A 576,716-nucleotide genomic window follows, 5' to 3' on the forward strand; every position below is an offset into this window, starting at 1 on the left:
TTCATCATAAACTATGGATTATTCACATCAGAACTTCAGCTGCAGCCCCCAGATGACAAGCAGATTAGAAGTAATTTACTAAGAATCTAATTTCCTTTGCTCTAACTACAGATATTGTAAGTTCATTCTATTAAACTTAATAAGGTTGCTTTTGAAGTTCTTTATTCAAGACTTAAATGGGAACTCTTACATATGTCAGCCTACAACTGAACCTAAATAACCAGACCAATAAAAGCAGATTCAATTTGCTAGACACTTCATCTGCTCCAGATGAATTAGGATGCTCCTTTTCACTTAAGTGTGGCTATTTATAGCCTGTCAGAAAAATTACAAATAAGCAAAGAAAAATTTTCTATATCCTCTGCACACTGATGCTTCTTTATCCTTTGGGCATTGGTAAAGCACATTTAGAAAATTGACCTATATAATCCTGAGCCCATAAAGTTCTTTTAAACAGGATAATTTAGAAATGTATGTGTACATGCAGACAAATAATTTTTTTAAATTGAGTCTAGACAATATTTTGAATTTAAAATATTTCCAAAGAATCAGTCCTTTATAGAAAAATTGGATAGTCACATGCATTAAATGTCTGTTTTCTTGAGGTCAGAGATAATACAGCAGGTTGGATGCTTGTCTTGCATACATCTAACCCAGCTTCAATTCCTAGAATTCCATATGGTTCACCAAACCAGCCAGGTGTGATACTTGAGTGAAGAGCTAGGAACACAGCTAAGTATGACCAAAATGGTTTTAAAGTTTGTTTTTGTTTTGTTTTGTTTTCCTGCTGAATGATGCCTTCATTCTTTTGTTGTTTGTGATGGTTTTGGTTTATTTGTTTGTTTTTGGTTCACACCTGATGACATTTAGGTGTTTCAGGTGTACTTCTGGATCTGGGTTAAGAAATCTCTCCTCTTTACTGCATTTTAAATGAGTGAAAAAACTTTGATCTACACTTTTTGATGTAATGATGTAATGAGATATGATGGAAGATGTGTATTTTAAAATATAAACATGTGCTTTTTATTAAAAAAATAAAATTAAAAAAAAAAAGAAATCTCTCCTGGCAGGCTCAGGGTACCATATGATGCCAGGATGAAACCATGGTCAGTCATGTGCAGGGTAAATGCCCTACCCATTATACCTACTATGCTATCGCTCAGGCCTTCTGATACCACCATTCTTGATTATATAAACCTGGTAAAATACTGGAGTCTTCAAGTTTATTCTATTTAAACATTGAACTTCTTTTTCCTATCTCTGAAAGCCGCTAAGCCTTAGTTGCAAATATTGGGTTGATTAAGAAATTACCAGAGAGAATTAAAAAAGTATGTGCTCACCAATATATATGTAGGACAATCATTTAAAAAAGATAAAGAAATAAATTAAAAACAAAACAAAAACAAAAACAAACCAAAAAAAATAAATAAAAATAAAATAAGTTAGCGAAGTTTTTAAGGAACCAAAGTGGTGCAGAGGACTACCTTACATTTGGGGGAGAGCAGGTAAGAGGTGGTGTATTACAGGTTTTATGCCTGTAGCATAAAGAGGTGGTGTATTACAAGTTTTATGCCTGTAGCAGATGCGGTGACTGGAAGCCCCACACCTCTTCACCCAGTGTGGCCAGTCCACCGAGGCACGTCTGTCCCTTCCATATTGTATACTAAACAGGGGGAGATGTGGGAGACCGAGCACCCCACATATCAAAGGAACTCTGAATGAATTTTCCACCGCCTGCCTGATTCAAGCCACAAAAGTTTGCATAGCCCCGAACCAACAGAAAACTGCAAATAAATTTAGCTCAGCACAAAGAATCTGGCTTAACCAGATTCCTTAACCTTTCCATGGAACCTGTTTTTGTAACTGCTCTCAAGCATGTAGTTATAGATATGTTTTTGTAAAGTTCAAATTATGATCCTTATTGCTTGCACAAAAGATAGATCTAAATGGAAAATAGGCTAAACAAATAATTGTATTTGCGTAAATATCAATTAGCTATTTGTTTAAGAATTTGCTTCCCCTCCCCCCATCCTGCCAGGTTCCTCTTTATCCTTCCCGCCATCAAAATGTGTTTATGCTCCCATTGGTTAAAATTGTTGTACTTCTACAAAAAAAAAATGTGAGACATAAATATTTTTACTAGAAAAAAAATAATAAAAAAAATTAAAAAAAAATCTTGCTAGAGAAAATAAATAAAGAAAAGAGAGTTAAAAAAAGATGAAGTAGAAAAATAGTAAATCTTGTTAATAACCACTGAGACAGGGCTTCACTTCCTCCCAGTATTAGTTGGTCTTTCTTCCTTTTAGATTCACACAATTCAGCTACTGTAATGACATTGTTCCTATGGGAGAGCAACTGACCACCTAGATAATTATGCATTTCTAGGATCTACTTGCAAATGCTATGATCACTAGTCAATTAATTCTATGGAGTAAGATAGGATGTGACAGGCTTAATTCCAAAGCCATGTTTTTCAACTAAAGCTGTTAGCTCTCTATTTCTTCATTTTCCAATACTTTGTGTAAAAGAAAAAAAAAAAAAAAACAACAACAACAACCTTGTGCTCAGAAGCTAGATTCAACCGGCCATTTCAGTGAATTCTGAAGAGATGAGATGGGCAGAACTGGATTCCTGAGCTATTCCTATGAATATTCCTATGAAGGAAGTGCCTGCCTGCCATGAACTCTCCTCCTATTTCTATGCTGAGAGAGAAATAAGACAATGGTCTGAGGTCTCTCCTATATGCACTTAACCTATGTCAGGTTGTATCAGTGTTTAAAACATTTTTTAAATAAAGATCCATGGAATAAAAAAAAAAGAAATTACCAGAGAGAGAACAAAAAGTGTAAAGTTCTTTGTATTTTTCATAAACAGCTGCCTTCTGAAGACAAAACCTTGCTTTTTACTATGACTTGAATAAAACTATGGAGTATCATATTTAGCAAAAATATCAGAAGAAGAAGAAGAAGAAGAAGAAGAAGAAGAAGAAGAAGAAGAAGAAGAAGAAGAAGAAGAAGAAGAAGAAGAAGAAGAAGAAGAAATGTTACTGCTCTCATTTATATGTAGAATATAAGGAAACAAAGCAAAGTAATGGACAACATCTGATAAAGACAAACCATTGAACTTTGCAGCACTGAGGTTATAAAATTAAAGGTGAGAGTAGATACCTCAAAAGTGGGCTAAAAATGACTAAAGGACAGTGATAGAGGGTCTTTGGCACACTTGTGATTGTGAAGATGAAGCATCTTTGTACAAATAATCAAAAACATAAATATTACCCATGTCACACCAAAACATAAACAATAAAATTGAAATAATGCCAGAAAAGCAGCTTTCTATAACTATTATTTATTACACCCTTTGGAAAAAAACAAATATAAGATATATTTGAAATAAATATATATATAAAATTATAAATGCAAGAAATAAACTGTGGGTGACAAAACTGCATTTCAAATTTAGTCTTCTTGAATTTTTTTTATAAATACTCTAATTTATGAACAAAATACTTCCAAAGCATATTTGAACAAATTTCAGTAATCAAGGGAGGCTATAATATGAAAAAGATAAGATATTATTAAGATCTGAAAAATCAAGCTGTGTTGGCAGACTGAAGAGTTAGTCTTAGAAAATCTCGCCTTAAATACAGTTGATCAGCATTCAATCACCATAGATGACCCTGAGGCCCATAACCCTTTCAGAAATGACCCAACCTGAAAAATAAAAATAAAAAAAAATAAAGTATGTTGTGAATATTTTTTCTCACTATTGTGTCCTTACCTCTAGTTTCCTCATTTTTCTATTTTCAACTAAAGCTCTTCTCAACTGGCAATGATTTCAGCTGGCTTCCTTTCTGATTAAAGCAAGCAAGATTGTTATCCCAAAGAGAAATTTGTCAGAAGGACCAAATCTCTATTTGGTGAAATGTAAAACATAACATTTTTGATTCTTTATACCACTGCAAAAAATAAAAATAAAATAAATAAAAACTTTTTCGTGGGGCTGGAGAGATAGCATGGAGGTAAGGTGTTTGTCTTGCATGCAGAAGGTCAGTGGTTCGAATCCTGGCATTCTATATGGTCCCCTGAGCCTGCCAGTAGCGATTTCTGAGCATAGAGCCAGGAGTAACCCCCGAGCGCTGCCAGGTGTGACCCAAAAACCAAAAAAACAAAAATACACAGTTTTATTTGTACATCTTGGTGATATACAACCACACATATTTGCAAATAGCTCTGCAACTTGAAGAAACTAATACCTTCAATATCAGAACTTAACATGAAATAGCCTCTAATTCACCTGAAGAAGGTTAACCATAAGGTCACAAGTGAAACGCCTTTCTCTTTTATATGCCATTATTCAAAATGAGTTCAATCTTCATTGAATGTTGCAAAATTAAACAAATTCTCAGTTTATATAGTGGTGTCTGCCACAGAACCTGGAAGCCCCTTTATGTGATCAATGAAGGTTGCAACTGAAATCTGGTTGCCATAGGTGAAAGCAAAGTGTGGGTTTGAACTACATCCAAAATCTCATCCTTATGTGAATGTTAAAACTGACAGATAATCCTACAAAATATGCCTTCTATTTATTTCACTAGACCAATTGGACTTTGAAGAATATAGACTTCCAAGTTTCACCTTACATGCTCAGACTTTATTTGAACAGCCAAGAGACATGAATGTTTACATCAGAGGTATATGATGTTTGTAATAAAATATTTGCTTTTTATCTATGCATTTTAAAAATGATTAGGTGCTTGAGGACATTTTTCAGGCCATAAAACTGGACAGGCTTAGCATTGAAAAGACCTGGCTATGGCTTTATGGGGCTGGAGTGATAGCACAGCAGAAGGGTGTTTGCCTTGCAAGCTGCTGACCCCCAGAATTACATATGGATCTCTGAGCCTCCCAGGAGCAATTTTTTTTTAATTTTAATTTTTTCTCAGTATTAGGGATGTAACCCAGACTTCTTCTTCTTTTTTTTTTTTTTTGTTTTTTTTTTGTTTTTGTTTTTGGGTTACACCTGGCAGCGCTCAGGGGTTACTCCTGACTCCATGCTCAGAAATCAACCCTAGTAGGCACAGGGGACCATATGGGATGTCGGGATTCGAACCACGGACCTTCTGCATAAAAGGCAAACGCCTTACCTCCATGCTATCTCTCTGGCCTCCTTAAATTTTTATTAAGACAAATGTGAATTACAAGTTTTTTTAAAGTTATTTATAAGGTACATAGTGACAGTGCATTAGGTCCATTCCCACCATCAGTGTTGACCTCCCTCTGCCATTGTTCTCAGCATGCATTCCATACTTCCACCCTTAGCCCACTGGACCTGTAACAGGTCTCTTTTGTGTATAGCTTGTTGTAGTTTGTTTCTAAATGTCAATAGCCTAATATCCAAGTATGTCATTGCTTATCTTTGAATCTGAAATGATTAAAGTCTTCCAGATACTATGAACTGCATCCACTCTTTATTTATTCTGACAAAAGGGACATGACTACCTCCTTTGTTTGTTTTGTAGCCACATTCAGTAGTCTCTGAGTTTATTCATGGTTCTGCTGTGCTCAGGCATCACTCTAAGCAGTGCTGGAGAGATGAATTGTGGTGCAAGAGACTGAATCCAAGTCAACTATATGCAAGACAAGCACTCTACTCCCTGCTGTACTATTACTTCAACCTGGTGAATACATCTTTATTATAATTCTTTGTGAAATAAAATCATCAATATTATATATATATATCAGTATTATTGTATCATATGTAATATATAATATGGCATATATATATATATATAAGCCAGACCATTCTACTTGCTTTCTTTAATTTCTATGACAGGAAACCTTTAAAGAATGATAACTATAATCTGTCAAGTTTTATACACTTTAGGACTTTACAAAATTCTTTGAACCTACCTATTCTAACTTGATAGCCTCATTCTAGTTTTGCAGTAGATAGAAATATCTTTGGAAACCTTTGACATGTACTTTCCTGCCATGATTCACTTTGGTGGATCAAAATGCCAGGTATACAATTCTTCAGAATTTATTTCTCTAAGTTTAGGAAAGTTCTTGCTCATTCACCTAAATAAAATAACTTTATACCACATAATGCAAAATTAAGTTCCTATGTATGATATTTTAAAGGATTAAAACGCTTATTACTCTATATGTAACACACCTAAAACAAATCTGTTAAATTCCAGCATTCTCTGTGAAAATAAATAAAGGTGAATTATTCAAGGGTAAAATGAACAAAAGATAGGATCTATAGTCAGTAAGTGTTATATTGTTGTCCATTTAAATAAGGGAGAAATTATCATTTAAAAGTCAACATATTTAAAATTCTGTGGGCTTTTTGAGACATTTAAAGGCTTTCTAGTCACTCTATCTTCTCAACTTGTATCTTCTCAAAATGCTTAAGTTGGTCTTTAAGTGAGCAATGCATCATTTGAAAGGTTTTCCTAACAAAGGGATGCAGCCCATAAATTACATCCTCTACTGCCCTCTACTGCATCAGTTATTTCTAAGAGGCTGCCAGTATGTATATGGAGCTTTCACTACTGAAAAAGTAAAATAGTGCTTTTGAAAAAAAAAAAGGTACTAAGGTAACTTTAAAAAAAAAGTCATTTTTCATTATTATAAATCACCCCCAGATGCTGCATGCTACAGACATCACTATTATAACATTTTCAGTGTTCTGAAAGCTTGAGAAGGTCTGATAGTGGTAGGAAGAAATTCTCTCAGATGAGAGCTGAAAGGACCGGTTCATGATACAAAGCTTAACACAAAGAGTAGTGAGTCCAGTTAGAGAAATAATTACACTGACAACAATCATGACAATGATAGTGAGTGAGAGAAATAGAATGCTTGTCTCGAATACAGGCAGGGGCTGGGAGAAGAGGGTGATGGGGGGCATTGGTGTGGGAAGGTTGCACTGGTGAAGGGGGGTGTTCTTTTTTATAACTAAACCCCAACTACAAATGATCAGTCTTAAACATCAAATCCAAAGCCAACGACAACAGAATCAATACTCATTCTACCACAAACTAGACACAGAGGGAAACCACTTATACTAGCAGCCCAGGGGGTCAAGGGGGGGGGATTTCAGATGCATGCTGGGAACAGGGTTGGAGGGAGAACAACACTGGTGGTGGGAATGCCCTGGGTTCAATGCCCCTATGTACTAAAATATTACTGTGAAAAATTTGTAATCCACTTTGGTCAAAATAAAAATTATTAAACAACAACAACAACAACACCCTTGGGGCCAGAGAGATAGCATGGAGGTAAGGCATTTGCCTTGCATGCAGAAGGATGGTGGTTCAAATCACGATATGGTCCCCTGAGCTTGCCAGGAGCGATTTCTGAGCATAGAGCCAGGAGTAACCCCTGAGCACTTCCGATATGACCCAAAAACCAAAACCCAAAAAGCCAAAAAACAACAAAAACAAAAAACAAAAACAAAAATAAACCCAACTACAAACAGATTTGTAATCATAGTGCTTAAATAAAGGCATATTTTAAAAGAACTTAGAAAAGATTTTAAAAATAAAAAAATAAAATAAATAAAATGTAAAAAAAAATCTCAGAATCTCAGATTGGAAGTGTTTTTATTCATACTGTGATAAGTAAATTAGTTCAAACAAGGAATGTAATAAACTCCATAAACTTCGACTTCTGTTTCTGTCCTCTTAGTAAATATCATAAATATTTTTTAAACTGAAAGAGAAAAGAAATTTTTTCTCATAAAAATGGGCTTGTGGAGTCAAAGCAACAGCACAGTAAATAGAGTAGTTGCCTTGCATGTGGCACACCAGATTTGATTCCATGCATCTGAAATAGTCCTCTATGCCTGCCAGAAGTAATTTCTGAGCCCAGAGCAATATGTTCCCCTTGAGTGTCACCAAGTGTGACCCCAAAACGAAAATAAACAAAAGACTTGACATGATAGTCAATTCTTTGTCCTTTATGGTTGAATCAGTCACACTTAGAGAAAGTTCAGTAAAATGAAAGCTCTGAATATTTAATTTCCTTCTTTCTGTACTTCTTTTCTTCCTTCAGTAAATAATATTTTTTATTTTTTATTATATATATTTATTATCTGTGTGTCATATATATTGTTAAGAGTTGAACAACACCAGTTCCTCCTGTCTTCATAGAACTCCCTGTTTATAAGGAAGCCTAAGACTATTAACAAAATATACAGGAGTAAGAATTTAATTATCATTTTCAGGACAACAGGATTAGCAAAGTAGTAAGTAGGACATAGTAAGGATGCTAATTGGGAGAGAACTTGATGCACTCAAGGAGCTAAAGGGCATGTGTGCAGCATGTAAAGCAAGATCCATGAGGCTGGAGAGCAAGACAAGAGTGCACATGTGAGATCTTTAAGACATGTTGACAATTTTGGTCTTTATTCCCAGGATAGTTGGAAACCATTCACTTAGTTACGCAGAGACATGACACAATCATATTTGTGTTCAAAAGAGAATCATCATTCTGTTTGTGTAAAAAGTGAATCAAGGTTATGCACAGGTTTTCTCAGGGAACACATTGCCTAAACCCAGAAATATATAAAGGGAATCTGAAATATGGAGTAAGTGGTGAACAGCTTTGAAGCCTTTTTTCAGAGGTAGAGAGATCAGAAAGATAGTGTAGGTGTTCTTATTTTAAATAAAATCTTTCTTTAAGCACCATGATGACAAACATGTTTGTAGTTGAGTTTCAGTCATATAGAGAGTACCCCCCTTCAGAAGTGCAACATTCCCACCACCAGTGCCCCCCATCTCTATCCTCCCCAACTCCCTGCCTATATTCAAGACAGGCATTTTACTTCTTTCACTCATTAACATTGTCATGATAGTTGGGAGTGTAGTTATTTCTCTAACTGCACATACCACTCTTTGTGGGGAGCTTCATATCTTGAGCCTGCTTTCTGCCCCTCGTATCTATTGTCTCTGGGAATTAATACAAAAATGTTTTTATTTTTCTTAAAATCCATAGATGAATGAAACTGTTCTGTGTCTATCTCTCTCCTTCTCACATATTTTACTCAGCATAATAGTTTCCAAAAACCCAATACAATAATGCCTTCTTCATACCTATATTAATTGCAGCGCTACTTACAATAGATAGAATCTGGAAACAACCAAGATGCCCTTCAACAGATGAGTGGCTAAAGAAATTGTGGTACATATACACAATGGAATATTATGCAGCTGTCAAGAAATATAAAGTCATGAAATTTTCTTATACATAGATAGACATGGAAACAAGTAAGGGGTTGCGTTTTTGTCTTTCATGCAGCAAACTCCCATCTCAAGCCCTACCTAGTTAACTGAGTACCACTAGAGGTTACTCAAGCAGAGAGCCCAAATAGCTCCTGAGCTCTGAGCATATAACTCCTTTAAAAAAACTTTATATATATATATATATATATGTATGTATATGTATATATAATATATATAACAGAGTTTAGGGTTAGACTCTCAGGGAAGAGGAGTTCTGAGATACAGGAAGCATTAGATTCATTATTCCATTTTTGTTCCATATGTCAAAACAGAACTATCTCAAACTTGTTTTTCTCCCTTGATCACAAAAAAATAACTATAATTTAAAGACTCAAATTTGACATTAAGGCAAGTTCTACCTGTAGGTTAGCTATACTGTTAAAGAAAACACAATCTTTATTTTTAATATATAGTGCTAATTATTTTTAAATAAGTAAGTGTATAAGATATGTACATTCTGTGTGTGTCATATATATGTTATGTGTTCATGTATATAGATGTGCATATGTGCAGCTTTAAATATGTATGTGTATATTCACATAAATATATTTTTATATATTTAGATATCATTAGGGTGAATAAGATACCTTTGCATATGATTTAGACTCTTGTAGAGACCTGACATTAGGGCCTATAACAGTAAATACTTTGGGGACTTAAATTACAGAACTGTACAGATAGCATGGAGGTAAGGCATTTGCCTTGCATGCAGAAGGTCAATGGTTCGAATCCTGGCATCCTATATGGTCCCCCGAGCCTGCCAGGGGCGATTTCTGAGCATAGAGCCAGGAGTACCCCCTGAGCGCTGCTGGGTGTTACCCAAAACCAAAATACAGAGTTTCAGGTTTTGTGTGGGGGCACTGCCTGAAACAGATTTTTGTGTAATTATGTTTACACCCATAAACTTAGTCAAGAAAACCATAAAGAAACTTGCTTGTTCTTTAATCAGTGTTCTGAATGGTATGGAAATAGAACACCAGGTGTGAATAAACTATTGAGTCACAGATTGGTACAAAATCAAATTAAAAAAATGTTGGGGCCTGAGAGATAGCACAGCAGCAATTGCCTTGCAAGCAGCAGATCCAGGACCTAAGATGGTTGGTTCGAATCCCGGTGTCCCATATGTTTCAACCCCCCCCCCGCCCCCTCCGTGCCTGCCAGGAGCTATTTCTGAGCAGATAGCCAGGAGTAACTAACCCCTGAGCACTGCTGGGTGTGACCCAAAAACCAGAAAAAAAATTAAAGTAAACTCAAAGCTCAAAATACTGAAATCCTGAGAACATTGTCACAGACAAACACAAAGCTGCAATTTATCCAGTAAAAGAAAATAAATAACAGCATAAAAAGTGTTAAAGCCTCAGTGCATACCATTAGTAAGATAATTAAGATCTAAAAAGTTGGTAGGAGAAATGACTTAAAGGACTGGAGTACATGATTTGAATGTAGGAGCTCTGGGTTTGATCCCCAGTGCCTTTAGTATCACCAGAGGTGACTCCAAACACCATTGGGTGTGGCCCAAAGAACAATGATCAAAGAAATCAATAAATAAATTTATATTTTTTACTATCTGTAAAGGAGGACAAAATAATCTTAAACTCAGTAAATAAGTATAAGGAAGAGTAGATACTTTCGTTATAAGTAGTTGTATGAAGGAAATATCAGAAAGTTTAAAAAACAAATAAAAACTAACTCTAGAATATCAAAAAATTATGAAAAATTTTTTATAATTTAATTTCAAAAAATTTCAAAATTTAATTTCAAAAAATTATGAAAAATCCTGAGTATATGGTGAAATAGAAGGAAAATTAAATTGAGGAAAGACTTGTTGTACCACCCTAATGAAAAATAAAAGGTTTATATTCTACATACATTTAAAGATCTAAACTCAGGAATAAATGAATTTCAAAGTCAGATTCCCAAAAGAAAGTTTCTCTAAATAAGGGATTATTGGGGGAGAGTAATGAAATTAACCATGCAATCTATTATGTGGTTCAATGGTCAGAAACTCTTCATTATCATAGAACTGCCATGAAATTTTTGGAATTATAGAAAAGGCTTCCACCTTATAGAAATATGTGGTACCTTTCACCCTAAACAATGACATAATGACCTGGCACAGGCCTCAGAAGAAAGGGCATTTTCCATTCACCCCTGAACCAAGGCAGCCATCTACGAAACATTCAGGTTGTCTGTAACATCACCTGGAAGCAATCCTCTACCACGGAAGACCCTACCACTGCTCAGACATCGACCTGCTCAACAGAGACTTCCCTTAACACTGAGAAGACTTAACAACAACAACGAACTGCCTGCTTACAGGACAGGGCTCTCTGCATTGCCCTTCAATGGTGAGGTGAAACGAGAAGACACCCCACATCCTGACTTCAATGTAGGATATGCAGATTCCAGGATATTTAATACAGAAACATGATACCAACAACAGAGACTGTGTGAAAAATAAAAGTGTGTTGGCACTACAGACAATGTCTTGGATTGGATGATCTAGCTTGCCTGGAGCCTAGAGTTGGTCTTATGGCAGGAAACTTCAGGGGTCAGGTCTCTTTGTATTTAGGCCAAGGTTATTCCTTTCCATTCCCCTCATATTTTGATGGGCCTATGCAAACAACAATTGCCACTCTAACACCGTTTTTACTGTGCTCCTTTGACTCTAATCCTTAAAAAAAAAAAACACTTAAAATTTGAGGTTAACTTAAGCTAATATGCATGTTCGTGGAAATGTAAAAAATACTATGCCTCTAATGTTTAAGGAGTTACGTAAGTTTTATGACTTTAGATTGCCTTGTGTGCTGTTAAGAAATATTATAATGTGTTACAATCTGGGGACTTGAGGGACAAAGTAATTGTACATGGATTCTGTTTTACTTACCTTAATGTTCTTTGGCTGAAATTTCAAAGTTAAGATATCAGCAATTCTGAGAATTATGTTATGGGTGATTGTCCTTCCACTGTAACTTTACCTTGTCCTCTTTCTTTGCATCTTTGTTCTCATAATTAAAAATAAAAAAATTAAAAAAAAGAAATATGTGGTACCCAATTTGTCTTAGAGTATAAATAACAAGAAAGCTGCTCAAAGATATACAGATAAATGAGTGTTAATCTTTGCATTTACATCACAAATTTCATCATAAAGCCAGTATCAGGCAGATACTCATAACTGGCCCATGGACATCTTCATTGAACCTAACACACACACTGCTGTCCTATGGTCAGTTCCTTGCAAGTTTTTCTGACAGAGAGTAAGACCTGGCATATGGCTAGTAAGAACACACCTAACTGGCCCAAAGCTGCAGTCTGGAGATAGAATACAAGTTTGAGCTTTCAAGCTACCTCTTAGATGCCAAAGAGAGATCATAAGTATTAGGCCTTAGGAGTTGTAGGATAAAAGAAGATACGGAACTTAAATGCTCTGTCATCAGAAAGAGTAAAAAATTGTAGAGCAGGTAGCCTGAATTATTCTGCAATGGCTACAGAAGGTCCAGCAGGGCTAATGAGAGGTATATCTCTCTTAATGCCAGGTATCCTAGATTAGAGTATATGACCACTACTGCAACTGTGGATATAGCAATACAAAATTTCAAGTACATGAAACATCGACATGATAAAACCCCAGAATTAAAATAATTGCCTAATAAATGAACCCAATAGCACAGAGATTAGCAATTTACTAAAGAAAATATTCAAATACATATATACATATATATTCTGATAAAATTCAGTGACAAATTACAAAAAGACAAATCAATGAAAACAAGAAATCAATACATGGTCAAAGTGAGAAATTTAACAAAAAACATAGAGAGCCAGAACCATAATACAGTGAATAGTATGATTGCCTTGCATATGATCAATTCTGTTTTAATCCCTATCACCAAATATGGTCCTCAGAGTGCCAATAGGCGTGATCTCTGAGTGTAGAAAAAGGAGTAAATTGTGTGTACCATTGGATGTGGCTCAAGACAATCAAAATCCCAAAGAGATAGATATCAATAAAAAGTAAAAGACTGGGACTGAGTAATAGAATGAACAAAATGAAAATGCAATATATAATAGCAATAACAAAATGGAACAAGCAGATAATTGTGGGATGGGAGAGTATAAATTACTCCTTTTTCTACACTCAGAGATCGCTCCTATTGGCACTTTGAGGACCATATATGGTGATAGGGATTAAAATAATCTTAGTAGAGCCAAAACAAAAAAACAAAAAAAAAAACCCAAAACTTTTAAATGCTTAACATAGGAAAGAAATGGACAGAATTTATGAACTCCAAAATAAACTGAGACAAATTAAATAGGTACATGATATATCTATATGATAAAGAAAAGATAACCATTATTAAAAGGATTCATCATTACAAATCCTTCAATTTTTAAGAGAGAAATGAAAAAGTTTGGCAGTATTATTTAAAGTTTAGCCAATAGTTTTGACAATGCAGATAAAAAATTCTAGAAAGACACAGAATTCCAAAATTGGTACAAGAAAATATATATAACCCAAGTTACAGACTGGGGAGATGGACCATGGATAAGGCACTTGTCTTGTGTGCAATGAGCCCTGGTGTAACTCCTGGTTCCTTATATTGTTCCTAAGTCATTCCTGAAAACTGCTGGGTATGACCTCCCCCATCAAAATAAGAAGACCCTGTAGCATTACATATCAAATGGGTATGTAAGTCACAATCTTCCGCTCCAAAAATTCTTAAACTAGTATGATTTCATTGGTGAAATCCATCAAATATTGGAGAACGAAATTATGCCAATTATATAAAGGTTTCAGAAAATACAAGAGGAGGGACCTTCCCCGAACTTATTTTATGAGGTTGGAATCATTATAAAACCAAAAATGTTACAAGAATACAAAATACATGTTTGTTTCCTTACAAACATGACTGCAAAATATAGCAAAACAAGAGCAAATGAATCAAGTTAAATATAAAATTTTTTATCATGATTAAGTTGGCTTTATCCCAGGAGTTAAGACTTGTCTAACATTTGCAAATAAAGCAATATGATATTCATAGTTACATAATTAAATAAGAAAAACATATAATTGTAATAGGTGCAAAAATAGACATATATTGACTTGCCTTTAGCATTAAAATATTAGCAAATTATTGCAGTGAGATAGTACAGAGGTTAAGGTGCTTACCATGCCTGTGGGTAAACCCTGGTGAATCCTTGGCACCACAAATGGTTCTCTGAGCACTTGCAAGGGTTATCAACATAGAGCCAGAAATAGTCCCTAATCACTTCACAGCATATCCTTGACCCCTATCTCACACAATCTCACATAGTTTCACTAACTAAAGGATCAAAGGAAAATTTCTGAAACTGGTAAAGCACATGCACAAAAAAATTAGAAATAAACCAGATATTAGCTGTGGAAAGCATAATTCTTTGTGACTTAAATTTGGAAAGAAATAAGGATTGCTGTTTTTTTGTGTTTCCTTTCAAAATTATTATACATAAAAGTTAAGCAATCTGGTACAATGAAAAAAAAGTTAAAATTAATAAACAAAATGCAGAATTGAAGAAGAAATTTATTTATTCCAATTATCTGTAGATTTCTAGACAATATTTGTGTTTGTTTTGTTTTATTTGGGGGGGACACCTAAACTACTTTTTATTTCTCTGACCCTGAGTGCTAGATTTTAAGGAGTACAAACACACACACACACACACACACACACACACACACACATAAGAAAAGCAAAGGAAAAAACAAAAACTAAAATGTTATCTATATACTTATATATATAAATATATGTTATGTAATCATATAAATATTTTTATATTTTAATATATATTAGTTGTATTTCTGTCCACTAACAGACAATTGATGTGCAACAGTTAGTATATAAATGTCCTTAAGGTGGAGTAACCTAAAAGATGTTTTCTTTAGTCACTATAAGGTTTAACCCATCTCTGACAATGGTAATTCAGGAAATCTTCCTAAGCTGCCGCCTTAATAACTCTACACTGTACAAGTGGTTTTTCCCCAAAACAAACTACTTGAATTTCATGAAGCCCATGCTTAGCTTCTGTTTCCTGGGAATCAAAATCAGAACAAGCAGAGCATATGGCAATTTCTTTTTTTCTTTTTTTTTTTTTTGGTTTTTGGGTCACACCCGGCGGTGTTCAGGGGTTACTCCTGGCTGTCTGCTCAGAAATAGCTCCTGGCAGGCACGGGGGACCATATGGGACACCGGGATTCGAACCAACCACCTTAGGTCCTGGATCGGCTGCTTGCAAGGCAAACGCCGCTGTGCTATCTCTCCGGGCCCGCATATGGCAATTTCATGTGGCCTCAATGTTGAGAATAATGACAAACCTTCAAGGGACCAGATTTCTGGAGAAATACAGGAAATGGATCACCCATAGGCAGATAAGCTCCAGATTGTGAGTGGATAAATGAGAAGCTACAGGTTTGCCTGGATGCCTGAAGTGTTTATTTGTATTCCACATATGAAATTTTTTTCTATATCTTCCCTTCTGACTCACTCCACTCAGCATAATACTCTCAGATGATTCACATAGCAGCATGATGTTATCGTTTCTTATAGCAAAGTAATATTCATTGTGTAGATTTACCATTGTTTCTTTTTCCAGATATCTGTTCTTGGATACTTGGATTGTTTCCAGATTTTTGGTTATTGTGACTAGTGCTGCAATGAATATTTGAATGCTGATATCTTATCTGAATAGAGTTTTGGGGATTCTTTAGGTATGTGACAAGACTAGAATTTCTGGACCATATGGAAGGTTTTTAGGAAAAAAATTCCATATTGTTTTCTTAAAAGACTGGACAAGTTTATATCCTATCAAAAGCTATCAAAACTAAATCCACATCCACATTAAAACACTGGCTGTGGGCTGGGCGGTGACGCTAAAGGTAAGGTGCCTGCCTTGCCTGCACTAGCCTTGGATGGACAACGGTTCGATCCCCCGGTGTCCCATATGGTCCCCCAAGCCAGGAGCAACTTCTGAGCACATAGCCAGGAGTAACCCCTGAGCATTACCGGGTGTGGCCCAAAAATCAAAACAAAAAACAAAAACAAAAATAAAACACTGGCTGTTTTAAGGAATTTTGCATCCTTTCATTAGTAAAATTGGTCTGTAGTTTTCTTTCTTAGTGGTATCTTTGTCAGCTTTAGGAATGAGCATAATATTAGCTTCATAAAATGTATTAGGGAGGTTCCTGTCTTTTCAATATTTTGGAAGAGTCTGAGAATTAAAGGTAGTAGCTCTTCTCTGAATGCTTAATATAATTCACCTGTAAACCCATCTGGTCTTGGACTTTTGTTCTTAGGGATTTTCCTAATTACTATTTAAATTTCTTTATTGTGATTGACCTGTTTAAGCTGTCCACTTTCTCCTCATTAAGTTTCAGGAGATGATATGTTTCCAGAAACTTGTCCATTTCTTCTAAGTTCTCTAGCTTAGCTGAGTAGAGTTGTTCGTAATAAGCTCTCACGATGTCTTTGATTTCTTGGGGTTCTGTTGTAATCTCTCTCTTTCATATCTGATCTTTTTTATTTAAGTATTTTTCCTTTTTATCCTTGTGAGTCTTGCCAGCAGTTTGTCTATGTTGTTTATTCTTTCAGAAAACAAGTTCCTAATCTCATTAATTATCTGTATTGTTTTCTTTGTTTTGATATTGTTGATTTCTGACTAGTTTTTTTTTTTTTATTTCTTTTATTCTACTTGTGTTTGGGTTCCTTTGCTGTTGGTTTTCCAGAGGTTTAATGTGTCCCCTTAGGTTGTTGATTTTGTCATTTCCTTCTTTACTAATGGAGACCTGTCTTGCTATGAGTTTCCCCCTAATTACTGCTTTTGCTGTGTCCCAAAGATTTGGGCAATTTGTTTCTTCATTATCATTGACTTCAAGGAATCTCTTTATTTCTTCTTTTATTATCTCTTTGACTCAGCTGTCATTGAGCAGCATGTTGTTTAGTCTCCAGGTCTTAAATTTTCTCCACATCTTCTTTTTATAGTCAATCTTGATCTCTGTTGCATTGTGGTCTGATAGAATAATAAGTATAATACTTATATTTGTGACTTTATATAGATTAGACTTGCGTCCTAGAATGTGGTCTATACTAGAGAAAGTTCTATGTGCACTTGAGAAAAATGTGTATTATGCTTTTTGAGAATAAAATGTAAACATCCATTAGTCCTAATTCTTCTAGCTTTTCATTTGGGGCTTTTATGTCTTTGCTAGTGTTCTACCTAGTAGATCTGTAGTAATAATGGGGTGTTGAAATCTCTCACTACTATGACATTTCCATCCATATGTTTCTCTAAGTTTGTGAGCAAAAGCTTTACATATTCGGATGGGTCTACTTTTGTTGCATAGATGTTGATTAGAGTTAGCACTTTGTGGTCTATTGTTCTCAGATCATTTTTGTCTTTAAGTACTTTCTTGAGGTTGAAGTATACTGTCATGGAATCAACTACAGGTTCCAGACATGTTCATTGTCAAACCCCAAGGTCTTTTTATGGTGCCAAGAAATGTTCTGCTCAGTTGTGTTGTCAAAGACAATCCTTTGTAATTAAAGATCTTGGTTTTGCTCCAATCCTATGACAAAGTCTGGGATAGAGTCTTTTTTTTAATAATTGCAGAAGTTCTGTTCAATCATGATTGTTGCAACAGTCTTCTGTAATTAGTGATCTTGGTTTTTGCACAGATCAAAGATGGAGGGTCTTCTGATTTCATCACACCATTAGGTGATGAAGTAGGGTAACCTGCCCTTTGATTAACTTGCTGTTTCCATGTCATCAGGATGTTGTATGAACCTACCCTGGTGCAAGTTGGAGCCAGAGCAGTATTAGGGACTCCCCCAGGGGGGGTTTGATTCCTGGTGCTGTTGCAGGGAATTGTGTCAGTTCTAAGACTTGTATCTTGGTTTCAGGCTTGGATGGTCTATGTCTGATCATATGAGGTCTAAATTGAGTCCCCATGATAAATGTTGAGGGTGGGAGGTGCCCCTGTATTATAATGTTTATGGGTTCTTATCTCTAGTAGATAAGAACTTGTTTCTAAAGATAACATTTCCCCACATTAGTGTGCCTATGTAAAAAGGAACGGTGCCATATTATATTGTTGGTGCATTTGTGCCATTATGTTTTACGGGGTTGTAATAGTTATAATTGGGGGTTTGGTTTGTGTAATTGCTCTTTGAGTAGTTCATTTAGGGTAAGTTTGGAGATAGTTCAAAGTGCTACAGTTTATGCTTCTTTTGGCTCCATCCCCAGCACTGGTTGGCCCACCAAATACTCCCAGAAGTGACCTCAAACTAAACAAAAATTCATGAATCAGGAGCCAGAGATAAAGTACAGCATGTAGGATGCTTGCTTTGCAATAGCCAACCAAGGTTCACTGGACCTCTATATGGTCCTCTGAGACAACTAAGAATGATCTCTTTGGAAGAGTGTAAATGTATATTCTCAAAGTAATAAACAGTCACAAAAGAGGTTTTTGTTTGCTTATTTATTTGTTTTAATAGAGACAGGGATCAGGGATGCACATTTTTAGAAAGGGTAGATGACAAAATGAACTGAAAAATTTCATGTGGCTTGTTCCCCGAAGCACACGTTTTATTTTTATTTTGTTTTGTTTTAACCTACAAATCTAAACAAATATTTAGACAGTAGGTTTATTCTAAACTGAGACATTTTCCTTAAGCATTAATCCAGCTGTGATCAGCCACATGCAAATTAAGCACAAGGCAAGAACAATCTTACCTTAGAAGTTGTCTTTGATTAAGTTTCATACTCAAAACTCTCATTATACCTTTCTAGTTACCTCCCAAATCTGCTAAAAATTCAGTTTTTCCCATTCTTGTTCTCATTAATGATGAAATGATTATAGAAATGTACTCCAGAAACTAGTTAAATAGGAAAAGAAATGTTTTGATTCAGGAACTAAGGAGTCAGTGTTAGAAATCCCATCATAGCTCCATTGTTAAAAATCAACATTTAATCAGGTTTCAGAAGTGCAATTGGGAGAGTACATACTCTCCAGCCATGTATTATGAGCAGAGTGGTGTACATTTGAAAATGATGGTGCCCTTTTCCCTTTAGGTTAATGATTATCTCTATTAGGACAATTCTAATTGGATGAAAGTCAAGCAGTGATTGGTCAAATTTCAAACTGGGTAGTTTTAAGGTTGCAGGTATGGTTTCATCATAACAATAGTGGCATTTGGGCAGGATTAAATATACTAGTGCATCTGATAGGCCTGGGACTTATCCTCAACTTCCTCCTGGCTCTGTTTGGTTTACACAGACTAAGACTTGTTCTCTTTTTATGTTACCATAATTTACTTTTTAGTTTTTAAATTATTTATCAGGGTTCAGAGGAGTGAAAATTTTCATTTTCACCTGAATTTTGTGTTGTTCTTGTACAAATCAAAGCACAGACTCTGGTCTCAGAAATTGAGTATATTTCGTATTGTAACAGCATAAATAAAATAATCTCCTTAATTGTTCAGTGCATTTTTGTCTTTAACATCTTTTCAATAAGACAGGTCTCGTATCTTCTATTCTTCTCTTCTTTCCTAATAATTGAAATACATAGGATAAAGCTCAAAAGTCCTTCTTGAGACCACATAGGTTTCTATCTTAATAAGTACAAAATGGTTAGAATCACAGCCAACTGTGTCCAGGGCTTTCTCCTAGCATTGCGGTCAGGGATCATTCTTGGGGACTGACTGTAAGTGGTTAGGTAAGTGCAAAGCAAGCATCTTACCTATCCAGCTCCTGAGCCAAACATTGCAAAACAATGCAGTTACATAGACAAGATTAATTTCATCATATTTTTCCTATCTAAATTACTAAATAAACTTGGGCCTTTTACAAGGAACAGCAAGAATAGCATTTCTATAAATAGAGATGAATGGAATAATACTAATAGAATTATAGTGCCATGATATGGCAAATTATTTTTCTATAGAATTACATGTTAAGCAAATATATTTTCATCAGTTTCTTTGATAATATATATTTGGAGTTGGGTTTATGTAATATTATATAATTTTGAGAGGGACTTTGGGCTATAGCCAGAAGTGCTCAGGATTTGTACGTGGCTTTTCATTCAGTAATCAGGTTTGACAATGTTCAGAGACTGAATGCAATACTGGAAAAACAACTGGGATCATCCACATGCAAGTAAGCACCTATCTCACCTCTCTGGCCTTCTGTATTGTTTTTTAAATGACCTGTTTTACCCCCTATTTATCTTTTAGCTTTTATCATGTGCTGCATATTTAATAGCTTTTTTCTCTTTATCTACAGTAACAATTTTTAACATTTAGAGAATTTCTCTATCTTTATTGTCCATTAACAAAGTTAAAGAAGTATGCTAAGATATATTCTGTTTTTATGATGAAATATAATAGCTAGTATATATAAAATTTTTAAAAAATAAACCATATTCTCAGACTGTGGCAAAGACTACTAAGAAGCAGAAAAGAACGTGTTGATATTACAGAGTTAAAGGAAATTAATTGTGAGGGGCTTGAGTGAATCTCAGGGAAGATATGAGAGAAGATAATACTTTAGATAAGACTTTAAAATAATGAGAAACTTAATGTATGAAAGAGAGAAAATGACAAGGCTGATAGAATCTTGATCTAAACTGACCACAACAGGCTAGAATAAGTGATCAACAGAAAAGAAGTTGGAGACAAAAGTTTATGTGTCGAAATAAAAGACAAATTCAAATGATGTATCAAGGAGCATAAAAGAATAATGATCCCCCAAAAGAGATTTCAGGAGGAATAGATGAACGCCTTTTCTTAGACACTTTAATCAGAAGTAATGGTGAAATACTTAGGTGGACATGCCCTAAGGGTAGCTAGAAATATTTTAGGAACTAGAGTTTGAATAGACTAGAGATAGACATTCTGAAGATGTGAAAACGGTTTGAATTTCTGGAAAACAATGTTAAATTCCATGAGTCGGTGACTTGAAGTCTGTGAACTCTAAAACCATTTCTGTACAGACGAGGAAGAACACTGTTGTAGCCAAGATTTAGCACCTGTGTTTAAAGCCTTGTAGCTTTCCCCAACAGTTGTTGGCAGTTACTCTGCTTATCTAAATTTTAACATGTGTGCCAAGAAAACAGTATTCCACACTCCAACTCTTGGAGACATTCCAGGTTCAGAAACAGCTTCTTGACTACTTTCAGGTTTTCATAAGATGTCCAAAGATGCTAATGTGCTATAAATCTCAAAGTGAGATACAGATGGTGTGCAGGGCAGGGGAAGAAGATAGGAATAGAAAAAAAAAAAAGTGTTTGTTGCTGTTATTTTGGGACTACATCCAGCAGGAACCTATGGCTCCTTTGATGCTCCATCACTGTGTGTAGGTGTGTGTGTGTGTGTGTGTGTGTGTGTGTGAGAGAGAGAGAGAGAGAGAGAGAGAGAGAGAGAGAGAGAGAGAGAGAGAGAGAGAGAGAGAGAGAGAGAGAGAGAGAACGCCATTTCCAGTGATGTTCAGGTTCTCCGGCTCTAGGGATAATACTGGGTGGAGGATCAAATCAGAATCTGCACATGAGAAGCAAGGTTCCTCCCTACGGTATTACATCTCCCTGACCCAATTTCCATTTATTCTTAACTCCCCCAAATTCAAGAAAATAGGGGACGGACTGGTATAGGTAAGGATCTATGCAACCTACAAAGGACAGAACCTTCTGAACCTTGGGGGGGCAAAGTTCCCAGATTTTCCAAGTCTCAGTATGGCCAGAAAAAAATTGCAGCTTGGTTTGGGGCAAGTCGAGGCGTCCTTTCCTTGCTAAAATTCCATGCAGAGATGGCCTGTGCAGAAATCAAAGAGCAAATTCAAGGGCAGAGCAGGTGCATCTTGGAGGGCAGAGCTAGGGGAGAAACAGGAGAAAGAAGAGTGCTTCGGTTCCGGGTAGGCTGGAGCGCCAGGCGCGCGCATGCGCTCGAGCGTGGCTAGGTGGAGCGCAAGCTGCCGGGAAGGGGCGTGGCCTCCCAGCCTCAGCCAATCCTTAAGCCGCGCGCGCTGGTCGCCTGGGCCTGAGGCACTGCAGCCGAGCGCCGAGTTCTCGATCGCCCTCGGCTCAGCCTCCCCGCTAGGTTGAGCGGCTTCTCATCTGCTGGTTCTGTAAGTGCGTCGTCAGCGCGCGGACCGCGGGGTGGCGCGGGATGCGCGGGGCGGGCACGGCCGCCCCTCTCCCGCCCTAGATCCCCGGATGGCGAAGGATGGAGACGCGGGGCGGCCCCTGGCGTGTGCGCGTGGCTCCAGCCCGGCAATTGCCGGACGTGCCGCGCGGCAGATCGGTGCACGCCTTGGGACTGTGTGCGGGTCATCGGGACGTGACATTTCATTGCGTGCTTTTTGCTTTTCAGTGCGGAGCCCAGTAGCCCGCCATGGAGCGTGCCTTTACTCCGCTGGAGCCTCTGCTGCCCACCGGTACGGTATCGCCTCCCAAGGTGCACACTGACCGACCCTGACACGCCTCTCGCTTGTCCTCCGGACCCGGAGTGGCTCCTCTGCACCCCATTCTCTCCCCCCACTCCCCACTCGGCTTTTCTCTCAAGGCTGCAAACTCAGAACCTTGCAAACAAACTCAGAAAGCCACCGAGGCCCTCCTTGCCCCCCTTAGCAGAAAACTCAGCGCTCCCAGCAGAGATGGCCCGTGCAATTTTTAGAACCCCAAAGAACAGTTGCAATTTAGAAGGCACTTGCAATTTAGCTGTCACAAGGTCACACAGTGTGTTTGCAAAAGCATTGGCAGGGCCTAGACTAAGGCAGGAAGAGATGAGTCCAGTGGCCCTCTGAAAATGCTTTTTAGGTGTAATACTCGAGGATTTTCTTTTCCTTTTTTTTTTTTTTAATAACAAAATTATCATTTAGGGTCCTTCATTTAGAAGGAGAAGGAAGGATGGATTTTGATGAGACCATCAGTGGCATTCATTCTCCTGTATTGTAATCGACTAGTGTGATGGGAATGTAAATAATAAAACGTCTATGTATCAGGTTTTTTTGTTCTTTCTTTCTTTTTTTTTTTTGGTTTTTGGGTCACAGCCGGCGGTGCTCAGGGGTTACTCCTGGCTGTCTGCTCAGAAATAGCTCCTGGCAGGCACGGGGGACCATATGGGACACTGGGATTTGAACCAACCACCTTTGGTCCTGGATCGGCTGCTTGCAAGGCAAACGCGCTGTGCTATCTCTCCGGGCCCCTATGTATCAGTTTTTAATGGTGTGTACTGGATTATCAGTTCATGAAGTTGAACAGAATGCACAATTTCAAATGGCTCTAAAGTTGATTTTTGTAAATACAAAATTTTTTTTGAGGTTTGAGATTTAATTGGAATATGATTTTTTTTTCCTTGCCCATATCTTGGGAGCATTTGATGTAAAAATAATGAATAAGGAACTTGGAGCATTCATTCTGCAGTCATTCTCTATATTATTATTTAAAATTTTTTAATTATTTAGGATTTAAATTTTTTTTATTGACTCACCATGAGATAGAGATAAAAAGTGGTTCAGGTTGAGCTTCAATTGTACAATATCCCTACACCCTTCCAGTATTCATTTCCCACCACCAATTTTCTCAGCCTGCCTCTATGAATGACACACTCTATCACTCTCTCTCTCCCTCCCTCTCTCTCTTTTTCTCTCTCTCACTCTCTTTCTAACTTGCATATAAATGCCTTTATAGCTATGGATGAAGGAAACAGATAGTGACTAAATTGGACTGAATCCAAATGTGTTTGACCTGGTTAGGAATTTGGGTGTTTAATCATTGCTGTAAGACAAAGCAGCTAAAAATTTTCATAAATTGTTATTAAAATGATACATCCTTTTTGTAAGTAAAAGAAAAAGACATTTTATTTACTGGCATGTGCACACACACACAGCTGCTTTTGGACTGTCTCAGTGCTTACTCTTGGTTCAGTGCTCTGTGCTTAATGCTGGTGGGCTCCTCTCTACTACCTCTCAGATGTGTAAACAGCTTTTTCAATGTTAGTTAACATTTTATAAATCAAAGTTCATTGTTCTCAGTTCCTCCCTAGGAGACACAGATTGTTTCCAAGAGTAAACATTTGATCCAGTATTAGAGATTTGTGACTAGAACCTAGGAATTTAGCTAAAAATGACCGTATTTAAGGTAGAGAGACTAAATTGTAAATGTGATGTGTACTGTAGTTCAGGGATCTTAAGCCTTGTCACTCCTGTCACAATTGCTGTCTTGTACACCAGTCCATAGTCCAGCAGTGATAAACCAGGTGGAGATCAGTGGTTTTCATTCTACAGTTGCAGATTAACACTAGTTCAGGAATGTGGTTAGGAAAACCAAGGCTGTAGTGAGAATTTTGGGTGTATATTTAAGCTTTCTTGTATTTAAGCCTAGTCTTAAATACTTAAATACCATTTACTGCTTATTCTCAGTAATATGATGCCATTGGATTTCAGGTTCTGTAAGTGTCAGATTCTCTTGCTAGGGATATTTGTGTATCAGAGAGTTGTCATAGGTCAAGAGCATGTTATGAAGTGCAGCAGGAAGTTTAAAGGGAGAGCAAAGGCAGTTGGGTCTCAGGGTCAATGATGAGAAGGAGAAGTCCTAGAACTGGAGAACCAGAGACTCTACAGTAAGCCTGAAGCAGCATTCCTGGAGTTTTTCAAAGACTGCAGGAGAGGCTGAATTCCTTAAATCAAACATTTATCTGTAAACTGTGCAGGAATGGGGCAGGGTGGTGAATGTGAGAAAGCAAGCTACTGGTATTCCTATGAAATAGTGACTTTCACGGATTATTCTGGTCCCATCAAGGAAGACTAGAGATTCCTTTGTCATCTCAAGCATTGGTCTTGACACCAAGTTCTTGGCATGGACCTTATATTCTTAAGAGATTGCCCTAAACTGAGCAGTGTGAGTTGGAGAGATTGCAGGGACTAGGGAGACAGGATCAAAATGAGAATAAGGTGTGGGCCTGAGTGATAAGTACAGTGGGAAGAGTGCTTGCTTTGTATGTGGCCAACCTGGAATTAATCCATGCTACCACATATGGTACCCTGAGCCCATCAAGAATGATTACAGAGCACAGAGCCAGGAGAAAGCCCTGGTACTGCCAGGTGTGGCCCCCTAATTAAAAATAGAATAGAGGCAATGTGGTGGGCTTAGAAAAAATGGCCCTGGGACTAGAGAGATAATACAGCAGGTAGGGTACTTGCCTTGCATGTTGCCAACCTAGGTTTAATCCCTGCCATCTTATGTGGTCCACAGAGCATCACCAGGAGTGATTCCTGAATACAGAGCTAGTAACCCCTGAGCATCTTTGGGTATGGCTGGAAAGAGAGAGGGAGAGAGAGGGGGAAGGAAGGAGGGAGGGAAGGAGGAATTCCCTTGTCCTCCAAAATTTACTTGTATGAAAGGTCACTAGTATGGGCCCAGGTAAATCCTCTCAATGTCTTGCTCTTTCTGACTGTCTTGAACTAGGCAAGGTATTCACACATCCCCTAGTTAAAAGATAAATAGACATTACGTTTCTCCTTACTCAGGGATCCTGCTTAAGGAACAGCCCCTGAGCACCAATGGGTGAAGCCAAACACTCCCCTATATTTCCCCAGTTTCCTGTCAATCTCCACAGCAGTGTTTTACAATAACAGAGCAATTCTTGGCACCTTGTAGTTGTTCATTAAATATTGAAATAAGCTTTACTTTAGAGGATTCCCTTTTTCAAACAAAGGTTTAAGACTATAGTAGAGAAGCAAGTTTCCCTGAATAACTTCTGTGAATTTAAATGACTTGTAGCATGCTTTATCTGGTGATGCTTTTACAGATTTGGTACAGCAGCATCTGTTAGACAGCAAGGTGTACAAAATTATCTCTCTGGGATGATTACTAGTTTGAAAACTCAAAAATGTGAAAAAAAATCTAATAAATTTAAAATCTCTAAAAATGTGAAAATGTATCCTTGAATGTGAATTTTCATGTTCATATTCTTAGAAAAATAACATTATTAAAACTGCATAAGTTTTGTAGGTTTACATGTGTACATAAATCTCAGCATATTATTGTCCTAGTTTCAAAAATTTGGGCTCTTCAAAATTCTAATTCTAAATTCTAAATCTAATTCTAAATTTTAAATACAAAAATTTGGACTCATTCTAAATTGTTTTGTAAGTTGCTCACTTAGGTAGTGGATGAAATTTTATATATTTTCTCTTTTACTACCTTGTATGTGCTTTCTGTTCAGTGTCTTTCAAATAAAATACACATTAAGTTCTACCTTGTGTACCAGAGGTGATCATTCTACAACTCTGTGTCTATAAATAAATAGGTAAAATGGAATTTTTGGTGCTCTTTCCTACAACATTTTCCACTTACTCTTTTGTGGTCTTAAGTTTTAACTTTTCTCTTGTTGGCCATAGTTCATATTTTTCAAAATTTACTCATGGTTCCATGCTCTGGGATTACTTCTAGTGGTGTTCAGGGGTCCGTCTGTATGCAGTGCCAGTGATCAAAATTAGGTCAGCTGTGTACTAAGGCCATCTTATTAACTCCTGCAATATTTCTCAGACCCAACACATTTATCTGTTAAATGAATTATTTATATTCAAATGAACTTTGCTGGTAGACATTTAGGTTATTACTCATTTTTATATTTTGCACATTCCAGTGCATATCTTTGAGCATGATACTTTCACATGTTGATATCAGTCTATCTGTACTATAAATGTTTAGAAAGTGGGTCACAGAATATGTTTGTATTTCTACTATGAAGAGGCATCAGCAACTGTCAAGGGTATAAATGTTGATTCCTTCTTAATAGTCTTGATGGAGAGTCAAAAAGAAAATACCAGACTTTCCTTTTCTTTTTAATAATAATTTTATTTAATTACCATGCTTAAAAACATGTTTATAATTGGGTTTTAGTTATAAAAAAGGAATACTTCCCTTCACCAATGCAACCTTCCCACCACCAATGCCCCCCCCATCTCCCTCCTTCCCCACCTCTTGCCTGTATTCGAGACAGGCATCTATTTCTCTCATTCACTACCACTGTCATGATAGTTGTTAGTGTAGTTATTTCTCTAACTGCACACACCACTCTTTGTGGTAAGCTTCATATCCTGAGCTGATTTTTCCAGCCCTCCAGCTGTCATTTGTATTGTCTCGATATTATTATAATAATATCTTTTATTTATTTATTTATTTATTTATTTATTTATTTATTTATTTATTTATTTATTTATTTATTTGGTTTTTGGGCCACACCTGATAACGCTCAGGAGTTACTCCTGGCTATGCGCTCAGAAGTTGCTCCTGGCTTGGGGGACCATATGGGACGCCGGGGGATAGAACCACGGTCTGTCCAAGGCTAGCGCAGGCAAGGCAGGCACCATACCTCTAGCGCCACCGCCCGGCCCCAATATCTTTTATTTTTCTTAAATCCCATGAATTGAGACTATTTCGTGGTCTCTCTCTCTCTCTCTCTCTCTCTCTCTCTCTCTCTCTCTCTCTCTCTCTCTCTCTCTCACACACACACACACACACACACACACACACACACACACTTATTTCACTCAGTATAATAGTTTTCATGTCCATCCATGTATAGGAAAATTTCATGATTTCATTTTCCTGACAGCTGCATTGTGTATATATACCATAGTTTCTTTAGCCACTCAACTGTTGTCAGGTGTCTGGGTTGTTTCCAGATTCTGGCTATTATAGCACTGCAAAGGATATAGGTGTGCAGAAGGCATTTTTGTAATGAGTTTTTGTGTTCTTAGGGTATATCCCTACAAGTGGTATAGCTGGATCATATGGGAGCTCAATGTCCAGTCTTTTGAGGAATCTTCATTATTAGGAAACACAAGACTTTTAAGTTACATGTTGAGTCATATGTTACAGTAGCCACTTAGGAGCTGTAGGGATGGAAAATTTACAGTTGGAAGTAGACAAAGAATGGGATAGATGGACATCATTGGAGTCAGAAAAAGCGCTCTTGGTATAAATTAAGAGAGGTCTTGAAGAAGCAGAGAATTCCTAGATTTGACTCATATTGAGTGACAGCTCAGTTGTCTGGAATAAATTTCATGGTGATAAAGATTGTTCTGAAGAGAACAAATGAATCTTTGGGAAAAAGTGGCATATTGAAGAGTTAAATCAGATTGTGGTAGATGGTTTTAATGGAGAGTAGGAGCTGGAAAGTGTTAGAAAGTTGGTGTCACCTATTTGGAACATTTCATATAAAGCAAACTTTAATCAACCCTAAAAAATTTTGGTGAACCAGGTCATGGTTCTGTTTTGCTAACTGTACCATCTGGTACACATGGTTCTGGACAGAACAATCTGTCCTTAGTTACCAAAAGTAGGTCCTTGAATACCTCTTGTTTCATTAAATGGCAGTCTTGGGGGATGATACCAGATGCCTGGGATCAAACCCAGGTCAGCCAAGTGCTAGGCAAATGTTCCAGCCTTCATCTTTCCTTTTATTTATATTATATATAATTTTTATTTTGACCATATTGGCTTACATATCTTTCACAATAGTATTTAAGGTACATATTAACATTGAATCAGCAGAATTCCCATCACCAAGCTTGTCCTCCCTCCACCCGCATTCCGATCCTGCATCTTTCCTTTTTAATTTTAATTTTTAATTTTTTTTGGCCACCCCCAGTGATGCTCGGGTTATTCCTGGTTATGTGCTCAGAAATCACTCTTGGCTTGGGGGACCATATGGGATGCGGGGGGATCTAACCGAGGTCTCTCCTAGGCTAGCGCAGGCAAGGTAGACACCTTACCGCTTGCATCACCGCTCCAGCCCCTATCTTTTCTAAAATAAAAAAATATTTTTTGGGGGGGTTGGGGCCACACCCGGTGACACTCAGAGATTACTTCTGGCTGTGCATTCAGAAATTGCTCCTGGCTTGGGGGACCATGTGGGACATCAGGGATCAAACCCAGGTTCATCCTGGCTCATTCACGTGCAAGGCAAAATGCCCTATGGCTGTGTTAATGCTCCAGCCCCTAAAATAAAGAAATCTTTTGGTAAGAGTTTAAAAAAAGATATTTTAACATTTTATTTTAGGGAGTTCCTGGTAATGATTTGATTTGTGTAAATACTGTAAAATGATTGCCAAACAATTTTATTTATTTATTTCCTTAATTCTTGACTTCTTTCTCTTTGTGAAGTTTGGAGACTGACATGTTTTTGTTTTGTTTTGTTCTGTTTTGTTTTGTTTTTGGGCCACACCCAGCGGTGCTCAAGGGTTACTCCTGGCTATGTGCTCAGGGGTTACTCCTGGCTATCTTCTCAGAAATAGCTCCTGGCAGGCACGGGGGACCATATGGGACGCTGGGATTCAAATCAACCACCTTAGGTCCTGGATCAGCTGCTTGCAAGGCAAACACTGCTGTGCTATCTCTCTGGCTGGACTGACATGTTTTAAGGAGAGTTGTGATGATCAATATCTTAAAGAATTTGATACATTTTATGTATTCTAATAATTATTTAATCTTTGGTTTGGGTCTCGTTTGGCTCTCAGAGGACCATGTGGTGTCAGAACTCCACTATGCAATGCCTGTTACTTGCCCTTTGACCTTTCCTTGGCCCTGTTATTGTGATTTTACATTGTATAAATACCAGTTTTTTCATTCCTGTAACCCTCCCTATTTGTCCTACCAGTTGACCCCCTACTCTTGAGCCATGCCCTCCCCTATTTACAAGATTTTCAACTGCAACTGTTCTTTTTGAAATGTCCTTGAGCCCATGGTGGTAGGTAGGTAGGCACATGTTTCCTAGTTTAAATCCTGGTAATACAGGTGTGTTTTAAAAACTCAGTGCTTGTAATTATTTCATTTTTTATCATGATGCTTGGTACTGATAACTAGGAAACTTTACAAAAGGTTTTTTTTAAACCCTTTATAACTAAAAAGAGAAGATCAAAGATATTCAGAATTATTTCTTGTGTGCATTTAAGAGAGCAAATACTTACAAGGCTTTTAATTTCTGGCTACACAAGAAGTCTGTTCTTATTTTAAAACTTAATTTTTTATATCAGAGTGCATATGCATTTATGAAAAATAGAAGCTATCTATACATGAAGTGAAAATAGCTGTATTTGGGTCTGGGGAAACAACTCAGAGAACTGAACTCCATCATTTATAAACAAGAGACCTAAGTTTAATTCCTGATACTGAATCAGTCCCCCAGTGATTACTGGTATGAGTTTTTGATTGTTTGTTTTGAATATTCAAGCACTGGTTGTGCTCAATGCCTATTCCTTGCTCAGCACTTCTGAACACTCCAGGTGATGCTTTGGGAACCATATGGAGTACTGAGGATTGAACCTGGCTTGATCACATGTAAGGAAACTTTTGCTGTAATATATTTCCAGTTCCAGGGAAATTTGATTCTTTTTTTTTTTTTTTTGCTTTGTTGGGGGGTGTTGGGGAGAAGAGTTGTGCGCCACACTTGGCAGTCTTCAGTGGTTACTCTTGGCTCTGTGTTTAGGGATCACTTTGGGATTTCTCTGGGAATAATATAGCATACTGCTAGGGAAAGAACCTGGGTCAACTATGTTGACTGTGGGTAGGCAAGTACTCTACCCTATGTGCTATCTCTTGGCCGTGTGTATATTTTCCAAATCATCATCACCCCCTCCATGCTCCTCCCCCCCAAAAAAAAACCATATTAAATATGTCAGATTAGCACTAGATGGTACTTTTGGTGGTATTTCAAATAGAGCTTTTTTTTGGTTTTTGGTTTTTGGGTCATACCTGGCAGTGCTCAGGGGTTACTCCTGGTTCTATGCTCAGAAATCACTCCTGGCAGGCTCGGGAGACCATATGGGATGTCGGAATTCGAACCACCATCCTTCTGCATTCTAGGCAAACCCCTTACATCCATGCTATCTCTCCGGCCCCTCAAATAGAGCCTTTTAAATACTCATTATGTATAGATAAACAGAAGGTCTTGTTTTTTATTTTTGGGTCACTATCAAAGGTGCTTCAGGGCTACCCTGGCTCAGTGCTTAGGAATTGTGCCATGACAATGCTCAGGGAATTGTTCACTATAAGGATTGGAGCTAAGTCTTTCTGGCTTAGGGCTCCTACTTTCAGGCCCGCCATGTGGTAGGGAGATTACTCCTGGCTGTGCACTCAGAAATCACTCCTGTAGGGCTGGGGGGACAATATGGATTGCCTGAGATCAAACCTTGATTGGTCACATGTAAGGCAAATGCCCACATTATTGTTCTACTGCTCTGGCCCCTGTGGTGGTGATTTTAATACAGAAACAAGAATGTGCCTTCAGTTTCTTCCTTTAGTTCCTAATTCTTCACTTTCTTCATATCTTACTTTAGAGTACCTAATACTCATCCACTTTTCTTTTTTATCATCATTCCAAAAATAACTTTTCTGGTTGCTTGTTCCAAACTCTGCATTTGGCTCTGTATTAAATCAGACTAGTTTTAAATTCAACATAGTTCTCTGGCACATTTTCAATTCCCTTTAGTATTGATTACTAACACCTTAAGTGTGGCTTTTACAACACTCAGAAATGGAATTGATGGAATTAAAACTTATGTTTGAAACATCATTTATTTATACACTAAACTGAGACAAATGTTCCATTTAATTTTTTTACATAATTTGATAATACATGTATACTTCAGAGCATATATTATCAATTACTTGATATTTATAAAATAGATTATATATGTTCAACATTTTAAAATTCTGTTTATTTTGTTTGTTTGTTTGTTTGTTTATTTTTGGGCAAAACCCATTTCTGTTCAGGGCTTACTTTTGACTCTGTGCTAAAGAGTCATTCCTGGCAGTGCTCATAGAAACATACAAATAGGGTACCAGGGACAGAATCTGGGTCAGCTGCATGCAAGGCAAATACCCTTCCCTCTGTAACACGACAACTCTTTTGGTGCTGAGGATTAAACTCAGGGCCTCACACATGCAAGGCAGGAATATTTCCACTAAACCACACTTACGGCCTAGTTTTGATGCATTTGCAATGATACATGTATCTGAAAAAGCTCTAAAAGCAGGCTTCTGAAAATACAAAGTCATGTGGTTGTGGATAGCTCTGTCAAGAATTTGAGGTGATGCCTTTCCTATGCCCCAAACTAAGCCTTACAAACACTCAGCAAGTTGTAGGAAAAGTGACATCAACATAAGGTTTGATTTTAAGACATTTGCTTTGCTTAAAAAAATAGTAATAATATATTTATTTGGGGGGATAGTGAGTGAGTCGTATCTCCCAGTCAGTTAGCCTTCACATTGGAAACTTACTTGTTTAAGTTGATTTGGCCATATTTTAAATTCTACTGAATGCTAAGTACAGAAGGTTCTGGCATCATTCCAGTGGAATTAAGGTGGCATAGGAATAAAAAGAAAGTGAATTTTAATGTTACTGGTTGCTCTTTGGGGGTGGGGCTACACCCATTAGTGCTTAGATCATTCTCCTGGCTCTGTGCTCATGGGTTACTCCTAGTGATCACCCCCTAGCAGTGCTCGGGGGACTGTATGTGGCAAACCAAGGTTTGCTGCATGTCACCTCACACCTAGTACTATCTTTCTGGCATTGATTATATTTTTCTAACATCGTTATAGCTTTTTATTCAAATAAAACTGTATATTTACTTTGAAATTTAGGAAACTTGGTTGTTTTTTGGTTTTTGTTTGGTGGTTTGGGGTCATCCACCGTAGTGCTCTGCTCAAGGGTCACTTTTGGTGGAGCTCCAGAAACCATATGTAGAAAGGGTGGAATTCAGATTGGCAGCTTGCAGGATAAGTATCTTAACCCCCATTTTATATCTCTAGTGCTCTACTTTTTTTAAACGGAAATCTTTGTGTAATGGTAATGAAACCTTAATTTAACTTTACTCCTGTGCTTAATCTGAAATCTATCTTAGTAGACCTCAAATTTTATAATTGTTCATGGGAAATTTACTACATTGGATAGTAATGCTTTTCTGGCTATGACTCCTGTTTGTTGGAATCCTTTTTTGTTTGCTTGTTTGGGCAGTGCTCGGGGGTTACTCCTGATTCTACTCTCAGGAATTACTACTGGCTGTGCTTAGGGGCCATATAAGGTGTTGGGGATTTGGCCTGGGTCAGCCAACTAAAAAGCTAGCGCCCTATCCACTGTATTGTCTCTCTTTTATTTTCCATTTGACTGTGCCTTCCCTACTTTGTCTGCAAAATAGTTGTACTTCTCTTGATAATTTTACTTCGTTTTCATATTTGCCTTAAATTTTGTTTTTCTTTTAATTAGTTTCATTATGTTTGATGATGGAAATGTTTGGTTTATTCTCCCGGTTAATGGCCAACTTATTTCTTTTTCCTTAAGTGATATCTCATTAACTTTTTAAGCCATCTTTTCCACATCATCTAGAGAATCAATTCCCTGTGTTTGAAGTGGTATTAAATCCCCGTAGCATCTTTCCATATTAGCATTTTAATAGCTCCATGTGTTTAGAAAACCAAGCTTCTAAAGCCAATTTAAACATAATCATAATTTTTTTAAAAGAGCCAGTGCAAACTGATACTTTGTGGCATTATTGGAAATAATGGTATTCCTCTGGATGAAACACTTAAGATGAGGGTAGAGACAGTTTGAATATTTACAGTGTTAAAATGTTAAGACTTGATCACATCTCCCTGCCCAAATCTTTTGCAGTACTACCAGATGTCTTTTGAGGTTTTTCTAAGAAAATAAGATGTGTTTGTACATTAACGTCCCATCAAATGAATGTTATCTTCTATTTTTCTTGGTTAAATCCATCAGGAAGAGTTATTTTTTGTAGGTTGCAAACAGATGCTCAAACAAATGGATTTTATAGTGATAGTGTGTCGATCTTTATCACACCATTGTCTTTAGAGACATTCATTTATGGTATCGAAGCACTTGTTTTTGATTTTGATTTTAAGCTCTTGCATAGAATTTAGGCTTTGGATTTACTCCAGGTCATGCATATAAGATTTTTGACTTTCTATTGCTATTTGTGTTGATGCTGAAACAACTTTTTCTTTCTTTCACTTTTTTCTTTGGGGATGGGGAACATGCCTAGCAGTGCTAGGGCTTACTCCTTGTTCAGTGCAAAGGTATCACTCCTGCAGTTTTTGGGCTTGAGTGTCTGTTGACTTCATGCAAGTCAAGCATCTTATTCATTGCTCTATTTCTTCAGCCCTTATTTAAAAATAAATAAACTTCTCTTGCAGTTTCTTGTAATCAAAGTAAAAATGCTGTGATTCCTAAATTCTGCAATGAGACAGATCTTGGAAATCATTTTTTTTTTTTTTTTTGGTTTTTGGGTCACACTCGGCAGCGCTCAGGGGTTACTCCTGGCTCTATGCTCAGAAGTCGCTCCTGGCAGGCCGGGGGGTCCATATGGGATGCTGGGATTCGAACCACTGTCCTTGTGCATGCAAGGCAAATGCCTTACCTCCATGCTATCTCTCAGGCCCCAGATCTTGGAAATCTTGAGCATTCTCTAGGTAATTGGCATCTCTCAGAGATGGCTTTTGGCCCTTTTTGCTTGGACATTCTTATGAAGCTTTAGTCTTTGAAAAAACCTACTATCATTGGACAACTTATTGGAAATAATATGCATTTAACAGAAGTGAAAATTAATCTTTATTTTTTCATATGTTGCAAATGAAATAATATAGATACATTTTCTTTCTTCTTAATTGCTTTCAAATATTCCAAAACCAAAACCAGATTTTTTCTTCTTTGTATTCTCTTTTTCCAAGTAAAATACTATAGTCATCATTTAAAAAGATATTTTTTTTGGAGGATTGCATACCTTGTGGAGCTCAGGGCGTTACTCCTAGCTCTGTAGTGAGGAATAATTGAAGATCTTTGGACCACATGGGATGCTTGGACTGGACCCAAGTTGGCTGTGTGCAGAGCAGGTACCCTACATTCTATACTATCTTTACAGTCTTCAACAATTTTTTGAGTGTTTACCATGTATTAGGAAGTAGTAATTCTCTGATTGAGAAGAAACACCAGCAGTTTTCCTTACATACTCTAGATTTCCACATATACTAGTCATATGGCTTTTATAATTTATTCCTGGAAAAGTAGATGTTCTTCTTAAAATGACTGGGACAGTATTTTCCATTTTTGAGGCTGTTTTTCTTTGATTATTTTTAAGTTTATAACATTAAGAGAAAGGAATCGAGAGGTCTCATATAATAATGCTTCTCCTTCAGGCATTGTAGCTCTTCCTTTTATGAGCATTACTCTACTAGAGTAGTACATTTGTTAAAATTATTGAAGCTACATAGGCACAATATAAACATCCAAAGTTTATAGAACCTTAATTAGGGCTTATTTTAAAAGTTCTGTGTATATAATCAAATAAAGCTCCTTATCAGATTTGTCTTTTGCAAATATTAACTCGTTGGCTGCCGTTTGTCTTCTTATTCACTAAAGGTTGTCTTTGAAAAAGGAGAATCTTATAAGGTTAGTAAGCACATTCATGCGAGCATATATATTAATTTTAGAGAGCACATTCACTCCCAACTCAACTGTGTGGATCAATTCTGTACTGTTGGCTTTGGCCCTTTATTGCTCCCTTGATGTATAGCTTTATGTCCAATATATTAGTGATATCATTCTGTATCTATTCCTTCCAGTTGTCTTCATTCAGCATGTTGTCCTCTCGTTCCGTCTTTGCTGTTGCAAAGCAAGTGATTTTGTTGTGTCTTAGGGCTGTGTAGTATTCCATTGTGTACTTGTACTACAACTTACGTATCACATATTTCTTGTGAATTTGTTAAATTGTGTCTTTCAAGAAATTGTTTCATTTCTCTGGATCAGAGATTACCAAACTTACCTGGCCTTCTGCCCCCTTTCCAGAAACATCATCCCTCATAAATATGCCATAATTTTTTTCATTTTGTTCCTAACTTTATTTAAATACATGGTTTACAAAGTTATTCATAATATAGTTGTTTTGGGTATTAAATGTATTTTGGGTATTAAATGTTTCAACACCAACCCACCACCAGTATGACCTTCCCTCTACCATTGTCTGTCCCTAGTTTACTAACCAACTCCTCTGCCCCCTTGGCATGCACAAAATGATTTATTTTATATTGCTTGTTATAATAAAATGATAACTGGAATTATCAAAAAATAGTGAAAAATTTTGTGAAAATTGTTCTTTTATACAGTGGTGTTTTTAAAGTCACTGAGGATTTACTGAGCTGTTTGTTGCCAGTTGAGGCTGATGGTTTATTGTTTTCACTTATTGAACTTAGTGGGTTTCTATGCTACTTTCTCATATAATTAGCAGAACTATTATTGGGCTGTCGTGATTGTGGAATTTGGAGGAAAGAAAGCTACTTTATTAAGCATACAAACGGGAAGTACTCTGATATCTGAGGGTATTACTGTTGCTTGACTCTTTTCATTGCTGTTTGGAGGTAGGGAATCTCCCTGACTCTGTAACTGCAGGTCTAGAACCACAGGATTGCAATTGGGGTAGTTAAAAATAATCTACAAATCACACCATTAATTCTAAGACAAATGTCTCCATGATTGATTAGCAGTGGATACTTGATTCATAGATCTATTTTATATGCCTGGGGCAACCTTGGGTTGCCTAGAAATTTCTTGGGTAAGAAAGATCATGAGTGGAAAATGTTTAAGAGTCTTTAATCAGCGTGACCAGATTAGTGTGTTTGGAATTGTTTATAGGTTTTTTTGTTTGTTTTTGTTTTTGGGCCACAACCAGTGACGCTCAGGTTACTCCTGGCTATATGCTCAGAAATCGTTCCTGGTAGGCTTGGGGGACCATATGGGACGCCGGGGATCAAACCCAGGTCTGTCCTGGGTCAGCTGCATGCAGACTCCTTACCACTAAGCTATTGCTCTCCCCATGTTTATAGTTTTTATTTAATGTGTTTTTTATTTCTGTGGGATTAGGAGTGATGATCTTCCCTACAGTTTGGTGATTTATTTTTGAAATTATGAGATCTGCAGGATATTGAGAATCTTGATCAGGAGGTCTTGATAAATTATTCAAGGACATACTGCTTTGCACTTGAAAAAGTCAGGACAATGGAACTTTGTATTTGTAATCCCTCTGTATGATGGTCAAAATCTTTCTTACTAAAATTGAAGTTCCTAGATCTGCCATTTGACACTGTATGGAAGTTTGTATGAAAGACAGGATCTCACTGACTGAGGAATAAGCACCTAAATTTTAATAAGACCCTTTCATGAATGAAGCAATACCTCTCCTAGGAATATAACCTAGGAACACAAAAACAGTAAACAAAAAAACCGTCTGCACTCCTATGTTTGCAGCACTTTTTACAATAGCCAGAATCTGGAAACAACACAAATGGGCCAAGAGCAGATGAGTGGTTAAAAAATACTGAGATTCATTTACACAATCGAATACTATGCAACTGTTAGTAAAAATGAAGAAATGATGTCATGAAATTTGCTTATACATGAATGGATATGGAGATTATTGTGCTGAGTGAAATGAGTCAGAAGGAGATAGATAGACATAGAATTGTACTCATTTGTGGAATATAAAAACAGTATGGAAATAATATCTAGAGACAATAGAGATGAGAGTCAGAAGGACCAGTCCATGGCAGGAAGCTTGCCACAAATAGTGGAGGAGTGCAGTTAGGGCAGAGAAGGGACCACTAGGACAATGGTATTTGAAACTGATCACTCTGGACAAAAATTGGGTGTTAAATGGAGATAAAGTGATATATATGGTATCCTTTTATTAACAACAGTGACACAGTGTTTAAAAGGAAATAAAAGGATGAGAAAGAGAGAGAAAGAGAGAGAAAGAAAGCAGGGGGTGTGTGGGGAGGGGAAACTGGAGACATTGGTGGTGGAAAATAATCATGGGTGTGGAAGAGTGTATTGAAAACTTAACCTAATCATGAACAACTTTGTAATTATGGTGTTTAAATATGAATCTTAATGCTGCTCTAAAAATCAGATTAAAACATTAAACATTTTTAATTATATTTAAGGTCAATAATTACAATTATACAAAACTTGCTTTAAGCCTGTAGCACACACAGCTTTTCTTTTGAGCTATGTTGTATCTGGGAATGTCTTGTGTTATAGTACATGTATGACACACATTCCATGGCAGAAAGGGCTCATCAGTAATGGGATAGCTTTTACTGGGCCAGCAATATCTGACATGTATGTCCCCTGTGTCTGCACTCTGTGCTTGTCAAAATTTCTCTATATGATTCCCATTTTTATTAGTATGTTTGGAATCTAGTGAAGGTTTTTGCATATGCAGTGCTTATAATTTTCATCTCCATTGAACAAATTGATTCATAAAACACATACTTTTAGGCTGCATAATATTTAATCTCTCAAGCCAAGCTTGAGTATCTTCCATGCCTGTGGCATCATGTTGAGTCTGTGTAATAGATATGCATAACACCGTCTTCAGGGATGGTATATTTAGTGCTAATAGGGCAAATGGAAAAATAAATTAGAATGCAGTGTGCTAAGAACCTTTTTAGTGGTGATTTTGAGCATTCTGAGCATCGCAGAGAAAGGTTTTTGGAAACTTACTGAAGACTTCTAAAAGGATTTTTGAAGCTAGAAAACTGCCCAGATTGATTCACAGTTGAATTTTGTACTTAGTTCTGTGCGAGAGATGCTTGTCTTAGGTTCACATCTGATTTTTGAGTAAACGTTTATAAGAAACGAATCACAGTAGAATCAGATGTCTGAGACTAACATATTTAAGCATATGTTAACTTGACTTTTCAGAGAGTTTATGCTAGATTATTTCTCTACTAGCTGTACATCAGTTTCCCTGTGCATAGCCTTGTTGGCACTGTGTGCAATTATTATTTGATTTTGAGGCCACACTTAGAATGCTTAGGAGTAACTCCTGACTCTGCACTCAAGAATTTTTCCTGATGATGCTCAGGGGATCATATGTATGCCAGGGATAGAACCCCTACCCTTGGCTGAATGTGAGCAAGTGCCTTACCCACTGTGTAATGGTGGGTACCTGTGTGTACCTCTTGTCACCTCTTAGGATTTTATTTACTCCTGTTTGAGTTAGCCATTATTTGAGAAAGCTGTCTTAAGATTTGGGAATGAGCAAATGATGACTGGATGCGCTGCTGTGAAATGCAGGCGTTGGCTTGTGGATCCTCCAGAGATTTTTGTATGGGATCTGTACAGCATACTCACCCTTTTTCCTTTCATTTTTTTTTTTTTAATTTGAGCTATGACTGCATGTGATAGGCCTTGGGATTATGGCTTAGTGCCTTGCATGCACAAAATTCTGAATATTATCACTAGCACTGCCTACCACAAGAAAGGGGTTTTTAGTTATTATATTTAAACAAACATTTATATGACTAAATAAGCTTTAGGGTCAGAATTACAGTTTTTGCTTTCTCACAATATATATTAACACTCCATATCTACCATCAAAGTTTCACTATCCTCCACAACTTCTTGTACTTTTTTTCCCTTCTCAATCCCTCCCAGTGTTCTGCTCATTCAGCTCTAGTCTGATTCTATGGCTTTTTCCCCATTGGTTTCAACTCTTCCTATTCTTCACTTCCGTCTATACCACTTGAGTGAGAATATCCAGGACTTGCTTTCTCTTTGTGTCTTATTTTTCCTTAGCATGACTTCATCCAGTTCTAGTCATGTTGTTTCAAGGGTCAGAATCCAAATTTTCTTAGGGCTGCATGGTATACAATTGTGGGTCTATATACCCCCCCCCCCCTTTTTTCCTTTTTGGTCTATACTTGGTGATACTCAGGACTTATTCCATGCTAAGGGCTAACTCCTGGCAGTACTCAGGTAGCTGAGTTGAACTCGGGCCTTTAGCAGTCTAGTCAAGAAGACCATTTACACCTGTACTGTGTCTTCAGCTCCATATTTTTTTAGAGTTAGTGCTTTTATATCCTTTGGATAAATGCCTAGGAAGGGTATCTCTGGCTTATAGGGAATTCTATTTTTAGAAGGAATTCCTGTATCACTCTCATAGGCTGTACCAATTTACAGTCCTCCAGTTAGGTCTACCTCTCTGCACATGTACCCTACTTCTTATTTCCAATCTCTTTGATAAAGCCATCTCACTGATGTAAAATGATCTGTCATTGTGGTTTTGATAAGCACTTTCTAATCCTTTGTGACACTGACCATATTTTAGGTGTGTCTTTGTGGGCCATCTGAGTGCCACCTTTGGAGATGTGTATGTTCAGGTCTTTTGCTTATTTTGTGTATGGGGGGGGGCTTGTGTTTTCTGGGTAGCATTGTATCAATTATCTCTCTATTTTAGCCCTCATCCCTTTGTCAGATACTAGATATACACATATCTTTTCCCAGTTGTTCATTGCCTTTTTGTTTTTGTTTTATATATTCCACCTAGAAATTTTAGTTTGACATGGCCCCATTTGTTTATTGTTGCTTTTGTATCCTTTGCTTATGGAGTTAAATCACCAAATCCATCTGAGGTCTAAGTCCAGGAAAGTGTTTCTCTGTTGATTTCTCTGTCTTTCATGCTTTATTTTTGAGGGTTGTGTGGGAGAAGCGGATATTGGGCCATACCCAGAAGTGCTCAGTAGATAATTCTGGTTCTGTGTGTGGTACGAAGGATTGACCTGCATGCAACACTAGCACCTGAGTTTCTGTATTAGATTTTTACCCCTGTTTGAAGTCTTCTATTCAATTCTTGACTCATTTTGAGTTAATTTTTAGGTGTGATTTAATTAGTTTTTCAGTTTTATTTATTGTCCAAGTTACTCAGCACCAGTTGTTGAAGACTTTCCTTTGATGCTATTGTATGGTTTTGGCTTATGCATCATAAGTTAAATGTCTATTTATATATGGGTTTAGTTCTAGTCTTCCTGATACATTGACTGGTATTTGTTTTTGTTCTAATTATATGATTTTTCTTTCTATTGCTTTTTAAAATAGTTTGAAATCAAGGAACCTCTATTTTTGTTATTTTGTGTGAGGAGTACTTTGGCTTTTAAATTTTATTTACTTTTATATATATGATTTTAAATTAATATCTTTATTTAAGCACCATGATTACAAACATGTTTGTTATAGGGTTTTAATTATTAAAAGGAACAACCCCCATCACAAGTGCATATTTCCACCACCAATGCCCCCCATCTCCCTCATTCCCTACCATCTGTCTGTATTCAAGACAGGCATTCTATTTCTCTCACTCACTACCATTGTCATGATAGTTGTCAATATAGTTATTTCTCTACCTGAACTCACCACTCTTTCTGGTAAGCTTCATATCCTAGGCCAGTCCTTCCAGCCCTCATTTCTATTGTCTCTGGGTATTATTACAGTAATGTCTTTTATTTTCTTAAATCCACAGATGAGTGAGACTATTCTGTGTCTATCTCTTCCTCTCTGACTTATTTCACTCAGCATAATAGTTTCCATGTCCATCCATGTATAGGAGTTTGTGTGGCACTAATGTGAATCGGATTGTTTTTTTAGATTCATATAGCAAAATGTCAGGATATAAAATTACATTGCAAAAATCAATGGCCTTCTCATATACAAATAATGATAGAGAAAAATAGATATTCTTTTTTAATTATGTTTTTAAATAAAATTTAAATTTGGATGCTCAATTTCTTTAAAAATTCCATCGAAATTTTAATAGGTATTGTTTTAAATCTGTGAATTGCACCAGGTATCATGTAAGGTTAAAAAATATATTTTATTGATAGTCTTCCAGTTTATGAACATTTTATTTTTTTTGGTCTCCGATTTTTAAAAATATATATTATATCCACTTTTTAAAATATACTTTCAGATTTTGTATAATTTTCATGCAGTTATAAATAAGGTTTTCTCTTTTATTCTTCTAATTCATTGTTTGCATATATGCATGAAATAGTTCTGATATGTTGATTTTTATTTCTTCTCACTTTGCTATTATTATAATTTCTAGTACTTTTTTTTTTTTTTTTTTTTTTTGGTTTTTGGACCACACCCGGCGGTGCTCAGGGGTTACTTCTGGCTGTCTGCTCAGAAATAGCTCCTGGCAGGCTCAGGGGGCCATATGGGACACCGGGATTCGAACCAACCACCTTTGGTCCTGGATCGGCTGCTTGCAAGGCAAACGTCACTGTGCTATCTCTCCGGGCCCAATTTCTAGTACTTTTTTTAAAATATACTCTAACTTTTCTCTGTATTTTTTTGTTTTAGATAAAAATGGATGTTGGATTTGCCTTAAATGACTTTTATGCTCATATATCCTCCTTTGTTTCTCAGTTTACTCCAATTTTAATTTTAATTGAGTGTTGACACTTGATAAAGCTATGGATTTTGTGACTTATCTTTCCTTTGGCTTGTATGATTTATTACATTAATTTGTTTATAGTGGAGGATCCTTGCACACCAGGAATCAATCATGGTATATGACTCTTGGAATGTATTGGTGGATTTGATTAGCCTTGTTTTTGTTGAGTTTCATCTTTCTTCACCAAAGATAGCAGCAGTATGTACTTTCTTTTTCTATGTGTTATTCTTGTCTGGCTTAAGTGTGAGCTAATGTTGGACACTTATAATGTGTTTGGTATATTTCTATTTGTGGATTCTTAGTAATTATTTGAGAGGATCAATGTACTTTGAACGTTTATTAGTAAAAATTCATTGATAAAATCATCTAGTTTTGGACTTTCTTAGTTGGGGGAGTTGGATTCTTAAGTTTTTGTACTTGTGATCATTTGCTTCAGGTTTTCTTAGATATTCTTGGTTGTTGGAAGGTTGTAGGTTTTATTCTTGCTTTCTTCTTGGCTCATTGTTAGGTCATAGATTTTTTTTTTTTGTAGGTTTCCAATTGGATTGCATAGGAATATAAGAATTCAAATATTATAAGAATTCAAATAACTCATATCTAGTGTTATTATTGATAAATGAACGTAAGTATTGCCATTATATGTTTTCTGGTTGTTTTCTATTTTTATGGCTCCCCTCTCCCCTTGTATATTACAAATAAAGATGTAGCCAAAACTTACTGATGCCCCAAGATCTTATCTTGCAAAACGATGTAAGTATAGCTGCTCTTGGATATGCCTTTGCAATTTGACAAAACAGGGATAACACCATGCAGCTTTCTATACAGGTGCTGGAACCTCTGTACAACTGCTGGTGTGTAAAGTGGGAACCAGTGTCTCTGTGCTCTTTCATTAACTCTGACCTGCTGAGCTAGTTCCTTGAAAAGATCAAGAAATGGGAGAAGGGAGGGAGGTAGAATGTACCTCTAAGGCCACATGGATTTGTGTTTCCTCATCTGCATTTTCAGAAGGTGACATGGGAGCTGGAGATCTTGTTCAGTAGGTTAAATCTTTGCTGTGTTTCTCACTACTTCATGTTCTCTTAAGTATTGCCAAGAATAACTCCTGAGCAAAGCTGGGAATAGCTCCTGAGTACTGATGGGTGTGTCCTAAAACCACTAACTAAATATGTAGATATTTAGATTCAAAGATAAAAGGGCTAAAGTTGTCATTTACTTTGCATTTTGGGAATAGTAACCTAATTGACACATCTTATTTTCATTGTTCTTGATCTCCATGTTCTAAGTGCTATCATTTTACTCTTGAAATCACTCTCCTACTCCTCTCAGCCAATGTTGCAGTCAGTTTTTATCATGTTTCCACACTCCCCCGATAATATAAATATCTTGAATTATGCTTGAAATTTCAAAATGGAGTATGATGCACTTGGAAGAAGTATTCAAGGAATGGAGAGTAAAAAGGAGAGATGCATGTGTTATATATAGGCTTGAAAGACTGAAATGTTAGGAGGATTAAGTCTGTGTGAAATGAGATGAGGGAGGGAGATTAAAGGTGTTAGGTGTTTGAGTCTTTTAAATGATATTAGAAATGGGAATAGTTGGGAGGATAAAGTCTCATGGAAACATTATACAGCTTTTGTTCAAAACTATAATTATTTATGTGGTAGATGTTTTCCTCTTTAATTCCTGCTCTGTCTTGCTCCAAATTACTGTTATCATAGGAACAATTGGTAATCTGTTTTTTGTTTTGTTTTTGAGACATGCTCTGCTGTGCTTTTGGTTTACTCCTGACTCAGGGAACATAGCTGGGAGTGCTCAGGGTGCAAGATGAGATGCAGGGATCAAATCTTGTTAGCCATATACAAGACAAACACCCTACATGTACTAAATAACTCTATGGTCCTAGAACTTTTGGTTTTTGAGTTTTCTGTAGCTAATTCTAGATCCCCTGAGCTCTAGTGTTTTCTGTTTAAGTGAATTTGTTAGGATATGCCTATGATAATTTCTGTTGATTAAATCTCTTGTGAAGGGAACTCTTGTGCATACCTTCTCCTCCCAAAGCTGTACCCAGAAACTCGTGATTCTACTGAAGAATACATTGGGCTCTGATGATAGATAACTGTGAAGGATTGTGCCTACTGTGCTATTTTATACTTGTAATCCATCATAAATTCCCCCTCTTACTGTTCAGAACGAGTCATTTTAACCACTTGCCAGGTAAGAACAATACTTGAGATAAAACCTGACATTACACTTTTGCCCTTCAGCTCTATTTTTGCTGTGAGAATGGCTTATGTTTAGTCAATCTCCTTGTTATGAAGTTGAATCATTTTTATGGCATTTCAGGGCTAGATGATGCAGCTGTTTGCAGCCACTGAGAGACAGTGGCTGAGTTTGTAATGATTTTTCTGCTCCTTTCTGCCATGCCATGTATGAGTCCAGGATGATGTGCATACACTAGACCTACTAATTTTTCTCTCTTTTTTCTTTGCCTTATAGATTTATATTTGTAGTATCAGCACAGAGATAAAAATGAGTATTTGCTGAGAGCAAGACACTTTTCCAAGACACTGATTTGTATCACCTCCATTGGTTGTTGTAAACACTCATAAAAGATTGCTTTCATTTTAGAGATGAGAATAGTGAAGTCCAGGGAGTTGATTCTCTTGCCCACGTCACTTGTGAACTAGAGAGTCCCAGGTTAGCTACCTTGGTAGCTGAGACCAACCGTGTCCATAATTGGATGTTTATCATTTAACAGTACATGTGGGTGTCACTTACTTCTCAGTAGGTCAAACCACTGAGAATTTACTTTCCTTAAGTGATGAGGTAGGTGATCCTGGGTTGACAGAACTATAGACTCCTGCTGACTTGGGAAGGGCTATTGTTTTTCCTTTGCCTCTGGTCTTCTGGAAGGAAGAGGTGTTGTACAAAGGTTGCATTCCAGAAGAATTTGGCCATTTTAAAAGGAGGCCTCAGCATGCTTTTTCCTGTCATACCAGCAAAGAAAAAGTTTTTCCAGAAGCGTCATACCTTGGCCTTTGTTCATGTCCTATTGGCCAAGACAAAGTCATCCGAGCTTTGCTAGAAGAGAGGCAGATGGTATGATGTGATCACGGCATGTGTAGTTCATTGCCTGGGACTAGGAGGGACTCTGACTTACTATGATACACATTGAGTATAAATATGTTTCTCAATTTTTTTACTTTAGTTTTTTTGTATAGAGGAATTTTGGGTGCTTTTGAATCAATGGTTTGTCAAGAGAAGTGAAATAATATCGCTAATATAATAATGTTTTTATTTTACTGATGTGTAACTAAAAACTTAAATATGTAAGAATGTAAGAAATTTTCTAATATGCATATGAAAATTTGTAGTACCAGGTATAAAGTAGAATAATATGTGTTTTAGCCTTATTTATTTCACCAATGTTTTAAAAACAGGTAGTTTACTTTTTTTTTTTTTTTTTTTTTTTTTTTTGCTTTTTGGGGCACACCCAGTGATGCTCAGGGATTACTCCTGGGTATGCGTCCAGAAATTGTTCCTAGCGTGGAGTACCATATGGGACGCTGGGGAATTGAACCGCGGTTCATCCTAGATTAGTGCATACAAAGCCAATGCCCTACTGCTTGCGCCACTGCTCCGCCCTTTTCTTTTTTTTTTTAAAGATTTACTAGATTTTAGTATTTTTAAAGAACTTATAGTGTAATGGATGAACTCTCTTACTACTGTTTTATTTTTTAGTTTTCTAGAAAGCTTGGATTTTGATTAAAAGAAGATTTTCTACTTGTTACAAATGGACAAAAAAAGCAAGAGGCTAGAGTCTAAGAGATTTCTTATCTTGGAACTTTAGTTTGGACAGAGTATAGTAGTAGGTGAACTGCTGAGTGAACAAAGATTATGATTGAGTAAGAGTAAAGGAGAGATGCTTTAATAAAGATAGGGCAAGGATAGATATTGGATTAAATATAAACATACTTGAAAAAGAAAGCCATTGTAAAGAAGAGGGGTTGCATATTTTAAGAGTTTTAAAAACAATGGCCATCATATTTGCTTTGCCAAATATGGGAGTTATAATTCAAAATAATTTCTATATACATTGTATCATTCAATCAACTTAAAAAGTAATTCTGTTCTATACCAGCTGGGTTACTGCCATATGAAAACTTATGGAAAATTTCAGTATATATACTGAATATATAGTCTTATATTCCCTAATAAAGAAAATAAATGTAGTCAAAGTGTATTGAAAATGTAAATATATTCATTACTGCATTTTAGTGTTATATCTATCAAAACTAGATAGCTTGTATTATTTCAGGAGGATTTGTAAGTTAAGAAAATTCAGTGGGTCTTGTTAGGATTTATTGCTGGTTTGAGTTCATCAAAGTTCTGTCTGATAAAGAATTCTGTTAAAATATAGAGGGGAGAGGCCAGTGAGATTGTACAGTGGGTAGGGTACCTGCATTGCATGTTACTGATTGAGATTTGATGAAAAGAAGGGAGAAAAGGAGAGGGAGGAGAGAAAGAGAGAGAGAGAGATAGAGAGACAGAGAGAGACAGAGAGGGAGAGGAAGAGGGAGAAAGATATGAGAGACTTGTTTATTTTTGTTTGGATTTGAAGGGAGAAAGGAAGAAAGAGAGAAAGATTGAGAGAGATTTTGTTTGTTTGTTTGTTTCTGTACCATACCCCCATGGTGTTCAGATATCTCAGAAATTACTGAATTCCTACTCAGGGAACCTATAAAATACCAGAGATCAAACCCAGGTCGATTACATGCAAGGCAAGTACCCTACCCACACTACTATATTCCTGGCCCCCAGAAAAAAGTTGAACAATTATTTTATCTGTTTTGTGATGTGATTCAGACAGCTATGACAACTACCCTTACAGTGGCCCCAAGGTGTTTATTTATTAAGAAATAAGTAAAGGGAATGAAGAAGTTCTCAAAACAGAATTATTTTTTTTAAAAGCATACTCAATTAGTATTCATGGGTCAGTCACTCCTGTCAGTGCACAGGGTTCTACATATGGTGCCTGGGATGAAACCTAGGTCTCTACCTTCATGCAAACATGATTGGAGCCTATTGACCTAGTTCTCTTGCCCTCAGAAGGGATTTTTTTTTTAAAGAAAAGTATCAGGGATATATTTTAATGGTAGAATATATACTTTGCTTATAAAAGGTGTTGGGTCCTAAATTCTGGCCCCAGTACAAGAAAAAAAAAAAGAACAGTCTTGAGGTGGGGATTGGGCCACACTTGGCAGTGCTTAGAGCCTGGCTGGATTAAACTGGGGTTGGTTATGTGGAAAGCAAGTGCTCTAACTCCTTGTATGACAGATCTGGGCTAAGATATATATATATATATATATATATATATATATATATATATACATATATGATATATATATGTATATATATCTTATATATATTTATATTTATATATATAAATCTTTGTGTTTACTTTGGTTTTAACATATATAGACAGTATTTGAACACTAGATTACCAAACCAAGACTAATAACTGGGTCAAAGACAGCAGTAAAGGACTGCATGGACATATGGCATTTTACTCTACCTTAGAATGGCTGATGTAAGGAGTGTGAGTCACAAATTAGTTAACACTTGTAGATATAGTTATTGTGAATTTGAAAAATCCTCTTAGCCTTTGTGCACAGTTGAGGACAAGATGGTTTAATAATGAAAAGAGAGTTAGTTAATGGTAAATAGTTGATTTGAGAGTGCCAGATTTGCTTTGGTGAAAGAAATTGAGTATTGTGCTGATTAGCTCTGATTGACAGTTTAAGTTTATATAGGCAGGGCTATCCAAAGTGTACTTTTGGTGAGTGGTTTTGAACTCAGCATGCATTTCATGTTTTCTCCTGGAGGTAAACTTATAATGATGGCTAAGGTTTCAAACATGCCCATAAAAGCAACTTAGTATGCATCATGCTGTAGAGCTGTGGCCTTTCTAGGTAATCAGATTTTGTTCCTAGCTTCTGAAATTCCAGCAGGAAACTTGAGTGGGGAACCCCAGGGGTGGTTTCAGATTTGAAGGCAGTGAAGGAAGTATCCCAACTGTGAAGCAGAATAGTAAGGAAGAGGTGGGTTTTATGTTTGTGACTCTAAATCCTCTATCATATATTCCAACTCTGTTCTCTCCTTTGCATCTAGTTTATATTAAACCTCGACTTGCCAGATAAATCACAAGCTGCATTGTAATATTTTATCTTTTTCTTCCCCTTTTCCATAGTCATTGTGCTTGAGCAATTGTAACTTTTAGCTGTGAAAGCTAATTATAATGTGAAGCTGAATTCTTAGTGTTCCTGAAGAAGCTTGGGATAAATTGACAGCATTTTCCTTGAAAATTACTTTAATTCCTTTTCGACATGTTCAATATTTTAACTTAAGCTTTTAAAATAAGAACTAATTATCAGAAGAGCTGTTCTTTCTTTCCCATAATGTCAGAGTTCCCCCAACCCCCATCATGATATCCAGCTAAAGTTCTTATCCAGCTAAATTTCCACTGAAGGTTGAAAAGTAATGCTCCCTTTTTAATGGCAGTACTGTCAAACTAGTGGTAAACTGGTGCAAATAATTTCTATGAGATGTAACTATTTCTATCTTACACATGTAATTCCAGATATATTTCAGCTTTAAGTAGTATGGAATCTAGGCAGCTCATCTGATCATTTGCACATGCTGAGGTTTTATGGGATGCCGGGATTTGAACCAATGACCTTCTGCATGAAAGGCAAATGCCTTACCTCATGCTATCTCTCCTGCCCCCAAGCTTATATATATTTTTAATAAGAGTAATTTGATATATTTTATATTTTTATAATAATTTTTATTGTGACCAAAATGAATAACAAATCTTTCACAGTAATATTTACGGTACATAGTGACAATGAATCAGGGCCGCTCCCACTACCAGAGTTTTCTTGCCTCCATCCCTTTTCCCAGCATGTGTCCCATATCTCCCTCCTTTGCCCCCCAGAGTGCTAGTGTAACTGTTCCCCTCTGTGTCTAGCTTGTTGTAGATAGGTTATCGATTCTGTTGTTGACTTTGGGTTCGGTGTTTAAGTCTGATCATTTTTTAATTCACTCAATGTTCATATGGCTCTTTGGTCCTGATACCATTCATTTTTTTCTTTTTTTTAATATAATTTTTATTTTGATTGTAGTGGCTTACATTTTGTTGACAATAATATTATAGGTACATATTTACATAAAATCAGGGGGGTTCCCATCACCGATTTGTCCTCCCTACGCCTCTGTGTTTGTCCTACCTCCCATATCCTCCTCCCTCACCCCCGGGGCTGTGAGAATATGTGGTCCCCTCTGTACCTAGCTTACTACTTAGTAGTCTTGGTCTTGGTGCCTCCCTTATTTCCCTCTCTAACTGGGAGGAAGGACTACATAGTTCAAGTTATGTGGTTTTATTTTAAGAAGAGAAAAGTAATAAACTGGGGTAAAAGTCTAATACGCCGAAAATGGGCAGAATCCTTCTAGAGGCTCTCATCGTCGGTTTGAGAGACGAAGGAGAAAAAGAAGGTGAAATACCCCAACAGTGCAAAAAGAAGTGTCAAATATCCATTGAGCACTCCAGTGATAATGATAGGCACCACAAAAAAAAAGCCATGGTCTTGAGTTAAAAAACATGGCAGAGCATCTAAAGAAAGAAAAGAAAAGAAGAAAAAAAAACAATATAAATATAAATGGGGACAACAACTTCATTGAACACATCAAAACAAAGAAATCGACAAAAAGTAGATAGGTAAATAAAAATAAAAATAATAATAATAAATGAAGAAAAAATATATAAAAAATAAAAAAATGTTTTGTGCTTTTTGCCTTTTTTTTCCCTCCTGCACTGGCAAAGTAAATATTGGGGTCATTCGAAAAGGAATTCACTTGGCCTAAGAGCTATGGAGTTTCTCCACCCTTGGGGTATATTGTCACAGGATTAACTCTAGACTCCATTCAGGTTCATTTTTACTCTACTGGTGGTTATTTCATTGTGTTTGGAAAACTTCTGCTCCGTCCTGGGTGATGAAATAAGACATCTGAATCTAGAGATCTCAGTATCTGCACAGGTCCAGGAGTGGGACTTATGATGAAGTCTTTCTTTGTGGTTCTAGAAGTTCTGTTCCCTCAGTGTCATTTTAATCCATCTTTTGTGGTTGGTGGTCTTGGTCTTTGCACTGATCCTAGGATGGAACCTAGGATAGCGTCTTTCATTGTGTTTCAGAAGCCCCATTCCGTTACAATTGACAATGCCGGACCCTTGGAACTGGGGATCATGGTTGTTGTGCGGGTCGTAGTTCAAACCCTAGACTAGGGCTTTTTTATTGGTCTCAAGATATATTCAGTCCAGTCATGGTTCTAGCAGCCAGTCATCTGTAAATCATGCTCTTGGCTTTTAGACCGACCAAAGGGTGACAAATCTTCTGATTTTGTCTTATCGTTAGCTGGTGAGGTAGGGTAACTTGTTCTTAGGTCAAGTTGTTCCCATTTTCTTTGTTGTCAGGATATTGTATTAGAGCTGACACTTGTTGGTGGCCCAGCGGTATTAAAGATGTCCCAGATGGGATTTGTTTCCTGTAGCTGTTGTGAAGAACTGTGTCGATTCTATGTCTGGGATCCAGGGTTCAAGGCTGGATGGATGGTGTCTAATCACCTGAGGTCTAAGTTGGGTCCGTATGACATATTTTCAAAGGTGGGAGATATTCCTGTATTGTAAACAAGTAAGAGTTCTTATCTCTAGTAGATAAGAACTCTTTTTTATATGTAAGATTTTCCCTTTTTTTAGTATGCCTTTGCAGGGAGAAATGGTGCTACTTTATATTGTTGGTGCATTTGGGGGTGGACAGAGAAGAAAACAAACAGGTCACACATCCAAAAAAGATAAAAATAGGAATAAAAGTATATGTGCTCACGTACATATATGTAGAACAAACATTTAAAATAATGAATTAACAAAATAATTAAAGGAACCAAGTGATGCATGAGACTACCTTACTTTTGGGGAAAAGCAGGTAAAGAGGTGGTGCAATACCGGTCTTATACTTATGTTGGAAGTATAGGTTTCCCCATTGTCTTTTGGAATTTTCTTGTGGTGTGTGGGTTCCCAGGCACCTTTCCATCACTCCCCCTGACCTTCTTGAGATTGGCAAAGGATTTGCAGCAGGGAGGTCTTGTAAGAGTTCTTGCATTGGGGATACTTTTAGAGCTAAGTCCGGTTTCAAGTAACAGTCCATGGCAGGGGAATTTGGTAGGGAGAGCCATGCAGCATGAGTCCGCAGGGGAGTTGGTTGCCTTTCCTTGCGGGGGGGGGCGAGGTGTGGGTTTGACTGGGTGTCCCTTCGCTTGGGTGCTGGGTACTGGTTTGTTGGGGTAAAAGGTCAGTCTTGATGCCTAATGGATTAAGAACTAAGGGTGAAGAGTTTTAATACGGTAGGAGGTCTGGATGGGATTGAGGGGTGAAGGGATAGTTGGATTTCCAAAGAGGGGAAAGGGGAAAGTATATGGAAGGGGTAGGAAAGAAGAAAGGAGAAAATACATTGAAAAGAAAAGAAAAAGAAAAAAGAAAGTAGTGAGAAGAGAGGAGAAAATAGCAAGGGAATGCTAGTTTGCTTGAATGTGTTTGATGAGTAGGGCCTGTAGTATAAGTTTGTACATCACAGTTGCTGCTTCGGTGGTCTGACTGGTCACGTGCTTCAAATCCTTAAAGAAGGTATAACCTAGAGATAAAGTGTATGTTAAAGAGTTTTCCCGGGACATTTTCATAGTTCAAGCTGGGTATGGTATCTCGTGTGACTGGGCCCCAAGATGCCATCTTAGTTTGTCCACCCTTTGTATCCAAGAATGCCTGTGGATAGAAAAGCTGAGAGGTTATTTTAAATATAGTAAGATTAAGGCATTAAAACATAGTGTTATGAGATGTGTCCATTGGAGTCAGTGATTTCCCTTTGTGTTCTTTACCTGTGATCCTGTATAAGATCCCTAAGGGATTATTATGGGCCTTTGTATTAGAAGGCTGATTACATACCTGTTCTCTCAATGCTGCTGTTTCTGCTGTTGCTGGTTTCTTTGTGGTATAATGTATTGTCAAGAGTTTGTTTTGCTCCTTTTTCTTGTATTTTGGACCCTACTCCCGAGTATATGTTGACTATTACAGTGTGTGGAGTTTCTACCCTGTTAAACCCTGTTATTTGGTTGATGAGTATTAGTTGTCTATAAGGTGTATGTTCTAGGTGCTTCAGAATAGTGCTATCATTCTGTGTTTATCTTTCGTCTTCTGACTTCCTTCGTTTAACATAATATGTTCTAGGTCCATCCATGTTGCTGCAAAGTCTGTGACTGTATCATTTCTGACTGCCATGTAGTATTCCATTGTGTATAGATACCACATCTTAATGATCCATTCATCTGTTGTTGGGCATCAAGGTTGGTTCCAGGATTTGGCTATTATACTGAGTGCTGCGATAAATAGTGGGGTGTACACATACTTTGGAATGAATGTCCTTCCAACTTGGAGGTAGATACCTAGGAGAGCAATTGCTGGGTCAAATGGCAGCTCAATTTTGAGTTCTTTGAGCACTCTCCAGACTGTTCTCCATAGGTGTAAGACTAGGGGGCATTCCCACCAGCAGTGGATGAGAATGCCTTTCATACCACATCCCCGCCAACACAGATTGTTCCCATTATTTTTGATGTGAGCCATCCTTACTGGTGTAAGGTGGGACCTCACTGTTGTCTTGATTTAGATCTCCCTGATGACGAGTGAAGGTGAGCATGTTTTCATGTGTGTGTTGGCCATCCTTCTGTCTTCCTCAGAGAAGTGTCTATTCATTTCATCTCCCCATTTTTTATGGCTTTATTTGGTTTTGGGGGGCTCAGCTTTCTGAGTGCTTTGTATGTTCTAGATATCAGCCCTTTATCTGATATTTCGAGTGAAAAGATTTTTTCCCATTCTGTTAACTGTTTTTTTTGTGTTAAGTAAGGTTTCTTTCGCCTCGCAGAAGCTTTTTAGTTTGATGTAATCCCATTTGTTTATATTTGATGCTAAAGTTCTTGCCATTGGTGCTCCATCCTGGAAGACCTTTTTGATATATAGGTCTTCGAGTGTTCTGCCTATTTTATTCTCGATAAACTTCCTGTATTGATTAATTGTTTTGAGTTTTACTGTGGACTCTTTAGGTTTTTGGATGTATATCATCATATCGTCTGCAATTAGAGATAGTTTGAGTTCCTCTTTCCCAATTTGGATTCCTTTGATTCCCTTCTCTTGTCAGATTGCTATTGCTAGGACTTCTAAGGTTATATTGAATAAGAGTGGAGAGAGTGGACAGCCTTGCCTAGTTCCTGATCTTAGTGGGAATGCTTCTAGCTTCTCGCCATTAAGTATAATGTTGGCTGCAGGCCTTTCATAGATAGTTGTAACTATCTTGAGGAAGGTTCCTTCTAATCCTATTTTGCGGAGTGTCTTTAATATGAAAGTGTGTTGGATTTTGTCAAACACTTTCTCTGCATCAATTGATATGATCATGTGGTTTTTGTCTTTCTTGTTGTTGATGTGATGTATAATGTTGATTGATTTGCGTATGTTGAACCAACCTTGCATTCCTGGTATAAAACCCACTTGGTCATGATGTATGATCTTTTTGATGAAGTGCTGGATTCGGTTTGCTAAGATTTTGTTGAGTATCTTCGCTTCTATATTCATTAGTGAGATTGGTCTGTAGTTTTCTTTCTTGGTGATGTCTTTGCCATATTTGGGAATGACTGTGATATTAGCTTCATAAAAGGAGTTGGGGAGGATTCCTGTTTTTTCTATGGTTTGGAAGAGCCTATGGAAAAGTGGTAGTAGGTCTTCTTGGAATATTTGGTAGAATTCACCTGTAAATTCATCTGGGCCTGGACTTTTGTTCTTAGGGAGTTTCTTAATTACATCTTCAATTTCCTCTGAGGTGATTGGTCTGTTTAGGCTTTCTAGTTCTTCCTTTTTTAGTCTCGGAAGATGGTATTTTTCCAAGAATCTGTCGATTTCTGCTGGGTTCTCTTGCTTAGCTGAGTATAGTTGTTCATAGTATGATCTCATGGTATGTTGTAATTCTTGGGGTTCTGTTGTAATCTCTCCCCTTTCATTTGTGATCCTACTGACTTGGGTGTTTTCCCTCTTTTTTTTGGTGATTTTTGCCAGTGGTTTGTCTATCTTGTTTATTTTTTGAAAAACCAACTCCTGGTCTCATTGATTTTTTGGTATTGTTTTCTTAGTTTCTATGTTGTTTATTTCTGCTCTGGTTTTTATTATTTCTTGCCTTCTGGTTGTGGTTGGATTTCTCTGCTGCCGCTGTTCCAATTCCTTGAGTTGATCGTTTAAACCAGGGGTCCTCAAACTTTTTAAACAGGGGGCCAGCTCACTGTCCCTCAGACCATTGGAGGGTCTGACTATAGTAAAAACAAAACTTATGAACGAATTCTTATGCACACTGCATATATCTTATTTTGCAGTGAAGAAACAAATACAATATGTGGCCCACTGGCCATAGTTTGAGGACCACTGGTAATTTGTTGATTTTTGTCATTTTTCTGTTTCTTGACATAGGCCTGTATTGCTATGAGTTTCCCCCTAATTACTGCTTTTGCTGTGTCCCACAAATTTTGACAAGTTGTCTGTTCATTATCATTTGTCTCAAGTAATCTTTTTATTTCTTCCTTGAGTTGTTCTTTGATCCAGCTGTTGTTGAGCAGCATGTTGTTTAATCTCCAGGTATTAGTTTTTCTCCATTGCTTCTTCTTGAAGTCAGTTTTGACCTCTGTTGCATAGTGATCTGATAGGTTACTTCTAATGATCCTTACATTTGTGGTTTTATATAAGTTGGCTTTGTATCCCAAGATTTGGTCTATTCTGGAGAAGGTTCCATGTGGGCTTGAGAAGAATGTGTATTCTGCTTTCTGGGGATGGAGGGTTCTATATAAGTCTATTAGCCCTAGATCTTCTAATTTTTTATTTAGAGCTCTTATTTCTTTTCTATTTTTCTGTTTTATTGGATCTGTCCAGTGGTGATAGTGGAGTATGAGGTCCCCTACTATTATCACATTTCCCTTCATGTGTTTCTCCAGGTTTGCGAGCAGTTGCCTCACATATTTTGCTGACTCTACATTAGGTGCATAGATATTGACTAGGGTTAGTGTTTCTTGATCTAATGTTCCCCTGATCAGTAAGTAGTGACCCTCTTTGTCTCTGATCATTTTCTTGAGGTTGAATGCAATTTGGTCTGATATAAGAATGGCTGTCCCTGCTCTTTTTTGTTTTCCATTGGCCTGAATAGTCACTTTCCATTCTTTTATTCTAAGCCTGTGCTTTTCCTGTAGTTGTAGGTGTGTTTCTTGCAGACAGCAGAAGTCCAGTTTATTTTTCTAATCCAGTTCTCTACTATGTGTCTTTTAATTGGAGAGTTTAGTCCGTTAACATTTAGGGAGATTATTTACAGAGATGACTGTTGTGCAGTTGTGTTGTGTGGAGTGGTTGTTGTTACAATCGGGGGTTTGGATTGTGTAATTTGTCTCTGAGTAGGTCGTTTAGGATCGGCTTTGTTTGCACAAATAGTTCAAGTTCGTTCTTGTTTGAGAATGTTTTTAGTCTGCCCTCCCATATGAATGAAAGTTTTGCTGGGTATTGGACCCTATGTTGGAAATTTCTTTCATTCAGTCATTTAAATATGACATTCCACTGTCTTCTTGCTTGAATTATTTCAAATGGGAGATCTGGTTTGATTCTTAAATCCCTTCCTTTATACTTGAGGGTTTTTTCTCTCTTATTGCTTTAAGGAGTTCATCTTTCTCTTTGTTTTATTTTGCCATTTGGATTACTCTATGCCTTGGTATTGGTTTATTAGGGTCTATTTTATTAGGGACTCTCTTCACTTCCTGGATTTGCCCTGAAGTTTCTTTCCAGAGGGTGGGAAAGTTCTCTATTATTTCCCTTACTACTTGTTCTTCCCCTTTTCCTATTTCCCCCCACCCCTTCTGGTATACCCACAATTCTTAGATTGTTTCTATTGTCCTTGTTTATTAGATACTGGACTTTTCTTTCCAGTGCTTTGCCTTTTACTTCTTTGTTGGTTTCTTGATCATTTTTTGTTTGCAGTTTTCCTTCGAGTTCCTCAATGTTCTTCTCCAACTTTGTGTTTCTGCTCGTAAGGCTTGTTACTTTGTCTTTTAATTCCTTCAATTCTTTTTGTGTGGAATCTCATGTTCTTTAACATTTCTTCTTTAATTTGGCTGATTTGTTCATCCATAGATTTCTTATACTCGGTAGGTAGCATTTCTTTCATTTCTTTTATCAATTCTTGCATTTCCTTCCTCATGGCTGACTTTAGGTCTTCTTCCCATTGATCTGTGCATTTTGGTGGACTTGGAAATTTGCTAGGGTTTGTTTCCGTATCTCCAGATATTAGGGTTCTCCTTGATTTACCCATATTTCTTTGCATTTATTGGTGTGGTTTGGAGTGCTGTGCTTTCTAAATTCAGCCTGCTTTTATCCCCTGTTGCATGGGGATGGGTCCCCTCCCTGAGGGTGTTTGTAGAGGGAGCTGTTGGGTGAGCTTGCTGAGGTTTGGCTCCTCCTGTGCTCTTTATGTGGCCTTATCCGTTGCTTTTCCTTTTTGCTGTCCACTAGTGCAGGTCCTCTTATGGTCACAGTGGTGGAGGGCGGTTTTGAGCCTAGCTCTTTCTCACCCCCTTTCCTACCTAGAGGTCAGCCTTCCTTCAGTGGGTCTTGTCAATTTCCTTCTCCTTATTCCTGTCCACCCGGTGCAGTTCCGCTCCTGGCCACAATGGTTGCAGGCATTGTTGAGCCTAGCTCTCTATCTTCCCTCAGTCTCTGTGAGTCAATGGAGCTCTGACACCTCCGAGCCTCAGCAGAAGAAATTCCCTCAGCCAAACTCTGCCGGCTGATGCCCTCAGCCCTTGGGGAGTCCCAGGTCCACTCCGGGGCTCAAGGGGGTAGGCTGCTCTAGGTTACCCAAAGGTTCCAGTGGCCGGCCCAATCTCACCCAGTCTATTGGTCCTAGCCTGTCCCTGCAGAGCAGAGTGAGTCAGGTACAGTGTTCTCCTCACCCCTTCTACACTCCACTCGGGCTTGGGGTCCCTGTGGCGGGGTGCTCGGGGTGCCGGCGCCATCACAGGTCTAGGGCGCCCACGTGGGAAGTGGGGACTCACCCAGTCCGCTCTCCGCTTGGGTCTGGTGTCCCTGGGTCAGGCCGGCACTGCCGCAGGTCTAGGGCGCCCATGTGGGGGGAAGGGACTCACCTAGTCCGCTCTCCGCTCCGGCTTGGGGTCCCTGGGATGGGTTACTCAGAGTGCCGTCACCGCCACGGGTCTGCCCAAGCTTATATATTTTTATTGAAAGTTCACTTGTCATTTTTTCGGAGGAATTACTGAGTATGTTGGCTTACTCTAAAATGAAATATGTTTTTTGCTTAGTTGTTTATTTTTTATTTTTTGAGCCATACCCAGGAATGCTAAGGGTTTACTTCTGGTTCTGCACCCAGGAATTAGTCCTGATGGTGCTCAATGTTATCATATAGGATGCCATGGATTGAACTTAGATCTACTGCATGATAGGCAAGTATTATATCTGTATTATTGCTCCTATCCCTTTCTTTACAGAAGAATGGGGTAGTGCAATTTCCTCCTTCAAAGCTATAGTCTTCAATCATATTCATCAAATAGCATCTCTTACACTTTCTTTGCTTGTAGGTGACTTTAGTAATTCTGTGGTTAGCCCACAGAGATCAGGGTTTCTCTGCTCTAGGGAGAAATGAAAGCCCTGGAATGTAATTTCAGAAGGTAAGTAGTGACAGTAGCAGCTTAATTCTGATTTCTTGTGGCTGTGATTTTTGACTAGACTCTGAGTGTTAGACTTCAGCTTCATGTCAAAATGGTTATCTAAACTTTTTTTTGTGTGCGTGAGGGCCACACCTGATGGTTATTAGGGATTACTTCTTATATTGTGTTCAAGGATAACTCCTGGCAGGCCTGGGGATCTTATGGATTGGTGGGGATATAGCCTTAGTTTTCCACATGAGATTTGGTATTTTTGTGGTCTAGATTTTACTCTTTGTATCCTTATGCTTCTAAGAGACATCTTTATCATTATTCTCTATTTTCATGGTTCTCCTGACTATTCTCTGACTAAACTAATTCACTGAGTGAGTGGCTGAATGAATGGGTGCAATGGAATACCTTTTTTTAGTTCAAAACCAAGGACCTCAACATCTTTTGTTGTTTATCCAGGCACAAATATAGGAAGACTCTGGTCCCAAGAAGCAGGCAGGAATTGTCAAAGAATTGGCTATGATGGAATGAATTTATCATGGCTTCCCTCAGGACTTCCACTGTGTAAAAAAAGGGAGTAAGTTATGAAGGATAGACCTTTCAATATGTTGAAAACAGACTTCCCCAAAGTGTTGATAAAATACCTTCCTAAAATGATTATAATTACAGGCCTTCCAAAAGTCGCAAAAATATTACTGCTCTCAGGACAAATTTACATTGCCTTCTTAACTACCTAGAAGAATGAAAATTTGGGGATGTTACCCAGGACTAAAATAATCAGAAAAAACTATTCTGTCAGAGCCTTCTGCTCGTAGTTGGGGACAGACATGTAATTCTAAACTTCTAGAACCTCTCTGCTCTTTATTTCCACACATCCCTTCATCTCTTATTGAGGCCCCAGGCTTCAGTCTCCTTCATTAGCTCAGGATATCAACCTTCATTTCCCCATTAACTGTAGAATTTATATCCAAGTACAGGTAACTTAATTAGTTTTTCCTGTCTTATTAATCTGATATTAATATGATGACTCACCCAGACTGAGAAAAACCCAGAGATGGAAGAGAAATTTCTTTTTGCATTCATTCAACTAAGATGGTGCTGGAAGGAATTTTTTTTCTTCAGTGAAAGAAAGTAGGCTTTTCACTTAATATCGTTACAGGCAGAGCACATAGTCTTGCTATTTGTCTCTGGACCTTTGAATAAATCTGCTGAAAAACTGTCAGAGAATGTGAAAAGTGACAGCTTTTTCAAATTAAATACTGAAAATAGCTACCACAGTTTTTTGAAACTGTAAGCAGGCAAATATTACTCAAAGGAAGTTACATGGAGGAGTAGAGTTTTTCAATGAGTACGATTCAATGTAATCCTTTCTCATATTGTGAAAGTTGGTAATAATAGATGGTAGGGCAGGTGGTGGGAAGTCACTATATTTTCATTTCTTTTCTCTGGTACATAGAGAGGAATGAATATAATTCACTATGTTAATATTTTTATTAGGCTCTCCACAGATATTTATATTTATGTAGAATTTATTTTCAACTTAGTTATGTACTTAATGAAGGGAAACACATGCGGCTGAAATTGTGGAATGATACAACAATGTTACAGATCTAAGAATTCATGTGAGTTAAACTTTTTTATAGTCAGTTCTTTCATTACTAGAAAATTTTACTTTAAAAATGCCGTAGCATATATTGAACTTTGTTCATTAACAAACACATTCAGAAGGATTGATATTCTTAGCTTGCTGAATCTGGAAGAAGAGTATGTTTAGCCACAAATTTATTGAATTTTCAGAATTATAACTTTAGGATTACTAACATTTAGTGTCTAAAATTATGAAATTACTTTAGCATAATTTCCTTTCTATTAAAGTATATGAAACATTATTATACCCAAAGTGAATTTTTAAAGTCTTTTCCCCCCTACCTAAGCTTTTTTTTAGAGAAAATTGAGAATCTATACTGCTTGAAGTTATGTTATAGTTTGTATAATGATGTAGAGAGATTGGAGATAAAATGTGAATTTGATTTTGCAATCAGACTGATACTAGAAGTGGCCTTCCCCATTTATTTAGAAAGAAAGCATGAACTATAAAATATAAAAAAATGAAGACATTTTTAAAGAAATCTGCCATTAAACATTTTAAATCCCTGTATCATTTAGTAATTTTTAATAAATTTAAATTAATAACCACAGTTTATTTATTTTGATATCTATATCTGTATGTCCACACAATAATTGTACAATTCAGTTGTGGTGCTTTCTTGTACTTAGAGATCACATCGTCTTGAGCTCCCAGAGCTGGCCAATTCTAAACTCTGCCTGTGGACTAAACTTGGGCATGTACTTTGATGCTGAATCATTCCGATGCCTCACCATAGCTTTCTGTTCAGGAAAGGCAGATTTTGAATAGCGAGATGAAGTTAGAGGGTGGTTATTTTTGTGTATTTGACTGACTCACTGTTATCACGGAGAAAGGGCCTGGTTTTTGTTTTTGTTTTTGTTTTTTGGTTTGTTCTTGTTTGCAGTGTCAGGAATGGATTTCGAAGCTTGTTATTTGAGACATTTGTTCCTAGAAAGATGTTAGGTTTTAAGGTAAGTGTGAGGATGGAAGGAGATGGGAGGAGAGGCAGAGAAGTGAAGTAGACCCACATCCCACTTTATTCAGATTTTGCCTCTGTCCTTAAGAAACCCATCATTAACTTTAAATATTTTTATTGTGATTTGATGTTTGTTGCTCCCATCAATCTGCTGATAATTTAATGCCACATGTATAATAAAAATATATTTAAAATGCCCCTAAACTTTGTAGCTTTGCTTTTGTGAAACTGGAAAATCATCTTTTAGCCACTATCTTTCTGGAGCATTAAGTTCCTGAGTGTTCAGAATTTAGTACTGCGGGAAACTTTGTGTCAGGCTTCTCTCTATTTGATTTTGCCATAGACTTCTTACAATTTCCTGCTGTGGTGGGTGGCAGCACTAAACTCTTAGGAGAACATGTCTTCCTGTCTTTCCCCAATCTTACAGCAATATGTAAACATGTACATATTTTCATTTCATTTTATTTAATTTCATTACTTTTTCATTTAGGAAGGCTGGCACATATCTGTGCAGCTGAGATGGTAGCTAGAAGCCTTCTTTAGAATCTGATTTTTCCCACAAACTCTCCTTTTTTTGTGTTGGAGAATTTCAAATAATCGACTTCCTAGATTTTTCTTCCCAGGACCATGCCCCAGATTAGTCTAGCACCATGAACTAAGCACAGGCAGTAGAAATGAAGCACGAACCTGATTTTTTTGTGTCATAATTAAAATGCCTCCTGAGCAATCTCTTGCTTGGAGATGAGGCAAAAACAAACAAATGCAAAGTAAAACAGTAACCTGTATCAAACTAAAAATACTCTAATTTCTTATAGACTAGAAATCTCTTCTACTCTGATGATTTATTCCATTTTAAAGACTCAATTTATATTCTGAGGAAATACATTTTTTGGTGTTAATTTACTGTAAAACTTTGATATGCTTGTGCCCTATATACATTCAGATGTACCAGTGGCTTAGAATGGCCGTGTGTACGAAATACTTTGTTTTACCGAGAATAGGAATGATTTACTTGTTAAAGTGAGACATTTTTGTAAAATAGTTCTTTGTAATTGAATTTCAGTGAACCATGGGGCCATGACATGGCAGCTGATACAGCTCTTTTATGAAAGTACGGCAGCTATGGAATATTGAACCTGCTTCTTGACTGCTCGAGTTGAAAAAGCTTTTATTGAGCATCTTCTGAGTGCAAAGACCTATATAAGGGGCAATAAAGAAGGTAGAAAGGAAAGGCAAGTTTTCTGTACTTTGAGTCTTAAGTAGAGTTGCTGTGTGACATTAGTTGTTTGAGAGCCAAATTTAGGCCTTTAATTTCCTTTTACTTTACTTATTTTTATTTTTGGGAGACCACCACAACTGAACTTGACAATGCTCAATGGACCACATGGTTTTGCTGGTGGGCATGTGCTTGTCCCTTGAATATATCTCTGGGCCTTTTGCTTTTTATATTCATGATTTTTAAAGCCAGAATACTCAAATTTAGCTTTATAATTTATAACGTTTGTGAAATCATGCTGGGAGTTGTCAGGGGTCACGTAGAATTAGAAAAAAGACTTCATTTCCAAGTGATTATAGAACTGCTATTCTTGTCAAGAGTTTAAATTGGTTACACAGTTGTTACTACATACATACATTTTTAGATTGCAGAATATTACATCAGTTTAGGGATTTGCTTTGTGGGGGTAGATGTGCACAATTCAGAAAATGCCGAAGATCATTACAGCCTTCATTGCTTGAGTATTTCTCAAATTAATATTTGTTACACAGGCCTTGTCAGTTATGTGGATTTTTTTTGGACATAATTCTTTTTGAACTAATATTTAGCCATCTTTTATATAATTGTCTTTTATATTTTTGGTTTTTTTTTTTTTTTTTTTTGGTTTTTGGGCCACTCCCTGTGACGCTCAGGGGTTACTCCTGGCTATGTGTTAAGAAATCGCTCCTGCCGAGGGGGACCATATGGGATGCCAGGGATCGAACCCAGGTCTGTCCTGGGTCAGCGTGAGCAAGGTAAATGCCCTACAGCTTGTGCCACAGCTCAGGCCCCAAATTACTGTTTAATTCTTGACATTTTTTAGTGTGGAATTTCAAATTCTTGAAATTATTTGTTTTGAATTCTGTATTGTATAATTATTAAAAGTGAATTTTTGTACTGCTCTAAGAAAATGGATGATTATCTGAAACAAGATATATTTTTAATGTGAATATAATTTTCTAAAATGTATTTCAAAGCTGTCTATATTGTATCATTTAGTATATTGGTTTGAAACCTGTGTCTTTGTCCTCACAAGGCACATCAGATAGAGAGCCCTCTGTGTTATGACTTTTATAAAGACACTAATCCCATCATGAGGGTGTGTCCTCATATTATAGTCACTTTCAAAGGCTTGCCTCCCAATCCTTTGGGGAGGACCTGGTCAAAGGGAGTAGCAGCTGCAGGTGTTCTGTTAAGAAATCAGCTAAGGTTGGTTTAGAGTTGAAGAGGGCAGAGGACTATTCTGGAGGGCATCTACCAGTGGAAAGGTGCAGTTTATTTCTGGCCTTTCAATGTAGCTGAAAAGAACTGCAGGTTATTCTGGAATTCACAGACAGAAGTACATGAGCAGCAGAGAAAAATCCTTTCAGTGCCCTGTTGATGAAGCCTAACTGTGAACCAGCTTACAAAGGAAAAATGTGTGGCCCATTCAGAATGCACCACTGTTATAGAGCAGGCAGACAAGAGCAGAATGGAGGTATGAAACAAAATTGGTTAGCTTACATGAATAGCCAGATAACAAGAAATGTCAGTTATGAAGGACTTGAGTAAATGATTCCATTGTTAGCAAAATTCAGAATGGGAGATAAATGACCCAGATTTTTTTTGCATAAGCAAAACAATAAAATAAAATAAATAAATAATAAAGAATAAAGAACAAAAATTATAAAAATGAAAACAATAGAAAGAAATCTAAGGGAAATGAAGAATAAGAGAGACAGGCCTGGGTAGACTTTGCCTGAACAAACTCTGAACTCTTTTTTTTTTTTAATAATATCTTTATTTAAGCACCGTGATTACAAACATGCTTGTAGTTGGGCTTCAATTATAAAAGAGAACACTCCCCTTCACCAGTTTAACCTTCCCACCACTCCTCCCCCACCTCCTGCCTGTATTCGAGACAGGCATTCTATTTATCTCACTCACTTCTATTGTCATGATAGTTGTTAGTGTAATATTTCTTTAACTGCACACACCACACATCACTTTTGATGGTAAGCTTCATATCCTGGACCAGTCCTTCCAGCTCTCATCTCTGTTGTCTCTGGATATTATTACAATACTATCTTACTTTTCTTAAATCCCACAGATGAGTGAGACTATTTTATTATTTTTCTTAAGTCTCACAAAGTGTGAGACTCTGCCTCTGACTTATTTCACTCAGTATGATAGTTTCCATGTCCATCCATGTATAGGAAAATTTTATGACTTCATTTTTTCTGAAGGCTGCATACTACTTCATTGTGTATATCTACAACAGTTTGTTTAGCCACTCAACTGTTGTCAGGCATCTGAGTTGTTTCCAGATTCTGGTTATTCTAAATAGAGCTGCAATAGGTGTGCAGAAGGCAATTTTGTATTGTGCTGTTGTATTGTATACCACTCACCTATGAGTGGTATAGCTGAGACATATGGGAGCTCAATTTCAAGTTTTATGAGGAATCTCTTTATTGTTTTCCAGAAAGGCTGGACTAGATGATATTCCCACCAACAGTGAATGAGAGTTCCTTTCTCGCCACATCCCTACTAGCACTGATTGTTCTTGTTCTTTGTGATGTGTACCATTCTCTGTGGTGTGAGATGATACCTCATTATTGTTTTGATTTGTATCACCCTGATGATTAATGACTAATGGTGTGGAGCATTTTTCACATCTTTTTGCCATTTGTAGTTCTTCTTTGAGGAATTGTCTCTTCATTTTTTCTCTCCATTTTTTGATGGAGTTAATTTTTTTTTACTTGTTAAATTCTGTCAGTACCTTGTATATCTTAGATATTAGCCCCTTGTCTGATGGGTATTGGGTGAATAGTTTCTCCTATTCTGTGGATGGCCTTTGTATTATAGTCACTATATCTTTTGAAATGCAGAAGCTTCTCAACTTAGTATAGTCTCATTTGTTTATCTCTGCTTCCACTTGTTTGGACAATGATGTTTCCTCCTTGAAGATGTCTTTAATCTCAGTGTCATGAAGTGTTTTACCCATGTGTAGTTCTATATACCTTATGATTCGTGGTTTGACATCAAGATCTTTAATTCATTTGGATTTGACCTTTGGCATGGTGTTAGATAGAAGTCTGAGTTTGCTTTTTGCATGTGGCTAACCAGTTGTTCCAACACCACTTGCTGAAGAGGCTTTTACTTGCTTCATTTTGCATTTCGTGCCCCTCTATCTAAGGCTAATCTAAGGCCTGGGGAACATTCTGTGAATACTCAACTCTATTCCATTGATCTGAAGGTCAGTTTTTATTTTAATACCATGCTGTTTTAATTACTATTGCTTTGTAGTACATTTTAAAGTTGGGGAAAGTGGGGCCCGGAGAGATAGCACAGCGGCGTTTGCCTTGCAAGCAGCCGATCCAGGACCAAAGGTGGTTGGTTTGAATCCCGGTGTCCCATATGGTCCCCCGTGCCTGCCAGGAGCTATTTCTGAGCAGACAGCCAGGAGTAACCCCTGAGCAACGCTGGGTGTGGCCCAAAAAAAAAACCAAAAAAAAAAAAAAGTTGGGGAAAGTGATGCATCCATCTTTTTTTTTCTTAAGAGTTACTTTAGCGAGTGATGAGTTTAGTTAGAGAAATAACTACATTTTGAACTGTCCTAATAATGAGAATATATGAGGGAAATAGAAAGCCTGTCTAAAGTACAGGCAGGGGTTGGGTGGGGAGGAGGGAGATTTGGGACAGTGGTGATGGGAATGTTGCACTGGTGATGGGTGATGTTCTTTACATGACTGAAACACAAACACAATCATGTATGTAATCAAAGTGTTTAAATAAAATAAAATAGAAATAAAGAAATTAAAAAAAAGAGTTACTTAAGCTATTTGTGGTATTTATTATTCCAAATAAATTCCAGGAGTGTTTGATCCACTTCTTTGAAGAATGCCATGGGCATCCTTAGAGGAATTGCATTAAATCTGTTCAATGCTTTGGGGAGTATTGCCATGTTAATGGTGTTAATCCTCCCAATCTATAAACAGGGTATGTGTCTCTATTTTCTTGTGTCCTATTTTATTTCTTGAAGCAGTGTTTTATAGTTGTTTTTTTAATAGGTCCTCTCTAATTAAGTTGACTCCAAAGTATATATGTTTGTATGGTACTAATATGAATGGGATTTTTTTAATACTCATTTTTTCTCTATCATTCTTTTGTATAAGAAGGCCATTGCTTTTTTTCTTATTAGCTTTTATCCTGCTACTTTACTATATGTATCTATTGTTTCTAGTAGCTTTTTGATTGAGTCCTTAGGGTTTTCTAAATAGAGTAGCATGTCATCTGCAAACAGTGAGAGCTTGACTTCTTACTTACCTATTTGGATGCCCTTGATATCTTTTTTTAGCCTAATTGCTGTGGCAAGTACTTCCGGTACTATGTTAAATGGGAGTGGTGACAAGGGTCAGCCTTGTCTTGTACCAGATTTTAGCAGAAAGACTTAGTTTATCTCCATTGAGAATAATATTTGCATTGGCTTGTGGTAAACGGCCATGACTATGAGAAAAGTTCCTTTCATTCAATCTTGTTGAGAGCTTTTATCATGAATGGGTGTTAGACAATATCAAATGCTTTCTCTGAATCTATTGATAAACTCTGAACTCTTTTTTACCAGGAGAACAATTTGAGCACATTGTACAATTAATTATATTATTGTATTATAGACTCATTTTTCACTCTGCATGTGAGAATGATTAACATGATTATGACTTTTTTACAATGCTTTTAGAGATATATACTGGAATATTTACACATGAAGTGATATGATGCTAGGATTTATTTTAGCAATGTTGTTTTTGTTGCTTTTGTGTTGGAAAACTCTGAGACTATGAACATAATTTTGTCTTATGGAGTATGGAAATTATTACTAATACAGTTGCCCCCTACTTTAGCTGTGCACAGAGTAGGCAGTATGAGCAATGACCTGTCTTTAAAAGAGTATAATGTTGAATCTTGTTCCTGGGTTTTGTTTATAATGAGCTGTTAGAAATTTATGATGAAGATAACTGGCATTTATTCATAAATAAGCCATTGCTATACTCGTATGCACATGTTTTGACTTGGTAGTTTATGATGTGAACAAAAGTGTCTCGTGTTTTATGGGATAGTTAATATCATCTTTTGGAAGGAAAGGAAATCAGCCATCATTTCCTGAAGTTTTGTTGACAGAAACATAGGTTTTCTACCCACCAGCCTGAATATGTATCTGCTGACATATTTACTGTTTCTATAAACCATGGTATTCTTAAACATCTCAGAAAGTAACATCTTATAATATTTATCTTCTACTGATATATTATTTATTTCATAAACTAGAGTTGTAAATTATGAGAAAACTAATATTAAAGCAATGTCACATCCCTAAGAGACAATATTTTTAGATACCAATCAATCCTTTTATTAATTTCTGAATGTTTTTGAAATAACTCCTCTGTGCTCATTTTTGTGATATGCCTCAGCCATGTTTGATTTTACCTTTGTTTATTTCTTAGCTAAAAGTGGAGTATTAAAAATACATAAGATTTAGATCGAGTGTTTAGAGGTCTTGATGGCACTTGTGGGTGGGTGAGGAATGCATAGTACAGGGTGCATCTTTTTTATAGAAATAACAATGTATTTTATTAATGTCATATGACAAGGTGTGTTTCCCTGAGCCCCTTTTTTCTTTAGGGCCTCTGAGACAGAAACTTTTTGGTCAGAAGATTCTCATTTGGGTGATTGGGGAAGGACTCACCAGTGACTGAGGGTCTCTCTTTTTCCAGTGCTCTTGGTAGGACTTCTGGACCTTGAGACCATTATTCCTTGGAGGCCTTGTCTTATGGATTATGAAAGCTTTGCCAATATAATGACCTCCGACCTCAGCTGTGTACAGAGTTTTCAGGACTTATCACATCCTCCACCCTATTGCTGTGGCCAATTCATTATCTCACAAGTAAATGAACTTGACAGAGTGGTCTTTGAGCGTGAGTGACCTTAGTCATGTGATTTTTTTCAAGTTTTAAGAGATGCCCTTGCACTCAGTGAAGAGCCTCTGATACTTGCTTCACCATCATCTTGATACCATCATATTTGACAGCATTCTTCAGGCCACAGCCATGTTGGAAGTGGGGGCAGATAAGGCCATGTCAGCTTCCTGCTCACTTTCAGGATGACCTTGCCCTTAGTCTTGGTTGTTGTAGAAATAATGTTCTGGTCCTCTCTGTGACCATCACACCAAATTCTCAAAGAAGCCATCGCTGGTGTGGGTAGCATTGGTGGTGTGGGACTATGGTCTTAAGACCATATTATTATATTATATATTATATATATATTATATCTATTATGCCACAGTTTTTATGGATAACTATGGCTATGGGACCAAACAGTTGGGCGTGTAGGAGGCATTGCTGACCATCTGAGATAATTGACATACTTCTCATGGTTCATGCTCATAACAAACATGGGAGCAATGGCACATCGGGAGGTGATGACTTTTTGGGCTCTACCCTCCAAGAGTGCCCCAGTCTTCTCCAGGGTAGTGAAGACCTGAGTGAATTTCATGACATTCAGCATCAGTGCCAGTGCCGCCCATGTGATATTAGATTCTTGCTCCTATAAAGGTGAGAGGAACTCTCTATTGATGACAAGTCTTGACATTGACATTAACATGCTATGGGTGGAAACTTATTGCAACATGAAATCCATGTAGTTGAGGTTAATGAGGGGGGTCACTGGTCATCACAAGTTCCAGCTGCCAGAGTGAAAAGCAGATTGTTGACTAGGCACTCAATATTATCAAATTTATTTACTGCCTCTTTCACCACCATGTCTCAGGAATACAGCTGGTGCTATATAAGAAGAGCCAGTTTCTGCCCAATGGGAAGGAGCAGAGCACCTTGGAAGGTTTCTAACATTTTTCATGAATTCTTTTGGGCCTCAAATTAATCTATATTGTCTGCAGCTCATTCTGGTGATAAGAATAGTGATCTTTATTTTTTTACACTATCACTTTCAAGATCTGTGAAAACAGCTTCAGATTTTTCCCCGCCTGCAAGCTAACATATAAGGTGACTTCACTTTTGTAGTTAGTGGTCAGGGACATTAGTCCCCTATGCAAGAGATGAGGGTCATTCTTCTACTCCCAGCTATGCAAGCTTCTTGATCTTTACTTCAGGACAATATGAAGGTCAGGTGCTATCTGCTATATTGTGAGTTGCAAAAGGAAGTCACTGCCCTCAAAAATAAATATATTCCCTTCTGCCTGCACTTTCCTCTGGAGATAACTTGTCTCTGACTTCCAAACTTAGAAAAGACCAAAGAACAAATAGCAGCTCAATTGCAAGGCATGGAGACACACTAGAGCCCTTTGGAGAATTCTATTCAGCAATGTTACTTGGATTCAGTACTGTTGTGGATTGTCACATGAATATCCCCGTGTGCCAGCCATTCTGAAGGGCCAGATCAATAAATAAGATTAGGTTTGCCTCATACAAAATTTAGACAACATCAGTAAAACATAAGCAGTAGGATATGACTAACTTCAGCTAGCTACCTGGTGGTAGCCTAAGAACCATTAAAAGAATAGTAAGATTTATCAAGCATTTGAGTGTGAAACTACCTACAGAATTGTAGTAAATTTGATCCAAAAATATATATCTGTTGTGAAGGTTTATCATCCACTTTGGCAGATAGAGATGTGACTATATCTGAACAGGATTCTAGAATGAACTTCTGCATAGATAACCAACAGAAACTTGTCAAGTACAAACTTGGAGGTAGTAGATACTAGATCCTGATCTGTCCTCCCTCTGGTGGCAAATGGCCCAGGAAGCTCAGGGATCTATCCAAAGGCCTGACACTTGACTACAGTTGGTCTTGGACCTCCCAGGCAGCTAGAATATAAAGAAAACAAATAACAACAATGTGTAGAGGTTTCAGTTCGACAAAGTGGTGGAAGGTTCAGCAGTAGTTATGGGCTTTAGTCAGTATTTCCTTCTAGATACTTCTAGATCCTTCAACTTTCCTTGAACCTTGCCACTGATTATCAGCAGTTGTTGATTGTATTGTCATATTGCTTCTCTTAGAATCATGGCTGCCTTTGATTTTTTTATTAGGACCAGAAAATTTCCTCTGGAGTTCTGTTTTGTCTCTGTTGGGCAGTGGCAAGGAGAAGAGATTGGGGGCTGTTTTTATGCCTCTTTGACAGTTCACACTTGCTCTTCTGGATAGTTTTTTCTCTCTGTCACTTACATGACAGGAAATGGCAAGATTTCCCACTAGTTCTGACTACATTTAGAGGTAGATGCTATTCTGTATACAAGAGTTCCCCCTTATGTCCCTTGTTCCCCAGTGAGACTATCTTCTAAATCACTTGACTGTGCAAACACATCCTTGAACAGCATCCAGAACAGGGTCCGTTATAAAAGGATAGAAATGCTGAAAGCCTTGGAGAATTGTTTCCCAACCCTAAAGGCCACCGAACCCTTCATTAGTGCTTGGAAGAAAGAGTTTTCTTTATTCTCTTTTAGATATAAATGTGATCATGTACTTATGTGTTCTCAGATTTGCCAAATTTTTGTTGTAGTCATGTTATTCTTTTAAATGTGTATACATTGATATGATTGATATGACCTTAAAGTGATTTTAAGAAAGGATTGGAACAAATTGTTTGTTCAGTCTGTTCTGACATATATATATATATATATATATATATTATGTATATATATCCAGTTCTTAATTTTTTCTAGCTTTTGTGCCTTATTTTGAGGTACTCAGGTCTTACTCTAGTTCAGAGATAATTCCTATCAGTACATGGGGAAGTGTATGTGGTGTGAGGGATAAGACATGGCCATCTGCATGCAAGGCAAGCTACCTTAACTCTGTACTTTCACTTTAGACCCTGAATTAAAGGTTTTGTTTTTGTGTTTTTTTGGTTATACCTATTGAGAATCAGGGTTACTTCTGGCAGGCTCTATTCTATTCTGTTCTGTTCTGTTCTATTCTATTCTATTCTATTCTATTCTATTCTATTCTATTCTATTCTATTCTATTCTGTTCTGTTCTATTCTATTCTATTCTATTCTATTCTATTCTTCAATTCATGGAAAATGGGTAGGCTGCTTGTATGCAAGCACCCTACCACCTGTACTAACTCTCTGGCTCTCACTTAAACAGATTATTTAAAGGAGGTAGAGAACTTTTTTGGAAAGTAGAGGAGGAAGGAGAAGGAACTCTCTTGTGAGGAGGAACTTATAGACTAAGTATAGCCAGTTATGTGTGTGTTAATAGACAAGCTTAGTCTTTGTATAGATTTAAAAGGCTCTTTGCATTCCTTAGCAATTCATAGGACAACACTGGAAAGAATATAAGGTATTACAGAATGGGTCTGGTTGGTCTGAGTCTTGGGTTTAGTCATTTGCCTTAGTCATTCCTATTATCTTAGTCTCTCAGTGAGCCTAAACTCTGAGACTAAATTATAAGGCTTTAGGAAATTACAGGAATATTAAAAAATGTAGCATGGGGGCAGTCAGAAATGGGACTGCTCACAGCAACTGACAAGAGAAAACTTAGGCATCCTCTTTCATTTTCTCTCTCCAACATGAAACCCTGACTGCAGTCAGGAAATGGGGTATCTAATATATCCAGTTAGTTCTGCCTGTGGAGCATTACATAGGGCCCAGTGCAGTCAAGGTGTTTTCAGAAGTGATGCCTGGAGGTTTCATGCCTTGAACTCAGTCCCTACCATGCTGTAGTCACCTGCATTTGTGATCCATATTAATCACCATCTGTGAAGCCTGGAGGAAACAAACTGACATGAAGGTTTGAGGCCAGGCAGGTCCTTTCAGTTATGACAGGCAACTGAGGTCCACCAAGGAACCAAGAAGAGCAGTTCCCTAGTGAGTCAAAACCAAATAGGTTTCATTTAAACTACTTCTGAGAAGTCTGTTCCTAGAACTGTAAGGCATTCTTTGTAGGTTGAAAACTGATCTGAATTTATTTAGATTTGTTCACCAAGAAGCCACATTTCTTTGCAAACATTGATACACACATGATTTCCTGAAGCACCCTTGTATCTAGGATATGAGAATAATACTTGGAGGTTGATGTGTGTCCCCAGTATAGAAGGGGCACTCTTTTAGAAAGGACACTGTATTGAAACACAGCCATTTAAATGGATGAACATTATCTTCGCTGTCCAGAAGATAATTATCCAGTAGGACCTAGGTTACCTAGGTTATCAGGTCTCTTGTGATATTTCATACTTATGATATCCTTTCTTTAGTGCCATTTTTTCTAATCTGGCCCTGTCTGGTACCCTTGCCATGTTGCTTAGATAGGAGGACAAGCACAAGGATATCTCTTTAGTGAGAATGGAAAAAGAGAGAGATACACAGAGATTGGAAACTATTCAAGGTTTTTCTCATCTTTGAGGGATCCTTTATTGTACAACAATTACAGATTAGCAAGGCCTCACTTAGAATAACTGAACAGAGCCAAGTTCCTAGAACCAAAACCATTCTGTTTTTTCTTAAAAGGGTGCAGTGGATTTTATATTGGATATTAACTGGAAGCTTTATTATTCCTGCATGGGCCCAGGAAATGGTTTTTCACTAAAATCATGTCTCTGAAATTAAGCATGGTTTTCTCTCCACCTTTACAATAAATATAATAAACTATTTGTCTTTAGTAAAAGTGGTTATTATTTTGTACAAATGCAGTAATAACAGGGATAGTAAGGTTTAACATTATATTTAGTTAAATTAGAGCAAGGTGGCCTTTCCCAGGTCATATTTTTCAACTGCAGGCCTTAGGACAGTCTTCTAGTTTGTCTAACCCCAGAGGCTCCTGCTTCTAAGACTTGGAGGAAATAGAGGCTCCATTTTCCCCATTTTCTTCTGCTTAGTGATTATCTTTTTAAGATGTCATGCATGTGCAAATATACTTGAGCTCTTGGGCTCTCCCATGTTGTAGCCAGGGTGGCACACCATAGAGTCTCTCCAGCCCTATAGGTGTATTTGTGAGGAGAGGCTTATCATATTAGAAATCAATGATTGAGGTCTTTCTCTGGGGATGCAACTTTAAGCAAAGAAGCTAATTTTCCTTTTTTATGTGTTCTTTGATTTGTAAAAGAAATAACTTGATGAGGCAGTTGAACAGAAGAAAAAAATTGATTTCATGATCATGAGCTATTATGAGTATGGATTTCATATTCTCTGAGTGTAGCAACATACCTTTTAGACACAAACATATGTCTTTGGGCCATACCTAGCAGTGCTCATGAGCACTGCTCAGGGGATACCACATGGAATCAGAGATGGAATCTGGGCCTCTTGCATACAGACCATGTGCTCAGTCATTGAGTCTGCTCCTATGCCAACATAAATATACTTATTAGTTAACTTTTTGTTAGGGTTTAGGTTCCACCTAGTGTTACTCAGGGCTTACTCCTGACACTATGCTCAGGGATTACTTCTGGTGATGCTTGAGGGGCCCTCTGTGGTACCAGGGATCAAACTCAGATCAACAATGTGCCAGACAAGTACCTTATATGCTATAATATCTCTCTGCCTAAAACACAAATAATCTTAGCTTTTTTTTTTTTTTTTTTTGGTTTTTGGATCATACCCGGCAGCGCTCAGGCTCTGTGCTCAGAAATCGCTCCTGGCAGGCTTGGGGATATATGGGATGCCGGGATTTGAACCACAGTCTATACTTGATCGGCTTCTTGCAAGGCAAACACCGTACCATTCTGCTATCTCTCTGGCCTATACTCTTAGCATTTTGATTAGGATATTAAAGGTTCTGAGTGATACTTGTTCACAGGGCTGACTTTGCCTGTGGTGATGAAGGTAGTTTATCTCTTTCATAGAATTTCCTTCCTGCTTTCAGTTAGAGAAGGAAGAATGTTGGATAAAACATCTGGTAAGAGGATAAAGAAAAATATAGACTATCACTCACACATCACTACTTCTTGTTTCAATATCCTCACTATGCCTTCGAGACATGTTTTAGCCAGAGGTGGAAAGAATGAGTGGTGTTACAATATTTTGTAAGTGCGGAAAGAATTTTCTTTAATAATTAAAAATAAACTCATGTGTGAGATATTCAACATTTTTTTGTTTTGCTTTTGTATTTGGGCCCCACCTACCTGTGCTCAGGGTTTATATTGTTGGCAGCACTTAGGAGATTTCAGGCTGTGTGGAGGATTGCACCTGGTCTGGCCAGATGCTAGGAAAATACTTTGTCCTCTATCCTATCTTTCTGGGTTCATATTTTTCTGATACTTTTAAGTCCCAGGGTGACCTAGGAATCTTGCAGAAAGGAGTTTGGGTTGTTCATACCCCAGCACACCTAGCAGTGGTAAGTGTGATAGCGTGTGGTAGCAATGATAGCATGAACCTGGGGCATGCTGGCATTTTTTGCGAGTTAACTGACCCATTTCCTTATTGAATCTTGCTTGTAAACAAAAATGTTATGCATTTGCCTTCTAGAGATAGAGGAATTCCAAGTTGCTTCTGTGTTTTTGGTATGTGTCATTTCTGTCATATGACTATTATCAGTGAAAAGATACAGAAATTATGAATTTTTTAAAACAAAAAGGAATTCTAAGACATTAGAAAAATTTACTGCAGTCGTTAGCTGGTTGTTATGAAAGTCAAAAGACTTCTGTTTCATTGTATAGCAAATCATTCTTTTAAACATTCCAGTTGCACAGATTTTTCTATTTAATAAATGAAAGGTTAAAAAAAGCTAAGATTTTGATCAAATGGAAACACTATTAGCTTTCTTCAGAAAGCATTGAAACTCCAAAGATCTCTGCTTGTTTATGTCTGTGGGAAAGAAACATACACCATTATGGATGGTGAACTTGTCATAATGCTAATAGATTTAGTGCATTTTAAACCTTAAATTGCCATGGGAAAATCCTGAGTATTCATATTTATAGACTATGTATAAATAGCTTGCTGTTTAGAATGCATTATTCTAGATTTTCACAAGTTTGGCTTTGCAAATGGCATACAAAATTGTAATGTTTATGTCTCTCTCACACAGAAGGAAACATTTTTGTACCAGCCTATGGAAGAAATAAGTTTTTCCTCCTTCAGTTTACAGATATTTTATATTTTTACATTATAAATCTGCCATCAAAGAACAGGACTAAGTCTTGATTCTAATAACTTTATAAAGCAATATGAGTACTGTATGATCAAGTATTCACTACATAATGACATTTATAAAAAGGGGTAACATGAATATAAAAGCAAATTAAGAGTTTTACAGTTGGGTAATTGTGAACAAATTTAGAACATAATAACTTAGATAATTAAGCTTAAACATATATGCCTTTTTTCAAAACTATATTATTAGGATCTGTTAGCAAATTCTCAGAAGGAAAAAATATCTCTATTTCATGTCTGCTTTTGTTTTAAAGTCACACATGGCAGTGCTTGGGGATTACTTCTGACCCCATGTTTAGAAATCACTTCTGGTGGTGCTGTTGGGGTATTCTTTCACTTCTATTTTTGCTTTTTCATTGTTGTTGGTTGCCTTAGGACCTCAGTTTGTTGTGCTCAGAGGCTACTCTGGCTCTGTTCTCAGGGGTCACTTTTGGTGGTGTACGAGGGATGATTTTCAGTGCTGAAGATTGAGCCAGGGTTGACCGTAGGCAGGACAAGTGCCTAAACTCATTTATTCTCTCTTCAACCCCAATTTTATTATTATTTTATTACAGTGCTTTTCTGTTGTATCTCCAACTTTGCTATGTTGCATTTTATTGTAGGTTTCCTTAATCTCAGTTCTCAAAAATGAGGCTTCCCCCCACTAGTGGCCATTCTGTGTAAGGCTAGTGTTGATTAGTTTTATATGTGTCTCTCTGGGGGAGAGTCCAAGTGTCCTGAAAAAATAGCTTTGAACCCGCAGAGCTAGGAGAGATGATGTTAAAGCACAGTCTAGAGTGCTAAGAGGCATATTTAGTCTTCAAGGGGGATTTTTAGGAGTCTTGTTTTGGGAGGTTGCAGTACAAGTCATTAACTGTCTGCACCTTAATTGTAAATTTCTGTAGAGAAATTTTGAGTGAGTTTAATTCCATCTCCAAATGGTTTTAATGGCACAGTTCAAGGGCTGGGTCTGTGGGTAGTTCTGGAGTGGGAAAGGCAGGTGAATTATAGGATCCCATAGGCCTGTGGGCAATTGGATGAGAGACCCAGAATACCCAGGTTCTGTAGAGTGTTATTTTCTTTAGCGTCCCTTTCTAGTTGGTCCCTTGTCCTTTCTTTTTTGTTATTCTAATGTTTCCAAGTCTGAGCACAGTCCTTAAATAACTTCCCTTCTGATCTTTGCTTATTTTGAGATTGGGGGTTCAGTAATGTCTCAATGCTTTTTTTTTTTAACAATAGTCTAACTTGCCCTAATGCATCTGTGATCTCTGTTTTTGTTGTTGTTGTTTTTGGGCCACACCTGGTGATACTCAGGGGTTACTCCTGGCTATGCACTTAGAAATCACTCCTGGCTTGGGGGACTATATGGCATGCTGGGAATTGAACCGCAGGTCCATCCTGAGACAGCTGCATGCAAGGCAAATGCCCTACTGCTATGCTATCCCTCTGGGCCCTGTGATCTCTATTTTGAAAATAGATGAAGCAAGAAAAGATTCCCTTGGATGAGTTTGGGCTGATGTGGATGGATTTTCTGTTTTGTAACATGGATTTTGTGTATGACTTTCCTGCAGTTTATGCATATGTATAAACACATACACACATGATGCAACATTTCTCTGAAAGAAGTCTCAAATTCAGGTCTTGCAATTGGAAGCATGAGTTTTTATTCCAGGAGTTTATGGAGAAGTTACCAAATCCAGATTTACTCAAAACTTTTATTTTGCTCCTCTGAATAAACCTTGTTAATCGTTTGAATCCTGCTAGATTCTAGGATGTTTGCAGATAGGTACAGTGTCCGGTGTGCAATGCCTTTATGCCAATCTTATAAAAATGTGAACACAAGGAATAAATAGGCCAATGTGAAAATTGAAATGCAGAAACTCTTTTCAAGCTATAGATATACAGAGAGTTATTATTATTTTTTTTTTACTGCAGCAGATGGAGATGTCTTCCAGATCTATGAGCCTAGGCTCAGCTAATTAAGGCAGAAAAGGAACTCAAGTCCGATTTTATGTGTGTCTGCTTCATTCTGCTCTACAAGGAGAATTAATGAGAAAGAGTAGGAGAGTTGTAATAGGTGAATCCATTGCATCAGTTCGGATTAGACTCAGTTCATTTATCCTTGTGAGACTTTTCCCTTTTGGTAGTCAAAGTTAAAGATTAGATGTGTGATATATTTTATGTTACTTCTTGGTTCCTAATATATATGCTGATCAGTTGCTCTGCTTTCTTTTCTCCCTTCTCTCACTGACCTGTCCTGTTTTCTAAGAAATAACACAGAATAGAAATTACATTTTCCTACCACGTTTGCTCAATAACATTGAGCAAAATAACTTTTTTTCTTGGAACCATTCCAGTATATTGTTGGAACTCAAGCACTATTTTCTAGTGAGAGCTACTCCAAAATAATCCTGGTTTTCCATTAACTCTTCCCATTGGCTTTGTGTTTGGAAATTTTAAATATGTAGCTTCATGAAATTTTAACATTTGCAGAGATTTGGAAATGAGATACTTTCCTGGTTCATCTGGTTCTTTCAAAATGATATAGTGTGTTTTCCTCTTTCTTCTCAAAGCAATAGAACTTTATTTTCTCACAGTTGTGGAAGCCGGAAGTTTGGGACCCAGGTTTCAACCAACGAAGCTGATTATATATTTGGATATACTCTTCTGTAGAAGTTGTTTTTTTCCTGCGACTTTTGCTCTTCCAGGCCTCTACTTTAGTTGCCCATTCATTTGCATGATGCAAAGCATCAGAGTATTTTGAATATACCATCTACTGTGTATCAGTTACAGCTTCCTTTTATATCAAATTATGTTTTTTCTACAGTAAGTTTTCTCCATGTACACTCTTTCCTAGCTCATTGTTGCTTAGGTTTTTGCTCATTTAACATTTACTGAGTTTCCTCATGTTCTGCTCTCTGACAGAAGCCTGAGTCCCTTCTGTTTTTGAGAACAGTAACCTTGTACTCTCTTTTTGCCAGTTTTTTTTTTTTTCTTTCCATGGATTTCAAGGCACATTTTTATGCCTCATTTTAGCCTTTCTAAAATCGAGAGGACATTTTTGGCAATTATTAAGGGCCTTGGAGGGTGTATATGGAAATGCCACCAGGATCAACTTGTATGCAAAATCATCCCTGAAACATTCTGACCAGATGAGGCTTAAATTTCATCAAATCAATAAAAACAAATAAAAACAGATAAAAACAAAGAAAAACTGCTCTGATCCTTAAATCTCTATGATCTCAAATTTATCTTCATAGAGATTTGAGGAACACTATTTTTTTTTTGAGGAATGCTTTTTAAAATATTGATAGAGAAGTTGGTTGCACTTAAATTCAGAAAGTTTAAATGACAGGAATTTTCAGTGCTGAGATCTCCAGAATTGGCCTTTATTTCTGAGGTTCCTGTCATTTTTCCATTTGCTTCTTCAAAGGTGTCGGGCCTCAGTATTGATGGATGGGTGATTACTCAGGACGCTGAGATGTTTTGAAGACTCACTGAGGTCTCGTGGAGCTTTACTGAATCAGAGCCTCAGGCTGTAGCATTTGTGTGAGTGCAATCGCAGTGAACAGTACAGAATATGTGGGCAACCACAAGGCACATCAGAGATGTATGGATGGCCAATTTCAGGCTTGTTCTATTGTTTATTTATTACATGGCTTTTTGAATCTGTATGGATACTTGCCTTGCACTCAGGTTGCCCTGTTTCCACACCCAGCATCCTAAATGGTCCCCGACAACAATAAGATTGATTGCTGAACACAATATCTAGATTTAGGCCTGAGCCTGGCTGACTATGTCCCCAAATAGTACCCCCCCCTCAAATTACATGGCTTTTTCAGAACCCTCCTCTTTTATAATTGACAAAAATGAAAACAAACCTTTCTTGTAATTTGTAGGGATTCATTGGCATAGTGCATATTTATTTATGTATGTTTCAAGACCACATCTTGCAGTGCTCAGGGCTTACTTATGGATCTATGCCCAGGGATCACTCATGGTTCCCACTATATATGGTGCTGAGGATTGCACATGGATCTGTTGCATGCAAGGCAAGTGCCCTGCCCACTGTAATGCTATTAATTATTTTATTTTATTTTATTTTTATTTATTGTTGTTTTTGGGCCACACCCAGTGACGCTCAGGGGTTACTCCTGGCTATGCTCTCAGAAATCGCTCCTGGCTTGGGGGACCATTTGAGACTGGGGGATTGAACCCAGGTTTATTCTGGGTCAGCTGTGTGCAAGGCAAACACCCCACCATTGCGCTATTGCTCCGGCCCCACTGTTTTTATTTTTTAAAATAAGTATTTCCTCTATATTAGAACTGGAGATTCATTTATGTCCTCTTGAAGTGTAATCTTTCTCTATAAAAGGTTTGCAGGGGGAGTTTATGTAACTTGCTGCATAGTCAAATAATCTTTACCATTCTCTGCCCTGGAGACCTGGGGAAATGAGTGCCCAATTATCTCCTCACACATCCCTACCTCATGGCTTCGGCTTCATCAGTGCTCATTGGAAGGAACTGCCAAGAGTTTCAGTAGACAGCTTGCTGTGTTGGCACTTATTACTCAGATGCTAATGGGATATGGCTCTTTAGACAGAAGCAAATATAACCTCCATTCTTTAGATTTTATTCTTGTTTTTATCCCCCAGTTCTCCATAAGCTGTCTATGATTTTCAGAAGCCCTGCTTGCTGAGTCATCTTGTTCAACAACAATAGTCTCATCTGTTTATTTTCTATGTATCAAGAAGACATTCACAACCTTCCAACTCTCTGGAATAGGGCTCTAAGCAGTAAGGTCAGTAATAGGCAGAACAGAATGACATTAAAAGGAAATGTTTCTTTGATGTTTGAGCCACATCTGGCTGTACTCAGGGGTTACTTCTTGCTTTGAGCTCAGGTTTCATTCCTGGTGGGCTTGGGGAACCAGATGGGATGCCGGGATTGAACCTAGGTTGGCTGTGTGCAAGACAAGCAAGACAAAGGCCCTATGCTCTGTGTTATCATTCTGGCACCTGAAAAGAAAATGTTTTTGAGTTGTCAGAATCTACTTCTGAAATTGGTAGGAAAATCATTAACTTAAAATGGCTAAGTTTTATTTGATTCTGTTACTTCCATCTCTCTTTCTCTGTTTGTTTGTTTTTTTTTTTCCCCACTTCCATCACTGTCAAAAGACTTCTTAAACAATAAACTAGGCACACTGATATTTTCAGGCATTAATATAAGTGAACATCTGCTGAAATCAAGATGAGAGTCAAACTCATAGCCCTGACCAGTGTTCCTAAATTTTCTCTATAAGGGAGAGTTTGTAGATCAGATTCAAAAGCAGCACAGGGACTATACTTAGATAATACCTTAAGTGGTTGTTTAATCTAGCAAATCCTAATTGACTGTAGTTTTCTGAGAATGCCAGAGTATTTTCAGTCTACTTTGACAGGGCTGGATTTCAACCCTTGACCTAATGAATTTTTAGCACTTCTCACAATTATAGTACTGGCCACTGTTTGGTGTGTGCATTTGAAAAAATAAGTTTTCCATATTGTCTTTTTGCCCATAGCAAGCTTAGTTGTAAGGCTCACTCAACCCTAGACAGATTTTAACACCTCCCTTTGAAGGTTTAGAAAAGGAAATAGGCCCTGGAGTATTTACAGAGTCCCCAGTGGCCTCTTGCCATTGCTGCAGTGAAAGGAATTCTTTGTGCAGTAGCCAGACTGGATTGAGATGGTAGAAAATTAGCACCAGGATAAGGTAGGACATCTTTTTGTTTTAGAAGCACGTACCAAGCTTATAGGGATTCTGGTTTCAGAAAAATGTTTTGAAGTGTCTTTTCCAGTTTCGACACTATTGTAGACCCAGCTGTCAAAATGTCTAAACAGATGTGATAGTCTGTAATTTTTTCAGCCCTTCATGATGAGCCTTTGGGGTTGGGACCTTACATCTGCAGTGTGCTAGGCAGCAATTGCTTTTTTGATTGACAGGAAACAGTGTGTTGTGTTCTAGGTCAGCAGGGTGAGGTACACTTGATGGAGCAGCTTTGAACTCTGACAACAGTTCTGGGATTGAAAAGATGGCCAGATAAAGAACTCAGCTTACTTCATTTGGGTTATATGGAGAAGGTGCTCATGGGCAAGCTGAATATGGCCTACCCTTGCTGGAGTAAAGGAAAGGAAAATATTTCTTTGAGTATCTTGTTACTTTCATATAGTGAAAGATTCAAAATTCTGTCAGACTTTACCTCTCTTCCCTGTGCCTCTTACTTCTAAGACAATAGAAGAGTATCTTGTAAAATACGAGGTATTGTATTTTCTTAACTAAATTTTGCCTTTAATATGGTAACTTCTTATGAGAAGTTATTGGGCCATTTTATTGGTTGTGGCATAGTTTTTATAATATTATTAAACTTAAACAGGTTAGTTATATTATGTAAATCAGAGCTCGTCCATATAAATTAACTTCAATTATTTAGTCTCTATTTACTCTCTCAATTTGAAATGTTGGAAGGCAATTACTAGATCTATGCCCATGTTTTGAGGATGCAACGGCATATTGCGTGAAGGTCTTCCCTAAATATGCTTTACATGTAAATAACTATTTAATTTGGAAAGGCTTAATGTATTCTGAAACAAATCCTTCCTAAACTCTATAGTGATCTAGTTATACTTATGTGGATCATCTCCAACCTCTTTACATTTTTTTTCTTGTGTTTTAATGATCACAATACTATTTAGCTCTTGTGAGGCAAGATAATTGGTTTTTATTACTGACTACATTTTATCTAGAAGACTACTTAGGGCATCAGGATATAGATGGATCTTTGTGTTTTAACAAAGGTGTTATTTTATACTTTGAGGAATATTTTAGATATAGAGTCATATGTGTTCATCAAAACTGTTTCTCAGGCAGTGATGAGTTAGTTATTATAGGGAGTACCTGGTAGTAGGTGGAATCAAGTCATTGTCAACAGATATAAAGTTAGAATGGGAAGTTCTCCTTAACCAATTTATTACACAGTTTATTACACAATACACAATTTATTACACAATACACAATTTGACCATGTTTGTGGAATTTATTACACAGTTTATTACACAGTACACAATTTATTACACAATACACAATTTGACCATGTTTGTGGAATTTATTACACAGTTTATTACACAGTACACAATTTATTATACAATACACAATTTGACCATGTTTGTGGAATTGCTATAGTTATTGGACCTGGAAGTTTTTATTATTATGAAGGGAGAGAATTTTATAAAAATTAGTGGATAAACAATAGGTGTTGCTTTCATGAGAAGAATCTAATCAGGTTAAGATTGAGTTTCTAACCTGGGCAATAAGTGTGACTTTTGTTTTTTTTGTTTGGTTGGTTTATTTGGGGGGGCCACACCCATTTGATGCTCAGGGGTTACTCCTGGCTATGCGCTCAGAAATTGCTCCTGGCTTGGGGGGCCAGATGGGATGCTGGGGGATCGAACCATGGTCCTTCCTAGGCTAGCACTTGCAAGGAAGATGCCTTACCTCTAGTGCCACCGCTCCGGCTCCAAGTGTGATTTTTAAAGGAGTAGATCAAGGAAGTTCTAGAGTAATTATTTACCTGTGATGTTAGTTTGAAGTAAAAAGAAGCATTCACAGGGAATGTCCTATGTACAATAAAGCCATAAACATGGAATTATGCTATATTATTAGTGTGTTGGGGGCAGATAAAGAGGGAGAGACAAAGAGTCTAGGGAGAGAAAGAATGAACATATTTTGTAGAGTTTTGTAGTGATTTGTTGTAGTGATTTGTTGGAATTTATATCTATTGTTAAGTGAAGCCAGTAGAAATAATTTGCTCTGACTTGATTTTAATGGTGACCTACTAGCAACTGTGTGGAGAAGAGAGAATAGGGGAGTTAAGTGTGGAGGCAGATGGGAAATCGCAGTATAAAATCTAGAGGTGAACACTGTTCATGGGGACTGGTTGATTAGTGGTAAAGCTGGTGCCAGAGGAGCAGACTTCAGAGAGTGGATAGTAAGGAGCTGAATTTGGAGGTATGTTCAGTTTGCAATGTCTGTTTCATAGCTTAGTGGAGCTCTTGCCATCAGTTAGACATAGATCAAGAATTTAGGGCAAGTGCTCAAGTTAGAGACATTGGTATAAAAGTTTCCACTGGTAGTATGAAGCTGTGAAATTAGAAAGTTATAGAGATTGAGGGAAAGTAAACACCCAGGCAAGAACACCTTACTGAGAAACTGGGTTTATGTTAATAGACTTTGGTTATATGTGAAATATTTGTCCAGAGCTTTTGAATTGTTCTGCTTTGTCCACAACTCATTTATTTTTCTTCAAGAATGAATTGAGTCTGGTTTTGACTTCCTCGTGCACATCTTAAAAACAATTCTTTTAAATATACAAATTTGTGCCATATGAAAATGAAATTTAGTGCCCTTAAGTTTTTTCTCATCTCTATACCTAAAAATGTAATAGTTGAATATTTTTTAAGAGCTGTGTGTGTTTTGGGAAATATTGATACAGGGCTAAAAAAAAAATCAATTGTTTGTTTGTTTTGGAGCCACACCTGTCTGTGTTCAGGACTTCTTGCTCTATGCTCAGAGATCACTCCTGGTAGACCCTGGAGACCATTTAAGATTCTGGGGATTGAAATTTAGTTGGCCCCATGAAAGGCAAGTACCCAATCCCTTGTACTATTGTTATGACCTTTCAATATAATTTCCTTGGGCATCCATCTTGTGTTGTTCAGCTTCCCTTATATTCATATCTTAACACTAGTATGCTACATTTGTTATAATTAATGATCTGCTATCAGCTCATTATTATTAGTTTCATAGTTTATTCAAATTTATTTGATTTTTGCCTAATGATCCTTTTCTATCTCCAGAGTACATTTGACTTTGCATTAGCTGTCCTGCCGTCTTAGGATCCTGTTGAATGATGCAGATTCACTTTGTTTTTAATGGTGGCACATTGACTAGATATAGTGTGCCATGTACCTTTATAAGATTTTGTCATCCTGGGGATCCTTTGATTTAATGTGATTTTTTGGGGGGTTTCTTGTTATGCTCCACAAGATCTCTCGCTACTGAAGTGTAAGTGTTAAAAAGAAGTGGGTACCAACCCATAGTTTTGGGTCCCGGAATAGGGAAGTTGCCCTGAGAGCATTCTAATTTTATGCTTGTTCAGAATGGGGAGTCCCCAAAATGCTGGGGAGAGAGATTTTCTCTGCAGGGTATAGGAATGTGCCAAGGAAGCCACTTGGCAGCAGAGAGGGATCCAGACCCTGAGGCTAATATTGGAAGACTCAGGCAAAGTTTTGATAGTGCTGTTAATCAGAGCTTTCTGGCCCAAATATCAGTAGGGCCTTTAAGAGAATGTACCCAGACTAACTTCCTAGAAGGGAAACATCAGTTAAGGTAAATGAGAGGGAGGGAGTCAGCAGCTCATCACTGCCTTAAGGTACCACTGTAAGCCCTACAATCCTGTACCTCTTCTTGGTCCAATAAACTGAAGGAGAAGAACAAGTTGCCTCCCTACTGAAGTTGCTCTCCAGAATAGGCGGGATTAGACCTAGGCAATGTTGTTTCTGTGCTAACAGATAAAGGGCTGATATCTAGAACATACACAGCACTCAGAAAGCTGAGCCCCCCCAAACCAAATAAAGCCATAAAAAAATAGGGAGATGAAATGAATAGACACTTCTCTGAGGAAGACAGAAGGATGGCCAACAAGCACATGAAAACATGCTCACCTTCACTCATCATCAGAGAGATCCAAATCAAGACAACAATGAGATACCACCTTACACCAGTGAGGATGGCTCACATCAAAAATAATGGGAACAATCTTTGTTGGCGGGGATGCGGTATGAAAGGAACACTTTTTTTCTTGTTGGTCTTACCAGATCCTCTAAACTCAGTATGTATTTCTTCCTTCAGACATGAAACTTCTTCAAAGTGATAGGGCTTTGAATTTTTATTTATCTTTTTGGGTTGGGGGCTCTCCCAGTGGTGCCAGGATTTTACTTGGGTTTGTGCTTCAGTGTTACCTCTTACAGTATGAGGAACTGAGCCCAGGCACACTGGCATGTAAAGCATGTGCTTCGTCCTTTGAACTAGCCATTGCTCTGACTCTGAGGTCAAGCTTTTTAAATTTATTAGTCAGATAACTGCTCAACAGTGAGTGAGGCCAAATGCCCTTCCCATCTTTCTTAACATCTGAACTTGCTGTTATTAAGTAGTCCTTAACCTTCAGAGAACCTCTTCTTTTTTTTTAGCTCAAGGCTAATGATTAATCTTCATTTTTCTTTCCATGCAGTGAACTTGAAACATTGAATATAACTCAGGATTTCCAAATAACTTGGAGTACTTTAGTTGTGATACATCCACAAGCAGGGGGTTTTCCATTTTCTTTTCTAATTGAAATCCTTTGAGAATTCAAGTCAAAGATTTTTGACTTCATGTTAGAAGAATTGAAACTAGTGCATGTTTTTCTTTTATTTTTAATGGAATTCATTTTACTTTTTATAGATAATTAAGTTATCTTACATTTCAAATCCCACCATCTGTTCCTACATTTCTCTTTGAGATTGCCTGAAGAAACTTGACTTAAGCATATGTAGTCTATAGCATAATGAAGAAGTGCTTTTAGTCTTTTTCTTAGATCTTTTTTATACTTGAAGAACAGCTATAGTTGTGATTGCTTGAATAATACTTGAAATAATACTATACATTTCTTTAACTTTCATAAATTGAAACCCATTTACGTGTCCTAAATTCTTGGATATTTTCGGGGGACTTCATCTAGCAGTGCTCAGGAGTTGCTCTTGACTCTAAACACAGGAATCACTACTGACAGGTTTGGGGGATCAAACCGAAACCCATATAAGCTATGTGCAAGGAAAACACCCTCCCTGCTGTGCTATCACCCAGCCCAAATAAATCTCTTGGATATTTAGAGATAGAAATAATGTTTCATGATTTGTTCCTGAGTGTGATGTGAAGGTCTTGTTTTGGAAGGTCTGCATTAGCAAGCACTTGAGGAATAATACATGGTTACGATGACTTTGTTTTCTGATCACTGTTATTGGTTTTAACTATGAAATTTTGCTGATTAAGGATTAAGGATCAAACCAGGTTAGATGGCTATGTGCAAGGATTATACCTTATCCTTTATACATCTATCAATACCATTATTAAATCTTAACTCTTCCATATATTTTTGTAATGCTATATTCTTTTCAAAAGTGCTTTCTCAGGTAATGCCTTAAGTTTTTTCAAAGCATATTGCAGAAATAATAACAGATAAGTTGAGCTCATTCATGTAATCATGCATATAATATTGTCTTATGCCTCCTTAGCATTTAAGGCTTTGTCAAAGATCAATGGAAGAGTAGTTTATACAAATAGTTTCTTTATACCAGCATCTTATTGAACCTTGTACTATGAGTAATATATTTATTTTTAAATTTTTATTTATTTTAAGTCACCATGAGATTTAGAGTTAAATATTGTTGAGTTTTGGTCATACAGTGTTTCAATACTCATCCTTCACTAGTGTTCATTTCCCACCACAAATTTCCACAGTTACCCTCTGCTGCCCAACTCCCTCCCCCCCAGTTTGCTCCTATGGCCCTGTGGCAGACACTTCTCTCTCTCTCTCTCTCTCTCTCTCTCTCTCTCTCTCTCTCTCTCTCTTTCTTTTTATTTCTCTCTCCCTTTATTTCTCTCTCTTTTTTCCTTTTAGACATTGTGCTTTTCAGTACTGTTACTTAGGGATATCCTGCATATCTCATCTTTTCAATTTTCATTTCTTGTCCAGAGTGATCATTTCCAACTATTATCGTCATAGTGCTTTTGTCTTTTGCTATTATTCTCATACTATAGTTGTTGTATTTTTCAAAATATCCTGCCAATTAGTGTGATAATTCTTTGTTTCTCTCTCCCATTTCAGTGAGTGATATTTTTTAATCTGAAGTGGGAAGATTTCCAAGTGGTGTTCAGTGGACTTAGGCCCACTTCTAATAACTGTTGATGAACTGGGCAAGTTGGTTCAATGTTTCTGCATTGTGATGAGGTGAAGCTTTGACCCAGTGTTCCTCCTTCCTTTTTCTTCCTTCCTTCCTTTTTCTTCCTTCCTTCCTTTTCCTTCCTTCCTTCCTTCCTTCCTTCCTTCCTTCCTTCCTTCCTTCCTTCCTTCCTTCCTTCCTTCCTTCCTTCCTTCCTTCCTTCCTTCCTTCCTTCCTTCCTTCCTTCCTTCCCTCCTTTTATCTTCCTTCCTTCTTTTTTTTTTGGTGGGGGGGCCACATCTGCTCTCGGTTTACAACCAGCTGTATGCTCAGAAATCAATCGTAGCAGACTCAGGGGACTATATGGGATATGATCAAACCCTTATCAGCTGTATCATTTTGACCCCTTGACCCGGTGTTTCTAAAAGACACTAGGGTCTCCAGCGTTTCTCAGTAGCCCACACAATGCTAGAAATTAAGCTTGTCCTTATGCATGCTAGGAATGTTCTCTATCCCTTTGAGCTATGTCCCCTTACTCTCTAAATCTCTTTTACTGATACTTCATTTCTTATGAGTAAATGAATGAGTCTAAGTTCTTTCAGAATTTGAGAAGCTTGTCTGTTCACTTTTAAAGGCATCTCCAAACATTGTCTCATTCATCTTTCTCTTCATCTAGTTTGTACCAGGATTACAAACTAATTTTTAATTAATTATTTGTATGGAATCCAGAGGCCCCAAATAATATGGACTTTAAATATAAAAGTCCTATGGTATATATCATGTTTTTCCTGGCAGTAATGTATTCCTGTAAAACAGAAACCAGAAGATAAAGCCAAAAATAGTAGAATGAATTACCTCATTACCTAATTATTAATTAGAAGAAAAGTGTCACAAACCAATATTGGTCTCTGTCCAGCCATTCACCCTGCTACTGCCTAGTGGGGCCTCCTTGCTTTCCTCGGTTTATGGCAGTTGTGTTTTCCAGCACTTAGACCATACACCACCCCCCTTTTATTTGTTCACACCTATTCCTGATTTAGTGGGAAATTTTCTCAGATCATAGATAGGAGCAATGTCATATACCTCTTGGCTAGTTTCCACTGAATTCTTTTTAAAATGTGAATTGGTTGGCTATCCTTGTGTTAAATGCTATAATAAACGATGATGTGCATATGTTCTTTTGAACGAACAACTTTATATCCTGGGGGGAATACTAATAAGTGGAACTGCTGATTGTTTTGGCAATTCTATTCTTACTTTTCTGAGAAATCTTTATACTGTTTTCCATAGGAGATGAGCCAGTTCACATTCCCACCAACAGTGATTGACAGTTCATTTTTCACCACATTCTAGCCAACAATAGCAAAGTAATTGCTCCCAGTGTTTTTATTTTTATTAATATATTTTTGGTACGTGGCATTCTCACTGATGTGAGGTGATATCTCAAAATTAACTTTTTCTTGGTTTAGGATATGCCCAGCAGTAACCAGGTATTACTCCTGGTGGGCTGGGCATTATATGGGATGCTGGAGATTTAACCGAGGTTAGAAGTGTACAAAGCAAAAGCTCTGCTATCTGTAATTTACTCTGGCTGCCACTCATTCTTATATTGACTTGGGTTTTTCTGAGAGTAAGTGATGATGAGTAGCATTTCTGATCTGTTGCCATATGTCTTTTTCAGAAGAAATGACATTTTTCATTTCCTCTCCCCAGTTTTTGATAATTTTGAATTTTTTTGTTATTGATATTTGTATGTACTTTATATAAATTGAATAGTCATTCTTTATCTGATGTATTCTTTATCTGATTCATATACATATATATGAATATTTTGGAGCCACAAGGAATGATGAAAGCATGTTATTTTTTGCAACTTGAATGGAAATAGGGGATATCTGTTAAGTCAGAAAAAATATTCATATTATATGATCTCAATCTCTAGTATGTAGAGTTATAAGACAAGGAATGCAAGGCATCAAAGATGCTTAGATTACCTTTGGCCTCAATTCTAGAAATAAGGATATGGAAGGAAAAGAAATTGAAGATACAAGTAAGGAGATGTGTATGGGAGCTAACAGGTAAGAGTTAGGGACCTTGGGCTCATGTTTTGTGTTTGTATGTATCTAAGTCATGGAGATAAGGACATTATAAGCAGGAGATCCAAATCACACTAACCAAATAAAAAAATTGCCTGTCTAGAAGGTAGGTTGAGGTATGGGACTGAGTCTTGGGACATTGGTGGAGATCTTGGTAAATTGTATGCCTGAAATTCACCATACTGGCAAATTGTATGCCTGAAATTCAATTATGAGTAACATTGAAAATCCAGGTGCTTTAATAAAAATAAATAAAATAAAATTGAGAATAGTTAGTTCCAGTAAGTAGTTTGCTATGTAGTTCTTTTAAATTTTTGTACATTCTATTAAGTTTCCACTTTTCTCTTTTTGTTTACTTTCTTTTTTGTTTTGTCTTTGGGCCACGCCCGATGATGCTCAGGATTCCTCCTGGCTATGCACTCAGAAATCGCTCCTGGCTTGGGGGACCATATAGGACGCCAGGGTATCAAACTGCAGTCAGATCCTAGGCTAGTGTGTGCAAGGAAGACGACCTACTGCTTGCATCACTGCTCCGGCCCCTTTTTTACTTTCTTAAATTAACCTCACCTCTCAATTTAGTTAGTGTCTCTGGGATATATCTTCATGAGCCTTTTTATCTTAACTCCTGTTTAGCAATGAGATCTTAGCTTGAGGATGGAGGATGTGTTGATGGTATAAGGACCTCATTTTACTGGTTCTCTGTTCTCCAGCAGCACCGGAGCAGTATTTTGTGTTCTATAAATTACTATTAAATAGCAAAAGGAATAGGAATAATTGTATCAATTCCTTCTGTATCTTTGTTGCAAATGTCCCCTCCGACCCCACACTCCTCACAGTTACTTTAATTCATCATGATGTTGGCACTTTCTTCACAGCTTGCTAATTCTTTGTCCTCTTTACTCTCTTGATGTTCCCTCTGTGAACTTTCAGATTTTCTTTGATTTTTGCCCCTTTCTTGGCCTTTCCTTGCTGTTGAGTCCTGGCATCTTTCTAGCATGCTGCGATATTGACAGCACATTCTGGGAAAAATCCTCTTGCTGCTTTTACCTTTCTGGCTTTTCTTTCTGTGTCTCCTTTGTTGACCTGCTTTAGCCTGGTAATGCAGAGCAAGGCATGCTGTCCTTTCTTTGCAGAGTCTCAGCTGTGAGCTTGTTTCTTGTCTTCTGCAAAGACCTTTGTAAGAAGGATTCCAAAACAGACAGAAATTGCTTCTCCTTTTCCTCCTGCCTCTTGCTCTCTGGACTTTGCAATTTCAGTTTCAGTGGCATCTTAAACAGTATGTATGTTCAGAGTCTAGCTTACCAGGGTTAGTGCCTGAGCTCATATCATTGGCATAGTATTCCCTGCCTGCTTTTCTTTTAGAACAAAGAACTGAAATGCTTCAGTGTTGTTTTCTGTGTCTGTAGTGACTCTTCTAGAACAATCTTCTCCAAGTTTTTTTTTTTTTTTTTTTTTTTTTTTTATCAATCTAGCTCCAGTGTCTACATGTTACAATGATTTCTAGGATGACTATCTAGGCTCTGAATTCCTACCACACATTTATCTCTGATTTGGCCCATGTCATATTCATGCACTGTATTGCATTGTGAATTGTACCATATTTTTTGTTTTGATTTTTTTTTTGTTTTGTTTTGGGGCCAAACCTAGGGATGCTCAGGGGTTATCTCTGGCTCTGTGTTCAGGAATCACACGTTATGGTACTCAGAGGACCATATAGAATGCTAGAGATTGAACCTGGGTCAGCTCTGTGCAGGGCAAGCATCCTACTTTCAGCCTGAGAATGTGAGAGTGTACCATCTTTTGTATTTTGATGATTATTTCTATTTAGTTAGTATTTTGATTATTAATTGCTTTATTTAAGCACCATAGTTACAAAAATAGTTTTTGTTAGATTTCAGTCATACAATGTGCACCATCCTTCGCCAGTGCATCCAACCTGCCACCTATGTCTCCTATTTCCCTCCCATCCCCAAATCCCCACCCACAACTGTCTTTAGGGCAGGTATTTTGCTTTTCTTCATTCCTATCCCTCTCTCTGTCTCTCTTTTCTTTTTGGCACTGAGCTTTGCATTATTGTTAAAGGAAGGGTGCTTTCAGCACTTGAGTTATTGTCCAGTGTCATCAGTTTCAACTATCATTCTTCTAGTAGACCCTTCTCTATTCTAACTGCACTCACTGCTCTTTTTAATGAGTTTCCTACTCTGGCTTAGACCTATCTATTTTTTCTGGGTATTATTACCATATAATCTCTTGTTTTTCTTTTATCCCACAAATGAATGAGATTATTCTATGTCTATCCCTTCCCATCTGGCTAATTTCACTCAGCATAATAATCTCCATGCCCACCAATGTATAGGCAAATTGTGTAACTTCATTTTTCCCTACAGCTTCATAGTATTCTATTTTGTAGCTTATACCAGTATTTTTTTTAAATACTTTTTATTGAGACCATTGTGAATTACAAGACTTTCACAATTGTATTTAAGGTACATAGTGACAGTGAATTAGGGCCATTTCCTCTACTAGTGTTAACCTCCCTTTGCCCTTATTCCCAACATGCATCCCACACCTCCACCTTTAGCCCCCTGTACTGCTAGTATAACAGGACCCTTTTGTGTATAGCTTGTTGTATAGTTTGGGTCTCTTGATTCTGTTGTCATTGACTTTAGTTTGGGTATTTAGGTGTGAATATTCTTATTTCCACTCAATCCTCCTGGTACCACTTGACCCCTGGGCCCCATCCACTTACTTTTTTTTTTTCTCAATTTGTAGGAAGACAGAAATATGAGGCAAAACAAGATGATTTTTGTTCTATGGTTCTTTAAAAAATAAAAAAAGCAGTTGGGAGCCTTTGTCTAGAAGCTATAAATATAAATAAACTAAAAGAAAAAAGAAAAAGAAAGAAAAAATGGGGGCAGATGTGGCTTTTTTTTTTTTTTGCATAGGCTCAGTAAATATTGGGACTAATATTTACAGGTTGTCTCTACCCTTTAAGCATAGTGTCCAGAGGACATACAGGCTCCAGACATGTTCATTGTTAAACCCCAGGTCTTTCTTTATAGTTCCAAGAAATGTTCAGCTTAGTCATCAAAGTCAGTCCTCTGTAATTAAAGATGTTGGGTTTTGCACAGATCCTAGAATGAAGCCTGGGATAGAGCCTTTCTTTATGGTTATAGAAAAAGTTCTGCTGACTGGTGGTTGTTATAATCAATCTTCTTTAATTAGTGATCTTGGCTTTTGCACAGATCCTAGGAAGGAGGGTCTTCTATTTTTATCTCACTGTTAAGTGATGAGTTAGAACAGCCTGCCTTAGATCAAGATTGTTGCTGTTTTCTCATCATCAGGGTGTCATATGAATCTTCCCTGGCTCAAGTAAGTGTATACCACAGTTTCTTTAGCTACTCATCTGTTTTTGGGCATCTGGGTTGCTTCCAGATTTGGGCTATTGTAAATAGTGCTAGAATGAACGTAGAAGGTCAGGGGGTATTTTCATATTGTTATTTGTGTGTGTGCGTGTGTGTGTGTGTGTGTGTGTGTGTGTGTGTGAGTGTGTTCCCAAGGTATATCCCTAGGAGTGGTATTGCTGGGTCATATGGAAGTTTAATATATAGCTTTTTAAGGAATGTCAGTATTGTTTTCCAGAAGAGGCTAAGCCATTCTGCATTCCCACTCGCAGTGAATAAGAGTTCCTTTCTCCTGCATCCATGCCATTACTGATGGTTCTTGTTTTTTTGTGATTTGTGCTAGTCTCTGTGATATAACATGATATCTTATTGATGTTTTGATTAGCATCTCCCTACTGATTAGTAATGTGAAGCTTTATTTTCATATACCTTCTGCCCTTCTATATTTCTTCTTAGAGGAAATGTCTGTACATTTTTTCTCCCCAATTTTTGATAGGTTATAATATATGTTTATTTTTTTCTTTTAAAGTTCAGTGTCTTGTATATCTTTGATATTAACCCATTATCTGATGGATATTGGGTGAATAGTTCCTCCCATTCTTTGGGTAACCATTGTATTCTAGTCACTATTCCTTTGTAGTGCATAAACTTCTCAGTTTAATGTAGTCCTATTTGTTTATTCTTTGCTTCTACTTTCTTGGCCAGTGGTATTTACTCCTTGAAAATGCCTTTAGCTTTGATGTCATGGAGTGTCTTAGGTACATTTTTCTTTATTTACTGTATGGTTTAAGGTCTGGTCTTTAAGTCACTTTGATTTGACCTTTGGGTCTGCTTTTAGGAAAAGGTCTATGTTCGTTTTATTGTATGTAATTGACAGATTTTCGTAGCAACATTATTTTTCCTTTCTTTTTTTTATTTAAACAACTTTATTACATACATGATTGTGTTTGGGTTTCAGTCATGTAAAGAACACCACCCATCACCAGTGCAACATTCCCATCACCAATGTCCCAAATCTCCCTCCTTCCCACCCAACCCCCACCTGTACTCTAAACAGGCTTTTTTTTTTTAATTATGAGAACAAAGATGCAATGAAAGAGGACAAGGTAAAGTTACAGTGGAAGGATAATCACCCATAACATAATTCTCAGAAGTCCTCTTGCTGATATCTTAACTTTGAACTTTCAGCCAAAGAACATTAAGATAAATAAAACAGAATCCATGTACAATTACTTTGTCCCTCAAGTCCCCAGATTGTAACACATTATAATATTTCTTAACAGCACACAAGGCAATCTAAAGCCATAAAACTTACATAACTCCTTAAACATTAGAGGCATAGTATTTTTTACATTTCCATGTACATGCATATTAGCTTAAGTTAACCTCAAATTTTAAGTGGGTGCTTTTTAAGGATTAGAGTCAAAGGAGCACAGTAAAAACGGTGTTAGAGTGGCAATTGTTGTTTTCATAGGCCCACCAAAATATGAGGGGAATGGAAAGGAATAACCTTGGCCTAAATACAAAGAGACCCGACCCCTGAAGTGTCCTGGCATAAGACCAACTCTAGGCTCCAGGCAAGCTAGATCATCCAATCCAAGACATTGTCTGTAGTGCCAACACACTTTTATTTTTCACACAGTCTCTGTTGTTGGTATCATGTTTCTGTATTAAATATCCTGGAATCTGCATATCCTACATTGAAGTCAGGATGTGGAGTGTCCTCTTGTTTCACATCACCATTAAAGGGCAATGCAGAGAGCCCTGTCCTGTAAGCAGGTCGTTGTTGTTAAGTCTTCTCAGTGTTAAGGGAAGTCTCTTTTGAGCAGGTCGATGTCTGAGCAGTGGTAGAATCTTCCGTAGTAGAGGATTGCTTCCAGTGATGTTATAGACAAACCTGGATGTTTTGTGGATGGCTTCCCTGGTTCAGGGGTGAATGGAAAATACCCTTTCTTCTGAGGCCTGTGCCAGGTCTTTATGTCAATGTTCAGGGTGAAAGGTCCCTTTGCACTACAAGATTTGTGTGTTCCAATCTCTATTAGATAGGATCTTATTTGTATGTATAGTATTTTCCCATTTTAATGTGCCTATACAAAAAAGGAGCAATGCCATGTGGCATTATTGGCACATATAGGGGCCATAAGAACAAGTCCAACAATCCCCATGACATGGTTCAATTATAAGCATTAAACTGGGGGACTCTTTCTCCAAAATTCCTTGTTGAACAGCTCATAAAGAGAAGATAAAAAGTGGTTAGAATCGTCACTGTATAAGAGAATATTTAGTAAAACTTATAACTGTCAGAGAAAAAACACAAAATATTCGAAAGAAATACGTGTCCATTTTATGTCCTTTGAAACAGTTTGGGGTTGTCACACACAATGCACGGCTTTGGTCTGTGATTAGGATTGTGCAGTACTAAAGTTAAAAAGAGTAATGTGGGTTAGTGATGTTAGGGGGGGGTGAGAGAGTTAAGGAGTAAAAATGAGCTTTGTAGGGGTGTGGGAAAGGGCAAAATACAAAATGGACATTCTGGATACGCAAAACATAACATAAAGATAAGGAATACTCATGGGGCCGGGAAGGTGGCGCTACAGGTTAGGTGTCTGCCTTACAAGCGGATGGACCGCGGTTCGATCCCCCGGTGTCCCATATGGTCCTCCCAAGCCAGGGGTGATTTCTGAGCACATAGCCAGGAGTAACCCCTGAGCGTCAAACGGGTGTGGCCCAAAAACCAAAAAAAAAAAAAAAAAAAAGATAAGGAATACTCTTGATACATGCAGTGCACGTGGAGGCGCTAGCCCCCATGCGGTTTTCCATATGTGGACTAGTCAGAAATTGCCAGTGACAAACTTAGCGCAAACGAGCAAATCTCAGCACACTCCAAGTTAAGACCCACCATTTCTGGCCTCCTGGGCTGCCACTCCAGAAAGCCTGGAGGCCGGGGACAGAAGAGGGGAAGGCTGGAGGCCTATCAAGGCTCCCAGTGCACTCAAGTTAGGGAGAAGGCCTTCCACATGGGGTCCCCCCAAACCCCATGCGGCTAGAGCTAGCCTCCAGCTCAATAGGGGATGGATAGAGAGCCGGAAGCCAGGATCTGCCCGCCCTACACCCTGTGCTCTTCCCACCCTAGAGCTGGGGGAAGGTTGGGGAAAGCTTGGGACCCCATCCAGGAGGGACCCCCCGACACACACCTTATTCTAGACAGGCTTTCTATTTCCCTCGTATATTCTCATTATTAGAATAGTTCAAAACGTAATTATTTCTCTAAACTCATCCCTGTTTGTGGTGAGCTTCCTGAGGTGAGCTGTAACTTCCAGCTCTTTTCTCGTTTGTGTCTGAAAGTTATTCTTGCAAGAATGTCTTTCATTTTTCTTAAAACCCATAGATGAGTGAGACCATTCTGCGTCTTTCTCTCTCTCTCTGACTTATTTCACTCAGCATAATAGATTCCATGTACATTCCATGTATAGGAAAATTTCATGACTTCATCTCACCTGGCAGCCGCATAATATTCCATTGTGTATATGCACCACAGTTTCTTTAGCCATTCATCTGTTGAAGGGTATCTTGGCTGTTTCCAGAGTCTTGCTATGGTAAATAGTGCTGTAATGAATATAGGTGTAAGGAAGGGATTTTTGTATTGTATTTTTGTGTTCCTAGGGTATATTCCTAGGAGTGGTATAGCTGGGTCATATGGGAGCTTGATTTCCAGTTTTTGGAGGAATCTCCATATTGCTTTCCATAAAGGTTGTACTAGACTGCATTCCCACCAGCAGTGGATAAGAGTTCCTTTCTCTCCACATCCCCGCCAATACTGCTTGATCTCATTCTTTGTGATGTGTGCCAATCTCTGGGGTGTGAGGTGGTACCTCATAGTTGTTTTGATTTGCATCTCCCTGATGATTAGTGATGTGGAGCATTTTTCATGTGTCTTTTGGCCATTTGTATTTCTTCTTTGTCAAAGTGTCTGTCCATTTCTTCTCCCCATTTTTTTATGGGATTAGGTATTTTTCTTGTAAAGTTCTGTCAGTGCCTTGTATATTTTGGAGATTAGCCCCTTATCTGATGGGTATTGGGTGAATAGTTTCTCCCACTCAGGTCCTTCACATTCTTAGTCAAGTTGATTCCAAGATATTTGAATTTGTGAGGCCCTATTGTGAATGGGGTTGTTTTCTTAATGTCCATTTCTTCCCAATTACTATTGGTGTATAGAAAGGCCATTGAATTCTGTGTGTTAATTTTGTAGCCTGCCACGTTGCTATATGAGTTTATTGTTTCTAGAAGCTTTTTGGTAGAGTCTTTAGGATTTTCTAAGTAGAGTATCATGTCATCTGCAAACAGTGAGAGCTTGACTTCTTCCTTTCCTATCTGGATTCTCTTGATATCTTTTTCTTGCCTAATCGCTATAGTGAGTACTTCCAGTGCTATGTTGAATAGGAGTGGTGAGAGAGGACAGCCTTGTCTTGTGCCAGAATTTAAAGGGAAGGCTTTGAGTTTTTCTCCATTGAGGATATTTGCCACTGGCTTGTGGTAGATGGCCTTAACTATATTGAGAAAGGTTCCTTCCATTCCCATCTTGCTGAGAGTTTTGATCAAGAATGGGTGTTGGACCTTATCAAATGCTTTCTCTGCATCTATTGATTATGATCATGCGGTCTCTATTTTTCTTGTTGTTGATGTTGTGTATTATGTTGATAGATTTATGGATGTTAAACCATCCTTGCATTTCTGGGATGAAACCTACTTGATCATAGTGGATAATCTTTTTAATGAGGCATTGAATCCTATTTGCCAGGATTTTGTTTAGGATCTTTGCATCTGTATTCATCAGCAATATTGGTCTGTAATTTTCTTTTTGGTAGCATCTCTGTGTGGTTTAGGTATCAAGGTAATGTTGGCTTCATAAAAGCTATTTGGAAGTGTTCCTGTTTTTTTGATTTCATGAAAGAGTCTTGTCAGGATTGGTAGTAGTTCCTCTTGATACGTTTGAAAGAATTCATTAGTAAATCCATCTGGGATTTTGTTTTTGGGCAGATATTTGATTACTGTCTTAATTTCCTCAATAGTGATGGGTGTGTTTAGATATGCTACATCATCTTCATTCAACCGTGGAAGATTATAAGGTTCCAAAAATTTATCCATCTTCCAGCTTTTCATTTTTAGTGGCATAGAGTTTCTCAAAGTAGTTTCTGATTATCCTTTGAATCTCTATCATATCAGTAGTGATCTCTCCTTTTTCATTCCTAATACGAGTTATCTAGTTTCTCTCTCTCTCTTTCTTTGTTAGTTTTGCCAGTGGCCTATCAATCTTGTTTATTTTTTTCAAAGAACCAACTTCTGCTTTCTTTGATCTTTTTTTTTTTTTCTGGTTTCCACTTCATTGATTTCTGCTCTCATCTTTGTTACATCCTTCTGTCTCCCTATTTTTGGGTCCTTTTGTTGAGTACTTTCTAATTCTATGAGCTGGTCATTAAGCTATTCAGGTATGCCCCTTCTTCTTTCCTGATGTGTGCTTGCAAAGCTATAAATTTTCCTCTCAGTACCGCTTTTGCTGTGTCCATATGTTCTGATAGTTTGTGTTTCCATTGTCATTTGTTTTCAGGAAGGTTTTGATTTCTTCTTTGATTTCATCTCGGACCCACTGGTTATTCAGTATCAGGCTTTTTAACTTCCAGGTATTAAAGTTTTTTTTCTGTGTCCTTTTGTAGTTCACATATAATTTCAGGGCCTTGTGGTCAGCGAAGGTAGCCTGCAAAATTTCTATCCTCTTTATATTATGGAGGTATGTTTTATGTGCTAGCATGTAGTCTATCCTGGAGAATGTCCCATGTACATTAGAGAAGAATGTGTATCCAGGCTTCTGGGGGTGGAGTGTCCTGTATATATCTACTAGGCATCTTTTTTCCATTTCTCTTCTCAGGTCTAGTATATTCAGTCTGGTTGACCTGTCAAGTGTTTACATGCCGTGTTGAGGTCTCCCACAATTATTGTGTTGTTATTGAAATTATTTTTCAGATTTGTCAACAATTTTATTAAATATTTTGCTGGCCCCTCATTCGGTGCATATATGTTAGGACAGTGATTTCTTCCTGCTGTATTAATCCCTTGATTAATGCAAAATGTCTATCTTTGTTTCTCACAACTTTCCTAAGTACAAAGTTTGCATCATCTGATATTAGTATGGCCAATCCAGTTTTTTTATGGGTGTTGTTTGGTTGGATGATTTTCCTCCAGCCTTTTATTTTGAGTCTGTTTGTCCTTACTATCCATGTGCGTTTCTTGTAGGCAGCAGAACGTTGGATTGAGTTTTTCGATCCATTTTGCCATTCTGTCTCTTAACTGGTGCATTTAGTCCATTGACATTGAGAAAAAGAATTGTCCTGGGAGTTAGTGCCATCTTTGCATCGAAGTTTGGTGTGTCTGTTGGTCAGTCTTGTCTTAAAGTAGGCCGTTCAGTTTTTCTTTTAAGAATGGTGTTGAGTCTGTAAAGTTTCTGAGCTGTTATTTGTCTGTGAAACCATGTATTGTTTCTTCGAACCTGAAAGTGAGTTTTGCTGGGTGCTGTATTATAGGCGAAGCATTTATTTCATTGAGTTTTGTCACTATGTCCCACCACTGCCTTCTGGCCTTGAGTCTGTCCGGTGACAGATCTGCAACAAATCTCAAGGACGTTTCCTTGAATATAATTTCTCTTTTCGTTCTTGGTGCTTTCAGAATTCTGTCTCTATCTGTGGGATTCGTCATTATGACTAGGATGTGTCTTGAGGTGTTTTTTCTAGGGTCTCTTTTAGTTGGTACTCTTCGGGCATGCAGGAGTTGATCGCATGTATTCATTAGCTCTGGTAGTTTCTCTTTAATCATGTTCTTGACCATTGATTTTTCCTGGAGATTTTCTTCCTAGGTCTCTGGGACTCTAATGATTCTTAAGTTGTTTCTCTTGAGCTTATCATAGACTAGTATTTTCATCTGTTCCCATTCTTTGAGTAATTTTTCCATTGTTTAATCATTTGCTTTAAGGCTCTTTTCCAATTTCTTCTGCTGTATGGAATTGTTATTCATCTCATCTTCCAGTCTATCCTCAGCTGCTGTTAACGCGTGGGAAAGCCCAATCATGTTTTTCTTTAATTCATCCACTGAGTTTTTTAGACCTGATATTTGACCTGAAATTTCAGTTTGGAGTTTTCTGATTTCTATCTTCATATTCTCTTGATTCTTATTAGTGTTCTCTTCTATACTTTCTTTGAGTTCTTTGAACATCTTCCATATTGCGACTCTAAACTCCTTATCTGAGAGACTGACTAGTTGGTTGGTCATGTTCAAATCATCAGAGTTGCCATCGTCATTCTCTATGTCTGGCACTGGCCTGTGTTGTTTCCACATTGTCACACTTGTATTGTGGGTTTTTCTACATGTTGTGGTTGTATTCATTGGCTAAATGATGTGCACGGCTGCGAAGCAAAGCATAGTGGCTGCGCTCCTCTGGCTCCTCCCTTTCTGTGCATGTAAACTCACCTCCAGGGAAGGCGAGCCATCTGCAGAGGAGCCACACACAGGATGAAATCAGGCCAAAAATGCAGCACAGCACAGAAGACAGGCAGATAGGGGTGCTGGCATCTGAGTTCCAGCAGAGTTCAGGGGCTTCCCCTTTCTGGGCGTGTGAACTCACCTCCAGGGAAGGTGAGTCTTCCTCAGATGAGCCACACACAGGATGAAATCAGGCCGAAAATGCAGCACAGCACAGAAGACAGGCAGATAGGGGTGCTGGCATCTGAGTTCCCAGAAATCCTTTAGAACTTTAATCCTAGTCTGAAAAGGCTAATCCCCTCATATGGTTGGCGCTTCTCATCCTCTTACTGAGAAAGGTGAAAGAGCTTGAAGCCTCCAAAACCTTTACTGTGGTCTCCAGGGTCACCCAGAAAATTGACAGTCACCTCTGAAGCAGGCAGGATCACCAGCAGGAACGCTGATGAAATCCAGTTTTAGGCAGCTGAAAACAGCATGACCCAAGATGGCTTCTGCACACTTCTGACTCCTGGCAGAAACCAGCAGGAATCAGTGTGTGTATGTCCCGACCCACCTCTGAAGCAAGCAGGATCGCTGGCAGGACGCAGATGAAATCCAGTCTCAGGCAGCTCTGAAGCAGGCAGGGTCACTGGCAGGAACGCTGATAAAATCCAGTCTCCCGTAGCAACATTTTTTGAGGGAGTTTTCCTTGCTCCATTTATTGCTTCTTTATCAATAATTAATTGTTCATAAGTTTATGGGTTCATCTCTGGATATTCACATTTATTCCATTGATCTGGGGGTCTATCTTTATCCCAGTACCATGATGTTTTAATGACTACTGCTTCATGGTACAATTTAAAGCTGGGGAAAGAGTTTTCTCCTTTTTTTTTTTTTTTTTTGCCAAGAATTGTTTTAGCTATTTATGGACATTTATTTCTCCATACGAATTTTAGAAGCATCTGATCTACTTCTTTGAAAAATGTCAGTGGAATTTCTATAGGGATTGCAAATTATAGCTAACTTGACTCCAAGGCACTTATCTAGTACTGGAAGTACTTGCCATAGCAATTAGACAAGAAAAATACATAAAGAGCATCCATCAAGGAAAAGAAGATGTGAAGCTTTAGCTGTTTGCAGATGACATGATACTGTATCTAGAATACCCTAAAGACACCACAACAAAGCTTCTAGATTCGTTAGAATAGATTTGTATTCTAAAGTGGTAGGCGCCACAGTTAATATTGCAAAAAATTCTTTTTTTTCTTTTCTATACACGATGAAAGGGAAAAATGATATTAAAAAATCCCATTCACAATTGTACCTCAGAATGTAGAGTGTACCATCTTTATTATAATTGTCTGATCTCATATATATTCTGCAGCCTTATTCATAATTCTTTGTAGCTCCAGTGCCTAATATAATAATGTTTGGGGTGGATCATGGCATTCATTTTTATTTATTTTCTTGTTCTGTTTCCAATGCTGGCATTACCTTAAAATTAATATTTCTTATTAGTAAGTATTTATTTTCTGTAAGTGAAATGCTGTGAATAGATTTAACAGAATGACAGGTTTTTAGCCATCTGGCAGCAGATTGTTTTGCACTGTTTAAGATACTCATGAATCTATTAGTCTCATTGTGGGAGAAATCATTACTGGCAAAATATTTTCCCATGACTCCTATTTTTTTTAAAAGAGTTATCTACAAGTCTCAAATATAACTTAAGAATGTGCTGTTGTGATTCTTTGCAAGCACAAAGGTTAGCATTGTGAGTTGAAAAGACAGTGAAAGAAAAAATATGAAGAAAAGTGGATAATTGACATAAAATGCTCATCTACTGGGAATAGAATGCCAGAATGGTAACTAACTAGCCAGGTTGGATGAAGCTGGTGGATGTTTTATAAGAATTCATATATAAGACTAGTTTTTGCTGGCCAGACCCTACAAACAGAAACTTGCCTAATTGTTCTTATGGTAAATACTTTTTATCATAAATTCCTAAAAATATGTGATCAATATATTGAGTTACCTTGATCCAGTTCATCTATGGTGTCTTTTAAAATGAAGTTTGAAGAAATTTGCTAGGATTGAAAGGTAGCTCTGCATAAAATGGGTAATTGTGTAACTCTGGATTCAGAGGTTCTGATTCCGGATGCAAACAAACTGGAAGAGCAAAAGATTTGGTTCAAGTATTCACATTATTTTATTTCTTTTCCTCCCTAGGGAATTTGAAGTACTGCCTTGTGATTCTGAACCAGCCTTTGAGCACTTGTTTTCGTCATCTTTGGAAGAAAGGTAGTTTTAATTAGTGTTTATATTTCTTGGCTTTCTTACTTCATTTGTGACTAACATGACTATAAAATTTCCAAGAAAATAACTGTAGTATAAGAAGCAGAATTTATAATAAGGTGATTTAGTTTTTGAATTACCAGAAGAATCCTCTGTTATTTCTTGGTTAAACTGTTAATTTACATACGATGGGCCTCTCTCCCTCAAGGACAAACTTATAGTATAATATTCTCAACTATCTTTCAGAACAACTAGGTGACTATTATTCCTAAATATTCAACAATGTTAATTCAAGTGTACAATATTTTTTGTACTAATGACAGAAAACTGCACCCATTTAATTTTTACTCATCATAGCTTTCAGAAATAAGATCTACAAGGTGATAAATTTGAAAAATTAAAAAAGAAAACATATTACTGATACAGTAAAATCTCCAGAGCTGCTAAAAGTATTTATAAAAGGGATTATTTAATACAGTTGGCATTTTGTGAAGGTTTATTTCAAAAGATGCCATATAAAATGTTCATATTTTTCTTTGATTTTTTTTTGGTATATTAAGGTCTGAACTATGAAATGCTAATAATTGCAGTTTTCTCTTTTCAATCCAAACTCTTCTTCTAGAGAAAGGATCTTGAGGTTTGTTTTTCCAAAGGAATATATTTTATGTCTAATTAATTGTTGAAGTCGTAAGCCAAAGAGATAAGTAAAATATGATATTTTCATAAGTACTCCTTATCCTCTTCTATCTCATAATCTTATTAGCATATTTCATATTAAGAATTGATGTTTTAGAATGCAAGCATATTACATTCAGTTTACCTCTTCAGAAAGGGAGACTTATGACATAAGAGAAAAATCTCTGTAGATGATTTTGTAGAAAGAATAATTCTTGTTGAATTTAGTACTCTTACCAGTCTCAATTTAGCTAGCTTTAAATTAGTCAACCTAAATTACATGTTTTAATTATACTAACATTGCACTCTAAGTTGGCAAATTATTTGTTGTTTTATTTCAAACTTGGCTTTCTTGTAATGAGGTCATTGTGGGTATACCACTGTTCTTCAAGGTTTTATTACTTTATCTCTATTTCCCAGTTCTGTTTTTCTTGTAATTGCTTATTAAAATAAAAGAATTGAGTATGCTTCAGATTGATAATAAATGCTGGATATTCATATCCTTTTATATGACTTATTATATCTAGTTTTATTAAGCTGCTGGGAGAATGTGTGAGCAACTGTATTATAAACTTTCAAAATAGACAAAATACTAACTGATAAAAGCTATTGGAATCATATAATGAAACTTGCATTTTAAGATAGCTAATTTTTATAGAAAATAGTGTCCAATTTCACACAACTTTGTACTGGCTGAAATGAAACTTAAGCTACTTGAAGTTACTTTCATTATTTCATTATTTTGTCTATGTGAGTTGAATTAGAAAGTCTCAAGCCTTACATACACCAAGTAATCTTTTTTTGCACAAAATTATGAACAATTAATCTTTGTACAAAGACTGAAAGGTATTTAAATCGATGTACATGCATAAATGCAGAGATCATCCTCATTTTTTCACATAATTTTCTGTAGACTATTTATTATTTTCTTTCCTAACCCCTAGGGCCTAGAGGGATGTTTTGTAGCTTCCTCTAGTCACTAGCCATGCGGAAAGGAAAAAATACTAATGAATGATAAAAAAAAAAAAACAGTTTTGTGATTGTTATCAGTATGCTTTTAATGACCTGGTTTGTGTTGCTCAAATTTGCAAATAAAAGCAATAACATTGGGAAAATTGGAGGTGGCGTTACTGTTTCGTATTAAGGAGAGAGAGAAAGTTAGAGAGAGAGAGAGAGAGAAGAGGAGAGGAGAGAGAGAGGGAGGAGAGAGAGGAGATAGATCGATAGATAGATAGATAGATAGATAGATAGATAGATAGATAGATAGATAGATATGCAGGGTCACAGAGGAGTGTTGCTCAAATTTGCCAGTAAAAGCAATAACATTGGGAAAATTGGAGCTGTCGTTACTGTTTTGTATTGAGGGGAGAGAGAGAGAGAGAGAGAGAGAGAGAGATATGCAGGGTCACAGAGGGAATTGGAGCTAGGTTGTATATATATATATATATATATATATATATATATATATATATATATAGAGAGAGAGAGAGAGAGAGAGAGAGAGAGAGAGAGAGAGATATGCAGGGTCACAGAGGGAATTGGAGCTAGGTTGTATATAGTGGTTTAGGTTTCTGCCAAGATGTAATGGTTCGAGGTTGCCTACTTCTAACTCTTAACTGACATGCCTTGCATCTCCCGTTGCTAACTCTTGGGGATGTGAAAATTTGTGAAGAACTGGTGTGAAGGAATGAAAGTGACACTGTTTTCAAATGTACAACTTGAAAAGGGCTGTATGACAAAAGTTTCTCATATGCAGACAACCATGAAACTTTTAACTGTACAAGGATTCTTATGAAGCTTTTACTGATGTTTGTTTCAGGGCAGAGAAGCCTCTGAAAGTCCATGTTTTTTGTTTGCATGCTGTAATGTTTAACAAGCATATAAGGATATTTAATTTAAGTAAATAAGAAATTTTCTTGGTTAGATGCATATGAACGTACTGCTTTAAGGTAATGCTTATTTATAGTGATACATTAAGGTCATGTATAAACATACAATTTGGTGATATAAAATGAGTGCTCATGTGAATAGAAAAAAAACCTACAAAGATTTCTAACTTTTCTTTGAGGTTATTGGCTCATTTTATTGGTTATTTGGGTCTCCATATTGCCTATTGATTTAATAACTTTTTTACTATTTTTATTTTAACTTCCTTTTTTGATAAATATCCTTCTTGGTCTAAAATAAGTGGTAGCGGCCGGGAAGATACCATGGAGGTAAGGCGTTTGCCTTTCATGTAGAAGAATGGTGGTTTGAATCCTGGCATCCCATATGGTCCGCCGAGCTTGCCAGGAGCGATTTATAAGCATAGAGCTAGGAGTGACCCGAGTGCTGCCGGGTGTGACCCAAAAACCAAAATAAAATAAAATAAAATAAAATAAAATAATAAAATAAAATAAAATAAAATAATAAAAATAAAATAAGTGGTAAAAAGAAAACCAAAGATATCTACTAGTGCAAACTCTAGTACCTAAAAAGAAAAATAGAGAGAAAGGAGAGAAAGAGAGAGAGAGACAGAGAGAGAGAGAGAGAGAGAGATTAGATGCCTGCAGAGGGATGGAGGGGAGTGGGAGGGAGGGAGAGAAACCACAGACATTGGTTGTGGGAAATGTCCATAGGTGAAGGGTGGTTGGTGTACATTGTAAGTTTGAAACTCAATCATGAACAACTTTGTAGTCATGGTGTTTAAATAAGAGGAAAAAATAAAAAAATAAAAACAAGATCAGGGATATCTGTGTTTGATGAACTCCCTTTCTTTGTGTGCTTCCCTTATCCTTATCCTTAACAGGGCTCACCATGTGGCATGGTTTCTTTTTAAGAAAAATCTCTGAGCTCTGTAAAATTAAACAGTGATGGAAAAACAAAATATGTACACTCACTTCCCTCAGATAATATTTAAATGGACTCTGTAACGGGTTTGACCTAAAGGGGACCCTTGTTTTGAATTTGATTCCTCAACTGTTTTCTCTTTTCCAAAGAACAGTGGTGGCTTGATACTGAATTGAGGCCCAGATACTGGTAAAGCTATATACTTTCCTCTGGAGGAGATTCTAATAATGAATAACTTTCTTTACTACATCCCTTTCTGTCTTTGACTTTAGTTGGTACCCAGCCTTGAGTTCCCAGCTGGGTAGAGGCATTCATATTCTCTTGAAATACATGCCTCTCAATGATTCTCTACTCTATTTCTGCTTCTACATTTAAAAAATTTTTATTCCCTAAATTAGACTCTGAAAGTGCTAGGTAGGTCTGATCCATTATTATTACCAATGAGTGTCTTACACATTTTTGTTGTTTTGAGGTCACATCTCGTGGAATTTAGGGCTCACTCTTGGCTCTGTGCCAAGAGATCACTGCTATTGGTGCTCAGGGGACTATATATGATTCCTAGGATTTAAGGGAAGTCTGTAGTATGCAAGAAGGATGACCAGAACCCCTTACTATCTCTCCAGCCAGTTTAATGTCATACAATTTTTCTCTGTATCTTCTCCTTTACCTATATGCCTTCCTATGTACTTAATGATTGATGCAATAGATATTTTAAAAAAATTCTCCTGAAATTTATTTCAGATATTCATCTTGCACTCAAACTTTCACTCACCTTTCAAGGTTAAACTCAAATGCCCTCCCTTATGAAGATTTTTATAGTTGACCCAGATAAAAAATAGCATTTTCTCTCAAGAATTCATATTGTGTTTCTGTTGCTTGAAAAATCCTCCCCCCCTTTTTCTTTTGCCAGATAAGCTCCGTGCAAAGGGATCGAACTTTTTAGTTGGCATTGCTTTTCTTTTAGTTCCAGGGATACTTGCTTGGAGGTAGCTGTATTAAGTCATCCTGGAGATATCCAAAGGTTAATATCTGTTTTTAATGCATTCTAGATCCTTCAAATACCCTTGAGGAGAACTATGATGTCTCTCTTCTCAAGTTGCTTGGAGCTCTTTATCTTTCTTTCCTGTCTCACACCCAGATTTTCTCTTGTCCTCAATTTAGGATTTTTCTTCTACCAAAGAAGTTATATTTTGCTGAACTTGAGCTCTATTAAATGTTGCTCCTTCTCCTGTATAGCATTTAGTCAAATATTTGGTATTTCCTGATATAACTTAACAATTGATGTCAATTAATCTTTTTCTATTGGTTCATGTGCAAAAGTGTAATCCTTTGTATATTTCATTTTTGATATTTGAAGTACTAAAAATATGTGGTTTGATTATGTTCTGTTTGAATACTTATATATTTAAACTTATGTATCTTTTTGTATACTTAGATATATCTTTTGTTTAATAGAAGGATATATAAAAATTATATAGCTAATTAGTATTGTGTTGTCTCTTATTAGTATTTAAAAAATTTTTTTTTTTTTTTTTGTGGTTTTTGGGTCACACCCGGCAGTGCTCAGGGGTTTTTCCTGGCTCCATGCTCAGAAATTGCTCCTGGCAGGCACAGGGGACCATATGGGGCGCCGGGATTCGAACCGATGACCTCCTGCATGAAAGGCAAACGCCTTACCTCCATGCTATCTCTCCGGCCCCTTAAAAATTTTTATTGAAATATTTACAAAACTCTTTTCTTGAAATTATTGTTTTGTGAAATCTGTAACTTAACCTTCATATGGCTATAAATGATAAAAATTTTCTTTACATCATCTTTCCTTTTTTTTTATTTCTTTTTTAATTTTTTGGTGTTTGGGTCACACCCAGCAGTGCTCAGGGGTTACTCCTGGCTCTATGCTCAGAAATAAGTAAAAGATGAGATGTTAGTAAAGAAAAAAGCCCCTAAAAAGTATTGATATCGATGTATATGTGAACTTTCTGCAATTTACACACACATTTATATCTAGGCATACACACAGATTTTAAACCTCAGTGGTTTATTAGAAGAGTATAATTGTCAATACTTAGCGTTATTCACAGTCAGCACCTGTGTGGTATAGTATTCTGAGTTACACAAAGTAGAAGCAAAACTAAGGGATATTATGGTGGTTTCCTACAAAAAGAAGCTATCAGGATACTGGTACCATAGTTTACTATATTGGATAGTCAGAAGAACCCTAACTTTTATTCTCTGGTTCTTTTTTTTTTTTTTTTTTTTGGAGGGGGGCACACCTGGTGATGCTCAGGGGTTACTCCTGGCTACATGCTCAGAAATTTCTCCTAGCTTGGGGGACTATATAGGACATCAGGAATCAAACCAGATCCATCCTGGATCTGCTGCAATCAAGGCTAATGCCCTACAGCTGTACTATTGCTCCTTCCTCTGTCTCTGTTTCTTATATAGTATTTAAGTCATATGTACTTTTTTTAGGTGGGAATGAGGTGATATGCATAGAGCTTACTCCTGCTTCTGTGCTCAGGGGTCATTCCTGTGTGCTTAGGGTACCATATATGATGTGGAGGATTGAATCTGGGTCAGATGGATGCAAGGCAAGTGCTCTTGTTTTACACCGCTAGACGATTTATCACTGCCAGAACTTGTTTCTAGACTAGCTTAATCTCTATATGTATTTTAATAGTGAATTCTATTTAATTGAACATAGATGATTTGAGCAAATTTCCATTAGCTATTGTTTATGTACTGTTATATATATTAAATACTATGAGCTATTTTCTGTAGCATTAGTCCTTAGGGGAAAATAGAGCTTGTAGTCTTTCTCAGTAGATCTATGAACTTTGAGTTTTGTAGAAATGATTGCTTGGATTCTTTATTGAGAGCTCAGTACTAGGAAGCATTTAAAATGAGTGAGAGGACTGACTTGCTTTCTAGCTCTGCACTGGACAACAGCTGCTTGGTGCATCTCCATTCTTCAGCTGTCCACAGTTTGCTCATGATATTTGGAACCAACTGAATGGATACCGTAGGGGAAAATTATACAGTGAAATAGTTGTTTAAGCTAGTAGGAGAGAAATTGTGAGGGTGAAACAGTTTATTTTAAGCATATTCATTGAACTGAACAGTATGAACTGTTTGATTCATTTGATGGTAGAATTTACAGGCACTGGGGAATAGTGTTACTTACTCCAGAGGTTTCCTTGCTGTCTAAATAGTTGTTGTGAAGTAGCTTTCAAGAATTTGCTTGTTATCATTAGCTAGAAAGTTAAAATATTAGGTACATTTTTTTCACTGAATTTCATTTTAGGCAAAGGTCCTATAGATTGTGTATGTGGGAAAATGCGTATCAGAATTTTAGTCTGGGTGATTTTTGGCACCTCTAATGAGAAGGTTGGCCTTTAGACTTAAAAGTTTGGATTAGGTAGTCTTTGTTTGGTTTTATTTGTATGCTTCTTTGATCATAGGGTTTATATAACTTTTTCACTGAGCACATTCAGGTGGATTTTGAGCCAAAGATCTAATGGGCATACTAGGTTCAGATCCATTATATCCAAAAGTATATATAGGCTATAGCCCCTGTAAAAAGGCTGATAGAAAAAAAATCTATGCTGATCCTGTGGAAACAATTTTGGCGGACTATAAGGAGATTATTTAGTACATAAAATGTTTTAATGTATTGCCATATAGTAAAATGCATATTATTTGGTGTATTTTACATATTCCCAAGATAGTGATCCACTTCTATTGAATTAGGTCTTTTGTCATTCTAGGTAATATTATATTTCAAATTTTCAGATATTTGATTCAGGTTTTCAGATATTCAGCTCAGTGGAGTGACTTATTTCCCCAGTGCAACTTCTGGTCATTGTCCTTATTATAATTAAATTAGGTCTCATTAAATTTATTTCATCCTTCACAGCTTTACCACTAAACCATCATCCTGATTTTATTTTCCTTTTCTTTCCCTTCAAATAACTGCTCCCTTAGTCAGTATTTAATTTTATTCATCATCCATTATTCAGTCACAAATTTGCATGAATCGTATGTTAAAGTAGCTGACAGCAATAAAGTAGTACTTGGATTATGCTAGATTCTGTTTAAGGGCTTTGTGTGGCTAATTTTAGTTTATCAATCCAATTCTAGAAGTATGTGCACTTGTATTCACACAACTAGTTAATGGCAAGTCTTCAACTTCAAATCAAGAAAATGGATTCAGTCTTAATTTGTAAATACCAAATATATGTTTGGTGGCTTCCCCATCTGTGTAAATGGCCCTTAGCATATGGATGAGATCATAGCATATTTATTCTATAGAGGGTCGTATAGTAAACAGGTTTTGAAAACCTTCACGAATCATTGGAAACTAGTATTTGGTCCCTAGTCTTCTGGTCAGAAATTTTTATCTTGGATTTGCATAATTTCAGAAATTATTCACTTCTAATGTCTTCAGATTATTTTGTGAATTTTTAAAAATAGCTTATGCTTTGCTTTTTGAATCTTGCTCTCAGTTTATTTAATTAACCATCCCTGTCTCCAAAATAGATTGGTTGCTGTCTGTTTTCAGTCTGGACCAGACTTTCATAATGACAGTAATCTCAAGGTAATTGCTTATCCCCCTCTTTGCCCTATTTTCCTGTCTATCATCTGAGGCAATTTGAGATACTCCTTTCTTGTCTCTGTCTTTTTTTATTTGTCAATACTGTTTCCAAGACTCTAGAAGTCAGGCAAACTAAGGGTATCAGCTGGATGCTCACTGGTGTTTCATCATCTGCACTTCTTCTGTGTTTTACACATTATTCCATAGCAACTGTCATTAGGGTGAACTTTGAAGAATGTGCTTGACAAACTGAAGTACCTATTATACAGGCTTCCTTATCAGTGCCTTTCTTGAAAGCTTCTAAAATGGTCTCTCCAAAGAGATCATTGCCTTTATTTACTGTAAAGGTTGCTAAGAAGAGTTTTCTCCCAATATCCAAATGTCTTTTATCACATTATTTTCATCCTCTGAGTTTCTCCAGGCTTTCCCCATTAATTTATCTGCCTCAGTGTAGCCTTTCTCTTTCACTTCCCTCAGTTCTTGTCTTCCTTTCTCTTGGTTTTCTCTCTGTCTTCCCTTCCCTCTTTTTTCTTTTTGGTTTTTGGACCACACCCCATGATGCTTCTTGGTTATACTCTCAGAAATCCCTCCTTACTTGGGGGACTATATGGGATACTGGGAGATTGAACCTTGGTTTGTCCTGGGTCATCCACGTGCAAGGCAAACGCCCTACCACTGCACCACCACTCTGACCCCATTCCCTTCCATCTCTTTTATTCTTATCCTTTTTCCTGATAGTAATAATTTGATCTTTCTGGGTCACGTTCTTTTTTATTAAAAAAATAGTTTTTTATTCCCATGTCTATGGTATTCTATTTTACCAATCCACTGGTCTATTTTGTTCATTCATGTATTCTTCTCTTCCTCCTCTCATTTCTTTCATTACTTGGTCCCTCCTGTGTAAGCTTTATGAGATCATATCTGTATTATTCAACACATCATGCACAACAATTTGTCCTTGTACAAATAATATATGGTTCATCTATAAGTATTTTTTTTTTTGTTTTTGGGTCACACCCGGCAGTGCTCAGGGGTTACTCCTGGCTCCAGGCTCAGAAATCACTCCTGGCAGGCTCGGGGGACCATATGGGATGCCGGGATTCGAACCGATGACCTTCTGCATGAAAGGCAATCATATATAAGTTTTAAAGATTAAAATATAAAAACACTTGGGTTTGGTAATTTCAAGATATTTCCCAATTTTATGTTTCAAAAACTGCCTTTCCAAGATGTTTTAGGTTTACATTTTTGACTGTAGAGTTAACAAATAGTTATACCAAAAATAATCTTGGAAATGTTCAAGTACTGCAGGTAGGGGATTTACTTTGCACATGATCAACACAAGTTCTATTCCTAGCATCCATATGGTCCCTTGAATCCTGCCAGGAGTAATCCAGTGCACAGAAACAGGAGTAGACACATGTCCAGCTTTTCCTCACGTTTCCCAGGTTCTTGTTACTTTTGTTACAGTTGTCTTGGCAAGAAACATTTTGAGTCCATTTTCCTGATATAGAATCACTTCAGATCCATGTCTGATCTCTTTGCTTTACTCTGTTTCTTAACTTTTCCTACACGACTAGCTCTTAAATTTCTTTTTCACATGACTTGGGGTACTTTATTGCAAAACACATTTTGATCATGTGTCATATATATTGAGTGGAGAGTAGACATTTGTGACTTCTCACAGCTTCCCCTTATGTCTGAGGGTAATGGAAAAGTTCTTACTTAACACACTGTGCATTTAAATATGTTTAAATGTCCTTGGGTCTGCCCTTCTACAGATGTCTGATGTTGGACATTCTACTTAAATCAAGTGCAAACAAACTGATTCTTATGGTAATAATGACAGTAATCATATAGGTAATAATAATAATAATGCTTACTCTGTAGAGTTTTCAGCATTTTGTGAGGTACATTGTGTCAAGTTTTTAATAAATGTTAGTTTGGTAACTTTCAGAGATAAATAAATCATGAGTACTTTGACTTACCTCCCAGAATCAAAGTGGAAAGTTCTCATCATGAAGAATTTCTAGAATCTTTGAACAGTATCTTCTCCTCAATACCCTCCTCCCTTTCACTCCATTTTGTTTTCACTGTAAATGATTTAAAAGTCATTTGATCTGGAGACTGGAGAGACTGTTTAATGGGCTAATGCGGTCTCTGCATGCCAGAACTTTAGGTTCTAGTCCCAGAAGTGGCCCTGAGTTCGACTGGGGTAGAACAAAAACAAAACAAAAAGGAAACTAAATTCATTTGAGTGCATCTCATTTTAATGCATTTGCCTCCAAATTTAGTGTTTTATCTTTTATCTTGTACCCAGATTTCTGATTAGAGAGTATCAATGTTGTGATTATATTTCTAGTTCGGATATTAGGATTCTATTTTGTATAATTTCATCTTCCTATAATGCAGCACACCTAAATATCTTGTATTTTATTATAGGAAGTGAATTTTTTCTTAGCATGGAGGGGTACTACTGACTTTAGTTATATTTATATTATTATGAATATTACAAATATATATTTAATTTTAATATTTTTATTGACTTCCCAGTAGTTTAGAGTTTTATAAAATTTCTGGGATTTAGTTTCACAACTCTACATGTGGATAATTTTCACCTCTCTCATCACCATATAGGTCTGCCTACCTTTTCCTGATACCACATTCTTTTTCCTGATGCACCTCCTAGTTTTCACTGAGCTAGTGTTTTGTTTGTCAGCTGGTTTCATATTTCACATGAATGAAGCCATCTGGTGACTGTTTTTTTCTTCTTACTGGTAATTCATTTTAGTCATAACCACCTCCAGTTCTTTCCATTTTGTCCCAGAAGGCACTATTTTTTCTTTTATATTGGCAGAATAGTATTTCATTGGGTATATATGTATATCTGCACAGTTGTTTTACCAGATCTGTTGATGGGTGTTTAGGTTGATACTATCCTTTGGTGGTTGTGAATAAAGCTGAACATAAGGGTACAAATACCTTTTGGGATTCTTGGGGGGAAATTAACTTATGACATCTGTTTTTCTCTCCTCTGTAAATACAAGAGCTCAGCTGTTGTCACACAGATATGCTCCTGCACACACAGCTGTTGTGTTTTGTCATAATTGTCATGTCACTGTGAGACAGGATTGGTTAAAACTCTAATAAAATGTGAGTTTATTTTTTAATGGGACTGTTTTTACTAGATTAAGAAGCCTGAATTAGAGATAAATTAGGTTCCTTGTATCTTTTAGATAGAACTGCAGAGTTCATGTAATCTTTTTATTTACTGTTGTATTATTTGAATGAAGTTAATTTTGGAGGATATTAAAAGAGGAATATCTAAATGACTTGTTCTTTTGAATTATTCATCTAGCCTTTATTGTGTTTCTGTGAAATAAGTAGGAAACCTTTTAAAAGTAATAAAAGCATCTTAATGCAAATATTCATACCCTCTTATTTTAGAGTAACTGGAATAGATGAGTATCAAAGGTTGCTAGTTAGCATTGAGTCCCATTCTAGTCCATATGTTAGGTACATGTGGAATTCTTATGAAATTCTATGATCTTTTGACTTTTTCTTTTAATTTCTTTTAGGAGCCACACTATTATAATACAGTTTTGAAATTAATCCCAAAATTTCAAGTATTTTATAAACTTATAAGCTTTATAAATTAGTGACAATTTATATGAATACCTATACTTCATACTTTAAAAATCAAAAACCGCTTTTAAATGTCAAGCTTTATCACCATCACCTTGTACATTTACTGGATCTGTTACTTTATCTCCTAGAATGACTCCATATTATCATAGCTGAGATACATTACGCAATATTCAAGAGGATTAGGTTAAGGATAGAGAACTTGTTCTCAAATGGAATGTCTGATATAACCAGTTCCATTTTATATGTTATAGTGTTTTCTGATGTGTTTCATTATTATGGGTGGAATAGTTTTTTCTCCAATTCTTATTGAAGTCCTAACCTTCAGTGTGACTATAGGAGACCTTTTCATAATTTTGTGATATGCAACATGGTTGTTACAACCTTGGAGAAAAAAATAAAATTTCCACTGATATAGAATGCCATGTCTGATATAGTAAGCCATGTCTTTTGAGGATCTGATTTTACTCTTAAATTTTAGTTTCTAAGAGCCTACATGTGAAGGTAAAGTGAATACTATATATTTGGAGTAAGGAACCTTGAAGAATAAGTATAAATGCACTCATAGGTTATGGCCCTAATGAAGTATAATTGATCTCCTGATAAGAAAAGGAAGAATGCCAGGGGCTATATGTCCAGAGAAAAATATATGAAAAGAATGTGAAAACATATTGAAGTGGGGATGAGACACTTCAAGAAAAGCTAAACCTGTTACCTTGATCTCGGATCTTCCAATTTCTAGAGGTGTAGGAAAATAAGAGTCTGTAAGTCCCTTTATCTGTAGGAGTCATTGCTATGTAAGGAAACAATTATATTCTCTATAACTATGACTCAGTCTTATCCTGATCATGGCCTTGTTTCCTTTCTTGTACCCCATTCAAGTTGTACTCCTATTCTTGTTTATGAGGATTTATTTTTTAATCTGTGGCCCCCTTGGAATATCCTTGGGGAACATATGGCTGCTCTGTTGAGAACTACTGCTCTAGAAGATTCTTGGCAAGTGGAGAATTGCTTATATCTTCTTTATATAAAAGCATTGATCTTAATACTGGTCTTTCACTTAAAAACTGATGCTGGGTATTTTCATAGCATTATCAATCTTACATTGTTCAACCTTTGTTCTAAACAGTTACCAATAATCTTTGATTTTCCTTGTATTCAATGTTATATCTATAATGCTATTGCTTCCTTTTGATTATAGAAGGTATTTTATGGACTTTAGAAAACAATACATTTTGGATATTTGGAACAAATTTAGGCCAAATTATAGACCCTGTTGATTAAATAATTTATCTCTGAGATCTTGGTCATTGATGATGATAGGAGATAATTTTTTTCTACAAAATTTAATTAGATTTATATTACTTTGGGGCCATTATAAAGTTGAGTCTTAGTATTTTGTAAGTTGTTATTTTAGGGATAACCTTCTATGAATGTAATTCTTCCCACTTAGTTTCAATGGTGACTTGTTTGCATTATGATGGCAGTTTCTTACTATAGATTTGAATAGCAAAATGAACTTTTGGTTGGTTTGCCTAGTCTTGAAGTGAAAACAGGCTTTATTCTTTAATAAGAATGTTTCCAATATGTCCCATTCTTTATAATACATTAGAAAAATGTCAGAGGGAGAGGTCTCTCTCCTACCTTAACTCCTGCCATGTTAATATCAATATATATGCAATATTGGTATTTTTATGAAGTGAGTACTAGGTTCAATGGTTTAATCTTGCTGAATATTCACAGCATTCTCTAAGGATAAAGAAAGTGGGTTAATGAAACCAGCCAAAATAAATTGGTAAATATATTATCTTCCAAAACATACTACCTTTTTCTTTTCTTTATGTAACTTGGTGGAAATAGGAAAAATACCAGTCATAGTTGTTATTCCTCCTCCTACCCTGAGAAATCATACAAAGGTGATTTTAAGAAGGAATTTATCAATATAAAATATGTTATTTTTAATTCACTTGCCCTAGAGTTAAAATGTATATATATACTATATATATGAGGTCAATATGTAGAAGAACCTCTAAATAATAGAGATTAATAGAAAAGAATCAAAGTAACTGGAATAGTCAGTTTTCTGGTATTAAATCTTCCACTGAATAAAATTGTTCTGTAATTTTACTTTGATAAAAATGAGTAAAAAGTGTTCTCCTCCTACTTGTATTGTTATTTCTGTAAAACTGCAGAAGTGTTTTAATTTTCTTGGTATTGTGCTGTATCTACTGATACTCTCAAAAAGTCAAAAGAGACAGAAGAAACTATATAGGTGTGATGGATTTTTTTTCTTTTGCCAGCAACTTTTAGTTATGTTGAAGAATAAATTGCTATTACTATATTTAAAATGTATATATCATTACATACCAGCATCATTCATTAGATAAATATTCATTGAATATATAACTCAATGCTGATTTTATACCCAAGCCAGTCTTTTTTCTTTATGACTATTTGTACATATTGTTTATAATGATGCATTTAGTAATTTTAAACATATGCCTGGGCTTTCAGAGGTAGTTAATCATGATTCATTCTACTGTGCATTACTCATATCAATTGCATATGCAACATTGTGGGAATAACAAAAGAGACATTATTATTGTGCTAGCTGAAAATGGATTGTCATCTGAAAGTGAGACAGATAAATACAAAGTGAAATTTGTGGATAGGAGGGATGTGCATGTGCATAGAAAGCAAATTTGAGGATCTTGAGAAATCTTAATTGCCAACTAAACAGCTATGTGTTAGTAACTATTTTTAATTCCTATGGATTGAATTGTTTATTCCATGCCTTAAATATGTCTATGTGCTTAAGTTCCATTTTTTCTTGATTATGTAGTTGGGGTTTATAAAATTCTATTATTCTCAATCATTTCTAAATTAGGGATGTGTTTGAGGAAATGGACTTTCACTCCTAAAATGTAATAGACTCAAGGTACTATGTTCCCAAATCTTGATGATTGAATAAAATATTATCACATTCTTAGAAATGAGACAGGAATATTATTAAGACATTACCATGAAATTGGTTTCTGACTTCTGTGTGCTTATTTTAGTGTAGGTATTTAAAATAACATTATTATTATTATTACTACTACTACTACTACTACTACTACTACTACTACTACTACTACTACTACTACTATTATTTTGAAACCATTGTAATCTACAAAATACTTCATAGTTGGGTTTCAGACATTCATTGAATCGGGGCCAATCCTGCCACCAGTGTCCAATTTATGTCTTTTCATAGCTTGTCTTTTAAGCAAAAGTATAAAGTTAAACTAATCTGTAATGTGATGTGGACTTTTTTAAAACTAGTACTTTTTTTTCCCTCAATGATAATAGATTTGCAATGTCTTTAATAACTTGGTAAAATTTCTTGAAGTGATGAATATCCTAAAATATAAAACCATGTCTACATATTTTTACTTCTTTTTGTTTGTTTGTTTTGTTTTTAGGCCACACCTGGCAGTGCTCAGGGGTTACACCTGGCTTCGCACTCAGAAATCTCTCCTGGCAGGCTCAGGGGACCATATGAGATGCCAGGGTTTCAACTACTGCCTGTCCTGGGTCTGCCCTGTGCAAGGAAAGCACTTTACCACTGAGTTATTTCTCTGGCCCCTATATATAGTTACTTTTTGGTACTTAAAGAAGCAAAATTTTTGTCCTCTTCAGGAAAACAAACAAATAGAAAACATGAGCAAATTTTTCTCAGATATATAATAATACATACTTAACAGAATTAAAGTCTGTGTGTACTTTTCTCTATATATGTTTACTTGATTAGTGTATAGAAAATGGTTTGGATCTTTTACTTAACAGAAAATGATTTTTAATCGTGTCTATGACATTTGTTAACTTTTCCTAAGTAGACAGCGATGACTATTCTAGCAAAGTTGTGAGGCCCTGCACAGTAATTGGAATGTTCTCTTCCCATCATTTATTCACTTTAACAAAAAATTTTAGGTTGTGGCACGAATCCTTATATTTTATTCTTTATTCAGCACTACCAATTTTTAGGTTTCTGGCACCCAATAGAAGAGAGATTGAGTGTGACAATATCTGTATTTCTTGTAAACATTCTAGGCATATGAGTTTTCATTGAATACATAGCTCACCAAATTGAAAAGATTAACCCTATTTTAGGAATTTTATATATATATATATATATATATATGTATGTATATATATGTGTGTGTGTGTGTGTGTGTGTGTGTGTGTGTGTGTAGTTTTGGGAGCCACATCTAGTGATAATCAATAATATTCCTGGCTCTGCACTCAGGAATTACTCCTCGTGGTGTTCAAGGGGCCATATGGATTGCCAGGGATTGCTTGGCCTTGTGGATGACAAATACCCTACCCATTATACTATTGCTTTAGCCCCAGAAATTGTAAATCTTGGGCTAGAGAGATAGTATAGAAATTTAGACACTTGTGCATATGGCTGACTTTGGTTTGTTCCCTGAGACTATATATGATCCTTTGAGCATAAAACCTGAAATAAGGCCTGAGCATCACTAGATGTGGCTCACCTCCCTCAAAAAATTATAAATCATCAGTGTACTCAATAAATATATAAAACAAATTGCTATACATCCTGTCAATTTTCTTGTATTCTATATATATACTAGTGATACATCCTATTATGAGTGTTAATCTTGGTTCTTAGAAATTATTGGCAATTAAATTGAGTTTGAATTATATTTAGTAACACATTTTAGGCCAAAAACATTTGCTGTTTGATATAAAGAGTTTACTACTGTTCAATATATATTTGAAAATTTTCTTACTTACATATTATGTATGAAATACCTCTTATTGTTAGAATTCCAACTTTCAAGTTACTGTTAACTTTACTTTTGCCTACTGGTAAGCATCCCTTTGAAATAATCTATCAAACCAGTGTTGATCTGATGTCAAGACAGTGTCTTTTTCTTTTAAGTTTCTTGTGTGTGATTTCATCTCTTTATAGGATCACAATTAAAATTTAATTATTAGCTGTAGCACATGGATAGTGTCACCTTAGAAAGTTAAAGTAGCAACTTGTTAAGAAGCAAAAATCATTAGTAGTTAAATGAATTACTGTAAGTTTAATGAATGAGATTCCTGCAGAATTTTTTCTATGTTTTACATTTCGATAAACAATAGTAAATTTGTCAGCACTGTCCAAGACAAAATTTACAGAAATTAAAGTTTATAACTATGGAATAAAATAATTATTAAATGACTTAAATATTGATAAGTATTGTTATATTTTTATTATGACTTATATTTATTTTATTTTTAGAGCGTATCAAGACTGCTATAAGTGACATATGATTATATTCAATTCAGAATTTATGGACCAGAATGATTAATTGGTTGCATTGGTATCATGGTATCATAATTTCACTTAACTTTTCAAATTGCACATTTTCAAATTTAGTACTACCAAAAAGGAGCAAATATGTTCCTATAATAATCCTACATATGTTTACCACTTAGTGTTGTTGTCTTGTATCATTGATTAAGTTGGTGTTTTAATTTTATTAATTCAGGGAATCAGTTGATTTTCTAGTAGTTCAACTTTACATTGTTTACAAATTTGTTTGCAATGACTCTTAAGTTGGTATCACTTATTAACTAGTATATTATAGTGGGTTAATTTTTAACTATTACAAACTTTTCAATAAGTATAATTAAGCATTGTGAATTTGAAAATAAAAGGAAATAATCATATATGTAATATACTCATGAATATTTAGAAAACAAGGTAGTAGTTAATTAACATTGTAAAGGGAAAACACAAATAGTTTTTGTATGTCAAAGAACAGCAAGAATTTATACTTAATTTAGCCGCATGTATTTTGGATTTGATAGTATGGAGGTAGGGCATTTGCCTTGCGTGCAGGCCAGTGGTTCAAATTCCAGCATCCCATATGGTCCCGCGAGCCTGCCAGGAGCGAATTCTGAGCGTAGAGCCAGGAGTAACCCCTGAGTACTGCTGGGTGTGACCCAAAAACAAAAAAGAAATTTTTTTTCCTTTCTTTGTTTTCTTTGACCAATGGAATTCTTCCATAGATTTTTTAAGAATAAAGTAAATGTTCATAGTTACTGGAAATAAGCATTATATAATAATACATGAAGTGGGAGTATTTTTTATTAGATTAGAACTTATTATATATCAAAGACAGTGATCATAAAAAAGAACCAAGGGTTTAATTGGGAAAGTTAATGTTATAAATGGAAGGCATATTTCTATTCCCTGCTGTCATTATCTGATTCTAACTTCTTTTTTTTTTTGACCCTGATTCTAACTTCTTTTGATCCTGACAATTAATGTAATTTTTTAAATGTGTATTTCTTCTTCTTTCTGTGCCCCAAGAGCTTATTTTTGTTTTATTACCATGCTTGAGAACATTCATAAAAGTTTTTAATTAGACACAACAGAAAATTTTTATGGAGGGTACAATCGCTCAAACTAGCTGTTAGTTTTCAGTATCAGATTAAGATGTTTTCAAATACATAAAATTAGGAGGCTAGTTCTGTTAGTCTTGGACAGAAATATGTTTTCTACTGGTTGTTTCTAGATATGTCACACACTCAGGCTATATGAAACAACTTCATCTTTCTTTTAAAATCAGAACTTTAGTGTTAATGATGATTAGGAGACCTGCCAGATGGGAAAGAATGTGAACAGATCCTGGGGCATGGTGGAGTTCAGCTCATGGGCTCAAGGGTCTGATGAGCTGCTGGGACTATGTTCCTGAATCAGTGGTGTGTGTGCCAGCCTCACTCAGAAGATAGGACCAACACAATCATCACGGGGCAGTCGGAAGACACACCAGGATACACTCACTCCTGAGCGTACATGGAACACTGAACCCCAGAGCTGAGTGACCTCAGGCATGTGTGAGAGTATTGGGCAAGCTCTCCCACAGAGCAACAGAGGAAATAGGGGAAGCAACGGTGGTTTCTGGAGAAGCACCAAAAGCAGATCTGTGGCACAGTGCTAGCTAGGCCCCGCATCCCGCCATACCCAACCCTGCCCTTATCAGGGTGGCTGATGGCCGAAAGCAGATGGGATTGCTCTGCCCTTAACTCACTCCTTTGTATCTTTCCTTTTTTTTTTTTTTTTTTTTTTGGTTTTTGGGCCATACCCGTTTGATGCCCAGGGGTTACTCCTGGCTATGTGCTGAGAAATTGCCCCTGGCTGGGGGGGGGGAGACATCATATGGGACGCCAGGGAATCGAACCGCAGTCCTTCCTTGGCTAGCGCTTGCAAGGCAGACACCTTACCTCTAGCGCCACCTCACTGACCCCTCCTTTGTATCTTTCCAACATGCCATCCTTAGAGTCTTTGTCTGGGTTCTTATCTTTCCCATTCAGAAGCTCAGAAAACATTATCATTGCGTAGGCATTTTAGTTCCAAAATCCTTAAGGGATTTAGCTTTTAAATGGAGCATATCTTTCCCATCCCTCCTGTTATGCATGGTGTCATCACAAGGTGACACTTTGTGGATATGAGATTGTAGATATCAGACTGTCCGTAGTAGTAGAGCACCTTGAAATCTGTAAATTGTGGGAGTAGGTTTTTTTTAGGAGATTATGCTATTTGTCCATCTGGCTATCAGTTTTCTGCATGCTTCTCTGCTTCCCAGTCTTTATACTGTGTTCTATATACTGTTATTTTATAACCTTGATTTACAGATGAAGAAAATCTGATGTCTTCAGTTGCCTTACCTGATCACTATTGGATTTTGTAATCAGCTGGATCTACACAGTTTTTTTTCCCTTTTCTAGCTTTCCAAGAAACTTTTTTTAAAATATAATTTTTTATTTAAGCACCATGGTTACAAACATGTTCGTAATTGGGTTTCAGCCATAAAATGCTCACTCCCTTCACCAGTGAAATTTTCCCACGACCATTGTCCCTGATTTCCCTCCTCCTCCTTTCTATCTCCAAGATAGACATTGTGTTTCTTTCTATATCATTATCAAGGTAGTTGTTAGTGTAATTATTTCTCTAACTTCACTACTCTTTGTGATAACCTTCATATTATGGGCTTTACCTTCGACCCTCATTGTCTCTGTGTATTATTATAATTATATTGTCTTTCAACTTTTCTTAAATCCCACACAAGAGTGAGACTATTCTGTGATTATCTCTCTCCTTTTGACTTATTTTATTCAACATAATAGCTCCCATATCCATTCACGTGTAGTCATTCTATGACTTATTTTTAACAACTGCAAAGTATTCCATCATACAGTTGCACAACAGTTTCTTTAGTCAGTCATTTGCTGTAGGGCATCTCGGTTGTTTTCAGAAACTTGTTTTTGAACAAAACATTAATTACATTGCTTCTTGAGTTCCCAATTACCTGGGAACTCTGCATACTCTGTGCTATGAGAATTATCCTTATGGGATATATAATACATGAATGAAATTTAAAAAGTAGAAAACTGGGGCCGGAACAGTGATGCAAGCATTAAGGCATTTGCCTTGCATGCACTAACTTTGGACGGACCTCGGTTTGATCCCAGACATCCCATATGGTCTCTCCAGCCAGGAACAATTTCTGAGTGCATAGCCAGGAGTAACCTTGGAATGTCACTGGTGTGGCCCTAAAAACAAAAAAAGAAAAAAGTAGAAAGCTGGGAACCAGAGCAATAATATAGTAGGTAGGGCATTTGTCTTGCATACAGCTGACTAGGTTGGTCAATCCTTGGCACCCCACATGGTCCCTAATACTCTCTGAGGAGGATCCCTGACCACTGAGCCTAGAGTAAATAAACTAAGAGTGCAGGTGGTGTGAAGATAGGAGAGAAGAAAAGAAATCTGAAAGAACTTCTATCTTGCTTAATATGTTTTATAGTGTTAGAGTAATTGACATATTTGAATTGAGAATTGTTTATAGAGGGAAAAGACTAACATTTGACTATATAAAATGGTAGAAAGAAGGTAAAAATAAAATTCGAGCCAGGTAGAGATACTTAGAAGCAACTCAATCCCTTGACTTTTGGCCACTGTTGAGTGTCAGAGCATCTCAAGTCAAAGTAGCCTCAGAAAATGCCATTTTCTAATATCTGATCTGATATTAAAAATATGGAATTCAGGGCCAGAGAGATAGCATGGAGGTAAACCTTGTATGCAGAAGGTCGGTGGTTCAAATCCCAGCATCCCATATAGTCCCCTGAACCTGCCAGGAGGGACTTCTGAGCATAGAGCCAGGAGTAACCCCTGAGCACGGCTGGGTGTGACCCAAAAACAAAACCAAAAATAAAAATATGGAATTGGATCATATAAGATAATCAGATATAAAAATTCGATTAACTTTTTTTTTAAATGATGGCAACAGTAACATACAAGAAAAATTTGGGGGAAATGTTCTATACACCATTGAAACACAGATCGAATATCTACTTTAAATCCTCTAAATTGGGCCAGAATGATTGTATAACAGGTAGGTCTTGTACATGGCCGACTCATGTTCTATTCTTTGTGTCCTATATGGTTCTCTGAACTCTATCAGGAGTGATTCCTGAGTGTAGAGCTAGGAGTAACCCATGAGCATTGCCACATGTGATCCTCAAAACAAAATAAAAAAAATGTTTAAATTCTCTGAAGTTAGCTTTAACTTCTATTACAAATTGTAGAGAACAATGTCCTAGGTACAGGATTCATTGCCTTTACCTAGGCCATTTATTCAATTCACACTCTGGGCCGGAGAGATAGCACAGTGGCATTTGCCTTGCAAGCAGCTGATCCAGGACCTAAGGTGGTTGGTTCGAATCCTGGCGTCCCATATGGTCCCCGTGCTTGCCAGGAGCTATTTCTGAGCAGATAGCCAGGAGTAACTCCTGAGCACTGCCAGGTGTGGCTCAAAAACCAAAAATAAACAAAAAATTTCAATTCACACTGCAGTCAGTTATATAATATAGTAAGATTATACAATATACAGTAGATTCTTTGTTAACTTCTGAAACATGTAAGTTATAATAAGTACACAATATTCACTCAATATATGAGTCAGTAAAGTTTGAGTCCAACAGGAAGCATTCACTGTGAAGTGCTTCTGGAATCAGAGTCAGTTCTGGCTACATTAGAGGCTTAGCTGCTCAGTAACAGTAAAATTGGTTGGTTTGAAAAGAAAGTTATCATGGCCCTCAGCAAAAGTTATTGATGCTAGAGTAGTTGCTCATGCACTCTGCCATGTTGTGAAGATGCAGAGAGATGTTCTTTCTCAATGGTCTAAAGACTTAGACTTTTATGCACAGTTTTCTTTGCTTATTGGAAGTGTCAATCTTGTTTTCTTTCATTCCTTTTGTCTTGTTTCTTACATACTCTCAACACATAGTATACATGTTTGTGCATGTTTGAATTCCTGTTACGTTTTCTATATTGTTATTTCAGTAAATTGGGTTTTCTCTGGGCCTCAGACTACGATTGCTTGATACAGCCAGTATTTTCAGCTGAGGGTACATGTTTGTCAGCAGTGTATATCTATGATGAGTTATATACATTTTCTGCTTATGTCAGGATGATTTAATAAGGAAAGAAACCCACTTCAGCATTCTAACATGATGGATACAATAACCTCTTCACCTCTAAAATCTATATGATGGCATAAGACCCTTAAGTCACATGTATAAAAAGCTTCATTAAAGGGTTCAGGGTATATTCAGGGAATTAGTTGAGTACCTGTTGAATACCTGCATACCATGTATGAAGACTTGAGTTCAATTACAGTTTCTGTATGTTCCCACACACGTGGCTGGGTGTGGCTCTGGTGTACTGTATCACTGGCATTGAGCAAGAAATTGTGGGGAAAGCCTTAATGGTGTAAAGGTGGAGAATAAAAGTTTTTGAACCCAAGTACAGTATATGGGAATGTAGGACTGGGGAAATTTCATCTTAGTCAGAGTTGGAAAGTTGGAGATTAAAAGACAGGCATATTTAAGTATAGGAAAAATTTATTGATTTCCTTAGCACAAACTATGAGAAATAGAATTTAAAGCATAATAAGAGAGTTGAAATAAGTATATATAGATAGGGGAAGATTTTTTTTTTATTTACTATAAATGTTTATTTAAACCTAGATAAGTGAAAGTGAAATTAACCAGAGATACATAGTAGAACAAAGAGGGATTTTACAGAATAAATTGTATAAACTCAAACTATATATTTACTATAGTTTGGAAGTGCAGGTAAAAAATGAGATTATTTTATACATAAAAATTAATGCAACAGCTACTGTTGAAATCAGATTTATTGCTTACATAGATAAGGATCATTAAATATTTTTCTTGAGAACTGCTTACTATAATATAAATATATGTATTTTTATTTCTGCAGTTTGAACTGTCATGAATCTGTATCCTATAGAAATTTTAATCATATGTAAGGAATTGTACAAATGTGAAAAGTATATATGTATATGCCTATATGGACATGTACGTATATACAAGTATAAATGGAGATCTGTGGAAGCATTCTGTATAAGGGAATAACCTGGAAATCAAAATAATTGCCTGTCATGAATTTAATTCTGTCATATGTTAGGACCTATTTGTACCACAGAATATTAAGTCATTTTGAAAAACAAAAAATTTAGTGCTATGATAACTACTTTGGAATTTTATTAAGGTTTTATTGAGAAAAAATAAAATAACAAGAAGATGCAGAAAATTTCTAATTATATAAGACTGTTTTTTGGGGAAAATTTTATATATGCATACTTTAATGTGTGTGTGAAAATTTGTGTGAAGAAACAGACCTTTTTTCCTAGGATTCTTGGACAGAGGGTGAGAAAGGGTTTATAGAGAAATTTATGAACAAAGGGGAAAGAGAAGGGAGACAGTAAACAACACAAGAAAGTAAAAACAGCACACATAAAAGCATTTACTATGGGAATAATTTTATGTATTGAGAAGCTATATGTGTTATATGTGCATTTTAAAATAAAGCTATTAAAATTAAGGATACTACAATATGTTGCCAAAGAAATTCATGTAAATATCTCTTTAAGCTGCATGTTTCAGGAAGAACTAGAATGATATTCAGAAAAAATAATTATTAAATATTTATTTGACAATTATTGAAAACTTTTCTCTGGAGTTTTTTTTTTCCCACACCTAGTGGTGCTCAGGATTTACTCCCACTCAGAAATCATGGTGGGCTGGGGAGGGGGTGGTGGACTATACAGAATATGAGGGATTGAATCTGAGTTGGTTGTATGCAAGGCAAGAGCCCCCCGATCCTTCCCCACCTCTGATGTACTATCACTCTAGCCCCTTTTCTCTAGTTTTTTCTAAACATTAGTAAACTATTTTTTAATATTTAAGCATTTGTTCCATACCTCTACTAACCTGGAGAAAATAACATTCATACAATGGTTAGTAAAAACATTATTTCTCAATAATAAATGAAGAATATCAATGCTTACACATGGTAGGGAGTTTTTGGATATAATGACAATGAGACACAAAGTTTGAAAGCAAGACATCACAGTTGACTTCCTGGAGGAGGCAGCTTTTTGGGGAGAAAATTTCCCAGTGTTTCAAGGAAAAAGGGAGCAGGAAAGAAAGTATCTGCTGGAGGAGTATGCATTTCTATTTTCTATACACTGGAGCAAAACAATCAACTAAGCAGTGGAAATTCATTGCTGCATTTTATTGCATCTAAGCCTGCATCAATTGTAAGGTGCTTTCTTATTTTATGTGCCACTAGGAAAGACATATTCATTAAATTATAATGCACATATTTCTGTTCCATGGTTTCTCTGGTCAGAAATTTGAGAAAAAATTGAAATAGGTGGTCTTGACTGTCTATCTCATAAGAGGTTGCTGTCAAGATGTTGTCTGGGAGTATGTCATCTGAAGACTTGAATGGGGGCTAGAGATGTTTGTTTCCCATGGAGCTGGTCTCTTCACTGGCAATTATCTTTCCTCCAGAGAGAGCTATTGGAGAGAGAGCCTGGGAGGAGAATTCTGCAGTTTGGAATGAACTAGTTTGGGACAATACATTCATTTACTGCTATAATATTTATTAGAAAAGAGTGAAGATGAACATCAAGATCATTTTTAAGAGCTGTGAAATGAAATTCTGGGGCCGAGGTGGCGCTAGAGATAAGGTGTCTGCCTTGTAAGCGCTAGCCAAGGAAGGAGCATGGTTCTATCTCCCGGCGTCCCATATGGTCCCCCCAAGCCAGGGGCAATTTCTGAGCGCTTAGCCAGGAGTAACCCCTGAGCATCAAACGGGTGTGGCCCGAAAAGCCAAAAAATAAAAAAGAAATGAAATTCTATTTTTTGAAGTGTTAGAGGAGGAGCAGTAGGAAGGAAGTTTGTTGATAAAGCAAGAAGCCAGTGTTTGGAAAGGAAACTCTCAAAAATATTGGTTAAAATTATAATGAAGAACTTTATAGTGGTTTTTTTTTTTTTTTTACTTTTACTTTTTCTTCTGAATGACTTTGAAGAATAGTTGATGTTCACGTTTTTCTTGACATTCTTTTCTCCTCTGCCATTAAGCACAGCGCTGATGAAGCATTTTTCAAAAGGACAATGCATTATTAACTCGCAGACTTCTTTTTTAAAGCTGCTGTCATCACAAATTCAAGCTTTAATGCTAGTGTTTTCTTGATCTCTCCAGAATGTATCAATGGAAAAATTTTTGGCCAACTATTAGTATGCATTTTCCATTCTCAAATGACATATTGATTGAAATGCCCAATGGTCTATATATGAGACTGGATATATCTTGGATATATCTTGCCAATATTTTGTATGTGGTACAGTGTCAATAGTGTCATGATTCTCACTAACTCAACAAGTGCTGATTTCTTTGTTATCAAAATCTGTCCCAGTTTCAGAGTGTTAAAGCAAATATCATGCGTGTTTCCTTAATGTTATAGGCAGTTCTTTCTTATTACTCTGCCCTCTTTTTTATGTTGTTTCATTATTTTTTTCTTTTTTGTAGTAGTGCCTTTTGTGGATGTGTGCTTTGTTCACGCTAACCTTTGGTACCTGGAGGTAGGAACCTCCTTTCATCAGACCCTAGGTTTGGCTGAAGATGTCCATGGTCTGTGGCAAATGCTCCTCCATCAAGGATGACTTTCAATATTCTTCGAAAATTATTTACAGTGAGATTAGCCATCCCAATTGCCACGGTAGGAAAGAAAAAAAAAAAAAAAGAAAAGAAAAAGATTTTCATTTCCCTTTAGCTTTTAACTAAAAGCTAAAATGGTAAAGATAAAATTGTAAAGATATAAAGGGTGGGAATATTTCACTTTTTCTTCAGTGTTCTGCCTTTAAATTGACACATTAACAGCTTTTGGCCTGTATTTTTGAGGTTTATTTTTTTTATCCTCACTGATTGCATTCTGTAATGAACACTTATTTAATTGCTTTAGTTATGAGGATTAGCCTTGTGGCTGAGAAATAGTCTTTAATTGATGCAACTTTTTGATCCACCTAATTGATTTGGTGTATGACTAATAAGAACTGGAAGAGAAATAACAGTGTTAGGTAGCTGAAATTTGTCTTTAGGAGCTTTGCCTGAATTTTTGAGGGTTCCTGGTTCATCACGTGGTTTAAATTTGTCCTTGACCTAGTGTGTTTGAGAGGAAGCAGCATTAGAAATCTTTCAATTGGGATGTCTTTTCCTTATTCCTAATAAAAGTTAAAGCAATTGCAGAGAAGGAAGAACCAAACACTTAGGTTTACACCTGGAGATCTTTGAGATACTGGATTTGTCTTGAGACTCACTTAAGAGAGTAAGGAGTCATTTGCACATGAAAATTAAGGAAAATGCTTATAAATATTTATCAAATGTTAAAAAGTGGGAATTCCAGAAACTGAACTGAGATCTTAATGGGATGAAATGTGAGCCACCTTGTACCCTCAAGGCTCCTAGTTCAGTCTTTGACATTTCATGCCTGGCCCCCCAGCACTTTAAACCATGGTCCTGGGGGCACTCCAGTAATTCTGAGGCATCCGCTATTTAAAAAAACAAAAAAAACAAAAAGCAAAAAGCAAACAAAAAAAACATTAGGCAAAGGACTGGAGTGCATGTTCTGTATGCTGAAGACCCAGGTTATCTTCAGCCTAATGCGATTCCCCCACTCCACAAGCACCTAGGTGAGTGACCCCTCAGCAACAAGTCAGAATGATCTCCAAGCATGATTGCTGGATATCTTCCTAGTCACTGAAAATTATTCAGAATTTACTCTTCAGTTTTTATCCTTTCCAATTTGAATTCTCTTGTATATACCCTTTGCAGATTTTGACATAGAAATGCTGTGTATTCAGTTCTTTAAACCTAAGCAATTCCTTTTTCACAAGTTATTGTAAAAGATATTTTTTATAAAATGGTTTTCCTGGGTTCTTTCTAAGTATCTGAAATGTAACTGATTTTTGTGTGGGAATGGGTAGAGCTTCATTTGAGAAATAAAGTGGTTCCCTTAAGTAATGAATCATACAAAAAGCATTTTTCTTATTTAGAGAAATCGTTCAATTAAAATAATAATTTAAAATGTTTTGCATAATGTTCAGCTACATTATTTAGGCCATTTAAACTGTAACTTAATTTTTGGAGATAGTTTTACAAAGAAAATTTCTACCCAGAGTAAATAATTTTATTAGAAAATGATTGATCCATGATTTATGGTATTATATATGCAGAAAGAATAATTTAAGTTTATTTCTTCTGTTTGCTGCTGTATTTAGATCAAATGTGTTTTATCTGGTTCGATTTTAAAAGTCAGATTCATTAGCCATGCCTCTAAAAATCTCTCAGTATATCTCCTTCTAAATAGACATTTATATTAAAAATAATGATTTGGTCATCTAGTTAATGACATTTAAAATGAATTTATACTTATTGACTGCACATTCACTCATCTATTAAATATATATGCATCTACATTAGATAATTCAGTAGTCAGCACACAGATTCATATAGGAATTCTTGTAGTGAATTTATATGCTGTTTTCTCAGTTACCCAAGGTTTGTTAGTAACTTTGTTATTCTGTGATAAGATCTGCCTTTATTAGTTAATGTTGACTTTGCTTCCTTTCCACAATATTCACCACCACTCTTTATTGGCTGCAGAGTTACAACCACTATAAATAAAGAACAGGAATAGAAGGATGAGGTAGAGTAGACAATTTATTTTCACGCATTTTAGGTTACCACCTAAATCACAATTGTCAGAGGAAAGTGGAGTTTAACAGTCATTCTTAACAAGTTTAGGGAGAAAATGTGTATTCTTACTCACCCCATGTTGTGTTTTATGGCTCTATCACATTTTGTTTGGTATAATGATGATTAAATAATGACGTTTTATTATTCAAGCTTGATGAATAGGATTGGGTCGGGTGTTTATTTTATCCTTTCATTTTACTATAACTAACTGTTTGACAGGGGTGAGAGACAGTGCTTGATGCTATCCAGAGACAGTATTTAATGTTTTTTAATGAAGTATTTGAGTTAAAAACAAAATATCTCTATGCAGCTCCTGGCAGGTATGAATTGTTTATCTGAGGTGTTTATTAGAGTTCTGTACAGCTCCATCTCAAAATGTGTATTTGGAAGATTACAATGCAAATACACAGTGTCTCTCTCCTCTCTCTCTCTCTCTCTCTCTCTCTCTCTCTCTCTCTCTTTCTCTCTCTCACTCAAACACACACACAGACTCACATCCATAATTTTTTGATGGGCTCTAATTTTGTTTGCCTTGCAAAAGTTTTTCCTTTGGGTGAAGTCATTTAAGAGACTCCTAGGTCTGGGAGCAGATGAAAGTGGCATGCCCTTGATTGAGTTGACCTAGGTATCTGGCTTGCCACCAGAGCTTCCATTATTGCTTTACATGCCCTTTCCTTGCTGCTCCTTTGACTTATCTTTTCAACTTACAGTATGGAAAACAGTAACTACCTTTGGATTGTAAAATTGTTTTAAAATGGTTGCATAGTGCATTTTAACTAACTCCATGCTGCTTTATTTTGTTTATTTCATAAACTGACCATCCTATTGGCAATGTGATTTGAGAGAAAGATTCTTTTTTAGGGAATTGAAAGTTTGTCCTCAGATTCTTTAATATGAAATCAACTCAAACTTGATATGGCATTTCAAGCTGCCTACCATTTTGGCATTAATGGGTGAAAAGGTAAAGGGCAGATGGTCAAGATGAACTATCTGGGACATTTTAACAGAACATTTGTGTACATTCAATAATATGAAATTTGAAGCAATTTGAAAAAATAAAGTTTGAAAACTTTAGAGTGGTTTGTATTTTTAAGACATACAATGTAGGCTGTGATACTTTGTTCTCTGACACGTAGAAGGAAATATTTGGTAGAGGAATGGTATGCTCCTATGATTTGTCTTATGGTCAAGAGATGTAAGTGAAATAGGCTTGCTGTCAATATGGATGGGGGCATTCTGGGCAGTTTGGACAACTGAGTGTGGCCCCATCTTTTTTTTTTTTCTAAAAAGGCTGGATGTGTTTATGGAATTCTTGACATATATTGCCTGAAAATGTCCTTTAGATGATGTAATTTTTTTAAGCTTATTATATTTTATTAGCCTTTTTGATACCTTCATTCAAAATTTGAATAGTAAATATAATTTTTTTATTTAAACAACTTTATTACATACATGATTCTGTTTGGGTTAGTCATGTAAAGAACACCACCCATCACCAGTGCAACATTCCCATCACCAATGTCCCAAATCTCCCTCCTCCCCACCCAACCCCCACCTGTACTGTAGAGAGGCTTTCTATTTCCCTCATACATTCTCTTTATTAGAAGAGTTCAAAACGTAGTTATTTCTCTAACTAAACTCATCCCTGTTTGTGGTGAGCTTCATGAGGTGAGCTGTAACTTCCAGCTCTTTTCTCTTTTGTGTCTGAAAGTTATTATTGCAAGAATATCTTTCATTTTTCTTAAAACCCATAGATGAGTGAGACAATTCTGTGTCTTTCTCTCTCTCTGACTTATTTCACTCAGCATCATAGATTCCATGTACATCCATGTATAGGAAAATTTCATGACTTCATCTCTCCTGACAGCTGCATAATATTCCATTGTGTATTTGTACCACAGTTTCTTTAGCCATTCATCTGTTGAAGGGTATCTTGGCTGTTTCCAGAGTCTTGCTATGGTAAATAGTGCTGCAATGAATATAGGTGTAAGGAAGGGATTTTTGTATTGTATTTTTGTGTCCCTAGGGTATATTCCTAGGAGTGGTATAGCTGGGTCATATGGGAGCTTGATTTCCAGTTTTCGGAGGCATCTCCATATTGCTTTTCATAAAGGTTGAAGTAGATGACATTCCCACCAGCAGTGGATAAGAGTTCCTTTCTCTCCACATCCCCGCCAACACTGCTTGTTATCATTCTTTGTGATGTGTGCTAATCTCTGGGATGTGAGGTGGTACCTCATAGGAAATTAAGACAGTAATCAAATGTCTGCCCAAAAACAAAAGTCCAGGCCCAGTTGATTTACCAATGAATTCTTTCAAACCTTTCAAGAGGAACTACTACCAATCCCAGCAAGACTCTTTCATAAAATCGAAAAAACAGGAACACTTCCAAGTAGCTTTTATGAAGCCAACATAATCTTGATAACTAAACCAGACAGAGATGCTACCAAAAAAGAAAATTACAGACCAATATCGCTGATGAATACAGATGCAAAGATCCTCAACAAAATCCTGGCAAATAAGATTCAATGCCTCATTAAGAAGATCATCCACTACGATCAAGTAGGTTTTATCCCAGGAATGCAAGGATGGTTTAACATCCATAAATCTGTCAACATAATACACAACATCAACAACAAGAAAAGTAGAAATCACATGATCATATCAATAGATGCAGAGAAAGCATTTGATAGGGTCCAACACCCATTCTTGATCAAAACTCTCAGCAAGATGGGAAAGGAAGGAACCTTTCTCAATATAGTTAAGGCCATCTACCACAAGCCAGAGGCAAATATTGTCCTCAATGGAGAAAAACTGAAAGCTTTTCCTCTAAATTCTGGCAGAAGACAAGGCTGTCTTCTCTCACCACTCCTATTCAACATAGCACTGGAAGTACTCGCTATAGCGATTAGGCAAGAAAAAGATATCAAGGGAATCCAGATAGGAAAGGAAGAAGTCAAGCTCTCACTGTTTGCAAATAACATGATACTCTACTTAGAAAACCCTAAAGTCTCTATGAAAAAGCTTCTAGAAACAATAGACTCATATAGCAAGGTGGCAGGCTACAAAATTAACACACAAAAATCAATGGCCTTTCTATACACCAGTAGTAATAAGGAAGAAATGGACATTAAGAAAACAACCCCATTCACTATAGGGCCACAGAAACTCAAATATCTTGGAATCAACTTGACTAAAAATGTGAAGGACCTATACAAAGAAAACTATAAAACTCTGCTCCAAGAAATAAGAGAGGACACGCGGAAATGGAAACACATACCCTGCTCAGGGATTGGCAGGATTAACATCATTAAAATGGCAATACTCCCCAAGGCATTATACAGATTTATTGCGATCCCTCTAAAGATATCCATGACATTCTTCAAAGAAGTGGATCAGGCACTTTTGAAATTCATATGGAATAATAAACACTCTAGAATAGCTATAGCAATCATTGGGAAAAAGAATATGGGAGGAATTACTTTCCCCAACTTTAAACTGTACTACAAAGCAATAGTTATCAAAACAGCATGGTATTGAATAAAGACAGGCACTCAGATCAGTGGAATAGGCTTGAATACTCAGAAAATGTTCCCCAGACATACAATAACCTAATTTTTGATAAAGGAGCAAGAAATCTTAAATGGAGCAGGGAAAGCCTCTTCAACAAGTGGTGTTGGCACAACTGGGTAGCCACTTGCAAAAAATTGAACTTAGACCCCCAGCTAACATCATGTACGAAGGTAAAATCCAGATGGATTAAAGACCTCGATATAAGCCCCAAAACCATAAGATATATAGAACAGCACATAGGCAAAACACTCCAGGACATTGAGACTAAAGGCATCTTCAAGGAGGAAACTGCACTCCAAGCAAGTGAAAGCAGAGATTAACAGATGGGAATATATTAAACTCAGAAGCTTCTGCACTTCAAAAGAAATAGTGCCCAGGATATAAGAGCCCCCCACTGAGTGGGAGGAACTATTCACCCAATATCCATCAGATAAGGGGCTAATCTCCAAAACACACAAGGCACTGACAGAAATTTAGAAGAAAAAACATTTAATCCCATCAAAAAATGGGAAGAAGTAATGAACAGACACTTTGACAAAGAAGAAATACAAATGGCCAAAAGACACATGAAAAAATGCTCCCCATCACTAATCATCAGGGAGATGTAATTTTTTAATATATTTTTATTTAAGTAACATGACTATAGTTGGGTTAAGGATGCTGTAATTTGTTTTATTATTTGAGTAAACTTTATTCTGCCATCACAGAACTGCATTACTTTCCTTTTTAGTGTTATAGTTAAGAAGATTTAATCCTATTACTCTGAACAGTGTAGAATTTCTATACCTTACATAGGTAGGTGGTTTAGTATAAAATTAAAGTTAATAACTCCCAGAATTGTTTATAAAGCAGTTGAAAAATTCCCAAAGATGGCCAGATATGTGGTTTAGTAGTAGATCACTTGTTTTCCTTTCGAAACTAATGCCTAGGGTTGATTCTTGGCACTAAATGATCCCCTGAGTCTTGAACACCTCTGATGTGACCCATAAAACAAACAAAAATTCAAAAGGGAAAATTAACAATGGCAGTAAGAATTTTTTTTAAAAGAAATGCTTCAGCTATTTAGAGAATTATTTAACCTCACTACAGATCATGTGCGAGAGGTAATGTGTGTGTGTTTTGCATGTGCACCCTCCACATGTAATGTGATGAGTGGAGTCCTTCATTCTCTTGTTTTATAAGTGGGAATAATAAAAGCTACCTTACTGGGTTACCTGTGGAATGAAGCGAGATAATATCTGACTCAAGAAGATTGTAATTACTTGATAAATGAAGCTATTATTAGAGTGGTTATTCTCTACAGCAGCTTATTATTACCACTTTTTTGCAAGCTCTGAATTTCATGAATGTAGTATATCTTTAGTGCCAGTAATGAGACTCATCCTCCTTGTTGGAATGAAGGCTGTAATTAGGCTATTTATTTAAATAGAGTCAGTATTTCATATTTTTCTTTCTTAAGACCACAAACCAAATGATAAATAAAAGGTGCCCCACCATAACATTCCCAATAGTTTTATCTGGAACTAAAGGGGGAAGATTTTGGGCAGAGCTAAAAAATGAAAGACTGGGAAAATGGGAATAATAGTAATAATATTAGTGATTTGCAATCTAATTTTTGTTTTATTGATATATTCTAATTAATGAATAATCCTCTGTTCTTTTTTTTTGGGGGGGTGGTTCACACCTTGCAGTGCTCAGGGGTTACTCCTGGCTCTAAGTTCAGAAATTGCTCCTGGCAGGCTTGGTGGACCATATGGGATGCCGGGATTTGGACCTATGACCTTCTGCATGAAAGGCAAATGCCTTACCTCCATGCTGTCTCTCCCCCCCACCCCCACCTGTTGCTTCTATAATGTAAATAGGAAGTAGGACTTTTGTCTCTAAAAGTAGCATCCTTTAGTAAAAGGTCTGTTGTGTGTTTCTTTTAGTATGTTTTTTTCTTTTGCCCTGGTTTTCCTTCCCTATATGGTTTCATTAGATGATATACTAAATAATAATTCTTTATTGTTTAGTAGATTTATTTTAATGCTTTTAATGAAAAGTAGATTTATTTTAATGCTTTTGGCTTAAATTTAGCCTACAGCTATCGAATGATGGTAGATATCAATCTTCTCAAGGACAGAAAGTTGACATTCAGATGGATTCTGAAGTTATTTTTCAATTTAATAATAGCTTTACAAACAAATCCAAATCATTTAGCATGTAGGTCATTCTTTAATTGTGTGCAATGAAAAAATTACCGATCAATTTAAAAAATATGAAGTTCAAAATTAAAATATTTATTCAACAAGTATTAGCTAAAGTCATCTGCAGTACTCAATTTGTTTTTGGAAGTTACTCATGTTAGTAGTGCTCAAGGAAATATTTGATATCAGTGGTGGGGATGCAAAGCTGGAAAATTAATGTTTTATGGGATTGTTCTTAAGAGTGTGGCAGCATACTTTTGTAATGTGCTAACTACATTGTTCTTAGTAATGTGATATTACATTTTTAAGAATGTCTAATCTTTGACCTATGGGGCTGAGTGCATCCCAAGATACATCATATTCGATTAAGAGTTAAAAAAAATCACATTTTCTGCATTTCATAGCAATTTAGAGATGTTAAATAATAGTACTAACTAATCCATAAGCACCTTTACTCCTGTAACTATAATTTAAAACATTAATTATTAAAATTGTAGCCTTACATTTTAGGTACTCTCTTAGGACTTAGTCAACCGACCCATTGAGTTATTGCTCTTTCCCCGATAATTAACATTTTGGTGTGTGTACATTTTACTATGTTTTAATCTTGTTTTTGAGCTTATTATTGATTGGCATTGATGCCTTATTTTGGGAGGCAGGGGCCCTCATTATTAACACTCAATAAATGAGAAAAAGATGGAGCACGTTGCTCAAAGCCACATAGTAAGTAGTCAAATGGAAACTCTACCCACAATTTATATGCCCCAAATAAAAACCTTTTAAAAACTGCCTGTGGTTCATTGCCTCTTGCCATATGAAAACTAATGCTCCCAAGTATCATAGAATAGAATCCAGGAGTTTAGTTTTTGTTTAATTGAAAATATCTGCTTTCAAATACTGCTTGTCTAAAACCAATTGGATTGGTATCTTTGACCTCTATCCTGTTGAGGTTGGTCACAGAGAATGAGACAGAAGCATAGGACTGTCCATGCTTTTGCATAGACCTCAGTGAGCTTTCAGGCTGGCCATTTATTTAATACAGTATCACTCCACTACTCTGGTTCCATACATGCAAGTCATTGTTAAAGGCAACAGAGACATTACGGACAGTTTGAACAGTTAGTGAGCATGTCACATTCAGTGAGTACCTGGAGGACATTGGTTGGGATATGACATCACCAATAAGCACTCATACACAAAGCTTGCACAATCTGCAGTCATACAATTTTCTATTGTATCTTTGCCTATGTTGCCTTTTCTTTCTTTTCTTTCTTTCTTTCTTTCTTTCTTTCTTTCTTTCTTTCTTTCTTTCTTTCTTTCTTTCTTTCTTTCTTTCTTTCTTTCTTTCTTTCTTTCTTTCTTTCTTTCTTTCTTTCTTTCTTTCTTTCTTTCTTTCTTTCTTTCTTTCTTTCTTTCTTTCTTTCCCTCCCTCCCTCCCTCCCTCCCTCCCTCCCTCCCTCCCTCCCTCCCTCCCTCCCTCCCCCCCTCCCTCCCTCCCTCCCTTCCTTCCTTCCTTCCTTTCTTTCTCTCTCTCCTTCCTTCCTTCCTTCCTTCCTTCCTTCCTTCCTTCCTTCCTTCCTTCCTTCCTTCCTTCCTTCCTTCCTTCCTTCCTTCCTTCCTTCCTTCCTTCCTTCCTTCCTTCCTTCCTTCCTTCCTTCCTTTTTTTTTTTCGTTTTGTGGTCACACCCGGCAATGCTCAAGGGTTACTCCTGGCTCTTCGCTCAGAAATTGCTCCTGGCAGGCTCAGGGGGAACTATATGGGATGGGGGATTCGAACCACCATCCTTCTGCATGCAAGTCATATGCCCTACCTCCATACTATGTCTCCGGCTCCTTATGTTGCCTTTCATAACTAAAGGACCCTAATCTGTTTTCTTTAATCTTTGCTGGACACATACTTGTTTGCCTATCAGTGGTCCTCAAACTATGGCCCGTGAGCCACATATTGTATTTGTATCTGTTTTGTTTCTTCATTGCAAAATAAGATATATCCAGTGTGCATAAGAATTTGTTCATAAGTTTTGTTTTTACTATAGTCAGACCCTCCAATGGTCTGAGGGACAGTGAACTGGCCCCCTGTTTAAAAAGTTTGAGGACCCCTGGTATATCATATTATAAATGACCTAAGCTATTTTGTCCAGGACTGTCACAATTTTGGAGTTCTTTTTAGGATGTAGATTTCCCACAACTGCTAATGCACAAAACCTGGTTGTAATTAATGAAACTTACCAGGAAAAGTAATAAGACTATACTCTTTTGTCTGGTTACATTCTTCTTAGTAATGTTATAACATACTTTAGTAATGTGATAATAACATTGTTCTTAGCAATGTGATAACTGATCAGGCTTTAGAATCTTTGACATGCAGGGGGCAGGGGATACATTCCCAAGATTAAACATATTTGTCTTGCAGAGTGTAAAACTCACCTGTTCTGTATTTCACAGGAATTCTAGAGATGTCAGATTAGATAATAGTACTTATCAATACCGGAAGCATTTGCACTCTTGTAACTGTAATTTAAACCATTAATTATTTAAAAGAAGTCTTGCCTTCTATGTGCTCTCTGGGACTCAGTCAACCACCTTTTCTTTATTAAGAACCATGCTTTAAGCTTAAACTAGAGTTTAAGATTAGTAATTAAATCTCAATGCACATGCAATCTCTTTTTTCCTTAGCAAGTGGTGCTGAAGAGTCTTTGGAGCCCATCCCAACTAAAGTGATGGTTCAATGTTAGGTTCAAGGATGTTTTGCTGCTCAGGTCCCTGTGGTGCTGGGGGATAACTTGGGCCCCCACTGTGTTACTTTGGGTCTCAAGGGTTGCACTTGGTAATGTTTCAGGGACTATGTAACATGAAAGCAGACATGTACCTTAACCGTAATACTTTCTGGCTCTTGTATGCCATTTAAAAAATAGGATTTAATGACAAAAGATAATATTTATATCAGTAAGTATTTAGAAATAAGTGCTATTAGAGATAAGTATCTAGCTGCTCAAAGTATATTTTTCTAAGTATACTTAATGCAGTGTGCTAAGTTGGTGCTTGGCTGCAGCATCCATGCATCCTGTTTTTATGTTGATAATAACATATTGATTTTTTAACTTCGCTTTTGAACTATGTTTTTTCATTTATAAATTCTTTTCAATGTTAAGTAAAAAAAAGGCAGATATCAAGGCAGTGCACAATGAGGTATGGGTTAATTTTTTTTTTCTGAGAATTTTTCACATTTAGTGGCCAGAGAGATGGAGGTATGGAGGCAAAGCATTTGCCTTGCATGCAAAAGGACGGTGGTTCAATCCTGGCATCTCATATTGTGCCTCGTGCCTGCCAGGAGTAACCCCTGAGAGCTGCCGAGTGTGACCCAAAAAACTAAAAAATGTCAACTCTTTTTTTGAACTGCAATTTATTCGTTTAGTTTGTAATTCTTTTTATTTATTTGTGAGGATGATTGTGAGTCACTGTCGTTATATATTTTCTGTGGAGAGCATGTGATAATTGAGGGCCAAACCAGGTTCTCTCACATGCAGGGCATTCATTCTACCACTTGAATTACAAGCCCAGTCATTCATTCATTCATTTATTCATTTATTTATTCTTATCACCAGTGTCATATACCTCTTCATTGTCCTCCTCCTCCTCATTGCCATTATTATTTTCTTTTTTTTTTTTTTTTTTTTTGGTTTTTGGGTCACACCCAGCTGTGCTCAGAGGTTTCTCCTGGCTGTCTGCTCAGAAATAGCTCCTGGCAGGCACGGGGGACCATATGGGACACCAGGATTCGAACCAACCACCTTAGGTTCTGGATCGGCTGCTTGCAAGGCAAACACCGCTGTGCTATCTCTCCGGGCCCTGCCATTGTTATTTTCACTTGGGTGTCACATCTGGCAGTTTTTAGGGCTTACTACTGGTCTCTTTGCTCATGGATCACTTTTGACTGGCTCAGAGGACTATTTGTGCTGCAAGGAATCAAACCTGAGTCGACTGCAAAAAGGCAAATACCTTTTATTTTTTAGTATAATACCTTGTATTATCTCACCGACCCCCTTTTTTAAAATGTATTTTCATCATTGATTAATGATTAATAATTAATCAATGATTAATGGTGACTGTTTTAGGTTTCCCTTTTAGTCAAAATTATTTACAAATTATGTTGTCATGTTGCGGTCATTCCCGCTCAGTGAATGATAGATTTGTGTGAGGAATGAATAGAAGTGGTGGAGCATATTTTTTCTTTTTTTATTCTCGTTTTACAATCTTTATTTATAAATATGTTTACAATAGTGGTCAGTTTGATATATAAGTTCATATGAGAAGACTGTGCCAAGTACCATATTAATAAAACCATTGAATGGGCCAATGTTATGATCCTCTGGGGAAGTTTGTGCTTGGGCTTAGTGCTTCTTTCTGTGTGACTCTTTAAGGCTTGAGGGAGAATTTCTGAAGGACTGAAGATCTGCATCAGAAGATGCTCCTTGTCTGGCACAAGGGCCCACGGGCATAGCAGGCATATTTTTTCTTAATAGAGGGAATAGTTTCATCAGTGCCCTACTCTCTCAGTCTATGTCCTTCAGCCATTTTCTTTTTTTTGTTTGTTTGTTTTGTTTTGTTTTTGGGCCACACCCGGTGACGCTCAGGGGTTACTCCTGGCTATGCGCTCAGAAGTCACTCCTGGCTTGGGGGACCATATGGGACGCCGGGGGATCGAACCGCGGTCCGTCTCCTAGGCTAGCGCAGGTAAGGCAGACACCTTACCTTGAGCGCCACCACCCGGCCCCCCTTCAGCCATTTTCAAGTTACTGACTGTTCATGTTGCTTCATGTAAACCATGATACCTAAACATGTTTTCATCCACAACAAACTCTTTTTGGATCAGCAACAAAAAATTGTCACTCAGTGCTACCTGGAGATCTGCCTTCTTTAAGAAATTTATTTACAAACAGAATGACCCTCCCCCCCAATTGCATCCAGGGATACTGCTGATTCAATGGAAGATTCTGTGCCCCCCATACTGTGAGTATTATTGTCTACTTCTAGAAAATACTGACTCTTCCTTACCAGATCATTAGGAAGGAAATGCCAGTGAGTTTGCTACTTTAAAAAATGTCATCATTTTTTATACCTAAATAGGCAAATTATTTAAAAACTTTATTCCTAATCTTAGTTAACTTATTAACTGTAACTGTGGTTACAGTTAATATCAGTGAAATATACTTAAGTTTTATATTTTGAGCAATACTGAAGGGCCTCTTTTGGCATGCTTGAATTAAGCCAGATGCCCAGGAAAGAGATGAAAACATATGGGATTTTTATGTCTGTTAGATGTTGTGATCAAATATGCCACTAATCTTTCATTCTGCTTTCCTAGATAGAAACATGGAAGCATGTTTACATTCGATGTATCTTTTAGCTCATCTCTTTTCTAACATCTTCAGATTCCAGATTTCTTTTATCCTTGGGTAGTTCTTTAATTTTACTCTTCACTCTGTGTCTAGGTCTATTTTATTCCTTATTTTTTCTCTAATTACATTTTATTTTACTTGCAGTTTGTCTTTGGATGGCTTTTTCCAACTTTGGCCATTTCCTTTGCAGCATCTCCAATATTTATTCCTTTCCATTTTAATTGATTTACTCATATTTTCTTCATAAATTTCATCTTGTCATCTCCCCCTTTTTTTTATTCACCAACATAAACCTTTAAGGCTGCTTTCCTGAACACCCTTCATACATGCCAAGTAATGAACATTCCTACCTCTCATTTTGATGTATATGCCATTCAGTTTGTAAACCTCTCTTATTTTTCTTCCCACTTTTGATCTATGACTTTTTCATCAAAGTTTTTATGTTATTTTCTTCCTTTTCAGCTAAGTTCTTGATGATGACTCTAAGTCTTTTCAGGTCGAGGATTTTACCTAACATGACTAATTGAGACTATGAATTGGAGTCTTTGATTACATTCCTTGCACTATTTTTTTTTAACTATTTTTTTCTAACTGGAAACGTCTTATTGGGTCTTATTGGGAAGTTTCAAAACAGTATTAGATAAAAGGGAATGTACTTCGAATAATTCTGTTAATTGAAATTGTTGAATATATGTCTTTGTAAACTATTTTGAATTTACTAGTTTTTGTTGTATATCTTTTTCTGTTTTGCTATTGTTGAGACCTTTGTTTCTTCTCTCTGTTGTAATTGAATCCAATAATTGTATCAATAACTTTGCTTCTTACAAAGTGAAACAAGAGTGAACACTGTCATTTCCTCTTCCTCCTCTGCCCCCTCCTCTTTTTCCTCCTTGTCCTCCTCCTTCTCCAGTTCTATTGGAGGACAATGCCGCTGGTTTGATGAATTTAGTGGTTCACCTCCAGCTCCATACTCAGTTACCTTTATCCAAGCAACAGAGAATAAGAGGAAAGAAGGGTCTGAGATAAAATTTAAACCCCTTTAAAAAGGCTTTATACAATAGTAATTCATTCTATGAAATGAGACTGTAATTATAAACATATTTTTATAAGATTTGAATTATATATTTTTGTTTATGCCTCACACCTGGCAGCATTGGGGCTGTATCAGTCTCTGTGCTTACAGTCACTCCCGGTCATACTCAGGGGACCAGTTAGTGCCCAAGATCAAATCCAGACTTCTTGCGTGCAAAGGATATGATCAGCCCTTTGACCTATCTCTCCAGTCTAAAATCTAATTTAAATGGGAACATTTTGTTTTCCTTAGCTGGATAACATGTTTATAGTGTAAGCATACTGTTGACATTGTGATAAGAAAAGAGTATGATATGTTTTTTATTAAATATATGTTTGAAATATGTTCTTTACCCTCTCCAACCTCCTTTGCTGTTGTTGAAATATGGAAATGGGATGGCCATATGCTTGACTATGATACTTGCTGAAGACTCATCCTTTAATTGCAGTGTTCACACATATCTGGCTGCATTGTGAGGGGTAACTGCACAAGGTTTTAGTGCTGGGGACCTCAAAAACAAGACTACAGAGACTCTGCTTGGTACATGTATTCCTTTAGCCTCAGGCTTGACAGGCTAGTGCTTTAACTGCTGACTTAACCTTATGCCTCCAAGAGAAGAATCTTTTATAAAATGATGCATTCCACTTGAAGGAAATTTAGTGAAAATTACCTGTTTTCTCTTTCATTTCCAGAAATGGTCTTTTCCTGAATAGATTTCTTAAATTCATCAGAATTCTTGGATGGGTTCTGAATGGACATAGCTACCCCTAGCCCTCTTTTATCTCCCCCCCCCTTTTTCAGAATCATACATGCAAGGCAAAAATCCATGTTTATTTGTACTGAGTTTTAAAGGTCTTTATCAATCTTCTTGGTTAGTAGAATGTTTTCTCAAATTATGTATTCTGATACTTTACATCTTCTAGCACAGAGATCCCTTGTTTTGTCTAATGCTTTGTCTAATGATCCTCCTCACACATAGTTTTCAATGCTAAGAGTTCTCCTTTGGAACAAAGCATCCTGATCTTTGGGAGAGGGCCTTGGAGTTTTCAGTTTTAATTCAGACCTCAGACAGATCCTAGATGAGCTTGTTGAACAACTGTGATCACACACTTAGTTTAACTCTGGCAGCTTTGTGACTGCTGATATGCATTACATTGGTGCTGCCTGAGCAGAACTCCACCTTTTAGAGGATGTTTACAAGTTTGGAAAAGTCAACATCTGGCATAGTTTTGAAAAATAGATGGATGAAAATTTTATAGAACTTAGGACATTAGTTTTCTTGTGCACATTTTACTCTTAAGTGACAGGAAATGGTCTAGGCTGATGAAATGATTCAGCTACTAATAGTACACATTTTTCTATAAATGAATAATTCAAAAAAGTATGTGAAAGCCCTTTTACATAATTGAAGATTTTCCCAAGATTGAAGTTGAAACACAGTTATCTGCAGTAGTTACATAAGTATTATAAAAGTGTTTCTTATATTCAGGAAGCAAATATTATTCATGAACAAATGGCTGAAATTCCATGTGATTGTATTCAATTTGCTTGCTCTTCCTTTTGTAAGAAAACATGAGTGAATATAAGTTCAACTATAGTTTAAAAATCTTTTAAAATAAGCATAATAACTTTCTAATGAATGTTTTGTGTTCCAGTTTGTATTGTGAAAGCATAATGCCCTAGTTTAATTGATAGTTAATTTTTTTTCTGCATGTATTTTATATAATTAATCCTCTTTTCTGATATTTAGTTATTGGGCCTAGTTTACTCATATACATTGGAGTTTAGTGTCCACATTTACTATAAAAAGAGATAGTAGAATGAAGCAGTTGGTAGCATGGAACATAGCTCCCCTAACCCAACTAGATTTTCTGTAGTAAGGTCATAATTTTAAACCTCATACTTTGACTGCCCTATATGGTGGTAGGTTTAACATAAACAAAAAATGTTTTTTAGGGGCCGGGAAGGTGGCGCTAGAGGTAAGGTGTCTACCTTGCAAGCGCTAGTGTAGGACGGACCGCGGTTCGATCCCCCGGCATCCCATATGGTCCCGCCAAGCCAGGGGCGATTTCTGAGCGCATAGCCAGGAGTAACCCCTGAGCGTCAAATGGGTGTGGCCCAAAAAAATGTTTTTTAAACTGGAAATGGTAATATCTTTACTTGGGAAAGTTTCTGAAGTAAAACCAGCCACATTATTCTCCTGGAAGTTCTAGCACATATAAATTCAATCTTAGAGTGGGCGGGGCAAATTCCTCTCTAGATACAGTAGCCCACATCCATACCCAACACACTCCAACAAAAACAACCCAACTCCACAATTGAAAACTTGTCAAACTACCAAGCCACCAATTTTTTTCCAGCTCTATAGGTCTTGTTCATCAAAATTTCAGGGTCAGACAATAGTAGAATGGTTGGTTAGAGTGGTTGCCCGTATGCATCCAATCTAGGTTTGATGCATCCCATATGGTCCTCTGAGCTCAACAGAAGTGATTTCTGAGTACAATATCAGGAGTAACCCTCTAGCATTGCGATTGCTTAACAAACAAAGAGAAATGAAACAAAACAAAACAAAATCATAGTCATGTTACCTTAGTAGGATCACAGCAAATCTGATGAGAAAGTTGTATAGAAGACCACTAAGCTCAGTGAGCCTAAAGAGTAACACAGAAGGTCAGATTAGTACTAATCACAGATCAGTAAATCCTTAGACACTGACTTTTGTAATTCCATTGGGAGATAGAACAATCACTTCTAACTGACCTTTATTGATCTAAGTTTTGGAAATTCAATTTGCTTTAGTGTTGTATTTTCTTTTAGTGAGCTTTTTATTTTAATAATTCCATTGCCATTTAGTTTTAACAAGCTATATAAAAGAAATTATTCTATGCCTGCCATGTAGGCATGGAAGGCAGATTTGGAGGTAGGTGGGAAACTGAGGATAGTGGTGGAGGCAAGGTCACACTGGTTGTGGGATTGATTTTGGTAGTGGGATTGATTTTGCTGTTTGGCTTCTGTTAGTGCATGAAAGCATTTAGATATGGGCTCCATTCTTCTCTGTGTGTAATTTTTTTTGCTTACTTTCTTGCCTTTTCTGCCTTAAACAACACTTTGTTGTTTTGGGGGCCACACCTTGCAGTGCTTAGGGGCTTAGTCCTGAGTTTGTGCTCAAGGATACCTCCTCCTGGAAGTGCTTCTAGGGCCATATGCTATGCTGGAGGTTGTTGAGTCAGTGATCTCTCACATACAGACAAGCATCTTGCCCCCTGCACTACCTCTTTGGTCCTAGAATATTTCTTAGTTTCTTTTGTTGACTTGATGCTCTTGATGCTTTCTACCTTTCTGAAAAAGGCTGTTGTTGATATTTTTGTACAAATATTTTTGTGGACATAGGTTCCCTTTTATCTTTAGTAAAAGAGGAATAGTTGTTTATTTAACAGGATGAAAACCTGCCAACAGAAATCCCAAGGTGCAAATTAAGTATTTGCATTCCCAGCAGCCATGTGTGTTTTAGTCACTTCTTACACTCTCAACATTAGTCTTTAAGTTTTAGACATTCCTGTGGATATAGAGTAGGATTCTTTGTGACTTTAGTTTTCATTTCCCAGTATAAACATTGATCCCTTTTTTATAATGTATATTGTTTATTAGTTATTTTATACATCAGTTATAAAATAACCACTTATGTAAACTAAATGTGCTGGAGGAGGCAGGGACCTTACATATAGTGATTCCACAGAAACAGGAAGCTGGCAAAAAGGATGTGCAGCAAGAAATTAGGCATCCAGGGCACTCGTCCCCTGATGAACTGGGCTCAGGTTTGTGTGGATTAGCCCATAGTAAAAGCCAAGATCTCTTTAGTGTCCTGAAGAAAGAGCTCCAGAATGTCTGCCAGAGGAGATCCCAGTGTGTGAGAAAGGGCCCTCTTGGGCCTCACTCCTGTATATCAGGAAAACCAGACCAGGAAAGTTCTGAGTGTCTAAGCTCCACGACCCGAGAGAAGAACTAAGAGGGTCGCAACCATTTGAATGCAGGTCACCACTACTCTCATCCCAAGGCGCTCACCACTGGTTCCTTGGTCTTTGCAGGGGGCCAGATGCAGCCAATCTGTCCTGCTAATCAGACATGCTACTGCCCTGCAGCGTCCCCGGTGGCCACAGATGGTACTGTAGCAGCAGCTCATTGCAGTGTCCCTGTGAAGTCACAGAGCAGCCTTTCTAGGTGTCATGTGCATCCAACCATCACTAGAGGATCACCAGCACAGTGTCCTCAGAGTCTCTATGTGCTCTATTTACCTAGACAGTAAAATGTCTGGCACGTGTGTGTCTGCATCTAAGGATTGGAGGTTGGTGTGATTCTAGTTAGTGATTCAAATTCTTTTAACCAAACTAATTTTCTACTGTTGATAGTTGAGGCAAAGGTTGCACTGGACCAAAGGCTGAAGCTTGGCCACCTGTCATTCCAAGCAAAATGATTTCCCATAATCATTCCTTTATTCAGCATTCCGTCCTGGGCCTGTCTGAACCTGAGATAGATTCTCCTGTACCAGCTCCTGGGGCAGTTCTATACCAGGCCAGTTAAGAACTTTAGACACTTTTTCTTAAGGCTCTCTAGGCCTAGTACCTTGCAATAGAGAAGACCTGAGGAGAGGACCAAGGGAGGGAGGAAGAAAACAACAAAAAAAATTAAAGGGAAAAAACATTTCAAGTCATCACGTACCAATGCTAGGTACTTGTCTCCATCTTCACTGACTCCTTTGCCCTGTCATGCTCAGTCTGAGCATTGGAACAGAGAACTAAGACCCCACTCCAGGCTGGTTTTAGCTCCTGTGTAGTAATCTTGCACAGCATTGCTAATTTAAATTTCAGTTTCTCCCTCCAGGACAAATACCAAAATATGCAACATTTTTTTGGTGGGAAGAGAGAATTGTCCTGACTTCTACCCATTTACTGAGGCCTGTGGAAATAAACCTTTATGTACTTAAAATTATACAGAAAATAGAATAAAATTAATACCAAATGTGAAAAAAAAAAAAACTAGTGCCACTAGTGCTGACCCTCTATCCTGTCCATGTTCCTGGCCGTACCCTTGTGTGTGTGGCAGCTGCAGCACCAGCTGCAATGATGTTGCTCTCTTTTTAAAATGTTTATTTAGCCATCTGTTTTCTTTAAAAGTCAATTTACATATTTTGCTTAATTAAAAACCTTTGAGTTAATGATTTGAGGGCATGCTTATGTAGTTGAGAAACAACACCTCTTGTAGCATACATTTTTTGAAAGTATAGTCTTTGTTGTTTGTTCGGTTCTGGTTTTCAGACCAAACTTCTAGGTGCTTGGGATTATTCCTGGCTCATTGCTCAGGTGTAGGGCCTAGTCTGTGGCAAACCATAAGATGCCAGGTATTGAATCCAGGATTCCTGCATAGTATGCATGCACTGCAGGTCTCTGAGTTAACTTCCTGGTCTCAAATACAGTCTTTTAATCTGTAACCTACTGCCCATATTATTGTTCTTAAACCCCAAACTTTTGTTTTCATATATCTTTGTAGCATAGTTATTTTCTTTCATATCCATGATCATCAATTTATATATGGTGTGAGATATGGTCTATTTTTTCCTCAATTTATCATTCTCAAATATTTGAGTGTTCTGGGTCTTTTTGGTAATATCAATATTTTTAGCTTAATATGTCTCTGAGTACATTAGTACTTCTGCATGTTCACTCCACTTTTGTTCTCATTTGGATTCTTGGCATTCTTTGAATGATCCTTGCCTTTTCTACTTTTCTGTAGTTCTGACTTTTACTGGGTTTTGCAGTCTGGTAGTCCTTGATTGTTTTTTCTTGTTTAGCATAAGGAGCAGAGGATAACTTCAGATTGTTTCCATGTAAGTAAGTGTTTGGCTTGGTTTCATTCATCTCTATGAATGATGTGGAAATGTCATGTAGTGCCCATCTCAGGGTTCATAGTCCAGTTTAAAGCTGACCTTTTCATTCCAGGCATGTTTATTTTCTCTGAGGGATGAATAGCCTTTATTTTAAATGTCTGGGAAATTTCTTGACTGTCTTGTTAGACCAAGATAAGGTGTGAATTACTTCATTTCACCATTTCCAACAGTTTATCTTTAAAGAGGATTCCTTCTTTAGTTCATGATTAAGTTAATAAACATGTCTTCTGTTTTAGTTCTTCTAGTAGTAAATTAATTGAACTATGAGCACCTCATCCTCCTTACCTTTTGAATTAAGGGCTAAACTAATTTCCAGCTCTTAGTTTTATTGTTTCCCAGCTTTACAGTTTATGTTTTCATTGCCTTGTGGTCACAAAGGGTTTTTTGTTTTGGGTTTGCAATTTGAAATTTTCCTGACTTGCTTTTTTTTTTGTTGGTATGACTGGTTTGATTTTGTGAATTTTTTATAGACCCTTTTCAGATAATAGCATTTGACATAGTTGTTCTCTGTATGCTTTCCATCATTTATTTTTCAGATATCCTATAATCTTTCTTGATCGAGAAGGTGGAGTACAACTTGTCAGTCTTGATTCCTCACCCCTGCTTTACAAAACCTACCTTGTTCCATTTTTAATATTTTAGCATTTGAATTTAGGTATATTGTAGATAGCATACACTTGGGCCATTTATTAGGAATAGAGAAGAGATATAAGTTCAGGTGCAACATCAAAAAATATTAAGGATAGGGTGGGAGCAATTGCACAGCTGTAGGGTGTTTGCTCTGCACATGCTGACCCAGGATAAACCTGGGTTTGATCCCCAGTATCCCACATGGTCCCCCAAAGCCAGGAGTGATTTTTGAGCGCATGTTTAAGAATAACCACTGAGCGTCAAAGGGTGTGGCCCCAAAACCAAAAAAAAAAAAAAAAAAAAAAGGAAACCGATACTTGAGTCAAACCCTATTGGAAAGACCCTCTTTGAATGAAGTTGGGATATAGTGGCTGAAAGATCTGGGGTGCTTACTTTTTTTCCAAGGACTTCGATAAAGAGGCAATTCAAATATTTCCATGTGTGCTTTGATAAGTTGAGGGTTAACTTCTTGTTTTGGATTTTTTTTTTACAGTAAACTATGGGAATGAGATTTTCTGGGTATAAAATATTTAAAGTTCTACACTTTACATTTAAACAATACTTTGACTGGATGCACTTTTAGATTTTTATCCTCTGGGTTTACTGGGGATACTATAAATTCTTCAAGTTTATTAAATTCTTTTGTAGAGGAATAAATCTGAGGTTAGCTTGATTTGTTTTATAGGTTTTCCTCCCATAAAGACTACTTTTGGACATTTAAGTACCACTGTTTAATTAGACTTGATGTTGCAGTATCCTTTTTTATAGAGTTTATTTCATAAGAATATGACCCCAATTACAGGTTTAAGTTTCCTTTAGTTGTGGAAAATGTGTCCTTAATCCATTCTGTGTTCCTCTTAAGAAAAATGTGTTTCTCTTGGGAAAACAGATATCCACATTATATTTTTTTGCAGTAAGAACTGTTCCTGATATGAACTCAGAAGGCCTAAAAGTTCCCTCCAGGCAGTTATTCAAGTTTTGCCATTCTTAAATGTTCAGAGTTGTTTGGGCTCTGCAGTATTAGTTATTATCTGAGATGGTACATCATGCTCTGGTGTCTCTAGGATTGTACCTGGCAATTCTTTGGGGGAGGAGTGCTGGGGTAGGCCACATGCAAGGCATGCACCTTGACCCCTGTACCATCCCTCCAGGCATACATTTTTAAAATCCACTCCATTTTGAGCTAGAGGGTTAGTACCATGGGTGATGTGTTTTCTTTGCATGTGGCCAGCCTGGGTTTGATCCCCCGATCATCTCAAGGAGTGATTCCTGAGTACCTCATAGTGGTGATCACTGAGTACAGAGCCAGAAATAATCCATAAGCACCCACAAGTGTGACCCAAATAAAACAAAACAAAACAAAAGAATTTCATTCTCCCCTCCTTTTTTTGATTTTTGGGGGACCACACCGGGTGACGCTCAGGGTTTACTTGCCACATCTCACTCAGGAAGGACACACACCAATAAGTGTAGTGTTCTCCTGAAAAGGAATTGGAAGGACACACACCAATAAGTGTAGTGTTCTCCTGAAAAGGAATTATTTGCCAAAAAGGCCCGCTTAGAGCAGTCAAAATCACTTGACCCTTTGCGTGGATGGTTTGGCCATAATTCTAATATGTGGCTGTAACTATCTCTCTCTTTATTTTTAACCATTATTAGAAATCAGGCCTTAGTAAATTCTTTCTAAGGACAGTACTAATCCCGCCAAAAATCTCCCACTTAACAGCTCCCTGTAATTTTTGCTACCTTGGCACCTAAATCAGGTTTTTCCATAAACTTAGCTCAAAACAAAGTAATTTTCACTTTTCCCCCGAAACTCTGAAACATTCCTCACTCTTCCAACTTCCCTGATAATTACCTGGTTTCTTCTGTTTTACCCAAAACAAGGGAAACCAAAACAAACTGCCTTTTCACCTTCAGTATCAGCTCTTTAATATGCTAATCTAAGCCAGAGTCCTTCTTTCTCTCCCAGTTTCTTTGATGTCAAGAATTTGCACCTGCCTTTCCTAGCCTCTAACCTTTAAAAGTCAGCCAGCTCAAAAAATAAATTTGTCTTCGTTCTTTGAACGTAAGTCCCCATGCAATCTGCGTGGTTTCATTCATTTCTACAATATATTTCCGTCATTCGCCATTCCGCGTGCCCACCTTCTCCCCGTGGAATTTTTCCCGAACTCCACGAAGGACCTGTTTGCAGGTGCTGAAGACTGCAAACAAAATTTGGCTCACAGCATTTACTCCTGGCTATATGCTCAGAAATTGCTCCTTACTTGGGGGACCATATGGGTCGCTGGGGGATTGAACTTCGGTCTGGCTTTAGCTAGCGCCAGCAAGGCAAACGCCTTACCGCTTCATGCTGCCGCTCCGACCCCTCATCTCTCCTTAAAAAAATTTTTTTTTCTAGACTGTTCCTTGTTTATGTTGCTTTTGATTTTTTTTTCTCGACTGTGCTTTATGTCCTTTAACTGAGTTTTCCTCCCAGTGGCTGCCAGAACCAGGTTTACAATTGGGTCATGACAGACAGAACCTGGCCTACATTGATTTTCTGTCTTAATTCTTAGCCACAGATTATTCTATTCCTGCTGTACCTTCTCTCCATCATTCTCTTCCTCCTTCTCTCTCTCTTTCTCAACTAATTCACCTTTTTTAAACTATCATTTGTGGATTATAATTGGGGAATAATTTTTACTTAATTAAATCTATGAATCTCCCTCCTTCCTTCCTTCCTTCCTTCCTTCCTTCCTTCCTTCCTTCCTTCCTTCCTTCCTTCCTTCCTTCCTTCCTTCCTTCCTTCCTTCCTTCCTTCCTTCCTTCCTTCCTTCCTTCCTTTTCTTCCGTCCTTCCTTCCATTTTAAAATACTGATATTTTTATGCATTTTGTTTCTTGTTAACAGAAACTTTCATGAGAGTGATATTCAGGATGGAGCTTATTAGCTCTCTGCATCTTTGTTTCCTTGTCTGGTACCTTTCCCTCTTTGTTTTACAGGTGGACTGTTTATCATTGATTATGGTTTGGTTTGTCTTGTGAGTTAACAGGTTAGTCTCTGTTCTGATGGGGACATATTTTGCTTTGAGGCACACTAGAGTGTTGCATTTCTTAACAAGATTGTAGGCATTAATATTTCCATCTCAGTTCATTTCTCAGGGCTCTGTTGTACTACTTAGTACATTTATGAGGTTGTATATCTTTTGAATTATCAAATCAAGCTTGAATACTTTTTTTTAAAAAAGAATAGGAATCTCTAAAGCTCTCTGCAGATACACTGCAGGTATGCCAGTATTTGGGCTTATGTCACCAAGATTTTTTGGAGTGAGTGTGGAAGCCCGCCCTTTGTCCTCTCCTTCTTGTATTTTAGGGATACTTTTTAGCCAAAAACAAACAAACAAAAAAACAAACAAAACAAAACAAAACAAACCACTCCCCAGACAAACAGAAGTATCCTGGACCGCTTGACAGTTTCATTTTCGTTTAATATGGTTATCACCTAGAAACACACTAATTTAGATGTCTATAGGTTTCATATTCCTTTTAGTTGTAGATAGTAGATACTGATAGGTTTAGAAAAAAAAGTTTAAATTACTTTTTCTTAGGCAGAAGGCAGAACAATAGTACTGTTGTAGAGCACTTGCCTCTCATGAGGCAGACCTGGGTTTGATAACCAGTACTCAATATGGTCCCCTGAGCTTTGAGTTCTGGAGTGATAGCTGAGCTCAGAGCCAGGAATAAGCTCTCAAACACAGTCAGGTGTAGCACAAAAACAAAAGCAAAAGCAAAAGCAAAAAATATATATATATCCAAACACCAAAATAAATGAAAAAAATTAACTTCTCATTTTTGTTTTATTTTTCTAATGTTGCTTCTTTCAGTTAGGAAATCACTTAATAAAACAGTGATTATTATTGTTATTTTAAATCAAAATGTTTGGTCTTATCTAGAATAATTAAATGTAATTTTACTAACTGAGGTAAGTTTTGCTCCCACTCATTTCTGGACTTCAGCTTCAGATGATTTTATTCTCTTCCTCTTTTACCATATAGCTAGTACCTACTTTCAAAAAGCCACTACATGGGAAATGTGCACTGGTGAAGGGGTGTTGTACATTGTATGACTGAAACTCAGCCGTGAACAACTTTGTAACTGTGTATCTCACAGTGATTCAATTAAAAAGTTTATTTATTAAAAATTTAAAGAGCCACCACAATAATAAAAAATAGAAGTGAAATGAATCATAACATTGTTTTATTTAACCAAAATATTCAGAGTATACTAATTTCCCATATAACTTCTGTGAACATTGATGGTTGAAATCTTTAAAGTCCACTGTATATTTGGTATTTAAACTGTGTCTCATTTAGAAGAGCCACATCTCAGATGCTTATTTCCACAAGTGACTGGTAGCTGCCTTATTATATAGTATAGACCTGGATGGAGCCAATGTGGGTTTTGCTGTACTCCTGACTATAGTTGCCGCTTATTCAGTGTGTTCCTACAAATGAATGAGTGACTGAATGATAAAGTATCATGGAAGAGTTATATTGTAGATTGACTGCAGTCTCTAAAATATCAGTACCTCCTGTCTAGGGAATTGAGTAATTGACGTAATAAGAGTACCCCCAGGAGTATACTGCATTACATTATAAAGAAGGGCAGTAAGACGACCTTTCTAAATGGATTGCCAGGACTTACTGCAAGAGTGGACTTATTGTATAAGTGGAAATTAGGCCAAGTTTCTTCCCATGTCCACCATCCAATGCTGTCTCCTGATCCATAACAATTAACAAAGTATACCTTTCACTTTTATTTCATATACCATAGTATTAATAGTCAAAATTGTAATCAAATTCATGTACACATATTTAATACAAGTAAATGGTAGTAAATCTTTTTCCATTATTACTTAAAAATATGTCTACTTGTATCAGTGGTATATACTGACAGTCAATTGGTTAACAATTAATTATGATATAGTAATAAAATTAATGATATGCATAGCCCATGACTCAGTGATTGTTCCCTTTAATGTGTACCATCAAAATTATTATGTCTGTGCATATGGAGAGATTAAAACATTTTGAAAAATAGTGAGTACAAGTAAATTATCTAACCATCAATTAATAGGGGAATCAGATAAATGTTTTGACATTCATAAGCTCTGTACAGGAGTTCTATGAATCTAATAAAGTAGACGTGTGTTTCCAAAAGGAAAGTTTTGAAGAGCATCATGAGTATGTATGTAAAGCATGTTTTACAACATCATTTAACAAGTTTGAAAATTTGAAAATAGATAACACCATATTAGATTTTGCTTACCGATGCATGCTATATAAAAGTTAAGAGAAATCAGGCCCAGACTGTGAAAGTAAAGTGTAAATCTATCAGCTTGTAAACCACTGGTTAAGTGCACGGATCATTAGTGAAGCAGTTTGGGAATATAATATCTGTATGGCTTTTAAATCTCAAAATGCTGAATGAAAGATACTGGTAGGTCTGTGCAGAATTTCTGCAGGTGTTAGTTTTGCTCTTTGTTGTATCTCTTTTGTTTTATTTTGGGGACACACCTGGTATTCCTCAGGAGTTACTCCTGGCTTGGTGCTCAGAAATCCCTCTGGGAAGATTTAGGGGATCATCTGGGATGCTAGGTCTTGAATCCAGGTTGGTTGCATGTAAGGCACATGCCCTATCCACTGTGTTATTGTTCCAGACCTTCTTTGTTATATATTTCTTAATTGAGGAGACATTCTATACATTTGGAGATTTCCTCTAGATTTCTGCATTTCTATGTCTATTCCCCACTTTTCTCATTGTTACTGCTGTAGTGACAGGGCTTTTACACTTGTCTGCAACCTGCACTCTGTAGGGCAAACACTTGTAGTGCACTGGTACCCCAATGTTACTCAGATCAGCTGCAGTAAGAGGGAGATTGCATCCTGTATGTGCCTTAAAGATCCCAATAGCATTGTCTGAGATTGCACTCAACATGTAGGGTAGTTTGGGGATTAATTTTCTTGGTCTCACACTTTTAAGGTGCTCCTCTACAGACCTGAGCCACATCTCTGGTTTCTCTGCTATATTGTTTCTGGAAGTGCAAATTAAGACCAAATTGAGTCAGGGACCTTTTTCTTCATCAATGTATTTTTTGTTTGTTTGTTTGTTTTGTTTTTATTTTGTTTTGTTTTGGGGGTCACATCCAGCATTGCTCAGGTGATACTCCTGGCTCTACCCATACAAATCACTCCTGGCAGGCTCGGGGGATATATGGGATGCTGGGATTCAAACCACTGTCCTTCTGCATGCAAGGCAAATGCCCTACCTACATGCTATCTCTCCGGCCCCCTTCATCAGTGCATTTTGTCTGATTTATTTCAGGTTTTTGCTGATCAAAGAATGCACAAGTGGAGAAGTGTCCTTTGAATGTTGCTTTTAAATCAAAGTGCATTTTATTACTTAATGTGTTCTCACGATGAAGCAATAATAGGAGACACTTTCCTATAGTAAAATGCTGGGTGAACTTCCATAGCTTTCTCTGTACCCTCAGGAATTAAGATAAAACATGTTTTAAAAGTCTTTGGTGACCTACACCTTTCCAAGACACTTGGGCCGGGTGTATTTCAATTCAGTTTAACAACCACTTAAGGAATGCTTACATCTGAATTAGAAACTGCTATAGAGTAGCAGATAGAACATTTGAAGGAAACTCTTTTGGTCTTAAGATTAAGAAAAAAAGACTGGGAAATCTGGGAAATGACTGATTGAATAAATTCACTGTCAGAGTGAAAAAGACAGATGTGTTGATTTATTACCTCTCTGCTCCAAACATGCTTTGCTATCTGCTCCAAAATGAAACTGATTCTTGGAATTTTTTTCTTTTCAACACATATGATGTGAAACTAGTGAGCAGAGGTCTGGGAGGGACATGGCAAGGAAGATGGAAATTATTTTCCAAATTCCTGGTCAGTGGTAGGGCATATGCCTGCAGCTCCTTTTATTTTCTTGTCATAATTAGCAGTCATTTATCCCTGTCATCGTGTTCATTTCCCCCCTGGAAATTCATGGGTGGCTTCTTAGCAGAAGATCTCCATGTTTCTTCCTTGACCAGCTTTACCCAGTACCAATTCACATGACTGCCTGGTGAATATTTTTGAGCCAAACCCAAAGTTGTTCAGGATTTTCTCTTGGTTCTATACTCAGGGATAACTCTAGGCTGACTTGGGTGATGCTATGGGGTGCCACGGACCAAACCCAGGTCAGCTACATGCAAGGCAAGTGCCTTACCCTCTGTATTATGACCTGAGCCCAGCCCCATCTATCTTGAATTATGTTTCACCTAGATGCTACAAAGCTTGCCCCAGCCATCCTTTCCTGTCACTCTAGTACTGTAACAGGCCTCCTGATAAGTTTTACTCTAACTTGCACCTACCAGAGATGGAAGGAGAACCTTTAAAATTAATTGAGGCAATGTAGTTACTATATTATAGATCCTTATGCTTTAGGCATCCACTATTTCTGCAGCATGAAGTGAGAAGTGATGATGATTCTCCAGTGTGAAACTTTTATGCATTTCCTTTGTACTTTGTTCCAGAGGATTGTCTGCTTCTGTGGCCTTTAATTGTCTCTCAGTGTTCTAACAGTTATTTCCTTATCTAACGAAACTTGAAAGCAACTGGGCTGCTTTTAATTATTCTAAAATAGAAACCTTTTCATGCCTTGATAAATCATGCTTTAAAAATACAGATTTATTCATCTCAAAGCATGCACTGGGATCATTATATCCTGAGAAATGTGGCAGTTGATAAAGCACTTATTCATCTCCTTGAAACACAATGATTTTCATTATACTTAATTTCACACAAGGAAGCTCTTGCTCTCAAGAAGACCTAACATGGATTTGGAGTAGGGGTCTAGTTTTTTCCTTAAACTGATTTGCAGTGAATTTCCATCGCTGTATATGTTTTAATAGTTTATTACTTCTTGCTTTTAGCATGATGATTCCTCTTCTTTGGAAACATCCCTACTCATTTGTTCAAGTAGACTTCACCCCGCTTTCCATTTCCTAATTAGCAAGAAGATCTTGTACTCCGTGAGGAAAAGAACACAGTTGAACAACAAGGGCATATGTGAAATGATTTTTCTTCATCTCTTTCCTTGGTTGCTCCGTTGTTTTACAGAAGGTCTCACACCTACTTGGTTGTGCAGCTCTCACACTTTGCCATAATGCTTTCTGTCAATTGGTCTACTTCAGTTTTGGTACCTGAGGACATTCTTCTTATGGTACTCTATAGAACTCTCTGTGGTGCTCACCCAGTGCTAGTTTCATGGGAATATTCAGTGTTCTTTATAGATAATTTTTTGCTTTTCACCTTATTGAGAGGTGCTTAGGTTTTACTCCTGCTTCTGCACCCAGAAATCACTCTGGTAGGCTCAGGGAACCAAATGGGATGCTGGGGATGGAACATGGGTTGGCCACAAAAATGACAATCACCCTACCTGCTCTACTACTGCCCTTACCGGCTGTAAATAATTTTATTTGTGTATATCTGGGATGATAATGACACAAAGGTAGGGGGAGTAGTGCTGCACACATCCCACCATGTACTAGGCCACCTCTTACAACCATTGTCCAGAAGTGTAAAGTACCAAAGAGGAAGAGTCCACAGTTTAGAAACTCCATCCACCTTCTTTTCTTACTCTCTGTAAACAGAGCTTGCATCCTGCTAGCACATCTCTAAACAGTAGCCAGTCTGGAGTGAAATGGGCATATTTGAGAGTGTCCCCAGCCAGAATTATTTTTAATAACTCACATTTGTCCAAACACATATGTGAACTTCATAGAGCTTCTACCATGCTTCTCTGTGTTATTAACTGTCTGTTTATTTTCCACATGATGAGCTTGATTCATCTTTTAGAAAAATTTCCCAGTGTCACTCTAGAATAAGCAGACAGGTTTGATGTTTGGCTGTTTTTCAGGTTTCTTAGTAATGAGGTGTTTGGTGTCACTCAGTGTTAAGGAGGTACCTGCTCGTTGACTTTATAAATAGCCTGCAGGATCCCTAAATGTCATACTTTATCTCTGTAGTGCATAACTAGTGGAGGAGGAGATAGATGATGGCAGAGGGAAAGGATAATAGAATTTACACTGCAACATTTTCCTAAAGGTAATGAAAATCTTCATTACATAGCATGAACCAGATCATTAGAAGTAGTTCAGCACCATGAATGCAGATGCTTAATATAAATGTCACTTGCTTTGTACTGGAAATAAGAATAATTCTGTGCAACTGACTTGACTAAAATTTAAAGAGTATCCTACTCAATATTTGTGGTATAGCACAAATAATGTGTTTTCTTAATAATTGCACATAAATATTCTCTACATAAAACCTTTCATCTAAACTCTGGAAATGTTATCTAAACAGCAATTCATTATGCATTTTGGTATTCCTATAAGCAAAGTAAATTGTTGCTTTGTCTCTCCAAGAGAGCATATATTTCCATGAAATACTTTGAAAGTTTTTTCTATAAGAAATAATGTTTTGATAGGAAAAGCAAACTAACCAGGTACAGAAGCTAATGGGTTTGGATCATAAGGAATGTTGCTGAAATATGCACAGATGGGGGTCATAAAATAGTCCATTGACCTAGGCATATATTTTGCATCCAGGAAAACCAAGTTTGATCCCTGGTACTAAATGATCCCTTGAACAACACCAGTTTTTCCTTCGCACAGCTGGGCATGACCACTGAGACCCCCTTACTGTGACCTCAAAACCAACAAAAACTAAAAATATATGAAAATGGCAAATGCCTTTAAAATGCATTCAAAATATATAACTTCCTTTTGAAGGCTTGATTCAATATGACCTTACAAAGAGTATTCTTCATTGGGTAGAGAGTGACATTTGTTGTACCTGAGGAATAAAATTATATTTGTATTAGTTAGGAAACTTAAATCAGAGAATCCGACTCAAACTTGCTGAGCTACCCCCAGATGGGATTATTAGTGCATATATTTGGAAAGGCCAGTACCCAACTGTTATGGGGACTCTAACAAGGCCTTCTTAATTCCAGCTTCCCTTTCACTCAGCTTAATTCATTCTTAGGGTCAGCATGATCAACCATGGAACCAAGCTTTCAATCTCTCAGGCTATAGGATAAGGAACCTGAATAATCTCTAGACTTCCCTCCCTCCCTCCCTCCCTCCCTCCCTCCCTCCCTCCCTCCCTCCCTCCCTCCCTCCCTCCCTCCCTCCTTCCTTCTTTCCTTCCTTCCTTCCTTCCTTCCTTCCTTCCTTCCTTCCTTCCTTCCTTCCTTCCTTCCTTCCTTCCTTCCTTCCTTCCTTCCTTCTTCTTCCTCCCTCCCTCCCTCCCTCCCTCCCTCCCTCCCTTCTTCTTCCTCCCTCCCTCCCTCCCTCCCTCCCTCCCTCCCTCCCTCCCTCCCTCCCTTCTTTCCTTCCTTCCTTCCTTCCTTCCTTCCTTCCTTCCTTCCTTCCTTCCTTCCTTCCTTCCTTCCTTCCTTCCTTCCTTCCTTCCTTCCTTCCTTCCTTCCTCTTTCAACCTTCCTCCCCTCCTTCCCTTTTCTACCTCCCAACCTCCCCTTTCCTCTATCCCTCCCTCCCTCTCACATCACTGTGAATTACACAGTTATTTATGACTGAGATTTAGACATACAGCATTGCAACACCCATCCCTTCACATGCGTCCTTCCCTTCTCCAATGTCCCATTGTCCTTCCCACCCTCAGCCTGCTTCTATAACTTCTAACCCTGCCCATTTCTACAGAATTATGGCTTTAGCCAACTCTTGTGCTTATAATTATACAAATGTGAAAATTAACACCTTTATCATTTTAGATATAGATGATAGATTTTATATTTATTTGTTTTATAAGTTTTTTTATTGTCCATTGAATTTCACACCTCCTATTTAGGAAGATCTCCAAATTACATCCTGTGACTTTTAATACCTGCCCTATTCTGTGACATTCTATGTGCTCTGAAGTATTTAATATATGAATACCAATATGTATCTGTTTGAATTTTAGCACAGTTATATAGATAAATTAAATAACTTAATCAAAATTTTATTCTGAAATAATTCATTGATTCAGGGTTTGACTGATGTATTTATATAAACTGAAATATGATTTTTATCTGTTATTTAGTGATAAAGATTAGTTAAAAATACTTATCTTTAGGGGCTCAAGAGATAGTAACAATGTAGAAATACTTTTCTTGTAATCCATCAATCCAGGTTTTAATCTTTAGCCAAAATATGGTCCATCAGCACAAGATTCACTTCTAAGAACAAAGTCAGGAGTATCCCTAAGCACTATTGGAAGTATCCTCCCCCCAAAATAGAGAAAGCATCATCGAATTTGATAAAAAATACTTAAAAATAAATCTCTTATACTTTAAAAATTCTACGAAGAAAACATAGAAAATTCCTGGATATTGATCTTGGCTATGATTTCCTAAACAATGCCAAAAGCCTAGGCTAAAAGTGAGACAGCATTAAATATAAATGCTTTGCACCACAGAGGAAAGAAAACAACAGGATGAAAAAGCTATCTAGAAAATGGCAGAGAATATTTTCAAGTCATTTTTCTGAATACATCAAGATTGTCTTCAATATTCTTCAAAAACCCTAACCCAATTATAAATGGGATAATGAACCAAATAGACATTATTCCAAATAACTCTGAGTGGCAACATACCATGTAAAAGAGACTGAGTGTTACTAATAATTATTTAAATGAAAATTAAAATTACAGTTAAATACCAACTCTAACCTAATATATTGTCTCTGACTTAAAAAAAATCAAGTATTTGTCAGAATGTTGAAAAATTGTAACTTTTGTCTGCTATTGAAAAAGATGCAAAATGGTCTGCTACTTAGAGAAATATCAGTTTGGGCATTATCATAACATTAAAATAGAATTACCACATGGCCTAGAAATCTCATTTGGGTGTTTATTCACAAGGAATTGAAATCAGATTATTTTTTTCTTTTTCTTTTAATTTTTATTTTGATCATAAAGGCTTATATCTTTCACAGTACTATTTTAGATACATACCAACATTGAATCAGGGGAATACCCATCACCAAATTTGTCCTCCCCCCATCCCAGTTCCCCTTCTGCAACCAATATACCCCACCATCACCATCACACCCCGGACTGCTAGAGTAGGTGGTCCCCTCTTTGTCCTGCTCACTATTAGTGATTATGTATCTGTTTGGTCCTGGTACCCTCCCCTATCTCCCCCTCTATTTAAGAAGTGGAACTAGATAAATCGAGTTATGTGGCTTTGCTTGAAAGAAAGAAAAGCAATAGATTGGGGTACAAAATAAGAGGAAAAAAAAGTCAAGTATGCTGAAATAGGCAGAGTCTTTCCAGAGGATTTCAACCTCTGTTTGAGAGAGGATGTGAAAAAGGCAATTGAAACACCACCACAATACTAAAAGAAATATCAAATTAAATATCCAGTGAGCACCACAGCAATAAAGACAAGCACCACACAACAGTCTTGGTTCTGAAATCAACTCATGCCGGAGTGCAAAAAGAAAAAGATAAGATAAAATAAAATAATATTGGAGACATAACTTCAATTTCTACACTAATATAAAGATGTCAAAAAATTGATCAGTCGATAAATAAATATGTGGAAAAATGATTGTTTTGTGCTTTTTTTTTTCTTTCCCCCCCTGCATAGGCACAGTAACTATTGGGGATATTATAGAGGGAATTCCCTTGGCCTAGGAGATACAGGATTTCTCCCCTCCTGAAGTGTACTGTCATGGGATTAACTATAGACTCCTTGCATGATCATTTACTCTCCCCTCGGTGTTTTTGTTGTGTATGGAAGACTTCTGTTTCGTCATGGATGGTAAAATCAGACCTCTGTATCTAGAGATCTTGGTTACTGTGCAGCTCAAGGAATGGAGCTTATGATGAAGTGTTTCTTTGTGGTTCTAGCAGTTCTGCTTCTTCAGTGTCGTTTTAATCCATCTTCTGTAGTTGGTGGTCTTGGTCATTATGTTGCTCCTAGGATGGAGCCTGGGAAAAAATCTTTTGTTATGTTTCTGGAAGACGCATTCAATTGCGGTTGTCTCAGTCAGAACTCTGGAATTGGAGCTCTTGTTTATTGAACAGATAGTAGACCAAAAGCTAGGCTAGAGCTTTTTGATGTTGTTGTTGTTGTTGTTGGTCCCTGGATGTGTACTGTCCTGTCCTGGTTGTAACATCCAGTCATCTGTATATAGCAATCTTGGCTTTTGCACAGATCAAAGGGTGACATGTTTTCTGATTTTGTCTTATCGTTGGCTGATGAGGAATGACAACTTGTTCTTAGATCAAGTTGTTCCCATTTCCTCCTTCAGGTTATCAGTTTAGTACTGGCACATGTTGATGTCAGAGCAGCATTATTCATGCCCTGGAGGGGATTGGGCTTCTGGAGCTGTTGTGGAGAATTCTGTCATTTCTATGTCTGGGGTCCAGGAGTTGAAATCAGATTCTTTAAGGGGTATCTGCACTCTCATATTGCAGTAGTATATTTACAGTGACCAAGGTTTTAGGAATAACCTACATATCCGCCGATGGTTGGGTGATAAAAATGGCATATAGATGTACACTAGACTGTTATTTTGCTTTCAAAATGAAGAAAATGTTCAAATATATAAAACCATGAATGAAATTGGAAGGCATTGGACACATGTTACATGATTGCACATCTTTGAGGACTTTGTAAATAGTCAAACTCAAAGAAGCAAAACATGAAATCACAGTTACTGTCAGCTCAAGGAAGGGAAAACTGGGAGTTATTCAAGTGAGTTTCATTATGTAAGATGATTAAGTACTAGAGGTTGTTTGTATCACATTCTGCCTATAGTTTAACAATACTGGGCCGGTGAGGTGGTGCTAGAGGTCTGCCTTGCAAGCGCTAGCCAAGGAAGGACTGCGGTTCGATCCCCCAGCGTCCCATATGGTCCGCTCAAGCCAGGGACAGTTTCTGAGTGCTTAGCCAGGAGTAACCCCTGAGGATCAAACTAGTGTGGCCGAAAAAAACAACCAAAAAATAAATAAATAAAATAACAATACTTCATTATTCACTTAATAATGTTTTATTAATTTTATTTTTGTCTTTGTTTGGGGAGCCACACCTATCTCTGCCCAGGGCTTACAAATGGTTTATGCATAGGGATCACAACTGGAGGTGCTGGGGCATCATTTATAGTGTGGGGGATTGAGGAAGCATATTACTCAATACTATTTCTCTGGACTAGAGCCCTCAGTTTAATATTTAAAGTGTAGCCTCATACCAGGTGTCAATACAATAAAAAAAATAAATCTTAACATAATAAAAAAAATTAACTGCATCGCAGATACAGGTTAGGTGGAAGGGGACCATAAGACATTGTTGGAGGGAAGCTGATGGTTGGAATATTGTATGTGTGAAACTTTATAATCAACAATATTATAAATCATGCTGCCTAAATAAAAATTGAAAATACAGAGCAAATATGTATCTGTTAGAATCTGCTGATATCTATGAAATCATATCACCAAGTCACATTTACTAAAGCATTTACTATCAGCTTTCTATTAGAAAAATTTGTGAATTTTACAATATATATGTAATTTTTCCATACGAAGTGGCATATTTGGATTTAGATCAGTTACAGGACTAATAAATTGCTAGCCTGGGTTAGAATAAAAATTCTTTATTCTTTTTTTATTTCTCAGTTAATTGAAAATGCATTGCTTTTTATTTTTTTCCTCCCATCTAAATACTTGAAACTAGTTTAGAAGCCTACTTTTCAGAAAGTCAAATAATTTATTTCCAAGTTTAACAGAAATTAACCAAATAGTGGCCTATTGTCTGATTTTGAATGGAACCTTCATTATCTGTCAATAATGTTTTTATATTTTTCTTGGTTTAAAAATGTATTTAATATACTGATTAAGGAACCAGTATTATCAGTAGAGATTTTAATATATTTTAGTCTTCAGTTGTTCATTAGTCAAATGTGTAGTAAATAACTGCTCAATCATTGAATTCAAAGTATTTGACAAATTTGCAAAAAAAATGCTGTGTAAGATAATGAAAATTTTACATTGAGAAATAACTCAGGCAGTAACTTCTATTCATTAGCACTTGGAACATATTCAGTGATGATGAAGTGAACATACTTTTGAGGCTCATTCATTATGATTTATCAAAAATATCTTACTAAAAAATGTCCTCTTCAAGTTTTGTTAGTTGGTTATTTGCATGAACAGCACTAATTACTTACTTCATGGTTAAGTTATCTGTTTATTTATGGAATGCTATTTATTACATGCTTAAATTATTTCCTTTTTCACTATAATTTTTATATTATCATGAGAGATATTCAAAACCACTTTGGACTAATATTAATACTTGTTACTAAAATTAAAATGTGATAAAACATGTATTTTCTTAAGCTTTAATAAATAGCTTTGGAGTCAGATTGGAGTTTGAAGTTACTTTCACAGGTATTACAATCTATAGCTTTTATTAAAATTATTGCATTATTTCATTAGAATTATTTTGCTATTTAATTAATTATTTTTAAAATTTTAATCACTGCAATTTTCTAGTGGTAGAGTTTTATGCTTTGAACATTCTAGCCCCAAACTCCCACCATACTGTTCACTTTCCTTCACCATTGTCTGAGTGCTCCCCTTATCACCCCTCCTAACCCTCACAACTCTAAGCTTAGTTCTGGAGACCAATTCTTAGGTTCCTTTCCCTTTGACATTTTTTATTTCCTTATATTTCTTTATATCCAATATGAGAAAAGCCATTCTGTGTCTCTCTGTGTCCTTCTATCAGTCAAAATGATACTTCCCAGACTCATCTATGAGGAAGCAAATTATACAATTTTGTCCTCTTTTATGGCTGAGTGTTGTTTCATTGTAGATAGGCTATAGTCTCTTTATCTAATCATTTGTTCTTGGGTGTGTGGAATATTTCCAAATTTGAGCTATTATGAATAGTGCTGAAATGTACATTGCAGTACAAAATTTTTTCTGAATAGTTTTTAGGCCATTTGGGAGCATGCCAAATAGTGAGATCATATAGAAGCTCAGTTCTAGGGCTATTTTAAACAGGAAACATCTGGAGAAGTTATTTCTAGTAATGTTTGTGTTTCTCTTTTCATATACTTCTCTGAAAATATCAATTTAGGGGCCACAGAGATAGTATAATGGGTCAAGTGCTTGCCTTGCACACAGCTGATCCATATTTGACCCCTGGCATCACATACATTTCTCTGAACCTAGCCAGGATCCCTAAGCAGAGAGCCAGGAGTCAACCCTGAGCACCACAAGATATGGCCCCAAAACAAAAAGAACCAAAGAAAAGAGATTAAAAATAGCAATTTAAATCTTTTTTGTTTGTTTGTTTTTGTTTTTTTGGGGGGCGCATACTAAATGACACTTAGGGGTTACTCCAGGTTATATGCTCAGAAGTCACTCCTGGGTTGGGGAACCATATGGGACGCTGGGGGATCAAATTGCGCAGTGTGTCCTAGGCTGGTGTGCACAAGGCAGGCATCTTACTCCCTACGTCACCGCTCCAACCCCCCCAAAATAGCAATTTACATCTTAGTGTAAGAAATAATAGGCATTAGAAAAATATTTTGTTTTGCAGAAATAACATTGATCTTACCTCAACTGAATATATTGAGAAGCAGTTTTACAGTTTTTCCGTAGAAAGTTTTTCTTTTTTACTTTGTCCTTTCAATATTTTATATCTTTATTTATTTTTTTTTTTAGGAATTTATTAACTTCCACCGCCTATTGGGGATTTTTTTCTTCTCTTTTCCATTTTGCTCAATGGTGTGAGCTACAGAGCGATTGATCTGTTTGATATTCATCTCTATTCTAATTAGGTTCTGAAACATAATAGGTATATATACTTTGGATATAACTTAACTTTCCAAAATATAGCATCATGAAAAAGGATGGTATTGTTTTCATTAATTCTTGACCACTCAAAACTATTTCTTTGCTTTTCATATTACTTGAAAGAATCACTTTTTACAGTATATGATTTTATATACTTACTAATTTTATTTATGTTCAGTAGACCCTGAGGGTAATTACTGTTTTCTATTTTTGTTTCTAGTTATCTGATAGGCATTTTTATTCATATTTTCAACTTCTATTCAATAGTTTCATATTATATTTAATATGTGAAATCTTCTCCCTTTATGATCAGTTTTGCCTTTTATAAACACTGTTATTTGTGCAGTCCCTTCTTTTCTAAGAACCAATTTTTTTTCTCATTCTAATAAATGTGGAACTATCTCGATCTCTATGTTCTAGTATTAATATGAGTACTGTATATAACTAAGCCATTGTATGCTTAATAACTTCATGAGTAGGTGGGATGACCTTCATTTATTGATGAGGAAGTTGAAGCAATAAAATATTTCATATTTATTTATCTTATGCTACATAGGCTCTGCATTATTTCTGGCTTAGCAGAGAACCTAGAAAATAGCCTCATCTACCATGCATAAGTTGAAAGCACACTACAACTGTTAATTCTACCTACATATCCACATGCTATTAATAACCTAGAATTGAAGAAAGAGGGCCTGAGTTTCATCCCAATGCTCCCCCACCCAACTCTTCCTGCTATTATCAGGTTTGGACCTGGTCGTCCCTAGTGCCCAAGCAATAGGGCTCTGAGCAGTAAGTAGCACATAACTTAACCAAACACTGAATATTCCAGACCAATTGTGTTTCATTGAGAGTACTCTCCCAAGGGCCTCTGAACATTGTTTAGGGGACTTTGCTTTATTCTACTGCCTCCACTGCTCCACTTGGAGAAGTCTTACTTGACTAAGTCATTATTTCCTTTTAAGTTTGATCTACTAACACAACTTTTATGAAGTTTACATAGTATCTACATAACTATTTTTCAACCTTGTTTTCTTCCTCCATCTATCTACCTTCCATTCATTCTTTCCTGTTACTCATCTTGTCTTTCTGCCTCCAGCTTTCTTACATGATTTTTACTATTGCTTATTTGGAATATCAGGGGGGAACCCATTATGAATCTATATAGCCCCTGTTAAAAATGTGAATCTAAATGATGAGTCGATATTCTTTTGATAATTGTGGAGAGCTATACTATAACAGTACGCAGGGGACTACGTGGAGTTGAGACCAAAACCACTTTGGTCTTATGCTCAATTAATTCCATTGCTTAATATTTTATCAGTAAGCAATCTATATTAAGCAATGCATCAGTGAATTTAGGTGTTATGTTTGTGCTTTTCTATTTTTGAATCAAATGTGTATTTTACTAAAGTAGGGATATCTGTAATACCTGCCCTAAATAAAAAGTATTTGTATAGTTTCAAGTTAGGTAAGGAGATACCTCCCAACTTCTCATTTTTCAGAATGTGTTTAGCTATCCTGGGTCTTTTATGGTTCCAAATGAATTTTATAATTGATTGTTCTATTTCTTTAAAGAATTGTGTCTGGATTTGGATAGGGATTGCATTAAATCTATATAGCAGTTTGGGTAAAATAGTCATTTTGACTATGTTAATTCTACCTATCCATGAGGATGGGATGTTCTTCCATTTCTTTAGATCGTCTTCAATTTCTTTCTGAAGTGTTTTGAAGTTTCCCTGGTATAGATCTTTCACTTCTCTTGTAAGGTTGATTCCTAGGTATTTGATATTTTTTGATACTATCTTAAATGGAATTGTATTTTTAATCTCTCTCTCCTCAACTTCATTGTTTGTATATAAAAACGCTACTGTCTTTTGTGTATTGACTTTGTATCCAGCCACTTTACTGTATTGGTTGATTGTTTCTAGGAGTTTTTCTGTGGATTCTTTAGGGTTTTTGATGTATATCATCATATCATCAGCAAATAGAGCTAGCTTGTGTTCCTCTTTCCCTACTTGAATTCCTTTGATTCCCTTCTCTTGTCGGATTGCTATTGCTAGGACTTCTAAGGTTATATTGAATAAGAGTGGAGAGAGTGGACAGCCTTGCCTAGTTCCTGACCTTAGTGGGAATGCTTCTAGCTTCTCGCCATTAAGTATAATGTTGGCTGTAGGCTTTTCATAAATAGCTGTAACTATCTTAAGGAAGGTGCCTTCTAACCCTATTTGCTGAGTGTCTTTAACATAAACGGATGTTGGATTTTGTCAAATGCCTTCTCTGCATCGATTGATATGATCATGTGGTTTTTGTCCTTCATGTTGTTGATGTGGTGTATAATGTTTATTGATTTGCGTATGTTGAACCAACCTTGCATTCCTGGTATGAATCCCACTTGATCGTGATGTATGATCTTTTTGATGAGGTGTTGGATTCGGTTTGCTAAGATTTTGTTAAGTATCTTTGCATCAATGTTCATTAGTGAGATTGGTCTGTAGTTTTCTTTTTTGGTGGTGTCTTTGCCTTCTTTAGGAATGAGTGTGATATTAGCCTCATAAAAGGAGTTGGGGAGGATTCCTGTTTTTTCTATGGTTTTGAAAAGCCTATGGAACAGTGGTAATAAGTCTTCTTGAAATGTTTGATAGAATTCACCTGTAAATCCATCTGGGCCTGGGCATTTGTTCTTAGGGAGTCTTTTAATTACGTCTTCAATTTCCTCTGAAGTGATTGGACTGTTTAGAGTTTCTAGGTCTTCCTTTTCCAGTCTTGGAAGAGGGTGTTTGTCCAAGAATCTGTCGATTTCTGGTGGGTTCTCTAGCCTAGTTGAATATAGTTGTTCATAATATGATCTCATGATATGTTGTATTTCTTGGGGTTCTGTTGTAATCTCTCCCCTTTCATTCGTGATCCTAGTGATTTGGGTGTTTTCCCTCTTTTTTTTGGTAAGTTTTGCCAATGGTTTGTCTATCTTATTTATTTTTTCGAAAAACCAACTCCTGGTCTCATTGATTTTTTGTATTGTTTTCTTAGTCTCTATGTTTATTTCTGCTCTGGTTTTTATGATTTCTTGCCTTCTGGTTGTGGTTGGATTTCTAACTTGAAACTATACTATAAAGCCATAGTAATAAAAACAGCATGGTACTGGAACAGAGACAGGACCTCAGACCAGTGGATTAGAACAGAATTCCCAGACATAAACCCCCAGATATATAGCCAACTAATATTTGATAAAAGAGGCAAGAATATGAAATGGAACAAAGAAAGCCTATTCAACAAATGGTGTTGGTACAACTGGAAACTCATATGCACGAAAGTGAAAATCGACCCATATCTCACTCCTTATACAAAAGTCAACTCAAAATGGATCAAAGATCTGGAAATCAGACCTGAATCTATAAAGTTTATCGAGAATAAAATAGGCAGAACACTCGAAGACCTTTATATCAAAAGGGTCTTTGAGAATGGAGCACCAATGGCAAAAACGTTAGCATCAACTATAAACAAATGGGACTATATCAAACTAAAAAGCTTCTGCATGGCAAAAGAAACCCTACTTAATGCAAGAAGACAGCTAACAGAATGGGAAAAAATCTTTTCACTTGATATATCAGATAAAGGGTTGATATCTAGAACATACAAAGCGCTCAGAAACCTGAGCCCTTCAAAACCAAACGAAGCCATAAAAAAATGGGGAGACGAAATGAATAGACATTTCTCTGAGGAAGAGAGAAGGATGGCCAACAAACACATGAAAACATGCTCACCTTCGCTCATCATCAGGGAGATCCAAATCAAGACAACAATGAGATACCACCTCACACCAGTGAGGTTGGCTCACATCAAAAATAATGGAAACAACCTTTGTTGGCGAGGATGCGGTATGAAAGCAACTCTCATCCACTGCTGGTGGGAATGCCCCCTAGTCCAACATCTATGGAGAAAAGTCTGGAGAGTGCTCAAAGAACTCAGAATTGAGCTGCCATTTGACCCAGCAATTGCTCTCCTAGGCATATACCCCCAAGATGGAAGGACATTCATTCCAAAATACGTATGCACCCCACTATTTATTGCAGCACTCAGTATAATAGCCAAATCTTGGAACCAACCTCGATGTCCAACAACAGATGAATGGATCATTAAGATGTGGTACATATATACAATGGAATATTACATGGCAGTTAGAAATGATACAATCACAGACTTTGCAGCAACGTGGATGGACGTAGATCATGTTATGTTAAACGAAGTAAGTCAGAAGACAAAAGAAAAACACAGAATGGTAGCACTATTCTGAAACACCTAGAACACATAAAAAACAAAAAAATGACATTGAAGAAGCATAACTGCTTGAACCACAAAGAAAGACTTCATAAACTCCATTCCCTGATCTGCACAGCCACCAAGATCTTTAGAAACAGGTCTGATTTTACCATTCAAGATAAAGTAGAAGTCTTCCACATACCACGAAAGCAGCAAGAGGAGAATAAATGATCTATTTTTTTGACGTCTTTATTTTGGTGTGGAGATTACGGTTGATGTCTCCAATATTATTTTATTTTGTTTTGTTTTGTTTTTCTCTTTCTTTTTTGCACTTGAGTATGATTTGATTTCAGAACCGAGATTATTGTGTGGTGCCTGTCTTTATTGCTGTGGTGCTTATCGGTTATTTAATTCGATATTTTTTTTGTATTGTGGTATTTTAATTACTTTTTTCACATCCTCTCTCAAACTGAGGTTGGAAGCCTCTAGACAGGACTCTGCCTATTTTCAGCATATTTGATTTTTGATTGACAAGAGGACATATTAGGTGATGGGTATTCCCCTGATTCAATGTGAATATGTACCCAAAATACTACAGTGAAAGATATGTAAGCCATTATGAAAAAAAAAATTGTGTTTTTAATCAGAAATTTTCTTTGACTTACATGTATTATTATTATATCAATTATATTATATGTTATGTTATGTCACTATATTATGTTATATTAGTTTACCTCATTATGTTAATCAATTTTGTCCTTTAAATGAATTCTTACTTTAAAAAAACAAACAAACAAAAAAAAACAACTTTAGTTTGCTCTGAAGAAAAAAAAAATAAAATAAATAAAAGATAAGATAAGGCCTCCCAAATCTTACCACAGGCTGTGTTCTTTACACTGGCTGTATAGAAAGAGGAGGTACAGTAAAGGCACCCCATATACACCTCAACACAGGCCCCTTGCCGGGTATGTATTGTGAATTGGGGGACAAAAAAAAATGGAAAAAAAAAAATTAAAAAAAAAAAAAAAGAATAAAAAAAAGTATTTGTAAAAATGAGGAAAAATGGGAACAATTTTAATTAGGTCCTGTTGTCTGCAAATGCAGCAAGGTCTGTGATTTTATGCCACATATAATCCCTGCCTTATGAGAGGGATCCAGGAGAAGATGTACATTATCAGGGAGATTTCTTTTCCCCCTCCTGTCTACATATACTGTGGGGCATTGGTTTTCAGAACATCAGTATCAGTGGCTGGGTGGGAAATGAACCAGGGGAAGGGGTAATGTTTGTTGGAATTCAGACTCTCTGTCATTAGAAAGATAATGTTCTGAGCCTCTAGGCTGAAAACCTCTTTGTTTTCTTTCCTATATGAAGCAGTTTTAAGAGCCTGTGCTGATGGAGGTGCCAACCGCTTGTATGATGTCACTGCAGGAGAAAGGGAAAGGTAGGTTTTTTTTCTTTGCCAATGCTGCTGAGATCACACCTTAAATTCTACACATCACTCATCCCCTCTTGGCAAAGGGCCTGTGTAACTTCTTTATCCACCTCTTAATGAGAAATAGCTTGAGTGCTTAAGTATTCTAACCATGTTGTATTATTGTACGGCTTTTGAATCAGTACAATGCATTATTAGTAGAACTAGGAAATCATATTCTTCCAGAAAAACTCATATGGTCACAACAAAAGCTTCATTAAGCAGCATTATTAAAAACTTAAATTTATGAGGACTTTGAAAAAACTGACTAAAGTAGCACTACAAATGTTAACCTGACTTGATAGTTAAACATTTCAAATATTTAAAAACTCATCTCATTTGAATAAAATTCATATTCTGTTTCAGAAGATAGGGAATTTTATTTTAGTATTGAGGAATGCCAGTGTAGTTTACTCAGTTTTTTTTATTTTTTTTAGTTTACTCAGTTTTTTAATAATATTTTTATTTAAGCACCATGATTAAAAAATGTTTGGGGTTGGATATAAGTTATAAAAAAAGAACATCCCCCCTTTCACCAGTGCAATAATGCCACCACCAATGCCACTCATCTCCCTCTTCCCCTACCCCCTGTATTTAAGACAGGCATGCTACTTCTCTTACTCACTACCATTGTCATGATTGTGGTTAGTGTAGTATTTCTCTAACTGCACTCATTAATTTTTGTGATGAGCATGAGCTCATCATGGCCGGTCCTTCCAGACTTCATCTCTATAGTTTCTGGGTGTTATTACAGTAATGTCTTTTATTTATCTTAAATTACATAGATGAGTGAGACTATTCAGTCTCTCTCCCTCTGACATATTTCAATCACCATAGTAATTTGCAGGTCTATTCATACATAGGAAAATTTCATGACTTCATTTTCTTGATGGCTGCATAGTATTCCATTGTGTATATATACCAATGTATGATTAGTCACTCATCTGTTGTTGGGTATCTGGCTGTTTATAAATAGCTACGATGAATACAGGTGTGCAGAAGTCATTTTTGTGTTTTTGTGTTCTGAGGGTATATCCCTAGGATTGGTAGAGTTGCATCATATGGGAGTTTTCTGAATAATTTCCATATTGTTTTCCATAAAGACTAGACTAGATGACATTCCCACCAGCAGGGAATGGCAATTCCTTTCTCCCCACATTCCCACCAGCACAGATTGTTTTTGTTCTTTGTGATGTGTGCCAGTCTCTATGCCGTGAGATGATACTTCTTTGTTTTGAGTTGCATCTCCCTGATGATTAGTGATGTGGAACATTTTTTATTTGCCTTTTGGCCATCTGTATTTCTTATTTAAGGAAGTGTCTGTTCATTTCTTCTCCCCATTTTTTGATGGGGTCAGATGTATTTCTCTTGTTAAGATCTGTTAGTACCTTGCATATATCTTAGATATTAGCCCCTTATCTGATGGGTATTGGGTGAATAATTTCTCCCATTCTGTAGGTTGCCTTTGTATCCTTGTCACTGTGTGTGTGTGTGTGTGTGTGTGTGTGTGTGTGTGTATGTGTGTGTGTGTGTGTGTTTTCCTTAGGTGAAGAAGCTTCTGAGCTAAATGTAATCCCATTTCTTTATCTCTGCTTCCACTTGTTTGGACAGTGATGTTTTCTCATTGAAGATGCCTTTAGTCTCAATGTCATGGAGTGTTTTACCTATGTATTCTTCTATATACATTATGGTTCTGGGTCTGATATCAAGGTCTTTAATTTTTGGGGATTTTACCTTTGTACATGGTGGTAGATGGAAATCTGATTTTGCTTTTTTGCAAGCACCTGAACAGTTTTGCTTGTTGAATAGGTTTTCCTTGCTCCATTTTGCATTTCTTGCCCCTTTATCAAAGATTAATTGATTGTATGTCTGGTGAACATTCTCTGAATACTCAAGTCTATTCCATTCATCTGAGGGTCTGTCTTTATTCCAATACTATGCTGTTTTAATGAATATTGCATTGTAGGATAATTTAAAATTAGGGAAGTTGATGCCTCCCATCTTCTTTTTCTTAAGGGTTGCTCTAGCTATTTGGGAATGTTTATTGTTCTAAATGAATTTCAGGAATGTTTTAACACTTCTTTGAAGAATGTCATGGGTATCCTCAGAGGGATTGCATTAAATCTGTACAATTCTTTGGGGAGTACTGCAATTTTAATGATGTTAAACCTCCCAATCCATGAGCGGTGTATGTGCATCCTTTTCTTTGCATCCTTTTTTTATTTCTTGAAGTAGTGTTTTGTAGTTTCCTTTGTATACATACTCGAAATCTTTAGTTGACTCCAAAGTATATGAGTTTGTGTGGTATTAATGTGAATGGGGTTGCCTTTTTAATGTGCATTTCTTCTCTATCATAATTTGTGTAAATATGGACATTGATTTTTCATGTCAATTTTGTAGCCTGCCACTTTTCTATATGAATGTATTATTTCTAGAAGATTTTTGGTAGTCTTTATGGTTTTCTAAATGCAGTATCACTTTATCTGCAAACAGTGAGAGCTTGATTTCTTCCTGTTCTATCTGTATACCCTTAATATATTTTTCTTGTCTAATTTCTACGGCAAGTACTTAAAGTACTATGGTGAATAGTAGTCGTGAGAGGGGGCAGCCTTGTCTTGTATCAGAATTTAGAGGAAAGACTTTTAGTTTATCTTCATAGAGAAGATTTCCATTGGTTTGAGAAGTGCCTTGACTATATTGAAAAAAGTTCCTTCCATTCCCATCTTGTTGAAAGTGCTCTTATATTTAGGAGTATGATTTCTTCCTATTGTACATATCCCTTGATTATTACAAAATGTCAGTATTTGGTCCTTATAACATGTCTAAGTCTATAGTTTGTGTAATCTTATATTAAAACTCCAAACACAATCATGTATGTAATCAAGGTGTTTAAATAAAAAATAAATAAATAAATAAATAAATGGGGGCAAAAAAAAAACTCACCTATGATTCTTCTGATATTTCTGTTGAGTTTATCAACCACTTCTATTTTTGTCTGTTCCCATTCTTTCAGGATTTTTTCTATTGTCTGACCATTTGCATTAAGGCTTTTTTTAAATCTCTCGGAATTATTATGCATCTCATCTTCCAGCTCACTGGTTCAGTCCTCTTCTGCTGTTACTCTGAGAGTCTTTCCAGTAAGGTTTTCACTTCACTTACCAAGTTTTTCAGTGTTGTTATTTCATTTTGGAGATTTCTCATTTCTATTTTCATATCCTCTTAGATCTTTTTTTGTGGTTTGTTCAGATTGATCCACGTTATCTTTTAGTTCTATAAGCATCCTCCATATTTCTTCTCCAAACTCCTTATTTGAGAGGCTAAATAAGTTGTTGGCACTTTTTGGGTCATCGGAGCCGCCATTTCCATTATCCATGCATGATGCCGGCCTGCATTTTTTTTCCCATCGTCACATATGTAGTGTGGTAATTTCTACGTGTTGTGCTGGGATTCATTTCTAAAGATATTCTCTGTTGTGAAGCAAAGTGGCTATGCTCCTCTGGCTTTGTCCTTTGTCAGCAGAGACAGCCTACCTTTGAGGACATGCCCTCAGGAGATGTTTTCTACTGTAGTGCCCTCTTGAGCTATTCTGGGTGGGTGCTTCATGGCAGCTTCACAGAGTAGAGCAGAAGCAAAAGTTCAAAATGGCTCCCATGTGCCAAAGCACAGGGCAGGAATACTTACTCAAATTTAATTTTGCTGTAGACACACATGGAAATTTCGAGAGAAAAAAAACTGCTTGCTTTTCCTGATCTTTGTATAGTGAGCTATTTTTAGATAACAGAATATGTTTGATGAAAGAAAAATTTAAATCTAGCTCATTTATGTCATGTTTATGATTCAGCTTTTTGGCAAATACAATATTTATGTTCTAGATAGAAGTCGCCTAACTATGAAAATTAGCTCCACTTCTATCATATGTTTTATCAAATGTATTGAAATGTTTATAGTTAAAGAAATATACTCCTTGCTGCCAGAAAATTAAATAAAAATATTGAAACAACATTGATGCACATTCAATGTATGTATTTTAAATTTAAATACTTCTCTTTACGGCCTCATTTTCTTTCTGGTTTACTTAAACTTGATAGTATAAGAGCTGCTTTTCAAAAGTTGCTGATTTCTTATTAAAAGGACATGTCTGGAGTCTGAGTTAATGATCAAAAAATATAACAAGATAATAACAGTTTAGGAAACAATTGAATACTTAACATTTTATGCTTTATTTTTCATCTTACAACTTTCATTTAGCTTTGGATTTTCATAAGACCTGACATGGCATGTCTGAAAAAAAAATACCTGTACCCGATCAGTTAGAGAACATAATGTCCAACAAGCCATACTGTATACTCATTTGGGTAGATTATTGAGTGTTTCATGCCCAGAGCCTGCTTTCAAGGAACAATGTGATAGTGAATGCATGTTCCTTTTTGGTCTACATAGTTCATTAATCATAGGTATGCAAGACTATGAACCCAGTGCTTCCTAATTATTTTTGTCTATAAGAAGCATGTACCATGATTATGGAAAAAATATAGATTTCTATGTGGCTTGTTTTTGTCGGAAAGATAGCATGACCACTTTCTTTCTCACTTGAAATCAAAGAGTATTACCACATGTGAAAAGTGTTTTTGCTTAATCATATGTTTTTGCCTAGCCTTTGAAATATAATTTTAATGATTTAATACAGTATAAAGTAATTTTATAATATTGTTTGATTAATAATGTTATCAATCTTCTTAGAAATCATTTTTTGGGGGATCACACCTGGCAGTGCTCAGTGCTTACTACTGACTCTCCACCCAGAAGCACTGCTAGTAGGCTCGGGGGACCTTATGCAGAGCTGAAATTAAACACAGATTGCATGCAAGGCAAATTTTCTATCCACTATATTATTATTATAGCCCTTTCTTGGAAGACTTATGGAAGTCTTAAAAGAATAAATTTATAGAATTAATCTAAAAGCCTTCTGTGTCTGAAGAACTTTGTTAAGAAATGTTCTTTTTTTTTCTTTCTGTCACCATACTGTGCTTGTAATTATTTAAATTCTGATATTTAAGGCCATGACTAGTGTAGGTGAGGGAAGCATCCCTAATAGGGAGATGAGTAAAGCTAATTGCTTCATATGGGAATTAAATCCTCATAAGAAACCACATTAAATTCAAACTCTAACCAGTTAATCTAATTGGAAATGGGTGACTAAACATGATTCTTCTTAATTGAATTTTAACACAAAGCCTTCTCAATGAAACAAAAATATTCGCAAGTCATAGAAACCCAAGTTTGGGTTGTGGACTGCTGCTCAACTTGTTCTTAAGTGTTTATATTTATGATTGCAATTTTGACAGACTTGAATGAGTAGCGAATCACCCCAGGTTGAAAACTTTTCAGTGTCAATGGAAAGCAGACTGCCGTAAAGGATTAAGATTTACAGAGGTTTGGAACTAAGAGGAAAAGTTTCTGCCCTCTATATTTTTTTCATAGATCTTTGCCTCTTTTTGTAGTAGTATTTTAGTATCAGATTACTAAAATACTAAAATACTACTACAAATGTAATGGGAAACAAAAAGGAAAAAGAAAAAAAATATTCATTATTTTCCCTCAAGTCTGTTGATTCCTGCCTTAGAAACTTCTAACAAAAAAGGAGACTCATTTTCATAGTGACAGGTTAAATGAAAACATGATTCCTAAAGCTTGGAAAATTATCTGGAACATTAGAATCTTAATAAATAGATATTGGGACCAGAACAATAGTATAGCACATAGGTCATTTACCTTGTATGTAGCAGATCCTGGCTCAATCCCATGTATCTCATATGGTCTTCCTCACACCATCAGACCCAGGAGTAACCCTGGAGCACTGAAAGATATGTCCCCAAAAACAAAAGGGAAAAGATGTTAATAAATTAAAATTTGAGCGACAGGAGTGGTAGTGCAAGCAGTAAGACATCTGCCTTGCATGCACTAGCCTAGGATGGACTGCAGATCGATCCCCTGCGTCCCATATGTTCCCCCAAGCCAGGATAGATTTCTGAGAACATAGCCAGGAGTAACCCCTGACTGAGTGTCACTGGGTGGGGCCCAAAACAAACAAACAAACAAACAAAAAGAAAAAGAAAAACAAACAAAAAATTAAAACTTGGTTAGTCCATTCTCTCTTCCCATAGATTTTGAGTAACTTTGGTTAATGACCCCTATATTTTGCATGAATTACCTCTACTCATTGAGTTGATTAATTCTGGGTTGTATTTGGGTTCACTCTGTATATCAGCCAGAGGAAGGTTAAAGACTTTTCATCAGTAAAACTATGATAACCACCAAGTACATTGGATCCTATTTGAGCTGGGATCTAAGTTTAACTAGTCAGACATTTTAGGAAAACAGAGTCTCAGTATCGTATTCTCTTTGTCTTATTTTTTTACTACTTGCATATTTCTGTTTGGGAGGCATCAGAAGCTTGAATATATACTCCCAGTTCTCAAGCTTTGATTTGTTTTGTTTTCCTTGTTTGCTTTTGTTTTGTGGGCTACACTCGATGGCGCCAGAGTCTACTCATTTCTCTGTGCTAAGAGATCACATCTAGTGGTGTTCAGATGTACCATGTGGTACTAGGGATCAAATGTGTTGACTGAAGTCTCATATTGAGTAGTCTAGGATGAAAAGGTCCCATGGTGACTTTTTTGATATCTTCCTACTGCTACCTAAATAGGTAATACCTACCATCTATAAGAATCTAAATGATTAATCATGACCCCTTAGTGGGAATAATCACAGGTTTAAAAAACTAAGGCTTAAAATAATTCAAGAGAAGCAGGGTAAAGTTTGTAGTAAGCTTTTCAGAGTATATTTTTTTCTTTGCCCATCATTAGGCATTGGAAGTTTTTTTTATTTATCTAGTTGTCTGCTTTATTGGCATTACTATCTGGGAAAAGTATAATTTAACTATATAATAGAGCATTGACACATTCATTATTTATATGTAGTGATAAATTGTAATGTCACTAGATTAGCTTTCTTCCACAAGCCACCATTGTTCTTCTTTCATCCCTTATTATTCCTAGCACTCCAGGTCAGAAGGAGCTCTGCAACCTTCTATTGAACCCCTAGCTTGGTTGGCTAAGTTGGTGGGGCTCTCTGGACCTTCAGAGTACTGGAAAGCCCTCCTTTCTCCACACATATAAAACATGAACACACATAGAGAATGGACACACATTATAATGATTAAGCTCAGTAAAATTTCCCAGAAAATTTTTTCTCATGTATATGGCACTGAATTGAGGAAATAGAAAATTTCCAGTGTTTGCAGTATCCTTCTCAGGCTTCTTGTCTTTCCATTGCTCTTAAAAGACAATTACCCACTTCAGTAGTGTGGTTCTTTTGACCATTATGAAATAGAATATCCAATTGCATTTTGAATACATAAACTTTTTCACACTTTGGGTATATAATTCTTTATTGTGTTTGATTTCTGAACATGGTGAGGGATTTAGGAATGTTTCTCCATGAATAATGGTTACCGTAATTATATTTTGGTAAAAGATGGTAAAGCGATGAAATCTGGGGCTGGAGTAATAGTACAGTTGGTTGGCCATTTGCCTTGTATGAGTCCAACCTTGGTTTGCTCCCCAGCACCCCCAATTCTGTAAGAAGTAATTTCTAAGGTCAGAACTAGGAGTAACCCCTGAGTTTTGCAAACTGTTGCCCAAAATAACAAAACAAAACAAGTCAGGGCAACAATGGAATCAGGTGAAAGGAATTATTTAGACAAAAATTAAGGAACCATAGGTGTTAAGTTACACTTTATTTTACCTAAAAGATCATCTGTGGTTCCTTTGTATATTTGTTTACAACTTGGATTTACCCCCAAACAGAGAGTGTCTTACTTATAAATGTTGTGGGACTGATTCGGGATAGCCTGAGCTATCTGTCCTTACTTCCCCAACTAGGAGTGGTCTTTGTACTCAATAAAAACTGCAGTTCTGGCATCAGCTTGATCTCCTTATGAGGTAGAAGACTGCCAGACTATAAGTGTTTTACCCTCAGCCTGATTTGGAATATTTTATACATTACCCTAATTCAGACTCCTTAACCTGGGGTTGGAGATATGGCACATGGGGTGATTTTACACATGGGCAATATGGTAATTCTATAAACCCTAATCAAGAGAGAGAAAGAGGGAAAGAGAAAGTACAATATGCACTTTGGAAAGAAACAGAAACACTAATTCAGCATCAGAGTATAGGAGATAGCACTAATTTAGCTTGTTTCACTCATTTCATTTATTTATTAACCATTAATGGAAACATGGTCTATCCGAAGCCACTTTAGTTGTTATGGTGGTTCCAAATAAATAGAATGCTTTCAGGAATTATGTGGTGTATAGAAGTAGCAGGAAAATATCCCTCCTATCATCCCTTCACTCTGTCCCCTCCATCTTTGCTCAGTCTCTTCTTGGGTCCTTTCTTATTATGCACACATAGCCAGTCCTCTCAGTGGCCTGGCTAGCCATTTCACCAGTGTCAACTTGCCATTTCTGTGTGGCTCTGAGTCTTGGTAGTTTGAATAATTTTCCTTGAGCTCGTCCTCTCCATACAGTGGGCCCATGTGCTCCTGTTTCATGAGGCCCCTCTTACCCTACCATCCAGCCCATCTTGCACTGACCTATCTTGCACTGTTATCAGGCTTTCAATGTAGTGCTTTCATAATGCCTTGATTTACAACTCTGAAGACAGAACCTTTACTAGTCTGCAAATTCCCAGCCATCTATTGTTCTTAAACTTGGCATACTACTCTGTAATTATTTACTTTCTCTTTATGTTGTGATTGAGCTTGAGTAGTTTCAACACTAGATGGTGAACTCCTTGAAGGCAGAATCATAATTAATCTTCATATGCCTCATGATATTTAGCACACTAATGAGTGTAAAACTTTATTGAATTAATAACATTTTATTGCTATATTTGTCACCAAGACTACTTTTTCTTCCCCTTTCCGCTCTAGTCAGGGGATATTTTTCTTTTCTTTTCTTTTCTTTTTTTTTTTGTTTTTTGTTTTTTGTTTTTTGGGCCACACCTATTTGATGCTCAGGGGTTACTCCTGGCTAAGCACTCAGAAATTGCCCCTGGCTTGGGGGGACTATATGGGACGCCGGGGGATCAAACCGTGGTCCTTCCTTCCTTGGCTAGCGCTTACAAGGCAGACACCTTACCTCTAGCGCCACCTCTTCGACCCCATTTGAAGTATTTTCATACTAGAGAAGAAACAATGAATAATTATGTATGTTAAAAATAATAAGCCAGAAGTATTCAACTTAAAAATACTATTGATGTTTGAAATTATACTTGTATTGCCCTTATTTATTCCCAAAATGTTCATGGGTTGAAGAGATAGTACTGTGGGTAGGGCTCTTTGCTGGGTTCCATCCCTGTTACCCCATCTGGTTCCCCAAGCACTGCCAGGAATAAGTACCATATTTTTCATACCATAATCCCTGCCCCCCAAAAAAGATGGGGGAAAATGTCTGTGTGTCTTATGGAGTAAATGCCGCCTGGAGCTGAAGCCTGTATGCAGAGGAGTAGAGCCTATACTAACCACTTGACATCTCAGTGTTATGGCCCCGTTATTGTGCAGACATACCACATAGTACAATCAAGTTAACGCATTTTCACCATCACATATAGAACTTTCGTTTATAAACATTTCATTGCTTCTGTGACATATTTTTATATTAACAAAAATGTATTTAATTTTTTTAATTGTCTGATGTAAAAAAAGTTAGATAAATGTGTTTAACAAGTTTTGGATCAACATATTGTAAATATACTTCTGCCTTGCAGGCTGGTTGTTCCCAGTCTCCGTCTCCTGAAGTCTCTTGTTTTCCTCATTTAAAAACTATGTACATCTTTTGGTCAATTGAGTCTTATAGAATGAAAAATATGTAAGTCCTGAGAGAAGAACCAGGAGTAACCCCTGAGCATCACTGGGTGTGGCCCCAAAACAGTCAACAAAAGAAAAAATGAACAAACAATAACAACAACAAAAACATCTTCAAAAAAACAAATCCAAGATGTTCTTAATTATAGATATAAAGATTCTATTGGTACTTGTGGAGGCCATACTTGGGAGTACTTATAAGGGTGACCATGAGATCTTTGCACTTACAAAGCTTATGTTTTATCACTTGGGTCATAGACCTATACCTGGATTCTAATTATTACTTCACTCTTAAAAATAATTATTTTTCAAGTCCAGAGAGATAGTACAGCAGATAGGGCTTTGACTTGCATGTGGTTGACCTGGGTTTGATCCCCAGCATCTGTAGCATGGAGCCAGTATTAAACCCTGAGCACTGCCAGGAATGGCCTTCTTCCCGACCACCCCTGCCTAGAAATGTTTTTTTCCCAGAGTTGTTCTGTCTTTATTGAGAAGCATTCTATTTTTCAAAATATTTTAGTTACTTCACTGTCACATATGTTTTACTGTAAATCATTAAAAATCAACCTCATTGTATACTACATGAAGATCTTCATGACACTCCAAATTCAAATGAGTCTGCATAATCTAGGAATATTGACCTTAAATTCATTGGTATTTTGAAAGCAACATGATTCAGTGCTATCTAAGAGCATTTTTTAAGAAGTAGACTTGCCTGGGTTTGAAGTTTTCAAACCAAACACAGTAGTCTGTATTTGTCTGGGTCGGGGGAGTTTTAGTGACACTTGTAGGATCAAATGGGAAGGTAATTTTAGGTGATTTTTCAGTAATTAATTAATCTAACATCCTGAATGGAAAATTCCAGTAGCAGAATATTTTTTATTGAAGTATAGTTCTAATTTACTTTAAATTTTTCAATCACTCTTCAGTTTAAAAGATGAACATACAAGAAAAAATTTCCTGCATTTTTAGAAATGGTCATTCTGTTAAACAGCTGTTGGTAATATTGATGGGATAAAGAGAAGTTCTTGCACTGAAACAGAAAATTAAGATTTGTCTTCATGCTCCTTTCCTCTCACTGTTGATTTCCTGCAGCTAAGCTTCATACTTTTATTTTTTGAAATTGCTTATCAAATAGAAATAGAGGAAGATATTGAACTCAAATGAAAACCGTCCCAGATAAGATAACTTCAAATGACTCTTTAGAAAAATTATGTGAGGCTAACTGTTAAAATCTAATTTATTAAACCTTCCTTAATAAAATTAAATTAGACACCTGGAAATAAGAATGTATGCATCTATGGAAGTTCCAGCTTGTCTTCCTATCTTCCTATCAGTCAGGTTTGTTTAATGAGTAACTTTGAACAATCTGTCCTTTTCTTATGCAGCTACTTCCACATGTGGATACATTGATAGACCAGTTTTTAAACTCTAATTCTATGACTTCATGGCTGTGAGACATCTATCAAGTAGATTTACTCATTTACATTGTAGTTTCTTCATCTCTTATGCTTCAAGGAATGATCATCTTCCAAAGTATTCAGCTAGATCTTGATGGGGAAATTTATTACGTGGATTGGTCAAAAAAAGATGACCTTGGATGAGTAAAGAGGATGATAGTTACCCCCTAAGAGCTGTAGAATGATGATTTATAGGATAGTTGAGATGTATTTTGCAAGAGTTGTGGGCAATATTATGTGTGTTCTAGTTGTTGATATTCTGAAGATAGAAATTGCTCAATTACAAAGGCTACAGACATTTTTCCCTTTATTGTTACAGCAGTAAAATATATATATATATTATTTCTATATATTTATTTGTTTTTAATTGGATTTTTGGATATAACTTAATAAATTAAAATCCACCCCACTTAAGCTCACAGTCCAGTGAAGTTTAAAGTGATGTTCAATTGTACCCTCTACAATTAAACAATGCCATCACCACTTAAAATCCCTTCCCTTTCTAATTAATTCTCCCCTCCCACGTTTGAACTAGTAACCTAGAATGATGCAGGCAGTTGATATATATGTGCTGATTTTTCTACTAATTAAATATTTTGAGCTTCATCCATGGTGCTGTGCATATTATAAGTTTGTTTTGTTTCCCACTGGGAAATACTCCCTTACATGGGAATGTCATAGTTATATTATCCATTCAATTCCATAAAATAAACTACTTTTTTATTCTTGCTCTTAGTTCATTATTTTTCCAAGTGCTTCACTGAGAGGTGTGTTAATTCTTTCAGGTAGAACTATGCATTTAAAATTGTCAGTTCTTTGGAGGGTGTATTGATAGTAGAACATTTAATGGTAGTAGAAACAAATACATGTGTAAATTTGCTGTACTTTAATGAACTCTTCTAAGAGATTTTTCAATGCTTTTAGATTTTAAGAAATAATATAATAAATATAAAATTTTATAAAATAACTGTCGAGTATCTGAACATAAATATTGATCTCAAGAATCTTCTGGGCTGGAGTGGGTAGGGCATTTGCCTTGCAAGCGGCTAGCCCAGGTCTATCTCTGAGATCCAATATGGTACCTGAGTCTGCCAGAAGTAATTTCTGAGAGCAGAGCCAGGTATAACCTCTGAGTGCTACTGGGGGACCCCCACAAAAAGAAAGGAAGAAAGAAAGAATGAATATTTTCTTGTGACAGTTGATTCACTTTACTAGTGACCTATTGTTTCAGTGTTTGGAGTTTATTTTAACTGATATTCAATTGATTGTCATGGCATAGCAAAAAGATAAACTTTTAGTAAGCTTTAATGGAAGAACAGAGATCTTTGGTTTAGCTTAATTCTTTATAATCTTAGCCTTAAGCAGTATGTAGTCATTTGTTTCAGAAATTTCTATTAAAAGTATTTACGCAATCAAATTACTAAACTCTGTAAGCATGTCAACATTATTGAGTCTTTGAATCAAAGTGATGGAAAGTAAAAATGATTAGCACATTTAAGTAAATATTATAATAGGAGTCTTGGAATTAAAGAACCCTATAAATGAACTCTGAGGGCATATTTATCGAATGGATTATTTCAGTCATATATTTTTGTTTGTTGGTTATCAAATGCTATAAATCAGAGCTCTCCAAGTTAACCACATAGAGCTCTGAATCATTTTGGGGTGTATTGGAAGAGGAGGAGATGTATATATGCAAAAATGCTATGTTTGTCAGATCACGCATGAAATCAAAATAAATTTTCAGAGTGAGATTGTTTTAAGCAGCTGCAGGAAGTCAGTTTACAACTGAATTTAATCACAGCCATTGTTCTTTATGGTTATTCTATTTCATAAAGTATGCTCCTGACAAAATCTTTTTTCTTCCTTGCACTGTGGATGGAGTCTTCAGATATAAATTTCCTTAGAATGACTTTTCAGAGAAACCTGGAACATACATTAAAAGTTTAGTTTAACATGTGGTTCTTGAACTTTAATTTTAAAAAATAATTGTATTATTATCATTTGTTAATATGTTTTCAGAACTCTGCTTTTCCTATTTGGAGGCTTATTTTTCATCTTAGATTGCTGATATAGAGTAATCCTGGAGTATTCCTTAAAAATAAAAAACAATTTAATTTGTGGAATGATCCCACCTTCCCGCATTTTTTGGCTAGTTAAATATGATTTTTTTTTACTCTAGGATGGAGCATCTAAGCAAAGTAACTCCAACAAGAAGTAAGTCGACCTTATTTGTGACACATCATTAGAAGGCATGCAATTTGTGTTGATGACAGGCTTCCACCTGAGCCCACTACAAGTTTTTGATTATTCTGGCCTAGTAAAGTGACAGCTGGAATTCAGTCTCAGCCAGGGACATATAATACATTTTGTGAGAAATATCCAAATGGCAATTATATCAAGATGAGTCCTAAACTATCACTTGCCATCCTGGGCAAGAAAACCGAATGTTCAATTTATTGAAGACTTCAGTTTTGCCTCTTCAGCTATCGCAGTTAAAAATAAGCTGGAGAAACTGATGGGGGATCTTGTTAAGTGAAATAAGTCTAAAGGAGAATGACAACAATTGAATAACATTACTTATTTTGTGGAACAAGAAAGAAACAAAGCAAGGGAAGAGACAGTGGCAAGTGAATATGAACCCTTAAATTTTCACAGTAAAACTGGCAGGAAGGTGGCAGAGAAGGGAAGGAAACTCTGGACAGTAGGAGAGAGTTATTGGCACTTTGATAGTGTATGGTGTTACAGTACTGTATGATTAAACATTTACTTAAGAAACCATTGTTGCATCAGTAAAACTAATGAATGGGGCTTTTTTTTTTTTTTTTTTTTGATTTTGAGTTCACATCTGGCAGGCTTTGGAGACCATACAGGGACCTCAAATTCAACTTACCTGGGGACCGCAGGAGGCAAAGTCGGGGTGATCCTTGAGTTTAAAGTCAGTAGTAAGCCTTGAACATTGGGGGGTGTGACCCAAACAACTAAAACAAAATAAAAAAAAAAAAAGATTCCTCTAGGGCAAGGCTACAAAATGTTGTATGGAGGGCCGGAAATGGCCCAAGGGCCACAAGTTTGAAACCCCTGCATGGGATGCTGGGATTCCAACTGGAGTTTGTCCTGTGTTGGCTGCGTGCAAGGCAAATGCCTTACCTCTGTGCTATCACTCCAGCCCATAAATGGGGCATTTTTAAAAGTCTATACAGGGGCCCGGAGAGATAGCACAGCAGCGTTTGCCTTGCAAGCAGCCGATCCAGGACCAAAGGTGGTTGGTTCGAATCCCGGTGTCCCATATGGTCCTCTGTGCATGCCAGGAGCTATTTCTGAGCAGACAGCCAGGAGTAACCCCTGAGCACCGCCGGGTGTGACCAAAAACTAAAAAAAAAAAAGAAGTCTATACAGAAGACTTTCAGAAAGTATTTAATATACACAATAAATATTTTATTAATCTAAGTAAAAAATTAAATGTGTATATACAGATTTATACATGGATGTATGAGAGTCTGTATTTATTGTATTTATTATGCTTCATTTGAGCGTAGTAAGTAGTAGAGCACAAGAAAAAGTCAAAGGAAGGGAACATTAATAATGAGCAAGAGACAATAGTTTGTACAAGATCAGCCTGAAAATAAATAGCTAAAATATCAGGACAATTAAAAACGTTGACTTATTTGTCAGATTTCATGATTTAACAGTGTAGTACCAACCTGCATTAAATGAGATTGACATAGCCTCTGATTGGACTGTGTGAACATGTTATTTTTTCTTCAGGATTTAAAGTGGTGAACTCTTATTTAAAAAAAAAAATATATATATATATATATATTTTAATATATTTATATTTAAGTAAAGAACTATGGTTGACAAAGTTATTGATAGTTGAGTTGAAGGCATAATATTTCAACACCAGTCTCATCGCCAGTGTTAACTCCCATTACTAGTGCTCCCTCATTTCATCATATTACCTCATTCCATCACACCTCTCACCAACCAACCTCTCCTACCCCTATCCTCTTGGCAGGCACATTAAAGTTGAATGGTTTCAGCTTAGAACTCATGTTTTTAGTTCTGAGTCTGTGCTTTCAATATATAGCTATATCACTGTTCCTCATCTCCAATATAACTAACACCCAGACCCTTGTTTCCCCATTACTTCCCTTTCTCATCTTCTTCCTTCCTGCCTTGATTTCTTTTCTTCTCTGTTATTCCCTCCACCCCTAGGCTCAGGGGTCAAGGAATCTCCCACTTACACATTTCCTAATATAATCTTATTTTATATATACAGATAAGTGAGATCACGTGTTTGTGTTTCTTTTTATGGATTACTTCACCCAACATGATTTATATCAGGTTGTAGCCAATTGCATGATTTTATCGTTCTCATGTGGTGGTTCTTGGGGTCTATTCCTGACTTTTTCTTTAGGGATCACTCCTATTTTGAGGTAGGTCAGGAATTTCTGCATGCAGAGTATGTGCTCCAGGCAATTGAAGCTACATCCAGCCTTCATCTAATTAAAAAAAAAAACATTGGAAATATTAAAGAATGGGTTTTAATATAGAATTAGTTTTAGAGTTTGTTTTGTAATAATTTTCAAAATGCTCCAAATCTACTTATAAATATTCATTTTTATAAAATTTGGTTTTAAATAGTCTTCCCTTTCTAAATGTTACCATCCGTACCTCAAAATCAGCTCACTTGTATTTAACCAGAAATCTTTCCTGATAATCACTTATTTCCATAGGTTTATCTCTTGCATATATACTCACATACTGTTTTCAGTTTTCTTACATGTGATTGGCCTGTTTTGGCTTTCTATTTCCTCATTAAGTCTTGGGGGATGATATTTTTTCAGGAATCTGACCATTTCTTCTGAGATTTTCTAACTTATATGAGTACAGTTGTTCATAATAAGCCCTCATGATGTGTTGTATTTTTTAGGTTCTGTTGTAATCTCCCCCCTTTCATTTGTGAACTGATTTGAGTGTTTTCCCCTTTTTCCTTATGAGTCTTTCCAATGGTTTGTCTATCTTGTTTATCTTGTTTATTCTTTCAAAAACAACAACAACAACTCCTGGTCTCATTGATTTTTGTATTGCTTTTTTGTTTCTATGTTCTTTATTTCTGCTCTGTTGTTATTTATTCATTCATTTTTGGGCCACACCTTGTGACACTCAGGGGTTAGTCCTGGCTATGTGCTCAGAAATCGCTCCTAGCTTGTGGGGTCACATGGGAAGCAGGGGGATCAAACCATGGTCCATCCTAGGCTAGTGCGTGCAAGGCAAAAGCCATACTGCTTGCACCACCACTTTGGCCCCTATTTCTGCTCTGATATTTATTATTTTTCTTCTACCTGTTTTTTGGGTTCCTTTGCTGTTGTTTTTTCCAGACACTTAAGTGTCCCTTTAAGCTGTTGATTTTGTCATTTGAATTCAGTGAGGTTTGTGGGGCAGCAGGACTATGACCAGAGTGTGTACTTACATATCCCACTGACTTCTTCTGAGCAGGACTATAGACAGACATCTTACTGGTAGTGACTGGAGATGCAGTGGGGCACTTGGGGGAGGAATACACGTAGTCTGGTTTTCTAAACCTGTCTTTAGGTTCCTTGCTTTCCACTCCCACCAAGGTAGGGTCTGCAAGGTTGGAGTGAAAAGAACTTATGGGAGGTCACAACCACCTCACCTGAGTGGGAGAGACTATGGCTTCTGGCTAGCACTGGCTTACTTACTCTATTCTTGTGCAAAAGCTGTGGCTGATAGAGTTGAAATACCTAAAAGGAACTCTGTGGTGCCACAGTGAATATGTGACCTATTTGCTTATGGGGAGTGCTCTCTTCCTTGCATTGACACCCTAACATTTTAGTTTCTACAAATGTGTATATGGATGACCTGGTGTCAGTACAAAGAAAACCGTAGCAAAATTTTTTTGAAATCTAGTATGTTGAGTGAAATGAGTCAGAGGGAAGGGAATAGACGTAGAATTATTGCACTCATTTTTGAGAGATATTAAACATATAGAGAAGGGTAATAATATTCAAAGACAATAGAAATAAGGGCCAGGGGACAGATCATAGCAGAAAGTTTTTCACATAGAGAAGGGGGTAGTACATTTAAGACAAAGAAGGGGCCACAATGGCAGTGGTAGTTGGAAATGATCACTCTGGAGAACTGGGTGCTGAAACAAGGTAAAGTGGTATACATGATACTGTTTTAGGAACAGCACTGGAAAACACAATGCCTAAAAGAGAAAAAAAAATTGTAAAAAAGAGGGAGAGAAGAAAAATATCTTCAATAGAGGCAGGCTTGAGGGAGGTGGGTGGCAGGATGGAAACTGGGAGCATTGGTAGTGAAAGGATTTTAGAAGGATGTTTCATGACTGAAACATAGCTAACAACTTTCTAATTGTGTATCTCACTGTGATTCAACTAAAAACTTAAATAAAAGACAAAGAAAAGAAAAATTTGTGAAATATTTCTCACCAACATCTCTCCAACTACCAGCATTCTGGACTGTTCTATATACTTCATTGATCTCGTCTTTATTCCCATTCATATGCCCTTCATAATTTTATGCTTTCTGCTTACCTTGAAGTTCAGTGCCCCTTTTTTAAATTTTTTTATTTTAATCATAGTGGCTTACATATTGTTCAAAGTAATATTTTAGGTACATATTAGCATTGAATCGGAAATTCCCATCACCAAATTGTCCTCCTTCCACCTCCATTCCCATCATGTCTCCCATATCCCCCACCCTCACCCCCGGGGCTGTTAGAATGAGTAGTCCCCTCTGTGTCTAGCTTACTACTTAGTGATCTTACAATTGTTTGGTCTTGGTACCTCCATTATTTCCCCTTCTAATTGGGAGGCGGGACTAGATAGTTCAAGTTATGTGGTTTTTTGTTTGAGGAAGAGAAAAGTAATAAAATGGGGTAAAAATCAAATACGCCGACAATGAGCAGAGTCCTTCTAGACTCGGCTCTCATCCTCGGTTTGAGAGACAAAGGAGAAAAAGAAGGTGAAACACCACAACAGTACAAAAAGAAGTATCAAATAAAATATCCAGTGAGCACAACAGCAATAAAGATAAGCGCCACATACTTGCCATGGTCTTGAAATAAAAAACATGACAGCGCAAAAAGAAATAAAGAAAGAAAAAGTAAATATATAAATAAAAGTGGAGACAACAACTTCAATATCCACACCAAAACAAAGAAATAAAAAAAAACTAGATAAATAAATAAATAAATAAATAAATAAAAAGATTATTTTGTGCTTTTTGTCTCTCTTTTTTTCCCTCCTGCATAGGCACAGTAAATATTGGGGTCATTCGAAAAGGAATTCCTTTGGCCTAAGAGGTACAGGGTTTCTCCACCCTTGGAGTATCCAACCCTAGCCCTCAATGCCCCTTTTAAGACATTTGTTTATTGTTTTCATTTGGTTATATTAATGCTAAAGATACTTCACAGGCAATCTGACTTCGTGTATATATATATATATATGTATATATATATATATATATACACACATATATATATCACATTGACTCTTTTCAGTCCCACTCCTGCAATTCATAATATTTCTGAACTATTCCTTCAGTATAGTTTTTCATTTTCAAAACATTTTCCTCTAACATAGTAATATAATACATACTTGTATTATATGAAACATTTTTACTTATTTGGTCTTTGTGACATTTATAAATATTTTTTTTCTAATTTGTAATATGTAAAATGCTTTAATAGTGAAAAGCATATTTCATGAATACTGCCATAAATTTTATCCCATTGTTTCTTTATTAAAACATCAACAAAAGTTAATAGAAAAAATTTTTTTTATTTCGAGCATAGTCTTGAAAGAGGCATCTCAGCTTATAAAAGCATATAATGCAGCTTTCTCTGAGCTGTTTTCCTCATCTTTTTTTTTAACTGAATGCAAAATTTACTTAGTTTTCTCTGGCGGCCTCTAGTGCATATTCAGTTTGTTTTGCAAGATTAGCAGTAAATGGAAAGAAGAACATGTGTTTGTTTCATGGCCTGAAATCACTTGGATTTCTACTGTTAATGTTTATAGTTTTTTAAATTGCATATTTTATGCTCTTTCTGAATGCATGTACATATGCACATGTACTAGAAAAGGATTTGTAATAAAGTACTATTTAACAGCACCTCTTTTAAAAGAACATTTTAGAAGCAAAATAAGAATAGGCCTGTAGAAGTGTGTTAGTATGTTTTATTCTTAGAAAAAGAATATTGGCTTTATTTTAGAAAATACTATAGATGCTTAAGTATCTGCATTAATAGGCAAATGATTGCAGTAAAATTTTCTGTTGATGCAAAAATAAAAATACAAACTAACTACATGATCATACACAGAACATTTAATATGAATGGAATATTAATCCATTATTGAAAATGTATGAAAACTTATAGCAAACTAGGAGTAAATAAACCTTTCTTAATTTAGTAGATGCCTCCCATAAGAACTGTGACTAAATGTCATACTCAAGGCCAAGTGCTGAGAAGTATATCTGTGTTTTAGAAAAGTTCTTTTATTCAGTCTTGCAAAACTAGTTTCAAGGTTATGAATTCCCTATACTGTTACCTGCCCCTGAAACTCTTTTGTTCCCTCAAATGTGAATGATAATATGTCTGGATAGTCATGATGATGTGTGCATTTCATTGAGTTTTTGTACTATGCCCTTCCATTCTCTTCTGGCTCTTAGAGACAGAGTCCCTTTGATAAATCTGCTACTAATCTTATGAGCTTTATTTTTGTATGTAAATTCTTATTTTGATCTTGTTGCTTCCAGTATTCTCTCCTCTGTTTGAGTGCAGTGTATGTGTCTTGGATTTTCTACTTGAGTTTGTTGTTGCTGGAACTCTTTGGGCTTCTCAATCTATGATTCTTATCTATGATTCTTTATTGGTAGTTCATTGAATTTCCTTCTTGTTCTTTAAGGAGTCTGATAATTCTTGTATTGTTCCTCTTGAACTTAATTTCATAGTTCTCTAGTGTGCTGTTTATGGAATTGTCATTGTTTTGTAATAACATTTCAGAAGTGGGGCCGGAAAAATAGCATGGAGGTAAAGCGGTTTGCCTTGCATGTAGAAGGTTGGTGGTTCAAATCCTGGCATCCCATAAGGTCCCCTGATCCTGCCAGGTGCCAGGAGCTATTTCTGAGCATAGAGCTAGGAGTAACCCCTGAGCACTGCCAGGTGTGACCAAAAACTAAAAAAAAAAAAAAATTCAGAAGTATAGCCTCATTCTTCAATATATATGCAGACTTTATTCCCACCTGTCACCAAACTTCTAGTGCCAGATACAAGATTTTTTTTATTACATTTTCTTTGTTACATTTTTTTGTTAGCTGGATTCCATATACTTGTTTCCATATATTTGTTAGCTGGATTCCAAGTATTTGTTGATCATAATTGTTATTAATTTACTAAGACTTTTTATAAGTAATGGAAATTCAGTATGGGCCAAACATTATTAATTTAAAATAACTGAGTTAACAGCTTACATCCCAGAATCTTTATGTTCTTTATTATTTTTTAATCAACAAAATGTAAGACTCTTACATATCTTTGCTCCACTTGAACTGAATGTATTAATTTAATTCTGTGTTGATGTCTCATGTGGGAGGTTAATTTCCATTGTTATTTTATCACAATTTAGATTATGAATGAGTTAAGATGACGAAGGTTGTTGTAGGGACCTGAGATGCCACAGGAAACAAAATGCCTGACTACACAGAACTTTCTAAGAGATAATATGCAAGAGAGATAATTCACGTGTGGTGATGGGAGGAAAATAAAGCAGGAGAAAGGGGAGGATGTAATTATAGTAGGATGATATCACTTTCTACTGAGAATGTGACTTCTCTTGGCAGTGAAGCAGAAAACTAGTTGGCCATTCACAGGAAGATCATTCAAGCAGAGAAAATGCGTTTGCCAAGACTCTCAGAGCCAAGCATGGTGTCATTGAACTCTTGCTTCAGAACATCCCCAAACACAGTGACTTTAAACAGAAGTGACTTATCATTGACCCAGGTCTAAGGGGCAGCCTAGCAGATACAGGCTCACAGTGTCAGAAGATTGTGTTGGCAGATACTTTTGCTGACATCAGCACATAACTCGGACTCTCACACTTTGGAAGGTGGACTGCCAATAATTGCAGGGTCACTCAAAAGAGTGGTTTCTCTCATCTACTGTCGTTAAACCCCTAGCATCAGGTTTGCCCAAGATTGGCCTTATGGCAATTAGGGAGGGTTACAAGAGAGCAAAGGAAGGACCACAGCTCAGCTGAGACCTTGGTTCATAACTAATACACTATCATCATTTACATTTTATTAGTCAAAACAAGTCACCAGGCTGATATAAATTTCTGTTAATAAATATTAATAATTCTTGATGGAAGGATGTGTGACTAATTACATGTATGTATATACATACATATGCATATATAAAGGACTGAAATGGAAATGAAGAAATAATAACTTTGTATGCACTTGTACAAGTGAAGAGAATAAGCCTAAAACTATTAGGAAGGAGAACAGTTAGAAAGGTAACTGAGGTTTGGTCTTGGAGGACGTTTTTAGGTCATACTAATTATTTACTTTCAATGATACAGGATACCATGAAAGGATTATGAACAAAGGAATAATAACAGTTATCATATCTAAACTGTAACGTGGAAACTTGTGTTTTGAAAGAAAGCCAGATTCATTGTATATTCTGAAATAAAATTATATATAGAAGTTAATATTTTTATTTGTTGATATTGGAAAAGCTATAAGAGGAGCAGTTTGGATAAGGAAAAGAGTAGTTATCGGTAACATGTGTTTTGACTTAGAAGAACCTATTAAAAAAGCAATTTTGAGTGGTTATTTAAACTGTGAATCTGGGTTTGAGGGAAGATAGAAACTTTAAAGTGTCTGTTAAGGTCATTTAGCTTGGCAAGGTATCCTGGGAATTCCAGACAGAAGAAAAAAATATCCTGGCATTTGAGCTATGGGTACTAAATGTGTTAAGATGTCCAGGCAAATGGAAGAACTATCGAAATGCACAGTGATGTAAACAGTGAATTTGAGGAAAAGCAGGAAGCCATCATCCTTGATATAAAGAATTAGGTATAAAGAATGATCAGTTATTTTTCTTTTTGTCTTTTTGACACATACCTGGCAGTGCTCAGGGGTTACTTCCTGACTGTAAACTCAGGAATCATTCTTAGTGGGCTCAGGGGACCATATGGGATGTTGGGGTTCAAACCCAAGTTGGCCACATGTCAGGCAAGCACCCTACCCACTGTACTATCGTTCTGACCCTATGCTTCATTCTTTAGTCTGATGTGTTTATAGATTGAAAACGTGTATTTACAACAGATATATACCTCATAAGGTATATAATTATTATACACAGAGATGATAGATGCATGTTGTTGAAATTTTTATTTTTCTGTATTTTGTCTAATTAAATATTTCCTATTTGATTATATTTTCATTTGAATTATTAGTATCAGTTCTTGGTGAACAAAAGATACTTAAACTTTTGTCTTTATTAATGTTTTTATTAGTGTTTTTTGCTTCTGTGTGGGGAAGGGTCTTGAGTCCACACCCAAGTGTCAGCTGTGTGCAAGGCAAGTAACCAGCAACTGCATTACATCACTGGCTCCATGCCTTTTCCTTTTAACAATGTTGTTCGTGATTCAGTTTTATTATTTTAAGGTAACCTGTACCTAAGCCATTATCATCTGATTGCATTATTTTAGATTTATTGACAACTATGTTTATTATTAACTTCTGAGAAGAATAACTGATTCATGCAACCTCATATAATTCTTAAGAGCTGCAAGATAAACACAGAAACGAATAAGGAGAAAAAATGTTGTCTTTTTTTGTTTATTAATATCGTTATTTAAGCACCATGGTACAAAATTTTTTGTAGTTGGGTTTCAAGCATAAAATGGTACAAAGTACAAGTTAAGGAGCAAAAATGTTTTCTTGACCAGGACTGCGTTTTAAGAAATTTATTTTTGAGGGTCAGGGGAAAAAAGAAGAAGTCCATTGTTTTTGATTTCTTAAGTGAGGATTTTTTGTTCCTGTTTGAGGAACCTGTGGGGGAGTAAGGAGAAACAAGATTAAAAACACTCATCTAGCAAAATTGTCAGCAAAGCTGCTGTATGATGCTTGACTTGGGAAAGCTTGGGAAGAGCAGATGCCCTGTTAGTGATCTTGATACATTGGTCATTGCCTGTATCCATTAAATTCTACTTATTATATCTCTTCGAGAACTCCAGAGAATAAATTACACTAAGTGATTTGCTCCATTTTATATATGTTAAAGTGAAGAGTTTAGCATTAGGCTGCAAATAGACTTTGGAACTCTCTTGTGTTTGTCAGAGAAAAGATGAGATTTTCCAGTATACTGGTGCATTAGGCTTTGCACAGTTCAACCTCAAATGTATTGCACTTTGAGCTGCTGTTCTGCACTACCAGCAGCACTTTGTTCTAGGAAAACCACCTCATTATTATATATCTTATATGAATAATCTCTGCTTTCTTTCCTTCTTTTTCTTGAGCCACTTTTGAAAACAATACTTGCTAGAAGGGTTGAATAGGGCCACTGACCTAACTCTTGGCATCCAGTAAATATTTACTTATAAAGCTTTAATTTTGTATTTTATAAAGAAGCGTGTTTTGGGACTAAAAATACCTCAGAACCCCTCTTTTATCTGAACACTTGCATGTATTCAGAGAAATGGTTAAGGAGTTTATTAAATTAATTAGGGACTTTGTAAGCTCTATCTATCTGTCTGTGCCTATCTTTCTATCTATATTTGGTTTTGGTCCTCACCCAGTGATACTCAGGAGTTACTCTAGGCTCTGCACTCATAAATTACTCTTAGTGGTGCCCTGGACCCCATATTCCCATATTCTAGACTAGAGGTTGAACCAACTCGGCCTCATGCAAGGCAAGGATTGTCTCCCTAGTCCCTGTAAGCTTTATTTTAAATATTTGTATGCAAATCTCAGAGGTTGTTTTATTTTTTCCTAGAGTCCTTTAGCCTGATAGTTAACTAGACTCTACTTAGTAAGCTGCTACCACTATCTCTGGAATGATAATGTCAGATATAGAGATTATTCCCAGCCTTTCGTTTTTAATTAAGGGAAATAGTAGTTCATGCCTTCCTCATACTTTTCCCTTTGTGGTATTTTCACGCGTGCTTTGAAGAAATACTGGAGGTATTCCATGACTTTATTTCTCTCCAGAGTCTGTTCTCTGAGAGAGGGCCCTGCATTTTCTACCTCTTAAGCTTTCCTTAAAATTGACCTTGATCTTTTCAGTCAAAAAAAGTTCCAGGGTGGGGGGGGAAAGTGGGGGCACGATAGCAATAGCATAGCGGTAGGACGTTTGCCTTGCACGTGGCCAACACTGGATGGACGCCAGATTCCCAGCATCCCTTAGGGTCCCCCGAGCCTGCCAGGAGCAATTTCTAAGCTCCTTGCCAGGAGTAACCCCTGAGCTCCGCCGTATGTGACCCAAAATCAAAAACAAGAAGACTCAAAGGTCTCTAGCTCATTGCAAACCGATCTATGGGTCAGAAATGAGTTCCAGAAAGAAAGCAGAGGCAATAATAATATTTTCATTCTTTCCCCATATTTTTCAGTAATCACTGTTCTTAGCTGCCTATAGGGCACTTTCTGAATACCATTATTTTTATTTGGTTGGTTTGTTTTTGGTTGGTGGCCATACCTGGCAGTGCTTATGTTTACTCCTGGCTCTGTGTTTAGGATAACTCCTATAACTCCTGACTGTGCTTAGGGAAAGTATGTGGGGCCAGTGATTGAACTTGGATTATTCATGTGCAAGACAAGCACCATACACACTGGACTATCTCTCTGGTCCCCAAGTGCCATTATTTTATGTATTTGGTTTTTTCAGTGGAATTAGTAGGTATCCACTAATTCCAATAGCATGGGCAGAAATAAAAGCACACCCAGCTATGCACAGGGATTACTCCTGGCTAGGCGCTCAGAAATCACTCCTGGCTTGGGGGACCATATGAGACGCCAGGGGATCGAACATTGGTTTGTCCTAGATCAGCCACATGCAAGGCAAACACCCTACTGCTGCACCACAGCTCCAGCCCCCAAAGCAAGTATATTTTAAAACTTCAGTAACCCATAAAATTTGATTTGTATTGACTGGGAGAATGCTTAGTTATAGTGTTCAATATTCCATTTTTGTTTATCAATCATTTTTATGATATGCATTTTGATAGGTCTTGTATGATTTTACAGCTGTGACTTTCCCTACTCATTGACTATAAGAAATAATAAACTTACAAGCATAAGTGGAGGCCCACTCACGGATTAATAGGTAATTGTGTGGGATAACTTTGTATTGTACTCACTCTTCCTCTTGATTATTATGAACCTCTGGTTAGGCAAGCAAATGCAGAAGACTTCAAAGAAGGTCCAAGTTTTTGGAGGAGGTGAGATTGCATTCTGTGAGGAAAGCTTAGTTAGACTCTTTGCCTGTGCTAGCTGAGAAAATCTTTCAATGCAGGAGGAAAGAGAATGTTTTGAAATTAGTTTCTTAATAGGTCACTTCCATTCTGTCTGCCTTAAATTTCTATCAGAGGAACCAGAGAGATAGCACAGCAGTAAGGTGTTTGCCTTGCAAGAAGGCAATCCAGGACAGATGGTGGTTCACATCCCTGTATCCCATATGGTCCCCTGTGTCTTCCAGGAGCGATTTCTTTTTTTTTTTTTTTTTAATTTTTTTTAGGTGTTTGGCTCACAACTGGCAGTGCTAAGTGCCACATCCCACTCAGGAGGGGCACACACCATTAAGTGTAGTACTCTCCTGAAAAGGAATTATTTGCCAAAAAGGCCCGCTTAGAGCAGTCAAAATCACTTGACCCTTTGCGTGGATTGTTTGGCCATAATTCCAAAAGTGGCTGTAACTATCTCTCTCTTTATTTTTAACCAATATTAAAAATCAGGCCTTAGTAAATTTCTTTCTAACAAAGAAGGACAGTACAAATCCCGCCAAAAGTCTCCCACAAAACAGCTCCCTGTAATTTTTGCTACTTTTGCGCCAAGATCAGGTTTTTCCCAAAACTTAGCTCATAGTAAAATAATTTTCAGTTTTCCCCCAAAACTCTAAAACATTTCTCTCTCTTCCCACTTCCCTGAAAATTACCTGTTTTCCCCTCCTTACCCAAAACAAAACTAACCCAAATCAAACTGCCTTTTCACCTTCAGTATCGGTTCTTTAATATGCTAATATAAGCCAGGGTCCTCCATTCTTTTCCCAGTTTCTTTGATGTCAAGAATTTGCACCCTGCATTCCAGACCTCAAAATTTAAAAGCAGCCAGCTCAAAAAATAAATTTGTCTTCGTCTTTTCAGACGTAAGTCCCCATGCAATCTGTGTGGTCTCATTCATTTCTACAATATTGTTCCGTTCATTCGCCATTCTGTGTGCCCACTCTCTCCCCGTGGAATTTTTTCCCAAACTCCACGAAGGATCTGTTTGCAGGCGCTGAAGACTGCAACAGAATTTGACTCACAACAGCTAAGGGCTTACTCCTGGCCCTGCGCTCAGAAATCACTCCTAGCAGGCACAGAGGACCATATGGGATGCCAGGATTTGAACCACCATCTGTCCTGGGTCAGCTGTGTGCAAAGCAATTGCCCTACCACTGTGCTGTGTTGTCTCTCGAGATCCCCAGGAGCAATTTCTGCGCAGAGCCAGGAATAACCCCTGAGCACTGCTGGGTGTGACCCAAAAAAACAAAAACAAACAAACAAAAAATTATATCAGAGTTCTGAATGATAAATATTAAGTTTAGAGAACTGCTAGGAACTTTATCACAATATTATAATAAATAATTATAAATGCATTAATAAAATAGAGATTGGCAGATGGAAAGTATTTTTTTTTAATATAATTTTTATTTTGATCATAGTGGCTTACATATTGTTGACAATAATATTTTAGGTACATATTTACATAAAATCAGGGGGGATTCCCATCCCCAAATTGTCCTCCCTACTCCCCCGTTTCTGTCTTACCTCCCATTTCCTCTTCCCTCACCCCCAGGGCGGCTAGAATATGTGGTCCCCTCTGTCTCTAACCAACTACTTAGTAGTCTTGCATCAGTTTGGTCTTGATGCCTCCCTTATTTCCCCCTCTAAGTAGGGGCAGGGGTAGCTAGTTCAAGTTGCGTGGTTTTGCCTGAAAAAGAGAAAATAAATAAACCGGGGTAAGAGTTTAATACCCCGAAAATGGGCAGAATCCTTCTAGAGGTTCTCATCATCGATTTGGGAAATGAAGGAGAAAAAGAAGTTGAAACACTCCACCAGTACCAAAAGAAGTGTCAAATATCCAGTGAGGACTCCAGCTATAACGATAAGCACCACAAAAAAACAGATAAAAAATAAACCAAAACAAACTAAAAACAATCACAAACAAACAAAAAACACGCCGTGGTCTTGAAATAAGAAACATGGCGTAGCACATAACGAAAGAAAAGAAAGGAAGAGAAAGAAAAGAAAAAAAAAAAAAAAAGAATAATTGGGGCCAACAATTTCAATAATCACATCCAAACTGAGGAATCGACCAAAATAGCTAGGTAAATAAAAATAATAATAACAATAATAAATGAAGGTAAGATATATATACACACATAACCAAGGTTTTGTGTTTTTTGTATTTTTTTTTTCCCTCCTGCCCTGGCACAGTAAATATTGGGGTCATTCGAAAAGGAATTCACTTGCCCTATAAGATATGGGGTTTCTCCGTCCTTGGAGTATACTGTCATGGAATCAGCTCTAGTCTTTGCTCAGGATCATTACTCTCCAGGTTGTGGTTTTTTTTTTTTTTTTGGTGTGTGGAAAGCTTCTGCTCTGTCCAGTGTGATACCGTCAGAGCTCTGTGTTTAGCAGTCCCAGTATCTGTACATATCCTGAGGTGGGACTTATGGTGAAGTCAGTCTTTGTGAATCTGGAGGTTCTGTTACCTCAGTGCCATTTTAATCCATCTTCTGTGGTTGGTGATCTTGGTCTTTGCGCTGAACCTAGGAAGGCATCTAGGATAGTGTCTTTCTTTGTTCTTCCAGAAGCCCCTTTCCGTTACAATTGTCTCTGCCGGACCTTTGGGACTGGGGATCATGCTTATTGTGCAGGTCTTAGTTCAAACCCTAGACTAGGGCTTTTTTATTGGTCCCAAGATGTATACAGTCTGGTCGTGGTTCTAGTATCCAGTCATCTGTAAATCACGATCTTGGCTTTTGGACCTACCAAAGGGTGCCACGTCTTCTGGTTTTGTCTTGTCGTTAGCTGGTGAGGTAGGCTAAACTGCTCTAAGGTCAAGTTGTTCACATTTTCCTCACTGTCGAGATATCATGTTAGAGCTGGCCCTTGTTGTTGACCCTGCAGTAATAAGGCTGTCCCAGATGGAGATTGTTTCTTACAGCTGTTGTGAGGAGCTGTGCCATTTCTATGTCTGGGATCCAGGGTTCAAGGCTGGTTGAATGGTATCTAATCACCTGAGGTCTAAGTTGATTCCACATGACATATTTTCAAGGTAGGAGATAACCCTGTATTGTAAACAACTATGAGTTCCTATCTCTAGTAGATAAGAGCTCTTTTTTTTTTACTATGTAAGATTTCCCCTTTATTTAGTGTGCCTTTGCAGGGGGAAGTGGTGCTCCATTATATGTCGGAGTATTTGGGGTGGACAGAGTGAGTAACAGAGATAGGTCACATACCCAAAGACGATTAAAAAAAAAAAAAAAAGGAAATAAAAGTGTATGTGCCCACAAATGTATATGTAAGGCAAACATTTAAATAAATAAGTTAATTAAAAAAATATAAAAAAATTAAAATGAGTTAGCGAAGTTTTTAAAGGACCAATGTGGTGCAAAAGACTACTTTGCATTTGGGAGAGAACAGGTAAAGAGTTGGTGTATTACAGGTCTTATGCCTATGTTGGAAGTACAGTTTTCCCATTGTCTTTTGGATTTTTCTTGTGGTGTGTGGGTTCCCAGGCATCTTCCAATCACACCCCCTGCCCCCCTTCAGATTGGTAAAAATTTGCAGCTGGGAGGTCTTGGAAGAGTTCTTGCATTGGGGATACTATTGGACCTAAGTCCGGTTTCAAGAAACAGTCCATGTTAGGGGGAGTTGGTAGGGAGGGTCTCGCAGCATGTGTCCACAGGGGAGTTGGCTGTCTTTTCTTGCAGGAGACGATGTGTGGGTTCGGTTGGGTGTCCCCTCGCCTGGGTGCTGGGTACTGGTTCATTGGGTAGGAGGTCGATCTTGATGCCTAAAAGATTAAGGACTGAGGGTGGAGAGTTTTAATATGGTGGGAGATCTGGATGGGATTGAGGGGTGAAGGGATAGTTGGATTTCCAGGGGGGAGAAAGGGGAAGATATATGGGAGGGGTATGAAGGAAGAGAAAAGAGAAAATACCGTAGAAAGGGAGAAGAGAAAGGGAAAAAAGTAAAGAGAAGAGTAGAAGAGAAAAAGAAAAGAGAAAAAAAATAGAGAGAAGAAAGGAGAGAATAGCAAGGGAATGCTGGTTTGGTTGAATGTGTTCGATGACTAGAGCCTGTAGTTTAGGTCTGTACATCGCAGGTACTGCTTTGGTGGTCTGACTGGTCACGTGCTTCGATTCCTAAAAGAAGGTTTAACCTAGAGATAAAGTGAATGTTAAAGAGTTTTCTCGTGGCCGTCTCATAGTGCAAGCAAGGTATGGTATCTAGTGTGGTATCCCGAGTTGCCATCTTAGTTTGTCCGCCCTTTGTATCTAAGGGCGCCTGTGGAAAGAAAAGCTGAGAGGTTATTTTTAAAATATAGTAAGGTAAAGGGATTAAAACGTAGTGTTATGGTATGTTGCCATTGCATTACGTGATTTCCCGCGGTGTTCTATACTTGTGTTCCTGTTTACGATCTCTAAGGGATTATTGTGGGCCTTTGTTGTAGGAGTCTGGTTACATACCTGTTCTCTCCATGTTGCTGTTTCTGTTGTTGCTGTTTTCTTTGTGGTATAATGTGCAGTCAAGAGTTTGCATTGTTCCTTTTTCATGTATTTTGGACACTGCTCCCACGTATATGTTGACTATTACAGTGATCGGAGTTTCTACCCTGTTAAACCCTGTTATATGATTGTTAGGTATTAGTTGTGTATAAAATATATGTTCTAGGTGTTTCAGAATAGTGCTACCATTCTGTGTTTATCTTTTGTCTTCTGGCTTACTTCGTTTAACATAACATGATCTAGGTCCATCCACGTTGCTGCAAAGTCTGTGATTGTATCATTTCTAACTGCCATGTAATATTCCATTGTGTATATATACCACATCTTAATGATCCATTCATCCGTTGTTGGACACCTAGGTTGGTTCCAAGATTTGGCTATTATACTGAGTGCTGCGATAAATAGTGGGGTGCATACGTATTTTGGAATGAATGTCCTTCCATCTTGTGGGTATATGCCTAGGAGGGCAATTGCTGGGTCAAATGGCAGCTCAATTCTGAGTTCTTTGAGCACTCTCCAGACTTTCCTCCATAGGTGTTGGACTAGGGGACATTCCCACCAGCAGTGGATGAGAGTTCCTTTCATACCGCATCCCCGCCAACAAAGGTTGTTTCCATTATTTTTGATGTGGGCCATCCTCACTGGTGTAAGGTGGTATCTCATTGTTGTCTTGATTTGGATCTCCCTGATGATGAGTGAAGGTGAGCATGTTTTCATGTGTTTGTTGGCCATCCTTCTGTCTTCCTCAGAGAAGTGTCTATTCATTTCATCTCCCCATTTGTTTGCTTTTGGGGGGCTCAGCTTTCTGAGTGCTTTGTATGTTCTAGATATCAGCCCTTTATCTGATATGTCGAGTGAAAAGATTTTTTCCCATTCTGTTAGCTGTCTTCTTGCGTTAAGCAGGGTTTCTTTTGCCATGCAGAAGCTTTTTAGTTTGATGTAGTCCCATTTGTTTATATTTGATGCTAACGTTCTTGCCATTGGTGCTCCATTCTCAAAGACCTTTTTGATATATAGGTCTTTGAGTGTTCTGCCTATTTTATTCTCAATAAACTTTATGGATTCGGGTCTGATTTCAAGGTCTTTGATCCACTTTGAGTTGATTTTTGTATAAGGAGTAAGGTATGGGTTGATTTTCACTTTCGTACATGTGGTTTTCCAGTTGTACCAACACCATTTGTTGAATAGGCTTTCTTTGTTCCATTTCAGATTCTTGCCTCTTTTATCAAATATTAGTTGGCTATATACCTGGGGGTTTATGTCTGGGAATTCTGTTCTGACCCACTGGTCTGATGTCCTGTCTCTGTTCCAGTACCATGCTGTTTTGATTACTATGGCTTTATAGTATAGTTTCAAGTTAGGTAAGGAGATGCCTCCCAGCTTCTTGTTTTTCAGTATTTGTTTGGCTATCCTGGGTCTTTTGTGGTTCCAGATGAATTTTGTGAATGCTTGTTCTAATTCTTTAAAGAATTGTGTCTGGATTTGGATAGGGATTGCATTAAATCTATATAGGAGTTTGGGTAGGATAGTCATTTTGATTATGTTAATTCTACCTATCCATGAGCATGGGATGTTCTTCCATTTCTTTAGATCATCTTCATTTTCTTTCTGGAGTGTTTTGAAGTTTCCCTGATATAGGTCTTTCACTTCTCTTGTAAGGTTGATTCCTAGATACTTGATATTTTTTGATACTATCTTAAATGGAATTGTATTTTTAATCTCTCTCTCCTCAACTTCATTGTTTTTTTATAGAAACGCTACTGTCTTTTGTGTATTGACTTTGTAACCAGCCACTTTGCTGTATTGGTTAATTGTTTCTAGGAGTTTTACTGTGGACTCTTTAGGTTTTTCGATGTATATCATCATATCGTCGGCAAAGAGAGATAGCTTGTGTTCCTCTTTCCCAATTTGAATTCCTTTGATTTCCTTCTCTTGTCGGATTGCTATTGCTAGGACTTCTAAGGTTATATTGAATAAGAGTGGAGAGAGTGGACAGCCTTGCCTAGTTCCTGATCTTAGTGGGAATGCTTCTAGTTTCTCACCATTGAGTATAATGTTGGCTGTAGGCTTTTCATAGATAGCTGTAACTATCTTGAGGAAGGTTCCTTCTAACCCTATTTTGCTGAGTGTCTTTAACATGAAAGGATGTTGGATTTTGTCAAATGCCTTCTCTGCATCGATTGATATGATCATGTGGTTTTTGTCTTTCATGTTGTTGATGTGGTGTATAATGTTGATTGATTTGCGTATGTTGAACCAACCTTGCATTCCTGGTATGAATCCCACTTGATCGTGATGTATGATCTTTTTGATGAAGTGCTGGATTCGGTTTGCTAATATTTTATTGAGTATCTTTGCATCTATGTTCATTAGTGAGATTGGTCTGTAGTTTTCTTTTTTGGTAGTGTCTTTGCCTTCTTTGGGAATGAGTGTGATATTAGCCTCATAAAAGGAGTTGGGGAGGATTCCTGTTTTTTCTATGGTTTGGAAGAGCCTATGGAAAAGTGGTAGTAACTCTTCTTGAAATGTTTGATAGAATTCACCTGTAAATCCATCTGGGCCTGGGCTTTTGTTCTTAGGGAGTTTTTTAATTACATCTTCAATTTCCTCTGAGGTGATTGGTCTGTTTAGGATTTCTAGATCTTCCTTTTCCAGTCTTGGAAGAGGGTGTTTTTCCAAGAATCTATCGATTTCTACTGGGTTCTCTAGCCTAGTTGAGTATAGTTGTTCATAATATGATCTCATGATATGTTGTATTTCTTGGGGTTCTGTTGTAATCTCTCCCCTTTCATTTGTGATCCTATTGATTTGGGTGTTTTCTCTCTTTTTTTTGGTGAGTTTTGCCAGTGGTTTGTCTATCTTGTTTATTTTTTCGAAAAACCAACTCCTGGTCTCATTGATTTTTTGTATTGTTTTCTTGGTTTCTATGTTGTTTATTTCTGCTCTGGTTTTTATTATTTCTTGCCTTCTGGATGTGGTTGGACTTCTCTGTTGCTGATGTTCCAATTCTTTGAGGTGATCTTTTAAACTGTTGGTTTTGTTATTTTCCTGATTCTTGACATAGGCCTGAATTGCTATGAGTTTCCCCCTAATTACTGCTTTTGCTGTGTCCCATAAATTTTGACATGTTGTCTCTTCATTGTCATTTGTCTCAAGGAATCTTTTTATTTCTTCCTTGAGTTGTTCTTTGATCCAGCTGTTGTTGAGCAGCATGTTGTTTAATCTCCAGGTATTAGTTTTTCTCCATTGCTTCTTCTTGACCTCAATTTTGAGCTCTGTGGCATAGTGATCTGAGAGGGTACTTCTAATGATCCTTACCTTTGTGGTCTTATATAGGTTGGCTTTGTATCCTAATATATGGTCTATTCTGGAGAAGGTTCCATGTGGGCTTGAGAAGAATGTGTATTCTGCTTTCTGGGGGTGGAGGGCTCTATATAAGTCTATTAGCCATAAATCTTCTAATTTTTCATTCAGAGCTCTTATTTCTTTGCTATTTTTCTGTTTGGTGGATCCGTCCAGTGGTGATAGTGGAGTATTGAGGTCCCCTGCTATTATCACATTTCCCTTCATGTGTTTCTCCAGGTTTGCCAGTAGTTGCCTCACATATTTTGCTGGCTCTACATTAGGTGCATAGATATTGACCAGGGTTAGTGTTTCTTGATCTATTGTTCCCCTGATCAGTAAGTAGTGACCCTCTTTGTCTCTGATCACTTTCTTGAGGTTGAATGCAATTTGGTCTGATATAGGAATTGCTGTCCCTGCTCTTTTTTGTTTTCCATTGGCCTGAATAGTCACTTTCCATCCTTTTATTCTAAGCCTGTGCTTATCCTGCATCTGTAGGTGTGTTTCTTGCAGACAGCAGAAGTCCGGTTTATTTTTCCTAATCCAGTTCTCTACTATGTGTCTTTTAATTGGAGAGTTTAGTCCGTTAACATTTAGGGAGATTATTGAGAGAGAGGATTGTTGTGTAGTTGTGTTGTGTAGGGTGGTTTTTGTTACAATCGGGGGTTTGGATTGTGTAATTCGTCTTTGAGTAAGTCGTTTAGGATCGGTTTTGTTTGCACAAATAGTTCAAATTCGTTCTTGTTTGAGAATGTTTTTAGTCTATCCTCCCATATGAATGTAAGTTTTGCTGGGTATTGGACCCTAGGTTGGAAATTTCTTTCATTCAGTCGTTTAAATATGTCATTCCATTGTCTTCTTGCTTGAATTATTTCAAATGGGAGATCTGGTTTGATTCTTATGTCCCTACCTTGGTACTTGAGGTTTCTTTTCTTCCTTATTGCTTTAAGGAGTTCTTCTTTCTCTTTGTTTTTTGCCAATTGGATTACCATGTGTCTTGGTGTTTGTTTATTGGGGTCTATCTTATTGGGAACTCTTTTTATTTCCTGTATTGGCATTGCAGTATCCTTCCAGAGGGTGGGGAAGTTCTCCGCTATTATCTCTCTGACTACTTGTTCTTCCCCTTTCCCTACTTCCTCCCCTTCTGGTATACCCACAATTCTTAGGTTGTTTCTTTTGTCCTTTTTCATTAGATACTGGACCTTTCCTTCCAGTGCTTTGCCTTTTATTTCTTTGTTGGTTTCTTGATCATTTTTTGTTTGCAGTTTTCCTTCGAGTTCTTCAATGTGTTTCTCCAATTCTGTGTTTCTGCTTGTAAGGCTTGTTACTTTGTCTGTTAATTCCTTCACTTCTTTTTGTATGGAATCTCTCATGTTCTTTAACATTTCTTCTTTAATTTGGCTGATTTGTTCATCCATAGATTTCTTATACTCGATAGCTAGGGTTTCTCTAATTCCTTTTATTAATTCTTGCATTTCCTTCCTCATGGCTGCTTTTAGGTCTTCATCGCGTGTATCTGTGTATTTTGGTGGACTTGGAAGCTTGCAAGAGTTTGTCACCATATCTCCAGATATTAGTGATTTCCTTGATTTACGCATATTTCTTTGTATTTAATGGTGTGTTTTAGAGTGCTGTGCTTCTAATTTTCACCTGTTTTGATCCCCTGTGGTGTGGGAGTTGGTTCCCTCCCTGAGGGTGGTTCTAGAGGGACTTTTGGGTGAATTCGCTGAGGTTTTGATCCTCCTGTACTCTTTATGTGGCCTGGTTAGTTGTTTTCCTCTTTTGTTGGCAGCTAGTACTGGCCCTTTCCTGACCACAGTGGTGGGGGGCACTGTTTCTCCTCTCCTTTTTCTCCTCTCCTCTACTAGTTGGAAGTCAGTCTTCCTCTTTATTCCTGTCAGCAGGTGTAGTTCCGCTTCTGGCCACACTGGTTGCGGGCGCTGTTGAGCCTGACTCTCTGTTCCCTCCCTTATCTGGGGGTCAATGAAGCTCTGCTCCTCCGAGTTACCGCGGAAGAAATTCCCCCAGTCAAGCCCTCCCGGTAGCTGCTCTCAGCCCTAGGGGGGGTCTCAGGTCCACTCTGGGGCTCGGGGCTAGGTTGCTCTAGGTTACCTAAAGGTCCAGGGGGCAGGCCCAAGCTCACCTAGTCTATTCGTCCCACCTGTCCCAGCTGGGCAGGTGACTCCGGCCCACTAGGTACTAGGGAATGTCCTTCCCAGTCTACGCTCGGGTCAGGTGGGATGAACTCTGGGGCCTGGAAGTTGAGGCAACGGGTGGTGTGGTCTCTGTGCCAACAAGCTGGCCTCTGCAGTCTATGGGGGGGGGGGGTCGCGCGCAGGGTGGCTGGCGGCTGCGGGTCGTCCACGTGTGAGCGCCCTAAAACAGTGCACTCACCATGGACGCCGGGGTTCCCTACTCCCCGTTGGCGCGGCTGGCCTCTGCAGTCTATGAGGGGGGGGTCGCGCGCAGGGTGGCTGGCGGCTGCGGGTCGTCCACGTGTGAGCGCCCTAAAACAGTGCACTCACCATGGACGCCGGGGTTCCCTACTCCGGAAAGTATTTTTAATAATATATTTATTATTTTATTTAAGCACCATGATTACAAAAATATTTGTAGTTGGGTTTCAGTTACAAAAAGAACACCCTTCTTTGCCATTGCAACCTTCCCACTACCAATACCCTCATCTCCCTCTCCCCAAACACACACCCTGCCTATATTTGAGACAGGCATTCTATTTCTCTGACTCGCTACCATTTTCATGATAGTTTTTAGTGTAGGTATTTCTATAACTGAATTCACCACTCTTTGTGGTAACCTTGATATTGTCCTTCCAACCCTCATGTCTATTGTCTCTGGGTATTATTACAATAATTTCTTTTATTTTTCTTAAATCCCAGAGATGTGTAAGACTATTCTTTGTCTATATCTCTCTCTGACTTATTTTACTCAGCATAATTGTTTTCATGTCCATCCATGTATAGGAAATTTTATGACCATTTTTTCTTGACAGCAGCATAGTAATCCAATGTGTATATGTCCCATAGTTTCTTTAGCCACTCATCTGTTATCAGGAATCTAGTTTGTTTCCAGATTCTGGCTGTTGTAAATAGTGCTACAACGAATGTAGGTGTGCAGAAGGTATTTTTCTGTTGTGTTTTTTTGTGTTCCTAGGGTATATTCCTAGAAGAGGTATAGCTTGATCATATGGGATCTCAATTTCCAGTTTTTTGAGGAAATCTCCATATTGTTTTCCATAAAGGCTGGACTAGATGGCATTCCCACCAACAGTGAATGAGGGTTCCTTTTCCTCCCCCACATCCCTGCCAGCATGGATTGTTCTTGTCTTTGTGATGTGTGCCAGTCTCTCTGCCTTGAAACGGTACTTCACTGTTGTTTTGATTTGCATCTACCTAATGATTAGTGATGTGTAGCATGTTTTTCATGTGCTTTTTGGCTATTTGTATTTTTCTTTCTTTTTTTTTTTTTTTAAATTTTTTACAAATAGTGAACTAGTGTCATTCCCACCACGTGGTGATCTCCCTCCACCATAGTTCCCAGCATGCATCTCTTTCCTTCACCCTTAATCCCCTAGATTGTTATCATAACAGCTCCATTTTGTGTATAGCTTATTATAGTTTGGGTCTTTTGATTCTACTGTCATTAACAATGGTTTGGGTTTTTATGCCTGGCCAATTTTTATATCCACTCTATTCTCGGAGCATATGGTCCCTGGGTTTTATTTACTTTTTTTTCTCAGTTTGTAGAGAGACATAAATGTGAGACAGATCCAGATGATTTATGTTCTATGATTCTGTATCTAGAAGCTGTAAAAGTAAATAAAATTGAAAGAACAAATGGGGGTGGGCAGATGTGGCAAATTTTTTTTGTTTTGTTTTTATTTTTGAATAAAGGCAGGAAACTTTTTTTTAAATAATTTTTATTTTGACCAAAATGGATTATAAATTTTTCACAGTAATATTTTAGGTACATAGTGACAATGAATCAGGTCCATTCCCACCACCAATGTTGTCCTCCCTCCACCCCCGTTCATAGCATGCATCCCATATCCCTCTCCTTTGCCCCCCAGGCTGCTAGTATAAGTGGTCCCCTCTGTGTCTAGCTTGTTGTAGATTGGGTATTGATTCTGTTGTCGTTGACTTGCTTTGGATTTGGTGTCTAAGTCTGATCATTTTTTATTTCTACTTGATGTTCATAAGACTCTTTGGTCTAGGTATCCTCCATTATCCCCCCCTTAATTTGTGAGGTGGAACAAGATGGTTCAAGTTATGTGGTTCTGTTTGAAGGAAAGAAAAAAAATAAAATGGGGCAGAAATCAAACTAGCAAAAAAAATGGGAGAAGTCCTTCTAGACTAGAGGCTATAAATATCAATTTAATAGAAGAAAGGGAAAAAGGAAGAAAAACATAACAATAATACAAAACAAAAACAAAAAAGCACCATAGCAATAAATACCACAGCAATAAAGACAACAAGGCAGGAAACTTTTAAAAATACTTTTTTAAAACTTTCTGAAAGGTTGTTTTGTTCAGCACAAAGTTTCTTTTGAGATAAAATTTTACCCCGGGATCTTTCTTTTTTTTTGGTAGGTTTATTTTTTGACTATTTAGGTCAGAATCATCAAATCTTCTGAAAAGTAATTTTTCCTTCTCATTTTGCCTACTGTAATTATTTTACTTCCATGATATAGAAACTCTATCTGTATTTCCTTTGTTGTTTTTTTTTTTATCAACGTCTGACATTCATTAGCATGGAAAAATGTTTCTAAGCAAATATCTGCCTTTATTGATTCCTTCTTTATTATTTTTCTTCTGTCCCTCTATTTTTATTTGCCTTTATTGCCATTATTATTTTCTTTTGAGTTAAACAAATTACAGTATATTTCATTAAATATTCTAAGGAAAAAATGAACCCTTTTCCTTAGATAATTAGTACAATGAGCATTATTTACTTACTTTGATTAAATATAGACATTTTTTATTTTATGATTAAAACAAAACATATAGAATGCAGTCTAAACAGTAATAAAAGTTTATATGATAAGTGCTTACCTTAAATAATGTCAAATAAATAACCAGACATTACATCTGGAGTACCTTGAAGAACAATTAAGCAGAAAGTTAATAGAAACAAGGAAATAGCATGGACAGAAAGAAAAATTTAAAAAGATGAAAATCATTAATTTAAACGTTCTTAAAAAACTAGGTAAGGGTAAACTCTTACCTAGACATAAAACAAGAAAGATGACAAATCAATAAAATCACAATTTAACTGTTAGAAAAATATGAACGATCCTATAGGTGTGGCAGTACTGATCAATTAATTATATGTCAATGAATTTTACATCTAAGAATAAAGAAGTGGCGAATTTCCTAAGAATGTATGAACTATACAGATTGAATAAAGAAGAAAGAGAAAGCCTAAACGCATCAATAACAAATAGCGAAATTGAATCAGTACCTAGAAATTTTCCAACCAGGAAATGCTCACTCTCTCTAGCATTATTTAAAACTACCAAAATTACCCAAAATAACTTCAATTCATTGCAGCACTGTTTACAATAGCCGGAATCTGGAAACAATCCAAATGCCTGACATCAGATGAGTAGTTAAAGAAACTATGGTATATACACAATGGAATACTATTCAGCCATCAGGTAAAATGAAGTCATGAGATTTTCCTATACATGAATGTACATAGAAACTATTACACTGAGTGAAATGAGTCAGAAGGAGAGATATATACACAGAATAGTCTCACTCATCTGGGGGATCTATGAAAAAATAAAGGACATTGTAATAATACCCAGAGACAATAGAGATGAGGACTGCGAGGACCAACCCATGGCTTACCACAAAGACTGGTAAGTTCAGTTAGAGAAATAACTACACTAACAACTGTCATGACAATAGTAGTGAGAGAATTAAAATGCCTGTCTCGAATACAAAAAGGGTATGGGGGATAAAGGAGAAAGGGGAGGCATTGGTAGTGGGAAGGTTAGCACTGGTGAAGCAGTTGTTCTTTTTTATAACTGAAAGCCAAATAAAAACAGGTTTGTAATCATGGTGCTTAAATAAAGCTAAAGATATTATTTTAAAAAGAAAGAGTTGGTTCTTTAAAACAATAAACAAAATTGAAAAACCACTAGCAAAACTTATAAGAGATAAAAAAAATAAAACTACCAGAATATTTAAAAATTAATACTAAACCCCTTAAATTCTTTAGAAAAAAATAAAATATACTTCCAAATTCTTTTAATTAGTAGCATAGTGACTCTGATACTAAATTCAGACAAACACCAGAAAAAGAAAAATGCACTGTGCATGTGAAAATTATCTGTAAAACATTAGCAAAGCAAGCTTAGAGAGTGTATTATATTTAATATTATAAATATTATGAATTTTATAAAATATAATATAATTTTTATTTAATAAAATAAATTATAATTATAATAAAAATAAAATGCTCATAACAAAATGTAATACTCTTTTGTAATAAAACTCAAATTGCCTGAATATATGTTTTTATCTACAACATGCTAGACACAGAGGGGACCACTTTTACTAGCAACCCGGAGGATAAAGGAGGGAGATATGGGATGCATGCTGGGAACAGGGGTGGAGGGAGGACAACAGTGATGGTGGGAATGCCCCTGATTCAGTGTCACTATGTACTAAAAAACACTGTGAAAGATTTGTAATCCACTTTGGTCAAAATAAATATTAAAAAAAAGTACCGCATTTGAAATCATATTAAGTGATGAGAAATTGAAAGCTTTTCCTTTAAAATTGAGGAAAGAAAGAAAAGAATCCACAATTTATGTTTAATATAGTATCTAACTAGAGCAATTAGACAAGAAATGAATAAATATAAAGCATGCTAGTAGTGATTTAAAAATTAAAATTTTCTGTTTGAAAATGCCTTGATTTTATATGTAGAAAACACAAAGAATATGTAAGGCCCCAGTTTTTTTTTTTATCTCTGGCCGAAAACAACAAAGCAAGACAAAACACACAACTTGCCTGTTTGAATTATTAAAAGAATTTAGTAGTTACCAAATTCAAAATCATCATACAAAAATAAAATCAGCTACATTTCTATGCACTAACGGTGAATCTGAAAGGAAATTAAGAAAATAATCGTAATTACCAAATATCAAAGGGAGTTAAATATTTAAAAAATAGAGTTGAAAGTCAACCTACAATTATAGAACATAGAATAACTTGAGCTAGATAGATAATACACCTTGTAAGGTACTTGTTTAGCACATGGCTCATGTAGATTTGACCCTCACCACCACTTATGGTCCCCCAACCCCTGCCAAGAGTGACCCCTGAGTGCAGAGTCAAGAGGTAGTACTGAGCACCACGGGGTGTGCCCCCCCCCCCCAAAAAAAAAAAAGCCATAGAGGGTCTTATATTAAGATCTGATGTTTTGTTCTTGTTAAAAGAGAACAATGTAGAAGTTACTTTTGGGAGGTGATAGTTAATGTTATGGCATACAATGCAGTGATGGATTCATAGTTGTATACTTATCTCTAAATTCATCAGTACAGTTGATATAATGCCAGAGACTAAGATTGGCCATATAGGTTCTAACACCTGTATTATTTCTCCAACCCAAATTTTTTTTAACTTGATAATAGGGGCCAGACAGATAGGGTACAGCAGGTTTGCCTTGTATGCAGCCAACCTGGGTTTGTCCCTTGGCATATTATGGGGCCCCCTGAGCCCTGCCAGCAGTGTACCTGAGCTCAGAGTCAGGAGTAAGGTCTGAATAATGCCAGGCCCCAAACAAAAATAAATAAATGAATAAACTTGTTAACATATAGGATGGTTGTGAACCCTAGTATGAATGATGTCAATTCACCTTAAAGTTGCCTTATTTCACTATTAGGGTATATTATATATGTGTATATATATGCATATATATTCAGTTTTCTCTATATTATTGAACTTCCAGGGTTATTTTTTTATTCTGTGCACTGTATTTTATAGGATAGATTCCCAAAGTAGACTCACCTTATATACTGCGTTTGATTTTGTATCTAGTAGTCTATGATTATATTCATCTTTATTCAGTCTTGCAGTTCTGGCTTTTGGCAATTTTGACAAATTCTTGTGTAAAAGATACCATCCTACTCTTGTTTTTGATATTTAGTTTTTCACTGATTTGATTTGGCATTTTAATATGTTTACTGCTGCTTGCATTTCTTGTGTTCTATTCCTTGGTACGTAGTGTGATGATTTTGTTCCTTTTTTTTGTTTTTGATCATTTTTGAATACTACATCGGAGTGCAATTTCATATATCAGGGGCAGCAGCCATGAGTAATTGTTTTACATTTCTTCATATATGTATTGCTATACCTATACATAGATATGACTTATCACTATATATTATATGGCTTTTTTAAAACATGTCAGTTGTTTAAATTTAATTCATGTTTAAATTCTGTTGACATCTGTTTTTTACTTATATTTGTTTATGAAACAAAATCATTAGTAATTAGAAAAACCATTAGATTACTTATCATCTTTATTGTAGTTTAGATCACCTTCATCTTTCTATTTTTCTTTAAGTTATTCAGTTTTGCAAGTAATTGCTCCAATGCTTCATCCCTTCCTTCTTTATATTGATGCTATTTTTATATACCTGTAGTTAAACTCTTATCATTTTTTCCTACATCCTTTAATCAAAATCTCATTCTTCATTAACCAGCACAAACCTCTTTTCCTTCTGCCTCAGTGACACCTTTCTAAAATGCAAAGGTTGGCCAAATACTGATTACATATTAATAAATAAAATTAGTTGGGGAGGGTCTTATAATTACATAGAGAGCTTCTCCATAAGAAGCTCTTGTTCTGTTTCATAATTGGATGTGTGTGGGAGGGTGTGGGTATGACTGTAGCTTGGGCTTCTGGGTCTGTATTTTGATCCCCCTCCTTATTAACCATAAAGCCCTGGGCAAGTTACTTAGTCTTGCTAGTAACAACGTCATTTTTACTGAATAGCTTTGAGTATGCGTGCAGTGTGCAAGGCATATTTTAAGTGCTTTATATGAGAACTACATAATTCTTAAACCTTAGAACCACTTCAAATTACTAGCAAGTGAGAGTTCATGAATAAATGTTTAATAAGGGTTTCATAATAAATATTTTTGCATTTTTCCTATTTCCCACTTCCCTTCCTTGGCCTTTCTTCTTTGCATTTCTAGTTCTCTCCAGTTTTTGCATCCCCTTTGCTTTTTTCCTACCTTCTTTCATTTTCTTTATTTCTGTGCTTTCCTTTTTTTTTTTTAACCACTTTACAGGAGTTGTTTTATTCTTCTTTTCTTGTAAATTTATTCTTTTATAAGTGACTTCTTTAATTGAATCACCTTGAGATACAAAGTTATTCATGATTGAGTTTCAGTCATACAATATACAAAATCCTTTACCAGTGCATATTTCCCACCACCAGTGTCCCAGTTTCCCTCCTAATTTTCCCCATGCACTCTCTCCTGTCTGCCTTTGTGGCAGAAACTTTTTACCTCTCTCTGTTCTTCTTTTTTTCCTCTTTCAGGTACAGTGATTTTCAATATTGTTACTGAAGGGGTATCATGCCTATCACTTTATCTCCTTTCAGTACCCAGTTCTTGTCCAAAGTGAACATTTCCAGCTGTCATTGTCATAGCGGTTCCTTCATTGTGCTATTGTTTTTTTTCTTCAAATGTCTCTCCATAATCATTCCTGTTCTTTTTTCTTCTTACCTCTGCTTTCTCTTTCACTTTCCTCCTCATCTCCTTTCTTCAGCTCTTTACTTCATGATATTGATATCATTTTTAGCATTTGTGTTCTTAGTGTTTGGGGAAACCTTTAATACATTACAGAAAGATCCTGCCTCTGAGAACATATAGTTAAGTAAAGCCAAAAGATATTTCATCGAATAAAGTGAAAAATAAAGATTTAGTTCTACAGAAACTTTTTAGAGAATAATTGTGTCTTTTGGGGAAGTAGAGGAGAGATAACCTTTATGGCATTTCAAGATGTCTTATTTAGGAAAGACTGTAGCTGAAATCTGATAAATTTGTTTCTGCATAGTTTATAAATATATCAACATCCCTCTCAACTGTTCCATGTGATGGATCTTTGGTTCAAGATTGAATTGCAAAGCTTTCCCTTTAGTGACTTGTGCACACAAGAAAGATAAAGTGGAGATATAAAAGGAAAATGTGCCATTAGTTGAGCATTTGGAACCTCTTTAGTGTTAAGGAGTCCGTGTTTTTAGATTAAGAATACCAGGAAGAAGTGTACTGTTTTGATTTCTGTCAACAGGGGACAGAAATGTGATCAGTCTCAAAACAAATCCATACACTGACTTTCTGCAATCAGTTCCCAAAGAGCTTTAAAATCAATTTTCCAGTGTCCTTTCTAATAGCATAGATCCCCTCCATCTTTAAACTGTCATTCCCAATAAGTAACTTTCAGGATACCTTAATTGTTATGACAGCAGATGCCTCAGACATTGTACCATACATACTTTTAATTGCAGCACCTATTCATTTCAAAATGAATGTATCATAGGGCAGAAATGTTGTGATTATTTTACTTACCAAAACACTCACACCAGTTGTATCTGGCATAAGTGTTAAATAAGTATAAAGTTAAATAAGTTAAATAAATAAGTACCATGATTCATTTTTAAAGCATTTATGCTATATTAGAGATATCATAAAAGTCAGCAAAATTTAGTTATATTTTATCTGTCCAATTTTGGTCTTATATTATTATTTTATATAAAATATGGTTGGATTGCGTGATTTCTTTTACATTATTTTCAGTATAATCTGAATAGAGATATACTTCTCTTAAAATGATAGATCCATAGGAGACATATGTTCACCTGGGTGTCTATATCAGCTTTGTTTTCATTTTTATAGACAAAATCACTGAAGATCTAGAATTTGTTGAGCAACATCATATTCATCTTATGGAATTATAAGATTCTCACTGCACCAGAACCAGAGCCCTATAATTGAAACGGTTGCCTTATATGCTATAAGAAATTGGATATTCTTCACATCGATGTTCCCTTTCAGCACTGTCTGCATTTGGGCTGCACTAATAGAATAGCATGCATTCTGTGGTTAAACTAGATTTATCTCTTCTTGTGGTATGGCTGAGAAACTCAGGTTTAGAGTGCCAATTGGTTGATCATATTGGGTGGTAAATACAGTCTCAGGTTCATAGATGGCTCTTATCACACTGAGTCCTCATATGATAAAAGAGTGCTCTTTGAGATTTTTTTATGTGAGGTGCTAATACCATTTTTTACCCTTCTGACCTGATCGGTACCCTGATAATATTACATTATGTGTATAGATACAGACCTTGAGGCCATAAGAAGCAGAAATATTGTGAGCTTTGTAAGTTTGAAGCTACAGTAAAAGGTGATAGGTGGAAGCATTTAAAGAAAGGTAGGAAAAGTGTGCATTTTTGGAAATGAAAAAAAAAAAAAACACCAAACCTGATAACCTATTTTCAGTCCTCCTTATATTAAGATATAAAGTATTTTCTAGAAGATATTAAATTAAGTTGAAAACAGGGGGCCTTGTTTATTTGCTTTGTTTTATGGCCATATCCTATCATATTCAATGCTTATTTCTGGCTCTGTACTCAGAGATCATTCCTGGTACTCAGAATAGCATATAGAGTGCTGGGAATTGAACACTAACTAGTCTTGCCAAGAAAGCTACCTTTTCAGATTGCTGCAAAGCAATCCTGTCAAGAGACATTATACTGTGAAAGCTATTGAAACCAAACTGGCCTTATACAAACCTTGACACTTCTTGGTTATGTCTTGTTCTAAATTGAGTTATTTTGTCAAACTTCTTTCTCGTGACTTATTATATCTATATTATACATATGCTATACTATATTATATATAATATCCACATAATTCATCCTCAGTGAATAATTCTGGAATCAGTTGATTAATATAAATAATTTATTAACAAGAATTTTAGGAAAAAGATTATAGTTTAGTAGGTAGGGCATGCCTTGTACATGGCCTACCTGGGTTACATCTCAAGTACCATATATAGTTCCATGAACCCTACCAGGGTGTGATTTCTGAGCATGCAGCCAAGAGTAAGCTTAGAATACCTATAGATGTGCTTTTAAGAAAAAAATTACCGGGCCCGGAGAGATAGCACAGCGGCGTTTGCCTTGCAAGCAGCCGATCCAGGACCAAAGGTGGTTGGTTCGAATCCCGTTGTCCCATATGGTCCCCCGTGCCTGCCAGGAGCTATTTCTGAGCAGACAGCCAGGAGTAACCCCTGAGCATCGCCGGGTGTGGCCCAAAAACCAAAAAAAAAAAAAATACCATATTTTCCGGCGTATAAGACAACTTTTGAAACAAAAAAAGTCAACCGAAAATCGGGGGTCATCTTATATGCCAAGTATATTCCGAAAAATGTTCCAATATGCAGCTAAATGAAAATTGTCTGAATATTGTCACAAAACGAAATTTCCAACTCGATCTTGCACCAATCACTGCAAGGCTGCTCGGACTGCCTCTTTCACTCAGCCAATCCAAGGAGGCTTTTGATGCATGCAAATTAGACAATGTTCTGGACAGGAATCTACACTGTCAAAAGCCTGCTCAGATTGGCAGAAAGAAAGTCTATTACAGTATAACCTTTGAACCTTTGCTTATTGTGATTGGCTCACTGTGGTACATACAGTTGCCACATAGGAACATTCTGTGGATACAGCGAATATATGCCTAAACCTATGTTTTAACTGCAAAATTAGGGGGTCGTCTTATACGCCGGAAAATATGGTAGGAAAAAAAAACATAAAATACAAGAAGTTCAATATAGTAGCATTTATGATGAATTAAAAACAAGAATAAAAGCAGTGAAAACCTCTGCAGTGTAGGTGGTTTATACGTAGGTAGTACAATGTTCTCATATTTAATTCTATTCAGTATTTCTTAGAAGAGTTAAACACAGACTTGTTAGATTAGGTTTGACTTAAAAAACTTAAAAAATTTAAGTTAACTTGGAAAAAATGTACAAAAGAGCCAAGTGAAATGTTTTATCCTGAGTGTCTACAAAAGGCATTCCCAGTCAAACTGTTCATTGCCTCCACCCCATTCTGTTGGTCTATGCAGAACCTTAGTTCTCCATTCTGTGTTCACAGAGTTTCACTGCACTGGTGCCTAATAAGGAAGTGAGTTTGTTCTCAGCTTTGTAAGTAAGGAGATAGCTGTGTGTCTCCCCTCCCAGGAGAAAAGTTTTATCATCTTGACTTCAAACATCTGGAATTACTGTGAGATCTCCTCAGAAGCCAATGAATGTTCCTCTTGAGTCTTGGTCTTTATGACCTAGAATGTCTCCAGGTTCTGTCATTTTATTGCTGATACCCAGGGAACTAGAACTCCCTTTTCTAGTAGGGATCTAATCTATATAGGCATGTAACCATTAGTACTCTTGAAAAGACAGAGAGATGTGCTGCCCTTTTGATCAGGACTTCGAACTTGACGAATGGTTAATGGATATACTTCTTATGGTATGTCAAGAGGGGTTTTCTGGAGCAAACGGAAGTAGTCATCTCTTTCCTATATGCAGTACATTTAGGAGTCTCATGAGGTCAGGGATTTTCACAGTAACACTAAGAAATTCAGAGAAGTATTGCTTAATCCACTGTGAGTTGGAAATAGGAAGGAATTCTACTGGGCCATGTTGATATTTTATACAAAGTAATAAAGGATGACTTCCTTCCTTCCTTCCTTCCTTCCTTCCTTCCTTCCTTCCTTCCTTCCTTCCTTCCTTCCTTCCTTCCTTCCTTCTTCTTTTTTTTTTTTTTTTGGTTTTTGGGCCTCACCTGGTGATGCTCAGGAGTTACCCTCAGCTATGCATTCAGAAATCATTCCTGGCTTGAGGGACCATATGGGATACCAGGGATCAAATGGCAGTCAGTCCTAGGTTAGCACGTGCAAGGCAAAGGCCCTACTGCTTGTGCTATTGCTCTAGCCCCAAAGGATAACTTTGTGAAATGATTTATTTTTTGTTTTGGGAACTAAAAACATGTTTTCTTTTGAGATACCAAGGAAGGGAAGAGAAAAGATAAAAATAGAGTAATACTCAGGGAATATAGGCTCTGCAAAGGCAGAGCATGGAAGTATAAAAATTCACAAATCAGGGCAAAGAGATATGGGTTACATGTGCTTGGGCATCATGTACCCAACACATGTGAACACATGGACCCAAGGAGCACATATGCATCTGAAATGAATTTTTAATTTAAAATCAATGATAGGAATGAGAAGATAATTTTGATGTGATTAGCAGTATTCACATTTAGGGCCCCTCCCTATGTTGTTATATTTCAAACCTGTTCTTTATTAAATATGTTAAAGGACATTTGGAAAATCTTTTAGAGCTGACTCTGATTTGACAAAGAATGCCTAAGCCTCATTATTTGCATTTAGATTTGTTGAAAGTTTCAAACTTGAGTTGAAACTTTCAGATTTGTTTGAGAGAGCAATAGCAATAGTTTAAATATATATAAAATGTAATTGCACATCTGTGTTGAGATTTTTGAACTAGAGTTTTAAGCCAAGATCTATATTCTTTATTTTTAATCGTACATTTTTATTGATGACTAATGAGAAATTAGTTGAGTAAATGTAATTCCCTTTAGTCATACTATATGAGGAACTAGAGAGACACAATACAGAGGATAAGGCATTTGCCTTGCGTGTGGTCAACCTAGGTTGGATCCCCACCATCCTATAGAACCCCCCTGAGCTCCTTCATGAATGATTTCTGAATAAAGAGCTAGAGAAAAACTTGATTCTTGCTGGGAGTGGCCCTAACTTCAAAACAAAACAAAATCTTACTGTAGTGCAACAGGGTATGAGCTATGATGTTATCTTTGCTCCTAAAATTGACTGTGCTTATTTTACAATTTAAATATATGATTCATCTCTCATATTTATAATCCTAGTCATATATTTTAATTCAAAAATTATAGTTGAAGCTTTAAAGATTATAAGTAGTCTAAATTAGCTGGCTGACTTGGAATTCTTTTTTTTTTTTTTTCAGCTTTTTGCCTGAATTCGTCAATGGAGACTTTGACTCTATTAGACCTGAAGTTAGAGACTTCTATGCTATTAAGGTAAACCACAGATACTTTTATATTTAAGATATTTCTCTTATGATCACTTTTCTTGGGTTCTCAGCTTTCTTGGTGTATATGTAGGACTGAGAAGCTAATTACTTGATTGTTATTTTTTATGGCAATTTCAGTTTACAACCATATGGAAATTCAGAAAACAGTAAGTGAAAGGCATCTTTTGGTGGCAATTCAAACATCATCATATGAGCATTAATTAGTTTGTTAAACATTTATATTTAAATTTGTTACATAAATTTATTTAATATGCTGCTGTTGCTTTTATCACCATTATATATATTCAAAGATCATTTTAATGTCAGTTAGTGAATGAACTATATTTTTGATAACCAATTTTCATTATTATACATTTGAATCCTGGTCTTTGCATACTAAACTTCTAAAATTTTTTGTAAATGATTCATTGTTAAAATTTGTTTTTCTAAAAATGCATAGATGTCTGCTTATGGAACTTTGAAGTAAGATGGTTTTTATACTATTCAATTTTCTTGAAACTACTATTATTACTCTATCCTAAAGAAAATATTTATTGTAACTTAAAATAATAGTGACAGCATATTGAGGAATTCACCTGTTTCTATTGTGCAAATTTTCCAAAGCTTCTTGGTATTTGACATAAATAATATACCCAAGAATAATAGAAAGCACACCCAAATGCATCTTAGCAATCAATAGTTTTTTACTGGCTTTAAAAGAACACTTCAGAAATTTTATTTATTTTATTTTATTTGGGGGTGTTTAGGTAGTTACTCAGTAGTTACATCTGGCTCTGCATTCAGAAATTACTCCTGGCAGGCTCATGAGACCATATAGGTTGTCAGGGATCAAACCTGGGTCAGTTCCAGGTCAGCCACATGCAAGGCAAATGCTTTACCACTGTACTTTCACTTAGGCCCTGCAGAAATTTTAAATGAAAATCAAAGTTTCTTAATTCTCCTAGTAACAATATCATTATTTATATTATTCTATATTGACATTTGCAAATTATCTACATTGTTAAAATAAGTAGGAGTTAATTGAAGTCTAAAACTTTAGATCCTTGATAAGGCTTTGGGGTTAATTGTAATAATTTCAAAGGGAAGGTGGACACATTCGAGGTTACTCAGGTCATTCTTGGCTCTGCTCAGAGATCTCTTATGGCAGTGCTGGAAGGAACCATATGCAATCCAGGGATTGGACTCAGGTCAAAAAAGTCACTTAACTGACCCCCTGACCCCAGTACTGTCTCTTTGACCATCTGAGAAAATATTGTTTGGTGAGGAAAAGAAAAACAAAGGAAAAAATGAAAGGAAAGAGAATGCAGGTGTAGAAACTTGAAGTTTCAAATGAGCATATGGGAGTTCTGGAAGAGCTGAGAATTCATATCTACACACATCCCATCTGCCCACCAACTGATCCAACTTTCCATCAGCAAATGAGGAGAGTTCCCAAGTCAGTGTTTGATATTCATGCTCAATTACTTGAACATTGGTATGTTTCTACTCATTCCCCACAGCCTCACTTCTCATTAACTCCATACCTCAACCTCATTGGGATGGAAAGCCTTGTCGACCATACAGAGTTTTACAAACACAGAGATATTAATCATGTTTCCTAGATCAGAAGAAACAGTGAAAGAGGCAGGGACAAGTGAACACTAAAGAAGTCACAGTTCTAGTCATACTCTAAGTAGCCCAACTCTAACACAGCTGATGTGCCAAAATTGCAAGTGTTAATCTTTGCATGCCTATCCAGGAAATAAGAGAAGCCAGTTAATTTTGCTTCCAACAGCAGTTGTGGGTTCAGGGACAAAGAAAACTGAGTTAACATCTTCTGATATATTGACTTTACATTTCTTACTTTTTTTCAATGTCAAAAGCAAGATTGTATTTATTAAGATTATAAAGTAAGATAACTAGATCCATTGGAAAATTCTGAATTGAACCAGACTACAGCACAAATTTTTCTTGTACTGTTGAGAAACTCACTGTTTTTTCGCTTTTAGATCTCTCTCCTAGCAGGCGCAGATCACATCTATATAGTAGCTTAATGTGCCCTTCATAGCACATTGTGAGTGTTTGGCTGCAATTTTAATAATCATGATAATGACAACAAGTTAATGCAGCATTACACACAATTCATTTGGCCATTATTTCCAATTTAAGTGGTCTTTAAGCTGCTATATTATAAATGAAAGGAGGTTAACTTTACTTTCAAGTTCACTTCCTCACACACACACCTGGTTCAGGTTTTATATGAAGTTGAGACACCCAGTAGTGAATAAGATAAAATCAGGGAGAAATTTTAGGTGCTATAAATGTATTAAAATCACAGAAGATTTTTCAGTCAACACTTGGGCATATACCTTTTGACCCACAGTTGACCTGCTGGATAAACTCAGTTTTATGCAACTATACAAAGATTTTAATTTATTTTCCTGCTTTATATTTAAATTTTTATGTACCTATATACTTATGATTTCTCTCTTTTAAAATATATTTTATATCTATGGTCTGTACTATTGGTAATAAATAACAGTATCTCTCACCATTTCTTAAGGTAAAGGAAGATTTGATGGCCTGCATAGCTCTGTCTCTTCTTTTCTCATGAGGTGATAATATAACCATATTTTCTTGTCATCTCATCATCTGGGCCTTACTATAATTTCACTGTTTTCTTCCAAGATTTTTCATATGAGTTAGCTTCCTAGAAACATCAGTTCCTAGCTATTGGGCAGCTCTTATCATGGCAGCTTTCTTTTCAGATAGAGAGGGAAGAAGTAGGAAGACACAAATATTCAAGATAAACCAGCTCATGACAGAAGTAATGGGGCTGGAACGATAGTACAGTGATAGAGCCTTTGTCTTGCACCTGGGCAGACCCAAGTTAATTCCTGGTACTCCGAGAGGTCCCCCAATTCTCATCAAGACTGAGGCAGAGACAGCAGTAAACCCTGAACACTACTAAGTCTGTCTCCCCAAAAAGAGACCAAAGTATTGTTTTTAAAGAACATATTCTCAGGGTTATACAACTTTTTATATGTCTCTTCCACTACAATGCTTTTACTCTACAGACCAGCCCTGATACTCAGTAGGACTGGGCTACAGGAAGGTATCACTAGAGGTGTCAGGAATCTTTGGCATCATCTTGGGCAAAAGCTGCAATATAATATGACTAGTTTTATACTTACAAAATAATTATTTTAATAATTACTTTATTAAAGCATCTTGGATACAAAGTTGTTGATGATTGAGTTTCACTTATGGAATGATGCATATTTCATCTTTCACTTTCACAAGTGCATATTTCCCAGGGTCCCTAGTTTTATGCCCACCCTATCCCTACCTGTATGTAGGGTAGGCATTTTACTTCTCTCTCTCTCTGTTCTCTCTCTCTTCCTTTTTGACAGTACAATTTGCACTATTGTTAATGAAGTGATGCCATTTACAACTGATAACGTTTTAAATGTTGATATGAAAGATTTTTAATAATGTTGCAATGGATGCTTAATCTTTAGTTAAAATATGTAAAAAAAAGGAAGAAAATGTTGCCACTAGCATTTTATTTTTTATTCTTTATATATATATATAGATAGATAGATATATAGATATATAATATGCTTCCAGATAAGGCACATATCAATGATCATATCACTTTATCTAGAGAGCCATTTATTTTTTATTTGAATTTTAGCTGAATAGGGGACATAATAATAACATTCATTAGATAAAAACTGAGATACATAACTGCATTTTTCTTATTAACATGCAAGAATTGAAATACTTTAGGGATGCAAAGCCCTACTTCTGAACCTCTGTCAAAATTGTTATTATAAATTCTACTGAAATAACAACTCTTGTAGCTGTCAGTGTCATTTTTCATGCCTACATGTTCATTTAACCTATTTTAATATTTAAAGGATATATGTTTCCCTATTATCTAATAGTAGAACAATTTTCTTTGGTATGATTTGATAGCCTATTTGTTGCAGGAGGGAGGATTTTTGTTTGAGAACCATATTTATAAAAACCATATAAACCATCAGTTTATATTGACAAATTCTGAGCATTCCAGATTCAACATTGTAATTTTCCCAGAGGAAATACAAATAATAATTTTTGTAAATTTTCTCCTTCTCAGCTGCCTACACCAACCCCCCAAGTCCATATAGACAGGACTGTGAAAATTGCCCCAAAAGTCCCTCTACCCCAGCCTCACAAACCCTAGCTCAGTGGGGATAGGGTGCAGGGATCCCTGGATACCTGTTTAGGTCACAACTCACAAACCAGACCCTCCCTAAAATTTTCTCCCACAGAATTCCCAGCCACCTATATCAAAGCCCTGAGCCTGCATGGGACTGTATCTACATACACTTCCCATAATCCCACTGCCCCACAACTCTCACGATATCAGTTTATACCAGATGGTTCTAAGCAGATCAGGCCTAACATTTCTTTACATTAAAAATATACAGCTCCAAAACCAGAAGAAAATTCCAACAAACTTGTTTGCAAGATTTAATATTATACTTGGGAAAACTCACCTACAAAGAATAAAGAAGCCCTAAAACCTCTAACCACCTCCTATGTGAACAGTTAAATATACCACCTTTTTTTGTTTTGTTTTGTTTTTTTGTTTTTGGGTCACACCCGGCAGTGCTCAGGGGTTAACTCCTGGCTCTATGCTCAGAAATCGCTCCTGGCAGGCTCAGGGGACTATAGCGGATGCCTGGATTCGAACCGTCGTCCTTCTGCATGCAAGGCAAACACTTCACCACTTTTAAACACCTTGAAACTCCAGCACCTCAACCCAACCAATGGGGAAACAAAGAAAGATACCAGCAGCTGGGAATATGGAGAGAAATTATAGCAAATTTCCAAGTCCTCCAAAGCACAGGAGCCTTATGGATGAGGACCTAAAATCAGCATTTAATGTCTTTGCAATGGAATTCAAGGAATTCCAAAGGATTTAAGATTCCAAAGAAATTAAGAAATCTATAGATGAACAATTCAACCAACTCAAAGAAGAACTAACAGAAGATGAGAGAATCCATATAAATGGAACTAAGGGAACTAAAAACATCCCAGCAAGCCATAATAGCAGAATTACACATATGGAAAATTGCATGGATGAACTCAAAGACAAAATACAAGCATGCAACAGAGTGAATGAAATAGACAAAGCATTCGAAAGAAATATAAGGACTTAATATATAAAGTACTTGATGAATGAAAACAAAAGATGGGCTGGAGAGATAGCACAATAGTAGGGTATTTACCTTGCACAAAGCTGAACCAGGATTCCTAATGGTTCAAATCCCAGCATCCATCATTGTCCTTCATGCCTGCCAGGAGTAATTTCTGAACATAGAGCCAGGAGTAATCCCTGTGCGCTGCCAGGTATGACCCTCCTCCCCCACACACAAAAAAAAAGTAAGCAAAAAAAAAAAAAAAGAAAGAAAGAAATGATTTATAGGAATACAAGAATGGGAGTAAAAAGGGAAAAGGAAAGAACAAGTGGTTAGGGAAATAAAATAACAGAGAAATTTCACACTCTCTGGGAAGAGTCAATTGTACAAATCCAAGAGGGGAAAAGAGTACCAAACAAAATAAACCCTAACAAAACAACACTAAGACATTGTAATCCAATTGGCAAAAAACAAAGAGAGAGATGAACCTTTTAAAGAAATAATCGGGCCCGGAGAGATAGCACAGCCGTGTTTGCCTTGCAAGCAGCCGATCCAGGACCAAAGGTGGTTGGTTCGAATCCCGGTGTCCCATATGGTCCCCCGTGCCTGCCAGGAGCTATTTCTGAGCAGACAGCCAGGAGTAACCCCTGAGCACCGCCAGGTGTGACCCAAAAAATAAAAATAAAATAAAAGGATTCCTTAAGATGAATGACAATGAAGAAAAATAAATTTCCAAAATCTTTGGGACACAGAAACAGCAGTAATTAGTGGGAAATTCATAGCTATACAGAACTCCTGACGACAAGGAAACAACCACAACTTGCTTATCATGAAAGTTTATCTGAAGCATGTTTCAAATCCTTGTTTAATCAGAGCAGCAGCAAAGTACCTGTGTTCCTCTATACTTGCTCCAAAGGTGATTTCTGTGACTATGTGAAGTGGTAGATTTGACTTGAAAATAAACCAGGCACAGTAGTATTGGTTTAAGTAAGCTTCCTAAAAATTTCACTATTTATATGTAGACACAATGCTCTGAATTCTTCACCCAGTGGTTGAGCCAAGTAGCTCAAGCAGATCAGTAGGAGAAAAGAATGTGTGCTATTATTATTATGTATGAATAGCCTACCTGTAAATTCCAGAGGGAAAATTCTGAACTTGGAAATAGAATGGAGGTTTGGGATATTCAAGGGGCTTGGTTGTGGCAATTTTATATAACAAGGACAGGGTGACTTATAGAGCCAACTAGTTGCTCTAGATGTATCACTGACAGAACTTAAGTTTCTTAGGATAAAAAGGGCTATTTCTGGGGACCACTGGGGAGAGAGAGAGAGTACAATAGTGAATATACTTTCCTGGCATTCAGTCAGATCTAATTATATTATTGGCACTGCATATGGTCCCCCAAACACCTCCAGGTATAATCCCTGACCACAGACAGAGCAGGAAGTAAGCCCTGAGTACTACTGACTTGCCCCACCAAGTGGCTATATCTAGAATAACCCTAAATCTTAGTAAAGTTTTAAAATTAGGCCATATTGGCAGTGCTCAGAAATTATTCCTGAATCTATACTTAGGAAATACTTCTGGTGGGTTGGGGGGCCATATAGGATATCAGATTGGACTCAGTTTTGTTGTATGGAAAGCGTTTGACCTCCACTAACATGAACAGGGACTTTCATGTTTCAAAAGTTAGTTTTCATTCAATGTCACTTTGAAAGGAGAGGTGATCTTGTAACATGCAGGGCTGTGAAGATTACATTAGATTTGAATGTCTCTTTATGTTTAGAATTGAATGTAGAATTGCTCCAAGGTTAAATTATATTTAATATTTTTTTCTTTTATACTCCATCTCTGCAAGGCAGAAAGAGAACACTAGAGTATATTAGGTAGCCTATTACTTAAGACATTTTAAGAGTTTATTCATGTGGCATTCATGTTCAAGAATTGTTGCTTGTAGTCTATATTTGAAAAATTAAAAAAAATCTTTATAGTTCGAAAAGCAGAAATGCTTTTAGGAGGCTGGCAAATAAACAGAAGGAGCAATCTACCACAGCATGCTTCATACAATAGAGACCAAAGAGGGAAACAGTTATTCTGTGATTATATCTCAATGGGATGAAAAAGACGACTTTAGTACCTGTGGCAAGAAACATAGATCATTTAGATTCTAATTGATTTTATCTCTTCCCCTTCTTAGCTGATCTGAGAACAAGTTCAAGCTGATTTTAGATGCCTATCTTTGATTATCCAGAATCTATGTCATTTTTCTTGATTCCTGCTGTGTTCATAATCTGGCAGGCAGCTCCTTATTACAGAACTTAAGTCAAGTCAATTTAGTGGATGAATATGGAGCCTTATTATTTAAATTGTAATATAGATATAGTCAGGTTTTCAAAGATTTGAATATCTTATTTAAATATTTTAAGTGTATTTTGCCATACATAATGATGAAAGTAGGGCCTAGAGATAGTACACTGATAAGGTGATTGCCTTTTATGCAGCTGACTTTGAATCCCCAGCAACACATATGATTCTCTCAAGAACCACTAGGAGTAATTGCTGAACCCAGAAACAGGAATAGATCCTAAGCATCCCAGTTATACCCCAATTCTGTAAGGCTCTCCTTACCACAATCCAAACTCTGAGTAAATGGATTTGAAGCATGGTTGCTACAGAAAAATAATCAGAGATACTCACATGATAGATAAGCATGGAGAAGGAGTAGCTTCAGACTTTCTCTGGAGCCCACCAAACCATCCTCTCTTTATTCAACAGCTGAATTCACAACCTGCAAGTGAAGGGTAGAGAGTGACAAAGTACCCATCTCTAGCTAATTCAGTCTAACTGATCCTTTTGCATGTAAAAAGGGATGGGTGAGGGAGAAGCTGGAAATTGGGGAAAGTCTTCCTTTTGGATAAAATAAAGTGTTATCTAACAACAACTCTCTCCCAGTAAAAAATGAAGAAAAATTACATTAGTAATAAATATAGGCAACTGAAATGTGTGGGAATTAATTATTTTAAACCTTATGAATTCTTATAATTGTTATTTACAAAAATTAAAAACCCAGGTCATCAGTATCATGATGAAAGGATAAATGATCTTTTAAGCATTCAGTGTCAATTTGCAGGATGACATTCATTATCTTCTTGCCTCCTTTTCTTTCCCTGATTGACCCCAATTCAGCAGTTGTTGAGTTCTTACATATTGTCCCTAAGACCCTCAGTTCTCAATTTCATGTAACCCTTTGCTCCTCTTTCTGTTTCATGGTCCAACCTTGCCAAAACTTTCTCTTTCGTTCCTAAACATCTAAGCTCATCTTTACCCAAGGAAACTGTTTTTTTTCCTATTTAATATTAAGAAGCAAGGATCATCTGTTGGATTAAATCAAGGCAATTAATTTATGAGGGCCATTTTTACTTATTGTTAACAGTCTTTTATATCTTTACTATATCTTTATGTTTGTATCTTTATTTCTTTGAGGGGGCTACCCAGCAGTGCCAGGGGAGGGAGTGGAGTGGGGTGGTGGCTGAATACTATCTCCACTCCAGAGATACTGGGCCACACAAATAATCTTTGAAGTCCTTCATGGTCAAACCTAGTGATATTTGGGGACTATGCAGTGCCCAAGGATTAAGTTGGGGTCCCAACCATGCTGAACTTGATGTTTGGCTCCATTATTATATCTCCAAAACTTAGCTCTCTGTGTGGTGTGTGCGTGTGTGTATATGTGTGTGTATGTGTGTGTGTATTAAGTTGGGGTCCCAACCATGCTGAACTTATTATTTGACTCCATTATTATATCTCTAGACCTTAGCTGTGTGTGTGTTTGTGTGTGTGTGTGTGTGTGTGTGTGTGTTTCCATCCAGAAGTGCTCAGAGGTTAATCACCCACCATTCATCCTAGGGTATGTGTGTGTGTCATTTTCTGCAGGGCTTGGGTTAGTAAGTGTGGTGCCAGGGATTGAACCTATAATTCCCATATGCAAAATACATGTTGTAGCCTTTTGAGCCAGTCTCCTTGTCTGTGAACTGATATTATTCAAGTAGAGACTCTATAGTCTTCTTAGAAAGCAATCTGGTAGCATATGTCAAGGATTATGAAAGTATTTTTATCATTTTCCCAGTAATTTTATTTCTAGAATGCAAGTCTAAGAGAGTAACCAGAAATAAACACTTAGACCCAGAGATATTGATCATAATGTAATGTTTGATAGCAAAAGATATAGTTAATGATGTCATAAATATAATGATAATATAAATTGGGGAAACAGATAAGGGGAGTTGGATGCTGTGCAAACATCTGTGATTTATTTTTACATGTGGCTAGAACCTAGAGGCTTTAAAGGCTTCTGTGACCCTGGATAAATTTACGGAGTTCGGCAGGGTCACTGCCTGAGAGTTCGAGAATTGTCAGGTCAACAAAGTGGCAGAAAACTGGCAAAATGGAAGATTGACACAAACTATAAAAATGTTTTTCTGTATTAATAAACCTTAAGTTTCCGTAAGCAGGTTGAATGCAAAGTGTGGAAGATTTATAATGTGGACTTCATTCAGATTGAAAATAGTGACCATGGACAAGTTACTCTCAAAATCAGCCTGCACAGTTTAAGGTGCAGTGATTATATTTTGTAGATGAAATTAGTGTCCTCTTCCAAGAACATAGTCCAGAAAAGTAACTGCTGTCTCCCTCCCATAATGTGGATGACTCATATGTTAATTCTGTTTTGTTTTTGTTTTTGTTTTATGGACCACACCTTGTAGTGCTAACTACTCTTGTCTTTCTACTCACATGTCATTCCTGAAGCACTGAGTACAACATGGAATGGTAGGAATTGAACCCAGCTCTTACACATGCAAGGGAAGTGCCCTGCTTGCTGTATTATTGCTCCATTTCTTCAACTGTTAATTCTTATTTAAAGTTATTTATAGTGAAGGAAAATAAAACATTTATCAATGCTCTGTTATCTTAAGAAATTTTTTTTTGCAGGGATATGTGTGGGGTTTCTAAACTTGCTCTGGGGCCCAGAAATCATTCCCTGCAGTGCTCAACCTACCAGGCCACACATTGGGTTTGATGATATGAAGACACTAGGGTTCATTATTACTAGGCTCTATAGGGCCACCTTAAGGGACCTCTAGAGCTATAGCCAGCATTTCTCTCAGGAGCATATGTTGCCAGGGATCAAATTCAAAGCATCATGTATATTAGGTCTGAACTTCAATTCTTTCAGATGTCTCTTCCTAACTCTGTTTTAAGAATAGATGATTATCAAATGATTTTAAATTGTTTCAGATTAAAAAATATATAATTAATTTTGTTGGAAAGAGTACTCTTTTTTGGTGTTGAGGGGTTTACACCTGTTTGTGCTTAGGGTTTCCTCTTGGATTTGTCCTAGGGATCATTTTCCACAGTACTGTAAGGGACCAATGCAGTGCCAACTATTGAATCCAGGTGCACTGTGCACAAGGAAAGCACCATGCTGTCTTTCTAATCCTTATTCTTTACTAACAAGCATTTGTGACTTTCATAGTTGCATATATGTTATATTTAATTTTGCTAGAATAAAGACTAAAGCAAGTCACTCAATGCTTTTATTACTTACGAAGGAGCAAGGCCTTTTTTGTTTGTTTGTTTGTTCGGGTTTTTTTGTTTGTTTATTTGTGTGGGGCAATAGTCTGGTTGTGGTGCTCAGGGGACTTCACAGGCTCAGTTAAAAGCTGGACTTCCTGAATGCAAAGCATGTAGTTAGTCTGTTGAACTAGTTTTCTTTCCACTGGTTTATGAATTTTTAACCTTAAGTATCAGTCCATTAAGTTACAGTGCAAGTCTCAGTATCATCAAACCTTCACAGGACAGTTTAAACAAATCTTCTCTTCCTAATAGCAAATTTGGGGGTGATTTTTACTAGACTCATCTCCTTGTTGTTTAAAGCAAGGTCAAGTGTCTCTTAGGATGATTGCATGAAATAATAATTGATATTTATTACAGATGTTTTCCAAAAGGTTTATTTTCTTTCCCATTAAAGAGTTTGAGAGAAGTCAGCATAGCACAACCTGCTAGATTGTATGCATGTTGAATGTAAAAACTCATTAACCTATTGCAACTAACTTATTGACACACGCTAAATTAAGTTATTGAGGAGGACAGGCTAATGACTTTTGAATTGGTCTTTGGAAATTAGGCTGATTATTGACGCTCATTACATTGTTAAATTTCTTTTAGTTGTCAGTAAATTTCAAAGCATCTATACAAATTCTTTGGAAAATATCAACAATATTGTACTCTCTTGTATTTTCTCTGACATGGTCTTCCTAAAGTGTATGGTTTTCTAAATTATTTTTCATAATTATTTTTTCATAAGGGTGAGGAAATCGTTGTGTTTTGTTTCTCATTGGACATCAAATTCTTGATATGACTGCAGAAGTAAATTTTCCTGTGTTGGTTCTTGAGAATTATAAAATTAGCATGAAAAACTCAGATGCTGAAGAAGTTAAAGTTTATTACATTTCAGATAAATTGGCCTACATACCTCCCCAGTCTCCAGGCCTCTCCTTCTACCCATGCATGACATAACTCATTTTGTCTCTCTTTCTGTTCCAATCCTGGTTACCTCTATGTGTCTGATGATCTGGTCTTGTTCCCACGCCATCCTGTTTACCTTCAAGGTATGAGGACATGGTCTGAAATCTTATTGCGGGGCTTGTCTTGGATTTTGCTCAGCGATTCTCTTTAATCCTAATTTTCCTAAGTCTCTGGCCATGGACATGTGCATATGGCTGAGACTCCTGTGCTCAGTACCTTGTTACTGTCCAGGAATTGGTTGGAACCCTACCTGATCCTACTCTACCCATGACTATCGCCTGTACTACAGAGTGCAAACCCTACCTTGAAGAGTCACATTCTCTAGTTTGGTTGAGGTTTGATCCCAAATGAACTTCCAGACAGGAAAGAAAGTTCCCATTTCCCTGTCCAATTAGCACAGGGGGAACAATTTCAGTTGTAGAGATCTGCAGGAAATAATTCACACAGTGAAGAGGTACAAGAATGGGTTCAGGAAATCCAGTGGTCAAAGAAGGAATTCAAAGCACCCAAGCTTTCTGCTCCTAAGATGTAGCGCAGTTTAGTGGAAGAACAAAGAATGAGCCCCTGTCTTCCGCAGACCCCTGCTTATAGTGAAAAATATCAGGTTCCACCCTCGGATGGGAGAAGAATATCAATTAAGGAATAATCCAATATACTATCACCAGATCACTCCCTATGGTGGAGTACAATTATTGATTAGTATAGGATTTGTAACCCAACACAACCTGATCCTACAGTCTTTCTGGATGAGTAAAGGAAGAAAGAGCTAGAGGTCAGGATGGAGACTGCCTTTTATCTGCTGTGAGCTCCCTTTCCCAGCCATCCTATTATCTATTTTGATTTAGTACCTTTTTGATGGGCGTGGTTTAAACTGACCAATTAGGTTCACCCAGAGTTCCACCCATCCACTCCTGCTGTATAAGTCATATATGAAAATATGGGCTTTAAATTGATCCTTCATTTCAAATAGTAGTTCTATTATTGTGAAATGAAGTGGAGTTCAGGGAAGTCATAGTTAAAACTTTTATAGTTAAAAATTTTGAGCTTCTATATATGAACATATCTATATAATAACAAAATCTTGATCCACTTAATTTTTAATCACTTATAAGCTCTGAAGGGATTTTACATTTATAAATGGAAGAAATCAAGAGATGAATAATGTTTCATAACACTTGAAAATTAGGTGAATTTTTAGTATTAGTGGAACACAGCTATTTTCATTCACTACTAATGGACTTTTATGCTGCAAAGATAGAATGAACTACTTAGGAAAGAGCCCTCTGGCCTAGAAAACCTAGAACATTGACTCTCTTTTCCTTCACAGAGTAGTTTTGCTGGTTTCTCATATCCATGATAATTTATCTCTGAAGTGAATTAATGTGTTTGGGCTACACCTAGCTGTGATCAGGGGTTACTACTAGAGGTAAAAGACCATATGTATTGCTGGAGATTAAATATGGACCTTACTTCTGTGCTGTCATTCCAGCCTCTTATTAATAACTTTAAAAAGACTATGTCTTGGAGTTAGAGTGATAAAGCATTTGTTTTGTACATGATTGACCCAGGTTTGAACACAGGCATCCCATATGGTCCCTCATGGCTACCAGAAGTAATTTCTGAGTATTGATGGGTGTGATCCAAAAAACAAAATTAAAATAAAAAGTTTCTAATATCAGCTTCCTTATAATTTTCCTTTCTTCTAAAAAATAAATTATGACTCATTCAAATATAGACTGAAGATTTATGTAGCATATTTTAACCTTTGTTTAATAACATTCTTTGTTTAGATATGAGCTTTGTTACCATTCATGCATTATGGTATTTTTAATTTACCTAATTGCATACTGTTACAGTTTTAAAATCCATATAAACCATGACCAAAGTATTATATTATTTACAACAGCGGAGATTCATTTCTACAGTGTGGTTTTCTTGACTTAGACTCATAGTCTATTTGCTATTAGCTCCCTTAGAGAGGCATGGCAACTAGGAATCCAACCATTATTGGTCCATCTTTCAAACTCCTTTGGTGTTCCTATCCTCTACTGGCAGCCAAGAAGCTGAAGCAGATTTTTCTGGTTGACAGAGCATTGTCTTCTCCTGTGGACAGAGGTGAAACTTTGCTCTGTGGGCTTGAAAACTCATTTCAACTCTTTCATTCACTTAGAATACACTTAACTCTCTCAAATCTAGAGTAATTATCCGGTTTTATTTAAACAAATTGCCTTTGTCCTGGCTTCAGTCACCTCAAATATAATAAATTCTGTAGACAATAAGAATGAATATATCTCACTTGTAATGTTCTGCATCTTTCTTTACCTTTCTTATTGTATATTGTTCTTTAATATGATTTATTTAATAACTTAATAGTTAATAATATCTCCTATCATTTTCTGTATAAATGTGAATCACTTCAGTTTGTGAGAACACTTTTTTCATCATTATAATTTTTTTTCTTCAGCACTCTTCTATTGATGAGTTATTAATTTTCCAACTAGGTTGTGTAGTTTATTGTAGTTGACATCAACTATATTTTGTAAATATAGAGCTTTTGTCCCATCTTATCAAGTTGCTTATTTTTATTTTATCTGAATGAAAACAGCTTCTTTTCTGTGTATGGAATGGCCAAGTATAGGTGTCTAACTTTTAATCTTCCTTCTGAATGAATCATTTTAAAGTCTACCTAAATAAATGCTTATGTGGAATATCATAGTTTTGTATTATAGTATTTTTCTTTCATCCTTTTTTTGGTAGTCATGAATACATGTTTTGGGGAAGGCTTTTGTTTATATAATATGCAGATTTATCCCATTCCTCTTAATTTACAAGGTTTTTTTTTTGTTTTTGTTTTTGTTTTTTTTTTGCTCAATCATGAATCATAAAATGGAACCTTCAAGCACTATCGGGAGTAAAGAACCTATTATAGTGTTGATTACTGATAAGTTTTCTGGAAAAATTACATTTCTTTACTTATTCCTGCATCTACTTTGGTAGCTTGATAAGATAGAGCATAACCAATAATGCCATTATTAGATTATCACATTTTAAATGAATTTTGTCTCAGAATTAATATTTTACTAGTATAAGGTTACATATCTATTCATATCTTTCTATATGTATATGATGTTTTGGGGTGGCACACCCAGTGGTGTTCAGAGGTTACTCCTGGCTCTGTGCTCAGAAATTGCTCCTGGCTCAGGGGACCATATGAGAGGCGGGGATTGAACCATGGTCTATCCTAGGTCAGTGTATGCAAGGCAAACATCCTACTGCTGCACCACCGCTCAGTCCCCTATATGTATATAATGTTTATGTCTTTAGGAACATTACCTTCCAGTATATACCTTTGTAACTATACCAACATTTCTCTTTCTGGACCTCCCATTGTACAAGTTTTTTAAAATAGAGAGAGCCAGAAAGAGAGAGTGAAAGAGAGAGAGAAAGAGAGAGAGAGTATAGGGAAGAGCTGATAGAGAAAAGAGAGAGAAGAAAAGGATAAAGAGAAAATTAGGTTGCCAAGACTGTCGAAATCAAGTAGCAGTAATGATGCCAATTTCCATTGCCTGGATATGCCTAACTGAATAAGAGCAGTAAAAGCTCCATGAAGACATGTGAAGAATTTTATACATGCACCTGACTGAAGCCATCAACTATTTGATTTTTTGAGAAAGATCTTAAAAGGCAGTTACGGATGAGGGCAAGATGAAAGCTATATGGTCGATTTTTTTTAGAGGAGTATAATTAGAGAAAATATACAAGAGGTTTTGCAGTGAATTTGTGTTGGGTAAACACAAACATGTTAAATCATTCATTCAGTTTATGCTAAGATAATTGGCATATGTGAGAATAACCCTGAGGTTATGAGAGGAGCAGGTGTTAATAAGTGGGAGACTTTGTTTGAACTTTGTTTGCAAGTGGCAGACTCTGAGTCTAGGACATGTACATTACAACATGTACCTCATGTGATTTGGAGCAAAGGTGAAGGAATCCCGGTTATGATCAGGAGGCATCACTTGTATATTCTTGGTGATATTAAGCTCAATTGTGTGAGCCTAATGATTAAGAAAATATGTCCTGCCATCTACTGCTTAGGGACTGGCAGGGGTAATACCCAATATTGGTAGAGGGGACATAGAGTATCAGGGATCATACTTGGGACCTCAAGCTTGCAATATTTGCACTCTATCTCATTGAGCTATCTCTCTGGTTCCTTTATATAATTTATTGTTAGTTTTGTTGTTTGGTGGCTGTACCTGGTGATGCTTAAGGATCATTCCTGACTCTATTTAGGAATTATTCCTGGTGGTTCTTGGAAAACATGTAGGATGCTGCCAAATCAAACCTGGATGGCCATATGCAAGGCCTATGGTTTGAAATAATAGCATTTTCATAACAAAATATTTTGCTTCTACAAAACATTGTCTTTTAAATGTAGTTAATTTTATGTGGTTTTGGTTCAAGATGAGTTTTTCTAAACATTGATATTCAGATACTGTAAAGTCTGATAAGTTTTTTTAAAGGTTGTTTACTCTTGTTCATACCTCAATGTTCTGTTGATAGTTTGGTGGCAAAAAGGTAAGATTATCATTTCCATGAGTGATTTTAAAGCTAAGAGGGATCATTTATATGTTGTTCTATATAAGTCTGAATCCTTAGCAGTTTAACAAACAGTCAGTGGAGCGGATATAAGAAAATTCAAACAGTAAGTGGATATTCTTACTTAAAAGAGCCATTGCTCTTTGTGAACCAAGAGGGGATATATATGACTTGTTACAAGACAATAAAGGGAGATATCCATAAATTTCTTATAAGAACTTAATATAGGGGCCAGAGTGATAGCACAATGGTAGGGCATTTGCCTTGCACATGGCCAATCCAAGACCTGGATTCAATCCCTGGCATCCCATATGGTCCCTCAAACCTGCTAGGAGTGATTTGTGAGCACAGAACCAGGAGTACTGCTGGATGTGGCCCAAAAATAATAATAAAAATAAATAATAAAATAAATAAATAAAATAAAAAATAATAAAATAATTTAATATAATTTTAATAATTATTTAGATATAGAATGACTATATCTCACATTATAAATTCCTTGTCAGTATAGATTTGTATGAGCTTGGTGGGTAAGATAGAGGAAGGTATTTTATATACCTATAATCATCAAATGTTTAATGGATATTAAACAATCAGCTAATGAAAATGATTCAACACTATTTCTACTACTGTGTAACAATAGCTAAGTGATATTTAAGCAATATTTAAGTTCTACATAAAGATCATAAAACAAGTACTTAGGAAACAGTCGCCCATTCAAGATGTATTATCTACCCAGTTGAAGATTCTGTTGCCTTTCTGCCATACCCAGTTATTGAAAATGTTGTCTCCTTATATCTGTCAAAAAGTAAATATATTGACCATCAAAATATATGTAGAGATAATATGCATGATTCTACATTTTCTGCAGTGCAGATCTGTGGCTTCCACTTATATTTGTTCCATGTTCTATTTATTTTCTGTTCTCATTTTTTCATTAATTTTGATTGTCATATAATGTTATAGTGTTTGACTATGCCACAATTTGTGCTGTTGACACCAGGTGTATGGGGCCTATCGTTGTGATTTTTATTTTCTCCTCTTACTAACTAGTGAAAATGAACTACCTTCTATATGTACTTTTCTGTAACTTGCCTAGCATATTAACATTTTGCTCTTTTTGCCAACCAGTTATTTTACTCATTAGATTTTAGAAGTACTTCAGTTTTACTTATTCTAGTTAAATGCATGTATACATCTACACTTTCATTTTCTTTCATCTTTTTTTCCCTTGATTCACTAACAGAGGTTTTCAGTTATATCTGAATATACCAAATATCTTTGCTTAAACTTTAATTATTTTTCCCTCCCATTTTATTTGATAATCATCTGAAAAGAATGCCCTTTTCTGGGTCATTATTTTTGATTGGCTATCAAGCTCTCAAAAATATATGTTTTACATACATATGTCTGCTTGTGTGTATATTTCTGCCTTCTTATCCTTGTATATATGTTTAGTCATTAGATATTGAGTCCATACTGTGTGCCTATGACTATTTTTAGTTCCTAGACTAAGTCAAACCTGTGAGTTTTCTGACCTTATAGTACTGATATTACATTATTTAATTACATTAGTGCTCTCTTAATGACAACTTTGTAAAAAAAAATCAGAATATGCAAGAAAGACAAATTTGGCCACCTTGCTTTTTCATTCTTCCATCATGGTTGCCTTTGCTTTTCTTGCCCTTTTGATTATTTAATACTAATGTTGCATAATCTTTTCTAATCCTTGTTGTCTTCATGTGAGACTTTATGATTATCCTGAGTTTTTATGTATTTTCCATATATACATGAGAAATTATATTTTATACCTAATATATAATTCTTTTTTTTTTTTTTTTTTGGTTTTTGGGCCACACCTGGTAACGCTCAGGGGTTACTCCTAGCTATTTGCTCAGAAGTCGCTCCTGGCTTGGGGGACCATATGGGACGCCGGGGGATCGAACCGTGGTCCGTCCAAGGCTAGTGCAGGCAAGCAGGCACCTTACCTCTAGCGCCACCGCCCGGCCCCCCTAATATATAATTCTAAGAATCATTATTATGATAGGTTTTAAGTGTTTTATATATAAATCATATGCACGTACTTATGAATTATAAAAATATAAGTAAATAGCTCAGGATACCTTCTAAAACTACTTTTCCCCAATTATCTTTCCTCTTCTGATCTTATCTATCTCTATTTAGTTTTCTTTTTTTAACATATAATTTCTTTATTTAAGTATAATGATTATAGACATGTTCATAATTGAATTTCAGCCATAAAAGGCACATACCCCTTCACCTATGCAACTTTTTCTCCACCATTGTCCCCCACATCTCTCCTCCCCGTCTCCTGCCTGTCTTCGAAAAGACAGCAATTCTATTTCTTTCTATCATTGGTAGTTGTTGGTGTAGTTATTTCGCTAACTATACTTACCACTCTCTGTGATAAGCTTCATCTCTTAATTCTTTCTGCTTGAATATATCCAAGGACCAAATGGGATTAATTATTTGAGACAAAGTGAGTTCTTCGAGTGCAAAGCTTCTTAAGAAGGCTCTATTGTACAGAGCCTTGTAGTACTAAAGTTAAAATGGATTTAAGATGCCTAAATTATTCTATTGTTGATAACTGGTAAGATTTCTACTTCTTCTGTATGTATTGTATTATTTAATGAAGCAATAAACACATAGTGAGTGCCTATATAGTAATTTATTGGGCCTCTGGTGGCTTATTTATAATTATATTGGGGGGCACATTTGATAATGCTTGCAAGCTACTCTCTTTGGTACTCAAGGCAACATACATTAGTGCCAGGGATCAAACCCACGCCTCTTCTCTGCAAATCATGTGCTCCTTTTGACTAGCTATCCTGACCTCATATTTGGTTTTTTATTTCTTTGTTTTGGACCTTAACATGTTATCATGAGGCCCAAATATCAGAAATAACATCTGACATTGACCTCAAACCTACCTAGTACTGTCCTTTGACTACTTTAGTATGGATCTTTTCTGTGTGGTTAGTGTTACCCCCTTTGAGGAACCTGGAGTTATTCCCAGGCCTCCTGAAGTTATCGTCCATCTCTAGTGGCACTGAAACTTGCAACAATCCCAATTAGAGATGGGTGGTTGAGCAATCTCAGAGTTTCTTGAAACAGGTGGTATAGGAGTCTGATTCTCTCAGTGCTGGTGACCTGTTTTCAGGGCCTAACTAAAACGTTCTTTGCAGTCATTTTAAATTGATATGGGCAAAAGTTGAGGAGGACAAATATGCTTAGCTAGATTATGTGGTTTAAGTAACTTTGCTGACGATTACATTCTTGTGGAGATAATTGAAGGGGTATGACATGACCTTTCTCAGGTGACCAATGTTAATCTCAGAAGCACTTAGTGATTGCAGCAAACAAGCAGGGTTTGCTGGGAAACAAGTAGCAAAAGATGGGTGTGTCTATGACAAAAACTGCCCTCACTTCCCTGAATTCTTTTTTTTTTTTTTTTTTTTTTTTTTTTGTGGTTTTTGGGTCACACCCGGCAGTGCTCAGGGGTTATTCCTGGCTCCAGGCTCAGAAATTGCTCCTGGCAGGCACAGGGGACCATATGGGGCGCCGGGATTCGAACCGATGACCTCCTGCATGAAAGGCAAACGCCTTACCTCCATGCTATCTCTCCGGCCCCACTTCCCTGAATTCTTAACTCTAGGTAACCGAGGGGAAATAGAGGGAGATACTCAAGCTCTGCTGAGGCTGGAAATCTGCTGATTGTTGCACTACATGAGCACCTGAATTTCCCAATATCATTTTGATTTTAATGTGTCTACTTCACACGTATGAGTAAATATGATTTCCAGGAAGGGATTATACATATTTACTAACTAGCCATCCATCCAGTCATCAGTATGTTTATCTACTTATCTCTTATTTTCATAATCTGCTAAATGTTATATTGGGACTAACTGGCTTATTTGTGAGATTCCATTTAGCTAGATTTCTCCCCCACTTCCTTGTGGATCTGTGTTAATTATGTGATATTAACTGCTAAGGTTGGCAAGAATCCAATCCTGTAATCTAACTGCTACTGCTTTTTGCCCAGCTAATTTTATTTCTTTTTGCTTTGAGTGATTGTTTCTCTTATAAGCATTTAAACAAGAGTTTTCCATTGTTACTTGTGTTCTATTGAGTATTATGATACCCTGCCCCACCATGTATCCATATTCCTCAATAAGAATAGATAAAACCTTCAATATCATATCAGAATGCATATCATGATTTATTATAATGATAACTATGATCAATGCATACCTTCTCTAAAGTACAGTTGAACAAGTTTATTGATAGTTAATGTATGTAAGAATTTCAAAAACATGGGGTTGAGGTACAGAGGGTTGGGCACTTGACTTGCATGAGGTTGACCCAAGTTTGATTTCTGGCACCCCATATGGTCCCCCAAACCCACCAGGAGTAATTTCTGAGTTAGGAGTACCCCCTGATCCTCACTGGTTGTGACCCTCAAACAAAAAATTGGAAAATATTGATTATTTAAGTACAAATTATTGTAATCATCTAAAGTAAAATATTAAAAATGTATATATTTATATACACACATACACACATGTCACTAAAATTATACTTAATCATTGCTATGGAATAGACTGATACCTGGGAGTGGAAACTGTCATGAGTTAAACATAATCTCTTTCTATAGGGTGTCGTGTGACTTTTGGTTTAGTGTCAGTCTAATTTCCTGATCCTGCTAATGGCAAAAATACTTTGGCTATTCTTACCGCTTCTGTTTTCATGAGTGTTAACCTGAGACTTTCACCCCCTTTACACAATTGCTTGGTGATTACACTAAATTTTCATGTACTTTTTGGGTCAGGAAAGTCTATGTCGATGATCCTATAAAGATGACATATACACCTTTTATGGCCTCATATTTCTGAATGATGAGGAATTAATTTTTCCATTGGTCACTACATTGTTGGATGGTCATAAACGAATGAGGCACATGTTGGACTTGACACATTTAAAGAGACCTTGAAGTGAAAGAAGAACCTTTAAATCTACTGAGAATGGTTGTAGGAGTAATTTAAGAGGTAGGATAGGTGTTTGGTATCCTTGAAAACTCTTTGAATGGCAATGTTATATACTAGATTGTACTTCACTTTCCCTTACTCAGCTGTTTGCTAAAGGCTCAGAATTGTTTTATTCTTGAATTAAGAAGTCTAAAGTGTTACTGTGTTTTGCATACTTTTTCCTCTGTGAAGACATTGGAGGACAAGCTGTCACTTCAGAAATATAATTTCTCTGGTCTAAGTTTATAAGTACCAATAAAAGGCCCTTTTGTGCCTTTGTGTTTATAAATATGTCTCAGTGTTTTATTCTACCCGTAGCATCTGTTGAAGATGAGTTCAAGAAATTGTAAATTCACTTCATTATGTCTAAAAATTTGTTCAACAGACATATTTATGTAGGCATAGGTCTACAGACTTTTTCTTATATAGGAAGAAAAGGGTTCTAATGGGTTTTATAGGACAGCTAGTAAAATGTGGTTTTTTCCTGAGTTACATTATCAGTATTAGTTTTCGCATTACTTAAGCTTGAAAGATCTGCTGAATGAAAGTCAATGCCTTTTAGAAGTTTTTTAATTTCAATTTCAGGTCATTTTATTATAAATATATTTTATCAGCCTTACACCAACATTCTTATGTTATCATAGTGCAGGATTTTTAATATATAATTAATGTAGTATAATCTCAACTTTAGGAATGTAAAATGATGGTCATAATCAGGCCCATTATTGAGCTATTTTAATGTCATTTATGAGACATACTATGATGTGAATTTAGAAAAGAGTGATAATTATTTCATGTTTGGGAATAAAAGCAGATATATTAGGCTCAATCTATGGTTACTTTATCTATACTCTTACAACTCTTGGTCATGTTCATAATAAGACTTCCATTATTACTTATCCATATCTTTTCTTTTTGCTTTCACATAGGGATGTCAGTTTATTTCAACCCCTGATCAGGACCATACTGACTTTACCAAATGCCTACAGGTGCTCCAAAAAAAGATAGAAGAAAAAGACTTACAGGTATGTTGCATTCCTGTTTGGTGACTAAGAATTAATTACTGAGAATATGAAAGATAATATTTAGAGTTTTTAATTGAAATAATTTACTTTGCTAAATATGCATTTTTAAAAGGATTTGTTTTATTATGATGTAAAATAAAATTGCACTTAGTCACCAAAACATTACTACATGCACTTACATTTAAGGTTACAGGTTAAAACCCTTTATGGTTAAGTCACAAAAAAAGGAAAATGGATCTAGTATAGAATATGCCACACTAGACGCTCTTCTTGGCCTGAAGCAAGTATTACTTTGCCTTTCCACTTGATTGTTGCCATACATAGCTTTACACATTTCTGTTAATATGTTTGTTTAAAATTGATGTGGATAAAAAAATACAACAACTGCAATCCAGGTTCCACCCATGAGTGATCTCTAACATCTCTCCTATCAATTGTTATCATTTTTTTTTAATTACAGAATCATCCTCTGCTAAACACTAAGTTGTTCAGCGGTACATTTTCTAGCATCTCATCTAGATTTTAATCACATCAATACCCAAGCTTCTACCAAGCTTCCATATGACACTATTCTTAAAAATTGATGCTTAGTAAAGAGCAGCAAAATTAAATCAGAATCACTGAGGCAAATGACCATTGTTTTTCTTATTGGCTCATAAATTAGCCTGAAATACATGATCAAATTGTAAAATGTTGTTTTAAGGGGAAGATGAGCCACAGTAAATGCTCTGTGCTCAGGAGTGACACCTGATGTTGCTTAGGTGACCATATGTGGTTCTGGGGATCTAAGCCAGGCTTGGAACCATGGAGGCTACATATAAGGCAAGTGCTTTACTCCCTATACCATCTTCCTGGTTCTTATAATTTTAAATTAGGATTGTGCTCTTGTATGTTAAGATGCTTTGTAGTAAATGTAACAGATATATTTCACCCTGGCCAATGCAGGGTTTAGCAATCTTCAAACATTGCTCAGTTAGTACCTGGGCTCTAGGTCTTTGATTAACATGGCTCTGTTGCATAGACTTAGCATCTAACTTGTCTTCAGTGACTTCCTAAAGTACCTCTGGGAGATTGAGATAGAAATATTTTCTGCCATTATCAGACTTAATGTCTTCTTTCATCTCTCCTTGGACAATTCTCATTTTTGAGAAGATGTTAAGAATATCCTTAATCCCTTTGACTTGAGGGAAGAAAAGTTCTATCTGTGTGTTATCTGTAGTCAGACTGCAGGATGGACTAGTTAGGAAGATAATACAATTTTGTTTTGTTTTGTTTTGTTTTCTTTCCAATACAAATACACTACTGCTCAACAGAAATTTATCACGAGTTTATTCTTGCTTGTTCCTGCTAAGTTGAAGAAGTTGAAAAATTGGCAAGTAGCTTATTGTACATACTCAACAGAAGTAATGGAGTGAACATTTATCATTTCTGTTGCTTGAGCTGTACCAAATGTAGCTTGTTATTTCCAAAAATAAATTCTAGTAACTAAGTATGTTTAAAGAAAACAGAACGCAAGTCATCGACTTTATCCAGACATCCCTATTTTTGAATCTATTTAAAAAGAAAAATAAATCATGGTAAATCTTGATAATTGTGTTTCAGTTTTTCTAGTACTCCTACTGAAGTTTATTGAAAGCTGGAAATGTGATTTTGTGAGTTTGACCTGTTGTTACTTGCTCAATTGTTGTCTGTAACATTGTTAGTGCATAGTGTTCAATCTTGGGCCCTGCAGACAAATAATCAGATCTCAAATTCCATAAAGCCAAAACCTAGAGATTCCCTCAAACTGGGGGTTTGAGATTATCAGATATCTTTGGTCTGCAAAACAAAGTCTGGTCAAGTCTTGACCAGTGGACTGGGAAGGCCTGAAACCAGGGACTGCTGAGAGAACCCCCACAGATTTTCCCTTACCACTTTCCCTTGTTCAAAGATTGCATGTTTCTGGACAGCGTTAGACCTATGAGGATGTTTTTTTACATTATGTAAAATTAAATCTGTACCTAGTCACCAAAGCATTAACATATACATTTAAATCAGAGGTCATAGAATATACCTTAAGATACCCTGGCAGTGCTCCAGTGGTGTTTTGCCCCATTCACAGCCAAATAGGGAATTCTGGACTTGAGAACAAGAGTAGTAGGAGCCCTGCTATATATTATCCAAGCATACTTTGAATAAGACATAGTCTACAAACTCATCTGATGCCACACTTGCAAATTAGGTCCTGTTCTCATGTCTTCTCTACCATAATGTGACTGCACACGTTTTTCTGTCCTCTCTAGAACTTTGGGGAGAGTATTTGTTTTGTCTTTGCCTTCCCACAACTGGCAGGGTAAGCCTGAGGTCCTCAGGGACAACCTTTCTACCCTTTTCTATCCACTATCAGAAGTGATTGTGGTTCTTAGTCTGTGTCCCACAATGGGTGAGGCACAGTGGAGAGGTTCAGAAAGCAAGGGAAGAAAGTACGTGTTTGACTCTGTCCAGAACAGTGCTTGTCAAATAGTGGGGCACACTCCCCCCCCGGGGGGGGGGCGAGACACCCTAAAAGGGGGCGTGTTTGACCTCGGAAAACACTGTCATAACAAGCTAAGCCCTGTTTTTATGTCTCTATCTCTGGAGCTGAGTTGCCATGTCCTGCTTAAACCCAATTTCAAAAAGCTATGCATTGCAAAGCATGCTCATTTAGCCATGAATCCAGTCATAACCTCTGATTAAAAAATTAGCTCAAATTATTTTATATATTTTTGTTTTGCAGGTTAAAGTTTTTTTTTTAATAAAGATACTATTTACAGTCATGCGGGGGGTGGCACGAAAAATGTTTTCCTCTTCCTAGGGGGGGCATGACAGAAAATAATTGAGAAGCAGTGGTCTAGAGAGAATGAAACCAAATGAGCAAGCAGCGGAGATGGCCACAGGAGGTGGTATCATGTGTGGTATCTCATGCTGGCCTGTAGCCAGTGGCATCAAGAGCAAGAGCATTGCCAGTAGCCAGAGTTTTTAAGAACATTGTTACATCAGCTGAAGGCTCCGCATCTCACATTGAAAACTTCTCACATGGGAGAAAAATAGGTTCTGTTAACTTGGGTGAAATAAGAGTATTCTGTAGCCAGAGTAATAGTACAGCAGAAAGGGTGTTTGCCTTTCACAGAGTTAATCTGAGTTCAGTCCATGCCTGGCACCCTGTAGTGTGTGGCCACCCAAGTCCCTCCAGTTATTTCTGAACACGGCCAGATGTGGCCCTCCAATATAAAAATGTGCTTGTAAGCTTTTCTCAATTTTACTTACTTTATTTATTCGGCATGGGGGTCACATACTTTGGTGCTCAGGACTTACTCCTGGCTCTGTGTTCAGTGATGACTCCTGACAGTGCTCAGGGGTCCCTTATGAGGTGTTCACACCTCAGTTGGCCTCATGCAAACAAGTACCTTCCAGCTGTACTAGTTCTTTGGTCCCAATTTTCCTTTGAATATGAAAGTTTATTGTTATATTTGCTTTCATCTACTAACAAAACAAAAACAATATTAGAAGGGTAGAAAATAGTACAAAATTGTGTTTTATCTGCCTACCCCATGCAAAATGAAGTACATTTGAAATTTTCTCTTAGAATAGACTTAAATTATATCAAATATGCTTTGTGTTTCTTTATTGGATAAATTCTGAATATTTATTGAACATTTTTTTCCACTTAAGTCAAAAATGGTTTTGCAATCAGGGTGTTTTCTTAACATAATTAATATACACTATAAAATATTAATTATAAATTAAATATAAATTAAATATAAATTAATTATAATGTAAACAAATTGTACAGGTATGGATGTATAGTATGTTAAGAAACTATACTATGTTACCTATTTGAATTTCATCAAATTTGTCAAGATTTGTCAAAGACTTTGCTATCCAAAACATGAGACTATTTTTTTTAAGTAATAACTTATTGTGATCAAAAAGTAACAAATATTTCACAGAAATATTGAAGGTACAAAGTGACATGAATCAGGGACAATCCCACCATCAGGGTTGTCCTCCCTCCCCCCATTTTCCTAGCATGTATCCCATATCTCCCTCCTTTGCCCCACCCCCTGGAGTGCTAGTGTAACTGTTCTCCTCTGTGTATAGCTTGCTGTATACAGAGTATGGATTCTGTTGTCGACTTTGAGTTTAGTGTTTAATTCTGGTCATTTTTTTAATTCTACTCAATGTTTATACAGCAGTTTGGTCCTGATACTGTTCATTTTTATTTTCCCCCCTTAATTCATGAGGCACAACAAGATGATTCAAGATGTGTGGTTCTGCTGGAAGAAGACAAAAACGAAAAACAAAAACAAAAATATAACAACAACAAAATTCTAACAGTTTAAATAAAAAAGACAGTAGCTTTCAAAAAATCACCAAATAATAATCACAAAAGTGGAAAAGAAAGAAAAGAGAAAAAAAGTAGAAAAATGAGAAAAAGTTAAAAGAAAAACAAAAGGAATACTGGTGTGGCAAGGTTTTTTGTTTGTTTGGTTTTTTGCCTAGGTATAGCAAGTAATGTAGAAGTAAGAAAGGGAATTCCCTTGGCTTAAGAGATTCAGGACCTCTCCACCCTTGCAGCTTACTGTCATGGGAGCAGCTACTGACTCCATAATCACTCATTTACACACCCCAAGGTCTTTTTGTGGTGCCAGAAAACTTTCTGCTCAGTTGTGGGTTATGATATCCTGCCTCTGTAGCTGGAGATCTTGTTATTTGCATAGATCATAGGGCTAAGGCTAAGAGAGAATTTTTCTTTATGGTACTAGGAGTTCTGTTCCATTACTGTTGTTGTAATCAGTGTTCTGTAATAAATGGTCTTAATTTTTGCTCAAGTCCTAGGCTGAATATTCGCTAGGATAGAGTCTTCATTAAGGTTCCAGAAGTTCTGCTCAGTCTCCATTGTCAAAGTTGGAATTCCATAATTAAAGAACTTGATTTTTATACAACTCCTAGGCTAAAGCCTCTGGTTAGGGTTTTTCTTATTGGTCCCAGGATAAATTCTGTCCAGTCATGGTTGTCAAAGTCAGTCTTTTGTAGTTAGCGCTCTTGGTTTTTGCACAGATCACAGGCTGTATTGTCTTTAACTTACAGTTCAGTGATGTGATAGGTCAACCTGCCCTTAGATTAAGTTGTCGTTTTCTCATTGTCTGAATGTCATATCAGAAATGGCACAAGTTGGTATCAAAGCGGCGTTAGGAATTTCCCAGGAGAGTTTGGTCCTGGTGTTGTTGCAGGGAACTATATCAGTTCTACATATGGGATCTGAAGTTTGGGGTTGGTCAAACACTGTCCAATCTCATGGAGTCTGGGTTGTGTCCATATGACACATGCAGAACTGACATTTTTTATTATATGAATTAATGTGACCTTTATGATCTGTGATATTCTTTGAAATATATTTATGAAGAGATGGCCAACAAATATTGCATTATATATTATATATTATATAAATATAATATTTATTTTTAAGTATTTATTATATGCTTTAAGGGTGGAGAAATCTTGTATATCTTAGGCCAAGGGAATTCCCATTCTAATTTCCCCAATATTTACTGTGCCTTTGCACAGTAACTTTTTTCTTTATCCACTTTCAACTGGTTCATCCTCAATTTCTATGCTTCTGCAAACATAGTTCTCTGATATGTATGGCCTTTCAATACTTTGCAGATGAACCATATTGTTTACCTATAACTTAGTGATGAATAATATAATATTAGGATGCTATCTGGCATGGTTCGATCTTCAGAAAACACATTTTTTTTCTGATGCTGTAATACATACCTGAAATCTAAATTTTGCTATTTAGTGGAAAATATTAAAAAGCTATTTATTCTAGTATCTAAAAATATTGTGTTCAGCATGAAACAGATAAATCTTGATTACCACACTAAGAATAGCAGTCTCATTAGGGCATTTCATAATATTAGATGACAATAGAATCAGTTACTTCACTTTGTAATATTTTAACATAAGCTTTATATTGGACAAAAATTACTGTAAAATTTCATGGTTGATTTCAAAATATTTTTTAAAAATTTAATTTAAAATATTGGGTATGAAGCATGTATAGTTACTGGGGTACACAACTAACCTGGGTCTATTCTGTGGGCATGACCTTGGAAGCCCCAGAATAACCAGGGTAGCCTGGGTCATCTGTGACACATTATGGGGCCCTCAGGCCACCTGAGCACCACTTGAGAACTACTTTTATTCCTCACAAAAGAAGAATTTAATAACCGGAATGTGGCTTTGGTATAATGCTGGTGTTGGAATGTGAGAGGTCCTGATTTTGATCCCTAGACAGCAAAAGAAAGTTAGAGTCAGATATAGCGCAGTGGGATGCATGCATGCTTTCATGTGGGAGGTCTGGGTTCAGCAGCACATGGCACTCCAGTCACCAGCAATAGGAACCTTAGAGCACAGATCCACATGTAGCCTCTGAATAACACTAATTGTGACCCCATAGTTTTTCATTTGCTTATTTTGCCTATCATCTCTAGCCTCCTAAAGGTTTTCTCTTTCATAAGTTAAACTCATATACATTTGAATTTGCTAAAATCCCAAAATGTTATAGTTGCCTTTACTATGTTTTTTGCCCAGTGTGTCCAAAAATACCAAAAACAAACAAACAAAAAATACTTATATGTGGTATGGATTTGGGACTGACTATCCTGCAGTGAAAAATATACCTAAGTGGAAGAATTGGTGAGAAACCAATAAGAATGGGAGTTGAATTAGTAATGTCAGTCTTACTTGTTTTGCAAATGATACTTGATATTTGAAATCTTTGTGTGAAATGACTCATACCTATTAATCTAGAATAAAAATGCAAATGCTGGGGGCTAGAGCTGTGGTGCAGCTCCTAAGGCACCTGCCTTGTTCGTGCTATTCTGGGAAGGACCTAGGTGTTTGGGCACTTGACTCTGGAATGCATGATAGTAGGAAGCTATAGAAGCTTTGTTAAGCCTGTTTTCTCTACTTCATAGTCGGTACTATAATATACCTGCAGTAGACATTATACTTGCATAATAATATACCTGCATCGAGGTATAGAGTGAAACATTTACTCCAGTGCCTACCACATACTTTATAGTAAATAAAAATTATAACAGAAGTATTAGTATTAATTATGTAGTATTGATTATTTTTGACATATAATCTTATAACATTTATATATTTACACTCATATTTACATAATGTTTAAACATATTAATATATATATATATATATATTGGGCTGGAGAGATAGCATGAAGGTAAGGCACTTGCCTTGCATGCAGAAGGTCGGTGGTTCGAATCCCAGCATCCCATATGGTCCCCAAGCCTGCCAAAAGTGATTTCTGAGTGCATAGCCAGGAGTAACCCTTGAGCGCTGCCTAGTGTGATCCCAAAACCAGAAATATATATATATAATTATGTTTATAAATATATTAAATCACCTATATATATTTATATAACAATTTTATATGAATAATACAACATAATTTTATTCAATGCATATAAATAAATTTATAAGATATAAAATATATTTTACAAAATATATTGTGTAAAGTATACAAGGTATCAAGATACATTTTATATAATATTCTCTGATACATGTTATAGAGTTTTATCTTAATTTAAATTTGTTTTAAGGTTGCATGACTTTACATGACTGCTTGCTTCATGGATACAGTTTCACCCTCTCAAACTAGGTGTCACTGTACTGAACTGTTCCTCTGTTCCATCCTCACAGCCCTGCCATTCCCCAACCCCCATATAGGAACTAGAAAATGTTCTCTAGCCTCCTCTTGCAAATGTTCTTAGCCCCTCAAGCACTCACTGGCACACAGTGGGAAACTACATGTATATCAAATAAGTGAGCATGTTCCTATGTGAGATAACACTTTTGTAGCAAAATCTTGCAAGCCAATGTTGGTCAACTTTATGAAGGTATCTGTTTTCATAAGACATAGTATATAACCCAAACTCATGTCCCTAATTCCTGAAGGTGTTTAGCAGATTTTGGGGGGAAAGAACTGGGCCATGCCTGGAGATACTCATTTTTATATATTATATAAGATATATTTTCTGGGTTTTTTTTTTTTTTAGTTTTCTAGGGCAAAAGAGAGGATGCACATATGTGCAGTTACAAATGGTACCATTCATATACTTTTATACTGTTTTATTGCATTAATTTTTCTAACTTTTTTATAAAAATATTATAGCATTTTTATAACTGACTCCTGGATTTGTTTCTTTTTTTACTCAGTCTCTTGCTAAGGCTGAGGATTTACATGAGACAATGGAGAGAATGTGTGACAAGCCACTACCTTTGCAAACTGGATCAGAATAAAAGTTGGCAATGCCTTTGAAGCAATACTGAAAGTAATGACATATAATTCTGACATTAGCTCTGTAGCTGAGACTCTGTGCAACATTGTGACACAGATCTCTACCTTCTTGCCTGTGCATATCTACCTCAGATGAATGTATTTAATCTTACATCGATCATTTGAATAAAATTTTAGAAACTAGCATCACAGGCTCACACATGTGTGTGGGTGCATGCAAAGGCACATGCATATATAGACAATCACCTTGAATTTTACTCAAATATTTTTACACAAAACTGCTCTTGTTCTTTAGCATAACACAACATTATACTTTTTGTTGTCTGCCAGAGAGTAACTGAAGCATTCCGTTTGTGGAACAAATACTGTACAAGGTGGAAACCAGACAAGGAAGCTTGGAGAAGAAAAAGATTTCTGTATGCCAAGTGAACTGGCAGACTGTCTCTACATCATTTTTGAGACGCCTTCAAAAGAGAATTTCACATCTCTGTTTTTTCTTCTATTACAGGCCAGCTATCTTTTTTATAGTCTGGTGCAGCCAGAGAAAATAGATACACCCAGTGCTTTGAAGTGATTCCACAGAGGTGGCTACAGATCTGAAAAACCTACCCGCCTCAGAGGCTCAGCAGCCTAATCCATAGCTGCCAGAGATGAAGCCTGCTTTTGTAGGCATAGGGACAAGGGTTAAGTTTATCTGCTCCCCAGGAATCTCACTGGGATGCCTCACTTTCAGATAAAGTGCCTTATTAATGCCAAGAACTGTAGTATGGTGCACCTCTATAGAAGGCACATTGACCTTAGCGAAGAGCACAATTTTATTTTGAGTTACTGCATTGTGAAAGATGCACATACTGCTGCCGGAGGAAAAAATGGTGCAATGAGGACCCACGTAAGAGAAAGCACATATAATAGGACAGCTTGAATGGGTTTGGGATAATAAAATTTCTCTTCCTCTCTCTGCACAACCCTTACATAGCAATATATATAACCTATTACCCAATCCATAATTCATTATGACTGCTCATAATGGTAATAATCTATATATGTATGTTTAGAGACACACCTACTGTCTATATCTGTCTATCTACCTATCTATTATGGTTGGCACCACACCTAACCAAAAATATATTACATATTTTCTGACTCACTCCAGACACTGCTCAGATATCACTCCTATAAATGTTCAAGGGACCATATGCAGTACTAGGGATCAAACCTGGATCTGCTGCAAGCAGATCAAGTACTTTTCCTACTGGACGAATTGGCCCCAGGTATCATATGATTTATGGGCCAGAGAAATAGCTCAGCATACTCAAGCACTCTCTTTGCATGCAGGAGGTCCAAGTAAATTCCTCTAAGCACCACTACGAGGGACCCCAAACACAGAGTTGCAAGTAGCTCCAATCAACTCATTTTTATTGGTAAATAAGTTTATTAGGAATTAAGAAATCAGGGGTCGGAGAGATAGCACAGTGAGCATTTTCCTTACACGCAGAAGACCCAGGACAGACCTGGGTTTAGTCCCCTGTATCCTATATGGTCCCCCGAGCCTGCCAGGTGCGATTTCTGAGTGCAGAGCCAGGAGTAACTCCTGAGTGCCAACAGGTGTGGCCCCAGAACCAATAAATAAATAAACAAATAAATAAAGTTAAAAAAAAGAAATTAGTTAGAACCTACTGTTTGGCTCAAGTGGTAGAGTACATACCTTGATGTGTGGTCCTGGGTTCTGTGCTAAGCATAATCTAGGTGTGGCCTGTGGCCCATGAGAAATCACTAAGTGGCTCTGTTGCAACTGATGACTGTACAGTTTGGGTTTTCTGTTCCCTCACCACCTACTCTACCTAATGAAAAATCAGGAAAATAAAATTTTTTACAGAGACCTACATTTTTTTCCTGTATTTATTGATGAACCATATGCCATAAAATTATTTTTAATATAGGAGAAGATGGAATACCCTGGTTTTGTTTCTGTTCTCTTGTAGACAATATGTTTGCTTTAGTGACTTTATTTTCTCCCAGGAGTAGGTTTTACCCAATATTTCATTAAAAAAAAAATATATATATATATATATATATATATATATATATATATATATATATATATATATATGCTGACCACCAGCAACCAGAAGGTGGAGCCTGCCCTCTTTCCTATACCACTATATACTTTATAAAAGTGTATTTTTCCTGCTCAGCATATACATGAGTGCTATACATTCCCATAATAAAGAGCTGGATCAAGACATTCTGAAACATATTAGGGAATAGGAGTATCTAAATTCAAATAGCACTGACTATATTTTCTTTCTGTTCCCTCAACCATTTCTACTTGAGGTTTAGACACCTATCAAAATGACATAAAATAGTTTGATTTTTAAGACATCCATGGAAAATAAAAAATTCTATCAGAAATAAAATTGAATATGCATTTTTTTTCATGTTCCTCTCAGTTTGCCTTGATGGCTGCAGTTACAGATATATTTTGTGGTAAAGCAAATAATATTGCTATAACTCAAAAGCAAATCTGAGGTTGATGAAGTTATTAGCTTTTTTTGCATATATGTATTAGCTGACATCTATTACATTGCAAGAAATAAAGTTTAGGTGATGAATGTAACTGTAGTACCAGTTTCAGCACCTCAGCTAGCATTATAAAATGGTCCAGTGCATATCTATACGCCAATGTTAATAACCAAGTGTACAACTTGCAATCAAAATGTTCTTTTTCCAGATGAGATAGTAGAAAGGAAATAATTAACATAAATTATTTACATTGCACTAAATTGCAAAATGCTAGGATTTCACTACAGTAAGTCCAATAGCCATCTACTACAAAGTGCTTAATAAAAATTGTGAAATAGCATACCACTAACTTAGGGAAAATAATGCACCCAAAGACCAACAGACTGCTGAATTTTATCCATTTACACATGGAAATTTTCCTAGAGCTTCATTTATCATTTTGGACAAGAATATATGACTAAGATTTACTTTAAGACCAAAGCAAAGAAAGATTTTTCTTCATTGTTTGAGGAAGAAGATTCAAGATAAGGCATGGTAGGATAATCTCTGTTAACAATGATCCCAAGTGCTGACATACTAATCTAGGGAAAAAGGATTTCTTCAGTGCCTATTTGCAAATAGGTTTGGACAGTTGGTACATAAAGAAGGAGGTCCCAAGTTGTGCTCCTTACTTTCTGAAACTCAGTTCTACTGTAGGGAAAAAGTGATACTTGAGTGCTCCTTCACTTATCCATCTTAAGTAAGGTCTTTATGTATGTTTAAAACAGAATATTTGGCAACTTTGTGTGTTTTGTTTTGGTGTTCATTTTGGATGCTATTTTCTTTTTTTCTCTCTCTTTTTGGAAGTCCCACAAAGGCTTCACTGAGCAGTGCTCTCAAGAGCCATGTAATATCATCAGTTGAATCTGGGGCCCCACACAGACCAGTCAGAAGCTCCAGGTCCCTCAGCTATTTCTCTGGGTCCTCTAGTTTTATTTGAAGAGAAGTAAAGAAAGTTAGAAAGGTAGATTTACAATCCTGAGACGTAGTTCAATAAGGGAAATACATGTTTTGTCTCTGAGATGCTGTGGTTTGATCCCTGGCACTGTGTGGTGCCAGTACTACTGGAAATGACCTCAAACAGAGCTTCTGGGGTAGCACCTGAACACTGCTGGCTATGTCTAAAACACAAACAAAAAGTAGATTTGACTATTTTAATTTACCTATTAAGCAGCCATTTCACATCTGTGGCTATTTCTTTAACAAAATAAAATGACCTTTAAAATTTTTCTTCCAGATAGCTGTTGTTTCTGAATATAATGTAAATTATACTTCAGATTTTTATTTTTATACTGTAAGCCAACTGTGTTGAAGATGCTGTCTTAGGCATTGTGGGCGTTTTGATCCACAAAATATACATCTTTTAATTTTCCATGGCCCACATAATTTAAAAGGAATAATGACATTGAGCAGCATTTCTCTAGAATGCCTTCATATCCTGATAGTAGGAGAGGTTTGAAGACCGTAATCACCACCAGTAGACTTTATAATATCCTTGTTATTTATTTATACACACCATGATTTTATGTAATTTTACTTATTCATGTATCCTTAACTCTTTGAAGAATTTAATTTTCAACAGAGATAATGGAACAAGCTCATGTTTAAGAAAAAAAGTCACAAGTGAGCACATTACTTATTCTGTGCAACTCTCCTTGGCACCACATTCTGGCATTGAGATGAAAATGCTCTCAAAATTGTGCTTGCCAGCATTGTGTATTTACAACAAGCAACAAAAATAGAACTTTTGCATTTTTATGTATCTTATCTCCACATTGTTTTTATTTATATGGAAAAATTTGCCTTCTCAGATTCTCCTTTTAGGTTCTCATTGAGAGATTTAAAACTGTAGTTTAGTTAAGTAAGCAAATATTAGTACTCAGGATATCAGAAGCACTTATTGCAAGCTGGTTTGAAATATTTAACTAAAAAAATGTCAAAACCTTACCCAGAATAAATCAGTAAAGCGTGTCAGTATCCTGGGAATGAAGTCTGTCATTGTCCTGTATCTCTTGTGACCAGGTTACCTGGAATTAATTTATTTTAATTCAAGATTATAAAATAAGTCTGAGAGCATACAAAGGAGAATTCTGTATCTTTAGAGTTCTAAGTAGGAAAGAGGACACAACCATTCACAGGATTAAAATGTTCATGCTAAAGAGATGGCTAATCTCATCTTCAAATGGAGAGTTTAAATTTTAAGGTCAGAAAGATATAGGGCAAGATTTAAGTTGCTTGTTTTCCTTGTAATGAACCTTGGCTCTATTCTTGGAACTGCAAGGTTCTTCTTCAGGCTCTGTTGGGAGTAGCCCCTGAGCATTGGCAAATCCTCCATCTCCATTTTGTTTTTGATTGTTGATTTCTAGGTAAGAGTAAGACATAAAGTAATTTTTTATAGAAATTCATATGATGATTTAGAAAAATGGTCTGAATGAATGATAGGAATTTATTTTTTAAATGTATCTATTTTCATTTAAATAGCTTTACTTTATATCCCTACATATGTGTCAGGGGCATGCTTTTGCTTCAAAAGTATGTTTTTCTGTTCTGGTGATAAATACCTAAAAGTGGAATTGCTTGGTCATATGGTAGCTCAATTCTGAGTTTACAAAGAACCCGCCATACTTCAGAGGGGTTGAACCAACATTCCCACCAACAGTGGATGAGAGTTTCTTTTTCGCCATATCCCAGCCAACATAGATTGCTCCCAGGATTTTTGATATGTTCCATCCTCCATGGTATAAGCTGATATCTCATTGTCCTCTTGATTTAAATTTCCCTAATGATAAGAGATGATCAGCATTTTTTTATGTGCCTTTTGGTCATCTTTTGGTCATCTTTTGGTCTTCCTCAGAAAGGTGTCTGTCTAAAATTTTCATTTTTTGATGGGAATTTTATATTTGGGGAGTTTTGTATATCCTAGGTTTCAACCCTTTATCTGGTAGATTGAGTGCAAATATTTTCTCCCATTCACTTTACTGTCTTTTAGCCCTTGTTTTGGTTTGGTTTGGGTTTGGTGGTTGTTTTTTTGTTTGTTTGTTTGTTTGTTTTTTGTTTTTTTGCCATAAGAAACTTTTTTGATTGTTTGTTTTGGGGGCATACTGGGCGGTACTCAGGGATTACTTCTGGCTCTATGCTCAGAAATTACTCCTGGCAGGCTCGGGAATCTTATGGGTTGCAAGGAATGAAGCTTGGCTCAGTTGAGTGGCAGGCAATGCCCTACCCTCTGTACTACCACTCCTTCCACTTCCCCCATACAGAAACATTTAGTTTGATGTAGTCCCATTTATTTAGATTTGATTCTGTAGCCTTTGCCATATTGTTGAAGACTCCTTTGATATCTATGCCGTAGAGTATTCATTCTGCCTATTTTCCTCAATGTACTTTATAAATTTAGGCCTAATCTTAAGGCCTCTGATCTACTTTGAGTTGACTTCTGTGTAAGGTGTGAGATATGGTCTACGCTTTAACTTCTTACGCATGGTTATCCAATTGTCCCAACAACATTTGATAGAGGCTGTCTATATTCTATTTCATGTTCTCAGCTTCTTTGATGAAAATCATCACAGCACTCAGGAAAATAGCTTAGAGTTGGAATCAACCTAGATGCCCAACAACAGATGAATGAATGCATCCTGAAGATGTGGTACATATACAGTGGATTACTACATAAGGAATGAAACAATTTTTACAATTTGCTATAACATGGATGGAATGGAAAGATATCATGTTAAAAGAAGTAAGCCAGAAGAAGAAGGACAATATTACTTCTGTATGGTTAGAATAATTACATGAAGGAAGGAATTGCTTAAATGGGGTTTTTTTTACAGCACTCTTGTCACCAGAGTGAGGAGAAAGAAATAAACTGAATGGAGGAGGAGAAAGGCAGATGTTAAATAATGGACAGGGGTTTAGGGGACTTAGATACATTGCTGGCATTAAGGAAGGACAGAACTAAATATCCAAGCCACAGAATCAATGTCAATGAAATTATGAGTGAGACCCAAACTTTAACAACCAAACTTAAAAAGGTGCTATATCAGCACATCTGTAACGTTACAAACATTAAAAAAAATATGCAAATGCAGTTCCACTCTCAGCATGCTGGCCTTGGAGGGAGAATCTTAGAAGAGAATTTCCTGGTCTGTGGTCAGTGGAGCTGTTGGAAACTAAAAGCAAGCCTTACTGAAAACATGCTCGCACAGGGTTAGTGCATTATTTATATTTCTATCTCTACAAGAAGGACCACATATGGCCTGTCTGCATGGTCCAGTCTCTCTTGCTCCTAGTTCTGCTGTCAGCCAGTGCATCAAGGATTCTCTGCCAGTCTCAGGTGTTCTTCAGATTATCTCTTCAGAGAAGCCCAGAAGCAGTTGGAAGACTCCAAGTGGTCAGGAGTCTCAGTGAAGTTCCTTATCATTGTTTCCTTCATTATTCTCTTATATGCAAAGATCCAGAATACATCTGCTCACTTTTCACTTATAAATCTCTCCTTACTCCTTCTCTTTGTTCTTTGTTGTTGTTGTTGCTTTCCAGGGTGGGGGGAACACATAGTTGTCTGCTTAGGGGTCACTCCTGGCAGTGGTGGGGGAATCGTATGGTGTACTTAGTAAAAAACCTGAGTTGAACATATGCATGGCAAGTGCTCTGCAAACTGTATCTCTGCAAACTAATTTCTCTGGTATTCCTTTTCTCTTTCTTTACTTGTTTTTTTTTTTTTTTTTGGTTTTTGGGCCACACCCAGTGACGCTCAGGGGTTACTCCTGGCTATGCGCTCAGAAGTCGCTCCTGGCTTGGGGGACCATATGGGACACCGGGGGATCGAACCGCGGTCCGTCCTAGGCTAGCGCTGGCAAGGCAGGCACCTAACCTCTAGCGCCACCGCCCGGCCCCTCTTTCTTTACTTGTTTTAACTTTCAAATATGTTTGAAAACAAATTTTTGTAAATTGTTTATGACATTTTAATAACTGATTATTTGCCAAAATTGAGTGAAAGAACTATCTTGGCAGGTATATTTTTTTATGATGGAACTAGGTACCCTTTGGAAATAAACTGATTCACACCTTTTCAAAAGCAACTCAAGAATATAAGTGGAGCAGGATTAAGCATGTAATTCGTAGGCAAGTATAGGGAAAAGATGAAATTTTATTATGAGATACTTAAATGCCAGTACTTGATTGAATTTCATTTCAGTCATGGATCTCTTGCAGTGTTGGGGATCAAACTCAGGACCTGACAGATACAAGCCATAAACTCTACCATACAACATCTGTTTTAAATAGAATGTGCATATTTGAGATGTATAACATCCCCCATCATCAAATGGAAGGGATTTGGTTAGAAGTCAGGTATTGAATGAAGCCAGTGTGAATATCCAGGAAGAATGGTGACATCTAGATTAAGATGATCTAGAGAAAGATGGAATTTAAGAAAGCTCTGAATTTTCTTGGGTGTCTCATATGTGAAGGAAACCTAATTATCTTGTCCTTAAGGGAGACATTCTGTTCTTACTCCAATGGCTTTATATTACATTCAGTGGGCCTATTTGAAATTAGATGAGATATTTGGCATATTTGTTTGTAGAAGCAGCCAGGCTCTAAGACTGGAATCATCTTTGCTGATCATGTTAGAAGGCTCTGATTTTATCAAATCTTTTTTTTTTTGGTATCTCATTGCAATTCATTTCCTTCACTGACGTTATTATATTAGATTTATTAGGATATACATTCTATAAATTTTAAATTGCCTTATTTGTATGCTCTTTTGATTATGTTGTTTTATAACCTGAATTGATTCTTCTATTTTTAAATCAGACCACAAAAAAATTGGACTAATAGAGTTCTTCATTCTTTCAGTGCACCTTTGAAAGTGCAGGGAGGCTTGTTAAGAATCACGTCTAATTTTATTTGTGTTTGAGAGAAAGCTTAGTGTTTAATTTTATTTCATTGGTGGGTTGATGTTAGTTGGCACTCACTCTAGGAGGGCACATACATCCTGTTTTACATGGGTAGTCTGGTTTATGCCTCTGATCTTGGTGGCTATTCGTAATACTCCCCCTTTACTTTCAAAATGGTCTCAGTTGATTTGCTAAATTGGATGGTCACCAAATCTATCAGAGAGTCCCACAAAGAAATTGTTCACTTATATTTCTTTAGAACTCAATTTATGAAATGCAGATGTAATTAAAATATGCTGACAGCTGCTATCCTTACTATAAACTTCTTGCACTGTGTCTAAGTCTTTTTGAGGACAAATGGAGAAAAACATGTCATTTGTTTACTGAAAGGTTTCTGCTGCCATAATAGAAAAATGAAATTATTTCACCTTTTTTTTTTTTTGTTTTATAGTCCTCAACCAGTCTTGGCGTGATTCCACTGAAGCAAATAATGTAAAGCCAAGCTTTTCATTTCTTTGCTAAACAAAATAGGCACAATTATTTAACCTCATTCAGTGGAAGCCAGAGAACCTTACATAAACTATTACAAAAAAACAAAGTACAGTGAACCTTAAAAACTGTGACAGTGAATTCAGTCTTTCCCAAAGCATATGTGGCTCAAGAAAGTCATATAACTGGCATGTAGTCACATGGCCAGATATATGAGGATGAAGTTGAAATAAGGGATGCCTCTGGCTTTCATATATGAACATGCCTAACAAGAAAAACCCCAAAATCTTGGATCCTAAAACACTGGAGATACGACTGCAGTATGAGTGACATCCAACCCACTTCTCCTTGCCTACAAAAAAAAAGTTCCTGCAAAATACCCTGATTTGAGGGTATAACAGTTAAAATTTTATCCTTTATATTTTATAAATTATACTAGTCTGGAGCAGTGGCACAGTGGCAGAGCGTTTGCCTTGCATGCCTCTGACCTAGGACAGACCGCGGTTTGATCCCCTGGCATTCCATATGAACACCCAAGCCAGGAGTGATTTCTGAGCATGGAACTAGGAATAACAACTGAGTGTCACCGGTGTGGCCCAAAAACCAAAATAAATAAATAAATAAATAAATAAGTTATAATACAGCATAAGGGGCCAAGCAGTAGAAGAGTGTTTAGTGTACTTTTCTTGTATGCAGGCAACCTATGTTCTATTCATGAAATCCCATGAATCCTCTGAGTCTGCCATTAGTGATCACTGAATGCAGAGCCATGAGTAATCTCTGAGTATTACTGAGTATGACCTACCCCTTTCTCCTCCCATATGGCATAATATGTGTTTGCTGATTTCTTATGTTTAAACAAACATGTTATTTCAAACATCTAGACCACAGGGCCAATGAGTTTGTGATAATACTTTTTTGTTTTGGGTTTGGGGCCACATCTTTTGATCCTCGGGGCTTTTGGTCCTGTACTAAGGGATCACTGCCAGCAAGGTTTGGAGGACCATCAGGTGTGCCAGGGATCAAATGTGAGTTAGCTATGTGCAAGAACTGATGTTATATCAGTCTCTAGCCCTAACACTTTAGTTACAAATGTTGAATTCTTAACCTATCACCAGCAACAAGTGAACATATTTCTATTGAGATTGGCTTCCTTTTTTCTTTTTTTTTTTTTAAGAATAAGAAGGGGCCGGTGTGATGGTGCAGCAGTAAGGCATTTGCCTTGCATGTGGCTGACCTAGGACGGACCTGGCCAGTTCCATCCCCAGCATCCCATATGGTCCCCCAAGCCAGGAGCGATTTCTAAGTGCATAGCCAGGATTAAGCCCTGAATGTCATCGGGTATGGCCCAAAAACCAAAAAACCAAAGAAACAAAAAAAAAAAGGAAAGAAACAGAAACAGATCACAAAAGAAAGCTAGCTCAAGATTATTTGTATCCTTCCTTTTACTCTTAGTTTCATAATCTTTTCTTGCTCATATACCTGCATTTACAATATCTTCACATCTAATGCCAACGAAAATTCTTACTTCACCCTAAGGAGGGCAATTCTCTGCAGCTGTACTTATGTCATTTTGTTTTATTTTTCCATCACTGCTGTTGCTAGACTGTACTTTGGAATTAGAATGAGTATTTTCACTGGTGGTTGTTCTTTCTTGAGCTGAGATGTTCAGAACTTTATGCATTGGATTTCTAAATACTCCAAATGCAGATGTGCTCCCAGTTAAAAATATATTAATGATTTGGGAATTCATATGTAAAATATTTAAAAATGGAGCATTTTTTAGTTTTATTGGGAATTAATATAAGTATAACATAGTCTAAATTGGAAGATGTATAAAGCAATTTCATACATGCATAATTGTAAAATGGTCAACTTTATCTGGATACCTCTTACATAGTAAGAACATTTAAGATTTATTTTATTAGAAACTTTCAAATATTTAATAAAGTATTTTTAGCTATACTTCCCACACTAGTTTTAGTCTATGAACCTATTTATCTTATATAGGGAAGGTGTTTTTTTTACTCTTTGATCTACATTTTTCTGTTTATCTCATACCCCAGTTCCTTATAATAATCTTTGTAGTCTCTGTTTCTATCATGTTGATCTTTATTAGATTCCTCATTAAACTAGATGATAGAGTATTTATTTTTGTTCACTTAGCAAAATGCCCTCAAAATTTATGGATGTAGTTTTATCATCTCTTTTTTTAATCTCTCCGTGGTTCTGGTTTTGATTTAGGGGCCACACCTGGCAGTAGTCTGAGCTTATTCCTGTTTCTTTGCTCAGAAATCACTACTAGTGGGACTTAGAGTGACCATTTCTAGAACAGGATATCACAGCCAGTTTGGGCGCCTGCAAAGCAAACACCTTACCTGATGTATTATATCTCTTTGGCCGTTTTTTCTTATTTCTTACAGATTTTTAAAAGAAGACCCTCTTTTTCGGGTTTTTGTTTGTTTGTTTGGTTGGTTGGTTGTTGGTTTATTTTTTCTATTTTGATTCACACTTGAACAGTGCTCAGAGATTGCTTTTGGCTTTGTACTTAGGTATCACTCATGGTGGGGATTGTGAAACTGTGTAGTGCGAGGGATTGAACCTGGGCCAGGCAAGACAAGCATCGTATCTGCTGTACTGTTGTTCCAGCCACAAATCGGTTTTTTGTTTTTTTGTTTGTTTGTTTTTGTTTCTTACACATTGCTAAAATAGCATTCAACTGTATGTGTATGTAGACTTTTTATCCATTCACACAGTGATGGATTCTTAAATTGCTTCCATAGTTCAGTTATTATAAATAATGATGACATAGACATGTGAGTCAATTATTCTCTTTAAAATTCTGGTTTTATTTTCATTGTCTATATGCCAAGAAATAGAATTGGTCTTGCTGGACCATGTGGTAGTTCTGCTTTTAACTTCTAGAAGACCATTCTTACTGCTTTCTTTGGTAGATCTATCAATTTACCAATTTACATTCTGACCAGACAAGATTTTTTTCACATCCTTCTCAACACATACTCTTGTTTTCTTAGGATTCCTACAGGTGTAAATTGAGGGCCTCATTATGGTTAGGGATTACATTGCCCAGACTACTGATATTAAATGTCTTTTCTTGTACATTAGCAACTTCTCCTTAGCCAAAAACTGGCTATACAAATCCATTGCAACAGACCTCAGTAATATTTTAGCCATAGATGTGATGGGATTATGCAAAGAGAGAAGAAATTTGGGATGTAAATTGAAGGTAGATCCATTAGAATTTTCTCAAACTGTAAATGTTGGGTTTAAGAAAAAGAGAAGCCAAGATGACCTTGAGATTTTGGCTGAAGCAACTGTAATGGGAAACAAACATGAAAATATTATAGGAGAAATTATTAGGTTGGCTTTGATATCTCCATAGAATTTCTTCTCTGTGTGTAGGGGTATATGTGTGCTTGTGCATATGTGTGAGTTTAGGAATGTCCATTTCCCTGTGTGTAGAGACTATCCCAATTTATATTCCAACTCAGTGCACAAGATTCTTTTCTCCTTATTCTCACCAATACTTATTTCAATCTTTTTGGTATGTCATAAAGTTGTTTGATTTACATATTCCTAACAATTATCCATTTTAAGCATTTTCAATTTATCTGTGGGCCATATGTATGCCTTCAGAGAAGTGTCTTTGCTTTTTGACATGTTTGAATTCTATTGAGTTTTCTCTGTTAATGCGTGCCTTCTTCATATATTTTGAAGGTAAACCTTCAGCAGCCATATGATGTGTATGTGTTCTTTCCAAATAACTGATGGTCTTTTAGATTTTGTGAAATGTTTTTTATACTAAATCTTTTAAATTTTATTCTGTCCCATTTGTTTATTCTTGGTTTTGATTCCTTTCTTATTGGAGTTGAGTTTCAAGATACAACCCTTAAGTTGAGTTCCTGGGATGAACCACTTCTTTTCCTGTAGAATGTTATGTCCAAAGTTAATTTAAGTTTTATGATATTAAATAATGATCTTGTTTCTTCATTCTTTCCCATGCATATCAGTTCAGTTTTCTCATTACTAGTTGTTGCAAAGCATCTTTTACTTTCTTTAAAAAATGCTAACTGTTGCAACCCGTGCCAAAAAAGAAAATGCTCTCTTGTAGGAGTTAAATAATGTCAAGTCCACACAATAATTAATTTATTTCCTCTCTGGTTATATTTATTCAGTTCCTTCTAGGGTGGGTCATGCTCAAAGGAGCTCTATCAACATGTCTCCTGGTCTGCTTGCTTGTGAGCAACCTGCTTGGTTGTGAGCTGCAGCTGGCATGGGAGATTTATCTGCTTCCTTAAGGAGGAGAGATAAGTGTACAACTATTCTGATGAAATGTGAATGGGAATATTGTCATGAGTCATTTTGTGACTTAAATTGAGGAATTTGATGACCAATATGGTATTGGCATAAAAGAAACTTGTGATACTGCAGAATTTCTTCAACTGTCAAGTCCTAACGGAGGCAAGTTATTCAGGGATGACTATAGGGACTTCCCAGAGAAAGGGGTCAGAAAACGACTGGAAGAAAATTGAGAGAGAAGAGGGGACGCTGAGCCAGTCTCCCACAGGTGTATTTGGTGTGTTTGAATGTTGCTAGATCATAGGGGATGTCAAGAAGGGGAACTCTGGAAAGACCTGCCTTACTACCTTAGTGTTCCAGCTGAAGCCTGTTTCTTTGGATGCCAAGGCATAAGGAAAAAAGGAAGATTTATAAACATACAACACACTAGGGGTTAGCAGAAACAAATGCTTGGGGCTTTTAATCCAGGTGAAAAAGGCTCCTTGCCTAAGGTCTGTTTAATAGATTGGAGTTGAGCTCCCAAGCGTATCTTTGGATTCCTGGGGAACACTTCTTTTATCTGGACCTCCAGGCCTAACTTTTCAATATAGAGACAGAAGGATGTGAGCCTGCTGTGGCTTTGGCCTGGGAATTCCTGCAGAGTCCCTGGTGCTGCTGCTTGAGACCTGATGTGTTGGGAATTAGCCAGGCTACTTCATGGTGATCAGTATTCAGGAGCATCCAGGGCCACACCCTGCAGCAGTGCTCATTACTTCCTTGGTTGTAGACAATGATATGTAGGGACTCTGCATGGCCAGAATTGAACCATGGACAGCCACTTAATAGGTACGAGCCTCAACTTTGTCCATTTTTTCCAGCCTCATGTTTTAGATTGCATGCTTTGTCCCACTGGCATTCTTGTCCTAACAACAACATCTGGCATTGTAGAACCAGAGTACATATGTAAGGACTGTGTCTGTATCCTACCATCTCTCTCTGATTGTCAGGTATATAGCTAAGTTGGGAGATCTCTGCACCACTCCCAGCTGTCTCCTTCCCTGACCACCTGCTGCTTACCTCAATCCTTTAATGTTTTTAATCAATCTTGTTAAATATGTCCTCTAGGGAATATTCCCTAGTAGTGATAAGCAGTAAGATTCTGCTTCTTTGTCCTGAAAACTGTAGAGACTGATTTACAGATCCTGTTTATTCATCACCAAGGTCAAGCACAAAGATGGGGGTTAAATTTTGGCCTTAAAGGTCATAGATCTTAATGTACTCAACACACAAAGTATAGGAATGAAACATTGAGAACTAAAACAGAGATTCCAAAATTTGCACACTGTAAATAAACTATAAACTGCTGTGAATGTAGCACTATATAGATAGGAATATGTTTCCATGCTTAGTACTTTCTCTGTGTTTTTCCATTTTTATAATTATCTTTGTTTAAACACTGTGATTACAAATATGATTATAGTTGAATGATTACAGCCATGTAAAGAACACCCCCCTTCACCAGTGCAAAATTGCCACCATCAATTTCCCAGATCTCCTTCCTCCCCCCCCACACTTGTACTCGAGACAGGCTTTCTACTTCCCTCATTCATTCACATTGTTATGATAGTTTTCAGTGTAGTCATCTCTCCAACTGCAATCATCACTCTATGTGATGAGCTTCATGTCATGAGCTGCACCTACTAGCCCTCATCTCTCTTATCTCTGAGATACTGTTAAAAATGTCTTTCATTTTTCTTAAAACCCATAGATGAGTGAAACCATTCTGTGTCCTTCTCTCTCCCTCTGACTTCTTCACTCAGCATAATAGATTCCATGTACATCCATGTATAGGATATTATCTTTCATGTCTTTCTCATAAGCTTTCAAAGAATTCCCATTAGATGAGAATTTTTTGTAATCCTGTGTTATCTCTGTCCCTTTGTTGGTCTGGCATGTTTTCACTCATCCAGTCTCTTCAGTAGGAGCTCAGGCCTTTTGCCTGAGTTGCTGTTCCCACAGAAACAGCTCTACCATTTCCCCAAATCTGAGCCAAATCTTTCTCTCAAGACTAACATGTTTTGTTTTTTACTATATGCTCTTGCTTCTTGGATATATAGTCTCATTAGGACACTAATCTAAAAAAGACTCAAAAATAGTATTGAATTCCATAGATGTATGATATACCTTTCATAGAATGCTCTTAAAAAACTTACCAAAGGTAAATACTGCAAATTTCTTATATGACCAGAAATAAGTAATGTGTTCCAAATTTACCGGTACTTTTCGATGTATACTGTGTCTTTTTAAAAAGAATTTTTTTTTATTTAAGCACCATGATTACAAACATGTTTGTAATTGGGTTTTAGTTATAAAAAAAAGTAGCAACCTTTTCACCAGTGCAATATTCCCACCACCGATGCGCCCTCTATCTCCCTCCTCCCCACCCATTGCCTGTATTCGAAACAGGTAATTCTATTTCTCTCATTCACTACCTTTGTCATGATAGTTGTCAGTGTAGTTACTTCTTTAACTGGACTCACTCACTCTTTGTGGTAAGCTTCATGTCATAGGCCGGTCCTTCCAACCCTCATTTCTATTGTCTCTAGGTATTATTACAATAATGTCTTTTACTTTCTTGAAGCCGATACATCCAACCCTCATTTCTATTGTCTCTGGGTATTATTACAATAAAGTCTTTTATTTTCTTAAAACCGATAGATGAGTGAGATTATTTTGTTTCTATCTCTCTCCCTCTCATTTATTTCACTCAGCATAATAGTTCCCATGTCCATCCATGTATAGGAAAAGTTCATGACTTTATTTTTTCCTGACAGCAGCACAGTATTCAATTGTGTATATGTACCACAGTCTCTTTAGCCACTCATCCATTGTCAGGCATCTGGGTTGTTTCCAGATCCTGGCTGTTGAAATAGTGATGCAATGAATATAGGTGTGCAGAGGGCATTTTTGTATTATGTATTTGTTTTCCTAGGGTATATTGCTAAGAGTGATATAGCTGGGCCACATGGGAGCTCAATTTCCAGTTTTCTTTAGGAATCTCCATATTGTTTTCCATAAATGCTGGACTGGGCAGCATTCCCACCAAAGTGAATGAAAGTTCTTTTCTCCCCACATCCCTGCCAGCTCTGATTGTTCTTGTTCTTTGTGAAGTGTGCCGGTCACTGTGGCTTGAGATGGTACCTCATTGTTGTTTTGATTTGCATCTCCCTGATGATTAGTGATGTGGAACATTTTTACATGTGTTTGTTGGCCATTTGTATTTCTTCTTTGAGGAATTGTCTGTTCGTTTTTTATCCCTATTTTTGATGGGGTTAGGTTTTTTTCTCTTGTTAAGATCTGTTCATATCTTGTTTATCGTAAACATTAGGCCCTTGGATCTAATGAGTATTAGATTAATACTTCCTCCCATTCTGTAAATAGCCTTTGTATCCTCATCACTATTACCTTTGAGGTTCAGGAGCTTCTCAGCTTAATATAGTCCCATCTGTTTATATCTGCTTCCACTTGTTTGGACAGTGCTGTTTCCTCCTTAAAGATGCCTGTAGTCTCAATGTCGTGGAGTGGATTACCTATGTGTTCTTCTATATATCTTATGGTTTCAGGCCTGATATCAAGGTCTTTAATCCACTTGGATTTGATCTTGGAGCATGGTGTTAGATGGAGGTCGCTTCTTTCGTATGTGATTGACCAGTTGTCCCAACACCACTTGTTGAAGAGGCCTTACTTGCTCCATTTTGTATTTCTTGTCCCTTTATCAAAGATTAATTAATTCTATGTCTGGGGAACATTTTCTGAATACTCAAATCTATTCTACTGATCTGAGGATCTGTCTTTATTCCAATACCATGATGTTTTAATGACTATTACTGTGTCTTTTTTAAATGAATCATAGTCACTCATGTGTTACTATAGTATGGCAGTTAATCTACTTCTTCCATAGTCTTCAAAGTGCTTTATTACTGGGCTGGCAAGGTGGTGGTAGAGGTAAAGTGTTGTCTGCCTTGCAAGCGCTGGCCAAGGAAGGACCGAAGTTCAATTCCCCCAGTGTCCCATACGGTCCCCCCCAAGCCATGAGCAATTTCTGAGTGCTTAGCCAGGAGTACCCCCTGAGCATCAAATGGGTGTGGCCCAAAAAAACAAAAAAAAAGTGCTCTATTGCATTGTATCAATATTAAAAGTAGATTGGATAGGGCCCGGAGAGATAGCACAGCGGCGTTTGCCTTGCAAGCAGCCGATCCAGGACCAAAGGTGGTTGGTTCAAATCCCGGTGTCCCATATGGTCCCCCGTGCCTGCCAGGAGCTATTTCTGAGCAGATAGCCAGGAGTAACCCCTGAGCACCGCCGGGTGTGGCCCAAAAACCAAAAAAAAAAAAAAAAGTAGGTTGGATAAACTTCGTTATTGGCTACACATGGAATATTGTCTGACTAAATGGCCACTGTTGGGTTTTGGATAGGGTACAACTATTCTAGAAGCTTATCATCTTCAAGAACTAAATTTATCTAAGATTTTGGAAAAAAGAGAATAGGGCCAGAGTTGGGTTGGGTACTTGCCTTACACACAACTTATCTGGGATTTGAACCCCAGTATACCATATGGTTCCCAAATACAACTAGGAGTAATCTCTGAATGTAAAATCAGGAGTAACTCCTGAGAATCAGATGTGACTCCTCCAAAAGAAATTTTATTGCAATACTGAAAGCAATTTTACCTTATATTTTTATATGATTGGAACAGACCCAGTCAAATTAAAAGCTAAACTCAAAATTAAAACCAGCAAACTCCTTTGGGTTTGAGCTATTGACATTAAAGAGAATGTTCCCCATATTTTATTCTATTCCCTAAAGCCTATGCAAGGCAAAGAAAGTATAAACTGAACTCTGAATCCCATACCTTTATTTAGATTAACAAATCCACTGGAATGTGCCTATGAAGACCAGTCTCTTGGAAATTTATTAAAATCCCAGTACCTACCAGCCTCTGCCTGAATTTTCTGAATATAGATTCCCCTATTCATTTCCTATATAAGCCACTCTAGCAGGCAGAATCGTTCCATGTGGTATGAGTTCTCTAGCCTCTTGCTTGTTGAACTGTTGTCTCCTGTTAAAAATTATTTTGATTGGGGCCAGAGAGGTGGCACTAGAGGTAAGGCGTCTGCCTTGTAAGCGCTATCTTAGAATGGACTGCAGTTCAGTCCCCCGACATCCCATATGCCCCCCCCCAAGCCAGGAGCAATTTCTGAGCACATAGCCAGGAGTAACCCCTGAGCATCAAATGGGTGTGGCTCCCCCAAATTATTTTGGTTGTTGGTCTATACTTGGTGTCATTCAGAGCTTATTTTTGGTTTTGTACTCAGGAATTACTCCTGATAGTGCTCTGGGAACCATGTGGGATGATAGGAATTGAACACAGATAAGCTTTGTGCCAGGCAAGTGTTTTTTTTACCCACTATACTATTGTTCCAGCCTTGCCTATGAAACTTTCTCAACTTGCTTCCTTCAACTTCAACCCCTTTGTGCTTCATAGACTAGCAAGGACCCAGACCTTTGAGGTTACAGGGTATTTTGAAAAATTGCTTTTTATTGTAGAATTTTAATACATGAGCTTTTTTCCACAATCCATAAAGCAACTTAGTTCATAGAGTAATATGTGTATGGACTTTTGAAGGATCTGTGCCTCTTTACATTCCCAATCCCTGTGGTATGCTACTCTGTACAGCTGAATCATGTTTGGGTCTCATTTACAGAGCAGTATGAGAGGACAGCTCCTTAGCTAAAAGATTTATTTTCTTCCCTTCTCTGCAGCTGTTCTATTATTATTTTATGTGGGGACTTGTTATCCTATTTTTTAATTAAAACACCTTTATTTACAAAGTTATGCATGGTTCAGTTTTAGACATTCAATATTTTAATATATATCATGTTATATTTTTATAGTTTATTTCTATATTCATTTTATACATACCCAGAAATGTGATAAATTTAACATTTAATATTATAATTAAAGGGATAGCATTCTTTTTGGAGGTTGAACCACCTGCAGCAGTGCTTAAGACTTACTTCTGGCTCAAGTTTAGGGATCACTCCAAGCATTAGTTGGCGACCCATATAGTTTGCCAGGAATCAAATCAGGGTCAGCAGCATTCTAAAGACAGGACCCAACCTGCTGAACACTCTGGCATCAGACAAAAAGTTCTTTAAAGTTTTAAGTAACAAGAGTGGCATACAAACTCATGTGTAATAATAACAACATTAATAGTTATTAAGCATAATAACAATAATAAGTGTGGTATAGTAGCTGACTTGTTTAAAACAATTCCATAGGACATTTTATTAAAGCTTTATACTTATCAACTCATTTCATTATGACATTGAAACTCACTATCCCTGTTATTATCATCTGTTGATTTTTTTTTCATTTTTGGAGGTGATACAGGAAGATACCTGGCTCTGCACTTAAACGTCACTCTTGAAAGAACTCAAGGGACCATGTGCAGTGCCAGGAATAAAATCTAGGTTGTCATATAAGGCAAGAGCCTTACGCACTATATTGTCTCTTTAGTCTGGTTTTTTAAAGTAAAGATGAGAATGGATAGAATAAGTATAGACAACTTGCTAGTTTCCATAAAAAGAAAACATCCTCAGTATATTTAAACAGCAATGGTGTAACATACCTCTAAAAAAGTCTCATTGATACTGCTTGTCTTAAAAGATGTATCCATATATGTATGGCTAGTTGATGAACACCTTCCATTATCTCAGAGAAACCTTTCAAGGAGAAAAGACACAAACAATTTTCCCAGAAAAATTGACTCCATTTCTGTTGGAAAGTCTGATATGGGGAAGCTGATATGTGGAATACTTGATCTTGAAACCTGCCTGCCACTGACCAAGGATGATATGATTTTGAGTTAGTAATTGAACTCCTTTTGGATTTGCCAAGATTTTGACCATTTCCTTGGAGCCTATCAAACATATTAGAGTGTTACCAGCTATATTTCAGAGTTTCCCCCCATTAAATTCTATGTCATTCTATAATCATGTGACTCTCTGTTTTACTTTCTTGCTTAGGTAGATGTGATTGTGACCTTGGGTGGATTGGCTGGACGTTTTGACCAGATTATGGCATCTGTGCACACCTTGTTCCAAGCGACCAACATCACTCCTCTGCCAATCATAATAATCCAGGAGGAATCTCTCATCTACCTTCTACAGCCTGTAAGTGATACTTGGATACAATGTCAGCTTCTTTGTGAAAATTCTTAGTTTACCTGGATACAAAGACCAGTGTGGTCTTGAAACTAGGTTCACTTGTTGACTTGAGTCTCTTTCCAGTCTATTGCTCATTGAACCAGGAAAACAAGAGAAGAGAAGCCTCAAAGTTGTCATTATATGTTGCCCCAAATTAAAAAAAAAAAACTTGAAACTTTTAATTAAATTGACTAAAAATTCAATTTAGCACTTTTGCATTTTGAGCAGTCAAACACGAATGCCACTGGAGAAAAATCTGAACAAAGGAAACACAAAGCTTGGCAAATATTTCTGATGGAATGCTCATATATTTTCAGTGGTGTCATTATAATTGGAAACTGGATTTGATTTTGTTGAGCACTTAACAAATCTTTAGCTTTTCATAAGGCACCTGCTCATTAATTCTTACTGACTCAGAATAAATTTCTAATAATGATGTCATTTCTAATCACATGATGTTACTTAGATCAGGATTCTTATTCAATTAGCAAGGTTTGCAAGGTGGATTTCAGTTTGCAAAATAATTATTTGGCCTCATTTTTAAAAGAAGGAAATTTTAAGTTTTTCAAATTTCCTTCTGCCTCATTGTAAATGTACTACTTAAAGTGGTATGTGAGAAATTGTTATTGGTTGAATGTAGTAGATAAAATGCAAACTCACCAAATCAGTTTGTATTTATTTTCTGCTCTTTCCATTTCTTAGCTATGTGGCTTTTTTGGAAATACTTCCTATGAGAAATGGAAAGGGAGCCAATATTTGGGCTCAAACTACATGTTGCCAATTTATTTAGTCAGCAAACAATTATCATAGGCTACTACCTGTCTGCACAGCTAGGCATCTGAGAATTAAAATGGTAGCCTTTGTCTTGGCTTCTCAATCTATGTTCCATGAAGAAGACATTTATAAAAATTTAAATGCCAAACAAAAGGCTCACATGAAGATGATGAAAGAAGAGATGATTGGGCATGGGTGTAGTTAGTGGTATTTTGACAGGAGGTTGAAGTAATGGCTCAAAATAACTGGAGCATAATCTCTGCATGCAGGAACCCTGGGTTCAATTCTTGGCACTGCCTATTTCCTCAAAAAACAAGCAATGAAATTGTAGTAACCCCTGAGCACCATTCACTGGGCCCTCTCACATTCCTACACTTCCTTATTTTTACACTCTCTCCCACTTTTTTTTTTTGTTTTTTGGGCCACACCCAGTTATGCCAAAGGGTTACTACTGGCTATGCACTCAGAAATCACTCCTGGCTATGGGATGCCAAGGTGGTTGACCTAGGACGAACCTTGGTTTGTACAACCGCGTGCAAGGCAAATGCCCTACTGCTGTGCCACAGCTTCAGCCCCTTTATACACTCTTATATTTATACACTCAGTTAATTCAGAAAATTAATAGTTTGATGTTGACTTGTTGCTATTGCCAGGTTCCTTTCCAAGAACATGATTTCCAGCAGAAGAGAAAAAATTCTTTCCTTTCAAGGAACTTGACTTCTGTTTCAGCAGACTATTCAAGGATGAGTAGATATTTCTATGGGAGAAGATAGGTGAATCATTCAAGCCTAATGGAAACTACAGAGATATAGAGAAAAACAAGGTGCTCCACATATTTAGGCAGATGCTCCACAGAATTGTGGGAACAAACCAGAAGATAAGACTAGAAGACTGTTTAAGTTATGACTGTCTTGAATTTTTTACAGGAGCGTATAACCTTTTTTGCTATAAGTTATGGGAAGCCATTGAAGATTAAGTTATCAATGTGACATCCATAAATGTATTTCTGAGATTCTTGATACTTTCTTGGTACTCACTGACACTTTCCCAACAATTCTGACCTTTGATATATTCTATTGCTGTGAAGCACTAAAATTTATTGTATTGATTGTATCATGGTATGATCACTAAAATGGTTTATTGGAACTTGTCTAAGGTACTTGTGTTACTAGAGTACTAGTTTCCTAAAGGTGCATTCCGATAATATTTTTATAAACCAAATTATTGGACTAACCAATGAAAGAAACCACTTTTGAGAATTGGCTTCTACTCTTCACATATTTCCATGAATTTAGAGTTCTCTACCTTAACTTGAACATGAGTTATTATAAACTTAACTAAAAATGTGTTCATCTTATGTATTCAAAGCATTTGCTCTGCCATAGCTACTAATCAGCTGCACTCTGTATATTCAGACATTGTGTTTGTCCAACTCTATTCTTTCTTATACAACTCTAATTCAAGGTAACTAAGATCTTCTAATAGTAGCACATACATTTCTAAATGTATTTCATATTCTGTGTCTTTAGCTCTTTCTGAATGGAAGGTGGCTGGTTAAGGGTTATCACCTCTGAGTTTATTTTCATACTTTTAATTGATCTAGCTGTGTGATGTACTTACTGATCAGGTCACCCATTGTATTTTCAATTAGTGCCATGACCTTTCATTCTTAAAAAAGGCTGCCTTTCTCTTCACATTTCCTGTTCTCTAATTGGCATATTTTCATCTATAATCTCTCTGGTATCTACATCTCTTCAAAGTTAGTTGTCCACTTTTGGTTTGGAGATGAAAAAATACTTTCACCTTAATACTTGGGAGCCCACACTAGAAATGCTCAGAGAGCCATGCGGTGCCTTGCTGTCAAACCAAGGCCTCCCACATGCAGAGCATATACTCAGTTTGATGAGCTATCTCCTGCCTAGACAACCATATTTTTCAATATAACTTCGCTGTTTTACTTATAAACTTCCTTCCTTCATGGAAGGAATATCTACTTGTAGAAAGTATTTGAAGTGTGAGTTAAAAGTGAGCTCAAGATGCCCTTCAATAGATGAATGGCTAAAGAAACTGTGGTACATATACACAATGGAATATTATGCAGCCATCAGGAGAGATGAAGTCATTAAATTTTCCTATACATGGATGTACATGGAATCTATCATGCTGAGTGAAATAAGTCAGAGGGAGAGAGATAGGTACAGAATAGTCTCACTCATCTATGGGTTTTAAGAAAAATAACAGTCATTTTTGCAATAATCCTTAGAGACAATGAGAGGAGGGCTGGAACTTCTAGCTTACTTCAAGAAGCTCACCAACTGCACTGAGAACTACCATAATTATATGAATGAATGAGGGACTGGAAAGCCTGTCTAGAGTACAGGTGGGGGTGAGGTGGGATGGAGGGAGATTTGGGACATTGGTGGTGGGAATGTTGCACTGGTTAAAGGGGGTGTTCTTTACATGACTGAAACCTAATCAGAATCATATTTGTAATCAAGATGTTTAAAAAAATATATTAATAAAAAAGTGAGTCCAAGGAGAATTTAGAATGAACTTTTATTCTATTAGTAGAATAGAATTAGTAGCCATTAGTCACATAGTCATATGACTTGAGACTTTGGCCAGTCCAGGCTGTTTGGCCTCTTCTGAAGATCATCCTGCTGGGAGTTTATGGGAATGTTTAGGACGAGTATTGGCTACTCTATCAGAGGCACAGAGGAAGAGAATCAGGACTTGTCTTGTAGAGATTCTTGAATTTCATTGAAATTCTGCCTGACCTTACCTCAACTTCCATTTTTTGCTGTCTATGATGTCCACTCCCTAGCACCCTTTCCTAGAACATCCTTAACATTTGCCCATCATCCCTATGGATACTTATAAAACCTTAGAGACCAAAGCTCAAGTTCATATAGTTTGGTAAACACCAATGTTTTAAAAGATGAACAGCAGGGTCTGAAATAATTGTACAGCAGGTAGAGCACTTGACTTGTTTGTGACCAACTTGGGTTCAATCCCTGGTGTGGGTATTCCCTCCCCCAATTTTTTGTTTGTTTGTTTTTGGGCCACAGTGATGCTCATAGGTTACTCCTGGCTATGCACTCAGAAGTCCCTCCTGGCTTGGCGGACCTTCTGGGACACCAGGGCATCGAACCTTGGTCATCCTAGGTCAGCTGCATACAAGGCAAATGCTCTACTGCTGCACCACTGCTTCGGCCTTAACCCCCAACTTCTTGTTTATCCCACCTGAATGATCAGAACTGCCCATACCTGGAATGGGCAGGAAGAGGAGTCTGTTTGGAGGGATAGAGGGGAAAAGAAGGAGAGTTAGAGAGAGAATCAGCAAATAGAATTAATAAGGAGAGCCAGCAGAGAGAATCTGCAGAGAGAATCAACAAGGAGAATCAACAAGAAAAGTCAGCAAAGGGGAGTCAGTCAGCAAGGAAGCTTTGAGAGCAGCTGAAAGGGAGACAGAGGCAGAGAGAGCCAGAGAAGTGGCAGCTAGGAAAAGGCTTAGCATAGAAGCCATGTGAGGAAATGTGCATGGCGGTTAGGACAGTGAAATAGATCTGGCTGACTCCTGGAATTTCATCTGACTGCTTTGTGAATTTTTCCACCTTCACCCTGCAACCTTCAGACCCTCGAGGCCATAGGACCTGCAGGAACCAGGCCAGGCCTAGCCAAGAATGGCCTCACAATTTCCCTAGCAACACTAGGACTTATTAATTTATATTAAAACAACAACCCTGGTACCTCCAGAGCAAGGAGTAAGTCCTTTGCACCCTTGGGTTGGCCCCAAAGCACAAAATATTTTAAAAAATTAAAAAAGATGAAAGGTTTCTTTTGGTGGTTTCTTTTTGTGTCAAAACCTACTTCAAGTCTTCTGTGTATTCTTTTTTTTTTAAACATAATTTTTATTTTGATCATAGTGGCTTACGTATTGTTGACAATAATATTTTAGGTACATATTTACATAAAATCAGGGGGGATTCCTATCACCGGTTTGTCTTCCCTACTCCTCCGTTTTTGTCCTACCTTCCATATCCTCTTCCCTCACCCCCAGGGCTGCTAGAATATGTGGTCTCCTCTGTACCTATCCTATTACTTCATAGTCTTACACCTGTTTGGTCCTGATGCCTCCTTTATTTCCCCCTCTAATTGGGGGGCAGGACTAGCTAGTTCAAGTTATGTGGTTTTGTTTGAAGAGGAGAAAATAATAAACTGGGGTAAAAGTCTAATACGCCGGAAATAAGCAGAATTCTTCTAGAGGCTCTCGCCATCGGTTTGAGAGACGAATGAGAAAAAGAAGGTGAAACAGTCCACCCCTACGAAATGAAGTGTCAAATATCTATTAAGAGTTCCAACAATAACGCTAAGCACCACAAAAACAGAACAAAACAAACAAACAAACAAAAAATGCCGTGGTCTTGAGATAGGCATCATGGCAGAGCCCATGAAGAGGGAAAAGGGGCCAGAGAGATCACATGGAGGCAAGGCGTCTGCCTTTCATGCAGGAGGTCATCGGCTCGAATCTCTGCGCCCCACACGGTCCCTCGTGCCCGCCAGGAGCAATCTCTGAGCCCGGAGCCAGGCATAATCCTTGAGCACTGCCGGGTGCCACCCAGAAATCTGAAAAGAAAAAAAAAAAAGAAGAGAAAAAAAGGTAAGTGGGGGCAATAACTTCAATAACCACACTAAAACAAAGAAATCAACCAAAAATAGATAGGTAAATAAAAATAATAATAGTAGTACATGAAGATAAAAAGTAATATATGAAAAATAAACAATGTTTTGTTTTTTTTTTTCCCTCCTGCCGAGGCACAGTAAATATTGGGGTCATTCGAAAAGGGATTCACATGGCCTAAGAGATATGGGGTTTCTCCGCCCTTGGAGTATATTGTCATGGGATCAACTATAGACTCTGTTCATGATCCTTTATTCTCCCGGTGGTGCATTTGTGGGGTTTGGGAGGCTTCTGCTCCGTCCTGGGTGGTATAGTGAGACCTCTGTATCTAGAGATCTCAGTATCTGCACAGTTACAGGGGTGGGACTTATGATGAAGTCAGTCTTTGTGGTTGTAGAAGTTCTGTTCCCTCAGTGTCACTCTAGTCCATCTTCTGTGGTTGGTGGTCTTGGTCTTGGCACTAACCCTGGGATGGCACCTAGGATAACGCCTTTCCTTGCGTTTCCAGAAGCCCCATTCCATTACAGTTGTCTCTGCCAGACCTTTGGAACTGGGGATCATGGTTGTTGTGCAGGTCGTAGCTCAAACCCTAGGCTAGGGCTTTTTTATTGGTCCCAAGATATATACAGTCTGGTCATGGTTCTAGCAGCCAGTCCTCTGTAAATCGCGTTCTTGGCTTCTGGACCTACCAGCGGGTGACAAATCTTCTGATTTTGTCTTATCGGTGGCTGGTAGGGCAAGATAACCTGCTTTTAAATCAAGTTGTTCCCCTTTTCCTCGGTGTCAGGATATCGTATTAGAGCTGGCACTCGTTGGTGTTCCAGCAGTAATAAGGTTGTTCCGGATGGGGTTTGTTACCTGCAGCTGTTTGAAGGACTGTGCCATTTCTGTGACTGGGATCCAGGGCTCAAAGTTGGATGGATGGGATCTAATCTCCTGAGGTCTAAGTTGATTCCACATGACGTATTTTCAAGGTAGGAGTTATCCCTGTATTGTAAACAACTATGAGTTTCTATCTCTAGTAGATAAAAGCTCTTTTTTGTGTGTTCTTTCTCTCCATTTCTCTCATTGGATTCCCTGTCTTTTCCTCTTTTGCTCCCCTTTTTCTTTTTCAATCTCACTCTGTTAAAGCATGATTATTGCACTTAACAGAATTCTTTTAGCTTATTTCCTAGCATTTTGAACTGTTTGACATTTATTAGGGTGTTTATCTAATATACTAGATAGACCATGTTCAGCACAATGACAATAATTAGCCCCCAAATCAAGTAGTCTTTTTATTTTGTCCTTTTTGGTTTTTTGGGGGGTAACTGACAGTTCTCAGGGGCTATTCTCATAATGCACTATGGAGTCATTCCCAGTGAGGTTCAGCTATGAAGGTCCAATCTGTACTTCCATATCAGTGCATGTGCTCAGTCTGTGAAGCTCATTCTTGGCCCTAAGATTTTTGGTTCTTGCATTTTATCCTCATTCATAGGAAATTTGAGGTAACTGAGGTCACAAGGTCACATTTTTTTTCTTTTTTGAATTTTTGGGCCACACCAGGTGATACTCAGGGGTTACTCCTAGCTCTGCACTCAGAAATTGCTCCTGGCTTGGAGGACCATATGGCACGCTGGGGGATCAAACCATGGTCTGTCCTAGGCTAGCACCAGCAAGGCAGATTGGACCCACATTTTTTTTTAATAATCTAAGCCCAACACCTGGAGCATTAGTACAGCAAATAGGGCACTTGTCTTGCATTGGGACCACCCAGGTTTGATACACGACATCCCATATGGTTCCCTGAGCTTTCCACAAGTGATTCTTTGGTGCATAAGTATTGGAGAAAATGTATAGCAGTTAGAGCATTTGCCTTGTACAAGGTCAGTCTGGATTTAATTCCTGACATCCCATATAGTCCCCTGAGTTTGCCAGGAGTAATTCCTGATTGGAGAGCCAGAAGAGCATCTCTGGGTATGGCTCACGAAATAGGGGATTAGAAAGCAACCTCATATGTTCTTAAAAGCTGGGCCTGGCTGCATGTCACCTTTAGTGAGAACAGAGTTATTGTGCCCCAACCCAAGGGCATTTGGCTCTTGGGAGTTTCTGGGCTCAAAAATAACCTCACTCATAACTGAATATTGTTTCAGCCCAACTGTATAGGTACCTGAATTCCTCAGTGTCTGCTATTGTGACCCTTCACAGTTTCAAGAATAAAAACTCCTGGCTTCTTCATGAGACACATTCATCCCTTTGTAAACATTACCCCTGTGCCCCAATCCTGACAATCATCTTCATTTGGTTGTATACTCAGTAGTACATCACTGAGTCACTTCCGGGCAGCTTTCATTTTGTGATTTTGTGTCACTGAAACAACAACTTAAGGTATGTCTTGTATGCAACTGAGTCCAGTTTGATCAGCATCACATGGTCCACATCACATGGTCCCAGCATCACATGGTCCCCCACCCATGGCAGTGTATGATCCTGGAGATCCCTGAGCACTTCTGGGGTAGCCCAAGTAACTTTTGATTTCAAGAGTCTTAAAATCTACACCATAGGGTCCAAGCATTGAACACTCTCTTCAGTTGTCAGGCCTTTCTGGGGATTCCCCCTCTAAGTTACCACCACACCCCAAAAATAAAAAAACCCAACTTGAGAACTACCTTATACTCTGAAAGTAATTTTTACATAGTGTGGGCTTAAAGCTCATGGAAGCTTCCTTTATGGAAGGTCATAAACTTCCTTTATGGAGGAGTGACAGAGCATGGGCTGGCAATGCTCACTATAGAGTCTGGGGACATAGACCCAGATACAAAGGCTCGGTTCCTGCTTTCAACTAACTTTCAGTGAGAAGAAATTAAGACTTTGCTTACCAAAAAATGCAAAAATCAAAATGAGTGTGTTTGAAGGTTGAAGATATGAATGAGGATTATAAAATTTATTTTGTACTTATTTATGTATTTTGGAGTTTGTTTTAGAGACACACCAGCAATGCTCCAGGCCTTACTCCAGACTCTGTGCTGCAGGGATCATTCAGGGCAGGCTAAGGGGACCATATGGGAGGCCAGGGTCAGCACTGTTCAAGGTAATTGCTCTATCTGCAGCACTATTACTCCAGCCCATTATTCTTAATTAGTTTTAATTGTATACTTATATCATGATTAAGAATGAAATCTATGGGTTAGAGTAATAGCATGGAGGGTAGGAAGTTTGTCTTGTACAAATCTGACCTAGGTTCAAATCCATGGCATTCCATATCATTCCTCAAGCACTATTAGGATCCCTGAGTGCAGAGCCAGAAATAAGCCCTGAACATTGCTAGATGTGGCCCAAAAAAAAACAAACCAAACAAACAAATAAAAAGCAAACTTAAATCCATTAGAAGCTCTGTTAAACTTGTGAGAAACATTTGAGATCCTAGGAAAGGGTTACATTGGAACTGGTTATTTTGCTAAGTATATGTTTGTGTTGCCTTGTTTTATGTGTCATAAATATACTAAAATTTGAATATATATTTAATAATATACATATTCTAGAGAATGAATACTTTAACTACAGAAACCTACTGTTCATTTGTAACTGGACTTATATTCATCAGGATATAAAGAAGAAATACCATTCATTTGTACTAACATCATTTTCAAATATTACTTTAGTATTTTAGACATTCTGTTTTTCAAAAATAAGCTCAAGAAAATCAGCCTGGGGCTGGCGAGGTGGCGCTAGAGGTAAGGTGTCTGCCTTGCAAGCGCTAGCCAAGGAAGGACCGCAGTTCGATCCCCCAGCGTCCCATATGGTCCCCCCCAAGCCATGGGCAATTTCTGAGTGCTTAGCCAGGAGTAATCCCTGACATCAAATGGGTGTGGCCCGGAAAACCAAAAAAAAGAAAAAAAAAAAGAAAATCAGCTTGCTTTACTTTGGTACTGAATAAAAAATGATTTAAATTTTTTAAGTTTATTTGTTCATTGAAAGTCCATAAATCTGTTCTCTAGAAGGGAGATCATTTGGAAGTAGTATCTTTTGGAAGTAGTAGTAGTATTTGAGCTTCATTGCTATACTGTGAGGAAGGCAAGATAGACGTTGGTCACCCAGTCAAGTGTTTTGACCCAACAGTTTTTATACTGCCCTACATTTCCTCCTTCATGGGGGTAATGGACCAGGATATAAATCATAGACTCTTCAAGTAGCCACAGTCGATTGACTTCTAATTATCCATTAGAAATATAGAGTTGAGTAGGCAGTTAGAATGTATTCATATAAATTATGCATATCACCTCTTATAGGAACCATAGATTTAGAATATGTATGTCACAGATAACATATTCTAGAAACTTTATTTTTCAAAAAAGATAAAGTTTGATTAACACTTTGAGGATGTAGCCCATTTTTATTACTTAATTAAATAAAAATTACTTTCTGAATTTCCCTAAACTCCAACAAAAGTTAAATGTAAGTGGAATCTTTATCATTTAGGCAACTTAAAGATTACCAAAAATTCTTGCTGTAAAATGCTACAAAAGTGGCTATAGTTCAGTATTATTAGGAATATTTTGAGAGTGGTGTCTTATAATATTTGACCTATATGTTCTAGATGATTTGAAATTGAAGGTAACAGCAAAGGCATTAGACCTCTTATGGAAATTGTATGGCCAATTGGTATCTTGGTGCCCTGAGTTAATAAAAGAATTTGTGACCTATCTGCTCTAGGACTAGGATAAAACTAGGAGACTGCTAGATTGTAGGTCTAAATGATATGTTTCTCTTGAGACTCTTCATAAAGCCTCCATATCCTTAAATCATTGTTCCTGCTATATTCTGTGTTGCTTTCAGAGACTCTCACCAGTCTAGGTTTGTACCTGAATAACTGTTTTTTGTTCATTTGTTTAGTCATTTGGATGAACCTGTATATCTTGTAGCCACTCACTTAAACATGCTTCATTTGGTATGGCTAAAATCTTTGTCTGCATTTTTTTTTAACCCTCCTAACTTGGACTTCATATTGGATTCATTACCAATTGGACTTTAAAACAAGACAGTCTCATATAATTGCAGGCCTATTTAAATGTTTAGCATTGTTTTCATGACTGGATTTCTAGTAAATGTTTTAATACTATGTTTTGGTATATTTTATTTTCTTGGGACAGATATTATTCTGAGAACCTCTGCAGGTAGCCTTTACTTGACAGGAAATTTAGTCTATCAGCATAATATAAGGAAAGGAAGAGTCTCCCTTCAAAAACAATCGTTTTTTTTATTTAAAAAAAAAGGTATTCTTAGTAAGACTTAATTACCTTTGATGAGCACATTTTATGTAATTATTAGACACATTTTAGACATGAAACATCTCTGCTATTTATGACTCACTAACTCTGTTCTCTGTGAAGATGGTTGGGGCTCAGCCATGTTTATCACACTAACCCTGAGAGGGGGGATGGTTCCAGCTTTCACTACATACTTTCTCATTTTCTGGTCCTATGCTTCTCGGGAATACAGAGACATTAGCTTCTGTACACTGAGCATAAATTATCTTTTATCTCCAGGTTTTATGGCAATTGGTAATACCAGTTAATAGGATTTATGACCAAGAAATGAGATGTCCAAGAGTTAATAAGGCGTGTCTTTTACATTATCCTAAACCTTGTTCAGCAACTCCTGTGCAGGATTCCAGTATCTGATGTAAGAGAAAGGCATTATAGAGATGACTTCTGTCAGTTTTTATCTTACTCAAGTAAACTTACAAATATATTGTGAATATGTCTTCTCTGTGATCTTATTCATGTTTAACTACTGCTTGTTTTTCTCTCTCACTGTATCTCTTATTTACTGCTGAAAACCATAACACTGTGTGCATAGCCATTTGTAATGCTTGTAATGACTATGATGGGAAGATATTAATGATTTAGTAAAGCTAAATATTCATGACCTTGATTGGTTAGCATTGTGGGGTTTTCTGAACTCTGAGATTTTGGTCTGTTCACCTGCCTACACTCAATGTCAAGCATTCTCTTTTCACTGCTGACACCACAGAAACTATATTCAGAGTCATCTGAAGTGAGAGGGCTGATCTTCTATATTCTAAATAACATGGAAATATTCTCACTATATATCAACTGGAACACTTTCATTCTTGTGGCCAGAGTGATAGTATAGCAGGTAGGTTTTTTGCTTTGCACATGGACAACATGGGTTCAATCCCTGGCTCCCTGTGCCCAACCAAATTCAATCTCTAGTTCCCCCAATATAATCCCTGGACACAGATCCAGAAATAAGTCCTAAGGACTTCTTGGTATGACCCTCAAACAAACAAACAAGCAATCAATAAACAATTCCAGTTCATGCAAGTAGTCTGTTATTTTATTCTTCCCCTTTTTCTTCTTTCCATATTTTTTGCCTTTTGAAGTGTTGACTATAAACTATATGGTAGGTCACAATCATGGAACATTGGTGTAAGTAATGCAGAGCCTTCGAGACCATTTCCTAGATTAGCAGTTGTAGAAATCTTAAGTAAAGTTATTTTCCCAGCATGGTATTCAGTATTTCTTTAAAAGAAAATGTAGGCTTAAATAAAGTGGGTCACATGCAGAGACAATTTGAGAAAAGGAACAAGACATCTCACATCTGTTGATGGCTTGCCACACTCATCCCTTATCTCCTTCCTTTTTCTGCCATGAAAACAATCATTGATACTTGCTGCTTTCTTCAACCTCCATCTACCAAAGATGTTTTTCTGGTCTGTTCTGCCATTGTGTTTCTCTCTTAAGCATTTTCCTTCACATAGTGCCCTGTATTGTTCGTTATTTTTTGTCTTCTCTTCTTTGTGGTGCTAGGACACAGATTCTCCTCTCCACAAGCAGAGATGGGAATACCTTTCTTTCCTAAGCAGCTTCGTTTTCCTGACTTCAAGTTTGGGCCCAATTTATTGGGCTTTGGTTTGAGATCTGTTCTTTCCTCAGCTGTTTCCTCTTTCTTCTCTGGGTTTTTCTTTATTTTACATAATACTTAAAAAAGGCTTCAAATAAAAGCATACTTGAGGGAGAACAGTTTCATAGTTTTAGAGATAAATAATAAAACATTACATTTTAATGGGAGCAAACTATTAAATCCCTTGATGATCCAATTCATTTTGATGAGTTTTGTGAGATCCCCTTAATATTTTCTTGGAAAGTTTATCTCTATAGTTTCATCCATGCTCAACTAAGTGACTTTTCTTTATCCTATTAAACTAAACCATATATTTAATAAGTCTTCATTGTTCCTATTATGAGTTTACAGCATAGAATATTTAGCAACAAACATTCTTAATAATTATCACATGTTAGATATGATTCTCAGAGTGCAGAAATAAATGTTACTACTTCTGTTCCACTCTCACAGTTTAGTGGAGAAGACCAAAATAGAGAATAAAATTAGGAGCTATAAGAAAACACTTATACAAATTGCATGAAAATATGTCATCCCCAGATTAGACACAAAATATGCAGAGATAGCACTGATGGTTTTTCATGGGAGAAAAATACTTGATAAGAAGCTGGGTAAGAATATATAAAAACAGTTTATGTGGAAGGACAATTATCTGCAAAATCAAGACAGTCTGAGAGAACTTAGGCGTTAGTGTCAACACCATGTAGCTAAATCCCAGAGACATTGATCTTCAAGCAGTGAGACATTGATCTTCAATCGTCAGCCCATGGTATAGAAACCCACTGATCATTTGCCTTGATTATAACAGCAAATCTGTAGACCACTAAGCAGAGTAATGGTAGGTTTTGAGGAACAGGTTTTGATCCACTAGAAGGTATTCTGTATGTTGAGGGCAAAGATTAGGAAATAATATTTCATCAATGGAATGACATTAGACCATTTTAGAAAGTTTAATTTGTGGCACTAGGGAAAATAAGTTAGTCAGGAATGAAAACAATGCTTTTCATAATTTTTTGTTTGTTTTTTGGGCCACACCTGGTGACACTGAGGGATTACTCTTGGCTATGCACTCAGAAATCACTCCTGGCTTGGGGGATTATGTGGGATGCCGGGATCTAAACCAGGTCTGTCCTGGGCAGCCATGTGCAAGGCAAAGACTCTACTGCTGTGCTATAGCTCCAGTCCAAGGTTCTTCACTTTTGAGGAATCATAGAAATGGGAGAAATATTAGAAAGGGTAACTTGCTTTGCAGTTTCCTAATCTTGTTTTAATCCCCAGTACCATAAAGGGTCTACTGAGCCCAACAAGAGTGATCCGAGGTCACAGAGCAAGGAGTAAGTCCTGAGCATTTCTGGGTATGGCCCAAAACAAAATAAACAAAATCTTAGAATTTTAGAAAGAGGCCAAATAGGTAATTCAGTGAGCTAGAACACATACGTTGCCTTCAGGAGACCCAGATTCAATCACCTGATCTCTGATGTCCCTAACACATCCAGGAGTAACTCCTGTTGTGGCCCTAAAACAAACAAACAAAAAATAGGAATATAAGAAATGATTATTTAGTAAGTAAACTTAAAAAATAAATATGCAGGGGTTCAGGGGCCAGAGAGATAGTACAGTGGGTATAGTGCACTTGACTTGCATGCAGCCACACTAGATTTTAATCCCTGGCACCTCATATCGTTCCCTTAGCTTCACCTAGAGTTATGTTCCCTGAGCAGAGAGCAATAGGTAAACCCTGACTACTGCTACTTATGGCCTCAAACAGCAAACCAGAAAATGTAATTATGAGAACTTTAGTGATAGTACAGTGATAAGGTACTTGCCTTACACACAGCTGTTTCAGATTCACTCCTCAGCACCATGTAACATCCCCAGTTTACTGCCTGGAGTAATTCCTTAGTGCAGATACAGGAGTATAAACCTAAACACAACTGGGTGTGGCCCCAAAACAAAAATAATTATAGGTGTAAAAAAGAAATACAAAGTTTATTGAGATTTGTTCTCGAAAGTCTTTATTGAATAGCTGGAGCATTCGTATAATCCACAGTGCACTTGCCGGCCATGTATTCAGCCCTGGATCAATACCCAGCATCCCATATGGTCCCATGGGCCTTCCAGAAATGCTCTGAATGCAGAGCCAGGAGTGAGCCCTGGGCACCATCTGATGTGTCCCCAAAACAAAACAAACAAACAAACAAACAAAGAAGACAAAAAAAAAAGGGGGAAAAGTGTTTGTCAAAGGAACACAGAGTAATCTGTGTGGATTTATTCACATTCTGGATTAGTCATTTGGTGTTTCCTACTTTGAGCAGAGAATAGATAGGAAAGACTGGTCACAGTGGGAAGATGGTTAGTTGGCTTTGTGATATAAAGAAATTGATCCACCTTTAAGAGTGACTAACAAAACAGATAGGGAAGTAAAATAAATAAATATTTATTTGCCTGCGGTCTCCCAGGCAAAGACATGAACTAACCCGGCCACCACAAATATTTCATATGGCATTCAAGTCTTTGATCTAAAAGAAATCTTTGCCTCAGGGCGATTTATAGAAAGATGTTATCTGCAGACGTAGTAAAAATGCATGGAGATTTCCCTTAGTGATTCTCGAACATCAAGGGAGGAAGTAGCAGGTTCCATCTCTGGAAATTGCTTGAAAATTTCTTTGAACACTGGCCCCATTTTTCATTTTCAACCATGAGTGACAGAACAGGTTTTGGCGACTCCAAGTCATCTGTAAGAGAGTGCAGGTAAGACAATGAAAGCGATAGTATAAGCATTTGCCCGGTCTCTGTCATAATAATTTATCATAATTCAGTTCCACGTAGAATAATGGAATATCAGGGACCGGTGCTATAGCGCAGTGGTAAGGTGTTTTGCCTTGCACACCACTTACCCAGGACGGACCTGGATTCTATCCCCGGTGTGCCATATCGTCCCCCAAAGCCAGGAGTGATTTCTGAGTACATAGCCAGGAGTAACCCCTGAGCATCACAGGGTGTGATCAAAAAAAAAAAAGAATAATGGAATATCAGATGATGGTGTCATCTTTTTCTCGATCCTTCCTCCCATGGTTCTCTCTGGCAAGGACATAGTACAGCATCATGTATACTTAACTCAATTGAGCATTGCTTCAGCATCCCCTTGGATTGAAAACAAAAGGTTGCAGTGCGGTCTCAATGAACTGTGAAGTGATTGGAGAGTTAACAGCAGGGAAATGAAATGAGCCTCTAGGAAGATTGGCACAAGGAAAGCTTCTAGGAAAGAGCACACACAGCTCCAGCTGGGCTCAATAGCTTCTCATCCAATTCACACTCCTTTTATGTTCCCTAAATTTGGGAGCATTTCTAATCCAATTTGTTTCCAAAGGGGTTGAAACTAGAATGAAAAAAAAAAAGTGGAAAATTTATACAAAGAACTTCATCTAAGAAGAGTTGAGATTGACAGGCACTTATTCAAATTAACTGTACCTTGACCTTGGGTATTTTAAAACTCTTCTAAGTAAATATGGGTTGAAACACAAACACATAACACATAAGATACACATACTACCTTTTGTATAAATAGCTTTTGAAATAGAAAAAATAGAATGAACATATCAGTATTTTTACCAAAGAGGAAGAAGAATATTCTATAGAGTTGAGATAGTAATGATAAGGAATTTGAGACTTCCTTTTTTAAAAATACTATTGAGAAAGGAACTCTCAACATTTACTTATTGCATTCAAATTGGCTTTTCCAATTGTCTGATGATAGGAATTTAATTCCCTCTCCCCCACTAGACCTCAAGATAAGAGGCTCAGAGTGTGGAACATTGGTCTTATTTTATCAGGCAAGGTATATACAAAATACTACTTCCAGAATGTTGGGGAGAGTATTTTTCGGGGGGGGGGATTTTTTTTCCGAAATTTTGATAATATTAACTGAAAAGGTGTGAAAGATACATACTTTTTTTCTAATTTTTCCTAGCATATTTCTGATTATAAATGTTTTCCAAGAGCGGAACATTTCTTATCAGAGACACAAGGTCTTGGATAACTTTTCTTTTCATGAATTCAACCAATAATTTATTATGGACTAACTTGTAGTTTGTTAGATTGGAAAGAAGTTACAAAGAGCTAATAGTTTCTTCATGACACACATAATTATGTCAGTGGGTCATTGTTTCAGAATAAGAAAAACAACAGCACTAGATCTTTGGTGGTAATGGATGACACTAACTTTATAAAGAAGTGTGAAGCTGTAATCCTGAAATTTTTTAGTGCTGTAAACAAATGGCTTATCAATAAAATTTTAGAACTAAAGGTTAATATTAAAAATATACAAGTTATTTTGAAAGTTTAGAGAAGCTGCAACATATGACAGATGGGTAGAAGGATTTCTTGAACAAGGTTATGTCTGAGTTGGGTCTTCAAGTAGGCACTTAGTGGTTAGTTAGACACTTAGGAAGGACGAGTTATATCAAGTCCCTACAATCAACAGAATCTTCACAGTATATTTGGAAGAGCTCTAGAGCCCTAGACAGCTAAGTTCCGGGAGAGGGAGAAGGATGTGTGAGTGGTGGGACTAAGGAGGTAGGCAGAAAAATCAATAAAAGCGTGCTGTTATATGCAGATTTATTGAATTGTAATCTTTGAGTCAGACAAATAATTTGTAGCTTTTGGACCTGTTTGTTAATGGAGAAAACTATGATCCTTTTCTTCATTAATTTTTTTCCATTAATTTTTTATGTGGTTTTTGAGTTTTATTGGATATTTTTCCCACTATGCACAGTTCTCTGAGTCTTTTCTCGACCTTTACTCTTGCTACACTGCAGGAAGAATCTTGCCGTGTTGAAGACTGAACCCTTCTACATACAATGCGTGGACTCTAACCTTTTAAGCTAGCTCTCCAACCCCATTTCAAGTTTAAAATGAAGTTTCAGGAAAAAACAGTACTACAGTGGGTAGGAGTTTGCCTAGGGTGATACAAGTTGCATCCCTGAAGTACTAACAGGAGTGATTTCCTGAGGGTAGAGCCAGATGTAGTCCAAAAACAAAAACAAAAAAATTAAATATATATATATATATATATATATATATATATATATATATATATATATATATATATATATATAATTTCTATGAGTTTTTAAAAAGCTCTGGGTCTATCTATTGGGTTTCATTTGGGAATTTTTTTAGACAATATTTAATTACCTGACTATCAAATCATTAGCATGAATAGGATTCTTGCAGCCACGGGAAGGAATTGTACACTGAATAATAGAAATGACCAAATGCAGGGTCATCAATTTCTTCTGTAATGATGACAAAAATAATGACAGTTACTTCTGAATCTTGGTTGTGGTAGGCAATATTGAATAATTGTTTTCCTTTTTGCTTTGTAAAGTGAACAACCTCATACTTCTATGAAGATATTGGTCTCCTTGTTTCTCAGATAAAACACCTGAATCTCCAAGCCTTTTATGCCACAATTATTTACACTTAAAAGTGGTAAAGATTGGAAATACACAGGCCTTCTACAATCTTAACTAGGACTTATACTCTCAAAGAAAAACAAAGTCTACTTCTTCTAGAAATAAAGTCCTAGGCTGATTGGTTACAGACATAACTCAGGATGCACATGCTATGTACTTTCATCAAACTTGAGTCTTATATATAAATATTTCTGCCTGGTAATTACCAATGTGTTGAAGTCACATCCAGACTTAATTTTAAATTGTTATTAATATGACTGAATGCTTACTAACAGTACCATTGAATAATGCATATCACCTAGTAGGATGCTGTAGAGTTTCATTTTTTAAGCCATTTTATAATTCTTTAAATTCATCTTATTTTTCATCTTATTTTTAATACACACTTCATTTAAAGTGATATGACAGACTTATTACTTACTGCTTAGCATAAAAATGTTGATGTGCAGAAGCATCTAAAATTAATGCTACATATATTATCTTTTTCATGTACATTGCTTTGTACCTGAAATATTATATAAAGCAGAAGTTTGCTGCAAGGTTCTTTTCAAGTAAGTTATACTCAGAAGAAAACTATGAGAACCAACTGATTTAGAAAGTTATTAGCAGGAGCCTATAAGGCATAGGTAGTCATAGAATATATATTTAATGACTAAGTGAAGAAGCATTCCATTACAATATCTATCATGCTTAAAGCTTTTTAGCTCTAAAAAACAGCAGTTACTTGGGGCCGTAGAGATGGCATGGAAGTAGGGTGTTTGCCTTGCATGCAGAAGGACAATGGTTTGAATCCCAGATCCCATGTGGTCCCCTGAGCCTGCCAGGAGTGATTTCTGAGCGTAGAGCCAGGAATAACCCCTAAGCACTGCTGGGTGTGACCCCAACCTTCCCCTGCAAAAAATTCAGCAGTTACTCATCACAGGCTTTTCTGTCATCTAGACGTTTTTTGTCAGTGGGGTAGGGTTGACAACAATGCTCTTTAGGAACTCTAAATTTTATTTTTCTTCTACTACAGTAACAATGCACATGGATTTTTTTTAGAAACTGAAATATTTAAGGCCATGTATATGAAATCATATTCTCTTGTTTCTTTTCCTTTGGAGTTCAGTTAATAGTATACCTTGTATTACATGACATATTACCATCATTGTTTTGTTTTCATTTATTTCATTGTTTGATTTGGATTTGTTGTTTCAAATCAATTTCTTTCTAAGATTCTCTTTTCCTCACATAAGGAAACAGTCTTGATACATATATTACAGTTTCCCCGTTTGTTTCTATGTGCTTTTCAAAATGGATATTGTTTTAACAACCACTTTTTATTTAAAAAAATTGTATTTAAAGCATGTGATTTACAAAGTTATTCAAAGTTGAATTTAGACGTATGATGTTTCATCAACAATGCTACCACCAGTGTCAACTCCCGTCAACAGTGTTCCAGAATCCATCCATAACTCTCCTCTGTGTGTTGACCCTCACCTCACACATACACACCCTTCCAGTTCAGCTTGTCATTTTAACAGGCAACAATTTGAGTTTGGTTGTTAAATTTTATCTCATGATTTCAGTGTTATTTATTCACAATTTGGATGTTGCTGTCTTTCCAGTTTTTAATTTTGATAAATTCTTTAATTGAATCACTCGGAGATACATAGTTAAAAAGGTTTCATGATTTTCAATCGAACAAAGTACAGTACTCCTCACCAGTGTACATTTCCCTCCACTAGTGCCGCCAGTTCCCTCCTCCCCTCCCCTTTGTTCTCCCCATTCCTCAGCTCTATGGCCTCTGTAGCAGACATTTTTCTTCTCTCATTCTCTTTCTTCCCTTTCTCTCTGTTTCTCTGTCTTTCTCTGCCCTTCCCTCCCTTTTTCCTTTTACACACTTTGGTTTCCAATAGTGTTACTGAAGGAGTATCATGCCTATCATTTTATCTCCTTCCTGCTGGAGGAGAACTGCTCCTCCAATTCTTGTCCAGAGTGATCATTTCCAACTGTCATTGTCATAGCAGTCCCTTATTTGCCCACACTGCACTCCCCCGCTATTTATAGCAAGCTTCCTACTATGGACTGGTCCTCCTGGCCCTATCTTATCTGGATATTATTATCATACTGTCTTTCTTATATCCTGGAATTGAATGTCATTATTCTATGTCCATCACTAACTCTTTTTTCAGCATAATACTCTATATACCCAACCACTATTTAAAAAGACTTTTATGTGCTTAAAATGAGGATATTTTTTAATCCTTACTAATAGTGCAATTATCATAGCTAAAGTTTGAACTACTTAGCAAATATGATAAAAAATAGTGCTTGCATTTTCTGCAATATCTAATTTTTTACAGATTTTTTAATTGAAGGGTGTGATAAATAATCCTAAAAAAATCTGTTCATTGCAATTTTTATTGTTTTATCAATACCTACCCTGGTTTAGTCTCTTTCTCTATTTCTTTTATTTCTTCCTGTCTTTCACTTCACTTCTCAACATTTTTTTGGTTTGTTTTTTGAGCTATACCTGGTGGTGTTCAGGAGTTATTCCTGGCTCTGTGCTCAGAAATCACTCCTGGTGGACTCTGAGGATCATATGGGATGCCAGGAGTCGAACCCGGGTTCACCACATGTGAGGCAAATGTCCTACCTGCTCTTCTATAGCTCTAGTTCCAGAAAACTCAACATTTTAAATATAGAAACTGTCTATAGAAATTTTTCCCTCTGAACTCATTGCATGTTGTGTTATCATGCAGTCAAGACTTGCTTAACTTAATCATGACCCTTCACAGTTTAGAACATGATAAAAACATTTTACACTGTAGCATCTTTCTGATAGCTTTGTTCTTTATGCCCATGTTGAATAGAATCAACAGTTTTTTTCTTTGACATGGTAGAAGGGATGGTTCACTCTACTAGTCTTCTGAAACCTAGGAGAAGAATTGCTTTGGTGGTAGAAATCAGAATTTCCTTTGACCATGTTAACTTAGAAGTGCTGTTAGACTGGACCATCAAGTTTAAATCTTAGCAGCTGGATCTGCAAATCTTGTCTAGGTATGAGATTTTGTTAATTTTTATATATTTAAATTATTTTAGTTGTTCCTTAATGATTCTTACTTTGTTCCTATATTTTAAAATTGAAAGCATGGTTGTTTAAAATTACTGAGAGAAATTTATTTCAGAAATTGAAATTGATGGTACTTTAAAGTACATTAAGGTGGGTTTTGTTTTGATTTTATTACATATAATTTTAATCACAATTTTAATTTTTTTTATCAACACAAGTATTTAATCTGAATCATAGTAAATCAAAAACCCCTGTCATATTTATCCTACTTTCTCTCTTTCTCATAGGGCTTGTTTCAAGGGCACTCTAGAACATTCTTTCTTTACCTTTACTTAATAAGCGTCCCCATTCATATTCAAATTCAAGGAAATAATTCAAGATGATTTTGACACTTAAATTGAATGTGGAAATTGTCTTGATGCAAATCTGGAATATGTAGAAAGGATTCTTATAGAAAGCTTTGAATATTGTGGTTTGTTTCAGGACAATTCATTGAGAAGATTGTGCCTGTGGGCATGCAAATGGATATCTTTTAAACATGAAAATAATGTTCACTTCAGGATCATTATTTTTATAAAAAATCTTAATTATGGAATGCTTTTTATTGAATAGAAAATAGTCATTTTCATACAATTCTTGTCAGATTTTGATTATCAGAAATTAATCTCTGGGCTTGCAAACAACAGAAAAATAATGTGAATTCGACAGTACTTTTTCTTTAAGTATCACAAAAAGTCATTAATTCTAGATCCTCCTAGGCTATGATTATTTTCAATAAGATATACTCATTTTTTATTTTTATAAGACACAAATTTTATACCAGTGATAGTTCCATTATGTTTAATTCTGTTTTCATTTGTCATTTTTTTCTTTTTATGAACCACGAATTCACTGCCGTATGCATCTGTATTTTAAGTAGAAATTCTTTGGTCGTTGTGAATAATTCTAAAGTTCTCATTCAGCCATATTTGAATTACCACCAATTTATGGGTTAATTTATTTTACAGCTTTTGAGCTACACTCAGCAGTACTGAGTGAGTGAATGTCCCTGTGTTGTTCCTGGGGATGACGTGGTGGCAGTCTGAAGTTCTGCATGCACAGCATGTGCTCCACCCTTTGAGCTGTCTCTGGCCCCACAGTTCTATTTCATAAAATACATTTACCATTTGGTATTTGTGGGAAACAAATACTATTTTATCTACTTCAATTCTCAGAGTGACATTTTTTTTTTGCTATGGGATTATCCTTGAGAAGTCAAAATAAAGGGAATTTTTCTTTTCAGTACAGAAAAAAAACTTTATGCTGTTGCTATGTGAATGCTCATGAAAATAAATCATGAAAAGGATCATTTATCAGGCTTTAGAGGGGAATATCCTCATTATCCACTCCATGTTCTTAAGATTTAAGTGCTGAAGAAATTGTCAAAACCTCAACTCTCACTTTGATATGGTAAATCTTGACACATTTCAGTTTTAGCAGCTTTCCTGGCCCTGTCCTAGCTATAGAAATTTTCCTCTCTATTTGCACTTTTTTTTTTCTTTTTGGTTTTTGGGTCACACCCAGCGATGCTCAGGGTTTGCTCCTGGCTGTCTGCTCAGAAATAGCTCCTGGCAGGCACGGGGGACCATATGGGACACCGGGATTCTAACCAACCACCTTTGGTCCTGGATCGGGTGCTTGCAAGGCAAATGCCACTGTGCTATCTCTCCGGGCCCCCATTTGCACTTTTTTTATGATATTTTTCTCATTCCCCATTCCCTATAATTTCAGACTATAGTTATTTTGACCTCTGTTTAAAAACTGGGTTAATATGGAAAATTTCATATTTGGCAACCCCATCAAAAATGTCTAGAAGAGGGGCCGGAGAAATAGCATGGAAGTAAAGCATTTGCCTTGCATGCAGAAGGATGGTGGTTTGAATCCCAGCATTCCATATGGTCCCCCGAGCCTGCCAGGAGCGATTTTGAGCAGAGAGCCAGGAGTAACCTCTGAGCTGCTGGGTATGACCCACAAACAAAAACAAAACAAAAACAAACGCAAAAAAAATGGCTAGAAGAGATGAACAAAAACTTCCTCAAAGAAGACATACAAACCCCTGAGTGCTGCCGGGTGTGACCCAAACCAAAAAAAAAAAAAAAAAAAAAAAAAGATGAAGAAGAAGACATACAAATAGATGACAAGAGATAGATTGAAAATGCCCTGGATCAGAGCTATAGTACACTATGTAAGGCTTTGCCTTGCACATGACTGACCCATTTCTATTCCTGCCATTCCGTGTTCTCTTGATCCTGCCAAGAGTGATCCCTGAGTCCAGAACCAGAAGAAACCTATAAGCACTGCAGGGTGTGGCCCCTGCACACAGACTCCTTTCCTGAAAATGCTCTCCTTCACTTATCATCAAGGAAATTATATTAAAACAATGAGTGTCCATCTCTCACCAGTGAGACTGGTACTTATCACAAAGAATGAAAACAACCATATTTGTTGGGAATGGGGAGTAGGAGACGGGAGAAAGGGACCCTCACCCTTCTAGCTCGAATTTTTTTGTTTCTTTGTTTGTTTGTGCCACACCCAGTGATATTCAGGGGTTAGTCCTGGCTATGCGCTCAAAAAATCGCTCCTGGCGTGGAAGACCATCTGTGACATCTGGGGATTGAACCGCAGTCTGTCCTAGGCTAACGCCAGCTCCGGCCCTTCAGATTTTTTTTTTTTTTTTGAGAATAATACGTTCATTCCTTAAAAAATTAAATTAAGCTTTTATATGATCCAGCAATTTCACAATTGTGTATCTACAGCAAGGGCCCTACTCAGAAAAGATAGTATTTTTGTGTTCATTTTAGCATTAGTCAGAGTATCCAAAATCTGGAAGCAATTCAAATGTCAAAGAACAACTGGCTAGAAAAATGTGAAAGACTGGTTAGAGAAACTATATGTATGCAGTGGGATACTGTACTGCTCGTTACAAGAAAAAGTGAAATGTGCAATTTGCTACAATGTGAATGAGTGAAGTTCGTCAGAAGGAGAGAGGCAGATACAATATAATCACTCTTGTATGTGGGTTATAAAGAAACATGATAAGGGAAAAACGAATGGCCAACGGCAACAAATGGTCTAAGAAAGTCTACATACAGAAGAGAGCTTACCAGGGTAGTTGGGAGTGAGAGGGTTGGGTTGGTAAAGCTTTTGGGGGGCTGCGAATTGGGACTGACCCTGAGACAATGGTGGAGGAAAATTGTGACCATTTCCTTTGGAGTGAAAAATGGAGGTGACTCTGGTGTTGAAATGTTATATACACACACCCTAACTATTGACAGTATTGTAAAATTGTGAGTTGTGATCACTAAATTAAAATAAAATAGACCAAAATAATAAATGTAAGTTTCCCACTTGGAAAAATATCTCTGGAGACTAGATTGAGCTTGTCTCCTGTATTCACACATTTTATTATGGTGTACAAGTGATTAATATTTGTCATCCAAATGGATTCATTAGAAATCTTGAATTATGTGAAATCAGGGAACTTTCTTTTTAACTTTTTCTCATGCTCTTTTCCCCCTCTAACTTCTCACACAGAAAATTGCCCCAACTTGTTGTGCTTTGTTGTTTTTTATTTCTTTTTTTCATTCCATTTAAGGTATAAAATTGGTGGAAGAGAGGAAGACCTGATGTTGTATTTTTTTAATCTGTTCACCAATAGTGATATGCAACATGTTTAAATATAATACTAGTGTTTAAAAGTACAATCTATAATTGCTCTTTTACTTACTAATTATCTTTATAACAACACTTGAATTCCTTGAATTGAGGAAGTAATATCTAACTTTCCCTCCACCAAAGTTCCCAGCATGCAGCTCATACCTCTGCCCTTAGCCCCCTGGACTACCAGAGTAACAGGTCCATTTTATGTTTAGATTGTTATAGTTTGGGTCTCTTGATTTAATTACAGAATGATGTCTTTCAAAGTAGACAGCTATCTTTCTTACTGAATATACTTTTCTGGAGATGAATTACTTAAGGAATTGGATGTGGCTTAATAATCTAAGCTCAGAATGCATCATCCTTCATAACTTAGAAGAAGGGCATAAATAGAAACAACTCAAATGAGGAAAAATACCTTAGAAAACTCTCCTTTTATTTTCCTAATGTCCAAGTTATCTCAGAGAAAGAAGGGAAGTCAGATAAGATGGTTTCTACAGAATGAATCTTAGTCTTCCTTGTGTACAAAGGACAACCAAATTATTTCATTGTGCAACATGTATAGGTATTAAAATGAATTTTCAAGAACTTTTGTAAAATCTACTCAGGATTTTAATAAACCCATTGTGATGTCCAACCTTGAATTAAGAAAGTAAGGTTCAGATTTGGCTATACCAAGGATATACCTCTTTGCTCTGTAATCAGAGATTACGCCTAGATGATACCCAGGGGACAGATGTGGTCATCTATCCCAGGTTGACCTTATACAGGGAAAGCACCTTAACCAGCTTTATTATCATTCTGACCCCTTAACATCAGTTTCTTAGAGTATATAAATGTGTAGTTCTTTATTTCTCTATTACTTTTTAATATTAAAGTTAGAATTTGACTCTGATTTAGGATACTGTATTAGATTGAAGTTATCTATAAATTATCTTATTTTACCTGAAAATACATTTGAAAAGGAGCAATAAAAATAGCATGTTTAATTTTGTGTTTCTACTTTTGGGAAACACTAGAATTTTTTAAAAACTAGATTATTTAGTATTAGACCAGTGATATAATGGAACATTAATTTTTGCTGGTTAAAATTGACATCTGGTGACAAACACACAGAGAAATATCAGTGACCCAGAGAATATCAAGGACCCAGATATTTTTCTGTAGTATAACAAGAAAAATTTTCCTTATCAGCACTGGTATTTACCTTCTCAGATAATGTTTTTTTTTTTATTTTGGGCCACACCCAGTGATGCTCAGGGCATACTCCTGGCTATGCACTCAGAAATCACTCCTGGCTTGGGCACCATATGGGACACTGGGGGGTCCGTCCTGGGTTAGCGTGTGTAAGATAGACATCTTACCACTGTGCCATTACTCCGGCCTCATTCTCAGCTAAAATTTAACAAGAGATCGTTGTTTAAAATACAGTGTACATAATTAGTATAGAGTAGTTTATAAGTATGATAATAGATTTGTATGTTTTTCAAAGAAATAGCAGCTCAGAACTCGTCATCTCCAGAATTCTCTGCCAACTGATATGGATTCTTTGGTAGTTTTATTCTCTAACTGATTATCAGATTCTCTTCAACTAGGTATTTATCTGTTTTTGTTAACTTTTTATCTGAATTGGAAATTGAAGTTATTTTGTTCATTTTATCTGTGTCTTTTTTAATCCTTGCTTACTTAAACTCAAGCTTTAAGAATTTTTTATTATTTATTATTTAAGAATAATACCCTAAGGGACCCAAAAACACAATGCAAAAAAGCCGTCTGCTCTCCTATGTTTATTGCAGCACTATTCACAATTGCCAGTATTAAGAAACAACCCAAGTGGAGAGAATAGATGAGTGGATAAAGGAACTATGGAATATCCACACAATGGAATACTGCATAGCTGTTAGGAAAAAGAGCATTATGAAATTCATTTATATAATATGGGTGGATATAGAGAGTAATTATGCTGAGCAAAATTAGAGGGAAGGAATAAACATAGAATGATTGCACTCATCTGTGGCATATAAAAATGAGATAGTATAGTATTAATATCCAGAAACAGTAGAAATGAGGGCCAGGAGGAACAATTCATGATAGGAAGCTTGTTACATAATGCAGAGGAATGTATTTAGGGCAGATAAGGAAGGCATCATAACATTGATAGTTGGAAATGATCATTCTGGACAAGGTCCGGTTGCTGAAAAGAGATAAAGTACTAAGCATGATACCCCTTCAGTAACAGTATTGTAAGCCACAATGTCTAAAAGGAACAAAAGGAAGAAAGGAAAGATAGGATGTCTGCCATATAGGGAGGCTGGAGAGAGGGCATGTAGGAGGGCTGGAGGGAAACTGGGGCCATTGGTGGTAGAAAATGTGCTCTGGTGCAAGGTATTTGATATTGTATGACTGAAACTTAAAAACTCAATCATGAACAGCTTTTTAACTGTGTATCTTGTGGTGATTCAATTAAAGAAGCTATTTATTTATTTATATATTTTAATATCTTTATTTAGGCACCATGATTACAAACATGTTTGTAGTTGGGTTTGTCATAAAAATGCAACCCCCTTCACCAGTGCAACCTTCCAGCCACCAATGTCCCCTATTTACCTCCTCTCCCACCACTTGCCTGTTTTTGAAACAGGCATTCTATTGCACTCATTATCATTGTTATGATAGTTGTTGGTGAAGTTATTTTTCTAATTACATTCACCAATCTTTGTGGTAAGCTTCATATCATGGGCCAGTTGTTCTAGCACTCATCTCTCTTTTCTCTGGGTATTATTACAATACTGTCTTTTATTTTTTTCTTAAATCCCACAAATGAGTGAAACTATTCTGTGTCTATATTTGTCCCTCTGACTTATTTCACTCAGAATAATAGTTTCCATGTCCATCCATCTATAGGAAAATTTTATTACTTTATTTTATTGACAGCTGCATAGTATTCTAACATGTATATATCCCACAGTTTTAAACAAGTTATTTATTTTAAAAATGAATAAAAGAAAGGGGTAAATAATCCTGTTTTTTGTTTGTTTATTGGTTTTGGTTTTAGTTTGGAGCCATAGCCAGCTGTACTCAGGACTTATTTCTGACTCTGCACCCAGAAATACTCTGCACCCAGAAATTACTCCTGGCTGACTCAAATGACCGTATGGGATGCCAGGGACTCAACCTGGGCAGACTGTATGCAAGGCAAACATCTTACTCCTTTTTACAAAAGGAGATCTGGTTTGAACTTTCCTTTATGGAAGCAACAAATGCAAATGAGAACCAAGCTATGAAATATCAAAGGATCCTAGGAACCTGTAACAGTTGCCTTAGAAGTTCGCAAGTGGAGTGAATGAAATGAAAACAGAGTTAGTCATCTCTAGCAGTAGTAATTTCTGCTTCCACTGTTAACTACAGATCTCAGTAAACCCTCTGTTCTGTCTGCATATGCTGTCTCTCCTTTTACTTTTGGATGTGTTTATTTCGATCTCCTCTCTCCTATTCTTCCATCATATTTTTTAATGATTCTATATGTAAAACTGTGTACTTACCCATTGGGTATAGATCAAAAAAAGACAGACTTATTAGTCCATTTAATATTTCTGTTACATGAAGGGCTGGAAAGATAGTACAATGGTACAGTGTTTGTTTTGCATGTGACTGCCCAGAACTGACCTGCGTTCAATTCCCAGCATCCCATATGTTCCGCTGAGCCTGCAAGGAGCAATTTCTGAGCACAGAGACAGGAGTAACCAGTGAGCACTGTCTGGTGTGGCCCCAGACATATATATATATATACATATATATATGTATATATTTTTACATGCATAAAACATGTATGTATCCTAATTGTAAAAAAAGTTTAGAAAACAAGTCTATTAATTGATACAGCCACATTTATTAAATACTTGTTACATTCGAGACCTCTTTTGTATGTATGTTTTATATTTGGTTTTTGGTCCATGCCTGGTGATGCTCTGGCTCTGAGCTCAGAAATTGCTCCTGGCTTTGGGGGACCATATGGGATCAAACCCAGGTTAGTCTTGGGTCAGCCACATGCAAGGCAACTGCCCAAGTGCTGCACTATTATTGCTCCAGTCCCCCTCTTTTGTGTTTTATACATTGTTTTATTTAGTTTAGTTTTTTCTCATGAAATATAGTTCTTTTATAGAAATTTAAATACCACTTGTCCCATAGCTAATAACTTAATAACTTGACATATAAGTTCCTCTATAGTTTAATGTGTTTTAAATGATTTGCAAGTACATAGTCATGTTAAATTGTAGTCAAAAATAAGATAGGGATTTTTTTTTTGTCCCTCACATTCTCTGGTCATCCCCATACCAGCATGTCACTGTTTCTCTAAGTTTGGCTACTTTTAGTACTGTATGTAAGTAATACATATAGTATTTGACTTATTTCACTTAGCAGAAATTTCTCAATTTATAAATATTGTAGACTGATACAAGATTTTATTCTCTTTAAAGATTTATTATTAGTTTTTTAATTAATTTGTGTTTCTTTGTATCGGCTATTTAAAATTACTTTAGACAACAAGGTTTGGGGCAGTTAAGTGTTATGATATTCACACAATGATGAACTCATTTAATTGCATTTCTTAGACTGCATTTCTTTCATTAAGTGGCATATGAATGCATGTGCTCATTTTGTGTGCCCATTTACTTCCCAGTAAGCATGATTTCCCTCCATCTTTTGGCTACTTTGAAAAAAGCTGTGGAGAGTGTGGGTGGACAAATATCTTGCTATCAATTCTTTAGAATATATAGCCAAAAGAGAGGTTGTTGGATCATAAAATCCCCCTTCAAATCATTTTAGGAACTGCCATATTGTTTTTCATTGTAGCTGTACTGTTTCAAATTCAGTTACCTAGATTAAATAACAGCTTCTATACTTTTTCTTACACTGAATTATGATCCTTGTAGCTACAAGCAAAACACATTTTTATGCAGAAAGAAGAGTACTTTATATAAATATATATACTATATTTCTTTCAAATAAATATGTACTTCTACATATTTATCAATATGTTCGGTATTGTATATCAATTTGATATTGGTTTATCAATTTGAATCATATCTAGTTAGTACTGTTATAACATGTAAGCATTGACATTTCATATTTGGATTTTTCCATCATTAAATTATTGAACATTTTATTTAATAATATATTTGTAGTTGGGTTTTAGTTATATGAAAAGAACACTCCCTTCACCAGTGTTAACTTCCCACCACCAATGCCCCTTATCTCCCTCCTCCCTCACCCCTTTCCTGTATTCAAAACAGGCATTCTATTTCTCTCACTCACTACCATTGTCATAATACTTGTTAGCATAGTTATTCCTCTAACTGAACTCACCACTCTTGTGGTAAGCTTCATGTCATTAGCCAGTCTTTCCAGCCCTCATTTCTATTGTCTCTGGGTATTATTACAATAATGTATTTTATATTTCTTAAATCCTACAGAGGAGTAGGGCTATTTTATGTCTATATCTCTTTCTCTGACTTATTTCACTCAAAATAATAGTTTCCATGTTCATCCATGTACAGGAAAATTTCGTGACTTCATTTTCTTGACAGCTGCATAGTATTCCATTGTGTATATGTACAATGGTTTCTTTCGCCACTCATCTGTTATTGGGCATCTCACTCATCTGTTGTAGGGCATCTGGATCATTTCTAAATTCTGGCTATTGTAAATAGTGATGCAGTGAATATAGGTGTGCAGAGGGCATTTTTATATTATGTTTTGTGTCCTTAGGGTATATCCCTAGGAGTGGTATATATAACTGGATCATATGGGAGCTGAATTTCCAGTTTTTGAGGAATATCCATATTGTTTTCCATAAATGCTGGACTAGATAGCATTCCCAGCAGCACTGAATGAGAGTTCCTTTCTCCTCACATCCCCACTAGCACTGATTGTTCTTGTTCTTTGCGAAGTGTGCCAGTCTCTGTGGCTTAAGATGGTACCTCATTATTGTTTTGATTTGCATCTCCCTGATGATTAGTGATGTGGAACATTTTTTCATGTGTTTGTTGGCCATTTGTATTTCTTCTTTGAGGAATTGTCTGTTCATTTCTTCTCCTCCCCCATTTGTTGATAGCACATTTTAGGTTAAAGCAGTTTGTATGGTTATATTAGTATTATAAAAATTCTGTGTTACAAGAATACAATACAAAAACCCCTTCCTCACACCTATATTTATTGCAGCACTATTCACAATAGCCAGGCTCTGGAAACAACCAAGATGCCCTTCAACAGCCATCAGGAGAGATGAAGTCATGAAATTTTCCTATACATGGATGTACATGGAATCTATCATGCTGAGTAAAATAAGTCAGAGGGAGAGAGAGACACAGAATAGTCTCACTCATCTATGGGTTTTAAGAAAAATAAAAGTCATTTTTGCAACAATCCTCAGAGACAATGAGAGGAGGTCTGGAACTTCCAGCTCACTTCATGAAGCTCACCACAAAGAGTGGTGAGTGCAGTTATAGAAATAACTACACTGAGAACTACCATAACCATGTGAATGAATGAGAGAACTGGAAAGCCTGTCTAGAGTACACTTGGGGGTGGGGTGGGATGGAGAGAGATTTGGGACATTGGTGGTGGAAATGTTGCACTGGTGAAGGGGGGTGTTCTTTACATGACTGAAACCTAATCACAATCATATTTGTAATCAAGATGCTTAAATAAAGATATTATAAATAAAAAAATTCTGTGTTAATGAAACATCCAGTATCCTATGATTCCATCTAGTTTCTTGTGCAACTTTTATCTTTTTTTAAAAAAATTTTGGGTGCCACATCCAATAGTGCTCAAGGCTTACTATTGATTCTGCTTAGGGATAACTTCCGGCGGGTTCCAGAGATCATATGTAGTGCTGGGAACTGAATCTGGCTTAGCCATATGCAAGGGAAGCATTTGCCCATCTTTCTAATTTTATTCTTTTTTTGGGGGGGAGGGGCTCACCCATTTGATGCTCAGGGGTTACTCCTGACTAAGCGCTCAGAAATTACCCCTGGCTTGGGGGGACCATAAGGGACGCCGGGGAATCGAACCGCAGTCCTTCCTTGGCTAGCACTTGCAAGGCAGACACCTTACCTCTAGCGCCACCTCACCGGCCTCTCTAACTATATTCTTTAGTTTTGTTTCGGGCCAAGGGAAGCACATGTACCATCTTTCTAACTTTGTTCTTTTGTTTTGTTTTGGGCCGTACCTGGTGATACTAAACAGCTACTTCTGGCTCTTCCTTTGAGCAGAATGCTTAGGAAATTATGCATTCCTCAGAGGAACAAGCAGTGCCAGGAATCGAATCCAAGACCTCTTACATGCAAGCCGTGTGTTCAGTGTCATTGAGGCTATCTCTCCAAACTCTGAAATTTTTCATTTATTTTTTTCAAGTGGTCTATTTTAAAAATATTTAGAGTCTCTCTATATCAGTAATGTTTCTCAAACAGAGTGCTAAAACTTTTTTCTGTTTTATTTCCTGCATAGTCAAATTTACTCAACCACCTATACTAAATACATTTAATTTTTCTCTGATTCTTCTTGCCTTTAATTTTTCAGAATTTCTTTATTGTTATTCTGCTAAATTTTTTTGTTGTACCATTTAAATGTCCTACATATTGAGTCCTGGATATTTCTCTTTCATGGTTTATCTCTTTGCTCTGTTAAAGAAACATTATCGAAATACTATCTAAGAGGAGAGGTAGGATGTAGAATGTTTGTTTTGAGAACACCTTAGGTATTTGACAATTTTACTTATGCCTGATATTTCAGTGTGTATAGCTTAGCAATTTTAGTTTTGAAATATATTTCAACATAACGTTTTTTTCCTTTTTAGGCCACACCCAGCAGCAGTACTCATGGGTGATCTTGGCTCTGTGCTCAGGAATTCCTCCTGGCGATTCTTGGGAGACCGTATGGGATTTTAGGTTCAAATCTGGGACAGCCATATGAAAGGCAGATACCCTACCCTCTCTATACTATTATTCTAGTCTTAACTTTGTGATTTTTCTACTAATCTTTCTTCTTTCTTCTTAATTTTCTTTATTTTTTCCTTTTTGGTTTATGTGCCACACCTGGCTGTGTTCCGCTTTCTCCTGACCTTATACTGAGGGATCACTCATGGTGCTCGGGGCATCTTTCGAGGTGCTGGGGATTAAACCCATGTCAGCTGACTACAAAAAATTCCTCTGTTCAATTGAACAAAGAACTTATTTCCTTTACACATTGCCTAGAACTTTTTAGAAATGTTTTCTCCTTGGACTGTGAACCACCATTTTTATAGTTTTATAACTATTTACTAGAATCCTGCCAAGTTGGTAATTCTGTTTCTGCCAAAATGCTTTTTTAACCTACATCATGTCTTTCTTCTTAAATCCAGGATCCTCAGGGAACAGTCTATCCCAATGCATATAGCCCCTGCAATCCTGTTGACACAAAATTTTTACCTTTGTTCAACAAGGCCATCTTTTGCTATGCTGGGCTATGTTGTAATATAGCCTTTGTTATTGCATTGACAGCCAGGAGTAGAAAGGGTGATCAATATAAATCATGTTCCTGTTGTTGAATACATGACCAGAAAGAGGACATGTTGCCTGGTGAGGTGGAGATTCTGGATTATCCTCAAATATCAGATGAATGCCGCAAAAATCTACCCAGAGTTCCAGGAATGTAGAACTACAAAGATTTTATTGTCATTCACCAATCTAGATTTTCTTAATTCTGTTGTTCTAGCTCTGACTTTTCCAGTATGAAGCTTGAATCACTTTGGTGTTGCAGACTTGCCTAGAAGAACATGCAGGGAATTCAACTTATAAGCAAACCCTGCTATTTTTAACTGATCCCCAAAGTAATTCTCAACTTTATAATTTTCATAATTGATTGGGGACAGTTTAGAGCACATTTAGGGTCATTCCTGGCAGTATTTAGGGAACCATAAGTGGTGCCAGGGATTGAACCCGATTTGGTATCCTTCAAAGTTAGTGCCTTAACCCTTGTACTCTCTCTCTTTCTCTCCAGCCTGGCTCTCAGCCATCTTTACCCTCTTGGAGATGGACAACCTTTCTAGACCTCAGAAGGACCAGGAAATGAGGTGCAATTACAGGTTCCCTGGAGTTCTAGGGTCTGCATGGCAGGTGAACCTTTATCATGTGAGATGAGATGGCAACTCTGGCCTTTTGGCTCGATTCAGCTACATTGTTCACCCATTAAACTCATCTTAGTCCTTTCTTATCAGCCTTGACAAAATGATAATAAAATGCATAGATTTATGGTAGACAATGTGCCTAGCACTGCTCTCGATGATTTATATGGACAAGTTAGTCTGACTATTACAACAACTCTGTGATGCCAGATAATAGCATTACCTTGGTTTGGAGAGTAAGGATATTGAGACATGGATCAGTCTAATTGTCCAAGGTCACACAGCCAATATAGAGAAAAGTCTGTGCTATCCCTGAGACTTGAAATCCAGATTTTACACTGATTCTCAGTGTGGTTGAAGCCCTAAAAATTGTTCATGTCAACACAGTGAAGGATGGAAGCTAAAATGTAGTCTCTGAGATGGAGTGCAAGTGTTCTCTTATAAACTGATGAACTAGATAGCCCTTCGTGGAGAAGTGGCATTTAATTATTTTCTTAGATACTTAAAAGAAGATACACGCATATCTGCCGATGAATGAACTTTAGTGTTAAACTCCTTTTCACAAGATGTAGTTTTCAAACACTTTACAGGTACTAACAAAATGTATTACTGCCAAGTATTTAGAAAAAATAATGTTACTAATTATTAGGACAAATAAAGTCTTACATGACCTACTTGTTAAGGTCCTCTGCAACAAGGAACTAGCTGGCATCTTATAGAAAAAAAGAAATCATAGTTTTCTTTCCTTTCTGACTTTTTTTATTACACATTTCTGTGATTTGTGAGTCATTTCTAAGTTGCATATACCTTTATCTGTCATTTCCTGAACCATGGTATCATGACTTGTGTTAATATACACCCAAATTACACACATTTTGAATATTTTATATATGGGATAAAAAAGTTCTATCTAGGTTAATAGCAATAGGATTCACAATGGTAAGAAGTCACTAAATCCATGATAGAATTTAATTTGGATTTGGAGAATGAAAGAAAAGTGGATATTAAAGCATCAGCAGCATACAAAATTGCAACCATTTTTTTGTCATCTCTAGGACCAGGTTTTTAGAAATGAATTTAGAAATTAAACCTTAAAAGTAGCCTTAGTTTCTCTAAGTGCCAGCATTCAACAAAGAAAATGCAGGGCTTTTTTTCCCCATGTTCAGAGGGAAACAGTGCTATCAGTTATTTAGAATCTGATTTATGCCACAGGAGAGTAACTGCCACTCTCTTGTGATTTCAGGGAAGCCAGGTATCAAGGAGCAATTTTCAGAGAATTGAAAGCTGGTGCAGGGTTATGAATAAACTCAAAAAAGCTCTGACCTTCCCTGTCAAATGATAAGACCATAAATATGTTAGTAATTCTGCTTTGTTGTGAGTACCTGTTCTTTTCCATCATTGTGGAGTTTCTATGCTACCATAAATTAGTACCTGCAAAGCTAAAACATTTTCTACTCTATAAAAATATTAGAAGAATAGAAAGCATAAGGTGGACAATAAAGTCTATTGCGTTTCTCTGGAACTAGCGTAGCTGGGATTAAAGGATCCAATTTTGGAAATGTGGTCACATCTAAATGCAGTTCAGCATAGCTATTTAGTCATATGTTATCATGAATTTCATGATATTGCATAAGCGACTTTTGGATAGAAATTGATACAGTTAATGTACTTTATTTCTGGTGCTACCCACCTCGGCCAGCTGCATTATCAAAGCTGACTTATTCTTTCTCTGAAGTAAAGGTTTTAAATAATCATATTTTAAAAATGATTAGTTTAAGAATATGTATAGTTAAACATAGAATGTTCCATTTAAATGATTATGCTATCTATCTTAATTTCATTATGATGAAACGTAATGACTGGTAAGAATCCTTTTCCTCTGATTTCATCTTTGCCTTTGTCAGATTAATAGTTTTAGGAAAATAAAGGCTGATAATTTTCCTATAGAAACAAATGAGGAAACTGTCATTCCTACATGTTTTAGAAGAGATATCACACACACACACACACACACACACACACACACACAAGCACAGGCACACACTTCTGTTTAAGCTTATGGATGCGTAAAGAAAATAAGGAAATAAGAAGCAATAGCAAGGGGGATACAGAGATACTGCAGATGAAGGAAGAAACAGCTGATATATGTTTATTTATCTCTGTAATCAAAGGCACAAAAATCTGGTGACTCAAAGCAATAGTAAAAATTTTTGTATTTCAGAGTTTGCCAGTAAGTCTAATAACTTGGACTTATTTTGTTCTTTATTTATATTTTTATTATTATAGGGGCCATTACCCACTGGTGCTTGGCAGAACCAGCAGTGCTTAGTGCTGAAGTGCTCAAAGGATCATGTAGTGCCAAGGATTAAGATGAGGATGTGCACATGCTAGGCACATGCTGCCTCACTTGTATTCTCCCCAGGCCTCTTTCTGGGTACTTTAGACTTACTTTCTTGTGTATTCAGTTGTCCCAAGTTCCAATATTAGGAATCTTAGGTGGCCCAGCAGTCTAGCAGTCTAGGATGGACCGTGGTTCAATTTCCCTGCATTCCATGTGGTCCCCCAAGCCAGGAGCGATTTCTGAGCACATAGCCAGGAGTAACCCTTGAATGTCACTGGGTGTGGCCCAAACCCTCCCCCCCCCCACAAAAAAAAAAAAACAGGCAGATAAAGTCTAAAATGAACAAGCAGTGCCTTACTTTCTTTCCCATTATAATTATTACATATGATTAAAATAATTAATAGCAAGTGCTTATAGACCACTTAACTTTGTCCCTGGCCCTGTTGCAAGTACTTCACCTATTGGATTGTGTTCTCCTTCTAATAGCCCCTTTATTCTGGTTTTCTAGATGAGGAAACAGAAACACAGACATGTCAGAGAAAAAAAATATTTAGTCCAGGAAATCCTTCTCCAGAGCCCTTCCCTACACACCACTCTGTACTATAGTCTCTCAGGTGAACTCAAATGGGGAGATGTGAAGATAGCTTCCTTTTCAGACTCATACCACAGAAAGAATTTAATGGACAGCCAGACTTCAGAAGGAAGGAACATAGAAAGATTTCAAAGATAGGAGAGTTTCCTATGTGGGGAGGGAGACTCAGTGAGGAGGTTGAAGGTAGATCTAACATATTATTTATTATGACCACTACAGGGGCTCTGTGCTTGTGGATTGTTCTCAGACTTACTAGGAGCTGAGGTGGCACTAGTGATTGAACCTGGGTATAGTTTAATCCAAGCAAGGCATGTGGTTGGGCTGCTGATATCTCTCTGACTCCCAATAAGTATGTTTAGAGAGGAATGAGTATTCCATATATTGTTATAGCACCCTCCATTATATTTAGTAACTAGCCAAGAACATTAAAATGAATTAGGAGTTTTAAATAGAATGGGAATATTGAAAATAGTGGTGACCACAGAAGATATTCAGCCATTTATCAGTTCTTACATTTGCTGCACAGCTATATGTTGTTTAGGATAACTTCAGTTAAGGTTTTGAAAAAGCCTAACTTGGGGATTAAATGCAGAGAACCAAAAGGAAAAATGGTAGGAAATTTAGAAACCAGAGAGATAGTACATTTAAGAAGGTGCTTGCTTTGTATGTAGCTGACCAACCTGGGTTTGTTCCAATATGATATATGACCCCTAGAGCTTCCCTAGGAGTGATCCTGAGGAAAGCTGAGTATGGCCCAGGAGATCCACTCTACCCCCTAGGAAAGGGAAGAAAATCAGAGGAATGAAATAGTTTGGGTCCGTTTTTACAATCTAGACACACTTGATAATGTAATAGAAACAAAAGGAATTTTACCCAAATGACATTACATCAGGGAGGTGTTTACTTTGCAGAAGACTGACCTGGGTTCAATCCCCCAGTACCCCATATGGTTCCTCTAGTTCACCAGGAGTGATCCCTGAACACAGAGCTAAAATTAAGCCCTGAGCACTGCCAGGTGTGGCCCTAAAAATAAAATGAAATTTGAAGTCATCATATGTTTGATTTTGATTACCACAGCTACCATTTGTGATGCCAATCATTTTAAGCAGGTCTAGGCAGTACTAATTCTATGCTTTCTACCTCACTAGAAAGTGTCACTGGAAGTAGTTAGAATTATGGCACCTGGCAAATTATTGGGACATACAAATTCAAACATTGCACCTCACTACTCTTTTTCTCTGAGGCTTTCTCATTATTTACTCCAGTTTATAAAGCTGTGTTGCTCTCTGGCTGTTAGTCATGCTCTTTGAAATAAGTAAATGCAAAGTTGCCTCTCTTCCCCTTTTCCAGGAGCACTAACAACATCCCATGAGCTTTGTGAACAGAAAAGGGAGGGGTAAACAACAACCAAACACCCAACTCAGTTAAGTGTACAGAGTGTCAGCCGCACTGTGTCTCAGCCAGCAGAAGCCCCTCCTGGACTTTATTAGGGATAATGAATAGGATCATTCTAGAATCTCTCCATGCTCTCACTGTGTACCCCTAGCCCTCCAACGCATCCAACACTTCTTAATGGTTTGCAGCTTCTGGGATAATGGGACTGAGAAGTGCCTGGGGGATTGATGGGTCTGAGAAGGGGAGGGGGAGTACAAGAAGGTTCCTGTTTGTGCTTACAATAACTTGGATCCACTCAAATATAATGGAGGATTTTTGTTTTAAATGAACCTCCTCAGATACTCAGATTCTTATCTCTTCCTAATATTATTGACACCTATTATTACCAACGTTCTTTTTGCCTGAAGTCATTAATCATATATTAGACACTTAATATATTCCTTCTGCTGTGGTATAAATCCAGCAGAAATAAAAGATATGGTCTTTGTCTTCAACAAAATTTGGTTGTGCTTTTTTTTGTTAAGGACAAAGAGGTGACTGCATTTTAGAAATGTACTATAATAACTAATTGTAATATTTCATATTGATTGTTGCTACTCAAAGCCATCTATGTTAAATTGGAATACATAAAGATTTTTCATAATTAAAAGAGTTTGCTTTGAAAATTATTAAAGTTGAGTTTAGAAATATGGACCCAAAAATAGTATAAAGGTTAAGGTGTTTGCCTTGCATGCAGCTGATCAACTCAAGTTCAGTCCCCTGGAGTTCTGACAGAAGTGATTGCTGAGCACAAAGCCAAGATCAGCATCTCCACAGGTGGCTCTAAAACCACTCCCTCAATGGCGCCCATTGAACCCTACCTCTGGCAAATAAGTCCTCACAGGGTTATTATATAATAGTATATATAATACATATAGGCCTTCCCAAATGTAGAATATAACATGGAGATCGATACTTTATATTGAGTAACATTGGAAACAAGCATAAGAAAACTCTGCCCTCACTCTTTGACTCAGAATACATCGTCACATGTATTCCACTTTTCCACTTTTGGATGGGATTGGTTCAGAATTATCTTTAGAAACTGTCTTTAAAAGCACCTTTATATTTTGGGGGAGGAAGAAGTAGAATTCTGACATTTCTTTGAGAGGATTCACTGTATTATTTTATCTCACTGGAACCAAGTGGAAGACATAAAAATAGAACATGCCACATTGTAAAACAAACCAAAAAACATGAATGCTGAGATAGATTTTATCATTTTATTTTAAGTAAGTCAAGCATTATGGGATAATTAGGATAAAATAGGATAATAAGGAAATTATCCTATCATTATGTATTTTAGTATCTCTAATATATCTACATATTTCATAAATATTTTTACCTCTGAATAAACAAAATAACTAGGATTAATTCTTTTGAGGGGCCGGAGTAATAGCAGACTGGTAGTGTGTTTGCAGTGGCCAATCCAAGATGGACCCGGGTTCGATTCCCAGCATTCCACATGGTTCCTCGAGCTTGCCAGAAGTGATTTCAAAGCACAGATTCAGGAGTGATCCCTGAGCACCACCAGGTCTGGCCAAAAAATGTAAATAAATAAATAAATGTTTAAAAAATTAAAAATAAAAATTCTTTGGATAATAACCTCAAGATAGTTACTAAATTGTTGAATCAAATTGAAAGCACACATATTTTCGGCCTAAGGTTATTCATTAATATCCAAATTGAAAATCAAATGGATGATATTAATTTGAAAGTATATCATTAAACTGTTCAGACTACAGAATTAAGTAAAATTCCATAGTTTTAAAGACTACAAAATTAATATTCCAAGTTAACATTTTCACTGGGGTACTTAATAAAATTGCTCAAAATCAAATAGCTTTGGGAAACTTAAAAGTAAATAGAATTATCTTGCTATAAGACTGTTCACAACAATTTTCATGCTTGTGTGTCAAGACTTCCTGAAACTTAAAAAGAGACAAATATAGGTTTTGTTTGGCTATTGGTTTTGGTGACCACACCGGTGATACTCAGGGCTTGAGACCAGCTCTGTGCTCAGGGTAGTTCCTGGTAATGTTGCTTTGGGATCCTGTAGTGCTGGAATCAAACCCAGAACTCTCGCATACAAAAGTATTTCTTCCATCCTTTTAAGCTTTCTCTTTTTCCTCAAAAGAACCTGAAAATATAATTAGTCCAGTCTTATCTATAAATAGTGTTCAATGGAATGTATTGTAGAGTGATTACAATCATTCGTAATATTATGTGGGTGTCAAATTGAAATGTACTTGTATTTTAAACTATGTATTTGTGATGCAGAATGAAAGAAATACACAGGTTTTGGAGCGGGAATGGTGGGGCGATGGTACTTCTTGTCTGGCATGCAACTGACCTTGACTTGATCCCTAATACCATAAGCCTTGCCAGGAGTGATCCCTGAGTACAGAGCCAGGAGTAAGTTTTGATAACTTCAAATGTCACCAAAAAATACAAACAAACAAACATAAAACCCAAAACAAGACAAAAGAAAGAGGCAGGTTTTCTAAATCTTGAGTTTTCACAACAGCAGATTCTCTGGGAAGCCCAGTTCTCTTATGTTTCCTTTGAATCCTTTTTGAACAAACAGTATGAGCAGATATCCCCACAGAAGCCTGTCTTTGCAGTAAAAATGGATCTTCTTTACCTGGGAAATTCAGTGGACACAATTCCAACCACCTCTTTCACTTTTCCTTTTCTGCGGATATTAAATTTCCTGTGGAGTTTGTAGATAAAATTTTTTAGTACTTGAACAAAATAGCAAAAGATGAGCTACTGGAAGTTCATCTTAAATTTAATGAATATATCACACTATGTCATTTATATGATCCTAAACATTTACCAGAAATTTGAGCTGCAATCAGCCATGAGGCATACGTTATGCTATAACAGCAGTATGAGGTTGTTCCTCCACTTATAAAGTAACAAAGATACTTATTCCTTGAGTTCTTTCTATCCTATAGAAAGTGACTTTAAAAAGAAAAAAGCTCATCTGTAAGCATCTGCTCTATAATGGTCTTATTAAATTGCCTGGGTTGGCTTTTGTTTGTTAGTTTGGGTGAAATCCATACTCAAATATTTCAGCATAAATAATGTGGACCTAGATGCCTTGGTAATTGGGATTGAGGAGGGTGATGGAGGGAGAAGTTTGGGCCATACTCCGTGGTGCTCAGGGGTCATTTCTAATTCTTTTGCTCAGGAGTCACCTTGGTGGCTTGCAGATGACCATATATAGGACCAAACTGGGTATGCAAAATTAGCCAAACAAGCATCTTCACCTCTGCCCTGTCTCTCTTGCTCCACACTGTTATTTTTTAGAAACGAAATTCAGATTGAACTGGGCTTTTCACTCTGTTCCCTTATCATTTGCAGAAGGGAGAGGTCAGCGGAATGATCTGCCCACTTTGTTCACTATTGCTATGGACATAAGAATTAAAAAATGGAGCTAACCTTTGAAAGTTGTTTTTATTTCTCTAAGCTGAGGAATTTACAAATACAATTCTTGAGAATGGAAGAAGTGCGGACTATTAGCTTAGGAAATAACACAGAATTCTCAAGGGTTGGGCTTCTCTGCTCAGGATTTCTATCACATACGCAGTGATAAAACAGGACCCAGCAATGACTTAGTCTGTTCCCTTCTCCAATAGGCATAACCCAAAGCATTGTATAGGATGATACTTAAGGGAGTTTTTCTTTGTCTGAGATTGCAACAATTAATAGGGCAACAAGAAGCCATTGAGAGTTGTGCTCTCAGCAGAATCAGCAACAGCAAAACCTATAGCAACTATACCATAAACAATGCCATCAATTCACAGCAGAGCTGCAGTACTAATATACCTGATTTCTCACCCCTTCATTAGGCAGCCATGTCTGTGACTTTCACTCTAACTTGGGGTACACTCTTGGGGTGGGTGCTCCTGAGATGCTTCATGTCCTTAACAGGGTTGTAATCATGTAATCATGGCTTCTCTCTCTTTGTTATTTTTCTCCAAATCACCTATTCACATTTTATTAAGGTTGTTAGTATGTAAAATAACCACCATTGTAAAGGTGAGCTGCTGTGGATGATTGATTTTTGTTCATTTATGAGGCAGAGAACTGCCTTTGACTTCAAAGAGTTATCTTGGGTCCAAGCAAGAGACTGAACAGGAAGCCAGGCAATGAATCATAAGAGCAGATGGAAGTAAATGATTAGTTCGTGTGCCTCTTGTCCCCAGTAATGGCATAAATCTTTAGGGAAGTTTGTTCCCAGCAGGCTGGATGTCTGCCTGTGTCAGATCATATATAGGCAAGAATATATTAGGAATCAAGAAAGTTGGAGACCAATGAACTATTCCTTTTGTTATTCCTTATTTTTTAATGTCACATAGACTTAAGAATGTTTAGGGAAATAATGCATACTCTTGCAGCCCTTTAAGCTTTAAAAACTTTTCCCCTCATATTTACAAACACAAGGACCATTCAAACATGACTAAAACCTTTGTGAATCAAGTGATTTTTTTTTCCCCAAAAAGTTAACCAGTTGTAGGCTGAGACCAATCCATGACTTCAAAGCCTCAAACGAGTTCATTCCCTAATGGAAAATTTTAAGGTCTGTTGATTCTAAAAATAATGAGGAAGACCTTGAATATATAGCCAGACTGAAATAGAAAACTTATCACCGTGTTACTTATATCAGTGCATTTTTTAATAGCTCCCTCCTCTCCCTGGAACACTAAAATTTACTAGGTGTATGTACTATTTCCTTTGTATTATGTGATACCAGATGAAGAATCCTTTCTTAGGCAGTTGATATCTACACTCTGAAATAAGCATTTATGATTCCTATCATCAGTCATTTCTGATGGGCTCTGGAGCCCCAAATATACTTTATCAGCCTACTGGAGAAACACTTCTCAGAGCATCAACAGTTAAAGAAAGCTATTCATTAAAGGTAGGAAGGAACTAAGTCATCTTGGAGATCCTCGGGTCCCTCTATCATATGGAAGGAGAAAGTCGAGTGTGTTCAGCATCCTTTTGCTTGGTCACTGATCATGTAGTATCTTCTGAGCCAGGTGTAACTGTCTGCCCCCTCTTTTCCCTGTGATTCCTTTGACCCTTTACTCAGGAGACTATAGAATGTCTGTGATCACTCCAGGATGGTCAGAATGGGGTACATGGTGGTAGGCGGTTGTGAAGCAGCTTCAGCCCTCAGCCTCACTCACAGCTGCGTTCTTTCCCTTTGTTGCTCTGGCCAGAGCAGTTAAAGGGAAAGCAGAATCTCTGTCTTCTCAACCCTGTCATTCTGCAGCAGCCCATGATATAATTTATTGCTGCGTATTGTTTGTCATCTATGGGTAATAATTGACATTATATTTAGTATGTTTATCTTCCAAGAGAATTATAGCTATAATCAAAAGTAAATAAATGGGAGGGAAACCACTCTAAACACACAGATTTATGTGGCAAGCTATTGGAACTATGTCATATTAGAGGGAAATTCTATATGAAAATTCTCTAAGAAAGTTCAAGGCATAAAAAAACAGTCAACACAAACTTTTTTCCCCTGATGGGTAAAAGCACAGTGTGATTGTTTTGTTTTCTTTTTCTTTATCCCTCTGGGGTTGGTTACCCTTGGTTCTGCACTCAGGAATTACTCCTAGCAGTGCTTGGGGGACTATATGGGGTGCTAGAAATCAAACCCAAGTCAGCCACATTCAAAGCAAATGTCCTATCCACTGTATTGTTGCTCTATCTAAAACAACTATGTGGTTGTTTTGGGTGCTTAGGAGCAACTGTTTTGTTCTCTATATAGAGCCTCTCTATATATGTTCCTTTGAGCCAGGAACATTTCCAAACCTGTTCATGCCTATTCCAGGTCTGTTTATGTAGTAAATTTTCAGAAGTTTAAGCATAATTAGAATGAAAGTGAAATGGTGATAATAGATGTAGAAACTTTAGTTGGGAATTATATCCTATACTAAATAGACTTGTAAAATATTTTGTAAAAATAAAGAATCTCTATTAGGACTTACTTTTCAGAGTTATATGAATAATGCATGTTCACCTTGGTATTATCCCATAAGCACTTAAGGTATATTTCTATAAATAAAGTATATCCGAAGGATAGTGAATCATATAGAAACAGAAATAGTTTCTTTTAGGAAGAAATGTTTCCATATACTCAGTTTACAAGCAGGCACTAGAGCTAGATTGAGCATTACTTTTGACTCTGGCTACTTATAAGCAAGAAAATTGGAAACATGGTAAATGGTTTCACAACTGGTCTAGAAGAAGCACATCAGCTCCCTGGGCAGATCCTCTATTTATCTCATTGAAGCATTTCTGAGGATTGTTAACTTAGGGAGCAGGTTCACCTCCAGAAAGACTGACAGTCCAGTCTCAGAGTCAGAAGCCCTGCTGTCAGAGAAAGAGATTTTACTTAGGAATCAGTGTTTCTTCATGGAGATAGCAGGTGAACTTGAACCACACCAAGCCTTGCTTGGGCCACACTTCTAGCTTGCTGCCCAGGACCAATCCTGGGAGCACTCAAGACTCTAAGAATTGAACTTGGGGTTTCTGCATGCAAAGCATTTTTTTAGCCCTTTAAGTCACTCCTTTGGCCCAAAACTTTATTTGTCCTTGAACAAATTGAGGACCCTGGATTTGTGTGTCCTAAAGCATTCCATGTCTCCATGGGAAGACAGGCCAACAGGCATGGGTGATAAGCTTAAATCTATCTTTGCAGAGCACTGGAGTGATAGTACTGTAGTTAAAGCACTTCCCTTGCATTTGGTCAACCCAATTTTGATTCTATGGTGTCCCATATGGTCTCTGAACCACTGCCAAGAGTGATTCCTGGGTACAGATTCAGGAGCAAGCCCTGATCATCACCAGGTGTGGCCCCAAAACAAAACAAAACAAAAATCTATCTTTTCTATCTATATAATCCCATACTTACTTGCTCTCTGCAAGCTTCTGCAGTCACATAGGGGAAAGTGATAATTAGCAGTTAGCAACCTTGTGAAGGTACTTTTAGTATCAAGTCAAGTTGATGCTGCTATGGTTATTTATATAACTCTGTCAAATAAAATGGGCCATATAAAGTCCCTCGGATGGTGAATACAGCCATGGCTTCCATGGACAGTAAATGACTTTACTTTTCTTCCTCCTCCACCTAATGATTATTCCTTCTCGACTTCAGGGCAAGCACAGATTGCGAGTGGACACTGGATTAGAAGGCAACTGGTGTGGCCTTATTCCTGTGGGACATCCATGCAACCAAGTCACAACAACAGGCCTAAAGTGGAATCTCAGTAAGTAAATCCCTTACATATGGGATAATTTCCATTCTTTTAAAAATAACAGTCTTCCTCATAAACTTGGAAGAGAAATTGTTATATAATATGATTACTCTCTGGTTTAGCCTTGAAGAACTGCCATTGTTTTCCAAAGAGATGGCATCATTTTACATTCCCACCAGTAATTTGTGAAGATTCTTTTGTTCCATCTTCACAAAATGCTTATAGTTATTTTTTTAAAGGTTACCCATTCTCATTGTGAAGGAGATCTTATCATGGTTTTTACCTGCTTTCTCCCAGTGACTAACATTGTTAAACATTTTTAAAAATGTGTGTAGACCATTTGTTTTTTGTTTTTTTTATTTTATTGTTTGTTTTATTTGTTTTTGTTTTTTGTTTTGGGGCCACACCGGGTGATGCTCAGGGGTTACTCCTAGCTATGCACTCAGAAATCGCTCCTGGCTTGGGGAACCATTATGGGTCGCCGGGAAATCAAACCAAGGTTTGTCCTGGGTCAGCTACGTGCAAGGCAATGCCCTACTGCTGCACCATCGCTCTGCCCCTGCATGTAGACCATTTGTATACATTCTTTGAAGAGATGTCTTTCAGACCTTTCCTCTGTTTTAATTGCATTTTTCTCCTTTTACATGAATTGTGAAATTTCTTATCTACTTTAGATACAAGACTTTTGTCAGATGTATCTGTGGGTTGCAAATATTTTCTCCATTTTTGACAACTTCCAATTTTCCAAAATGTATTGAACTCATTTACTAATTTAATTTTTATGAAGTCCTGTTTTTTTGGTTTTGTAACTAAGAGCTCTTTGTCCAACTTCCCTTATGACTTTTTGTACTTGAAAACTCCTTTACTTTTCCAGAGAAATAGAGCTAATTAAAGTAGCAAGTTCTTTTCAGAGTCAAACCTCTGAGACTTTATATGATTAGAGTGGTTATTAAATTTTAAAATGTTTTCCAGTGCTTGTTAACTGTATGAGGTCCTAGTTATAATAAAACTGCCTGATTTGAAAGGAAAAAAATAAAGAGGAGGAGCTGATGATTGCAGAATAAACCATCAGGCATTGTGACATAAATCTACTCTAGTCTTTAAGAAGAACAGCAATTCAATCAAAAACTTTGATTCAATATCACTAGGATTATCTCTAGATTGACCAATGCTTCTCAGGTTGTAAGAAGTAACATATGGAGCCCTGTCAGTCGTTCATAATACGTGCAACTTTGAGGTTCCTCAAAGGAAATAAATATTTCAGGAAGTAAATAATTTGAACATAAAAAAGATATTTTGAAGTGGCCTTTTTGTGAGCCACTGCTAAAATGTTTAGGAGAAAACAGAGCTTTGTTGAAGCAAATGTCTGGAGAGCTCATCAGAAATTGAAAGGCTAGTAGTAAGAGTCCCGTCGTTTTAGAAGCAAGTGACAGGCTTTGAGCTGTTTAGCTGAATCTGACAGGTGCTCCTATTAGAAGCTTTTTTGGTAACTTAAGAGCCGAAAATGATGGCTTTGCTTCTTGGGGTCTCCATTAGTTACAGGGACCTAGTGTAGGCTCTGATGAACTTCTACTTGAATCTTACTATCCAAGATTAACAGTAAGACAACAAAAAACTAGCAAAGAAAGAAAGGGGCTTAGTGATATGGGAGTCACCAGCTCTCTGTCTTCCAGTGAGAAGAAAGATTAGACTTGGTTCTTCAGGGTTATTTTTTGGAGGGTAGGGGGAGCACACCTGGTGATGCTCAGGGATTACTCCTGGCTATGTGCTCAGAAATCGCTCCTGGCTTGGGGGACCATATGGGACACCGGGGATTGAACCGAAGTTCATCCTGGATCAGACTCGTGAAAGGCAAATGCCCTACCACTGAGCTATCACTCTGGCCCCTTCTTCAGAGTTCTTAAAGAACACCTGCAGTGACCCACATCCTATAGTAACTGCAAGTCTTGATACATAAAATGAAGTTGACTGGAGTTGGTGTTTGGGAGGTAACACCTAGCAACAGGGTGGGGCACAGGAGAGTAGGACTTGAAACTTTCTCCTTGCCATAATGCACTGATCCTGCTAAAGTATTCAACTGTCCATGCTTATCCTCATGCTGTTACAAAAAGAAGTCATCCCTTTATTGAGTACACAGAGTGGCAATCAGAACACCAAGTGTTTTATCCGTTTGTGGCTTAAGTATTAATAAGATACCAGATGGCCTCATTCAAAGAGGAATGGAAATCATGCTGGTATGGCACTCTGCTGAGGGGTCTCTCTCTTCCTCATAAGCAGACACCATTCAGAGCCAGGGTCCAGAAATCTGAGTTCCAGAGTCCAAACTTCCCACAATGTGATGGGGATCTTTTAGTCAGAAGCAATTTCTTTGTCAAAGGAGTCAAGTCTCAGTATGTAACCAGAACTACACCTCTACCTCTATGGTAGAAAAAACAGATATCCTAAAAGGGCTTAGATAGACTGATATATTTCAGAGCATGGTCTGTCTTTAAAATAAATAATATAAGGACATGTGCATAAGGCTTGTGGGCTAGCCTTGTCTCATCTCTCAAGTGCCACCATAGGAGTTCCTCGTAGCCATGGAGATGGTTTACTCCTGGCCTTGTGTGGGCAGCCTTTCTCAGTGTATGTGGTGCCAACATACCTCGAGGCTCTTTGCAGAGGAAGATAATCCAGCCTTGTCACCAGATCTGCCATGGACAGCAAGTATTTAGCCAAGAAAGAGCCGCCCCCATCTATGTGTCCCACTTCCTGAATTGGTTCTCTATAATATGGAGTCTGGTTGCCACCAGGCACTTTTCCTCCATGGACTCCTATGCTCAGATCCATTATCTTCTTCTTGACTGTATATTTGCTTTCTTGTTGGTCTAAAACATTTTCATATGTACAAAGATGATTAAATTCTATCTAGCTTGTCAAACTTGCCAAGCCTTTTTCTCAAAATTTGGATCTTAACTGCTCTTCCCTGAGGTTGTAAAGATACACTCATGTTTGAATGTTAATTTTGTATTTAGGTATTTCCTTTAAGATTGATTTTTGTCTATGAAATGAGTTAAGGAGCCATGTTTTTTCTTGCTAATGATTACATTAGCATCATTTGTCAACCTGTTTTTGATGATTGTCAACACACCATCCATTACCATATTTTTGGTAGCTTTTAGTAAATGTGCTAAATTTTGTTATCCTCCCCCACCCTATATTCTTTATAAAAGTTTCAGGACACTTCCTAGCATTTTATTTTTCTTCATTAATTTTAGCCTTAGCTTGACAAGTGTTATACATGCATGCTTCCGTTGTAATATTTAGTAAAATTATGTTTAATTTATACATTATTTTGGAAGAGTAAAAAAAGTTGGGGAACAGATTTCCATGTGAAATTGAGTCTTTGTATTCATAAGTATCACTTGTCTCTAATCACTTAGAGTTTGTCATTACTCTTAATAATATTACAGATGGGGCCAGAGCTGTGGTTATGTGGTAAGGTGTCTGCTTTGCCAGCGCTAGCCTAGGACGGACTGTGGTTCAATCCTTCAGTGTCCCACATGGTCCCCAAGCCAGGAGCGATTTCTGAGCGCGTAACCCAGAGTAACCCCTAAGCATCACTGGGTGTAGCCCAAAAACAAAACAAAATATTACAGATATTTTTCAAAAAAAATCCTGGATACCTCAAAAATTTATTTTTAGGAACTCTGCATTTTGTATCTCATAAATTATGCCTTTTAAAAATTAATCTTTTGGGGCCGGAGAGATAGCACAGCGGTGTTTGCCTTGCAAGCAGCCGATCCAGGACCTAAGGTTGTTGGTTCGAATCCCGGCATCCCATATGGTCCCCTGTGCCTGCCAGGAGCTATTTCTGAGCAGATAGCCAGGAATATCCCCTGAGCGCCGCCGGGTGTGGCCCAAATATAAACAAAACAAAAAAATTAATCTTCTGGGTTTGTTAGTGGTACATAAACATATAGTTGGTTCTAATTATATATTATTTGCTATTAGATTAACTGATTACTGACTGTTCATTTTTAAAAATATGCTTAAGATTCCTTTGTATTTTTTATTCATTTTTGTTGATAATCAAGTTTTTTTCTTTTGTTTATAAAAACGATTTTATTCTATTGTCACTGAAAAAGTAGCTATAAAGTAAATTCTATATAAATAGCTTTTAATACTTAAAAAGAATACTGCCTTTATTTGTATGCATTTATAAACTAGTTGTTCTTTTGTTTCTGGTCAATACCTGGCAGTGCTCAGGACTTACTGCTGGCTCTGGGCTCACTGATCACTCCTGGCAGGCTAGAGGACCCATTGGAACATCTGGAATGAAACCCAGACTGGTCACTATTGCAGAAATTTCCATCTTGCAATTAAGGATGAGCGATGTTTGTTATAATACCCCAACCATTTTGGAGCATAGAAAATTATAGGATTCGGTACAAATTCAGTGTTGGGAAATAAAAGTTAAGATGATTGGAAATTAGGGAAATTAAGCAGGTCTCAGAGTAGCAAACAAAAGTTGGGCTTTTTAGCATTCCTGGAAATTATTTTTTCCTTCATCATCAGACTGGCACAAAATCACCCTACGACAAAAGAGGGTGGGAGATGTTCTTTCCTTTTCAAGACAGTAACTACAAGTAAAACTATGATTCCACCAAGAAGAAAGAAAGAAGGATCAGGAAGACTGCCATTGCTCCCCCTTCCTGGACCTCTAACTTTACCTGCCTGTATTCTGCAGAGGGCATTTATCTGTCAATCAGATGTGTGTTTTTTTATTGTTTGTTTTTAGCATCTGTTCTTTAGATCTGAAGATTTCTTGAAAGGTTCTCCGGTTTTAATAGGCTGTGTTTACGTGTGACCTTTCTTTCGTTCCACTTGGTTTTCCTTCAATCTGATTATCCATGTCCTCATCCATTCTGAAAACTCCTAGTTATTGCTGCTCTTCTCCTGTCTCCCCCACTCCTTCCTTCCTATTATTTCCTCCTTGAGCAGTTACAATTCAGGTGATATTAGGCTTTTTCATTATTTTTCCTTGTTTGCCAGGGCTTTTAAATTTTCCCTTTTCACTATTACAATGGCTCTTTCTAATCGATTCTTTATTCATTGGGTTTTAAATTCCACTAATTATAGGTTTCACTCACTTTATGAAATTTCAAAAATATTTTAGACAGAATCTTGTCTTACCCCAATATTCTAATACCATATTCAATTTAAAAAGCATATTATGTTTTAATAATGTGCCAAAATTTACTTGTCATGATTTTTTCTTATAAATTATAAAATGAATACACGTCACATTTAGTACTCTCTGGAATACAGTAAGTTGTTTATCTGATAGTTCAAGTTTATCTAACTTGTGGGCTAATCTATTACATTTCTTTTTATTCTTACATATGGTAATATCTTTTCTTCTAGTGCTTTGTATGCTTAGTTATTTTCTACATACATTTTTTATCTGTGAAAATACTTTGAAGCTTAGTTAAATGTGTCCTGCTCGATCAGATTTTAAAATAGTTTAACTAGTGCCTTGAGATAAAACATCTTAAAATACTTTACTATACAGGTGTATGTTTTTCCTGAAGATTCAGCTGGTATAAATTCAAGCCACAAGTAGTGTTAGGGGGATACTTTTTTTTTCTGCTCTATCAAAGACCAGGCCATGATAAATAAGTTTTCTTATTCTGAACCATTACTAGCAGACTGATTATTTCCTAGTTTACCCTTCTACTAAAAATATAGCCCTTGTTTTATATAGAAGATCAGATCTAGCTTCACCATATCAGTGCCCCTGTGTCTTGATTCTTGACCTTCATTTCTCTGAAGAAGAAACTCATCTAAAGTAAAAAGTCAGCACTCTATTCAGCCTCTGTTTTTGACTTCCCTTAAATCTTGACTTTGAAGACTTTGTTTTCTTTAGATAGGCTGTCATATTTCCAGCGAACATTTCCCACATTTTCCTCATTCTCACGGGATCAGCTTAATAAGGCCAGGGCAGTGGGGGACCAATGAAGGGAAAATGCTGCTGGGTGAGACTCAACATCTCACAAAAGCTACAATTGCATATTAGTAGACTCTAAAATTTGTAGAAATAAATAAAATTATTGTTAAACATCCTAAGGTTCATACATTCCTCTTTAAACAAATCTGAATTCTGGACTTCCTCATGTATTTGAAGTTCCTGGTAGAGCCTTTGCACATCCTGGAATGCTGCACCCTTTCTGTCTCTTTCATAACTCAGAATCATAGCTCCTATCTCCTTTTAGCTTCATCTTCTCTACATTCCTGTCACTCTCTTTAGCTATGTATTATACTATAGATATCTTGGGATCAAAAATTGTCTTTAAGCATTTACTAAAGTGGATTTTATTGTTCAAACTCTACCCTTCACTAAGAGAGAGATATTTACTTAAACTTATAAATTAGCAGCCATTGAAGTTGGGCTTCTTCCTAGATATTCCGGAAGATATTAAGTAAGTTGATAGTCAAGGTGATATCTATACAGTTGAGATTTTTCTTTTCTTGCAGAGCCTCGGATACAGTTTTTAAGATTCTTGGAGTAGTTTTATGTTCACAGCATTTTTAATATTAAGTATTTTTAATAGGAATAGGATTCTTTACTTTTTTCACAAATTTTTCATTGTATTATAAGATACAAAGTTGTTTATGATTTACTTTTAGTCAGTCATACAGTGTCCAAACTCATCCCTTTATCAGTTCATCATTTCGGCCATCAGTGTCCCTAGTTTTGCTCCCACCCTACCCCGTCTGTTCCTCTAAGGTAGACATTTTTCTTCTTTGTCTCTCTTTTACACCCTTTCTCTCTCCTTCTCCCTCCTCTCTTCTCTGTCTCTCTCAGTCTTTCTTTTTTTCTTTTTGAGAGAAGATTTTGCAAATGTCTACTATATCAGCATCCTACTCAAGAGTGGTACTTCTGATGACTGTATAAATTGACACATCTAAATTACACAACTCAATGTTTACACTAGGGGTCACTGTTAGTACCATGGCAAATGTATGTACATGGCATATGTACTGTGGCAAATATTTACTGTTATTACTCGATCACAAATATATCAGACTCTTCTCACTGCCTTAAACACTCCTTTTTCTTTGCTTATTTACCTTTTGCCCCTTGCCAAACACAAGTCTTTCTTTTTACTGTTTAGCGCAGCTTTTTAAGAAGTGGCTTTTATTTGGAGCCATCCATTATATAAGCTCTTCATTTAGGCTTCTTTCACTTACTAATATTAAATTTTCACTTACATTTTTTTCAATGGTCTTTTGTGGCTTGATCATTTTTTTAAGTACTAAATAATGGATTAATGAAATTTTGCAAACAGAATACTATTCTCTGGAAATACTCAGTGTATTTATCCTGGAGGACATCTTGTTTTGATTCCACATTTTGGTAATAATATATAAGTAAAGCTTTTATAAACATCCCTGTGTAAATGGTTGTGTGTGGACAAAAGTCTCCAAATTCTTTAGCTAACAATTATGTAGCACAATGGCAAGTAGGACTCTTAATTTACTTGCACATGCCTAGCCAGCTTTGAACCCTAGCACCTGATATGGCCCCTTGAGCACAGAGGTAAGAATAAGCCCTGAGCACAGGTAGGTATGCCTCTATGGCCAAAAAAAAAAAAGTAAATAATTTTCAGATTGACTCATTTGTAATATATTGTTTTCTTCTCTAAAATTTAGGAATTTCAGTATTATTATGTGAGTTTTTTATCAGCTATACCATTTGCTAGTATTTCCTCTCAGTCTATGACTTTTCTAGGCATTTCCTTTCATTAAGGATGCATACAACATTGTATTATCTATAATAGTTACACTATTTAATTGTCTTATTTTACATACTAAAGTGACAGCCTGGACTTTCTCTTCAAGTTTGTATTCTTCTTGGAACACATGTTTTGCCTGCTTATCTCTGTGTACCTTCGTTTTCTTGCTTTCCATTCTGGAGAAGCCCGTGCTCTCTTTGAAACTAACTTCTTCCTCTTTTTCTCTCTTTCTCTCATCACTTTCCTTTAAAAATTTTGATAGCAACTATCTTGCTAGGTAATGGTTGTTCAATGGTTGTTATCTTGAAGGTAATGGTTGTTCAAAGCTTAGCAATGATTTTTTCAAATGTATCAGTGCCCTTAAAATATAAGCCTTTGATAAAATTTTCCTCTTCCAATTAGTAAGCAAAATAACCTTCCATTATATAAATAAGATTTTGTTAATCATTCAAATGTGTTCAGAATTAAAAGAGGAAAACAAGAGGAAGGGAACTCTAGATAAGAGAAGTAAATGGCAAGTGGTTATTATTAAAATAATAAGAATTATTTTACTTTTTACGTTAGACTTTCCCAAGGGAAAGTTCTTCAACTCAAAAGCCAATTTCTCTAGTGTACAAGTTAGGGAAATGGCTGATTTTATTGCCTCTAAGATATATTATTATTAGTTTATGTTAATACAAAGAAAATATTACTAATTTCAATTACAGGGATGTAGGTGAATATGCATTATTACTAATAATGTAGCTCAGAAATTTGAACTATATGTATAGATTTGCCATGCTTGAACCTTTGTAAAATTACAAAGGCCTTTGGAATAGACAAGGAGATTCCTGGATAGTCATCAGTACATTGTTAAACCTTATCTAAAGGCTATCTAGTGTTATCCAGTTATAGAGGACATTTATTGTTTCATTGTCTGTGATAATTTTGCAGCTCTGTGGAGTTAGAAGTTATCTGATTAAGAGCTGATCATAAAGCAAATGATTCCTAATCACAATAATTTATGGATATTTTGTTCTTTGAAAATGACCAGTAGAATTCTTGGACAGGAAAAGTAGGAGAGTGCTTGCCTTGTATGTAGCCAACCTAATTTTGATCTCTGGCACTGCATAATGGTTCCCTGAATACTGCTAACAGGAAAATATGAGTAGAAATAAGAGTAAACCTTGACCACTGGTGGGGACAGTCCCCAAAATAAGAGAAATAACAATTCTATCAAGTGAAACAAACAGAAAAGAGTTATGATTTATATATTGAGTAAGGACATCATCAATTCTCAGTACTTTCTGCTACATTTATGATTTCTTATATTTAATGCATTATGGAAGTAGAACATTATAGTCTATTAATCAAATATGCAAATAGTTTTTAATATCACATTTTGACTTTTTTCAAATGCATTTTCTATTGTGACTGCAAATGACTATTTCTGTGATATATACCTGATCTTATGATTACTATCTCCTTTACTTAGATTGAAGAATAGCTATAGCATCACAATATAAAGTATGTAGTATATCTGTGGTTGTTTATCCTACAATGTTTGTTTTATTTATTAGTGAGGCAGCAGTAATGTGGCTCGCATTACTGTTGTGTATGCTTTAAGATGTTACTGTACCAACTCCACCTCCAAAGTACGAAAAATTCTCTACCATTATCCTTAGATCATATCTAAACTTTCTCCTCCACCATCTTGGCATTTGGTAACCTCAATTTTGTTGTCAAAACATGCTCACTGCCACCTAATGGGTGACAGTATTTATAAGTTTGTTTTTATTTCATATTGTGCATTTTTGTTTTATTTCTTGATGTTTTGCATATGAGTGAGATAATCCAGCAGTTGTCCTTCTCCTTCTGAACTTATTTCACTTAACATGGAAAATATGACACCGAGGTAGATCACTTTTCACATTCAATGTTTTATATAGTAAAGGTTGAAATACAGTTTGCATCTGAAAATTATGGTTCTGAATGATCTTCATTCTTCTGGTGATTCAGCATTTTCTTTTTTTTTTTTTTGAAATGGTAAATTCAAAGTATGTTAATCTTGTTGTATATTTTTTATAAATCTTTATTTAAACACCATGATTACAAACATGTTTATAGTTGGGTTTCAGTAATAAAAAGAATAACCTCCTTCTCTAGTACATTATTCCTACTACCATGTCCCCCTTCCTCCCCCACCCCTGCCTATATTCGCAACAAGCATTCTACTTCTCTCATTTTTTAACATTGTAATGCTAGTTGTTAGTGTAGCTATTTCCCTAACAGCATTTACCATTCTTCGTGGTGAGCTTCAAATTGTGAGCCATTCCTTCCTGCCCTTCCAGTCCTTAACACTATTGTCTCTGGATCTTATTACAATAACGTCTTTAATTTTTCTTAAAGCCCATAGATGAGTGAGACTATTCTGTGTCTATCTCTCTCCCTCTGACTTATTTCATTCAACATAATAGATTCTATGTACATCCACGTATAGGAAAATTTCATGACTTCATCTCTCCTGACAGCTGCATAATATTCCATTGTTTATATGTACCACAGTTCTTTACTCATTTATCTGTTGAAGTGCATCTTGGTTGTTTCCAGAGTCTGGCTATTGTAAATAGCACTGCAATGAATATTGGTGTGAGAAAGGGATTTTTCATTTGTATTTTTGTGTTCCTAGGGTTTATCCTTCGGAATGGTATAGCTGGATCATATGGGAGCTTAATTTCCAGTTTTTTGAGGAATCTCTATATTGTTTTCCATAAAGGCTGGTCTAGACGGCATTCCCCCCAGCAGTGAATAAGAGTTTCTTTCTCTCCACAACCCAGCCAGCACTGATTGTTATAGTTTTGCAAGCACACATAAGGAAGGAAGAAGGGGCCTGTGTGAATAGCTTTATGACACAGCTTATAAAATTAGAAAAAATCAACAAATGGAACCAAAAATAGGTAGGCAGAAGGAAATAACAAAGCTTAGAGCAGAAATCAATGAAGTAGATATCCAAAAAACAGTCCAAAAGATCAATGAATGCAAAAGTTGGTTCTTTGAAAAAATAAACAAGATTGATAAACCACTGTCAAAACCCACGAAGAAAGTGAGAGAAAGAAACTTGATAAACTAGATTAGAAATGAAAAGGGGAAGATCACTACAGATATTGCAGAGATTCAAAGGATAATCAGAGACTACTTTGAGAAACTCTATGCCACAAAACATGAGAACCTGACAGAAATGGATAAATTCTCGGACTCATAACCTTGCACAGTTGAATAAGGTTAAGGTAACATATCTAAACAGCCCCATCACTATTGAGGAAATTAAAATGGTGATCAAAAATCTTCCCACAAAACAAAAGCCCAGGCCCAGTTGGGTTAACTAATGAATTCTATCAAACCTTTCAAAAGGAACTTCTACTAATCATTTTTAGGCTCTTTCATAAAATTGAAGAAACAGGAACACTTCCAAATACTTTCTATGAAGCTAACATCACCTTGATACCAAAACCAAAGATATGCCAAAAAAAGAAAATTACAGACCAATATCCCTGATGAGCACAGATGCAAAGATCCTCAACAAAATTCTGGCAAATATAATTCAATGCATCATTAAGAAAGTCATTTGTCATGACTAAGTAGTCGTGAATGCAAAGATGGTTTAACATCCATATATCAATCTACATAATACAAAAAGAAAAAAATATCTTATGATTATATCAATAGATGCAGAGAAAGCATTCAATAAGGTCCAACTCCCATTCTTGATATAAAAAAAACTCATTAAGATGGGAATGAAAGGAACTTTTCTCAATATAGTCAAGGCCATCTACCACAAGCCAATGGCAAATATTATCACTGGAGATAAACGAAAAGCCTTTCCCCCAAAATCTGGTACAAGACAAGGCTGCCCTCTCTTACCACTCCATTCATCAACACATTCACTCTACTCATTCAGCATAGTACTGGAAGTACTTGCCATAGCAGTTAGGCAAGAAAAAGATATCAAGGGATCCAGATAGGGAAGGAAGAAGTCAAGCTATCGCTCTTTGCAGATGACACGATACTATATTTATAAAACTCTAAAGACTCTACCAAAAAGCTTCTAGAAACAATAGATTCATATACAAAAGTGGCAGGCTAAAAAATAACACGCAAAAGTTAATCCAGCCTTTTTATTTTTTATCATTTCCAGCTTCCTTGGGGCTGCCAACATTTCCTTGTTTTACTTTTGGTGCCACATCCGGCAGTGCTCAGGGGTATCAGCTGATGTTGCTTTAGGGACCATTTGTGATGCTGAGAATTTAAATCTACTTTAGCCTCATGCAAGGCAAGCACCTTATATGCTGTACTATCTCTTGAGGCAAGACTGCCTGCATTTCTGGACATACAAATTTTCCCCTATTCTCAAAACTTAGTTTCTAACCTCTGCTTCTACTATCACATTTTTTCTCACTCAGATTTATATTCATCATCATTCTATTTTAAGATATTTTTTTACTTTACCAGAACCACCTAGGTATCCAGGTTAATCCCATCTAATGATATTTAAGTGAATCATATCCCAAATCCTCTTGCCATGTAAATAACTTATTCATAGGTATGCCAAAGCTTATCATAGGGACATTGTGAAGTGGGGATAGATATCAAGTTGGTAATCAATGAACTAAATGATCTTCTGATATGATAATATTATATATGATATGATAAAATAATTCTAATGATCTGATTTTCTGATATGATAATGATCATAGTGAATTCTCCTATGTAATGGAGGCTTCAGATTTCCTTGGAATTGTGATACATGAGGAGATTGCTTAAAAGTGTTGTTAAGAGACATAGTTTCAATACAATTGATTGATTTATTGATTAAAATTTATGAGAACAGGAGTTAGTGAAATAGTTCAACAGGTAAAGTGCTTATTTTTACATGCAGCCAACCAAGTTCAAGCCCCGTAATCCTGCGAGCCTGACAGGAGTCATCTCATCCTCATTTAGTCCCCAAGCCCTGTCAGTAGTAAGCCTTGAGCATTGCTGGGTGTGGCCCCAAAACAAAGCAAAAAAAATTTGTGAAAATAGCATTTATTTGCTTTCAAAAAAGAATTAAATGCCAAATATTAGGATCTTATGATTCTTAGAGTCTTAAGAATTTGTTTTAATCCACATATTTTTATATACTTTCCCCTTCTCCTTCTGTGAAAAAGGCCAAATTAGGAAGGAGGATTTTTTTACCCTTAGATATTAGCTCTCCAAAGAGAAAAATACAGTGAACAAAGGATTATTTTTTAGACTTTTATATTCTAAAGGATTTTATAATAACTCTATGTGAGCAAACATTACATTTTCAAACATTTAAAAAATGCCATACAGCCATCTACACAACTGCGTTAAATAGATATTTTATTAACTCTGCACCATTTGTTTTCTGTATTTAAAGATTTGAACCAGATGTGAATATTTTTTCTCCAGTCCTTACCCTTTTGTGATTCTGTTGAAAGCACAAGGAACCAATAACAATTTACCCCATGCCATAATCATTCTGTTTTGTGTTGGAAAACTCCCACAACTCAACCACACACATTAGTTCTGGTTGACTCTAGACATTTAAATATGAAAACAGTTAACGTACATTTGTAGGGAATATGACAAATGGGAATTTTTGAGCAGATCAATCTTTTATCTGACCTGCATTCAAGAACACTCTCATAATTCACATTTGCCTCCCAAGTTGTTTAAATGAGTTGATTTTCTCATAGTTATGTGGGCAGGTTGACTGATGAGAATGACTTCACTGTAAGCTCAAGGGTCCCTTTCTATTTCCCCTCCTCCAGGTTCCTTTTTTTTTTTTTTTTTTTTTTTTGCATTGATTCAGCTCTGTTCTCTGGACATTCAATCATGCAGCTAATATATTGAGACATGAAAGCAATCACTTTTGGTGATTGCATGAATTATAAAGAAAGAATCTATGGGTGCAGGTGTATAAACTTTGATTAGGAGAATGGCACAGTGGATAAACGTTTCTACAGGGTCAAGTAATCTTTCTTTGTAGTGACACACTTCAAATGTTGTGTTCACCTGTCTTTTCTCTGCACTTCTCATTCAGATATGATGCATTAACCCTTTCATGAAAGTAAAGAAAACTGGTAATCCCATTTTAAAGCTAGGCAAAATTAAGACATGGGGTCTTAACGGAATTTTTGATGTTTATTTTTCTCTTTTCACTGTTCATAAAAATGAAATTTATTTCATCACTGCACATTTGGATAATCTATATTATCAATCTTTGGATATGGTGGAATAACCACTCAATACTTTTTCTAAATAAACATCAACAGGGTCAAATACAAAGTAGTGAGAATCAACATTTTTTGCAAATAAATCATAATATACGGACCACCTAATACATTCCTTTTTCTGCTGGGAGCAATAAATTATGAGCTAGAAACCATGTGGATCTGTGGCCTGTGTAACTTAAGTGTAATTCATGTTGTTTGTTTTTTTTTCCAGGATGATTTGGGGCTTTTTTGTTTTCTTTTTTGTTTTTTTGTTTTTTTGGGGGGAGGGGAGGGCAATACCCAGTGACTCTCAGGGGTTACACCTGGCTATGCACTCAGAAATAGCTCCTGGCTTGGGGGACCATATGGGATGCTAGGGATCAAACTGAGGTCCGTCCTGGGTCAGTTGTGTGCATGGCAAATGCCCTACCACTGTGCTATTGCTCTGGCTCCATGTTTTCCAGGATGACTTTATAAAGCAGATTTGAGTCTCAAAGCACTTGTGGTAAGGTTTCAAGAATGTACAATATTTATTTAGTATTCACCAAGGAACAGAAAGGTTACATAGAGTTTTGAGTCTGAAAATTTGGCTGAAAACAGAAAGAGTGATAAGAAAACAGAATGATGTGATTGCCTGAGATGTTGATTGTTATAGTTCCTTGGCAGTTAGCTACACTTTGTCCTCTAAGTGACTTGGATATCAAATTGTGGAAAACCTGAAAACATTTGGAGAAAACTAGCTTTAGAACAAGGGCACTGAAAGTGAGGTGATGCTTAAAAAGAGGTTTAAAATAAAAGCATAAAAACTTTTGTAAAGATGGCCTATATATTCCATGAATAGGTTGTTTTGAAAAAAATATTGGAAGTAAAGAGATAGTAAATGGAGTAAAGTGCTTGTGGTATATGAGGCCAAGCCCATCTTGATCCCCAGCACCCCATCTGATCCCCTGAGCCATCCAGGAGTGTGCAGTCATAAATAAACTCTGAACACAGCTACATGTGGCCCCAAAATCAAACCATTTATGTGTGTTTCAAGGGAAACTCAAGATACAGATTATATAGAGGAAGAAGGAAAGTTTTCAATGAAAACAGCTTTGGGAATATACCCTATACTTTTCTTCCCTCTAGAAAAGACAGTATAATTGTAGTGTAGAGATACTCTGGCTTTCAAATCTCAGGAAAAAATGAAATTGTTTTGGCTGGTCCCTGTGTCCTATCTATCTCTGTTCCTGGATTCTATGGAGTGGATTTACTGTGGGAAGGTGGGAGGATGTCATCTGGCATTGTTTTAAAAATAATTTGTCACCATAGCCAAAGAATTAGAGAACTGAGCCACAAAACTAAGCATACAATGGGAATGAGTGGTCAAACAGGCAGTGGCCTTGGTGGAAGGAATTGAGTATCAGATGGTGGGTGAGGTGTTCAAGTGATGAGTGTTGCCCCATTTGTTGGTCCCGTTTACTCCTTTGTTGATTGTTCATGTGTCCGCAAAGAGCTCCTAGAATGAGAAATTGATTCCCATCGGCTTGTCCCCTTTTGTGGGTAGATCTTGGTAATATTTATCTGCAGCAAATAATCCATACAGACAGGAGGGTTAAGGAGTAAAAGGTTGGGCGAAGAGAGTCCTTTGTCAGCCCGCTGCTAGCTCCAAAAACACACCTAAGGCCAGCCAGCCAACTCTGGCAAAAGACCCCAAACACCTCGCTCCCAAACTACCGTATTTTCCGGCGTATAAGATGACTTTTGAAACAAAAAAAGTATATCCCGGAAAATGTTTCAATATGCCGCTAAATGAAAATTGTCTGAATATTGCCACAAGAGGAATTTTCCAACTCGATCCTGCACCAATCACTGCAAGGCTGCTCGGACTGCCTCTCTGACTCAGCCAATCCAAGCAGGCTTTTGATGCATGCAAATGAGACGATGTTCTGCACCAATCACTGCCAGGCTGTTCGGACCGCCTCTCTAACTCAGCCAATCCAAGCAGGCTTTTGATGCATGCAAATTAGACAATGTTCTGGACCGGAATCCACACTGTCAAAAGCCTGCTCAGATTGGCCAGAGTCAGAGAGGAAGTCTAAGACAGTAGACCCTTTGAACCTTTGTTGTGATTGGCTCACTGTGGTACAATCAGTTGCAGCACAGGAACGTTCTGTCTGATACAGCAAATATAGGCCTAAACCTATGTTTTAAGTGCAAAATTAGGGGATCGTCTTAGACGCCCAGTTGTTTTATAAGCCGGAAAATACGGTATTTATTCTGCTCTCAACAGCGCCCAACCTGGAAGGTCAGGGTGGGACAACAGGCAAAGAATAATCTTATGGAAATATTTTCATATACCACAATGAGTACCTGAAACAATTGTGAACAGTTAATCTAATTCAGTTCCTCAATAAAAACAGAAAATACTAACAGTAACCTTCCAAGCAGCCCCACTCCTCAGAAGCTGACAGTGAGGCAGCAGGAAGAAGTTCTGGTTGGTTCTTGCAACAAGTGAGCTGACTACATTTAAAAAAATTCCTTTGATAATGATTCATTAGTAGCATTGCCATTCCCCAGCAGCCTCAGTGCCAACACCATGCTTCTGCTGTCTTCTCAGCTTAATTGCAAGATTTCACTTTGGGGGGAATCACATCAGCTTTTTCACTCATCTGTTTTCTGTGCCACAGTTAATTGCAAATTAGCAGCTTGTCTCTCTCAACTCTATCTTTAAATCTGGTTTTTCTTCAGCATGTGAATGTAGATGTGTGTGCCTGAGAGAATGTGCTGGAAGGAAAATGATCAAAGCAAGGAGGTTTTCTTATCTGTTATGAATTTGATTTCTGATTTATCTTGCCAGTTCCAAGAGACTATAGGCTCTTGTTTTTTCTGCATTTGGAGTTATTTATTTGTAATCTATTAGTGTCAACTTATATCTGATCTCTAATTACAAAAAATACTGGGGTCGGTCAATGGGACAAAAATATCAATTATGGGTTGAAGGATAAAATTGGACCATGAACATCTAACTTTATATAGTATATACACACATTGGTTTTAATGACACACTATGAAACTTATGTATTATAACACAACACAACTTCAACAACAAAAGAAGAGAAAACTCAGATTGAATCCTTCTGTTTTATTTTCAATTGTGATTTTATTCATAGGTCTAGTGAGGCTGTTTGATTCCAAATAAAGATAAAAAAATTCTGTTTGGTAATACCTTAAGTTGTGCAAACAGATATTGTTTATTACTGGATGGACTTCTGCCTTTCTTACTGAGAGAGAAGTTCTAATTGTATTTATCTTCCTCCATACCACACACTATAATGATATTGTGAAAATCACTGTCTTCTTTTCTCTCTTATTTTTAGGGGTCGGAATGATAGAACAGTGGATATGATACTTGCCTAGAATGCAACTAATGTAGGTTATATCCCAGTATTTCATATGGTCCCCTCAGCTCACCAGGAGTAATTGCTGAGTGTATAGTCAGAATTAAATTCTGAGACTGCCAGGCATAACCCAAAAGCAATAAAAATTATTTGGGAAGTTGAAGCTGGGCCAATAGCACAGCAGTAGGTCATTTGCCTTGCACACCACCAATGTAGGATGCACCTTGGTTAGATCCCCTGGCATTCCATATGGTCCCCCAAGCCAGGAGCGATTTCTGAGTCATAGCCAGGAGTAACCCCTGAGCATCACAGGGTGTAGCCCAAAAAAGCAAAATAAAAAAAATTATTTGGAGAGGGGGTGGAAAATGACTTATGAGAAATGTTCTCAGCTGATCCCTTCCATATGCTTTGGAACACAGGACATTTTGAACTGCCTCTGCTCTGTTGTGTGCTGAGCCATGAAACACCCAGCCCAGAACATTTTCTGAGGGCACAACAACAGAGGTGAGTTGTCCCCTTCCACGAAGAACAGAACCTAATCCCTGCCATGTGCTTTGGCACACAGGAGACATTTTGAATGGCCTCTGTTCTGCTGTGTGCTGAGTTATGAACCACCCAACCCAGAACATTTACTGAGGCCACGACATCAGAGATGATTTGTCCCTATTCACAAAGGGTGATGGCTAATGTCTGCTGTATGGTTTGGCACACCAGACACATTTTGAACAGCATCTGCTGTGCTGTGTGCTGGGCCATGAACCACCCCTCCTAGGTAATTTCTTGAGGACATGACAACAAAGTTGAGCTATCCCATCTATGCAGGATGGGGCCAGAGGAGTACTACTGCTAAGAGAACACATCTCCTAGCCAATGAGCCCCAGTACAGCAATTAGAAAACACCACACTAAAAGCATAATGAAGGGGAAACAACGCAGGCCAACACCATGCATAGAGAATGAAGGTGGAAGCTCTGATGACCTGAAAAATGCTAACCACTTATTTAGCCTCTCAGATTAGGAGTTCAGGGAAGAAATATGGATGATTTTCATAGAAATCAAAGAAAGCATGGATCCAGCTGAAGGAACTATGAATAAGAATCAAGAGGAGGGCTGGAGAGATAGCATGGAGGTAAGGTATGTGCCTTGCATGCAGAAGGACAGTGGTTCGAATCCCAGCATTTTATATGGTCCCCCGAGCCTGCCAGGAGTGATTTCTGAGCGTAGAGCCAGGAGTAACCCCTGAGCGCTGCTGGGTGTGACCCAAACCAAGAAAAAGAAGAAGGAGGAGGAGGAGGGGGAGGAGGAGGAAGGGGAGGAGGAGGAGGAATATGAAAATAGAAATAAGAAAACTCCAACTTAAATAGCCAGACTGAAAAACTTAGTAGGCAAAATGAAAACCTCACTGGAAAGCCTCCAGCAGAGTAGCAGTAGCTGAGGACCAAAATGGTGATCTGGAAGACGAGATGCATAACGATTTCATACAACAGAAGAAATTAGAAAAGAGCCTTAAAGCAGACAACAGAAAAAAACATCAAAGGACAGAAACAACATAGAATCACTTATGTGATTCTTATTTCTGGTGTTCCAGAGATCCAGGAGGAAAATCCCCAGGAAGAATCAATAGACAAGGACATCATTGCAGAGAAACTCCCAGAACTAAAGACTGCATGTAACCAAATCCTGCATGCCCAAAGAGTACAAGCTAAAAGAGACCCAAAGAAAAACACCCCAAGACACATCCTTGTCACAATGATGTAACCCACAGATAGGAATAAAATACTGAAAGCAGGGGGCTGAAGAGAAAGCACAGCGGCGTTTGCCTTGCAAGCAGCCAATCCAGGACCTAAGGTGGCTGGTTCGAATCCCGGTGTCTCATATGGTCCCCCGTGCCTGCCAAGAGCTATTTCTGAGCAGATAGCTAGGAGTAACCCCTGAGTGCCGCCAGGTATGCCCCCCCCCAAAAAAAAATACTGAAAGCAGTAAGATCAAAAAGGTAAATTACATTCAAAGGAGCATCCTTAAGATTTACAGCAAACATGTCACAAGAAACCCTTAAAACTAAAGGCAGTGGTGGGATATAGTAACAGCTCATTGAAATGAATACTTTGCTTAGAATACTGCACAAAAGTGGTACAAAATTTATAGCTTTGCAAGCACAACCAGGAAGAAAGAATGGGCTTACATAAATAACTTAATGAGGCAGTATATAAAATTAGAAAGTGATGAACAAAAAGGAAAAAAATAGTAGGCAGAAAGAAATAACAAAGCAGAAATCAATGAACTGGAAACCCAAAAAACAATCAAAAGATCACCAAAGCAAAAGTGGGTTCTTTGATAAAATAAACAATATTGGTAAGCCACTAGGAAAACTCACTAAGAATGGGAGAGATAGAAACTTAAAAATTGGATTAGAAATGAAAAGGGGTACTCAGAGAACACTTGGAGAAACTCTATAAAAAAAAAAGAAAGAAAATCTGGAAGAAATGTATAAATTCTTGGACTCTTGTAATCTTAATCAAGAGGACTAGCATATCTATATCTAAACAGACCCATCACTACAGAGGAAATTAATATGGCAATCAAAAGTCCTACCGAAAAAAGCTCAGGCCCAGAAGGATTCACTAATGAATTCTTTCAAATTTTTTAAGAGAAACTACTACCAATCCTTATTAGGCTTTTTCAGAAAATTGAAGAAACAAGACACACCAAATAGTTTTTATGAAGTTTATAGCACCCTGATACCAAAACCAGACAGATGTTGCAATAAAAGAAACTACAATACCCCTGATGAACACAGATACAAAGGTTTTCAACAAAATCCTAGTAAATACTGGGCCAGAAAGATGACATGGAGGTAGGGCGTTTGCCTTGCATGCAGAATGATGGTGGTTTGAATCCCAGCATCCCATATGGTCCCCTGAGACTGCCAGGAGCAGTATCTGAGCATAGAGCCAGGAGTAACCCCTTAGCACTGCTGGATGTGACCCAAAACCAAAACAAAATCCTAGTAAATAGGACCCAACATCTCATCAAGAAGGTGACCATGATCGAGTAGGTTTTATTCCTGGAATGCAAGGATGATTTAACATATGTAAATCAATCAACATAATGCACGATATTAACAAAAGGAAAAATAAAAAACAATATAATTATATCAATATATACAGAAAAAGCATTTGATTGGGTCCAAGTCCCATGATGCTTTTTTAACAGAACGTGAATTCTCTTCCCTTTAAATTCCTAAAATATGCAGACCTTCAGTTTTCATCTGGCTGGCATTCTTCTTGAAGCTTTTGTATTTCCTTTATTAGAATATATTTGCCTCCAGGAATAAGTTCTGTCCATTGGGTCTCTTAATCTTCTATAATAGTGCCTTGTGTGTTTTATACGATGAATAGCACTTTGTAAGCTAACAGGTATATACTTTACCCACATGAACTCTATATTGGGATGTAGAGCTCTGTATTTCTCCAGCCCACACTATTATATGGGCTGGAAAAATATCTCAGAGATTTGGAATACATGCCTGATATGACCAATGGCTCAGTTCTGTCCATGGCATTGTGTGGCCATTTATGACTGCTAAGTAAGCCCCAGTAGCCACTAGAATTGCTGATAGGAGGATTCCCATTTCCATCTCTATCCCAAGGAAAACTAAACAAAAACTAATCACTCTATGGCAAAAGATGTGTTGAAGCAACAGTTCTTCATCAATAAGCCTTTAATATAATAGAAGAAAAGAGACTGAATTTTATAATAAGCATAGTTGTAAAGTCTGCCAACAATTACTATTTCAAATTTATGTATGTGGAACATGTATATAACATGAATGCTTTATGGTTTGCTCGTTTAATTTTGGTTTTGGGGCCACACCAGTTGGAACACATGGGAGATGCCCAACTTGCTTTCTGTGGGTTAACCCAAGCAGTGCCTGAGATTATACTAAGACTTTCAGCATACAAAACTGCCTACCTGCCCATTGAACTACCTCTCTGTTCTGTGTGTGTGTGTGGGGGGGGGGGGGCAGGAGCTTTGAAAGAAGATCCAGTCTAGGACTAAACTGTGGAAAAATGATTTTGGAAGGAAAAGATTTAAATGAATCTACTATTCTCCTAAATGCTCTTTTTCTTATTTCATAAGGCAAGGCACAAAACATTTTATTTTCAAATTCCCCCTTTTATCTATACTGAAAACATTATAGAAATATAATTTGAGAATGTGTCATCATAAAACCAAATTAAATTAAAGGGTTCTTCATTATAGTGTTATTCATGGAGCTATAGAACTTTTTTTTTTTTTTTTTTTTGGTTTTTGGGTCACACCCGGCAGTACTCAGGGGTTATTCCTGGCTCCATGCTCAGAAATTGCTCCTGGCAGGCATGGGGGACCATATGGGACGCCGGGATTCGAATCGATGACCTGCATGAAAGGCAAACGCCTTACCTCCATGCTATCTCTCCGGCCCCAGAACATTTCTTATATATTTTAAAAAAACAGATTTCTGTTTTTACCAGTAATCTTGTATTTTTATTTTGTTCATTTAAGTAGTATGAGAGCTGCTTTGTCTATTTTTTGTTGCTTTTGGTCACACCTGGCAGTAATCAGGGCTTACTGTGGTTCTATGCTCAAGGATCATACATAGCTGGGACTGGGGAACCATATGAAGTGCCAAGAATCAAACTCAGGTTAGCCAGGTGCAAGACAAGCACCTTACCCTCACTACCTTTCTGGCTTTTGTGTCCTGCTTTACTCTTAAAATGTTTGCTCCTGGGGCCGGGCGGTGGCGCTGGAGGTAAGGTGCCTGCCTTGCCTGCGCTAGCCTAGGACGGACCGTGGTTCGATCCCCCGGCGTCCCATATGGTCCCCCAAGCCAGGAGCGACTTCTGAGCGCATAGCCAGGAGTAACCCCTGAGCGTCACAGGGTGTGGCCCAAAAACCAAAAAAAAAAAGATGTTTGCTCCTCATCCTACTTATTTTTGCATTTTTTTCATTAAATCAATAAAAATTTATTATAGGGGCTGGAGAGATAACATAGTGCATGTAAAACAATTAAAAAGTAAAAAAGTAAAATTAGTTGTACCATTTCATTTTTTTTATTTAAACACAGTGATTACAAAGTTGTTCATAATTGGGTTTCAGTCTTACAATGTAAAATTTTCATGTTTCCCATCACAATTGTCCTCAGTTTCTCTCACACCCTCTCCCTGCCTGTATCTGGAGCAGACATTTAACTTCTCTCTCTCTTTTCCTCTCTTTCTAGCTCTCTCTTTCACTTTATCTCTCCTTTTTTTCCTTTTTAGACATGGTGGTTTGCACTATTGTTAATGAAGGGATACCATGCATATCACTTGATCTCCAATACCCAATTATTGTCCAAAGTGATCAGTTCCAATTATCATTATCATAGTGGTCCCTTTACCCCAACTGTAATGATCCACTATTTGTGGTAAGCTTCCTACTTTGTACTGGCCCTCCTCTGGATATTATTACCACATTATCATGTATTTTTATATTCCATAAATAAGAAATATTATTCCATGTCTATCCCTCCCCCTCTGATTCATTTTACTCATCAGAAGACACCATATCCTTCCAGGTATAAGCAGATTTATATGACTTTATCTTTTTTATAGCTGCATACTATTCCACTCTGTAAATGTACCAGAGTTTCTTTAGTCAGTCATCTGTTGTCAGGTATCTGGGTTGTTTCCAGATTCTAGCTATTGTAAATAGTGCTGCAATGAACATAGGAGTGCAGATGCCATTTTTGTATTTTAGTTTTGTGTACCTAGGGTTAATCCTAAATAGGAGTGGTATATAGCTGGATCATATGGAAGCTCAATTTCTAGTTTTTTGAGTAGTATCTGTATTGTTTTTTAAAAAGGCTAAACAAGTCAGCATTCCCACCAACAGTGAATGAGAGTATCTTTCTCTCCACACCCAACCAACATTGGTTGTTCTTGTTCTTTTTGATATGTGCCAATCTCTGTGGTGTGAGATGATACCTCATTGTTGTCTTAATTGCATCTCCCTGATGATTAGTTATGTAGAGCAACTTTTTCATTTTTTGGACATCTGTAAGTCTTCTTTGAGGAAGTGTCTATTCATTTCTTCTCCCCATTGTTTGATGGGGTTAGATTTTTTTCTTACTGAGTTCTACCAGTGTCTTGTATATCTTTGATATTAAACTTTTAATCTGATGATTATTGGGTAGCCCATTATATGGGTAGTCTTTATGTCCTAATCACCATTTTCTTTGAGGTGCAGAATATTTTCAGTTTAATGTAGTTTAATTTATCTTTGCTTTTACTTACTTGGCCAGTGATGTTTCTTCCTTGAAGATGCCTTTAGCTTCAATGTCATGGTGTGTTCTGCCTACATTTTCCTCCATGGTTTCAAGGTCTTTAATCCATTTTGACTTGACTTTTGTGCGCGGCATTAAATAGAGATCTGAGTGCTCGTTTTGCATGTAGATGGCCAGTTATCCCAACACCATTTGTTGAAGAGGCTTTTCTAGCTGCATTTTGTATTTTTTGTTTCTTTATCAAATATTAATTGACCATATGGGTCTGATTCAGAATACTCAATATTTCAGTACCATACTGTTTTAATGACTACTGCTTTCTAATACAGTTTTAGGTTGAGGAAAGTGATTCTTCATATCTTCTTCCCAAGGATTGCTTTAGCTATTCATGGACATTTATTGTTCCATATAAATTTCAGGAGCATCTGATCCACTTCTTTGAAAATAGTCTGGGTTGATTCTTATAGGGATTTCATTAAATCTTTATAATGCTGTGGGAAGTATTGCCATTTTAATTATGTTACTCCTCAATCTATGAACAGGGTATGTTTTCATTTCCTTGTGTCCTCTTTTATTTCTTGAAGCAGTCTTTTATAATTTTCTTTGTATAGGTCTTTTACCTCTTTAGTTAAATTGACTTCAAGGTACTTGATTTTCTGAGGTACAATTGTGAATGGGGTTTTTCTTCTAATACCTTTTCTTCTCTTTCATTATTTTTCTATAGCAAAGTCATTAATTTTTGCATATTATTTTATAGCCTGACATTACTATACAAGTCTGTTGTTTGAAGAAGCTTTTTTGTAGAGTTTTTTAGGATTTTTCTGGGCACAGTATCAAATCAAAGCAATGATGATTTGATTTCTTTCCTATTTGGATTTTCTTGATATATTTTTCTTACTGTGTCAAGATATTTCAGTACTGTATTGAATACAATGGTTAAAGGAGCCTGAGGATTGAATTTAGGTAATCCATGTGCAAGACAAGCACCTGACACACTGTACTATCTCTCCGGTCCTTGTGAGCTGCGTTAATCTCAGAGGATTTGCTCCCCATTCTACTTAATTTACAAAATAAAAATATCTGGGCTGGGGTCCTAAGCAATAACACAGTGGGTAGGATGTTTGTCACATAGCTGACCCTGTTTCTATCCCTGGCATCCCATTGTATTGTTCCCTGAGCACTTCCTGGAGTAAGTTTCTGAGCTCAAAGCCAGAAGCAACCCATGAGTGCCACTGGTTGTGGTCCACAAAGAAACTAACACAAACAAATTCAGGATGGAGTGATAGTACAGAGGGTAGCGTGTTTGTCTTGCATGTAGCCAACTCATGTTTGGTCCCTTGCATCCCATAGTCCCTGGCACTCTGAGCCTGCCACGAGAAGTTTCTGAATACAGAGCCAAGAGTAAGCACAGGTAGATACAGCCCAAAACTAAAACAAACAAAATTATTGATACAATATTTAATTGACACTGATTAATGGATAATTTTTTTATCAAATATGTTCCTCCTTTTTCATACCAAGAGCCTTACATATTTCTCCAGTATTATCAGCTGGAAGTTACTTAAGTCACAGTTCCTGACCCTTGGGAAATGATCATACTTACATATTATGAGAAGTAGTGTAACCTGTTGTTTTTTTTTTCTGTTTTTAAAAGGGTCAAAGAAGGGATAGTCATGAGGCAAGAAGAAGGATGACTATTTAGGTGAGCAACAAATCACCGTTTATGGAAGTATGAATAGGTAGGAACAAGAAAAGAGAGTAAAAATACTGGGTTTTGCTAGTGATTTTTTTCTTTAAAAATGCAGAAAACAAAATAGCATAATAGAGACAGATTCTCTTTTTCAAAGTTGTTGAAATGCAGTTTTGCTGCATATTGAGGGCAAAGTAGCAGCAGATTAAGTATGTTAAAAAAAAATTAAGTTGAGGCCAGAGAGATTGTTAGTGGTGAGACATTTGCCTTGCCCACAGCTAACCCAGGAAGAACCTGGGTTCGATCCCCTCACCTCATATGGTCCCCCAAAGCCAGGAGCAGTTTCTGAGTGCATAGCCAGGAGCTAGCCCTGTTTGTCACCAGGTGTGACCCAAAAACTAAAACAAAAAAATTTAAGTTTATCAGCTATCCACAAAAATTGTACAATTAAAAAGATTACATTAATAGGATAACCTCTGTGTCCATGGTAAAACAGTATATTTATATTGTAAATCATAGGAAACCAAAAACGTCCAGAGATTCAGGAACTGTTGTGAAGGGTAGAGAGATGATGAGTGAAATATGGGGGTGCTAGGGCTTGAGAGAAAGTATAGCTGGTAAGATATTTGCCTTACATATGACCATCCCATGTTCAATCCCCAGCACTTCCTGTGGTCACTGGATCCCCTAAATTGAGAGCTAAAAGAAGCTCTGAGAACATATGAGCCAGAAACAAAAAAATAAAATGGGGGATGATTATCTTGGAAGAGAATTAAAGTTCTTAGCTTCACCTTTCAAAGTAAAAACACTAAACATAATCATATATGTTGACAGGTATTAAGAGGGAAGACTTTATAGACTTTATAGGAATACAAAGTGGCATGAATCTTCACTATTCACTAGCTACCATATGAGTAGATAGGGCATTGGTTTAATGTTGAAACTTAGAAAAACTCTAGTCCTACTCCTAGAGCATGCTAAAAAATGAAGCAATAACTTTTGAATAATTGTTGGACTACAAAAAGGACCGATATGCATTATTCTTTAATTCTGTTGCTCTCTGGAAGAATTTTAATAGGGAATAAAAGACAAAGGGAATTAGCAAAAGTATTTTGTACACTAACTTTTACTCTGGTCTCCATCAGTTATAAATCAGGACACAATCATTTTCTAGTTAATCCTTTAAATGTTTTTAATTCAGCAAAGCAAGTTAGAAGTCAATCTTTAAAAATATGGCTCACTTGCAATTTCAATTTGATTCCATTGCTTGAGAAGGAACCAGCGCAGTTGAAAACACGCAATGTAGAGTATATGTGCCGTCACTCTACTCCTATGATGTCTTATTATCATGCAGAGCTACTACTAACTGAACCCTAATTATGGCAGCCATCACAGTCAAGTTTTCCACCCAGATGCAAATATTAAATGAGGGAATGAATAAATATGAGAGGAGCTTGCCTATAACTTTATTGTACTTAAATAAAAACTTGCACCTAAACAGTCGAAAATAAAGGGTGAAGAGAGAGATAATGTTGGAATGCTTATTAGTATTCAATCAGATTGACGACAGATTTGGGACCTAGAAGTTAGCAAATATTTTCCTGTGTCATTATTCATGAAGAAATTGTACTCTGTGTCTTGTCCTGGTTCTGAATTACCTTGTTACTATCCCTAAAGGACCTGATCACTTCTATAAATATAAATACACATACACCTAAATACCCTCTCTTCTCAGATAGGGCTTATTACTCTGTGCTCTCACAAACCGTGACTCATTTTCAGTGGGGCTCCTTTAACATTAGTGGCTTTAACATTTAGGACTTCCATCTGTTTTGTTAGAACTTAAACTGAGTAGTCGAAAGAGTACCTAATAAAGAAGATTTGCTGAGTAGTACTTTTTTGAATACATGCCTAAGAACTTTGGCTAAGTGCACATGGCACAATAATTGATGTTTGCTTTTCCATTATCTCTGTTTTGTTCATGGCAATAAAGCAACATCTAGACAAATGCTCCAGCTACAAACCACACACCTTACCCCCATGTGGAAGAGGCAATGTAAAAAATTGCTAAAATAATCCAACATTCTTGCAGTCTTGTAGTTACTAGCTTCTGGTAATAAGGGAACTGAAAACAAGTTCTAGTCTGGTTACTTGAGTGTAGTCTCTGAAGAGACTGTCTGTGATTTCACCTTCCTTCTTCCATTAAGACTGAAATGACCATTAATTGCTATGCCCTCTAGAACTTTAATGAGATTCCCTGAGTGAGTTTGTGATCCCAATAACTGAGACACCCCAGAACTTCTCTGACTAGCTCAACTCCTTTGTGTATAATTCAAGCCAGAGTTAATTTAGCCTATAAAATCCTTACCCCAGAACCCAGAGATGTGACTTCTATTGGAGTGATTGACAATCATGCCTAATGTGTGGACTTTAATAAGTTCCTTTACCCTCTTTGTACACTGTCTCATTCATTTTTCCCCAAAGTTGAAAAAGGAACCTTTGTCTAGGTGAGGGTGCTTAATTCCCTCCTTCCATCAGAAGAGCCATCCTGACATAATTTCTCCAACTCTGACTTTGATTTGAGGATACCAGATCCAATATAGATCCTGAGACCTTATGGACTATGGCTGTCCTTATAGGACAGTGACCATGGTAAGCAAAGATTCAATGGAGTCCTCTTTAATTGCTGTAACCTTCCTTAAACCAACCCTCAAGCAGCACACTTTTTCTTTCTGTCCATCTCCCCTCCCCTAATCATTGTCTATATAGCATCTACCCCTGGAAAATGCTGTGACCTCATAATACATTAACTCCTTTCCATATGTAACAAGATACACATACTATGATCCTCCATGTTGGGAACCCTTCACCAACTGCCCCTTAGGAGATTCAGTTCAGCATAGAGGATTAAGATCTTCAAGATAGGTTTGTATTATTCTCCTTCATTTCTTCAATCTGCCTTTTACCACCCTTATTTTTCTCATACCTGACCTTCTGGCTTACCTCTCTCTACCTGTTGTCCTAAACTCTATTTTCCCTCATTGCATTCTCTGTGTGTTTGGATATACTATGAAACTGTGGAGAGATTATTTCTCATAATCTAATCTAAATTAATACTTGCCTTCTCCAACCAGCAAAATACTCTGTAGCCCACACCTCTGTTTCATTTCCTTTATTGCAGTCATTACTGTTTAATAAACTTTTATTAAACTAGTGATGCCTCTCTACCCTTATACTTAAGTAAACCTAAATGTTTTTAAATATATTATCTTCCCTTAAAGGAAGCTTCATGAAAGTAGGGTCATTTTTGTCCGCTTCTTCATGCTATTCTGGATACCTAGAGTAATTCCTATGCTGATGAAGCACACTAGCTGTATAGAAATTTTTGGTTTATTTTGGAGATATGATACACTGGGTATAGCATTTGCCTTACATATTGTCAACCCATATTTGGTCTCTGGTTATACCATATGGTTCTCCATGTTTTCCAGGAGTGATGCCTGAGTACAGACAGGATTAAGTCCCGAGCACTACTGGTTGTGTCCCCAAAAGAAAATAAAAATAAAAAGTAACTTTTATCAAGTGAGTTCAGAGGACAAGTTACTAAAATTAACTTAAGAAGTACATATGAGGCCCAGGGAGGGGAAAAAAAAAAGGAAGTACAAATGAGGTTAGGCCTTGACATTGTAAACCTCATTTTCTAACTATATCTGAAGGATCAAAGACGAGGCATATAGAATCAGGAGGGGTGATACTAGGTTGGAACCTCCCAGGATGAAATCACCTAAGAGACTGAAATGATTATTTATTGTCCATGTTTTTCAAAGTAGACAGTACCACCCCCACAGGAAGTTTCTGGGAAGATCCAGGGTAGTGGTAATACAATTGGAATTTGTTTTTTATTTGTTCACTTAGAGAAGGTAGATTTCCATGAAGGCACTGAATGATTTTTTTTCTGAAAATGGAGCAGTAGGCCAAATATTTTGGGAATCTCTGACTCATGCCAAGGAAAATGGGCTTTCTATTTAATAATTGCAGATTTGCTTCTTTAGTCCCTAAATCATCCTAAATTCAAGGCCGTTCCTTGAATGGAAAACCACAGATTCCATTCACGCATCCTACCTTATTTTTCTAGGTTTCTTTATCATGATAATCAGCATTATATGATGCTTCTTCTATTTTAAAGCCAATGTGATTTTATTTCTCTGCAATAGTGTGACTCTCTCTTAAGACAAATATAGCCTGTATGAAAGTATTTACACCTTTACCTCTCAGATCCCTTTTTCAACTGAGATTACATATTTTACAAAGGAGAAAAATCAGTCTAATCATTCTTACACTTTCATACACAACCACCTACCTTAATCACAGATTAATATTAGTGTAAAGTTGGGAGCACAAGAAGGAGGTGTGAGAAGGAAGCCCCAGGCTCCAAAATCAGGAGCTGGAGAGATGTGGGTCTTGAAGCAAACACTGATGCAAGAAATAATTCACACAGTAAAGGGGCGTAAGAACTGCTTCAGGAATTCTAACATGTGAGCCAGGAATTTTAACATACAAGCCCTCCACTCCTAAGAGATTGGAAGATTAGTGGAAGAAGACCAGAGAATGAATGTCAATGCCTTCCTGAAACCCAGGCTTTTTATTAGCAAGAAGCAGACCACATTCTACGATGGAGGATGAATACTAAATAGGATGGGACCAAGTAATCCAATACCAGATCACACCCTGGGGTGAAGAATAAATACTAAGTAGGGTGGGACCCAGTAACCAAATACCAGATCACACTCTGGGTGAAGAATGAATACTGAGTAAGATAGTACCCCAGTAATTTAACAGAGTTGCATTTATTTTTTTAAATAATATCTTTATTTAAGCACCATAATTGCAAATATGTTTGTTGTTGGGCTTTAGTCATAAAAAAGAACACCCCATTCACCAATTCAATGTTCCTGCCTTCCCTGCCTCTCATCTCCCTCCTCCTCCACCTCCTGCCTGTATTCAAGACAGGCATTCTACTTCTCTCACTCCTTACTACTGTCATGATAGTTGTTAGTGTAGTTATTTTTCTAACTGCACTTACCACTCTTTGTGGTAAGCTTCATATCTTAGGCCAGTTCTTTCAGCCCTCATCTCTGTTATCTCTGGGTATTATTACAATAATGTCTTTTATTTTTCTTAAATCTCATAGATGAGTGAGGTGCATTTAAATATTCAATCCAATCATCCATTTTTCTAGTGGTATGTGACAATGTGCTCCATTTTTATGAGCCGGCATTTCAGTTTTATCTTTTGTCTAAATTTGAAGTAAGGATAAAGAAAGGAAAGAGGGAAGAAGAGAGGGAGAAAAGGAAGGAAGGGAGGGAGGGAAGGAGGGAAAGAAAGAAAGAAAAGAGGGAGGGTGGTGAAGAGAAAAGAAAAGAAAAAGTACAGTGACAAGCAAATTTGTGAAAACTGTGATATGGCCTAGTAAGCTCTTGTTGCTAGCTGACCATTCTCTTATTTCATTTGTTTCCAAACCTTAATTGATCCTAGCTACACATTGGCACATAAATTGGTCTGATCCTAAGGGGATGACAGCATCAAATAAATGAGGATTGTTTGAATTCAAATCACTATCACTGATACTGCTACTTTTGGGAGGCATGTTCTTGGCTCCCATGTCTCCTGGAAATAGGTGAAGGCCAGGGTAGGGTGTCCTCACTCATTCCAAAAGAATCCTGGTGATATCAAACCAAATACCAGCATACCTGGAGTTTGGTAAGATTAGAGTCTCATGCAGAGAATCGTAGAGGAGAGGTGAAGCAGGGCCATAGGCAAAGTGGTGATTATTAGTGAAGGATGCAGCGGGCATGAGTACCACATTCACTCCCAAGAAGTTCTAGTGATATCTTGTTGATGATTTTTATGCATGTTCAAAATTCCTGCCTCAAGAGAACCCATGAGTGATAGTCTTAAAAGACTATCCGCAATTCTACTTTTAATGCTCTCTAAAACTTTTGACTGCCATAGTAATAAATATAATACCAAAAAGTCAGCCGTGGATAGTTTGGGATTCCTTCACTAGGCCCAATACAGGCTCTTTGTCAACTCAGAAAAAACTTGACTTCAGAAGACTTAGGTCTTAGACTTAGGCAAAACAAGAATGTGTAGGAAAATAAGATTACTGCTCTGCATGTGGCCTGTTGGTTCTTTATTTTTAAGGGGAATCAGCTTTCCAGTTTGACAAGCCTCAAATCTTTTTGATTTATGTCCATAGGCATCTCTTTTCAAGATGCGCTTGCTTCTCTCTGGAAGGCTCTTTCTGTGTCTGTTTCACATCATTAGGTAAAAGGTTTCTGCTGACAGAAGGTGACATGTAGCAGGGCCATGTTTGTACCTAAAGCTGTCTGTATACTCCCACTATCATCGGCTTCATACCACTAATGCCCTGGAATATGCCCAAGAATGCAAATGAATCCATACCATGCTCATGAGCTCCAGCTCACTGTTTCCTGCTCTATATATCCCATGGGATCATGGTAATGTCCACATGACAGAACCTAGTATGTATTGGAGAGAGTAAATGAGTAAGGGGATGGAGACAGCAGCATCTCCCCTAGCAGGTACAGGTCTGTGTTCTTAATTAAGAAAAAAGTTAACGGTGGAAAATCACTTCTGAGTCTTATAAATAGAAAATTGGATTTCCTAATGGGTAATTTAAATACTTTGGGAGCATAAATACACCTGGCACACTCGAGCTATAAGTTGTGACTCAGAGAACAAGGGCACAGAATCCTGAAATAAGCAACAGCAAATGGCCACTTAAGCTCTTAAAGAGCAAATTGCAGAAAATAAATTAATTCATTTAAATATGCATGAATCTCCTGAGTGGGGGAATGTGGTGGAATGGTGCCAAATTCTCCTTTGTTGCATATATTCTGAAGTATTCTTAATGCTTTGCTTTGTGGCCTTGTCCCTTTGATTAGAACAAATCCCCCCAAAACTTTTGCCTTTTAAAGTTATTTAAAAGTAATTGTAAAGAAGGAAGTTCCAGATCATGTACTGATTGGTCTCATTGAAAGTTTGAGGAAGAATAGCTTGATCTCTGAGGGAGTAAAAAGTGATTTTGATTAAACTAATAGGAAAGGGTTGTGGAGAGAACGATATCATTTTGCAGAAACTTCTTTGTTAAAGTTGAAAACTTTACAGCCTTTCTTTTTTTTAAATACATGCAAAGATCATAGCAACCTTTCTGATACTATGTGGCCTAAAAGTTGTTTCTAAAATCTGTTGTAAACTATAGAGCATATTTATCGAATATTTAAAGAATTTATGCGATTCCTTTGCAGCTCTCATCTGTTGCTTTCATTTATATGATGTGAATCCCAGATATAGAAATCATGATGGTTTGTGTCCTTGCATAGTCACAAACACATTTTATGCTTAAATATTTGAATAGATGAAGAAAAAGAAACCAGGAAGGGGAGGCAGATTTCAAAAGCAGAAGCTATCTACCAAAAGACTGTGATGCCTGAAGCTGTTTTCTATCTGAAATTTTAAGTAAAAGGATGTAAGGAAGTTCCTGTTTGTTCTGCACACACTGTCAGGATAGCCACGTAGTAGAATAGAATTTCATTTTGATGCTAAGGTAGTGAAGGAGAACTTGGCAGCCCCACATATAGAAATGAGGAGATAAGACTATGGAATGGATATAGCTTAGGAAAAGGATTTGGCAGCCCTGCATTAGAACAAAAATAATGAAGGGTATTAGCCAAGAATCAGACAACCAAGAAGCTGGGATATGAAACACATCAACTTGGTCTTGTGAATGTGAAAAACATAAGAAATCTAAGTTTGTAATCATGTCTATAGATTTCTGAGTTTCTATTATTAGAATAATTTTTGTTTTGCCTTGGGATTATGCATAGGATTAGTCAGATATTTTTATTACTGTTTAGTTTTTAAAGTTTGGGAAAACAACTTTTTCACTAAAGATTTAAGTAATTTATAACTTATGTGTGTTTATAATTTATCATTAAATATTTCCTATGATTCCAAACACTTTTTGTATGCAAATTAATTCTTTTAGGGAAACTATAAGTTATAGTTATAAAATAATATTTAAAGAGAAACTGCCCTGATAGATCAAGAGGTAACTAAAGTTTGCAGTAGAGCTAGTAGAAAACATACAAAGAAATGCTAGAAACTTAGGTGGCACCAGATCTTGGAGGTCTCTCTTTTATAACATTTGGATTCATTTTCTAGGCAGTGAGGAAGGATTTTAAACAGAAGAAAGGGTTATTCTGAATTAGATTGAATTAGAGAATAGAGTGAATGGAAATACTCTGAAATAGATTAAATTAGAGAAAAAACAATGATGAGGATTTGGTGATCTATTTTAAAATTAAATTATAGAAGAAATTAGAACCTTATGCCAATTATCTGGGCAGAAACACACAAGCATTTCTCACTCCTTATAAAGGGATAAAATATATTGATTTTTTAAAAGATGATGACCAGTTAAATACAGACTCACCTCTGTCAACCGAGGCTATTGATCTTGAAAATTCTAAATTCTTCTTTTTGCCTGGCCATGACTGAGAATGCTTTCTCCTTCTTCTTCTTCTTCTTCTTCAGGGATGAGTTTTGTGGAATTACTTGGTTCTTTCCAGCAAGCACAAGATTGGAAGCATGTCTGCACCTTGTAAAATATGACAGACCTCTGCTTCTGTCACTTCTTCTGCCCTGTTGTTTTGACCCAGCCCAATAACCTAACAGTCTTTTATCTAAAACAAATGGATACAGTTTGAATTTCTCTAGCTTGTTCTAACCTTGAGACTGGCTTCTGATCTTGCTTCCTTCCTATGCCTGCTCTCTGCTACTCCTTAGCTCGCTAGTCTCATATCTTCGTCCTCCAGTTACATGATTCTCACTTGTGTCTTCCTTGTAATATTCTGGACAGTAGGAAGTCATATAGTGCCTAATTAAGAAACACTAGTTTTAAAGTATAGAGAGGCAGAGTGATAGTATAGTGAACAGGGTACTTGCCTTGTATGTGGCCAACCAGATGTAATCCCCAATGTTGTTGCCCGAGTCTGCCAGGAGTGATCTCTGAGCAAATTCAGGAGTAAACCCCGAACACCACCAGGTTCAAAACATCAAATAAAATAAAAAATAAAGGACCAGATAGTACAAGTGAAGTTTTTTTAAACATTTGAAAATCATCACAGTGGCATACCCATAGCTTTATACCCAATTCTACTGCTTTTCACACCCCTTCTTCACTGGCAGGTTTATTTTTGCAGGTAGAATTTAAATACTCTATCAATCAAGTATGTTTGAATATGTCCTAGTCACGAATATTTTCTTAAAAGCATAGGTCCTAGAATAAATTGAAGGGAAGAATCTTCACGAATTTTCAGTAGGAAAGTATTGTTTCATTACTGTGTTTCTGGTAATTAACTTGCTTTTTTAAAGCACTGTGTGTTTCTATAATCAGTGCACGTGAGCCATCATCAAAAGTAGAATTCTTAATTCTAAGCCAAAACAGTTGGAGACCAACCAAATCAGAACCTTTAATAAGGCTTTATAAGGGATAAAAAATCCATCAATCATCATTCCTACTCCCTCACTTTGCATAATTTATCAAAGTTTTATGCTGGAAGAACTCAGAAATTTGAATGGTATACACATTAGCAGGTAGTATTATCTAATCAAAATTTGATTTGTGAGTGTAAATCAGGTAATGGATTCATAATTTTAATTGTGTTAATGACTCTGAAATTAGCTGACAATTACTTTAGAATTAGAGATTTTAGTTTGTACATTGGTAATGCATTTCCAATCACCAGCCAATGTAATAACAATAATAAATTATTCTAAATCTTCACTTAGATTATGATGGACAGCTGAAATAGGATATTTCCACCAGAATGGAATATCAAACTTTCTCCCTGAATATTAAAATTTTGTGAAGTTTCTGAAGATCCAGGGCCTGGTTGAACATGTTACAGTGGTTGGAATTAAGTTAAAGTCTCTGACCTGGAACAACTCTATCAGCAAGCACTACTGTCAACAAAGTTTCCTTAATTCCAAGCAAAAATGCTTTGTGAAGTATATGAACTCTGAAAACCTGGTGATAGAGCTTTATTTATTATAATATTACATTTAGTTAACATAATAGCCTCAAAAAAAGGAAATTTCATTGCCCCTGCAAGTTTCTAATAATATCTTTGCAAGCTATGTAGTGAGAATTAGCATAACAATTTTAAGCATTTTCTTATTTTGGAAGACCCTTGGTTCAACTAAACACAAACCTTAAACCATAAGGTTAACTATTTTGTTTGAAATACTATACAGATGTTGGTACAAGCAGTGACTAATCACATAGTTTAAATCAATGGATTATTCAAACATTGGATATACTTTTATATATTTCTATCTCTGTCTATTTTTCTGCAAGAAATGATAGCTAGTATACACTGAAAGTTTACTAAATGCTTTCTTTTGTGTGAATTTCTATTCTTTCTGTTTTCATGTGTCTAATGCCATTTTACAGATGGTGAAACTGAGGGACTAAGATACAACTTAGCTGTGAAGGTCCCATCAAAGAGATATAGCCAGTCTTGATCCCTGACCAGTTACCATTTAACTCATGTAACTGTGTGCTTATCACTCATACTATTTCGTATTTCAAGTCTCCATATACATTCCACAAGGTTCTCAGTATTCATTGGGCAGCCTCACAAATGTTTGCACATATACTTGAAAATTGCCCAGAAAATTAATTCATGGTTTGTAAAAATCATGCTGAATGGGGCTAGACCACTAGAGTGATATTACAACTGGTAGAACACTTGCCTTGCATGTGACAGACAGGATTCAATATCCAAAGTTACATATGGTCTACAAAGCCTTCTTGCCAGGAATGATCCCTAAGCACCAAGCCAGGAATAAACCCTGATCACTGTGGAGTGTGGCCCCAAAACTGATCAAATAAAAGAGCACCAATCTCTTTAGTGAACTCTTTTGAAGCAAATAGGAGTGTCTGAAATTAATTGTGTGACAATAAAATACACTCCTACAGATGGTAGATCAGATTTCATTGATTGCTGGTATGACCCCAGTCTAGCCAGCTTTTAAAATTTCCCCCAAGGGATTTTCTGTTCTGCAAATATTAAGAGAAATTACATTGCATCTGCATCTTGCTGCTGCATGGGTATATTTGCTGAAGGTTGTACTTGACCTGGGGCAGGATGAAACTCATCCCTAACATTAGCAGTCTATGTTCTGTTTTTCTAGAAAGGTCCACTGAGGCATCCTGAGTGTTGAAACTACTGCGGTTCATGTCATTCCGTTAAGGCCTATCATTGCTGGAGAAATTTTGAATGGGTACTGGAAAAATAGTCCAGGTGGTCTTGTTCATTATATACATATATAATGACCCCCAGCTGTCCACCCAGTACATGATAAGAAAAGCAATGAAGCCTCAGATTTAGAAAAGCACCATGTTGAACAATCAAACATAGGAGTGAATACAGAGAGATTCTATAAAAAGGAAGCATCTGTTTATGAAAACTAAGGTCTTGATTTAAAAAAAAAAAAAACCCTCTTACTCACATGAGCTCTTTTTTCTTCAGTAGGTCACACTGCTGCTTTTAGCCTTAAGGCCTATCTTTCTTATGACTGGCAAAGCAAAAAGACTCGTATTCAGTGAGAAACATGCTATGGATCATTCACATGCATATGTTTATGCAGATAGACATGAATACATAAGGGGGCAAGGGAGAGAATGAAGTAAATACAGGGACAGAAGAGAAATTTCCCCTAGGAAAATGTGAATTATTTCAAGATAGTGAAGAGGTCAAGTTACATGGACAGAAAGGGAGGCAAAAAGAAGAAACTTAATTACACATATGAAGAATCTACATAAATTTAGATTCTTAAGTAGATCAGATTAAATTTAGGTCTATATTCTGAGGTAAGGAATGCCATAGAGTCTGACTTCAAGAAGAGAAAGTAGCGAGAGGCTCATGAGATTATTTACATGACAATAGACAGACTCTTAATTTGGTATTTGTACTGCCATCATACCTCAGTTTCTCTGAATTACTTTACTTTCTTTCTCTCTCTCTCTCTTTTTTTTTTTTAGGAAAGGGGTGTTTTGTTGTTTGTTTTTAATCTTTGCACCACACCATCCATTCTCAAGATTTATTTCTTCCTGGCTCTGCACTCAGGAATCACTCCTGGAAAACTTGGAGGTCTATATGAAATGCCAGGAATCAAATTTAGGTCAACCATGTACCACACAAATGTCCTCTCTCTGTACACACTCTTCAGCTCCAAATCAGTTTCTCTGTTTAGAAAATTTATTCATTGCAAATATCTGAATTGTAGTGTCATATCTCCGATTTTCATTCTTCTTGGAATGGTAGATATATGCCTGTGGGACTTGAATTGACTTTAATTCAATATAATCCCTGTGCCATACTGCCATTTCCTTATAATGTCAACACTGGATAACTAGAGGTGATCTAGCTGAACATCTTGAAGAGGGAGATTTATATTAATGAAAAAAGTAAGAGTGGGTCAGAAGGAGAAGAAATGAAAAAAGAACGAAGAGGTAGAATAAAATAAAAGGTTTCTACACCTATCACTTAAGTATTTGCCAGAGTGAGCATGTAGATGAGCATTTGCATGTGGTCACATGTGCAGGCAACTATGCCATCTTTTCAAGCAGAGGTTTTTAAACATATTCATCCTTCTGCCTCCTTTTCAGGGAAATAAAGTCACTGAGCACTTCCTTAGAAATCTACCTTCTTCAGGACTATAATGATAGTATAACAGGTAAGGCATCCCATATTGTCTCCTGAACTTTGAACCAGCCAAGAGTAATTTCTGAGTACAGAGCTAGGAGTATCCCCTGAGTACCACCTGATGTTTCCCACCCCACCTCCACCCCAAATAAAAATAAAGAAATCTACTTTCTTTAAGGAAACAAGCAAAAGAGCTGGAGAGATAGCACAATGAGTAAAGCATTTGCCTTCCTATTACCTGGCCTGGATATGATTTCTGGTACCGTTTATGGTCCCTTGAGCCCACAAAGTGTGATCCTTGAGATTAAAGCCTATAGTAAGTCCTGAACATAACCAAGCATGGCCCCCAAACAAACAAAAATATGAAAAGAAAGAATACAAGTAGAACTGAAGAGATAGTATAAGATTAAGGTACTTGTGTTCCTTGCCACTGGCCCCAGTTTGATTCCTGGCACCAAATATGGTTGTTTGAGTACTACCAACAGTTAACTCTGAACTCTCCTGGATGTTTCCTCAAAAACAGAACAAAACAATAAAAGAAAAAAAAACTATTACCAGTCCCTTGGATTGTTCTACCACCTCGCACAGAGCAGCAGTATTGCCCACCTTACTTCTAGAGTAGTTAAATACTCGTTTATTTTCTTAGAAACAGTTAAAAGTAGAACATAAGCCATTAAGTCATTTTTTTTTTTGTTTTTTGGGCCACACCCATTTGATGCTCAGGGGTTACTCCTGGCTAAGCTATCAGAAATTGCCCCTGGCTTGGGAGGACTATATGGGACGCCAGGGGATCGAACTGCGGTCCTTCCTTGGCTAGTGCTTGCAAGGCAGACACCTTACCTCTAGCACCACCTCACCGGCCCCAAGTCATTTCCATTTTATAAAACAAGGTGCTTCATGACGTGATGACACCTCCCCCATACATGATATATTTCTCTACTGCCCATAACTAATTTCAGTGTGTGTTACCATTTTATAAGTCATAAATATAGTTGAAATATAACATATTTGATATTTAAGCCATGTTTAATTCTGGTAATTAATCATGTCATAGTAAAAAAAAACTTTTTATATGTATCACAAATAAGTTATCTTCCAAATTTTAGATTAGACTATAACCTGCTGGAAGTTAACTCTTTGTACATTTAGATTATCATTTTTCACTTCTTTGGTTTCATTTTTAATTATTTTTTATTTAACCACCATGAGATACAGTTGCAAAGATATTCATGATTATAGTTTCAGTCATACAATGTTCCAACATCCATCCTTCACTAGTGCTCATTTCTTTTGCCTTCAATGTCCCAAGTTTTAGCCTGCCTCTATGGCAGACATTTTTCTTTTCTCTTTCTCTCATTCCTCTTGCAAGTACTCTCACTCCCCAATCTTCCCTCTTTATGACTTTATATCCCCATCAATAAATGTTCTGTCTTCTGTAGGTTTTGTTGCAAGCAACATGAATTAACAGAATCCTTGTAATCATGAAGACAAATGTTTCCCTGTGAACATCAGAGAAGGAAAATAAATATCTTGCACCTGACATCATGAAAGTTTATTTGTACCTGTAGCCTAAGGTGTTCCTTTGAGCTGGAGGTCACAAGATTTGCTCTTGTGATATCTCCCTTATAGTAACTACTGATTGGGAAGGTACTGAGCATGGGTCTCACTAAAATCTGGGTCACTGAATCAGGGTCTCACTAAAAAAGTTGAGCTTTAAGTTTTTTCAACTGGAATATGTCTTATGTGATATTCAAGTATTTGAAAATTTTTCCCAATTAACATAATGAATGGACCTCTTGTAAATTTGGGGGATTCTTTAAGATATTCTCTTAAGCCCAAGTTCTAAGGGATAAGGGCAAGTCATTGATTTGGTTGGTTCTTACTCGGTTTTTTGTTTGTTTGTTTTGGGGTTTTGTTTTTTGTTTTTTTTTGTTTTTTTTTTTTTTGGTTTTGGGTCACACCCGGCAATGCTCAGGGGTTATTCCTGGCTCTACGCTCAGAAATCGCCCCCGGAAGACTCGGGGGACCATATGGGATGCTGGAATTTGAACCAGCGACCTTCCGCATGCAAACACCTTACTGCTGTGCTATCTCTCAAGCCCCAGTTCTTGCTCGTTTTCGTTCTTCTCATCCAGGCTGCTGCTTCACCAGGTTTTTGAGAGGCCTGTGAACCTTGCTGGATGCCTTTCTATGCCTGGATTTCTAGATAATTGTAAAATTAAACCATGATCTTGAGAAAGAGGAAGTGGGAATCAGGATTGATCTATTACACCCTTTCTTTGTTCATGTTTTAGGTTGATGTCCTCATCACTCTAGCATCTCTCTGCCCCTGGATCTGAAACACGTTTTTTCCTCCCTCTTCATCTGTCACTGAGGTTTAGTTGGCTATCTGGGTGGGAAGATGAGAGTGAAGCAATGCACATCAAGAAAGGCATTAAAAGAGAACCTCCACCTTACCCTAGCAGCTCCTTATAAACAGCTTTTCAGAGGCAGTCAATGAGAAATTAAAATTAGATTGTCTCATTTATAGTACACAAGTACTACAGCTTTTCATCAGCTCATCAAGGTAGCTCCGTAATGCAGAGAAAGGTATAGGGATGGTGAGTTATATCCTTGTAGCATTCTCATTTAACACTCATTTAGGAAAGAATTTCCTTTATTGAGAAGCTTCATATGGACTCTTGAATGATAAACTGCTGGACCTGCCATCTCAGCAGTCTGTTTTAGGATTTACCAGTAAAAAGACTCCCAAACACTATTGAATATCAACTATATTTTGTTTTTCTTGCCCAGTAACCCTAGTGACCCTGGGGGGGGGGGGATTAAAACCCAAAATAAATTTCATTCAGGTCTATGGAAGCAAGGAAAGTCCATTCCTTGGGAGAGGGGGAACTATTTTGCCCCATTACATTAGCTATCAGTGACTCCTGCATAAAGGGTATGAGTCTGAAATAAGAAAGATCTAAGACTCAGAATCAAGGCTTTGCCCTTTCTCTAGTTCAAGGATTTCTGTTGACTTTCTGAGTGTCTTTTCTCACTGTGCATAGCCTTTGACTCTTACCTCTACAAAAGGAATCTACTGCCCTACAGAAGATCCCTGAACTTGCTGATATCAAATTCAAGTGTTATCAAAAGCATTCCCTCTATTGCACCACGCCCAGAACACACAGGAATGATTTCTATATATCAGTTTATCCATCAAGAGTCCACCTCTCCAACTGATATTCCCCTTACTTGTCAACAGCTAAAGTAGATAGAGCAGGATAATGAGAATTAATTTGACTGTTCAGCCTTGAGTGGGACCTGGTACTTTATAAGGAAACTTTTAATGAAATTACAAATTTGAGTTCTTGCCTGCTTTTGCCTGCTTTTAGCATGAATGAGGTTTTTGCCTAAGAGATGATGTGCTGGTTTGGTTTATTGAAGGACCTGCATCTCCATCTACAGGAGAGAATGAATAATGTAGATTCTGCCTCCAATAATGCAACTGCTGGGATTATTAGAGTGTTTAGATGTGATTGTGTGCATACAGGAAGTCTCCATTGCTGTGTATACAAAATGAGTGTATGTTTGAAAAATGCTATTATCATTCCTAAATCTTAATGAGTTAAACTCCCGATGTAATGATGTAGTATTCAACTCTCTGGTTATATTGTATTACACTCAATATTTATTCCATATTGCTTATTTATTAGTGTTACTGCTTATCTCTCTCCTACAGAGCTTATGACCATGCACGAAAGACATTTTTACATACCAGTATTTTCCTAAGAACACAAAATAAAAATAAGTTCTCATTTATAAGAAAATGAGGACACATTTTGCTAGTAATAAAACTCAAAAACAGCCTTAGTTTTTGAAAAATAGTCCATTTCTCTTACCTCTTAACTTCTTGTATTTAAAATAGGATTCCAATACCTAATCTTATTATCTTTCTGTTGTTATGCAAGTTAAATGAGATAACAAATGAAAAAAAATACTGTATGCTTTAAACATTATACATTGTAGGCACTTTTCCCAGAGTTATTTTTCTTATTGGTAGCACCCTAGAAATGTAAAAATATAAACTGCTCCCTTTCTTCCCCCACCCCTGTAATTTTCTGAGATGTTTAAAACATAGTTATTGAGCCCCAGAACACTTAGTTTATGGCCTAAAAGTCTTTTGGCTTTTAGAAAAAATAAAAACATTTTAAAATATATACTTTCCTGAAACATTAAAGTTTAAGAATCTCTGTCATTAAAAACAGGTTGAAATTAAATTAAACCCCCCCCCCAATTTGCTTTTTGGTTATTTTTCCTTCAATTATTTCCTGATGGAAAGCAGTTTCAGATACATTTCTTCTTGCCAATCAGGAAAATATAGAAAATTTAATTACTCTGTTATTTAACCTATGGTGGTGAGCACCACCTAGCTTGTATAAAATTTTAGAACTAAAGAATTTAGAGCTATATGGGAATGAATAATTCAATACATAAAAATAATTTAATTATGAGTAACTGTATGTCTTTCATAATATAGTATACAATTATCATATATGTAATAGTTTTACTTTATATACAGTATCTTTTAAAGGATATGAAATTCTAGGTTTTAACAAGATTGACTTTTAGTTTCTTTTATGGAAGGCCACATTTTTATATACTACACATGTATACAGAATAATGTACTTAAATATATTATAAAAATTAACTTCTTAGCATTAGTTATTTCTCTGCCACCATTTTGGACTTTTTCGATTAATAAAGGGGAAGTATATTATTAAATAACCAGATATGCAGATTAACTACAAAAGATAAAAACATTTCTCTGTTTAATAGAGGATTTAGGGTAGACATGTGTTTCTCTAACATATAAGTATATCTTATACTGAGTAAGCAAGTTCTTACTCATTTTCATATTTTGTTTTCTCATGAAGGCTGTGTTTGTGTATCTGCCTTATATAATAAATGAATAATAAACTTTGTATGTCCTCCAGAACAATTTAGGAGTCCTTGGGGGTGGAGGATAATAGTAGATGTTAGAATACAATAATTTTGTGTGTGAAATCTTGCTGAACCAGTAGATTGCCTCCTGTAACAATCTTTTCAGCATGATATTCACTATTCATTCTCTATTCAGAAATATCCTGAAGTTTACTAGGGGGTTCACATAACAGGCACCCTAGTGCTAGTTCTGTAATAAACCAAAGTTAAGGTTTCCTATGATACATTCAAGGAGGAGGTAGGATAACAGAAACAGCTTCAGAATAATGATGGAGACAAGGAAACAGTTAATTTCTGCTGGGATGCATGTGTCAGCTTCAGCTATTCAGCCCCTCCAGGCTGCATTTAATCTCCATGAGGGAAATAGTCCAGGCAGTGTGTAGCAATGTCAGGTCAGATGCTGAGCTCAGATGTGTGGCTAGTGGAGTCCTGTTGGCTGGACTCAGATCATTGACAAGAATGTCCAATAATCATTCTTCAGCTAATGGTGGGATAACATAACAGGAAATCACAATTATGAAAATTTACCATCACAAAAATGTAACACTGATCAGATTATGAAGAACAGCAAGTTAAGAATACTAAGAGTTAAGGCCCAGAAAGGATAGCCTGTAGGTTGCTTATCTTGCAACCAAGTTTTGATCCCTTATACCATATTGCCCCCTGCCCCAAATCCTGCCAAAAGTGATCCTTCAGCACTGTGCCAGGAGTAAGCCCTGAGAACTGCCAGATTGGATCCAGAAGCCAAAACAAAAAGACAGAAAAACAAAATTAAAATACTGAGAGTGAACAAGGATAGCCCCAGTAAGATCTTCATGGAGAATAGTTCAAGGGCCTAAAGATCTAAAAAAAATTAGGCAACCCTAGAAAGCTCTGAATGTAGAGAGTTCTGCATAGACAAGAAGGGACTACAGCGGTTAGATGATAATAGACTATTCTGAATAAGATCAGAGGTATCTCCAAAATGTTACTTGAAGCTACATGATCCGTGAACACAGAGGCCAGGAGTAAACCCTGAGTACCACTGGGTATGACCGTAAATAAAAAGCTTCAGTCCATCAATAAAAATTTTTAAATTGTTTCTCCTTCACATTGCATTCCAGAGCTCATTTTGCTATATATCTACTTAATGTTCTTCTCTGCATGAATGAAGACATTCTAAAATGTCTAGCTAGCCAGAAGACTAGCACTGTAGGTGTTAATCTGGTACTTCAACCTCCTTCCTCCCTCAGTTTTGCCCTTGTATCTTGCAAAACCTCCTTCCTTCTCTTCCTCTACACAGACCTTAGGTTGGATACTATCCTGGAAAACATGCAAACATAAACAACCCTGGCTTATCTCTAGAGGACTTAGAGTATGAGCTGATGCATCAAAGAATAAACATAACTCTACAGTTGTTTGGGGGTGGAGTGATAGATGAGATTACAGATAGGAAAAGCTGATGTTTTGAACTGAAAAGGAAATCCCACCTCATTTGTTTCTTAGAAAAGAAGGCTGGAGAAAAATTCAGCATTTCCCAGCCTTCATTACTTTTCCAAAATATCCTGCAGCATCCTCACTAATGTATTATGAAGTTCTCATGAATAAGTCACTATAATGTCACATCTCAAAATATTTGAATACAGGATATTTTTTTCAAGTTTCTCTGCATAGTTCATTTTTTATGCTGCTCTTCAGAAATGATGTATGTATAGAGATATTTTTGTATTTGATGTACCATAAATCCCAGTTGTCTTTTATATAATCTTAACTGCTGATGAATAGATTAACCCATTTTATTACTTAACTTACATTCAAGTAAATTCTAATAACAATATATTTATGTTAAGAGCATTTAAAAGATGGACAACATGGTTCATATCAGAATTATTTTAGAAATTTGCAAGAGTAATTTAAGTTTAAGTTTGCAAAATATCCTAATATCTTTAAAATTCCTGGTTTTACTATATAATTTATAGAAATAAAAATGATACAGTTTCTATTTTGGAGGGCCACACCCGGTGACACTCAGGTTACTCCTGGCTCAGCGCGCAGAAATTATTCGTGGGTTGGGGGGACAATATGGGACGCTGGGGATCGAACCCAGGTCTGTCCTAGGTCAGCCGTATGCAAGGCAGATGCCCTATCACTGCGCTATCACTTGGCCACCAAAATGATCCAGTTTCTAATCATTGAAGACCTAAAAGATTGTTTTTCCTAAATAGGTGATTTTCTTTTTAATTTTTATTAAGACCAATGTGAATTACAAGTCTTTCACCAATATATTTTAGGTACATAGTGATCATAAATTAGGGCCATTTCCACCACCAGTCCTAACCTCCCTCTGCCCTAGTTCCCAGCATGCATCCCATACCTCCACCCTTAGTCCCCTGGACTGCTAGTGTACCAGTCCCTTTTGTGTATGGCTAGTTATAGTGTGAGTCTCTTGATCTTATTGTCATTGACTTTGGTTTGGGTATTTAGGTTTGACCAATTTTTTTTACCTAAATAGGTAATTTTTAAAAACCCAAGTTTTAAGAAACATCGGTTTAAATGTAATTTATTGGAGTGTAGGCACAAATACATTAGTAGACTGAGTGCATACTTTGCATCCTGTAGCACACAGACTCCTGTGCACTGTGAAAAGCAACCATAGTACAGAGCCAGGAGTAGCTCCTGAGCACACCTGATGTGGCCCCAAAAGCAGATAAATAAATACTGTTCATTTCTGTAAGCCTAACTAGTACAGAGCTGATGAATGATTTGATCTAAGAACTCCATTCACTTGTAAGGGACACCATCAAATATATAGGAATTTTCAACCAGAATACAAAGAACAACGAATTCTTTTAGCTGAAAGAGAAAATGACTTCAATCCATTTAGGAACTCTTGATCATTTTGCACACACCAGCCCTTTCTTTACCCCACCCACTGTTTACCAAATCTGTTTAGTGGAATTATAAAATATCACAAACTCAATATAATGTAATTCATTACTAGATTTTTGTTTCTTTCCCAAGTCATTACTCTTAAGTATGCATATCACTAGCAGATAAGGACTTTGCCTTGCATTGCAGCTGACCCAGGTTCCATTTCTGGCACTTTATATGGTCCCATGAGTCCTACCAGGAGTGATCTCTGAGTATAGAGCTAGTAGTAAGCCTTGAACACTGCTAGGTGTGGCCCCAAAACTAACTAAATAGAGCATGTATTCTAAGCCTTTGCTAGAATCGTATTCTTTAGTAATGTTTTTTGTCCTCATCTGGGTGTTAAATTACTGAAATATTCTCAGACTAAGTTGTATCATATATAACAGAAGTTACAGATCTTGGGCCTTTAAATTATGCTTAGTAGAAAGTATGTAAGCCCACACATGACAAGGAATGAGTAGAAATCATTCTAACCAGTGAAGCATGATTCACTATGCATGCACACACATATTTGGTATTGTAATAAAAGATGGATGAGATACTCCCACATAGAAGAAAAGAGAAAGGTCACTTTCTGTCAGTCATCACATTAGAAAGAGTCATCTGCATGCTTTATTTTTGTTGCCATGATGATTCCCAAAGATAGTCTAGATACAGTGAATATGTAAGTGGATAGGCATATGTAAGTGGGAAGATGATTGTGCAAGAGTAAAGAAGAAGGTAAATGAAGCTTAGCACAGCTTTGCATAATTAGGCACATTATATGCCCTTAGAAACATAAAGAGAACATAATAAAGATAACCTCAAGAAGAAGCAACCCATAGAAGTTGTCAGAGAGCTACGACAGTAGATAAGCCACTTGCTTTGCTTGCACCCAAGATGGGTTCTATCAGACACCACTCCAAGTGGTCCCAGAAACAAAGAAGTTGATTTTTTTTATGTGAAGACATATAGGGTATAATGGCCCAGGCAGTCTCAGAAACAAAAGATGTTTGATCTGTTATAAAAGCATTACTCCCAATGTCTCGAAAACTAATTAAGATGTGATCATAAGCAGAAAGAGATGGGGAGAGAATCCTTTCTTAAGATTTATAAAAAAAAAATTAAGAACTTCTGATACTATTCATTTTCTATCAATTCTACTCTGGTAACGTCCACTCAGGTCATTTAAATGTGTTTTTATTTGTTTTTTTTTTCTACTTGTGTTTAAAAGCATAATATATAGTTAAGTAGCTCTAAACCTATTTCCTGTTTTTAAAAGTATGAAAATGTTCTTCTATAAAGTGAAGGTACCAGCAGCCCCTTAAGGAGTTAAGCACCACTTTAGGTGGTACTTTTGTTACTGTCATTTGATAGGGGTGTCTGCAGGCTTTTAAATCCTTTAAAATCCTTTAAAAAGGATTTTAAGTCACTATCTACTGGACCCCGGAGAAAGAATACCCATCCACTACAATCTCATTCTTTCAATATCACTTTAAAGAATTTATAAGTGGTTCACTAAAGGAATATTTAAAATAGCTGGCTTACAATTTACTGCAATTGGAGAAGGTGGGCACAAATCATAAGGCCCCAGTGAACCAAAAAGGAAAGGAAGACAAAGACATGAAACATTTTTCCAGGCCCCTTGTTTCTTTGAATCTTAAACTTCCCAAAGATGCCTTACTGCTATTATCAATATTACATTGTTCTAGGAAGAGCTAGTAGAGCTATTACAATCTCATTCTTTAGAGCTGTTGTTTCATTGGCCACATACAGCTGCTCATTATTTTCTTGTTTCTCATTGGCCACACATACCTGCTCATTTTTCTGCCAGTTTCTCATTGGCCACAGCACTTTGACCATTTCCTGTGTCAAGGGCAGCAGAACAGGTAAATCTTGGTAAAGGACAAAGTGGCTGAGTTTGCTGCCTCCAGGGAGGAGAGACTTCTTTCCCAAGTCTGACACTGATTATTTTCCAAACTAGAGAGCCACTTAGTCTGACAGTTCAGTGGTGTGATTTCTACCTTCCAACTAAAGTAAGAAAGACTAAAACCAAATATATAATTAAATAAAACCAACAAAATGCCCCCAAAAGAAAATTGGAAATTAAAAATACAAATAACCATAGTAACTGAGAGAGTTAACTGAATGACAATAATTAAGAAGGATATATTTGAAACTAGAGAATTCCCATGGGATTGTGATTTCTGGGTGGATTTAGTCATGTAATGAGAGCAGAATAAGATTGCAGATATAGAAGATATAAAAGACCTCTGCTGAGATTCCAAAATATCCCCCCAAGGATAAATATTTATAAATATGATCAAATTAAATATATCTCTACCTTTCTATGATGGGGAAAGTTGTTCATTGGGAAATAACTTATTTAGAAAATAAATTTATTTTGGTTTTATTTTGGGGGGGCCACACCCATTTGATGCTCAGGGGTTATTCCTGGCTAAGCACTCAGAAATTGCCCCTGGTTTGGAAGGACCATATGGGACACCTGGCGATCAAACCACGGTCCTTCCTTGGCTAGCACTTGCAAGGCAGACACCTTACCTCTAGCGCCACCTCACTGGCCTCTAGAAAATAAATTTTTAAACCAAATATAAAAATTTATATGTCATGATTTAAATCCCATATATGTGTGTACATGAAAACTAAAAGTGGGACAATATATTTCTTCAGGATAAAAGTATGGGTTATTTTTCCCACTGCTTTTCCAAATTTTTGCTGGTTTGAAATATTTCATCAGAGGACACCTAGAATAAACTATTTTCTTTGTCAAAAAGATACTCTTAACTTGCCTTTTAAAACCATTTTATTGGTTTTAACCATCTAGAAAGGAAATAATCTAAGAAATCTGCAATACAAACTGTCCATTTTAGAAAGCAAAACATGTTTGGGGTGATTTTTTTATTTTTGGTTTTTGAAATTTGGTGTTTGTTTTTGTTTTTTATTTTGTTTGTTTGTAAATTTGCAGGCATAAATTCAACTGTTTGGTTCAGTTGAAATAGAATAGGCCAAAAGGGTTTTTTAGTGGAGATGTCAATTGTTGGAAATGATTCTCATCTTGGGCTTCCAAGAAAGTTAGTTGGAAGTACTGATAGATATTTTTCTCCTAGGCACAATGAAAAAAAGGTACAGACATTCTGCCATGCATTTGCAAGTGCCTCTGCATACAGTGACTTACAAAGTATTTTCAGTGATAAAATGATTTTTTTTGAAACTGGCAACTAAATTGCTCATTTTTAAATGTCTTGAGAAATTTTGGAGGTTGATACTGATATCACTTATCTAAAGGATAAGTTCTCAGTTTCTACTTATAGCTAGTGAGTTTAGTGTATTTGTTTTGTAATGGAGCAGAGGGGAAATATTGTCCTAAGTTTTGGTTATATTTAGTTATATCATTATAACTTTTTCTCTTATTAATATACCAATAATTTTGGATAGAGTGCTTACAGAATTTTCTGCACATCATTAAAATTATGTATCATGTCATGAGTTGGATGAATTGATGACAACTTAGATGAAATATGACCTACTTTGCACACATATAAATATTCATATACTCTGGTGGGAAAGTATGGAATTTTTTGTTTCTTTACAGTTTGCATTTAAAATAGCAAAGACTGAAGACACTATTGCTTTAAATGACAACATTCCTAATTATCACTAAGTTTCTATATACACAATAGACTATGATAGTACATTACTTAAAAGTGCAGAACCTCTTAAATTTTTTCCACTTATAACTTCTTCCTTTTTTTTTTTTTTTTTTTTTTGGTTTTTGGTTTTTGAGTCACACACGGCAGCACTCAGGGTTACTCCTGGCTCTATGCTCAGAAATAATTCCTGGCATATAACTTGGGGAACCATATGGGATCCCGGAATTTGAACTACCAACCTTCTGCATGCAAGGCAAATGCCTTACCTCCATGCTATCTCTCCGGCCCCCACTTATAACTTCTTTTAGCCCCAGAAATGTTTATGTGAAGACAGATCATAAATTTATTTAAAAACAAGTTTTATTAAAAAAAACACATTTATTTATTTACACAACACTATACATATTCCTGACCCATAGTTTAACATACTAGAGTTTAAAGAAAATCAAATAATCTACTATTATATTAATTTATTTGGGGAGTGGTATTGAGCATTACTAGTTCTCTGCTATATTTCTGGTTCCGATATACTTTATGTATGTATATATATATGTGTGTGTAAGTCTGTAATATGTGCATTATAAATATGCATTACATGCATATACATTATCAAGAATTAAACCAGGGCTGGCTGCATACACACTAAGCACCTTAATTTCTTTTTTAATAATGTCTTTATTTAAACATAATTGTAATAAATTAAAACATAATTTAAACATATTTATTTATTTACACATAATTGTAGTTGAGTTTCAGTCATAACAAGAACACCCCCCTTCATCTGTGCAACCTTCCCATCACCAATACCTCCATTTCTTTTCTCCCGATCCCCTGCCTGTATTTGAGACAGGCTTTCTACATTCCTCACTCACTGACATTGTAAAGATGTTCTCAGCAAACTTATTTCTCTAAGTACACTCAGCACTCTTTGTGGTGAACTTCATATCCTTTTTTATTAATATCTTTATTTAAACACCTTGATTACAAACATGATTGTGGTTGGGTTTCAGTCATGTATAGAACACCCCTCTTCACCAGTGCAACATTCCCATCACCAATGTTCCAAATCTCCCTCCCCATCCCACCCCCGCCCATATTCTAGACAGGCTTCCTACTTCCCTTATTCATTCACGTAAGCACCTTAATTTCTGTACTATCTCTCCAGCCCCAAATTAATTTGTTCTTTAGAAAAATGTCATTATAGAAATTTGTTTTCTAACTGCATACTCACTGTCCAAATATTTTTTCTGTCTAAATATTTTTAGTAAATAGATACTGAACTTAGATATTTACTGACAGTTTTTCTCCTAATGTTACATATATATGAATGTTTATTTGCCTCAAATTTGTTTAATTTGAGAAATACTTAATGCACACCCTACATATATAATTTTCATATAACTCAGCTCCAGAACTAGCAGTTTTTTTTACTCTGTTTACAGCCCTTAAAAATAGGGTTTAGAGAGATAGAGGAAAGCTTTTACCTTGCATACTGCTAACCCTGACTAGAATCTCTGGCACAATATATGGTCCCTGAACACTGCCAGAAGTCATTTCTGAGCACAAAATTAGAATTATTCTCTGAGCACCAGTAGGTATGGCCAAACTCTCCTCCCTACCTCAAAACTCCCTACAAAAAATAAACCTGTATAACAGAGAGAGAGCTCAATGTACTGAGCACAGGCATTGCATATAGTGGAGGCCTGGGTTAGTCCCCAACACAATAAGTACATACATGTACAGACATCCCTGAAAAATATAAAGGACAAATTACAGGGATATATTGCTTATCTTGTATGCAACCAATCTGGGTTCAATCCCATAAATAGTCTTCTGAGCACAACCAGGATTGACCCCAGAACACAGAGCCAAAGCCAGGAATAATCACTGAGCACTGCCAGGTGTTATCTACAAATAAAAATTAAGGTCTAGTTGTCTTTAAGCCCCTACCTGTGATGTTTAGGCTCATCTGGAGTCACAGAATTCCATGTGGGAATCATAAATTGTCTTCAAAATTTACTTTAAAATGAATTTCTTATAAGTAAATGCCAATAAATATTTGATTTTCACACCAATTTCCTATAATCCTATACCACGAGTTGCCTAAAATGTTTCAAGCAAAGATGGGTCATGAGTGAAATATATTAAATTATTTAAGAAACTCTATAAGAACCAAAGGGCTGAACCTAACATATCTTCCTAAGTGATGCCCTTTTGTGTTTTTGTTTTGTTTTGTGTTTTTGGATGACACTCGGTAGCGCTCAGGGGTTACTCCTGGTTCTATGCTCAGAAATCGCTCCTGGCAGGCTCGGGGGACCATCTGGGATGCCGGGATTCGAACCAATGACCTTCTGCATGAAAGGCAAATGCCTTACCTCCATGCTATCTCTCCGGCCCCTGCCCTTTTGTTTTTTGAGGGCTGTAATTTCTGTGCCCATACCTATTTGTAAAAACAGCACATTATTGTTTCCTAGTCTCTGTGAAAACTGTCCCTTGCCTTCCCTTTGTTGTTCTGTGATAACCAGAGTTTGCTCACACTTGCTGTGGTGCTCTCTGGAGTGGCACACTTGGTTGGGATGTTCCCACACTTTGTGGTGGAGATTCTTGGAGTTGCTCCCAGTCAGTGGTGATGCTCAGATAATTAATGGAAGGTCTCGCCAGAGACCTTTTTCTCTGGTGTTTGCAAATACTTGGTGATGTAGCAGCATTCTGTAGAATCTGTGGGTCACAAATCACAGTGCTACCAGGACCACCTTCAGCCTGTGGGGATGTCAGGCATGAGATTATCTGCTTACTGCCTGCAAGGGAATTGCTCCATTATGGAGCCATCCCCATGCCCTGTTTTCCGTATGAAAAATAAAATGAACCTGTAAGAAGTTTTACACAGTATCTTGACTTGCCTTTATTACTAACCATTATGTGCTAGAGCTTTGGTCCTGTAAATTAGAAATCTGTTCAGTGTAGCTAAGGTATTTAAGTTTTATTCAAACAGATTACTAGTCTTTTAGTATTGTCTGGTAAGAGACTTTCTTCCTACCAAAAGTGTAAAATTATCTAGTATTTTCCACATTTAAAACTGTGGTAGACCATTTGAAATGTGTTTGCTTAGAAATAATGCAGTCAGAAAAACAACACTATTTACTCCCCCAAATTGCTGGCTGGTTTGTTTATAGGCTCATTCATACATTCTGATATTCTTATTGATTGAAAATATTACACTTATCAAACCTACAGTATCCAGTTACAAAGATTCAATTTCAATATTTTTCTGTACATTTTCTCTCCCATACTACTTTTAATAACTGTATCTTGAGCCTGCCACTATAATTCCTCCTACATATTTCTTTTGGGCTTCTATTTATCCTTCCAATGAACTTCAGGATTATTTTATTATGTTCCTAAAAGAGAATCTGATTTTCACTACCATTTCACTAAATTTATAACTTAAATTAGGGAAATTTTTCACTTTAACTTTTTTTCTCTAGGCACACATTCATTTATTCACATCTTTTTCATGCTTCTTCAATAAAATGTTATAGCTTCCTTCATATAAGTTCAGTAAATTTCTGCTTCATTTCATCCCTAAAATGTTTTTGTTGCAATTGAGCATGAAATCTTATCTTTAATACATTTTTCTATTTTCTATATTGTTAATATTAGTATGCTATGTAACTTTGCATACACTCCAATTGTTTTCAGTAGTGTTTAGTTGCTTATCATAGATTCTGCAGGTTTAGTTGTCTTTTGTTAAAGTACTATTCTAATCACTGGCTCTGCATTGGGACAGTTTGCAGTCCTGGAGACTGCTGACAATATATTGAGATATTTTGGATTGTTACTACTGCCATTGATTGGGCAGAGATTGGTGAAGCTACTGAGCAACCTTTCAATCCTTTCCCATCCCCATCAACCATTAATTCTCCTCAAATGTCTATAAAACTACAGTTCAAAAAGCCATGGCTCAAGTTGGATACCTATTTATTTTACTCTTTATACCAGTGAGTGTGTTCAGAGTTCTTTATAAATCCCTTACACAGTTTTATATGGGCAAAATAGGGTAATAGGTTTTGCAAATACTTTCTTCAGACTGTGACTATGTTTTTATTTTCTTCAAAGCTTCTTATGAAGGTCAAAAGTCTTTACTTTACTTTTAATTCTATAATTCATGGTTTCTGTATATTATTTAAGAAATATCTTTGGGGGCTGGAGCAATAATAGCGTGGGATTGGCATTTGCCTTACATGTGACTGACCCAGGTTTCATCACCATTATCTCATATGATCCCCTAGCTTGCCAGAAGTAATTCCTGAATGCAGAGCTATGAGTAAACCCTGTGCACTGCAGGGTATGACCAAAAAAAACAAAAGACACAAAGAAATATCTTTGTCTAACTCGCAGGTTTTTTCTGAAAGTTTTTGCCCTTTTCGATCTGGAGATATAGTACAGAAGGTAGGGAGCTTAGCTTGCCTTGTACACTGTATGTGTGTGGTCACTGTTCTATCTCTAGCACCCTATATTGTCCCCTGAGCCCCACTAGTGAACCCTGAGTGCAGAGCCAGGAGTAAACCCTGCATACCACCCAGTGTGCCACCCCCAAAAAAACCATTTTCCTTTTGCATTTAAGTCAATGGTCTACCTCAAGTTAATTTTTGCAAATGATGAATTAACACTTTCAGATATATAACTGTCCAGTAGTTCCCAAAACACTTGGTGAAAATGTTTTTCTTTTCCCAATAAATTGCCTTAAAACTTAATTTTATATATGTATGAACCTATTACTAGGCTTTATTTCTATTCCACTTTTCTATCAGATAACTACACCCCAGTATTATGATGTCTAAATTATGTCTTGGAGTCAGTGTAAATTAACTATGATCTTTGACCTAATAACATTGGGGTTTTTTTTTTTTTTAGGCCTTGATTTCTCTCATCAATGTTTCATAATTTTTTACATTTTACTTACTTGTTTTGTCAATATTATTACTATTTCTTATTATTTGAAGTTTCTGTAAATAAGTTTTGGGTAATTGATGTTGAATTATCTAAATAAAAAAGTAATTATGAAACTATTTTCTCTTCTGCTTTTCAGATATAGAGGAATTAAAAAATAGAACCTTAGTAGTCAGAATATATCCCTTAGTTTTTCCTTCGACATTATAGAGGAAGAAAAACTCTTACTTTGCATTTTTAGGTTCTGGTATTAAGCTTTATAATTTGGCTAACCATAGATAAATTACAAGAAAAGCATGCAAGTTTTATTTGGTATGAATATTTATATATGCAATGAATGCTTCATATTAAAAAAAATGAAAAACCAAAGAAGGGGACAGATCTAGAAATGTATGTATACATAGAAGTATTTTATTTTGTTGAGATATGGAAGCTGCAAGAGATAATATACTAAGGTACTTGCTTTGCATTAAGCTAAACCTGATTCAGTGTCCTGCATCTCATATGATCCTCAGATCACCATTAGGAGTGATCCCTGAGCAGAGCCAGGAATAAGTCCTGTGCAGAGATGGGCAACCCCCCCCTCCAAAAAACCCTGTAGAGATATGTTAAAAACAAGGCAAAAGGAATCTTGGAGAGGGAGGAAAATTGTAGGAAAGTAACTTGGAAATATTTCAGGCAATTACTGGAAGATAGGATTACTAATAGCTTTATGTGTACTGATTAGTCTCTCCCATCTCCAATAACAAGGATATTCTCTTTCTGGTAAAGATAAGGAGACTCTTCCTTATAGAAAATGTTATGCCCTGCTTTTTAGGTAGGAGGGGAGTAAGGAGAATCCTTCATAATTGATGTTTTTTGGGTACCCTGAACTCAAAATAATGCCCTAAGTGCCTATTTTGGGATGATAGGTTTAGAGTGCCTTGCAGCTGCAGCTGTTGTCCATATTATGCTTCAAATTCTGCAGTGATGGTGATATGATCAATTCTAGGTTCTCATACTTGCAAGGCACATCAGGAACCCTTTCACATTCTTCGTATTTTTATATGTACGTTGAACGTAATTAAGCATCCTGTGACTTAAAGCTTAGCTACTGTATCTCCAGTATTTTGTTTTCCGTTAGGGTATACAGCCTGATACCTATAAACCTCAATTAGGTATGGGTGTCAGAGATAGGATTCTATAAAACACTAGGAACAATAATTATTCTTCTATCATATATGATAGATATTTTATAATACTCTTGCTTATGTCTCTGGCTAGTTTTAAAGAATATATAACTGAATATTTAGAATCATTGAATATAGTTTTTCTGCATTCTCTGTTCTTGAAATTTTGTATCAGTTATAAAGCATAAGTTTTAATGATTTTTAAAATAAAAAACTACAAAAATTATGTGGCATTATAGTAATGATTTCTCTGTATTTAGCCTTTGTTTTCCTCTTCTCAAAATGGAAAAAATTCGGGCCGGGCGGTGGCGCTAGAGGTAAGGCGTTGCCTGCACTAGCCTTGGATGGACCGCGGCTCGATCCCCCGGTGTCCCATATGGTCCCCCAAGCCAGGAGCGACTTCTGAGCGCATAGCCAGGAGTAACCCCTGAGCGTTACCGGGTGTGGCCCAAAAACCAAAAAAAAAAAAAAAAAAAGGACAAATTCTATATTTTGTTGTTGACAAACCATTTTGTTTTCAAATATATAGGAGCCTTTTCACAGAACAGCATCTCAGCTCTGTAGAAGTCTCTCTTTTATATATAATATCTTTATTTAATTACCTGGTTTATAAACTTGTCTGTAGTTGGGTTTCAGTCATAAAAATGTACACCTCCCTTCATCAGTGCAACCTTCCCACCACCACTCTCCACCAATCTCCTCCCCCAACCCCTGCCTGTCTTCTGTAGACAGGCATTCTTTCTCTCTCACTGACTACCATTATGATAGTTGTTGGTGTAATTATTTCTCTAGCTGCACTCACCATTCTTTGTGGTAAGCTTCATATCATGAACTGGTCCTTCCCGCCTTCATCCTGTTGTCTCTGGGTATTATTACCGTACTGTCTTTTACTTTTCTTAAATACCATAGATATGTGTGACTATTCTGTGTCTATCTCTCTCCCTCTGACTCATTTCACTCAACATGATAGTTTCCATGTAAAATGGATAAATTCTTGTCCTTACAAATGAAGACATTATTCCTAAAGGCAGAATCTGGGGACAACTAACTAATCACTTACAACTTAGATGAAAGTGCTTTTTCCCCAAAGGGTATATTGTGATGAGCATCATAGCTTGAACACTTCCTTCAGTAAGTGACTCTGTGCCTTTCCACAAGATTCTCAAAATTTGTTGGCTTTAGAGTTTCATTGGCAGAGATTTTTCAGATAAAAAAATTATTTTAAAATCATTCCTTACTGAGTGCTCAGTTAGCATGCAATGTCAGGGTTCGACACCACTCTTTCTTCAGTATATATTGTCACATACATATGTCATACATATTGTCAACATGTTTTGAGATCCAAGCTCATCTTACAAATGGTTCAGACTCAGACAAGGGTATTTGCCCCTATGTTATTTTGGTTGACCTTTTTTCCTGATATTTTCACAAACATGCAAGTTCTTCATTTATTCTCAGCCATTTAATAATTTCTCTAGTATGGTGTACAAACTTGTACTAGGCCTGTTTTTCAGATAATTTTTCAAATAATCACTGAACCCCAAGAATCAGTAATTTTTGTATTTTATCATGAGAACCAGTTACAATCTCGTTTCTTAGGGAAAGCTTGTCTTTCTCTTGTTCAAATCCAAATATTTATTCCAATCACGTTAACCTCCAAATTCAACTTGATTTTATGGGAAAACCAACCAGAAATACAGAAATACAATCATGTCTTTGCAACAACTAAATAGAAGTCTCTTAAAAATCAGCACTCTCATGTAAGCCACTATGACTAAAATAAAAATTATTAAAAAATGGGAAATAAAGATTTTTAAAAAAAATCAACACTCTCTAGCACTCTCCAAATATCTCTCTCCCCAGATCTCTCTCTCTCTCTCTCTCTCTCCCCAGATCTCTCTCTCTCTCTCTCTCTCTCTCTCTCTCTCTCTCTCTCTCTCTCTCTCTCCCTCTCACATACTTCTTGCCTGCACTTCACTTTCTCTTCTACACACACAGGTTAATTAATTCCTTCCTTAAATGCATTCTCAGCTCCTCAAAGAACTCAATAATCTTAGTTATTTCTATTTTGAATCTGATTTATGGACTCTTCCTTGTCTGGCCAGGTGCTGGCCATAGTCCACAATTCACAATATGTCACCAGGCGTAATGACCCATTTCCAGAGGTGAAGCGTGACAGTTCTCTCTGCATGCATCAGATAAACAGATTGTGTGACCACCTGGTGATCTATCTGAATTGGACTGAAGCTCACATTAACCTTTCTAGCATACTCGTCATTTTCACTGTGTTTTTTTTTTCTTTTGTGCTCTTCATTTTTCTTCATAAAGGCAAACTAGATGAATAACATAACATCCTATCACTAGTGAGTAGGTTTCACGAAACCCACTGAAGGTGATTGGTTTGTGGAACACAGTAAATTTCAAAGCATCTCAACCTTCAAGCCTGGGATAGAATTTCTCAATAGTTACCAAGTTCCAGCTTGGAGAGCTGTTGTACAAATATCATTGACAATGATATGCTGTGTACCTATACATTTTTTTATAATATATTTAAGCATCATGATTACAAACATGTTTGTAGTTGGGTTTCTGGCAATTTTTTGGACATTGGTGGCGAAAGGTTGCACTGGTGAAGGGGGTATACTTTCTATGACTGAAACACTACTTTGACATTTTTAAGAGGTTGAATCTTATATTATGCATCTCTACCTCAGCAAAAGAAAAAGGGGAGGGGAGAAAGTCATTGGGACTAAGGGAATTCGAATTAGTTCCTTAATGGCAGTGTTTTCTATTCTTTCTTAATCTGCTTTCTAAGACTTAGACTGTTTCAAGAACATAATTCAAAATAAAAAGACTATTCAGAGGCCAAAGATGTAACTCAAACTTGCCTTGCATGTGTGTGGCACTAGGTTTTCCGTTAATACCAAACATTAATTAAATAAATAAGACTGTGCATACTAGGATCTACCCCATTTTTATTTTTCCCATTTTTTTACTTTTCTTCTTTTTTTTCTTTCCATGTGGGTTCTTTTTTTTTTTTCATTTTTGGTTTTTGTTTTTGTTTTTTGTTTTTGATTTTTGGGTGTTTGGGTTACTCCTGGCTTTGCACTAAGAATTACTCCTGGAAGTGCTCAGGGGACCATATGGAACTGCAGGGATCAAACCCAGATTAGCTGCATGCAGTCAATTGCTCTACCTACTATACTATCGCACTGGCCCTAACAGTTTATTACTTTTTTGTATATATCTCTGGTTTACTCTGTGTTCTCATTTCAAAGGGGAGAGAGAACACTGCAGGAAAATTTTCAGTAAATTTGGCCAGACACTGTCGATCCATCCTGCTAAATAGGATTGTCCAATTTCTTGAATAAATGTCACAGAGAGGCACATGGACATCTTTGGGTACTAGATGCTTCAAAGAGCTTTCATTTTTCTCATCATTATAAGGACCATGGAAGCTTTAAAGAATGATCTAAGGTTACCTAAGTTAACAACCTAGTTTTTCATTGCTTTCCAACCTATTTTGGAATGAAAGTGAAATTTAGACGTTTTATTTTTTTAATTTTTTTTATTTTGAATTATGAGAACAAAATATGCAAAGAAAGAGGACAAGGTAAAGTTACAGTGGAAGGACAATCACCCATAATATAATTCTCAGAAGAAGTCCCCTTGCTGATATCTTAACTTTGAACTTTCAGCCAAAGAACATTAAGATAAATAAAACAGAATCCATGTACAATTACTTTGTCCTTCAAATCCCCAGAATGTAATGCATTATAATATTTCTTAACAGAACACAAGGCAATCTAAAGCCATAAAACTTACGTAACTCCTTAAACATTAGAGGCATAGTATTTTTTACATTTCCATGTACATGCATATTAGCTTAAGTTAACCTCAAATTTTAAGTGGGTTTTTTTTAAGGATTAGAGTCAAAGGAGCACAGTAAAAACGGTATTAGAGTGGCAATTGTTGTTTGCATAAGCCCACCAAAATATGAGAGGCATGGAAAGGAATAACCTTGGCCTAAATACAAAGAGATCCTACCCCTGAAGTTTCCTGGCATAAGACCAACTCTAGGCTTCAGGCAAGTTATCGTCCAATCCAAGACATTGTCCGTAGTGCCAACACACTTTTCACACAGTCTCTGTTGTTGGTATCATGTTTCTGTATTAAAGATCCTGGAATCTGCATATCCTACATTGAAGTCATGATGTGGAGTGTCTTCTTGTTTCACCTCACCATTAAAGGGCAATGCAGGAAGCCCTGTTCTGTAAGCAGGTCGTTGTTGTTAAGTCTTCTCAGTATTAAGGGAAGTCTCTTTTGAGCAGGTCGATGTCTGAGCAGTAGTAGGGTCTTCCGTGGTAGAGGATTGCTTCCAGGTGATGTTATAGACAAACCTCACAATTAAAGGGCAATACAGCAAGTCCTGTCCAGTAAGCAGGTCATTGTTCTTGTTAAGTCTATTCTCCATTCATCTCTGATCTAGAGAAGACATCTACAAAACATCCAAGGTTGTATATAACATCACCTGGAGGCATTTCTCTACCAGGGAAGACCCTACAGCTGCTCTGACATCGATCTACTCAAAGAGACTTCCCTTAACACTGAAAAGACTTAAATTTAGACATTTTAGATGGAAATAAAAAAATTAAAAATAAAGGAGTAAGGATAGAGAGCATATTTCTATATGTATATGATAACCAGACAGTGTGATTAGTAAAAGAGTTGTCGGGGAGAATTTCTCTGGATGGGGGGAGGGAATTTGGATTGATTTTGATTCTATAAATAATGAACTCTGAGCTCTTTTATGAAGAAAGGAAAAGAATTGGTGCAGAAAAAAGGATTAGTGGTACATGGAATGGCTAATTTTTATGAGAGGTGCCAACATTCCACCTTTCACGCTTCATTGTATTTTGTGAAATTTCAGGATATTTCCCTGTAGTTCTGGAGGTGGTCTGTGACCTGTGCATCTGCTTTTCTGACAGGCTCCAAATGATATCAGCCTCCCAGTGAGCAATGCAAGCTTAAACTAAAAGGACATAGGAGGAATGAATGACCATTGCATGGGATGAGGGCTGAACTCTAGTTCAGAAATCAAATCCTTCCTGTGATGGCTGAAAGAAAGAGCAAAAGACAGGAGTCAAGACAAGAAGGTGATTTGTTTTTTTTCTTCATGACACACCATTAAAACAGGAGAAAATTTTTATAATGGGAAATGAATTTATTATGTAGCAGTAATAGAGGGGTAGCTTTCTGAAAATCTAAAGTTAAAACCTTCCATTGTAAGAGGCATGATTTTATCATCCACGACAGAACAGAAAGTTTCCAGACACCACAAAAGGACTTAGAGGAGAGTAAAACAGCATGTATGGAGCCTATAGTTATTCTTATGACAGTATACTTCAAGGATGGAGAAACTGTATCTTTTAGGCCAAGGGAATTTCCTTTCTAATCTCCCCAATATTTACAGTGCCTATGAAAGAAAAACAAAAAAGAAGCACAAATTAATTGTATTTAGTTTTGTTATGGTTGTTGATTGTTGGGTTTTTTTTTTTTTTTTTTTAGTGATTTGTTTTGTTTTTATTTCAGGACTGTGGGTATTGTGTAGTTGTTGTCTATATCGCTGTGGTGCTTTTTGAGTTTTTTGTTTGATTTTTTAATCTTTTATTTTTTATTATTGTTGTTATGTTTTTTTCCCTTTTCCCTTTCTTCTCTTCAATTGATATTTAGAGCCTCTAGAAGGACTCCTCCCATTTTTTGCTTGTTTGATTTTTGCCCCATTTTTTTATTATTTATTTTTCTTTCCATTAAACAGAACCACTTAACTTAGCCACCTTGTTTCACCTCACAAATAGAGGGGGAAATAATGGAGGGTACCAAGACCAAACGGTCGTATGGACATTGAGTAGAAATAATAAAATGATCAGACTTACACCGGGAAAGTAAAGGATCCTGATCCTGAGCAAAGTCTAGAGTTGATCCCATGACAGTATGCTCCAAGGACGGAGAAACCCCATATCTCTTAGGCCAAATGAATTCCTTTTCGAATGACCCCAATATTTACTGTGCCAGGGCAGGAGGGAAAAAACAAATACAAAAAAGCACAAAACCTTGGTTATTTTTTATATAAATATATATATTACCTTCATTTATTATTGTTATTATTTTTGATTTACCTATCTATTTTGGTCGATTTCTCTGTTTGGGTGCGATTATTGAAAGTGTTGTCCCCAATTATACTTAATTTTTTTTCTCTCTTCCTTTCTTCTCTTTCGTTATGTGCTATGCCATGTTTCTCAATTCAAGACCATGGCGTGATTTTTGTTTGTCTGTTTTTGTTGGTTTGTTTGTTTTGTCTGTTCTTTGAGGTGCTTATCGATATAGCTGGAGCCCTCACTGGATATTTGATACTTCTTTTGGTACTAGTGGAGTGTTTCACCTTCTTTTTCTCCATCTCCCAAATTGATGATGAGAGCCTTTAGAAGGACTCCGCCCATCTTCGGGGTATTAGACTCTTACCCCAGTTTATCACTTTTCTCTTTTTCAAACAAAACCACGCAACTTGAACTAGCTAGTCCTGCCTCCAGTTAGAGGGGGAAATAAGGGAGGCATCAAGACCAAACAGGTGCAAGACTACTAAGTAGTGGGTTGGATACAGAGGGGACCACATATTCTAGCCGCCCTGGGGTGAGGGAAAAGGAAATGGGAGGTAGGACAGAAACGGAGGTGTAGGGAGGACAATTTGGCGATGGTAATCCCCCCTGATTTTATGTAAATATGTACCTAAAATATTATTGTCAACAATATGTAAGCCACTATGATCAAAATAAAAATTATATTAAAAAAATGATCAGGCTTAAACACCAAATCCAAAGCCAATGACAATAGGATCGATACCCAATTTACAACAGAATATTCTAGACACAGAGAGGACCAGTTATACAAGCAGCCTTGGGGATAAAGAAGGGGGATATGGGATGCATGCTGGAAATAGGAGTGGAGGGAGTATAACATTGATGGTGGGAATGCCCCTGATTCAGTGTCACTATGTACCTAAATTATTACTGTGAAAGATATATAATCCACTTTGGTCAAAATAAAAAAAAAATTTCCTGATCCATAATAATGAAATGAAAAGGGTAATATGATAAAGACATTAAAATGTATATATCTCGGGGCCGGAGAGATAGCATGAAGGTAGGGAGTATACCTTACATGCAGAAGGACAGTGGTTCGAATCCTGGCATCCCATATGGTCCCCTGAGTCTGCCGGGGGTGATTTCTGAGCCTAGAGCCAGGAATAGCCCCTGAGCGTTGCCAAGTGTGACCCAAAAAAACAAACCAAAAACTGTATATCTCTCAAGATATCTTTCTTTGGAAATAATGCCTGGCTAGATTGAGATGGGTGAAAGAATAATGATTATGATACATCTCTTTTAAAAAAATAACCTTCTGTTGTAATATACTGTATCATTATGTATTATAATCACTGCAAGAACAAAGTTCTTGCATAGTACAAGTCACAAATGGTCTGTAATAAGCATTTGATTGATTATTGACCAAACAATTGTGGTCAAGGCCTTAGTGACTGCTTACCACTTTCCGATATGCTCTCTACTTTATTTGCCTCATCTGTCGTGCATTCATTAACCCATTTACGCAAACTTCCTACAGCTGCTCCAAGAAATATGAGCATGTGTTTAATGGTCCATGTTTTGTTTTCAAAATATGTGCTAGGATTATGGGTGAGAATGGATTTTTGTGATTGTACACAAAGTTCTTTTTTAATCCACATGAGCACATCTATCAGTTTCTATGTTTATCTGCCTCAAACACTTCAACAAAACAGAGTTCAGTATGCATTCACTCTTCATAACAATAATGGAATTGTCTAAAGGTTGGCAGCTTTACTCTCCACCTCCTTACAAAGAATGAGACAAATACATAAGAAAATATGGGGCCGGAGAGATAGAATGGAGGTAAGGCGTTTGCCTTTCATGCAGGAGGTCATCGGTTCGAATCCCGGCGCCCCATATGGTCCCCTGTGCCTGCCAGGAGCAATTTCTGAGCCTGGAGCCAGGAATAACCCCTGAGCACTGCCAGGTGTAACCCAAAAACCAAAAAAAAAAATAAATAAAAAAATAAACAAAATAATAAGGACTGCCCCAGTTTTAGGGTCACCTGAGTAGCCATCAATGAGTTCATGGGCAAGCCATTTAATACAGTATCATTCATTCTCCCCAACTCGACTGCATAACATGTGAGCCATTGTTTAAGTTGACAGAGACATTAAGAACAATTAATAAACACATAAAATTTAAAGATTTCATAAAAATCAGAGGCTGGTGTACTTCACATGGCCAATCCGTAGGCACCTTAAAGTACAGGCTGAGTAAGGTAGTGACAACTTTTATTCTAGTTTGGTCTATGTTGCCTTCTACATCTAAAAGACCTAAATTGTTTGGGGGTTGTTTTTTGGTTTGGTTTGAGTTTTGTTCTTTTCTAGGTACATATTTGCTTATAGTCTATTCTTTTCTTTCCCCAGGCACACTTTTGTTTGCTCAGGTTATATTCTAAAAGACTTCAATTTTTTGCCCAGGGAGATATTACAATTTAGGGGTTATTGTTAGGGGGATCATTTACCTAAAAGAAGATTTTTTCTAATTAGCTTTGGCTAATTGGTGCTTGCTATGAGCTCAAAACTAGGCAGTTAAAAGTCTAAAAGCATTTAACATATAACCCTGCCTTCCACCCACTTAAGAATCAAGCATCAATATAGGAAACCCAGAAAATGCAACTGAAATTACTCATGATTGCTTTAGCACTTACCACATATGTATGTAAGTTATTGAGGTAAACACAAAGAAGTGCCCAATAGCAAGATAGTCTTTAATAAGTGTCATTGAAACTCTCCAGTGAAGATGATCATGTATCCTGAGTGACATGGCACTAACAGGATAAGTAAGTTATGTGAATAACCAAAGAAAGGCTGTTAGTTCTCAAGTAATTAAACTGTAAATGAACACCAGAAAATATAAATTAACACTGTGAAAGGTCATCTTTATAGTTTTGTTTTATAATTCTGCTCACATTTATATTTATAACATTTTTACACATATTCACAAGAATGATGTTATGTTTATGGGGAAGAAAATGAAGCCTTATTCATTAACTTTGCATTCCTATATTCATTTCTAGCATCAGCATGCATTCTGGCTTAACATTTTAATCTTTATACTTCAAAGAACATGTAACTGTACTTGCTGGCTTTCTATGCCTCTAAGCCTACTACACATATGACCTCTCATTGAGTAAAAGAAAACCAAAGAGGTGTTTGAAGGATTACTTAAAAATAGAGTATAAACAAGTTCAGTGCTTTCTGAAATGGAACCATGAATCCTTTTGATTAAAAAGAATCCTGAAAAGTAAACAAATTTATAAATAGTTTTTCTCTATAAATTCTTGGGTCTATTCCTAGCACAATATTAATACCATACACTTTTGCAACATGTATTGCTCATTTTTAATTTTTGACATATAAAACCTTTAAAAACTAAATATTACCCATGGTATCATCTGTGCATGTAATTTCTTTGCACATTTTTTTAGTCTCCAATAAATTATTATTTCAAACTAATTTTTTGATGACAAAGAGAAAATGTTCCTGAAGTAATTACTAACATACTTGAAAACAATTTATTGTTAATTAGTAAAGGGAAGCTCAGATATATGCTATGTGATGTATTGGGGGGGGATTTGAAATCAATCCACAATAAGGGAATCAAAGGACAGATGGAGAATCTGTATATGAAGACAGGCAAAATTTATGTAAACAAGCTGTGACATGAAGGTGTTGTTGAAAAAGTCCTTCAGAGAGCCAAATACAGTGCCCAAGCAATGTGCTTATTCTGACTAAAGCTAGATTCATAATAAAACCAAGGGCAACATTTTGGGGTTCTAAATGACATAGGGGAAATCAAATTTAGTCAAATGAATAACAGTTCAATCCAATAATGGGAAATTGTAATGGCACTATTTAGATATTTTATTCATAATACAAATTCTAGCCAAAACCATGCCCCACAAATGCTGCAATATTAGCCACAGAGCTTGGAATTCCTGAATATCATTGCCACATGTGTGTCTATGTGATAACTCCAAATTTTTCAGTACTGTCATTCCAAAAGGAGCAAACCAATTTAGATGTCATCATAGATTCAAAGCCACCTAATGTTCAGAAATAAAGAAAATAATAAAATTAGCTATCAAAGAATTACTTAGCAAACCTGACATGATTTAATGACCTCACTTTTATACTAATTTTCACCAATTTTCTTATTGTGCTACTTAAAAAAATTATTACCACTTACCTGTAAATAAGCATTATAAAGTTTATTGTTTCATATTGCAAAGGGGTGGCTATTTGGGGACAGTGGTGGAGAATTTTACATTGGTGGTGGGATTGATCTTGGAACAAGCGTGTTATGAGCAATTAAGTAATACATGGTCTTTAAATAAAGTAATTTATTATAAAAGGTACAAATGCAGGGGGCCAGAGCAATAGCACCAGCAATAGGGTGTTTGCCTTGCAGGACAGACCTCGGTTCGATCCCCCGGGGTCCCATATGGTCCCCTTGGCCAGGAGCAATTTCTGAGTGCATACCCAGGATAACCCCTGAACATCACCGGGTGTAGTCCAAATACAAACAAATAAAAAATACAAATGTGGGGCTAGAGATAGAGCAGCAGTCAGGGCTCTTGCCATGCATGTACGCGACTTACTTGAGTTCAATTCCCAGCATCCCAAGGCAGAGTGATAACACAGCGTTAGGGCATTTGCCTTACAGCAGATGACCTGGAAAGGACCTGGGTTCAATCCTCGGAGTCCCATATGGTTCCCTGATCCTGCCAGGAGCATTTTCTGAGTTGCAGAGCCAGGAGTAATACCTGAGCACCACCAGGTGTGGCCCAAAAACAAAACAAAAAAACAAAAACAAAAAATTCCAGCATCCCATATGGACCTTCCAAGCACCATCAGGAGTGATCACTTAGCACAGAGCCAGGAATAACTCTGAGCATAGCCAGGTGCAGCCCAAAAACTGAAACCAGAACAAAATGTAAACTACAAATGCTTATTTCTACGAACCCAGTTCTAATTTTTCTTTTTCATTGAAATATGATCAGCATAACATAATGTACCCGACTTTGGAAATGAAAAAAGTATATAATCTTGTGGTATTTAGAATATTTACTACTGTATAGCCATTACCACCAACTTATTCCAGAAATTTTCCCTTTTTTGTTCATTTTCTTTATTTTTGTTTTTTTCTCTTTCTCTTCTCTCTTCTCTCTTTTCCTTCCTTCAGTCCTCACACATGCTAGGCATGAACTTTGCTGCTAAACTACCTTCCTGGCTTCCAGAACACTCTGATCACCCTAAACAAACTCCTGTTTGTATAAGCAGTCAGTCTCCTTGCCTAGAAGCCACTGATCTGCTGTATGTTTTGAGATTTTCCTATTCTTGATTTTTCTATACTGGGATCATAGAACAATAGGTCTGACTCCTTTCACTCAGCATGAAAATGTTATGGTTCAGTCATATATTAGCAAGTTATTGGATTATCTTCCTTTTCTGTGGTTGAATAATATTCCAATGAGTATTACTCTACATTTTATTTTTACATTTATCACACTATATAAATGTGGGTGTTTTTTATGATTGCCTATTATGAATAATAGTGCTATGAATATCCACATACATCTTTTATTTTATTTGCTTTTTATTGAAGTACTGTGATTTATCATACTATTAATGAGAATTTCATGCATACATTTTCTAATACCAAGCCCTTGACCAAGAAGGTTACCAAGTCCAAAGACTCCTTCCCTCACCACTAGCGCCCAGTGCCCCAAGGTAAGCTTAGTTCTGTAGACCATCTTTCCAGTTTTGTTGCCTTTGGCTTTCTGTTTTCCCTTCATTTGTTTCTTTGTATTTAACATATGAGAAATTCACATTTTGTATCTGTTCCTCTCCTCTTCACTCAGCAAAATGTACCTTCTAGGGATATCCTCTTAGTAACTAATTATATGATTTCATCTTATAGCTGAGTAATATTTCATTGACTATACATATCACAATTTCACTATCCATTCATCTGTTCTCGGGCACTTGTTTCCAGATGTTGGCTATTGTAAATATGACTGCAGTGAACATAAGAGCACAGAAGTCTTTTTGAAATAGTGTTTTTGGGTCTTGGGGTGAGATGCAGAGAAATAGAATTGTATGTCATGTGGATTCTTTTTTTTTAACTTTATTTATTGATTGATTGATTTTGGGGGGGCCACACCTGCGATGCTCTGGGGTTACTCCTGGCTCTGGGCTCAGAAATCACCCCTGGCAGGCTGGGGGACCATTTGGGATGCTGGGAATCGAACTAGGTCCCTCCATAGTCGGCCACATGCAAGGCAAATGCCCTACTGCTGTGCTCTCTCTGTGTGTCTCTCTGTCTCTGTCTGTCTCTCTCTCTCACTCTCTCTCTCTTGCCCCTCAATTGTTATTTGTTTAAATAGTGTTCATATTATTTTCAAAGAGAGGGATCCAATTGACATGTCCACCAACAGTGTATACCAAAGAAGTATATGATGGTAAGTTAGTGCTCTGAACCACTTATTCATGATAAATTATTAAGAAGTTATAAAAAAAATTAATGCCTCTCATTACTGAAAGGTATTTCCCTTTTTCCATATCCATACCAACACTGATTGTTTCAGCTTTGTATGAACATACAGAATCTTCTTTAGTATAGAGCTAGAAATTACCTTGCAATTCTGAAGTTACCTTTTTTAGAAATACCCCCAACATTTTTCCCATTGTCTGTGCCATTGGAAATAATTTGACTACCCCCCAAATTATCATAGTAGATATGAACTCATTATGGTTTTGATTTCCACTTGAGTCTTTTATTAATATACATATTGCCCAGTTATATGTCTTTTTGGAAAATATCTATTCACCTCCTAGGGCATTTTAAAAATAGTGTCTTTATTTCAATGGCTAGCAGTAAGATTTTTTATATATATATTCTTATTACTTTATGCTCATTAAATGTTTTATTTGGAAATAATCTCTTCTATGTGTTTCTTCATGACCTTGATAGTCTGCTACACAAAAAATTTTAGTTTTTATTAAGTTCAATTTACTTATTTTTCTCTGATTTCTTTTGGTTGTTGTAATTTATTTTTCGATTATTTGGGGAGAAGGGAACTACTTTCCTTGACCTACTTTCTGGCTCTCTGCTCAGGCATCACACTTCTAAAGGATGGCTCAGGGAACCATATTCAAGCGTACTATCTTTCCAGCCCCTTTTCAGTTCTATTCAAAGTCTTTTTCTTTTTTTCCACTGAAATAGATGCATTTTTTTATTACCCCCTACAGTATTGGCAATGAAATGTGCTCTAGTTCTGAGCCATTAGGCCCTGACCTGAGTTCACACTTTTATTTTTTGTTTTCTCTTTCTTATCCACAACTTTGGCAACCTTTAGAGAGCCATCATTTTGATAAGAAGCTCTCTTACCAATTAAAGGCATTCCTATGACTGTTGTAACGATTTTCCATGTATGAGTGGTTCAGAGCACAAACTTACCGTCATACACTTGTATGGTATACATGTTCAAAATTAGGCTCATCAAGCTAAAATTAAGGTATCAACTAATGATTGTTTCTAGAGTGTCAAGGAAAAAATCTGTTGCTTTGCCTGTTCCAGATGTTGAACTCATGCCATTCCTTAAATTTATACTTTTTCCTGTCTTGAAAGCCAGCAGCAGCATTACATCAAGTCTTAAAGCATCTCATGCTGACCTCTTCCTCTTTCTTTGCATTTTTTCTTTATTTTTGATGTTTGTTCTCCACTCTTAAGGGACCTTGTCATTAAAATTGAACCCAGCTGGATAATCTACCCATTTCAAATTATTAGGATCGTAACTGTATGCAGCCCTCATCCTTTTTGTCTGTATTATATGTATTTAAAGGTTGTGGGAATGAAGATGTAGACATTTGGGGACAGTTACTACCTAACTGCAGATGCAGATATAGCTTTCTAAAACTAGGAACTGAGCACATGTGTTGACAGAAAGTGACATTATTCCAACTACTAAGAAATTAGATGACTATCTTTGGCTTTCTCTGTACAAACCAACATGGATAGTATCACAGGCCATAAAGGTTACAAACCTTGGGGAATCCATATAGTAGTTATTCTTAATGAATGTATTATATAATTCATGAGTCATGAATTTTTGTTTTTACAATTCTGGAAGAAAACCTTTAGGAGTTTGGGCTAATGACTAGTGATTTTAAAAATGGCTCTGTATAAATTATGTACATAAGCAGATTTTTTTTTTGGTTTTTGATTTTTGGGTCACATCCGGTGGTGCTCAGGGGTTACTCCTGGCTGTCTGCTCAGAAATAGTTCCTGGCAGGCACGGGGGACCATATGGGACACTGGGATTAGAACCAACCACCTTTGGTCCTGGATCGGCTGCTTGCAAGGCAAACACCGCTGTGCTATCTCTCCGGGCCCATGAGCAGATATTTTTATTTCTTTAAGGAAGCACCCCACAGTAGGGCCAAAGAGCTAGTACCATGGCTAGGGTGCTTTTCCTGCAATCATGAGTTTGATTCCTGGGAACTCACTATGGCTCCATAATAATCAAACCAGGATTACAAAGCCAGAAATTAGCCCTGAGCACTGCTGAATGTGTCTCATAAAACAAATCAGAACAAACAAACAAAAACCAGTAAAGTGATGATAGAGAGAGCCTAGGGTTTGGAATTAAGTGGCTCTGGCACCAGATTTTAGCTCATCAACTTTATTTTTAAAAATCCACTGTACTTCAGCTATATCTGAAATGCTATATCATTACAAAAATATATAAAATATTGCATGGGTAGGGGAACCTAAATATCTCTAAAAGAATAATATTTTATTTAAAAAGAAAAACAAAAAATGTAATACCTATAGTGCATAAAGTTTAAAGATACTTAGCCATAGCATTAACTAATGCCTTTAGGAACGTTGAACATATGCATGTAAAAATTAATTTATTGGTGTGATGTTAGTGTTTTTCCCTACCTAATCCTATTGAAAAGCCAACACGGAGGCAGAGTCTATTAGACTTTGGAGATTGAAAGGAAGGTAAGGCAGTGACAGGCTAATAAGCTCTTTAGCTCTCTTACCCACATTTTCTTGCCTAAGTCATCCTACTGCCGCATAGCACAAGGGAGAGACTCTAGAGATGACTAAAGTAGCACATGGTTATTCCCTCAGAAAATTTGAATTTTTCTGTCTCTCTGTGCATCAATGTGTCTTTTATCCTGGGCTATCTGTATGATAAAAATGAAGATTATCATTAAAGAGGACAGTAGGAAATTTAGGAAGTGCCCTGTCACCTTGTGACAAAAGCTTTGCCACTAAGCACAGTAATTTATGTTGATAAATTGCAGCTGTCAGCGTGTCCAAAGCACTTCATGGGATATGTTTCTAATTTTGCATTTTTTGTTCATGCATTCTGGTGTGGAGGCTTCTATTATTAGTTTTTAAAAGCACAGTAAGTATGTGTAGATATTTCCTAAATTGTCACAACCTGCTAGGGTAGGACTATACACAAGAAACTGATAATAGCATTATTAGTGTTTCCTTTTCCCTCCGGAGTCAAAAAAGACCTAAGGGTAGAAAAAATTGTTAGAGACAGATAGCACTATCGAAAGAGTTTGGGTTTCCAAGAAAAGAAACAGAATGTCAGAAAAGTGGAAAATTGATTCCCAAACCATAGAAAAATATATACTGAAAGAAAGTGTGAAAGACAGTGGAAAGTCATTATTGCTAAAACAACAAACTACTGGAAAATGTATTAGAAAGGCATACACAGATTAAGTTCCATGTGTGCCAATGTTATTCCTAGTGCAGCAGGAACACAAAGCCATACATGAAGACTACACTCAAATATGCCTACAAACGCATATCTTTATAATCCATTCATCACTCTGTCCTTTAGCTTTTGGCACAAAAATGCTGTGTTGTGTGTGACTCCACAACTCAGGTCTTTAAAAGCATAATTATTTAGCTCAGACAGGTATAGCTCAGAGGAGATCTGGTTGATGTAAAACTAGACTTGATTCATAGCCTGGTATGACATTATGCTGCCTCTTAAAATATCATGGGACATCCAGATGACCATGCTGTCATGTTTCTCTTTGAATTGGGTGTAGCATATCCTTCTCAGTGTAGTGTCAGATTCTGAAGATAGTAAGAAAATAGAAAGATGACATATCTCTTGAGGCTTGAGCTCCAGCTTAGCATGCTGACCTTCCCTCTACAGCCCATCAGCCACTACAGTTCCTTTTTCATCTCCTGGTTAAAGAGCAGAGAAGGATGTAAAGTCCCACAAAATTTAACTGAATCTCTACCTAAGAGTGTTATCACTAGTGAAATAATATAGATACATTTATAACATATTTTTTGCTTTTTGGGCCACACCCAGTGACGCTCAGGGGTTACTCCTGGCTATGCGCTCAGAAATCACTCCTGGCTTGGGGGACCATATGAGATGCCAGGGGATCAAACCGCGATCCCTCCTAGATTAGCACATGCAAGGCAAATGCCCTACTGCTTGCGCCACTGCTCCAGCTCCTATTTATAACTTTTTAAATAAAATCTAAGGGAGGGGACGCTAGCTATTACATAATTCATGCATCAAAAATCTTTTTTGGGGGGCCGAGAAGGTGGCGCTAGAGGTAAGGTGTCTGCCTTGCAAACGCTAGTGTAGGGCGGACCACGGTTCGATCCCCCAGCATCCCATATGGTCCCTGCAAGCCAGGGGCGATTTCTGAGCACATAGCCAGGAGTAACCCTTGAGCGTCAAACGGGTGTGGCCCAAAAACCAAAAAAAAAAATCTTTTTTTTTTTTTTTTTGGTTTTCTGGGTCACACCTGGCAGCGCTCTGGTTACTCCTGGCTCTAAACTCAGAAATCCCTCCTGGCAGGCTCAGGGGACCATATGGAATGCCGGATTTGAACCACCAACCTGCTGCATGCAAGGCAAACATCTTACCTTCATGCTATCTCTCCAGCCCCCACATCAAAAATCTTAATAAGGAACAAATACAACTTTGAACCTTCTTAGCTCTGTCCCCAATTATTTTTTAAAAATTAAAATGAAATAAACCTCTTCACTATTACTATTGCTATTATATTTTTTAATGTAAGCATTCACATATTATTCAAAGCTTTTGAAACTTTTATTGGAAAAGTGGATATATAGAGCTGGCTTAGTTACAAGCACTGAAATCAGCCTTTGCTGACCAAGACAGCTATATGAGGCTATTAACACTAGCTGGACAATATCAAGGCATCATTAGTTTTCTCCCTGGACAGTTGACTGCATCAGTCAACATAAATAGTTCAGCAATTGCAGAAAAATGGTTTGAAGCTTGGACTTTCACTAACAAGAGGATCAGTAGCTTTTCTCAGTAAAGCAGCAACACAAATTAGTTCAGTGAAGAACTAAGGTTTTTCAGGTTCTAGTTCAGAATGATATATCATATTTATCTAATATCTAATGTGTTACTTTAATCTAGTCACTTCTTGTTAAAAAAATAATTATGCAATGTTTACAGTTGCTTAATAATCCCAAATTTACTCTTTCTTCATGAATTTTTCAAGCCTGACAGTCCTGTCTCTTGAGAAGAGGTACTACGCAGAAACACAAATACTGAAGGCATTTTGAAAAACACTTCAAAAATGAAAGGTTACAGGAATGGTGAGATTCCATCTCTTCACCCTATGCTCAAATAATTGAGAATAACCCTTTTTTTCTACATAAAACAGTGAGTGGTGCACTGTAAATAATAATTGCTTTAAAGTAACTGGTTTTAAGGGCTAGAACAGCTAGAGGCAGAATAAATGCTGTGAATCTTAACTATGTTTATACTTTATCAGTAGAAAGATTTTAGTAGAACAGACTTCCTTGGCCTCTATTTTGGTGCAAATTCTCAAATACAAAAACTGTGCCAGGGTTAAAATGATAGTACAGTCGGTAGGGCATTTGCCTTGCATGTGGCTGACCCAGGTTTGAAAAGCTGCATCCCATATGGTCCTTGAGTCATCCAGAGATAAGCCCCCTACACCATCAGGTGTACCTCCCCAACAAAAAATAATTAGAAAGAACGGTCTCATTCATAATAATAGAGGATTGCATTCCCCAGAATAAATCATAGGATAAAGAATTTGTCACTTCTAACATTTTTGTTGATTACGTTTAAAAGTGTTATAAGTAATGATTCTTTGAATTAAATGTCACTAATGTAGAATGTGTGATACATCAAACATTTTATTATCTAGAAAAGAGGATTTGCATAGCAGGATAAACAATGGGTCATTTAGATTGGTCAGACAAACAAATCATTTTAAAATTTGGGGGGACATTTACTCACTTAAATTAATTATTTTATTATATCTTCTAGTTTCTCCATTATACCTTTCTGCAACTTCACTGACTACAAATTAGTTTTACCTTATTTTGCTTTCCTTTTAAATGTTAAACCATACTCTCACTAAATATTTTATATCCTCAGCACTGCATAATTAAGAATATTTTGCTACATTCTTAGAGCTAAGATTGAAACACTCTCTTTTGAAGCATTGGACTCCCTTTTCAGGCAGAGCTGTTAGGATGATCTAAAACAGAGTTTTTCCAAATTTCCAAGCTCTGGCCCTGTTCCCACTTTTTCTTTCCTATCTCCTCCCTGCCCCTTTTGTCCCATAATTTTATATAGTCTCTCCCTCCAACCCCCCCGATGTACCCAAGACATGTGTGGAACCCTCAGGTAAAATATGCTGATCTAAACTACTTTATACATACAGCCACACAATCAAATTTATATCTAAAAACATCCTGATGGTGATATCAAGATGTTAAAGGTGGAGCCCAGAGAGATAGCACAGCAGCGTTTGCCTTGCAAGCAGCCGATCCAGGACCAAAGGTGGTTGGATCGAATCCCAGTGTCCCATATGGTCCCCCGTGCCTGCCAGGAGCTATTTCTGAGCAGACAGCCAGGAGTAACCCCTGAGTACCGCTGGGTGTGGCCCAAAAACCAAAAAAAAAAAAAAAAAAAAGATGTTAAAGGTTTGCTTGCCTCTTTTCCCATTAATGCTTCTCCAGCTACATGTCTTTAAAAATGGGAACATTCAAGAGAAATGTGACTAGGAGTGATGCGTGGTTTGTTTCTTGTTTGTAGAATTGCAGTATTTTGTGATTCTTTTTCATGCTGTGTAGATAAGCCTACCACATCAACTGCCTATTCCTAGCGAGCAATGGTAAATGCTGAGTTGTGTTTCTCCACTTGACCTTGATAGAAATAGTCTCTCTTACTTGTATTGATTCAATCCATGGGCCCTAGAGATTGAGCTTTGCTAAAGCATTCATTAGCCCACAAACTTCCCCATAGCTATAGGAGATAAACCACTAACTCTACTAAATTTGACCAGAAATAGTCTAGACAAGTTTTTCCCTGTCTATTGCAGCTACTTACCTAAGAGATACCATTGTTTTTCTTCTCTGTTACTATCCTGTTGCCTCTTGTGTTAGATTGAGAGAGAAGTGAGATACCCTTATGCAGTGAATTTATATGCCTCTCCCAAAGTGACAGCTGACAGCTCTCCTTCAAGGACACTGGGATAACAATAGTAAATTGCCTGTCCATGTAGTGAAAGGAAAGTTCCTGCTCCCACACGGAGGATGGACAGAGATGGGGGATACTTTTTCCAGAATTGGCATCTAGCCTAAATTTGAAATGTTGTTTTCATCTTTCTTTTTAAGTTGATTCTTATTTAAGAATTTTTTTCTTAGAGAGTTGATGTTGTCAAGAGGATGTAGAACTGCCATGTGGATAAAGTGTGAAATCTTTTTCTCAGTTTAGTTTTAATGGCATTTGCAAGAAAGTGGTTGAGCCTGATATTGTCCTTACATCAGTCTATGAACAATATGAACAAGGCCACGTGTGTGTGTGTGTGTATAATATGGAGAGTGAGTGTGTGTGTGTGTGTGTGTGTGTGTGTGTATAATATGGAGAGAGGGGTTATATGTGTTGGGATCATAATAGTTACTCCTGACTCTGTGCTCAAGGATTACTCCTGGTGGTACTCAGGTGCAAGGAATCATTACCTGGCAAGCCACATGCAGGCAAACACCTTACTTGCTCTACTATCGCTGGCCACCAATAATATATTATTTCTCCTGTCCTGGTGCCTAAGAAAGGAAACATTTACATTTCAAGAGATGAATTCATAAATAATGCAAAGTAGCATATCTTTGTGTTTTTAAGGAAGATAAATGTTTCAGCATACTAAAGTATCTTTGTGTTTTGGGCTGGTAGCAATGACAGAATGTTTCAGACTCAGTAACTTCTAAACATCAGACATTTAATTCCACATAGTTCCAGAGACTGAGTAATCCATATTCTTGAGTGTCCAGGAAGGCCCCACTTCCTGGTTCAGACTGTCTTCTTGTTGTGTTTTTACAACTCCTTTAGAAGCTCACAAATCTTTCAACTAGGAATTCATATAGCTGCCTCCCTCAGGATCTTCTCACCTCCCAAAGGATTCCTCTTCTAACACCTTCATAGTGGGCCTATTTATCCAAAAATTGAATTTCAAGAGGGAAATAATTATTCAGTCCAAAACACGTAGTGCAAGTCAAATAACTTCAGGTTCTGGAGTTCTGACTCAAGTGGTAGACCATATGCCTACCATAAATTAGGCCCTAGGTTGTTTCCCAGGGCTGCATGCTACCCTACCACACCCTCAGCACTACCAGGAATTGCCCCCAAAACAATGAAAAACAAAAAGCAAAATGCTTTGGAGAACAGTCTGAGGTAGAAGCAGCAGGAAGTTGGGTTTTCCATTCTACAAAAACAAACACAGGAAAAAATAAAGAAAAAATAAAATAATGCATCACCATTTCACCGTGATCTTCTATACTGAAGACAGTCTATCAATATTTGGGGAATTATTTCTCTTTTTGCTAGGTTAATGTTTTAAATTGTAGAAAGAAATGTTTAAGGGCCATTGTGACAGTACAGCAGTAGGGCATTTGCTTTGCACATGGCCAACCTTGGTTTGATTACTGACATCTCATAGGGTCACCCAAGTACTTCCAGAAGTAATCCCTGAACACAGAGCCAGGAATAAGCCCTCCTGAGTGTGTCCCCCACTCTTGCATAAACAAAAAAGAAAGAAGGAAGGAAGGAAGGAAGGAAGGAAGGAAGGAAGGAAGGAAGGAAGGAAGGAAGGAAGGAAGGAGGGAGGGAGGGAGGGAGGGAGGGAGGGAGGGAGGGAGGGAAGGAGGGAGGGAGGGAGGGAGGGAGGAAGGAAGGAAGGAAGGAAGGAGAAAACAAAGGTAAATTCTTGAAGCTTAAGTTTTTGTGAGGTTTGTGACTTGTGTTATTTTTTTTTTATTTTTATTGTGACCAAAGTGTATTACAAATCTTTCACTGCATCATTTATGGTACATAGTGACAATGAATGAGGGGCATTCCCACCATCAGTGCTGTCCTCCTATCACCCCTGTTTCAGCATGTATCCCATATCTCCCTCCTTTACCCCCCAGAATGCTAGTGCAACTGGTCTCCACTTTACAGCTTGTAGATTGGGCATCCATTCCACCGTCATTGGAGATAAAAAGGATAAGAAAAAAGGGAGAAAAAAAAATTTGGTAACAACTACCAAAAAAAGAAAGAAGAGAGAAAAAAAGAAAGAAACATGGAAGAAAAAAGAAAAAATGCACCCTGCAAATAAAAATAAAAATAAATCACTAAATAATAACCACAAGAGTGAACAAAGAGAAAAGTGGAAGAAAAAAGAGAAGGAAAATAAAGTCAAAAAACTAACAAATCAAAATAAAACAAGAAAAAGTAGGGGTGCTGGAGTGGCAGGGTTTGGCATTCCCCCTACTTTTTTTTTTTTTTTTTTTTTTTTTTTTTGCATAGGCACAGTAAGCATTGGGGAAGAAAGGGAATTCCTGTGGCCTAAGAGATTCAGGATTTCTCCAACCTTGAAACATACCATCATGGGATCAACCCCTGGTTCCATATATACTCATTACCCCATCCCAAAGGCTTTTTAGTGGTGCCAGGAAACTTTCCTCTCAGTAGTGTGTGGGAAAATCAAGCCACTATAGCTAGCGATCTTGGTATTTGCACAGGTTATAGGTCAGGGTCTAGGATAGAGTCTTTATGGTTCTAGAGGTTCCTATCCATCATTACTGTTGTGTTCAGTCTTCTGTAACACTTGCTCCCTGTTTTCGTTCAGTCCCTAAGCCAAAGCCTTGGATATTATGAATCCAAAGGTTCTGCTCAGTCTTTGTGGTGCAAATTGGGCCTCTGCAATAAGACATCTTGTTGTTGTTGTTGTTGTTGTTGTTGTTTATGAGTCCTGGGCTACAGCCTAGGGTAGGGTTTTCCTTATTTGTCCCAAGGTAAGTTCTGTTCAGTCATTGTTGTCAAAGTCAGTTTTCTGTTATTGGTGCTCTTAGTTTTCACAGTTCAAAGGACAATACCTCTTCTGATTTCCATTTAGTGTTAGGTGATGTGATAGGACAACCTGGTCTTAGGTCAAGTTGTCCTTTCCTCATTGTCATATCAAAACTGGCACAAGTTGGTTAGTTCCTGGTGGTGTTGCCCGGAGCTGTATCAGTTCTATGTCTGGGATCTGGGGTTTGGAATTGGACTAACACTGTCCAATTTCCTGGAGACTGCATTGTATCCACATGACAAATATTCAGGATGGGAGGCACCCTTCTGCTATAAAGTGTGAGTTCTTATCCCTAGAAGATAAGATCTTGTTTCTGTGTCTATGGTTTTCCCTTTTTTTACTGTGCCATTCAAAAACATATGGTGTCATACTGTGTTGCTGGTGCTATTCTGGGTAAGGATGACAGGTTACACACACAGTCTCTGTGGTCTGGTTTTGATCTGAGCTTTTATCCCAGTCAAGGCTTTTTGTACCAAGAAGCACTAAAAATGGTAAGGGTAGAGAAAAAAATGTATATATTAAAATAGAACAAATAAATAAAACTGAGTTAAAAAGAAAAGGTATTCGAATAAAACAAATGGTGGAAGAGGCTACCTGTATATTTAGGAATACACATCTTAACACGTATTATTATACAGGTATTGAGCTTCCATAGGCAATATAAGAATCCCAATTAGGTGTTTTAATATATTCTTGCGGAGAGTAAAAGCCAAGATACTTTTCATATCACAGGCCTTGGAATTGAGTTTGCGACATGCTTTGCGGCATTATGGAACCCTATAGTGTCCTTGAGCTGGGGTTTTTGCTGAGGCTAATTCCTGTATCATACAGCAATCCACGATTTGGTGGGGGTGAGAGGGGCCATCAAGCATGAGTCAGCAGGCGTGCTGGTTGTAGTTCTTTGCTGAGGCATGAGAATGGGGACCCAGAGGGTGTCTTTCACTGAGGAGCTGGAAGGTAGTCTATTGGGGCAGGAAGTTGGTCTTGGTGTCTACTGAGTTAGGAACAAAGGGTAAAGAGGATTAAATTAGGGGAAGATAATGGATCAGGATTGGGAGATGAGGGGGTAGAAGAGACACAGGGATAGGGGAGAGGCAATACATGATAGGGACTATATACTATATATATATATATATATATATATATATATATATATATATATATATATATATACATATATATATTTATGGTTTCGGCTTGGAGTCAGTATGGAAAGTCACGTCCACATAAAGACTAACTTTAAAGATCTATTTGAGTTTTATCATCCAAATCTTTGGCATTCCGTTTCCTTTCTTAGGAACTGTCTAGAATAAAGAACATTTTTAGATAATGCTTTAAAAGTATATTTGCTGCGCAGGCGCAAATGTGCCCACGCAGTTTTGAAAATGAGTATTAGTAAGAAAAGACACCACTGCAGGAGGTCCAGTATGCAAGGGGAGGAGTTTCCCTCCACCCCCCTCCACCCAGAGCCCAGTTGTCAGACCTGGCCCTGAAGGCCAGTCTGGCATGGGGGAATCTCGGTCTCCTGGACTAAGTGGTAGTGGTCAGCCCAGGAGGCTTTTGGTCAGCTGTCTGCCCAGATTCATTGCCATACCAGTAGAAGAGGAGCAGGAATTCTGGCATATGGCATATTCTGAAGCATGAGGGAGGAGTTTCCCTCCTTCCCATCCTCCTAGAGCTCAGTTGCCAGACCTGGCCTGGGGGATTCTGGGTCCAGCTGCAGCCTCCCTCTCCAGTTTGAAAATGCATAGGGGAGGAGTTTCCCTCCTCCCTCCTTCCCCCAGAGCCCTGAAGGCCAGTCTGGCATGGGGGGATCTCGGTTTCCTGGACTAAGTGGTCCCCCACATGCCAGGATTTCTGCTCCTCTTCGACTGGCATGGCTGGAAATCTGGTCAGACAGCTGGCCAAAGGCCTCTAGGACTGACCACTTAGTCCAGGAGACCGAGAGCACCCCACGCCAGACTTGTGTCATTTCTATGCAGCATATTTTAATAAATTTTTATTATGTACCTACTCTATGATGACCTTACTTTAGAGGCTGAAGTTACTCTGCTGTTTAGAAAGCTGTTTCCAGGGTTCCATTCTGATTGTGATATGGAGCTGACAGTCTGCTTCTAACCCAGCTAGCTTTTCTTATCAAGTATGTGTGTTACTTTTAAACTCATATATGTCTGTGACCTTTTCCACTGGTTTTTATTTAATAAGAGTATTCAATTCACATGATATAAAATGCCCTACTTTTGAATGATATAAGATGCTCTCTGATTTCAGTTTATATCTTACTTTTCAGGATCTTTGCAAATTTTGCATCTTTGTTTAGTTTCTCTGTCCCATTATTTTGAAATCTACAGATTAAGTCTCCCTTATATTTTATTCCCAGACAGGAATCACAGTTAACCAAGATGGTGTAAGGATGGAACTTTGCACCATTTGAGGTCTTTTCTCCTCCTTAGAAAAAGTATTCAACGTCTCTAAATTCATTCACATGTAAGCCAACTTTATCCCAGACTTCACTATGTTATTCTGACTTGGATACTAAAATAAAATTAATCTCTGAAAAAGCAAACTGTTAAGTGAAGAATGATTGCTGGACATTCTTGTCAATGATTTGAGTCCTTCCAACAGGACTCCACTAGCCACACATCTGAGCTCAGCCTCTGACCTGACATTGTCACACACTGCCTGGACTGTTTCTCTCATGAAGATTAAATGCATCCTAACAGAAGTCAACTGTTTCCTTGTCTCAGACCATCAATGCTCTGAAGCTGTTTCTGTTACCGTATTTGGCACTGTTTGGTTTTAGGATGTTCCCATTATGTCCTCCCTTGTAATCACTTAAAGAAAACTCTGAAATCCTTGTTCTGGTAGAGAATTTATGCCCACTGTAATTGTAAGATAATCATATTTAGTCTGTTCAGATCAAAATGTAGGTGATATTTTTTTTTTGTAGATGATATTTTTAGGGGGTAGTTTGTTGCTATTTGTTGTGGTAATTTCAATGGACCTAATCCAGAAGGAATGTTTCCCACTTTCTTTCATGACAGTTAGCCTGGCTTAGAATAGCTCTTCTAGGCATTACTTGCTTTGGTGGTTTATTTGGAAGATTTTTTCCTCCTTGATCCCTGACATTTAATTTTAAGCTTCTTCTAGCTAATCCACAAATGTCTTGCCAAGTTCTTGCCTGTACTGCATTTTCAGCCAGAAACCCACTATTTACTGAAAGTCAGCATCTAGGGAACTGTTTGCTTTGCCATAAACACTCTTATTTTCTTGGTATAGATTTACATTCCTTGAGGGCAATATCATTAGCTTCATGCTGTGTATATAGCACCATTGTCTTGTCAAATCCTACCCAGGCTGTAGGTAGCTCTTTGTGAGATCTCTTGGCAAACTGGCAAGGATCCTCCTAGGCTTTTAAGATTATTTCAGCAAAATGACAAAGATACTAATGCTTGCATTGTCATAGGACTAAATATTTGAGAGGCTAAATACACTGTAAATACATAGTCTCACTCTGTTTTCTCTCTTGGCTCAGTGCCTGAAATTTTCAGGGAGTTCCTCAATCTAATTTGTGCTAACAACCTATTGTTCCTCCAGCTGTCTCCATCCTCCCCATGCACTATAAATCCATCCCAGTGGGAGGGAAGGCAGTATGGTACATCAGCAAATCCATGTTCTTTCCCCCTTTTGTTTTGTTTGGCTCTGTAATTACACTTCATTCTTCTATAGTACCCAATTTTCAAAGTTAAGTCTCATGAATTTCAGTATTTATACACAAACATAAAGTGGGGCACTGAAATGTTCTTCCAATCCATACTTAGAGAATTAATATTTGCCATGGTGTGATGAAAGTAAATCCTTTCTTCAAAAAAAGATGACTGTGATTAACAAGTACCACCATCTGTAGTTCCACCATTTAAAAATGATAGGGTTTTTAGAGAAAAGATAAGATGACTGCTTGATATCTAGCCCTTGACTAGATAAGGTCTCCAAGATACTTAAGGTACTGAGTGACTTCATTTTCACCCACAGCCAGCCTCCAAACTTTGACTATAAATAATTATTTGAATATCATTTCTCTGACCTATCTGAGTGTTGAATTTTATTCGGTATTTCAGAAGTTTTGAGCTTGAGGGTTTTTTTTTTAATTCAGAATGCTCAATATTTTCATTTAAATTTTTGGGAATAGCATTCCTAGATTTATCAAATAACATAATAGATCATGAGGAAGGCTTCTGACAGTCACTGAGAAGACATATTGTGTTGGGGGAAAATGAAGTCACGGGTGACTTTTTGTACAATATTAGTAGAATAAGGAAACTGTGTCCTCAATTTCAAGTGGTTGAAGAATGACTTGGAATAAAGAGCAGACAAGTGTTTGCAATGTCTGGGCTTTCATATTAGCATTACATAGGAAGGTAAACATGCATACCTGAAAGGAACTGGGAGTGGGATGGAGTGAGATTGAAACAGGAAATACTGGAACATATGAAAGAAACATGTGAAGATACAGGAGAAATTGATGAAGAATTAAAACTCCAGAAGGTGCCAGAATCCAGAGCATTAGACAAAAGAAAAAGGCTGCTTGTCTACTGGAAAAAAGGGGGGCAGGGAGGAGTTAGATAGAATGCTTGAAAATAGATTTTAGGAGTAGGTGCTAGGAAGAGATAGAGGCCATTCTTTGGGGGTTTCTCTTTTGCCTGAGAAGGTAGATTAGGAGAATAAGTTTAAAGTAGGTAAGTAATTTTTGTTTGTTTGTTTGTTTGTTTAGGGAGCCACACCTGACAGTGTTCAGGGGTTACTCCTGACTGCCCTCAGAAATCACTCCAGGCAGGCTCGGGGACCATGTGGGATGCCAGGATTGAACCCAGATTGGCTGTGTGCAAGGCAAATGCCCTACCCACTGTGTTATAGCTCTAGCACATAGAGTAGTTTAAATTTTAAGTACAGGGTAGTATAAGGTGTTTTAGGCTTTAGAAGCATTTTTAAATAGTAGCTACCATGAATCTCTAAGAAATAGTTGATCAAGGAAACAAAATTACTTCAAATGAGGATGCTCAATCTATAACAAACTGTAAAGTGGACACCAGTTGCACTGGCATACTGGGGGGTGGAGGAGGGAGATGTGGGATGCATGCTGGGAATAGGGACAGAGGGAGGACAGCACTGGTGGTGGGAATGCCCCTCATTCATTGTCACTATGTACCATAAATGATGCAGTGAAAGATTTGTAATGCACTTTGGTCACAATAAAAATTAAAAAAAAATTACTTCAACTGAGCATCTAGTTTGACTGAGTGCTCTCTCTCTCTCTCTCTCTCTCTCTCTCTCTCTCTCTCCTTTCTCTCTCTCTCTCTCTCTCTCTCTCTCTCCTCTCCCCTCTCGTTTTATTCTTCCTCTGGAAATAACACCAAATGGAAACAAAGTTTGGTTTAGCTCATTAGAATGGCAGTCATCTTTGCTTTGTAGTGAGATAATGGAAGGCTGCATGTCCTGGTTGGAATATGGAGAACCAGAGACCCTTAACAAGAAGAGGGATAATCTTTGACTGGTGGTACAGAGCTGCCTTTCTGTGACTGGTGTCAAAGATGGAAGTGGAATGAAAATTAGGCAGGTTATTGGTATTAACCAAGTCCTAGTCATTTGAGGACAACTATTACAAAGCCATTCTTTGACTTCCTGGAAGGTTTATAGAAGTAGTCTGATTTCCTACAAGTGTGACTTCTAACAGACTAACTTCCTGTACTGATGGTTGTAGGTAAGAGCTGGTTTTGGCATGCCAAGGTTGTCAGTGTTCTGCTTTTAATGTATGATCTGATCTATTAAGTTTCTCAACAATTTAAAAAAAATAACTTAAAATGACATATTTAGATTCTTTTCTTCCTTTACCTGAGACATAATGGACCCAGGAAACAGTCCTTAATGGAATAGTGATAAAGAAATTTGTAGGAATACATTCAGGAATGAGAATGGAAATTTGAGGACATGGGATATGATTCAGCAGTAGAACATTTGCCTTGCATGTGTGAGTCCTTGGATTCTATCCTCAACTTCTCAGAACTAATCACTTAATTAAATGGAAATTCAATCTATTGCCATGAAGGGGAGAATGAAATTTTATCATCTTATTTTTTACTCTTGGCCAAGGCAAACCCAAATGGTAGAAGTGGTATATCAGATCAGATATCTCAGTCAAGGGAATAGGAGATAGAGATGTAGAAAATTATCTACTGCAGACTTTATTGTATATTGCTTACAATTTAGACCCAGATAGAATAAGGGAATGCCTAGATTCACAGTGGAAATGGATCTTCAAACTCAGTGATCTTTTCACTTTTCATTGATCTAAGAACTAGCTACTAGGTCATGCTTGGTGTAAATTTCTTTTTTTTTTTATTTTTTTAAATATAATTTTTATTTTGAACATAGTAGCTTACATATTGTTGACAATAATATTTTAGGTACATATTTACATAAAATCAGGGGGATTCCCATCACCAATTTATCCTCCCTATATCTCCGTTTTCATGTCTTGCCTCCGAAATCCTCCTCCCTCACCCCCGGGACTGCTAAAAATGTGGTCCCCTCTGTACCTAGTTTACTACTTAGTAGTCTTGCACTGTTTGGTCTTGGTGCCTCCCTTATTTCCCCTTCTAACTGGGAAGCAGGACTAGATAGTTCAAGTTATGTGGTTTTGTTTGAAGAAGAGAAAAGTAATAAACTGGGGTAAAAGTCTAATATGCTGAAAATGGGCGGGATCCTTCTAGAGGCTCTCATCATCGGTTTGAGAGATGAAGAAGAAAAATAAAGTGTAACAGCCCAACAGTACAAAAAGATGTGTCAAATATCCAGTGAGCACTTCAACAATAACAACGATAAGCACCACAAAAATAGCCATGGTCTTGAGATTAAAAAAACATGGCAGGGCATATAAAGAAAGAAAAGAAAAGAAGGAAAAAACATAAATGTAAATGGGGACAACAACTTCAATAACCACACCAAAACAAGGAAATTGACAAGAAGTAGATAGGTAAATAAAAATAAAAAATAATAAAAAATGAGTATTTAAAAATAATATACATGAAAAAATAAAAAATGTTTTGTGCTTTTTGCCTATTTTTCCCTCCTGCAATGGCACAGTAAATATTGGCGTCATTCAAAAAGGAATTCACTTGGCCTAAGAGATATGGGGTTTCTCCACCCTTGGAGTATATTGTCATGGGATTAACTATAGACTCCGTTCAGATTCATTTACTCTCCCCTTGGTGCTTTTGTGCTGTTTGGAAGGCTTCTGCTCTTTCCTCGGTGATAAAATCAGACCTCTGTATCAGATCTCAGTATCTGCACAGGTCCAGGAGTGGGATTTATGATGAAGTCTTTCTTTGTAGTTCTAGAAGTTCTGTTCCTTCAGTGTCATTTTAATCTGTCTTCTGTGATTGGTGGTCTTGGTCTTTGCACTGATCCTAGGATGGAACCTAGGATAGCGTCTTTCATTGTGTTTCCAGAAGCCCCATTCCGTTGCAATTGTCTCAGCCAGACCTTTGGAAATGGGGATCATGGTTGTTGTGCAGGTCGTAGATCAAACCCTAGACTGGGACTTTTTTACTGGTTCCAAGATTTATACAGTCTGGTCATGGTTCTAGCAGCCAGTCATCTGTAAATCGCGATCTTGGCTTTTGGATCAACCAAAGGGTGACAAGTCTTTTGATTTTGTCTTATCATTAGCTGGTGAGGTAGGATAACCTGCTCTTAGGTCAAGTTGTTCCCATTTTCCTCGTTGTCAGGATATCATATTAGAGCTGGCACTTGTTGGTAGCCCAGCAGTATTAAGGATGTCCTGGTTGGGATTTGTTTCCCGTAGCTGTTGTGAAGAACTTTGTCGTTTCTTTGTCTGGGATCCAGGGTTCAAAGCTGGACGGATGGTGTCTAATCACCTGGGCTCTAAGTTGGGTCCGCATGACATTTTTTTAAGATGGGAGATATTGTATTGTATTGTAAACAAGTATAAGTTCTTATCCCTAGTAGATAAGAGCTCATTTTTATATGTAGGATTTCCCCTTTTATTAGTGTGCCTTTGCAGGGAGGAATGGTGCTACATTATATTGTCGGTGCATTTGGGGGTGGACAGAGAAGAAAACAGAAACAGGTCACACACCCCAAAAAGATAAAAATAGGAATAAAAATATATGTGCTCACCTATGTATATGTAGAACAAACATTTTTAAAAAATGAATTAAAGTAATTAAAGGAACAAAGTGATACAAGAGACTACTTTTGAGGATAAGCAGGTAAGGAGGTGGTGTAATACAGGTCTTATACTTATGTTGAAAGTTTAGGTTTCCCCATTGTCATTTGGGATTTTCTTGTGGTGTGTGGGTTCCAGGCACCTTTCCATCACAGCCCCTGACCTTCTTGAGATTGGTAAAGATTTGCGTCAGGGAGGTCTTGGAAGAGCTCTTGCATTGGGGATACTTTTAGAGCTAAGTCCGGTTTCAAGTAACAGTCCATGTTAGGGGGAGTTGGTAGGGAGGGCCACGCAACCTGACTCTGCCAGAGGATTTGGTTGCCTTTTCTTGCAGGGGACGAGGTGTGGGTTTGACTGGTTGTCCCTTCGCTTGGGTGCTGGGTACTGGTTCGTTGGGGTAGGAGGTCAGTCTTGATGCCTAATGGATTAAGAACTGAGGGTGTAGAGTTTTAATATGGTGGGAGGTCTGGACGGGATTGAAGGGTGAAGGTATAGTTGGATTTCCAAAGGGGGAAAAGGGGAAAGTATTTGGAAGGGGTATGAAGGAAGAAAAGAGAAAATACATTAGAAAGAAAGGGAGAAGAGGAAAGAAAAAAGGAAAAGAGAAGAAAGGTATAGAAAAGAAAAAATAAAAAAGAAAGTAGTGAGAAGAGAGGAGAAAATAGCAAGGGAATGCTAGTTTGCTTGAATGTGTTTGATGAGTACGGCCTGTAGTATAAGTTTGTACATCACAGTTGCTGCTTCGGTGGTCTGACTGGTCACGTGCTTCAAATCCTTAAAGAAAGTATAACCTAGAGATAAAGTGTATGTTAAAGAGTTTTCCCGGGACATTTTCGTAGTTCAAGCTGGGTATGGTATCTCGTGTGACTGGGCCCCAAGATGCCATCTTAGTTTGTCCACCCTTTGTATCCAAGAATGCCTGTGGATAGAAAAGCTGAGAGGTTATTTTAAATATAGTAAGATTAAGGCATTAAAACATAGTGTTATGAGATGTGTCCATTGGAGTCAGTGATTTCCCTTTGTGTTCTTTACCTGTGATCCTGTATAAGATCCCTAAGGGATTATTATGGGCCTTTGTATTAGAAGGCTGATTACATACCTGTTCTCTCAATGCTGCTGTTTCTGCAGTTGCTGGTTTCTTTGTGGTATAATGTATTGTCAAGAGTTTGTTTTGCTCCTTTTTCTTGTATTTTGGACCCTACTCCCGAGTATATGTTGACTATTACAGTGTGTGGAGTTTCTACCCTGTTAAACCCTGTTATTTGGTTGATGAGTATTAGTTGTCTATAAGGTGTATGTTCTAGGTGCTTCAGAATAGTGCTATCATTCTGTGTTTATCTTTCGTCTTCTGACTTACTTCGTTTAACATAATATGTTCTAGGTCCATCCATGTTGCTGCAAAGTCTGTGACTGTATCATTTCTGACTGCCATGTAGTATTCCATTGTATATAGATACCACATCTTAATGATCCATTCATCTGTTGTTGGGCATCAAGGTTGGTTCCAGGATTTGGCTATTATACTGAGTGCTGCGATAAATAGTGGGGTGTACACATACTTTGGAATAAATGTCCTTCCAACTTGGAGGTAGATACCTAGGAGAGCAATTGCTGGGTCAAATGGCAGCTCAATTTTGAGTTCTTTGAGCACTCTCCAGACTGTTCTCCATAGGTGTAAGACTAGGGGGCATTCCCACCAGCAGTGGATGAGAATGCCTTTCATACCACATCCCCGCCAACACAGATTGTTCCCATTATTTTTGATGTGAGCCATCCTCACTGGTGTAAGGTGGGACCTCACTGTTGTCTTGATTTAGATCTCCCTGATGATGAGTGAAGGTGAGCATGTTTTCATGTGTGTGTTGGCCATCCTTCTGTCTTCCTCAGAGAAGTGTCTATTCATTTCATCTCCCCATTTTTTATGGCTTTATTTGGTTTTGGGGGGCTCAGCTTTCTGAGTGCTTTGTATGTTCTAGATATCAGCCCTTTATCTGATATTTCGAGTGAAAAGATTTTTTCCCATTCTGTTAACTGTTTTTTTGTGTTAAGTAAGGTTTCTTTCGCCTTGCAGAAGCTTTTTAGTTTGATGTAGTCCCATTTGTTTATGTTTGATGCTAAAGTTCTTGCCATTGGTGCTCCATCCTGGAAGACCTTTTTGATATATAGGTCTTCGAGTGTTCTGCCTATTTTATTCTCGATAAACTTTATAGTTTCGGGTCTGATTTCAAGGCCTTTGATCCATTTTGAGTTGACTTTTGTATAAGAAGCGAGGTATGGGTCAATTTTCACTTTCGTACATGTGGTTTTCCAGTTGTACCAACACCAACAATAGACTTTCTTTGTTCCATTTTAAGTTCTTGCCTCTTTTATCAAATATTAGTTGGCTGTATATCTGGGGGTTTATGTCTGGGAATTCTGTTCTGACCCACTAGTCTGAGGTCCTGTCTCTGTTCCAGTACCATGCTGTTTTGATCACTATGGCTTTATAGTATAGTTTCAAGTTAGGTAAGGAGATGCCACCCAGCTTCTTGTTTTTCAGTATGTGCTTGGCTATCCTGGGTTATTTGTGGTTCCATATGATTTTTGTGATTGTTCTAATTCTTTAAAGAATAATGTCTGAATTTTGATTGGGATTGCATTAAATCTATACAGTAGTTTGGGTAGGATAGTCATTTTGACTATATTAATTCTACCTATCCATGAGCATGGGATGTTCTTCCATTTCTTAAGATCCTCTTCAACTTCTTTCTGGAGTGTTTTAAAGTTTTCCTGCTATAGGTCTTTCACTTCCCTTATAAGGTTGATTCCTAGGTACCTAATATTTTTTGATACTATTTTAAATGGAATTGTATTTTTGATCTCTCTCTCTCCTCGACTTTGTTGTTTGTATATAGAAACACTACTGTCTTTTGTGTATTGACTTTGTATCCAGCAACTTTACTGTATTGGTTAATTGTTTCTAGGAGTTTTACTGTGGACTCTTTAGGGTTTTCAATGTATATCATATCGTCTGCAAATAGAGATATTTTGAGTTCCTTTTTCCCAATTTGGATTCCTTTGATTCCCTTCTCTTGTTGGATTGCCATTGCTAGGACTTCTAAGGTTATATTGAATAAGAGTAGAGAGTGTGGACAGCCTTGCCTAGTTCCTGACCTTAGTGGGAATGCTTCTAGTTTCTCGCCATTAAGTATAATGTTGGCAAAACACTCCAGGACATTACAGGCATCTTCAAGGAGGAAACTGCACTCTCCAAGCAAGTGAAAGCAGAGATTAACAGATGGGAATATATTAAGCTGAGAAGCTTCTGCACCTCAAAGGAAATAGTGCCCAGGATACAAGAGCCACCCACTGAGTGGGAGAAACTATTCACCCAATACCCATCAGATAAGGGGCTAATCTCCAAAATATACAAGGCACTGACAGAACTTTACAAGAAAAAAACATCTAACCCCATCAAAAAATGGGGAGAAGAAATGAACAGACACTTTGACAAAGAAGAAATACAAATGGCCAAAAGACACATGAAAAAATGTTCCACATCACTAATCATCAGGGAGATGCAAATCAAAACAACGATGAGATACCACCTCACACCCCAGAGAATGGCATACATCACAAAGAATGAGAATAAACAGTGTTGGCGGGGATGTGGAGAGAAAGGAACTCTTATCCGCTGCTGGTGGGAATGCCGTCTAGTTCAACCTTTATGGAAAGCGATATGGAGATTCCTCCAAAAACTTGAAATCGAGCTCCCATACGATCCAGCTATACCACTCCTAGGAATATACCCTAGGAACACAAAAATACAATACAAAAACCCCTTCCTTACATCTATATTCATTGCAGCACTATTTACCATAGCAAGACTCTGGAAACAACCAAGATGCCCTTCAACAGATGAATGGCTAAAGAAACTGTGGTACATATACACAGTGGAATATTATGCAGCTGTCAGGAGAGATGAAGTCATGAAATTTTCCTATACATGGATGTACATGGAATCTATTATGCTGAGTGAAATAAGTCAGAGAGAGAGAGAAAAACGCAGAATGGTCTCACTCATCTATGGGTTTTAAGAAAAATGAAAGACACCCTTGTAATAATAATTTTCAGACACAAAAGAGAAATGAGCTGGAAGTTCCAGCTCACCTCAGGAAGCTCACCACAAAGAGTGATGAGTTTAGTTAGGGAAATAACTACATTTTGAACTGTCCTAATAACGAGAATGTATGAGGAAAATGGAGAGCCTGTCTAGAGTACAGGCAGGGGTCGGGTGGGGAGAAGGGAGACTTGGGACATTGGTGATGGGAATGTTGCACTGGTGATGGGTGGTGTTCTTTACATGACTGAAACCCAAACACAATCATGTATGTAATTAAGGTGTTTAAATAAATTTAAAAAAAAGTAAAATGTTGGCTGTAAGCCTTTCATAGATAGCTGTAACTATCTTGAGGAAGGTTCCTTCTAACCCTAATTTTGCTGAGTGTTTTTAACATGAAAGGGTGTTGGATTTTGTCAAAAGCCTTCTCTGCATCGATTTATATGATCATGTGATTTTTGTCTTTCTTGTTGACGTGATGTATAATGTTGACTGATTTGCGTATTTTGAACCAACTTTTCATTCCTGGTATAAAACCCACTTGGTCATGATGTATGATCTTTTTGATGAAGTGCTGGATTCGTTTTGCTAAGATTTTGTTGAGTATCTTTGCATCTATGTTCATTAGTGAGATTGGTGTATAGTTTTCTTTCTTGGCGTTGCCTTTGCCATCTTTGGGGATGAGTGTGATATTAGCCTCATAAAAAAGAGTTGGGGAGGATTCCTGTTTTTTCAATGGTATGGCTTGCCTATGGAAAAGTGGTAGTAAGTCTTCTCGAAATGTTTGATAGAATTCACCTGTAAATCCACCTGGGCCTGGATTTTGTTCTTAGGGAGTTTCTTAATTACATCTTCAATTTCCTCTGAGGTGATTGGTCTGTTTAGGCTTTCAAGTTCTTTCTTTTCCAATCTTGGAAGATGGTATTTTTCCAAGAATCTGTCCATTTCTACTGGGTTTTCTAGCCTAGCTGAGTATAGTTGTTCATAATATGATCTCATGATATGTTGTATTTTGGGGGGTTCTGTTGTAATGTCTCCCCTTTCATTTGTGATCCTAATGACTGGGGTGTTTTCCCTCTTTTTTTTTTTTTTGGGTGAGTTTTGCCAGTGGTTTTTTTATCTTGTTTATTTTTTTGAAAAACCAACTCCTGGTCTCATCGATTTTTGTATTGTTTTATTAGTTTCTATGTTATTCTTTCTGCTCTGGTTTTTATTATTTCTTGCCTTCTGGTTGTGGATGGATTTCTCTGCTGCTGCTGTTCCAATTCCTTGAGGTGATTCTTTAAACTGTTGATTTTGTCATTTTCCTGTTTCTTGATATAGGCCTATATTGCTATGAGTTTCCACCTAATTACTGCTTTTGCTGTGCCCCACAAATTTTGACAAGTTGTCTCTTCATTCTCATTTGTCGCAAGGAATCTTTTTATTTCTTCCTTGAGTTGCTCTTTGATCCAGCTGTTGTTGAGCAGCATGTTGTTTAATCTCCAGGTATTAGTTTTTCTCCATTGCTTCTTCTTGAAGTCAATTTTGATCTCTGTTGCATAGTGATCTGATCCTTACATTCTAATGATCCTTACATTTGTGGGCTTATATAGGTTGGCTTTGTATCCTAAGACATGGTATATTCTGGAGAAGGTTCATGTGGGCTTCAGAAGAATGTATATTTTACTTTCTGGAGATGGAGGGCCCTATATAAGTCTATTAGCCCTAGATCTTCTAATTTTTCATTTAGAGCTCTTATTTCTTTGCTATTTTTCTGTTTGGTGGATCTGTTCAGTGGTGATAGTGGAGTATTGAGGTCCCCTACTATTATCACGTTTCCCTTCATGTGTTTCTCCAGGTTTGCAAGCAGTTGCCTCACATATTTTGCTGGCTCTACATTAGGTGCATAGATATTGACCAGGGTTAGTACTTCTTGATCTAATGTTCCCCTGATCAGTAAGTAGTGACCCTCTTTGTCTCTGATCACTTTCTTGAGGTTGAATGCATTTTGGTCTGATATAAGAATGGCTATCCCTGCTCATTTTTGTTTTTCATTGGCCTGAATAATTACTTTTCATCCTTTTATTCTAAGCCTGTGTTTATCTTGTAGTTGTAGGTGTGTTTCTTGCAGACAGCAGAAGTCTGGTTTATTTTTCCTAATCCAGTTCTCTACTATGTGTCTTTTAATTGGAGAGTTTAGTCCGTTAACATTTAGGGAGATTATTTACAGAGATGACTGTTGTGCAGTTGTGTTGTGTACGGTGGTTTTTGTTACAATCGGGGGTTTGGATTGTGTAATTTGTCTCTGAGTAGGTCGCTTAGGATTGGCTGTGTTTGCACAAATAGTTCAAGTTCGTTCGTGTTTGAGAATGCTTTTAGTCTGTCCTCCCATATGAATGATAGTTTTGCTGGGTATTGGACCCTCGGTTGGAAATTTTTTTCATTCAGTTGTTTAAATATGTCATTCCACTGTCTTCTTGCTTGAATTATTTCAAATGGGAGATCTGGTTTGATTCTTATGTCCCTTCCTTTGTACTTGAGGGTTTTTTTTTTTCCTCCCTTATTGCTTTAAGGAGTTCATCTTTCTCTTTGTTTTTTGCCATTTGGATTACTATATGTCTTGGTGTTGGTTTATTAGGGTCTATTTTATTAGGGACTCTCTTCACTTCCTGGATTTGCACTGAAGTTTCTTTTCAGAGGGTGGGAAAGTTCTCTGCTATTATATCTCTGACTACTTGTTCTTCCCCTTTCCCTATTTCCTCTCCTTCTGGTATACCCACAATTCTAAGATTGTTTCTTTTGTCCTTGTTCGTTAGATACTGGACTTTTCCTTCCAATGCTTTGCCTTTTGTTTCTTTGTTGGTTTCTTGGTCATTTTTTGTTTGCAGTTTTCCTTCGAGTTCTTCAATGTGCTTCTCCAACTCTGTGTTTCTGCTCGTAAGGCTTGATACTTTGTCTTTTAATTCCTTCATTACTTTTTGTATGGAATCTCTCATGTTCTTTAACATTTCTTCTTTAATTTGGCTGATTTGTTCATCCATAAATTTATTATACTCAGTAGCTAAGGTTTCTTTTATTTCTTTTATCAGTTCTTGCATTTCCTTCTTCATGGCTGCTTTTAGGTCTCCTTTCCATGGATCTGTGCATTTTGGTGGACTTGGAAACTTGCTAGGGTTTATCTCCGTATCTCCAGGTATTAGGGTTCTCCTTGATTTACCCATATTTCTTTGTTTGTGGATTGGAATGCTGTGCCTTTTAAATTCAGCCTGCTTTGGTCCCCTGTGGCGTGGGGATGGGTCCCCTCCCTGAGCGTGGTTCTAGAGGGGGGTGTTGGGTGGGCTCGCTGAGATTTGACTCTTCCTGTGCTCTTTATGTGGCCTGATTCATTGCTTTTCCCTTTTGTTGTCAGCTAGAGCAGGTCCTCTCCTGGGCATAATGGTGGAGGGCGCTGTTAAGCCTAGCTCCTTCACCACCACCCCCCATCTGGAAGTCAGCCCTCCTGCAGTGGGTCTGGTCAATTTCCTTCTTATTCCTGCCAGCCAGTGCAGTTCTGCTCCTTGCCACAATGGTGGAGAGCGCTATTGAGCCTAGCTTTCTATCCTCCCTCCCCTTTCTGGAAGTCAGTGGAGCTCAGCAAAAGAAATTCCCATAGTCAAACCCACCCAGTAACTGCCCTTGGCTAGCCCATTACAGCAGCACAGAGTAGGTCCGGTGCAGGGTTCTCCTCACCCAGTCTGCACTAATCTCAGGCTCAGGGGCGAAGGTGCGGCTGTAAGAAGCCTGTCTCAGGCTCCCATGTAGAGAGTGTGGAGGTGCCGGGGAAAGCACTCACCTATGTGCTCTCTGCTTGGGCTTGGGGTCCCTAGGAGGGGTGCGGGGTGTGGCAGCAAGAAGCCTGTCTCCGGCTCCCACGTGGAGAGTGTGGAGGTGCCGGGGAAAGCACTCACCTGTGTGCTCTCCGCTCAGGCTTGGGATCCCTAGGAGGGGCGCGGGGTGCAGCAGCCTAAAAATCTTTTTTTAACTCAAATCTCAAAGTGTGAATAATTTAGGACATGGCTCCCAAACACTCTATTAATTATTCCAAGGAGCTATCAAAAAACTTACAAATATCTTATTCATACTGACTGTTTAGTCCTAAGAGAGTTTAAGAGGAATTTATATGTATACATGTCTAATCATAAGGCATGATAAATGTATATTAATGGTATATTGGAAGCTGTATACCTTTAGGGTCATCAATACAATCTATAGATCGTCTTGTTTCTTGGAGATATTTAAGTGGTAAGAAAATATTTACCTGATTTAAAAAAAACAAACTACAGATACTAGAGTGATATTACTGGAGTGATAGTATATGCCTGGCTGGTACTGTGCTTGCCTTGCACATGGCTTATTTGTTTCTATCCCTGGTATCCAAGATGGTCTCCTGAGTAAAGTGTCAGGAATAATCCTGAGAATCATCATTTGTGGAATAAAAAGAAAAAAATGAAGAAAGAAAAACTGTGGAGAAAAGAAAAAAGATAGACCAGAGTGTTAGTACAATAGGCATTTGCCTTGCATGAGCCAACCTGGATTCAATCCCTGACACTACATATGAACCCCCAAACCAGCTGGGAGTGATCCCTGAATGCAGAGTCAGAAGTCAGCACTGAGCTCTACTGGACATGGCCCATAAATTAAAAAAGAAGAGCAAAAGAAACAGATATTACTATCTATTATATGTAGTAAACCTTTAACTTACCTCTTATCACATAAAGAATCTGTATTCTTACTGCCTGGCAAGAAAATTTAATGGGATGTTTCCTCCAGTACTAAAACCACTGAGCCATAGAGGAAATGTTCTTTACATCTAGTGAAGAAATACCTTGGTATCAGCAGGGGAAATCATGACTTCTACATTAATGCTGTGCTAGAATGTAAAAGCTTAGCAGACAAGTTTTCAGAAATAGTCACATTTCCCCAAGTCCCATCCATGCCTGTCTGGTACATTAAGGCTCAAAGACAGGTCAGGTGGATGGGAGGATTGAAAGTTCCTCACTCTTCTCCTGCTGCCTCTGGACATTCCTAGTCAAGTAACTTAAAAGCAGATTCATAATTTAAGGAAAACCTGGGGTTTATTTGCTTCAAACAGTCCTAAACCACTTAGGGTAATGCTAAGTTCTGAATAAGAAAACTGCTTTTGAATTCCTGACCCTGATCAGAGACTTCAGAGGATAGCAGTAACACAGGGTAGTGTCAGTTGGTCTGTGGCCTAGCTCTCTGGTGGGTGTTTATAGAGAACACACCAGGTGTCCAATCTTTATTTTTTTAGTGGGTACAAAATTATCATTAGTCTTAGCTATTTTATTCAGATGCTCATTTATTCACTCAGCATATACATAGTCAAAGTCTGTACATCTAAAAGAGAACTTAAAATAGAGAGCCAAACTAAGATGAGCACTAAGCACAATTATAAAATAGTTCTCTTCATTTTAATAAGGTATTTTGTTAATAACATGGAGCCTTTACATTTACATGTAAAGAGAAACTATTATTCTAGCTTGGATCCTTTCAGTGATTTATGCTGAACTGTACATGTACAACGTAGCACAAGTGTTCTGTAGTAGTCTACGAAGGGCTTTTCTGATTTCTTATTTACCACCTGCTTAGTTCAGTGCATCTCCCCTCTCTTATACAAAGAAGTCTTTTAATATGAAGATCACCCTTAATGCCATAATAGTCACAGTAAGAAAATGGAACCATTGTGAGACTATCTTTGTTGTATCTAGGGAGATGATTGACTCCAAAGAACTGGACAATAGACTTTGCATATAGGACTCCCCCCAATTTGAGTCTCTGCATGACATATTTTCAAATACTATCAGAATTGAGCCAAAATCAAAAGCAAAGAATACCTTTTTTCAAAATAGAGGAGTTTGAAATGTATACCCCGCCAAAGATATTCTTTTACATAAATAAAACAAATTCTACCAGGAATGATCACTGAGTGCTACTAGATGTGGCAAAAATATAGAAATCACAAACATATAAGTGTCTCAGTAGGTCTTAATAATTTAACTTGTTGTGATTTAAAAGATGTTTTTAAAAATTCAGATATAGAAAGAGACAGAGATTCCAAGCACCCTAAAATGGCAGTTGTAAGGATCCAACCAATAGAAACTGATTATGCTCTTCAGAAAATAAGACAGATCTTTAAGATACAGTTTTGTCTTTGGCACCATGATCACTCCGTCCCTTGAATTCCAACAGAGGTAAAAACGGGAGGCATTTTCTTTTTGCATTTCCTACAATGGCCTCTTAACTTGGTATGTAGCTAAATCCCTTTGTCTTCTGGGTTTGGACTAAATCCTATCAGAAAATACATATTTCTAGCACCTTGAAAACAGTAGTATGTATCACACAGCAGAGTATATATTTTGCAGTTTTGCAGTGTTTGAACATAAAACTGCGTGTAGTCAGTTACTCTGTGAACACTGTACTGTCCTAACTGTACTGTACTGTACTAACCCGGATATTAATACAGTGGTGCTTTGAGATTCTGCTTCTGAAATAACTGTCAGTAGATGTCTAATAAGATTCATCAGTGCATGAGCCTTTTGTAGAATAAAGAGAAGATTGCTTTTCATGTTGTTTTAACATCTTTTATTTTTTATATCACCAAAAGAAAATCATTTACTTAAGTTCTATTAAACTAAATACTAAAATACACCACTCTCTTGCATGGGGCACTGTAAGCCATAAAGATCTAGCCACTATCTTTAAAAAGCAGTTTACAGGGCCTAAGTGATGATATAGCAAGTAGGGCACTTGTTTTACATGCTGCCAACCTGGGTTTAATCCCTGGCACTTCATATATACCCCCGCAATCTGCCAATAGTGGGCCCTGAGCACAGACCCAGGAGTATGAGTAAGACCTGAGCACAGGTCGGTGTGATGAAGGAATGGAGGGAGGAAAGCAGGGAAGAAAAGAAAAGAAGGGAAGGAGAAAGGACAGAAGAAGATAGCTCTCAAGCTACAGCTTGTGATTTTTCTCATTCTAGAACTTAGGTTCGATCCCCTGAGCACCACACTGCATGATTCCCCAGAAGACATTAAAAAAATAATAAAATAAAACTCAATTTGCCTTGGTAGCATTTTTAAATTTTGTTTCTCTTTGATTCAAATAATTGAAAAAGAGACTAATTGCTATAACAACTTCTAAAAAAAAGAATAAACATTGTTTTGAATATTGAAGCGCATTTAAATCCTTTGAGGGCAAATGTATCACATTCTACAGTGAAATTGCCATGAAGGTGCCTAGAAGAAACTGAAACGGGGCACAAATAGACAGATGTGTGTCTTAAATAACCTCTGAATCACCCCCAAGATTCTAAAAGATACTTGTAACTTCTCCCTGACAAAAATTAAATATCTCTCTCAAATTGGAAGAAGTAAAGGGACTTTATTTCTTCAGCCCTATTCCAAGAACCAAGGAATGAGGAAGGTTGTTTTTATAACTAAAAGGAATATGGTCAGTATATTTCTGTGGAATATGGTCAGAATAGAGAGATGTATCAGACATAATTACGCCTTCAGCAACTTGCCATATTCCCTGGCCCTGCCATGCACCAGAACATTTCTTCTGTTCAGAAGACAGAAGAATAGTCACTGCTATGTCTATCACAAAAACTAATCGACTGTCACAGAGTACTCAAGTTTTATCGATCAGTGCTCAATTGTGAAGTTGCCCTAAAGCCAAATCAGTAACAATATGTTACTTCAGAATCATTTTAGGTCTCTAGACTCCAGACCAATAATTTTTAAGTGTAAAAGACAGAAACTTCAAAATTGCTTTTGTCTTCACAACAGAATGGATTTGCCAAGATCTGGTGGATCTCTGTGGCATCTTGGTGAATGCTCATCACTGAATCAGTGAGACCCATAAGAACGTTTTAGCCCGAGCTTACATTTTCTGGATGATGTCCTAGCAACAATAAGAGAAAAATACTGTTACTGGGTCCACTTCTCGGGGGGAAAAAAAGACAAAATCTTTAGGAATAGAAAAGAGGCCAAAGCAATAGCACAATGGGTAGGGCACTTGCCTTGCACACAATCAACCCAAGTTTGATCCTTAGTATTCTTTTTGGTCCTCCAAGCCCACTAGAAGTGATATCTGAGTGCCAAGCCAGGTGTAACCCCTGAACATCACCAGTGTAACCTAGAAATTAAAAAATAAAAATAAAAAATAAAAAGAATAGAAAATAAAGGAATCACATTTATTACTATCAAGTCAGTGAGTCAGGAGTTTCTGTTCACTAGTGATCACTAGTTGAGTAGCTTAGAACTTCTCATGAACAAGCATTTTGAAGGCTTGCTGTCACATGAGGAACAGTATGGGATTCTCTATTTCTTAATTGCTAATATAGAAAATATATTATCAAGCTATTTTCACATGCATATACTTTGATTCAATTTTAACAACTTTTACCAAATAGATTAGAATTGTAAATTTGTCTAGATGATGCTAGATAAATATGAATTCTTTGCCTACAGCTGATATACTAGAGTTTACAACCTATATGACTTAATTTTGACAATAAAATTGTCATTCTATATTCCTTCTGTTAAATTAATTTTTTTCCACAATAAAAAAATGTTCCCCATCTTTTGGGGACTAGAATTGGTAAAAGCTATTTTGAAAACATTAGTTTTTATATGGATAGTTATGAAAAGATTAGTTTTCATATGAATTATAGTCTAATCATTCCCAATAAATTTATTTCTCTAGCAATGTGTATCAACATTCAACAGTTACAAATATTTTATATATTAAGCCTTTATTTTAGACCATAATTTCCCATATTAAAAGTTAAAGTAGATTTTTTTTCAATTTTACCTTTTGTTCTAATGTATATCTGATATTTATACCAAATGTTTTCACTAAAGCCAAATATGTTCTTCATAATGCTTTTCACTAAAAGCATGTCGTATCACTAAACCTGTTGATCAATTTCCTTTTTTTTCATTGTCTAAACTGCTAACAGATAACAAGAGAAAAACTCATTAGATTGTATTTTATAAGAAAACACAAGATGGGCTGGAGCAGGGGCACAGCAGTAGGGTGTTTGCCTTGCATACGGCTGATCTAGGATGAACCTTGGTTCGATCTCTTATGGTCCCCCAAAGCCATAGTGATTTCTGAATGAATAGCCTGGAGTAATAATCTCTGAGCATCACCGGGTGTGGCCCAAAAACAAAATCAAAAGAAAAAAAGGGAAGAAAATATATGATAAAGTGTTTTAGTTAAGCACTTCCTATCTATGCTCTTTGCTCATTAGCTTACTCTACGTAAAGGAGAATTTATTTTTTAATAAATAATTCATTTAAGCACCTTGTAAAGGGGAATGTGTATGACATTAGTCTGCAAGAACTACTTGCTTTGTTTTGTTCCTTGTTTTCATTTTGGAAACACTTAAATTACTAAATATATTTCTAAACAATTCAAATATTCAAACAGTATAAGCATTCTAGAGAATTTACCTAGGAATTGAGTCTTATAATTTCACTCTATGATAGTAATAAAACAAAAGAAGACAGAAGCCTGGAATTCATATTCAGATGCTATTTGTCCGTGGGTCGGTATAGTATGGATCTTAAATTGGTTTCTCAGCCTTAAAATAAAAGCTTATATGAGCCCAATGGTTCTTATATAGTCTTAAAGACCTAGCAAGTTCCCTAATACAAACTTAGTTTAGCAGTAGTAAAAGCTAAGTAGATAGAGATCTGAATCTGACACCGAGGTGACTAATGTAGAGGTAGCTTCATCTTCATCTGAGCCAATTCACTGAGCTAGTTAATAGATGAGGGTCTTTAGGTTAGTAATTCTATAAGAGATGACAGATCAGTGACACACCAGATTGGATGAAAAAGGCAGTTGAATATTTAATGCAAAGTTCAGAATATACATGCTGCCAGTCCACAAGTAATATAGTAAATGCTAAGTAAAAAAGTTATAAATTTGAAGCTGGGATAATAGAATATGAAATTTTATATGCAAATATTAATGCAAAGGAAGTTCATCAAGAGAAGTAAGGTTTAGGCTGTCAACAGGGAAGGATCTATGGAATGAGTACTGACAATTGAATTGATTATAACTAGAATAAATAATATATTAATTGTGAAATAAAGTAGTTTGTATTTAAGAACAGCTAATATTCTTGTACTCATTAGAATATTCATATGGTAATATGCCATATATTCTGGATATGAAATATTATCATTGTATATCAGTAAGGAAAAATTAAAAATGAAAATAGGTCATGATGAAATGTATTAGAAGCTAGCATATATATTTATTGGTTTATGGACAAAGTCTAAGACACTGTTTTATTACCTTCACTATAACAAATCATTCCTGTTAATACTAAAACACTTGACTTAAATCAAGTGGCATTTTTTATTAATTTTTATTGTGACCAAAGTGAATTACAGATCTTTTACAGTAATATTTTATGTACATAGTGACATTGAATCAGGGGAATTCCCACCATCAGTGTTGTCCTCCCTCCACCCCTGTTCCCAGCATGCATCCCATGTCCTATTCCCATGCCCCCAGGCTACTAATATAAGTGGTCCCCTCTGTGTCTAGACTGTTGTAGATTGGTTATCAATTCTGTTGTCATTGGGTTTAGATTTGATGTTTTAAGTCTGATCTTTTTTTTATATATATGCTCAATGTTCAATACGACTCTTTGGTCTTGGTATAATCCATTTTTTTCCCTCAATTTATGAGGTATAGAACAAGATGATTCAGATTATGTGGTTGTTTGAAAAGAAAAGAAAAAAAATAGAAAAAAAGGAGAAGTCCATCTAGAGGTTATAAATATCAATTTAAAAGGAAAAAAGGAAGAAAAACAGGACAAAAAATACAAAAAAAAGAAACAGAAAAACAAAACTACAGTAACAATAACAACAAAAATCAAACAGAAAAAAAAAAAAAAAACCAAACCAGCGACTACAAAAAAGCACCACAGCAATAAAGACAACTACCAAACAATAATAACAAGCACGAAATAATTAGAAAGAAAACAAAAAAGAAGACCAGGATCAAACATTTAATGAAATGCTACCTTAACTATGGTCATATTATTTAATGAACTCTGCTGGACAGTAAGCACCTGGGTACAATTTCTGGAGAACTTTTCTCACAGGGCAGTATAAGCCAAAATGACCACTGAGATTTCACTTCCAAGTGTTATCCAAGGATCATCTATTAGTTGGTTTTTTTTTTTTGGGGGGGGGAGGCAGGGGCAGATATACATCTCGGCAGTATTCAGGATCTACTCATGGCTTGGCACTCAGGGATCATTGCTGATGGAACTGAGGGGATCATATGGAGTGTTGGAGATTAAACCTGAGTCACACAAATGCAAGACAACTCTCCTACTGACTATATTTTTATTGGTCTAGCCTCAGTGATCATCTGTTATTAAAGGAGCAGAATCCAGATTATCCTAGTGTCCCTGGGTGAGACATGTAGCAGGCATTCTGGAACTAATAAGTGCAATGGAATATAGAGTAGAGAAGAAGGAAGAAACAGATTTGATGTTGGGGACCCAGGCGTGAGTAATCTGTCGAGAGAACTACACATTTTATTTGGAAGGGAGAACACTTCAAGAAGTACTAGATCTGCCTCTGTCTATAAACTGAATAAAAATCTTAGTGGAACTGATGTGGCCAGTAACTAAACTTCAGGGCTGTTGTCAACAGGATGCACAATCCTTTGATTAATCTGACTGGGCTTCATATATATGGGATGTAAACTTCCCTTTTGTGATAAATCAGTGCAAATACTGGTTACTCTTCATTCTTTCCAAAATAACAGTCATTAGAGTTTTTTTATTTCATATATAGTTGTGCTTATTTTTATGTGAGGGTATGTGTAAATTTATAGGAGAACAGATACATTTCAAAACACCCTTGAGGCTAGAGACATAATGCAGGGATTAAGGTACTTGTCTTACATTCACTTGTCCCCTGTGCAATTCCCCAGCAGTAGACATGGTCTCCCAAGCACTGTCAGGAATGACCCCTAAACAAAGAGCCAGGAATGAGCCCGGAGCATCAAAGATCCCAAAATTTTTAAATAATTTAAAAATAAAGCACATTATATGTGTTCAGAATTTGAAAGTGTATGTCTAGAGTGGTCTTACTCTTCTAAAGAAGCATTCTTCCTTTTTTACATCATTTATATGCAGAACCATGCTATTTTAATTTTTTATTTTATGGTTAAAATATATATCAAAGAAAATTTAGGTATAAACTCATAAATATGTTTCCCTGTTTTGTTAATATCTGTGTATTAAAATGTGGATTTTCTTCTTACTGGCTATGAAATATTTTTATATTACTGCACAGTTTTCATCTTTGGCAAGCCAGTGTTGGGGGCCATATCCAGAGATTTTCAGAAAATACTCCTACCTCTGTGCTCAGAGAAACTTGCAGGACCATATAGGGTTCTGGGGATCAAACTGCAGTCAACAGGTTACAAAACAAGTACTTGAACCCCTATAATCTCTCTAGCCCACAGTCTTCACCTTTAATGAGTATATCTTTGTAAAGCTTCGTTAATGTAATATTTGCTTCACAGTAAAAACTTCTAAGAAATCTATTTGTAACTAAAGCATTTTTCTCTGACCTGGCATCTAAGAGCAACAACAGTGGATTGTAAATAGGCTTTTCAGGCCCTCATCTGTGTTTAAAAGGTCACCAGACTTGAATTCCACGAATTCTTTGGCTTTTTCTTCTCTAATGTCACAAAAGTTCCATGGCTTTGTTCTTCATGATTTCCACACCTTCACATCTGATTTCAATGACAACTCTAATCCTGACCCTCCCTACTATGTAGTATAGCTGATTAAAATCTGCCTGACTAAATTAGATGTTTTCATTGTTGAGTCCATATTACTCCTGTTAAAGATGACATTTTATACCTGAAATATAAATAGGCTGATCTAGTGACTTAGAAATAGACTGATTTCATCAAATCTCATTCAAATAACTTCTCTTCAAAACAGCTATTGAAATTGCGAATTATCATCTTTGTACAGCACTGCACATTTCATTTGTATATGTACTATAAGCCTAAAAAAGAATAGATTGTGTGACACTGTTTTAATATTTCCTGTTCCTCCCAGTATATAAATGCCTTTTCTTGAGATCAACCTTGATTGGTTGGTTTTTTTTTTTTTTTTTTTTTTTTGCTTCCTCTGGATTACCTAATTAGACTAGTAAATTCTAAAAGAGCCTGGACCATGTTGTCACCTGCAGATTTGAGATTGATGATGTTAAGTCAGTGTAAGGTGCTACCTCACTTTTCCTTCCCTTTCTTCACTTTTCTATGTCTTGTTTCCATTTGTTTGATGTGTTTGTAATCATCTCTGTTGACATTTGATAGAGAAGCAAATGTCAGTTTACAACTTCCTAAGTGCAGGGGAAATGATAATAATACAACAGCTCCACCGCCCTCTATAGGCATTAACTCATGCATCTTCACCGATTATATGTTGTAACTGGACAAGTTGTCCTGCCACTTGATAAATAGACATTGAGCTCATCTGTGGGCTTTGAGAAAAATTCACAGATTCTATGTAGAAAGATGAACTGTTTACAGGGACACTAAACAAATAGCATAAAATTCCTACAGCCAATTGACCACCAACAGGTATGAGAACCTGGACGTATCCCGTGTCTTTACCATATGCAGCCAACATCTTCACATTTGTGTGAAGGTATGTAGGAGATAGGGATATATTGTTGGACAGCTGGGTAGGGCCCCAGGAATGGAAGCAAATCAGTCAGTTCAGAGTAGCCCTGGGACACACACACACACACACACACACACACACACACACACACACACACACCACCACCACCACCACCACCACCACCATCATCATCATCATCTGCACATATTTAAGTACAGACTTGACACACTCATCATTTATTTCAGCTCTAATCATTAATGCAAATAGGCCACACTTTATGGATTCCAACCGTCCTTTTAATTTTGTTAACTCTGTCAGCTTTTTCTTGGTTTCCCAAAGTAGCTTTGATTGGCTCTCTAACTGCACCTTGGGACCTGTGAGGAGAACATGCTAATGTGATAACACACCAGGGAATTCTTTTTCAAAAAATAACATTTTTGTTGTTTAATTTAGAAAAGTCTGTGCCTTTTGAAAGTGGTAATCTTGGGGGACTTTTTCTAACTGGCATCATTAACTCTGATACCTCCAAGAAGCTGCAGCTCATTCCTGATCTTTTTTTCTTATTTTATGTGTGTGTATTTGGGAGCCAATGGGGGCAGACAGTAGATAGAGTTCCTAACACAGCAAATGTGGACATGGAAGAATAATTGAGTGGCAGTAGCCTTCTAATGACTTCCGGCTCTAATCCAAGGGCGAGAGAAATGCTTGATTTCTGGGAGTGATGAAGATAAATGCAGGCACTTGCAAAGAGAATTATAATCACCTTTCCTTAGCCTGTCTTTTGGGAAAGGATGAGTTGTCAGGACAGAGAGTTGACTAGAGTTCACCTTGGGAAGAGTCTTGCAGGTGAGGATTTGGGGGAGATAACAACCTAAAAGAATGCACAGCTGAGGGCTTCTGATCAGAGGCATGCATAACAATGAAGAAGTCAACTCTTATCACTCTGCCAAGCTCTAAGAAGTTCTCCTGAATAATTCATGTTAATTTCAGGTCCCCTTGTGTCTCTAGGTTTAAGGGAAGGTTGTCCTTGTTGTGCTCCAGTAGGTTGACAGAAAAAGGACTTCCCCAGACTAGACTGAGCATTTAGCTATGTATCAGCATTCTCAAGAAATTGTAATGCCGGGGCCGGGTAGGTGGCGCTGGAGGTAAGGTGACTGCCTTGCAAGCGCTAGCCAAGGAAGGACCGCGGTTCGATCCCCCCGCGTCCCATATGGTCCCCCCAAGCCAGGGGCGATTTCTGAGCACATAGCCAGGAGTAACCCCTGAGCGTCAAACGGGTGTGGCCCAAAAACCAAAAAAAAAAAAAAAAAAAGAAATTGTAATGCCAATTACCTAGAGTACTAGGTGGCATCTTCCTAAAGTTGGTGCCATTTTCTCACAACTGAATTTGTTTTAACTCAATTTCATAACATTTTTCACTTTTTGAAGGGGCGTGTGGGGGGTGTTAAGCTGTTGTGCAGCGCTTTACTCTTGGCTTTGTGCTCAGAGGATCTAGGTCATATGTGGTGCCAAGGATCTGCAAAATACAAGGTAACCCTGCACTATCTCTCTGGCCTTGTTAGAATCTTTTTTTTTCCCCTCATGGTTCAATAGTGCATTTTCGATTGAGGAAGAGTTGAGTCATACAGCAAAATCTGTCCTTTCACCCTATTCTTTTTTTTTTTTTTTTTTTTTTTTTTTTGGTTTTTGGGCCACACCCTGTGACGCTCAGGGGTTACTTCTGGCTATGCGCTCAGAAGTTGCTCCTGGCTTCTTGGGGGACCATATGGGACGCCGGGGGATCGAACCGCGGTCCGTCCTAGGCTAGCGCAGGCAAGGCAGGCACCTTACCTCCAGCGCCACCGCCCGGCCCCTCACCCTATTCTTAGCATTCTTTTGCATTTCTTCCTTTTGAGCTCTTTCTTAAAATGGAACCAGACCTCCAAATTGGCTGTGCATCTTCAGAGAGTAAAGTGATGTTTCCCTTTGACTGAAAAGCATAGATAACATCCAGGTGCCTGACTTACACTGGGAGCATAGCTGAATATTTTAAGGTGCATCTAGGCTTATTCCGAACAGGTTCATTTAACACTGTATGCTGTATATACACCGTATCCATCTAAGTCTCTGAGCCGTTTTACTGTCACGCATATTCTTCTACTTGCTGCATTCTATAAAGATGCTGACAGTTCTATTTGGGGAATTTGGGGAACACAGACAAGCATCATTTGTTTTTTAAGACCCTTCAAATGGCTGCCATGACCTCCTATAGTGGCATATTCCCAACCATCTTTATTCTCAATTTCAGAGCTTAAGGATTCAACTTCTCCAAGCTTTCTTTTACTCTTTGTAAATAGCAGATCAAAGTTTCTCTGACCAAGTGTGTGATCTATGGCCAGTGCCCAAATTATGTCTTCAATGAGTGAGAATAACTATGTCCTGTATCATATGTTATTAGAGAATCTCCCAGGCAAAGTTTATGTGTGCCATTTACTCCCACAGTTTGATCAATCATAGGATTAATTGTATAATCAGTCATCCTTCCTTATCAATGGATGGGAATATATTCCAAGATGCCAGTTCCTGCAGGAAATGAAAACCCAGTGCTGCCACACCTTGTAGATCCAGTGGTTATGTCCAACCCAAATTCAGTTATAGAAAATGTGGCAGAAAGGCAAATAATAATTAGTTGGGTTTTCCAGTGCATATAAAGTTGATGAATATGCTATAGTTCAGTCTGTTAAGTACACAGTAGCATTATATCTTTAATCTACAGACTAGATAAATATGAAGAAACATGAAGGAAACCTGTCCTATTAAAGACTTGCTTGACCTGGGATTGCCACAAACTTCCAACTTGTTTTAAAAAAAGAAAAGTGTTGGGCCAGAGCTATAGCATAGAAGGTAGAGCAATTGCCTTGCCTTGCACTTGGTCAACCTGGGTTTGATCCCCAGCATCTCATATGGTCCCTCAAGAATCACTGGGGATAATCCTGAGTGCAGAACCAGGAGGAACCCTGAGCATTGTTGGACTTTCCCCCTCAAAAAAAAAATTGTCTGAATTAAACATTACTAATTGTTCAAAGCATGACCTCTCTCTTTTTTTCATTTGAATGGGCTACTGTGTTAGGAGAAAACGACCTGGCACATTGTGGACAGGATAATAAGAAGTAAAACCAAGTGAATGCACATGTCCTGAGTTCTTGGTGCTAGAATTTGGACTCCTGAAGCTTCACTGTGAAAGCTTGTGTCCATTTGGCAAGTTACTATATAAAGGCCTGACTGGGCTCATTCAGTTACCATAGGGTAGATGCAAGGCTAGGTCTGGTTGATTAATTCTGATTGGTTCCTGCCAATATAGCTCATCTCTTTTAGACGTAGTTTTCACCTCTGCAGAAGCAGCTGACCCCAAGTCACACTGTTGAAATCCAGTGGAATGAATAGATTCATTTCCTGATTTCTGAGTCTTGGAAACTAAATGTGCTTCCCAGTGAGTGTCGACACTCATATCAGGCAAGTCTAAGGAGCTCTCACCTCTGAATTCACTGGCAGAAGCAAGGCAAGAGACTAGCATAAAAGACCCCATTGAGCCCTACCTAACATGGAAAATTAGATAGATAAATGGATGCATGTAAAGAGGGAATATTAAAATCACCACTATATTCACTGAGAACAATTGAGTACTAAGGGCCTAATTCTTGTTCTCACCTTTGAGAAAGCAAAGAATTGAGACAGAGATGCAAAATTAAAATAGGAGAAATAGTACAACGGGTAGGGGATTTGCCTGGCATGTGACCAACCTAGGTTTATCCCCAGCATTCCACATGGTCCCTGCATTTTCTGGACTAAGCGCTGAGCACAGCTGGATGAGATCAAATAAAAAAAAGTGGAAAAAATGAAGAGAATTATAAAATATTGTTCATGCTTCTTACATTTTTAAGTTCTGAGTTCCTCTGCCTCCTAACTTAAGTCGAATGTAATTTAAGGGGGATAGAACCTAACCATTTATCCATGGCTAATATGTTTAGCCTCATAGTCTACAAATGTCATTAAAACAATTTATAATGATTCCTAAATTTCACCTTCGACCACTGGAAGCAATTTTAGCTTATGCAGAATCCCATAGCAAATGGTTACCTGTAGTATTATACATAGTTATAACTTTTATTCTTGGTTCAGCTTCTTAACATAGGACTAAATTTCAGTGGCTCTCTTTAGAAAACTAGTTAGCACTTCCTCCACTCTCTGCAAACACAGAAAAGGAAATTGGATACAAATATCCTAAGTGGTGTATTAGAGCAACATACTTAGCCAGCATTTAGATACATGAAGAAAATAACTATGAGAATGAATATCACTAAATATTGTAATAAGTATCAGTACAGACAGCACCTAACTTTAGTTGCTCTCAACACCATTCCATGGACCACTGAGGTGGAGATCCTAGAGCTTTGATATAGGTGAGGCTGAGACTGCCCCTCATCCACCTAATTAGTACCCCCCCCCAGTATTAGGTATTATTAGGTCAACTAGCTGTATTAGGTCAGCTAGCTCTGGCCAAATCTCTTCAACCTCTCTCTAGCCCCTAAAAAAAAGGAGGATAAGAGACTCCCAAGGTAGTACCACCTCTCCAGCACATGTCTCTTCCAAGGAAGCAGCTGAAGTCTTGTCTCCTAGGAATCATGGGGAACTCTGAGGCTTGAGGACCAGGGGTGAAAATGTGGAAGAGAAGGAGTGGGTGGGGGTTACAGCACCCAGTACCAGGATCTTATCAGGTCCAGTTCCTAGACATAGTTGTTGTGCCTAACTAGAAATTTGAGCCCGTAGTTTTCTCAGCTGAAAAGACATGATAATGTCCATTTCACAGGCAGAATCTATTTGATTCCTGTGTCCCCTAAAGTCTTCTTTTGCCCTCCAAAGCAGTGAAGCTTACTAACAACCCTGCTTCCAACTCTAGGCCAGCCAGAGCAGGAAGTCTGGCATGAACATCTGTGAGGGTGTTAAGTCCAGCAGAGATCAGTGGCCCTGGTTTGTTGGCACTGCCCATCTGCAGGGCCAGCATGGTGCCTCAGCTGGCCATATAACTTAGGCACAACTCCACCTAGTCAAGGCTACACACAACAAGCTCTGCCAATCTTGGATTTTATTTGGCCTCTTTGCCAAGCCAAGCCAGCTATTTCAGCCTTTCTGTGGCTAAATATAGTCTCCACATTGCCCAATGAAAAAACACATAAAAGAATTCTAGAAATTTTCAGTCATCCTACAAATCCAAGTTAGAGCAACACTGGAGTTGAAAGTCTAGTAGCTTGGCTCCTAAATAGAGCTAGGACAGAAGCCAGAATTTGATTATTGATTATACCTGATTTCATTCTCCAATCAAGTATACCTACCCTTGTACAATGTTCTTCCACAGCTAAAAGCTGCCTTTGCCACTCAACCTGGGAACCTGATTAGAGCATACCAGAACCTGAGTGTTCTCATCCTTTCTACCTATTCTCAGTGACACTTGAGCAGAGAACATCTCTGTGATTTTTCCCATGTGCAGAACAAAGCTGGTAGCCTAGTGTGACTAGGGGAATGTGCTCCCTTTTGATGGGGTTTTCCACACAAGAGGCTATGTCCCCAGCATCCATTAAACTGCCCTGTGCAAGCAAAAATACAAATCTATTTCTCTGCCTACTGTTGATTAATTCTCAGTTCTTGATTATCTAGTTATTCTGACCAGAGAATCCAGGAAATCACGATCCCATACTATAGTCTCACTAAGGTAGAGAACCAAGCCAGCAGTCGTAACTACTCTCAGCTAATGGTACCCCCTCATGCCTTCAAACTCAGAGCTCAGGGATAGCCTAAACAGATCTTCATGGCCACTCACAGGTATTCCTGTGTCCAGCACCCCAAGTTGATAGTCTATGCCACAGTAAACTTGTGAAGTCTGGAAGAATAGACCATCTATTCACATGGCAGATAGCATCGAACGAAATCATAGAAAGTCAATACCACATTTCACTGCTTGATCATACTTTACTGTAACTCTGCACACAAAAATGTGTGCTTTTTAATGTGAAAATGTGAAGCTTTAAAAAAAAAATATTGTGCTTATATTATTTTAAAATAGGACTCAACTATTATGCAGTGAATATGCTAAATCTAATACTACTAAAACTCAAAAAAATCTGACTAGTAAGGAATGAAAAATCAGTGAACTTTCAGGAGGTAAGATTAATTCTCTTAACAAAGTTTAGTGTACTATAAGAATATACAGATAACCAAACAAAATTAGGAAAACTGTATAAATCTAATAAGTAGTTAAACCACAAAATAGAAACTGACAGAGCCAGGACAAACTAGAACTAAAGAACAAAATACAAGACTGAGGAATTAATAAGAACTTCAAAAACAAGCTCAGTTATGCTTGAAGAAGCAGATGATTGAATAAGATATAGTCACTGATAGACTTAAATTAGCCAGGTAAGGAGAAAATATACATACATATATATATATATATATATACATACATACATACATACATACATATATAAAGAGTGAAGAAATTCTACAGAGGGCAGGAGTTATAATACAGTGGGTAGGCACTTACCTTGTATGTAGCCAACCTGGGTTCAATCCCCAGCAGCCCATATAGTATCCCAAGCCCACCAAGAGTAATCCCTGAATGCAGAGCCTTGAATACCACTGTGTATGGCCCAAAATAGAAACACACACACACACACACACACATTTCTACATATTTTATGAGTTTAACATCAAGAAAACTAGTATCATTTGCAAAAATTACCTAATACCAAAAAAAAAACCAGTATCACCTGCAAGAATTATCTAATATCAAAACCAGGTAGAGAGAGACACTACAGGAAGAAAAACTCGAGGCCAATATCCTGATGAAAGTGAACAGAAAAAAATCATGACAAAATGCGAGCAAATCGAATTTGGTAGCACATATAAAGCTCACAGCTCTGCTTCCTGTAGCTTTGGGTCAGCCATCATCTACCACAATTAGGTTTCATTCAGGGAATGCAAAGATGATTCCACATATGCAAGTCAATAAATGTGATACAGCACATTAAGAATGAATGAAAAATTATATGATTGCTTCAAAAGATGCAGAAAATAGCACTGGCAGAATTTAACGATCATTCCTTATGGAAACTCTAAATCCATTACTTATAGGAGGAGGAACATATTTTTCACTCAATAACCCCACAGCTGATATATTTAATGCTGAAAGGCGAAAAGCTTTTCAAAGATGATTTGGGTGTAATTCCCTCCATGACCACCCACCCAATCCACTATCGTTTTAATAGATTCTGAATTTATCTATTGAAATTACAGAAACATCACTGTTGATTGAAATTTTCTCTCATTAAAATGTTTTATTCAGAGTTAAAACCTGCTTCCGTGGAATTGACTTGAATGAACTTTGGGCTTTACTTCGTCATTTCCTCTGTGTTACTAAAGTTATTGATACTCTGACCAATAGGTTTGTTAGGTAAAACACGTGAACTGGTCATATTGATGATGTCTTATCCTGTAATACTACCAAATTTTTTCAAATGCCTTCTCCGGATGTCCAGAGAAAGGCACCTGGCTCCCTCTAGTGGAACATGAGCCTCGATCTGAATTATTTCCCCCAAAGTGTACAGAACTTCAGAGATGTGGCTATGAAGGAAAGGCAGCTTCTTTCTAACTCTGCCTTGCAAAATCCCTGCCTTTATTGTGCTTTTCTCACTGAATTCTGGGGAAAAAAGAAAGCAATGATAATGGGAAGTTTACAGGAGTGTTCATCCCCAGCTTAATTAAGTGGGTAATGTGCTTACTTTCTCACATAAACAAAGGAAAGCCCGGTTATGGCTTTGCCTAGGAGTTCATTTCCATCACAGGGAATAGATACAAGAGCATGTGTCATTTATAAATAGGTATATGCTAATAACATTATTTTCTTCTTAAGCTTGTGCTCTGATAATTAAGGAGTTTGAAGGATCAACTCTTCTCATTCTCTCATTTTAAATTCAGGTTTGCTCAAAATTACATATTTTCAAGTCTGCTTTGACCTTCAAGTGCCTAATAATTTTACAGAAAGTCCTCCTTATTGTCTTTTTCTTGCTTTATGTGGAAAAATATGATCAATATGTATTGCTTTTTTAAAAAAGAGATTACGTTTCTGCTTTATATCAATTCACTAGGAGCTAAAAAGTACATCTTTGAGGTTTTATAATGGGCAAATGGAAAGAAAATAAGTTAGTGACATTTAATAATGAGAATGCATATATGAAAGATGGTAAATAGCCAATAACCAACACCAGAGTCATTATGAACAATCATAGAAAACTTTCATGTTGAAATCACATACCATTTGTCTTAACCTATCACCCATTTTATTTGCTCATTTTTACCAAAATCAACCTCCAGCTGAAGCAAGGTTGTCACTAAGCATTTTTCTATTTTCTTACAGCAAATCACAGACTTGGTTTTGGGACACTGATCAGCACTTCAAATACCTTTGATGGATCTGGAGTTGTGACCGTGGAAACAGATCGCCCACTCCTCTGGACCATGGCTATCAAACTGACCTGAGCCCTCATGGCCCCGTGGCTGTGCTGGTGACTTACATCATGTGCAAATAACTTGTTGTCTAATTAAAACAGTCCCTCTTGGGTTGCAGAAATCCCAACATCCTGTGGAAGCCCAGTGGTTTTCAGTTTACATTTAGATAATCCAGGGAATTCTAAAATCATCTTCATGTCCAAAGGGAGAATGTCAGATGGTAATCACTTTTTCATTAAGTGAATAAGATGGAAAGTTTTGGGGAGAGTCATTCCCCTGTGAAATGCACTACTTGATTATTCTTTTATTGTTAATCATTCCATTTACCCTCAGAAATTACCAAATTTGAGCTGAGAAAGTTCTGCTGAGGCACACTAATATCTCCCATTTAAATTCCCACCTAGCCTTAATGCTTGACACCATAATCTGATTCTGTATGGCTGTTAATATTTTCTCCCTCTGTATAAGGTAGGAAAAAAATCCAGCTAGATATTACAATGGCACCATTTTAATTCGACCTTCCCACTGCATTTGATCTTACCTCTGGAAAATAAGTCAAGGATAATTGAGCTAATTATGACATTGGAAAACAACATAGCTTACCAGCAATTGGTGGAAAAAGAAATGGCATGAGAGATAACTGGCAGCATGCTAGCCTTTAGTGGTGCTACAGAGAAAATTGTTCTCACCAGCACATAGGTTGGAAGTTTGTAACAGAGGAAACCTAAATGCTAAAATCCATAAAATCCATAAAATGACATACTTTTGACTGGTTCCACTTCTATCAGATGACAGATAACAAGTTAATTCAGATGATCAGAAAATTAGTTTGACAATCTCTGGAGATTGTTAATATATGGTCTTAAGCTGTGTGAGTTTGAAAGCCCAGGTCCTTGCCCCAATCTAGTCATTCACCTGAATTCCTGAACCCCTTTCTTTAGTAGGAAAATGGGAGATCCTGGCTTAATGGGGCCTTAAATTCTTGCCCAAAGTGTCTGGACCTGGGCCCCTGGTGATTACTAGGCAGATCCCATGTGACTACTGACCTGGTTCAATCATGTGGATTATCCAGTCTATTTGTATTGCTGTTCTCATAAGACACTGTTGTTCTTCCCTTCTTGACCCAATTACCACCCAATGTTGCCATATAGCCCACAAGGTCGGGACAGCCTACCCAGAATCCTGTTCAAGCAGGCAAGGCCATAGAGGTTTAAGCAGAGGGACCAGCAGTTCATTTTATTTTGTTCTGGTGCTACAAGGGAGGGTCAGACTGTCATATGAGTGGAAACCCTGGTGGGATCAGTGGAACTGGCAGGCAATTGTGACAGCTGATTATTAGATTTCATTTGTCATACCTGTAACATTGAATCCACATGTCAAATAAAAATATTCACTTATCAATGTACACATTTGTGGTAGTTTTTTTTAAATAATTTTTCTTGAGACCAATGTGAATTACAAGCCTTTCATAGTTATATTTAAGGTACATAGTGACAGTGAATTAGGGCAATTCCTACCACCAGTGTTGACTTCCCTCTGCCACTGTCCCCAGCATGCATCCCTTATCTCATGCTTAGTCCCCTGGACTAACGTGTCCCTTTTGTGTATAGTTTGTTGTAGTTTGGGTTTCTTGAATGTATTGTCATTTATTTGGGGCTGGGTATTTAGGTCTGATCATTTTTTATTTCAATGCCCATGAGACTTCTTTGCCCCTGGTACCATCTATTTTGTTTTTCTCAATTTGTAGGAGGACATAGAAATATGAGGCAGAACAAGATGATTCATGTTCTACGGTTCTATTAAAAAATAAAAAGTGGGCAGGAGCCCCTGTCTAGAAGCTATAAATATAGATTTAAAAGAAAAAGAAAGAAAGCGGGGGGGGGGGGAGGGAGCTGATGTGTTTTTTGTTTGTCTGTTTGTTTTGGGGGGTTGTTTTTGTCTTTGGGGGGTTTTTTGTTTGTTTGGGGGTTTTTTGTTGTTTTTTTTTTTCTTTTTGTATAGGCACAGTAAGTATTGGAGAAATTAGAAAGGAAATTTCCTTGGCCTAAGAGATACACTTGTCTATGCCCTTGAAGCATACTGGAACCAACTACAGGTTCTGGACATGTTCTTTGTCAAACCCCAAGGTTTTTCTTTTTTGTGCCAAGAAACAATCTGCTCAGTCATGGCTGTCAAAGTCAGTCCTTTATAATTAGAGATCTTGATTTTTGCACAGACTTAGGACTGAGTCTAGGATAGAGTATTTCTTTATGGTCCCAGGAAAAGTTCTACTCAGTGGCAGTTGTTGTCAGTCTTCTGTAAATAGTGATCTTGGTTTTTTCACAGATTCTAGGACAGAGTGTCTTCTGATTTTATTTCACCGTTAGGTGGTGAGGTAGGGCAACTTGCCCTTAGATCAAGTTGTTGCTGTTTCCTTACCGTCACAGTGTTGTATGAACCTACCCTGGCACAAGTTGTCATGGGAGTCATATTAGGGACTCCCCAGGGGGAGTTTATTTCCTGGTGCTGCTGCAGGGAACCGTGCCAGTTCTAGGGTTGTGGTTTGGGGTTGGACAATTGTTGTCCGATCACGAGGTTCAAATCAAGTTCCCGTGACAAATGTTCAGGGTGGATGGCACCCCTGTATTATAAAATGTATGGGTTCTTACCCCTATTATATAAGAACTTGTTTCCATACATAAGATTTCTCCATTTTTAGTGTGCCTGTGTAAAAAGGAATAATGCCATATTATATTGTTGGTGCAATGGGGGTAAAAACTGACAAGCTATACAATCTCTGTGCCCTGGTTTTGACTTGAGCTTTTATCCCAAACAAGCATAGACATTGTCATCATCACTGTGTTCACAGATATCATCACTGCTGTTGGGCTCAGACAAAGAGCAGAATATTGTGGGTTAAATAGTTCAGTGGCATACAGTTCAGTTCAGCAACCTATCTCTTCAGCTCAGCCTAGACTTGTGGACTCAGCTGAAGCACCGCCCCCTCCAGCAGACAGCAAAAGATGACTGGAGACTATGTGCATTTGATTCAGTGCAAGTGCAACAAATCAAATAACCTGTATGATCCGAGTATAACCTGAGTTCGGCACAAGTTTTGTGCCGAAAAAACTCGGCTTATACTTGAGTATATACAGTAAGTCCTTTGGGAACATGAATTTTTTATTTCTTATCTACTTTATCTACTATCTTAAGATAGAACCTTGACAATGCAGGTGTGCAAAACATTTATGGAGAATGCCACTAGCATTTATTAACCTACCCTCTTGAACCCTGGCCCCAGCAAAGTACTGCATGGCCTCCCTCAACCAAGAAATATGATTTTCTTTCCTTCTGTGACACCTAACTCTCAAAGACTTAAGTTAATATGTTAAAACTTCCCTTGCATGGGTGCCTTTGTCCCAAGAATGTTCTGGTCCTCAGTTTCATAGACCTGGTCTTTTATTTGCTCACTCATAGTCCGAAGGAAGAAGTAATATATGCAGAGCCAGTTGACTTGCAGTCATGGCAAGTGAAGGCAAAATATAGACAGTGACAAATACAGGAAAATCTAAAGGCCAAAGAATTTGAAATGAAGCAAGTAGGAGACTGAAGTGGACTAAAAGACTCCAGGTAAAAATAAAACAAAGAGGGGCCTTAGAGATAGCACATTTGCCTGGCATGCTGCCGACCTGGGTTTGATCCCCGGCATCCCAAGTGGTCCTTCGAGCCTGTCAGGAGCAATTTCTGGGCAAATATTCAGGAGTAATTTTCGAGCGTGCTGGATGTGGTCCAAAAACAATAAATAAATAAAACAAAATGGATTTGAGTGTCCTGATTCTGGGGAAAATAGTGAATTAAGAGGTCAACAAAGAATGTTTTAATTGAAATTTTGTTCTTTTGTTTTTTGTTGAAATTCTTTAACTGGAGATTCAAAAAATTATCTTAAGTAGAGTCGATGATAGTCAAGAGTACATGGTATGTGACTAAGTGTTAAGAGTGCCTCCCTTGCAGTTATGAGGCAAAGAGCTCAACATCACTCCACACTTCAAGCATGGTGCCAGTGATGATACCTGGTGTCAATCACACAGCAGCCAAGTGTGTGACTAGAGTCACGATAACCAGAGCCAAAACAAAGGAAAGGATGAGGGAAGGATTATATATTTGCTAGTACTTACAGACCAAACATACAATCTTTATATTTTCTTTGTGTTCACATATACCTTTCCCACAAAGTAAATCTTTTACATTAAATTGAACCTGAGGATTCTAAAAACCATTCATGGATACCTAAAAATTGAATTTCCCTTGTTAAATATTATGTATGATTTAATCCACTGTTCTTTACTAACAAAAAACAGTGATAATTAGATATTTTTTAATTATTGGCACAAATATTTTAACTCAAAGAGCTCTTTTATAACAGCTTATATTCATGCTACCTTAATCAACTCAAATACTCAGCAAATAGTTATAGAATGCTTGAATTCTATTCAAAGTTTTCTATAGCTTCATGAAAAATATAGGTGTTTTTCTAGGAAAATAGTTTTTATTTTGTATTATAGGAAGTGGTACCTATTTAATCATTTAGTGCAACTTTATTAATTTAGGAAATAGATTCCACTCTACCTCTCATTCCCTAATCACGAAAAAAACATATTCTAGAACCAAAGTATCTAGACATTCTATTTTTTCATTTGGTCTCCTTAAAATTCAGAAGAGCCAACATGAATAATGAGAGGAGGAAAAATGGTGCAGAAAGTTGTTGCGATAGCTTTTTGTCAGTGAATTTACTATGCATGTTTTAAAGCTGACCTTTAAATCCAAGTTTTTATTCAGTTCTATTGCATGGAATTGAGCAACATGGTCAGTTAGAATATTTGTATTCCAGTGACATTGGAACATGTCTCATGAGCAAAAAGTCAGATTAAATCATGAAAAAGGCATTATATTTTTTCTAAGGCTAACTGGAGATACAATAAATTTTTTAAAGAAAATTTCCAGAATGGATAATGCAAGTGACTTATAATTTCTTCTCTAGATGTAGATGTTATTAGTAATTATAGATCTGATGTTCACAAATTATTTTAGTCACATAGGTGCTGTTGTTATTTGTTACCATTTTGAGGACTGAATTCTTTTTATAAGTTGCTCTAAGGCTTAACCTTTCTCTTGGACAGAGGTGTAATTTATAAGTGCTCAGGCTCTCCAGCACAAAAATCAAGTAAATGATATTAGAGTCAAAGGGGATAATGATAAATGGATTGACTACAAAGAACTAGGAGTTATAGAAATACCGTATTTTCCGGCGTATAAGACGACCCCCTAATTTTGCAGTTGAAACATAGGTTTAGGCCTATATTCGCTTCATCAGACAGAACGATCCTGTGCTGCAACTGTATGTACCACAGTGAGCCAATCACAACAAGCAAAGGTTCAAAGGTTCTACTGTCATAGACTTCCTCTCTGACTCTGGCCAATCTGAACAGGCTTTTTTTACAGTGTAGATTCGGGTTCAGAACATTGTCTAATTTGCATACATCAAAAGCCTGCTTGGATTGGCTGAGTTAGTGAGGCGGTCTGAGCAGCCTTGCAGTGATTGGTCCCTTATCATAGGCACCTTTTCTGGCAATTCCCTGGTGGCGTCAGTTAATCTCCCCCACTACATGAACCAAACAACACCCCATCCTCAGACCCTAGCACTGAACCACCAACACGGTTAGCTGGGTTTTGCCAGGTGTGGCCCCCAGAGCTCCTGAGTACTGTTTGGGAGCCCCCAAGAAAGAGATTAGGAAACTCTGCGGTCTGATTTTTTTTCCCATTTAGTGGCATATTGAAACATTTTTCAGGATATACTTGGCGTATAAGATGACCCCCGATTTTCGGTTGATGTTTTTTTTGTTTCAAAAGTCGTCTTATACGCCGGAAATTATGGTGCCAAGGTTCCCATTTATTCAGATTCTCTCCTCAAATCATTACAAAAAACCTGCACTCATTGTTGACTTAATGAGAAGCAAACTTCATTTTTATGTAAAAAAAATCGCCTAATAGTTTTTTTATACAACATATTCACTTCAAGGCATGACAAGCTCCCTAACAGTAGAAACTTCTTTAGAAGCATCTACTGTGTAGAGAAATAGGAGCTTCTATTGTGTAGAGAAATAGCACCAAGATTAATATGCTTACCTTGCATATGTCTGATAATGGTTAAGACACTGAACATACCCCAGAACATACCCACAAAAAAAGTTTATGAGAAATTTTAACAAGTTAATGTTAATAGCAAAAGAGACCATTGCATATGACCATTTCTATAATACTAGTTAATATGAAAAATCAAATATTTACTATAATTATCTATAAATAATTAAATTATTTTTTTTCTATCAGGTTTCTGTTTTCAAATAAAATAAGCAATAGATATGTTAAAACTTCATTTAGAAACATTGCTGTATTATTTCATTCAAACATTTAGAATCTCTGTGTAAGAAAAACTACCTTTTTAATAAAAACATTTTCTAACATTACAAAGACATTTACACAGTAGGCACACACACACACACAGACACAAACACACACACACACACTGTATACACACACAGAAGTAAATTTTCAAAGGCACAAATGAACAGAAGTAACAGACAGACAAGCCAGAGGAAAACCGGCACAGACACTAAACATGACCCAACAGAGACTTTGGTGGTTTCATTTGTCTCAAGATTGATCTTATCAAAAATATTGTCTCAACATTGCATGACAGTATTTATTTTATCATTAAAAACCATTTTGCAGGACCGGCGAGATAGCATGAAGATATGGCGTTTGCCTTCCATGCAGAAGGACAGTGGTTCGAATCCTGGTATCCCATGTGGTCCCCCATCCCTGCCAGAGGCAATTTCTGAGCATAGAGCCAGGAGTAATTCCTGAGTGTGCTGGGTGTGACCCAAAAACCAAAAAAAAAAAAAAATTGCCTTTTTAAATTAGCATCATAGTTGTTGGCCCACACTCAGAGTGCTTAAGACTTATTCCTGGCTCTGCTCCCAGGGATCACTCCTTGTGGGATTGGTACCCATATTTAGTGTAGGATTCAAACCCAGGTTTGCTGAGTACAAATTAAGCATCATCTCTTGACCCTGTCCTTTCTTCAAAACAAAACTTCAGGTTTGCATTCAATAATCTACTCAATAAACACCTCTGTAAATTCCATTATATATTGGAAAGATACAGCGGCAGGGGTAATTGCCTTACATGCAACCAGTCCCATTCATCACTGGCACCTCCTATCGCCCTTGAGCACTTCCAGGAGTACAATGCCAAGAATTCGACTTGAGCACTTCCAGGTGTGCTCACCTCTTCCTCCAAAAAATTTTAAGCCATTTCACAACTTTTCTTATAATCTTCCATTTTTTGTTATTGTGATTGCTGGAACAAAAGTGTATTTGAACCAATTCTCTAACTGTCTTGCACCTGAAAATAGCTTAAGGAAGACATAAATAGATTTATTTAAAATTAAGGAGTGTTCTCTTTATATATAGGTTGCCAAGGGTTTTATACTTGCTCGGTAATGAATTGATGTTTCATATTGAATATTCTATGTCTAGGTGATATTTTAAAATCTGTAAAGATGTTTATTCCAATATTTTACTTTTAATACAGACATTTAAGCATTATCTGTAACATAATATTTTCATATAAAGCAAATATTTTCTTCTTAGGATAAAACACACTCAGTAGTTTTATAGACCTACTCAGATTTTACTTTAAACTTAATTTAAATTTACTTTAAATTTGGACTCTGAGTCCAAGCAGCCATTGAAGGGGAAGGAACTGTGTGTGTGTGTGTGTGTGTGTGTGTGTGTGTGTGTGTGTGTGTGTGTGTGTGTGTGTGTGTGTGTGTGCGCGCGCAGGTGTGTTTGCGTGCGCAGGAATGCTTTCTGGAGGCTTAGAAGTCCTGGCAGAGCTCATTTACCTTAATCTTAGTGGCAACAAAATCAAAGATCTCAGCACAGTGGAAGCTCTTGCAAAATCTGAAAAATTTAAAAAGTCTTGATTTGTTTAACTGTGAGATTAGAAACCTGGATGATTATAGAGAAAGTATTTTTGAACTGCTGCAGCAAATCACACACTTAGATGGATTTCATCAGGAGGATAATAAAGCTCCAGACACAAAGGAGGAGGAAGAGAAGGAGGAGGAGGATGGAGACAAAGATGAGGGAAAGGAAGAAGACGAAGCTGGCCCTGGATATGGATGTGAGGAAGAGGATGATGAAGAGGATGATGACCACGATAACGACAGCAAGCTCGGAACTGGGAGAGGGAGAAGAAGTGGACCTCTCATATTTAATGAAAGAAGAAATTCAGGATGAAGAAGATAATGGTGACTATGTTAAAGAAGGGAAACAAGATAAGGAAGAAGGTTTTCGAGAGGAAACGGGATATTGAGGACAATGGAGAGGAAGATGACTTCCAGTGAAAGGCTCAGTGTCCTATGGATCTTGGGGTATACAGAGGAGTGATAACTTACTTCATGCATAAATAGCTACCGACAATAATGTGTAACATTTTCTAGGAAAAGCTTGGTTTTACTATTTTTGCTTTATCATTCCAAATAAGATTTAATAATCTGTTAATGATCATTTGCATGTAGAGAAAAATTTCCATTGACTGCATTGTGAAATTCCCTAGCAGCTTATTTGGAATCTTAATTTTTCTAATTCTGGGTTATTGTAATAGTAATTTTTAGCCCAGAATGAAAACATTAACCTTTTACAAAGATATAGTATGGTACATTTCCTGTATAAGGATTTAAAGTTATTTGTAAATTAACAGAAATCAAAAAAATTAACAGAAATTATAATTGGCTGAAGTATGAGTTTCTTGAATGATAAGTTAGATATTTTTTTAGAGAATAACCCAGAGCAATTTAGTTTGAAGCAAGCAATACTTTTTTGAGGGAGCATGTTGTCCAAGATTATTAGGGTGTTTTGTTTTGGTTTTTTGTCAATTTCTTAGAAACTGATATAAGCACAGAATAGATAAGAAAGAGTCTGTTCTAGTTTGGGATTTTGTGGAGGCTTCTGAAATCTTATAACTAGGTGGCTAATAAGATTTTATTTTTGAAGGAAAGATTACTTCTGCTAAGTTCAGAAAAAACATTCAGCTCTTCTCCAAGCCAAAGAGCATATTCCAATGGTCATTTTGTTTCTAAGTATGTTTTCTTTGTTTTCCCAAAGAAGCTCATCAATTCCTTTATGATTACTTCCCTTTCTTTCACTAAAAGAAATTTTTTAGGAACTTGTGGAAGCCCAGGAAAATATTATGCCTCAACCATTATTTTCATATCTATCTCAGTTTTAATTGAATCAAATCTAAGAAATGGAGTGTCTGAGATGTATATGTTATTACCAGTGCCATTTTACATGATAAACTGCTTTCTTGGTGAATATTTTTGGGTTAGATTTATGTACAGATTATCAGTGGGATAATAGATTTATGGCGCTTATCACAATTAGGAAAGATTGCCCATTGATAACATTATCAGAGAAAACATTTCATTGGAATATATTGAACAGTTAGAAAAATATTTGAAGTTAAATCATTAAAACTTCAAGTAAACGAGCATTTAAAAACAGTTATTTAGGATTAGTGTGTGTGTTTCCTTACATGGCTCCTGAATGTACATTGCAAAGAATTATGGGAAGATAAATCCAACTTGTGTGGTGGCTCCATAGTCAAGGCTTTCGAATTTTGGCATCTAAATATTTTATTTTTAATTTCTGTTAAAGTTAGTGTCAAGTTAAGTTGACACTGGTCAACTAGTGAAGTTATCCTTCCACATTGGAACACATATAAATTACTAAATATACTTCTTATTTAGTCATGGGGATTTTTTTATAACTTTATTGATTGTTGGGCCACACCTAGAGGTGCTCAGGGATTACTCCTGGCTCTGCAGTCAGAAATTGCCCCTGGTGGGCTGGGGGACCATATAGAATGCCAGGAATCGAACTGGATCCCTCACAGGTCAGTGCATGCAAGGTAAATGCCCCATCACTGTGCTATCCTCCAACCCCAAGGACTTGGGGGTTTAAAGTAAAAACTATGCAGTCATTTATAGATAATAAAATAGATACACAACAAACTGAATGCAAGATTCTTGGATACATTTAGTGGGAGGAAACCTGACATTTTATTCCTTTTAACCAACTGAAATCCAAGTTTGGTGAGTTTTTTTTCTCAAAATTATATATATATATATATATATATATTACAATAATGTCTTATTTTTCTTAAAACCCATAGATAAGTGAGACTATTTTGTGTGTGTGTCTCTCTCTCGCCATCTTATTTCACTCAAAATAATAGTTTCCATGTTGAAATCCAAATTTCAGTCCTAAGTATTCTCATTGCAGCGTATGCCAGATTGATTATTGCTGTAGGCAGCTTCTGTCCTGCAGCTCCAGTGGACTTTAATGAATCCTACTTCAGGGAAGTGGGTAAAACACGGACTGGCAGTGAAATAATATGAAGAAATGATATGAAGAAATAATATGAAGAATATCAGGAACACAATAAATGTATGGGAAAACACGTCTGGCAAGCATGTTACAAACTTAATCTCCATGCTAGGAGTATTCAAAGGGAAAAATGACAGTCTTAAGCATGAAAGGAATTTCTGCATTGACAAAGAGCATAAAAACAGAAACATTAGCAGCAGGCCTGTTGGATATACATAACAAATTAACTGAATAGGCAGCTCAAGTGAAAAGGATCTATTTGAAAAGTCCTGAGATAGAAGGGCGAAAGTTAGGATATAATAAGTGGAAATTGGTTGGCCTATATTTAAGAGCAAAACCAGTCTGACAGGCTCTTGAGCCTAGTAGGGAAAGGTTGTTTTTGGGTTAAAGAGAGCCAGGAAAAGAAAAGGAAAATTTGTACCTGGCTAGGAGTTTTGATGAGCTAAGTTCCTGACCAGGCTTTTTGATGTAAATGGGAATAACAGAGAGAAGTTTTTTTTTGGTTTTTCGGGCCACGCCCGTTTGATGCTCAGGGGTTACTCTTGGCTACATGCTCAGAAATTGCCCCTGGCTTGAGGGGACCATATGGGACGCGGGGGATCGAACCGCGGTCCAAAAGACTTTTTTTTTTTTCTTTTTCTTTTTCTTTTTTTTTTTTTTTTTTTTTTTTGAGGAGGTACTGAAAACTCTTTGGGAAAAAGAATTTGTTTGAAGCCATATTTTGGCCAGTAAATATACAAGGGAGTGTGCTCTCTTCAGCAGCACATATACTAAAATTGGAACGATACAGAGAAGATTAGCATGGCCCCTGCGCAAGGATGACACGCAAATTCATGAAGCGTTCCATATTTTTTTATATCATAAACCAGCAACAGCAGAAACAGCAGCGTAGAGAGAACAGGTATGAAATTATCATTTTACTACAAAGGCTCATAATAATTTACTAGGGATCTTATACAGGAATACAGGTAAAGATTATGATGGGAAATTATTGACGCCAGTGGAAACATTTCAAAACATTATGGTTGAATGCCTTAACCTTACCACATTTAAAATAACCTCTCAGTTTTTCTGCCCATAGGGGTTCCTGGATACAAAGGGTGAACATCCTACAGTGGTACCTCAGTGCTGAGTCACAGGAGGCACCATACTCAGCTTGCATTATGAAAATGTCTGATACAACTCTTTAACATACACTTTATCTCTAGATTATGCCTTCTTTTAGGACTTGAAGGCATGACCAGCCAGACCACCGAAGCAAGAACCGTGACCTACAGATTTTTTACTACAGGGCCTAAGCACCAAACACGTTCAAACAAACTAACATGCCCTTGCTCTTTTACCCTCTCTTCTCATTACTTCATATTTTTGTTGTTGTTGTTGTTTAATTGTTTGATTTGTTCTGTTTTGTTTTCCCTTTTCTTGTCTCCCTCTTCTTTCACCTTCTTCTCATTACCATCAATTCAATCCAGGTCAAATAAAAACCACACGGTTACCTCCTCTATAGGAAAGGAAAGAAAGCTGATATAAAGGGTGCTGCGGACAATACTGCAAAGGGTAAAACCTATATAGATAGACCTCACTAACACAATGGTTAGTGCTCGAGACACGAAACCTATACATATCCAAAAGTTGATCTATTAGTTTCCTTTCCTTACAAGTACTATACCTACCTATCTTTCTGTACTCAGCGTATCTCTTGCCCTCCCCACCTCTCTACATTAATATATACCAAAGCTAACTTCTATATGTTTATATGGGGGCAGGAGCACACAGAGATAGAAATCATCCTTAAGAGACAAACCTAAACCACAAAAAATCCATACCTATACTCTATATAACCCTTCCCATGTACTATCCCCTCTCCCCCCCTCAGAAGCCTGACTATCCCTTCACACCTTAATCCAATCCCCAATATCCCCACCATGTTATAACTCTTCACCTTCAGTTCTTAACCCACTAGGCATCAAGACCAACCTCCTATACCAACGAAGTAGTACCCAGTTCCCAAGTGAAGAGACAACCACTCAAGCTCACACCTCGTTCCTGGCAAGAAAATACAACCAACACCCCGACTGACTCATGCAGTGTGGCCCTCCTAATCACCTTTCCCTATTGTGGACTGTGGCTTAATAACGGATAAGCTCCAAAAGGACTCCCATTGCAAGAACTCTACCCAAGACCTTCCTGCCAGGAGCCCACACCTCACGAGGAAATCTCAAAAGACAATGGGGAAGCCTATACTATCATCATAAGTATAGACCTATATAACACTACCTCTTATACTGTTTCTCCCCCAAATTATCACTTTCTCCCTTTTTCTTTTTTCTTTTCCCCCTTGTTTGTTTTTTCCTTTTTCTTTTTCATTTTCGTTTTGTTTTGTTCTACTTTTTGTTTTTTGATTTGATTTGTTTTGTGCTTCTTTTGGGGTCACAGCTGGCTGAGCTCGGAGGGTGCTCCTGGCTCTGTGCTCGGAAGTTGCCCCTGGTTGGCATGGGGGACCATGTGGGATGCCAGGATGTGAGCCACTGTCCTTCTACAGGAAGGACAGATGCCTTGCCTCCATGCTATCCCTCCCGGGCCCACTTTATTCCTTTAATTATGTCTTTTATTTAATCCTTTTTTTAAAAAAGAGTTTTTAAGAAACTTTTTTTTCTAGATATATCTGAGCATATATATTTTTAGTTTTTGTCATGGGTCTGTTTTCTTCTCTCTTCACTCCCAAATCCACTAGCAATATAATGTACACCACTTCTTCCTGCAAAGGCATATTAAAAATAGGGGAAATTTTACCTGTAAAATCAAGCTCTTATCTACTAGGGATAAGAACTTATACTTTTTTACAACACAGGGACATCTCCCACCCTGAATGTATGTCATGGGGCACCAAACTAGACTCCAGGGAAATAGGCACTGACCGTCCAGCCTTGACTCCTGGATCCCAGACATAGAAACGACAGTTCTCCACAACAGCTCCAGGAACCAAGTCCCCTCCAGGGCATTCATAATACTGCTCTGACGCCAACATTCACCAGTTCTAAATTGATAACCTGACAACGAGAAAATGGGAACAACTAGATCTAAGAGCAAGTTATCCTTCCTCACCAGCCAACGATAAGACAAAATCAGAAGACTCTTTGATCTTTGCAAAAACCAAGATTGCTATATACAGATGACTGGTTGTTACAACCAGGACTAGACAGTACGCATCCCAAGACCAACAACAACACAACAAAAAGCTCTAACCTAGCTTTTGGTCTCCAATCTGTTCAACAAACAAGATATCCAATTCCAGAGGTCTGACTGAGACAACCGCAAGTGAACGGGTCTTCCAGAAACAACAAAAGACTCTGTCCCAGGCTCCATCCTAGGAACAACATAATGACCAAGAACACCAACTACAGAAGATGAATTAAAATGACACTGAAGAAGCAGAACTGCTAGAACCACAAAGAAAGCCTTCATCATAAGCTCCATTCCTTGAGCTGCACATCCAACAAGATCTCTAGATACAGAGGACTGATTTTACCATCCATGACGAAGCAGAAGTCTTCCATACACCACGAAAGCACCAAGGGGAGAGTAAATGATCATGCAAGGAGTCTATAGTTAATCCCATGACAGTATACTTCAGGGATGGAGAAACACTGTATCTCCTAGGCCAAGGGAATTCCCTCTATAATATCCCCAATAATTAATGTGCCTATGCAGGGGGAAAAAGAAAAAAAGCACAAAATAATCATTTTTCCACATATATATTGATTGATTGATTTTTCTTTGATGTCTTTATTTTGGTATAGATATTGAAGTTGATGCCTCCTTTTCTATTTTTATGTTATTTTATCTTATCTTTCTCCTTCTTTTTGCACTCCGGCATGATTTGAATTCAGAACCGAGACTATTGTGTGGTGCTTCTCTTTATTGCTGTAGGGCTCACTGGATATTTAATTTGACGTTTATTTTTGTATTGTTATGGTGTTTCAATTACCTTTTTCATGTCCTCTCTCAAACTGAGGCAGATAGCCACTAGAAGTATTACACCCATTTTCAGTATATTTTTAAATTTATTTATTTTTTTTTTACTTAATCTTTTCCCCATTCTATTGCCGTTCTTTCCCTCAAACAAAACCACATAACTCGATTTATCTAGCTTAGCCTCTCAAATAGAGGGAGAAACAAGGGAGGGCACCAAGACCAAACAGATGTATGATCACTGATACTAAGCTAGACAAAGAGGGGACCACCTACTCTAGCAGCCTGGGGGGGGGGTGATTGTAGGGGATATGGGTTGCAGAAGGGGAATGGGGAAGGGGGAGGACAAATTTGGTGGTGGGTATTCCCCTGGTTCAGTGTTAATATGTGCCTAAAATACTAATGTGAAAGATATGTTAGCCACTATGATCAAAATAAAAATTAAAAAATATACAAGGGAGAAATAATATTTAGGCCAAATAATGTGAAGGGGATGTAATGTCAGTACCATGGCATGAATTTCAGAAGTATCTTTTTAGAATTGCTCAACTTTCTGTGCAGGGGTAAAGCTTCCGCAGCAGACCTTCTAATGAAATTCTGTAGGGTTACCAGTTCTTCACATCAGAAAAATTCAGAAATTTCATCTGACGAGCCTACTGGATTGCCCCTATTGGAGATATAGAAATTATTATCTATAGCATCGACAAATTATGAATTACTTTTGTTAAATCTAACCATTAACTTTATCAATCATGATGTTATGCAATTTAACAGATTTTTGTTTGGAAAACAAATATTTAGAACCTCCAGATAACTTTTAAAGATTTGTTTAGCTTGTGGGTGGTATTTTTATGCAAATAAGTAAGATTGGGTTTTATGTTTTGTAGAAGTTTTTGGTCTTATTTTAACCTATTTTGGTTTTGGTCCTATTTAAAGACATTTAAAAATGCTCTTTGTAAGGTAGTATGTATATAGTGTTAAATTCATCAAAACTCTTTTTTAAAATCTTTGAAGTTAATACTTTTGTGTTTTGAATAAAGTCATGACAGTGTTAAGAAAACGTTCAACTCTCTCTTCTCCTCACTCCTAATTTAAATATATTGCTTTATTTAAAGACCATGAATTGCATGGCTGCTTCATGATGCATTTGTTTCAAGACCAAGCCCACCACCAATGTAAAATTTCCTCCATCATTATATCCAAGTCCCCACTCAATACCAAGCCCCTAAGTAGGCATGAGATAATATATTTTGGGGCCGGGCGGTGGCGCTAAAGGTAAGGTGCCTGCCTTGCCTGCGCTAACCTTGGACGGACCGCGGTTCGATCCCCCGGTGTCCCATATGGTCCCCCAAGCCAGGAGCAAACTTCTGAGCACATAGCCAGGAGTAACCCCTGAGCGTTACCGGGTGTGGCCCAAAAACCAAAAAAAAAAAAAAAAAAAAAAAAAAGAGATAATATATTTTATTTTTCTTGTTTACAGGTAAGTGCTAATAAAAATTAATTTTAAGTAGTGCAAAAAAATTTGTAAAAAAATTATGCTTTTTAAAGTGAGGTTGTTAAATTGTTGCCAGAAGGTTTTTTAAAATGATTTATTGCTAGTTAATTTTTTGTTGTTTGTCTTGATTCTGAACATTAAGTAACTTTGAATTCATCTGTACATCTAAATTGGTATGTTCATACCGAAATAAATAGAGTTATTATTCATATGCAAGTGTACAGTCCAGGAATTCCAAGCTCTGTAGCTATATTATGGCTTTTGTGCCATTTTCAGATATGCAGCTGGTGTATTCATGATATTTTAAATTTTACTTTATTGAAACCATTGTGATTTACAAAGTCCATCACAGTTGGATTTCAGACATACAATGAATCAGAGCCAATCCCACAACTAGTATTCCCAGAGTGCATACTAAACCACCACTCTTTGCCCAATAGACTGCCAGTATAACAGGCCCATTTTAAGTTTAGATTGTTATAGTTTGGGTCTCTTGTTCTATTATATTTTCGCTAGTTTACTTTGCTCCAGTTTTCTTTGGCTTGGATATTTTTTTCTCCACCAATGCATCTCAAACCACTTGGTCCCTGGCCCTATCCTTTTATACCTCGCTTCTTAATTTTATAGAAAAATGCAAAAATATGAAGTAATTTGTATCCCAAATTCTGTGAAAAAGGCAGGAGCCCTTATCTAAAAGATATAAAAGTGGTGGAAGTTTTCTGAATAGCTGCAGCAAAAGTTAGGGAAAACAGAAAAAATAAACAGGGTGCCCCTACCCATGAAGGAATCTACAGATTCCTGCTATGTGCCTTAGAAAAAAGGAGCCATTTTAAAATTGCCACTGCTTGCTTTGCACCTGCTTGCTTTCCTGTGCCCTGCTTGCCTCCGGGATGCAGACATGAAAGCCCCAAGCGAAAAACATCTCTGCCCATGCCATCAAGGTAAGTGGTCTCTACCCATGATAATTCTTGCCATGTGCCTTGGCAAAAAATGAGCCATTTTAAAGGAACTGTGATACATATACACAATGGAATATTATGCAGCTGTCAGGAGAAATGAAGTCATGAAATTTACCTTTGGATGGATGTACACGGAATCTATTATGCTGAATGAAATAAGTCAGAGAGAGAGAGAGAAAAACACAGAATGGTTTCACTCATCTATGGGTTTTAAGAAAAATGAAAGACACTCTTGCAATAATAAAAATTATAATAATAATAATATAATATAATAATAAAATAATAATAAATAAAATAATAAATAATAATAAAAATAATAAAAAATAAAAAAAGTTAGAAAAATAACTACATTTTGAACTATCCTAATAATGAGAATGTATGAGGGAAATAGAAAGCCTGTCTAGAGTACAGGCGGGGGTTGGGTAGAGGAGGGAGATTTGGGACATTGGTGATGGGAATGTTGCACTGGTGATGGGTGGTGTTCTTAATATGACTGAAACTCAAACACAATCATGTATGTAAGCAAGGTGTTTAAAATAAATAAATAAATAAATATATTTTATATATATATATATATATAATGAGCCATTTTAAAATGGCCTGTGCATGCTTTGTGCCATCTTGCTTTCCTGTCCCCTGCTTGCCTCTGGGGTGCAGCTGTGAAAGCCCTCAATGAAAAAAGTCCCTGCCCATGTTATCAAGGTAGGCATTCTCCGCCCACAAAGGGAGGAGGCAGAGGAGCACAGCATATCCACTTCTCTTCACAGCCATGCACATCTTCTAATCAATGAACCCAACTATAACACATAGAAAAATAACCACACTAAAAGTGTGACAATAGGGAAACAACACAGACCAACACAATGCATAGAGAATGAAGATGGCAGCTCTGATGACCTGAAAAGTCCCAACTACCTAGCTAGACTCAGAAAAGGAGTTTAGAGAAGAAATATGGAGGATACTCAAAGTAGTTCTTTGAGTAAAAGAAAGCATAGATCAAGCTGAACAGATGATAAAGATAGAAATCATAAAACTCCGGGCCTGGAGAAATAGCACAGCGGTGTTTGCCTTGCAAGCAGCCGATCCAGGACCAAAGGTGGTTGGTTCGAATCCCGGTGTCCCATATGGTCCCTCGTGCCAGCAAAGAGCTATTTCTGAGCAGACAGCCAGGAGTTACCCCTGAGCAACGCCAAGTGTGAAAAAAAATCATAAAACTTCAAAATGAATACAAGGTCTGAAAAACTCAATGGATGAAATGAAAACTAAATAGAAAGCCTCTCCAACAGAATAGCAGCAGCTGAGGGCAGAATCAGTGAGCTGAAAGATGAGATGCATAACAACTTCATACAACAGAATCAATTGAAAAAGAGCCTTAAAGCAAATTATCAGACAATGGAAAAAATACTTAAGTAATGTGAACAGATGAAAATAGAAGTCCTTGATAAACTCAACAAAAACAACATAAGAATTATTGGAGTTCCAGAGAAACAGGAAGAAAATCCCCAGAAAAAAAAATTAGCAGTCAAGAACATCATTGCAGAGAAGCTCCCAGAGATAAAGACTGCATGCAACAATATAATGCATTCCCAAAGAGTACCAGCTAAAAGAGACCCAAAGAAAAGCACATCAAGACACAGCCTAGTCACAATTACAAATCCCACAGATAGGAATAGAATACTGAAAGCCACAATATCAAAAAGATCTACACTCAAAGAAGCATCCTTAAAAGTTACAGCAGACCTGTCACAAGAAACCCTCAAGGCCAGAAGGCACAGATGGAATACAGTGAAAAAACTGAATGAAATGAATGCTTTGTCTAGAATACTGCACCCAGCTAGTTTCAGTTTCAGGTTTGAAGGAAGTGTACATAGATTCAATAATAACATACAACGCATAAACTTTACAGAAACGAAACCAGCCTTGAAAGAAAACTGAAAGGTTTACTTTAGGATAGACAGACCAACAGACACAACAAACTTCTACACAAAGATAGCACTAAATCTCATGACAATTATCTCTCTCAATATCAATGGGCTAAATGCATCAGGTAAGAGGCAAAGAGTGAAAAAAATGGATCAAAAAACTGAATCCAACATTTTTCTGCCTAGAAGAAATACATCTGAATAGTCAGAACAAACAGACTCAAAATCAAAAGTTGGAGGAAAATCATCCAAGCAAAAAATTTACTTAAAAAAGCTGGAGTGGCCACATTAATATCAGATGATATAAACTTTAGACTCAGAAAGAAGTTGATCAAACACTCCTGACTTTTGTTTGGAACAATAAACACCTCTGAATAGCTAGAGCAACTCTTTGGAAAAGGAATACGGGAGTTATCACTTTCCTCAATCTTTAAATGGTATTACAAAGCAATAGTCATTAAAACAGCATTGTATTGGAATAAATACAGACCCTCAGATTAGTGGAATAGATTTAAGTCTCCAGAGAATGTTCTCCAGACATACAATCAACTAATCTTTGATAAAGGGGCAAGAAATCCAAAATGGAGCAAGGAAAGCCTTTTCAAAAAGAGGTGTAGGGACAAATGGTCAGCCACATGCAAAAAAAAAATTAATAAATAAAGCAAACTCACCTCCAACTAACACCATGCATAAATGTCAAATCCAAATGTATTAAATACCTGGATATCAGACCTGAAACTATAAGGTATATAGAACAACATATAGGTAAAACACTCCATGACATTAAGACTAAAGGCATTTTCAAGGAGTAAACAGTACTCTCCAAACAAGTGGAAACATAAATAATAAACAAATGGGACTATATTAAGCTGAGAATTTTCTGCTTCTCAAAGGAAATAGTGCCTAAGATACAAAAGCTACCCACAGAATGGGAGAAACTATTCACACAATACCCATTAGATAAGGGGTTAATATCTAAGATATACAAGGTACTGACAGAACTTAACAATAAAAAATATAACCCCATCAAAAAAGGAAGAAGAAATGAACAATTTCTCAAAGAAGACATATAAATGGCCAAAAGGCACATGAAAAAATGCTCCACATCACTAATCATTAGGGAGATGCAAATCAAAACAACAATGAGGTACCTATTCATATCCTAGAGAATGTCATGCATCACAAATAACAAGAACAATCAATGCTGGTAGGGATGCGGAGAGATAGAAACTCTTATTCACTGTTGATGAGAATGCCGTCTAGTCCAGCCTTTTTGGAAAACTATATGGAGGTTCCTCAAAAAAACTGGAAATTGAGCTCCCATATGATTCAGCTATCTATACCATTCCTAGGGATATACGCTAGGAACACAAAAATATAATACAAATATGCATTCTTTATATCTATATTTATTGCAGCACCATTTACAACAGCCAGAATCTAGACACAACTCAGATGCACTTCAACAGATGAATTTCTATAAAAAACTGTCATACATTCACACTGGAATATTATGCAGCAGTCTGGAGAGATGAAATCATTTTCTTATACATGAATAAACATGGAAATTATTATGTTGAGTGAGAAAAGTCAGAGGGAGAGAGATAGACACCGAATATTCTCACTCATCTATGGGTTTTAAGAAAAATAAAAGACATTACGTGGGGCTGGAGATATAGCATGAGATAGGGCATTTGCCTTGCATGCAGAAGGACGGTGATTCGAATCCCGGCATCCCATGTGGTTTCCAGAGCTGCCAGGAGGGATTTCTGAGTGTAGAGCCAGGAGTAACCCCTGAGCACTGCCGGGTGTAACCCAAAAACAAACAAGCAAACAAAAGACATTATTGTAATAATGCCCAGAGGCCATAGAGATGAGGGCGGGAAGAATAGGCTCATAATACGAAGCTCACTTCAAAGAGTAGTGAGTACAGTTAGAGAAATAACTACACTGGCTACTATCATGACAGTGTCAATGAATTAGGAAGTAGAATGCCTGTCTCGAATACAGGTGGGAGAGAGGGAGTTGGGGGACCTTGGAAATGTAGCACTGGTGAAGGGGGGGTGTCCTTTTTATGACTAAAACCTAACTACAATCATTTTTGTAATCATGGTGCTAAAGTAAAAATTATATATATTTTAAAAAGACCATCTACAGCTCTGTGCATACTCAGTTGTTTGACTCCCAAAGTCTTTCTTCATGATTTCAGAAAAAGTTCTCCTCAATCTTGGTTATCACAGTCAGGCTTCAGTAATTAGAGATCTTGTTTTTTTTTGCAAATACTCTTTGTTGAAGTCACAGTGTCACAGAGCATCTTCTGGTTTTATCTCGCATTGGGTAATGAGGCAGGAAAAACTGCCCTGAATGAAAGTTGTTGCTATTTCCATGTTGTCAGGGTTTAATATGAACCCACCTGGGAGTATGTTGGTGCCAGGGCAGCATGAAGGCCTTCCCCACTAGAAGTTCAATTTCTGATGTTGTTGCAGAAAGTATACCTGTTTCAAAGATGGTATCCAAGGTTTAGTGGTGAGCAGCTGGTATCCAATCGACTGAAGCCTAAGTCAAGTCACTATGACAAATGTTTAGGTTGAAAAGCCTCCCTGCAACAAAAAAACTTATGAATTTCTATACCTATTAAATAAAACCTTATTTCCAGATGCAAGATTTCCCCCATTTTAATGTGCCTATGAAAAAAGGAACAATGCAACAGGATATTATTTGTGGATATGGAGGTAAAAATAACAAGCTAAACTATATCTCTATAACTTGGTGCTAACATGAACTCAGAACCTAAGAGAAACTCATCTACTAAAATTTCCTACTAAACAAATCCAAAATAAAGGGTGGGAAAACCACATAAGGAAATACACAATAAGAATTATACCTATTAAAGATACACATCTAAGATATATACGAAGAAAATAAGCATATTTCCTTTAAGTCTTTTGAAATAGTCTGAGGCAGCTTCAGGCTGTGACATGGTCTTGTGGGGTCTTAAAAATGACTCACAACAGTCATGGATCAAGGAATATCCTCAAGCTGAGGGTTTCTCAAAAGCAGAACCTGGTAGCAAGCAATAGTTTACAAAGAAGGGAGGTGGGAGAAAAAGATTGCCAAGAGATAATTAGTGCATCAGCAGTGGTAGCAGCTTCCACAATCAGTGGGCGGAAACAAGGAAGACTGGGAGGTTATCTTTTTGCTTTGGGAGCTGGTTGGCATTGGTTGGGATGGAAGAACATTCCACTTCCTGGGGAGTTAAGAACTAAAGGTAGGAGCCGGTGAGATGGCGCTAGAGGTAAGGTGTCTGCCTTGCAAGTGCTAGCCAAGGATGGACCATGGTTCTATCCCCTGTGTCCCATATGGTCCCCGCAAGCCAGGGGCAATTTCCGAGTGCTTAGCCAGGAGTAACCCCTGAGCATCAAATGGGTGTGGCTCGAAAAACCAAAAACCAAAAAAAAAAAAAAAAAAAAAAAAAAAAAAAAAAAACCAAAAAAAACTGAAGGTAAAAATGTTTTAAATAGGAGAAATAACAGATCAGGGGTGAGAGAGCAAAAAAATAGAAAAGGATTTGTAAAATGGTAAGCAGGGGAGGGGGAAAGGAAGCATTATAGATAATAAGGGGCAGGAATATATAGAACACAGATAAACTTTATGTACAAATCAGACAGACATTAAACAGACACAGAAGTGGCCATCACACAGACACTCACACACACACACACACACATACACACACACACACACACACACACACACACACACACACATTGAAGATCAATGCTTAGGTTGCAGTTGAAAAACTGACCCAGGTGGTGTGGGTTAGAGCACTTAAAAAATATAAAACTGGCAGGTCATATGGAACAGTTTTCCATTTCCTAGGTAAATCATCACTGGAGAGGGTAAACTCTGCTGGAAAATGGTTTTCTGGGTTAGATTGTGAATAGAACATTCTTTTTTTAAATTTTTTTATTTAAAAAATGCATCACATAGTTGACATAACATCATAATACATTTGTCTCAAGATGAAGCAAAAAGCAGTTATTAAAAAAAAGCAAAAATAAAAAATAAAATGGAAGAGAAGTAAAACGAAAGAAAAAGTAGCAAGTATATTTGTGAGAATTATTGTATCTTTATTAAAGTCATTAATACAATAGCAGAAAGTTTAGCAAGCTCTTTTTTTAGATAAGAGATAAAAAATACTATCTAAAAGGTGTGTATGTGGCAGTTGATGTTTGCATAGACACTGATGAATTTATTGTCATAGAACAATAATCAGCACATAATGAGGCCCTGTGTCCAACAAATCAAACCCCAATTATCTACTTTCTCACTCTTATTTCTAGAGAAAAATAAGTTCAATTTGGGGTTAGAGAGATATTTCAGCTATTAAAGCATTTGCCTTGCACATAGCTGACCCAGGTTCAATCCCCCACATTCCAGATGGTACCCAAGTCTGCCAGGAGTGATTCATGAGACTGAGCTAGGAGTAACCCATGGCCCAAAACCAAATAAAAAATAGGGTCAATCTTTCAGTCATTGTTGATAAGAATGATATGCAAAGAAAATCATAACTGATACAGATGTTGAGGTGACACCAAGGCAATAGAGGGAATCATGGCAAAGGGCTAACTTTTCTGAAAAGTGAATGGATATCTTCTAATACTGACATAAAGAAATAGGATAAAACAACTATACTATCCAATGTACAAATTTTTCTTTTACTTCACTTTAATTCTTCTAGAAGTTAGCCTTTTCTGTTTCTTCTCATCTTCCCCCTTATAGAGTTAGATTGCAGAATGTGAAAATGAAGACTGTCTGATCATCTTCTCCATGTCATGAGGAACCTTTTTAACAACTTGCAATAAAATTAGTTTAATTTAAAAAGAAGACAAGAATATGTGTTTATTGAGAATTTATAGCACACCAGGCACTAGGCACTGGCATGTAATTAGACCAAAGCGGTACTTGTCCTTTTGGAGTTCATAGACTAATTTTGTTAAAATTTCCAGCAGAAACATAATTGTAGAATATTCCAGAGTGAGAAAAGTTGAGTAGAATTGAATTATCTACAATCTCAGCATGCTAACTGGCAAAACTAAACCCTCATTCATTCATCATGCTGATTAAATTGATAGGAGACTCATTTATTTTTGGAGTTAGGTTTCAGGATTTTTTGCCATCAATACAATGAGGACCTCAGGCCTCCTCTGTCCAATATGTAAGAAAAGAATTTGCTGTAATGGCTAGTTATAATTAATGAGAAAATAAAGATATTTTTAAAAATGTAATGGGACTGGAGCAATGGTACAGCTGATAGGGTGCTTGCCTTGCATGAAGCCAATTCAGGTTCAATTCCCAGCACTCTATCATCCTCTCAGCCCACTCTAACGTTTCCTGAGCACAGAGCCAGCGAATAATTCTTGAGCACTTCTGGGCATGGCCCCAAAACAAACAATGCCACTCTAATCTCTTCATAACTTAATCCCTAAATAAAAAAGACACATTTCAGACAAAAATAACCCTATTCAAAAAAAATCCCCTGATATGGTAATTAAGCCCTATGCTTTATTCAATAATTAGACCAACTGAAATTCTTCCATGCCCACTTTTCTGCAGTCCTAGCAGCAAATTGATAACTTTGGTCCATTTTTTAATTATCGTCCTTTAAAAATGGTTTGCTAAGTTAGTCAACCATAAAATAACCTCACCCAAATAATTAAATTCAAATTACATTCCCAATCCATCACCCTTTTCTACTGTAGAACAGCCCATCAACCAGCATTGTTAATTGCCATGTTTATCAGCCTGTGTTCGAATACATGCAAAGCCCAGCGTGAGGCAGATGTCAGCTGGTGCCTTGCTCTGCTGTTTCCAGTGGTCTAGTTGACATTTCCATTACCAGAAATAATTCTGGCTCCATCTGTAACCCAGTGGAAAGAGTTATTAAAGCTAAGCCTCTGTCTGACCAGGTAATCCTGCAGTGTTTCTCCAGGTGAGGGTGGCAAGGACCTGGTTTTGTGAGGATTCTGTGATAAAGCCTTGCTTAGTCATCATGAAAGTCATGCTTTCTTGCACCTTTACATCCACATTCCATCAACATTTTCTGAGCCACCTGCCAGTTAGAAAGTAATTCAGACTTTCTTATTTGATTCTATAATAAAGAAGTTATCATGTTGATTTGGATTCCACCAGATCAGGGAGAAACTAGAGCAGCAAAAAGACTCAAAACATTGACTCTGCAATTTATGGCTTTTAAGACATACCCAAGTGGGAGCCACCTGTGGTTTGCATCAGAACCAATGTGTTAAATCAGTCATTAAAAATTAGAGTTGGAATCAAGTCCCCTGACTGTTGGTTTTCCTGACACTGTCCAAATAACTCTGTCATCTCCCACTTGTTTCCATACCAGCTTCTCTCCTCATACTGATGTTTATGTTGTTGTCATGGCTTGAATGGTACTCAACTGGCACTGCTCATAGGCCACTAGCACTGATGGAATAGAAGGTCTGTGCTGGGGGTGGAATGCAGGGTCTTAAACAAACAGACTCTTGAACCATATCCCTTGCCATATCCCATTTTTATAAAGCTTTCTCTCCCACTAATTATCTCTCCTGAAGCTAGGAAGATCCTCTTGAAATGCAAGCCTTCCATTATAATTTTTGTGTTGTGGGTGGGACACTATTTATGAGAAAAGGTCTCAGGTCATTCTCCATAATGCTATGCCATCTATCCTCTGCACTTTGCTTTTCTCTCCCTTCTACATTAGCCAAACCAAAATGTTCTAGTCTCTGAGCTTGGTATGCTTTCTCAAGGATGTGGCACCATGCCTTCTGCCAACAGCCAGCTCCTCTCTCTGCACTTCCACTGAATCCATCTCTGAGATTTCCCAGCAGCCCAGGGAAGACACTTCACTGAGATTTGTCTGTACCTCTCCTAGAGATAGGGAAGTAGATGGTGCCCACATCTGAGTTAAGGGGACCCACAGAGCCCAGGGGGAGAACAATCTGGAGAGTGGGTCAGTTGAAGGTTAGTGGGAGTAAAATTATAATGGCAGCCAGTGATCTAGGGAAAGACTGGATAAAGAAGTCTAAAAAAGCTATGTTATCCAATCTACTATTATATTAAATCACATTAACGCTTCTATATTATTAACAACAACTCAATACTTTCTATGTCCTAGAGCAACAGTCTCTAAACTTTAAACTTGTTTAGTTTACCATCTCCTTTTTTTGTTTGTTTTTGGGCCACACTCCTGGCTGTCTGCTCAGAAATAGCTCCTGGCAGGCACGGGGAACCATATGGGACACCGGGATTCGAACCAGCCACCTTTGGTCCTGGATTGGCTGCTTGCAAGGCAAACGCCTCTGTGCTATCTCTCCAGGTCCTACCATCTTCTTTTAAGGAAAAAACTTACTCAGAACCCCCATCCCTGGAAATTTAACTTTTTAATCAAAAAGTGGCCCTCCACATGCACTGAGGCTAATATCATTCTTCCAGCACCACCAAGAAGGCACCAGTATTGACCATTCTGGGAAATACTGTCCTAATTGGTCCCCAAACCCAGTGGCAAAGACCATTTTCCTATGGCTTCTTGAAGATCCTGGAAAAGAAGAAACTAATTTGAGCAATTAAGAAAAAAGCAATTCAAGCAGGGTCTTCAATTAAAATTAAAATATCATTAAAATGTATCTTCTTATTCTTTTCTTTTTCTTTCTTTCTTTCTTTCCTTTTTTTTTTATTTTGGCACACCCTGCCACAGGGGTGCTTTTCGGTCACTATTCTTTGAATCCACTACCATCTGGGAGCCATGTGCCTCTGCTGGGCTGGGAGACCTGCTGCCATGACCCCAGCTCCAGAGCCTTCACAGGCCTTATGAAAGAGATATTCCCTCCTCATCAGCCCTTTTCTCTCAAATCAGGCACTAGCGAGCCTGGGTGTAGACTCTTCTTAGCATACCATGATACCATAATGTTCATAATTTTGCCTCTAGGAAAGAAATCGTCATGCGCATGACCCACTAAATAATAATACATGGTATATACTCCCTATATGGTGCTCATTACCATATCATATATTTTCTAGAATGCTCTATAGACGATCTATTCCAGGCAGCCTTTCCCCAGAAAAAGTCAAGTCTACCTTTACCAGACAGGATTGGACCAGATAATGGAAAACCTTTCCTAGCTTTAACCATTTCTTCTCTCTCTCTCTCTCTCTCTCTCTCTCTCTCTCTCTCTCTCTCTCTCTCTCTCTCTCTCTCTCTCTCTCTCTCTCTCTCACTTTTTTATTTTATGTCCCATCTTATATGGGCCTACTTTTTTAACTGTAACCCATTGATCGATTGCATGAATACATATGTTTACCATACTAATGGCTGTCTAATGTTCATTTGTAATAGATTTAATATCAATTTTATGGTATAATCTCCCCAGACAGTGCTCATTACCATGTCACTTGGTTATTTTGACTTGAAATTCATGATTGCTCTTTTTTTTTTTTTTTACAATTTTTTTTTTTTTGGTTTTTTTTGGGGCCACACCCGATGGTGCCCAGGGGTTACTCCTGGCTGTTTGCTCAGAAATAGCTCCTGGCAGGCACGGGGGACCATATGGGACACCGGGATTCGAACCAACCACCTTTGGTCCTGGATCGGCTGCTTGCAAGGCAAACACCGCTGTGCTATCTCTCCGGGCCCTCATGATTGCTCTTAAGAAGCTACACATACAACCTAAGCTAAGCCTTTCTTCAATCTAGATTACTCTTACCAAACATGATCAACCTAAAAGGGGAAAAAGGGGGGGGGGACCTTTTACAGTAGATTTGCCAGCTAATATCTTTTTTTGCCTTCTTCTCTTTAAGTGTTCTGTCCCATATCACCTGGGAAAGCTTTTCAAATGTAATCCACGAACCTATCTGTCTGCCAATGTAGGCTTACGAGTGTCTATGTACGCTATATCATTCATTGTCAGTCTAATTTCTGTGCATAAATATGTCTATGCAGTATAGTGTCATCCCCTCTATCACAGATAACCCTTCCTCCTACCCCCTTTTTTTGCTTAACACCTTACAAACCCTCTTCGAGCCTTTCATGTTATTTCTTCATATTTAACCTATCTTTTACTAAGTCCTTAACTCTTCACAAAGAACATTCTCCCCCAGATCAGCCAAATGCCAACCAGCTCCCAAAGTAAAAAGACAGATTCTCAGCATAAGAAGAAACCGACAGTCTGCTGCTACTGATTTGCTCTTGGTGACCTCTCTGCTTTCACCACTCTATACTATGGACTTTTTCTTGCTACCAGATTTGGTTCCTGAGAAATCCCCCACTTGAGGACATTTCCTGTTATGGGACTGTTGGTAGCGATTCTCTCTAGACTGCACAAAATCAAACCAAAGCTTGTAGCTGCACTCTGGATCTTCCCCCTTCCTTGTCTATTTCAAAAGAGTTAAAGAGGACATATAAATTTCCTTTGAATATTTCTATTAAATACATCCCTTTATAGGCATAACCATTATCTAATATCTTCTCGTGTAGCGCAAATTTCCCCTATCCTCGGGTTTCATTCAATATACTAGCAGTATACTAGTACATTATATATACTATATATGCTAGTATATTACAGTATACTAGTAAACAAATCTTTGTTTAGAGTTCATGCAAACAAAATGCTCTGGGGACTGTTGGTCTTGATACCTTGCCCCCCCATACACACTAGTAATACCCTGTGACATTGTCCCTTTTTGCATAGGCACATCAAAATGGGAAAAGTTAACAGTTGCAAACAAGTTCTTATCTAATAGAGATTGGAATACAAAATTTTTTATACTGCAGCAGGACCTTACACCCTACATATTTGGCATAATGATGTGGCTTAGACTTCAGTTGATTCAACATTGACTACTCACTACTGAACCAAAGATACCACAAATGGAAACAAACATCATTTCCCACATCTGCACCAGAAACCTAAATTCTACCAAGAAAGGCCCTACTACCACCATGGCACTGACTTATTTCAAAAACAGTTCTTATGTCATCCTTACAACCAGGCAACAGCAATAGTCTGCTTTTAGTGCAGGATTCTCTGCAATGTCAACTGAGGGAGAGACAGAACCAGAAGATACTACACACTGCCTGGTCTTCGACACAGGACCTGTACAGAAACCAGAATCTATAACTACTGAAACGTGATAGCAACAACTGAGACTGAAGAGCTGTCCCCTGGGAATGTCTAAGGGGTTGGACAACTGAGTATGCCTAGAGCCTTGAGTTGGTCTTATGCCAAAGTGCTTCGGGGGTAAGATCTCCCTGGTATTTTAGGCCAGAGGTGTTTATTTCCAATTTCTTCCATATTTTGATGTGCCTACGCAAACAATAATTGCCACATACACACATCTTTTTGTTGTTGGTGGTGGTGGTAGGTTGTTTTTTATTTTTATTGTATTGCCCATCTCTGGAGAAAAAAAAATGGGAGAATACTAAACGTTCGGCTATTGCATTAATGACTTTATTGGTGATACAATAATGTTCACAAATATAACTGCTAATGAACTCTCTCCCCTTCTTTTTCCATTTTTTTATATTCTCTATTCTCTTTCTATTTCTTAATAACTTTGCTTTCTGTCATCTTGGAATAAATGTATTATGATCAGTTATGTCAATAATGATACATTTTCTTTAAATAATTAAAAAAAAGAAAGTGGATGCATGAACAGTATATGAAGAAAATGAGAGACTACACATGCATGTGGGAGAACAGAGTGTCCTGAGTTTAATGTGTAAAATAAGGGATATATATGAGGGATTAGCCAGCCACAGCTTTTTCTATGGCATGAAAAGAATGCTCTCCTCTGTTAAATTACAATAAGACTTTCTTGTAAATGGGAAAAACAAAACAATTCACATGGCTCCTGAGGAGTAGATACATTTCGAGTAAGAATACAGAGTTAAAAAGAGAAGATAAATTTTAACAACTTAAAGCAGTTCCTGTACAGCTAGTCCTGGATGTCAATACTGATTAGGGGAATTTTGCAAGAGTCAGTTTTTCTTATTTTCTAAGGGAACAGGTTTTGTTTTAGAGGCTCAGATTGCTAACTTCCTAAATTCTGACTAAGGAACAAACTTATCTGAAAGAGATGCAATTCTAGTTGATGAAGGTTTTCTCAATAGCCCAAGGCTATTTCCAGGACAAAACTTTGGCTGTAAGTTCTGAGGCAAGAATTAGTTAGCAAATGCTCAAAGTCTTTAGAGATGTCCAAAAGGCAGAATATTCCTTTCTGTTTAAAACTCCAAAGGCATATAGAAGACAAAGAGAAATAAAGTCATATTTGGGTATATTTTGGTGCTGAATTTTCCAGGGAAAGAGAAATTAATCAAGGCTATATTTGCCTGAAAAGATCCTTATGTTTGGAAGTAAAAGGTTCAACTATATACACATTTAATATAGCAGAAGGGAGATTCATGTACAGAGCATAAGAAATATCACCTTTCCCTGTCAAAAATCTTGATCAGCCTTCCATAGACTTCTCAGTGGGCCTTCTGACCATTCATTAGATTGTGGTGGTGGTGGTAACAGTCAGTGATTCTCAGGAATTATTCCTGGCTTTGTACTCTGAAATCACTCCTGGCTGTTTCAGGGAACCATATGTGATGCTGAATATCAAACTTGGGTCAGCTCTGTGAAGGCAAACACCTTAAACACTGTGCTATCACTCTGGCCCCGTCTTTCTTACTTTTCTTTTCTCCCTTTCTATTCACTGGGCTTTTCTTCCTGTTCAAATGTACTCATGTGAATTATGTAAGACATAATAATTTATAAATTGCACACCTGATCTGGGGTGGATCAGATTTTATTCTTGGTCCAGCTGGCAATAAACATTTTTAATAATTTTGAATTCAAAATTAATCTGCAGAGTTAAGTGCAGACTTTTACAAGCTTAGATCTGGAAAACTCTGTGGAAGACAATGACTCAGGAGCTTGAGGCACAATATATTAATAAAAAATCCCAACTGACAGGGGTCTCAAACTAGCGGCCCTCCATACAACATTTTGTGGCCCTGCCCTAGAAGAATCTTTTTTTTGTTTTGTTTTGTTTTAGTTGTTTGGGTCACACCCCCCAATGTTCAAGGCTTACTACTGACTTTGCACTCAAGGATCACCCCGACTTTGCCTCCTGTGGCCCCCCAGTAAATTGAGTTTGAGACCCCTGGCATATAAGGACTCTACACAAGTACCACGAACAGTTATATTCACTAGGTATACTTCCCCTATAGCAAAAATACAATTTTAGAATATTTTTCTAGATAGTGAATAAACAGCAGACTAATGACATATGCATCTTATTTGGTTCATTTTGATATACACATATTGGATTGAAGAATTCCCTCCACCAGATGTCAGCCAAGTCTCACTGAAGTATACCTTTATGTATATATAGTATTTAATTATATAGAAATAACTTGTATACTACATATATACATGTAAACAAATGTGAATTATATTCATTCATACTTTAAATTCCATCTTGATCAAACTGAGTGAAAGCTATGTCCATATTCTCTCTCTCTCTCTTTTTTTGTTTTTGGGTTTTTTTTTGTTTTTTTGTTTGTTTGTTTGTTTTGTTTTTTGGGCCACACCTGGTAATGCTCAGGGGTTACTACTGGCTATGCACTCAGAAATCACTCCTGGCTTGCGGGACCAGATGGGATGCCAGGGGATCGAATCGTGGTCAATCTTAGGTCAGCTGCGTGCAAGGCAAACGCCCTGCTACTGCGTCACCACTCCAGCCCCATATTCTCATTTATATACCTATTCTCAGCTTAGTTCCCTCCATAGCCTGAGGATCATCTGAATGATGAAATACTGAAGAAAATGAGAATTGTCATAAGCAGCACCACTGGGATGCCAGATGGGACTTATCAGTTGTCCTGGGATAGTTATTGTTAGTGCAGCATAAGCATATGGGGGTTGGGCCACCCCTGGTAGCATTATCTCTGCATTTAGAAATTTCTTCTAGCAGGTTTGGGGGACCATCTCGGTTGCCAGGGATTGATCCCAAGTAGGCTACATGCAAGTCAAATGCCCCACCCCCTTTGGTATCATGCCAGGCCCTCAAAACTTTCATTTACTTATAAAATGCACCATATCTCCAACCCCAGATGAACAAGTCTGAATTAGGGTTGTGCATGAAAAATATCCAAATCAGGCTGAGGGTGAAACATGTATAGTTTGGCAGTCTTCTACTTCATATCTCCCCAAGCTGCCTGTCAGAACTGTTTTTAATGAGTCCAGAGACAACCCCTGGGTGGGGCAGTAAGGATATAGTAAGAACAGATAGCTCAGGCTATCCTGAGCCTGTGCCACCCAGGTTTACATATAAGACAATCTATGTTTGAGGTGAAATCAAGTTGTAAACAAACAGATACAAAGAAATCAGGGATGGTCTTTGTTTTGGGTAAAATAAGCTACAACCTAGCAATTTACTCTGAATTCCTGGAAATCTGAGCATGGGAGACTAAGGTAGCTTTAAATACAAGGTTTTCAGTGAACCCCTAGGACCCTAGCTTAATAAGTCACATAGTATATGTTGACTTTTGTTAATTGGTATTTAGACATCACTTAAACAGGGATGGTTTCTGACTATAAGAAGTTTGTGTTCATTGAGGAAAAATCAACTTATGCACAATAAGGAAAAGAAAATAATAAGCTGCCCTTCTCTCAAGATATAAATCCAGATTATAGGCATTGATCCCTTATCAAATTAAAGTCTCTGGCAGATTATAAAAATGCTCAAAGAAGTGGTCAATAAGAAGTCGGAGCAATAGCATAGTGGTAAGGCATTTGTATTGCACGTGGACAACACAGGATGGACCCTGGTTCAAATCCTGGCATCCCATATGGTCCCCCGAACCTGCCAGGAGCGACTTCTGAGAGCAGAACCAGGAGTAACTCCTGAGTGGCGCCTGGTGTGACCCAAACACCAGAAACAAACAAACAAAAAAACAACAACAAAAAGAAGAGGTCAATCAATATATATTTACTCCTTCAAATTTCTGATGTATGATGGCTAGACACATTCCCTCATGGGTTTAATATGGGCAACTCTTGGAAGATGAGACTGTGACAACATGATATTAACAGAGATACAGCTGGTCTTTATTTCTTTTTTTCTTTATTCTTGGGAAAAATTATAAATTCATTCATAGAACAGGAAAAGAAAGTGTGGATTTTCCTTCCTTATTTACATCTTCTTTAATCAAAATTCGCTTTTCTACTTTCCATTTTCCTGAATACTCTCCAAAGATCCTGAGTATAAAAGTCTCTCAGAAGATGAGAAAGACATATACTTACTTGCTTATGGGTAACAGCCTGGTCCATATAGGGCTGTGAGTGATGAAGGATGAAAAAGAATTTCTGATACAGCAGAACCACATAGAAACAAAAATACTGGAGACATTTAAGAAGCAGCAAAGTCTTTTTATTGATTGTATGTTTTCATTCACCATTATTTGTTTGTCATTATTCTATTATCCTATTCACTATTATTTCTATGGTGAAGGAAGTTGAAACTTAAAATAACAACTAATGAAAGACTTCTCCTATCAAATTCAGCTTGTCCCTCACATGGGCATCTATTGTGTTATTGGCCTGGTGTGAGAATCAAAGCCCCCTGGGCCTAGGACCAAGGTGGTCCCAAGCCCCTAGTAAAGTCACTGTAAAGTATTTTTTTCACTCTACAACTTCCCCTTAGGCAGAGGGGAAAGATATCTTTGTAAGGCCAAAGATAAAACCACAAAATGTAACTTCTAAAGGGCTAGACCCACTCTGTTCTGCTGAAATAGAGGAACTAGGTGGGTTCGAATATTCCACCAGATAAGAACCCCTTGACACAAAGTTGAGTCAGCAATGAGTTGGGACATCAATCCTAAAATATGATGTAATTTGTGTGCACATGGAAATGGACCAATTGTGTAAGTGGTAATAGATGAACTGCTTGTATTAACCAAAGAAATGCTTGAGTTGTTGAAACTTATAAAGTTCTATATAAACTGCTTAAATATTTGACTCAATGTCCTTGTCAACCTCACTGGCTAACAGTGGACCTCGGCTAACAGAATAAACTCCCTTTTGCATCTTGCATTATTGGACCTCGGCTAACAGAATAAACTCCCTTTCGCATCTTGCATTATTGGAGGTGATCTCTGATTCTCAGTGTCGACTGAGTGTCAACTCTGACCCTTACAATGTGTCTGTACGCAATCCTAGTATTTCCACATAGATGACACTGTGAGCTACTCCAACTTAAATGGGCACAAGAGTTAAAAATTACTTCATGAGAAAGAGAGAAAAAGAACATGTATAAGGAGAGGAATAAAGTGAGCCTGAAGAAGGTAAGATAGGTAGAAGTAAAAATAAATGACAAGAGAAAAATTACTGACTGAATAAAAGAAGAAAACAATAGCTACTGCCTCCAGCAGAGGAAAGAGATATGTTCAAATAGGAATAATTTGTAAAACAAAAATCAGAAGATTTTGAATTTTTAATTATTTGGTTGAAGAACAATATAAGGTAATTTCGGAGAAATAAGTGTCATGTGTGTCATTACAAAAATTCTCCAGAGACTGGGCAATAAGCATGCATGAGGTATTCAGATTGATATTGGAAGGTGGGCAAGGTTTTGTTTCTAAGCACCAAAGACTGGAAGCAAAGCAAAGCTGAAATGGAGGGAAGAAAAGGAAAGAAAAGAAAAAAGAAAGGAAAGGAAAGGAAAAGGAAGGAAGGAAGGAAGGAAGAAAGGAAGGAAGAAAGGAAGGAGGGAGGGAGGGAGGGAGGGAGGGAGGGAGGGAGGGAGGGAGGAAGGAAGGAAGGAAGGAAGGAAAAACTCCCATTGTATGGAAGGGTGTGATCTTCCAATGAGTAATTAACCCCCTGTTTTATACCTCCCAAGCAGGGAAGGGTAATTTGTTTGTTTATTTATTTACTTATTTATTTATTTTTAATTTATCTTGTTGAGCCACAGGTATACAGCATGTTAAAAGTGATAAAGGAAAGATATTTAAGGTACTTCCACTTTAGCATTTTATCAGTAACTTTCCACTCATTTTTTTTTTAACTTTACCTTGCTACTTTCCCTTCTTATCCTCTAATCCCTACATCAATATTATACAGCCAAAGATACTGTTGGTCAGATACTAGAACAAAATAATAGAAGTTATGATAAAAATAGAAAGAAATCTACTCATGAATTTCAACTAGAGAGATCTTCTCTACAAGTCTCTTGATTGCAGAATTGGGAGGATAGACACTAGCCACAGGAGTGCAGCACTACTTTGAGTTAACAGTAATCACTCACATTTGAATTTAAATAACCTGTGTGAGACCAGCAGGAGCAGCCTTAGGCCATGGCAAGAGATTGGATTTGAATTTAAACTTAGGATAAGTAATGACTATATTAGACAATGTTGATCACTTTTCCATCCAGATAGAAAATTCTATTGGACTATTCTAGAGTCACGTAAAAATTCTAGAACTGTTTACAGAACTCAAACTGAAACTTTTCTTTTTCATTTTCATATGCTACTGTGGGAAAGAGTTTGGCTTCTTTACAGATCATTTTATTTATAAGTAGAAATGATAACATGTGAATTAATTCAGTCTGATCCCAGGTTATCATACATTGGCACCTGGCAAAAGTCAAACACAGAAATATTTGGAGCACAGCATCTTTTGCTTTATGTTGTTTCTTTAAAAGGTATCAGACATCAAAACCCACAGTACCCAGGGCCAGGGATAGAACCTGGGTCAGCCAGGTGCAAGGCAAGTGTTTTACTCAAAATAAGCCCCAAGATTTAAAGTAACTTTTCCATTTAGGATGCTGTACTGTTTATGCACAACAGTATGCTCTTACCTTGCTCAAAAGGACTTGATTGCCAATCCTAGCATGGTGTGAAGGATACATAAAGCTCAAAGACAAATTCCTTCTAGAAGCACTGATGCCAATCTCATTCTTGACCATCTAACTAAACTCTGCATTGCTTTATCTGTCACGACACAGGTAGATTGGTCCGTTTCCTTGCCAAACTACGAAGTCCTTTTGAGTCAGACTACACTCTTTTTTTGTAGTTTCTCTTTCTTCTTCACTAACACTTGGTCTTTAATGCTTTCTTCACTTTCTCCTTTCATTATCTATTTGTACAACTTATCCATCTGAACAACTCATCATCAGTTCTATTTTCTTTTTCTGCTTTTGGAATAAAGAACGTATTTCTTGTACTCCCAGGCCCTTTTTTTTTTTTACATTATTAATAATTTGGCTTCCGGTATGTTACAGACACCCTACCTCCCTGCCTGATAATGAACTATAGCTTTGATTTGACACTAAGCTCCCATTCAAATATTTTTTTTAAAAAATGAGAATCAAATATTATGCATGGTAGGAGCTGAATGGGCTCTAGAATTTTAATTGGAAATCTTTTCGTGTTAAGCTTCTCTGTTTACTTGTAAATATCACTCTTACTTTTGGAATCCTGGTCTCTAGAAAAGATAAAGTTTTGGATGCTAATAATTCAGCATAACACAAGATCTGAGGGAAAACATGGGATGAACTGAAGAAGGAAATGTTAAAATCTAAGATTTAGAATTAACTGTAATCTAAATGTTGATGTTAGGGCCAGAGTGATGGTGTAGGGATAGGGCATTTGCTCTGCACTGGGCTGACCCAGGAAGGACTGTGGTTCGATTCCCTTGCATCCCATATGGTCCCCTAAGCCAAGAGCGTCTGAGCACATAGCCAGGAGTAACCCCTTAGCATCACTGGGTGTGACCCCCAAAAAAAAATGTTGATGTTGGAATGTGGTGTGGTGTGCCTTTTGCTCAGAGATAACAGTGTTTTGGCTTCTATACTCTGTTTGTTTAAGAAAGTTAACTGAGCTAAACTTGGCTTTGCTGTGAGCCTAAGTGTAGCCATGACAGGCTGCAGTTTTAAGGTAGAAAGACTAGGCCCAGAACAACCACCAGTTCCTGGAACCAGGAAATGCACCTATATAAGGCCAACTAGCAGCTGACAGATCGCCAGATGACACTGCACCCTGGATCTGGGGGTGTGCAGCCTACCCATCCATCTGTCTGATGATTCATTTGAACTACAACCAATCCTAGCCCAATCTTGTACTAAGGGCCAATAATTTTGAAAAGATCAATACCCAGAGGTGGGATTTCCTAGACTGATTCCTAGATACCCTTTAAATTTGGCCTATGTGCTATTCTCAGGATCCTCATTTCTTAGGAGCTATTGGAACCTCAGTAAGCTAGAATAAACTCCCTTGTATTTACCTTACTGCCTGTCTCGCTGGTGGTCTTTTTGGTTTCGGATCCTGAGTTCTGGACTCTAACTAGAAACAATAAGGAAGAGATGTTAACTGAAACAGAGTCCTGTTCCAGAGTCCTGTTTTATCCAGAACAAAGAATGAATCTGGGGAGGAGGGTAGATTTGGTTACTGAGGAGACAGCAAGATCTTGGAGAGAAGACTATGTTCTACCACTGTGGAGATAGGACCACTGATCCATTGTTAACCGGGATACATCCCACAGAAACCATTATCAGACCAAAAGAAAAAATGTAGACAAAGACTAGAAAGGTCTCTGAGAGGACTTATAAATACAAATGATACAACATCAGGAAGGCTACAGATCTTAGAGGCAAAGCTCTTAAACTTCCTCACCCATCTAAAGAAATGTTTAGAGTAGGGCCCGGAGAGATAGCCCAGCGGCGTTTGCCTCGCAAGCAGCCGATCCAGGACCAAAGGTGGTTGGTTCGAATCCCGGTGTCCCATATGGTCCCCTGTACCTGCCAGGAGCTATTTCTGAGCAGACAGCCAGGAGTAACCCCTGAGCACTGCCAGGTGTGACCCAAAAACCAAAAAAAAAAAAAAAAAAAAAAAAAAGAAATGTTTAGAGTAAAAACAAGACTTATCCCTAGAACATAATAAAAGGTTATATTTCTTCCATATCTGTGTGTACAGCTTAGATTCATATGTGCTGATATTGATAAAAGTGCAAAGGTACATTTTTCCTATAGTTTTAGATTTTTCTTATTTAGATAAAGTATTGGTTATGCTACAAGTTTCTTGACTTTTTCCCCCAGGAACAGTAATGCTTGAATGCATAGATTCAGGAGCTCAGAATATTGTGTCTTCTTATGAGCTGCCTAGGGCAATGTCCTTCCAAGCTCAAGGCCAGGGAGAGAGAGATCACCTTTTCTTCTCTTGGTATTTAACATTCTTGTAAGGCTTGGGTCAAATTTATGAGCAAGCATGCCCCCAGAACAAATGGGACTTTCTCACCTCTTTGCCTCTAATGATGTACTACAATCATCTTCTAACCTAGAGGTCAAAGAACCAAGAAAAAAATTCAGACCTCCCTCTGCAGCTTTTAAATTAAAATCCACAAAGAAAATTTCAAGGTGAGAAAAGACATAAAGCCATATTAATATATAAAGTCAAAGACAAAAGAAAATTATCGGATACTCTTAATACAAGTAAAACAGAGAGGAACTTGGGCATCTAGTTTAACTCTTTTTCCTTAACCTTTTATTTACTAGGGTAGGGTTGAGAAGTAGAATTTGTATCAAGATAATGAATACATCTGATATCTGCAGTTTGCAATGTACATCACTCAAAACCAGTGATTTTCCAGGACATAATTTTTTTTTAAATCATCTAGAGACCATCTAAAAAAGCCCTAGTTACTAGATGCACAGCCAAATTTTAAAGCAGAGGCTTTTTTCTCTACCCTTCATAGGATCACCACATCCTGTTTAGAATACAGATTTAAAAAATAATTCTATGCTAGTGATGGTGGACCAATGAATATTAGAGTCAACAAATAAATTACAAAGGCTTGAAAACATATTTTGCAACAACAAATGTAGCCTGGCACCCTGCCTGGAGAAAAGGAAAGAGATATTTGAATAATATGTCATAAAAACATTACCAAGAAGATTTAATATTTTTAAATGAAATAGTACAGAATTATAAAACTGTTTTATTTTAATCCGGTCAACACTAGTTTTGAAATTTGGGTATTGTTTTACTTTTCTTTATTTTTTTATTTAACCAACTTTATTACATACATGATTGTGTTTGGGTTTCAGTCATGTAAAGAACACCACCCATCACCAGTGCAACATTCCCGTCACCATTGTCCAAAATCTCCCTCCTCCCCACCCAACCCCCGCCTGTACTCTAGACAGGCTTTCTATTTCCCTCGTACATTCTCATTATTGGGATAGTTCAAAACGTAGTTATATTTCTAACTAAACTCATCCCTGTTTGCGGTGAGCTTCATGAGGTGAGCTGTAACTTCCAGCTTTTTTCTTTTTTGTGCCTGAAAATTATTATTGCAAAAATGTCTTTCACTTTTCTTAAAACCCATAGATGAGTGAGACCATTCTGCGTTTTTCTCTCTGTCTCTGACTTATTTCACTCAGCATAATAGATTCCATGTACATCCATGTATAGGAGAATTTCATGACTTCATCTCTCCTGACAGCTGCAAATCAAAACAACTATGAGGTACCATCTCACACCCCAGAGATTGTCACACATCACAAAGAATGAGAACAAGCAGTGTTGGCGGGGATGTGGAGAGAAAGGAACTCTTATCCACTGCTGGTGGGAATGCCGTCTAGTTCAACCTTTATGGAAAGCAATATGGAGATTCCTCCAAAAACTGGAAATCGAGCTCCCATACGACCCAGCTATACCACTCCTAGGAATATACCCTAGGAACACAAAAATAGAATATTTAATATTTTTAAATATTTTATTTGGGCAGGACATACTTGGCAGTGCTCAGGAATTACTCTTGGTGGTGCTTTGATTATCATATGGGATACCAGGGATTGAAACCTGGTCAGGCACATGGAAAGCAAGCCTTTACCAGCTGTGCTATATTCCCAGCCCCGAGAGTTTGCAACAGAAAATAACCATTTTTTTTTTTAAAGGAGGGGAGCTCTTACCAGCATTCAAATCACTTGGTTCACATGCTAAAAAAAAAAGCCCAGAAACTTCCCGTGTCCTATCCCAGAGTGCAAGTCAGACTTATAGAAATAAGGAAGTCAGGGGCAGGAGAGATAGCATGGAGGTAAGGCATTCGCCTTGCATGCAGAAGGATGGTGGTTCGAATCCCGCATCCCATATTGTCCTCCGAGCCTGCCAGGAGCGATTTCTGAGCAAAGAGCCAGGAGTAAACCCTGAGCACTGCCGGGTGTGACCCAAAAACTAAAAAGGAAAAAAAAAAAAAGAAAGAAAGAAAAAAGAAAAAGAAATAAGGAAGTCAACCCAGACCATCTGTTCCTCAATTCTTAACAAAGAAATCATATGGAAGGAGAAGGATGACTGACAAAGCAACCAAGAAGAAAGACAGAATTTATTTGAAAGGGGCAAATAGTGTGCACTAGAGTTCCAGACCTGAAGCCAATTTCCTGATGTAAAACTGCAGGCCCTGAGGCTGGGAGAAGAGTTATTTCTATACAAGCAACCTTCAAATGCCTCATGGTTCTACTTTTCAAAATGGGGCATAGAAGCCAACTCTTTTCTTTCCTCCTCTGGTTATAGCATGAAGATCTACAAAAATCAAGCTCATCATATGACTCTACTTAAGACTTTGAAGTTCTTTTTGTTGGTACAGGATCATATTGCAGGCCATTCACATTTGAAGCATGCACTGTACCACTGACTAAATCCCTGAGCTCAGATTTGAGGATTTTTAAAAATATTTATTTTGGGGGCTGGAGAGATTGCATGAAGGTAAGGTGTTTGCCTTGCATACAGAAGGACAGTGGTTTGAATCCTGGCATGCCATATGGTCCCCAGAGCCTGCCAGGAGCGATTTCTGAGTGTAGAGCCAGGAGTAATGCCTGAGCGCTGCTGGGTGTGACCCAAAAACCAAATCAAACCAAACTAAAACAAAATAAAATTTATTTTTCCATTGTAAAATGGCCATAGTACACTTTGGGGCCGGAGAGATAGCATAGCGGCGTTTGCCTTGCAAGCAGCCGACCCAGGACCTAAGGTGGTTGGTTTGAATCCCGGCGTCCCATATGGTCCCCCGTGCCTGCCAGGAGCTATTTCTGAGCAGATAGCCAGGAGTAATCCCTGAGCGCCACCGGGTGTGGCCCCAAAACAAAACAAAACAAAAAAAGATATACACTTTGTGCTGTGACATTGTATGAATTTGGCAAATGCAGGGTGTCATCTGCGGCTCATATGATTCCTATAGATTGGCTTTGAGTTTCCAAGGAGATGCCCAAGATCAAGGATTCTCAGTGTGGAAGACCCTATGATGAGGTCTCAGCTGAGAACTTGATCTCTGCTAAGCCACATTTTCCCAGTGGGACTTTCCAGCCTTTATATTCTCTGAATCAATGATCGAACTTATTTTTCAGTAAATTCTTATTCTGCCTAAGTTTACAAGGCTTGGTGAATGCTAAAGGGATTTAGGGAATTCAGAAGAAGTTCACAGGATAAAGAAAAAAGCCAATTGCTCAGGCTTCCCAGTGCTTACTGATTTGCCCAAGTTTTCTGATGATATTTCTGGTTGAAGAATCATCATTGACACTATCATTATGTCTCTCTGGAGGATAGTTAGTGTCATGGCAATTTCTAGTGCAGCCGATAGCAAGTGTTCTGTGTTCTAGACACTGTGGAGGAAGCAAGGTAGAGGAGAGGACATTCCTAAAAAAAAAAATTAAAAATTGAGTTTCTATATGATCCAGCAATTCTACTTCTAGGAATATACTCCATGGGCCCAAAAAGATAATAGAGAAAAGACTTTTGCACTAAACTGTGTTCCTTACAGCAATATACACAATATCCAAAATCTAGAAAAAACCCAAGTGTCCAAGAATAGATAACTATACAATAAAGAAACTTTGGTACATATACACAGTGGAATACTAATAAGAAGAAAAGATAAAGTTATGCAATTTGCTGCTACATGGAAAGACCTGGAGAATATGATGTTAAATGCAGGTAGAGGGAAAGAGACCTACACAGAATGATCTCTCTCATATGTGGGATACAAAGAAACATAATAATGGACTAATACCTAAAGATAGTGGAAACGAAGAACATGAAAGCTGGTAATCACTAGGAAACATGCACCTGATGGGATGGGGGATAGAATAGGAAGGAAGCAATGATTAGTGGTGGGAAGCACTCAACCAGGAGGAAGAAGAAATGGAAGCCCTACCACTGATCATTGAAGCAGACTGGTAAGTGGGATGCAAACAGGAGTTGGGGGAAGAGAGACTGGTGGAGGGATTGCTGTTGAATATGCCTAAAAACTTGTAACATTGGAACCTAATAACAGTAATTCCATGGTGACTAGTTCTTTTAAATGTGATCTTGCTCATATGTGGGACTTATAAATAAGTTGACAACAAAGAAGCAAAAATGGGCCACACAACACAATGGAAGAACTGATCCTTAGAATTGAGTTGGGGTTGGTGGGCTTATAAGGGAAGGATCTTTCTGGGAAGGGAATGCGTGGAGTGTTGATGGTTATGGGTGTGCATTATGTGCATGAGAAATCATCATTAACAGTTTTGTAAGTCACAGATTTTGATCAGTAATATTTTAAAGAGTAAACTTGGGATCTTGAAACCTCTCTTTCACATTTCTGTGAGGGAACATGCACTCCTGAGAATACGATCTTCCTATTTGCTTTCTCTGCAGCCACAGCATCATGCTTTGTGCATTGAATATGCTAAATACCCCCAAAATAAAATTATTCTATGGGGAAGAGAGGACATTAAGGTAGGAAGAGAATGATTAACAATGCAAAACGGTAGACAGATGATTTTAGAGAAACTAAAGAACTGAATTACTCAGCGAGCAATTCTCTTTAGGTGTATGAAACCTCCACAGAGTAGGAAAAGATCAGAAGAGAGAAAATAATTTTTTTGGGTGACAAGGTCACATCAGAGTGCATATATGGCATACCCATTTTTGACCTTCCAGAATGAATTTCATACCTTTGAACTGTTCTGCCATGAATGCCAGTGACAAAGAGATGCAGAATATTTTATATTACCATTTAACTCCTGGAACAAAAAGGAGTCATGTCCTAACCTGGGAGCAGGACTTCTCTAAACAAAACTTTGAGACTGTCTAGAAACTGGGAAAAAAGAGAAGTTAATAGATATTCGCTCATTTAAAAGAGACAGTAAAGGCAAACACAATAAAGATCCCTCAAATATTTTATTTTCTTTCAGGCGTCCCAGTATTCTTAAGATTTAACAAGGCTTATTGGTTAGTTCAGGCTAACAAAATATGAACAAAAATATGGAACAAATCCAAGTTGGAGGCAGATGAATACCCTAATTTTCCTGCTAGTAGGGCTGAAAACAAAATTGTTTGGAAGACGGATCAAAAAAGCTGGACAACTGAGGCCAGAGAGATAGCATGGAGGTAGGGCATTTGCCTTGCCTGCAGAAGGATGGTGGTTCGAATCCCCGCATCCCATATGGTCCCCCAAGCCTGCCAGGAGCGATTTCTGAGCATAGAGCCAGGAGTAAACTCTGAGCACTGCCAGGTTTGACCCAATAACCAAAAAAAAAAAAAAAAAGCTGGACCACTTCTTTTATTTCTTGAAGCAGGGTTTTGTATAGATCCTTCACATCTTTAGTTAAATTAACTCCAAGATATTTTAGTTTGTGTGGCACTAGTGTGAATGGGGTCGTTTTATTTTAATGTATATTTATTCTCTATCATTATTGGTGTATAAGAAGGCCATTGATTTTTGTGCATTAATTTTGTAGCCTGCCACTTTGCTATATGAATCTATTGTTTTGAGAAGCCTTTTTGTAGAGTCTATAGGGTTTTCTAAATATATTATTATGTCATCTGCAAACAGTGAGAGCTTGACTTCTTTCTTTCCAATCTGGATACCCTTGATAAGGAAATGGAGACACATACCCTGCTCATAGATTGGCAAGATTATTATCATTAAAATGGCAATACTTCTCAAAACATTGTACAGATTAATGCGATCCCTCTTAGGATACACATGGCATTATTCAAAAAGTGTATCAAACACTCCTGAAATTAATTTGGAACAATAAATACTCACGAATAGCTAGAGCAACCCTTGGGAAAAGGAGTATGGGAGGCATCACTTTTCCCAACTTTAAATTGTATTATAAAGCTATAGTCATTAAAACAGCATGATATTGGAATAAAGACAGTCCCTTAGATCAGTGGAATAGAAAATGTTCCCCAGACATACAATCAATTAATCTTTGAGAAAGGGGCAAGAAATGCAAAATGGAGCAAGAAAAGCCTCTTCAACAGTGGTGCTTACAAAACTGATCAGCCACTTGCAAAAAAGTGAACTCAGACTTCCATCTAACATCATGCACAACTGGTCAGCCACTTGCAAAAAAATGAACTCAGACCTCCATCTAATACCATGCACAAAAGTCAAATCCAAATGAATTAAATACCTGGATATCAAACCTGAAACCATAAGGTATATTGAACAATATGAAGGTAAAACAATCCATGATATTGAAACTAAAGGTATCTTCAAGGTGGAAACAGCACTCTTCATACAAGTGGAAACAGAGATAAATAGATGGAACTATATTAAGATGAGAAGCTTCTGTACCTCAAAGGAAATAGTGCCTAAAATACAAAAGCTACCCACAAAATGTGAGCAACTATTCACTTAATACCCATCAGATAAGGGGCTAATATCAAAAATATACAAGGTACTGACAGAACTTAACAAGAAAAATGCATCTAACCACATCAAAATATGGGGAGAAGAAATGAACAATTTCTCAAAGAAGAAATACAAATGGCCAAAATACACATGAAAAAATCTTCCATATCACTAATTATCAGGGAGATGCAAATCAAAACAACAATGAGGTACCATCTCACGCCACAGAGACAACAAATAAGAACAATCAATGCTGATGGGGATGTGGGGAGAAAGGGACTTTCATTCACTGCTGGTGGGAATGCCGTATAGTCCAGCCCTTATGTAAAACAATATAACAATTTCTCAAAAAGCAGGAAATTGAGCTCCTATATGATCCAGCTATACCACTCCTAGGGATATACCCTAGGAACACAAAAATGCAATACAATAATCCCTTCCTCTTACCTATATTCATTGTAGCACTATTTACAATAGCCAGACTCTGGAAACAACCAAAATACCCTTCAACAGATAAATAGCTAAAGAAACATGGTACATACACACAATGGAATATTATGCAGCCATCAGGAGAGATGAAGTCATGAAATTTTCCTATACATGAATTGACATGGAAACTATTATGATGAGTGAAATAAGTCAGAGGGAGAGAGAGACACACAGATAGTCCGACCTCTCTGTGGAATTTAAGAAAAATAAAAGACATCATTGTAATAATGCCCAGAGACGAAAGCTGGAAGGACTGGCTCACAAAATGAAGATCACTTCAAAGAGGAGTGAGTGTAGTTAGAGAAATAATACACTAACAACTACCATGACAATGTTTAATGAGTGAGAAAAGTAGAACGCCTGTCTCGAATTCAGGCATGGGTGTGGGAGGAGGAAGATGGGGTGGGGGGAACATTGGTGGTGAGAATGTTGTACTGGTGAAGGGGTTGTTCTTTTTGTGACTGAAACTGAAGTACAGTCATGTTTGTAATCACAGTATTTAAATAAAGATAATATGAAAATAAAGCTGGACAACTTGATTATGTCTAGCAGTAACAACTCTTCCCTGTCCAGCAACAAGCAACATTGTGAGTAACTAAAAGCCTGCTGAGGTTTGCAAATCTCTCTTTGCATAAGGGATCTTTTACTAACCCATTTTACCCACTTTGTCATCTTCTTGTCCCCCTTTATGAAGTTCATATTGTTCATGAATTTCATGAACAGCCCTTTGGTATGAGCTATAATTAATATTAGTGTCTTAAAGCTATCCAAGTATGCTGTAAAACAACTTTGAATTTATGTAAGTTACTATGGGCAAATTGCTTTGGACATTCCTCTAGAAAAATCCATTCAATTATATGAGGGAAAGCTTTAACTTAATTTGATAAGAGAATTTATAGAAAAGGTCACAGTTGCCCTCTGGTCTAAGGACCAATATCAAAAAGTTTCATAAATTTAAGTCCTACTATTTATTTTAATAAAACAGAGCATTCAATTCTCTGCCTTGTTCTTTAGGTATCTGGGTAGTTATAAGCCCACTCACTACTTCCTCTATTTCCTAGAATGCCCACAACTAAACTGTTTTTCCTATGACTAGAAAGAACAGACTACCCAACTCTGATCAATGAGCAGCAAATAACTCAAGCCACACCATTAAATTCTTTTTTCTTATTATCAACATTAGAACTATGTGACAGGTCATTTTTTAATCCTGTTTTAAGATGGGTGATCAAAAGAATATATATTTACTGATTTTAGTCATCTAAGAAACAATTAGCTAATATTCCCTTAATCTTAAAGAACTTTGCAATTACATTTGATTATTTACCTTTACCAAAAATAGTCAAAGACTTAAAATAAAAAGGAATAGTGAACTGACATTAGAAGACAATCTAAGTTCTTAATGAAGACTATTAATAAAAGTGGTTTCTGGAGCTGTAAATAAATGTTAAGATAAAGGGTTAATGAGAGAATGCATATAGCTAGTGTTGCAGATCAGATCTTAATGGGGCTGGATAATGGTGGGATGGAGGATGAGGTCTTTCTCCTCCAGCTAGGATCACGTGTCTGCCACCCTGTTCACGGGGGGGGGGGGGGGGGGGTAATCAGGGGTCAGGAGAGTGGTGGGTAGAAAACTCACAAGCAGTCAAGCTTCAGGAGATAACAGCTTTATTCGGTGGATAAGGCTGAAGAAAAAGCCCCAGAATTAGTCCCAGAAAAAGCCCTCGCATTTCACAGACCCTTGCTTTTATACACAAGAATCAGGTACCACCCTAGGGTGGGAGCAGAATGCAAAGTAAGAAATAATCCAATATGCTATTACCAGGTCACACCCTAGGGTAGGGCAAAATTATTGATTAGGGTAGGATCATAACCCAACAGCTAGATTTCATTTGTTTTTTTTGAACCATATCCCACAGTTCAGGAGTTACTCTTGGCTCTGCACTCAGAAACCACTCCTGGCAGGCTCAGTGATACCATATGGGATGCTAGGATCAAAACCAGGTTGGCACAGGCAAGGCAAACACCCAATCCACTGTGCTATCACTCCAGCTCCTCAATTATATTCTTAACTTTCTTTTCTTTCTTTCTTTCTTTCTTTCTTTCTTTCTTTCTTTCTTTCTTTCTTTCTTTCTTTCTTTCTTTCTTTCTTTCTTTCTTTCTTTCTTTCTTTCTTTCTTTCTTTCTTTCTTTCTTTCTTTCTTTCTTTCTTTCTTTCTTTCTTTCTTTCTTTCTTTCTTTCTTTCTTTCTTTCTTTCTTTCTTTCTTTCTTTCTTTCTTTCTTTCTTTCTTCTTTCTTTCTTCTTTCTTTTTTTTGGTTTTTGGTTCATACCCAGCAGCGCTCATGGGTTACTCCTGACTCTATGCTCAGAAATCGCTCCTGGCAGGTTCAGGGTACCATATGAGATGCAGGGATTTGAACAACTGACTTTCTGCGTGCAAGGAAAAGGCCTTACCTCCATGCTATCTCTCGGGTCCCTTACCTTTATTCTTTATTCAGGTGCTAGCAACTCGAAAATATGACAGACTTATTGTGTCCAAAAAACATCTACTCTCAGGGTAGAGGCAGTTTTATGCAGGAAACAGTGGGATTATAAAAGAGGGGACTCAGGAGGGGTCAGCCTGTGGTTATCAGCATCAATGGGTTTGATGATGCACATCTATTTCTGTAAAAAGCTTTGAAACAATCTATGCTTCCAGCAAACTGCACGGCAGTCTTCACAGACCCCACTTCAGAGGATCCAGTTGTCTGACTGTAAAATCAAGATGATAGCAGGGCTGTATCCCTTCCAAGGGTCTTGGGGGGAAGTGTGTTTATATGCCTCTTTCTGGTTTTAGGAGCCACACATATTCCAGAGTTGTTACCCCTTGCTCTCTCTTCAAAGCCATCAATCATGGACTGAGCCCTTTTACTGATAAAAAGAACTGTGGCTAGAGTGATAGCACAGTAGATAGGGCATTTGCCTTGCATGTAGCCAACCATGTTAGAACCCTAGTGTCCTATATGGCCCCTGACCCTGCCAGGTTCAGGTGTGAGTCAAAAAATAAAAACGAAAAAGAAGCATAGCCAACATGAATGGAGGGGGCACGTTCAGAAGAAGGCTAACTGGGCTAGAGTAATAGGGTAGCAAGTAGGGTTGTTGCCTTGCATGTAGCCAACCAGGGTTTGATTCCTGTCATCCCAAATAGTCCCCTGAGCCCATCAGGAGTGGTTCCTGATTTCAGAGCCAGATGTGGACCCAAAAGCTTAAAAAATAAAAAAAAATAAAGAAGAAAGCAAAAATTCTAGCAGTCTGGAGTGGATAGAGGAAGGATATATACGTATACAAGGCACATGTAAGTGATTGGGTGGGATGGTTAGGGAAAGGAAACTATCAGCTATTCATCTATTTATTCACCTGTCATCATGTGTAGAGTAAGGTGTCAGTTTTCAAATACCGGGTCATTTAAGCTTTCTATGAACTGATACGAGTCGAAAATTGTTATCTTGCTTTACATGAAAAAGTAGTCTTAGGTAAGTTTTCAAGTGAATAGGTTCATTAATGCAAAGGGAAAGGATGGGTAAATACAATGATTAAACTAAACCTTCCTTCTCCAAAGTCCAAGTTCTTTTCTTCAATATTCAATTAGTTTTATCTTTTGAGAGTTATAGGTCTATAATTTATTTTGCTGCCAATAGAACAATCTCTCCAAACAAAATCAAGCATGCATCGTTACAATTCTATTCCAAATATCATATTATCATATGTATAAGTAGCTGTATTTTTTCCACTTTCAGTTTTGCATTCTAAGAAGCCATAAAAATCGAGTACTAGTTTCTTTAAAACTGCTTCCAGAGGCTGGATAGAGTACAGTGGGTAGGACACATGATTTGCAAACAGATGACCTGGATTTGGTTCCCAACACCCCATTTGACAACCCTTAAGCGCAATTACAGAAATAAGTCCTGAATATAGCATAATAATTAATAAGGGAACAATGGTTTTTAATGATCAGTTTTTGGGTAACCCAATCAAATTTCACACTCCCTTGCACCAACATAGCTACCCATTCAAACCACACAACAATATGACTATAGTAAACTGAAAGCTGGTTCTAGCATATCATCTAGTTCTATTGCTCTATTATCTCTCAACCATCAGAATGACAGGTTTGACAGGCCTAATTGTTCCTCAGGCAATCAATCAGGTTTTCTATCTTTTCATCTTGTCCTCACTAAACCCAAGTCTAATATCTTACCATTGCCTCTTCCATGCAAAGGAAGTGGGTGCTCATTTCTCACTCAAAGGCCTGATGGCTGAATATGAGCAGGACTGCTGCGGTGCAGGGCTAGCCTCCACACTGAAAAAGGGGAGTCCTGAGACTGCACTGCTGAGAAAAGGCCAGTTGTACCCTATGTTAGCACTTGGCAGGTTAGCAACAATGAAGTTATTAAACATTAATGCATAATGAGAACTAGCAATGCTGAGTATATGAAAGAACTGTGTGCCTTTGCCCCTTGCATAAAAACAAGAATTGCTGGAACACATCCTACTTTACCCTAGATAGCTGGTAATATCTATAATAATATTTTCCCAAACTGGTAGAATCAGTAATAATATTTTAGTGAGTTATTTAGTATTGTGTAGGGTACAAGAATATTTGGTCTTTTAATTACATCTGCCCTTTTTTTACGATAGCTCTTTGGTATACTAATAGACAATGGGATTGTTCTTTGTTGATTAATTAATGGGATTGTTCTTTGTTAATTAGCAAGAATCATATCCAAGAGGAAAGAATAAGTATTTTTCTGATTTATGTTTATGGTAAATGAAACTGATGACAAATAATTTACAATATTCATATAATGTTTAGATGACTGCCAATGATTGGGTTGACATGTAATATTTATTCTATAGCAAAAAAACTTGATCTTCCTAACTTCCTACCATTGATAACTTTTTGCTTAAATATGAAGCAGAACTCCCAATAAATCTGACTCAGTTCCAACTACTCTTGAGTGTGTTTGATCTCTGAGTACCTATTTTTCACAAACTTCTTGCTCCCATCCTCCTATTGAATAGCTCTGAAGCCTTTCTTAGTGCTGCCTGACTCAGCTGGCCAGCAACACCAAAGAAGACATTGAAGACAAGGGCAAGTCTTCATCCATTCCAAAGACATAGTGACTAGAAATGTCATCCTCATATTAGTGCACCTAAAAGTGGCATCACAAAAAGACCAAGATGCCTGCTGAACAGGTGATATGGGCCAATCTTTACAATAATCTAGAGGATTCCTGGAGCCTCAAGGGACAAGGGAAACATCAGAGTGCCAAGGACATGAATCCATGTCCTGAAAACATTAATAGAAATGGTGAAGTCCACACTATGGCCAGGAGACCACATTTCTTTCTACATGCAGAAGACTCCAGGCAGAGAAGTTTCTAGAAGCCACTTATTAGAGTGGAGATCCAGAGACCAGAAATGTGTGACAAGTCACAGGCAGATGTGTAGTCCCAGGACAATGAAGCATGAAGGATCACCCATTGGGTAGTGGCCATTCTTCTTAGGCTTACTGAAGCTATTATGCTGGTCTGCAAAGTTTATGACCTCAAAATTCCCACCCCTCTTTGATGACACAATTCAATTTGCTACTTTAGTTACCTACTTCTATGCCAGGAAATTTGTGCCTCATGGGATGGGATGCTGAAAACCATACAGACAAGATCCACCACTGATGAAAAAGAAAGAAAAATAAAAATCAGAAAAGAGTGGGCCTTAAAGCTTAATTTAAAATTTTTTATTTAATTTTAAAAAACATACATATTTAGGGGCTGAAGCAATAGCACAGCAGATAGGGTCCTTGCCTTGCACACAGCTGACCCAGGTTCTATCCCCTGCATCTCATATGGCCCTCTGAATATGCCAGGAGTAATTTCTGAGCACAGAGCTAAGAATAATCCTGAAAGCCACCAGGGTGGGCCAAAAAAGAAAAAAAAAAGAAAGATAAAGAAAAACAGGCAAAATAAAACATACAGATTTATATTAAAAAACTTCCAGCAGTTGCGCATATGACAGATTCAATCATCTTGATGGCTAAATAAATAAAAGCAGAGCTGGCTTCATGAGAGTTTCATAGTATGGGATGAGGAGAAGTGCTTAAGATTAAATATAATTATATACATATTTATATATAATTATATGAGTATAAATATACAGATATCACATTAATGACAAAATGTTATTGTTGCCAGACTGTTAATATCTGACATTGTTGTTGGAGGGAAGTTATATTCTTCCTTTTTCTAATCATTACTTCTCAAAATTTTCCTAATACATTTTCATTCTTATTTAAACTGAAACATACGTATGTTGCCTTTAAAATAAACTGGATCTCAATTTTCTTGACTGCCTAGACATAGTCCACATACATCAAGAAAGAAGTTTTATTCACATCTAAATGTCTTGGATCAATAGGAGAAGCCAACTTGGAGGAAAATCGAGTAGGATCATTTTTTCCAAACTTTCTAAGATCACTGTAGATTCATAGGCAGTTTTTTGCTTTTTGTTTTTTGTTTGTTTTTTGGTTTTTGGGCCACACCCGTTTGACGCTCAGGGGTTACTCCTAGCTATGCACTCAGAAATCGCCCTGGCTTGGGGAGACCATATGGGACACCGGGGGATTGAACCACGGTCCGCCCAAAGCTAGCGCTTGCAAGGCAGACACCTTACCTCTAGCGCCACCTTCCCGGCCCCTCACAGTTTTAAGAAATAACATGGAAATACCACATATTCCCAGTCCAGCATGGCAGCACTTTTTATCATTGTAAGAAATGCAGATACAAAAAAAAAAAAAAAAGAACTGCAGATACAAAAAGTGACACAGGCACTATCCAGATTACTAGATTTCAGATTTCACCAGTTTTACACAATCTTTGGGATGCTCATATACCTATATTTAGTTCTGTACAGTTTTCCCTCCTGTGTAGGCATATAAATGCCGCAAATGGTTCCTTGTCCAGGCACCTCCCTGTCTGTCTCTTTACCTTTGTTCCCTAAATCTGGGCAATAGTGATCAACTTTGGCCAGTGAATAATAAATCTCTCTCCCTAGATCTTAGAGTTAACCATAAGGCAAATGTAAGTCAAAGGAAGAGTATAGGTGGTACTTGAGTGCCAGGACTCACTTCCGGGTATTTCCCGCCTATGACCAATTGTGTGATTTGCACAGAACCTTTTAAGCTGGGTTTGAGAAATAGATTGATGCTTTCCAACAAGTGAGAACACCTCAAACTTGCCAGTCACACCAAAAACTGAGCTGGATTCTAATGAGGTGGGGCCCATATCTGGTGGTGTCACGTGGATATCCACCCAGCCTGGTTTGGGCGAAGAAAACATGCTTCAACCCAGTGAAAAGCTAAGATTGACTTCCCAGGAGAAAAACTGGGTTTGGCTGCCAGCAATGAGTCAGACTTCCACAGAAGTCAAAGGAAAGCTGTTTCGTGCCCACAAAACAAGAAAATTATGTCCACAGATGTCCAAGCAGGTGAGGGCCCTTATGGAAAAAAAGATGTGAAGGTTGAAGTCAAGGGATCTTAGGATGCAGAAGGTAATGATGTAGTCTGTACCACTAGAAACACTGATTCTTAGCTCTCAAATGGGAGCAGGACATCTCCACAGCACAACATAGAGAGATGGGCACTAGAACAGTTGGACACAGACTTTATAACCAAACTAACACAGGCTTTTTTAAATTTCTTTTTCTTTTGGGACCACACACAAGAAATGTTCAGGGGTAACTCCTGGCTCTGCACTCAGAAATTACTCCTGGCAGTGCTGGGGGCCATATAGAATGTCAAGGATCAAACCTAGGTCAGTCACATGTAAGGCAAGTGTCTTTCTGACTGTACTACTGCTGTTGACTTCTTATTGCAGCAGCTGGTTAGTACAAAGGCACTGCTGCCATTACTGTAAACAAGGTCAAGGTCACTCCTCTCCTTAGCTCAGATAATTCTAGGGTTTGGGGCACTGGCTTGAGACTTTTTTAGGTAAATTCAGGTGGGAACCTGTTTTCTTCTTGCAAGGCATTTCCCTTTCAGCTAGGAGTTCTCAAAGCTTGAACCTGGCCTAGAGCATTCCCAGCTCATTTGGCCATTTGCCATCTGGCTTAGGACATCTTGGTCCTTGAATTTATGACTGACTGGCCTCAGTTTTATCTTCCCCCCTCACCCTAATGTATTGGCATCTTCTCTGAGTACAGCATACAGAACAAGGATAAATGACCTATGGTTCTACTTTCAAGAAGTTTTCTCAATCTTGGGGCCAGTGAGAGAGCTCAAAGGGCTGAAGTATGTGTGTTTTCTATGGGAGACTTGAATTTGATTTCTGGCACCACAGGGGCTCCTAAGCACCATGCTGGAGAGAGCTTGAGCTTGTTGTGGATAGAGGAAAATTTTCTCAGACTTTCCATTTTTTCTCAGAGAGAAAGGGGAAAGAAAAAAAACCAAAAGGACAAAAAGCAAGCAAACATAAAAATGAATTTATTTTATTTGCATAAGCCATTTGTTTTATTAGCTCTGCCTAGAATGAAAAAAATGCAGGTATTATCATACATTTATTTTAGGGTGACCATACCTGGCAATGCTCAGGGCTTATTCCTGGCTCTATGCTCAAGGATCACTTCTGGGTGGGCTTTCAGGACTATATGAGGTACAAAGGATTAAATTCCATGTTGATCACATACAAGGCATATGCTCTACCCACCCTACCCTCTTTAGCCCCAAATATCTCCTAACATTTTTGTTTGTTTGGGGCCATACCCAGTAGTGCTCAGGCTTGCTTCTACTCTGCAGTCAGGAATCACTCCTGGAAAGATTCAGAGGACCATGTGTGGTACCTGCAATCAGACTTAGGTCTGCTGTATGCAAGGCAAGCTATACCTGCTATACTAGTTTTCCAGCCCCAAATGCATACTTCTGAACTTCTATGTTTCTTTGTTCTTGTTTTGGAGCCTTATCTGGTGGTGCTCCTGGGAGGACTCAGAGCACTGTAAATGGCGCCAGGGATCAAACCCAGGTCACTGTGTGGAAGAAACTGCTTTATCTGCTGTTCTCCGGTTTGCATACATACATACTTACTACATACATACATAATCATTTGGGGCTACACTAGGCAGAGTTCAGAGCTTATTCCTGGTTCTGAGCTCAGGGATCTCTTCTGGAGGTACTCAGGAGATTATATTAATTATTTATCTTAGGAGCAGTACGCATATTATTTTTCTTTTGATTCAATCATTCTTCTAGTTTCAGAAAGAAAAAGATGTTGAAATAAATGTCTAAGAAGCTCATGGTTCTGAAAACTAAGAAAAACAGCAAACTAAACAAAAAAAATAACAACTAAGAAAATAGCAAAAAACCAAAAAACAAACAAAAAACATTCTTCTCTCTAAGCAAGGTTGAGTATATGAACTGGTATGACAATCATAAAGATAAACTGCTACAAGAAAAAAAAATTCTCAAATTACTCTAAAACCACATCTCTTATTCAACACATAAAGAAAAAGTAATTCCTTTTACCTATAGTCTTTCCTCAAAGTAGGCCACTAAAAATATGAAGTTTGACAATCTTTACATTAAATAGGCCTCCTTTCTAATAAAACCCAAACTTTAGACCAAATTCATCTGTGGCCATTAAAGAACATGTTCATTTAAACAAATATAAAAAAGAGTTACATATCTTTTTTAAATCATAGCAGCTCAAGGATATCAAGACTGATTAAGGTAGGAAGGAAAGAATGTAGGTAGGAAAGGTTAGATAAAAACTTGAATTTTCTAAAGTCATTACCCATGTTTAGTGGTTTCTTAAAATTTTTCCACTTTCCATCTCTCTATTTCAGAGAAAGTTTTATGGGACCCAGGTATAAAAGCATAGGAAATAGACAATGAGGGCTGTAGTGATAAAATAGTGGTAGGGCACTGTAGCCTACTCAGGTATGCCTATTCCTCACATCCATATGGTCTTCTGAGTACTACCAGGAGTAATGCCTGAGTGCAAAGTCAAGAGTAACTCCAAAACAAATGAAAAAAAAAGTATAAAAATTATAAGAACATAGTAATATAAATCAAACATTTACTGATAATAAATAATAAACAATTTTTTAAATTTAAGTTTAAGAAGATTCAAGAATCAGGTTGGGGGGATAAGAGGAAACCTGGAGTCATTCGTAGAGAGATGTGGTCACTGATGATGGGATTGAGATGGGAACTTTGTATTCTGAAACAACTTTGTAAACCATAATCTAAATACAAGTTTTAAAAAGTAATAATTTAAAAAAGAAGCATACAAAGTGAGGTAGTAGGCCAAGTCTAGCAAATCTAAATTCATGTTTTGAAAATACCAATATCTTGGATTTTCCTCAGTCTCAGCAGCCCTTCTTCCAGTTATGTTGGTAACTTTCCAAGGGCAGAATAAAGGCAAGGTCCAGCGCACTGATGGTCAGAGACTTTGCTCTTCTGATCTTTTCTCTGGCAGAGGACAAATAGACCTATGAGTACAACATAAAGGATGGCAGTGGCAATGATTGATTCATGCTTTAATACAATCGGATAATCCATTAAGTAATTAACTGTCCCCTTCTTCTCCTGGCAGCAAACTCCTCAGTCCAAGGACAAAGGACCATTTCCTTCCCATATTTCCACTCCTAGGATGGGTTTAATCAACTTTGTTTTCAAAGGGTCTCAAAGTATCTCATGCTTTCACTTTTATAGAAATCAGTTGTGACAAATAAGCAAAAATGACTACAGAGATAGTATAGGAGGGAAGACACTGACCTTGCATACAGCTGGTTTGGCCATGACCCTAGTTCCATCTCTGGCACTTTATAGGGTCTCATGATCTCCACCAGGTGGGACCCCCAAGCACAGAACCTGTAGTAAAACTTAAGCATAATAGTATATATTATAAGTATAATAGCATATATATTATAAGTATAATAGCAATACCACTATTGCTGGCTAAGGCCCCAAACAAACAGATAACCTGAGAAATGTGTTACTAGGCATATTTATTTTTTATTTTTATTTTTTGGTTTTGGGGCCATATCCAGTGACACTCAAGGGTTACTCCTGACTATGCACTCAGAAATTGCTTCTGGCTTGGGAGATCATATGAGACACCTGGGGATCGAACCGTGCTCTATCCTAGGTCAGTGCTTGCAAGGCAAACATTCTACCACCTGTGCCACTGCTCCAACCCCCTACGAGGCATATTTCTTGTTCATATTTGAACCCACCAATTTGGGACCCTACAACTGGGATACTGGGGTGTGAGAAGCAGGGAAGTAGAGATTTCTAAGAAAAGACACAGGCAAGGGGAGGCTTTCTCTGGTCTTCATCTCCAGGGCAGAGAGAGGCTTGCAGGATTGTAGCAGGGCTGTCCATGAGATGGTACTGTGTAGTCAACATGTTTCTTTTACCCTTACATTCTGTGTGCCTGTGCTACCTTCTGCAAGATAGGCCAGGGCAAGTTATTACTTCCTTTTGTTTCGTATTAGCTCAGGCATAATCCCAAATTACCACTGGTCACTTTGTACTGACATGGTCCTTGGACCTGTAGACCAGTTTTAATTTCCTTCCCTGGGCAGAGGGAATATTCTCAGTGTTAGATCCAACAAACTATGGTGCTCCTGTTACAATCATGGCACCACCAACGGTATCCAAATTTTACATAGGAATTTAAAAAACTTCAGGACCCTCATAGCTTGTTCACATGATCTAGACCTGGACTTCATATAATTCCTCCAATTGAGACCTGTTTTTAATATTTTTTTTAGCTTTTGATTTGGGGCCTCAGCTGATGATGCTCAGGGGTTCCTACAGGGAGCCTTCAGAGAACATAGGGATGCTGAGGATCAAGCCTAGGTCAGCTATATTTAAAGCAGAACCCTATTTGTTTCACTGTCTCTTTGGCTTGAGAGCCTTTTATTTTGGCAGAGGGGTGGGCACACCTGGAGGTGTTCAGGACTTACTCCTGGCAGGCTCAGAAGATCATATGGGGTGCCAAAAATTGAACCTATGTTCAGGCAAACTCTCTACCTGTTATATTATAATGAAAGTCCCTTTAGACCCTTTTTTAGCTAGAGAAATCAGATGCAGGCAAAAGTGGCCCTGGGTTACATCCTGGATTCACATACCACTACGTTTAAAATAACTTTTGGTTACCGTGCATTCAGAAATCTTTCAACACTGCCATATTTTCACCATCCTCTTCTGCCCCCACTCCACCTTCTTGACGACTACATTCAGTTTCTACAGTCTTAGAATTTAGGGTACTTATTTTCTGAGAAATGGACCCTCTTTACAATGAGGATCAGTTACCTGAGAAAGAAGAATGCAACTTCAGATGGCTAAAAACCTTGATCAGAATGTCACAAAGTTCACTTGTTTATATTTTTTTTTGTTTCCAGGAGCACTTTGGCACTCCCCACCTCTCTACCTGGGTCTGCTGAACCCTAAAAAGAATTTAAGACCCAAGAAAATACACCTGTTGGTAATTATTGCATGAAAGCACGTGCTGTCCAGAGTCTTTTAAATTCTAAAAGCAAAACACCTGGAATCTGTTCTGGACGCCCCCACACCCAGCCCAGGCTCCAAGCATCTGTTTCAATCACCCAGCACCTGTTTCTCTCAGGCGCTACAAGAGACCAAAAAGAGTTTTTGCATTGACTGATCATTACTTTACTATCTGATAAAATCTCACCCTTCTCTTTGCATGTCATCTCGCCATTTCTAGCACTAGAGTGTCATCAAAAAGACATTTTGCTCATCTGAATTCGCAGATTTCAGATTTTTTGTTTGCTTGTTTTGTTTGTTTTGTTTTGTTTTCAGAGACAGTAGTAACTTGCAGTCCCAAACTGACTTCATCAAGATGGCAAGAAACAATCCACCAACCAGAAATACTAAAAACTGTCTCTCATCTTCCTGATGGGAAGAGAAATCAAGGGTGTCTAGTGTACCGAGTTGGGGCCCTGAATTCTGCCTGCCAACGTGGCCTGAATCTGCCAAGGACTGCTGTGTTCACTGAAGACTTTCAGCAGCCTGAAGGCCTGGAGTCTTGGGGTTCTGACCCCGGGTCATGTCTAGAGCAGTCCTAAGGACTAAAGCACAATGGGGACGCAGAAGTCTCCTGTTTTAATGCCTCCCAGCCAAGATCATGGGGATATGCAGTTTTGTCCTCGCCCCACGTGGAGCCACGACCTCGGGGGCCATGCTGACCTCCCAACCCTCCACACCTGATCACGCTTGCCCTGCTCCCCCGTGCTTGTGGTCCCGCACACCTGCCTGCCCGCAGCTCGCGGGACTATATTAGGCACCGCCCCTGGAGCCCTGGGCTGCCCAGCGCCATCATGGCCATGAAGCCCAACCAGGATCCCAGCCTGGAAGCCCCAGGTGAGTCGCACCCCGGGACCCCAGGCCCCCCAGACATAGGTGTAGACTGGGTGCGAGGGAAGCCCACCAAGTCCTACTCTCTACTCTTGAAGTTCTGGTCTCTCCATGCAAGCAGGGCTCCTCGCCAGGTGTGTTTATGGAACCTCACTGGGATGTAAGGCCTAAACGCAACCCCCAAAGTTGGGTCAAACCAGCCTAACTTTCCTCTTTCAACAGCCAGCCTGCCCCCGGCTTCCCCATAGGAAATTTCTAACTTCCTTTTTATTTTTATTTTTTTAAGCTTCACTTAGCAGTGCTCAGGGCTGACTTCTGTGCTCAGTGATCACTTCAGACAGACTTCAGGGATCATAAATGGTGCCAGGGATCAAACCCAGGTGTGCAAGGCAAGTGCCTGTCCTGTCCTAGACTATCCTGTCTAGCCATTTTCCAACTTCTTTACTCAGAGTAAACTCAGACTGAATTGAGGGAGGACTGTCGCCCATCAGAGGGCATTTGGAAGTGGGTTTTCTGGACATTTTTTTTTCCTCAAGAGCTGTATTTTTTTTTTGGGGGGGGGGGGTCACACCCGGCGGTGCTCAGGGGTTACTCCTGGCTGTCTGCTCAGAAATAGCTCCTGGCAGGCACGGGGGACCATATGGGACACCGGGATTCGAACCAACCATCTTAGGTCCTGGATTGGCTGCTTGCAAGGCAAACGCCCTGTGCTATCTCTCCGGGCCGCAAGAGCTGTATTTTTAGAGGCCGGAGTGATAGCACAGCCGCAGGGCTTTTGCCTTGCACTCAGCCAGGACTGACCTTGGTTTGATCCCCAGAGTCCCATATGGCCCCCCGAGGCAGGAGCAATTCTGAGCACATAGTCAGGAGTAATCCCTGAGCATCACAGGGTGTAAACCACCCCCCCCAAATATTGTTTTTTATTATAGTAATGGGACCAGGCTGGAGAAATAATAGTACAGGGGGGAAGGTGCCAGCCTTGTCTGCCACTGACCCCAGTTTGATCCTTGGAAGCTCCTGGATAACTAGCCTTGGGCCAGCCCTGGAGGTCCCCCAGCACCCTTACATGGCCTGGGCAAGGTTCAAACAGCATTGTCCTCTGGCAGTGGCACTTATCTGCCAGCCTCTTGCTAGAATTGCCAGAGGCATCCAAGGAATTTTGCACTTCCTGAGAAAGTCCTTCCAATTCCATAAAAATAAGTGATTAGTCACCACTTTGCATCTGTTTGAAACCTTTCAGAATTAGTTGGAACTGTAAAATAGCTCTGGACTGAGGGTTCTAGGGGGGGTTTCATTAAGTAGTGAGGTCAGAAGGTAGCTTTGGCCAGCATGAACAGCTTTCTAGTGGCCAAGAATCCTGATGAGCTCAGATAAATGACTCAGTTTCCTAATCTGTGTTCCAAGGACGCTTTCACAAGGAAAGCCATCACAAGGACCTAAATGTGCTTTTTCTAATCTTTGGAAGGGTCTGGGTTGGGGCCAGAGCCATTGTACAGCAGGAGGATGTTTGGCTTCTACATGGCCAACCCAGGTTTTATCCCTGGCATTTTATATGGTCCCTTGAGATAGTCAAGAGTGATTCCTGAGCAGGGACACAGGAGTAAGCTTTGAGCACTGCTGGGTATGTCCCCACTCCCCCCCCCCCCACAGAAAGACTTCAAACAATGGCTGAGGTCTGGTTATTATTGGGTGACTCATTGAAAGTATAAAGAAAGCAGCTTGAAGGGCAAGTTGGCAGCTCAGGTGGGACCACTTCATCTTTAAAGCAGAAGGAGGTTTACCCAGATGCCAGGGTAAAGGGTCTGTGTGGTGGTGAGGTGATGAGGGAGGCTGGCAGGCATAAGTGAGCTCTGGGGAAGTTGAAAATGGGTTATGCTTCATAGTTTGAGAAGTGTGTGAGTGTGGTTAATATATTGTGCTAAATTGATCCCAGGTGGTTTGAGACCTGAACCTGGTCCTCAAATTCTTGGTGTCTTGGACAGTAGAGAGGCATCCATCAACAACCAGGCACTCCTATGCTGTGTTACTAAATTAGCAGTTCTCTCAACCTAGAGGTGAGCCCTGGGTTCTTCCTGCTTACTTGGGAACTCACTCCCCTCCCAAACCATTGGACTTCTCAGTGGACTTTCCCAGAGCCTAGATAGAAAGAAAGGTCAGCCTCATGGCCAGATATAATACTGGGGTGAAAGAGTTTGCCTGGCTAATTCCATGCCCCAGCACTCCAGTATTCCACTGAGAAGCTTCAGGAATAGCTTCTGAGCAGGGCTGACTGTGATCTAAAAAGGTGAGTCTGTCCATAAGCCCCATAGTGGCTCCTGAAAGCTTCTGATTCAGGAGTCAATTCTGGAGCAAGTCTTTGACCCCATCTTTCTTCTCCCTGGTGCTAAGGCTCTGGTTCTCCCCACAGGCCAACTGGGTGAAGGTAAGTCCCTGACTGGTGAGTCAGATGAGAAGGAACTACAGTGGAGCTCAGCACCCCCGATCCAGATGTCCTTGAGAAAGGGGACCCCTCAGCCATCTGCTGTCTCTATAGAAAAGCAGTCTTCAGTGCCTCCTGGAGAAAGGGCTAGCACAGACGCTGGAAAAAAAAGCCAGGCCCCCGACTCAGGGGAGCCCCAACCAGACAGACGTCAGACCCTTAGGAGATCCCAGCCCCAGGAGAAGAGTTGTACCAACTCTGAGGGACACTCTACAGCCTCTGAAAAACAGAAAAAAACAAGTTCTGAGGCCTCTCCCAGCATCTCTCACCTAGTCCAGTCCTCATCCAGCTCAGCACCTTGCAGATCCAGCTCAAGTGGGGGGCCTTGCCATCTGGCCAAGCTCCTCAACTCATTGGACCAAAAGAACCACAAAAATTTGGTGCAGAAAAAGAGGCCTCCGGAAGTGAATTGCCCAATCCGGAAAAAGACTCGAACCCTCTACCGCTCAGGTAGATTTTGAAAGTTTAGGGGAAACTAAAGGGGCTTGGTTTATTCATCAGTGGGGCCTGGTTTTCTCTTTCCCTGGGGCAGGGCTGTGGCTTCTGGTCCCCCAAAAGGGGAGAAGGGAAATCACTTCTTGGGTTCCAGCTACACAACAGGACAAGTTTGGGGCATGTTTGGGTGCCTAGTTGCAGGTCTCTGGGAAAGTCAGGGGCATCTGTGCTGTCTAACCTCCCTATGTTATTTCCAGATCAGCTTGAGAAGTTGGAAAGCCTGTTCCAAGAAGACCACTACCCTGATGGTGATAAGCGCAGGGAGATTTCCCAGGCTGTGGGAGTTACGCCCCAGCGCATCATGGTAAAGAGGGTAGTCTGTCCTGGGATTTCATGACACCCCATTGATAGAGCATGAAGAAGAGGAGCAGAAGGTGTAGGCCTCATGCCTGCAGTGCTCTTGCCCATTTCGGCCCTGCATCAGCCTTCGAGGCTTACTGACTAGATGATGGAAATTACTTTGTGGAAGCAGCATAGGATGGATGCCACAGGACATAGTGGACTCTGGACCTTTAGGTCTAGCTAGCACTGGGTTCTCTTCATGCCTCTCACCTCTACAGGTGTGGTTCCAGAATCGCCGGGCAAAATGGCGCAAAGGGGAAAATCTGACTGGGGCCGAGAACAAGGAGAGTTCTGCAGAACTTGGCCCCAGTACAACCAGCAGTCACTCCAGGTAACCACAGGTCTAAGTCCTGGTGCTTGCCTGCAGGCAGAAAGTGGATTCTAAGCTAGGAAGGGTTGAGTATTAGAAGGTTAGGTCTGGGGGCCCAGAGTTGGTGGTCAGCATTTAGAAGAGTTTGAGCTATCTGGGGTGGAGGAGTTGTCAGGGCCAGGGACAAGGGCACATTTGTGGCTCCCAGCTCCTTTTCTCTAGGCAAGACACAGCAGGAAAGTCACTCTGAGCTCATACTCGTTTCTGTGCAGCTCTGTAGCAGAACTCCCAGCCACGGTGCCTGCGGATCCAGAGCCCAGAACCTTCCCTCAGAAGGCGCTTGTGAACCCTGTGGATGTCCATCCAGGTAAACTGATGGGGGGGAGGGAGGGAGGAGGAGGAGAAGGAGGAAGAAAAAGGAAGGAGGAGGAAGGAGGAGGAGGAAGAAGGAAGGAGGAAGAAGAACAAGGAAGAAAGAGGAGGAAAAAGGAAGAAGGAGGAAGAAGGAGGAGGAGGAAGAAGGAAGAAGAAAGAGGAGGAGAAGAAAGAGGAAGAGGAAGAGGAGGAGGAGAAAACTCCCATTTCATTGGATCTACTGGATAGGTCTGCTCCTTCTCCACCCCTCAACACCACACTCTGTCCTCTCTTTTCAGAGCCCCCACTGCTCTTGACCTCTGACCAGATGTTGGCCCCTCCCCAGCAGAGAGAGGATGCTCCAGTAGCAGTGGTGACCCCCCCACTCTTCAGTCCTCCACCTGTTCATAGGGCCAATCTTCCTTTTCCCCAGGCCCCCCTCCCACTGTCACAGACTTTGTCTCTGCTGCTAGATGCTGCTGGCAGTGACAGTGGTCACAATGATGGCCTCTGTGGTTCCTGGGGAGCCAGGTAAGCTGCCTCCTTGGGGGGAAGGTGAAGGAGGAGATGAGGAGGGGAGAGGGTTTAGTCAAGAATGGTCTAATTATAATCTTTGCTTAGAGAAGGGACAAAAACCAGGGATGAAAGATAGGTGAAAGACTTGGGACGCAGCCCTGAAGTTGCAGTTTGGGATCACAGAGATGGGAAAGATGGTCAGGGAAAGCACAGATTTCAGGGGTCTGTGAATAAATCTGATTAATTTGCTCTGCCCTTACAGCCTCATGCCTCCACCCACCTACTCCTATTTGGAAGCACTGGAACCACAGGATTATCCACCCAACAACCAGCTTGGACCCTTAGAGCTCCTTCCAGTGCCACAGAACCAGCTCTTCCCACCCTTGCAGTTCCCATCCTCATGCCTGCATCCCTTTTCCTTCCCCATGCCTGCAACCCTGATGCCACCTCTGCAGGAAGAACCCCTGGTAACAGAGCAGCAAGGTTCTGGGGGGTACACAGCGCAGGGCTATTTCCCAGGCTCCTCAACAGGGCAGCTTCTACAGCAGACCCCAACTGGAAATCTAGGTATGTAGATGCTTTTTGTGTTTTGGGCAGTGGGCAGTGTAAACCAGGACAAGTGTGGGAATGTGTCTCACACTTCCTGCTCTACTTCTTCCTCCTCCTCTTGTCTTCCTTTCATTTCTCCTTCTTCTCTTTCTCATTTCCTCCTCCTGTTCCTCCTACTGCTTCTCCCCCACTGCCACTGTTCCTCCACTTCCTCCTCATCCTGCTCATCCTTCTGCTGCTCTATCTGCTCCTTCCTATTGGCCGCTATAAAGCACTGTATCCTCTTAAGGCTACAGAAAGCTTTGGAATTTAGGAAAACCCAAGTCTGAGTTCCAGCTCAGATGGTCCTCAGCTCCTCTGAGTGTTTCCCAGACTCTGAGATGGGTAAGAACTTTCCCAGTGCCTAAGAGGAGAAGGCGAGTAGAGAAAGTGATTCTAGGCCAGAGTCAAATAGAATCAGATAGTGTTCTGATGGATCAGTTGGACCTCTGATATTCTGGACAAAAGCATCTGATTGGCTGAATTCTAGAGGCGGGGAAGAAAGATATATCTACTAGGGGTCTCCCCTTGTCCTTGCTGACTGACAGAGACATTGATCTGATCTGTGACTTAGCCTGAACAAGCCACATATTGCTGAATCCCAAAGTTGGCCTGGGAACATCTGCAAATATTAGCCAGACGTGGTCCAAGATCCCACTAATGTGTGCTGGGAGGGGACAGGAACTAGATAGGTCTCAGCATTGTTGAGCTATGGCTGATACTTGTCTGGTCTTTTCTGTCCTCTCTAACCCCACAGGTGCACTGCCCTGGAGTGATCCTGGCTTGCCAGAACTGTCATATCCAGGCCCCTTCTGCCCACCAGTTCTGGGCCAGCCCCTGAGTGGGGAGAGCTGCTTCCAGGAGCTATTTCAAGCTCCATTGCCACCAGGTCTGAGCAAACAGCCCTCACAGGGGTTCAACCAGCTATCAGAAGAGGCCAGACTGGAGACTACACCTTTACTTAGCAAGGTGCCAGAAGAGTGGCCTGGTACCTTGTGGGAGAAACCTCTGGTCCTAGAGGAGGGATTAGATGACAAGAGAAGCCGTGGCCCCTAGGTTTGGGCAATGAGTGGCAGGAACCCACTGGGTTAGGGGAGCAGAAGTTAAAATGGGAGGAAAACCAGAATGTGGTTCAGTGAGTTTGAGCACAAGTGGTTGAAGAAGGGAGCCATTCCTATCCTGTCCTCTCCTCAAATCTGGTGATCCTGAAGAGAAAAAAAGATGAGCATCCTGTGGGTAGTTATTGTTTCCCTTCTTTGTTAGACTGAGTCCTGGTAAATGGTGTAGAAATGCACCCTATTGGTCTCTGTGTGATGATTTCTCTCCTCAAGCACACAAATCACAAACGCCATGTCCTCCTTTACCTACCCTCAACTCAGCTGGCACCTGATGTTAGATGTGCGCCTGGGCACGTCCTGGGTGTGTCTCTATTGGGTGTAACCATGTGGAGCCTGGCATAGGCTCCATTGCAACAACCCACCTCTGATGGGAAGAGGGGTCATTGGACACATTCTGGGTCTTAGGTTCAGTCTTGCCATCACAAACTCGGTGCAATTCTCTAGCCTAGGCTGTAATTGCAACACATTGAGCACAGCCTCCTCTCCCCTCCCATCCACTTCTCTCCCCTCCCATCTCTTCTCTCCCCTCCCATCTCTTCTCTCCCCTCCCATCTCTTCTCCCCTCCCCTCCTCTTTTCTTCTCTCCCCTCCTCTCTCCTTCTCTCTCTTCCTCCTCTTTCTCCTCTCTCCTCCTCCTCCTCCTCTCCCTCCTGTCCTTCCTGTCCCCTCCTCCCCCCACCTCTCTCCTCCTCTCCCTCTTCTTCCCCCTCTTCCCTCTTCTTCCCTTGTTTCTTCTCCTCTCCCCTCCTCTCCCCTCCTCTCCCCTCCTCTCCCCTCCTCTCCCCTCCTCTCCCCTCCTCTCCCCTCCTCTCCCCTCCTCTCTCTTCCTCCTCCTCTCCCCTCCTCTCCCCTCCTCTCCCCTCTTCTCCCCTCTTCTCCCCTCCTCTCCCCTCTTCTCCCCTCCTCTCCCTTCCTCTCCCTTCCTCTCCCTTCCTCTACCCTCCTTTCCCCTCCTCTCCCCTCTTCTCCCCTCCTCTCCCTTCCTCTCCCTTCCTCTACCCTCCTTTCCCCTCCTCTCCCCTCCTTTCCTCTCCCCTTCTCTTCCCTCCTCGCCTCTACTTTCCTCTCCCTTCCTCTCTTCTCCCTTCTCCCCTCCTCTCCCTTCCTCTACCCTGTTCTCCCCTCCTCTTCCCTACTCTCATCCTCACTCCTACCCTCTTCCTTCTCTACTCCCTTCCCCACAGTATAGGATTTTACAAGAGGAGTCAGAAGGTATTTTGGGTTCAAGTCACTAGGATTGTTTTGTTATGTTTGGGACCATACTCAGCAACGCTCAGGGATTGCTCTGCACTCAGGATATACTAGCAATGTTTTGGGGGACCATATGTGATGCTGGGGATCAAACCTGGGTCAATGTCTACAAAGCAAGCACTCAGCCTACTGTACTAATGTTCTGGCCCCATATCTCTAGGATATAAACTGCAACAAAGTTCTAAATGTTGGGGGGAGTTGGCAATCAGAAAAAGGAATGTGGCAGATAGCTGAGGCCTATACAGATGTAATGCTAGAGCAACTATCCTTCCCCTGGCCATGGCCTTCCATTAAGCCCAGGGTCTGGCATCAAGGACTTCATTGAGCCAAGATAAAGATCAAGGTTGGGGGGATGTCTTTTCTGTCACTCATACCCCAGTAAACTGAAGCCCTCAAAGGCTCACCTAAAATTGAGCACTAGTTACTTCCTATGCAACCCTTAGGCATGGGTTGTGATGATTTTACCTTCTCTACTTACTCATGAGAAACTTAGGAGCTATGGTGGTAGATAAAGGCATGGGAAAAAGATAATGGAAGCAACCATGAAGGATGGGTGCACAGATATGGCTGAGAGGGCAGAGAGCAAGCAGAAGTCCACCTGCTTTTTCTCCTTTCCACTTAGAGGGTCTTTGCATCCACATGGATAACTTTCATCTACCATCTTGGGGGAGTTGAGGGTAGCTTGGTGACCAATCTGGTAACCAAAGAGGTCTCTTGCTTTTTACTAGAGATGATACATTGCTGTAGGATGTAAATAATCAACTTGCTTGAAAAGGCAAAGAGGGTAGGGGATGGGCCTGAAAAGGACCAGAAAAAATGAATGGAAGGTAGAGATTGAGATAAATAACATTGGTTGGTAGAGGAACAAGAAACTAAAAATCATGCACTAAAACCTCCCCTAAAGCAAAAAAGGGCAAAGATGGGGAAATGAGGTAGGGGTTAGGGAACCTGGGTGGCTAGGTCAGAAAAAAACAGCTTATAGAGTGAGATGGTGGAGTGACAACACAGCAGGTAGGGCATTTGGCTTGCATTTGGCCCACACCGGTTTAATCCTGGGCATACCATATGGTCTCCGGAGGCTGCTAGGAGTAATCCCTGAGCACCACCAAGTGTAGTTCAAAAGAAAAAAAAAAAAAAAACGGGGCAAAACGGGGCCGGAGAGATAGCATGGAGGTAAAGCATTTGCCTTGTATGCAGAAGGATGGTGGTTCGAATCGCGGCATCCCATATGATCTCCTGAGCCTGCCAGGAGCGATTTCTTAGCCAGGAGTAACTCCTGAGCGTTGCCAGGTGTGACCCAAAAACCAAAAAAACCTACAAAGGAAAAGAGAAAGTCCTCTTGGCACAGGACAACAAATATAAAAGGAAAAAGGACTGGGGAGATAGTACGGGGGTTAAGGCATTTGCCCAACCACACCCTGTTTGATCCACAATGCCACATGTTTCCCTAAGTACCCCTAATGCCAATGATCATGCCTTCATGGTCACTAGAACTGAAAAGTTCAAGAACCATCACATCCTTAGGTCTTTGAACTCTTGGGTCTTGGGTTCAGTCTTGCCATCACAAGCTCTGTGCAATTCTCTAGCCCAGACAAGACTTGCAGCACATTGAGCACAGGTCTCCTTTCTCCTCTTCTCTCCTTTTGATCTGATTGGCCTAAAATAATCAGAAATGGTCCCCAAGGCCCTTCAGCATTGCTGGGGAGGAATCACTGTTTAAAACATTTTTGTTGTTGTTTATTGAGCCACATCCAGTGACACTCAGAGTTACTCCTGGCTATGCGCTCAGAAATCGCTCCTGGCTCTGGGGACCATATGGGACACCAGGGATTGAACCAAAGTCCATCTTGGGCCAGCCAGGTGCAAGGCAAATAAATGCCCTATCACTGTGCTATCTCTCCGGCTTCTAAAAATATTTTTTAAAGAAGCACAGAAAGATGGATATGAAATAGGGGAAAGTCAGAAAGTAGTTACAAAATTCAATATTCTGGAGGCACTAAAGAAGGTGCATATTTAAGCCTGAGATGAATAAACAAATGCTAGCTTATAAGAAAGCAAATAGGAAAGATCACAGAAATCCACTAGAGGGGAAGGAATATTCTAAAAGGGAGCACAAGGGTGTGTGTCAAGAGAAAACTAAGAGACTGGAGGTGAAAAGGATCTAGAGGTTTATCAAAAGGAAACACAAGAATATGGGAGAGAAATTCTAAAGAATACACAGCTTGAGAAGTGTGTAGGGCAAGGGTCACAATTTAAGGCTCCCAGACACTAGGAAGCAAAAATGACCATGGCAAAGGAAAGGTTTATTTGAGGAGAATGAGATGGCAGCATGATGGCAGAGTCAAGAGGATGAATCAGAGAATGATGAAAAGCATGCCAAGGCAGGTATCAGAGTGAAGGCAGATCCAGGAAAGCGGCTGTAAGAAGCATGATCAGGGCAATTTACCCTGAATCCACAGTGTGCACTGGTGAGCTGAGGGCTCCTCTCTTCCAAACCTCAGATGAAGAAAAAGATCACTAGAAGAAGATCACTGAGGTCTAAGCTAATATGTGCTCCCTGAAGCCCCTTCAGTAATTATATTTCTCATCTCAACAGAGATAATCTAACTCCTTTAAAAATAGTTAAAAATTAAGTTGTATATTGAGGAATGAAGGAGCAGAACCAGCTGGAGCCAATTGCACCAACCTATGTTTGGGAGGTAAAACATTATGGAAATGGTCCAGGTCGGTGACAGTGTTTTTAGTTTTAGGGCCATATCCAGTGATATTCTGGGACTACTCCTGGTGCTACACTCAGGAATCACTCCTGAAAGATTTTGGTTACGTATGAGTTGAGTTTCAGCCATATAGTATTTCAACACCCATCCTGAACACTTTTTGAATAGTGATTTAAACTAGATGACAATTCTCCTCACCAATATTATCATATGGAACTACCTTTTCCTCGCCACCCCAAAGAATTTATATATATTATATGTAATTGTATGATATATATATGTATGTATGTATGTATGTATAAGGCTACTATGGCAAGACTTATTCTTTCAGAATTCTTTATTTTTAAAACACTATATTTTGGGGCCGGAGAGATTGCATGGAGGTAAGGCATTTGCCTTTCATGCAGAAGGTCATTGGTTCAAATCCCGGCGTCCCATATGGTCCCCCGAGCCTGCCAGGAGCCATTTCTGAGCATAGAGCCAGGAGTAACCCCTGAGTGCTGTCGTGTGTGACCCCCACCAAAAAAAACCCCCCCAAAACAAAACTATATTTTACCTAAATGTTCATGAACCTTTCTTAGTTTCTTCTAGAAATTCATAAGAATGATGCATTAGGACCGGAGAGATAGCATAGTGGTGGGGCATTTGCCTTGCATGCTGAAGAACAATGGTTCGAATCCCAGTATCCCATATGGTCCCCCTAGCTTGCCGGGGGCAATTTCTGAGCATAGAGCCAGGAGTAACCTCTAAGAACTGCCAGGTGTGACCCCCCCAAAAAACAAAAAACAAACAAAATGATGCATTAGCGATCTCTCGTTTCTAGAAACTATCTCTAAATATTAGTATAATTGTCTCTTAAATTTTAGAGACCATCATACTTCTCAAGAAAAAATATAAGATTATTAAAATTCTGTTTGACTCCTATTTGAGATTTTAAGCAAAGCTATATTTTGTGTTTATATTACATTTATATGGTACTTCTTGTCTGGAGAGGTTAAAATAAAAGTTTAGAGACTGTATTCTATTTTGGGGCGTTTGATTTTTGCCTTGAGGAGTCTAATTTTTCCATTCATTCTGTTCCACTTTAGAATTTATAATTGTCATGACTGATGTTCATATGTTGGTCTCTAGATGTTCTTTCTTATGTTCTTCTGGACTTTACACTTTGAGACTTAATTTGGAATTACAAGGCATAGAGTAATATTACCATTTTTCTAGCTTTTATAAAATTCTAGTTTGAGATAACATTATACTCTTTTGGATGGTTGGAGTATTCCCTCATTACACTATTCTGGGAACTGTATAGCCAAAGGTTTTATTTTTGAGAATTCCTCATTCCTCTACTTAAAGTTAGCCTGGGCTCTGTGCTCTGGTTTTGATTTTGCATGAGAGGACAAAGTCTCTTCTATTGGAAACCTCTTCTCTCTTAGATTACAAGGAAAGCTCATTTTACACATCTTCTCCAAAGTCTCACTGTCAGGACCCTCTGGATAGATAGATAACTGCAAACTCAGAGTTTTGCAGCTGGCCAGGGTAAAATTCTTTCTGGTTGATACGCACCACCCATCATCCAATTAAAACTTGCACTATAACAGTTATGCCACTAGGTGGCACTCTAACACCAGTTTCAGTGCGTCCTTTAAACAGCGCATGCTGAACTTTCCTCCAAAATGTTTTTGTTTTGTTTTGTTTTGTTTTGTTTTGTTTTTGGGTCACACCCTTGGCGCTCAGGGGTTACTTCTCTCTCTGCACTCAGAAATTGCTCCTGGCACACTCTGGGGACCCTACGAGATGCAGGGAATCAAACCTAGGTTGGCTAAGTGAAGAAAAACGTCCTATTGCTGTGCTATTGCTCTGGCCCCTGCTTTTTATTTTTCCATTAAGAATTTTTTTTTACTGAAACAAAATTGTTTTTATTGTAAAAAAAATGTACTTGTATGTGATGGAGATAAGAGAGAGAAACACGAGTTTAATGGAGAATCTGGGCTTCTCTGGAGAGGAAAAATTTGAAAGGCTCTTTACATTTAAATTGTTTGGGGGTAGAGAGCGGTTGTGCAGATAAAACAGAGAATGTTGTATTACATTTGAAATGTGTTTTATATACAATTATTAAAAATAAGTATGCTTCTTCAATATTTAGGTATCCTCTATTTTCATTTCTTTTTTTTTTTTTTTTTTTTTTTTTTTTTGGTTTTTGAGTCACACCCGGCGGTGCTCAGGGGTTACTCCTGGCTGTCTGCTCAGAAATAGCTCCTGGCAGGCACGGGGGACCATATGGGACACCGGGATTCGAACCAACCACCTTTGGTCCTGGATCAGCTGCTTGCAAGGCAAACGCCGCTGTGCTATCTCTCTGGGCCCTCTATTTTCATTTCATTTGATAAATTTGGGTATTGTGTTTTCCTAAGGACACCAAAGTAACTTTGTGATCAAACTGATATAGGCAAACATTTTGCTTTATATTTATGTAATCAAACAGAACAGTTTTGCAATTAAACAGAAATACACCAGGCATGTTGACTAATATCTCTAACTGTTTTATAGCAGTGCAGATCAGCACAAAACTGGATTCATTGCTGGCATTTTAATCTTTTCCTTTTAGCCATTAGAACCCTTCGTATAGATTCCATAGTTCTCTAAAAAAATAAAAATTACTAGGGATCAGAGAGATAGTACAGTGGGTAAGGCACTTGCCTTGCATGTAGCTGACCCAAGTTCAATGCCCAGCACTCCATATGTTTCCCTGAATCCTACAGGATTACAGACACAGGAGTAAAATCTCAATACAGCCAGTGTGGCCCTATAACAACAACAACAAAATGTTTTCCTGTTCTAAAACCTAGACTATTTCTATTATAATTTATGTTCCTGAAAGGGAAATGGTTTATATTAGTTATTATCTTTGTCTATGAGATCGTTAGTTAGACTTTGTATTTAAATATATCTTAGCATTATTTGCTTAAGTGGAACAAATAATTTTTATTTTTAAATTTCTTATTTTTTAATTAAAAAATGGTGGGGCACACCCAGAAGTGCTCAGGACTTATTCTTGCCTGTGTGTTCAGAAATCACTGCCAGCAGTATTTGTGGGACCATAGGCAGTGAGGACTAAACCTGCATCAGCGGCATGCCAAGGAAGCATCTTGCCCACTGCACTATCTCTTTGGCCTGCAGCCCACATCTTAAACAGTCTTAATAAAGAGTAAGTCCTATTTCCTAGGAGTGAGGCTTCATTCCCAGGAAAACAAGATATTAGGCTACATTTTCCAGGAAAAAGAAGAACAACTCTTCTTTTATTTTAGAGGCAGAATCAAGGAGACTTGGGTGTTTTTTTTTTTTTTATTTGTAATTTGGCTTATATTATTCTATTCTTAAATGTTATCATTTAAAAAATGTTATCATTTGAAATTGATAACAAAGTCTGCCGGGATAGGACAGAAATTTGCTGTCTTAGGGTGGGGATTTACAGCGCCTATTACAAACCTAAGTAGATGTGAAGATAAACAAGTCTTTGCAGTTTTCAGGGAACTGGAATCTCAATCAGGAATGGCCACTCGAGGGCAGGGTAGCCAGAAAAGTGTCCTGAAGCACACAACAAGGAGGTGGAGCCAGTTGTGCTGGGGCTGAGAACGCTTGGGATCTCAAGATTTATCAGGGAGAGAAATACTGAAGCAGCGAAGGCCTGGGAGCAAGACCATCTCTCCAGCATAACTGCTCTGCTTGAGGTCAGGAAACTGTGCAATACTGCATAAACTGCGCATATATTAGCATCAAGGCAAATGTCCTTGGGACAGACTCATGCAAGCATCAACAGAGTTCACTGAAAATGCTGCAGAAGGAAAGGAGGCAGTGAGATATACAAAAAATAGTTTGGAAATATAGATAAGAAAGTGCCGGACGAAGAAGGGCTAGTGTGATAGTGTAGTAGATAAAGTGTTTGCCTTGCAAGTGACCAACTGGGTTTGATCCTATGCAACCCACACGGTCCCCTGAGGACCCCAAGAGTAATTTCTGAATGCAGAGTCAGAAGTAAACAATGCCTAAGCACCACTAGACATGACTTAAAACAACACACACAATAATACTGAAAGAGGAGATGAATGGGAAGGGCTAAAAGCCCAACTGGGTCAGGAGATCTGCAGAGGAGGCAGAGATTAGACAATTGTGTAAATATCTGAGCAATTATCCCAACTGGCAGAGGACATTGCAGTAGTTCTGACACTCGAAACAGATCTAAAAATAAGTCTCTGTGTGGTTTTATGTTTCCATTTGACCTTTGTGCATGGTGTTAGATGGAGGTCTGAGTTCACTTTTTTACATGTGGCTGACCAATTGTCCCAATGCCACTTGTTAAAGAGGCTTTTCTTCCTCCATTTTGTGTTTCTTTCCCCTTTATGAAAAAATAATTGTATTTCTGAGGAACATTCTCTGATTACTCAAGTCTATTTCATTGATCTAAGGGTCTATATGAATTCTAATACCATGATGTTTTTGGTTTTTTTTTTTTTTTTGGTTTTTGGGCCACACCCGGCATTGCTCAGGGGTTACTCCTGGCTGTCTGCTCAGAAATAGCTCCTGGTAGGCACAGGGGACCATATGGGACACCGGGATTCGAACCAACCACCTTTGGTCCTGGATCGGCTGCTTGCAAGGCAAACGCCGCTGTGCTATCTCGCCGGGCCCTAATACCATGATGTTTTAATGACTATTGCTTTGTAATACAATTTGAAGTTGGGAAAAGTGACACCTCACATTTTTTCTCCTAAGTGATGCTTTAGCTATTTGTGGGTGTTTATTGTTCCAAATGAATTTCAGGAGTGCTTGACCCACTTTTTTGAAGAATATCATGGGTATCTTTTGAGGAATTGCATTCAATCTGTACAACACTTTGGGGAGTATTTCTATTTTAATGATGCCATTTTAATAATACTCTCTTTTTTTTTTTTTTTTTTTTTTTTTTTTTTGGTTTTTGGGTCACACCCGGTGACGCTCAGGGGTTACTCCTGGCTATGCGCTCAGAAGTCGCTCCTGGCTTGGGGGACCATATGGGACGCCGGGGGATCGAACCGCGGTCCGTCTCCTAGGCTAGCGCAGGTAAGGCAGGCACCTTACCTCGAGCGCCACCGCCCGGCCCCTTAATAATACTCTCAATCCATGAATAGAGGTGAAGGACCTAGCAAAGTTTTCTACAAAAAAAAAACTACAAAACCCAGCTTCAAGAAATAAGAGAGGACACAAGGAAATGGAGAAACATATCCTGCTCATGGATTGGGAAGAAGCTTTTGCACCTCAAAGAAAGTAGTGCCTAGGATACAAAAGCCACTCACAAAATGGGAAAAACTATTCACCCATTACCATTCAGATAAGAGACTAATTTCAAAAATATACAAGGTACTGATAGAACTTAACAAGTAAAAAACATCTATCCCAATCAAAAAATGGGAGAAGAAATGAACAGACACTCCTCAAAGAAGAAATACGAATGGCCAAAAGACACATGAAAAAACACTCCATATCACTAATCATCAGGGAGATGCACATCAAACAACTATGAGGTACCATCTCATGCCACAGAGACTGGTACACATCACAAAGAACAAGAACAATCAGTGTTGGCCTGGATGTGAGGAGAAAAAAACTCTCATTCACTGCTGGTTGGAATGACATCTCATCCAGCCTAGACAATATGGAGATTCCTTAAAAAACTGGAAACTGAGCTCCCATATGATCCAGTTATACCATTCCTAGCGATATATCCTAGGAACACAAAAAATACAATTCAAAAATCCCTTCTTCATATCTATATTCATTGCAATGCTATTTACAGTAGACAGAATCTGGAAATAACCAAGATGTCCTTCAATAGAAGAATGGCTAAAGAAATTGTGGTACATATCCACAATAAAATTATGCAGCTGTCAGGAGAGATGTAGTCACAAATTTTTCCTATACATGAATATATATGGAATCTATTGTGTTGAGTCAAATAAGTCAAAGGAAGAGTGATAGACACAAAATAGTCTTACTTATCTATGGGATAATTTTTGAGGGGTCACACTCAGTGATGCTCAGGGGTTACTTCTGGCTCTGAGCTCAGAAATTGCTCCTGGCTTGGGGAACCATATGAGATGCCGGGGGATCAAATCATGGTCCTTTATAGGCAACCACATGCAAGGCAAATGCTGTACCACTGCACCACCACTTTGGCCCCATCATCTATGGGTTTTAAGAAAAATAAAATACATTATTGTAATAATACCCAAAGACAATAGAGATGAGGGCTGGAAGGAATGGCTCACTATTTGAAGCTCACTACAAAGAGTGGTGAGTGCAGTTAGAGAAAAAACTAATTTGACAACTATGGTGACAATGTTAATGAATGAGAGAAGTAGGATGCCTGTCTCATACAGGCAGGGATGGGGTGGGGAAAAAGGAGAATGGGGACATTGGTATGGGAATGTTGCTCTGGTGAAGGGGTGTGTTCTTTTTATGACTAAAATCATGTTTGTATTCAAGGTGTATTCAAGTAAAGAGATTTACTTATTTTTACTTATTTTTAAAAAAGCCTTGTAAACTGAATCTTAATAACATTTTCTAATAAAAATTAAAAGATAGTTTGAGAAGAGACAGTTCAGTTTGAGTTGGTTCTCACTGAGAAATTGCCCATAAAGAGGCTAGTTGTAGATCAACCAAGATGCAAGGCCTTTCAGTATCCAAGAATAAGAAGTACAGTTTCAAATAGTTAGGGGTGGAGAAAACATGGACAATCCATGTGTACAAAAGGTTATGTGGGTGGGGATAAGGGACTTTTCACTGAGCACAAGAGCGGAGCCCAGGCATCAAGAAACAGAATTTGCAAAATCAAACACAGAACCTGGTCATTCAGTTTTCACATTTTATTGCGTAGACTCATTATATCCATGAAGGTGACTCAAGAACCTCTTCTTGTCCCCATTTTATCATCTAACATGGAATGTCCACCCTCAGAGATTTCATGATCCTTCCCGGTGCCTTCTGACCTTCTGATTCTCTGTGATTTCTTCAATCAACTTCTAGCCTGTGAGTCTCTCCACAGGGTATCCTTGCTCCTGCTGCCTACAGTGACTTAGACTGTCTTTTGAGTGAGTCCCCTCTGAGTTCCCAAATTAAGCAATATTGAGTGTCTCCAAATAATTCAATTTGCCTACTTGGCTATTGCACCTGGGTACTTATGATTCACTCTACTTTAACTTCTATACTGCTTCTTGACTTCTTAATTATTTGAATGTGAGTAATTATGCCCAGTGAATAGAAATAAAATGTCAGCAGCACCTAAGTGAAGAGCTTTTGTCAAATATTTGAAAAGACTTTTACATATTACATCTCCTCGGTTTGCGATGTGAAACCCCCTCCAAATTTCCCCCTTATTTCTTTTCTTTGTTAATAATAATATTGTTTCATGGAACCTCTTAGGAGAAATTCTGCTCCCTTGAGACATTAAAAGTGTTACTCACACGATCTTTGAAGTTCTTTTCTCTCCAGAGTGAATGACCCTTCTAATCCCCACCCCAAGTTGACACAGAATGCATCCTTGACTGGGCAGAGAGCCCCACCCTGGATTGTATCTTCTGCATAGTTTTTCCTCCCAGAGGCCATTTGCTTCTGTAAGGGCTCTGGCTTCTTTTGCTGGACCTGTGGATTCTTGCAGAACTCCCCTAACAAAATACTGTTGCATAATCTGTCACTTTTTCTCAGAAGCTAAATACTCTCTCCTGTGTCTGTGAAGTCCTGGAGCTATGACCATGCCTAGAACTTCTGTCTCACTAAGAACAATCAACTCCATCTGCTTTCCTCCCAGCTTTCCATTTGCATTGCTCACAGCTGCATGGACACTCTGAAAGGATCAGTAAAGTGCCAGGAAAATATGGATCTACCCTGTATGCTTGCAGGGAACTTTGTGGGCCAGACAAGGAACCCGCCCTGCAGCAGGCTCTGCCTTGGGCCTATGACTAATTCCCCAAGCAGCAGGGCTCAGCAGTCACTCCCTGCCTCACCAGCTGGGGAAGTTTATAAAACACATGAACCTTACTCCTTTCTGCCACACATTCTCTGTTCACCTGTTCACAGGCCACACAGAAAGAATAAACAGTCTTTTCCACTCACCTGAGCCATCTTCATGTTCATAGCCCCATGGCCTAATAGCCATGTTCTCTGAGAATTCTGCAGACTAAGTGAGCACTTGGCTGGTCCTAATCCCATAAGCAGGCTAGTGAGAAATGTCCACTCTATAGCTGTCATGTAAAAGGGGTGAGTTGGAAGAAGTGGGCTCAAACTGATGAAATGTTTGAAGTCTATTGGAAGCACATAACTGGGATTTTTAGCTATTTCTCCTGAGCTCACTTGCTCATAACCTTTAGCCCCTCTGCACACCTGAGTTGAGTCAAACAATTATATTAAGCAACAGAGCATGAGCTTCAGTAGTCACACAGCTGTTGAGTCATGTTTAGAGTTGATTACAACTCTAAGGTCACTCTAAATCAGGGGTCCTCAAACTTGTTAAACAGGGGGCCAGTTCACTGTCCCTCAGACCATTGGAAGGTCTGACTATAGTAAAAACAAAACTTATGAACAAATTCTTATGCACACTGCATATAATTTTGCAATGAAAAAACAAAACAGATACAAATACAATATGTGGCCCGCGTGCCATAGTTTGAGAAAATGATAGCGCCAGATCACTACTAGCCGTATATATTTGTAGAGAGGGTTAAAAAAACCATAAAAGAATAGTATATGTCTCAAGGGTGAGTCTTGTGGGGGGTGGATGGATTATCTCTATAAAGAAGTGAATCAAAATACATGCTTTCAAATTAACAAGACATTATGTTGAGAACTGATTCACTAAATACTTAAATGCATCAGATTATTGTGGATAGAAAGGAAACATTGGGTCCACAGGGTAATCAATGTGCATAAAAGGAAGCAAAGTTTTCTTTTTGCACTCCGGTATAGTTTGATTTCAGAACCAAGAATATTGAGTGGTGCTTGTCTTTATTGCTGTAGTGCTCACTGGATATTTAATTTGATATTTTTTTCTGTATTGTTGTGGTGTTTCAATTACCTTTTTCATGTCCTCTCTCAAACTGAGGTTGAAAGCCTCTAGATTAAGGACTCTGCCCATTTTCAGCTTATTTGATTTTTTTCTATTTTTTTCTATTTTCTTAAATTTTTTTACCCCATTCTATTGCTTTTCTTTCCTTCTAACAAAACCACATAACACGAATTATCTAGCTCCGCCTCTCAAATAGAGGGGGAAACAAGGGAGGGTACCAGGACCAAACAGATATATGATCATTAATAGTAAGGTAGACAAAGAGGGGACCACCTACTCTAGCAGCCGGGGGGGGGGGTGATGGTGGGGGATATGGGTTGCAGGAAGGGAATGGGGATGGGGGGAGGACAAATTTGGTGATGGGTATTCCCCTGATTCAATGTTAATATGTACCTAAAATACTACTGTGAAAGATATGTAAGCCAATATGATCAAAATAAAAATTTAAAAAATATTAATAAAAAAGGAAGCAAAGAATATAATTTCTCAGACTTTCAAAGATTTTTAAAAAAACTTTACTCCCAAAACTAATTTAAAAAAAAATCACTCCTCATTGATCAAAGATTTATTTTATCTGGACCATAAATATAGAAATTTAAGACAGAAAACAAAACAGGAAAAATAGATACTTCTGAGCCAATCTGAAACTAAGTTGAAAAATTGATTAGATTAAAAATAGTATGGGGTGTCACCAAAGTGAAAGCAAAGAGAGTAGATCATTTGCCTTAACTCGTGGCTGAGTCATGTTTAATCCTGGCATCCCATGTAGTCCCTGAACCTGCCAGGAGTGATTTCTGAGCACAGGAGAAGCACCTGAGTTCAGCTGGGTGTGGCCTTGAAACAAAATAAACCAAACAAAAAACAATATGAGAGACCCAAACAATAGTATAGTGGATAGGGAGTTTCCCTTCACACTGGGCTGACCTTCTCATATGGTCACCTAAGCACTGCCGAGAGTGATTCCTGGGCATAGAGCATCACCAAAACAATAGCAAAAATTTATATAAATGGCCCAAACAAGCAGTGGCAAGAGAATATTAATAATGAAATTAATCATTAAGTAAAAAGATGGTGAAATATTCTGAAAGAGCTCTAAAGCTGTGTGTTTAGAAAACAAACAAACAAACAAAAACAAGGGGCTGGACTGATAGTGCAGCCGTAGGGCATTTGCTTTGCTGACTCAGGATGAACCTGGGTTCAATTCCTGACATCCCATGTGGTCTCCCAAGCCAGGAGTGATTTCTGAGAGCATAGCCAGGAGTAACACCTGAGCGTCACCGGGTGTACCCCCACGCCCCCCAAAAAAGGCTGTGTGTTTAGGTAAGAGTGATAAATGGCTATCCAAATGCCAAGAGCAAAAAGGAATTCTGTTGATAGATCAATATTACTTACTGGTCCAGGAATTTTTTTTTTTTAATTCAGGAGGTTCTAAGATGAGACCTTCATGAACATCTCCCAAAAAACCACTCCAGAGTATCACTTTTTTTTTTTTTTTTAAATATACTGTCCAGGACCAGAGAGATAGCATGGAGGTAAGGTGTTTGCCTTTCATGCAGAAGGTCGGTGGTTTGAATCCCGGCATCCCATATTGTCCCCTGTGCCTGCCAGCGGCGATTTCTGAGCATGGAGCCAGGATTGACCCCTGAGCGCTGCCAGGTGTGACCCAAAAACCAAAAAAAAAAAAAAAAAATACTGTCTATTCACACATGCCTCAAATGCATACATAGAGCTTAGTGGTCATTTTCATAATTTCCAGAAAAAAAAAAGGCCTGTGTTTCTAAGATAATGCAGATAAAGAGGGAAACCCCAATCCACAACACTGCCCAGAACAATTAATAAATGGAGTTAAATTATAGAACTCTGGAGAAGAGATAGTAGTAAGCGGATTAAATAGCAAAGTACTCTCAAAATACAGAAAATATAGTAATTTCCTTGAAGGAGAATATTCACATTAAAGGATTTTGAGGACTAAACATTTGATTTATAAGCTAATAATTTAGGGCTTAGAGGGAGATCTGTGGATTTAATAACTGACACTGCACTAACAGGAAAGTCTGAGACTGTCAAGGAGAAAACCAAGAGTAGCCTCTGAGAAATACTGCGCGGTGTCTCCAAACAAAAGACACATGAAAAATAGGGCCAGACCAATAGTACAGAGTGCCTGTCTTTGCCTTGTTTGCAGCTGGTCTGGGTTTGTATGCAGGCATCCGTACATATGGTTCCACAAACCCACCAAGAGTAATTCCCGAGCACAGAGCTGGGAGTAAGCTCTGAGCACAGCTATGTGTGACCACAAGCCCAAAACAAATAAAACCAAAACAACAAAAACACATCAAAAATCAAAAAATAAACCCAAAACCCCAAAGGACTTAAAAGACAGTAAGAAATCAAGTATCTTCTAACTTTCCAAATTGAGAGAAACCTAATAAAATATATATTGTGTCTAAAGAACAGAAACCTATTCTTTATTATTTAGTCCTTTTTTGGGGGTGGGGCACACCCAAACACGCTTAGGGGTTACTCCTGGCTCTGCATTCAGAAACTATTCCTGGCTTGGGGGACCATATGGGATGCCAGGGATCGAACCAAGGTCCATCCTGGGTCAGCCACATACAAGGCAAATGCCCTACCGCTGCGCTATCGCTTCAGCCCTTATTTAGTTAGTTCTTACAAAACTTACCTTCAAGGTTGCTTGAGAAACCTTAGGAAACAAGTAGGGAAACATTCAACTAAAAAATTATTTGCATGTATATCATTCAGGAATTAAATATTTGATCTTTCTGGTAAGATAAGGAAGATTTTACCTAGAAAGTATGAGGTTGAAATGGTTTTGTTTGAGCTATCTGGCAGCTTATTTAAATTTTTATTTGGACAGATACTTTGAATTGGAATTGCTATTATAACTATTAGTAAGAATTGTTAGTTTGCATTATATGTCTATATGTTTTCACATATTAATAGCAAGTTAGCATTGCAAAATAGTAAAAAATCTTCTTTGGACTTCTCTCAGATGCCCTATTTTGGATTATTCTGGCAGTGTCATCCAGCCTGTTTCATATAAAATAATACCTGTTTCCTCTTCATCATTATAGTGATAACATCCATACATTAAGAAGGATCATATATTTTAAGATGGATTAAAAACCAAATCAGCTATAAAATACGAAGCTGTCATGGCATATTAGTTGAATATAGAATGTTTACAAGTATGAGCTTGACCTTTGTCTACTTTTGAGTTCTACTAAATATAATAAAAAATTGACTATGCTTATCTATGAATGTCTAAGGGCTCTTGATGACAAAATTAATTAAAATGTAGTGATGCTCAGCAAATGAGAAAGGAGATAGAGAATCATATATTGCAGAGTTGGCTAGAACTTAGGAGATAAATTTGTCTGCTCCTGCATTTCACATGAAAGTAATAGACATAGACCGGCTGAATCATGGAAACATATGAACTGGAGTTTTATTCTTTTATCTTGGATACGAGGAAACTTTATCTTATACTATGTTATTGTACACTCAGAAGAAGAACCCACTGAGAAGATTCCTTCACAATCATTCAAATTAGAATACCAAATCATGATTTCCAAGTTCACTTCAACTAAGCCTAAACTTTATAGGCACAGTAAGAATGTAAGTCTGAGTGATATTTTCTCCACTTGCAAATGCCTTCCACTGCCTTCTGTAGTACAGGGAGCAAAACAAGCAGAAAACCTGCCAAAACTGTTAAGAGTTATGCAGAAACCTGTGGTTACCATATCTTTGGCCTCAACTTGGTTTTTCATGACATCAAACATAAGAAATAATTTGTTTCAAACCAAATTTACTTAGAATGAAATAAATTATCAAAAAAACCCACCCCAAAACCAAATTTACTATTGACAAGTCTAAGAAGAAAAAACTCAGAAGTGCCAAGTTTATTAGAGTGAGAGCATATTATCCTCACATCTCCATTTACATAGATCCCAGAGATACATGCACTGACCTCATACCAACAATTAAAAGAAAATCTCTAGGAATTGGAAGATAGCTTAGAGATCATCAATTGACTTCTTATCGGATATACAGATTGCTCTTCAACTTCCTATTCCAGTCAGATTCTCTTTACGACATGGTCATGACAGAAACTTGGTTCTGTCATCTCTGAATCTGTATGCTAGAAGCAGAGAATGTTTAAGTACTGGAAGTAAAGTTCCTTGACTTTGGCATCTTGGGTCCATTTTCCTATGAGAAAAAGTTCCAAGAGACCAGTGTGTGGGCCTTCAAAATCCCCTCACCAAGCACAAACCACAGAAGAAGAGGCCTAGGACAACCATTGGTAGTTGGAGTCTCTCCTTGGGAATTTTAGAGTCTGGTTCTTTGTCCATAGAAGGCCTCTGTTGCAGATTCCGGGGCCAGCCCTCTCTAGGAATATCTTATTCTTGTGCTCAGGAGACTCAACTCAGACAATCACTAGGTCTGCTGTTCTACCAGCTGTAGTTTGGCCATCTTGACTCGCTGGGCTTCCTTCAGATTCCGCACCCAGACGTCTGGGTTGGAAATAAACTCCACTTGCTGGATAGGGAACCAGCCTCGCTCCCCATCTGAGAGTCTCATACCCTCCAGCCAACCTGTGGGCACATGATAGGAGGAAGAAGAATTACCCGGGGAAAACTCATGATAAATTTTCTGAATCCCCTTCCGAGAAGCTTGTTGAAATCCTAATGCTAAATAGGTTGGAGCCCCCCACAGCATTAACCCTAGTTTCATAGGTCTGTACTTCTGAGACTTCAAATCTCCTTATATTTGGGTTGAATGATGTTCCCCCAAAATATATGCTGAAGTCCTAAGCCCAAATAACTCACATGACTTTATTTGGAAATAGTGTTGTTACAGATATAATAAGCCAAGATATAGGTAGTTCATGAGGAAAGGGAGCCATGGATCCAATAAAACTCATGTCCTTACCAAAAAAGGACAATTACACACACACACACACACACACACACACACACACACCCCACCTACACAAGGACATAAGGATGTTGACCACAGGAAGGTAGAGATAGAGTGGAATCACACTACCACAGACCAAAAACACCCGAAGCTACCTGCATTTAAAAGAGACATGGAAAGATCATCTAGATTCCAAAGGAGTCAGACCCCTTATCACCTTGATTTATACTTTCTGTTCACATAAATGATATAGATACCAGAATTCTGAGATAATAAATGTCTAATGTTTGAATCCCCAATGTATGGCGCTTTGTCCCAGCAGCCCTACAAACCAGTAGTCCCAGCTACAGTGCCCCACCTGCCTCTTACCATCACTGCTTTGCTGAGTCACCATCACCACATCAGCCTTCTCCAAAGCCAACTCATCATTCTCTCGAGGTTTGTAGGCTCGAAGGCATTGAACTTGTGGGGAGTCTTTGGATGAGAAGAATGTGAAGAGTTATTAAGAGAGAAGGATGAACAAAACACAGAAAGTAATTACAGGGAGAAGGGTAAGAGAAAGAGTTTAGGCAGGTGGAAATTATTGACAAAAGAGAACAAGAAACGAAGTGGTTGATAAGAAACAGACACACAACAGCTTGGAAATGAATCCATACTTTCTGTTTATACAGGTGTATTGAGAAATAGCTTGTGTTCCCCTCGACCAAATCGCTATTACGTATATGAGATTCAGCTAACAATCCATCTTCACTCAGAAACTCCACTAATACTTTAGTCCTCACTGAATTCTGATTCTCTTTAGAAGTGATTGTCTAAGTTACACCATTTATCTCTTATCTAACAGTTCTGCCTCATCTTTGAAATCATAAAATCTGAGACTGTGACTCACTCTACAAATTAAGCATAGGACCAGATGTGGAGTTTTAAGTGATGTAAACAGTGTCCTGCATCCCTTTTAGCTTCTATTTTCTACTCTTTTAATATGACTATGTTGATTAAGATCAGTCTTGAGGAAATTTTTCATAGTTTGAAACTTAGGATAATAAACCTTGAAGTACACTTGACCTATAATTTTTGCATCTTAAGTGGATTTATTACTCTATTTTACCACTCTATGCAAATTCTCTTGTAAGCAAACAAACAAAACATGGCATTATTATCTTTACTCATTCCCCTCTACTATGTACCAGACCACAGTGATGGGTTATTCCACTCTCCTTATCCAGTGGGCAGCAGATGATAGATCACACAGTGAGCAAGTTAACAAAACTTTTAGCCTGGTTTTCCAACTTCCTTGTCCAACATTCTTTGCATTTGTTTCTTCTTTGAAGTCACTAAATACCATTTGTATTCATTTCCTCTCTGTATACAAAGGAATTTTTTTTTATTGCTGTGGTTTTTGGGCCACACCCAAAAGATTTACACCTGGCTCTGCACTCAGGGATTACTTCTGACAGGGCTCAGGGGATCATATTGGATACCAGAATCAAATTTGGTCTGGCTGCAATTGTCTTACCCTGTACTAGCTCTCAGTCCCTGAACTAAAGAATTTTTGCTGGAGAAGAACTATAAAATTTCTAACAAGGCTGAGAAATCCAGGGTTGGCATGAAAGCAGATACATTCATAATGTGTGAGTGTGTGTGTGTGTGTGTGTGTGTGTGTGTGTGTGTGTGTGTGTGTGCAAGTGTGTGTATGTTCATGGCTGCCTGTGGGTACCTAGAAGCTAAGGTAAGGGTTGTTGTATCAGGAGATTGGTTCAAGATATATCTACCTTGTGGTTATTTGCCTACCTACATGTCCTATTCCAACTCTATCTTCTCTTCTCCTAAGATCATCAAGCTGATCAAGAAGGAATATTAGCAGAAAACATAAGTTCCAAAGATCATCACCCAGCTTCCAAATCTCTAAATCCAAAGAAGAGTTTGACCCTGATATTTTCTTTCTCACTTAGATCTCCTCTCACCATAGCACTCCAGAAGGTCCAACTCCTCTCTTGGGATGGCCAAGGCTGAAATCCACCGCAGTTTCTCACTTCTAAGAAAACAAAGCAGAGTCATTGCTACAGTGGTAGGTTGGGGTATAGGATCAAAGTGACTGATAGGGAAGGACAAAGACTGAGGAGGAAGAGCTGGTCTAAGTCATATGGTGTTTAGTTCAGTAATATTGAAGACAAGAGTGGATCAGATTCTGGTGGGTTGGAAATATGACAGAAACTTGAGCATTATGTGTCCTGTCCCCTCATCCTGCCCCTTTTAAAATACTCCTCCTCATAGCATTTTCTACTTTTCAATTATCCAGATGTAAATTTCCCATAGTGGAGACTATACTAAGCAAAAACTCATCTTAGTTTTTCTCTTTGCATATTTTTGACACTTTTCTGCCCATATCTCTTTAGTCAAATATCCCAGAGATAGAAATTGTACTATGATCATATTTAGATCTTGGAGGTAAACCTAATAATATTTTTTGTCATGTCCAGACCTAATTTTGTAACAATCTGAAAATTTTTTTTATTCTATTTTCATCTGCTTCTGAACACTAAGAGTAACTGAAAACTGACTCTACTCCTGTCCAGAAATATGCTGCCCAAAGAGCTAAAACAAGAACATGAGCCTGCATTTGATTCTAACACTTAGATGACATTTCATACAGATATTTCGCTAGAAACTTTGTTCCATAGGTGGGAACAAGCATTATTGATCCATTTTATTTGTTGTTTTTTTGTTTGTTTTTTTGTTTTGTTTTTGGGTCACACCTGGCAGCACTCAGGGTTTACTCCTGGCTCTATGCTCATATTTTGCTCCTGGCAGGCTCAGAGGACCATATGGGATGCTGGGATTTGAACCACCATCCCTCTGCATGCAAGGCAAATGTCATACCTCCATGCTATTTCTCTGGCCTCTTATTGATCTATTTTAAAGTGGTATTGAAGACACAAAACCTAAAAGTGCATACAATATGAGGAACTCAACTATATTCTCAGATACTCTCATAACTTCAAGGTGATTGGCTGTATCAAATTCTCCAAAGAGATTTCTAGCCTCTTTGATAGCAGCCAATATTATTAGCTCCAGTCTTGTAGCTATTCATTATAAGCACTGTCAACCAGATTTTATAATATACTTCAAAATACATAGGTGGATAAATATTTTCTGTTACTATTCAATAGATGAGCAAGTCAAAATTCTCAACATGAAGGATTTTGGCTCATCAGAGAACTGAGTTGGAAGATGGCAGCAAGGGAAGTTAACAGTGTGTGGGTGAGTCATAGAAGATTCTATCATGGAGGACTGGCTAGCTTGTCCACTTGTTGGTAAATGCCATAAATCCCATTCTTTTGTAAATCTCCAATAGCAATGCTCAAACTTTTTTATTTGAATCATCTAGAGAGCTTATCAAAGTCCTCAGATCTTTCTAATATTCCTAATAACATGGTTGAGAGTCAGACCGCACCACGATAATGATATCAGAATAATCTCTGAGGCTGGAACTTGGGCTTCATCATTTTAAAACCTGTTCAGATGATTGTGGTTTGTGAGCAAAATTGAGAACTAGTGCTCTGTACCATGCATAGACTTTCTGGGACCTCATGAACACTGACCTTCTTAACTGTTGGCTAGAGAATTGATACTAAATTCATAGAGACTTTATGACTTTCTCCATACCCCAATCCTTACACTATTTAGTAGCCCTAGGAGTTTGAGTTTCTTTTCTCTCTCTGGTTTTTTTTTTTTTTTTTTTTTTTTGCTTTTTTGCTTTTTGGGCCACATCCTGTGACACTCAGGGGTTACTCCTGGCTATGTGCTCAGAAATCGCTCCTGGCTCGGGAAACCAGATGGGACACTGGGGATCAAACCAAGTCTGTCCTGGATTGGCTGTGTGCAAGGCAAAAGCCCTACCACTGTGCTCTCACTCCAGCCCTTTGAGTTTCTTTTTTGATGATCCCCTGCCCACTACTTTTTGGGGGCTATTACAATACTGTGCCTTCTGAATAGATATTCAGCCTTGCTCCAATTTCTTTCCCAGAGTCCTCCCCAATTACCCACCAAACCTCTCCACCAGCCCCATCTCACTGTGTCTCGGTGCTGAAGAGGAATTCAGATTGGGCACCCTGGTTGTGCCGCAGGAAAAGCCGGAAGAGATTTTTGTGTTGTCCATGGAGCTTCATTTCACACTTTTCTCCCCGGTAGGAGGAGAAGGGAGCATGATCAAATACCAGAAACCTGCCACCCCTACAAAAGAAAAAAACTTTTATCATGGACTAGAATTTTCAACTTTACCCATCTGCCTATCTGTGCCTTCAAATTCCTCATCCTTAGTATCTGCAGCTGGGCAAAACAAAAACAAAAAAAAAAAACAAAAACAAAGAAAACAAAAACAAAACAAAACAAAAAAAGCCACACACAAGATGGACCTAATTTGCTCTCAATTCCAAGGTTGTCTGTCCCAGATATCTAGGTAAATTTAGTGTAAACGATACTTCATCACATTAAAGAGTGGAAGAGGCAGAAATATTCTGATTTTATTCTGGTACTGAAGAGAGAAGTTCTTAAATTGGCTGAGTATCTCTAGGGCAATAGATGGAACTAAACACAAAGAACTCATAAATATAACAATTTGAGAACATGATATGCTGATTTTCTATACTCTGCTCTAAGTCCTTGCCACATCATCTGTGACAACCTTTGTTGGTATCTCCTTTATTGCATTATTTTTGGTTCTTTTTCTGCTTTTTAATGCTATGAGTTAGATTCTATTGGGTTGAGCCATTGAAAGGAGTCTCCAGGAATGAGATTTTTCTTTGCCCCTATCAATTCTTTCCTCTTGCCTCATTCCATTTGTTCTTTGTTTCTGGTCTGCCATCCCAGAAACTTACTCTCGGGGTCGAGACAACAACAGATAGTCATTGAAGAGATGCAGGTAGACAGGACGTGTGTTCAGTTTCCTTCGCAGTCCAGGGGACACACTGAACTCCAGAGCTGTCAACTCTCCACTTTTTACCAGCCAGCGTGACTGAGAGATGAGTGGGAATATCTACAGGGTTTGGGGGAAGAGAAAGAAGAAGACACAGAAAACATTTCCTTCTAGGCTATGCTCCTTCCTCCTAAATTCCTCATTGAAACTCATTACTTCCTCAGTTTCCTTCTTGCTCATAATCCATCCTCTTGAAACCCATTGTCCCTGAAATTTCAGGCACTATACTATTATATGGCTGTACAACTCATAGATGAAGCAAATGGAAGGTAGATAGTTCAGCTTTAAAAGATTAAACTGGGGGCCGGAGAGATAGCATGTAGGTAAGGCGTTTGCCTTTCATGCAGAAGGTCATCAGTTCGAATCCCGGCGTCCCATATGGTTCCCCTGTGCCTGCCAGGAGCAATTTCTGAGCATGGAGCCAGGAGTATCCCCTGAGCACTGCCGGGTGTGACCCCCCCCCAAAAAAAAAAAGAAAAGAAAAAGAAAAGAAAAGATTAAACTGTAGGGATTGAAGAGCTCAAATTGGGTTTGTAAAGAAACAGAGTAGGGAGCAGAATGGGTGTCTGAGAGTTGAAAGGTGGCAAGTTGTCTGATATCTTTCTTTTCTTTGATTATGATCAGATATGAGAGGAAACACTTGGATTCAGATGTGTTGATGAGAATAAGAACAAGGTAGGGTCTACTGGGAGCTGAAATTGGGATAAAGAAAAGAATAATGGACTGTGATTAAAATGTGATGAAGGGACTTCTAGAGGGGTAAGGATGGTATGTTTTGAATTAAGACATCAATCTTAGAATGTATTTAGAATATAAAATATATTTAGATGTCAAATATAGTCATGTATTCATAAGTGAAACTTTGGTCCTATATTTAGAATCAATTTTTATTGCTTTGGCTGGATTAAAAATTCAATAAAATACTGAGTGGCTCAAATGCCAAACATAATTCTCAGTAGTAGGTTACAGTGGGAGTTCTCCTTCATCTGTCCAGTATACACTCTCTTCCTCAGGCCAGTCCTCAACTTTTTACTTCTTATGACTCTTTTCAAGTTCCTTTACATAAACACAGGCAAACACATGCACTTATTTGCATCCTACTGATTGTCTATCAAAGCTGACACTCCATTTTAGATAACTCCATGTCTTCCATCTTTGACTTCACAATATATCAGGTATACTGAAGTAATTACTCATGCCCCACCCCCACTCCCAATAAAGAGAACAGAAGGATGTTCAAAGATGAGGCAAAAGACAGAGGACAAAGTGTGAATAGCAAAGGTCTGGGTCAGAAGTGACCTGTAGGCTTACTGCTGTACAGGCAGGATTGGGATACAGTGGATGGACTCACTTTGCATTCAAATTCAATCTTCTGACTCAAGTAGATCAGCTCTTCTGTTTGGCGCATTTTTCGGACATTCTCATTGCAGTCTCGAATCAGCTATAGGTTGAATAGGGTGAGGGAAGAGAGGAAGTCCACATTAAAGGCTCTTGGGTTTGTGATGGCCTCATTCTTTGCTAGACTACAGTGGAATGGAGGCAAGATATTTTTGGCAGGAGCTGAGTAAACCTTCTAGACTGAGGGAAAGTAGAAGTTCACCTGGGAGCTTATGGTAGGGCTTATGGTAGAGCTTATGGTAGACCTCAGTCCCAAGGCATGGAGAGGTAGAGAGGAAGTTGTGGGGTACATGTTTGGAGGTTGGGTGGCTGAGCAAGCACTCTGCCCTACAGGGAAGGCTTCTATGGTTTATGGAGTCATGGCCTGAGTAGGGAGAGAATTCTTCATGAAGGACAAATTGAGGTCAAATTAGGGTTAGTTACCTACCTCCTCTAGGGCATGGTGTGCCTTTGTGGCCTCTGCTTCCTCTGAGGAGCCTGGCTGTGTTCTCTTCAGAATGTTCTATAGAATAAACAGGAACCAGAGGGAAAGGGGGTAGGAAAACAGGAAGAGCTGGGCTCTTGAGGTGGGATTATGGGCTGGTTTGTTTTGCAGTAAGAGAGGGAAACTGATGGTAAGGAGATTGTTCACATCAGTCTCAGGATATGGAAGCGTGGCAGGAAATGGGACATTCCTTCGCGTAGAGTTTCCTGAGAACATTTTTTGGGGGCTGAGGGGAAAGCACCAAGGTTGGTTCTGTGGTACCTGGAGCAGCAGCTTGAGGCGGGTGATGCGCTGAAAGGGCAGAATCAGGAAGGACTTGAGGGAAAGACGCTGGCACACAGGGTCACTTTCCAGCTTCTCCAAGACTTCTCGGAAATTGCTGTTGCTATTCCTGTGTGGGGAATGAGCCTAGTGAAGAGGAATGTAGGCATTTTAAACCTAGAGAAGGCCCGGAGGAGCGCGATGGAATGTCTACAGGCTGAGAATAGATGAGCAGGAAATGACCCAGATGGGCATCTGCTCTGAAAGGTGGTCTGGAACTGGGGCCTCCAGATGAGGGACCAGGATATTTAGGATACAGTAGGATCCACATGAGGAATGAATGAGGACCAGTTCTTACAGGAGGTTTTGGAAGGTTCGTTCCTGGTAGGTCTGGTTGGTGACATAAGGCAGGTAGACCCGGCGGAAGTTGGGAGCATGGCTCAGGACGACATCACACACTTGGAAGGTGAAGATGTTGTTCTCGAAGTTTTCTTCCAGGTCTGAAAGGAACCTGGACAGTATTGAATCTTGTGAAAACTATGGCAGCAGTTGAGCAGCGGATTGACCATGATTGCTCTTCATAAATCTGTAACTTTTGACTGACCTTGACTCTGCTCCCCTGCCTTCACACCTGAGTCTTCACCAAGGCTGGACCTAGTAGGACCTGGCTCTAAGTCTGGTGTCCTGTGATTTCATTTCCTGTTTCTCTTTTGATCCTGTTTTGGCTTTCTGAACTCTAGCTGCTGCCCATACCTCATCTCCAAAGCTGTGCATCCAGACTCAGAAGTCAAGACGTTTATCTCAGGTGATTTATTGGCTCAATAATGGTTCTAGCCACCCACCCACACATCCTGATAATCCTCCATTGATCCCTGCAGCCCTTGGAAGCCATAGAGAGGGCAATAAGAGGACAATGCACAGTTTATAGGGTAAAGTCAATGAGCAGTATTTGGGAGAAGGGTCGTCTTACATGGTGCTGACATCACGCACATCCTGCAAACGAGAGAAGAGCCATTGGTGGTCCTGGTTGGAAAGGGTGGTTCGCAATTGGGTGGAAAGTTGAAAGTGATCCACAGCTATGTGTAGACTGCGCAGGTAGGAAGCCTCAGACACAATCAACTCAAATTTGGCCTAGGAGATTGGGGAGGAGAAAAATTCATTTAAAATATTCATGGAGTCCTAGGTGAATCTTCATGTCACTGTGATAGTTTTAGGAGAAGAATAGTGATCACGAGAGATGGTTTTATGGCTCAGTGTCCTAACCTGAGATCAGAGAAACATTTGAGACCACAGTAAAAACATATACAAGTCTCCTAAAATGTGAGAGCAAAGATATGTCCAAATAACTGAAATGCACTGATCTGTCTGGAAATCACAAGTACTGTGCTAAAAACAGGGTGATTCTAGAAGAGGTCTGGAGAATTATGTAAGCAATGGAAAGGGATGACAGAAGGCTCTCTTGAAGGGGAAAGAAACTTGGTGTGTGTGTGTGTGTGTGTGTGTATGTGTGTCTGTGTGTGTGTCTGTGTGTGTCTGTGTCTGTGTCTGTGTGTGTATTTAGAACACAGCATGAAGAAAGATGAGAAAACCAAAGATGGCCTGGTTAAGAAACATCCTATTTTCCAGGAGAACATTTTGAAAATGACTACTTGACTGGTGGAAGTAGGAAAATTGGGGGTGTGTTGACTAAGTCACAATGAAGACTCCGTTTCAGACCTAGCACCTGGCACTCACTGGACTGGTGTGCTTTGGAAGAGCACAGCTTTAGGGAAAAAAAGGTTACGATATGAGGTATGAGGGCAACTGCAAAGAACTAGGATATTGAGAAGGAGAGAGTGCTGTTGTAAGGAGTTGCCTAGCAGTTGAGAACCCCATTTAGAGACTGTGGCAGAAGGCATAATGACCCATGGTCCATTCTCTAATCAGGTCAGGCATGCACTTCATCTAAACATGGCCCCCCAAAAAAACCCATTTATAAATATGTCAAATATCATGTTAAAGGTAGCTATGACTTAGTTCCTTTAAACTGTACAATAACCTTGCTTGAAAGCAACCCCAATTTTTAGATGAGGGAACTGAGATTCAACAAAATTTTACAAAGTTTACAAATTGTGTAAGTACTATAGCAAGTAACTGGTGAAGCTCAGATTCAAACCCAGGTTGACTAAACTAGAAATTTAAGCCAGATATTTGTCTGAGTGATTATTAGATTCTAGCAACCTACCCCTTTCAAGTCTCCCAGTAACTCCTTCTACTTTACCAATGAGGACTCAGGCTTACCACGTAGTCAAAGTTAAACAGTCAACAAATATTGAATTGGGTTTCATACCCTCTGGAAATAAAAGTTACTTTGGAACTTACATTGTTCAGTATAATTCCACAATGCTTTCACATTATGCCATACTGAATACCTAGGAAGAACTATTCCAACCCATATTCCAATTTGCTAATTGGGAAAAACTATGAATGATAATGATTAACATCCAACAGCCTATACTAAGTTTTGCTATTGGAAATGAAGACCAAATGAGACTGATGATCATTCCAAAACTTATCTCTGAGACCAATGACCATAGGGCAGGAAACACTCATCCAGAGATCCAACTAAGAGTTGCATGAAATTTGCACTAAGAGGAATCCATGCATTTAGCCCCAAAACCCACCAAAATCTGACAGTATTTCATATCATATTGGCCCAGACACAATAGGGGGAAAAATGAAGTCTGACTGCAGGAACAGAGAAGAGAGTGCAGCTCCAAGCATCAGAATGCAGGTAACTCATGATCATGGTATGTGCATTCATGTGCAATGAGGCCAGAATGCTCAGAGGGTGGTGAGTGGAGAGGGTAATGGCTCCTAGCTGCAGAGATTGATTGCACCTTGCAGTCACTCCCCCAGCATCAACCTGTCCGGCTGGGTTACCTCTTGGAGCTTTTGATCTTCATGGGTCATGGAGAGCAGCACTGTGCTATTGCGAACCATAGGGATCTCCTGCCACAAAGAAGCACTTGACACCATGGACAAGCGCTGCAGGGAAGGCTCTGGGGAGACTGAGGCCCTTTGGCGTTGCCGGGGGGAGGCAGGTCTAGGTTCCTCCGCGATGCTATCCAGTCGTTGCTGGCTCTGAATCTCCTTGTTCAGAACTACATCGCTGTACTCCTGGTAAAGCAGCTGGGCTAATAGGACAGAAGACATGTGGAAGGTTATAGAAATGAGAGAGAAGGGCAAGCAGGGCATTAAGGGGTAAACAGCAGCTCTGGCAATTTTCTCTCTTCAGATGGAGGCCCCTTCTGGTACTGAGCAGCCCACCCATGTGGCCCATCAGCTATTTCCAGCACTCACAGGAGTTGATGAGCTTGGAGCAGCGTCTTGCAAAGGCCCCCTTCACATCCTTTGTCTTTTTCTCCCTGTAGAGAAGAGAAGGGCTCCAGCTATTAGCTATCAAAAGCAACCCATGCTGAGTACAGGTGAAAGACTCTCTAATATCTAGAATTTGAGTTGGGTTATCAGGACCAAATGCCCTGGCCACTTTTACCCATTTGGGGACAATTTGTAGCTTTGACACAAGCCATGTGAGACTTTTACCAGCAAAGATTTGTTCATAGTAAAAGGATATTTAAAAAATGCGAGATTTGGACTCAATGTACAGAACCTGGGGGATCAAAGAGCTCCCTGCCAACCCCCAGGAAAAGAGAGACCCGAGTCACTCATAGACCCATGAGCCTGATTAAGGACCAGAAATCTCAGTATTCTAGGAAGAGACAATACAAGGGAGGCCCTAGGGAGGGAGGTGACTCACCGAAAAACAATGGCATCCGAAGGGCCAGGGAATTTTTCCAATACTGGACTTCTTGTATCTGCAAATGGATATACATGAAGAAACAGAACTGAGAATCAAGGCTGGTAAGAACCATAGTAGAAGATAAGATTTTATTGGATGGGGAATGCAGATGGAAAAAAGGGCCCTTTTGGGAGGGGATAAGGCAGAGTAGAGTGTCTGAGGACACAAGAAGGGGCTTTCTTGACTCCCCAGAAAATCATGCAAGGATTAGAGATGGAAAGGATGGAAACAGCTCTGAATGGGAAGAAGGTTGTTTCTACCAGATCTGGAAGTGGTCAGTGAGAGCTGGGGAATGAGTTTCCTTGAGGAAAAGATGAGGCGTGTCATAAATCTCTTGGAAGGGCTGGAGAGATATTATAGTAGGTAGGGAGGGGACTTACCTTGTATGTGGTTTACTCAGCTTCCAACCCCAAAATCCCATATTCTCCCCCTGGAAACTCCCAGGAGATTCCCAAGCAGAGCCAGGAATAAACCCTGAATACTGTCAAGTGTGACTAAAAAAATAAAGAAAAAGAAAAAACAAAAAAAAAAGGTGTAGGGAAATGACACATGGAAATAAAGAGAAAAAGGAAAGAGCATTAAAGTGAGCTAAGGGGCTTTCTGGGTTTCTGCACTGGGGCTGGCCAAGGAACAGTGGGATCATGGAGAGAAGATGAGGTGCAAGAGCTTGTGTGATGGGGGGGGGCTCCTATTTGGCACCTACCTGAAGAACCCTCAGGCAGGATGGAAGGTCTGCGTAGGCCTTGCCGATTCCAGCCCTTGTGCTTGCTTGTTCCATCCCCAGGGATGACTGCGTGTCCGCTATTGGCCTCCACAGGCTTCCTGGGCTCCCGCCGGTGTGGCCAACTGGATGCCTTCTCCAAGTGGGGGTGCCCAAGCTTTTCAGGTTGCCGGGTTTGGCTGCTGCATTTTGTCTGTAGGCCATTGGCACTTTGCTGAATCATCACTAGTTTATTTTGACTCAGGGGTCCTGGGTCAGGGGTGAGAAACTGCTGCTTCTGAGTCCTGGTAGAGGTGGGTGAAGAGGGCCTTGTCAAGTTTGTCATGTTGCTGAAAGCCAGGCCAGAGGTCACTTTGCTCCTAGTCCGACCAGTGGCAGCCAAGGCATCAGATGATCTGCCAGTAGCAGGAGGCCAGGAGGTCCGTTCAATGGAATGGGAAGCAGAGACTGTCCAGTCGTGACGGATAGGCCTTTCATTGGTCTGAATGCCTGAATGTGATGGTGCTCCCTGAGTACTCTTGCTTCTTCCCCGGGTCTTTGGGGGTAAAGGGGGTGGTTCTGAGGATGAATCCATGATGGGAATGGGGGGCAGAGGTTTATAGGTCCGGGGGCTGCTTGAAGAATGGGGCTGCGCTATATCAGGAGTAGGGGGTAATGGCTTATTGTATCTCAGCCTAGGAGAAGGTGTTTGGGCATGGTGGTGGGAGTCTGGGGTGGATGGCAGAGGGCGGAGCTGCCGTGCAACCAGGGGATCAGGAATGGGGGGAAGTGGGCCTTTAGGGGGACCTAAAGTCAACAGAGCAGGCTGATGAGGCCTGTTTGGTGGGGGGGGCAGCTGCAGAAAAATGCCCGTCTGTTTCCTCCATGGCAGGCTGCCTGGGCAGGGGCCCTGAGATTCTCCTGTCCATGGAGATGAGGGACTGGGAAATTATACAGGCAGGGGGCTCTGTAGCAGAGGCTGCATTGTGTGGGGGACCACACAGCTGGCTATGGTGGTGCTTATCTGGATCCGGGGTGTTGTCTGGTGCATGCTGTCCTGCTATAGATTCTGAAATGCTGCTGGAGTCTCTCTTTCTATCCACATTAGAATCTGCAGACTGACAGGTGGCAGATTTAGGTGGTATCTGCAGCAGCTCTGAATGGGAAGAGGAGAAGGTTGTTTCTACCAGATCTGGAAGTGGTCGGTGAGAGCTAGGGAATGAGTTGTTCTGCATGTGTTGGCCAGTGCCCGAGCCATTGGCTAGAGAACTCTGTGGGCAAGTTCTGCATGGGCTAGGGCATATGTCCAGCGGGGCCTCTGTGTAGGAAAGTCCATGGGAGGCAACTGAGGGGGTTGCAGAAACCCCACTGGGAGGTGGGTTGGCATGTGAGAGTGAAGGTCTGGAAGTTTCTGTAGAAAGTGCAGCTGGATAAGGTTCCCACCTGGGGTCTAAAAGTTGGGGGCTTGCAGAAGCTCTAGAGGACATATCCACCGGACTGGAAGCAACAGCTGTTTCTGGGGGGCTCTCAGAGTTAGCAACAGAGATGGCCGCAACTCCTGGACTGTACATTGTTCCCTGGTCTGACTCAGACTCCTCTAACTCATTGTCCTGAGCTCTGTCCTGATCAGCTGAGTCCTCAATGGAGAGGAGGTGCTGGTGGGGCCATCCCGGGGTCTTCTGTTGGGCAGGCTGACCTCCAGGGGACAGTTGTGCAGCCCTTGGTTCTGTCTGGGCCTCAGGAATCCTGGCTGTGGGATGCTTGGGAGAGAGCTCGGGGGCTACCAGAGCCTGTGCAGTAGGACCATCAGTTTCTCCATCTTTGCTGGTTCCATCTTCCACTTCCTGCAGAGTGTCTCCAGTCCCAGATCCATCCTCAATCCACCCTGCTCCCTTGCCTTGGCACTCTACTGACCTCTTTTTCTCCTTTAGTTCCTGTGTTTGTGCTCTGGTTTCCTTCTCAGACCATAAATCTTCCTGACCTTCTAGGACCTTCACATCTCTCTTCTGCTTAACTTGCTCCAGATTCCTATGGTCCCTGCACTGCCCACCCTCCCAAGACCCATCAGAATCCAGAAGGCTCTGGTCCTCACTGCCAAGTCTCTTTCCCACTTCTGGAAACCTTCCATCCTCTATTTGCATCTTTTGTACCTGTTCTCCCATATGTCCCTGATCCCCTAAGTCACTGGAGCAAATCTCTCCTATAATTCCTTCCCTCACTTGTGGCTCCTGGGATTCCCAGGGACCCACATGCCCTTCTTGGCCTCGACTCTGTGACTCCCTTTCAATATCTTGCTGCTCCCCTGCAGGGTAAGTCTCTGCAGGAAGTTCTTCAGAGGCCTGCAAAGAGCTGGTTTGAGTACAGACATCCACAGATGTTTCCTCTTCTGTAAGTCCAGCCCCCAATGTCACAGAAGAGAGTTCTGGTCTTAATCTCACATCCACTCCACTACTTGGTTCCCTGGATCCTGGGACCACAAGTAGATGCTCAGTTTGAAGAGGGCAAGAGCAGGGCTGTTGGGGAGTCACTGGTCTTGACTTAGACTTAGCATCACAAGCCTCAGTCACAGGGTTGTTCAGTGTAGCACTCGTGTCTGCAACAGCTTTTGTGGGCAAAGGAGATGGACTCTCAGTTGTGTCATCAGCCACATGCTTTAAATCTGTCTGTTGGCTTTCCCAGAAGCTATGACTTTCTGCCCACAGATTTGAAAGGTCCTGGCTCTCTTGAGTTTCTGGTGTCCAGTCAGGCATCTGGCTGCTTCTCAAGAGTGCTTCTGGGTTAATACAGAATTCCTCTCTGGCAGGGATTGGAGTCGAGACTCCAGGTTGTGGTTCTTCTGCTGCCATCTGGGCTAAAACCTAGTGAGGAATAAAAGAGTATTTCCATCACCTCCTACTTTGACCAACCAAAAGAGCAAACTGGAGAGTGGTAGTGAAGGTTTTCAACCTTCCTAACCTTTGGACTTGCACTCCCATGCTTATGTAGTTACAAACAACTATGATTGAAACAGCAAGAAATTCTTTGTGAAACAGCAGTTTGTGTGGTCGTTTAATCCAGTGCTCAAGAGGAGAGTGAGTTATGTCTCTGGCTCATTTAGAAACACTGAGACCAAAGTTATTCAGCAAAATGAACCATAAGTGCTATAAAACTTATCATTTGTTCAGATAGATGTATCAGTAAACTCTTTTCCTTGCAATTGTTCATTCTAGTTGTGCATGACCAAAGCCATTCCTCATAGAATGTGCAAGTGGTGGATGGAACTGTTAATAAATGATTGATGAGCATGCAAAGCCACTGTCAAAGCAGACCACATACTATGAATGGTCATTACTTTCTGGGATGGATTATGCCAGAGCCTGTCTCTCTTGTCTACTCCCTGGACATCAACAGGTTAGTGACTCAGGCCCTTGCAATTCCCAGTTACTAAGAAAGACACACCCCAGATCTGAAAGCCTGGAGCAGCAATCTGTCTGGAGGGACATCATCTCATTAAGCTGCCAATGGGGCTCTTACAATTAATCCAGCCATTGTGAATAATGTCCAAGCTGCCAACACATCATTTAATCTACTTTTTTATAGTAACAACTTTTTTTTTAATTACAAGACTTTTACAGTTGTTTTTCAGGCATATAGTGATAGTGAATTAGGGCCATTCTCACCACCAGTGTTGACCTCTCTCCACCATAATTCCTAGAATGCATTTCTTAGTCCCTCAAACTACTAGTGTAACAGGTCCATTTTGTGTTTAGCTTTTTGTAGTTTGGGTCTCTTAATTCTATTGTCAATGACTACGGCTTGGATATTTAAATCTGACTTCTTTTTTATTTTTACTCAATGCACCTGAGACCACTTGGTCTCTGGGTCCCATCCACTTTTTTTCTTTTCTCAATTTGTAGAAAGATATAGAAATATGAGGCAGAACAAAATAATTCAAGTTATAAGGTTCTATGTAAAAGGTGGGAGCCCCTATCTAGAAGACATACATAAAATTAAAAGAACCATAAGGGAATGGCAGATGTGGCAAGATTTTGCATAGGCACAATAAACATTGGGGAAATTAGAAAGAAAATTTTCTTGATCTAAGAGATACAGGGTGTCTCCACCCATGAAGCACATTGACATAAGACCAACTACAGGCTCCTTGTCTAACCCCAAGGTCTTTCTTTATGGTCCTGGGAGAAGTTCTGTTCATTTGCAGTTGTCAAAGTCAGTCTTTTGTAGTTTAGAGATTTTGGTTTTTGCACAGATCTTAGGACAGAGTGTCTTCTGATTTCATCTCATAATAATTAGGGAGTGAGGTAAGGAAACCTTCCCTTAGATCAAATTGTTGTTTCCTCATCTTCAGGGTGTCATATGAACCTACCCTGGAGAAAGTTGATGCCCTTTAAGCTTTTTATGGATCCACATTTGACTATTTCCTAGAGCATGTATCAGAACACGGTCACTAATGAACAATTGTCCTTTCAACTGTACAGTAAGTAGTTGCATAGTGGAACAACTAGACTTATAAGATTAAGGGGTAGTATGGGTCATTTAAGAAGGCCCATTATTTTACTGCTCTTCTCTCCATCAGTTTTTCAAACTATACCCTCATTATTTCTGTGCTCTTTTCTCCACTAGTTTTACAAACTCTTTTCAATATTTCTTCAAATTGGACGTACCTACCTGCTGTGTGTAGAATTCCTCAACTCTTGTGTTGCAAAGCCTGTAGAAAGAAAACTATATGCACTGTACCCATGACCACACAGTTCATTAATAAAAGAGTTTTCCTCTTTTTCCTCTTGTAGTCTCAGGTGAGGTACCTAGCAGAAATGAATATGCTGCTCCCCTTTTCATCTTTCTAACTTATAAAAGAGGTGTATATAACTGCTATCCTGCTACCTTTGACATCCACTTGCCTCTGACCGACCAAGTTTCAGTAGTGCCACACTATCACCTCCCAAACAGTCTTCATGGGAGTTTTCAATGAGCCCATGGGATACTCATTTTAGGTGATATTTGACAGCCTCTAATGAGAATTATACTCATATTTGTGAGACCACATTTTTCTAGTTTAATTCCTGAAGTTTTCCCCCACTGGTATTGTTGGGTTTTATATTCTTCTTTATTTTTCCAGGTTACTCTATAGTGACTTGACTTCTCTTGTGTAGCACTTAATTGCAATGATATCCTTATGTATTTTGAATTATTTCAGACTTGTGAGATCAAGAACTACAATTGGGGGACTTGGAATGGTTCAATGGTTAAAGGTCCTAATTTGCAAGTGTAAGGCTACAAGTTTGATTCCAAGTGCTACCCACTTGCTCTGAGCCTTGACTCAGAGGCCATTCTGTCTGTGCCCATGATGCAGCAACAATGTGCAATCTCTGGTCCAACACAGCCTAGTATATGCAAGATGTGCAAGCCCCAATGAGTACTACAATCAAGTGTGAGTGAAACATATCATCACAACAAGAAAGATCCTTTCATCCTTTTGCTCAATGGCTTCTACTCTGCACAATGCTTAGCTCATCTTATATATTCAACAATAATTTTTTAAATATAAATAATTATCTTCCAGTTTATATTTTCTTTATCTCAGGCCTATTAGCCTTAAATCCTGAGTAGACTGTAGACTTTTTCCCATTATTACTTTTATACCCTGATATCACTGTACCCAAGGGGTTACAAGCCTGCATGCAGCTTCTATCACATTTCTAATATATTCCTTCCACAACATACAGTTATCTTTGGAAACCCCACTTGTTTAAATTGTTTATAGTTTAGGTCTCAAACTCGTGGCCTGCGGGCCATTTGCGGCCCTCCGTACAACATTTTGTGGTCCTGCCCTAGAGGAATATTTTGTTTTGTTTTGTTTTGTTTTAGTTGTTTGGGTCACACCCCTCAATGTTCAACACTTACTACTGACTTTGCATTCAAGGATCACCCCGACTTTGCCTCCTGCAGCCCCCTGGTAAACTGAGTTTGAGACCCCTGGTTTAGGTGATCGTGTTCAACTTTCTGGTATGATATATAAAGATATTGCCCATCTCCATCAATGAAGTGTCTATGACCTTCCCCCATCCCTGTGTTTATTTCAGTCCAATAATACTTCCCTCTCATCTGCCTCAAACAATTATTTGCTAATTGGCAGCTATAGTTTTGGTGTAGACTATTACCCATTAGTATGTGCCATGTGCTTGAGTCTTTCCAATTAAGATCCTATATCACTTTCCTTCCCTTTCTCCTTAACCTAGCACTTTCAGGTCTTTTTGAGTAACTTCTGACTATCATCATGAGAAAAATAACTATTTGGCAACAATTAACTTCTATCTTTTTCCTGTTACTATCTCCTCTCCTCTTCACTTTCTTTCTCAAAGTCTTCCTAAGTGCTGTTCCTCTTATTCCTTATATTCTTCTGACAGAGGAACCCTTCACTAACACTCAGTCCAATTATCATGACATATTTATGCCAGATCATGATCCCAATGAGGGCACCAACCCTGCCTGCTACCTGCTGTCTCCTTGTCTGAGCTTAGGTGGTTCTCAATGGAGATTTACTGTGTGATGAAGAAGAATGGTTGAAAGTATGGATAAGCATGTCATTTGACCTTTTTTAAATTCTGATAGTTTAAAAACAGTGGTAGAAATAATTCATCTTAACATCTTTTTTTTTGTTGTTGTTGTTAATCTTTAAAAAGGGAAAATACTGGGGCTGGAGAGATAGCATGAAGGTAAGGTGTTTGCCTTTCACGCAGAAGGTTATTGGTTCAAATCCCAGCATCCCATATGGTCCCCTGAGCCTGCCAGGAGCAATTTCTGAGTGTAGATCCAGGAGTAACCCCTGAGCACTGTGGGGTATGACCCAAAAACAAAAACAAAAACAAAAAGGAAAAATACTTTCTATTTTATGGATTTTAAGAAAAATTAAAGACATTATTGTAATAATGTCCAGAGACAATAAAGATGAGGGCCTGCAGGACCGGCTCACAATATAAAGCTCACCACGAAGAGTGATGAGTGCAGTTAGGGAAATAACTACACTAACAACTATCATAACACTCTTAATAAGTGAGAGAAGTAGAATGCCTGTCTCGAATACAGGCAGGAGCTGGGAATAAGGAGGGGGGCACTGATGGTGGGACTATTGCACTGGTGAAGAGAGGTGTTCTGTTTATGACTGAAACTCAACTACAATCATGCTTGTAATTGTGTTGCTTAAATAAATAAAGATTGTATATAAAGACAAAAAAAAAAAAAACAAATTTTCTTTTAAAGGAGTTCTAATAAATATTAAATAACACCAAGGAGTACATGGCTAGATGTGAGGGTCAGGGAAATATTTTGTGTTGTAATTCTCATCGATTTGAGAGCAAGAATGCATGGGAAGCTGGAGGCACCTTTAAAGGCATACAGAAGACAGCATTTACAGATGAGGAAACTTTAAGTTAGATCATCTAGAAACATTCTCAGACTTCCTAAGTACGTTATACAGGTAAATGGAAACCCAGGCCTCATGACTAAGCCTATAAGCAACCAGAAGCACATTTCTAAAAAAGTTGTTGGATCACCAGCCCAGAAAACCTGAGGGCTAATAGACACCATGGTGACTGGACATGTGCCTTTCCTCTCTGATCCAGGCTCACACTGACAGCCCAGGGCTCCAGATGCTTGCTGCCTTTTTGATATTTGGTGTGTATATACACACATGTAAGCATACACATATGCTTTGAATCACCCCTGCAGTTTCTAAGCAATAGAACCTGACACAACTGAACAAGCAGGTCCCCAGTATCCAGCAGTTATAGTAGGTACCTTGTCCCTGGCCACACCATAGACACAGATACCATCTATATAGGGCAAAGAGCCATGCCTAATGCAAGCATGCCGTGAATAAGGATTTTAATGGCCTTCCCCAGCTTATTGACACAGTGTGTGATTTGATCCCCATAGCTAGACCTGCATACAAAACACTATAATCACTTTGGTTGATATTGTGACATGACCATACTTTCTTGACCACATGTTAAATAATATATTGGATCACTGTAAACACTTTCTGAAATTGAGCACACTCCTGCCTAAACAGGCCATGTAACTGAACTTGTGGTCTTCCCTACTCAAACCTGTATTATCTTGGCTCTGCATGTGCTAATACACATGTGCACACAGTTATGTTCTCAAAACTAGTAACCTCTAAATACAGAAGCAGCATGTTTCTGTCCTTTTCAGACTCTATCTAGCTAAACCGTGTGCTACACGGATCATTTTGGTTCTGTTCTAACTGGAAGCCATTGCCAATCCCTGATACTACTTCTAACACTCTCTTTTCCCATTTCAAAATGTGGTTGCAAGCTCAGCCACTGTTTCCCTTGAAACTTGATCTGGTCTTAATAAGCCACTCAATCAGGCATTACAAACCTAGATCATGATAAGCCATGGCAAGTCTGAAAAGTAAGTCTGGCCTTTTTGCAGAAAGATGTCAAAAGAGAGTTTGTTTTGCCTCATGTGGGGCTGTTCCAATCCCCTCTTCATTCCTGTTTCTCTGGGGGGGTGAAGCATCATATTGTCCTGAGCCTGGGGTAGTAAGTCACCTGGTGATCACCCTTACATGGAGATCTGTCTGCTTTTAGTCTGATGACTTTACAGTTTCTTTCTAAAAGCTCCAAGTCACCCCATTAAGGTGATATGACCTTCCTCTAACACTTTAGCTCCTTCCCAATTCTAGCCATCAGACATAATAAAAGTGCATTTCAAAACAATTTTACCTCTGTGCTCTTCTCTCTCTTTTCACACTACTTATTCTTCAAACTGATGTCAAGTGGCATATATAGATTTGATGGCAGCCCATGCTTCCAAGATGTTTTTAAAGTACTCATTTAGATTATACTGACTTATGCCACAAATTACTGAAATACTTCTGTGATTACAATTCTTCCAGATTTATACCACATTGGTCATGCTGCTACTCACATAAGTAAAAGTACTTCCCAATCAAAAGCTATATAGTATGACTTTGATTTAGAAAATAACATCACGCAGAAATGCACGGCTTTCCTCACATGTTTGACCTGACTTCCTTACAAAGAGCAAAATATGAGCTGCTTTGTGGGCCGCAAAGTGCTAAGACTAATGTTTTGATGTACTTTAGGAAAGTCCCACCACCTGAATGAAATTGGTAATAAACATTTCTTATCTCTTCCCTTAAGTCTGGAAGTATTATCAGCACCTGTCTTACCAATCTCATGGTCTTACCTGAGCCAACTTTCACATCAGAGCTGACATCAGCCCTTGCGGTCCTCCTATGACCCTGGTATTGTACATCCGGAGAAGGGGAAGGAGACCTCTTTGTGTCCTCAGTACCAACTCTGAATGCAAACTTGTCCTGGTTCACCCTACAGACGGCAAATGAGCAGCTCTTGTTCACAGCACAGACATCAGGATGACTCACTCTGTCTCCACCAGCAACTGTAAGCTACCTGTTCGGGTCTACACTGCCCCAGTGGTGTGCACAGTTCCACACCACAGTGACTGGTCACTCTAGACACCACAAATGACATGTCCTGGCTATCCCATAGACAACTGTGCTTAATGTGGACAACCACAGACAGGCCACAGGAGTGATCCTTAAGACAGGCAGAATCTCCTCTCCGAATGACCATATTCTTTGGCTGGGAGGGAGTCCTCTCACCCCCACTGACTTCCTGACTTTTCTCTCTACCCCAGCATAATAATGGAAAGCACTTTTCATAAAGGACACTCTACATCCTTCCTCCCAAAGTTTCTCACCACTTCCCACCCCCATTTAGTTTCAAACTCAGAGATTGGTTACCAAATTATCTCTCTAATTTTTATGAGCATAACGTAATATTTTTACGAGTAGAACTTCGTCAGCTTTCAGGCTGTGTGGAGCTAACAGGAAGTTGGAGCAAGAGGGTCCTATGGGACTGCTTAGAAATGGGAGTTTCTGGAGGAAATCAAGGATGCAAGATGTTGGGGTTCTATTGAGAAGCTAGGAAGGAAAACCAGCCTCTGTACCTAGTCTCGCTGGGACACGCCTTCCCAGCAGAGTCCAAGCCAGTCCTGGGCAGAGTTCTTTTCCCTTCACTTCTCTGCAGGTCAACAGTTTGTCTGGACGGACACACACACACACACACACACACACACACACACACACACACACACACACACACACACACACGACAAGAACAGAGACATCAGGAGAGGCTACTGAGGGGCTAGTTAAGATGGAAGTGTTCTGGCACTTTCAAGTCATCTCAACTCTGTCTCTGTACACCTCCTTCCTGCCTCCCCAAGTTGGGGCTGCAGGCTCGGATGTACAGGAGGCTTTGAAGTAAAGGGGGCAGGAAGATGTGGGGGCAAGACAGGAGTGGATTTTCCCAGGCTGCAGAACTCGTGGGCTCCGGGGAAAGAGGTTGTGTAGTGTTCCAGACTCTCAGTATGGGAATGCACCTGGCAGGTAAGTGAAGGCAGGCCAGGCCTGGAGGGAAAGGAAACAATAAAACATATCGAGGTGGAGGCTCTGCGCACAAAGGGGCTCTCAGTGAGGCCTTATCCCAGGGGTTAGCATTTCCCAGGGCCTGGAGGTGGAAGAAAGGGCCCTGATTGTTGGAAGGAAGTCCTCTGGGGGCCTGGTGCCCACTTCCAAGGCAAGGCGGGGAACAGGCCGGAAGCAAGTTTCTCCAGGCCAGAGCATTTCCTCCAGCTTCTTCCTCCTTTTCCTGACCCAGGGTGGTCGGGCTCTCCTTCACACACACACACACATACACACACACACCCCTAAGTTTAGAGCTTGGCCTCTTAGCCCACACCCCCAACCCCTCATTTCCAGAGCCTGGATCTTGTGGGGGACACCCAGCAGGGGCAGGTCCCAGGCGCAGGCCCTGACCTCAATCCGGGATCCCTCCCTTACCTGCGCCGAGCCCGGAGCCCGGAGCCGGGCAGGGTACCCACCTGGGCCGTGTCACATGCTGTCCGGGCTCCCGACAGGGCCGGTGATCGGGTCCCAGCGCCCCGCGCAGGCCGGGCCGCCGCCGCCGCCCCTCCCCGCCGGCCGGAGGGAGGGACCTGGCCTCCTGGAAGTTTCAGGTGAGGAAACTGGGACCCACCTTCCCGGAGGAGGGGCACGGCCGGGCGGGGCCGACGCCCCATTGGCGTGAGAGCGGCGCCCGTCAGAGCCGGGCAGGGCCGTCGGGGCGTCGGGACTGGGTGCCGGAGCTTTCTCCTCCTGGGCCCTCGCTGCCACGGGTGTCCTGTCCACTTCCCTGCTGGACCCCAGACCTGCAACTGCAGTCCCCACGATGTCCCCTGTCCCCTGCCCTCCGTGTCTTCTTGGACCCCGGGATCACAGCCCTTCGGGTTTGACTCTGCCCAGTCCCTAGTCGGGGTTCTTCTTCTGGATGGCCCAAGTCCTGCACCCCAGCAGAGCGATCTGCTCAGGTCACTTGCACAGACCCAATTAAATGTGTTGCAGGCATTTTAACACAAAGCAGCTTTCAAGGAGCCCGAGGGATAAAAGTCACCTGAATCAAGCATGGGAGGGATGAGGAACGAGTCCTGAAGTAGAAAGTTAAGGTAAATGTTTGGACTGGAGAGAAAGGGGAGAGACAAAGGCAAGAATGATTACAGGGTAGGTGATTTATAAAGAATTTTTTTATATAGTCACAGTGAAATTATGAAGTTATTCATGATTGGTGGTTTTGTCTTCAGGGCCCAAGACTGCATTGCTTTCGATTTCTTTCTTTCTTTTTCTTTCTTTCTTTCTTTCTTTCTTTCTTTCTTTCTTTTCTTTCTTTCTTTCTTTCTTTTTCTTTCTTTCTTTCTTTCTTTCTTTCTTTCTTTCTTTCTTTCTTTCTTTCTTTCTTTCTTTCTTTCTTTCTTTCTCTCTCTTTCTTTTCTTCTTCTTTCTTTCTTTCTTTCTTCTTTCTTTCTTTCTTTCTTCTTTTTTCTTTCTTTCTTCTTTCTTTCTTTCTTTTTTCTTCCTTCCTTTCTTCTTTCTTTTTCTTCATTCCCTCATTTTTCTTTCTTTCTTTTTTCTTCCTTCCTTCCTTCCTTGCTTCCTTCCTTCCTTCCTTCCTTCCTTCCTTTCTTTCTTCTTTCTTTCTTTCTTCTTCTTCTTTCTTTCTTTCTTTCTTTCTTTTCTTTCTTTCTTTCTTTCTTTCTTTCTTTCTTTCTTTCTTTCTTTCTTTCTTTCTTTCTTTCTTTCTTTCTTTTCTTTTTTCTCTCTCTCTCTTCCTTCCTTCCCTCTCTCCCTTCCTTCCTCCTCTTTTTTCCTTCCTTTCCTTCCTTCTCCTTTCTTCCTTCCTTCCCCTTCCTTCCTTCCTTCTTCCTTCCTCCCTCCCTCCCTCCCTCCCTCCCTCCCTCCCTCCCTCCCTCCCTCCCTCCTTCCTTCCTTCCCTCCCTCCCTCCCCCCTCCCTCCCTCCTTCCTTCCTTCCTTCCTTCCTTCCTTCCTTCCTTCCTTCCTTCCTTCCTTCCTTCCTTCCTTCCTTCCTTCCTTCCTTCCTTCCTAAAAAAGTTATTCATGATTGAGTTTCAGATATACAATGTTCCAAAATATCCCTTCACCACTGCACACCCCCTTTCTATACAAGTAGCCTCTTGATTTCACAGTTGCTGTGTGTAGTTTCAAGTTTTCACATCCAACCCCCGGCTGCTCTTGATGATCTCCTGCCCTGATGTTTCACCTTCTGCTTCTCAAGGCCACTGAACTGCTGAGTTTCTTTGTCTCTACGTGTCTTTTGATCCCCAGCTTCAGTGTTCAATTCCCATCCTTGAGGTCGCTCCTCTAAGAGTGTATCTTCCCCGCCTCTGTCTCCCCACCCCTCTTGGTGGCAGCTTTTCATGTTAAGGTATGTGTGTGTGCCTACATATTTGACCTCTGTATGTTATGTTTTTGCTTCTGGTTTTCTGAGCTCAAAAGAAGACTGACTTATCAGTGTTGTATACTTGAGGTGTGTTAAAGTGTGTATAAGTGTTTGAGTGAATGTAGAGTGTGTCTATGAGGTGTATGCATGTGTTTGTGTATGTTAGTCATCTATGTCTCAAGCTTGGGTCTTTATCTCATTACCTGCAGATTTTTCTGTGTAATACAACATTGTATTTTTTTCAACTTTATGATTCATTGATTGATTGGTCTTTCGGACCACACCCAGTGCTGTGCTCAGGGGGCAACTCCTAGCTCTGTACTCAGAAAACCGCCCTGACAGGCTTGGGGGGACCATGGGCATGGCGGGGAATTGAACCGGATTCCTCCCAGGTTGGCCACATGCAAGGCAAATGCCCTATCACTGTGCTTCTCTCTCCAACCCCAACATTGTAATTTTTTATTCTTGACGAACCTAATTGGACATATCCAGGGAAAGCCCAGCTATCCCCCCACCCCCACTGTGACAAATTTTCTCTCCAGTTCTGGAGGATTGGGCGATACCTAGGGTGCCCTGACAGGTGTACTAGGAGCCTTCAAGGCTATACACCCTTGATGCTTGGGGATCATGTGAGTACCAGGAATGGAACCAAGATGAGGCATATGCTAGACTGAGTCACTGTAGCCAATATATTTTCTCCTACGAATACAATCCTTCCCACCCCTTTTGTGGAACCCTTGACTCTGAGGCCAGAGTCTAAGTGGAACTTTTTTTTTGGGGGGCTACACTCCATGATGCTTAGGATTACTCCTGGAAATGCTCTCAGAAATCACTCCTGCCTTGAAGGATCATATGGGATTCTGGGGGATCGAACCACGGTTCATCCTAGGTCAACAGCATGCAAGGCAAATGCCCTACTGCTGCGCCATTGCTCCAGCCTCTAAGTAGACATATTTTTTTTGTCACTCTATTGACTTTAGAAAAAGCTGATGACCCTCTATGGGCATAAGGTGTGCACAAATTAAAAGCATACAAGTATACCCACATTATATTACAATACACACCAATGCACATATACCAAACTACATATACCATAACATTGTCAAAAGAATCCTCATCTTGGGGACAGAGATTCTTGCCACTGATCATTTAACTTAGACACCCACCCCCAGTCCACATTTCACTCTAGAGTTTCCCTTAGTGATAGAAGCCAAATGGAACCTTCATGAACTCTCTGCTGTGATTAAGAGTCCCAGTTAGTGGGTAAAACATCTAAGAACATACCCAGAGGCTTCTGTACCAATGGAGGCTAATATACCTGCTAGTTTCTGTAAGGGTGCTGCTTTTGAATATAACTAAAGCAAATGATGATTTTTTCAATAAAATTCTAACACATTAACTTATTTAAAGACCATACTATCTTTAATTATAGTTGTTAAGACCTAAACACTACAGCAACCTACTCCAAGCTGCCCTGTAAGGTGTGGAAGCAGTAGGGGAAAGCAGAAGTATAGGTCTATAAGGGAAGACCTTGCTTACAATGGTATAAGATCAGTAAGAAGATAGGACTTGAGGGGGCTGGAGCAATGTGGGAAGGGTATTTGCTTTATATGCAGCTGACTCCACTTCAATCCCTGGCATCCCATATCCCCCAAGCCCACCAGAAGTACAGAAGCAGAAATAAGATTGCCATGTTTGGCCCAACCCCTGCCAACACTCCACCCCTCATCCCCTGCAATAGAAAATAGAGCTATAACGTTCTAGGTGTAGAGAGAGAGAATTTTGTCCAACATATTATGATACTTGACACTTAAGAAATGAGTAAAGTTAGTAGACATGACTTCTGAACAGAAATATTGATTTCTTCCCTGTTTTATACCCTACTAGGAATGGACAGTATGGTCCTAGGATGCAAGAAGGCCAACTAAGCCAGCCTGACTCATTTGCCCCATGGACCTTCACTGGGGAAGCCTCCTTATGTCTTTCTCCCTGGATTTTCTTGGAATTTCAGGTCTTGTGGACATGACCTCTTCTTGTTCTGCCAGCAGGTTTGTTTTTTTAAGTCACCTCCCTTGATTCAATGACCTCTGGGCTCTTAGCCAGAGAATTCAGCATATAAGGTGTGACTTGCCTATTTTACTGGTATGAGGTGTCAGGAAGTTAAGACAAATCACTTGGAGAGTTTTCTTTCTCTACATAACTTATTCTTTGGCTATAGCACATGTCTGCCTGGGGATTTATGTGTATGAAGCAGTCTAAATCTCCAGATCCCTCACTTTGCATAGGATGGATCTTTTCAATTTCTTACTGTTTGCTAAGATGTCTAGGCATCTTCATGGCCTCTCCTTATATCTAGATATTTTGATGTTTAATTGAGGTTATATTTCATTTCAGAACAATATAGAGAAGAGATAGGTGGATGCAGTGGAAAGGTATTTGGGATATAAAGGTGAGTATGAATTCTACCTTTTCTTAGCTAATGTCAACATTGGGCATTCGAATTTTTCCTTTATTCTATTTTTTTTTTGCACACACACACACACACACACACACAAAAAACACACAATCACTCAGCTCTATCCACACTTTTACATCTATGTACTCATACGGCTCTCCCCAGTTCTCTCTCCAGTTTGGTCAATGAATAGTTTCAACAATACTGAAAATATTATGAAGCTTTAGAATTTTGCTTAGAAATGATCCTAATATCGAATTAATACTCAATTTATTATCATTGGACTCTAGATGAGAAGAATCTCAATTTATGTCGAAGTAAACAAAAATCTCTCTTTCTCTGTTCTCTAAATCTCATGACAAATAAAATAGTCAATTTTCTCTCAAATATAAATTTCAGTGTCAAATCTTAATACAATGACAATGTTAACATTTTGAATGTTTTATTTTTGTCTCATAATAATATCTTTATTTAAGCACCATGATTACAAACATGTCTGTTGTTGGGTTTCAGTTATAGAAAAGAACACTCCCCTTCACAAGTGCAGCCTTCCCATCACTTTTGTTTTGAGGTCACACCTGGCAGTGCTCCAGGAGCTGCCCTTGACTCAGTACTCTGGGGTTGGTCTTTGTGGTGCTATTGGGGACCATGAGTGCTCATGAATTAAACCCAGTGTGGCTCTACCACATTGCTGGTCCCCCTAGCTTCATCACATTTTAATATTATTTTCATAAATCTTAAATAAAACAATTATATTTAATAATATCATCCTTTCTGGTTTGTAAGATGATCCCATAAGATCATATATGAAGGGGCCGGGCGGTGGCGCTAGAGGTAAGGTGCCTGCCTTGCCTGCGCTAGCCTAGGACAGACCGCGGTTCGATCCCCCGGTGTCCCATATGGTCCCCCAAGTCAGGAGCGACTTCTGAGCGCATAGCCAGGAGTAACCCCTGAGCGTCACCGGGTGTGGCCCAAAAAACCAAAAAAAAAAAAAAAAAAAGATCATATATGAAGGTCACCTCAGTACAAGTCTCAAAAATAATGCATGCAGGATAGTTTACTTTCTTGACAATATGGAATAACTGTATATGTTAGAATACAGTTACAATATCAGGCAATGAAAACAAAGCTATAATACTGTTGGTAGGGCACATACCTTGCACATAGCTGGCCTATATCTGATTCCTAACACCATATATAGTTCCCTGAGCACTTTCAGGAATGATCACTAAGTATAGAGCTAGAAGTAAGCCTTGATCACATCTGAATAGGGCCCCAAAACCAATAAAGAAAAATAAACTTAATGCAAGGTGATAAGTGTTTGGAATGATTAACAGATCTAAAAGAAAATTACATAAAAATATTGTAGTGGACAGGAGACTCATACTCTATCAGGGCTTGATCTCTAGCACCTTAATATCACTGGGTGTGACTCTGTAAGCCACTGAGCATGCAGGAAATGATCAGCCTCATACCTTTGGACCTGAGTATTGTACCTTTGGACCTGAGTATTGAATTGCTGGCTCAGTTGGCCAAGCAAGTATCACTAGGAATGGCCCCACTCCTAACACTGTTAGGAGTCTCTCTTTCACAATGGTATTTGATGGGAAGAATAAAAAGAGTAGATTCTGTTTCTGGGACATTTTATAATGTGAGAAATGCTTTTGAGACCCCATATGATATGAGAAGGACAAGGAATTATGGGTGAAAAAATCAATGTGGCCTTTCTGAAACCAGGAACTCCCCACAAGCTCATGGACTGTCACTGGCCTGATCAGATGTCCTGCTGGTGACAGGATCTTTCTAACAGGCTGCAGATGCCCCATATGGGATAGCGATGTTCCATAGCTGACTCTTAGCTAATTTAGCAATCAGTCTTTGGAGACATGGCTTCTGTGAGTGTGTTTTCTGCACGATCTTGTGATCTTTCTTTAAATATTTTAAACCTATTTGTTTACTTCTTGATTAATTTTATTGATATACCAAGATTTATGGTACTGTTAATTATACTTTTTTTTTGTTTTTTTTTTTTTGGGGGGGGGGGGCACACCCAGCAGTGCTCAGTGGTTACTTCTGGCTCTGTTCTCAAAATTTACTCCTGGCAGGCTCAGGGGACCATGTGAGATGTAGGAAACTGAACCCAGGTCTGTCCTGGGTTTCCGTGTGCAAGGCAAATGCCCTACTGCTGTGCTATCACTCCAGCCCCAGGTTAACTATACTTTTTATGCATTCATCATACCAACACAACACCCTACAGCAAATCATGAAGTGCTTGGGACTAATGTTTAAGTCAGTATTTTTTGTCACTTGGCTATTTGTGATCTCTCTAGCTTTCTCCTTTAAGTTCATCCTGAGTTGGCTGCTATTATACTTTTGTTTGTTTGTTTGTTTTTTCAAGCCACACCCGTTTGATGCTCAGGGGTTACTCCTGGCTAAGCGCTCAGAAATTGCCCCTTGCTTGGGGGGACCATATGGGACTCCGGGGGATTGAACCGCTGTCACGATCTTTCCTTGGCTAGCGCTTGCAAGGCAGACACCTTACCTCTAGCGCCATCTTGCCGGCCCCATACTATTTTATTTTTTCTTGATGAACATATGTTTCTTTTATTTCCTTCCAGATTTTTTGCCTCTTTTCTTTTCTAAGTAATTGAACTTTAAATTGAAATTTAACTTTAAATTGAACTCTTAAATTCAGTGCTATTCAAGATTTAATTTCAAGTGTCTCATTTTTTGTTTGCCTTAACACATTTTTTTTTGCATACAAACACCAAGTCTCCACTTTTCATAAGCTCTCAGTCTAATTGAGTAGCAAATCCTAATAGCAGAGTGGGATGGTATTATCATGATATATACAGAAAAATTGGAAATATAGAGGAGAGAAAATTGGTGTAGAGATAAAAGCCAATTTGATATTCGAATGAAATTTAAAGACTTTGGAAAGTCCTCTTGTGGAGACAGATACAGAAGAAAGGCATAAGGACAGTGAAAATGGAAGAGAAAAGAGAGTGGGCTTAATGTCAAGCATGAGAGAGAGAGAGAGAGAGAGAGAGAGAGAGAGAGAGAGAACCCAAGAAACAGCCAAACAGGCAGTGAAAATGGAAGAGAAAAGAGAGTGGGCTTAATGTCAAGCATGAGAGAGAGAGTGAGAGAGAGAGAGAGAGAACCCAAGAAACAGCCAAACAGGCTGAAGTTCATGCTTTGCCTGTAGAGATCTGAACCAAAAGGAAAACAAAACAAAAATTGATACAGCAGGTAGGGGAGTTTTCTCTGTATGTGACTTACTCAAGTTCAGTTTCTGCCATCCATATGGTCCCTTGAATTTTGCCATGAGTGATCCTTGAGCATAGAGACAGGAGTAATTCCTAAGCACAGCTGGAAAAACAAACAAAAATAAAAAAACTGTGGACCCGTGGAGTCCTAGATTTGATCCCTCAAATGCCAATGGAAGTAATGCCTTCACTAGACCCCACCAGATATGACCTCAAAACCAAGGGACAGGGGCTAACCATAGAAGATTTTGGATATGTTAGTGAGCTGGTTGTAGTTACGTGTCATAAAATATATATTTATTAAAAAAACAGGTGATATACTTTAAATACACACAACTTTTTATTTGACAGTTATGTCTTTTAAAAGCTGATGCAATTCTTTAAAGGAGCCCTATGCCCAAAAGTCTGCAGTCCAAACTCAGCTCATGTCCCTTACCAGACCCAATATTGTCTGGGTGCCTGATTCTAATTGACTTCTCATATCTGACAGCCCCATTCTGAAAATTTATCCCATATGTATCACTTTTTTTAAATATAATTTTTATTTTGATCATAGTGTCTTACATATTGTTGACAATAACATTTTAGGTACATATTTACATAGAATCAGGGGGGATTCCCATCACCAAGTTGTCCTCCCTACACCTCCGTTTTTGTCCTACCTCCCATTTCCTCTTCCCTCACCCCCAGGGCGGCTAGAATATGTGGTCCCCTCTGTATCCAAACCACTACCTAGTAGTCTTGCACCTGTTTGGTCTTGATGCCTCCTTTATCTCCCCCTCTAACTGTAGGCAGGACTAGCTAGTTCAAGTTGCATGATTTTGCTGGAAAAAGAGAAGATATATAAACTGGGGTAAGAGTCTAATACTCCAAAAGTGGGTGGAATCCTTCTAGAGGCTCTCATCATCGATTTGGGAGATGAAGGAGAAAAAGAAGGTGAAACACTCCACCAGTACCAAAAAAAAAAAAAAAGTGTCAATTATCCAGTGAGGACTCCAGCTATATCGATAAGCACCACAAAAAATAGATGAAAAAAAAAAAAAAGAAAGAAACAAAAACAAACAAACCAAAAACACGCCATGGTCTTGAAATAAGAAACATGGCATAGCACATAACGAAAAAAGAGAAAAGAAGAAAAAAAATAAAAGGTAGGTGCTTCTATTGCAAGAAACTGTATGTTTCTCCCACATTAATCACACACATACAGAACATCTTATGAATAATGCCCATTAACAACCACATCTCTACAGAGTGGTTCCTACTGGTGTCTACTCTGGGCCATAGTAGAAACAGCAGCCCCTTAACCCTTCTGGTAGCAAGAGATCTCAGAAGGTTCTCTTTTAAAAATCTTATTAATCCTAAAAGGCTTTTTAAAAACAAAAACAAAAACAAAAACTTTGTTTAAACTTAATTTAGCACTTGGTTTACAAAGTTATTCATAATAAAGGCATTCAATGTTCCAATACCAGTACCGCCAAGAGTGCGACATTCTCTCTACTGTGTCGCCATTTCCCACTGACCTCCATCGTTGCTACCCCGTTGGCAGGCATAACATAATTTATTTAACATTTCATGTTACCAAAAACTGACAAATGGGATATTAACATAATTCAGTGAAAAGATTTGTGGAAATTGTTAAATCTCACAGTAGAGTTATTATGTCATTGAGTGTTTACTGACTTATTAGTTGGGACTTCTGTAATATATTTTTGTTATTATTCATTGAACTTAGTTGTTATAACTTAATATTGTGGGATTTGAAGGTGTTGCAAGGACATATATGTGGCTTTCTGCTCCAGAAGCTCTAGGATATGTGGATTAGAGACAGTTCTCAGCCCATCTCCCTCCTGAGGGCACCACAGACTTTGCAGCTCAAAGACTATTTATTATACCAGTGAGTTTCATTGTATTGGTTTGACATTTCTTCTAAGATTAGCCATAAGACAGTGAAACTGGGTCATTGTTTATATGAAGGAGGCTGTGGAATTTGGGTGTAGTTCATGGGGTTTCTGGAAATATGGAGGGTGGCTGCCCACTTTCAGTAGAAAAGACTAGAGTTTTCAGCCCCAAACTTGATGTACTTGGGCATTTTGTCTACTTGGTGTCTCTGTAGAAATCAGTCATAAAGTTGGGCTATTTGAATTGTGATGTCTGGGTGGTAGGTGAGCTGCTGGAGTTTCAACACTGTTTCAGAATTTCTTCAATTTAAAACATGGGAAGATATACATTGGGTGGGACTGGCAATGCACAAAACGACTAAAATCAGAGAAGTTCACTTACTAGTGTTCTGGCTCTATTGCATGCAATTCTGGATGGTAAAAATCAGCAAAATCTCCAGAAAAGAATTTTGTTTCCTGTTGTTGGTATCTTTCCAAGCATCTCTGAAATTTTGAAATTTGGTTCTCAGATTTGTAAATCCTGATATAAAAGCAGTACCTCTTTGCCAGAAGCTCTTGACATGTCAATGATCCAACATCTTTAGGAATTTGTTTTTGCCCAAACCACATAGAGTTTCAGTTTCATAGGTATAGTTAAGCAAAGTTGTTTGAATATAAATCCTTACTGGTTTTAGGTGTCCAATGATAGCGAATAGTGGGAATCATTTGATTTGCTATAGTGGTATAAATCTTTATTTTAACCTCTATTAATACAATATTTCTTAGCAAGCACTCCCAACATATGTGTATTGTGTTTATTTGAAATATATTACATTTATACTTTACAAAAGACATTAAAATGAAATTAAAACAAGTGTTCTAATATTTTCATCCATCTCCCTTTATATTCTATCAATAACATGTTTCTCACCAGCCATTGACAACATATGTGTGTTGTGTTCACTTGTAAGATATCTACATGTGCTTTTCTCTTCTATGCAATGAAACCCAAGACTTCAGAATATGAAACAAAAATAAATGTTCCCATTTTCTTTTTTAATTCATTTCCCCAGTAGATTCACTGAAAACTTTATTGTGTGGACCATAATCGAAATAATTTGGTTAGTGTTCTTTAATTCTTCTTTAGATTTTGTAGTTTTATGTTACTGTCTGGAGGAAGACGTCATTCTCATACCCAACTAAATTCCTATCACTAAATCCTTTACTTCTTTCTATCACTTATCATACATTTATTGTTTATTATTGAATATAAGGATACAGTGAGATATGTCAAATGGTCCTTGACTTGGGGCATGTGTATTATGCCATCCTATACATAAGCACTAACCACATTTTTACTTAACACATATGCTATTTAATTTTAATAAATATCCCAAAAGTAGTGCGTAGTGCGTGTGTGCGTGTGTGTGTGTATGTGTGTGTGTGTGTGTGTGTGTGTGTGTGTGTGTACTGAGGATGACATCATTTGGAGAGTAAGATAAATCAACAATTTGGAAGTCACTCTTTAGCATTAAAGGAAAAATAAAAATAAACTAGTTCAAGGGGAGGAAAATATGAACACAAGAGGAAAAACATTTGAAAATTTTAAAGCAGGAAGGTTTTATTCAATTTTTTACATTTCAGGACCTTGGGAAAGCTGGTCTTTCACATCTATGAGATGGACAGGAGGTAAAAAATAGAAAGTACTAGAGTCAAAACCAGGCATCTGTTTAGGTCTACTACATCACACTAAGAATTTGAGTCTATCTTGAAGGCAGTGAAGGACTGAAGAGACAGGGCTTGATGTGAATCTCAAAAAGGTCATTTCAAGGATGGCAAATAGCACGATTCTTTCTTTTTTTCAAGTTTAACTTATTGATGCCACACTTCGCTGTGTTTAATGCTTATTCCTGACTCTGTGCTCAGGAATCATTGCTGGAGATGCTCAAGGGCCCATATTGCAGAGCTGTGGATCAAACACATCTCATACACATGAAAGATAAATGTCTCACCTATTGATCTACTACGCAGGCATCATTTTTAGTTTTAAAGTGGCTAGTTTATTACTATTATTATTATATACTTTATTGTATAATTTTGGTTTATGAGACTCTGCTCTAAAGGCAAAAATTTACTCTTCTTTAAAATACATGGATTCACACAGATCCTAAAAGTTCAGAAAATCCATGCTGAAGAAGCCATGAATATTAATTAAAAAGATATCTGCAGCCCCCACTCTTTCACCTCCGAACCTCCCAGCATCACAAAAGCCCCCTGCCCACTCAGGAAAGAAAGGATCGTGAGAACAGACCACCCCCCCACACACACACTCCCTTCTCCGCGAAGCAAGCTCAGTGGGGATGGGGCGCAGGGACCACCAGGTCACCCCATAAATTTGGCACATGCAAAACAGCCCCTCCCCATCTTCCACCTCCAGACATACCAGCTTCCATAACAAAAGCCCCTAACAAAAGCCCTTAGCCTGCTCAGGAAAAAAAAAACTTCATTGATTCGCTGCTCCACAAACCTCGCAGACATGTCAGGTTATATCAGACAGTTCTATGCAGAACAGGCCTATTTTCTCCCTTAGGAAATATACATCACCAAAACAAAACAGAACCTATTTTCTCCCTTAGTAAATATTCAGCACCAAAACCAGAAGAACAACCCAACAAACTAGTGTACAACAATTTTTCATACTTGTGCAACTTCACTTACCTAGAAAAAATAAACCCAAAAACAGATATACCTCCAAACACCTCTTATAAAATTAAACAGACCACTTTTTTAAAACACAGTGGAACTCCAGCACTCCAACCCACCCAATGCAAAAAACAATGGGTTAACTAAGGAAGACACCAGCAGCTGGGGATATGGAGAGAAATCCTAGCAAATTTCCAAGTCCTCCAAAATGCAAAAGCCCTATAGATGAGGACCTAAAATCAGCATTTAATGTCTTAGCAATGGAATTCAAGTAAACACTAGCCAAAGAAATTAAGAAATTCATAGAATAACAATTCAACTCACTCAAAGCAAAACTCTATCAGAAGAGAGAATCCAGACAAATGGAACCAAGAGAACTAAAAAACATGCTAGCAAGCCATAATATCATAAATACACACATAAAAATTGTATGGATGAACTTTAAGACAAAATACAAGGCAACAACAGCAAAAAAGTCAATAGAGAAATAAGAGATGAAACATCGGAAGAAAATGTAAGGAACTTAATGAACAAAAACAAAAGAAATAATTTGTGCCTAATAGGATTACTAGAAGGGGAGGAAAAAGGAAAAGAGGAAGAACAAGCAGTGAAGGAAATAATAGCAGAAAATTTTCCCACTCTCTGGAAAGCAACAGCTGTAAAAATAAAAGAGGCTAAAATAATACCAAACAAAATAGACCTTTATGGATCAACACCAAGACATATAGTAATCAAATGACAAAAAAAGAGAGAGAGAGAGAGAGATGAATTCTTCAAAGCAATAACAGAGAAAAACATCTCACGTACAAAAGAAGGAACATACAAATCAAACCAGATATTCCATTTGAAACAATTCAGGAAGAAGACAGTGGAAATTCAGGCAAGAAGACAGTGAAATGACATTTTAAAACTACTGAATGAGTGAAACTTCCAACCTAGAGTTGGAATAAATGAAATGAGTGAAAAAAACTTCCAACCTAGAGCCTAGTGCCCAGCAAAACTCTAATTCACATGGGAAGGAGGATTAAAAACATTCTCAGACAAAAAAGAACTCACAATTCACATGGGAGGGAGGGTTAAAAACATTCTCAGACAAAAAAGAACACACAATATTTGTGCTAACCAAACTGCTTAGTGATCAATTACACAAACCAAATCCCCTATTGTAACAACAACAACAACAACTCTATACAATATAATAGCACAACAACCATCTCTGTCAATAATATCCTTAAATGTCAATTGAGGGGTAGGAGAGATAGCATGGAGATAGGGTGTTTGCCTTGCATGCAGAAGGATGGTGGTTTGAGTCCTGAGTCCTGGCATCCGATATGGTCCCCTGAGCCATCCAGGAGTGATTTCTGAGCATAGAGCCAGGAGTAACCCCTGAGCACTGCCGGATGTTACCCAAAAAACAAAACAAAACAAAACAAAAAAGTCAACTGAATAAACTCTCCCATTAAAAGGCACAGAGTAAAGGTTTGTATCAGGCAACAAAACACTGCTTTTTGCTGCCTGCAAGAAACACACGTAAAAGTTTTGGATAGACACAGGCTGAAAGTAAAAGAATGGAAATTAATTATACATCCCACTGGAAAACAAAAAAAATTTGGGAAAGACATGCTTCTATCAGATTAAATTAAATTCAACCTCAAGAAAGTACACAGAGACAAAGATGGACACTACTTAATGATCAGGGGAACATTAGACCAACTCTGATCAATATTTATGCACCAAATGTAGAGCTAGCAAAATATGTAAGGCTTTTGCTCACAACTTGGAGAAACATATGGATAGAAATATAATAGTAGTGGTAGATTTCAACACACCTAGATCCTCTAGGCACTTGGCAGAACACTAGCAAAGAATGAGTCCTAAATGAGAAACTAGAAGAATTGGAATTAATGGACTTATACAAGACCCTCCATTCTCAGAAAACAGAATACAGATTCTTCTCAAGTACACATGAAAATTTCTCTAGGATAGACCATACGTTAGGACATAAATCTAACATAAAATCATAAATATAACAATAAAACTGAGCATGCTATCAGACCACAATAAAACCGAGATCAAGATTGACTGTAAAAAGATATGGAGAAAATCTAACACCTGGAGACTAAATATGCTGCTAAAGAACAACTGGATCAGAGAGGAAATTAAGGGAGAAATAAAGATTCTTTGAGACGAAAGATAATGAAACAAATTGCCAAAATCTATGGGACATAGCAAAAGCAGTAATTAGGGGGAAACTCATAGCAATACAAGCCTACATTAGGAAAGAGGAAAATAACAGAGTCAACAGCTTAAAGAAACACCTAAGTATCTGTAAAACCAGCAGCAAAGTAACCCAAACACAGATAAAAGAAAATAAATAATAAAAAAAAGAGCAGGAATAAACAACATAGAAATACAAAGAATCAATGAGACCAGGAGCTGTTTTTTTTTTTTTTTTTGAAAGAATAAACAAGACAGACAAAACCCTGGCAAGACTCACAAGGAAAAAACTGAAAATACTCAAATAAATAGGATCACAAAGGAAAGGAGAGCGATTACAACAGAAGTTCAAGAAATACAATACATCTTTAGGGCTTATTATGAACAACTGTACTCAGTTAATTTAGAAAATTCAGAAGAAATGGACAGATTCCTGGAAAAATATCATCACTGGGACTTAATAAGGAGGATGTATAAAGCCTAAACAGGCCAATCACAAGTAAGGAAATTAAAACAGTAAATAAGATACTCCCCAAGAATAAAAGTTCAGGACCAGATGGTTTTATAGGTACATTATATCAGACATTCACAGAAAAATTGCTACCATTGATACTTATGCTCTTCCAAAACATTAAAAGGACAGGAATCCTCCCTCATTATTTTTATGAAGCTAATATTATGCTCATTTCCAAAGCTGACAAAGATACTACCAAGAAAGAAAACTACAGACCAATCTCACTAATGAACATGAATTTAAAAATCTTAACAAAACCTTAGCAAACTGAATCTAACAAAGCATCAAAAAGATTGTAAGTCATGACCAAGTGGGTTTCATCCCAGGGATGCAATGATAGTTCTACATATGCAAATCAATCAACATTATTCACCACATCAACAACAATAAAGACAAAATTACATGATTATATCAATTGATGCAGAGAAGGCATTGAACAAAATCCAACACCCATTCATGATGAAAACACTCAGCAAAATAGGGCTGGAAGGAACCTTCCTCAAGATAGTTACAGCTATCTAAAAAAATTCCAAAGCTAACATTATCCTTAATGGCTAAAAATTGAAAGCATTTCCACTAAGGTCAGGAACTAGGCAAGGCTGTCCACTGTCTCTGCTCTTATTCATCATAGTTTTAGAATCCTAGCAATAGCAATCAGACAAGAGAAGGGAATCAAAGGAATCTAAGTAGGGAAAGAGGAAGTTAAACTATCTCTTTTTGCAGATGATATGATGATATACATCGAAAACCCTAAAGAGTCCACAGTAAAACTCCTAGAAACAATTAACCAATGCAGCAAAGTTGCCAGCTACAAAGTCAATACACAAAAGTCAGTAGCATTCCTCTATACTACGAATAACGAAGCAGAGGAAAATGAGATTAAAGACTCAATCCCATTTAAAAATAGTATCCAAAAATATCAAGTACCTAGGAATCAACCTTATAAGAGAAGTTAAGTACCTATACCATGAAAACTTCAAAAAATACTTCAGAAAGAAATTGAAGAGGAACTAAGGAACTGGAAGAAATTCATGTTCATGGGTAGGTAGAATCAACATCATCAAAATGGCTATCTTACCTAAATTTCTATATGGATTTAATGCAATGCCTATCCAAATTCAGACATCAATTTTTAAAGACTTAGAAAAATTAATTATAAAATTTGTATGGAACCATAAAAGACCCAGATTAGCCAAATTCATATTGAAAAACAAGAAGCTGAGTGGCTCTCTTTACCTAATCTGAAGCTTTACTATAAAGCCATACTGATCAAAATAGCATGGTACATGAACAAAGACAGAGTCTCAGACCAATGGGTTAGAATAGAATATCCAGTGATATACCCCCAAATATATGGTCAACTAATATTTGATAAAGAAGCCAAAAACTTAAAATGGAACAAAGACAGTCTCTTCAACAAATGGTGTTAGAACAATTGAATGAGAAATTAAAAAGTGATCCCAACCTCACATCTTACACAAAAGTCAACTTAAAATGGATTAAAGACCCTGAAATCAGCCCTGAAACTATAAAGTTCATTGAGGAAAAAAATAAGCAGAACACTTCAAGACTTACATATCAAAAAAGTCTTTGATGATAGAATGCCAATGGCAAGAGCTTTAGCATTAAACCTAAATAAATTGATTACATCAAACTAAAGCTTCTGCATGGTGAAAAAAAAAACCTGGTTAAAACTAGATTACGATTAATGGAATGGGTAAAAATGTTTGCACTCAACACATCAGATAAAGGGTTGATATCTAGGATATACAAAACACTCGGAGAGGTGAGCTCCAAAAAATCTAATAAAGCCATAGAAAAATGGGAAGAAAAAAATGAATAGCCACTTCTCTGAGAAAGATCAACAAATGGCTAATAGACACATGAAAACATGTTTATCATCACTCATTATTAGAGAAATTCAAATCAAGACAACAATGAGGTATCACTTTATGCCAGTGAGGATGGCACACATCAGAAATAACGGGACCAATCTCTGTTGGCAGGGATGTGGTAAGAAAGAAACTCTCATCCACTGCTGGTGGGAATGATGTCTGGTCCAACCCCTATGGAAAATATTATGGAAGGTGCTCAGTAAACTCAGACTCCCATATCACCCAGCAATTGGACTCTTGGGTATCTATTCCCAAGACAGAAGGACATTTATCCCAAATTATGTGTGCACTCCATTATTGCAGCACTCAGTACAATAGCCAAGATTCATAACCATCCTCGATGCCCAACAGCAGATGAGTGGATCATGAAGATGTGGTAGTTATACATAATGGAATACTACATAGCAGTTAGAAACAATACAATCATGGATTTTGCAGCAACATGGATAGATCTAGAAAATCTTATTTTAAATGAAGTAAGCCAGAAGAAGGATAAATATAGAATGATAGCACTTATCTGAGGTATTTAGAATAAATACCATATATACATAGTTATATCTTCATGGAGCATTATATGTATATATGGTATTTGGTCTAACTCTAAAGGGTAGAAACTCCAATCACTGGGTCAGCTTATAGTGAGTAGAAGTGTTCAAAGCAAGCAGAAGAGGGGCAACACAAAGCATCGACTATCCATTATACCATAAAGAAACCAGCAACAATGGAAATGGCGGTTTAGAGTGAACAGGTGTGCAATCAAACTCTAACTACAAAGGCCTATAATAATGTCCTAATATATTTATCTACAGAACCAGGTGCAAAATATGATTGGAATCCAAGGACTCCCACTGCAGTGATTACTAACCATTTTTAATACCTTGATTTTTATCAGGTGCAAAATAATCCTTCATTTTTCTTTGTCCACAGTGGTTCTTGGAATCATAGGGTGCTTAATTTTATGCATCAGTGCTCAATCATACTAGATACCATGCTCATTATGACAATGTCTTGAAAAAATATTCCAATTTACCCATTTCCTTTTGTTTATGTCTTCTATTAGGACCTAAAATATATGATCATTTAGGTCACTGAAACAGTTAAAGATGCACCACAGACTTACGTTATAGTTCTCATTCATCAAATACAGCTTTGCAACTTACCATTTTTTTCTCTTTTTCCTACTTCTTCTCTCCTCCTCCTCCTCCTCCTCCTTCTTTTCAATCTATATTAAATAAAGCCCACACTGTCAGTTTTTTAGGAAAGAAACCTCAATATATATGATGTGGCAGATGATACTACAAAGGGTAGCCATCTCTTATAGTCCTCACTACCACATTGCTTAGTATTCTAGATGAGAAAACTATGCTTATCCTAAATTGCTCCAGCCACTATCTAACCCTGAAATCTTCATTTAGCAAATCCCACCCCATCATTGATGAAGTGCCTAGAAATTGGAAAACCTTCCAACTCCGACACACTGGCCCAATTTTTTAAAAGTATTTTTACTGTACTTATTTTTTCTCTTCTTTCTTACCTTTTGTTCTTCATTTTTTTCTCTCCTAATCTATATCTTATCTAATTATCTTTTCTTAATTCAATTACTTCTTAAGAGCTCAGAGCTATCCTATGATGGTCAGGCCTCCAGCAACAACTTAAGAACAGATCTCTAATGTCTGTGGGCATGAGCTTGTATACAGTGGACTCCTCTTTGATTGTCAAACCTAAATTATAAGCAAACCATGCCTATAGTGTATATATCCCCTCTTATATATTATCCCTTCTCTCCTTCAGAAATCCTTTTATTCTCTCATCCCCCAATCCTGATCCATTATCCCTCCTTATTTAACACTCTTTACCCTCACTTCTTAACTCATTAGGTACTAAGACTGAGCTCCTGCCCCAATAAGCCACCACCAAAGTGAAAGAACACCCTCTCCATCCTACATTTCATGCCCCAGCAAAAAACTACAATCAACACTCTGTTGACTCATACTATGTGGCCCTTCTTTTCCCCCTCCAAATGTGGGGACTGTTGCATGCTAACATATTCAACTCCAGAAGGACCCCCATCTCAAGGACACTACCTGATTCCTTACTGCTGCAAATCATATCTCAAACTTATGTGTTATGAAAATGTGCCCTGGATTTAACCCCCCCCACAAGAATATCTCAAAGGGCTTAATGGAGATACCTATATTTTCTTTGTGTGTATAATACCTCTATAATAATACCTCTTGGTGTGTTTATTCCCAAATATAAAGGTACCCTCCTCCATCAATTTTTTCTTTAATTACTTTTTAAAATTTATTTTTATTTATTTTTTCTATTGTATATATATGCAATATATATGTATATATGTATATGTGTATATATATATATATATATATATATACATATATAGTTTCTTTAACTTTACCTATTTTGGTTCTGTTTGGTACAAATACCTAGAAGAAAAAGTCTTGCCTGGGATAAAAGCTGAGGTCAAAACCAGGCACAGCCTGACATTCTTACCCCTAAATGCACCGGCAGTATAATATGGCATCATTCCCTTTTGCAAAGGCATACTAAAAAAGGGAAATTTTATGTATAGAAACAAGCTTTTATCTACTAGGGATAAGAACCTACACATTTTATATTACAGGGTTGCCTCCCACCCTGAACATGTGTCATGTGGACCCAACAAACTCCATGTGATCAGATAGAGCCCAGATATAGAATGTACTCAGTTCCCTGCAACAGCACCAGGAACCAAACTACCCCTAGGAAATTTCTAATACCGCTCTATCACCAACTTGGGCCAGTTTTGATATAACATCCTGACAACAAGGAAACAGCAAAAACTTGATCTAAGAACAGATTGTCCTATCTAATCACCTAATGGTAAGATGAAATCAGAAGACACGTCATCCTTTGATTTGTGCAAAAACCAAGATCGCTAAATACAGAAGAGTGACTTTGACAACCACGACTGGAACTTATCCTGGGACCAATAAGAAAGACTCTAGCCTAGCCTTCAGCCTAGGATTTGTACAATAACCAAGGTCTCTAATTCCACACATATATATATATATATATATATATATATATATATATATATATATATATAAAGCACAAAACCTTGTCACACCAGCCCTCCTTCCTTTTCTTTTTTGTTCTTGTGGTTAGTATTTGGTTGTTTTTGTTGTTGCTGCTCCTATTGTGCTTTTTTGTAGTTGCTGGTTTTGTTTTTTATTTTTGGTTTTTTTTGTTATGTTTTCTTTTTTTTCTTTTTTCTTTTAAATTAATATTTATAACCCCTAAACGGACTCCTCCCATGTTTTTCTTATTTTACAACAGAACCATATTATTTAAATAATCTTTTTCTGCCTCATAAATTGGAGGGGGGATGAATGGTATAGGACCAAACAGTAGTATGAGCATTGAGTGGAAATAAAAAGTGATCAGACTTAAATACCAAACCCAAAGTCAAAAACAACAGAATCAATACCCAATCTACAACAAGTTATACACAGAGGGGACCAGTTGGACCAGCAGTCTGGGAGGGGACAAAAGGGGAGATATGGGATGCATGCTGAGAACAGGGGTAGAGGAAGGATAACACTGATGGTGGGAATGCCCCTAATTCATTGTCACTATGTATCTTTTTTTTTTTTTTTTTGGTTTTTGGGCCACACCCATTTGACGCTCAGGGGTTACTCCTGGCTATGCGCTCAGAAATCGCCCCTGGCTTGGGGGGACCATATGGGACACCGGGGGATCGAACCGTGGTCCGTCCTACGCTAGCGCTTGCAAGGCAGACACCTTACCTCTAGCGCCACCTTCCAGGCCCCGTCACTATGTATCTTAAATATTACTATGAAAGATTAGTAATTCACTCTGGTCACAATAAAATTTATTTTTAAAAATAGCAAGAAATTTGAAGTGGTGCAAGTATGCTTTACTAGCCTCTTCAACAAAAGGTCTTGGAAAACTGGTCAACTAAATCCAAGAAAAAATTTCTGAACCTTTTTTAGTGCATTGCAGAAAAGTCAGATTGAAATGGATGAAAGATTTTAATATTACACTTAAACCATTAAGTACATAGAAGAAAACATAGGTAGCATTATCCATGACATTGAAGCTAAAAGCATCTTCAAGAATAAAACATCACCCACTAAGTGGGAGCAAAAATAAACAAATAGAATTACATTAAATCAAAAAGCTTCTGCACCTTAAAGGAACTGGTGACCAGATACAAAGATTGCCCACAGTCAGGGAGAAACTATTCACCCAATACACTTCTGATAAGGGGTCAATATTTAAAGATATATAAAGCACTGATAGAACTTAAGGAAAAAATCATCTAGCACCATCTAAAATAGGAAGAAGAAATGAACAAAAACTTCCTCAAAGAAGAAATACAGATGGCCAAAAGCAAATGAAAAAAAAATGCTTCACATTATTAATGATCAAGAAGATGCAAATCTAAACAACAATGATATATCATTTCATGCCACACAGGCTGCACACATCACAAAGAACAAAAATAATCAGTGTTGACATGGATGCAGGGAGAAAGAGAATCTCATTCACTGCTGGTGGGAATGCAGTCTGGTTCAGCCTTTTTGAAAAACAATATGAATATTTCTCAGAAAAACTGGAATTTGAGTTCCCATATGACCTAGCAATATTGCTTTTGGGAATATACCCTACAGCCCCCAAAACACAATGCATACAAGCCCTGTACACTCCTTTGTTCATTGCAGCACAATTCACAATAGCCAGAATCTGGAAAACAACACAAATGCCTGAACACAGATGAGTGGCTAAAGAAACTGTAGTACATTCTACACAATTGAATACTAGAGAGCTGTTAGGATAAATGAAGCTATGCAATTTACTTATACATGGATGGATATGGAGCCATGCTTGGGATAAGAGCTCAGGTAAAAACTAGGGCACAGAGATTATATAGTTTGTCATTTTTACCCGCAAAGGCACCAATAATATAATATGGCACTGTTCCTTTTGAAAAGGCACACTAAAATCTGGAAATCTTATGTATAGAAACAAGTTCTTATCTAATAGGGATAAGAACCCATAAAATTTATAATATAAGGGTGCCTTCTACCATGAATATTTATCTTGAGGACTCGACTTAGACCTCAAGTAATCAGACATCAACAGTCCAACCCCAAACCCTGGATCCCAGCCTTAGAACTAACACAGTTCCCTGCACCAGCACCAGAAATCAAACACCCCCACCCCACCAAGGAAGGACCTAATGCTACTTTGGCACTAACTTGAGCCAAGGTAGGTTCATATGACACCATGATGATGAGGAACAGCAACAACTTGATCTAAGGGCAGGTGGCTCCACCTCATCATATAATGGTGAGATGAAATCAGAAAACACTCTGTGCTTTTTTGTGCAAAAACCAAGATTACTATTTACAGAAGACTGATGACAACAACTGTGGCTGAGCAAAACATTTCCTGGCACCATAACGAAAGACCTGGAGTTTGACAATGAACATGCCCAGAACCTGTAGTTGGTCTCATGACAGTATGTTTCAAAAGTGGAGATACCCTGTATCTCTCAGACCAAAGGAATTTTCTTTCTAATTTCCTCAATATTTGCTGTGCCTATGAAAAAAGAAACAAATAACAAAATAAAACTTGCCACATATGGGGCTGGAGTGGTGGTGCAAGCGGTAAGGTGCTTGCCTTGCATGTGCTAACCTTGAATGGACAGTGGTTCGATCCCCCGGCATCCCATATGGTCTCCCAAGCTAGGAGCTATTTTTGAGCACATAGCCAGGAGTAACCCCTGAACATCACTGGGTGATGGCCCAAAAACCAAAAACCAGAAAAAAAAAAACTTGCCACATCTGAGCCATTTTTAAAATTTATTTTCTTCTTATTTATTTATTTTCCTTTTTTTCTTCTTTTAATTTTATTTATATTTATAGCTTCTAGACAGGGGATCTCACCACTTTTTTTTTACAGAACCATAAAACATGAATCATCTTGTTCTGCCTCATAGTTCTATGTCTTCCTACAAACTTAGACAAAAACAAAAGTGGATAAGACTCAGTGACCAAGTAGTCTCAGTAGCATTGAGTGGGAATTAAAAAAATGATCAAACCTAAATACCCAAACCATTTACATCAACGACAATAGAATCAAGATTCTACTTTATTCTACAACAAGCTATACACAAAAGGGACCTGTTACACTAGTAGTCCATGGGGTATGGTGGAGGTATGGGATACATGCTGGAAACTAGGGCAGAGGAATGGCCCTAATCCACTGTCATTATGTACCTTAAATATCAATGTGAAAGACTTGTAATTCACATTAGTCTCAATAAAAATTACAAAAAATGAAATATATGCACATCTATGTTCAGTGAGATACTATTTATTTTAGCAAAAATCTGAAAATAGCCCAAATGCTCAGTGACTGCTAAGGAGATACAGAAGATGTAGTCTATATAGATAATGGAATTCCATTCAACTATTAAACATGATGAAATCATACCTTTCTGTTACCATTTGAATAGAACTAGAGGGGGTCATGTTGAGTGAAATATATCAGAAAAAATAAAGAGAACATAACAAATAATCTTATGAACATGCAGGTCATATAAATAGGCAGGGAATAAATATAGAACTCATGACTTCTTACTGAGGCTCATTCACTTCCTCATTTTTCATTTACATTACTCTTTTTAAATTTTTTTTTTTAGTTTTTGGGACACACATGTTGATGCTCAGTTGTTACTCTTGGATATGTGCTTAGAAATAGTTCCTGGCTTGGGGGAGCATATGAACTGCCAAGGATTAAATCCAGGTTTATTCTGAATCAGTTGTATGCAAGGCAAATGCCTTATCGCTACGCTATCGCTCTGACCCCTTTATTACTCTTAACTTTAAACTCTACCTTAACCCACTTTCTCTGAACTCATGTTTCACTGGATTCAGCAGTAAACTTACTTTTCCTGTTCTTTTTTCAAATTAGCATATAATTTAAAGCTAGAATGCATACTAACGCCTCAGGTTTTATTATCTTAAACATGCTTAATTCCCACTGGCAAGAGGAGGCACAAAAAGTTGAATGAACTACAGTCTCCTTTGTATTATATATTCACTCTTTTTTTATTATAATAACTTTGTGTTTATGCATGTATTTTAAATTTTCATCAATATTATGGTTTTCACTTTTTCCAATCAGAATGATTTGTAATGATCTAGTAAGTCTTTTCCTTTTAATTTTTCTTGTCTACTTTTATCTTCCACTTACCTCTAATTTTATCTTGTACTAATATATGTGAACTAATTATCTTTATTTTTATTATAACTTGTTATAACACACAAACATACTGATATATACATTAATGCTAGACCTTTCACTGGAAGGAAGAAGGATTGGGTTTCTAAGAATTCCTCTGATAAAGGATTAAAACCAAATATTTCTACACAGACACAGATGCAGACACACACATACAGACAGACACATACACACTTCTATTAAGGAGAGGTTTTATTATTATTTATATGTCTTATTGGTTTTTTGGGGGCAGCTAGACTGTCATCACATTGTAGGAAAGATGAGTTGCTCTGATATTTCTCTTTTTCTGATGTCTATGAGAAAAGGTAAAACTATATTTCAGTTCTTTTTACATAGAAACTCATTTGCCTTGTCTCTAATCTCAAATCCTTGATTTCTATTTCTGGAAATGTCCTATTCCAACTATCAAGGTTTCCTGTGATTGTCCTTAGATACAGGCACCCCCTTTTCACCTTCCTGCACATTTGCTCTCTAAATTCCTAACTGCAGCCATGACTTCTCTCACTAGTCAACAGATTTCCCATGCATGTGTAAGAGTTAAACCGGGAATTCTCACTGTGCCTCTTTGCTTCTTCTTACCTATCTTACCTTCTCGGTGGCACTGGAAAGGAGAAAGAGTAGAGCTATATAGTGCTATGTTCTGTTTTTGTCACTAAGACACAGACTGGAAAACATAAAAGTGGACAGACTGGAAAACATAAAAGTGGATTAGAACATGCAGAAAAAAACATAAAAGGAGATGATATGCACTTTAGCAGAAATATCCTTCTATTTGTATTAGCATAAAAATATTTTTACTTCCAGCACTTTTGTCAGGCAGAGAAGACATTGGAGTTGTAGAAGTAAACTATTAAAGGGAAAACAATTTGAAACATATTTTAATCCTAACTTTGAGAGAGGATGTTCAAAGACCTCTGAAAAAGGTCTATATCCTGGGGCTGGAAAGGTGGCACAAGCAGTAAGGCATCTGCTTTGTATGTGCTAGCCTAGGATGGACCTCGGTTTGATCCCCTGGTGTCCCATATGGCCCCCCAAGCCAGGAGCAATTTCTGAGTACATAGCCAGGAGTAACATTTGAGTCACCGGGTGTGGTTCTAAAACAAAATAAAAAAAAACAAAAACAAATAAAAAAGACTATATCCTTAGACCTTCAGTAGTGGTTAACCAAGATCAAAGTCTCTTTATGTCAGGCTACCAACCAAGGTGATCAGGTACTTATTTTAGGTTACCCATATTCACCTGAAGACAATTCAAGGAAAACTACTTGTATATGTGGAATATACAAAGGCAATTATGACAGGGATTCTGTTTCCTAGGAACTGGGAAAATTTAATCAGGGATAGCAATAAAGTGACTACTAATGAGTATATAGAATGTTAAAAGTATCAATATAGGGAAATTTAAAGTTAAGTGTCATTAATGTGGGTCAGGGTGAAAGAAAAGAGAGTATTGAATGGCAAGACTTCGTGTGGGCATGTGTGGGAGAAACACGGTCATTTACATAGATTTCCATGGTCATTTCCACAAAAGGGCACTAGTTAATCTCCATTTGTGCCATTCCTGACATACCTACTCTTGGACATGGTCAGAGTAGCATTTTAAAAAAGGAGGGGGCAGAAAGTTGAGCATTATTTCCTTGAGACATCAATTTGGGTATGAGTGGAGGTGGCAGAAGGCATTTATTATCTGGAGCAACCTTCATTCTTTTAGCCCAAGCCACTGTGCAGCATAGCATTCTTGTTCAATATGCTCTGTTGACAGATTCACTAAAGTGCGCAGAGACTGAGTTTTGAATCAGAAATGTATTTTGGGATTTCTATTTCAAATGGGAGTTTCTGCTTGGCAAAAGTCATAGCACCATCTTGTGGCAATATAGAATGTAACTTATGAATCTTCTGAAAACATGAGTCAGTCCTCTAACCAAATCAACCTTGAAATGCACTTTTGTCTCTAAATCATCCTAAGAATATATGATGTATAAGTAACAAAAGGCTTCTAATAACTTAAGTCTTTGATGACTGAGTTCGAAGTCTCTGTCAGTGGCAGCTTTTATTTATTTATTTTAAGAATCTCGTATTTTATTTATTTATATTTTGGGTTTTTTTGTAGGGGTCACACTTGGCAGCACTCAGGGGTTGCTCCTGGCTCTGCACTCAGAAATGGCCCCATGGCAGGCATGGGGGGCCATATGGGATGCCAGGATTCGAACCATCCTCTGTCCTGAATCAGCTGTGTGCAAGGCAAATGCCCTACCACTGTGCTACTGCTCCAGCCCTTGACTCTCGTATTTTAGGATCCACATTTCTCCCAGTTTAGAATTGGATCTTTTATGCTTGGACTTTAACTAGGTTCCACCAGAACTAGTCATATTTGAGTCAACAGAAAAAAAACTAACCTCTAAATAATAATGAGAGAAACACTAAGTTCTAGTCACCTGCTTTTCTGTTTCCTTTGGGGTTTTAGGAAAAGGATATTCTTCATGTTCAAGGAGCTAAAGCACTAATATAGAGAACCCAGAAATTGTTAGCTATCCAAAACTTAAAAAATTATTTTTCTGAAATTATATTGGTTCCACTAAAATCCCTAAGCCTTAAATCCTAAGCATTTCATTTAGAATTATAAATGTATAGTTGAATAATAGCACAGCTTTTTTAAGGTATGTAAAATGAAGTGGAAACAAACTTAGTCTTGTCAAGTTTTTATGATTTGTTCTGGTTTTGTTTACCTCAAATCTGAACTCAATCTTCCTGAAAAGACTTGGTCCTTTAAAAAGCCACCTTCTGAACTGTTGCAGGCCTCTGAGAGTTTAAGTTAATGTGAATTTTGCAGAAATTTTTCTAGAAAAATTTTTTTGTCTTTTTTCAAAGATCGTATGTGTGAAGAGTGAACACTTGAAAATAAAAATTGACACTATGAAAATTGACACTAATTTGACTTGAAAATTGACACTATGAAAATGTAGAAGTATAGATAGCACTGCAGTTAGAGCGTTTGCCTTGCAAGTGGCTGACCTGGGTTCAATCCCCTGCATCCCACATGGTCTTCTGAGCCTTCCAGGAGTTATTTCTGAGCACAGAGCTGGGAGAGAAGCCTGAACACAGTCAGGTGTGGCCCCAAAACAAAACAAAAACAAAAATAAAAAAAATAAAAGTATAGCTGTTTCCTTCTCTACCTTCCCCACCTATTTAGTTCTCTTCCTTGGAATTCTAATATTATAGGTTTGTGAAATTCTTTAAAATATTTTGTACATGTCAAAATATATTGCATCTATAAAATCCCACAAGAAATTTGAAACTTGACCTTCAACTTTAAAATATAGATTGAGGACTATTCAATGTCTCATAAAGAACTGAATTTTCAGCTGCCCAAGTTCCATGAATATATGTCATATAATTTGTTTTACCAGTCTCCTTTTAAGGTAGTTTTCTATAGGTTGACAGTACCAACAACGCTGCAATAAGTGATGTTTACAACTATTGCTTTGAATACTTGCCAGTCTACTGTGGGATATATTCATGAAAATGGGATGGTTGGCTCAAATGGTATGTGCATTTATAATTGTGGGAGAGACAGTAAAATTATTCTTAATGTCAAAATATAGTAGTGTATAATATCTCATGTCCTCATTCACCCATTTTCATTTATGTCAGTCTGATAGATAAAATGTGATGCATCAGTATAACTATTGTTGCAGGTTTTTTTTTCAATTTTGTCATGCAATATAAACTCAAAATTTTACTATGCCTGGTCATCCTGTCATTCTCTCTTTTTCTCTCAAGCTATACTGACAAATACATTGACTTTTTACATTAATTAATAGATTTTTTAAAAGGCTAAAATTGCTATCAGCTTTCATTAATGTGCTTCCATGTGTTGTCCCTGATGGTGGATTAACTACAACATGAGCAAAGCTTAATTAAGCCTCAAGGACCCTCAAAATCCCTCCCAAGGCCTCAAACTAGCGTTGTAGTCATATATCCACATTTTTTGTGACAAATTTGCTCCAAATTTTACAAAGCTTTCTGCTTGTCACCATCATCCGAGTTTCTACAATCTCTTCACTTTGTATATTTTGTGTCCTTCCAGAATTATTTTGTTCACAAAAATATAAATAAAAGATACAGTTTTCTGTCTATGTGCTTTTTCTCAAGCAGAGTCAGGTTTATTGCAAAGCATTCTTTTCCATGAAGTTACTACCCTTTTTTTATAACATTCTTTTCGTAGATCTTTGTGTATATTTTGGTTTTGTTCTTCGGGGATTTTTCAAATTTCCTGGTCAGATTCAGGAGACGTAAGGGTCATTCTAAAGATCTAGTGTGATCATATGTTATAGAAGACCACAAGTTTTTAGAAGAGAAAAGGGTTAAAATAGGTGAACTAGTCAGAGGGAATCCAGGTCTTCTTCCCACCCTCTTAGGTATTTAGGACTCTCTTATCCAAGCAGATCACCTAATACCTGTAATTCCATTCTAACATGAAGTATGGTATTTTGCATGCTAAGTTTACTATGATTGTGAAACATAAGATTGTCTTGCTAAAAAATTTTTCTGAAGGCAGTAGATGAGATAATTGTAAAGCCTCATACCAGCTAGGTGTTGCCTTCACAAAAGGAAAAGCAAGGAGCTCACAAGGTCATGTGACTCTAAGTAGCACTTTGCTCCAGCCCACAAAGGGCCCACAGTACACCCATGCTGGATATACGTTCTGCTATATTTGGGTGGAGAAGGCTAGAATGACTCAGCTATGGAGCTTCATAAAAAAATCAGGCACTCTAATTAAAAATAAAAATATATAATACACTTGATATTAACATTAGTATAAAATAATACAAATTCTAGTATACTAGCAATGAAAAAAATCAGGCACTGAAGAGCTAGTCTTTTTCACCAAACTTCCATCATTACTTCCTACTCTTTCAGTTTTAATGCAGAACCAGACCCTCTGAAATAGTTTTAATGGGGGATAGTTATTTTTGGATACTATTGTGTAGACTTTTAATTTTTTCATAGTCTCTTAAAGTATGAGCTTCTAATCTATCACAACCTATCTCTGGGGAAAAAGGACTCAGCCTTGTGTAATTTGGTCCCCCCAAATCTAGCCTACTTTTTTAAGTTATATTTTTTTCAGATGCCTTTTTTTTTTAACTTTTCCCTGATTTTTTTTCCCTAAAATTGAATTGTCACTGTCCTGAGTTTTAGTTTGAAACCACATTTCAAGTTTGTTATTCGTTTGAAAGAAATTAGGTAAATAATGGAGGAAGAAAGTAGGGAAGGAAAACAAAGAAACTGAGAAAAGATAACAGATATTATAGGACTAAGAATATTTCTTAGTCCTTTGAGTATAAAAAAAAGTGTTGAAATTCATATTACTATTTTTTATTACTATACCTCTTTGGAACAGAGAAAGGGAAAGAGAATACCATAACCACTTTGTAAGAAAGGGAACTGAATTAAGGTTCAATTCATCATAATCTTTCTGAACCCAGGAACAGATTTCTCTACCCTGCTGAGATATGAGGGTCAGTGATGATGCCATATTTGTTCTTGGTCATCTGGGAACCAAGAGTGCATCAGAATGTATCTTTCTAGGAGATTTCTCTTAGAACTTGGTTGGATACTCTTCACACAAACGTTGGGGAAAAGTCCATTTATAAGCTAACTGGAGAACTGCTGATGGAGATGTGGAAGGATAATAGTTCACATTTTCCTACCACACCACTTCTTTGAATCTTTACTGTTCTTCTGAAAACAGACGTAGGGAACTAGATATTCAGAACAGCTGTAGAGGAGTTGACAGGTGCTTACTGACATTGTCTTCTCCAGTCCCTGGATATATGCACAAAACTAATCTCAGACTTTCATATATACAATTTTACATGACTATCTGGCCAAGTTTTCAGTCAATACAATGTGAATAGATGTACCAGATTCACTTTTAGGTCATTTTCTCTAAAGTAGCCCTGCTTTTCTCCTTTCCACACTCATTGAAACTTTGGGAATCTTCTGGAGGTGGTGATGAATCCACAAGGCATAGGAATTCAGAGTTCCTGAATTAGCAATTGATGGTTAGTTTCTAGCTTGTCAGAAAAACTTGCTTTGACAAAGAGAAGAAAGTCAAATTATGTTAAAGTTGGATAACGATATTTTATCACTGCTTATACAGGCTGTAGGTTTGTGAGCAAATGTGTGCTGACAAATATTTGAAAGCAGACTCAAGGGGAGCTCAGAATAAATTAACCTGAATGCATGCACTTTCTCTTCTTTTTTCAATAAAAAATTAAAGCGAACATTTTTATCTCAAATTATTCTAATAATCCTATATTATGTTTCATGGCACTGCTTTTTAACTTAAAGAGGCATTTCTTTGATCTTTTAATGTCTGTCATTTTTAAAATGTTTTCTTGTGCCTCAACAAATGTGCCTCTAAACACAGGGTGTTTCTTTACATGAATTCAAATGTATTTCATAATAAAACTTACTAATTTCCACTTATATAAAAGTTTTTCCTTGGGACATTATAGAGTTAAATTTTTCTTCCATAGTATATCTATAATTTTGAATAACTAATAATATTGAAGGATATTGGATTACTTGTGACATTGATATTACAAAGTTTAAATTAAAATGTATAAAATGTATAAACTTTTGCTTGTTTATTATTTTATTGTGGCTATTTATGTAGGATATCCTTTCCTAAAATTGGAGTTATATGCAACTCTTGCTTTTTGAAGATATAATCCAAAATACTACTAATTAAAGCATTTATTATTTATTATTAACTTAGGATGCCGGTGTCGAACCCAGATCTGTCCTGGGTCAGCTGCATGCAAGGCAAATGCCCTACCTCTGTGCTATCGCTCTGGCGCCCCAAACAGTTTTTAATTTAAAATATTTTTACCACCTCAATTGGAACAAATGAACAACAACATAAGAAGTCAGAAAATACAGATAAATAGACACACAAAATAAAACAACCATTTTAATAATTTAGGGAGATGATTACATATATCAGTTAAAAATTATTTTGGGAGACCACAGTGTGGGTGCTCTAAGGACGATTTCTGGCTCTGTGCTCAGAAAGAACTCTAGTAGATCCAGGAGACCAGATGTGGTGTCAAAGATCCCTAAATATTTTTATATATATTTTTAAATATTTTTCTTTATTTAAACATCTTAATTACAAATATGATTGTGATTAGGTTTCAGTCATGTAAAGAACACCCCCCTTCATCAGTGCAACATTCCCACCACCAATGTCCCAAATCTCCCTCCATCTCACCCCACCCTTACCTGTACTCTAGACAGGCTTTCCAGTTTCTTCATTCATTCACATGATTATGGTAGTTCTCTGTGTAGTTATTTCTATAACTGCACTCATCACTCTTTGTGGTGAGCTTCATGAAGTGTGCTGGAAGTTCCAGCCCTCCTCTCATTGTCTTTGAGGATTGTTGCAAAAAATGACTTTTATTTTCCTTAAAACCCATAGATGAGTGAGACTATTCTGCATCTCTCTCTCTCTCTCTCTCTCTCTCTCTCTCTCTCTCTCTCTCTCTCTCTCTCTCTCTCCCTCTGACTTATTTCACTCAGCATGATAAATTCCATGTACATCCATTTATAGGAAAATTTCATGACTTCATCTCTCTGGAAATTGAGCTCCCATTTGACCCAGCTATTCCACTCCTAGGGATATATGCTAAGAACACAAGAATACAATACAAAACCCCCTTCCTCACACTTATATTTATTGCAGCACTATTCACAGTAGCCAGGCTCTGGAAACAACCAAGATGCCCTTCAACAGACGAATGGCTAAAGAAACTGTGGTACATATACACAATGGAATATTTTTATATTTCAATCAGACTATGGGGAAATAACCATTGCTCATATTTTCAACAATCCTAGAAAGTACAAATCTCTTGTGTCCAACTGCTAGGAAAAAAGTAGCATAGCATGATTTACAATTAATGTTTCAGGATGATATGGCCATAGACAGTGAAGGGTCTACTATGAAAGACATGGCACCCCTTCATTAACAGTAGTGCAAACCACAGTGAGAGAGAGAGAGAGAGAGAGAGAGAGAGAGAGAGAGAGAGAGAGAGAGAGAGAGAGAGAGGGGGGGGGGGGGGGGGGAAAGGAGGGGGGCAGAGAGATGGCATGAGTAAGGCATTTGCCTTTCATGCAGAAGGTCGGTGGTTCGAATCCCAGCATCCCATATGGTCCCCCAAGCCTGCCAGAGCGATTTCTGAGCATAGAGCTAGAGTAAAACCCTGAGCGTTGCCAGATAGTGACCCAAAAACCAAAAAAAAAAAAAAAAAAAAAAAAAAAGTGGAAGAGGGAATCAGGGAGGGTGAGAGTAAACCGTTGACATTGGTGATGGAAAATGAGCACTGGTGAAGGCTGTTGTACATTTTATGATTGTAAACTCAATCATAAACAACTTATCTGTAAAAAAAAAAAGATTGTAGTATCTTGTAACCATGGTGTTTAAATAAATAAAAATAAATTAGGTCTCTACTAAATAAAAAATGCTTCACATCTCTTGCAATATTCATTATTCGTTTTACTTATTGAGCAAGAGATCATTTACTTATCTACATGTATCCAGGAATATTTTCACAATTAGAAACTGTGTATATATGAATATTTTAGTCATTATCTAAAATTCCATTAAATTATCTTTTTTTATCTGTTTCTTAAAATATATATTTAAAATATTTAGGTTGATTTTCCTTTATGAGCCTTATTTAACTTTGGGCAAAACAAGATTTCATAAGTCTCAGTTTAGGTTACAAGGAGGTAGCATGCTTAGTGATTATGGTCTTTGGATTCAAGCTGACCTGGATTCAAGTCCGAGTGTCATTTAGGTATTTGTAATCATAGGAAAGTTCTTACCATCTCTGTACCTCTGTATCTTATTTTAAATAAGTAGTATAAATACCAACCTCATATTGTTTCTATAAAATTTGAGCAAGAAAATAATGCATCATCTCATCTCAATGCTTATCAAACATTATGTATTAAATTATTTCTGATCTGTTCTCTATGAAAGTTTTGTTGAAAACTAATGAAACTCCCTTTAATATGAGTGATATCTCTTCTTTTATTTCAGCCAACAACTGTTTCCTTAAACAGTTTTTCTTTCCTAAAGCATCAGAATATTCTACTCACTTAATTCAGCAGTGAGTCTTTAGTTCCTCTTTGGTTTAATTCTCAAGATAACCAGTCATCTTTACGAGCTTATTTCATTTTCTATGTGGAATGTTGATATTCTTTTGAAAATGTAAGAACTGAAATTTCAAGGAAATGTGAAGAAACCAATAGAGAGAAAATTAGAAAAGAAACAACCTGGAAATGGTCATGATCAAATTAGCATTTTATACATGCAGAAACTAAGACTCAGAAGTCAACTTCCTAAAGTCACACAGTGAGTTGGTATGAGTACTTGAGTGAGAGTCCAGAAATTGAAACACTGAGTCTGAACTCTGTTTATTAATCACCTCATATTCAAGGATTGATGTCTTTTTTGGGTTCAAACTGATGTCCCTATCAAAAACATATAAACAGTAAGCACAGATTAAAAAGAGACAGACCAACATGTCATTCCAATGTTTTTCTAATGCTATTTAAGTTTGACAAGAGGGAAGAAGTGCAAGATACTTCCCTGTTGGAAAACCATAATTGTCTTTCTGCTCACTCTGATTGTATTATCACTCTCCTTTGTGTTTGTCTTCTCTTAACAACCTGTATTTAGCAGTGAGACTCATACTACCAACAAACAGTGAACCCCAATTCCACAGTGTGGTCAGTCAATGATTGACAAGACCTGGTTAACATGTCAAAGATGCTGTAGATGACATTTTCAGGGACAAACCAATAAGCTGCCACACATAGATTTTTATCCCCATCATCATTTACAGTGGTACTGCCCAGAATTGTCTCCACCTTTGGCAGTTTTCAAGGGCTACAACCTCGTGTGACTTCCCATCTGATACCAGCATCTCCAGAAGCACAGGTTCAGCAATTTGGTTCACTCCTTTGAGAAAATGATTTCCACTGCTTCTTATGAAAGAAACAAGTACTCCAGCATGTTTTTAAATCAAGTTCCAAATGTCTATCTTATTTATTTCCTTTCTTCACTGTAAACATAGAGCAATAACATATTCTCGACTTTAATAGAGATCACATAAGAATATATTCTAAGCAAAGATCATATAGTAGACAATAAGATATCTCTCTTCAAAGAATGACAACAATGCATTCCAAGCCCTTAAATTATGATTTATATTATATCCAACCACAATAATATCTCTGTGATATACCAGTAAAACTTTAAGTGTCTAATGTAACTTGCTGAGGTCAGCTCCTCCAGTTATGAAGTTCACTACCTTTCTTAGGGTGACTAAAGCCAGACCACACAGTCTTCAATTATGCTTCTATCATAATGAGCATGCATCTAGCATCATGAACTATCTTTTAACTGTGGGTTAAACTAACTTCTTTAATTTTAATCTTCTTCATTGTGATATAAAAATAATACTAGTCCCATTACATATATTTGATGTGAATAGTACATAAATACATTTTAACTATTTATTTATTTAATTTGGATATTTAAGCCACTCTCAGATCATTGACCAGGTGTTATTTATTTATTTATTTATTTATTTATTTATTTATTTATTTATTTATTTTTGGTTTTTGGGCCACACCCGGTAACACTTAGGGGTTACTCCTGGCTATGCGCTCAGAAGTTGCTCCTGGCTTGGGGGACCATATGGGACACCGGGGGATTGAACCGCAGTCCGTCCAAGGCTAGCGCAGTCAAGGCAGGCACCTTACCTTTAGCGCCACCGCCCGGCCCTGTTTTTTTTTTTTTTTTTTTTTGGTTTTCAGGTGTTATTCTTTTTATGACTCAGAGCTAGGGATCACTCTTGGAAGTCCACAGGGGACTATGAGGTGTCACGAATCAAGCCCAGAACTCCTGGATCCAAAATATACATGATAGCTTATTGATCTAGTTCCTCAACTCTAAAGCATTATAAAATTTATATTACAAGTGGTCAATAATATTAGCTACAATTAAATTTTAAAGCTATATAGCCTATATAGGAAGAGATTTGAAGGAGGTTATAAATAACAAGTAGCTCATCAACAAACATTTGGAATTGATGTCAACTCTATTAAAGAGTACTCGATTTGTTTAGTAAGGGCTTGGATCTTGCTGGTCATGTGTTGAGAAGGTAAAGGTTTTGGAATGAAGAAGCAAGGTCATTCTTGTCCTTTCCCTGTAATAAAGGATAAACATTTGAGAAATGTGCTGTGAATCTCAGATTCGAGATCAGAAAATGTTTGAGATCTGATGCCCTATACATTACAATATATCCCCGTTGTTTTTTCAATGTGTGGGTAAGAAACATGTTCCAAGAGAGTTTCTCACTTGGGTCCCTTAGTTTGAACTATATTTTGAACTCCTGGTAAGACTGGTCCCTCCAGGCCAGAGGATGATAGTATAAGAAGTAGTGCACTTTCCTTGCACACAGCTAACCTAGGTTCTATTCCTGGTACCCCATATGGCCCCTGAACTCTACTATGACTGATTCTGAAGTACAGAACAAGGGGTAAGCCCTGAGCACTGCTGGGTATGGACCCAATAAAAGACTTCTTCATCCCACGCAAAATAAGGGATTCTAGGAGAAAGCACATTTAGAACCTACTCTTAACAACAAACATGGCCTTATGTTTGGGGTGGTTTTATGGGCCACTGAACCCCTGGGCCAACTCTAAAAGAGTTGATGAGTTGGTTTCTGTGTCTCAGGTGTTTCTTTTGCTCTACTGTATAAATGGAGAACTTTCTTCCCTTTAGACCACCCTGAAACAACAGCTCTTTACCCTTTATCCCACTGTAGGACTTTATTGTGCCAATTTTTGTAATACGTCCTGAAATACAACCTGTGTTATGGAGCTAGCCAATAATTTAAGAGTATATTAGGAAATATTGGGATTATATATAGTAACAAGTTTGGAGGAATTACAGGGACTCTTTTAAGTGTTCCTCACTTGGTGAATTACTTCAGTTGAAAATGGCAATGTAACCTCATTCTCCCATTGTTTTCTGTGGGCTGTCCTTTCAGTGTAAGACGTTCCCACCCTCAATTCTTGGAGTCACAGTCATTTAAGATAACCTCATTCTCATTTCTGTACCCTTCTTCACTGTCAATTCTTTAGCGAAGTAGTACCTTTCCTTTTTCTTTTCTTTCCTGTTTTATATTTTGTTTATTTGGCCACACTTGTGGCACTCATGGGTTACTCCTAGCACTAATCTTTAGCTCAGGCTTGGGGGACCATATGGAATGCCATGAATTCAACCCTGGTCATCTTTATGCAAGACAAATGCCCTACCAGCTGTGCCATAATTCTGGCCTCAAAGTAGTATTTTTTCTATCTGTAGCTCAATCCTATGATTTTCTAAAGGATCTTTTATTCACTGTACCTCCTTTTACTTTCCCATATCCTTCTGGATTTTCTGATCCCTTTTACTTTTATTCAGTGGTTATAGTTAAAAGTCTGGCAATTAATTTGCTCAAGCTTGATCTTTGGCAAGTTACTTGCTGTCTGTAAGAGTAGTTAGAATGCTTAATGACTTTATGCCTCTGATTTTCCACCTTAATACTGATTAATAATAGCTCCAATAATATTTATTTAGCATTAAAGAGTACTTAAAATAGTGATGTGCAAGCATTTAATAGATGTTTATTAACATATGTATGAGTTGTGTGTTTGAAACTGGATATTGTTTGATACTATGTTTTACCACTTTTATTAGCTTGAAATTAAATTTTTAATCTCAAAAAGAATTAGGCACATTTTCAACTGTGCTCTGTTGCTTATAAAATTCTGTTCCTTTTGTTCCTGTTGTTGTTGCAATTATCCACATAGAACTTACAAACAACAAGAAGAAAACTCTGTTAACAATATTGGTTCTCTTGGCCATATCCTGACATTGGACTGAGAATAAACTCACAACCAAATAACATTCTATGGTGTGGTATAGGCAATTACATTTTGAATTTTAAGTAAATGAACAATTAGATATTCTTGCTTATACATTTCCTTTCTGTGCTCTGGATATTATGATAATGTTCCTGAACAAAATTTCCAAGCTATATCTAAAACTAAAGGCTAACTTCTGAGAAATAATGCAATCAAAATAGGACCCAATGAAGAGACTCTCCCTGATTATCACAGGTTGGGAAATAAATTAATATATTAATTAATTTTATACAAGCCTTACTGATAAATGGTCAAAACTGTTGGACATATAGTCTTTGTATATTTTAAACATTCATCATCCATAAAAAGGGTTCTTTAATTTTAGTTTAATATTAAATTATGTGACAAATCAACCTTTTCACTTGACTTTTTAAAACACATAGAGTATATGTGTATAAAAATCTCTTGGGGCTGGAAATATAATACAAGAGTTTAGATGCTTGCCTTACACACAGAAGACTCCAGTTCAATCTTTTAGCACTGCATATAGTCCTGAACACTGCCACAAGTGACCCTTAAACAGTCATGAAGACCTAATTACTCCTGATATGTTCCCAAAACAAAAACAAACAAAAGATATACTCATGTCCACTAACTGTTGAAATTGTAATTTTCTATTTTTCTTTATTTTCCTCAATGTTACTACATAAATGAAAAGTAAAATATCATTTTAAAATAAAATAAAGCACAATTATTATTTTTGATAGCTAAGATAGAAGATAAATGAAAAAGACCAGAATGAATTAGTAATATTTTAGTATAAAATATAAATAAACAAGTCTTATTTGTTTAAATTTGATTTATTTTAAAGTAATAAAATAAGCTTATTTTTCTAAGTTGCTGGATAAAAATTGCTACTTGGGGACCGGAGCGGTGGTGTAATTCATAAGGTGTCTGCCTTGCATGTTATAGCCTAGGATGGACCACGGTTCAATCCCCTGATGTCCCATATGATCCCCCAAGCCAGGAGCGATTTCTGACCGCATAGCCAGGAGTAACCCCTGAGTGTCACCTGGTGTGGCGGAATAAACAAAACAAAACAAAATAAAACAAAATTGGGGCCGGTGAGGTGGCGCTAGAGGTAAGGTGTCTGCCTTGCAAGTGCTAGCTAAGGAAGAACCATGGTTTGATCCCCCGGCGTCCCATATGGTCCCCCCAAGCCAGGGACAATTTCTGAGCGCTTAGCTAGGAGTGACCGCTGAGTATCAAACAGGGTGTGGCCTGAAAAACCAAAAAAAAAAAAAAAAAAAAAGCCAACAACAAAAAAACCCCCAAAACCAAAAATCCAAAATTACTACTGTCTTTAAAGCACATTTCCAGATTTAAATTGAAAACATTAACTTAGGTATTGGTTGTTTGGATTCTATTCTGGGAATAACTAGAAGATATAAATCTACATATTTATTCATCATTTTGTCATGGGATAGTATTTTATCACATTTTATTTTATAGTTGCTATTGGGGATCATGTGACACAGGGACAGAAATCTGGGTATCACATATGCTAATGCCTCAACATCCACATTTCTTTCAGGCGCATCTAATGGTGCTCAAGTCCTTGTCCTGGCTCTGTGTTCATAGATTACTCCTGGACATACTCAGGAGACCATATACATCTCTAGAGTTTTCTCTGAAATAAGATATGAACAAGGCAGGCATCTTAACCCCTGCACTATCTCTCTGGTCCCACCTCCACCTTTTTATTTTTTAATGCATTAGCTATATTCCTATCTACTTACTTTTGATAAATTTTTAGTCAGGAAGAAAACTAATGCTATTTTCTCTAAATGATTAATCAAAAAAAAAAAAACCAAAAAAGAATGAAGGCTTTGGTTTAGGATACTGGCAAAAGTATAACCTCTCCTTAATTTTCTTCCCTCATATTCATCACAATAATAAGTTTGTTTTTCAAAGTGTTGTCTGTGAACCTAAGCAATGGCAAGATAAGAGAGACATGGAAATGTAAATTGTTTGTTTTGGGGCCACACCCAGCGGTGCTCAGGGGTTACTTCTGGGTTTGCAGTCAGGAATTAGTCCTGGCAGTGCTTGGGTTACCAGATAGGATGTCTATCTAGGATTGATCCAAGGACAGCTGCATGCTAAGCAAGTGCCCTATCCACTGTACTATCTCTCTGGCAAACTGAAATGCAAATTTTTATCCATCTCATCTATACTTGCTAGATCAGAGCCATTATTTTTTCTCCAAGATCATAGATGATCTGTAAGCACAAAATATCAGAAAAGCATTGTATCCATCAGTGAATAAAGTGTTCTTCTATAGATCAATAGTCAGCAATATTCACTCCATTTGCCAAAGACAGTTGGACCTCAATGTATTGAATTCGCTCTCATGTTCATAATCCCATCTCTATCACATTCAGTGGTTATAGTCCTTTGTATCTCCTCCTTCTTGGAAATAAGAAAATGATAAGTGCATTTTGTATAAAATTTTTGCTTAAATAAGCATCATCTTATGCATTAATAAGATTTATTACTTTTGCATGTTTTTCTGAAACTACATATCTGCTATAGACAGGGCAGGTATTTTCACACTTTTCTAACTTTTAAACAGTATCAACACTAAATGTCTCCTCTTAATTTATTGCAATTCTATGATCATTGGCAAATGAACTATTAATATTCATCTTATAGGAAACATTTGCAAGAACTAAGTGCATATGGAATAGGAAGAAATAAATAAGACATCTAACCTTGAAAAATTTGATGCTTGTCTTCTTTATGTCACAAAATTAAAATGACATTCAAAGAGTTATATATACATATATATATATATATTTGAGTTTTTATATTTACATGTTATCAAAGCTCCACCAAAGATACATGTGGCTGCTGCTATCCTGCACTGCTGTTGTGAGTTTTGGGACCAAGCCCTCCCCCTGAAATGTTTGGGGAAGCTAGGTGATTGGAGGTTAGCTGGCATTGCCCAGAAAAGGTAGAGCTTGAGGAGCCTAGCTGCTCTGCTTTGCTCAACTGCAGCACACATCTCCTATTCATTGAACCATGGTACAATATGCAGAAAACATCACACTACAGGCATGACAAGGGAAAACAAGCAGGCCAACACTATGCATAGAGAATAAAGATGGCAGCTCTGGTGACCCAAAAAGTGCCAACCACCTATTTAATTTTTCAGATAAGGAGTTTACAGAATAAATATGAAGGATGTTCATAGAACTCAAAGAAAGCATAATCAAGCTGAATGAAACACAAATAATAACCAAACAGATATGAAAATAAAAATTAGAAATATCCAAACTGAAATATCATGACAAAAATATTGTAATCAAAATAAAA

General features: G+C 37.6%; 3 protein-coding genes, 2 non-coding genes and 1 pseudogene across 5 annotated transcripts; 5 read left to right on the forward strand and 1 right to left on the reverse strand.

The window, feature by feature from the left end:
- Positions 1-22,685: 22,685 nt before the first annotated feature.
- TPK1 (thiamin pyrophosphokinase 1) lies at positions 22,686-430,983 on the forward strand. The gene is made up of 8 exons (XM_049784170.1): positions 22,686-22,750; positions 102,703-102,774; positions 172,057-172,126; positions 221,046-221,118; positions 243,465-243,560; positions 272,247-272,393; positions 317,729-317,840; positions 430,801-430,983. The coding sequence occupies exons 1-8, from the start codon at positions 22,708-22,710 to the stop codon at positions 430,920-430,922; spliced, it is 735 nt and encodes a 244-aa protein (XP_049640127.1). The 5' UTR covers positions 22,686-22,707; the 3' UTR covers positions 430,923-430,983.
- LOC126031924 (small nucleolar RNA SNORA51) lies at positions 171,544-171,676 on the forward strand. Its single transcript, XR_007503736.1, has one exon. It is a non-coding gene; the product is annotated as a small nucleolar RNA SNORA51 (small nucleolar RNA).
- Positions 430,984-438,795: 7,812 nt separating the features above from the next.
- LOC126023854 (acidic leucine-rich nuclear phosphoprotein 32 family member E-like) lies at positions 438,796-439,402 on the forward strand (annotated as a pseudogene).
- A 2,729-nt stretch (positions 439,403-442,131) lies between these two features.
- LOC125995897 (U6 spliceosomal RNA) lies at positions 442,132-442,238 on the forward strand. Its single transcript, XR_007491182.1, has one exon. It is a non-coding gene; the product is annotated as a U6 spliceosomal RNA (small nuclear RNA).
- A 47,090-nt stretch (positions 442,239-489,328) lies between these two features.
- NOBOX (NOBOX oogenesis homeobox) lies at positions 489,329-495,505 on the forward strand. The gene is made up of 8 exons (XM_049785260.1): positions 489,329-489,499; positions 491,688-492,294; positions 492,537-492,643; positions 492,900-493,012; positions 493,264-493,358; positions 493,645-493,876; positions 494,124-494,428; positions 495,207-495,505. The coding sequence occupies exons 1-8, from the start codon at positions 489,329-489,331 to the stop codon at positions 495,503-495,505; spliced, it is 1,929 nt and encodes a 642-aa protein (XP_049641217.1).
- A 17,576-nt stretch (positions 495,506-513,081) lies between these two features.
- On the reverse strand, positions 513,082-528,069 carry ARHGEF5 (Rho guanine nucleotide exchange factor 5). The gene is made up of 15 exons (XM_049785873.1): positions 526,226-528,069; positions 525,227-526,164; positions 524,482-524,539; positions 524,025-524,089; positions 523,605-523,858; positions 521,653-521,813; positions 521,041-521,193; positions 520,683-520,812; positions 520,365-520,439; positions 519,891-519,980; positions 518,442-518,599; positions 517,639-517,797; positions 515,529-515,599; positions 513,934-514,038; positions 513,082-513,239 (listed from the first exon to the last, which is right to left on the reverse strand). Exons 1-15 carry the CDS (start codon positions 528,067-528,069, stop codon positions 513,082-513,084), a joined length of 4,419 nt encoding a protein of 1,472 aa, XP_049641830.1.
- Positions 528,070-576,716: the final 48,647 nt, after the last annotated feature.

This window comes from Suncus etruscus, chromosome 1, assembly GCF_024139225.1.
Source record: "Suncus etruscus isolate mSunEtr1 chromosome 1, mSunEtr1.pri.cur, whole genome shotgun sequence".
Taxonomy (NCBI): Eukaryota; Metazoa; Chordata; class Mammalia; order Eulipotyphla; family Soricidae; genus Suncus; species Suncus etruscus.

Coding starts and splice junctions, on each gene's coding strand:
- TPK1 (XM_049784170.1), top strand. CDS start 22,708: ATGGAGCGTGCCTTTACTCCGCTGGAGCCTCTGCTGCCCACCG. Junction 22,751..102,702: donor GGAGCCTCTGCTGCCCACCG/GTACGGTATCGC, acceptor TTTCCTCCCTAG/GGAATTTGAAGTACTGCCTT. Junction 317,841..430,800: donor AGGCCTAAAGTGGAATCTCA/GTAAGTAAATCC, acceptor ATTTTCTTACAG/CAAATCACAGACTTGGTTTT.
- NOBOX (XM_049785260.1), top strand. CDS start 489,329: ATGGCCATGAAGCCCAACCAGGATCCCAGCCTGGAAGCCCCAGGTGAG. Junction 492,644..492,899: donor TTACGCCCCAGCGCATCATG/GTAAAGAGGGTA, acceptor TCACCTCTACAG/GTGTGGTTCCAGAATCGCCG. Junction 493,359..493,644: donor CCCTGTGGATGTCCATCCAG/GTAAACTGATGG, acceptor CTCTCTTTTCAG/AGCCCCCACTGCTCTTGACC.
- ARHGEF5 (XM_049785873.1), bottom strand. CDS start 528,069: ATGGCAGCAGAAGAACCACAACCTGGAGTCTCGACTCCAATCCCTGCC. Junction 523,859..524,024: donor CTCCAAGCTCATCAACTCCT/GTGAGTGCTGGA, acceptor CTGTCCTATTAG/CCCAGCTGCTTTACCAGGAG. Junction 519,981..520,364: donor CACACCATGCCCTAGAGGAG/GTAGGTAACTAA, acceptor TTCAACCTATAG/CTGATTCGAGACTGCAATGA.